General features: G+C 42.5%; 3 protein-coding genes across 7 annotated transcripts in view; 1 reads left to right on the plus strand and 2 right to left on the minus strand.

Moving 5' to 3' along the window:
- Window positions 1-35,256: 35,256 nt before the first annotated feature.
- MIPOL1 (mirror-image polydactyly 1) lies at window positions 35,257-288,595 on the minus strand. 3 transcript variants are annotated; one of them, XM_069951319.1, is made up of 12 exons: window positions 288,549-288,595; window positions 287,665-287,738; window positions 210,351-210,505; window positions 208,296-208,416; window positions 192,882-192,987; window positions 177,942-178,071; window positions 172,382-172,415; window positions 171,003-171,173; window positions 126,970-127,068; window positions 79,452-79,546; window positions 54,538-54,768; window positions 35,257-36,113 (listed from the first exon to the last, which is right to left on the minus strand). In XM_069951319.1, exons 3-12 carry the CDS (start codon window positions 210,479-210,481, stop codon window positions 36,047-36,049), a joined length of 1,185 nt encoding a protein of 394 aa, XP_069807420.1. In that variant the 5' UTR covers window positions 210,482-210,505; window positions 287,665-287,738; window positions 288,549-288,595; the 3' UTR covers window positions 35,257-36,046. The 3 variants fall into 3 exon arrangements, with proteins under 3 accessions (XP_069807420.1, XP_069807421.1, XP_069807422.1); XM_069951320.1 differs by having other exon boundaries at window positions 287,665-287,735; window positions 288,549-288,573; XM_069951321.1 differs by lacking the exon at window positions 126,970-127,068.
- Window positions 277,853-486,143, plus strand: SLC25A21 (solute carrier family 25 member 21). Of its 3 annotated transcripts, none has more exons than XM_069951324.1 (11): window positions 277,853-277,880; window positions 293,145-293,264; window positions 403,736-403,784; window positions 425,339-425,422; window positions 443,271-443,337; window positions 450,090-450,149; window positions 451,753-451,860; window positions 454,497-454,661; window positions 479,212-479,393; window positions 481,130-481,182; window positions 485,092-486,143. In XM_069951324.1, exons 2-11 carry the CDS (start codon window positions 293,195-293,197, stop codon window positions 485,151-485,153), a joined length of 900 nt encoding a protein of 299 aa, XP_069807425.1. In that variant the 5' UTR covers window positions 277,853-277,880; window positions 293,145-293,194; the 3' UTR covers window positions 485,154-486,143. The 3 variants fall into 3 exon arrangements, with proteins under 3 accessions (XP_069807425.1, XP_069807424.1, XP_069807423.1); XM_069951323.1 differs by lacking the exon at window positions 277,853-277,880 and adding an exon at window positions 291,191-291,354; XM_069951322.1 differs by lacking the exon at window positions 277,853-277,880 and adding an exon at window positions 291,503-291,593.
- A 7,525-nt stretch (window positions 486,144-493,668) lies between these two features.
- PAX9 (paired box 9) overlaps window positions 493,669-528,721 on the minus strand; it is a 123,179-nt gene continuing 88,126 nt past the window's right edge. The window contains exons 2-5 of the mRNA XM_069950453.1: window positions 528,620-528,721; window positions 523,152-523,288; window positions 496,124-496,349; window positions 493,669-493,766 (exon numbers count right to left, since the gene is read on the minus strand). The exon at window positions 528,620-528,721 is cut by the window's right edge and continues 525 nt beyond it. Coding sequence (XP_069806554.1) covers window positions 493,669-493,766; window positions 496,124-496,349; window positions 523,152-523,288; window positions 528,620-528,721 — 563 coding nt within the window. The remainder of the gene's footprint in view (window positions 493,767-496,123; window positions 496,350-523,151; window positions 523,289-528,619) is intronic.

Here is a 528,721-nt window from a genome sequence, read left to right on the forward strand (position 1 = left end):
GTGCTCTCCATAATATATAGCCCCCCTGTGCTCTCCCCCATAGTATATAGACCCCTGTGCTCCTCAATAGTATATAGCTCCCTGTGCTCCCCAATAGTATATAGCCCCCTGTGCTCCCCAATAGTATATAGCTCCCCAGTGCTCCCCCATAGTATATAGCCCCCTGTGCTCCCCCATAGTATATAGCCCCCTGTGCTCCCCCATAGTATATAGCCCCCTGTGCTCCCCCATAGTATATAGCCCCCTGTGCTCCCCAGTAGTATATAGCCCCCTGTGCTCCCCAGTAGTATATAGCTCCCCTGTGCTCCCCAGTAGTATATAGCTCCCCTGTGCTCCCCAGTAGTATATAGCTTCCCTGTGCTCCCCATAGTATATAGACCCCTGTGCTCCCCAGTAGTATATAGTCCCCTGTGCTCCCCCATAGTATATAGCTCCCCTGTGCTCCCCCATAGTATATAGCTCCCCTGTGCTCCCCCATAGTATATAGCTCCCCTGTGCTCCCCCATAGTATATAGCTCCCTGTGCTCCCCAGTAGTATATAGCCCCCTGTGCTCCCCAGTAGTATATAGCTCCCTGTGCTCCCCAGTAGTATATAGCTCCCGGTGCTCCCCCATAGTATATAGCTCCCTGTGCTCCCCAGTAGAATATAGCCCCCTGTGCTCCCCAGTAGTATATAGCCCCCTGTGCTCCCCCGTAGTATATAGCTCCCCTGTGCTCCCCAGTAGTATATAGCCCCCTGTGCTCCCCAGTAGTATATAGCCCTGTGCTCCCCAGTAGTATATAGCTCCCCTGTGCTCCCCCATAGTATATAGCTCCCCTGTGCTCCCCCATAGTATATAGCTCCCCTGAGCTCCCCCATAGTATATAGCCCCCTGTGCTCCCCAGTAGTATATAGCCCCCTGTGCTCCCCCATAGTATATAGCTCCCCTGTGCTCCCCCATAGTATATAGCTCCCCTGTGCTCCCCCATAGTATATAGCTCCCCTGAGCTCCCCCATAGTATATAGCCCCCTGTGCTCCCCAGTAGTATATAGCCCCCTGTGCTCCCCCATAGTATATAGCTCCCCTGTGCTCCCCAGTAGTATATAGCCCCCTGTCCTCCCCCATAGTATATAGCCCCCTGTGCCCCCCCATAGTATATAGCCCCCCCCCCCATAGTATATAGCTCCCCCTCCCATATAACATTGAAAAAAACAAACACTGTTACTCACCTAGGTCCACGCGTTCCTCTTCTCTTCCCTCTTGTGGCCGCACTTCCTGCGGTCACAAGAGGCTGCACTCCCCTTACCCTCGCGCCGACGCTCCAGTGACGTCGGGCGCTAGAGGGAGAGTGCGGCCTCTTGTGACCGCAGGAAGTGCGGCCACAAGAGTGACTGACAGGGAGGGAGCCAATGGCTCTCTCTCTGTCAGTAACGCTGAAGCGCCGCAGCGGGGGCAGCGGCGGACGTGGGGGGCCCTGCAGGGGGCGCCATGGAGGGGTAAGTAGATTACCCATCCATGGCGCTCCCCCCTGACAGGCTTGTGGCCGGAGCCCTGTGCGACCGCACTGGTCGCACATAGCAACGGCCGGCCTGCTCGGGGGGCCCCTTTAACCAGTGGGCCCGGTGCACGTGCACCATGTGCCCTCTGGTTAAAGCGGCCCTGCTGCAGAGCTGTGTGCTGCCTGTCCTGTGCCCCCCTCCCCTCTGTGTGTGCTGCCTGTCCTGTGCCCCCCTCCCCTGTGTGTGTGCGCTGCCTGTCCCCCCTCCTCTGAGTGCCCTGTCCCCCCTCCTCTGCACCATTAGCTCTGTCTTCTGAGGTCCTGACTCTCCACAGCCTCCCAGGACCTGTGTAGCCAGGAGACAGATCAGAAACAGAAGGATGGGGTGAATTGCATAAGTATGTGTGTGTGTGTGTGTGTGTGTGTGTGTGTGTGTGTGTGTGTATTATACAGTAGATATATGCTGGGGTGGGTATCCAGTGTTTCTAGGTGCTGCGTGTTTGGGGGGGTAGGGGTGACTGACTGGTAAAGTGGGTCTTTGCTGAGGGAGGGGTATGGGTATCTTCTATTAGGAGGTCAGTATCACCAACAAAGATGCTGTTTGGGGGTATTAGGTGATGTCCACCATTCCAGGGGGCACCATGCTTTATAGGTCACCTCCCCTGATCATATGCTGTAATCCTCTACTGGGCACTCTGGAGGATTACTGCATTTGATCAAGGGAGGTGACTTATACAGCATGGTGAGGGTACAGCGATTATGCGGATCCCATGCTTTATAGTTCATCATCATCTCTCTATCTCATTCATTGAATATCGGCCGCAGAGAACCTGTTAGTTCACACAATGGAGTGTGTGGCTCCGGCCATACGCTCCATTGTGTGCGGCTCCGGCCATACGCTCCATTGTGTGCAGCGGTAAATTCGGATGTGGGCGCACATGGGTGGACCCGCACCCAAATTCAGAAGGAATGAACCTCATCCAGCCCATACTGCAGTGACTTGATGATCTTCAGTAAAACCAGCCGCTCTGTGATCCGGCTGGGTCACAGAACGGCCGGTGTTATACATAGTGTGCACATGGCCTAAGGCACAGAGACAGGGGGAATAATGGTAACTGATCACACAGCTGGTACATGTGTTTGCATGCAGTATACGCACCGCTGGTACCTACTATGCAGTACATACACTGCCGGCATATATGTTTCTGTGTCATACAGTGACTGCTAGTATATTTTTATGTGTGTGTTATATTTATAGCTAATATATACCTATATGTGTGGTATAATTTCTGCTAGTATATTTATGTATGTGTGCAGTTGATCACTAATTATTGGGGGGGGGGGGGGGCGCCATTTTAATTTTCGCCTCAGGCAGCAGAAAGGCTAGAATCGGCCCTGAGTAGGATGGTCCAAACCTGCTGAGGTTCGGGTTCGTACGAACCCGAACTCTCAGCAATGATTCCCGCTGTCTGCCCGCTCCGTGGAGAGGGTGGATAAAGCAAGAGGACCGCCTAGAAAACTGGGATACAGCCAGGCATACATCTGATGCTGAGCGTTCGTGTTCATATGAACCCGAACCTCGGCAGGTTTGGACCATCCTTAATTGGGAGCCTTAAAGGGACACCGAAGGCAAGAGACTTTTTTTTTTTTTACACATGTCGGGGACTATTTTAAAATAACATCATACTTACCTCCCTGGCTCAGTGCTGCCTCCACTATCATGCCACTCTGTCCAGCTGTTAGGCCACTTCCGGGTTGTGGGGCCATGGTGTTGCAGGCCCGCCCAGCCAATCAATTAAATGAACCACATACCATTGAGCGTTCCCCTTTAAAACACACCATACCAATGTAATTCAGAAAGATCGCTTACTGAAAGATTTTCATATGAGGCACAGAATCTTAAAGTGTAGTTGTTATAAAAAAAAATCTTTTGACATGTCACAGAGCCATGTAAAAGTTTTGATCATTCGGGGGTCTAAGTTTTTAGACCCGTACCGATCGGGAGATAGAGTGGGGAGAGGACTGAAGCTGCAGCGGATCTTCTCCCCGCTCTATCTCCCGATCGGTACAGGTCTGAGCACTCAGATCCCCGACTGATCAAAAATTTGTGACTTGTCAAAAGTTTTTCATAACGACAGGTACACTTTAAAGGAGTTATCCCAAGATGCCAAGTTATCCCCCTATCCACAGGATAGGAGATAGATCTTCACCAATGAGCTAACAGCCCCCCACCTCCTGATCCCAAAACGGAGGACAATTGCCCTCCAAACAAATGGAGCTACAGTGGGCTTGTACAGCCAGTGCTTTATTTATTCTCAATGGGTCCTCCAAACATTGCTCAGTGGTTGACATCCCAGAAGACAATTATGGTGGAAACACTGAGGTTATCACATTTTGTAATTCATTAGTCCTCCACTAAAACAAAGTTAACATCCCTGTAAACACCACATACATCTATATGTACATACTGTATATATCAAGTCAAAAATGTATCAAAGAACAGTATGGTTAGTATCCAAATACAGTGACTGGCTAATATTGAAAAAGCCTACAAATCCTGAAAGGCAGAATATATAGCCCTTACAAGCTGACAACTATGTAAAGTGCATTTCTACCTTTACTCTAATTCTCCATGTCCCTGTCTTAGTGAAGTAGAAGGATAAGACGCATAGCTCAATAATCATCCCCTTCACATCAAAAGCAGTTATCAAGGAGATGTTGCCGCTCTCCCTTTCATTTGCAGAAAAAGAAAAGGCCAGTCTTGCTACACATTCCCCTATATAACACTCCAAGGGATTGAATTCATTATCTCCAGCAACTCCATTGTGCCAGCCTGTGAAAAGAGCAAACTTATCACTTCAGTCTGGGGAATACAAGGGGAGAGGTAGAAAGTAAAATCAAGAACTGGGAAGAAGAGAAGCGGGGGCCAAAATGTATACTGTCTGGATGAGGTCCACCTCTATAGACATCTATGGATGTCTACATCCATGGACATAGAGGAAAAGCATGAAAATAGGAAGTAACTCTAGGCATGGAGTGTATGTATTTAGAAGTATGGTCCATGATTAGTCAGTATTATTATGAAGGTGAAACCATGTTGGGGGACACCTATACTGGATGGTCCGTAGCTCCAGCACCATGGCCCATTTTAGCTTATGGGGCAACTGATGGGATGTCATAAACCAAAGATCTAGCTTATTGCATCCAGTGTTCCCATACTAAACTGAATATTGTGCCCTCTATTGTCCCATGTGCAACCAGATCAAACACAAAAGTAATTCAGAACCTTAATCAGACACCCCCCAAAATATACTGCTTCCCATGTCCCCTCTCATAAATAGACTTTGCTCGTGGCCTCTTTCTCTCCTATAGACTCTGCTCATAGCCTCTCTCTCTTGGCCCCTCTCTCTCACTTAGACTCTGTTCATGGCACCCTTCTCTTGCATAGAGAATGGCCCCACCTCTTACATAGACTCTGCTTATGGCCTCCCTACTCACATAGACTATGCTCATGGTCTCCCCGCTCACAGAGACTATGCTAATGGCCTCCCCACTCGCATAGATTACGCTCATGGCCTCCCCCTTACATAGACTATGCTCACTGCCTCCCCGCTCAAACAGATTGTGCACTTGGTCTCCCACTCACATAGATTACACTCATGGCCCCTCAATCATATAGTCTATGCTCATGGCCTCCCCACTCACATAGACTACGTACATGGCCTCCCCACTCACATAGACTACGTACATGGCCTCCCCACTCACATAGACTACGTACATGGCCTCCCCATTCACATAAACTATGTACATGGCCTCCCCATTTACAAAGACTACGCTCATGCGCCCCCCCCCCCCCCGCACTCACAAAGACTAGACTCATAGCCCCCCCACTCACATAGACTTCGCTCATGGCCTCCCCACTCTTAAATAGACTCCCCGAATTGACCCCTCTCTCAAATAAACTTAACTAATGGCCCCCTCTCTCTTACGTAGACTCCGCTTATGGCCCCCTCTCTTACTTGAACTCCACTAATGGACCCCTCTCTCTTGCATAGACTCCCACTCCTAGCCCCACCTTTCACAACCTGTCAGATGTTAACTTAAAAGATTAACCAGATCAAACCAGAGATTCACACATGATTTTATGAGGAATACTTAGAAGAAACCAATGACATCAATATAAATGTGACCATCAGTGAAGATAATCACGTCCAAAACGCGGTTTTCTTATAGAGAAATATCAGGTCTTGTGCAGAATTTGACAGTTCCTTATAATCGTTGTCGAGGGGCTCCGCCACTGCTATTCAACATGATGATTTCAAGGTTACTTCATTCAGAGGTTCTCCTCTTTTAGCCTCTGAATTGCTCCAGTTTGTCTGATCCTTGTTTTATTGCCTTGTCTGAGAGGAGGATATTCGGCATAGTGCCTTCGACTTACTCCCCACCTCCTGCAAAATGACTGAGCAGCTTTGGTTTAATATCTCTTGGATTTCAAGATAGGCTCCAGCACCCAGGGGAGACAGCGGGAAGATCGGTGGAGATCACTGTATATATATTAGTGTTTGGGTACCAATAGCGACATCTCCTTATACTGCAGAATATACTGGCATTAAATTGTCTAATGATGTAACCTGGTTATAAAACATCTGAAAATTCAAAACCTAGTACTAATATATATATATATATATATATATATATATATATATATATATATATATATATATATATATATATATTATAATATAATTATTTTTTTTTATTTAAAAAAGAAATAATAAATAAATGTATGTGTATATATAATATATACACACACACAAACGCGGCAGTATAGTAACGATGATGCACATGGTATTTATGGCACTGGGGTAATACAAAGAACATATAATATTAATAGTACGTCAATGTATATGTAAAGTCACTGCCATATGATTGCACATATTGTCTGATAATATACCTGCCTGACTAAATCCCAGCTCTGTCCCTATATCATATGCAATATAAAAAGCATCATGACAAGACACTATTTATTTTTATTATCGGAGCTAATATTAGCTTTAATGAATAATCATTCGCAATGGCTGCCAGACAAACAGTATCTTACTAGGTTGCTAAGCAACATTCCCCCGGTGACCCAGCATAAGCCCAGTGTAAAATCGCTGCAGTTAAGCTTTGACATAGTTTTAATGGTGTCATGGCGCCGATACTGTATGTACTGTATGCCGCTTCATGTCGTGGTATAAGAGCTGCATACAGGGGCTCACTGATGCTGGAAATTTTCTTGTGATTATAAGATCCCTCCATTTTCTCATAAGGAGATAATAGAGTGATGTCTCACTAACCATCAGCACAGGAGATATATATCTTCTTTAAATAGTAGTTAGACATACACATAAAATAGCTGTCGAACAAACACACCGCCACTACTTCTCTTAATTTCCACAGACACATGAATGCTCAGATTGGTTAAAATTTTATGTGTACAGAATGACGGCTCATCTCCCTGAGAACAAAACGATCGAGCTATGAAACTCAACATGCCTGATCCTTCCTTTCACTGACATCATCTTTTAGGGGAGGGTATAGAAGAAACCATACACATTGTATGATCAGCTGGTCCTACCAAAATCAGCGGTACCACCAAAACACACCCAAGCTGCAATGCAACCTGAACGTGTGGTTTCACTTTAGCACAAAACTGCCTACTACTGAATCACGGTTATGTATAAAGGTCCCCATTTATAGATATATGTGAAATAGAAATAACTAGGGAATTGCTGACCCTGGGGCTAAACTACCCAACCCAATGATCCAACCAGCTCCCCCAAAGAAACACACCACACAGTATTTCGGATGAATTGGCCACAGCAGCCGTTTATTAATACAACATAACAAAATATACATTTATACCATATAAACAAATTTACCTTAACCCAAGTGGGCGATCCTCGAAGCCTGAATATTCCAACTGGTGGTCCCAATTCCATCATTGCTCAAAACTGGTCATGCAAACAAGTAATACTAAATGGCTGTGTGCTTCTCCCCTTACCTCGCCTCTTAACTAACTCCCATAAACTCAAACTCTGTGAGGATTAATTATATCCACCGCCAGTTTCTCTAAAACTCTGCCACCAGTAAGCCACCATAAACAGTTAGGGAGTACAGAACAGTTAGCTCCCTTCCGAATCTCCTCAATCTGAAAATGCTACCCATCTTCAAGGAACTTCTACCAAACAGCTGCCGCGACAAAATCGCATCCCCTCCCCGAATTCTGACCAACAACAGTAACTAAGGGCGAATGGGCAGCAGATTCCACCAGCTTGACTAAATCCTAAACGGTCCCCCCCCCCCCCGGGCATCCCCTAAATACCTTATCCACCCCCTCCTATCATACTCCCCACCAATCAGTCTCCCCTTGACCTCTAAGACTAGCTCCCCCCCCCCGAATCAATTACCCCTTCAACACCACACTCCCTTTACAGCCCTCTGCAGCAAGACCAAGTCAGGCAGTCCTCCACTTAGAGGTTCCCCCCGCCAGTCCGGCCTAACTGTTTAGTTTAAAGGAAAACTATCAGCATGTTAGACAAATCTAACCTGCTGATATCTGCCTATTGTGCACAGGACACTGAGGCTGAAAGTATGTCCCTTACCTTCATCCTCGGAACCATTTCCGTGCGTCTTGTAGTTAAATCCCTAGGCTAATAAGGCCTATCGTAGAAGTTGCTCTCACACTTGCGTAGTGGTTCTACCATCCAGAACTTATCTATTAGGCGTGGGTCCTGTAAGTTGTGAAGTGGGATCCCCATGGTTCTTGATCACATTGAGATCCAAGTAGTTTGGAGGCCAAGTCAACACATTGAACTTTTTGTTAATTTTTACAGTCTGGCTGGGGCATTTTCCTTTTGAACAAGAAGACGCCACATCACCTTCATAGAGCTCTGATGTGGACCACTTGGTCACTGTACGGCAATAACAATAGTCTTTGTGCTGTGGTTTTGGTTCTGCTTTGCTTTAAAATAATTAAACACACCTGAATATATTTTACTGATAATTACTCGAAAACGCAGAGTATATGTGTGACCGTGTGCATTTTCTCATGCATTACAGAAATGTTATCTGTAATAGCACTTCAAAGGGGTACTCCAGCAAAAATATTTCTTTTTCAAAGACATTGCTGTCAGATTACATAGATATAGTTATATAGTTTTGTAAATGATGGTGAATGGTGTATTCTTTCCAGTTTGACACAGTGCTCTCTGCTGCCACCTCTATTTGTGACAGGAACTGTCCAGAGTAGGAAAGATTTTCCATGTGGACAGAGGTGGCAGTAGAGAGCACTGTGTCAGGCTGGAGAGTATACGCCACTTTCTGCAGGACATACAGCAGCTAAAAAGTACTGAAAGAGTTGAGATTTTTAAATAGAAGTAATTTACAAGTACAAGCTGATAAAATTTTTATTTTCTCCAAGTATCCCTTCAGATCTATTTCAGGACATACATAGAAGATTGTCATACTGTACATACTAGATTGTCATACATAAAAACATAGAAGATTGTCATACTGTACATACATAAAAACATAGAAGATTGTCAGCAGAAAAAAAACAGCCCGTTATATTATATTGTTTCCTTTATGTTTATATTGGGCTACATATATGTTTTTTTTCAAAGGAGGTTTACATTCACTTACTTTGGCTTTTCCAACCACACCTGCTGGAAGTATACTCCAAGCATCTACTACTCTTTTAGTAAAATAATCAATTCTTCTGTGTTTACTAGTGATGAGCGAACATGCTCGTCTGAGCTTGGTACTCGTTCGAGTATTAGGGTACTCGTTACTCAGACGGGCATGTCGCGATACTCGAAAAAATTGCATCATCCGTTTTCTGTAAGTTTGGGCGCTATTTCTCAGCCAATAAACCTGCAGGAGACTCTGGTACATCCTGCGATCACGTGGGACCCATGTCGATAGCAGCGATTGGTTAGCCAGATCAGATGACCCTGCCATACAAAACTCGGCGCTGACAGTGCTCGCTTCAGACGCATGCTGTGAGAGATTAGGGACAGAGCTGCTGCTGGTCAGGGAGAGTGTTAGGGAGGGAATTAGGGTTCCAGTAGGCAGGGAATACTAGCAAAACAACCAAACAGCCCTTGTAAGGGCTTCAAATCGTTTTTAAATTGTATTACTACAGACTGCTGGCTGGGACTTGCAGTGCAGCTACCACGATTTTAGCAGCACACTGTGGTGATCAGCTGCTAGCAGAAAGGGGACATTAGGTGTTGCACACAGACCCCTAAGAAGTGCTCAGTACTATTTTATTGGGCCCTCTACTATATTTTCTGATTTCTGTATTTCTTACACAAGGCGTATCTAAGTTCACTACTGCCTCTACAGTGTAAAGGGGGTGTTACAGAGTGTATACAGGTGCAGCCACCAACAGATTGTATCTCACAACCCCCCAAAAGCTATTGGGACCACTAGTATATTTTCAGATTTCTGTCTTTCTTACTCAAGCCATATTTAAGTTCACTACTGCTTGCAGAGTGTAAAGGGGGTTTCACAGAGTGTATTGGTGCAGCCAATGGGTGGTTCATATGCTACCTCTGTTTTTAATGGTTCTCTGTGTATTCACAGCCATGCTGTGTCAGGTTAAATTTTGGGGTGGTTCATATGCAAACTCTGTTTTAATGGTTCCCTGTGCTCTCATTGCCATGCTGTGTCAGGCTGAGTTTTTGGGTGGTCCATATGCCTCCCTCTGTTTTAACCAGGCTGTTGCACAGAATTTGGCATAATGGTGCGATTAAACAGCCTCAGAGGCATGCATACATGCTGCCCCTGCTGTTTCCAGTCCATTTCCGTTGTGTTTCCATCATTTTCTGAGGTTGACAGGTTTTCACACGACCTTCCCTCTACCGAACTTGGGTCCCATGCAAAAATGCTAGAGTTTTCCATTGACTTCAATAGGGTTCGTTACTCGAAAAGAGCACTCGAGCATCGGGAGATATTTGCATTTGCCTCGAGTAACGAGCACCCGAGCATTTAGTTTACCATCCCACTGACATGCTGCCTATGGTATAGCATTAAAATACATTTTTATGATGTCAGAAAATTCAGTCCTGTACACTTATAGACATGTACGGCCCCAGTATTACTGATGACCATCTCGTCTTGATAGGTTTCCATTATAACCATAGCTCCAGGCATTGAGCACTTAATACCTATGATACACAACAGGATCTAACTTAACCCTGAGCATTTCAGAGGAGCCTTCTTGTGAGACATTGCATGTCTTCAATGATTCCATGGTCTTCTGGGTAAATTCAGAAAATTGTAAAAAAAAATATCCCTGCCTTAATCTTAATCCTAACCTAAACATGTAAGCATTAAGGTAGTTACAGTTGTAAATTCTCACTAATCCTGTTAATACCATATATCAGGAGAGACAATAGGCAGCCGAAGTAGAATATTTTTATTGCTGAGAACTATTATTATTTTAAGAAAATGTGAGATTAGAAACTCAGCCCCAGAATAACCGCTAATCCCAAATTATCCCTCATCCTTTACTTCTATCCCTCCAATCATAGTACTGTTATACCTGGCATCAAGACTCTTCTCCCAGAATAGTACCATTATATTGGGCACTAGTGTTTTTATAATATGTCATCCGAACTTTTGTATATGCCATTGAATATGACTCTGTCATGCATGGAACCATCACATTTATATTTTACATGAAAAGGTCCCTGTAATTTGAAAAAAAAAAAATCAGTCTGAGCAGGGCTGGCATCAGCACAGGGCTTACCCGGGCAAGTGCTTGGTCCCACAGCGCCTCTAGAGGCCAAGAGAGGGAGAGAGGCCCAGTGTTCTAATGGACAGCCTGTAGTGCAGGGTGAGAACTAAACATCAGAAGACACAGGAGACAGAGTAGGACCTGCACAAAGAGGAAAAAGGGTAAAGGACCTGATCACATGACCCGTAGGTCCTCAGCCTTAATGTGTGGAAAGCAGCCTGACAGAGAGGAAGAGGGAGAAGACTGTAAGTGCTGTGTGTGTCAGTCAGTGTCACTTACTGACACTGACTTACTAACACTGGCAGAATCAGACAGTAAGTGTCAGTCAGTATCAGTTAGTGTCTTGTGTCAATAATGTGTGTTTGTGTATGTTAGTGGTGTCTCAAGTGATTGTATATAGTTTGGGAATGTCCAGTGTGCATCCCTTCATCATCTCAAGCCTTGGGTCCATTGGTGCTGTTGGAACCCCTCCTTCTTCCAATCCCTCAGCACCTTGTATCCACCACATGCTATTGGTTTTGTACCCCTGGCTACTAATAAAAAACAAGGGTGCGGATTCTGTTACCAATATCCAAATAAATATTATTATTATTTTAATTATTAATGGTAGTTTATCTAATTGATGGGCAATGCTCAGACTATCTCATACTAATCTCATCATGAATTTTCTAGTTTCGGATTGGGCTATACGATAACCTGTGGCCATGTAACATAAGATCGCAGTGTGGCAGCTAATGTAATGATTGTTGTCATACAGACATCCAGCTGGTTTGACTGTCAATTTGTGATAACCCATGATTCCCAAAGAGTTCACCATCATTATTTTCGATGTAGCAGTGCCACATTATGGCCGTGTGTCATGCAGATACCAGTTGCCACGTAGCCCTAACCTAAAGGGCATCTATACACAACGTGATCCGCCAGCACATGATTATATCTCTATCAGATGGTAATATATTCACATAATAAATAACATCATATGATTACATATTGAAGAGGATATTGCAGAGGAAGCTACACAACACATCCTGTATACAATGTAAATGTTTTGTCAGCCAGAAGAAAGTAAACAAAATAATGAGAAATAAATAATACAGTATATTCATTAGATTGAAAACATTAAATATAGTTTAGGGGTCTCAAACTCGCGGCCCTCCAGCTGTTGCAAAACTACAATTCCCATCATGCATGGCTTTGGCTGTCCCAGGCATGATGGGAATTGTAGTTTTGCAACAGCTGGAGGGCCGCGAGTTTGAGACCCATCTGTAACCTTTTAATTGGCATGTTCTTATTATATCTGGTATATAGAAAGATGGCTGTTAGATAGATATATGACAGACGTGAAATACAGAGATAAACAGATACTTAAATATATATTGTTTGATATGAAAGAGTTATGGGATGATAAATAGAAAGAGACACCGAAAGATAGATAGAAAGCAGCACTCTCCGCGACTCTCGGGTGCCAGCAGACGAATCCCAGTCCACAGATCAGGAGAGCTAATCAGAAAAATACACTGCAGCACTCCACTGGAAGATCAAGCGTGAAAATGTGAATTTATTTAATGTAACAGTATACATCAAATATCACAAGTAATACACAATGTTTCGTCGTATCATACACCGTTTTCAAGCATGATAATGGCGTATGATATGCCGAAACGTCTTGTATCACTTGTGATATTTGCTGTATAACGTCACATGGAATAAATTCACATTTTCACGTTTGATCTTTCAGTGGAGTGCTGCAGAGTATTTTCTAGATAGATAGATAGACAGACATGTAATAACACCACCAAGCAAAGACCAAATAACACTGCTACATCTATACTACTCTTATCTACTGCATCTATCTACTTATATACTACTTATATATATATACTATATACTTATATACTACTTATATATACTTATATATACTACTTATATACTAGATATATCTACTATATCTACTGCTATCAGCCACAGGCTGCTTATCTATCTACAAGTCCCACCTGTACTGAAACTCCACAAGTGGTTGGAAAGGCAATATGGCAGCAATGTAAAGTGTAGGACCCACCAGACCTCACTTTCAGGGCCAGCGTCAGCACCCAGCTTACTTGGGAAAATAGGGGAGATCCCATGCATTTTTTATTATTATTTATTTGTTTATTAGAGGGTTCTCTCTATTTTCTATGACCAGCTAGATACAAAACCAAGCAGCAGTATCCTGACATTATCAGGGTGGTAAGGGCCATTTATTTTGGTCATTGCCAGCCTAACAATACCAGCCGGCTGCCACCCAGTCCTGGATCGTCATCAGATGGTATCTGGCTCTTCCTGATACCCCTGGCGGTGGTGAGTACCAGGTGTGTGTAGATGGTAACAATCTGGCACTCCTGGCTCCTCTTATATACTATCCAATCACAAGCTTATATTAATTTATAAGAAATCATGAAGTTTCCAGTTTATGTTTAGGCACAACGGTGCCCGGTGCCCATATGGCATAAGATTGTAATGGTGTGCTGCTGGACTGGCGACTGATGAAAGCGATTGTGTTCATGCAGGTTGTGGACTGTCTCATCTTGGTAACCTGTGGGTCCAGATGCGTTTACATTCACTATCATCAGTTGTGATGTAGCAGTGTGACATATGACAGTCTCATGTTGTGTGACTACAAGTCTATGTGTAGCTAGCTTAATGGACGCCTATGTACAATGGGGTAAACCAGCACAGGATTATATTTCTATGTATATCAGATGGTAATATATCCTGATTTAACATCATATGATTACATATTGACATGAAATGGAAACGGCACAACACATCCTGTATCCTGTATAAAGGTTTTAGAAGTATATGCCTGTAATAAGAGCGATAATCAGAGATATATGGGATGATGGATGGGTACATCTGATAGATAGATAGATAGATAGATAGACAGATGATAGGAGATAGATTAGATAGATAGATAGATAGATAGATAGGAGATAGATAGATAGCCCTAGAATGAGCCCATCAAGTTCAAATCTATAACCCTACTGTGTTAATCCAGAAGAAGGCACAAACTAAGAGATAAGATTCCTTTCCGACTCCAAATGGAAATCAAAATAAATCCCTGGATCAATTTCTTTTTTCCGTAAATCTAGTATCTATAACTTGTCATATAGTTTGCAATAAGGGAGTTTGCACTACTTAATGTTTACCAAAAATATAGGGAAATTTGTTGTTAGTAAAGACAATAATGGGGGTCAGTATCTTTACACCATCACACACAAAAAGGAGTAAACATAGGGAGATTAGAAAACCCCCTATCTGCTGATACATATATGAAAAAATAATATATATATTATTATTTTGAATATATATATATATATATATATATATATATATATTATTTTGAAAAACTAAGTTTCTCTCTCTCTCTCTCTCTCTCTCTCTCTCTCTCTCTCTCTCTCTCTCTCTCTCTATATATATATATATATATATATATATATATATATATATATATATTAGAGAGAGAGAGAGTAACTTGGTTTTTCAAAATTGTGACCTGGTTTAAAAGAATTGCTTTGGTTTAAGAGCTCATGTGAAATCATCATCATGTGAAAATCAAAACTCGCATGTAAAAATCGCACCAAACACACAGCAATAAAAACGCAGCGATGCGGTGCGTGTGAAGCTACCCTAAAGTCGAACTGACTTCTTTATCAAGTGTCTGTTGGTTCAACTTCAAAACACATTGTGTCGTTTTAATAAAGATTTTATACATTTTATTTTCTGCCTACTTGGACCTGTGCCTGACATACCCAGTGTTTTTGGAGTGAAGGTACTTTTATTACAAGAATCTGGTTGTGGTACCTGGGAGTGGCTGCGGTTCTGATATATGCAGTTTCTGAGTGTTGTGCCTTGCATTTGCACAACCATATCAGGTGACAGTGCCCAATTTACTCTCGTTGATAACTTCTCTTCTTCTCAGATATCACACCATGGAGTGCTGTTCTCATTTGTATCTTATGCTACTTAAAGGGGTAATCCAGCTAAAAGCTTTTTCCCAGTAATTGAAACACATTACAAAGTTATATAACTTTGTAATATGCTTGAATCACCTATCTGCCCCCCTTCCCTATCTTTTACCCCCTCATTCCCCCACCAGGAAGTAAAGTAAACTCATTCTTACCTAATGACTGTTGACCCCAGACTTTTCTGTGGCAGCCATTTTGTGACAATGACATCATCAAGAGGGAGGCGGGTCTAAGCCCTGTTAAGCCAGCCTCCCTTTGTCAGATGACACAGGTTGCTCAGCTCTGATTGGCTGAGCAAGCTGTAAGCCATCTAACAGTTCTACAGAGTCAATAAGACATCACAGGAAACAAAGTGCATCATGGGAAAGCCCAAACCAGGAAGTAAAGAAAAAATGAAGACACAAACTAGAGGTTCAGGGACCTGCAAACAGTGGGAAATTCAAACGGAGACAGACTCAGGAGGGATGGTAAATGTAACAACTATGATTGATTGTTTGCTTTTTTTTTTTTTATATCAGCGGCGGAGTACCCCTTTAACTGTGTATATGGAATGATTTTTCAAATTTTTAGGTGATTTTTTTTTTTTTTTTACATATGTCCCTTTTATGATTCAACAAAAAACCCTCCCAGAGATCCATTTCACTATAATCTGGGTAATATGTGAATGTAAGATATGAGTGTATAGTCACTGAATCTTTCTATTATCTATTTCACTGTATGGCTGGGGTCACACTGTGTTTTTGCTGTCTGTTTTACTTATCTATCTATCTATCTATCTATCTATCTATCTATCTATCTATCTCTATCCAGATATCTATAGAAAGAGAGATATAGAAAGTTTATATATAGTACAAGTATAAAATACACAAAGATACAAACAGACGTCTTGTGCAGTAGTTCCAGCCCTGGCTCTGGTGGGTAACCGTCTATACCGGCCCATGGTGCAGGGGTTGCCTATTCGGTCTCTCTGGCCCCTTTCATTCTGGAGGAGAGCAGCACAATAGAAGGATGAGAACCCTGGAAGATAAACAAAGACATAACTATAGAGCAGACTATAATCATACAGCAAGTGCAAGATAATGGGAATCAGCCAGGGAGAGAGAGAGCATTGTGCCGAGTATCAGTGACAAGGCAGACGGGAGGAGTGGATTAACAAGAAAAGGCCTGAAAGATTTGGTGTTGTTATAGCAACTCCCTCCAATAGCCCTTTTCTGCCCGGCTGCAGAAACACGACTTTAATTAAAGTACAGAACAGGGGGTTTTGTATTCAGCTCCCCAGCCATTTGGTTTAAAAAGGGGTTAATACGTTTCCTACTCCCTTTGATGCATAGAAAAGTATTTGGACACAATACAGGGATTTCCACGCCAAGAACGGCCTATGTTACCTCTCTATCAAATGTAGCATGAAATCACTGGCAGGCATTGCCTGTGCAGGCAGCAGGAGCACACATCCTATTACCTAATAATTACTAATGACTCATTAATGACACCATGGCAGAGGCTGACAGCGAGGGGCGCCACTGGTCCGACTCTAGGTGAACTCCAATCACCCCGAGCAAGGGGCTTCCTTATAGAAAACCCCAGTCTAATGTCTGAGGGCAGCAAGCAGTCCCACATGAGTCCATGTTAAACTTCTTTACTATGTTAATTTGCTTTATTATTACACATAGGACATAAGGACGAGGCGAGTGTACTGTGACGACTCTCTAGTTGGAGTTAGTCCCTACCAACCTACAAGTGAACATTTTATGGTCAATCTCTAAATAATATAAAATAAAAGCATTCAGGACATACCTTTGTTGCCTGTGTCTGTTATGGTCAGGCTGGGAATAGTGTCAAGGAGGCGGGGCTAAGGGTTTCCTAAGCACTGCTACTCCTCACTATGTTGTATGCTTGCCCTTTTGCGTAACTAGTGACCCACAGGGCATATAACATAGTGAAATATAACACAGTGCTAGGTCCCAGGGAACCCTTAGCCCCGCCTCCTTGACACTAGTTAAGGGCTAAAAAAGGATAAAACAGCAGACCGAGGCAACAATGGTATGTTCTTAGGTTTTATTGCTCTCTATCCAGTGGTGCCACCAGCTTGGTAGGTGGTCAGGAGGGTGACTTCTTATCTTTAACAATACAAATTTCAATAGATGCATAAAAGTATTTATCTACTTAGATAAACAAGTGAAAGAGATGAAGTGCCCAGGTGTGAAGCTATAAGATTGGTCTGCTGCACAATATAGGTGTTAGCTTAAAGTACGCTATGTATAATACAAATAACAAGTAAAAAAAACACCTGAAGCAGATGCCAGCTGGGAAAAAAGTTATTAAATCCTACAGTGCTCAACCTCTTATAACCTGTTTATATAAAAACTTACCAAGCATGTAAAAGCACACAAACAAAAACACCCTAAGAGCCATAGCGCTGTATTTTGTGACTTTTATAACAGTTTTATTTTTTCACCTAATTTTTTGGGCCTCATGATCTCTAGTTTTTATTGGTATCAAGTTTTTTGTAGAACGGACGTTTTGATCACTATATATATATATATATATATATATATATATATATATATTAACAAAAAATCAGCAATCCTGGCCTTTTTTCTACTCTTTGTTTATGCTGTGAAAACTATTGTTATATATCTGACAATTGTGCACACTACAATATGAAATGTTTATTTATTTTTACATGATTTATTTGTAAAATGGAAGGGGGGGGGGGGGGTGATTTAAACTTTTACTAGGGGAGGGACACTTTTTTTAATTTTCACCCAGCAAAATCTTTTTATTTAAATTAACTGATTCTTCTTGTCAGTTTGACACAGTGCTCTCTGCGGACATCTCCATGTTCAGAGCCATAGCAAATTCCCATAGAAAACCTTTCCTGCTCCGAACAGTTCCTGACATGGACTGAGATGTCAGCAGAGAGCACTGTGTCAGACTGGAAAGAATACATCACTTCCTGCAGGGCATACAGCAGCTGATAGGTATGGGAAGACTGGAGATTTTTTTAATCAGCAGTAAATTACAAATCTATATAACTTTCTGAAACCAGTTGATTCGAAAGAATAAGATTTTCGCTGGATAACCTACAAGCAATCATTAGATTGCATATACTGTTCAATACTATGCCATTGCATATCATTAATCAGTACTCTCAGCGCTCTTCTCATAGAGTCTGCCTGAGGCAGACTGTATGAGAAGATAGCTGATCAGACCACACAAGGTATTCCTCCGGCAGTCAGAGAAAATTATTGGGACCTCGCAGTGTGACTGCTTCTGTCACTCATTTATTTAATAATATATTTATTTGTATAGCGCCAACATATATAGTACTTTTACATTGTTTATGATGACATGGAGGTTTACACTTACAGCATTTAAGGGGTTAATGACAGGCTCCATCGTGATTGCTGCTCTCCCTCATTGACGATAAGGGCCTGACTGCTGATAACAGCCAATCCTCACCCGCTATGAAGCGAGCTCCATAACATCTAACGGTGTACAGGTACAGCATGGGTTGTTCAGGCACAGGTTCAGGCATGCTGCACCCATATTTCATGGATTTTCTAGGGTGTTATCTTCTTAAAGGTGTACTCCAGCCTTTGAAATTTTTGTTGTTATAGTGCTGGGGCTAAACAAAAAACAATTAACATCCTATTGTCACCTAACCCCGCTAAACTCAGGGTCCTGGGTCGCCCAATGAACACTTCGGTCGCTAGACTATCTTGTTTTAGTGGTGACAGCCTGCTTGGCCAATCACTGATCTATGAGCTTCAATTATCATGAGAATTTTTTTTTTTTTTTACTGTATAAACAATTACAGGTAAAAAAACATTAATAAGGACAGATGTGCCAAAGCTGGCGCAAAGTCTAATGCAGGCGATTTCCTTTCCATAGAATTTACAAAGACAATAAAAATGATATAAACCTCCATGTCATCATAAACAATGTAATAGTACTATATAATTTCACTACAATAAGGCGGCTATGTTCTCCATTAAGAAGACAGAAATTTATAGCATTTTCTCGTGTTGTAATCATTTGGTGATTTATACCGTTCTTTATATAATGAATCTTAATGGCATCTCTCCAGAACCAGCAGTTTACTCATTGACTTGTTAAAACTACCTCAGTGACTTCCATGTTTCAGCCCCATTGAAGACGCTTTTATGGGGAAATTAATGAGCGGGAAAGCGTAATTGAGCTTGAGACTGATAGCGGTTGATATACATGAGGTCTGGAGATCACAGAGGTCCCTCCTTTAGAAGTGCTAATTTATTTAACACTATATCCGAGCCTAGGCCGAACCGCAGGAATCCATTTGTAAACCGTGTTTATTTGTCAGCCTCTTGGGACCTTGCTCTCCCTTGTGTCCTCTCTTGGGCTCGGACGTTCCTCTCTCACATATATTAGCAGCCGGCCCTTTTTATCCTGGGGGAACAGATGGAACAATATGTTGGGGAGGCAGAAGTGGGATTAGCCGGCTACGATTTAGTACTGAGATTCAGCAGTGGATTTTCCAGAGCTGGACACCCAGGTTGTTTTGTGTTGGGGACATTGACTGGGGGGGTTGGATCTGACAAGCAGGCGACTTTAGTAATCTCTACCCTAACCAGAGCTCCTGCCTTGCCCTACAGCCTATTGAATGGGACAAGTCTGTATTACAGCAAAAGCTGCAGGAGGTACAAGATGAAACCGAGCCTACTCATTACAAACCACTGTGATCCCTAATTTCCAGCAGTAGTCTGTACAATAGGGAATTGTGGATTACAGAATAGGCTAAACCCACTGGTTGCATTACACACATGAAATACTTCCAAGCTCGCACATAAGCCTGGCTTCCTTATTTTCATTAACTCTTGTGGTTTCCCGAATGATCATGTCATGTAACCATACGGCATCTACTGTACCATTGGTGAGTAGCAAGTATAATACAATCCACATTTTGAATTGTAGCTGTAATGGTATATCTAGGAGCATCTTCAAACGTGTGTTTTCTCCATTCATCGCAGAACTACAACTCCCAGAATGGGGGCATGCTGGGAGTTGTAGTTTTGCAACAGCTGGGAAACCATAGGCTGGGGCGCTCTGGCCTATAGTATAGTAATGGTGATTCTAGGGCAGACCTGGGTACATCTGGCCCACTAACTAGCTCTGACAGATCTTCGTCAGAGCACCTGTGTCTCACTGTCTCGCCTCTCTCACCTCCTGACAGGCTGGGGGTCCGGTGCATGTTTGGGCCTCCTGCTCCCCCAGCCTGTCTGGAGGTCCGGTGCATGCCGCTCTCTGGTTACTCTATTGGGCCTCCAGCTCCCCCAGCCTGTCTGTTGGGAGGTCCGGGTCTCCTGCTCCTGCCAGCCTGAAGGGAGGTCTAGTGCATGCCGCTCTGCTCCCCGTCCGCCTCCGCTGTCATGCCTGCCAGGAGGTCTGGTGCCATCTTGGGCCTCCTCCTCGCCATCCAACCGCTGCTGCTGTGTCTGCTGAAAGGTGACAGGACGCTGGCGCGCTATCATGGGCCTCCTGCTCAGGGGCTGGCTGGCACATTTTAGCCTGGGGGGCAGGTACACAGCAGTGGCCCATGAGTAGCCGGCTAGCGGCCCATCCTTCAAGGACCACTCTGGTCCTTACCTTTTATTACGCTCCCCACATCAGTGCGAGGAAGGTAGATGCCACCCACTCCAATACTTCCTCCAGCGGCAATGTTCTCACAGTTCGGATAACACATTGAGCCCTTCCAGTCATTTGTAAACAAGGAATTCCTACTGTTCCCTGTGAAGGGGTCGGAAGACACTTTCCTGTATAAGTCCATGGGACGGCTCAGCGCTGACACCGAACCATAGTCCCATAGACTTACATTGACAAAGAGACTTCTGGCCCTTTCACACAGAGCAGTAGGAATTCCCTGGTCACAAATGACCAGAGGGGCTGGAGACATTATCCAAACTGTGCTGCTGGCAGAAGTACAGGTCCGGGTTATCATCCACCATCCCTGCACTGATGTTGGGAGGGTAATATTTGGTAAGAGCACAATTGTGCTGATATGGTTTTCAGCTGCACAGTATAGATTCACTGTGCATCTCCCCGAGGCTACCAACCACTGAGTATAAGATGCTGGGAAAGCTGGGTGACCTCCATTACACTGAGTACAATACAAGATGCTGGGAAACTGGGGTTTCTGTATTTTTACCATAGTCACTTTTCCCTTCACATGATCACTTTTGCTGTTGAAATTCCCCCGCCCCCCTCATGTGCGCACCCCCTATTAGTAAAAATAATAATAAACATGGGATGCTGTGTGTGTGTGGAGGGGGGGGGGGGCTGCAGGGGATGCTGTGTGTGTGGGGATGGGGGGCTGCGGGGGATGCTGTGTGTGTGGGGATGGAGGGCTGCAGGGGATGCTGTGTGTGTGTTGGGATGGGGGTCTGCAGGAGATGCTATGTTCGGGTATAGGGGGGTCTGCAGGGGATGCTGTGTTTGGAGATGGGGGGTCTGCAGGGGATGCTGTGTGTGTTTGGGGATAGGGGGGGCTGCAGGGGATGCTGTGTGGGGGGGAAGGAGGGGCTGCAGGGGATGCTGTGTGTGTGGAGGGGGGCTGCATGAGATGCTGTGTGTAAGGATGGGGGGGTGCAGGGGATGCTGTGTGTGTGGGGATGGGGGGTCTGCAGGGGATGCTGTGTTTGGGGATAGGGGGCTGCAGGAAATGCTGTGTGGGGGGGATGGAGGGGGCTGCAGGGGATGCTGTGTGTGGGGATAGGGGGGCTGCAGGGGATGCTGTGTGGGGGGGATGGAGGGGGCTGCAGGGGATGCTGTGTGTGTGTGGGGATAGGGGGGCTGCAGGGGATGCTGTGTGGGGGGGATGGAGGGGGCTGCAGGGGATGCTGTGTGTGTGTGGGGATGGGGGGATGCTGTGTGTGGGGATAGGGGGGGCTGCAGGGGATGCTGTGTGGGGGGGATGGAGGGGCTGCAGGCGATGCTGTGTGTGTGTGTAGGGATGGGGGGGCTGCAGGGGATGCTGCGTGTGTGGGGATGGGGGTCTGCAGGGGATGCTGTGTTTGGGGATAGGGGGGTCTGCAGGGGATGCTGTGTTTGGGGATGGGGGGGTCTGCAGGGGATGCTGTGTTTGGGGATAGGGGGGCTGCAGGGGATGCTGTGTTTGGGGACAAGGGGGGGCCGCAGGGGATGCTGTGATTGGGGATAGGGGGGCTGCAGGGGATGCTGTGTGTGTGGGAGGATGGGGGGCTGCAGGGGATGCTGTGTGGGGGGATGGAGGGGGCTGCAGGGGATGCTGTGTGTGTAGGGATGGGGGTCTGCAGGGGATGCTGTGTGTGTGGGGATAGGGGGCTGCAGGGGATGCTGTGTTTGGAGGGGGGGTCTGCAGGGGATGCTGTGTGTGTGGGGATAGGGGGGCTGCAGGGGATGCTGTGTTTGGAGATAGGGGGGTCTGCAGGGGATGCTGTGTTTGGGGATAGGGGGGCTGCAGGGGATGCTGTGTGTGTGTGGGAGGATGGGGGGCTGCAGGGGATGCTGTGTGTGTGGGGATGGGGGGCTGCAGGGGATGCTGTGTGTGGGGAGGGATAGGGGGGCTGCAGGGGATGCTGTGTTTGGAGATAGGGCGGTCTGCCGGGGATGCTGTGTTTGGGGACAGGGGGGGGGGGGCTGCAGGGGATGCTGTGATTGGGGATAGGGGGGCTGCAGGGGATGCTGTGTGTGTGGGAGGATGGGGGTCTGCAGGGGATGCTGTGTGTGTAGGGATGGGGGTCTGCAGGGGATGCTGTGTGTGTAGGGATGGGGGTCTGCAGGGGATGCTGTGTGTGGGGATAGGGGGGGCTGCAGGGGATGCTGTGTGTGTGGGGATGATGGTCTGCAGGGGATGCTGTGTGTAAGGATGGGGGGGTGCAGGGGATGCTGTGTGTGGGGGGATGGGGGGGCTACAGGGGATGCTGTGTGGGGGGGGGATGGGGGGCTGCAGGGGATGCTGTGTTTGGGGATAGGGGGCTGCAGGGGATGCTGTGTGTGTGTGGGAGGATGGGGGGCTGCAGGGGATGCTGTGTGTGTGGGGATGGGGGGCTGCAGGGGATGCTGTGTGTGGGGAGGGATAGGGGGGCTGCAGGGGATGCTGTGTTTGGAGATAGGGCGGTCTGCCGGGGATGCTGTGTTTGGGGACAGGGGGGGGGGGCTGCAGGGGATGCTGTGATTGGGGATAGGGGGGCTGCAGGGGATGCTGTGTGTGTGGGAGGATGGGGGTCTGCAGGGGATGCTGTGTGTGTAGGGATGGGGGTCTGCAGGGGATGCTGTGTGTGTAGGGATGGGGGTCTGCAGGGGATGCTGTGTGTGGGGATAGGGGGGGCTGCAGGGGATGCTGTGTGTAAGGATGGGGGGGTGCAGGGGATGCTGTGTGTGGGGGGATGGGGGGGCTACAGGGGATGCTGTGTGGGGGGGGGATGGGGGGCTGCAGGGGATGCTGTGTTTGGGGATAGGGGGCTGCAGGGGATGCTGTGTGGGGGGGATGGAGGGGGCTGCAGGGGATGCTGTGTGTGGGGAAGGGGGGGCTGCAGGGGATGCTGTGTTTGGAGATAGGGGGGTCTGCAGGGGATGCTGTGTTTGGAGATAGGGGGGGCTGCAGGGGATGCTGTGTGGGGGGATGAAGGGGGCTGCAGGGGATGCTGTGTGTGGGGATAGGGGGGCTGCAGGGGATGCTGTGTTTGGAGATAGGGCGGTCTGCAGGGGATGCTGTGTTTGGGGATAGGGGGGGCTGCAGGGGATGCTGTGTGGGGGGATGGAGGGGGCTGCAGGGGATGCTGTGTGTGTAGGGATGGGGGTCTGCAGGGGATGTTGTGTGTGTGGGGATAGGGGGGCTGCAGGGGATGCTGTGTTTGGAGATAGGGGGGTCTGCAGGGGATGCTGTGTGTGTGGGGATAGGGGGGCTGCAGGGGATGCTGTGTTTGGAGATAGGGGGGTCTGCAGGGGATGCTGTGTTTGGGGATAGGGGGGCTGCAGGGGATGCTGTGTGTGTGTGGGAGGATGGGGGGCTGCAGGGGATGCTGTGTGTGTGTGGGAGGATGGGGGGCTGCAGGGGATGCTGTGTGTGGGGAGGGATAGGGGGGCTGCAGGGGATGCTGTGTTTGGAGATAGGGCGGTCTGCCGGGGATGCTGTGTTTGGGGATAGGGGGGGGCTGCAGGGGATGCTGTGTTTGGAGATAGGGCGGTCTGCCGGGGATGCTGTGTTTGGGGATAGGGGGGGCTGCAGGGGATGCTGTGTGGGGGGATGGAGGGGGCTGCAGGGGATGCTGTGTGTGTAGGGATGGGGGTCTGCAGGGGATGCTGTGTGTGTGGGGATAGGGGGGCTGCAGGGGATGCTGTGTTTGGAGATAGGGGGGTCTGCAGGGGATGCTGTGTTTGGGGATGGGGGGCTGCAGGGGATGCTGTGTGTGTGTGTGGGAGGATGGGGGGCTGCAGGGGATGCTGTGTGTGGGGAGGGATAGGGGGGCTGCAGGGGATGCTGTGTTTGGAGATAGGGGGGGCTGCAGGGGATGCTATGTGTGTGGGAGGATGGGGGGCTGCAGGGGATGCTGTGTGTGGGGAGGGATAGGGGGGCTGCAGGGGATGCTGTGTTTGGAGATAGGGGGGGCTGCAGGGGATGCTATGTGTGTGGGAGGATGGGGGGCTGCAGGGCATGCTGTGTGGGAGGATGGGGGGCTGCAGGGGATGCTGTGTGTGTGTGGGGATGGGGGGCTGCAGGGGATGCTGTGTGTGGGGAGGGATAGGGGGGCTGCAGGGATTGCTCTGTAGGCTCCAGTAATTACCTGGCTCCCTGCAGACCACCATCTTCTCTGTCTTCCGGCTCCTCTATCCAGGCTGTATTAGTGGCAGCTGGGGGGAGAGAGCAGCCCCTAGTGGCCGGAGGGAGAAGGTGCAGCAGTTTACTTTTAACTATAAGCCTCATAGGCTTTAGTTAAAAGTATAGGGGTCTGCTAAGGGGGCGGGGCTTGACGGCGTGGAGGGGGCGGAGCTTCAGCGGTGGCCCGCAATACAGCCTGGCCTCTCAGCGCTCTTAGGTGACAGAGAAAAGAGCGCTGGGGAGGCAAGAAGCTGCAGGGCGGCCCTTCAATGAAGTGGGGAAGAACGGCCCGGGGGGCAGATGCCACCCTGCCCCCCGGCCCAGCCCGCCCCTGCTCCTGCTCCACGTCTGCTGCTGTGCCTGGCCTGGGTAAATAACCAGACTTGAATAGGTTACTCATTCCATCATTTCCCTGAAAGGGGATTTGATCAAATCACTGACTTTCCTCAGGGAAATGATGGAACAGCATGGTCATTTCATCATTTCCCGGGATTTGATCAAACATCATCTATCATTTCACTGCAACATATATATCTTATATACTCCCCATGTGTATATACTGCTATATATATATCTCGGCATGATGTATACATGTGACATGGTGGTGTTGTGCTGAAGATATATTAGTCAGGCCCTCAAAAACCATTCCAATTTCTCATGTGGCCCCCATGGTAAAATTAGTTGCCTGCCCCTGTTCTAGGGGATATTTTTGCAATCTTGCACCACATGGAGAAATAAATCAAGGATGTCGCAGGTTTTTATGTAAACTTCCACTAAGTGAATGCACATATTATTGCGATTATTGGTAGCAGGGCAGATAGTTGGCTATGTTATGGCCATAGTAGATGCAACTTAAAGGGGTTATCCAAAAACATGGCCACTTTCTATCAGAGACAACACAACTCTTGTCTCCATTTCAGGTGGGTTTGCAATTAAGCTCCATTCACTTCAATGGAACTGAGCAGCAAAACCCCATCCAAACTGGAGACAAGACTGGTGCTGTCTCTGGAAGAAAGTGGCCATGTTTTTGTAGCGCTAGATAACCCCTTTAGGGTGCGTTCACATGTACAGGATCTGCATCAGATTTGATGGCGCATATTTGAAGCTGCAGATTCAAAGCAAATCAATTCTGGGCCATCAAATCTGCTGCAGATCCTGTACGTGTGAACGCACCCTTAAGGAACCGTGACCAATATGGCTTTGTATACAAATCAGGGCCATGTGCTCCGTTTCTCGTCATGACAAAATGACAGGAAGCCCTGCAAGTAAATCTGAATCAATATTTTCCTAATGGATACGATGTAATGGCTGCTCTGAGCTGGCTGGAATGGTCAGTCCCCCATTAGCTGTTTGCTTTGTGATTCATCGAGCGGCCTTGGTGTTACTGGGGCCAGTGACATGTCTGCACTAACCTTGCCCTGTGGAACATTGTACAGAGACAACGTGTTCAGCGAGGCTGTGGGTCAGCACGGGGACTCACTCTGCTTTTAGGTTTAATGCTGCTGAATTTTGTTTTTGGGTGTTTATATTGCACTTTGGTCCCTGTTAGCAACGTATACTGGAGCTTACTGTAAATAGGACTGATCTATATTGCTACAATGCTACAGGTTTTTCTAGAACCATTCACCTTGCCTTACCGTTTTGTATGTCCTCAGTGTCTATATAGTAGAAACAAAGTCCTTACTTTGCTACGGGACCCTATAAATTCTAGTTTATTATAGTGGAGATATTATTGTTTAGTTTATTTCGTCTGAAATAGAAAGTTTGTTGAAAGCCTGTTGTATCAAACATGGTGTAAAGTGAAACTGGCTTAGTTGCCCCTAGCAACCAATCAGATTCCACCTTTTTTTTTTTCTAAAGAGTCTGTGAGGAATGAAAGGTGGAATCTGATTGGTTGCTAGGGGCAACTGTTGTCATAACAGTAAGGCTGGGTTCACGCTACGTTTTTTTCATCCGTTTTTTTCCAATAAACGCATGCAAAACGAATACGTGTGTGCATGCGTTTTGATCATTTTTTCCATTGAATTCCATTCTAAAAAAAAAAAAAAAAGGAACAAAACATCCTTTTTTTTTTAGATACAAAAATGATGTCAACTACGCTTTTGTGTACGTAAAAAAAAAAAACGCTTTTTTTTAATAATGGAATTCAATGAAAAAACGAATCAAAACAGATGCACACACATGCATGTTTTTTTTTTTTTTTTTCATCCGTTTTTTGCAAAAACCGAGCCTAAGGGGTGTTGAATGTTTCCTAACACTAGCCATAGACATTGCAGAGCTATTGGCTAAATGGTCCTTTGGGCAACAGTGTCCCAGGGGCGTAACTAGAAATGGCTAGGCCCCATAGCAAACTTTTGATTCCCCCCCCCCACACACTAAACGGTCAAGTGAAGTCATAACTACTTAACTGCTAGCTCTGGTCAGGAGTGCTTGCAGTTAAAGGGACATTTGCAAAACCCAGGAGACCAGCAGGGCCACCCGGTGCTGCAAATGATGACGGCTCAGGGGGCCCAGTGTATTGCAGGAGCAGGCCATGGGGCCCCCTGATGCGGCGGGCCCCATAGCAGCCGCTATGGCTGCTATAGTGGTAGTTACGCCCCTGGTCTCTCCCAATCCCTCTTTAGTTACACATGCATGCCCTGCTTAGCCTTCATGCATGGGAGCCACTGCCAGACACTACTAGTGTTAGGGGATAGTCTGGAGGTCCCATACACATTAGATGGTTGCCCATTCCTACAAAAAAGTGTTCAGCCAACAATGTCTGATGTGTAGGACCAGTATTACATTCCTTATACTTGTGTCTTCCAGAGGATTGTCTGTAAATGTGGACTCTCAGTACAGCTAACTAGCAATGCATATAGGATACAGGGGTATTCCTCGCTAGTGGCCAAATTCCTGGGCACTTAATAATATAGGAGCCCCTGATATATAGAGCACTGCACCAGCCTGTGACTGTACTGTACTGCATACAGGCATAAAGGACAGTGAAGGATGTTGCACTAGCGACTTAAGGTCCTATTACACAAAACGATTATTGGCTGTATTTGGCCGATTATCGGCCATTATGGTCAATAGTTGCTTCATTTAATGAAAGGCAACAATCAACCGTCATGCACAATGTCGGCTGATCGTTGTCTTTCAACATGTTTAAAGACAAACTATCTGCTGCCGTCGGTCTGTGTAGTATCTTCTATGTATTATCTTCATATCTTCTATGGGCTGCCCGGACAATTTAACAATCGCCCAGATAGCCCCCCCCCCCCCCCTATGCTCTTACCCATGCTGCACTACCGATGTAAAGATGTGTGATGCAGGCTCCATTATTGACATCAAGATCAGTCATGTATTCTGCACTTTTGACCTCAAGATCAGTGATGCATGCTGCACTATTCTTGGACTATATTTGGATGGAACCCAAACATTCAATATTTGCCAGTGCAACTGAATGCTGCTGTAGATGGAAGAAGACTTGTTACAATGTCAATCAGTTTACATAGTCCATTGAAAGGGTAATTCATGCAAATACTGTACATAGGTCCTTTTATATAGTAAAAACGGGGTTTTATTCGAAATCACATTTTAAGGTTTTAGCAAATTCTTGTTGGTCTGAACGGGCCGCTGTCTTGTAGGTAACATCAGATTCTAATGTCATGTCTGATACACGTGTCTTGTGCAGGTTCAGAAAAAATACCTGAGATGTTTGAAGGGTATTCAGTGCCAGAGAGGAACATAATACATCGCCTTTAGAAAAGACTTGGTTTGTTTTGGCACTGTCTAAAAAGCTGAAATATTTTAAACATTTGTTAAGTTGGAGCTTGCACATTTGAACTAATTGTACTATTTCCAAATCCCTTCTTAGGTTCCCGTGCACACTCAGTGATATACACACACACACATGCACAGACAGCACACAACGCTTGTGTACACAACGATTTATCTACACAATTTTCAGTGTGCAAACTAATAGTCAAAACAGCAAACTGATAGAGTCTGTGACCTTTGTGCATCAATGAGAGGATTCTCAGAACGTTGTAAAGAATAACACTTAGAAAGCTGGTCCGTGATTACAAACTTTTGAGATGGAAATATGGGACAACCCATCGGAAATAATCATTAAAGGTAATCTGTCAGCTGCTAACAGTTGCAGACACCACAGTATAGATGTTAGAGTGTAAAAGCAGACATACCTTAGCTGAAGTGGATGGTTTTTGCAAAATATCCTTATTTTTCCATCAAGTGTCAAGGAGGTGGAGCTGAGCTGCTCAAGTGCCACAGTCTGGAAAGTGTCCTCACTCATCGTTACCTCCCAGTCAATTAAGTCCTATGTCAATCAAGGAGTGGCTAGGAGTAGAAGGTGAGTGAGGAGGTCTGCAAGGCTGGGCTCCGCCTCCTTGACAAGTGGCTAGAAATAAGAACTGTGATTTTAAAATTTTGGCAACCACCATCAGCTCTAAGAAAGGTACAGTGTGCTCATTTTTATTGATACCACATACAACCTGAGGACAATGGAGGTAGTATTTTTAGAAGATAGTAGCTGTTCTTCTGTAATCCTGGATAATTCCTTTAATGACTAAGGGGGAAATGATTATTGATTTACACCAGTATGAAAGGTTTATTTTGGTGCACGTTTTTCATAAATTTGTAACTTTTTAGTTAGTTTACACCAATAGAGGACTACTGAAATAAAAGAGGTATGAAAGCCATAAAGTGCCATATTGTATCAGTAAACCAACCTAGAAGATAATGGCCCTACTATTAATATATTCATCTTTCCCTGTTGTCAGTGAAAAGATTGCCACATATGTAACCACTTAAATGCCCTATTAGAGGATAGATGATGACAAGCTGAACATGGACGTTCAACCACTAGGACCCCCACCGATTGTGAGTAGTGATGAGCGAACAATCCCGATGTTCGGTTTGGATCACAAACATGGAAAAAAAAGATTGTGATCGGTTCGTGTTCGCCGAACATTCATGAACAAATAACAAACGTACAGTAGAGGTGTATGTTTTGGTCTACGCATATGTGTACAGATTATCAGGTGCAGTTGGGTACATCGTGAGATAAACGTTTGCATGTTAGAAAATGATCGTTATAACCATTCCGATCATCAAACTGTTTGTCATCAGTAAACACAAACATTTACGAACATGTTCGCTCATCACTAATCCTGAGAACAAAGACATATTTGGCTACAGAATAAATGGAGCACACTGCAAGTGCACAGCCAAAGCTCCATTCATTCTCTATGAGGGCCACCAAACATATCCAAGTTCAGAGCTTGGAAATGTTCAATGCTCTATTTATTCCAAGAACGTTTATGTCCCCCCTTCCTGAGATCAGTGGGGTCCCAATGATTTTATTCCCACTGTTGAGCATGTTATCTGCTATCCATTGGATAGGGGATAGTGTAATGAGATGAGGATACCCCTTTAACCTTAGGCCCTGTGCCTCTGGTAAATGCTAAATGATTGTATAACTCCAATAGATAAGTGAATAGAGCCTAAAAGAATCAGAAACACAACACACACATTTATGTTCATAAACTTTATTTAGGTAAATTATCAAAATATCTTGTGTAAAAGTAGTTTATTGAATTGTATCATCCATAGGACAGGAGCCAATGTACCACCGAACAAACAGCAATATGGGGTCAGGCAGTGATTATTAATGGTTAAACGCAAAACTCTAATAAAGTGCTAGTAGATAAAATAAAATGCACATGAGATTTGTTACTCCTCTCCCATTGTGCAGCCAGTAAATCATTACTAGATGTAAAACTCAATGAACGAGGTCAAGTGTCATAATGCTTTCCCAACAAAAGGATGATAACAGGCAGGTTTCCAAAATAATGGATGCACCTGAATGGTTTAGTGTCCTGTAAGGAATGTTTATGGTGGTTTATGACTACCTAAGTAGTAAGTTATATTGCCAGACTCATCCTTATGGATCATTTATATAAATTTAATGGTGCATGCCAAAAAAAGCCACTTTGGTGACCTGTTACATTGAGTATAAAGGTCAGCTGAAGACCACAACAAGGCAAGGTACATATTTAGGACATACAGACTGGTATCATACCCACAATCTGCCCCACCCAAACCGCTTGTACCGTCAGATACCTGTTTTAAGATCTGTCCTGGGGTCCATTCAGCAGGTGATGCAGTTATTATCTTAACTAACATTTAAACTGGCGTGGCCTAGAGTGTCACTGTCCTTCCTCCCCGCCCTCTTCACCATTAGGAATGCCCCTGGGTAGGATTTCTCCTATTCGTCACTTGTCTAAACAGTGCACATGTAATGGATTGTTAAGGCCCATGTGCACCACTTAGACAAGTGAAGAATAGAGAAAATCCTTCTAGGGGCATTCCTAATGATGAGGAGGCAGGGGAGGCGGTGTAGGCCTAGGGCACAGAAACTCTAGGCCACGCCAGTTTGACACAGGGTTGCGAGTTTGTTGTTTGTTTTTTTAAGGACAATAACTGCATCACCTGCCAAACAGACCCCAGGACAGATCTTGGATTAAAAGCAGCTATCCAAAGGTACAAGCTTTTTTTTTTTTTTTTTTTTTTTGGGGGGGGGGGGGGGGGGGTGGAGATTGGGGTACAGAGTTGCCTTAAAGTGTTTTTGTCATTTACAGAAAAATTATTGATGTGTCAAATGTTTCATTCCCTAGCTCAGTGGTCGATCGTTCTGTGCGTCTTGTGTTTATTTGAGTAACTGGTGTGAACTATAGCAGAAATCTACACTAGATGACTGGCAGATTAACCTTAAAGTAACACATCTTAATAAGTTTGCCAAATCCAATGGAAGGTGGACTTCAATGAAGACTGGAGTATGAAATGCCAGTCGTAGTAAATTCTCCCCAGTAGGTTCTTCCCTGGTTTGGTGAACATATCGCAATGTTATGGGAACCAAATAGAGCCAGGATCATATTGTCAAGATAACCCAGCTTTATCAAAGCTTTCCATTTGTGGGAAAATATGGACAAAAGTTTGTAAAGTACATTTGTCTAAAAGATATAATTACTACTACTGTTACTTTTATTACTACTACTGCAATGAAGGAAGATGTAATGTCTGTAGCCAGACTTATAGGCCATATTGATTTCTCTCGGTTCTCCACCTATGAAGTGTTAACATTTAGTAACACTCTATGCCTTATATCCTCTAACATCTGCCTTTACTGCCAATACCTATTTACCCTTCTAAAGAAAGCTAGAATGTGAAGCCAAAATTAAATTTTGGCTGGCCCACCGATTTCGGCAACACCAATTGACCACCTAATATGTATAGTGTCCCCCTGACTCCCTGAAACGAGGATGTTGGGGAAAAAGAAGGATCGGGCGATTGAGTCACAACCACAGCAAGTTGGATCCCATTGTTCTCTAAGATGTCCACTAACTATTCTCAAAATGACAAAAACAGAAGATACATTTACCTGAAGAAGAAAAAAAGTCAATACATTAGGCTCTGTTTGTTATAGCGGGACTCTACATAAATGTTAGCCTGAAATATAATAAGCCAAACATGTTTGTTATGACGGGTCACTTATCAGCAGGATGGCTACAAAGTAACCTCTTAAAGGCGGTCTAATGATCAGATGTTCCCTTTGGATTGGTTTCTGGACTAGGCTTATCCAGGTAACAAAAGGTTAGAGGGTTAAGGTCAGAATATAAGGAGCCATAAATCTCCTAAGAACATGAAGGGTTTAAAAGAAAAGATAATATAAAAGGTTAACACTTTACACACCTGACCGAAAAACAAGGACAATGAGCAACCTAAAAGAGTTGTTTGCGCACTTAAAAAGGTCTTTAGGTTTTTTTATTGGTGGAGGTATTTCTAAACCTACAATATAGTGCACTGAAGGCTCATTGAGTTCACTATTGTCCTCTCACACGTCGTAACACTGGAGGCTACATGTACGCTGAGAAATATAATAAAACACAAAGAACAAATTATACAACCTAGTAATATGTGGAGCAGGAAGATGCTGGACGAATCCTGGCAGGAGTGCACTGGCAGAACATCCGTAAATACAACACTTAAGGCAGTATTGGGACAGTGTAACAGTAAATACATGAAATGTGTCATCAACATTGGCAGCGAATATATATCAGTTTCTGTCTGCAGTAATATAGTACACAATAAATATATCATAAGACATTTGGGCTATGTTCACACAATGTATAACAACGGCCGCTGTTATACTGGACGAACACCGGGCGGTGTTCGCATGTTCCTGCAGCTTTCCGAGCTCTGACATTGATTTCCATGCACACCTCGGATGCACAGACTGCCAAATAAAAGCAGTCAGTGTGTGCATAGACATTTAATGGGGTTAACCAGCAAAAATCTCTGTCTTTCAAATCAACTGGTTTCAGAAAGTTATATAGATTTGTAATTTACTTCTATTTAAAAATCTTTAGTCTTCCCATACTTATCAGCTGCTGTATGTCCTGCAGGAAATGGTGTTTTCTTTTCAGTCTGACTTAGTGCTCTCTGCTGACATCTCTGGCTGAGACAGAAACTGTCCAGAGCAGCAGCAAATTCCATAGAAACCCAGTATTGCTCTGGACAGTTTCTGTCTCAGAAGCAGATTAATTACTCAATTAATTAATGTTTAATTTTATTAATTACGGCCACAGCGGCCGTTATTAAATGACATGTCCCTAATTTCACATGAGATATTCGGTGCTGTGTGTGAACAGAGCTGGCGGCATTGCATTGAATTCACTGACATGCCACCTAGGCTGAAAAGAACGGCCGCTGTTTATATTGAAAACAGTGGCTGTCCTATACAGTGTGTGATCATAGCCTTGAAATGAACAATGGAGTGTTGGACAATCGTCTGCCTGTGCAGGTATCTTCTCTTATCTAATCAGTAGTTGCAAGAAAAAGTAAGCAAATCTTTTGGGATCCCCTGAATTTCTGCATTAATAACTAAGAAAATGTCTGATTGTTACAGCCCATATCAAGTTTACCCCAAACCACCTGAGGCGTAAGTGGAGCTTACTGTCTTTTGAACTCCATACATTTTCAATTTCCTACAACCACACTCAACTACTGTATATCTAAACCTGATAAAACATACAAAGGATGAAGTATAAATGCACAACACAATGTTTGGAGGTAAGACAACAACAACATCACCAAATCTCAACTGTGAAGCATGGCAGAGGGAGTATAACAATTAGAGATGAGCGAACCTGGAGCATGCTTGAGTTCATCCGAACCCGAACTTTTGGCATTTGATTAGCGGTGGCTGCTGAAGTTGGATAAAGCCCTAAGGCTATGTGGAAATCATGGATATAGTCATTGGCTGTATCCATGTTTTCCAGACAACCTTAGAGCTTTATTCAACTTCAGCAGCCCCAGCTAATCAAATACCGAACGTTCGGGTTCAGATGAACTCAAGCATGCTCCAGGTTCGCTCATCTCTAATAACAATATAAGGCTGCTTTGGAGTAACCGGAAAACCTTGGTAGAAGTTATTTCTGCTAAAGGGCTGTTGACAGGTTATTCATTTGGTTTAGTTCCTTTTTTTCTCCCTGCACTGTGGATGTTTGTCTGGATAATCAGAGCTTGTTTAATTAGTAATAAATACAGGTCATTCCAGTGGGTTCCTTTATTTATGTCTTGCAGCTGTAGCTTAGCTGTTTTGCATATACAATAGTCAAGTGTGGTTGTAGGAAATGAACAATGCATACACTTCTATATAGCAATGTAATAAAAGGCCACTCCACTGTAATGCACTGATTTGGAACTATACTAGGAGCCATATCCTGCTCATCAATCAGTGACCTATATAGACGTTATATTTACTCATATTTACTCTTGAACTAAATAAATATATTTTGGGAGTGTTTCCTTTAATATACAATCCATGAATGTAAACTATTAGGGAGTGATCACATTGGGTAATCCGTGCGGATAACATTTGTGGATTCCGCCGCTTGTCCCCGGGTGCTCCCACTTGACTCCCCGCTGTGCCACAGACTCCATTCTAGGCTCAGGCAGATTCCGCTGTTTGCCTAAAGAATAGACATTTTAATTCTTTAGGCGGATGGTGGAATCTGCCTGGGCCTAGAATGGCGTCTGTGGGACTAGTAGAGTGCCAAGCAGGGGTGAGCGGCGGAATAAAATGTTCTGCTTGAAATTCTTTGCCTATACAGCTGTGGCGGAATTCAAGCGGAATTAAAGCTCCATTGACTTCTATAGGATTTCACTAGCGGAATCTGCCCAAAGAATTGACATGTCAATTCTTTGGGCGGAAAGTGGATCCACGGCAGAAAATTCTGCTGTGTGAACAACAGAGCGGAAATGCCATTGCACACAATGGGACATTGCTCGGTTTATATTTTACGGGCGGAATTTCAAGCAGAATCCGAAGGAAATTAAGTGAGGATTCTGCTTCAAACTCCTTGCCTCAACATGCACATACCCTTAGCTGATAAACCTTCCCACAAGACACAATCAGAAGGTTCAACGGCACTTACTAAGAGGCATCACAAAGTTTCAATCAGAATTAAAGAAGGTAGCTCCTCTCTTTTGAGAGCCGAAACCCATTTGACAGAGCTAAGAACAGCTTATTGTACACTTCCAAGTCCTTGACCTAATAGTTAATAGAATATAGAGCACATAAAGCCGTCAACCGCTTAAGTATTTTTACTGATGAGGGCATTTTACTAAGGAAGGACTGTGGTCTGGCAGTGGTGCCCAGGCTCATCTTAGATATTCATCATTTTCCTGGAATGTCCAAAATTTCTTCATAGCAGTTTGGCCCACACTGAGAAGAAATACAGCTTTGGTCTTGGTTGTAGGCCAGTGGACTGAATATAAGAATGAATGAAGTTATGGTGCTGAGATACAGTATGATAAGTCTCTCCTCTATATATTAATGTAGTCAGACTGCTCCCCCGAGGGCATCCTGCTTAGTTAAATCATTGTTCGAACAGATCCAGCTCCAACCTTTTTCCGTAGGACATCAACCAGACGCTCCAATCTGTTAAAAGGAAGAGAATAAATAGATATATATCAATTAAAATGACAAATATATTACAGGAGAAAGAGACACATGTGTTGGGCTACTGCTGGTAGAAAATATTACATCTACAAGAGAAAAGAATCTCGACAGAAGGAAGGGCAACATTTTCTAACATTTCCTTATGGAATATTTCCACTTTGTGCTAAGACTCCAAGATGTATATGAGAGCAGATTTCCTGTAAGATGTATAAGGGACCGGAGCTGGTGCTTGGCTTCTATGGACAGCGCTCATTAGAATGAGCCCTCTCAGTGCAGCTTGTCTTCTTTGGTTTACTTGTTCCTTAGGCATTACAAGAAGTTTATATTACCGCTGCCATGGTAGCAAGGAAAAGCAAGACCTAATTTTCCATCATTCCTGTAATTAAAATCACCAAGTGTCAAGAGGGTTATTGCTTGCACATCGACCAAAACCGCAGCAGATATGAGAGAACCAGAGAGCTGACAAAAAGTTAGAAAAAACTAAAAAATAAACAGAACGGCATTGTCACAACCAACTAGAAAGAAAAATTTAAGTGACTCTGTACCCACAATCTGACCCCCCCAAACTGCTTGTACCTTCAGATAGCTGCTCTTAATCCAAGATCTGTCCTGTGGTCCGTTCGGCAGGTGATGCAGTTATTGTCCTAATATACTTTAAATTTGAAGCCTGTGCCAAACTTTGCACCACCCCTCCGTCCCTCCTCCTCACCCTCTTTAGCATTAGGAATAGTACTGGAACATTTTCTCCATGTTGAACATTGCACAGGTCCTTAATAAAGATGAGCGAACCTGGAGCATGCTCGAGTCCATCCGAACCCGAACTTTCGGCATTTGATTAGCGGTGGTTGCTAAGGTTGGATAAAGCCCTAAAGCTATGTGGAAAACATGGATATAGTCATTGGCTGTATCCATGTTTTCCAGACAATCTTAGAGCTTTGTCCAACTTCAGCAGCCCCGGGTTCGGGTTCAGATGGACTCGAACCCGAACCCGGTTCGCTCATCTCTAAACCTTAACGGTCCAGCCCATGTGCCGGGCTGCGACAGGTGGGGAATAGCTGGCAATCTGCTTGGAGCATTCCTAATGATGAAGAGGGTGGGGAGGAGGGACAGAGAGGTTGTGCACAGTTAGGGCACAGATACTCCTGTTTGGCATGGGCTTCAAATTTAAAAGTATTTTTTTTAGGACAATAACTGCATCACCTGCCGAACGGACCGCAGGACAGATCTTGGTTTAAAAGCAGCTATCCGAAGGTACAAGTAGTTTGGGGGGGGTCAGATTGTGGGTACAGAGTCGCTTTAAAGGGGTTGTCAGGCAGGGGACTTTTTAGCTATAGGCCCAGGGAGGGGGTGAGGCAAAATAATAAACTACACTCATCCTACTGGCTACTGCTTCCAGGCTTTGCAGATATGACGGTGCAGGTCCACCCAATCAGTCAGCAGCTGCAACAGTGCCCCCCTTAGTCACTGATTGGCTGGGCAGGCCTGCTATGTCACAACCCCAGAACCTGGATGATCCAAAGCGGGAATTGAGCTGTGCAATACCAGCAATGTGGGAGCCATGGTGACTGTCCTTTTTTTTTATTTTCAATCTCCCCTCCCTGGGCATATAGCAAAAAAGTCCCCTGTACGGACAACCCTTTTATAAGTGGAACTGCTTCCAAGGCAAATTATTCTGGCTGTACACATTGGCCCAATTTTATACATCTGAACAAAAATCAGACATATTTGTGTCTACAACAGACAGCAATCATTCATGGTTCAGCTTTTGCTGTTTTATTTGTTTAGGTTAGGCAGATGGTCAAACTATTTCTATGGTGGGAGCAGGAATAGTGTAACCAATGTGTTACCTTACTGCTTTAACTTGAAGCTGGCACTTGCCCTTTGAGTTACTGCCAGTGCATGGGCATGGCCCTTACGGGGCAAACCAGAAATTGCAGACATGGAGGAGGAAGCAGTACAAAGCTTGAGGTGGATGCGTGGACCAGCCGTTGCGGTTGCAGAGCAGTAATTGAAGCACAGTGACGATTAGAGATGAGCGAACCACGAGCATGCTCGAGTCGATCCGAACCCGAACTTTCGGCATTTGATTAGCGGTGGCTGCTGAAGTTGGATAAAGCCCTAAGGCAAGTGAAAAACATGGATATAGTCATTGGCTGTATCCATGTTTTCCAGACAACCTTAGAGCTTTATCCAAGTTCAGCAGCCCCAGCTAATCAAATACCGAACGTTCGGGTTGAATGCTGGAACAAGCCACACGCTGGCAGATACCAGCCACCAATGTTACAGATATGTAGCGGTCAGATACTAATGTGCAATCTCTGTCTTCTCTTATAGAACATTAATGAGGGTTCTGGTCAAAAATCTTCTAGTCTATGGCTTTTCTTGTCAGCAATAAATACTGTATACCCTCTAAAAAAATTCAAATAAATTTTATATATATATATATATATATATATATATATATATATATATATATATAATATAGAGATATAGAGAGAGAGAGAGAGAGAGAGAGAGAGAGAGCATTCAACCTATATGATTAAAGCCAATAGGCCCAAAAAGTCCCTCTAAATCTAGTAGCTTAAGTGTTTTACAAAGGAGCAGATTGAACTATTGAACTATTATCCAGACATCCTACCTCAGTACAATCCATTTTTTAAAGAGTCGCCAATCTCATACGGGAGAAAGCCATGAGGCCATTTCATGTACGTTAAATACAAAAAATATACTTATTTTCCATATTTTATTTTTAGGTTGAGAAACAATAGGGTTTACCTGGCAGGTGAAAACATTTTATATGTTGTTGCAAGTATATAGACGATAACAAAGAGACTATGCTTACCTCTCCACGCTCCTCTGGTATCCTCCTGTGGTGTCTGCAGCTGATGCCACTTATGAGACCAACTCCTCTCGGGAGTGACAACCTGCTTAGCCAATCATTGCCCGAGAAACCGCCACGGCTAGTAATTGGTGTACCAGCCTGTCACACTCGAGACAAGTTTGTCTTGGAAGTGGGAGGAAGTGCAGTGGGGGATCCAGAGACACTGCAGAAGGACACCAGGGGATCGTGGAGAAGTAAGCATAGGCTCTTTGTGTTATTTTCTTACGCCGGATAACCACTATAATACTGAAAGTATGTCCTTATGATCTGGTGGCCAAAACCCTACATTTCTACTGATGGACTAACTAAAGGGCCTACAGGGCTTTGAAGATCACGGGGGCCCCTCAAACCAAAAAGATGTAGATATATATGTCCTTTCAATGACAACATTGTACCTGGGAGGAATTAGAAGGGGAATATGTTTCACCAGAATCCCTTCTCATCCTTCCGACCTATAATCATGCAGTTATACCTGTTAGCTACAAAATTTTGGAAAACATGGCCTGTGCTTTATGTCTCAGTTTACAGCAGGGTATTGCTTAGACCAACAAAACAAATTGCACCATCCTTCCATCCTTTTTCTCTGACAAGCAGTGTGCATTATGGCTTATACAAGGCTAATGGAGGATGTGCACTTGGGCATGACATTTCTCCAAAACCGGTTGAGTCACTTTCACTGTGGTTAATGGAACTACATAGCATCGCCTGAGGCCATCGAGAAGTGTCCGGGATACAGGGAGGATATGCACAAAGCCGGCAGCAATATGTAGATATGCTTCTGCACATAATACCATTTGCTCAGTCAATGCCAGGGAAAAAAATTTAAGTAAAACAAAAAAAAAAAAAGGTAAAGTCTAATAGTTCTTCAGATTTACATGAGGTGCATTTGAAATGGACTCTTTATGTGCCTTGCATCATTCACCTTGTGTTTCTTCTTCCTTGGTAACTAGCATGTCAAACCTTAGAAGACTGAGCGTACAAATGCTGAGGGAACCGTAGAGAACTTTTTTTTTTTTTTTTTTTTGGTGTCTGAGGTCCTGAGTCTGACAAGAGCAAATAGAGACACATTCCAAAAATATTTACCCTGTATCGCAGACACATGTGTCAGATAGGAGCCGGGGGGGTCACCAAGTCATACCGAAAGGCATGACAAAGGAATTTTTCCTCCTTGACAATATGTAACGGTCAATGGAGCAGGTTGCATTTTGTTAATAGGGCACACCTGCTATACAACGTAAGAGTAGGCAGCAAATGCTTCTTTTTCTGTAAAGTGGCCCCTATAGAAATTGGCAACTGCTAATATTCTACATCATGTACTAAACCACCATGCAAAGGCTGCCACCATACAGTGACCATATAGTGGTAAGATACCAGATCTATTCAGGTGGTCTACAGAGTATAGATGTGAATATTGTATAGAAGTTATTACAAGCAAAGCACATAACCGTACTTTCCAGTGACTTCTTGGTGACATCTTCCTTCTCTTCTCTATCCAGCCTCAGTTTCCAAGGCCATAGGCCCAAGGAAATTTGGGACCAGGCATTGTCCATATATATTGGTGTGCTCTTACGTTAGCCTTATGTAACTCTGTAAGTACACAGTATGTGTTGTATTGGTTGTATACTAGGCACTTTATCATAGCATACTGCATCTGCATTAACATTTCTTTGACCATTATGATACATTTTTAACAATGCTTTCAATGGTTTTGATGGAGAGGGGTCACAATAAAGATATATTTAATTAGATATGAGTGATACTATCTTCTTTGGTACCATAGGGTATTTGTAGTTTTTTTTTCCATGACCTTTTTCTCCTGATGATTAGAGAGTTTGCTGTCCAGACATCTTTTTGGCTATTTGCTTCTGCAGCCCATCTTAAAGGGGTTATCCAGCGCTACAAAAACATGGCCACTTTTTCCCCTCTCTTGTCTGCAAATTGGGTGGGGTTTCAAACTCAGTTCCATTGAAGTAAATGGAGTTTAATTGCAAACCACTCCTGAACTGGAGACAAGAGGGTGAAGAGTGGCCATGTTTTTGTAGCGCTGGATAGCCCCTTTAAGAACAACAAGGAAAAGATACTCTTATGCTACTCCTGTTACATTACTAAGGCTACAGTTCTGCTTAATGCCACCATATACAATAATGCTAAACAACTTCAGGTCTCAGAAAAGGCAGTAGAAGTACTTGGTGGTGGACCATTATCAGACCATGAGTAAGTGGAACCGCATGAAACACGCAGGTCTTATCATGAAGCACTTTAGTGTTTAATGCTTGAGTTTTAACTGCTGACATTCTCGACCCAACTCCACCACCAAGTAATTCAGCTTTTTCCTGCATCCAAGCATCAGGCCAACACCTAGAAGTTCGTGCACCGCTTGTTTGGTTCAACTGTTGCTGTGGATCTACTATTTTCAGGGTAAGCTGTATCTTCAACTTTTTTTTTATCTCAGAAAACACCCCATAATTTGTTCAGACACCAGGCCCCTACATTTTTTATTTTTAATCAAGACCCCAAAATCATTTCAGACCCCAAATTAAATCCCATAATTAACTCAGATACTAAACTAGCCTCCTGGATTATGTCAGGCTAAATAATTACTTCAAACCTCAGACAAGGCCCCCGTAATTCAGATACTAAACTAGACTCTTAAATTATTCAAGACTCCAGATCAAATTCCGTAGGGCTGGGTTTAGACTATGGAATCCGCCCGAGAGGTGCGCGGCCGCGAGCGGGTATGAGCAATGGAATCCGCTGGAATTTATCCATGCGGATTCTGTAGTGTGAACCCACCCTTATACAGATATTAAATCAGACTTCTAAATTATTTCAGACCCCAGACCAAACCCCCTGTATTATTTCATATCCCAGACCAGGGATAATTTTCTTATCCATTATCTGGTGCATGAGGGAAATGAGAGGACTTTTCTGACATCAATGGTCTGTGAGAACAAATACATGTACAGTGCCCTGAGCACAAATCCTAGATGCCATTAGCATGGGCTACAATAGTCTTTGTTGGCAGTTTGCTCAGCACTTTACAAAAGGACAACCTTATGGATCTCTGTGTTCACATTACAGTATGATATCTGTACAGATGATCCGGACTGGAGTTATATTAATTAACAGGAGCCATAGGGCAAATGAATGACTAATCTTAAGGTCTAGGTTATTTCCATAGAAATTAAAGTGGAGAAGCCTCTAGCAGTAACAGTTTATACAAATATTTTGAGCAGCGCATGCAAATGACGTGACATCACTGGCGCTGGGACAGAAGCAGTCTTCCCTAAGTCTTATAAGAAAGCCTAACCAAAAAAAATATGTATCCACAGTCTCAGGCAAAAATAGCCCATCTGGTATAGTCTTGTTTGTTTTAGATTGTAGTTGTTCTGGTCTTCTGGACTCCCCTTTCGTAAGATGAATGTAAGTAAGCAAATAAAAAAAAGCTATGGACCACAGATAATATGTTGGTGGCCTAGATATCTCCTAGATAGCTTTGAAAGGTCTCAATAGAACTTAGAGAAAGGTTATCTGAACCAGAGACCGATCCAATGTGTATGTGGGCCTTCCGACTCCCCCCGACACATGATGTTAGAGAACAGAAGCATTGGGCATGTTGATGTTTTAAAACCTGATGCTTTACGGAATGGACCTCTGTTAGTGCATCCCACAAATCAGTTTTTGTTTTTTGTTTTTTAGAAACACAACCTTTCAACCTGTGACTTATTTTTTTACGGAAATATGTATGGCAAAAAGTTACAGAAAATAGCGGATCCCATTGATTTTTTCATCTGTGGCAAAACTACGATTCTACTTCCAGGCATGATGGATATTGCAGTTTGAGGTGAGGTTCACACGACGTGAAAGACCGGCCGTCTGTGACCTGGCCAGGTTACAGAATGGCCGGTGTCAGTGAAGATCATCAGCACCGGCCGGATGGACTTCCTATTTGTTGAATTAGGACGCAGGCAATTCACCGTTGTGTGGACTGACAGGTCTGTGCGGACACTATTCAATGAATAGTGCCCGCACAAAACTGACATGTCAGTTTTTCGTGCAGCCGGGTTGGAATCTAGGCTGGAGTGTATACCATGTGTGTATACATTACGGCTGAGATTCCCCTAACTTCTATGGCAATTTATCTTTTGTATTAATCACGGCCGTTGTTGCAAATCGGCAACAACGGCCATGGTTAATACAAAAGATACGTTGTGTAAACATAGCCTGAAACTGGTTAGTTATAGCCTAATGAGAAACAACTATGAATGTTATAATTCACTGACTTCAAGCAGATATCTGGTGAATACTTACTTTTCGACTTTGAGGATGGGTTCACACTGAGGAATTCTCGCGGAATTGATCCGAGGAATTCTGTCGGCTGTACACGCACACGGCCGCGCGCCTTTCCTCCAGCTCCATAGACACCATTCTATGGGCCCGCTTATTACACATTCCGCCGAAAGAATTAACGTGTCAATTCTTTCGGCGGAATCAGACAGCCCATAGAATGGTGTCTTATGGAGCCGGCGAAAAGGCGCGCGGCCACAGCGGATCAGTGTGAACCCACCCTGAAGGTGCATCTTCTACTTGAAATTTCACATTCGCTGGCAGGTCTCTACATACACTGACCTTCTTTATGAGGTTTCCAGCAGCTAAAATCCATTTCTCATCATACAAAGAAGAGGTAACAGAAGTTTTTTTTACTCCCCCCCCCCGAAACTCTGAGAAAATCTATATGACAGCTAAGGCATCTTGACATTTAGCAATAAGGTTAAATTACATTTAACAAATAGAAATGCAGCAAAGATCACAGCCATCTGAGACTCCGGAGAAGTCTGCCAAGTTTTACAAACTTCCCATCTACTTTGAGCAGATTAGTTTTCTTAAAGTCAAACTCCCATTGAAAGTCGACCAAGGGCCCCGCATGCCTCTGCATGTACCTACGTTTCATGTATAGAAATAAAATAAAAAAAAGTACAAACCATTAAACCTCATTACAGCACCCGGCCCAAAAAATGTCAATTTTTTTTTTCTTTTGGCTTTTGCCGTTTCTTAATCTCCGTTACGCTTCACTGCAAATTCCATCAGTGCCTTTTCTGTCCCTGTGCTTTTAATCCATTTTTTCAACACATGAGTTTTCATATAATTTTTTTTTTTTTATTTCTTCAACCTTTAAGCGATTATAATTTTATTTTAAGATACAGTATTCTTCACTGAGTGTTTTTACTGATTTAATAGAACTGTAGCAAAAGAAAAAAAATGAAGTTAAAATATAGTCCTTAGGGTAACGTATGTGAGGTTAAATAATCCCTATGATTTGCATTAGATTAGCATTTCATCTAAATCCCTGGATAATATGGGCCCTTAAGCCTTCCTTTTTTGACAAATTCTATATAGGCATTTTTTAGCTATACCTGGTCCTGGGGATGCTTGTTGACAACCATTATGGCTAATACCAAACCTCTTTTTATAGATGTGGGTTCCCATTTTTCTCCTTGTTGTAAAATTACAAAGGACGCAACTTTGCAAATGGTTTTAGAGTCATTTTGTGAACGCAGTGCCCATGCAGATCTATGTGGCGCTATGGTAACAAATGACTCTATGGGTCACACTACCCTTCCTACATTTTGGAGGTAAACAAGAACTAAGGGACAGATTAAATGAAATTTGGCTGCTGGATAAGACTACATAGGATTTGTTTGTAGTCTGTTACCATGGAGACACATAGGTCTGCATAGGAGCTATAGAAAAAGGTTTAATAAACACTATTTGCAAAGCTGCTTAATTTTTCATCACTGCGAAATGGAACAATTGTCAGGGAATGCAATATATGTGTACAGTTCATTTTCTTTGCAGATGTGGAGTACTCTACTAAGGTGATTGCTAAATAGTATTTTCTACTACAAACTATCTTAAAGGAAATTTATTACCTAGATTTCTTTTAACTATTTAGTGTCAGACTGAAACATGTTTTTTTCTTTACTGTTTTAATTTTATTTTTCGTACATGATTATAAAGGTAGCCATCTTGCCTAAACAGTTTTTAACAGCATTTAGTAACATGCTTTACTGCAAGCCTTATGGACACAGACACAATAACCTAGACACAGGTAACCTCTTTGACCTTGTGGAATGGGGATTCTGAGCTGCTATTGTTTTTGCCATCTACTGGCTGTACAGATTACTTTCCATAAGCCCCCTACTTATTATTACAGCCAGAATCCTGCAGTAACAGGAAGTCTCAGCATGGTTTATCCCTAGTGGCCAGAATAAACACAAAGATTTCAGGATTGTTTTATAATATAGATAGTAAAATGGAAAAAAAAAATCCTGAAAATTCTGTTTACCATAAAAAATTAATTCAAAGGAGAAGTCCGTTGATTTCTTAAAGTCAGAAGCCTGCAGGGGGATATTGATTACAAGTAGGAACTTACCTGCCTCTGTGCCTGCGGTGAGCGGCTGGAGCAGCAGCGGGACCCCTGCCGGAAGTCATTTTTCCCTGAGTTGTCATGACGTCATGACTCTAGGGGAAATGCCTGTCCCGGCTGATGGACTGGCCGCTCGGCCAATCAGTGACTGGAGTGGCGTCCCATCCCAGTCACTGACTGAGCGGCCAGTCCATCAGCAGGGTCGTGACGTGGACACCCCAGAGATCCTGGAGCCTGCCGGGGATCCTGCAGCTGTTCCCGCCACTCCCCACAGGCACGGGGAGAAGTAAATTGTTACTTGTAATCAATTTCCCCCCTCCCCCTGCTGGCTTTTAGAAATTGCCGGACTTCTCCCTTTGGGTAACTCACTATACATGCTGACCCAATAACTTAAGTACCGGCTTCTCCTATATTAACATATATATTATTACTCTGGGATATAACTGTAATACAGATAATTATGAGATGATACATATGCGGATAATAAAATATTCAAAACATAAGCACCGGATGAATGTATGCCAACCTATTTGCATGACACTGTTCCTCCTATGGTAATCTGTATATACAGTAGTGCCCAAGGAAGATTTACAGTCTTGGAATCCCACAAGGACAGATAGATGGGGAGGAGAAAATAGTCAAACGATACAATACTATGCAAACACAAGAGCCCAAGGCATTTGGTAAGTTTGCCAAGAAAAAGAATAGAACGCTTGTATGTCACATTAACACAAAAATACATCTCCCACTCAAAATCCCACATCAGTCAGATATGCCACCCAGGTATAGCAGTGCAGTAACTACTATAGAAATTAGATATTAAAACCATTAAGAAAAATCAGAGCTAGATAAGGTGCTATACACACTGGTGTCAGGGTGCCATGATGGGTCCAGTATGATCCACGTGTACTTATAATGACCTATAAAAAAAAAACTAAAAGAGGAAATCTGCAATTATGTTTTCCATAAGTGTATAATCTTATGATCACTGAAATAGATTTGTGTGTGACCTGGGGTTGTAACTACCTATTATCTATTTTAGCGGTAGCCATTAAACTAGCCTCCAGATAGGCTATCGATATTGGTGAAGGTCCGAATCCTGACACCCCTGCCAATCAGCTGCTTGCCCTTGCATGTACCATACTAAAAATGACGCGCATAAGAATGATACTGAGTTAAAGTGTCACTATCGTTATAACTTTTAACATCTAAATCAACAGATGTAAAATAAAGCACGTTTGCAATATACATTTTTTTTTTCTTTTTTTTTTTTTTTTAATTATGCTGTAAAACTAAGCTGAATTTACCAGAAATCCAGGTCTAGTCTCCTGAAGGCAGATTTGTAGACTTGTGCTGGTTGAAAAAAAAGAGACTAAACATAGGAATTCCGTCCAGAGAGTCACGGCTCAATGTGTTAATCAATCACATGACTGCCTTCTCTCTGTGAGCGCCCAGATGGCCTGGGATACACTGGACTTCCTGTTTTCTGACTGTTTGAGAAAAAAACCCCAGAAAGTCAGAAAACAGGAAGTGCCGTGTTTTTCATGATAACTAAAAAAAACAATGTAAATTAGTAACTTTTGCTGACAGCCCCCACTTTGGGTCGCCTATATTCTGTGACTCACTGCATTCATTATGGGCACAATAAATAAATAATAAGACTATAAGAAATCATGCAGCTCACAATGGAAGACATCTACTATAGAAATGATTACATGCCAGTATATTGGATGAAATGCGATGGAACCTGTGGCATAGATAGAAGACCAAGTAGGGTGTTGGTTTCACCAATGATAGGAGTCAGGCCTACAGTAGGTATACTTCCACCCCCATAGCCAGCCAATTCCTAAACTAATTTCTCTATAATTTCCGTTCCTCTTAAGAGGGAAAGACTGTACAGATTTTAGCCAAATATGAAGGGCACTCACTATAAAAACTGTAACTTTATTGATAAAAATTCATAAAAAACGCTGTGCAGGGTAAAACCGGCGGCAGAGATGCCAGTATTTCAAGGCAGTATATTATGCCTTCAGATATTGGAGTCTCCCCTGTCTGCTTTACCCTGCATGGCATTTTTTAATGATTTTTTTTCAATAAAGTTAGTTTTTATGGTGAGTGTCCTTCACATTTTCTATTTTTCTATACATAAAAATTTAAGATGCTTCTGTCCTAAAGAAAGCACCCCATTTCTATGTGGCAAACTCTGAAACATTAGTATAAATTAGACTATATGAGTTATGCAATGGTGCCAATCGCTATTTATACTTATTGAACTGTATAATGGGATTGTTTGCCTTTGTTATGTCCACCCTTTTGTTATCACTTCTACTGGAATTGAGCCAGTTGGTAGAGATGCCATTATAATGGTACATATGTCCATCCCGCAAACCCAATTAACATCTACATTTGGGTAGGTTTGGGGCATTTGTAAGACCTATATCTGGCAGCTAGATCACCCTTTGTGAGGGATATGTGCCTACAGCCTGTACACTTCACTAAGCTGACACATACAGACTATACTTGAAACAAGCAGAATGTTTTATAAGCCAACAGGATCAGGGGTGACAAGTCGGGCCCGTGGTTAGAGTTTGCTTATAAGTCGTTTACAGCTGGAAGTTTACACATTACAACACAGTACTATTGATTTATCAGTAGCAAAATATACGGAGCATACTTGGGTAAACTCCACAGAGGGAAACGGTCGGGAGGTGATTGTTGTGGAATATTTCAGACACAAAGCGAGTGTCTGGCAGAGGGAAATAGCTGTAAAGTCAAGACTAATATTTAGTAAGACCAAAAGCACAAACAAATTAGGTCTAGCGATCGTAGGCTTCATCCAGAATTAAAAAAGCATATTGACATAGTATTTCAAAGTATACAGCGGCCTCTCTACTGTAAACTGCTCACTTACAGATTAGAAAAGGAATATGTATTCATAAAAAGCAGAAAGACTCTGCCTCGATCCGTGGCTTAAAGAAACAACAGCTCTTTCTCCCACGTGTTTACTAAGCAAATGGAGATGCGGTGACAGATTTGGGTAAAAAGAAGTTACAGAGCATAATAGATTCTGTAATTTACTTACTCTGTATATTGTACAACACAATGGTTCTACATCCAGTTTTTACAGTGATCTATTGCTGCAAAGCAAAATGTTTAAGACATGAACATGACCCATTTCTTTTAGACCTGGACTCTTTAAGGACAGTGACAGTGACCACCGCGGCACCTGCAGAAGCTCAGACATTTATTTTATAATACAATGTACACTTATCCCTCTTCAGAGGCGTAACTAAAAGTGTCTGGGCCCCATCGCAAACTTTTGATTGGGGCCCTACCCCCTTGTTCTTGCTGAACAAGCCTAACTAACTTAGCTGGCACATCTACTGTTCAGGGCGCTTAGTAATCTACGGGACAGAGCACACACTTTCCCACAATTCCCCCCTGTTAGCATGTGCAGTGAAGACCAACTGCCAATAGTAATATGACATCAGGAGATTGCAGTTCAAAGGCAGGTCGTAGCCAAGGTCAAAACAATGCAGGCATGTGGGGGATTAGTAATTTCACATAATGCATCAGTTTAGGGTCCATTTACACAGAAAGATTATCTGACAGATTATCTGCTAAAGATTTGAAGCCAAAGCCAGAAACAGACTATAAACAGAGATCAGGTCATAAAGGAAAGCCTGAAATTTCTCCTATTTTCAAATCCATTCCTGGCTTTGGCTTCAAATCTTTGTCAGATAATCTTTCTTTGTAAACGGACCCTTACGGCCCTATTACACCAACAGATTATCTGACAGATTTTTTTAAAGCCAAAGCCAGGAATGGATTTAAAAAGAGGAGAAATCTCGGTCTTTCCTTTATTACATGTTTTCTGTTTACAGTCCATTCCCGGCTTTGGCTCAAAAAAATCTGTCAGATAATCTGCTGGTGTAATAGGGCCCTTAGCCATATTTATCATAGTGGGGCAACCGCTTTGAGTCCCAGGGACTTGATTTTTAAGTGCCAGGGCATTTTGGGATGGAAATGGCAGAAAAATAAACTATTTAAAAAAAACTCCAAAAATGCTTAAATAAAAAAAAAAAATCTGAAAAAGCTGTTTAGCATGTGTCGTAACAGAAGGAGAGGGGTAGTAAGAGGCTACCATTAGAACTACACAGCTTCTGTCCCAGTGTTTCATAGTATCTGAGAGAAGCCCTGGATATAGTTCTTTACCCCTTAGGAAGTGCTCACACGTAACGGATCCGCAGAGGATTTAACACTGCAAATTTGCAGCGAGATCAGCTGCAGATCCCTGTCCTGTACACTCTATGGCCAGACAAACCCGCAGCGGGATGGACATCCCGCTGTATGTCAGCAGCCCGCCCCATTAACCCCCCCTGCCGCCGCTCAGCCAATCAGTGCGCTGCTGGGGTGCAGCGCACTTATTGGCCGAGCGGGATGGGCCGGGAACCTCTAAAGCAAGCCGGAGCGCGGAAAAGGTGATGGAGCACGTCGGCGGGGGGGTTAACGGGGCGGGCTGCTGTCATACAGCGGGATGTCCATCCCGCTGCAAGTTTGTCTGCCCACAAAGTGTACAGGGCAGTGATTCGCGGCGGATCTCGCTGCGGAACCATTACGTGTGAAGTCATCCCAAAGCTAGGTTGGATGGGATGACACACATTTTTAGTGGTCAGAATACCCTTTTAAAGCTAAAATTTTATATGCTTTTACCAGATATGTGTATCAAGCAATAGAAAGCTCTTGGCAAGGCTGGTGGATATAAAGCAAACAAACATCACGATACCTGGAATTTCTCTTTCCAGTTAGAGATCAATTCACGTTTCCTATTAATGCCAAAGAAACCCAATGCCATCCCAGCCATCGCTATAGCTACACGGGTAACCTTTCACCTTCACATTAGTATCATAAGGACTATGATTTGGTGACTATATAGACCCTTCAAATAATGTCTTGGAACATATGGAGGTCCCACAATTTAGTTATCCTACTTCTCATAAACAGACAAGAGGCACTTTCCTCTAAGTGGGCACATTGTTCCGTTCATGCCATACTCAAGAGAGATTGATGGAGGACGAGGCAGAATGTGACTCTGCTGACTGCCGGGTGAACTGAAAAGAGTTTTGTGTACTCTCTGCTCGGCTCTATGATAATCCTGGTACTTCACAGATCCCTCATCCCTCTCGCACCCCAGTGCTAAATTCTTTGTGCTTTCTATGAGCTTCCTACACTGATTCTTCTCAGCAGCAACATACTTGTCACAGCTGTGTTAGGAAAAGGTAACCAGGTTTTAACCTGCCTCCCCCACTTGATGTGCATTTGCCAAGCTGTATGCACTTCACACTCAGCTGACGTGTCTCGCAGTCACTATTCTTCTGTCCTCTATGGAAGAAGCGCCCTCGAAACAGATGTTTCTGTGTGTTTGTGCATCTCGGGTCTAAAGGCATGAGCTTGGGGTATAAAAGGCAGCGACTCTTGTGTGTGTCTTACTGTCCTGTGAATTTGATGGTGGGTGGGCTTTGTTTTACTGTGTGTGTTTTAAGGTCCCATAGAACGTACAATACCCTATAAGACAAGACAATCGGCTCAATGGCCTGCAGACATCTGCACTGCTGAGTAACGTTAAACCACAGACTCAAGGTGCAAGGATTCTCCCAAATTCTTTCATCCTGGGAAATGTCACCAGTTTTTAAAATTTCGATTTCAAATTTTCATCTAGACTTTTTTTTTTATGTTTTTACATTTTAAGAATGTGTGCTTTTTGTCTACTTGTATTTAAATTTGTTTTTATTTATCTTTTACATTTTAAGAATTTTTCATTTTTACCTTGTCTAGTATTTTTTTTTTTTTTTTTTATTTGGCTCCAATTTTTCTTGAAATGAAATTTGAATTGTTGTTAACCCCACTTCAGAGGGACATTTAGTGTTGTCTCCCCTCCACATGCCTTGCTAAAGGGTTCACATTAGCAGGGAGAAAGGAGTTTCACAATAATGCAAATATGCATTGATTTATGAACTAAAAGGCTCTGGACACCTTTGACAAGGAAAAAAAATATTTTTTTTATATCAGTTACTGGTTACAGTTACTGGTTGAGTAAAAAAAAAATGCACTATGCTTCAGGCTGCATACATCCCATTAATAAATAGACTCTTGATATGCAGTTTTCAACTTATTCATAGTTTAAAGTCGTTCTAAAAATTTTTTTTAACATGTCACAGAGAGATGTCAAAAGTTTTGATCGGTCCAGGTCTGAGAGCTCAGACCCGTACCAATCAGGACATAGAGCGAGGAGAAGACTGCAGCTGCAGTGCGTCCTCTCGAAGTTAAAAAAAAGAAAAGAAAAGAAGGGGGTCGAGCCCATTATAAGTCTGACTCTTATAGCTGAGAGTGGACGCGCTGCAGTGCGTCTTCTCCCCACTCTATCTCCCAATCTGTACAGGTCTGAGCACTGAGACCTGGACCGATCAAAACTTTTGAAATATCTCTATGACTCCAAAAGTTTCTTTTATAAAGACAGGTACACTTTAAGACTATTCTGTGGTTGCACTGGAATAACTAGTGGGTGTGGACCCACCATGCCACCTAAATGTACTGACTTTGGACTACTCCTGAGGGTGTTTTCTAAGCAGTCCCCTGATTTCCCCCTTAAGTGATTGTATGAAGGACTAGCCTTCGCTGCAGGAGAACACCAGATTGCTTCCTCTAGGAGTGGCACTACAGGTGGCGGCTGGCCCCAGGACTAAGAACACAGTGGTGAGAGGCATGGTGGGGTAAGAAAGGAGTACACGCTTGCTGGGTACACTATGGGATCTGGACTAGTGGGATACTTTCATAGTAAAAAAAAAAAAAAACAAAGAAAAAAAAGGGAAACCGGTCAAGGCAACCAGCACTTGATTTAAGTCAGAAACAGACACCGGAAAACAATCTAGTACAAGGTAGCTGAAGGGGATGGAGTTAGACAATGTGTCACCTAAATCAGATTAAAAAAAAGTTATTTTTTTCTAATCTGTTTCTATTTTCTGACTGTAATTTTTTATTTCACTTTTTGTTCATTGTTGTAGGGGCTAGGCTGTTCTTACCAGCAATCGGTGACCTATTTTACAGCAAGACTCATGGACATAGACAACAATATACAGAGTCTGTGCCCTTAAGATGAATGTGAAACATTACTGAGCCCGCTCTGTGACCTTTGAGGTGATTCAACAGGAAGCTGCTATTGTCTTTTCTATCTACTGGTGGCACATGTTACTGTAATGCTGTACAGATCACTTTACAGCAGCCTCCTCTTATCACTACAGAAAGAACAGAAAGTCTCAGCTTATTTTTAGCCCCAGTGGTGAGAATAAAAACGGCAAGATCTCAGGATTATTTTAAACTATAGATAGAAAAATGGAAATTTTTTTAAAAAAGCAACATAAATATGTTTAATAGAAAAACATAATTTATACAATGTCATTTTCTGACGACACAATCTCTTTAAGAATAACAGCTGGGGTCATACACTGTAATGGAAATACATACAGAAAAATAACAATAATGATGTAATCATAATAATGATGTAATCTTTGGGCGGCCAGCCGAACCGATCCGACCGTCCCTCGTGCCGGCCGCCCTCTGCCGCGGCATCAGCTGCGATTGGCTGAGCATAACTGTGCTCAGCCAATCGCGGCTGAGCCGCTGATGACGCGGCAGAGGGCGGCCGGCACGAGGGACTGTCAGAGCCCGAAGATTACATCATTGTCACAAGATGGCAGCCGGGGGTCGACACGGATCAGGTGAGTATAGAGCACTACACTTCCGGGTCTAGCGTGGGTTGGGGGGGAACACGGGGAAGGGGGCCATTCACTAACATAACATACATTACAAAGTTGTATAACTTTGATATGTGTTATTTAGTGAATAATTGTTTACCGTTGCACTACCCCTTTAAAGATCAAGCAGCTAGATGACAGAGGAGGTGTCTGATATAGGTGGTACAAGATGGTATTTGAGAGCAGGATTAGGTCTATACTGCACTTTTAAAAAGCAGGTAGGGAGCACAAGCACGCTAGAGGCAGAGCCAGGAACTGCAAGCACGGACCACAGCATGTGAGAGAAAGGTAGCGCAGCAGCAAGGATGAGCAATAGACGCTAGAGGCAGAGCCAGGAACTGCAAGCACGGACCACAGCGTGTGAGAGAAAGGTAGCGCAGCAGCAAGGATGAGCAATAGACCAGCGGGAGAAGACGCCATCCATCCTAGTAACACAAGATGTGATCATACATATTCCTTATTTTGTGGGATTACCAGGTAAAGGATTAAGAACAGTCTAAAGACTATAGCACACCAGTCCTGGGTAATGTTCCTCATCACTACTAGTAATGACGAGGGTGGAAAAAAGGTAACGAAATGGGTTACTTTGGTTAACACAATATCACATATAGATTGATACTTGGAGGAGTGAGTATTTAAAGGGAACCTGTCACCCCACCTGCTTGGGTGAAAGCCGCCTGACCCCCCGCTAGAGCCCCGGATACTTACCCCATCTCGCCAAGTCCCGCTCCTGGAGCCGGTCCCAGGACGGAGATATCCTTGTCGGAATCCCAGCGTGCCCGCTGAATAGATGATTCCAATGAATGGAGCCGTCATTCTCTATGGGCGTCGGACTCATCTCTGCAGCGTGCGTGCCGGGCTTCTGACAAAGATATTTCTGTCCTGGGACCGGCTCCAGGAGCGGGACTTGGCGAGATGGGGTAAGTATCCGGCTCTAGGGGGGGCAGGCGGGTGTGTGTGTGTGTGTGTGTGTGTGTGTGTGTGACAGGTTCCCTTTAAGTATATAAGATCCTATTGGAAAATCAACACTTAATGGGTCCAGAAGCCCTGAAATACTTGGTGAAAATTGTACCATGCTAGCTGGTTCAGCCTCAATTTTTAAGGTGTCATTCTTATGACATGAGTGGTAAGTGTGTCCAATGTATATGCTACAAAGGCACAAACTCTGATCATTCTTTATGTAGGTATATGGAACAGTTAGCGTCAGTGAGGTTGTGGGATGCACTTATGGAGGACTTGGATGTTTAAGAAGCAATGTTATGAACTGAAGGTAGTTGGACTTACTTGTGTGCCTTGTCTTCCATTTCCCTTTGACAAGCTGTTGCCTTGCACAAGGACTCCTTCAGCTCTGAATTCTGACACTGGGCTTCATGCAGTTGACGTGCCAAGTTTTCGTTCTGCTGCTGGGTTACCCTAAGGAGCTCTCCTCGGTTCTTTAAAGCATCATCATATAGGCTGATCGCCCTGGAGAATTGTTCTTTCAGGTTTACTTCTTGAGACAAGGACTGGTGTAGGCTGAATAAACACAAAGCATGGTGTAAGCACAGGAGGAAAAGCATTTTCGTTATACATTTTCCATTAAAAAAAAACCATGGGGGAGATTTATCAAACATGGTATAAAGTGAAACTGGCCCCTAGCAACCAATCAGATTTCACCTTTCATTTTCCAAAGAGTCTGTGAGGAATGAAAGGTGGAATCTGATTGGTTGCTAGGGGCAACTGAGACAGTTTAACTTTACACCAGGTTTAATAAATAAATATATATATATATATATATATATATGTATATATATATATATATATATATATATATATATATATATATATATTATATTACTCTAGTCTAATATTGATTGCCTATGCTTAGAATAGGCCATGAATATTATATCAGTGACTCCTGGCACTCTTGCTGATCAGCTGTTTGATGGGACCACAGAGCTGCATTCAAGTGATGCTCGCCTTTGCAATCACTGTACTATTAGTAGCAGCAGTGCAAGGAACTGCAGCATTGTCCTATTCACATGACAGGGACAAACGCTGCAGTCTTTCTTTTAGCTTTCTTCCAGAAACAGCATCACTCTTGCCCATAGGTTGTATCTGGTTTTGCAACAGCAATAGTATTAATCAATTCTACCACTTAAAGGGATTGGCCAATTTATAGAAAAATTGTTTAGTGTACAGTATTAGTAGGTGCACTCATTGCCCCTACTGACAGCAGCTCCCTGTATACCTCATAGAGCTAAAATCAGACTCCCCTCCTCCAGGCTGTGCTGCCCTGCTCTGTGGTGTGTCTGTCCATAAGATGGCTGACATGGAGGAGCATGTGACTGCCCCGCCCCCCAGTTTCCACCATATGCATATACAGGCTTAGTGTTGGACACTTGGGGGTGGGGCACGGTCACATGCTCCTCCATGTCAGCCATCTTATGGACAGACCACAAAGCAGGGCAGCCCAGCATGGGCTGATTTTAAGTCTATGAGGTACTCAGGAAGCTGCTCTCAGTATGTGCTGTGAGCACAGTTACTAATACTATACTCTGAGCAATTTTACTATAAAGTGGCCAACCCCTTTAAAGCGACTGTACCACCAGGCCCAGGCAGAAGCACTGGAGGCGGCCGACCCACCCTTAGTGGGAGGAAACCCCTGCCCCTCTATGATAGGGTTCCATTGATTCTAATGGAGTCACATCATTGGGGGGCTAGGGTTTCTTTCCATTAAGGGTGGGTCGGCCCGCCTCCAGTGCTTCAGCCTGGGCCTGGTGGTATAGTCACTTTAAGGGTGCGTGCCTGTTGAGGAAAATCTTTGGAAATCCTAAACCGAATCCGCGCCACAAACTCTGCTTAGAATTCCACCTGCCTCAGTGTCTCAATGTTAAGTGTAGGACACATTTACTCTCTGCGTCTCTCCGCTGAAAGAAGTGACATTATTTCAGCGGAGAGCCACAGAGGGCAAAGGCGTCCTATACTTAACACTGAGACACTGAGGCAGACCGAATTCTGAACTCAGAATTCTGAATTCTGAGTCCACGGCGCCAGTTCCGCTCAATGTTCACGCACCCTCATACAAAAATACTCAGGTATAAAAGAAAAGCTGGGCAACAGAGTCATAAGATATACGTTTCTGTAGGCAGACCAGGTTAAAAAAAAATGTCACCTAACCGTGTAAGGGCACGAGGGAATACCAGGCCAGCAGAAAATATATGTTTCACCGTCTTTCTCAACTATCATTGCAACATAGTCCAGTGTCCAAATCTTCAGGTTTAATCATAAACCGGCTTCACATTTTCATCCCTGGATTCTATGCTGTTTGAGACTCTTTTTACAATGCATTTTTTAAGGGTCCATTGGTGGAAACTACAACAAATACCTCTGGTGGCCGCCACTGTGTAGGCATGGAATGGCATCAGCCACCCATGATTTTTCAAATTTTTACAAATTCACACAGCATGGTATACAATTTTTCACTTGGTGTGCATGAAAACATGAAAAGGTATACACTTCTGCGCTGGCCGATGCGTCATGTAACAGGAGCGGTGGCAGCAGACCGCCACTATCTTATGTGGGTTACCTGGGTGGTCTAATGATCATTTGTGCATCCCCACCCCCTGCTCCCTGTGCCCCCCCCCCTTTCCTCCCTGCTGGATGTCTGTGCGTGTAATAGCATAGACAGTAAGCGGGAAATGAGCAGCAAGCGAGTGCTGACCTGAAAAGTTGGCGCTCACTTGCTGCTTAATATTGGGCCATGTAATAGGGCCCTAAGATTGTAATTTCCTTATCACCAAGACTAAGATACAGTCAGCTTTTTCTTCCACTTTGAGGTTACTTTATTGTAAAAGCTCAATAAAAAAAACGTAGACAAAAAAGAAAAAAAAGATTATAGCACTATGCAGATAATAATTCCCGTATATCACTTGCAACAGGATGTGTTACCAGGCTTTCCGTGTGACTCATGGAACAAGCATGCATCTTTTATGACAAGGAAAGTCTACCATATAAATGCGCTGTTTTACTCATAGGTGTAAAGCACTGTTAAAAATTTATCAAAGTGCACTAAACATCACCAGTCTAGGGTGTACAAAAATACCCAATCCAAATATAGTAAAGATTCTATGTTCTGCACCCAGTACTAAAATTTGTTCATGCACAAATTATTTGTGCTTCTAGAAAAACAGAACATGAATGGAAATTTGGATTTCGATTTTCCATCGATTTCCACTTTAAAAAAAAAAAAAAGCACCACGTTTTTGCATACGTTAAAAAAACACAGTAATCACTGAACTCAAGGAGAACAGTGAAAAAAACTCCAATGAAGTGCTCAAACAAGAGTCTCCACTGATGCCCCCAAAAATTTAAATATGGAAAACAAGAGTCCGTGGAGTCTTGGTTGCGAGTCTGAAAACACGGGATAGCCAGAGATAGACATTGACAAAAAGGGGCCACCCTGGTATTCCCCTGTTTGTGTTCCAATACTCGCAACCGAGTGGGACTTAAGGGGCTATTTATTAGGGTGGTGTGGTGCTCTCCCCATCATGGAGGCACCCCATGGTAACAGGCTAGAGATATCTGGCTATCCCGAGTTTTGAGACTCGCAACCGAGACTCCACGGACTCTTGTTTTGCATATTGAAATTTTTGGGGGCATCAGTGGAGACTCTTGTTTGAGTACTTCATTGGAGTTTTTTTCACTGTTCTCCTTGAGTTCAGTGATTACTGTGTTTTGTTGGTTGATTTGTCTTTGCCCCAATTAGCCAGAATCCTACTCCACACTGACGATGGGCAAATACCCCGAAACGGCTGTCTGTGGATGGAGGCCTACCTTGGCAAGCCCTTGTCATGATCGCAATACTCGTACCTTGAGTTAGACATTGACAAAAAGGGGCCACCCTGGTATTCCCCTGTTTGTGTTCCAATACTCTGCTGACGAGTAGTGCGCGGGGGGATCCGTGCCACAATTCACACTAGGGCATGTCCTATTCTTAGCGTGATGCGGTGGGTAGTCACGGCACAGATCATGCAAATGGCTCCATTCATTTGAATGGTTCCTAAACTTGTCTGTGGTTACGAATCCGCAACCACGGACAATTTTACGGGACGTGTGAATGCAGCCTAAAGCTTCGTATAATTGAGATTTCCCAAGGTAGTAAGAACTCACCGGAGATGCAGCCAGAAACAACAATGGAGGAACCCTCCAAGTGATGTCAGTGGTTTGACAATGATAATAGTTTATTATGGTAAACCACCAAAGGTAATCTTTCCTACTGAGAGCATATCTTCTACCGAGGCAAGGGAATTTTTTCCTCATTACAGACTTGGAAAAGGTAGCAACCACGGATTTGTAAGCTATGTAATGGTTCTGGCAATATATGACACGAAAAGTGAGGTGCAAATACAGAAAATCACAGAGTTGGTGCACACCTGGGTTTACAAGCAGTAGAGAATAATGCTCACTGTGTTCAGTACTTTTACTAGCAGCCTACAGTGTCTTTTTTAGCTGGTGTCGCTGAGACCACCGATTGTTTTATCTTCGTGGTCTACTAGGCATTGCTCCCACCTAACCAGAATCCTACTGTACACTGATGAGGGGAAACACCCCAAAACAGCTGTCTGTGGATGGATTCCTAGCTTTAGTATTTCCCTTGGACTCCCGTGTTTCGAGACTCTTAAATGAGGTTTCACAGACTCTTTTTCCATATTTGTATTTCCCAGGGGGCAATGCACCTAGATTTTCACAGTGTTGAGCAGCCTACAGTGTCGTCTTTTGCTGATCTCCCCAAGATCAGTGATCGTTTTACTGTGGTACACATACATAGGAATCATAGACTTCTGTAGCAGTCTGTAATATCATTGCCTGGGTCTGCGCCTTGTCATCTATAAAAGTTGGAAGATTTTTTGTTTTTAAGTTATTTGAAACTATTCCGAAATAATGCAGTGTGGGCAGAGGGTCCTGTGTCAGTAATCTCTCCTTATCACAGTCACTGATTCTAGGGCATGAGTGGGCGTCCATAAATCTGATTACCTTATCACTGGCCGGAGTAAACAAAACTCCTCTAGTCCAAAGTATCATTTCAAGCTTGAAAACAAGCCTTGATTTTTAGGCCTATGGTCGAATGCTACTGAGGGAAATGATTTGTCCATATCCAATGTGACCTTGTCTTCTACTAAGCTTAGGTCTAAAGTTAGCCATACACATAAGATAGCTGTCTGCAAACTGTGTGGCTGACAGCTATCTCGCCAGAATCCTGTGTTCTAAATCGGAAGTTTGGAAAAAGCCAATGCCAGACACCTCTGTTTCGGCTTTGCATTCTCTCCCAGAAATCTGTGATTTGGGGGAGATCTATATTCTTGTTCAGACCTATAAATTATTGTTTACCGCCCACACATCTTCCTGTATAAACAGGGGATGTGCAACCGATAACAATGTATGTAAATGGCCTCAAAAACAATATAAGAATCGTTTGTACAGCCAGCTGCTTGATTTAGTTGTGCCATATAAAGTCCGATCTCGCTAATCGGCGCTCATTTGCTTCCATAAATGGCTGCAAATCGGGGCATCTAAGAGTCAATGAAAAGGTGTCTGCCAATGTTACTGCTCAGTTGAGTATGCAATATGATAATGAGCTTGCAATATTGGGGATAGAGGGCCCAACAGGTACCGAATATGGTGATTTGTCGACCCATTTACTGTTGAAATAAACAACCTGAAACCCAAACCCTACTGGAGTATTAATCAGATTTTTCCAAAAATAAATAAAGCTTATAGTCTATAAAACCATTTAAACTGGTCTCCAATGTGGACTTTCCAGAAATTCAGATATCACATGGGTCTAGGACACACTCCTTTTACTTAGGTCATCTATAAGATATTGTAAGATAACTTGTCCTTGGTGGGCTGGAGGGGGCATCAGCACATGCTTAGATGCATGATGAGGTCCCACCGAGTAGACTATGATGACATCCTGCACTCCTCATTCTCTGGCTCTTTTCATCTTTGCTTTTCTCCAAAAACTATATAGATCTCAAGCTATAACATACAACTATGCAAATTGAGGCAAATGTTACATCTGTAGCTCAATGATCTGCATTCAGTGACAGCTGCCAGGCTACTTTATGCTTTATTGCAACTTCCATAACAAATTCTATTAGGAACATGCTCCAAGCGTCCTCCAGGCATCGTATAACGTATACGTCACGAACAATGGGTGTTATTGTATATTCTTATAAACTCTTCTATTCTTATATTATTTGATCCTAGTTTGAACTCATTAAAGGTGTCTGTTCATATTTCCAGTTTCTATAAGTAAAGACAGACACAGAGGACACCAAGAACACCAAATCCAATTCCGACAATCGAGAGGTGGAAAGAAGTGAACATTATATCATCCAGAAATTAGGCAACCCCAAACTGTATTCTACATCAGTAATGCACAACCTGCGGTCCTTCAGCTGCTGAAAAACCATTCCCATCATGCCTGGGCAGCCAAAAGATATGCAGGCATGATGGGAATTATAGTTTTTCATAGGACTGCAGGTTGTGCATTACTGTGGTGACGTTGTACACCATCAACCTGGTTCCAACTTTCTCACAGAGCGGAGATAGATCAACTCTAAAAGATGGAGTTTTTAAAAATCTTCATAAATTTTTATTCACTGGACAGGTCATTAAGTTGATACGTCTCCCTGAAGATATGCTTCGACACTCTGCTTTATGGCATTATGATACTGAGAAATTACTTCATCCTCGCAAAATCTATTTGCTATCAATAGAATGTGAAAATTGACCAAGATTTCCACCTGTGCAGTGACTATTGAGGTAATGATCCCTCTGAACCTTCACAACAGTAAACTCTGTCATAAATCATGGGAATACTAACAATAAGACAGGAGGAATTGGTGCCTGCTTACACCACCCTTCTTCTTATGGTCCTTGAAGTAAAGTGTTCATGTGTTCTCTATGTGGAGAAGTTTTCTTATGTTGCAGAGGTGTCTTGGGACCTCCTCAGGCACCAGGGCTCGGTTGCAACTAGTACTTCTGCACCCTTTATAGTTACACTCATTAAACCTATGAACCCTTATGGGGCTCAGCTATACCTTTTGTACGAATATTCTTCTTGGATTCACATTAAGGGTACGTTCACACTTACCGGATCCGCAGCGTATTTTCTGCTGCGGATCCGCAGCAGATTTCATTTAAATAACTGAACATAGCATCAAATCTGCACCATCAAATCTGCAGCGGATCCTGTAGGTGTGAACGCACCCTAAAAAAAAAAAAAGTGATACACTCCATATTACAGAGGTACTCTCCTCTTGAAGCCTGTTCTTAGGGGAGAATAGACCCTGACCATGAAGTAAGCCTGTTGGATCTCTTTACGCAAAAAAAAGTCTATAATAGCCAATGGTAAGGGGTGCAGAAGTAGTAGTAGTTGCAACTGAGCCCTGGTGCCTGAGGAGGTCCCAAGACACCTCTGCAACATAAGAAAACTCCACGTAGAGAACGCATGAACACTTTTACTTCAAGGACCATAAGAAGAATGGTGGTAAAAGCAGTCACCAAGTCCTCCTGTCTTATTGTTAGTATTAACCAACACCTTCCCTTCATGTGTTCTCTGTGTCCAACTAAGGAAGTTGGATGCAGCCCAAAGGCCATACACTGTATCCATGTTTTCCAGGACTCCCTAGGGCTGAATCCGACCTCTTCAGCCAACGGCACGGTCGGGTTCGGATGGACCAGAGCATGCTAGAGTTGCGCCCATCTCTAGTCATGACCCAAACCTAGCAATCCAACCCCACCATACGCAGATCATTCACAAACAAAAGAGAAAAATTTCAGGGTCTGACTATGTCAGAGTAGATACTTTATCAGTATCTACAAATCCCCAAGGCTGATATGCTTTAATAGAACGTTCAACGGAACTGACTGTATCTATGGAAATATTCTGTCAATAACTGGTTCCTAAGCTTTTAGCATTTAAAACAGTATGGATGAGGCCTAAGCCTTCATACCGCCATGAGAGAAAAGCCTGGGTATCACTTGAGCAATGCAAATGTATCATGCGTCTGCAGTTTGCCTCTGGTTGCCTATTCAGAGTATTTACCTCCACTAACAGAAAAAAGTTTGACCTGAGCTATAAAATGAAACATGCCGTTTACCCATCATCATGAAATGTCAGCAGCCGCTGCGTCCGGCGCCGGGGGAGATTAATATGCACGCGAGCGGTACAGCACACAATATTAGAAAGTAATATTCCTGTAGAATGTCACTGAATACATTACTGCCTGTAATTGCTGAGAGCACCGAGAGTAATAACCTGGCTCCTTGTTGCTACACAAACATGTGAAAGGGGTTTTCAGTAATATATTTAAAGGTGCCCTCCAAAGTCAATGACCGGAGCGATAATGGTGCGTCGGAGGAGGCAATAACTGTGTGAGCAGGGGGAGACAACTAGACAAGCAGATGCCTCAATCCAGTATTCTATAGAAAGCCTGATAGCAATGGTCAATGGTAATTTCTGTATTACAGGACAAGACTATGATATGCCAAAAACAACTAAAATTACTAATAATGCAGGAAGACTCCTTTAGAAAAAATAAATAAATAATAAAAAAAAACAACAGTTTTCACCCCATGGCTATGTTCACATGACGTCTTTTTCTGTCCGTTATTGGCGCCTATCATTACAATGACAGCCATTGATACATTATTCTAGTTCAGGCCTTTTAGGTTGTGGTTTCTATTTGAAGGTCCATTGAATTTAGTGGTAAAGACGGTGAAAGGAAGGTGAAAAAAAGATGGGTGTGAACAATTAATAATAAAGTCCGCCAATAATTCTCACGAACATTTATTTGACGTCCGTGCAAATACACTATGGCGGAGATTTATGAAGACCAGTGTATGAGTAAATTAGGCCCTGACCCCAAATGCCCCGGCAGATTCACTAAGAACCGGCCTGAACTGCGTGTGCCATACAGTGGGCGCAGAAATCTACACCTGTGCCAGTGGCACAGCCTTCATACACGTAAATGTCCCCCTATGTGTATTGGGTTTCCATCATTCCATTGACTTCAATAATATTTGTTGGTAAAAATGGCGCATGAAAATTTTGTCCAGGATAAACGTGTGATATGGCAACTATGCTGGATCACCAGACATATGTGAACCCTGGTCTAACCGTTTTCATAGAATATGCCACAAGCCATAGTAAAATAACCATTCCTGAACAGTAGTAAGAGAACCTCTGGTTAATGATGCTCATGATTGTAACTGTGTCCTCAATGTTGACAAGGGAACATTTGTAGACTTGTATAATAAGCCCAAGCAGAAGCTAAGTGCAAACATGTTCATCTTTACTCTAAGCAGCTTCCACAAACAACCAAACAATTCCACAACTGCATTAGTTTGATAAATAGCTTTCATACATATATCCTCTTTGTAAATAACATCTGCTCTAACTTAGTGTATTCTCTATGGATAGTACCGGATTTATAGTTATGGTGGAAAATGTCACGCACCTTAGGCCCCCCACTCACACGACAGCCCTACAAGTATATGTTTGTGAACATCACACCTGCTCAGTAACTAAATAATTGTGCCGTACAGTGTCCACATAATAGAGTTCCTATAGATATATAGTGTCACATACAGCATCCTAAGGCTATGGTCACATGTAGTATGAGACCGTCCGGGTCACGGAACAGCCGGTCTCAGAAAAGATCATCTCTCATCGGATGATCTTTAGCGCAGCTGAGTTCTGATGCAGACGCATCCGTGCACACCCGCATCAGAACTCCCCACAGCACACAATGGAACATGCGGCCGGAGCCGCTCATTCTATTGTGTGAACTGACAGGGTTTTTTAGCGGCCGCTAGGTATGTATCAACTCCACACCCGGAGTGTATACCATGTGTATAACGTTTATTTAAAAACTACAAGTCATCCAGTACTTATCAGCTGCTGTATGTCCTGCAGGAAGTAGAGTTCTTTTTCTAGTCTGACATATTGCTCTCTGCTGCCACCTCTGTACACAGCAGTGACAAATCCTCACAGAAAACCTCTCATGCTTTGGCCAGTCATGAACAGAGGAGGCAGCAGAGAGCACCGTGTCAGATTGGACAAACACACCACTTTCTGCAGGACATACAGCTGCTGATAAGTACTGGAAGACTTAAGATTTTTTAAATAGAAGTAAATTACAAATCTATATAACTTTCTGACTAATTTAAAAGAGAATACATTTTGCAGGGGTACCTTTAAGGACTATTTGCCTTTTATGCTACATTTTAAATGCACTTGGGTGATAGAGTATATACCTGGGCTTTAAATTAATAATAATAATAATAATAATAATAATAATAATAATAAAGAAATGTTATGCAGTGTGCAAATAATACAGCCACATAGTAAATAAATAATAAATGCATATCATACCTTGTCAAAATTAAGTGTCCTGTGGTGCCAACATTCAGGGTTCAGAATAATAAAGCTTATATAATAATATCAAGTAAAATCAAGCTAAAGCCTTTTCATTATGGTTATATTAGCCAGGTTTCCCATATACAGTAACTGCACATACTAGGTCCATATATATCAGCCATTGTGCTGCCCTCCCGTCATTGAATATGATTGCCTGTTCCATTCTCTTTCTGTGCACTTTCCAGAACCTCCACGTATTTGTTATTATTATATTATCAGGTTCTCTTATATTCAAGATAACAAATATTTAGTAACATAATATCAATAGTATATCAATAAAAAGATTCTTTGCAATAAATACATAACATGCATACAGTATAAAAAAGGAAAGAAAAAAAAAACAACAGAAAAAGTAAAACAACAATGTGACGCCTGTGGGGCGCTCGCGATTCTGGTCTCTCTGAATATACTGCACAATGTTTTATAGGTGAAAGTTTATAAAACAGCCTTGTGGATTAGAGAGTTCTATCAGCGTTAATGCCCTTCTCACCCGTCCCTGGACCTTGGATGCATTTAGTCCCGATTCCGCATGGAATTTTTATTTTTTTTTAAGTCTCTGCTTTTATTTCTTTATACAGATATTTAGCAAGAATTCACAGAAACGTTTATAGAGCTTATGTGCCTTCTAGTAGACACTTAAAAACTTAGTCACATTGTGTATTCATTGTGAGGAATTATATTGCTTTATTAATATAGGGTAATGGAATTATACTTATTTTTAATATATTTTGTATTAGTGTCTTTTGTATGAGAATGAGATCTTTTGGGCAGGGGAGTCGCTAGGGTCTTTAAAAGTCTGCACCTTAGGGCCCTAATACACAGTGCGATAATAGGCTGAATCAGGCCATTTGGTCTATTATCGCTCCATGCAATAGAGACAACAATCAGCCAGTTACAATGATCATTGGCTGAATATTATCTTTAGGTCTGGACCTAAAATCATTAGTCGGCTACGTGTAACAGCAATGGGCGGCCGACAGCTAACAATTAAATAAACTGTTATACATTACCTCTCCATGCCCCGGTCTTATCCTGCCCTCTGCTTGCTTGCATTACCTGCGCCCATGGCTGTAGCTTCAAAGTGGTCTTTGAGCTGACAGGCCGCTCCGCCAAGCATGGCCACAGTGGTCCGGGCCAGTGATTGGCTGAGTAGTTTGTGAGCTCAGAGACCATTTTAAAGCTACAGCCGTGGGCGCAGGTAATGCAAGCAAGCAGAGGGCAGGATAAGACCGGGGCATGGAGAGGTAATGTATAACAGTTTATGGCAAGGGCTGCACGGACATTGCTAACGATGACCATGCAGCCCTTATTAAATGATCATTGACGAGCACGAGCACCGCTCTAGATCATTCCATGATCTGTATTGTCTAGGGACAAAACCTCTAAAATACATGAGTAAGGGCCCTATTCCATCGGACGGTTATCGTTCGCATAATCGTTAACGTTTAACGATCTCAAACGACCGCTATTGCGAAAGACCTTAAAACGTTTACTCATTTCCATGGAACGATAATCGTTACTTATGATTGCATTTGCGATTGTTTTTTCTTCGCTATTTCTTTGCTATTGTGTTCGTATCTACTGCAAACGACCGAACGATGTCTTATTCAATGCGAACGATTTGCAAAGATTTTGCGAACGAGCAACAATAAAAATAGGTCCAGGTCTTATAAAACGATAAACGATTTCTCGTTCGGTCGTTAATCATTAACTGCATTTAAACCGAACGATTATCGTTTAGATTCGAACGATTTAATAATTTGAACGATAATCGTCCGGTGGAATAGGGCCCTAAGTCTTCCTTTTGGAGGAGATTTTGGTTTGGCTAGCTAGACTTTAGCAGGCAAAAGAAAAGCATACCGCTAAAAATGTAGTCACCGACTAATGGTCAGGTAGCGGTGCTAAATGTAATAAAGAGCAATTAAATCCAATTACTCACATTATGACTTCTTTGATTGCCGCTGTTTACTTTCCCTATTCTTTTCTATCAGCCATGGAGACTTCTTCCTGCCATGACTCATCTCAGCACTCAAACTTTTCATCTTGCTGCTTCCCCCAACGTCCCTCTGTGTTCCAAGCACAGTAATTCTATACTCCCTTTTTCTATACTCCCTAATGGACCCTTTTCTGTCCATCAAACTAACCATGGTCCCATATAGTAATACTGTAATTCCCCAACCGTCACCAACACAAAATAATAATATCTTTGTTCTCCAACACAGGGACTGCATCAGCACCTGGCTTACTAAGGCAAGTTCTGGGGCCCACCAGGGGGCCATCTACTAAAGAGGGACTATACCAAGGGCTAGCTGCTAAAGGGGGACTACACTGGGGGCCATATACTAAAGGGAGGACTAGGGTGGGACTACACAGGGGGCAATCTACTAAGGGGGACTACACAGGAGACCTTCTACTAAATAGGGACTACAGACTGTCATCTACTAAAGGGGCACTTCATAAGGGACTAAGTACTTAAGATGGACAATACAGGGGGCCACCTACTAAAAAGGGACTACATAAGGGTCCTTCTACTGACTACTTACTGGGGCACTAGCAGGGGGCTTACATATTCAGGGAAGCCTGGTTGCATTGGTGACTCATTTTAAGGCAGTCAGAAATCACTACCCCTAAATCCTTTACTTCTGAAGCCTTTGCCAACACAGAACTGCTGATATGATACCGGATAGAGGATTCTTCCTCCCCAAGTGCAATATTTTACATTTAGAAACATTGAACTGCAGTTTTCATTGTTTGGACCACTTATTTAGTAAAGCTAAATCATTCTCCATATTACTGACACCTTCAGGAATATCAACACTATTGCACACTACAGCAAACAGACAAACCTTGCCAACCAAACCTTCTCCTATGTCACTTACAAACATATTAACTGGTGCATTTCACACCCCACATGCTATTGAAAAAATCATAATGGCGAGCTACCCTTTTTTTAAATTAAAATTTCAAAAACACAAAATTGTTGCACTTTTCTTTAAGGGGTATTTCACTCAAACATAATGTTTGATATGTTGTTGCCATGGTGAGACTAACAACTCATTCCATATTGTTGTTATCTATTCAGTCTCATTCCCCCAAATCTGAGCTGCCACTTAATGCTATAGACACAGAAAAATGTGTGTTTCTCCCTGGCCTGCTGTATTTGCAACTTTGTAATGCTAGGAGGGTAATCGGAAGTCAAGTTGCTGATGAACTCACTGTGATTATCCCTCCCAGCATTACACAGTTGCAGATAGGGTCTTGTTTACATTAGCCGTCTCAGAAGGGAGGGAGAGGAGAGGGAGACGGAAAGAAGCACTCACCCACAGTTTTTTTGTGCCTTCAGCAGAAAGCAGCAGTTTAGAACTGGGGGAAGGAGACTAAAGGAGACTAAATAGATAATAACAAGTATAGAATGAATTGTTACTCTCACCATGGGCAGCAACACATGAAAAGTTATGTTTGAGAGGAATACCCCTTTATCATGTACTTTCACCTTTGAACAGAATTTTACGATTAATAGACTTATATAATCTACATAAAACGCTGAGTAACTTTGTGAATAATTTATATACTGTATGTTATACTGAATTATAGCCTATATTATAGTCCAGAGCTGCATTCACTATTTTGCTTGTTATCAGTAGAAATAACTGACCATATTTTGTCAAATATACCCCAAAAGAATAATGATGATTTTATTGACCACTTTAAAGATTCAATCAGTTGGGTGATTGCCAGCCCTTTTACACAGGCCGATTATTGAGAATTCTTAGGAATTCCAATGTTTAAAATGGCCTTAAGCATCCCAAAGCATGTGCAGACACTGAACCTGCAAGGAATGTTGGGAGATTTCAGCTCTGAAACCTTCAGGATTTTGAATTCAGCTTTAGACTATACTATAAATTCAGAGTATTTGTAAAGTTCCTGTTCTTTCTGACAGTGTGCGGCCCTGGACAAAACACTGTCACATCACTTTGCTCCCAGGCAGATGGAATGAAGATCAGTCTCCGGGTGAGTATTGATGGTCTGTCACACCGTGTTCTGTCTAATTAAATGTAAACACAGTACTGGGTATCAAAGTCCAAGCGTCTGACAGGAGTGAGACACAAAGGCGTACGTGCACCCCACCTCTTTTTTATATCTCGCCTGTCTTGCTCAACCATCTCCTGGTCTTTCTGACTTTTACAATACCACCCCTCCTACTTGGCACACATTGCTACTGTAACTTTCTCATTCTCCATATGGTTAGTTATCCTCATTAAAGGTTAAGTCATTCCGAGTTACTTTAGCTGCTGCGTTCAAAACATTATATGGCCGGATTCACACAAATATGATAACTCTATTGCTATCAGCTCGGGTCATTAGGCCCACAGCTGGATCAGGACTTGCGTCTATTATTGGGGTGCAAAAATGATATGTGAATCTGGCATAAAACACTGAATCCTCAATCCTTTTAGGGGTTATATAAGGTTAGAAAAATAAAGTCTGCTTAGCTTTTTCCTAGAAACAGCAGAACTCTTAGAGCCCTATTCCACGGAGCAATAATCGGCTGAATTGGCCTGATTCGGCCGATTATCGCTCCGTGGAATAGAGAGAACGATCAGCTGATGATCGTTAATTTAGGTTCAAACCTTAAAAACGACGATTTTACAAACATCATACATTACCTGTCCAGGCGCAGGTCCTCTCCTTCTTCCTGTCCTGCGCGGCAGCATCAGCTTCGGAGCGGTCTGTCTAAGCTGACAGAGCGCACAGCCAATCACTGTCAGTTCAGTCAGGCCGCTCCGAACTGATGCTGCCGCGTGGGACCAGGAGAAGGAGAAGACCTGCGCCTGGACAGGTAATGTATGAAACAAGGGCTGCAAGGACATCGCTAACAATTGTCGGGCCATGAAATAGGCCCAGTAAACAAATGCCGATCTAGCAGATCGGCGCACGTTTAGATCATTTATCGGGCCCTGCTCGGCCGGTGGAATAGGACCATTAGACTGTGCCTGAGATTGCAGTTATGCTGCTACTGGGGAAAAGTGGACCTGATAGACTAAACGTATATGAGCCCAAAAAATACATATGTTGCTGCCCATGGTGAGACTAACAATTCATTCAATACTATTATTATCTATTCAGTCTCCTTCTCCCAGTTCTGAGCTGCTGCTTTCTTATAAAGACACAAAAAACTGTGTGTGAGCCTTTCCCTTCTAAGACGGGTGATGTAAACAAGTCCCTAGCTACAACTTTGTAATGCTAGGAGGGATAATCGCAGTGAGTTCACCAGCAATTTGATTTCAAAGTTGCAGATAAATGATGTTTACATCAGCTGTCTCAGAAGGGAGGGGGAGGAAAGGGAGTCAGAGAGAAAAGCTCACACACAGTTTTTTGTGTCTTCAGCAGAAAGTAGCAGTTCAGACCTGGGGGAAGGAGATGGAATAGGTAATGCCAAGTATGGAATGAATTGTTAGTCTCACCATGGGCAGCAACATATTAAGAGTTATGTTTGAGTGTAACACCCCTTTAATTCTGAATAGATATGAATATCAGCTTGGCCAAAATATAGATGTTACACAAAATTTTCACCTGGAATAAGACAGTGAATTATTGTCTGCTGAGGTATGGCATCCTGCTCTTTTTGAAGGATGGCCCTCAGATCATTGAGCTTCTGAGGTACAGAGTTAAGAGACTAATTTGATTTTATAGCTTTTCTAAGGGTTTCAATTTTAGACAAAGTGCAGGCCGCTCCATTTGAGGTACACCAGTCTCCATCAACCGTTCCCTAATGATGTGTCCTCGATCAGCTAGAGCATTGTCATCCATGAAGATGATATTAGGGCCGTGTTGTTCATGCCGAGGTACAATGTCTGGATTATTGATGTTATTCAAGTACTGTAGTTTGGGCTTGTCACTACCATTCAAACAATTTAGGGTACTTCTGTATTGACTAGAGAGATACCTGCCCACATTATAACACCACCACCAACAAAGTCAACAGTGGCTGCTGCACAGCGCTCTTCTTGACGTTTCCAACGTAGTTGGTGGCCATCATTTGTGTTCAGCGTGAAACAACTTTTGTCAATGAACAGAACTGAGGTCCACTGCTCTTTCATCCAGGGTAGATGTTCTCTGGCCCATGCAAGATGAGCCTTTGGCGGTGGTGTTACAGTGTGGGCAGGTGTGCCCTAAACTTTAAAAACACAGAAAAATGCAACAGCTCACCGCAGTGGCAAGATACAGACCCACTACAGACATGAAAAGAGTTAAAAGCAGCCCCCCCCCCCAACTGCTAAAAAAAACTCCCACAAAAATAATGAGGCTCTTGGTTACCATTTGCAAACAGTGTAAACCACCCCACCACAATAAGGTGGCCTCATATTTGGGGCAGACCCTACACTGTACTATTGCCTTTCCATGGCATGTAATACGCCTATGCTCTGAGCATGCTAGATCCGTCTTATACCTTCAAAAGTAATTACACCACCTGGGTGGGATGGGTGGAGTGCGCAACCAAGTAGAGGTAGCCACTCCCCCCGTCTGGAACACAGAAAAAAAGACAAAGAAAAAGTGCCCTACACTTTGTCAATGGTTCAGTGACAAGCCTGTACTACTTGATATCATAATTATTCTAGTCATTGTGCCTCTGCATGAACAGGCCTAGCGGGGACTAGCGTACGATAGCTGTTGGCCAAAATTTAGCTTTATAATGTGTATGGACACACATCCATAATGAGAATTATCTAATGTGCCTAGGTCACTCTTCCTGATTACATCACCAGTGAACGACTTCAGTCCCCTTGCGGCTAGCACTCCTCTCTGGCCGCTCTTGTGAAACGAGAAGAGATATGTATTCCCGACAAACTTATTTCAGGTCATTTTCAGGGGAGAGGAGAGACTTAAAAGGAATGTGCGCCCTGGGTGGTTACACATTAACTCGGGCCTTCTCTGATAGCTTATCAATGGCTCCACACTCAGCGCTGCACAGCACCCGCCCTACAGCCAAGTCTTGGTAAATATTTAATGGCAGTAAAGGTGTTTTACCTGTTATCACACAGATACGCTGGAGAACTTTTTTTAAAAGCGGCTTTATCTTTCCTCTCTCCTTGTGTGCCTGTTACTAAAAGATCCCAACTGCAAATCCACCAACTGTCGCAGCTTTTCACGTCTGGTTCCCATATCTAACCGGTGACATATGATACCGTAGAGTAGCTGGGCTGAACTGCAATCTGTCCACATATACATCTTCCACCAAGCTGGATTTCGCAGTGCTGGGAAAGTGTATAGCAAAGGACACAAATCTCTTAATATATAACTGAAAAAGATTGCAAGTGACCTTTATTTTCCTTATTTCCCGTTGCTTATATCTTAAACTTCCCACAGACATAAATAATGGAAATTTTTATAGGAAACCCATAATTCCCTTTTTATAGATACACCCCTTAAAGGGAACCAATCACACTAAAATTGGGCATAAAGGTAAGGAAAAGTGCTGGTACATCAGCCAGCACGCTTCCTAACCACCCCCCTGTCCCCCCCCCCCCGTCCCATGAACATTCAGCCCGCAAAGTTAGTTTAATCGTGTCCGCGCTCTATGCAAATTACCATACAAGTAGTCACGGTGGGTGGGACGGCTGTTCGAGTAGTCACGGTGGGCGGGGTCTTCGTCAAGTAGTCACTGGGTCCTGGGCCGGCTCCTGCGCTGTAATCACGCCCCTCCGGGCGTGTTGTAAAGCGGCGCCTGGTGACGTCACTCGGGGGGGCGGCATTGCACGTTGGCCACGCCGACGTCTTTACTAAGCTGCGCATGCGCAATGCAGCCTGAGAAGACGCTGCTGTACTGCGCTTGTGCGGCGCAGTACAGCAGCGGCTTCACCCACTGTACTGCGCATGCGCAGCTTAGTAAAGACGTCGGCATGGCCGACGTGCAATGCCGCCCCCCCCCCCCCGAATGACGTCACCAGGCGCCGCTTTACAACACGCCCGGAGGGGCGTGATTACAGCGCAGGAACCGGCCCAGGACCCAGTGACTACTTGACGAAGACCCCGCCCACCGTGACTACTCGAACAGCCGTCCCGCTCCACCGTGACTACTTGTATGGTAATTTGCATAGAGCGCGGACACGATTAAACTAACTTTGCGGGCTGAATGTTCATGGGATGGGGGGGACAGGGGGGATGGTTAAGAAGCGTGCTGGCTGATGTTCCAGCACTTTTCCTTACCTTTATGCCCAATTTTTGTGTGATTGGTTCCCTTTAAAAGTAGGAGATTGCAGGGGGTCTGATCTCTGAACCCCCCTGGTGATCTCTGTATTGGACCCCGCCGGCTCTCTTATAAATAGAGACACGGGTCGGCATGTGACCCGCGGCTCTATTCATTCCTATGGAGCGTTGGAAAGAGCCAATTATGCTGGAAGAGTACTGTATTTAGCTCTTTCCGACGCTCCATAGGAATGAATAGAGCGGCGGGTTGTGGCCGACCCGGGGCTCTAGTCATAACAGAGCTGGTGCGGTGCCCTGTGAACTCCTACTTTTCTGTGGATAGGGGAAAAGTTAGTTTTTCCCAGGGTTAGGGTCTGGTTAGGGTCTAGGCAGGCCAGTCCATTTGGTTTTCAAAGAGTTTTATTAATTTTTTAGAATAAATGTACATACAATTAGCCTAACATAGGCTTAACAACCAGGCCTAACATTAGGCCAACAATGAACCACAGGCAGATATTATAACCAATGAACATAATTAATCTCACTCTATGTCCCGTGCCGGACGTCCTATCCAACGTATTCAGGGGTATTTGGTAAATGGTTAGGGGATTATGCCTTGCTGATCTGTGTGCCATAAGGGACGCCATCACCTTCCCTAACCTGGTTGTACTTTGGTTCAAGCCCCGGACCAAGTCAACAAGTATGGTGAAAATTGAGTGTTTTGTTAGTAGTACCAAGGGATGACTACTAATCCCCAAGTTTGTAGCAATAAGGGAACACAGACATAGAACATAGTATCTCTGTAAACTAGGAATATTTTACTGACCAAGGGGTACAGGAATTCTGAACCTATCACTGACCAACAGGGACCATAAGCGAAATTTAACATCAGGCATTGGATGGTAATTGTACCAGAGCTGTATGATCATTGTATGATAGACTTCATATTATAGAGGTTACCACGTTCTTGTTAGCTTTGCAGCTGTTAGCCCTTCTTTTTAAAACCACCATTAGAATAAAGGAATAATAAGGTTCCTATTACTAAGGTGACTACATAGGGCTGTGGCTGCTGTAAGAAAGTTCATGTCACCGTGTTCCGGTTATGTTATAGCAGGAAGCAGGTGGAACAGTGACGCTTTCTCCACGTAGTGACAATCTGGCTGGAACCCGCTCTCACCAACTGATTACAAGCCTCCTCTTATCTCCAGGCCTGGAAATGAGCGTATTAACTCTTAATTTGCTGTCTAGGCAAATTGCACAATCCAAGGAATGTAGCTTTGCTGGAGAAGGTGTACCTATGAAGTAAGGCCAGGTGAGGACCTGACAAGTAAAACACATTGGCTGAAAAAAGAAATCAGGAAGTACAGATCATGATATGACATAATGAGATATGAAACACTCCTTAACAAAACATCTGGGAATGCAGAAGGAACTTGGGTGGTTTTCTATGACAACCATAGACAAACACTGAAGATATCCTAAATCGATCGTTCTACTCTACTAAAATAGCTGTACATAGAGGATAGACCTCACAGTCAGCTCAATGGTCTCCTCCTAGTCAGGGTTATTGATGGTTAAGAGGTAGTAGTTAAATTTAGGCACCAATTTTGGAGGAGCCATATGACATTTTCCCCATAGAAGGACACCAGTACTATAAATTGAGCATAGTAGTTCAAGGACATTTTTGTAGAGTTTAGGAGCTTCAGGTTACACCTTTGCCCATCATGCCATCTCTCCGACAAGAGGTTCCAAGTGCTGGTTTGTTTCTCTCTTGACATGTCTTGCAATGACCCATTTACACCTCAATTTTACAACATAGTTTACTGGCAAAAAGGTAAACTATCCTCGCCTTGGTGAGTGGAATCGGTTTAGCTTAAATCCAGCATACCGACCCCCTACCCCAGAGCTGATGTAGGGGCGGGATGGAGTGGTCTGTCCGGGCCTCAGAGGACGATGTCCATGCCCCTTCCCCCCCTTCCTCTCCCCTTCTTCCCTCCTCTTGTCCTTCCCCCCCCTCTTCCCCACTCTTTCTTTACTTGCTTACCTTTCTCTCTTCTCTAAGAATTCTGCCTTGCTTTACCTTTCCTCCGTCTTTTTTTTTTTTTTTTTTTTTTTTAAGGCGGAGGTGACTCCCCCACTGGTAAGGAGCCCTCGATAACACAAAAAAACTTTCTACTGAAGTTGCGGAGGGGGTGCGGCCGCCACTCTCGGCTCTTTTATAAATGACTATTTTGGGTGGTGTTTCATTGCATGTTTCCAGTGCGTTGTTGTTTCTCTTTTCCTATTGGTCAAGGACCTACCATTTGTTGATACTGGAAATTGTTCCAGTCACTGTTTATTACCCTACATCATGAGCTTATGGTGTGGAGCGGATGGGTGTTGTCTGTCCCTCCTTTTCTGTGACTTCAAAATAAAGAATTTTTTTAAAAAAAAAAAAAAGGTAAACTATGCCAATGAGTCCTGTGAAAAAATGCATACGTTTGGCTAAGGGTTGTATCGATCTGTTTATGCTCGGCACCACATGACTCTTCTTGAAGCAAATCTACAGACTATGTATAAATCCACTTACCGAGTGGAAATTAATGGGCTCAGTGCTCAGTTACGGGCTTCTGCCTTCTCAAGTTAGGGAGTGTTTGGGGTCTCGGCACCTGGACCCCCACCAATCATAACCTTCTAGCTTTGTATAGTGACAGAAGTTACCAAACCAATAATCCACTCCACAGGTCTAGAGCTTGAACTGGCTGCACCCTGTCACTGTCTACCAGAGAAATTGCGGGTCCTGCCCATGTACTGTATCGGATATATAAAGTATCCGAAAAATAATTACAATAGAGTACCAACAATATTAAAACAAAGACACCACCGCAACACTAACTGTGCAAAGGACGTGTAACTGCAGCTGCAGCTGGTAACAGGTATAAATCCACCAACAGGATAAACCAGAATGTCAGGTTAGAGTTATATAGAAAAAGAGATATATGCTCATTCACAGTGTTATGAGTAATAAAAAAGACTATTGAGCAGTCCTGCCTGATTCTTACCATAGGTGCAGCTAGATGAACTCTATATGACCCGTCTGCCACATGCAGTGGTTTCTAAAATTGGATGAACGCCCGTCCTCAGTTTTTTTTGTTGTTTTTTTGAACACCATTCTTCTAGTTCTTTAAATTTATATTTTGTCTGCGCGACCATCACAGGCAGCATTAAAAGAGATGTCACGGTTCCTATAGCAATATCACTAAACTATATAGCTTTACTCCTTCATATCCTTCCAGCTTTGTACAACTTTCTTAAAGTTAAACTACCTGTAGTGGCAGAGATGCTGATTCCGACACAGGGCTTCCTTTTTCCCTCTGTAGCGTTGTTTTTGAGTAGATAGATCCAAACCCAATATGTAAATTAGCCGGTTTGGTGTACTGGGGGCGTTCCTTTGCCTCTCCGTGCACTGTCCTGCCCTCTTTCTGTCTGATACAGCAGCTCTTGGTCCTTGTTGTCCCAAACCCCCGCCATCTGGGGATCTACAAGCCTGCAGCACTGTAGGGCCAAGGGACACCCCCAGTGCACCAAACGGACTAAGTACATATAAACAGAGGTATGCATGTACGAACCTGCTGATAGTTTTCCTTTACCATTCTAAAAATGTTCCCATTTTTGTAGGGGTTCACTTCCATTTACGCATTAATAATATATAATATATAATAATAGATAATAAAGGTGGAGGTCCAATGATGTGTGGCCATTCTTAGATTAAAAACAATGTAGGTTATTTAAAAAAAAATTTGGTAATGCACTGATTTTCTAAAATTTCCAAGACCATTTGAATATTAGTTGCAGTGACTACAAAATGCACATGCAAGACTAACATATTGCTTATATTCATACGAAGTCTTGATTTTATAACCAAGAGCTGCTATAAAGAGTGTTTTTACTTGGATCAACTGGCACGTGCATTGATTCCTGCTCAATGCCAGAGTCTCTAAAATTGACATGCCTCCTGGCTCCCCAACCCCTCCCTGTACTGCGTGATTGATGCATAGGACTCTGTATTCCGTGCTCATCCCAGTATCTAAATGCCACACATGTGCCAGCCACATGCTTACCAACAGCGGAGCATGCCCGTGACAATCCCTGCTTTGGGTAAAGGCCTCAGGGTTAGAATTGTGCAGCAATAAGCCATGTCCCGTTCTTCAATTAAGCAGCACAGGGAGAGATGGGATGCACGGAGGTGTGCCATGCTGTGACTCTTTAGCAGCTTGGCACCACCTCATGGACTCTTGAGCTGGGAACCCATTATCTACAAAACAGGTGTGTTTGCTTTAAAGGGGTTATCCAGTATTGGAAAAATCAGAGCTGTTTTCTTCCAAAAACATAAAGTGTATGACATCTCAAGTATGACAGTACCTCTACACCTTGCATCCATATAAATCAATGGAAGAATGTTTAAGTTGATGGAAATCGAACTTAAAGGGGGTTTCTGGGAAAAATAGACCAATGAACTATCCACAGACTAGCTCATCAATCACTGATCGCCGGGCAGTCGGGCAGTCAACAGCTGATTGGTGCAGGTGCCGGATGTCAACACCCCCGCTGATCTGTGATTGATGAGCTATTCCATGGCTAGCTCAGTCTATTTTGGCCAAAAAACCCCTTTAAGTTTGCGATCTATCAACATATACAGTCTACTACTGATTTATACGAATGTAAAATTCAGAGGGACTGTCAAAACTGAGATGTAGTTTTAGAAAAGATAAGACGGCTCTGACAGCTCTACATCTGAACGCTCCAGCAAAAATGAGAAGAATGCAGCAATCTACTATTATTATAAGAGCATAGAAATGAGAGAGCGCAATGAACACAACAGTGGGTGGGCAGTTTATTTTGGCTGCCCTTTGTTTGCAGTATTTAGGGATGACACACCACCGAGGAAGGCAGGAACACTCTTTGCTTACTATTGGTGCTTTTAGAACAACATAGTGACATTTCATATACACATTATCATTCATAGGCTACGTTCACACAATGTTTTATTTTTGCGGTATTTTAGCCTCAAATGACGGAAGCCCAAAAATACAGCCGAAAAGACGTTGTGTGAACATAGCCATAACACTGATGATGAGATGGTTAGATTGTATATATTTAACCCTTTCCTGATCCTGTAAATTTCACTTTCCTTTCTTTTTCGACTGCCCTAGTTATATGGGGATTGTATCTTTTATTGGTACCTTTTTTCTTTACCATATGTACAAAAACGGACATATTGGACCTCATTCTTCCTGGTGTGCGCCTGCCGTATCCTCCGCTGGAAGCAGGTATAGAGTTGGTATGCTGGGCAAAGGTTCGGGCGCACGGCCGGCCGGATTCACTAAGAGGCGTGCGCCTCTTAGTGAATTCGTCTGGGGGTAAGGGGCGGGGCCCAATTTAAGACCGGCTTACTCTGGATACCCCTCCCCCTCCCTAAATTTTAATTGTTCAGACAATTCTGCATCCAAACACTGCAAATTTTTTTTCGGATTCAGATTTTATTTAAAAAGCTGGAATTGAATTTTTATAATGGGGAGTCCTCCTAAGGGACTTGTATAAGCAACTATTTGATGCCATCAGAATCTGGTTATGATTGGTATTGATAATGGCATGTACACACGAAAGAATACAGTAAAAAGAATACAATAAAAAGATGTATAACTTATAAGTTTTATTTTGTAATATGTTTCTATTTTCTGATTGTAATATTTTTGCATATTTTGGAAATTATTATATGACCAACCATCTTGTCTGACCTCCAAGGTTGGTCATTTACAGTGAGTTTTTAGCTACAGATTCCAGTCTTCACCTGTTGTACAGTATATAAAGTGTCAGCACAGTATGTCCCCATCCAAACCATGATGTAACTGTATGTTAATAGTTGGGAAGAGGATAAGCTGGCCATACACTGTAGATAGCTGTTAACTTTTACAAGACAACTATACCTACAGGCTGAGTGAGGAAGTCACCACCAGACTCCTCTGACAGATCTATGCTTGTGAAGGAACAAACAATAAGGCATGTTAAAAATCTGCATGCTCCGTCCTTCCACTAACATCTGACATTGGGGGTAAGTCTGGAGTCAGCGGGTAAGTCAGCCTACCTTGATGGGAAAAAAAAACAGATTTGTATTGACCACATGGTCCACTAAGTTATGGTCTGGTCAGATTTCTTTGTCTTTACTCATACTGCAAACCTTACTTTATAAAACGCTATGACTAGAGATGAGCGAACCAGGTTCGAGTCGATCCGAACCCAAACATTCGGTATTTGATTAGCTGGGGCTGCTGAACTTGGATAAAGCTCTAAGGTTGTCTGGAAAACATGGATACAGCCAATGACTATATCCATGATTTCCACATAGCCTTAGGGCTTTATCCAACTTCAGCAGCCACCGCTAATCAAATGCCGAAAGTTCGGGTTCAAATCGACTCGAGCATGCTCAAGGTTCGCTCATGTCTAGTTATGACCTGTATATCTGAATATACATGAATGGCGATCAACACTGTTAAATAAATACCTGTAATATATATGTAGGGTCTGGATCTCTTCTTCCAGCTTTCTATAGTCTTCAATCAACTTGTCTTGATTTTGTTGAAGAAAAGTCACTGGAGCCTGAAGATAAGAAAGAGACAGTGAGGTAAGTAAACAGTCTGAAGGCTGAAGGGCCTACTGTGGCCGACCCAATAGACAGAAGGAGGTTGAAGGTTGAGCAATTGATGAACGAATGATCGTCTGGTGAACAATTGCTTCGTAGACATAGTCATACACAATTTAGCCCATATTGACTGTTATAGTTCTTCAGACTTGGCCATTTGTGATCACTGACAACAGTGAATTATTTTCATGGGAATTTGAAAAAAAAATATGGATATGAGATCATTATAAGGAAATTATAATTGACCAACAAATTGACAAAGAATTTCAAACATGTTGGCCACTCCATTATTCTTTACAGATTTCGGCTCTGCTTAGCGGCTACATAGAGAATGAATGGAGCACCTTCGTGCATGCGCGACCCACAGCTCCATTCAGCAGGGATATTTTGGTCCCCACAATCCAAATTGCAGGGGGTGGCCAGCTGTTACTCCCCCCCCCTCGTATCTCTTAGTTAACTTAGTTATGCCCTATCCTATGGACACTGTCGTTGGCACCGTTGCCTTGCAGCACTGAGGTCTTGGGTTTAAATCCCACCAAGGAGTTTGTATGTTCTCCTTGCATTTGCACGGGTTTCCTCCCATACTCCAAAACATACAGATACTTTTGGTGAATTTAGATTGTGGGCCCTATTGAGGACAGGAACTAATATGAGCAATGACTAGCTATATAAAGTGCTGTGGAATAGGTTGGTGCAATATAAATATTGTTTTGAGATCGGAATACCACTTTAAGCAGTCTGCTGTTCCTCTGTTATTCCTCCTGGAAGTGTATAAATAATTTAATTCCTTTGTCAATAGGACGTGCTCCTTTATACAGTCTGACACCATCAGCTCTTTGAGGATAGTGTCTTCATCTCTATCAATGAGCCACTTTCAATAGTAACGCCTAGATGTATTTTTTTTTATATACATTTCCAGGAGGAATATCACAGGAACAACACAAGCTAGAGGTGTAAGAAAATATGCTTTAGAATTGTTACTTTTATGAGAAACGCAAATATTTATTAAACGGACATGTCAGGATCGCCGACGGGTTCTCTATGAAGAATCCCAGGAATTCTCCAAGTAGTAATGACTACATGACTCCTTTTTCTGATGTCTGAGTATGTTTGAGTGTGTTTGTCGTAGCCTGTATATAATGTCTTTGTACATACATGCCAACACACTACCCTGCCGAAACTTCATTGACTGTGTCACGCATCTCTTGAAGCCTGCTGTGTTGTTTCATGGCATCTTCTGTGAGTTATTGCCCTACACGTACACCGCCACAACCACTAAGACCCCTTACTACTGGCAGTGTGCAGATCATGAAGGAAGTCAGGGGTGGTGAGCAGCTCGGTGGGTATATAAGGTGTAAGATAGGCTATCTGCACACAAATCTCTTATTACTTTCATGAGTAAAAGGGGCGATATATCAGAGTTGCAAAAAAGGGAAGATTAAAGCGACTTTGTACCACCAAACCACTCGTACCATCGGATAGCTGCTTTTAATCCAAGATCCGTCCTGGGGTCCGTTCATCAGGTAATGCAGTTATTGTCCTAAAAAACAACTTTTAAACTTGCAGCCCTGTGTCAAATTACTGTTGCCTACAGTTTCTTTGCCCTAGGCCTGCACCGCTACTCCGTCCCTTCTCCCCACCCTCTTCACCATTAGGAATGCCCCAGGCAGGATTTCTCCTATTCATCACTTGTCTGAACACTGCACAGGTGCCTTAATGATCAAGCACATGTGCAGTGTTCAGACAGGTGATGAATAGGGGTATTCCTAATAATGATTCCCAATGAGGAATAGGGCGGGGAGGAGGGATGGAGGGGTGACGTAATCCTAGGGCACACACACTCTAGGCCACATCAATTTGACACAGGGCTGCAAATTTAAAAGTTGTTTTTTAGCACAATAACTGCATCACCTGCCAAACGGACCCCAGGACAGATCTTGGATTGAAAGCAGCTATCTAAAGGTACAAATGGTTTGGGGGTACAGAGTCGCTTTAATGGCTTTTGGGACAAGCATGGAGATATTTGTGAACTGTTCAGGGGTGGACGAATGGCAACATTACGAATAAGAGATGTGGAAACTGCAGAACACCATCTGCCACTTGAATCAAAGTCAACTACAAAGAATACTGGAATACTACAGTGGAGCAGCTTAGGGGCTACCTAACATGTCTAAAAGGGAACCCTACTGTGTAAGGGCCTCAGAAGTAGACAATCAATGCAACGTCTCCCACAGCCATGTTTTCTTCGAATGGATGAACTTTGTCATGTCAGATGAGAAACATCAGAGAACAAACACCCTACTTCCCTTATGTAAAGAACACAAACTGGTGGTGGCAGTGTTCTAGTCTGGGGAATGTTTTTGTGGAATCCATGTGAAAGCCATTATCAACCAATTTTGGTAAGAAGCCATCTCTGCAGTTTACATGCACCCATACATTTAAATGGTTGGAACCTTCCAGCAGGACAATGAGATATGTCACAAGTTACAACGCCTGACAGTGGCTGGAAGACCAAAACTGAACCCATATGGGCATCTGTGGGCCACCTTGATCGTCGTGTTTGCTTCATGTCTCCTCCCTCACACACACCCTAGCAGCTGTGGTATACAGTCAGCATGGCTCCAGATACCAGTGACAACCTACCAGGACTTTACTAAGTCAGGGCCCTATTACAGGGACGATTACCGTGCGGAAAATCATTTATATACAGTAGTTCAAATTTAAACGACAATCGTTCTGTGTAATTGCAGGCAGCAATTGAAAAATTGTTTATATAGATATAGATCTGACCCTAAAATCATTGTTAATAGTTCGCTAATCATTCGCTGTAATTCCAAATCGTTCCTACTTTTGCTGGGATCAGATGGAGTAAACAATCGTAGTAACAATCGTTGTAACAATCGTAACCAATGACTATTGTTCTGTGTAATATGGTGAACGATTTCTGGATAACGATAAACAATCTCATTTGCAATTGTTTATCGTTAAAAATCGCTTTGTCTATATAGGACCCTCAGTCCCAGCCCATCTAGCTACTGTCCATGCTGCACACGACTAGAGATGAGCGAACCTCTAGCATGCTCTAGTCGATTCGAACCCGATCTTTCGGCATCTGATTAGCGGTGGCTGCTGAACTTGGATAAAGCCCTAAGGCTATGTGGAAATCATGGATATAGTCATTGGCTGTATCCATGTTTTCCAGACAACCTTAGAGCTTTATACAACTTCAGAAGCCCCAGCTAATCAAATGCCGAACGATCGGGTTCGGATGGACTCAAACCCGAACCGGTTCGCTCATCTCTACACACAACGAATACTCTAGGTATTAGCTGCCGGTCACAATAATGTTTATAAAACAGAGGACACCAAATTTAGGTAGATTTTCATAAAATTTTTGGATTATTTTTTTTACATGTTTTTATATAGTAGGATATTGTAAATGGTCAGTAAAACACAGCACAATATAATATTTCTAGGAACAAAATAAGAATCAAACGCTATATGGGGAATTATGTATAACAGACTCATCGGTGGTGCACGTCCTTCAGCCAGAGACAAGGAAGCCGTAGGTTTGAAAAGTTATTGCTGGATTAATAATAGCGGCGCCTCATTTTCTTATGTTCTTCAGAACTAGTTGAGCAGGTATGGAATAGAGGTTAAAGCGTCAGCCGCTTTAGTTTGGTGCCTTTCCTACAGACAGCAATGTTCCAGTAATTATTTCTCCTCACAGTTTGTACCTCATAACTATTTCCCTAAGTAAACACTTCTAGGCACAAACGACAAAATGTCTTTAATCCCCAAAGTCTTTTGTTTTTGTATTCTTCTGCCAATGTTAAAAAGGCTCAACGAATAGTGCATTAAACCATTGTACCAAGTATACTGTTCCATGTATAGAGGTAAAATATTTAAAGGGAACCTGTCAGGTGATGAGTGTCACTCAATCTGGGAGTAGGATATGATAGAGGGACAAAACCTGAGCTCTGTAATATATAGGTTTATATGATTTGGTGCAGAATAAATCTTAACAGGACAGTGAGAGTCCTGCAAGCCCCACCCACACAGGCTTTCCCACTAATAATGTGTATACACACACAAAGATGTCAATCAACTGTGTATGGTAAACAGGACTCCCATCGCCTCTCCTAGGAGTCCTGTCAATAATTCTGCCCCAAACCATATAAACCTATACATTGCAGAGCTTAGGTTCTCTTTTGCTGTAAGTTCATGAAAAGAAACAAAGAAAACAAGAATGGGATCTGAATGCCGCCTGCCCCAACCATGTAACCCGGCCGCGCGCATGCCACCTCCGCACTGGCGTCTCACCCGGCCACTGCACTCACAGGCCAACGGGTGAGCTGCGGGGGGTGGGGGGATACAGGGTGCGGGGCGGGTGAGCTCTGGGTGCTCTTAGTGAGGCAGACAGTGAACAGCAGCAGCTGTGACTGTCTCACTATCCTCCCTCTCTTCAGTGGACTGGGGTACAAGCGCTAACCCAGCCCATTGAAGAGACTGAGGACACGTGATGCCGTCTCGGAGGGTGCGGGCCAGGAGCAGGGAGCGTGTCAGGGTTGGACTGAGAGCTGATGATTCTCTGCATTTGGTGGGGGGGTGAATGCATCTAGATAGCAGCAAAACTGTGCAGAATCCATAATAAGTTTATATTGGAAAGATGGAAAGCTACGGGTGGGCAACATATTAATGCAAAAATAATTTTGGGGGAATACCCCTTTAACCTAGCATGAAGAATCTATATAGAATGTTTGCCTATGGATGGATAGGAAACATGAAAGGCAAAATAAGGTGTCAAGCATAAAACTTATCAGGGAAGACTGAGGTCTCCTTCACCCATACATTATTAAGTGTTCTCTATCATTTGAAAAAAATTAAAAATACATAAAATTTGTAAGTTTTGTTTTTTTTTGTGGTCCATGATGCTGTTTTTTTTTGCCAATTTTTCCCTCATTTAACATAAAAAGTCTTGTTCTCAATGTGATTCTTTGATCATATGATTTTTATTTAAAATGTAGAGAAAAAAAATCCTGTATTTACAGAATTAAAAACAACAAAAAAAATCTATTTTGCTAATTGGAGCATACTTGCATATCTTGGGGAACTGCACATCTAACAGTTTCTAATATAAGTATTGAAAGAAGAAATTTATAAGGGAACTTTCCAATAGTAACATGAAGTAAGTGTCTCTGGATTATATCTTGCAGATTAGCAATATTCAGATGTCTATAACAGTAAATTGCACCTTGTGTATTTATTTAGGTTTTATTTGCTTCTTATTATAAGGAGAGATTCCTTATCCCTTAGGAGGGAACCTCTTACAATAAAAATGCAGTGGAATCTGCAGGCATCATGTTATATGGAGAAAATGAGCAGATTGATACATAGTTTTATGGGGAAAATTGTGGGATAACTTTGTAATTATTCATGTAAATCTCTGCTCATTCTGGGCCAAGTAGTCACGTGGGCGGTCCTCCTCAGTAAGGCCGCCTGCCAAAATTTCCAAACCCATAGGGTTCTGTTTGTTCCAGGAACTAGGTCAGGAGATCATAGAACCTGTCCATATTTGCCAGATATTCCGGCACAGATGACCCATAGAAACCTAAAGGAACGTTTGGAATTCCGCACAGTCTTGGATGCACATCTGGAAACTTGGATAATTTCCGGATGCGTTGCGGTTAGTCACCCTGGGCTGGTGTTAATACCTAGGCAAATGCCACTGGGTACTGCGCCTGGTCCTTTAAAGAGACTCTGTACCCCCCCCCCCCCTCAAACCACTTGTACCTTCAGATAGCTGCTTTCAATCCAAGATCTGTCCTGGGGTCTGTTCGGCAGGTGATGCAGTAAAAAACTACTTTTAAACTTGCAGCCCTGTGCCAAACTGGCTTGTCCTAGAATATCTATGCCCTAACTTTGCACCACCCCTCAGTCCCTCCTCCCCACCCTCTTCATCATTAGGAATGCCCCTAGAACATTGCACAGGTGCCTTAACCCCTTAAGGACAGAGCCTGAAATGGCCTTAATGACAGAGACAAATTTTATGAATATGACCAGTGTCACTTTAGTCATTAATAACTTCGGGATGCTTTTACCTATCCGGCTGATTCTGAGATTGTTTTCTCGTGACATATTGTACTTTACATTTCTGGTAAATTGGAGTCGATACTCATAACAAATCTTTATGAAAAAAACCCAAATAATGTGAAAAAATGTGAAAAAATGCATTTTTCCAACTTTGAAACTTCTTTGCGTATACAGAAAGTGGTTATACCACATAAATTATATATTAAATAGCATTAGCAACATGTCTACTTTATGTTGGCGGCATTTATTAAACTATCTTTCATTTTTTTTAGACGATAGGAAGCTTAAAACATTAGCAGCAAATTTCCAAATTTTCTGTAAAATTTCAAAATCAGATATTTTTAGGGACCTGTTCAGATTTAAAGTGTATTTGAGGGGCCTGTATGTTAGAAAGCCCCACAAAGCACCCCATTTCAGAAACTGCACCCCCCACACTCTGCAAAAGCACATCCAGAAAGTGTTTTAACCCTTTAGGGGAGTCACAGAAATAAAAGCTAAGTGTGTAAGGAATTTGAAAATTTTAATTTTCTGTGCAGAGATTTTATTGTAATCCAATATTTTTCATAATTATAAACCTATTACCAGAGAAATGCACCCCAATAATTATTGCCCCGTTTCTGCAGTTTATAGAAATACCCCATATGTGGCCCTATTGCGCTATTTGACGCAACCACAAGCCTCAGATATAAGGGAGCGCCTAGTGAATTTCAACGCCTCCGTTATATTTGGTCATTTTTGACTGTACCACTTCAGGTTGGCAGAGGCTCTGGGGTGCCAAAACCTAAAAAACACCCCTAAAGGGACACCATTTAGAAAACTACACCCCTCAAGGAATGTAACAAGGGGTGCGGTGAGCATCTGGACCCCACAGGTGCTTCACAGATTTTCCGAACAATATGGCGTGAAAAAAGAAAAATTTATTTTTTACACTAAAACGTTGTTCTAGCCTTCATTTTTTCATTTTCTTAAAGGGATAAGAGGCAAAAAAAGACAAAAAATGTGTAGCGCAGTTTCTCCCGAGTACAGAAATACCCCACATGTGGCGATAGAGTGCCAAGGGGGCGCAGGACGAGCCTCCAAAGGGAAGGAGCGCCAATTGGCTTTTGGAAGCTGAATTTCACTGAAAAGGATTTCAAGGGCCATGTCGCATTTACAGAGCCCTCGTGCTGCCAAGACACTGGAAACCCCCCACAAGTGATTCCATTCTGGAAACTACACCCCTCAAGGAATCTAACAAGGGGTGCAGTGAGCATATGGACCCCACTGGTGACGGGCACAAATGTGGAACAATGTGACGTGAAAGGGAAAAATTTCATTTTTTCACTTTCATGGCACAAATGTGCCCGTCATCAAGGGGTCCATATCCTCACTGCACCCCTTGTTAGATTCCTTGAGGGGTGCAGTTTCCAGAATGGGGTCACTTGTGGGGGGTTTCCAGTGTTTTGGCAGCACGAGGGCTCTGTAAATGCGACATGGCGTTCATCATCCATTCTAGCCAAATCCAACCTCCAAAATCCAAATGGCGCTCCTTCCCTTGGGAGGCTTGCCCTGCGCCCACATGGCGCTTTATGTCCACATGTGGGGTATTTACGGACTCGGGGGAAATTGCTCTACACATATTGTGTGTTTTTTTCTCTTTTAACCCCTTGTGAAAATGATAAATTCAAGGCTAAACCAACATTATAGTGTAAAAAATGTAATATTTCATTTTCACACCACATTGTTCCACATTTGTGCCCGTCACCAGTTGGGTCCATATGCTCACTACACCCCTTGTTACATTCCCTGAGGGGTGTAGTTTCCATAATGGGGTCACTTGTGGGGGGGTTCAACTGTCTTGGCAACACAGGGGCCTTTTGAATGCAACATGGCCCCTCAAAATCCATTCCATCCAAATCCAGCCTTCAAAAACGAAATGGTGCTCCTTCCCTTCGGAGGCTTACCCTGCACCCGCATGGTGCTTTATGTCCACATGTGGGGTATTTACGGACTCGGGGGAAATTGCGCTACACATTTTGTTTTTTTTCTCCTCTTTTAACCCCTTGTGAAAATGATATATTCAAGGCTAAACCAACATTAAAGTGTAAAAAATTTAATATTTCATTTTCACGCCACATTGTTCCACATTTGTGCCCGTCACCAGTGGGGTCCATATGCTCACTACACCCCTTGTTACATTCCTTGAGGGGTGCAGTTTCCATAATGGGGTCACTTGTGGGGGGTTTCAACTGTCTTGGCAACACAGGGGCCTTTTGAATGCAACATGGCCCCTCGAAATCCATTCCATCCAAATCCAGCCTTTAAAAACCAAATGGCGCTTTTTCCCTTCGGAGGCTTTCCCTGCACCCGCATGGCGCTTTATGTCCACATGTGGGGTATTTCCGTACTCAGGGGAAATTGCTCTACACATTAAATGTTTTTTTTATCTTTTAACCCCTTGTGAAAATGAAAAAACATGACAAGATTAATGATTTAGAGTAAAAATTTTACAAAAATTACACTAAATGTTGGTCTAGCCTTGATTTTTTTCCATTTCCACAAGGGGTTAAAAAAGAAAATGAACACAAAACGTGTAGGGTAGTGTCCCCTGAGTACGAAAATACCCCACATGTGGGCATAATGTGCCATATGGGCACAGGGCAAGTCACCAAAGGGACAGAGCGCCATTTAGAGGCTGGAATGGAGGATGGAGGCCATGTCGCAATTACAAAGCTCCTGTGCTGCCAGGACAGTAGAAACCCCTGACAAGTGACCCCATTCTGGAAACTACACCCCATAAGGAATCTAACAAGGGGTGCAGTGAGCATATGGACCCCACTGGTGACGGGCACTTACGTAGAACATGTGCCGAGAAAATAAAAAATACAATTTTTTTCATTTTCACGTCCCAAATGTGGCCGTCACCAGGGGGCCATATCCCCGCTGCCCCCCTTCTTAGATTCCTTATGGGGTGTAGTTTCCAGAATGGGGTCACTTGTGGGGGGTTTCTACTGTCCTGGCCGCACAGAGGCTTTGTAATTGCATCATGGCATCCTCTAATGGGAATGGCGGCCAGAATGGCGGCCATACCTACTTAGCTGGGGAAAAGGGACAATTCTAATTTATTTGGGGGAATTAGGCCAATTATTAGTTTATAAGGTTGAAAGTGACAGGTGTCCATCAAACTCAACCTGTGTTGATCCAGAGGAAGGCAAAAAAAAACCCTCGTAAGGCAGACGACAGTAGCCTCATCAGGGGAAAAATTCCTTCCCGACTCCATAATGGCGATCAGAATAATCCCCGGATCAAAGTGACCCCTGAAATAGGAATAAGGGACACAATATAGATAATGTAGAACCCCAGTGACGTGTGGTGCGCCTTGGAGCGATCCAGTATGCAGAGGCCGGGGTGATCAGGACAGGTGTCACACTGGAAAATGGTGTCCTTCCTGATCCCCCCATTACGCCACACTCTGCACTTCTTCTGGGGTCTCCTGTTTTCCAGTGTGGGGGACGTCACCTGGAAAATGTTGTCCTGGTGCGATACGGGGTCCCTCATATCCAGAAGCGCTGGGTCCGCTCCATGGCTGCTAAATATTAGGGCGCTATTACTACTTCTGATATGTTCGGATCGTGCCGCAAGCTACAGTAGCTCGGGCAGCGAGGGACCAGAAGAGGGGGGTGCTGGTATAAAAGTTATCCCCGTACAGGTGGTAACCTTTATCCAGCAGTGGGAAGATCAGTTCCCAAACGATCTCCCCACTAACTCCGAGGATGGGGGGGGAGGGGGCATCTGGGGGCTGCATTCGGGTGTCCCTTCCTACATACACTCTAAGGGTACATGCACACTGCGGAATCGCGACAGATAACCCTTCGTGCATTCCACAGTTGGCACCCACCGGCGGAGTGATGCAGGCGCATGTCTCCACACGTGTCATAGACTCCATTCTATGCACGGGCGGATTCCGCTCTCCGTCCAACGTGTTCATTCTTTGGATGGACGATGGATTCCGCCCGTGCATAGAATGGAGTCTATGACACGGGTGGAGACACACGCCTCCATCAGTCCGCCGGTGGGTGCCAGCTGCGGAATGCACAAAGGGTTATCCTTTGCCATTCCGCAGTGTGCACGTACCCTAAATCTGTAAGTGTACCCTGAGGTACTGTCACAGAGTGTGTAGAATTTCACACCATACCGTCATCTCTTATTGGGACGGTACTGGCGGAAAAGACGTGTCTGGGGGGCAGCGTACGCTAAGCTACCCCCAGACACGTGACTGGATGATGAGGAGGATGAATGGAGGAAAGAAGGATCCCCCATTCATCCTCACTGGCTGTTTCGGTGTCGGAGGTAATAATAACGTATCCCTCTGACGCCGAAAACACCCTGGGGGCCATCTTTATACGGGGATTAGTATATGGGGTATGTAGTGGTGTAGTGTCAAACTTTATTCAATGTAGTGTGGTGTAATGTAGTGTTTTTTACGTGTTTTTTTACAGTAAGTATAAAAAAAAAACCTACGCCAACAAAGGAGTTGCTGATAAATGCCGCACTTATGTGCGGCACTTATAAGCAGACCGTGGCAGTAGAATATAGAAAAAAAACACCCTACGCCAAAAAGGAGGAGTTGCTGATTAGCAGCGCACTTTCGTGCGATGCTGATCAACACTCAGCGGCGATAGGGTGCGGAAAATAGAAAAAAAAAACATTTAAAAAAAAAAAAAAAAAAAAAAAAAATTTCTACATTCTGAACATCCCTGTAGCTGCTGATAAGTGTATTACACATATCAGCCGCTAGAGGGCAGCAGAGCGCAAAATACGGTAAGAGCCGACGCTGGAGCCGAAAATAGCCGAGAGAAGCCGAACGTGACGTCACGGAAGAAGCCGAAGACCCGAACGAAGACGAGGATGCCGCGAACCCGGAAGACGCCGATCAGGAGCCCGGGACAGGTGAGTAATGTACAAATACCTGCTCTGGACCCCTCGGCTACCTAGCTGAGGGGTCCAGGGCAGGTATTTACTATTTTGTGGGACTCTGATCGCCGTGCCACCGGCCCGATCGCCGTGAACGGCCGGCCGTTCACGGCCGGCCGTTCACGGCGATCGGGCCGGTGGCACGGCGATCACCATTACTTTTTACAGTAATGGCGGTCGGTGCCGTCCTCGGACAGCACCGACCGCTATTTTTTTCCGGGTCATCGGGTCGCCGATGACCCGGAAAGGTTCCGATCGCCGCTATTGGCTGATCTGAATTGATCAGCCTATAACGGCGATCGTAAGCACGGGGGGTGTTAACCACCCCCGTGCCGTGAAGCTAAGATGGCCTGCTATGATTTATAGCAGGCCATCTTCCCCGACCGCTGTGTGTGAACACGCAGCGATCGGGGAAACGTCGGGCGTAAATTTACGCCCTGATGCGCCAAGTACCAGGGCGCGAGGGCGTAAGTTTACGCCCGATGTCGTTAAGGGGTTAAAGGAGAAGTCCGGCAAAAATGTTTATTAAAGTATTTTTTTGCCCCCCAAAAGTTAAACAAATCCCCAATATACACTTATTACGGGAAATGCTTATAAAGTGTTTTTTCCCTGCACTTACTACTGCATCAAGGCTTCACTTCCTGGATAAAATGGTGATGTCACAACCCGACTCCCAGAGCTGTGCGGGCTGTGGCTGCTGGAGAGGATAATTGCAGGGGGATGCTCAGTCTCCCTCCAGTGCCCTGTGTTCCTCAGTGTCCCCCTGCCATCACCCTCTCCAGCAGCCACAGCCCGCACAGCTCTGGGAGTCGGGTCGTGACATCACCATGTTATCCAGGAAGTGACATAACCATGTTATCCAGGAAGTGACATCACCATGTTATCCAGTAAGTGAAGCCTTGATGCAGTAGTAAGTGCAGGGAAAAAAGCACTTCATAAGCATTTAGCCTAATAAGTGTATATTGGGGATTTGTATAACTTTTGGGGGGGCAATACAATACTTTTAATAAAATAAAATTTTCGCTGGACTTCTCCTTTAACAATCCAGCCCATGTGCCGTGCTGACACAGCTGATGAATAGTAGAAAATCTGTCTGGAGCATTCCTAAAAATGAGGAGGGTGGGGAGCAGGGATAGAGAGGGTGTGCCAGCCTAATGCATACACAATCAAGGCTACGGACGTTTGGCACAGGGCTGCCAGTTTAAAAGTTGTTTTTTAGGACAATAACTGCATCACCTGCCAAACAGACCCCAGGACAGATCTTGGATTAAAAGCAGCTATACAAGGTACAAGTGGTTTTTTTTTTTGGGGGGGGGGGGGCAGATTGTGGGTACAGAATCGCTTTAACTGTATGCGCTCCTTATCTTGATTCTTCCTAGGTCTCAATATACTTTCTGAGATGTAAGAAGGTGAGTCATGTGTGGGTGAATCCATGCTCAAACATGATGACCAATAGATGCCCCATGTCCTCGAGTTAACACTCACACTCTTCCTAAAATAGTACATCTCTCTTTTTGTACACACTTGCATTCCCCATGAAATCAATTGTAGAACATCTTTAAAACTCTGCCCTGTGCTGTTCATCTGTATTTGTCCTGAAAAAGTATGACTAAATTGGCAACTGGGTGTTACCATTTCCATTGTCAACAGAATGTGTTCCAGAAACAGACTCAACAGAGTGACACATCATCAAGCAGTGTACAGTGACAAAGAAATGGTTATTGTCCAGTTGTCAATTGAGTCATACAGTTTCAGGAAGAATAATAGAGAAACTACACAATGCCGAGTCTAACAAAAACATTTCATGGGGAATGCACCATATTCACTATAAAAGGGATGTAACACAAGTCATATGTCAGATTTAATGCATTTTAATTTCCTTTTATCCTATTGTATATAGTAATTACTTATGGTTACTATAAATTGGATGAAATATGATTTATTTTTAAGAAATGCTTAAAATGCAAATTGAAGACTAACAAAACTTAAATGAACCATGGTGACCGAGAGGAGCCCGAGCAACATATGAGGTCCTGCTAGCGGGTTGTAGGGGTTATAGAGCCTAAATATATTCTGCAACCTGCTGCACATAGAAAATGAGCTAAAAGCTACAAGAAAATGTGTCTATTGATATTTTCATACTCTGACAACTAAGCCTCAACATTCTGTATAGGACTCGCACACTTGCCGCTTGCATCGGATTTCTCTGCCAAGTTAGCAGACTGTTTGAAAGAAAGAAAATCACATCCTGTTAAGCCCAAACAGCAAACATTCTCCATATGTCAAAATGAAGATCTCCAACTGGGACAAAAGCCAAAGGAGTCCGTCCTACCCCCCCTTCCTCCCTAACCTTTATGGTTCTTAGTGCAGTAGACTAGTAAGATGCCTTACGTCGTCCATGTCTCAGCCCCAGACACCTGCTGGCTCACAGCTCCCTGCCAATAAAATAATAAAATGCATACACCTAGCAGAACCCTGGAATGATGCAACTGCTGTTAAGAGGGAAGGGTTGGGTTACCTGCGAAACTTACAAAGCGGAGGAAGGTACTGTGTGTTCATGAGTCTCTGCCAACTGAACCGGTATTGAAGCAAACGATAATTATCAGGATTTGGCTTAGAGCAGATTTGTGCCTTAAAAGTCTTGGAAATATTCTTACAATTCTCTAATCCCAGAATCCATAACCTGAACAAGTCCTTTCAATTAGGGTATCTGGCCCTCTCAACAAAATGACTGGTGAACCCCCAATGAAGCAAGCATTACCCAATATGAGGTTTTCCGCCATTTAAAAGTTTGAGAGTTTCACACAATGGTGTTCCCACATTGAAGCAGTCAGGACGTTTCACCTGAGATCTTAGCAAAATGGTAACCATTAATGTAGAACCATCAAAGCATATTATGTATGACCTAAACAACTCTAAGAGGACACAAAAAAGTTTAGGAAACCTAATATTCAGCCGACCATAACGCGTATCTGTCTGGAAGATCTTTATTTTGGACAAAGTATAGGAAAAATGCAAAGGAACCTTCCCTATAAAAAAAAATTGTTGTTCTGATGGATCCAGGGCCATTACAGACGCAATATATACGGTCACCAGAACAAATTCTTACAATGCAGTAAAAAATATATAAAAGGGCTGTAACAGTAGAACTCCTTTACCCTCTGTGTGTACTTAAAAACAAAGGAAGGTGCCTATACAACTTTAATAACTGTCAGTCTAATGATCCCTCAATCATCAGATTGAAGGAACTTACCAACGTTTGCCCCCAGAACACTAGTGTACAAAAATCACACATTTTTCTGCAAATCACAGGAAAAGTGCTCAATTCGTGAGGGAATAAGCAATTGCTCAAAAATCTGTAAAAACTGTACACCAAAGTCTACACAAAAAACACTAATAAATTCCCCCACTCTGTTTTCGGAATCCATGATCTGCTGGATGGCCCACTCTCACCTCTAGAAACTCAACTTACCATGTATAATCTTAGTGGAGAGCAGTGGCCATCTTGTTGTCTCATTGCTGCTGAAGAAAAAAGTCTCTAAAAAGGCATGGAGCTCTAGATATTAATATAGGTACCTGTGATGTTAACAGGTTTGTCCATTTTAATAAAAAAAGAAATAAATAAAAAAAATTATATTTCACTTCAAGAAAGGTGGCACTCACCGGACTTCTTACTTGCAGAATCAACTTTATTCCATAAAAAGTGAGGTAATGGACACTGACACGAGTGAATACAGCAGTTTCGCGCGCATGTGAAGCACGATTCCTTCGGCCAGAAGAAGCGTGTTGTGCATGTGCGTGAAAGTGCTGTAGTCACTCGTATCAGCGTCCATTACCTCACTTTTCATGGAAGAAAGTTGATTCTGCAAGTAAGAAGTCCAGTGGGTGCCATCTTTCTTTAAGTGAACTATAGGTAAATTCTAAGTTAAATTCTGAATTCTCTGTTCAAGACCCTCACCTCTAGACCTCTAGGACAATGAGAAGAATAGAAGGCCTGTCCTGAATTGCATTAAATAGATAGTCCACGTGTATGAATATGGTCTGTGCAATGATTTATTTCTCCTGTGGTGGCACTGTAGGAAAACTGAACACCTATTGCCCAATTTCCCAACAGATTACTGCTGATCTGGAATCTTGGATAAGCTTATTGTAACATATTTGGACCAATGATTGTCTGAGTCTGAAGGAATTTCTCAATGGGAAATTCGACCACTGACCGGCAATCCATTTGGTGGACACATACATATTGCTCTCCTATTATGTTTATTATGACTAGCATAAAGATATAAAAACCTACAAAAAACGAGATCCTGGTGAAAGGTTCACAAACTTTTGATCACAATCGCTTCTGTACGCGCTTTCATTTTTGTTAATGTCAAGTTACACTTAGCTTTTTTTTTTCTTTTTTAAGCTGTTTGCTTTGTACACATGCAGACATGAGTGGGAGCATCAACCTTATCTATTTGCTTTTTATTTGTAACAACGTCTCTTTATTACTTGTATTGTGATGAAAAAAGGAGTTATGGTTATGTTTTCCTAGGCAGATTCCAACTTTTTCACACGTCTTTGGAAGCTTTGTGTATATGCTCTTTCAGGGTTTGTTTTAATGTAGACAAATATTTGCTATCTGGAAATAATCAACAAGCTGCTGCTGACTGATCCGCTCCTCTTATTCTATATCTTTATGTATTATTTCAAGCGTACAGTGGTGTCCTCCTGATAACTCTGATGACTATTTGGATATTTTATGATTTGGGTTGTCTTAGGTGTAGTCATAAGGAACAATTAAAAGTTAAGAAAATAATTTTTCATATACTATCAGTACTATTAAAAAAACACATAACAAACATGGCAGATTTTACATTTGTGTCCTAATAACCATCAGGATGGGGAATGTTACTTGGAAACACAAACATATATTAAGAGAAGCGGATTCAGGTTTTTTCAGATGTCAGTCTTTGCCCAGGACAATGCAATAGAAGCAACACATAGGGAAAACAATCACTGCAATTCTGCAATGCAAATAGAATCATTTGATTAGGTCAACAACTCACATCTGATCTATGATCACTATAAAGTGGTCTGTATAAAGTGCAGAATAAATAAGAACTCTCTCTACATTTATACTGTAGGTGATAATATATATATATATATAGTACCGTGTTCCTCCAAAAATAAGACATGGGCTTACTTTTTTTTTCTTTCCATTTTTGGGGTAGGTTTTTTTTATATGCAGCACATTATGCTTAATTCCTTTCCTGTACTCCATGGAATAAGTTTTTGTTGTCTGGAGGCAAAAATGTACTGCTACCTATACAGTACACCAATTAAAGATAAGCAAATCTATTCACAGATGTGTAAATTTGGAGGCAGGACTTGGTATGGTTGAGCGGCTTTTTGTGACGTCAGTAACGTCATGTGGCATAACACTGGCTGACCCCTGCCCCATCAGTGTGTATATAACACTGGAATACCCTTTGAAAGCTGATGGTTAGTGCTATGGTTGTGATTTGATTGGTATTTACATTGACCACCAAGGCATGTGCTCCAGAAGTCCTGATCACCACATTCCCTTGTAGCTGCATCCTTTCCCTTCCATCTTGATGTGGATCATAATTTGCCTTAGGTTTTGTGCACACTACGGAATCCCGACGGAACACCCACCACGGATTCCGCAGCTCACACCTGCTCGCGGACTGTGGTGGCTGCGCACATCTTCGGTGCTACCATAGAATCCATTCTTTTGTTTGCCAGATTCCACTGTCCACCCGAAGAATGAACCCGCTCATTCTTCGGTCGGATAGCGGAATCTGACAAACCATGGAATGAAGCCTATGGTGGCAGTGGAGATGTGCACGGCCCCCACAGTCCGGTTGTGAGCTGTGGAATCTGCGACTGTTGTTCCGTCGGGACTTTGATGTGCGCATATTCCCTCATATAGTATTATTATCTGTATTTATTTTGTTATATCAGTCATTATTTTTAATTTAGTGACTTTTCTTGCGCATACTTTAATGCTCAACATTCATAGTATCATACTGGATCAGTAGTGGGAAGTAGGCAGCCTATCTGCACATTTTGTAATCTTCAGTCTTCTGCGGTTGCATTTAATTAATTATGTAATTTTCTGTGACTATTTTTGCAATTTTGTTGCATACCTTATGGTTTTTGTGTTATTGCTGGGTATGCAGCATTTGCTGCACGCTGTACCAAGTTATATATTAGTGGTGCCACACATATGTAATATTTAAAGGGGTATTCCACTCAAATATAAATTTTCATATGTTGCTGCCCATGATGATCTATTCAGTCTCCTTCCCCCAGTTCTGAGCTACTGATTTCTGCTAAAGACACGAAAAACTGTGTGTGAGCTTTTGTCTCCAACTCTCCCGCCTCCCCCATCCCTTCCAATACGGCTCATGAAAACACTTGGGGGGAGATTTATAAAACTTGTGTAAAGTAGAATTGTCTTAGTTGGCCCCAGCAACCAATTAGATTCAACCTTTCATTTTTTTTTCATAAATCTATGAGGAATGAAAAGTGGAAGACAATTCTAGTTGACACCAGTTTGATAAATCTTCCCCACAGTTTTTTGTATCTTCAACAGAAAGAAGCTCAGAACTTGGGGAAGGAGACTGAATAAACAATAACAAGGAAGGAAAGAATTTTAAGTCTCACTATGGGCAGCAACTTATGAAAATGTAGGTTTAAGTCGAATACCCCTTTAGGGTGCCTTCACAAACACCGGATCTGCAGCAGATTTGACGGTGCAGATTTGATGCTGTGTTCAGTTATTTAGATCAAATCACCTGCAGATCCGCAGCAGAAAATCCGCTGCAATACGTGTGTGTAAAGCTATCCTTAAAATGAGAACTGGGGAGGAGATCATCTGATTGCAGGGGGTCCGGATCCTATGATCACTGGCAATTCACTGATTCGTAAGGGAGGATTTGGCAACGTAATACATACAGTCAACAGCCACTGTAGGTAATATAATGGTATCATATATTATTCTGCTGAAACACAGCTCTCCACTCTAACATATAATGGGACATCTGGGCTGGGGTACCCCTTATAGTTAAAGGGGTTGTCCGGCGATAAAAAATTATTCACAGAATAACACACATTACAAAGTTATACAACTTTGTAATGTATGTTATGTCTGTGAATGGCCCCCTTCCCCGTGTCCCACCCCCCCCACCCGTGTACCCGGAAGTGTGGTGCGCTATACATTACCTGTCACGTGCCGACCACGGTCTCCGATCCTCAGCAGTGACGTCTTCTTCGGGAGGCCGGCGGATCTTCCCGAGTGCCGGCCGCCCTCTGCAGCGTCATCCGAAGCTCAGCCGCGATTGGCTGAGCATAACTGTGCTCAGCCAATCGCGGCTGAGCAGCTGATGACTCGGCCACGTCATCAGCTGCTCAGCCGTGATTGGCTAAGCACAGTTATGCTCAGCCAATCGCGGCTGAGCTTCGGATGACGCTGCAGAGGGCGGCCGGCACTCGGGAAGATCCGCCGGCCTCCCGAAGAAGACGTCACTGCTGAGGATCGGAGACCGTGGACGCCACGAGATGCGGTGAGTATAATGCACCACACTTCCGGGTCTAGCGTGGGTGGGGGGAAACACGGGGAAGGGGGCCATTCACAGACATAACATACATTACAAAGTTGTATAACTTTGTAATGTGTGTTATTCTGTGAATAATTTTTTATCGCCGGACAACCCCTTTAACCTTTATTTAATTAGGGAAATCAAAGATATATATATATATATATATATATATATATATATATATATATATTGCGCACCGGCAGCCTTTTCATTGGCTGGAGCGCATCACATGGCTTCCAGCAACCTCAGCCAATCAGGGCTGAGCAAGCTGGAAGCCATGTGATGCGCTCCAGCCAATGAAAAGGCTGCTGGTGCGCATGTGCACCAGCAGCCTTTTCCATCCCATTCACTCTCTATGAAGACGCCGAGGAGGAAGAAGACCCAGACCGCCCCCCCCCGGCTCTGACGTCGTCGTCACCAGATGCCGCCCGGGAGAAGAGGACCATGACGATCGTAATAGGTAATGTATACATTCTTTAACTTCCGGGCGGGGGGTCGGGGGTCCAAAAGTGGGGGAAGGGGGCCAGACCGGGTATTTAACCACATTACAAAGTTATATAACTTTGTAATGTGTGTTAAATAAGCTTAAAAAAATTTTCGTCGGAGTTGTCCTTTAAAATAGTATGTATTGCTGTAGATACATGTGCATGTGTATATACAGTATTATATTTTCCAAATACCTGCGCTTGCTGACATATATGTGGGCAGTATATATATAGTGTGAAATATGTTCTAATAATTATCTTTTTGTGTGAGGATCACGATCCATTGCCGAGCAGGAACTGCGCTCTGAATTTTCCCCTAGCCCCTCTGAACAAGAAGCCAGTGTTGTGACGGTGAGTAACTCCTAGGCATGAGTCACCCAGTGTCAACTACTGCTTTGCTTTTACTCCGAGCCCTAGAACTGTGATACGTTTGGGAATGTGAAATGTCTTTGACTTCCTCATTGGAAATTGACGTAAATGTGTTCGGCGGAATGAAATAGAAGCTGTTTTCTTCTGGTGTGGAGTGAGGCATGGCTGCTTTCAGCGCTGGGAATAAATGACATCAGCCTGATTACATTATAACATTTCATAGCACAAGGAATTTGCAGAGGATCATTTATTAGGCTAAAATGTTATGTCCCTGGTTTATTATGTTATATGCAATGTACATAAACCTTTATCACAGATAACCCGACAACTGTTATTTATTTACTTTTAATTTTTTTAAAATATTAATACCCACCAGATTTAGGAGAAATTTATCATACAAAGATGCAATGGAGTAAGAAGACGCATGCCTACTTTTTCAAATGGCAAATAATTACTGTTATTTTAAAACAACGGCCGTTATTTGCTGTTAAATGGCGGCCATCCTCTTAATTTCAACAGTGTGTGAACATAGCCTTTCTGTGTTTTTAATCCACTCCTGGTTTTGGTTGCAAAATACGTAGAAAAATATTGCGTGGGAACACAGCCTTATAGTGTGATAACCTCAGTTTTTATAATACAGAACTCCAAACCCCTTGTTCTGCCATACCGTGTTTCCCCTAAAATAAGACGGCACTATGTCTTATTTTCGGGCGATGTGCTATGTGCGATTGGGGGGTTTGGGGGGGCGAGGGAAGAGAAATAAGACTTCCTCCCTGGAATACTCACCAAGAGCGGCAGGTCAGGCATGCAGCGTGATGTGTGGCGTTGGGATGTGCAGAGGACGTGAGGGCCATGGACCATGGCGCCAGTTTTGGAGACCTTACTTTCGGGGGGGTGCCTTACTTTAGGTTAGAGGGTGGAGTAGGTGGGGTGTCTTATTTTAGGAGGGTGTAATATACCTTTATCGGTATAATAAACCGATAAAGGTTTGGCTGCCTGCAGCCACCATTAGAGAGAGCTCTGCTGCATACTGTTATAAATTAAACATAAAAGATACCTCTCTCACTTGGCGACCACGGCAGGATCCTAGTAAAAAATCCTGCAGGCGGGCACTTCTGACATGAGCCGTGGAAGGACCGCCCACCTACAGGACTTTTTAGAGGATCCTGCTGCGATCACCAAGTGATAGGTACCCATTAAAAGTGACACAATCTAAAGCTCCTCCTAGGGGTAATTGCAGACAGAATTCTATTATTCAACTCTATGTCCATGGATGTTGGAGTGTCAACCACAGTGACCACTATAAAAATATATATTATAGTGTTAATGGTGGGAATTCACTATAAATAACTGTATTGCTTAGGGCAGAGGACCCAATCGTTGTGCCCCTTAGGATCCACATTTGATATCTTAGCAGAAATGATCATAACTCAGGACTGCTATGGCAATCCACACAGCAGGAGGCTGTCCGCCTTGTGTGGCTCTAGGGAATTATCTCGCTATTATGTAATATATTATTATCTGTAAGAATGCTGATTTGCTAAACTACAAAACCAAGCTTTACCTTAAGCAGTTGCCTTTTCTATGTCTTAAGAATGGTTCTCGATGCTCAAATGCCCCCAGGACTTATAGTATAAAAGAAAAGTTAGACCGCCTGTAGTTGTACAAGAAAAGTAACAAACATACAGCAGTACAATACAAACCTTAAACAGGACCTGTAGGTTTTTTTTAACTGATTCTAGGTATGCCCTCCCATTCCTAAAATTATTTAATTTATACTCTGAATATAAGGTCCCGTCTTTTTTTTTTTTTTTTTAAATGGCAGCTGGCAGGGGGGAATAAGGAGTCCTAACTTACCTGTCCCCGTGCCCGTGGTGAGCAGCGGGATCGCCCTGGGGACCCCCACCAGAGGGCATTTTCCCGAGTTCTGATGATGTCACGACACGGGGGAAAATGCCTGTGTCGGCAGATGGACAGCCCGCTCAGCCAATCAGTGATTGGAGCGGCGTCTTGCCAGAGGCCAGTCCATCAGCTGGGTCTTGACATGTGCAGCACCACAGGCTCAAGAGGAATAGGGAGAGTTAAATGCAATTTTTTACTTTCCTACGCGCCACTGCCTTTCTCTACCCCCCACCCCGGAGGGCAGAATTAATTCTATTGTGTGTGTGTGTGGGGGAGGGAAGGGGGGTATTAAAAAAAAGGCAGGGGCACTTGACTTTTAACTGAATTGTCAAACAAACTATAAAACCACATATCTCAAGAACAGGAGGGCATATTAAAAAGAAGTGTAAACAGGTGTGTGATCAGGGACCATGTTAGTTAATGATAGTAACAGATCATTTTTGGAGCTAAACTACATGTCCTCCTTAGCTAGATTCAGGTCATACCTCAAAAACCTGCAAAAATATATGACTCATTACATTGGAAAAACTATAAAAAAAACCCAGCTGGATAATAATTCCAGGGAGGGCCCAGGGTGCTGTAACAATTGCCATTTGATTGGCACGTGTGTCAGATAAATTAATGACACGAAGGAGAAGAATGCACAATACTAGACACAAAGTCAACATCAAGTGCAATAACTGTGTTTTTACAGGTGCATAATAATGCCCTTTTAATGTCAACATATAAATATTGCCAGTGCTATCTAAGAGAGGTGACAGTGCCAAAAAGAACTAGATACAGCTACTGGAGGCTCTATTGACATATATATGAAAAAAGAGGACTTATCATCAGATCTATATACATATTAAAAGCGAGCCGTGCAAAGTCAATAGAGTGAGCCGTGTCTGTCTGAGAAGAGCGGCATGGGCACTGCCAAGCTGCTAGGAATGAGGCAGGACGCTAGAGTTTGTGTACTGGCGGTATATACAGAAATAAACTGATCATGTTGTCTTTGCACATAACGCTGCTGGCCTGTTACTCTTATAACCTTCTTACAGAATCTTTGGCAAACATGTTATTTGCCTAACTGCAGGAACTACCTGAGTCACGGATGTCTTACGGGGAAGCCTTGAGCAATGAACTGAAAGTTATCCATGTTTCCTGCTCGCAAAGATCCTATATATTATTAGCTAATATTTCTATATTTAAGACATACTGTACGTTCACCGTACGCAACGTCATACATTAAAGTGGCCAAATCTTATTCTCAAACATAGAACATTTACATTTTCGAGTTATCCTACTGCTGCCAATGTAATATGTTTTAGTGTTAGCACATCCCACCGGCTCGGTCTCAAGTCTTCCCATACTTATTAGCTGCTATATGTCATGCAGAAAATGTTGTTTTATTTTCAGTCTGACACAGTGCTCTCTGCTGACATCTCTGGCCGAGACAGGAACTGTCCAGAGCAGGTGGGGTTTTCTATGGGGATTTATATAAAACCAAGACAAAGTTCTTGTCTCGGCCAGAGAGGTCAGCAGAGAGCACTGTGTCTGACTGAACATAAACCAACATTTCCTACATGACATATAGCAGCTAAGTATGGGAAGACTTGAGATTTTTTAATAGAAGTAAATTGGAAATCTATATAACTTTCTGATATCAGTTGATTTGAAAGAAAAAGATTTTCGCTGGACAACCCCTTTAACTGTATTACACATGGCACTGGCCTTCACTGTTTTCTCTCCTCTACAAGGTGAAGATTTCTATGCAGACCTAAGCATTGACCATTGACGTAATGATTACCATCAGCCGCATAACAAGGAACTCCAGGGCCCCATGTCAAAGTTTAACATTGAGCCTTTGCATGAACTTGTATTTGTAAATAAAAGTTTAAATACTTCTTATAATTCTTATAATTATTCTTCAGTTTATCATAGAAACATCTGACTAAAAGATCAAAAAAATTGAGGCGGCAAAACTTTGTGAAAGTCAAAATTTGGGTCAGTATCAAAACTTTTGCCCACGACTGTAAAACCCCTGGAAGGAATTATGTAATCACCACATGCAATGGAGGATCACCCAGCATTTTTACTTTGTGTCTAATAGACAAATCACAGGTATCAAATTTTGATGAAAATACTTTAATTTGTGGCATGTTTTTCAAATCAAGTAGAGGATCAAATTTTGGAATCACTTAGGGGCACATTTATCATCTGGGCAATTTTTTTGCGATTTCACATTTGCTCAGTGCTTCGTAGAACCCCTTCGTAGACCTTGAGCAAAATTTATCAGTAGGTGCACTGGCCTTGATAACTCTTGCACAATTTTTGTGTGTAATTTGTTGGCTAAAACAGCTTGGCAAAAAAAACAACCTACCCCTGGGTAGGAGTGGAGTGCTGCTGCGCAATATTTTCCGCAAGAACTAAAAAAAGAAAACTTTCACATGATAAATCTGACTAATAAAGTAGCTAAAATAACCACACCCCCTCTGAGCATAAAAAAATGGAAAAAAAACAAAACAGCCGGCATTAGCTCCTCAAAAACAACACAAAATCTTTTATAAATCAAACTTTTATGCTGTGCAAAAACTCCAAATTAACTCAAATAATTCCGCCAACACAATGATACACATGCCCCTTAATGTTAAGATAAAAATTATGAAATTATCAACATTAAAAAATCCCACTTGGTAGCTGAATTCTCGAGGCATGGACATCAGTAATGGTAAACAAGTGAGCAGAAATAGAAGGGCCTTATAATATAGAGTTTTGTAAAAAAATTTTTATTTTTTCCTATTTTCAATTTGCTTCTAGACTGTTGCGGGCCAACCCATTGGCTTGATTGTGTTTAGTAAACAAGAGCTTTATCATTTTTTGCTTTGTGGCTACATACATTATTATCCTGAGCAGTTACTTAATCGTTGATTAACCTATTTTCTATCAATGAAATAAGAAAAGTGCTCAAGATTTCTATGCAGACCAGTGCATTGACGGCTGGCATAATGACTGCAATCAGTGGCGTAACTAGAAAGCTGTGAGCCAAACTTTAAAATGGGTTCCCCCCAGCCCCGTTTCTGCTCTGAGATATTGACAACACAACCTGAGCTATATAATATAAAAATATCTGGTGTCAGCTCAGTCTTAAAGTCTCGGCATGTGGGTAATATAAAAATGAACAGCGCTCCATAGTGTAGAAATCAGGCAAATGGGCATCTGGAAAAAGAGAAAATGGAGATTCTCACCTGATGGTTTTGTACAAATACAATGCACAACACTCGACCACAGCAGGTATATGAACCGCAGCCACTCCCAGGCACCAACAATGGGATAGTAACCGCACCAAAATCCTCCACTCCACACCTGGGTCCAGGTAAAAAAAGCAAGGCAAAATAAAGTACTAAAAATTTATTAAAAAACGACACAACGTGTTTCGAGATTGCACCAATCCTTTTCTCAAGTGTCAGACACTTGAGAAAGGGATGGGTGCGATCTCGAAACGCATGTGGGTGGCTTTGCGGACTGTAGTCCTCCCAGTCCCCTGCTAAGTTGGGGTATTCAAAGTTTGGTATTAAAGTCCTTGTGATTGGGTGCAGGTTACTGGCAGACTTCTACATCCCCGGCTGGAGAGAGGGAGACCCAGACAGTAGCGCTAGAGGGAGGAATGGGGGCAGCTACTTGGTAAAGTGTGTCAAGCTGGTTAAGAAAAAACATTACACCTTCCACTCAAAATCTTGGGATAAGCAAAACTTTAATAAAACACATGAAAATACATAAAACAGACCGAGCAGGGAAATACCCCTATTATTCCACTCACTCAGGGTGGCCAGCAACAAAGACTCATGCAACAGGGTCCTGTTGACCCCTTTGACTATGGATCCTGATTGCAACTGTAACTTCTCTAGTTCTGTCACTGACTGCCATCTTCCCTGACCATTTACAATTACCAGACTTGCAAATGTATATAATACATACAAAATCACTTTCATCCAATCCTTCACCCTCCATGATCATTTCTCTTCTGTCAAAACTGACTTATATTTCCATATTTTTATCATGACAGTAAAATTTTTCTTGGTCTGCCTATATATTTTCCGTTTTCTTTATGTTTGCACCACATTTTACGCAAAGCTGTCTGGAAACAACCAATATCTTTTGACCCACTCTGTGTGGAATTCCCTCTTCAAGAAGTTTCATATTTCTTTTCATTGAGTCAATTGACAGCTCTCTTGTAGAAGGTGTGTGTGTGTTTTTTTTTTTTTTTTTGGGGGGGGGGGAGTACATTTTCTTATTCTTAGAAATCCCATTTACTTACAATTAATTCTACAACTTACATTGAGGCTATGTTCCCACTACAGGATGTTAGTGGGAAAAGGTGGCTGCTTATTCATAATGGAAGCAGCAAATAATGATCATGATCATTATTTGCGACGGTCATTGTCAATAGACAGATGCCTTTTGCCGTTACATCCTGTCCCGTTCCCATAGTGGCAACATAGTCTAAAAATATATTTTGACTGGCTTCATATTCTTCAGTAAAAAACAGAACTCCAGAAAGCAGACATTTATGTGTCTATAGGTGAACATTATAGATGAGTCTAGCCGAACCCGAACGATCGGCATTTGATTAGCTGGGGCTGCTGAACTTGGATCAAGCCCTAAGGTTGTCTGGAAAACATGGATACAGCCAATGACTATATCCATGTTTTCCACATAGCCTTAGGGCTTTATCCAAGTTCAGCACCCACCACTAATCAAATGGCGATCGTTCAGGTTCGGCTGGACTCGAACCCGAACCCGGTTCGCTCATCTCTAGTGAACATGGCTAAAGTGAAAATAGGATCTACATTGGCTTATGCATAGATTTCTTCCAGCTTACAAATTCTATAATTTAGTCACATAATTGAAGTCAAGTGAATTTCTCTTACTTAAATAAATGGAATAAATCAATTTCCAACACTGATCTGCTCTATCTTGTCTCTTACAAAGTCCCCATTTAAAGCTGCGCTGTCCTAACTTTCCTTTACTCCTTTAACTTGGCAAGAGGCTGAAGCAGACAGACTCAGACCTGTGAGTAAGATCAAGTGGCAGACGGACAAGTGCGTAGTAAACTAGACAAGATATATATCTCAGCTGTGTCCATGCAACTGACAGTAAGTATATAATCTTAGTGGTTCTCATGGACTACTGCAACTCATATATATATATATATATATATATATATGGTTTACTTATAAAATTGCACAGAAGGAGGGGGGCTAGGGTATTTTGAGGTTCGCCTTAATCTATTCTTTGTATTAACAAATAAAAAGTCAATAAAACTCAAAAATATCCGATTAAAAAGATAATTGTTAAAGAAGACTAGATGAGAGAGAAGAAGCTTTATCTCAACTTCTTAATGTAACACAAAGGAGGTTTTCTGAAATGTTTTTATATTCACCTGCGCTCAGGTTGTAGTTAAATAGAAAAACAAAACAAAACTATACTAACCTCTCTCACACAAACACTATTTTTGTATCTGTGTCACATAAAGACCTTCCCACTCAGCCAATCATTAGCTGAGACAACACACAAATGTGGCCACTGATTGGCTGAGTGGGAAGGTCCTTGTGCAATACAGACATAAGGAAGTTGAGCACGGCAGGGGTACAATAACAGCAGAAAGGAGCGGGGGGGGGGGGGGGGGTAAGTATTTTTTTTAATTCATTTAACAGTGCACAGTTAAAGGGAAACTAACAGCAGGTTAGAAGCATCTAATCTGCTGATATCTTCCTATATGTTTCCTACCTCCATTCTTGACAAAGTCCCAGTGATATTAAGAGGATAATCCCTATGCTTATAAGCAATTTTTGTGCACTGGGAGGAGGACTACTGTCACCAGTGCACTGGCCAGGGCAGATTGGTGCACTGGGAAGGTAGCCCCACCCCAGTGCACCAAAATAACTTATTAGCCTAGGGAATAAACTTTTCAGATATCACGGAAGTTGCACAGAGGATGAAGGTAAGCTCCCATGTACTACAGGGACAGCGGGTTAGATACTTCTAACCTGCTGCTGGTTTCCCTTTAAATTGAGAAATATTCTCTAGAACACCCCGTTAGTACTATATTCCCTAGAAGGTATAAAAAAATTTTTAAAAGAAAATATTCATCTGAAAAAACTCTTAGTCCCTCAGAATTATCCTCTTTGGCTTACTTGTTTCAAATTTAGCTTTTACATATTAAGGTCTGCATCTAGGAAAGCTTCAATATGGCAGCCATTACAGTTCCCAAGGGGGTTAACACCTTTCAAAGACTTTTGAATGGTAAATGTAATATGGGAACAGTGGGGGAGATTTAGTAAGCAAAACAAGCAAGAATTGTGCCTCAAATTGTGCCAAAAAAATTGCCGCACATGCCATGCGACAAATTTATTATGTGTTTTAGACACTTTTTTTACATCTCACTAGTAAGTTTGGAAAAGTGTCTAGAAAATGGGAAGGGGCTTAAAGGAGTTGTAAAGTGCACCAGATATATTACAGAAAGCACAATAAGTTGGCATGAAATACTGGTGAGAAGAACTGTAAGCCACCAAGTGGAATAGGAAGTTGGTAGAATAAGAAAGAAAAATATCTAATATAGTGTTAAGTATATGTGTCCAGGACCTGGGCCAGCTGTTCCAAAACCCATGCTGTCTTCTCCGGCTCTTATGCTCTGTCCTGCAGGTTTGCGGTTACAGCCAACAATGGTAAGTGATTTCAGGGTCAGCTGTCCTTTATTATCAATACGTATTACTGTGAGTGACAATGTTAGTGACTTGGCCTGGATCCCCTTTGCTAGCCAATCCACCTACTGGGGTACCAGCTATGGGGGGCACCTATGTACTTATGAATAGGTGGCACGTGGCTAGCTATAGAGATACAACCCCTGGGGGTGCCAGCTATCAAAAGGGTGGAATTTTTCTACCAATAAGGGATGACACCTGGGTACCTACAGGAGACACTGGGAGATATACCAACTGGAGTGCAGTTCTCTATCTATGAGGTGTGAGAATCTGGTTACCTACAGGGGAAAACTACCTGCTGGAGAAGGCATCTGGCTACCTACTATGCGGCCAATACTTACTAGTGAGCACTATGTACTGGCAAGCTATTACCTAGTGAGGGCTTATATATGCCTAAAGGGTAGCACCTATCTAAATGTGTGGCACCTGGCTACGTAAAGAAGGCCAACTAACTACCTTCTGGGGGGAAAACCTATTTACCTACAGGGAAGAGAATAACTACTGGAGGCCACACTACCAAAGGGAGGCACTTCACTAGCTACAGGGGGGCAACTACCTACTACTTAAAAAAATGTATTTGCCTTATCTGCCTAGGACACCAAAATAATCTTTCATGCCTTGTACTTTCAGGTTCTTTGAGAAAAACACCAGTTTTTTTTTTTTTTTGAAATAGCTGATCATGGGGGGCAGACCAAAAAAATCTAACAGTCTATGTATCGAAGTCATGATCTGGATTATAAAATGCAGCCATATTGAAACTCGCCTAGCGCTAAAAAAATTAAGTAACAACTTGGTACAAATTACCAAAACAAAGATCTGTATAATTAAAAGAATTGCACTACAAATTTCTATGAATAATATTTTCTTATTCAAATTCTAGCAAAAAATAAATAAAAAATAGGGTCAGTATTATTCTAGCTTCAAAACAGCAAGTGTCACACTTCATTATGGGATAGTTGCATGCAGCTGTACGGTGATGGTGGTGGACCTGGTGAGTTGAGCCAAGATTCCAGCACATGGGGGGTGGTCTAGAAGGGGTTAACACCAGCAGCGACTGGGCTTTGTTTAATTAGCAGCTAAAGGAACAGATGTGTTGACTGTCCTTCCTACACAGCATCTGGCAAAGGAGAACAATTGATGCGTCTTAAAGCCTCTGTCCAGCTGCTGCGCTGTAATTACCTGCTGTACAGGGATCACAGGTGATGTGGGTGTACAGCGCGGCGAGGCACAACCACAATGCTGCAAACACAAATAGGATTACATTTAACTCATTCATGAAAGGAGACTTAGGCATTCTTTCACATGCATTGTTAACTTTTGAAAAAAAAAAATTGTACGGTGCCCAATGTTGGGGAAGAGAAGATACACAATGGGTAGAGTGGGCAATAAAAGGAAGGATACTCTGAGGATACAGACATATCTCAGTTATAGATTATGCGTTATTGGAATGCATCTGTCTGGTCCTGCTGCTGTGCAGGATCTAGAGATGAGTGAACCTGGAGCATGCTCGAGTCCATCCAAACCTGAACTTTCGGCATTTGATTAGCGGTGGCTGCTGAAGTTGGATAAAGCCCTAAGGCTATGTGGAAAACATGGATACAGACAATGACTATATCCATGTTTTCCAGACAACCTTAGAGCTTTATCCAACTTCAGCAGCCCCAGCTAATCAAATAACGAACGTTCAGGTTCGGATGGACTCGAACCCGAACCCGGTTCGCTCATCTCTAGCAGGATCATAAGAAGATCATAGATAAAAGCTAATGGGTGATGGATAAATGGATTCCTAGGTCTTTCTCTTCTGTCCCTCCAAATACAGTCATGTGAAACATTACACCCTTTTTTATTGGTTTTATGCATTGGGAACCCAAAAAAAATCTGGTCCATAGATGGTCTTAAAGTGCCCCTGTTGTTAAAAAAAAAAAAAAAAAACCTTTGGACACCTCACCGAAACATGTCAAAAGTTTTCATCTGGTGTTTACAGAACTAGCTTAAAGGGGTTATCCTGGTCAACTGGTTTCAGAAAGTTATATAAATTTGTAATTTACTTCTATTTAAAAATCTTAAGTCTTCCAGTACGTATCAGCTGCTGTATGTCTTGCAGGAAGTGGTGTTTTCTTTTCAGTCTGACACATTGCGTTCTGCTGACACCTCTGTCCATGTCAGGAACTGTCCAGAGCAGGGGAGGTTTTCTATGGGGATTTGCTGCTGCTTTGCACAGTTCCTTACATGGACAGAGATGGCATCAGAGAGCACTGTGTCAGACTGAAAAGAAAGCAATATTTCCCGCAGGACATACAGCAGCTGATGTATGGGAAGACTCAAGATTTTTAAATTGAAGTAAATTACAAATCTATATAATTTTTTAAAAACTAATTGATGGGATAACCCCTTTAACTTACTGTAGGACAGGATAGGGGAAAAGTAAGAGATTGCAGGGGGTCCAACCTGAACCCCCACCTGGTGATCTCCGTATCGGACACCGCCAGCTCGGTTACAAATAGAGCCCCATTGGCACGTGACCCGCGGCTCTATTCATTCCTATGGAGCTCCGGAAAGAGACGAGTACAGTGCTCTTCCAGCGAACTCGGCTCTTTCCATCACTCCACAGGAATGAATAGAGCCGCAGGTCGCGTGCCGACTACAGGTGAACTGTTCGGACTTTTGGTCCGAAAGCAGTTCACTCTCTCGTCAAGCCTGTGATCCCGCCCGCATAGTTGCCCTCCCGGGAATATGTGGCCAGGATATTCCAGGGAATCGATGTTGAAATCGCTGGAATATCCTGGCCGCATATTCCCGGGAGCGCAACTATGCGGCCGGGATCACAGGCATGACGAGAGAGTGCCGATGCCGCTGGACCAAAAGTCCGACTGTCCGCTCATCTCTAGTGCCGACCAGGGCTCTATTCATAATAGAGCTGGTGGGGTCCGATACAGAGATCGCCGGGGGGGTGAAGAGGTCGGACCCTCTGCAATCTCCTACTTTTCCCCTATCCTGTGGATAGGGGAAAAGTTAGTTTTTCACGGGATACCACTTTAAGGATAGACTTTCCATAGAATCTGCCTCCTGTAGTCAGAAAGTGAGCGAAGTGCTCTGTGCCACTCCCGGCTTATTTTAACAATCGAAGGGAATCTGAACACTCAAATCTCAGATCAAATTTTTTTTTTTCAAACTACAGAAATAAATTAAACTTTTTTCTCATGACTGTTCTTTTTTTAATTTTCTAAATTACTTGACAGAAGTCAAAAGTCTCCCATTGTTAGACTACAGATGCATTAGGGATTGTGCCCGCCATATTCACTGACAACTTTATAACAATAAGTATTGATACTATATTGATAAACATACCAATAAAACAACAGACCAATGGCAATACCAACCAATCAAATTTCAGATTTAATTTTCCTAAACGTCTCTGGCAGAAAAAACAAAGCTTGATTCGGATTATGTTGCTACAATTGTTCTGGTTTATTTTTTCTGCACTAAACTCTGTCAACATGTATTCTTACCAACTCTACCTGTTGTGCAACACAAGTCAGTGCGGGTCATGCAAATGTCTCTAATGTTCTCTACCGATTTTTTTAATAGATATGTAATAAGAGTTGTGATGAGCGAATAGTGTGATATTCTAATATTCGATATTCGTGCGAATATCTTGCGAATATTCGATCGAATATTCGATCCCATAAAAGTCTATGGGAACAAGTATTCGATTAGTGAAAAACATCTATTGGACCATTTGGAGGGTAAAACCGGAAGCCGGGGGATATGAACGCTTATAGAATATTTGTCGAATATTTGCGGGATATTCGTACGAATATCGAATATTCGAATATCTCTCTATTCGATCAAACAGAATTCACTCATTACTAAATAAGAGCTAAGACCTGACATAGGTTGTTTAGTACTTTGTGTAGCCCTATAGCATTAGGCCTGTGCACATGGGACAATCTCTATGTGACTCTATAGAAGTCAATATTACAGATGTATAGGTTCTTAAAGTGCCAACATATGTTGTGCTTACAAGCCAATTTATTTTATTTAAGGGGTTTATGCACAAAAGACACTCTTACCCCATCACCTGAATAGAAGATTTTAAAAAGTAGGAGACCCACAGCTTCATATGATAAAAAGGTTTAGAATCTTTATTTCATATCCTTAAAATGGTCATACAATTTTTTTTTTTAACCAATACGCTGACGCGTTTCAAGACAACAGTCACTTAGTCATGGAAATGCTCTTTCTCTCTGGTAAAGTGCTTAGATTCACATGTTGTTAGGTTTGGGACAGAAGGACACAAGACAGGTGAAGCCCTTACACTGGCACCCGCCCCGTTGTCCCTGCCTGCTTACCGCAATCTGCCCTAGGTGGCAGTGGGTAACTGGGCAACGGTCCCTAACCTATTTGAGCGTAACACAGACAAGACAAACACACACAATAGTCTCGGGGTTAACAATTGGTCCGTGCAGTACAAAATCAGAAGTCAGGAGAATCATCAGAAGTCAAGCCAGAAATCAGGAAAACCAGGGAATTCAATCAGGATACAAATGCTGGCTTAGTTACTGTCACAAGGAGGCTCTATTGCAGGCAAGGAGGTTGATAAGGGGAGTAATTTTATGGAGGCTGGAGTCCCAGTCCCAGGCATGATTGGGGCAGAAACTCCAACCCCCAACACTGAGTGGTGTGTGCCGCCAGTCAGCATAACATCACAATGAACACCTGTGCCGATTGGCTGGGGGCGGTAAAGCCCCGGCAAGAACAAGGACGCCTTGGTTGGCGCGCCCTTAACAATCGGCCGTACGCTCTGGTGTTGACACTTGTGGGAGGCTGGCCATATGCTTCGGCGGTGCTGGGAGCCGAGCTTGACGGCTGGCTTCAAAAAAGCAAAAAAGTAGATGATGCCACAGAGCACATGCGCTTGAAACACACAGATATCAAGCTGTTAGTTTGCCGATGGTGTGTTGCTTTTTTTTAATCGTTTTGAAATAGAGAAATTACAATTTTAAAAAGTGCTGGATCATCCGATTTGTTTTTGCATTTCATGCACATCGGTACAGCTACAAAGTAAATGCAAAGACAATTGGAGAGCAAAAATATCCAAATTAAAAGGTAAGAACAAAACACTGTTGCAAACCACAATGGGATTCATAAACTCTGTTTTGACAAACCGACACAATTGGTTGCTGCGGTTAACGTATATTTAGATAAGGAGGCTTACTTCAGGTTATGTTTGTTTTTGCAGCAATTTTCATAATACGGGTGATGCATGTCTCATATAAATACACCCTAACCAAACTGCAAAAATACACCACAAAAATAGTCGGATGGAAAGGGTGAATATATAGAACATAGAGAATACTAATTTAAAGTTACAAACTGGTAAAGGCAGAATATGACTACAACACCAGACACGTTACAGAAGTCCATGGGACAGATGGTAAACCTAATCTTTAACTGATTAAGGTTTATAACAAGAGAACTAGTGTTTGCGATATCTATGTATCGAATGTGTTGTAGCACACAGATCCGCAGGGAAGAGAGATAAGAGAACTAGAGATCATTCATAAATACTCCGTTCTGAGTAACAGGATACGGATTCATCTGATTCTTTTAATCTATGAGGCATGGGTGAAACAGCTTTAAAGTCCAGTTCCATGTGAACAAAACCTACCGCCAATCTCAGGTTGAATGGTATAACAGGTAAGGCTTGATTTCTATCACCAATTAAGGAGGTGGAGAAGTTAGCTACTTCCTCTCTGTAAAGATACAGCTGGAACTATACAGTGGATGGCACCTATAGAGGTTGCTTTTCAAAAATAAGTTATTAATTGCTACAACTTTATTAGTGAAATTAAAGAAGTCCGGTGAAATTTTTTTATGAAAGTATTGTACTGCCCCCCAAAAGTTATACAAATCACCAATATACACTTATTATGGGAAATGCTTATAAAGAGCTTTTTTTCCCTGCGCTTACTACTGCATCAAAGCTTCACTGCCTGGATAACATGGTGATGTCACGACCCGACTCCCAGAGCTGTGTGGGCTGTGGCTGCTGGAGAGGATGATGGCAGGGGGAAGCTCAGTGTCCCTCCAGTGCCCTGTGTCACTCAGTGTCCCCCTGCCATCATCCTCTCCAGCAGCCACAGCCCACACAGCTCTGGGAGTCGGGTTGTGACATCACCATGTTATCCAGGAAGTGACATCACCATGTTATCCAGGAAGTGAAGCCTTGATGCAGTAGTAAGTGCAGGGAAAATAGCACTTTATAAGCATTTCCCGTAATAAGTGTATATTGGTAATTTGTATACAAATTACAATACAATACTGTAATAAAAATTTTCACCGGACTTCTCCCTTAAACGCACAATATCTTAGGACTTGTTGGTATCATGTACCTTGAGATGCAAGGGTCCAGCAAAAATCTGATAAAATATCCAAAAGTTTATTGAACTGAATCCATAAAAAAAGTTACATTTAAAAAAAACGCAGTTTCCCCCTGTACACGCAATGCATTTCAGCCTGCGTTAGGCATTGATCACAGCATATTACAATATTTATAGCACAACATAGCATAGCACGACATTCAGTTGTGCACTGTTTCTACTGTAGAATAGAACAGAAAAACTTAGAGCACTCCAAGGTTTTGTCTTTAATAACCTAAGAATGACAGTGATGATTAAATAAATTGAAGACACTCTATTAGCAAATTGTTGCTACAATGAAACACCATATTAAATGAATGACTATCTATGAACGAATGAAAACTATTGATAGAGTGTCCACAGGATAACTGATCGGCGATGTAGGGAGAAAAGGTTCTTCCTAACTCCATATCTGGCAGACAGAATAAATATTCAATAATAAATATTATTACACTCCAAAAATTCATCCAGGCCCAGTTTGTACTCTTCTAGTGAGTTAACAATGACTACTTCCTGTGGAAGAAAGTTTCATAGCCTCGCTGCTCTTACAGTAAAGAACCCTTTCTATGTTTTGGTGCAGATTTTTTTTTCTTACGATTTTCTTGATTGTTCATGGTAACCAACAAACTACAAATGATAACTAGTCAAACATATGTAAAAGAGAAGTCCCATAAAACAAAACAAGGCAAGGGGATCCTGTAACATAATAAACAAAACATACTTACCCATCCCTGTGCCTACAATGCGCCACTCCAGGGTCTCACCGATTGGCTGCCAGCTGTCATTTTTGTCTGGCAGCCGGGTACCAGGCTTTCCCAGCTGCAATGTCACTGTCAGAGATTGGAGCGGTGTCCTGCTTCAGTCACTGATTGGCTGAGCGGGCAATTGATAATCAGGTATGTGATGTTTCAGCTGGAGGATCTGCGGAAGGCCAGCGACTGTCACCGAGACGCAGGAGCAGTGCCACAGGGCACAAGGATATGTAAGTTATTTATTACGTTCCCGCACCCCTCTCCCTCCCTACTTTTTTCATTTCATGGGACTCCTTTAATGCCACACCATTGGGACTTGTCTGTATGAATTATTCACATACAAATGGTTTCTAAAGGGTTTTCCGTTTCTATGCTAAGCTCTGCCTAATATGTTCTTTTCCTTTAAAGTCATTTAATGGAAAATTAGAGTGGAAAGAAGCAAAAAAAAAGCTTCTGAATTATAGTGATGGGGAGTGAAACGACAAATATTTAAAGCTCTTATGACAAGCATGAAAGCAAACCTGGTGATTTATGAGCTGTCTTTGACCAGGGCCCAATGACAGGTGAGATGAACCTGAAACTGTGTGAAAATGGCAAGCAATGTTTCTGATTCTCACTGAGCAGGTCCTTGTGTGAAACGCACATTCACTGCAGCCTTCAGGCTGTAAACAAGGCTGACAGCCATTGCTTCATGGAACTGATGTGGTTCCAAACACTTAAACCAGCAATTCGCATCTACAACAAAACCCAGGTCCGTAAAAGAGGCAACGCAGAAAGCAAATAGTGATGAGTAAACACAGGGGATGCTGGGTAACAGGAGCTGGCCACACAGTTATAGCAGGCCAGGTGGATGAGTATAAGATGGCCTTACACTCCTATGTTAGAGAATAATGCATGTGTGTGTGTGTGTGTATATATATATATATATATATATATATATATATATATATATATATATATATAAATATATAATATATTATTGCTTTTTGGAGTGTCTTCAGACCCTTTCACTTTTTCCACATTTTGTTATATTGCAGTCTTTGCTTCTCTACTGAAAAACTAAGACATTGCAATTACAAGTAATCATCTGCTCAAGCTCTGTCAGGGACCATTGGTGCGGCCATTTTCAGGTCTCTCCAGAGGTGTTCGATGGGGATCACATAGGGGCTCTGGCTGGCCACTCAAGGAAGTTCATAGACATATCCCTAAGGGCCGTATTAAATGGGACGATTATCATTCGAAAAATTGTTAGATCATTCGGATTAAACGATAATCATTTAGTGTAATAGGCAACAATCAAACGACCAACGAGAAATCGTTGACCGTTTGATAGAATCTGGACCTATTTTCATTGTTGATTGTTCACAAATCGTTCGAACATTGGTGTAATAACACGTTGTTTGGTCGTTTCATGGTAAGCCAGGAAAGGACAAGCGCAAAAACGTCTGTAAGTAACGATCATCGTCCTGTGTAATAGGGTGAACAATTTAAGATTGTTTGTCATAGCAGTCGTTATGCCAAAAAATCTTCAGCCCTCAATGCTCTGGGTTAAGTTTTCATATGGAATATCCCTGTACTTTACTTAATTCATAGATTATAAGGGGTTTGGGCAGCTGCCTGGGGCCTATAGTTGCCCCAAACTTTAGCTGTGGGGAGAAGAGGGAGGACCTGAGGCACACACCTGAGCGGCTTATTTCTCTAAGGTGTCACTATTGAGGGGTTTATTACTCTCAAGAGACACTATTGAGAGAATAAATAATGTGCAGTCATGTTCAGTAAGCTTTCATGTTGTCTTCTACTCAGAAGAGGATTCTTTCTCGACACTCTGCCATAACGCCCAAATTGTGCTACAGTGATGGCTGACCTTCTGGAAGTTTCCCATCTGCATTTAGGATCTTTTGTGTTTAGCAATAAATACCATTAGGTTTTTGGGCATCGCTGTTACCAAGGCCCTTCTTACCTATTACTTAGTTTGGTGGAGTGGTCTGCTCAAGGATGTCCTAGTTGTTTTAAACTACTTCTATTTAAGAATTATGGAGGCCACCGGGCTCATGGGAACTTTTAGTGTAACAGAATTTTTATACCATTTTTTCAGATCTGGACCTCCACACAATCCTATCTGAGCTCTACAGGCAGTTCTTTCCTCTTCATGGTTTGGTGTTTGCTGTGATATACCTTGTCAGCTGTGAGACCTTACATAGACAGGGCTGGGTCTTCCCAGATCATGCCAAATCAATAGAATTTACCACAGGTCACTGCAACCATGGCAGGGCTTAATATCAAGTATCACAGCAAAGGGTCTCTGCCCATGCAAATACTTTACCTTTTCTATTTTTAAAATAGTAAAAAAAAGAAAATTTAATTCTATTTTTGCATTTCAGTGATTTTTGTTTTTTAATCTTTGCATAGAACAGCAAAATATGAAAATGTGAAATAGGAGAAATAGGCCAAAGACAGTCCAAATGGATGGTATATAGTGATGGTCCGAACCCGAATGCTTGGCATCAGATTCCCGCTGTCTGCCCGCTCTGTGGAGCGGGTGGATACAGCGGGAGGACCGCCTGGAAAACTGGGATACAGCCTATGGCTTTGGCTGTATCCCAGTTTTCCAGGCGGTCCTCCTGCTGGACGGAGCGGGCAGACAGTGGGAATCATTACCGAGGGTTCGGGTTCGTACGAACTCGAACCGAACTCGGTTCGAACCATCCCTAATGGTATACCATGCATAATACTTCATACTCAAAGTCAGTACACTTTTGAAGTCCCTTTGGGGGACTTTTACATACATTACTTTGATTTATACACTGATGAATGCTATGCCATAGGCATAGCATTGATCAGTGTTATCGGCGATCTGCTCATTGAGCCTGCCTGTGCAGGCTCAGTGTAGCAGATCGCCGATCGGACCGCATGGAGGCAGGTAAGAGACCTCCAGCAGTCCGTTTCAACGATCGGGACCCCCGCAGTCACACTGCGGGGGTCCCAAACGGTAAGTGACAGGGGACTCCCCCTGTCACTTACACTTAAACGCCGCGGTCGCGGCGTTTAAGGGGTTAATGACACGCGGCAGCGCGATCGCTGCAGCGTGTCATTACCGGTGAGGTCCCGGCTGCTCACTGCAGCCGGCCCCCACCTCCTATGAGGCGCGCTCCGCTCCGGAGCGCGCTTCATAGCGGGAATTAACACCCATGACGTAAGGTTACGTCATGGGTCGTCTGGGGACAGACTTCCATGACGTAACCCTACGTCCAGGGTCGTCTAGGGGTTAAATAAAGCCCTTTTCCCGGCCAAATTTACTAAGAGGTGCATGTTTCCTAGTAGAGCTGGCTGACCCTGTGCCCGACAGAGGCACTGCACAGAAATCCACACCTGCTCAGAGCAGGTGTAGATTTTTCCTGGTTTACACCTGTTTCCAGGCATTAACCAGGCGAGCAGGGGATACGGCAGGCGTACAGCACGCTAGGGAGAAGAGGCGAATCCGTGCCAGGGGCTCAACAGTAGAAATTGTCCCCCTGTGTGTGTTGCTGCTCAGTAAAGGCCAGAGGCTACATGTGCTATATTGGGTACAAAGCCCCATTCACACCCTAATTTTGCTTTACGTGAATGGTATACCTTTGGATACCAGAAAAAGGGTCAACCATAGTATACTCTTGGCAGGCCTATTGTTTTTAATGGACCAAACATAGTCTAGTAGTAGTAATGATGTCTGGTCCACCTTTTTTTATTTTAGAACTCCAAAATGTTGTTTACCAAACTGTGGTAGCCATGGGTATGCTTCTGTCAGAATATTGTTTTGCCAGTATACTGATTTATAATAGAGACGTACAGCCAAATAGGGCCACTTGTAGACCTAAGAATGCTAAGAGTTATGTACTAATACTCCATAAAAACGGGTGGTATACTGTGCTTTATTTGCAACTATGACATCATATGCAATAAGATACCGTATCTATTGATAACAGGGGTTACAGGGGAAAAGTAATAATAGATTTATTATCTTCAATCTAGTTTTGCCCCATTAGGCACTGTTTGTATCCAGTAAATGCAGTTAGTATAGTACAATCTCTAGAGATATTCATTAAGCACATATGTAACCACTGTACTTCTTAGGTAAATATTCCCATACCATGTTATATGAATATGATGTGCTGGGAGTTTTAGTAAATGATGGAAACACCCTTGAGGATGTTCAAATAGATTACGCTGCCAAGTATGCAAAAACAAAAAGATCACCTATGCAAATAGTCATTTGGCAGCATAGTCCTGACCACCCACTTCAGTAAGTTTAATTTTCAGGCTACACATGATTAACCAAATATATTTTTACGAGAAATGTCAGGTTGCAGAAAAGTTCAGATGGGGCTAACTTATTTTTTTTCAGTAATTATACATAGATATAACCATTTTTTGCTTTTATTACGCAACTTTTTGGCATTTCTTTTTTGAGCTCTTGGCTCAGAACAAATCACTGTAGGAACTATAGGGAGATCTCTGTTTAACTGGTTGGGATCTGGGAATCCCGCAATGAGAATAATGAGAGGGCCGTGAATTGCGGCCGCAGAAAGACCTGTCAGTTCACACAATGAAGCGACTGGCTCCAGCCGTCTGCTTCATTGTGTGCTGTGGGAGGTTCTGATGCGGGCGCGCACTGATGCGCTCACGCATCAGAACACTGCGGCTGGAAAGATCATCCGGCCGGGATGATCCGGGGTCGCGGAACAGCCGGTCTCTTACGTTGTGTGAACATAGCCTAAATGTATGTGGCTTTACAACCCTGATGATCAATGGCAAGACTACTTGAACTATCACTATCAAAGTGATTTGGTCTTTATGGTAACATGGCATCATATGAATAATTATGGAAAATTGGTAGTAAGGTCTATTGAATTTTATTACACACAGAATGGAAGCTAGTGTGTGCCTTAAAAATTAGCCTAACAGCAGGTAATACATTTATAAAAATTATAAAAAACAATGATGCATGTCCTCCCATCAGTGCTTCAGAACATTATTGTGGGGCGCCGTTGACTTATCATGGCAGTCAGTAGTCTAACAATCCCCAGTGTAGTTATGAATTTTAAATTATTAGGAGGACTAAGATAAGTAAAATTAAGTTTAACATATATAAAAAGTCTCACCATCAACAATAAAAACTAATTTCTTTTTTATTTTTAAAAAGTTCACCATGAAAAAATACATACTTGGTACCTTGGCAATCACAACAACCACTATTATTACCTCCTCAAAAATATATAATAATTATATTAATCAATAAATTATATGTACCTCAAAATATAACTTCCTCATTTTATTTATTTCAGGGGATGGGACCAGAGTTGAGCTGTTGACCAACAGTACACACACAGGGCTTCTTTTCCCTTACTTCCCTGGCCAATATGATATATACAGTACACTGCTATAAATGACATGTGGGGGAAGACAGGGTTAATGCTGCACTGGCTTTGCAAAGTGCTATGAGCAGAAGGGAAAACCAGCAGCAAACAAATAAGGGGTTGAACTAAGCACTGCAGCTGCTGAGATGAGAGGAAAGCCTTAATTTACCTTGCATGAATAATGTAGATCCTTTTCACAATCACCTATGCAGATACAATCTTTCCTTCTCTCTCCATTACGCATGCTGGAACTGCACTTCCTGTAATGTATCTTGCTTTGTCTGTTACTAGAGACAGATTTCAACTGACAACAGTAAGTGGACAACAGACTTGAGACACCTGGCAGCCAAGATTTTAGAGCTGTTTTTCTGGAATGAATGAAGTGATTTACAAAAAAACATGAAAAACATGGGTCAAAGAGTGGGGAAAAAATCTAACATAAATGATATCATGTTTGATGTGACAGTATAGATATAAATGGCCACAAAGAAGTGCAGAATGTAGAAGATTTCAATGTTTACAAATAAAAGATGAATTTTATGATAAATGTTTTCTTTTTAAAAATTCAGGGACAACTTGGAGAGAGACATTTGCTATGGCCTACCAGTTGGCATCCATAGATGAGTGGTCTGTAGCATGGTATGGAAATCTCAGACAATCCACAGAAAAGGGTTGATTATTTCTTATTATTTTATACTGTAATATTTGTTGTCAAGTACCCCCAAAATTGGAGGGCACTCTTGAATTTTTGTGGAATTTTTTTTTTGTCTGACCTGTATGAGCAATTTACCCACCTTGACTCTTCTTAATTCCTACAAATTGGCTGTCTCATCCTATATGTAGACCCTTCCACCCCGGTGATTGTACAGTACTAACACTTCTAACCTCCTACCACGCTTAAACTCACAAACATGCTTTCTTTTGCTTTACGCTTCCTCGTCTCAATTTCCATGCAGGAAGTGGCACACTAACACTAAGTTTCCTGTAAATTCCTCCTGTCTCAACACTGCTCTTTCTCATGCCAAACACTAGTACCTCTCACTAATAAATTCCCTAACCCGCACTGTCTCTGCCAGCTCTTCTCGGTGTTTGGCTCACACTGTAGCTTTCCCTCCTGTCACCCCATATTTTAAGAGAAATATTAATGTATAATAAAACGTTGTATTTGTATGTGTGGTGCACATTTTTTGGTACTTGCTTTAGACACTTAGGCCGCATGTGCAAATATGCTGAATTATGAACATTAAAAGTGGTGTCTGGTGGTTTTCCTTTAATTGATTGGTAATGTTTCTACTAATAAGATGGTACCAATAGGAGGGTATAAAGCCACAACACTTCTCGCTACGATATTCTTTTTTCCAGGACATAAAAATATCTAATTATAAAATTCTAAACCATTAAGTAAATAAATCCAACTAATAAAATATGTGGTGGGATCAGCCGACCATTGGCATCCTGTATATGTTGGCACCCTGTTAAGGATGTGATTCCGACTCACGGTATATGAGTACGGATAGACACAGGCCCCAACGACTTTATTGGCCCCAATGTACTCAGACAGTGATTATGTTTGGGTCATTTTATAAAAGTATACATGTTTTTAACTTGGATCCTAAAGCAAGGTCTGCTGTGCTTAAGGGTCACAAAAGTATACATCTGGAAAATAATCCAAACGTAGTAATTAGCTAGCTACATTTGGGCTCTTAAAGTCAATGGTCCAGCACCTATCCATGATTGTTCATGGTTTTCATTACTGCATCAGGTGAAGTTAATGAATGCCAACTACATCTGTTTCATTGCAGAACTTGGCTCTTACCATTAGCTAAAGCATGGGTCTCCAAACTGCGGCCCTCCAGCTGTTGCAAAACCACAATTCCCATCATGCCCGGACAGCTAAAGCTTTGGATCTGGCTGTCAAGGCATAATGGGAAATGTGGTATTGCAACAGCTGGAGATCCGCAATTTGGAGACCCATGAGCTAAAGGATAGGTGGCCCACAGCGAAGACCTTTAGGAAAGTCTACTTCATATCATAATGTACCCTTTGTAACATTGGAAATCCCCCAAATGCTAAAATGACGCAACAGAAGCGCTCAGCACAGCTTAGTCCCCTTTAGGATGACTTTTAATGGGTATAGGAAGCATTTGGGTCTTCAATAAAAGCCAATAACAAAAAAATTGAAAATTGGCATATTCCGTGAAGCTGTATGATCCAAGAAAATTAGCTTACCATGATTTGCACATCTTATGTGTTTTAGACACCATTGCACCTCAACTGATAAGCGGGCATGTCATGTTGGAATGTGAGTGTGGCTTAAATGTGATGTCACGTGCCAAAAATGCTCCAAATTATTAAGCACATTTTAGGCGTGCAGGTGGGACAACTTTTATAATGCTGTACACTATACAGTGCTAAAAAACACCAGGTCATACAGACTAAGCCACTGTGATAAATCTGGTGCATTCTTAGGCTAGTGTCACACACCATCTTTTTATGGTTTTCTTTTTGGATGTCCGTCATTTTGAGGCCAATTAACGGCTGTCATTTTAAAATCACATACGTCATTGCGTTATTTGGCCTCAAAATGACGGCCATCCAAAAAGACGGCTGTCAAACAGACAAAAAAGGCGGTGTGTGAACCTAGCCTTAGCTGTTTAACTACCAATCACAGACGTCATTGCAAAATAACACGTTATTTGGCCTTAAAATGACGGCCATCCAAAAAGACGGCCGTCAAACAGACAAAAAAAGGCGGTGTGTGAACCTAGCCTTAGCTGTTTAACTACCTAAGAATTAAAGGTTCCTCGCTGTGTCCATATTCCTCTTGGACGCCCTTCATTTTAGGGTTTCCATTCATTTTAGTGAAGGCAGAAACCAGTTAAAAAGATCGTAAAGAAGTAACCGCAAAGATGCTTTAATAAACTAAATATAAAAGTTACCCTGTCATACTCTAAAATATAAAAATAATTCACGTTAAGTCAGTAAAATACAAATGAAAGGAAGAAATTATTAAAAAGTAAAAAAAAAAATTATGATTTTACAACTGAACTAAGTTTATTAACGTGGCACATGGCAACTATTGTTAAATGTCCAAAACCACACACGGATACAAGGTGTTGAAGCTGGAACCGACCTGGAAGCTGTGAGGTCTCGGGCAAAAATAGATGACCTATTTGTTTCTCTCACTCAGTTTTCCCTAAGTTTAATACAGTTTCCCAGTCGGAGATTTCTGTGATTGTGAAAATTTGCAAAGGCAAACACAGGTGTCTGCCTAGCCTGGCTGTTGGTTTGAAAGGTTCAGAATCTCCTATGAAGACGTAAGCATTTAAAGTAGCACTCTTGCAAAATGTAAAAATCCAGGGCTGGTGGGGGGCCAGTAGTAACATAATAAGGAAGTTATACTTACCTGCCCTGGTGCCTCCTGCCCCACAGCACAGCACCAATGCTCGGGCCTCCTGTAGCTCCTGGTCCTGTGACGTCACAACCCCGCTAAGAAACTCTGAGTGGCTAGTTACCGTCGGGTTGTGACGAAACAGAAACTTAGATAAAACTGGAGACCAGAGGCTGTCAGTGAGCTGGGGACGCTGTGGGGTGGGGGGGGGTATAACTTCTTTATTATGTTACTGCCCAAACCCCCCCCCCCCCCCCCCCCCCGCCTGCCCTGGATTTTTAGGTTTCGGGGGTTTATCTTTAAAAAAAAAAAAATTTTAAATAAAAAAAAAATGGCCTAATACATTTCCATGTTTGTTTGCCATATGAGTAATGCGTGCTACAAAGTAACATGTACAGCACTCTTTCATTTCTTAGATGTGACAGAGATGTTGACGTGTTGAGGCGTGCACCTCTTAGTAAATCCGGCTAAGTAAATGAGGACGGGGAATTATTTAAGACTTGCGTACCAGTACGCCAGACTTGATAAATGTCCTCCATTTTCTTACCTTTAACCTCAGCGCTGTTTTGGATTACTTTGTAGTTTAAACCATATGCTAATGAGGTAGTTGGTTCACTGGGAGAGGGACAACCACCCTCGACGCACCGATCCGTCCAAGGACAACCACCGTCCGTCCAAATGATATTTGCAAAAAGTTTCAAATTTGGTGAGACAATCGCATGAGGTGCTCCTGGTTATGGATCTTACACATCTGAATTATGGCTTTTCAAGTGTTGACAATTATGGTTACTAAAGTCCTGTGATTACAGCAGCCTCAGCACCTAACTGGGGACAGGGAGGAGTGGCAGGTATAACTTTGAGCTAATAGACTGGTGGAGATAGTGACTTTCCTCCTACTTTATTTACATTTTTATTATCTCTAGCATTTTGGAGGAACTGCATGAACAGGAGTGCCTAATATAAAACCTATTATGTGAATTACAAAGAAATCTGCAAAAGGGGGTAGCATCCCAGGGTCAACCTGCTGAACTGTTATCAGGCTACTACCAGTCATAAAAGAAGCTTTTTACAGAATTGCAGCATATATACACCATATTAGCCTAGGCTTACCCTATGCTAACAATGTGCAGATTTCATTCGCTAGCTGTTATACATCCATATAACAGTAAATACTGGTGTATTTTCAATGAAGACCTTGTGCAAACAGCTATATTGCGGATCAGTGCAGGAGCTGTGTATAGATTGAATTCCATCTTGTGTGATCAGGAAAGTCAAAGCTTGTTCTACAGGTCTCATATACAAACTCTTCAACGTGCAAGAGGGCAACAGCATAACACAGTACAACTTGTTAGATGATGCTTATTCATCCATCTGGTAAAGACCACTACAGTGGAAGATGAGAGATGGCCCATACCTGCACCTAAGTGCACAAACTATAACCTTAACGTATCACTAACAAAGTGGAAAAGTTTATAGACAAGGCACAGAGAAGAAAAATTAATTTTTCCAAGAAGAAAGTGACTACTCTATGTCTCATTGTCTTATCGTATGCTCAACCCCTTGTGGTCCCATTCCTGACAAAGCTATCCCTGTTAGTGGAAGAATGTTTATCAAAGAATTTGACTTTTAATATTTCCTTTACTTCCATAGTGGTCTGAAATAAAGCAATAAAGCATAGATCATAATAATTGAGTAGGACAGTGACTAGAAAAACTCATTTTCGGAATGTTTGTAGAATTACATTAGAAAGTTGGTGAATGTGGGTAGCTATGTCTCCTATTTACATGAGTAATGTAAGAACTGAAAACTCCCAAAATGTTACTTCACCGAGATGATCCTGGGAGGTCTCCTTGTCTGCTTGCTCTTGAGCATGATGTATTCGCTACATTTTGGAGTGGTGTCATGATCCACTGTGTACATAAATACTTCTTCCTAAGGATACGGCAATATCTTAGAGGGTGCATTTAGACATAAGACTGAGAAATGACCTGTCATGATCTGAAGCAGACCAGGAGAACTTCCAAGGTAGAAGAAACCCAGGTAGGTAAGATTTTGGGTGGCATGAAATTGACCATAAGCTTAGGAAAAATTAATTTAAAAATTGTTGAGATAATGGATTTTAACTTAAAATAAAGGGGTTGTCTGGGAAATTCTTTTTACAGTAAATTGTCTCAGTCTGGTGTTAAAAATACAATAGAAAATTCTACTCACATGCTTCACCATTCAGACCAGGTCTCAATTTTCAGCACTTCCTGGGCTTGGTCTTGACCGAAAAAATTCTCAGCCAAACAGTGGAAGAGTGGTGACACACCTCTAGCACCGATTGGATAAGCAGTGTCGAGACCATGGTCTTTTGTTGGGACAAAGGCCAGGAAATGCTGCACCGTTGGACTAGGCAGTGATGGAACAGTGGCGGTGCGTTGAGTATATGTTTCTTTCTTTTCACATCAGACAAAGGGTAAACCCCCTTTAAACCCTGAATAACTAAAATACTGTATCTTACCTAACATTTACCAATTCGTTTAATATATATATACTGTAAATACTGTACATACCAGTATGATGGCCTGTGATCACTGGAGCCACTCTCACAATACATTCAACTTAAAGGGTTTTTCTTTCTTGCATCAGACCCCCAGCAATTATATCCTGTAGCTAGGTGATAAATGTTCATGGCTCAAGAGTTTTTTCTGTGATTGACAACCCAAGGTAGAAGAACATTCCAAAAATTCAGTAATTTACATAAAACCCTCTAAATGAATTCTGTCTTGACTTACTTAATGGTCAGTCCACCATTGACCATAGCAATAAGGTGTTTTTCAAAGGCTTGGTTCACATAACGATTTTGCTATCCGTCTCAATGTATCCATTTTGGAATGTTTCGTTTGAACGTACAGAGAACATTTTTTGTGCATGCTACAAAATGTAAAAAAAAAAAAAAAAAAAAAAAAAGATCTTTTGTCTCTTTTCTTATAATGTAAGTCAATGGAAAATGGATCAAAACCAATGATATACAATTGCATCCATTCTTACCATCCGTTTTTTTCCCTATAATATGGATAGATTAAACGGATAGCAAAATCGAGATGTGAACCAAGCCAAAGATAAAAGAAATTTAAAACAAGGGGTTGTAGGCTGACGGCAGTCACCCACACAACGGCACCTCTTTCTCAGGTGCCGAAACGTAGAAAAAAATTGAATATACAAGGAAAAAAAAAAAAAAAACTGACTGTTAAACTGGGCAATGATAGAAGAGTATTTCACCTTGGAAGCCGGATCAAAGGTCTTGTGCGCAGTTACAATATCCGTACAGATCTGTTTGCTCTCGCTCAGCAGATGAAGCTCCTTTTCCAGATGTTTGCACTAAGGAGGGGGGGATAATAGAATATCATGAAACGAAACATTTTAGACACTTCTAAATTCATGCTGCAAGAAAAAATACTTTCTTCTGACTTATTGGCAGTGAGTGAAAAGGTGCTTTTAGGCATGCTGGCGAAAGGCATTTACAATATTATGTGTTATGAAGGGAGATAGGAAAAAGAGACAGGAGCTTGGGATGGACAGAAAGCTTCTATGGAAACTATTTATACCGGCACTGGCTGATTTCCCTCCATCAAGCTATGGCTGTCATTCATTTTAGATGAATTAGATATTTCTACTGCCCGCAGATGTGAGGACGTGTTTATTTGTCAATTGTGGTCTTTAGATGCTTATTGCTGTAGGTTTGGGCTAAAAGTGCATTAGTATACAGTCATTCAGAGAAACCATACGACTGCCCAATTCCCTAACCAGATAGGCATTACAATTAAGATTAAGATACTATAACCCTGTGATATAGTACTTCCTAATATTAGACAGCATTAACAGCTCTGTATATCTTTTACTGTAACACAGAGAAAAAAAAAGACAAATTTGGTCAGCTCTCCTAGAACACAATTCATACTAGGCAGGAGCACGTTGTTGTGGCTGAAGTTGCAAACACACAAAAACACAGAAAAATGCAACAGCTCACCGCAATGGCAAGATACAGACATGAAAATAGTTAAAAGCAGCCCCCCCAACTGCCAAAAAAAACTTCCATAAAAATAATGAGGCTCTTGGTTACCACTTGAAAATGGTATAAACTGCCCCACCACGTTATGGTGGCCTCATAACGGGGCAGTCCTACACTGTACTATGGCCTCTCCATGGCATGAAATACGCCTATGCTCTGGGCATGCAAGACTCGTCTAATACCAGCAAGAGTAATTACACCACCTAGGTGGGATGGGTGGAGTGCACAACCAAGTAGAGGCAGCCATCTGGAACACAGGAAAAAAAAAAATTTTGGTCAGCTCTCCTAGAACACCATTCACACTAGGCAGGAGCACGTTGCTATGGCTGAAGTTGTAAACACACAAAAACACAAAAAAATGCAACAGCTCACCGCAATGGCAAGATACAAACCCACTACAGACATGAAAATATCTTTTACTGTCCCCGGTCTGAACCAGTCTATACAATTTAGATAGCTGGTGGTCTCCAGCTATCTCTTTCAAATCCCATCCACATGCACACCCAGCTCAGCTGAGAGTACATTGGTTCTGAATGGGGAGATGGTAGACAGCTTATCACTCTGGGAACAAAGGGATGAAATATGTTGGAATTCAAGAGTCTGTTATTATCTGCTGTTGGTCAGAGGGTCAGGAGTCTGCAATAAATATAAGATGGTCAGACAACGGCACCAAAATTGGGGGGGTTCAGCTGACTTGGAGGTTAGGGCTACATAGTGACTTTGGTCATGCGACAAGAAGATCACAATGTTGCATTGCAACATCTAATGACTGTCAATGACTTGTGACATAACCCTAGCATAGCACAACAAATCTAAACTTTATAGACTTTTGGTCACATGTGACTTAGCAGCATTAAAGTGACTCTGTATTCACCAACCTATCCTACCAAACCCCTAGTTTCATCCATTTGATGGGAGTAAATCCTTGCAGGTCATGTCTTTTAAAATGTTGCCTTGCTTAGAGGAAAAAAATTATCTTTCAATCTGCATTGTTGTGTCAAACTAGCGTGGCCTAGAGTGTCTGTGCCCCAGGTCTGTGATGCCTCTCCTTTCTTCGCCCACCCTCCTCATCATTAGAAACACCCCAAGACAGGATTTCTATTCATCCCTTGTCTAAACAGTGTGTCGCTATGGCACATGTGCACTATTTAGATGTGCGATGACGATGGTGGGGAGGAAAAAAGACGAGTTGTCAAAGACCTTGGGCACAGAAACTCTAGGCCACACCAGTATGACACATCGATGCAGATTAAAAAAGATAATGTTTTGCTCTATCCAAAGCACATTTTAAAAGACACAACCAGTAAGAATTTACTCTCATCAAATGGATGTTATTAGCGGTTTGGTGGGGTTGGCTGGTGGATACGGAGTTGCTTTAACCTTGATTCAAGTTGCTTTTGACTATGACATGTGTACAGTTTCTTTGCAAATTGGTCATTTTTAAGTCAAATCGCAACTGTGTTACAGAGAAGTCACAAAAATATTTTGGCCATGTGACAGACACCGTGACTTAGAGTAACCATTTATAACTAGTGTGTATGGGTAGTTTCTAATGTGCCATATATATTACATAATTACGTGTATGGTGGCGGCTGCTGACCAATCTCAACATTAATGACACAAAGTTGTCGCAAAAGAGATGCAACCACAGAAGGTAGCAGAGGTGCATGTTAGGAAGATCCGAGCCCAACATGCATGAATAATCGAGGTCTGGCCTATGCCATTGTCATCCCAGCAGGATTCTCCTATCCAGAGGGGAATTCATGTTTTTTATGCAGTTTTTAAAGCTAAAACCAGGAGTTGATAGAAAAGATATAAAAGAGAAAAAATTAAATGTACAGATCTGGGCTCTAATATAAAAATTGGGAAATAAATATCACTAGCAAGTAGGAATGTGGCATATAAAATTATTTTCACACCCAATAGTCGGTAAATCCTATATGCAATAAAGCATTATTTAAACTTTTATTTTTATTGTGATAAATGAGCAGGAAAACTAAAACTAATATTAGATTTCTGATCCAATTCAGACCCTGTCAGCCCATTAACCCTAAAGAAATATATTGGAAGGGATGGAAATCATAAAATTCAGATAGTGATCCAAAGTTTTATACATTTCCATCTTAATTAAAAAATGTTAAAAATCAACACGATTGACACAATGGGCCTCACTTACTAACAATGTCATTTTTAAGTCATTATGCTGTCAGTTGTGTCTGTTTTTTTTTTTTTTTTTTTTAACGTCAAAGTAAATCTGGAAGGTTTTTCACAGGACAAAACTAAAACCCGACCAATCCCGCCTAGAAGTGGCTGGTTTTTAGAACAGAAAACCCGTATAAAAAATGGCGGTTTGCTTAGTAAGTCTGTCATTTAGACACACCCATGACATGCCAACTTGGTGGGTTTTTGGGTTTTGGGTTGTTGTGTTGCATACCTTTAGTAAACATGTTGTAACTCTAAACAGACAGGAAAAATAGACAAAAACACGACTCTTTGCTGCCGGGAATAAATTAGTAAATGAACCCCAATTTCTTGTTTTATAAAAAAATTCAAACATGATTCAATAAAAAAAATTTTTTTTAAATATTTAAAAAAGAATTTATAAAAACAAAATGACCAAAAAGCACATATATTTGGGTTGATAGGTAAAAATGAGTGATTGTCCCTACAAGCTGGCCATAGTCTCAGTACGGTCAGTGGTCAGTAAGGCAGAAGGGTAAAGGAATCCCAGCATACACCATACAGTAAGGATACACAGCGTGTAATAACAGAAAGAAGCACAGACTGAGGAGACACACTGTGCAACACAAGGAGCATTAAATAAGTTCTCCCATTAACATCCTAGTTAGGCATCAGCGAGCAGAGCATCTGGGCTCCTTCCTATAAGCATTGCCAGACTTTGCTTTTCTTAACTAAAATAACCAAACTTCCTCGGCCACAGACATTCGGCTTCTTTCATCCTTAAGTTAGCCGTACACTAGACACTGAGCTGCTTATGTTCAGCCATGCCAAAGATCCCGCTGTCACTGGTTCCCAGTCAGCTCCAATGCAAACACTCCTTTTTCTTAAGGACATGTGTTTTCATTGGTTGCCTTCCTCCTGTCCCTCTGCCCACAACCACATGTCAGGCGCAGGGCTTCCTTCTTAAAACAGGTTGATAAAAATAGTTATTGAAACCGGTAGAGAAGCTAAGTGTTAGCGTAGAAAGGGAAAGTTTTTCCCTCTGTGGGCCCATAAAGGCAGGTTCATTTCCTTGTTCTATACAGCTAAGGAAAAACAAGCACGGCTCATCGGGGAATTTTTAGTTTGAAACACAATAAGGTTTTCCATTTTTTTCCCTTCCACTTTTCTCTAGGCACCATATACTGGATATGTTCTATATTACCTTGGTAGGACACAACAGAAAAGTGAAACTTGCGCCCGACACAATGGTTTCCCCCAGACGTCTTCACTCCCTCCGGAATACTGCTGCTACGAGGGCTCCCAGTTGTGGTGCCAAGATGGTCAATATTTGAAGAAAAACGGCATCTCGGGTTGTACTAGTTAAACTGAAGGAATTTTTATGAGAAAATAATATTTGTAAAAAGCAGAGTTTACCCTTCAATGTTCAGCTCAATAAACAAATAACAAACCAATGCGAAGCTTCTGTATTGAAGCCCTGGAGAACACCGTTTAATATATTTTGGTAGCTAGAATAAATAGGGAATATTTAAAATGAAAATAAAAATGTGCTAAGAGGGTTATCCCATAAATCATTCTTATTCCAGAAGTCTGCTAATAGCCGTCTTAACATAATTTACAGTGTCTGTAACATAAAAATATATCTTTGGTCCTCCTCCTCTGCTAACCTGAGCTCTGGGCAGAATAAGTCTCCTTCACCTTCTGGCATCTGATAATATAGTTTCTTGTTTCTTTCCCATCTAGCTTTCCACTCCTAACAAACCGAGAAGGTGTCTCCTCAGTCATGTTACTGCGGAGCCTCTGGTTCTTCTCTACCATGTAGAACAAAAAACTACTCCTGTTGATTGTCCTGAAGTGAGCAAGAGATCACAGTTCAAAGAGAAGAGTGACTGAGCATGTGCGACCACCAACACTCAGCTCAGGAGGTGGACATACACATTGCTACATACTCTGAACTCCAAGTGATGCAGTATTATGTCGTAACCAATTATTTTTATTTATTTATTTTTTTAACAATTTGTTGCAAACAGTTGGCTTAAATAACTTGCAGTACATATATAAGATTTCAGAGCTTTTCTGCTTATCCTGAAGAGTAAACTGAAACAACAGGTACACTTCAACTTGACAATGATGGAACCCCTGAACGTCTTGAGAAACTCTTACTAATATAAATCATTCATTCTTATCACTTTGGAAAATAGCACACAGACCCCCATGGCATGGATACACACACTCATAACAGTCTCTCCAATACTGCATATTTGGCTCTAATAGAGTCTAATGGTTTTATGCTCATACAAAAAGAACTAAAGAGCCGCTGGTAGCAGCACATTCCATAACGTTCCAACAAAACTCATAGGCTTCTTATAATTCTCATGTTTGTTAGTCATTGGTTAGTAGTTCATATGTACCCTCCATATATTTATGTGTGGTTTATCCAACCATTCAGTGTGGATTTACAAGATAAATACACTTGCATAGCAGAAGCCAACAATAATGGAACAGGGTGAATAAGCGGCCAATAAGGGTAAACCAGCACATCATTTCCTTGCCTGCAGAGCTTATACTTCACAATAGAAGTGGACAGGGAACATTGCACTTCACACTTCAGATACTGCGAGCTTACATAGAGACCGACATCAATGATACACTTGGTACCTATTACATTTCTTGTTATTCATACTGCGCCGGACATAAAATAAAGTTACTCTGGGGTTGCCACAATCTATCTTTAATATATATAGATGCATGCATCCCAGTGGTGCATTCCAATTTTTTTAAATGCTATCCGGTTCCCGCATTCTGCCCTGGTTCCTTTAATGTGTATTTTTGGCCTGCTGTATGCACTGTAGGTGGGTCTATTGTAAGGATATCCTCTCCCCTCGATGACGAGGCCAGACTTGAGTGTGATGGAGGTGCATCACCCAGGGGAGGGGATATCGGTACACCGGGAGCGCCAAGCCCACCTCCAGTGTACAGAGCAAGCCCAAGAATTTCATTTTAAAAAATGGACCGAGCCACCCTGATGTATGCACCAACACTGACCAGATAGTATATTTTTTTTTTTTTTTTTGCGTAAGCAAAGTGGTACATTTACTTTAAGAGCAGGAGGAGTAGTGAGTGACTATCCCCAAAACACTCTGAATTGAATGTCCTGCCTAGCCATAGGATCTAACAGAGGGTGACATTGGGGGACAAAGTAAAACAACTGGAGACATAGGGTGATAGGGTGTAAGAGAGGGTAACGGGGTGAAATACAGTCATAGGGTATAACAGGGGGTGATAGAGGAGAACAGCTACTGACAGGGAGTGACAGATGTCTTAACCCGTCCTTTGGGTGACTCCACACAGGATGGAACAACTGAACAAACAATGGAAGTTGATTTCCCAACTTCTAGTGTATAATACATTCATGGTAAGGCTAGGCTCACACTGCGTTTTTGTTGTTCAATTAGGCTGGGTTCACACTACGTATATTTCAGTCAGTATTGTGGACCTCATATTGCAACCAAAACCAGGAGTGGATTAAAAACCACAGAAAGGATCTGTTCACACAATGGTGAAATTGAGTGGATGGCCGCCATATAACAGTAAATAACTGCCATTATTTCAATATAACAGCCGTTGTATTAAAATAACAGCAAATATTTGCCATTAAATAGCGGCCATCCACTCAATTTCAACATTGTGTGAACAGAGCCTTTCTGTGTTTTTAATCCACTCCTGGTTTTGGTTGCAATACTGACTGATATATACTGACTGAAATATACATATACTGACTGAAATATACGTAGTGTGAACGGAGCCTTAGGCTGGTTTAAAGGAAAAAAACTGATGCAAAAATGGATGGTGTTGTATGCCAGGCTGCAGGCTTTGTTCTCAATTCCCTTACACTTATTTGTTATAAATCTGTACAACAAAAATTACAACAAATGTGGAATCACCATAACGGGGTGTCTTTAAAGTAAAGGCCCTGCTCATCTGCTGATTGCTAACTTTTGCAAATTCTAAGTTTTAACATTTTTTTTACTACCAAAATAAGAACAAATAGATAAGAATGCTGTTATAAAGAACAGAAAAAAGAACCCCAAGAAAGTTGTAAAGTCTTTATTCTGGAGTGGAAGATTGATCAACAAAATTCGCTCATTCTGAAGATAAACTGGTTTGTGATACTTAGGGTCTGTTCACATATAACGAATTTACAGCAAATGCGCTGAGATACTCGGTAACATTACAGTCTATGACCCTGCATTTCAGCAGGAGATTTTCATGGGCTGTGCGTCAGCTGCTGCAAGGGCTATGGATGGAAGGACAGTGCCCTGGCACACTTCTAACTGCCCCTGGCACAGTTGACGAACCCATCCCCTGGGAAAATACTATCGCCTGGGCAGCCCTGTGCACCCGCCCAGTAGGAACAGCTCTCCCAGCCTGTCCCTGCTCGGTGAAGCTTCTTCCTGCCTGCAGCAGCTACCAAAGGCCTTCTCCTGGCTGCCGTTGCCCTTGCTCCAGTGATAGCGACCAGGCGAAGGTCCCGGGGGGCTGTTGCAGGCAGGATGGGCTTTTCTGAGTGGTGTGGAGAAGAAGCGGCCACCCAGGAGGAGTGTCAACAGGCAGGTACTTAATGAGCGGCGCCAAGGGCCGTCTGCACTGTAGTGAGGGCACCGGCGGCCAGGAGAAGGTCCCAAGGAGCTGCTGCAGGCAGGAGGAGGCTTCCCCGAGCAGAGGCAGGCTGGGGGAGCTGTTCCAACATTGGGACACCACAACTGTGCCAGGGGCAGTTAGAAGTGTGCCAGGAGCCCTGGGGGAATAAGTAGAAGCTGCTGGGCACAGTCCTGCCATTCATAGCCCTAGCAGCAGTCCTGCCCACACCTCTGGGACTAACAAGAACTTGAAGCCTTGATGCAGTAGTAAGTGCAGGGAAAAAAACACTATGGGGGAGATTTATCAAACATGGTGTAAAGTGAAACTGGCTCAGTCACCCCCGGCAACCAATCAGATTCCACCTTTTATTCCTTACAGACTCTGTGGAAAATGAAAGGAGGAATCTGATCTACTTTACACCAGTTTGATAAATCTCCCCTTATATGTGCATTCCTGTAATAAGTGTCTATTGGTATTTTGTATAACTTTTGTTGGGCAATACTTTAACCCCTTAAGGACCGCGGGCGTATATTTACGCCCTGCGGTCGGTAAGGGAGTTCAGAGCCCTCTCGGGACCGCGGCTATTAGCGGGCACAGTCCGATCGCCGTGCCCGCTAATCAGATGCAGCTGTCAGAGTTGACAGCTGCATCAGATTACCTTATGCAGCCGTTCCCTGGTGTCTAGTGGGGTGGATCACTCCTCCAGGACGTTGTCCCGGCGGAGCAATCCACACATCCTACTCTGTCCAGGGTCTGCGCCGTAATGGCGCTGATCCCGTCTCGGCATTTGGTTGCTTCCGGTTGCAGCAGCCGGAAGCAATCGAGTGCCTATCTCATTGATCTATGCTGTATTACTATGCAGCATAGATCTCAATAAGAGATCAGTGTGCTTATACTAGAAGTCCCCCAGGGGGAATAACCCCAGAGGGGCTTCTAGTACAAGTGTAAAAAAAAAAAGTGTTTTTTTAAAAAAAAGCCGCCTCCCCTAATAAAAGTCATAATCACCCCCCTTTTCCCATGTTATAAATAAAAATAAATAAATAATGTTTGTTATCGCCGCATGCCTAATCGGCTGAACTATTAATTTATCACATTTCTGATCTCGCACGTTAAACGGCGTAAGCGCAAAAAAATCCCAAAGTGCAAAATTGCGCATTTTTGGTCGCATCAAATCCAGAAAAATTGTAATAAAAAGTCAAAAATCAAAAAGTTGCATATGCGCAATCAAGGTACCGATAGAAAGAACACATCATACCGCAAAAAATTACACCTGACACAGCCCCATAGACCAAAGGATAAAAGCGTTATAAGTGTGGGAATGGAGCAATTATAAGGAACATATTTTTGTTAACAATGGTTTGAATTTTTTACAAGCCATCAGATAATATAAAAGTTATACATGTTAAATATTGTTGTAATCGTAACGACTTGACGGACATATATAACAAGTCAGTTTTACCCCAGGGCGAACAGCGTAAAAACAAGTATCCCCCAAGTAAACAAAATGCTTTGGTTTTTTTTTCAATTTCACCACACATTGAATTTTTTTCTGGTTTCGTCTGTCATTGCAAAGTACAATTAGTGGCGCAAAAAATAAGGGCTCATGTGGGTTTCTAGGTGAAAAATTGCAAGTGCTATGGCCTTTTAAGCACAAGGAGAAAAAAGCAAAACTGCAAAAAACGAAATTGGCCCGGTCCTTAAGGGGTTAAAAAGAGTGAAAAACACGTCAGATTATGTACATGTGAACATACGTACCGGGAATAATGTACCCTGACAAAGTATGAAGAATGTCCCCCCCCAGCTATATCACAGAACTCCTACTTGCCTTTAAATATTCTAGTAGCTAACAATACGGGTTAAATTGACCTTGTATATTAGGAAATATTATATTAGGAAGGTACACAGATATGAATGTTGCCTGTGGTACAAATACGCTTAATAAAGAACGGCTTTCATGATGACGTGCATGTTTTATTATAGTAAAATAAGCCACCGGTATAAATGGTAACCGTGTAATACCTGGATTCCTGTAAGACAGTAAACTGCTTTACCAGATACTGTGCAGCGGTAATTAAATGATGCTGAAGGAACTGAAGCCTCCTCAGACGGTGGACGAGAAAACGTCCCGCCTTGGTCACGAAAAAAAAAAAAGACTGGCACTAGGATTAGAAGCAGGATCCCCTTTCTACAGTGTAGCAACCTTAATACCGTGCTACTCCTGCAGCCCATACATAAAAATAACACAAGCAGTTACTTGAGAAAGAGAAGCCATAAAGTGCAATTACGACATTTCTTGGTATCAGCACCTTCCTCCTGTGCAGCCCAAAATAAGCAACCATGGCCATAATTATTTTTGTTGGCCTAAGAAAGCAAAATGGTCCTGTCAAGGGTTAACAAGAGAGGTGCTCCTTGGAACTTTAGCAGAGAAGGGATGAATGGAGCAACACTGTGAGCAAATCTGGCTTGGCGACTCATTCTCCAATGCCGTGGTCGCTTGCTTGGCCCTTGGAAAAATGTGTTTCTTGCTTTTCCTTTAGGAACAGACGTCTCGTTGTGCGGAGACCGGCAGTGCTGCTGAGAGAAAAATGTCTCCCCTCGGATGCTGCAGACAAAGAATAACATTGCTCCCTCCAGACCAAACACCGTGCCTTTGGTGTCAGACAGAGGTATGTGTTGTTCAGGGGTGATGTTTAGACACTCGTGGATGATGAGAGGAAACCGTCTCCTCGTTTCAAGGTATAAACATGACAGAATTAGCATTCTTGATTGCGCAGTTGCTTCCCAGTAGCCGGTAAAGTTATAATACTGCACAGGAATATTACAGTATAGAAATTATATATATATATATATATATATATATATATATATATATATATATAGCACCTTTTGGGCCTGGTATTAAGTAAGATGCACGATTGCTATTAAGCAGTGCCTATTAACAAGAGGATTGACAAGCGTCAGATCCCCACCAATCCCATAAGGTGACTGAGTAACCCCAAGGGATTTAGAGTCATGGCCTTTACATGCATCAAGGTGGTTTACCTTTAAAAATCTTTCTATAAAAATTTCCTAAAATTGCTTCTTTAAAAAAAAAAAAAAAGTCTTTAACGTTGTTGTCACCCCATAAATAAATAGAAGCTCATGTATGTGTTCAACTTTCTACATAAAGGTCTATGGGAGTTATAGGAATCCTTGTTCTTCCCTGGATATGTTATGAATGTAAAGGTAAAATGTTTAGGGGGAAAAAAAGAAAAAAATAATAATTCTGTCAATGTTGTGAACAGAAAAGTGGAAAAACACACACACACACACACACACACACACACACACACAAAACAACCATCTAATTACATTATAATCTCCCGTTCCCCTACTTCTTATCTATAACTATTTGCCGTACAGTGCTGTAGGAAAGCCGGGTGACTTCTTAGTGAGCACTTATATCCTAGTAACAACAACAATAATAATAATAATAATAATATTTATTTGTATAGCGTCAACAAATTTCACAGTGTTTTTTTTTTTTACACAATACAAAGGTTATATTTATATGACATTATACAATGAATTAATGAAAATAAATATATTCAAAAGGAGATAGAGACCTGCTCGCGAGAGCGGAACATAGATACAACATAGTCAATAGTATTTGATGTTTGGTCCATTGAAAGCAACTTGGCTTGGGTACATCAGAGTATATGTCCACATACTGTTGTGTCAGTATGATGATGTCTACCATGAATGTAGGCTAGTGTTGAGTCCTGGAAAACATGGATACAGCCTTAGGCTGGGTTCACACTATGTATATTTGAGGCTGTATTTGTGAGGCTGTATAGCAACCAAAACCAGGAGTGGATTGAAAACACAGAAAGGCTCTGTTCACATAATGTTGTAATTGAGTGGATGGCCATCATTTAATGGCAAATATTTGCTGTTATTTTAAAACAACGGCTGTGGTATTGAAATAATGGCCGTTATTTACTGTTATATGGCGGCCATCCACTCAATTTCAACATTGTGTGAACAGATCCTTTCTGTGTTTTCAATCCACTCCTGGTTTTGGTTGCTATGAGGACCTGACATGAGGACCAAATACTGCCTGAAATATACATAGTGTGAACCCAGCCTTAGGCTGTAAGTTTCGTAGTGATCACAGCCGTTGTTGCAAATTTGCAACAACCGCCGTGACTACTACATATGGCTGTATACATAGTATACACTCCCGCCGGGATCCCTAGTGGCGACGCAAAAAACTGACGTCAGTGCAAACAATGGAGTGTGCGGCTCCAGCCGCATGCTCTATTGTGTGCAGCGGTGAATTGGGATGCGGGCACACACGGATGTGCCCGCATCCCAATTCAGCAGAAGTAAAGATCATCTGCCGGTATTGCAGTACCAGCCATTCCGTGGACCGGCCAGGTCAGGGAACGGCCCGAGTCTTACGCCATGTGAACATGGCTATAGACTGTATACATGTTTTCCAGGCAGATGTAGGGCGGCATCTAACTTCTCTAGATGTCGGGAATCAAATGCCACACACTCGGGTTGAAAGAATTTACCGAACCTGGAAAGTTTCCTCAAATCCACTCAACATTATGGGTTACTTATCAGATGTTAATATAATAATATTTCATATTAATATGAAATAAACCACTTTTTACGTGATCCACCGGTCTTCAGCCCGACACATGGGGACATAGAGACAAGAGAACACAATGATTAAAGACATCTTAAAGGGAACCTGTCACCCCCCGTGCCGGGGTGACAGGCTCCCAACCCCCCGCTACAGCCCCCTATACTCACCTGATCCCGCCGGGTCCTGCTTCTGGATCCGGTCGGGTCACGGAGATCTCAGCTGCTGCAGCCCGGCGCGCGCGCTGAGAGATGAGTCCAACGCTCATAGAGAATGACGGAGCGCTGGACTCTCCTGTCATTCTCTATGAGCGTTGGACTCATCTCTCAGCGCGCGCGCCTGGCTGCGGCGGCTAAGATCTCAGTGACCCGACCGGATCCAGAAGCGGGACCCGGCGGGATCAGGTGAGTATAGGGGGCTGTAGCGGGGGGTCGGGAGCCTGTCGCCCCGGCACGGGGGGTGACAGGTTCCCTTTAAGACATATCCAAGGGATGCCACATTATTCCTCCATGAAATGTAAGTTATAATTGATAACTGAATGTTACCAGTGCTCTCAGCTATAGGACATGTATATCCAATTAGAGGAACTGTAGCACCCAGTTGCTGATTTAACTTTTCAGTTCTTGACACAGACAGAGGTGGCAGCAGAGAGCACCTTGTCAGACTGGGAAAAAAAATTCCAAGGTACCCTTTAAGCCACAGGATGGCGAAAGGTCATAATGGAGAAATGGAATAGCTCATAGTCCTATTCACTCTTGATCTTACCCTAATGCTCCACATTGATATTAATTTCAAGCACATTAATGAGTCACTCCTCGTATAGAGAAAGATTCAACTGAAGTAGTCGGTGGAGAAGACAAGCCAAAGAAATGCCTAGTAAACAAGCCCATAGTAACTAACACAAGGCAGCTCGGGCAGAAAAACCATCTAGAATATAGACAAACAACCACGTAAAGAGAGGTAAGCAAACACACCAAAGGATGTAGGTCATCCAGGTATTACAGATCAAAAGGAGCAAACATGAGGGAGCAAACATATTCCATATCCTAATATCAGTGGGAAAATAAATATTCATCCGATGCAAAGGTCTACCTGACTGCTCCTATAGTAAAGCACCCTGCTGGAAATATTGGTCTTAAAGCACGGTACAATAGTAGTAGGAGGAGTTATAGGTTTTAAAAATCATGGCTGCTGTATTCCAAAAAAGCACCATAACTATCCGCAGACTGTGTGTGGTATTGCAGATCAGCCCTATTCACTTCAATTCTTCAGAATTACCAGATACAACCCAAGACAAGATACATATAACAAAGATTAGAGGTCACCCTCTCTTCACAGAGAACCCATGGACAAGTGTTTTTTGTAAGGGTTGTATTTAGACTAGACGGTAGATCGGCACTCGCTTACAAAGCCTATTATACGGCTCTGTTATCGTGATTCAACAATGTTCATGCAGCCCTTGCTTTATACAGTAAATAATGTTTTTATACTTACCTCACCAGGCTACCCTAATGTCCTACTAGCATTGCCGCCGCCAGGGTCCCCTGATGTCCTTCTAGCTTTGTCGCCGCTAAAGCTTCTACACCAGTCTCTAAAGTGACTGACTAAGACGGGACAGCACAGTGGCCAAAGATTGGCTAAGCCTGTCATTTCAGAGACAGGTGTAGAAGCTTCAGCGACAGCTTCAGTCAGCGGGTAACAGGCAGGAGGACACTGGGGAGCCTGGAGGGGTAAGTATACATGTTTATATAAAAGTACAAAAAAATAATAATCAGCTGCCGACCGTGCTCCTCCTATTACAAGGAGTGAGGAACGGTCAGTAGCCGGTGGTTTTATAACATGCTGAAAGACAACGGTCAGCTGATCAGTGTAATTTGCGATCTTCTGATAGAGCCTGCCTGTGGCAGACTCTATCAGAAGATCGGACTGCACAGAGGTAAGCGGTATACCTCCGGCAGTCAAGCAGTGCAATCGGGACCACCGCAGACACGCTGCGGGGGTCCCGATCGGTGAGTGACAGGAGATGCTCCTGTCACTTACACTTAAACGCCATAGTCATGGCGTTTAAGGGGTTAATGGCGGGCTGCCGCATGATCGCGGCGGCCTGCCAATAAAGTTGAAGGACCGGCTACTGTTAGCAGCCGGTCCTAACCCGCTCTGAAGCGAGCTTGGCTCCTTAGCTCGCTTCAGAGCGTGACCCCAGGCAGGGCGTACATGTACGCCCTGATGCGTCAAGTCCCAGGCGGTGGGGGCGTACACGTATGCTCGCCATCCTTAAAGGTGTTATCCAGCACTACAAAAACATGGCCATTTTTTCACCTCTCTTGTCTCCAGATTGGGTGGGGTTTGGAACTCAGTTCCATTGAAGTGAATAGAGCTTAATTGCAAACCGCACCTGAACTGGAAAGAAGAGAGGGGGAAAAGTAGCCATGTTTTTGTAGCGCTGGATAACCCCTTTAAGGGGTTAAAGGGGTTGTCCAGCAAAAATCTTTTTCCTTCAAATCAACTGGTGTCAGAAAATTGTATAGATTTGTAATTTACTTCTATTAAAAAATGTCAAGTCTTCCCATACTTATTAGCTGCTGTATGTCCTGCAGGAAATTTTGTTTTATTTTCAGTCTGACACAGTGCTCTCTACTGCCTTCTCTGGCCGAGACAGGAACTGTCCAGAGCAGGAGAGGTTTTCTATGGGGATTCATCGGGAGTGTCGGCCAGAGGTGTCAGCAGAGAGCCCTGTGTCAGACTGAAAATAAAACATTTCCTGCATGACATTTAGTAGCTAAAAAGTATGGGAAGACTTGAGATTTTTAAATAACAAATTACAAATCTATATAACTTTCTGACACCAGTTGATTTGCAGGAAAAAGTTTTTCGCTGGATAACCATTTTCTGCAGTATGGTATTCAATGACGCTTACAATCTAATTTTCTTATCTCACAGAAACAATTGAAATGGCAAAAATTTCATAGTAACCAGATTATCTAAACCTCAGTTCCAGGGTAGAGAAAAAAGGGGAAAAACATACAAACTCTAAAGAGTGAAGACGCTCAAGATGAACTGATGGCAAAAACAGTGAAACTAATGAAATGAAATAATAAAATGGATTAGTTGCACATTTTATAAAAATGTCCAGTAGTAAAAAGAGGATGTGCCTGGAAAGCATGACAAAGTTGCAGGAGGCAAAAGTAGTATTTTCTGGAGATGGCAAAATGCCCTTTACAAATTTGAAAAACCTTGGGTTTCTTAGAAGGGTTTAGCCTCCTGAGAACTGATCAGATACCGTTTAGGTCTCATATAATATCTCTTCCCTCTGATCTTTGTATACCATTACCTGGTATCTCTCTTTTCTACTTATTTGAGCCTTATTTTTATTTGCTATTTCCTAGGTTCTTGGGGATGGAAAGAAAAGAGGGGCGCTGCCCTCACTGTTTTATTTATATTGGTGTTAGTTTAAAACCTCAATAAAGCTTATCTAATTTTAAAAAAGTCTGAGTTTTTTCTGTAAAAACAGCACTTCTCCTGTCAGCTACACTGCTCATCCCTATGCTAGAAAATCTGAGTTACAAAAAGTAGATATAACCTATGGAAAAGAACTGTGCTATTAAACAACAACAACAACAACAGGTGACCCCTTTAACCCCTTCAGGAACGGTCCAGAAAGTGCCTTAAGGACTAGAGCCCATTTTTTAAATCTGACCTGTCTCACTTTATGTGGTTATAGCTCTGTAATGCTATAACTTTTCCTAGTGATTCTAGGACTGCAGATGGAAGTTCAGTTGCCTCTATAGCTATCCCAGGGCACACACTTTAAAACGACTATGTACCCACAATCTGTCCCCCCCAAACCACTTGTACCGTCAGATAGCTGCTTTTAATCCAAGATCTGTCCTGGGGTCTGTTCGGCAGGGGATGTAGTTATTGTCATAAAAACAACTTTTAATCCGGCAGAGATGTGTCTAACGGCCGGGCTTACATTTGTATATGCATTAGGCTTGCACCACCTCTCCGTCCTTCCTCCCCACCCTCCTCATCATTAGGAATGATCCAGGAACATTTACTACTGTTTGAGCTTTACACAGGTGTATTAACGATCCAGCCCATGTTCAATATACACAGGCGGGGAATAGGAAGCAATCTATCTGAAGCATTCCTAATGATGAGGAGGGTGGGGAGAAAGGACAGAGAGGGTGTGCCAGCCTAATGCATATACAAATGTAAGCCCCGGCCGTTAGACACAATGCTGCAAGATTAAAAGTTGTTTTTATGACAATAACTGCATCACCTGCCGAACTGACCCCAGGACTGATCTTGGATTAAAAGCAGTTGACGGTACAAGTGGTTTGGGGGGTCAGATTGTGGGTACAGAGTCGCTTTAATGGGCCCAAGTCCTAGAACTCAAGACTGGACTAAAATAAACAAAACGTTTGGCATTCAACAGCGCGTTTGTGCAAAAATACTAGGCTATTTTTACACAATATTTGTTTTAGGCCATGTTCTTGGACATCCTTCATTTTGATGCAAAAATATGGCAGAATTTTGATAATTTTGTATGTATTTTTACTTACAAATTATTTCTGCAATGTTTCAACCGACGTTGGGGTCATAATCAAGACCATTATGTGGTATCCCACAGTTAAGTGCCCTAGGCACCTGAGGCAAAGTTGCCTCTTCAGTGGTGATGACAGTAGCATTTTATGGTTTCACCACTAGGTGTCTGTGTTACTTTTATGTCTTCTTGTTTCATGCACAGCTGTAGTTAACAAAGGGTTACTGTTTTCTATGTACCACATGGTCTGTGCTGACCAATAGGAGATACTCTTTTTTTCTCTACCTATCCCTGTTCTCCACACATACACACAGCCCCTGGGGAAGTAGTTAGTTAGCCCAGATCATCCCAGCCCACGCCGAGAACCTCTCTATACAGTGCAGGGCAGTATCCTAGCTACAGAAGAACTGATCCGGATAGAGCAAAGCAACCGTAACAAAGGTCTACATACTCTATCTCGCAACGCAGATGACACCGGATAATTTCTGACACTTAGCTACACCCAGGTAACTACGACTGGGGCTTGTGTCACCATTGTAGGACAGGTCCCCAAAAACTGTAGGGCAGAAGGTGGTAAGCGATACTATTGTCGAAACACGGGCACAAGTATCTTTCAAGTCTAAAGTATTCTTATCTCTTCGGCAGAGCACACTACTACCTTGAGTTGGGACCCCCGCAACAAACTCCTCTCCTCTTCACTGCTCAACTCTAAGCTACACAAGCACCGCAATATCTACCTCTATTATATCAGCACTTGTCAGTATCTCCCAGCACAGATCCAGTGAAACTCAGTCTGTCCCAAAAGTCTGTTCTTCACTGCCAAAGTATTCTGTATTACAAGAGACTGTTCAGTAAAGCCATTATATTTATTTTACTGGAACTCATTCATCATTGCACCAGCACCTATTCAAATCTGCTATATACCTTGGGTCACTCTCCCCTTTGTGTGGGTGGCGGTACCGACAGTCCGAGTGGGTCTTCTCCCCACTTTGGACCACCCTGACAGGAGCCCAAAGGACCCATCACAGCCTGGCAGGTCACCAACCATTTCAAGGGAATACAGTCAGCCACCTCTAAAAGCAGGTATACCATGCATGACACCTGTGTACTGAACTAGCACTGGCGTCACTACAGTACCATCACTGCCTGAGCTGTATCATAACCACCAGAACAACATCATCCGGTGGCACACCACACATTACATGAGATGAAACACTACATATGGAGAAGTAAACTTTTACACTTGCAACCAGAAAACAGTAATTCTGTCACTGGGTATTCAGATAACGCTCATCATACTGCATAAATATAGTATTTTTTTAGTTGAGACTTTTTTTTTGGGGGGGGGGGGGCGCGTTCTCAGTGCAGTGGCGTATTGCTTCCAGTCTGACAGTGTTCCATGCTGCCACCTCTGTCCGTGAAAGGAACTGTCCAAAGCAGGACAAGTTTTCTATGGGGATTTGCTACTATTTTATAGAATCCATGTCATGGACCGAGGTGGCAGCAGAGAGCATTGTGTCAGACTGGAAAGAATACATCACTTCCTGCAGGACATACAGCAGCTGATAAGTATTTTTTTTAAATCAAAGTAAATTACATCTATAAGTTAAACTTTTAGAACCCCTAATGGTCCTTTTACACGGAGCGATAATTCGCCCAATCGATCGTTTAACAATTTTAAAGTAACAATGTGTTTTTTTATAACGATCAGCGTTTAGACAGAACGATAGGTCGTTTGAAAAAATCGTTATTGCAATCGTTTTAAGATCGCTTAAGCCCATCTCACACATAGGGTAAATCGTTGAAAGACTGTACACAAAGCGATCTGCGATTTTTTTGCGAACGACCAACGATGATTAGAGAACTTGTTGAAAGATCAAAATGAACGATTTCTCGCTCGTCGTTTGATCAGTTGCTGTGTTTACATGAGCCGATTATCGCTCAAATGCGTTCGTTATCGCAAAAATTCAAACGATAATCGTTCCGTGTAAAAGCACCATAAGAGAATTGTAAAACTGATTGGTTGGTATTTAACGCGGCATCTAGAGTTAAATGGGTGAGATTGGAGTCATCCCTAAACCCAGCCACTTCCAGCAGGTGTCAGCTATAACATACAACCATCAGCCACTATGTATGCAGTGGGCTTAGCCAACTCCACACAACCTTCCCAATATCATGAAACTGCCAGGAAGGCGCTACGCTGTGTTTTCTTCTACCGTGCAGCAACACTTCAGAGTTAAAGGGGTATTCTCATTCCAAGTAATATAGTTAAATTTGTAGGGATCATCCGACTATATATTTTTGTTTTGCAAATTTGTCTTCTTCTAATATACCACTCTTTTCCTCCAATTGCTGACGGCTCCTTGTCTAGGTTACCAACCACAGCTCTGCTCTAAAAGCAATCTATAAATCTGCACTATATTTATATATGGGAATAAGATTAAACTTAGTTGCTGATGATTTTTGGATCTACAGTTACTCGTGATTTTGGCAACAGGATCCGTTTAGTAAAATAAAGGAAGAACAGATCATTTCAGTCAGATATTATTAGTCTATGTTTATGGGATCAGGATGGATTTTTTAGAATCCGCCACAATTGCCTGGATGGGTGTACTCTGACTTCCTGTGCACCAAATAGGAAGTGGTGAGATAATTATAAATGTTTTTAGATCCTAAAACATCCTGCCAAGTAAAATTTTCTACAATAAGCTCAAAAATTAAAGAACTAAAAGGGACAATAAATCTTACAAAAACATTTGTATAAAAATTACATAAAGAAGATCTGATTTAGACTTTGGCAAGCTGCAAAAACAAGTATATATATTTTTTTGCTTATTTTAACATAAACCCTACCAATACAGTTTTGTGAAATACTACAGGAACACTATTTGGCTAAGCTCATTGTGAGGGGTGGAAGATCAGCCCAAGACTCATTTTGTAGTCATTTACTTTACCAGCATTGAGGCTAGGCTCACACACAGTAAAATAAAGGCAAAATACAGCTGTGAAATAAGTTTAAAAAGTAGCAGTTTTTTTATTTACAGTAAAAAAAAAAAATAAAAAAAAAAAAGCCATCCATGCACACATTGTAAAAAAAAAAAAAAAAAAAAGGTTAAAGGGGTAATCTAGACTTAACGCTCCTGCTCCCCCTACCACCATGGTCAAGGAGCTCTAGTTCCCATCTGCAGCACTTTCTCTGTTTAGGGTCAGAATCCTCAATGGTGGCAACTAGGGATGGTCCGAACCGAGTTCAGTTCAGGTTCGTACGAACCCGTACCCTCGGTAATGATTCCCGATGTCTGCCCACTCCGTGGAGCGGGCGGATCCAGCGGGAGGACCGCCTGGTAAACTGGGATACAGCCATAGCCATAGGCTGTATCCCAGTTTTCAGGCCGTTACTCCCGCTGGATCCGCCCACTCCACGGAGCAGGTAGACAGCGAGAATCTGCTGCCGAGCGTTCGGGTTCATACGAAACCGAACCTCGGCAGGTTCGGACCATCCCTAGTGGCAATGGTACAGTGAGCAACAGTACATGATGACATAGGAAGTATGGTGCATCAGGGTGCACCACGTGCAGCGAGGGAGCAGGAACGGTAAGTAAGAGTTTTTTTTTGTTTGCCATTTCCCAGAACCAATTAAAAAAGAAACCCCTGAAATATAATGTTAATAAGGTTGGGAATCACTGGGATAAAGAAAAGAACTGTTTGGGGCGGGGGTATTTATTGTTACAGATGACAAAATGGGACATGATGGAGGAGATTTATCAAACATGGTGTAAAGTGAAACTGGCTCAGTTGCTCCTAGCAACCAATCAGAGACCACCTTTCATTTCACACAGATTCTTTGGAAAATGAAAGGTGGAATCTTATTGGTATCTAGGGGCAACTGAGCCAGTTTCACTTTACACCATGTTTGATAAATTTCCCCCAATGTCACTAGATTTAGGCACAGTTGCTGTGCGGTTTAGTACTCTCAAAATAGCCAAACCATCTCTTAGCAGTATTTTGAGGGGTAGGAAGTGCAGAAATGCAAATTCTCCTTTTTCACTGTAAAAATAAATATATAGAAAGCACAACTATCATAACCTATATTGAACCATACAGATACAGCAAACACATTTCATGCACTTGTTATCTTCTCCTGTTCTGTTGTGGAGGATCTGTTAGGTGACCATGGAGCTACGAGGCGTGGATGGGGGAATATATCTTTTTTACAAGACAGCTGTCTAAAGCCTTCAGCCGGGACCGTCATAGATCTAAGCTTTACCTGTACAACTTATAAAAGAGACCAGAGAAAGCCATTTGCTTTCATGTAAACAGATTCTAGCTGAGTGCTTGCACTGTAAGTTGATAAGGGACACCTTTTATTCATACGATACACTAGATGCTGCCGGCGCCCTCCTTTAAGTCGGCCTTTAAAAAGACTTCCAAATGGATTTTCTCTAAATCCATCTACACACAAATCTTAAGTCTAAATATTCAGTGTTGACAGTTAACGAACAAAGGGCCTGAACAAAAGGGACGCGGTCCTGCCCTACCCTCTACTGAAATCCAATGACATTAGACGACAAGACACATTACAAGACGGTGTATGGTGTTACTGGCACCCGCAAGAGGAACCCAAGTCAACTGGATGAGTAAGAGGCAGTCTATGTATAGAAATGGGCCAAAGGCCAGAAGCTACTGATTTTCAGTTCAAAATGTTACACAAGGTCCCACCCCAAAAAATAAAAACAAGGCCACCATATCTGACCACAATACAGCTGATCAAATGTTTGTAGGATCGCTCAAGTAACGGAGGAATGGGTGTGGACGGGCTGTGCTACCCAACCAGTTTGGCTTTGGTCCATATTCAAGAGCACAGTCTAAGTGCCCTCTAGGCTTTCAACCTTTGCCCCAATCCAGGATATGGAAAAATGTGGACTTAGTTGATAGATGATACCAGGTCCATTCCCAAGCATGATCCTAGAGTCAATAGCAGCTGGTACAGCAGATCAGGTGGCAAAAATGGTTAGGCAGGAAGCATAGCCAGCAGTTTGGATCAAGCATTGGAAAACTGGATTGTACAATGGGGTCAAACAAAGTAGGAGTTAATATCAGGCAATTATCTGCATTAAAAAAACTTTCCCCAGGTCCCCCCCTCCCTTCTCTCCCTCATCCACTGCTCATTACCAGGAAATCTCGAGTCTTTTACATCAGTCGTGCCCTGTGTAACCTATGGAGAGGGGAGGGGGAGGAGGGAGATTAGTCGGCAGTAGAGTGCAGAGAACAAAGGATTACACAGTGGGACCTGTGTGAAAGGGGTCAGAGAGGTCAGTGCTGACTTCAGAGCAGATAGCCTGGTGATGTAGCTGTAAATTAACTCTTTGTTGTCCTGTTTTGGTGCCCCATCTCCCTCAACTCCTCCCCTCTCCATAAGAGAATCATGAAGACAGGGGGGAGAGCCAATTACAAAAAGTTTCTTAAAATCACCTGTAGTTCGTTTGAATTTTAAACGCCAGTGACACTTTTGCCTCATAGATTTCCCAGACCTAGATATGCAGTGATACATCTCTCGATTCTGTAGCAATGTAGACTTGTCATTGAGAAATCTAGTAAATCTTGGTAACCGGGGAACTAATGGGCACAATGGTGGAGCCTTTTCCTCACTGGCAAATGTTGTAAAATTTATACAGGATATTGGGGCAAGCAGCCAAGGGTCCCCCGCTTTTCACATGCGGCACAAACTTTCTCCTGACCCCCAGCCCTGTCTATGGGCAATGTCATATTCATAGTTGCCCAATTTTTCTAGGAACAGATAGAATTACTCAGCAAACTCGGCATGCCCATCGTAAGGTAAAAAATGGGTCAATTTATAAAATCTTCTAAGTCTAATGAGGTGGTATCCTGTAAATAGAGCTAAATATTTTCATGACTTTTATAGAAGAACGTCGCGATTTGTAGAGAGAAAATGCAATAACTACATCTTTATTAAGAAGTAAAAATATTAATAACTGGCGACTATCCACTCCAGCATGGGGAAAATGTCTCATTGGAAACTCACTGTGTGTTCACTCCACGATGTAAGATTCATTTTTACTTGACAGATGAGAGCGGTGCGTTACATTTAAAGGGACAGACCCAGAAATGGAACGCAAAAACAGGTTAAAAAATTTTTTTTTCAAACTGTTGGTGTCTCCAGAGGAACGGATGATTTGTAGTGTTCCTATCCATCTGAAGATAAGCTTGTTTGTAAACCGTACTTAAAGTGAAGGCCATTTATCCAACCTTTTCCTTGATGTCAATTCTTTTGTCTGCCTTGAAACAGCGTGGGTGATTCGTTACGAGCCGTCCAGGTAGACCAAAAGTATCTGCACAGCAGACATGCCCAGGTATGACGGGTGTGTCTCCACCTGCCCCGTCATAGTGACTGATATACTGGTACAAAGCTGTACCTGGTGACCTATTATATCTTACCCCGTAGGCGAGTCACAGAGCTCAACTCTACTATGATACATAGCTGGAAATATCTGCAAGTGTCGCCTGAACATTAGAGCCGCCAGTGCAGAGGAGAACTGACGCCTCTTTTTGGGATTGCAACATTACATGAAAATTTGCCAATTTCTGACCACGCAGCATCCGAACCTAATGTTTCTTGATTAAATGTAATCCTTGGACTAGTTGCATTCTCAGGTTTTTTTTTCTGCCCACAGTTAGCAGTTCTGGAAATCCAGGAATAGTTTTATTGCAGGTGATTACCACATTAATGAAATGCAATCACAGAAGGATCAGTATAAACAATCCTTTATTGATATACATTAGAATAGTCTAAGTAGCATCCTAAACTTACCCAAAAACTAAATTCTGTCCTGACTTAATTCGGCACCTCTAAGTGGGTGGCCCGATCTCATTCCTGACCCTATGTAGCCCCTACCAGAAGATATTGGTCAAACTGAGTAGAAGTCTTGTGAATAAATCACTGAATATTAATCAATCTTCCATATATGTTTCCAACATGTTTCTCTCTTATAGAAGGGTTCATCAGGGGGGAATAAATGAAGTGGGGATACACTAAATAACATAACACAGGCATCACATATAGGGGGGGGGGTGATTGTAAGCCTACACCAATACCACCCCTATTTTTACTGATAGGCGAAGAGAAAGATGCGAAGGTGCACACAATTGCAGTGCATCACTTCTCTTGGTTATCCAATGAAAAAAATAAATAAATAAATTATATATGATGCCATAAGTATGTCACCCAATATTCTAATGAACCCAACCTCCTCAACACTCTCCACAATAGCCTGCTCCCCCTTTATTAACAGTCGGTACAATGAGACACCACAGTCCCCTATTCAGACTAAGGTTATATACATCCACAGTCCCCTATTCAGACTGAGGTTATATACATCTACAGTCCCCTATTCAGACTGAGGTCATATACATCCACAGTCCGCTATTCAGACTGAGGTTACATACAGTACATAGCTTGCAAAGTAAAAGTTAGAGAGACCACCTATGGCCAGGCAGTCGGTTCTGCCAAAATACCATGAACACCAAACATGTGTGGACAAACGCAGACTGATGCCAATACACAGTAGTGTTGGTTCCGGGAAGGGTTGCCACAGATGGTGTCTGGATTGACAAGCATTGGAGAAGCGGTGATGGGGAGAGGAGGTAAGGGGCTACCGGGAGCTATCAGCAGGTTTGTCTGCACATAGGCAAGGAAGTAAACCTTCTGAGACGATAGGGGGCAAGTGCAGAAGCATTGCATGCAGGTAAAACAGTGGCTGCCGGTGCTTTGGTTACATTGGGCAGCTATTAAACATTGCTGGTATGGTTGTGCCTACAATCAATGCTCCTAACATGCAACAGCCATTTGTGCGGGCTTTAATTTATCGCTATTGGCCGCACATCTTCCTGTGTAAACAGGGGATGTGCAGCCGATGGCAAAGGGAAACTGACAGCACAGATATGCATTATGCATATGCTGTCAGTTTCCAGATCACACAAGCAGTAGATAAATACTTTTGCGCTGCTGTGTGATCCGGCATCCCACTCTCTGGCTTTCCCGTCCTGTTCCCTGGCTGCTGTCTATATTTCAGGCTGCGGCCTCCTTCAGAATAATTGACAACTGGAGGTGGTGGGGAGGGGGTTGCTGGATCACACAGCAGCACAGAAGATGCACTGCTTGTGTGATGTGGAAACTCACAGCACGGATATATGCATATGTGTGCTGTCAGTTTCCATGGCTGCACAGCAGACACAAGGAGGGTTGATGCGGTCTGGCCACTCAAGTATAAAAGGGCACTGCAAACGAGCACCGATCTCGCTGATTGGAACTTGTTTGTGGCCATGGACGGCCAAGAAATCTATCCATGTAAAAGCACCTTTAATCTCTTTCAGACTGACTTTTTTCTTCCACTAATTAAACATGGGCACATCAGTTCTTTATAATTCATGACAAACACAAGCCTTACCTTTCCTATGAAATGAAGAAGGAAAGGCTTTATCAACCAGTGATTTCCCAATAAATACAATGTAGAACCACCTGTTATCCGACCATGCCCTATCCCAGTCTGATTGCTGGGCTGGGTCACACTTGGGTTGATGTTTGTCTAGCCTTAAACTGGCCATACACTTGAAATAGTCATCGGTCAAGTGTTTACTTTGCCCAAGTGCTGTCAACTCCTTCATAAACAAAGCTAAAGCTTTGGCTGTCCAGGCATGATGGGAATTATAGTTTTGCAACAGTTGGAGGGCCGAAGGTTCCTCATCCCTGGCCTAGACTCTCGTAGACCAAATCTAATCTACTAGTGACTATGTTTGGTCTGTTCCACCAATGTATACATTTTGTTTGCAGGACACTATGGTAGACTACACATTGGTGTCTAGAGACAGACTGAATATACCCACTAGCTCAACAATCCCCCTACTAAATTATCAATGCAGTAGGGATCTCCACATTGGGGCTGATTTACTAATGTGTTCCCGTCAGACATATTATGGGTTTTAGTCCATTTTCCCTGTCGGTTTGGTGTCATGACATATTTACCAAAGGTGTACGACACAATTTTTCCAAAAAACTGCCAGGTGCGTCTTTTAAAACTGCCCCAACCGACAGATATACTAAACCGTTTTTCCTTTTTTTTTTTACAGGTTTTCTACTTCTAGTGTGTCTAGATGGTTGGGTTTTTGTTTTGTCCAGTGGAAACCTTCCAGAATTACTAAGGGCATTCATCACATTAATGAATTTGACATGAAAAACCAGACACACCAAAATAGCTTAGACTTGACAGATTGTTAGTAAACCAGACCCGTTCTGTTCAATTATTGTAATTCTATCTAAACCTATATTCGTTCATAAGAATAAGCATATGAAGTATGTTCCCAACCTCCGCCAGCCTTACATGTGGAGGATACACAGGGAGAAGGTACATCCAGTTCTATGGAGCAGGATGCAGAATGGTAATTGGAAAGAAGCCATCTATTGCCTGGAGCTGTCAGAAAGGTAGTTCCTGTAAAGCAGGATGTAGAGGGACCACAATAATACCTTATATCAGTTTATTACCCACAATGACACTGTTGTTAAAATGTATCTAAATGTATAGCTCTCTATAGACTATCAATAGTAATCAATATGTAGATATTGGCGAACAGCACAGATATCCAATGGCAATGGCCAGGATAAAACATTAGCCCAATCCAGTTTCTTTTCTGCAACATATTCAAGTAAAGAAAGTTTGGCCATAGACACAATGTATCAACCCACACAATGGTCTTTACTACTAACAAAAAAAAACCCACTTTGGTCATTACATGGCCTCTAGGTTTTGGCTGTAATAAAGATACAATATCAGATGCTAACAAAACGTTATTTGCTGATTATCTGTTAGATAAACACCCATTAAAAAAAACAAAGATCGATATCTTCGGATCCCCCCCCCCATTTACATTCAGCTCGGCCACGTCTGTATGTGTTTTAATAAGTAAAAGCAGGTAAATCACTGACAGACACCTCTCATAGAGGCATCTCTCTTCGGGGAAGCAAAGGGATCTGGTATGTTGATATCCAACTAAACGTTGGGAGTGAGTCAAAAGGCCACCATATGCATTATATGGTCTTTCCTTCCTGCCAAAAGTGTCGGGCTTGGCCAATAGTGTAATATTTCTATGACGTATCAAGAGCTTTTATTGGCGGGGCAAGGGTGCGGAGAACCTCAACGATCGTAGAACCAAAGAATAGGAGTGTGTGGCTCAGTGCTGTTTCTCTATGCAGAGCGGCTTCAGTCTATGGATCGCATCTTCACTGGGATAGGGCCCGGTCACACAACGGAATCCGCACACATAAGCCCTGGCAGATTACGTGCACTCTTTCGTTTGAACATCTGACCGTCCCATAGGCTCTATTCTACGGTCCGTCGGATTCTGACATTCGTCCAAAGAGTTGACATGTCAATTCTTTTTTGGACAGATGGCGGAATGTGGATGAATAGAATGGAGCAGGTAGATCTTTAAGCAGAAACACAGAGGATGGGGGGGGGGGAGGGCGAGTGCACAGAATCTGCCGGAGCTTATCCACGCGGATTCCGTAGTGTGAACGCACCCTAAGACAGAAGGGAGATACATTGCTGTTTTTTGTAATGCTAACTATAGAGAATGGCAGCTGAAAATCGTATGTATTTAAGAAAAAATGTTTCCCTATCAAAAAATAATTAAGATGCCACCAATTTGTCAGTCCTTGTGGATCGAGTGGATGAGCCGGTGACACCCGGGGGCACTCCAGCAGCCACGGCAGCCAGTCCTTCCGCATGTGAGCACATGAGATGGAATGTTGATTCTGTAATGTGTACTGATGTTACAACAGTAATCGGCTGGCACCGACTCTTCTGTGGTGTTTAAGAGAAAACACGAAGCTTTCGCTTGGGGTTTCTGGGCAGCCCCGAAATCAAGTTCTGTGTTTATTTTATTTAATGTTTAAATCTGGTGTGGTTTCTGAGCCATTAACAAGAAATGGGAGAAAGTGAAGCTCATTGCCTTTAAGTGTGCTCCTGACGGTCTCCCACCACATTATATACCTGGAGCAGGAGCAACGTTTATATCACTGATGCAAACTTTCTACATGTTGCCCTAACTGCTAATGCTTGTACCAAGACATCACTGTAGCATCTATATATACTAACATACTATGCTATACTACCATGGTGGTGTGCATTACATTGTTTATTGCTATTTCCATATTTGTCAGAGAGCCATTTATATCTATTTGGAAAATCTCTTACAGTCTCACCATCTACCATGTGAATACTCGCCAACATTTATAAACTAAAATTCAAGACATTTAAGCCCCGCCCATTGTAACACCCCCGAGGTGCAAGGTTTCAATAAATCACATCCACTTGGGATCTCATTACTTGATTCCCAGGATTGGACCTTCGAAATCAGGACTGATTAGGAGAAAAAAAGAATATTAGCCTTGAGCCTAGGTTGTTAAAGGGGTTACCCACCTAAGAGCGTGTACCAAGTCCCTCTGAGTACTGAGCCATCTCCAGTCTTTCTAGCTGCTGCCATTCTTGAGTTACAAGTTTTTCTAAAAGCTGATCTATAATCAAGATAGGAAACTACATTTCCCATCATGCATTTCCCTAATTGGTCCATTTGCGTACTCACCCCCTTAGCTTTCTTTCCTGCCCACTGCTGTCATTACTATTGCACAGTACTTTTTCACTGATTTTGCAACACATCACCCCAGTATGTATTCCATATTAGCTGATGATGTGGCAGAGCTGACGCGCGCATGGTGTAGCTATGTGCTGCATAATAGGCATCGACTTACAACATCCATAACACTTACAAAGACAGGTACATATGCCTGAATTCACTGACAGCAAGCAGAGATATAACTATAACTTTTCATATTACAGAAACCTAGGCTCAGGGACACATGTAAGTCTATGGAAGCAGGACATTTACTATTAGTGTACACATGAAGATGATGTCTCCTGGGGGCCGGGTTACCAAGTCAATAGACAGTGAACCCAGCCCGCAGAGAGGAGATCACATGTCCTGTGACTACAAAGGGAGGGGGAAGAGGGAGCTGAGCGTGGTCAGAGTGGACCCAGAGTAGAGTATTTTAGACATCTATAGTGGATAAGATTGAGAAAAAAAAACAGGAAAAGGGTGCAAGATAGGTTATACATGTATATTAGACATTGGAAAGGGGGGATTGTTTAGAATATTGTTTTTGTTACCCAGATAACCCCTTTAAATGGTTGTTATGTGGTGTATGAGCAAGGATAAGGGTGCTATTCTGTACTACCCAAAGCAAAAAATGAGGATAGATATATGATCACGGTACTCTAGTTACTTGCTATTCTTTGTCTTGTTTGTCTGAATTTTATGTTGTTTAATACTTTCCGAACACATCAAGTCCCAGACACGTGTGTAACTATTAAAGAGCTTGAAAGCCATCAATCACATATACTGATAGCCAAGGCTGCTGCAGTGAATTACCTGCCACAATGTGAAGTGGCAATGATCATTAATCAATAGTGCGCACGGCTTATGAAGTACATACATGCTGGCAGAGGCCAGATCTGGATATTTAAGGGAATTACCAAGTGCTGGCATTGTCAAGGCATATATAGGAAATGACAGAAAGACAAATAAGGGAACTGCATTTCTAAAGCAATTCCTCATTACAATGTTATTAATCCATTTCATTTCCAGATCTTCAGACAATACAAAACAGAGATATGGAAAATTCACGATTATTATCTTAAAGGGGCTATAAATAGGACAGGATGAAGGGCGGCTAATGGGATTTTACCCCTGGGAGAGATGCTATAGCCCTGTAAATTGTCAATCCAGTCATAGCGCCATCTCTACCTGGTTGGCAATGTCTGGTACTGCACCTCAGTTCACTTAAGTGAATAAGGCTGTGCTGCAGTACCTGGCATGGCTATACCTGTATGTATGGCACTGTGCCTAGATAAACATCAATCAAGGGACTGTGGCACTCCAGAGTGTGGCACACACTGACTTAAATTTTAAGCTTAATAATAAACAATAAAGTGAACAATAAACTGCAGCACCTGATTAGTCAATGGACTAAGGCTGTTATAAACCAGCAGCTGTATGTCCTGTCTGTGTTGAATTCTCTTGGCAACAGCAAGAGGACTACCACTGCAGCTCTAAGGCTATGTGCCCACAATGTATTTTTCATACATACTTAGGAACTGATGTGTTTTCTTTGTGAAAAGTACATTGGGGAGCCAAGGCTTGGCTTTTCCCAATCTACAGATTTTACGAAAATTAATAAAATACACAGCAGAAACATGAAGGACGTGCCTCGGACTAAACTGCTAAATAGAGAGTTTGAGACACCTGCTGAAAACATATTTCCATATACTGAAGCTGCTTATTTCCAATGACTCTATTCTGCCCCTAGTGGACTACATACACTCATTCCTTGAGCCTATATTATATATATAAAAAATAATGCAGACAAAAAGTAGAGTAGCTGTTCATAGTAACCGGTCAGATCCTATTTAGAGGGCACACAGTGATATCACAGTAAAAAGTTAATCCGCTAAGCCAAATGACAGAACAGGAATCATGTTCTTCCTGACTTTTTTGAATTTGGTGGGACTATAAGTCACCACCAACTTAAGGAGATATGTTGCCTCTTTAGTCCCCACAAGGATAGGCCTCTCTGCAGTTGGCTCAGCACCCCGCTCTGTTGCAGGGAGATGCAACAATCCCAAAATTGATTGGTAACTTCTCCTGCTAGAAGGTTTGTAGCTTGGCATATAAAATTCCAAGTTATGTTCTAAGGCTTCTTAGAGGAGTCAAACATTGACAAGAAAGCAAAGCTACCCCAAAAGAGTCACATCAAGGAGTTGCTTTGGATACCAGTCTTCTCATTGCAAAGATAATGCATGGTACAGTGGTCCCTCAAGTTGCAATATTAACTGGTTCCAGGGTGACCTCTGTATGGCGAATATTTGGTCATTGGTAATTGGTTCTGAAGCCCCCAAAATGTAATTCCAGAATGAGGAAAAAAAATGAAGATTTATACAAAAACCAGAAGAAGATAACGAATATAGATAAATCCTTACATACAATAGCCAGAAAGAGCTTCCTTTGTAGAGGACTGGAAAATTTTTAGGGTCCTGTACACATCACACAGGGTTCCAGAAAAATTAAATGAAACCACCCTCATCTGGTGCCCAAAGTAGCAACTCGTTCTGGCACCGGAAAAAAGCAGTACAGGACATGTAGTATGACACACGCCACAGATTCTGACTATCTCTAGCATTGTATGTGGAGGCTGGTCTCAAGTTACAATGGTCCAGTAAGGAACATTGTATGCGAAAATATTGTACCCTGAGGCCATTGTACGTTGAGGGATCACTGTATAGACATAATACAAAAAAAAGTGTCACAGCCAAGGAATAAGGGGCATTATGATGTCACAAGCCAATAATAATGCAATTATAGCAAATGTACCATCAGGTACATTTGATTTAGGTTTGGCACATGAACATAACAGTGCTGGCGTGGGGAAGCTGGTGCTGTGGTCCTTTTTTTAACCGTGGCCCGGTTAACGCACACAGCACCTGTCTATTACCGAGCACCGGCCCGGGCTGAAGCACTGGAGGCGGGGCCAAGTGAGAGGAAACCCCCGCCCCTTTATGATGCGGCTCCATTGATTCTGGGTTTTGTCCCACTGGGGGGCGAGCCAGCCCGCTTCCAGTGCTTCAGCCCCAGCCGGCTCTTGGTAATAGACCGGTGTGCTGGGAAACGGGATCCCTGCACCGTTCTATTTAAAGGGGTTGTCCAGCGATAAAAAATTATTGACAGAATAACACACATTACAAAGTTATACAACTTTGTAATGTATGTTATGTCTATGAATGGCCCCCTTCCCCGTGTTTCCCCCCACCCACGCTAGACCCGGAAGTGTGGTGCATTATACTCACCGCATCTCGTGTCGTCCGCGGTCTCCGATCCTCAGCAGTGACGTCTTCTTCGGGAGACCGGCGGATCTTCCCGAGTGCCGGCCGCCCTCTGCAGCGTCATCCGAAGCTCAGCCGCGATTGGCTGAGCAGAACTGTGCTCAGCCAATCGCGGCTGAGCAGCTGATGACGTGGCCGCGTCATCAGCCGCTCTGCCGCGATTGGCTGAGCACAGTTATGCTCAGCCAATCGCGGCTGAGCTTCGGATGACGCTGCAGAGGGCGGCCAGCACTCGGGAAGATCCGCTGGCCGCCCGAAGAAGACGTCACTGCTGAGGATCGGAGACCGTGGTCGGCACGTGACAGGTATGTATAGCGCACCACACTTCCGGGTACACGAGTGGGGGGTGGTGGGACACGGGGAAGGGGGCCATTCACAGACATAACATACATTACAAAGTTGTATAACTTTGTAATGTGTGTTATTCTGTGAATAATTTTTTATCGCCGGACAACCCCTTTAAGTTCAAAGTGTCACTGTCATTATAACTTTCAAAACCTAAATCAACAGTAGATGTGATATAAAGCAAGTTTGCAATTTACATTCATTATTTATTTTTTAGTTTTGATGGAGAACACGGCACTTCCTGCTTTCTGACAGTTTTTTTTCTCAAAAAACAGGAAACAGTCATATAACAGGAAGTCCTCTGTATCCCAGGCCATCGGAGCACTCACAGAGAGAAGGCAGTCATGTGATTGATGGACACCTTGAGCCGTGACTCTCTGTACTGGCCAGAATTCCTGTGTTTAGTCTGCTTTTTTCCACCAGCATCTGAAAATCTGCCATCAGGAGACTGGACCCTGATTTCTGGTAAATACAGCTTTGTGTTACAGCATGATAACAACAAAAAATTATGAATGTATATTGCAAACTTGCTTTACATCACATCTACTGTTGATTTAGATTTTGAAAGTTATGACGACAGTGAGCGAATGTACCTGATGCTACATTCACTTTAATTACCTTAAATCTCAGAAACAATGCACACAATGTCACAGCCCAGTAACAATGCAGATTATGATGTCACAGCCCAGAACAATGCACATATTGATGTGATAGTCTAATAATAATGCTACAATGATGTCATAGCCCAGGAAATATTAACACAGTGATCTCACACTGCAGGGATCATACACAAACGATTACAGAACAAGGAAAAAATGTACATGAACAAGAATAATGCACATGGTACCATGGGACCAGGACAATGCACATAGTGACATCCCAACTCAGTACAGTGATATTATAACACAAGAATAATGACCTTTACTTATTACCCCAGTGATCTGGACTTACTTCTCAAAGTACCCCCTTTATTATCCATACTGCACCTGATATACCTCTATATCCCATAGTATCCTTAGCTTTACTTACTTTGGAGGGGCAGAATAAAGTGTACGTCACATCCTTGTGCAGCAGATCAGTTTCTCTTTTCCTCCTGAGGCCGAACATAGCTGTGTCACATCAGCCTTTACACCTGAGCAGCCCTGCAGGAAATGACTGCATAATTGCACTATAAGATGGAAATCCTTCAGACGGTGTGCCAACGCCGTCCTAGGATGTGTGATCTCCACGGGATTCCGCTATATCATGGCAGTGAACACAAACATACACACACTTTGGCAAAAGGAAACCTGGATGGAGTTTTTTTCCCCTTTCGAAGGACGAGTGTCAATATTTATCCGTCCTGTAGTAATTTGTTTTTTTATTCATCTGAAAATATGTGCTTAGAAGGAGCATCAAATATTTGAGTTTATACCTCTGTATTTGTTGATACACTGACATGCTTTCGTTTGCATATTTGTATAGTCTTGTGCTGTGACAGATCTCGGCTGAGTACTACAAGCTCGCAGCCTATCACAGGAGAGATAAAAGTGCTGCTGACACGGGATTACAGAGCAGAATTAACACACAGAACAGCGAGCTGCAGCTGGCGTCACATGTCCGGGAAGTGATGCAGCAGAGGGACGCATTACTTGTGCATTTTTGCATTGCAGCCTTTCCAAGTCTACTATTCCTCACTAATGTTCTTAACATACAATCATACAATGAAGCATAGTGCACCAGTCACTATCCCTTTAGCACTGAATGGATGGTAATATTATACATACAATGGATCAAACTCTATTCTCAGTAGGGGTACGCGCACACTACAGAATCCGCACAGATAACTTCCAGCAAATTCTGTTGCTTACTGTAACTATAGTGGCCCTAGTACAACAACAGATTATCTAACAGATAAGCCCAAACCAGGAATAGAGAACAGGTCATAAAGGTAAGACTGAGATTTCTCTTCTTTTCAAATCCATTCCTGGCTTTGGCTTCAACAATCTGTTAGATAATCTGTCAAGCATCTGTTGGTGTAATAGAGAAATAGTATTATTGGCATAGAATAGGGGACAGGACCCAAATGGCCATATATTGTGATGGTACAGAACTCATATATTGGGATAAAAGGACCATGGTCTACACCCCAACTAATGAGTGCATCTACCATGTCTGGATGACTGGGTGACAGTGGTGTCATCCAGGCATGGCAGATGCACTCATTAGGCTGCATTCACATGTCCCTTAAAATTGGATCTGCGGATCGGCGACCATGGACAATTTTAGGAACCATATAAGTGAATGCAGCCATTCACACAATTCGTGAACTAGGACATGTCCACAATCCAAACAGGACATGTCCTAGTGTGGATAGCGGCATGGATCCCCCAATGTACAGCCCCCCCCCCGGGCATCAGAGATGACAGGAGGGCAGAAGACAACTACTCACCTACACCCCCCATGCCAGTGGGGGGGGGGGGGAAGTAGGTGAGTAGTTGACTTCTGCGCTCCTGTCATCTCTCTGCTGAATGTGGCGGGGAGCTGCACTTCTATTAGGAGACTCGTGCCACGACCTTCCTCCGATTATCGCGGCATCGGTCATGTGAATAAAGGCCCTATTCCACCAACAGATCTGACGACAGATTATCTGCCAAAGATTTGAAGCCAAACCCAGGAACAGACTATAAACAGAGATCAGGTCATAAAGGAAAGACTGGATTTCTCCTCTTTTCAAATCCACTTCTGGGTTTGGCTTCAAATCTTTGGCAGATAATCTGTCGTCAGATCTGTTGGTGGAATAGGGCCTTAAGGCCTTAGGTTATTTAGCATCAGCACAGATGCACCAACTAATTCCAGATATACAGATTTATTATGACATATAATAGTTAACACATAATATTACCTCACAGCCTGACAATGTGTAGATGTCTAGACTAGATAGATGATGGTTACCACTAAAGACAGCGAAACACACGATTCTCTACTGTTTGTAAAGCTCTCAACTGAGCCGCCATCTGTCTGGTGACCAGTCCCATCTTGTGTCTGTGGCCAGCTTAAAGCCTTGACCTGGCCACCCATAGCCCTCCTCACTGGCTCTGAGACAGGACACTATCAGAGCAAAGGATCAGAAACAAAATACCAGAGCTGCAAATTTACAGCAGGATTTCCCAACTTTATTTACCTCCAGAGTTCACAAGTGCTTCCATACTGTGTGCTGATCTGTAGAAGACCTCTTGGAGCAAAAGTGCCCCCCCCCCCACCACCACCAATGATCCCACTTTAGCTTTGTTATCACTATCTACAGCAAATATACCTTGTACAACTTTAGGATCAGTCACTTACTGCTGGAAACAGGAGCCACCCTGGATGGTAATACCCGGGGTCCTCTTCACCGCTCCCCAGGATCAAATGGGGACCTGTTAAGTGGCAGAAGTGAAAAAAAGTTCTAGTCTAGGTTTTTGCGATTTGGAGAAATCACAACTAAGGGAAACAATATCACTTCTACCCCAACAGATGTAATCCAATCCTAAGTGATTTAATTCATATGAGCAAATAATAAAACAGTTGCTACTCATCTACAGAATGCTTACGACTGAAGTCTGGATATGGTTATAAGCTAGCTGGGATATTCTATGATGGTGTCCTAAATGATGGAAATAAACTGCATACTCTCATAACGTCTCTCATAACATAAAGTTCACACTACGTTTTTGCAATCCGTTTTTTTTCGGATGGAAAAACAGACTCTTTTAAAAATGAAAGGTGGAATCTGATTGGTTTCTAGGGGTAAATAAGACAATAATTCTACTTTACACCAGTTCGATTAATCTCCCCCATAGTGTGAACCCACCCTCAGTCAAAAGTCGGCTAAACCGACCGACTGTCTGAAGCATGGATGGGGAATCTTCACCACCCAGCTGTTGCAAATTCCCAACATAGAAGAACTCAGATTCCAATCATGCGTGGACATCTAAAGCTATCTGGTCTAAAGTGTATGGGGGCCTCCAGACACTGGTGTTTTCACCCCAATCTTTTCCCCTTTTGGTTCCCTGGCAGCGACTTACCCTTTCCTCTCTCTGAGTACACACATAGGCGTTCATGTCCAAGCGCAGATCGGTAAAAATAGTTGGCCAGACTACCACTGAGCTGACAGCTGCTGAAGGTATATGAGCACCTCGAAATTCTTTTTCCACCACAAAGGTTCTGTCTTTGCACAAAGGGGGAAACATGGAACCCCTACCAATTACTACTAAAGTGAAGGAAAATCAGCAGACCCCCCCCCCCCAAAAAAAAAAAACAAAACAGCATCAAAGCAATGCAGGTGGCTACTCACAAGGGATCATTAGCTGCAGCACTTCATGCCAGCTAGCCAGTGAGAGGCATTAGAGGGGTATTGTCCATTGCCTCCTTTCTGTCAGTGCCATGTTCTTAAAGGGGTACTCCAGCAAAAATTCTTTCAAATCAAATGGTGTCAGAAAGTGCCAGAGATCTGTAATTTATTCTACTTAAAAATCTCTAGTCTCACAGTACATATCAGCTGCTGTATGTCCTGCAGGGAGTGTTGGGAGGACAGTAGTGCTCCGGACTGAAATTATCTTTGGGCATAGTATTGAGAGTGGTGAGGGATCATCACTCACCAAGTGTGTTACCTTCTAGGTACCATTCCCACAAGAGATTTTTTTTTTGTTTATTTGCTTTAAGAGTATGTGCACACTACGGAATCCCAACGGAAAACCTGTTGCGGATTCTGCAGCTCGCCCCACTCGTGGACTCTGACGACCGTGCGCATTTCCACCTGTGCCATAGACACCATTCTATGGTCATTTGCATCAGGGGATTTGAACTGCTGGCAGGTCTCTAGACAGACCACAGCTCCAAAATATTTGTGCTCAGAGATTCAACTATATCTGAGTGTTTCTTTCAGACATTAACTACCTACAGAGGACTGATCTGCAATCAGAGACAGTGGCTGACAGCTAGGCGAGCAGGAGGCCGGGCAGCATTGATTATTCATGAAGAGGAGGGAGAAGGGAGGAGAGGTGAGGTGTGCCAAACAAAACTTTTACACTTTATTACAGTAGGATTGTGCATAATCCACTGCATGGACAAACTACCAAAAGGTACCATTAGGGGACTGCCACTGTCAGTACCATAGGTAGGGCCCGGTTGCTGACAGATTCCCTTTCATTCACATGTATGCAGGGCAGGACTAATGGGCAGCAATACCTCACATAATTGTGAAAATGCTTTAAAAGGTATAAGAGGTTACCCAGAATCAAAAATAACAAAAACAAAAAATCATCCATACGACAGTCTGTGCAGAGGTTTGTCTTTTTCATATAGCTGCTGCGTCTGAACCATAACCAGAATTGGTGCACAATACTTACCTAAATGCTTCGACTGTCGATGTATATACTCCCCAATATTGGTTGTGTTTACACACAACCCGACCAGGTGAGCTCACTAACAGAGCCCATACCATCGATTATACATAATGTTGACTACATATCAGGTACTCTGCCCCCTTTTGGTCCTGTTTCTATTAAGTAGGTTATGTCCAGATTGGAAGCCCCCTTTAAATTCTCTGTCATACCAGGGAGGGCTGTAGCAGCACTGCACCTTCCTCTGGAGCTGTCCAACTCCTAGTAAAATGTAAGAAGCCTTCTCATATTACTTATCAAACGCATTCTACCTCAAGGTCCAGTGAATTAGTGCTGATGAGATTCGGAAAGCTGGGTCTAGTGAGACCATTATTTTGTCCTTATTATTTCCCTTTTGTCATTGCCCCCATATAACTACACCATATTTATCTAGGCCTACACAAAAGAGCTATCGCTCATTGCAATCCATGGTTATCACTAGTTTCCAGTGCTGCTGACATAAAACTTTGAAAAAAAAAAAAAATTATAAAAAATAAATAAAATTAATACATATACATATATATGGCAAAGTGTTGTTGAAAGCCGCCATATACTTCTGCAGTTATACACAGGTATGCAGGGAATTCTGCTGGTAACAAGGAAAACATTATACCGATGCCGACATTCGCTTTTCTCTAACCATAATCACCCTACATGGTTAATGCAGGCCCGGCAGTATAATAGTGGCCAACATACAGGTGACTGCTAGCAAACACTGAAAAGGTTAATTCACAGGCCATTTAGGCATACAAAGTAGGGTTTATTTTTAGACTGTTATTTATGGCGCTATGAAAATACGCAATGCTGGCTTTTCCTGCATGAGACTGATATCTAAGAAGCCGCTCCCCTGAACACGGCCCGAAGCACAGAGCGGCTCTGTAGTGCTTACGCACACAGCACTGACTACTGATGGCCTGGACTGCAGGATTAACAGGATTTCAATGTAGCACTTTATAGGTTCAAGGTTTAGCACCCTGAAACGACAAATTAATTCAAACTCAACCAGCTTAGGGCAGTATACCTGGGAATGCTTTTCTATAGCACATTATAATTCTGCACAGGGTAAGTCTTTATACACACATGCACTGTACAGGCAAGCGTGCCACTGGACTGGCAAGAGGGCCAATAAAGACGACTGGTAAGACCTACATGTCTGCTCTATAAACTCACGGAGAACGCCAATCATTCTGAACAGAAGGCATAACTATGGTGCGTACAGGCACCCAATGCGCTTGTCTGTATAAAGCCTAAAGCTACAGTCCCAGTAATGATCACATGGACTTTAGTTTAGGCAATAGTACCGAATGTGAGCTTCCAACTATTGCAAAACTACAGTTCCTGGCAGAGCATGCTGAAAGTTTTTCAGCAGCTAGAGGAACTCTGACTTATAAAAAGCTCAGATTACAAGCAAATGTACCTTATACAACTGCTTAAAGGGAACCAGTCATCATGAAAATGCCACCTAAGCTACCACCATCATGTTATAGAGCAGGAGGAGCTAATTGGATTGATATATTGAGAGATATATATATATATATATATATATATATACATCTATTAGAGGGAAAAGAGTCTGTAAAACTGAAATCTCTGGTGTTTCTACGCTAAAGAGTCCAGTTCATTGAGTAACACCACCCGCTGGACACAAAATAAGCAGGGATTTCAATCAACATGGTACAAGTTATACGGAATCTTATACGGAAGATATATATCAATCTGCTTAGTTCTTCCTGCTCTATAACATGATGGCGATAGATTAGATAGCATTATCTTGGTGACAAGTTCCCTTTAAAGGGAATCTGCCATGATTTTCATGCTGCCCGAACCGCGAGTTATCAGGTCGATCCCCAATGTCTTGTCCCCGCCCCACCAGTCTTGATTGAGCTCTCTCTTACTTCGCCCAAACAAGAAGAGGTCTACCAACCAAAGCTAGTGGGAGAAGCCATCGGGGGTCGCTTTGATGACTCATGGTTCAGGTACCATGAAAGCGACACTTCCCTGAGTACAAAATCACCCAAAACATTAGTATACTTGAGGTATGTTCCTATAACAACATGGAGTAATGTCTTTACACATTTTCTGTAGCTCCAACACCAGATAATAACACTTTGTGACCAATTTTTGGATATGAATGGAAATCTTCAGGGGGGGGGGGGGGGGTCCAAATACCGGCATACTCCAGTAGTTAAAAGAAACTTTTTCGATAATAACATAATATTAAGGATTTGGTTTGTAAAGCAGTACTGGACCTAAAATTAAGCATTGTCCGCTTATGGCTGTATTTCTGAAAATACTTTGGGACTTAAAGGAGTTTTCTGCCTTCAAAATACTTGTTCCCTATAGACAGTATGAGATCCCACTCTGGGGATCTCTGTATCGGAGGCCTGGCTCCTTTATTATGAATTAAATTCTCTATGGAGCCGCAGGAAAGAGCAGAGTGCTGTATTAAATTCATAACAAAGCAGCCAGATGGCCGATAGAGGAATCCCCAGGAGCACAGGGGTCAGACCCCCTGCGATCTCATTCCCCTTCCTGTGGATGGGGTACAAGTATTTTTTAATCAGAAAACCCCTTTAAATGTCCCCCAAAAACTGAAATTATTATTGTGCTCTAGGTTTTGCTGTAGCTTGAAAACATATTAAAATACGGGCATAAAAATGGGCAAAACACATTGACTTTTTTTTTTTATAGAACTACTTAAAAGCAAAAGAAGGTTTAAAAGCTTTCATATGTGTTTAAGCATGGAAAAACAGCCATGTGTGCATGTAGCCTTTCTCCCAGTTCACTCATGACTGATCACTAGAGGTCCCACTCTGTGTCATCAGACTTCTTTAAAGGGAAAATCCCTTTAAGCAACTTCCCGGCATAATCAGAAAAGATGGCTCCATCGTGGCGCTTCAATCGAGATTAAAAAAAAAAAAAAAGCTGCGTACACAGCTGGATATAGAAACCGAGGTCACAGCGTTTTACCTGGGACTACAGGTTGCGTCTCTTGTCAGAATTGAGAAACGATTTGATCCGACACTTAACGTCGAGAGCGGAATCTATCCTGACACGGAGGTAAAAGTGCAGTTTATTTCAAAGCGGTGAGATGTGTCTCATTGCAGCGGGGGATTTATTTAGGGAAGCCAATTAGATTATTTACAGAGGCTTATTTTCTGCTCTGCTGGGTGGAATCGCTCCTTTACGACTTGCTACAGACGGCTTCAGTAATTCTGCCTCCTTTTGACGACATTCAGCCTCATTTAAGCTGCCTTGCTACTGGAATTATGGAATTTGGCAAGGCCTACAGGAAGACAAGTGAATGTTTATATTGCCTTAGAAAGGGAAATCAGTTAGCTGCTAGCTGGCAACCTTTGACTACAAATTCTAAGGTTGCTTTGTACCTGCGAGAGCATCTGTGACCCTATTCTGCAGCCCGGGAGAGTAACGGGGCCCTGTGAGCCCTGGAACTGGGATGTCAATCTGAAAGCAGGAATCCAAGACATTTCTGGATCAGTGTCGGTAGGGGCGATGTTTTAACCCTGTGGCTGACAAAGAGGTTGCAAACAATCACAAAACGGAGAGGAGAGAGAAGCTCCACTTATTTCTATGTGAAACAACAACTACGAAGACAGAAGGACAGATTGAGTATGAACACGTCAAAGTATGTCCATCACTACAAATCCCAGTAGTGCCTTCATGGATTGGTAGCTTAGTGACCCAGTCTTTAGTGGTCACCAGTTTGCCCTGCCCCCCTGTTATGTTCCTCCCCATGGCTGCCGCCAAAAATAGACTGTATCTTAGTAAATGTAAAAAGGAGTATATTTTCCACACTGGGCAGACTGCGCTGGTAATGTGGGACTTATGTTAGTTAGGCACCCCATACCCAGCACCCTGGCCAAATGGATTCCTAGCCTCTTCCAAGCTATGTATCCGATTCTCATTTGTAACTAGTAGCAGAAGCTAATGGGAGGCATTTATTAAGTCCGGCGTTTTTTACGCCGGACTTAAAAATGCCCCCGCAGCTCCGGCGGTACGGGGATTTATGTAGAGGCGGACTGCCTGTACATAAATCCTGTGCGCGCCGGTGCGCACCGCCGAAAACCTACGCCAGCTGAGGACTGGAGTAGGTTTTCGGCGTAGAATTGGGCGGAACGGATGATAAATCGCGCGGACTCTGAGTCCGCGCCCTCCGTTCCGCCCACTTCCCGCCTACTTTCCGCCCCCTTTCCGCCCCCTGGCGTACTCGGCGGAAAGTGCCGATTTGCGATTATTTTATTCGCAAATCGGCCATTTGCGTATAAAATAATACGCAAATCGGCACTTTCCGCCAAAAATCATCCGTCCGCCGGATGATACATGTGGCCCAATGTGTTTAATAATAGCTGCTCCTTGCCATGCTTGAGCATGCAATGAGCGATAGCAGTGATCATGACATGGGTAAATCTCTAGCATAGCAGTGTAAGAACTTTCAACATGTGAACATTTTTCATTCTACAACATAACATAATTTAAAGAATGGGATAATATTCTGTCAGTGATTGGACACATTGGAAACCTGTCCAGCCTCTGATTTGTAAATTTGTCCAGATTTGTAAATGACTTCTATTAAAAAAAACTTAGGTCTTCCAGTACATATCAGCTGCTGTATGTCCTGCAGAAAGTGGTATATTCTTCCCATTCTGACACAGTATTCTCTGCTGCCACCTCTGTCTGTAACAGGAACTGTCCAGAGCAGGAGAGGTTTTCTACGAGGATTTGCTACTGCTCTGAACAGTTCCTGTCACGGACAGAGGTGGCAGCAAAGAGCACTGAATTCACCACTTCCTGCAGGGCATACAGCAGCTGGTAAATAATGGACTTGAGACTTTTTTTTTCCTAAATAGAAGTAATTTATAAATCTGTTAAAATTTCTGATACCAGTTGATTAAAAAAAAATCACTGAGTTCCCCTTTAAGTCCTGTTCATCACTCAGATTTATTATGCTTCTGAATTATATTTCATCCCGCTTGGCTGGTTAGTATCATGTGATATTATTTACAACATATATACACCGCTCATGAAGGAAGTCTTGTGTGGTGCGCAGCTTGGTGGGTATATAAGGAGTGAAAGTGTATTGTGAGTGGACAAATGGCACTACTGTGAGTAAGCAATGTGGAAACTGCAGGGTGCCATGTGCCATTGAAGTGAGAGGTGAATGCGTATGATAAAGTGAAGTAGCTGAAGTAGTGAAGTAGAACCAGGGGGCTACCAGCCGTATCTAATATAACAGAGCAGTGAATACTACTACATATGGGGCACCCCTGCTAACATCAGCAGAAAAGGCTTCGATTTTATGTCCGTATCAGAACTGCGTCTCCACAGATTGTCAAGGGCTTCATCAAACAGATACAGGTGAGAAACATCACAGAACAAACGCCCCGCAACCACTGCTGAAAGAACACAAGCTGGTGGTGGCAGCATGATGGTCTAGGGCAGGGGTAGGGAACCTTGACTCTCCAGCTGTTGGAAAACTACAACTCCCATCATGCCTGGACAGCCAAAACTTTAGAGCCAGCACTACTACACGTGTTGGCAGCAAGTGAGTAAGGGCCCTATTCCACCAGACGATTATCGTTCAGATTATCGTTAAATCGTTTGAATCTAAACGATAATCGTTCGGTTGAAAGGCAGTTATCGATTAACGACCGAACGAGAAATCGTTGATCGCTTTATAAGACCTGGACCTATTTTTATCGTTGCTCGTTCGCAAATCGTTTGCATTGAATAAGACATTGGTCGGTCGTTCGCAGTAGATACGAACGCAATAGCGAAGAAATAGCAAAGAGAAAACGATTGCAAATACGATCATAAGTAACGATTATCCTTCCATGGAAATGAGTGAACGTTTTCAGGTCTGTCGCAATAGAGGTTGTTTGAGATGATAACGATTATGCGAACAATAATCGTCCGGTGGAATAGGGCCCTAAGAGCCGGGTGGGCTGTCCAGGTGATCGCTAGATTGTCTGGCCAGCCCATAGAACATAGCGCCGGTCTGCGGCCGCCACTCCCATTGCACGGGGCGACGGCAGCGTATGGCTACTATCCTCATTGTTGCCGTTTCAACGTAGACTGATCTTTGACTTCTATTACACCAAGCGATTAACGCAGATATTGGCCGATGATCGATTTGCGTAATAGGGCCTTAAGTTTGAACCAAATTAAGCATCTGTGGGATCACCTCAATCGTTGTGTTCGCTCTATGGATCCTAACCCATGCTCCCTCCAGCTGCTGTGGGATACAGTCAGCATGGCTCCAGATACCTGTAACACCTACCAGGACATTACTGAGTCACTCCCAGCTTATCTTGCTGCTGTCCATGCTGCACACATTGGTTACTCTGGATATTAGCTGGTGATTGTAACAACGTGACTCAACTTTCTAAGGGGAAGGTCTCATTTACATAGTTATATGCATGAAATATCCAGGAGGAAGTGAGAAGCAGCTGACTTTAGCGTGACCTCTTACCTGAGCCCGGGCCGTGTCCCGCTCTATTATGACGGCCCCCATTTCCTCAGCAGTGATTTGCTCTCTTCTATCCTGGCTCCTCTTAATATGCTCTAATATAAGATCGCCATTCTGCACAATGTCCGGGCCATCTTCCGCTTCATCCAGTTTATCCAGCAGTTCTTGTAGAGTCTGTAGAAAATATAGACTCTCTCAGCTGTAATAAGCATACACCATAACCAAGCATACGGACAGATCATGTGACCAGCTCAGTATTTCTAGATATGGTTGCGATAAATTGCGCCGGTGTTTCCTGTTCTGTGTTAATAAAGCAGGAATCAACGACTTAAAGGGGTTATCTGGCAAAAATCTTTTTCTATCAAATCAACTGGTTTCAGAAAGTTATATAGATTTGTAATATACTTTTAAGATTTTAAAATTTTAAGATTTGTAATTTACTATTTAAAAATCTCAAGTCTTCCCATACTGATCAGCTGCTGTATGTCCTGCAGGAAATATTGTTTTCTTTTCAGTCTGACACAGTGCTCTCTGCTGCCACCTCTGTCCGAGACAGGAATTGTTCCAGAGCAGGAGAGGTTTTCTATGTTTACTGCTGTTCTGGACAGTTCCTGACATAAACAGAGGTGACAGCAGACTGGAGAGAATGCACCACTTCTTGCAGGACATCCAGCAGCTGATAAGTACCGGAAGACTGGAGATTTTTTAATAGGAGTAAATTACAAATCTCTGGCACTTTCTGACACCAGTTGACTTGAAAGAATTTTTTTAAAGTGATTTTTTCTTTGGGGGGGGGGGGGGGATTATTTATCATGATGGGAAAACAATAAAACCCCCAAAACGTTCAATTAGAAACTCACCTCTGCTCTATGTGTAATTTGGATATATTATGCTGCATTTGCACGGAACGATTATTGTGCGAATTTGCACAATAACGATCGAATTCAAACGATAATTGTACGTGTAATCGCAGCGAACGATCAAGTGACAAGCGTGAAATCGTTCATTTTGATCTTTGAACATGTTCTCAAATCGTCGTTGGTCGCTCGCAAATAATTCGCAGATCGTTCCGTTTAAACAGTCGTTCACCGATTTAACCTGTGTGTGAGATAGGCTTAAGCGATTGCAAAATGATCGCAAAACGATTTTTCCGTACGATATATCGTTCCATCTAAACGCTGATCGTTATAAAAAAAAAAATTGCTACTTCGAAATCGTTAATCGTACAATCGGGGAATTATCGCTCCGTGTAAACGCAGCATTACTTATATGGATTAGTATAATCCTCCAGGGTAGAACAGGCCCTGGGACCCCTACCCATCAAATAATAGGGGTCTAAGCCAGAAAAAAGCAGTGCTAAATCACTCTGGGAAATCGCTTACCATGTCACTTTCTTTAGGGTTAATATCTTCCATCCTAGACAAGAGACAAGAAAGAGAGAAAATGAGAAGTTGTAAAGCAGAAAAACACGAGAGCAGAGAGAAAAAGAGAGAGAGAGAAGCGCTAAGTGGCCAAAGACTTGCTCCTCAATTCCGAAGCAAAATGAATTCTCTTTCCAAATCTTAGGGAGTTGAAGTAATTTCGCTGTGCGCGTCTTCAGGGGACGCCCTGCACTCCCGACGCATTACGGCGCCAGCTGTTCTGCTGTATCTTTCAATAATGCCGAGCTCATCTCTCCTCGGCTGCAGCCTGTTAACTTATTAATGTTTACCGCAATATATGGCTACAGGGATCAGTTCTTCATATGTGCTGAGGCGGTTTAGTAAAGCAGGCTCTTCACATGTTTTTATTGATCGTTTCTCTTTTAATTAGGGTTTTCACGTCCTTACGATTTTTTTTTATTTTTTTTTTATTCCTGCCATACAGAAAAATCGGGGAATGATCTATATAAACCACCGCACTGATCCCCAGAAATATTAGGCACTTCATTTTGTCCTAAGTCACATGACTGAGGAAACTTTCGGGATTTTAAAGAGACAAAGTTTGTTTGCAGATTTTGTGCCTGGTCGACAAATTTCTGCTTTAGAAAAGAGTCGAATTCGAGGGATTTTAAAGGAGGCGGTTTTTCATACAAGATAACCGCTAGGGGGCACTATTTTAAAGGGGTTATAACAAGGTTAAAAATTAGGCAGTATCCATGGGATAAGGGGAAAAGTAGATAGTAGAGAATGGAGGCCCTATACACAGTGAAGGTAGTTGGGCATTTGTGCTGCTGTTTCATTCACTAGGGGGACAGGAGATCTCTGTTCTAGTCATGGAAGGGGTCCTAGGAGATGGTTTCCAACAATGAGCTAGTTAATCATTTTTAATTTTGGGGTAACCATTGGCAATGATGGTCCAGGCGTCCTAAAGTATTTTTTTAGTTCATTAAAAGAGAAGTGTTATTTGGGTACCTTGTTTATTTGTGCTTCCCCTGAGGAAGCAACACAGCTTAAAACACGTTGGGGTGTCTTGGCCAATGCTGCATGAAACCTTAGGTATAACACTGTTTGCCCTCTCTTATTCTCATTTTATCCCTTTCCTCTTATGCACATAACACTTGTATTTATTTCCATATACTGTGTTTCTCTGAAAATAAGATTGGGTCCTATATTATATGTTTCTCAAAAAAAAAGGGGGGGGCTGGGGCTTATTTTCAGGGTAGGTCTTATTTTCAGAGAAACACAGTACAACCTTACACTGCAGCCCCACTATCTATGGTAGTCAGCTGCCATGCTTAAAGAGTCACTGTCGTATTTTTATTTTTTTTGCAGAAATCAATAGTCCAGGCGATTTTAAGAAACTTTGTAATTGGGTTTATTAGCCAAATCTGCCATTATCTGCATGTAAAAAGCCTTTTCCCAGGTCCCCCCTCCCTCCTCTTTTTCATCCACTCTGAAAAATCTGAAAATTGTGACTTGTTGCAGGAGACGTACCCTGTCTGCTCTAGGGAGAGGGGAGAGGGGAGGAGGAAGGAGGGAGTTAGCCGGCAGCAGAAAGCAGATAACAGAGGATTACAGGCACGGAGCTGGGTGACAGCTGTAATCCGAGCTCAGACAGGTCACTGGTGACTGTCACAGGAGATATCCCGTGAGGGATTTGTAGATTAACTCTTTGTTGTCCTGTTTTGGTCTTTTCTTTAGCTCTCTCCATAGGAGAACAATGAAGACAGGGGGGAGAGCTTCAAACTGCTTTTTCATGATAAAAATGCATTTTTCGGATAATAAACCCAATTACAAAGTTTCTTAAAATCGCCTGGACTATTGATTTCTGCAAAAAAAAATCACGACAGTGACACTTTAATGTCCCACTGCTGTTAGGGTCCTATTACATGGGCCAATGAAGGCCCGATCAATATTGTTAATGATTGCTGATCTGCTAGATTGGCACTCGTTTACTGGGCCTATTAACCAGCTTGATGATAGTTTAGCAAGAGCTGCACGGACGTCGTTAGCCATGTCCATGCAGCCATTGACCAAACAGTTAATACTATACATTACCTGTCCATGTTCCCGGGTTTTTCGCCTGTGCTCTGCATGAGTCCCGGCACCGCACGCTGCAGCCTCAGAGCAGCCTGTCTGAGCTGACAGCCCACTGTCAACTCAGACAGGCCGCTGTGAGGGTGCAGCGTGGAGTGCCGGGACGCATGCAGAGCACAGGAGAAGACCCCAGAAACATGGACAGGTAATATACTAACTGTTCAATCCTCCGGTATTTTAAAAAATGTAGCAATTCGCTGTCGACAGCCGATGATAGGTCTGGACCCAAAGGAACATCCCCTCTCTGCAATGAGGCCCCCCCCCATACTGTATACCTGGGTAGATGGATGGGGTGGGGCACTACATCTGTGAAGATTGAACATATGAAAGGTGTGTGTCTGCAATACTGATCAACAATGTAGATGGACATTCTGTGGTCCCTACCAATGAACACCACAATACTGACCACTGTGCACTATTATTTTCTGGACTAACATAGGGTGAGATAGAGGACATACTAGACCTTTCACAAGCTTCTTTATGTGTCTGCACCTCCCTCCTCCTCCCCATAGAACTCTATGGGTTATGTTACTGGATACTTAATTATCCTCTATTACAATATATTGAACATTTTTAAATTATAGATTTGTCCCTGTGTTGAAAGTTTAGTGACCATTTAAGAAAAAGACGAGATTCAGGATTATATTAACGGAAAAGTCTGGCGAAAATTTTTATTAAAGTATTGTATTGTCCCCCCAAAGTTATACAAATCCCCAATATACACTTATTACGGCAAATGCTTCTAAAGTGCTTTTTTCCCTGCACTTACTACTGCATCAAGGCTTCACTTCCTGGATAACATAGTGATGTCACTTCCTGGATAAAATGGTGATGTCACGACCCGACTCCCAGAGTCGTGGCTGCTGGAGAGGATGATGGCAGAAAGACTCTGAGGGACACAGGGCACTCGAGGGACACTAAGCATCCCCCTGCCATCATCCTCTCCAGCAGCCACAGCCCGCACAGCTCTGGGAGTCGGGTCGTGACATCATGTTATCCAGGAAGTGACATCACCATGTTATCCAGGAAGTGACATCACCATGTTATCCAGGAAGTGACATCACCATGTTATCCAGGAAGTGACATCACCATGTTATCCAGGAAGTAAAGCCTTGATGCAATAGTATGTGCAGGGAAAAAAGCACTTTATAAGCATTTCCTGTAATAAGTGTATATTGGTGATTTGTATAACTTTTGGGGAGCAGTACAATACTTTAATAAATAATTTTGCCAGACTTCTCCTTTAAATATGACTATAAGCCAAATATTTTACCTATGAATCAGTTTTATAGACCCCGACTCCTCTACAGAACTGACTGTCAGTCACCTACAGAGAAACAGCATGATATTGGCTTGCTAAGACCAGCGTATTGATTGATACACACAGCTATACCGCCGCTGTTGTGTTATTTGTGTGTGATCTTCTTGTTCTCCTGCGCTGTCAATCTTTCATGGCCAGTATATGAATGTTTATCTGACAATGTCAGTGCTGGTAAATTTGTGTATTTTTTAGTCTGTCTGGGACATGTCAGTAAGTCCGTGTCAATATTTCCATAGGCTTATATAGACCTACATGTATGAACAAAGCGCTGGGTATCTTCATGCCAAAACAAGAAAAGTGATTTAAAGAGAATTAAGTATCCTTCTCACATAAGATGCTTGTAGAAATGATTGAACCACTTGGACTGTAACAAAATTCTATGATTTCCTGATGAAGAGTTGGGCGCACCTAGAGGGGTAATCCAGCGAAAATCTTTTTCTTTCAAATCAACTGGTTTCAGAAAGTTATATAGAGTTGTAATTTAATTCTATTTAAAAATCTCAGGTCTTCCCATACTTATCAGCTGCTATATGCCCTGCAGGAAGTGGTGGATTCTTTCCAGTCCGACACAGTGCTCTCTGCTGCCACTCCTGTCCATGTCTGGAACTGTCCAGAGCAGGAGATGTTTTCTATTGGGATTTGCTACTGCTCTGGACAGTTCCTGTTTTGGACAGAGATGGCAGCAGAGAGCACTGTGTCAGACTAAAAACAAAACACCACTTCCTGCAGGACATACAGCAGCTGATAAGCACTGAAAGAGATTTAAAAAAAAAAAAGTTAAACAGAAGTAAATTTAAGCACGCCCGACTCAAACTATGTCTACATAGTTTCTATTGTGGCTTCAAGCCCCTATAAGAAGATAGGGCAACAACGTGAATTTAGTATCATTCATTTTAGAGAAGACCTGTTAGGTGCCCTGTGCTGCATCTAAGGACATGGCAGAATAGAGGGGCTACATAAGAGACTGGCAATATATCGTTTCAGATAGTTTATTGTTTCTAATTGAGAAACTCTAAAATTATTTTCCTTACCTAAACACCCTGCTGTACAGATGCTCATACAGCAGGGTCTATAGACCTGGCAATGTACCATTTACATCACATTTTGGCCTTCCATCAGAGCTGTATGCTACAAGGACTCCTGACGTGTATATCTCTAGCAGAAGACTATAGATATATTCCACTGTAAAGGGAAATAATTGGATAGCCCCTCCTACTCTCTGAAGGGGAGCTCCATTGATTTAAATTGGTATTCTGCTTAATATAACTTTTTATATGTTTCAGCCCTCTGGTGGGACTAACAGTTCATTCCATACTTGTTACAATTTATTCAGTCTTCTTCCCCCAGTTTTAGCTGCTGCTTTCTGCTGTGGACACAAAAATCAGTGTGAGTGTTTCACTCCATCTCCCCCTCCTCCTGTCCCTTCCAAGACGGCTGATGTACACAAGTCCCTGGCAGGCTTTATCTGCAACTTTGTAGCTTCTTTGTAATGCTGGAAAGGTTAATCTGAGGTCAACTTACTGATGAAATCACTGTGATTATCCCTCCCAGCATTAAAAAAAAAATTCTACAAATTTTCAGATAGGGACATGTTTAAATCAGCCGTCTCGGAAGGGAAGGGAAGGGGAGACAGAAAGAAAGGCTCATACACAATTTTTTGTTTCTTCAGCAGAAAGCAGCAGCTCAAAACTGGGGAAAGGAGACTAAATGGATAATAACAAGTATGGAAGGAATTGTAAGTCTCACCATGGGAAGCAACATATGAAAAGTTATGTTTAAGTGAAATACCCCTTTAAACTTAGGATCAAAAAATCATGGGAAGGGGACGTGTGTCTATTTCTTTTTTATGTAATGTGTCTATTTCTTTATGCAGGCCTGTAAAGCAAGAAGAGGCTGTGTTTATTACAGAAGAGTTTCCTATGACATCTTCTCTACACATCTATGGAGATGGTGGTCAGTAAAGGAGGACAACTAGACTACCTGAAGTATCCCAGATTGCAGAATGAACTAAGAAAGAGGAATAATGAGACATTTTGGCAATAGGCTTTGTCCTCTATACAGGCAGAAGAAAGAAAAGAATCTCCACATCACCACTGATCTTACTCTTGGATGTACTGCTGGAGTTGCTGGACACGAAGAAGAGCCTCATCCCTCTCTTCATTGGCCAGTCTAAGCCGCGCCATTATTGCTTCATCTCTTTCACGCTGGGCGCTGTACACTTCTCTCACTAGTGCTGTAAGGAAGGACAACTATATCATTATATATGTTATTTAAAACACTACATGTCAAATACAGAAATGTTAAAACTCCAAATAGCTACACTGACCTACTGTATAGGCAGAAGAAAGCTGTAATATACCACAATCCTGCACTGAAATCCGCAATCTGTTGATTTGAAAGAAAACACATTTCGCTGGATAACCCCTTTAAGTCCTTATCAGCTAAGCACTGCAGCCAGGAGGCAGATTCTATAGGGAGTCAAAGAAGCCTGTGTTCTGCCGGGGGAGAAAGCACTCAGCTGAGCGCTCATCCCTGTTTCTTCTATGGACTGGTGGCAGGCTTGCCACTCAGACCCTGCCCAATGAAGCTTTAGTAAAAAGAGAAGAAAAAAGAGGGCCCGGCGCCTCGTGTAATACTATCAAACAAGGGACGATTATTGAAGAATAATAGGCTGCTCACCTTTTTGCCCCTTGGGCTTTATGCGTATAACCCCTCACTGTCCGTGGGGATACAAGTACTACGGTGGTCCATGGAGTGGCAGGAGGTTTCCAGTGGCTAGGATGCAGGAGGGCTGCTAAAGCTGATTGTTTCACAAACGGGATGCTCCCAGATACGGGGCCCGTGGAAGACAAATAGTGAAAAAAATAAAATAAAAAACAGGGTACTTCTTACTCAGCGCTGCCCAAGGAAGACATCCAAGAGTTGCCAGATAGAATAAAGATGCAATTTATTCATAAAAAGCACAGAAATTGACGCGTTTCGGGAACAAGCAGGTCCCCTTTCTCAAAATAACCTGCTTGTTCCCGAAACGTGTCAATTTCTGTGCTTTTTATGAATAAATTGCATCTTTATTCTATCTGGCAACTCTTGGATGTCTTCCTTGGGCAGCACTGAGTAAGAAGTACCCTGTTTTTTATTTTAATTTTTTTCACAATGAAGCTTTTGTCTTCCCTACCAAAGTCAACTTTAATGTGTATAACAGCTTATATATGCTATATGCCAGAAGGCTATAAGATGAATTTGTTGGTTTTACTGCATGTGATAGTTTTTACACTGGAGCCAATCAGGGCTCACTTCACAAATTGGTTTTCCCACCATTTTACCTATTTAAACCCCACTGTGTGCACATTTTTTATGGATCTGATGAAGAGAAGGTTCTTGAAACGCGTAATCCATCTACTAATAAATACTTTTATCCTGAACTACGTCTCCTATCATCCATTGGGGAGTAGCAAACGGACAGCCGGTCAGCGCCTGATATTCCTGGTCACTCTGCTTGTTGGGACCTCCCGCAGCGATCTCCAATCTTCATTTCAATACAGTATTACGCTATGTGCGCCCGCCGATGCTCTCTGTCTTTCTAGCCTACCAAGGTCAATGGGGGAAATATGCAATAAATCCAAAGCATTTTCAACGCCAACAAATACTGTACATGCTGCAGATTATGAGAATTTTTGTTACCTAATCTATAGCAATTCCGTTACATGTAACCCAACCCTAAGAGTACAATAATGACTCTGGTATGCTGGCCTCACAATCAGTAATGAGCCATATAATCATATGAGTAAGGCCAGGTCCATGCTACTGCTAATCCTTCCATTGTTCTATTCTATCATAAAATCAAAACTATGGAAAATAATAACAGTGCTGGATGAAAATCTGTCCCCAACCCACCCCAAACCCTTGCTGGTGCCATTATTTTCTAGGGGGTCAGATAGGTAATGACCAGAGCTGCTGTGCTCTAGGCCTAGCGCGATAAGCTTGGCTATGCTAAAAAGATGTGTGCACAGGATTGGATCAGTGAAAGAGCCATAATCCAGCCCAGGGGCATTACTGAAAGGAACTCAGGTGTGGGAGAGATATTGTCACCCAATGCAGTTTTGACCCCGTTGTTATCGGAATTTGTTTTTGTTTTTTTGCAAATAATGGCACCAGCAAGGATTTGGACCACAGCAATGGACTTCTTTTATTATTATTATCAGCTACAACAAGGTACCAGCGTTTTTAGTTTTTTTATTTTTATTTATTTTTTTGGGGGGGGGGGGGCAGGTGGAGATTGTGGATACAGAGTTGCTTTAAAACGAATGTACCATCATGTATCGATTTGGGTTTTTTACATGAATGGATAGGAACCGCTGCCCATTTCCCACCCACATTGCTGGTCTATTCTTGAGCACTGGCCCAGCACAAAAGTACTGTTGGCGGGCCCGCCGGCTCCCAGTGTGACAATCTCCCCTCTGTGACACGGTTCCATTAATTCTAATGGAGTCGCGTCACAGAGGGGAGGGGATTTCGTCACAGTGTGCCCATCGCCTGTGCTTCATGCCAGGCTGGTGCTCAGGAATAAACCGGTGCTTTGCATGGGAATCGAGCGGCTGTTCAAACCAAGGACCACACCACCGGCATCCACGGGTCGGCGCTGATCCATTCCTATAAAAAAAAAAAAAGGGATGTACCTAGTGGTACATTCGCTTTAATGCTGTGCAATTTTTTTCAACACTTCCAACATAACCTGCAGCACTCCCTATGCAGATGTGCATCTAACCTACAAAGGAAGAATGGTCCTGCACAATCCCAGGCACTGACTCCATTATTTACAGCCGTAAGCACAGGCGGGGCTCCATTACACAAAAGTAACAGTTTTACTGCAAAATAAGAGTTAACTAAACACCCTGCACCCAAAGCAACACAACTAAACATAATCAAGCTCATTAGGACAATGCAAATACGACTGCATCATCCCAGATTTCTTTCCCTGTCTTTGACTTGCCATAGATTTCAATATTTGCACAGTGAAGGTTCAGAGCAGTTACATTACATTCACAAATATTATCACCCGCTGTGTAAGCCAGCCAGGAAAATCCTCCCTCAGTCCATGTGGAAGAGGAGATGTTTACCATTATATTTGGATACTTCCATTTTTAAACAAGCTTATCAAATATCCGGTAATTCTTAGTCAAATGAGACGACGCTCTCCGACATTTATTTATTTTTTTGGCAAATACTACGACTTTGTTTAGGGACCTAATTGTTATATAATGTAAGTAGAAAGTAAATGTTGTAAGTGGAGTAGGGAGGGAGTGGGAAGGGAACGTGTAATCTAATTGTGTGTGTGTGTACTTATCCATCTGGGCTCCCTGTATGTACAATCACAGTTTTTACAATCTAACAGTATGTTTAACTAACTGACATGTATATATATTGTACCAGACAGGAAAAAGTCATGAGCTTAAAGGGATATTCCCATCTCAGCTTGTTATTCGCTATCCATAGAATAGGTGATAACAGGCTGATCAGTGGGGATCTAACGGCACGATCTTGAGAGTAAGGACAAAATGATCCCCCGGTGGATAACACTTCATCCATTTTCTGTGGGGTATAAGCACTTAAAGGGGATATACAGCATTAGAAAAAGATGGCCACTTTCTTTCAGAGACAGCACAACTCTTGTCTCCAGTTCAGGTGTGGTTTGCAATTAAGCTCCATTCACTTCAATGGAACTGATTTGCAAAACCTGCATCCAAACTAGAGACAAGAGTGGTGCTGTCTCTGGAAGAAAGTGGCCATGTTTTTCTAACACTGCATAGCCTCATTATCTTGGAAATGTTGCACTGTCCTATAGACCGTGATCTCAGCAGGTGGAATCCTATTGATCAGCTATCAATAGGATAAGGGATAACTAGCTGACATGGGAATAACCCCCCCTTTAGGCTATGTTCACGCACTGTAATACAACGGCCGTTGTTTAACAAGGGCCGTTGTATTACGGCGCTGTACAAGACACATTTTTACATGTTCCTGCCCCTGATACTGCCATATCAGACGCACGAAAATAACCCAACGATTATTTGAATTGCGGGCACCTTTAGGTCTGTTTGCAATTCAATTAACCATTGACCGTAATACAATTTACGGCCTTGAAAATGACCTTACATAGTGTGAACAGACTGTAAACAATAATTGACAATTCTTTCCACGGCCGTAGGGCAATACATTATGTGCACAACGGCTGCTGTTCCCCATGGGATTCCACACAGTGTATTCTTTTTTGACAAGAATTGCCATTGTTATAATTGGCAACAACAACGGTTCTTGTAAAAAAAAAAAGAATACACTTTGTGAACATAGCCTTAAATGGAATTCTCACCTAAATCTGGAAAAATGTTGCAAAAATAACTTCAAATAGTGCCTAATGGAGCTGACATATATCCGCAGTGTTGTGTAATACCTCCCCTCTCCTGTAGGGGAGTACTTGCTGGTGCGTATTTGGTTATTAATATTAGATCATCAAATTAAACACTTTACTTGAACTATGTTCACGCGTTATACTATATGATGGAAGTATATGTCACCTCTGACGTAGGCACCACACAGTGCCATACATAACATGACATATGTATACAACCAACCAGGGTGGTCCCACTGCTTCTCCCAGCCCTACTGGGCTTGATTGACAGGCGTCTCCCTATTTGTGTATACAGAGAGATCTAGCAATCAAGTACGGTGGGGCAGGGAGAAGCGGACTTGGAGTCCCTGGTGACATGGACCCCATTCACAGCCAATTTTTAAGGTACGATTTCTTTAAAAATTAAAAAGTTACAAAGTAAAGCATTGTAGATGGCTGCAATAAGAGAGCTTTTACCTGTGTCATTCAGCATGGAACTGATGACAGGTTCCCTTACACCATATAGACTAAATACATTGTAGCAATGCCTAAACTGTGACCAGTATTGCATCTGTGCTGGTGTTCAGCTTCTAGATGAATAAATAGGAATATTTCAATGTACGGACAGAAGGCAGAGAAAGAGTGAGAAATCAGAATGCAAAGTCTACCAAGAAGCTGCACGATTATCATCATTATTATTATTATAGCATTACTGTCTCTTTAAAAAATTTTACATTCAGACATGTTGTTTGACTAGGGTTTGAGTGATAAAGGGGTACTCTGATAATTTTTTTCCCTTTCAAATTAACTGGTGTCAAACGTTATATAAATCTGTATTTTACTTTAATTCAAAAATCTCAAGTTTTCCAATACTCAGCTGCAGGAAGTGGTGTTTTTTTTCCAGGCTAACACAATGCTCTCTACTGCCACCTCTGTCCGTGACAGGAATTGTCCAATGTAGTAGCAAAAACATTTCCTGCTCTGGACAGTTCCTGTCACGGACGGAGGTGGCAGCAGAGAGCATTGTGTCAGACTCAAAAAAAGACTACGCCACTTCCTGTAGGACGTACAGCAGCTGATAAGTATTGGAAGACTGGAGATTTTTAAATGGAAGTAATTTACAAATCTGTATAACTTTTTAACACCAGTTGATTTGAAAAAAAAAAAAAAAAAAAAAAGCTGGAATACCCCTTCAGGCTAGATTCACACATAACGTATCAGCAGCGACAAGTTAGCAGCAAAATCCACTGTGGATACCGCTCCTGTAATTTCCAATGTGATTACCTTGTCATTCTGCTGCAAGTATGTAAGTGTCGGCCCCATTAACCCCCTGCCGCCGGTAAGATACTCTACCTAATCCACTCTCTGGCTGCATCTGAGGCTCCCGGTCTCCGTAGGTCCCGTGCAGCCAATCAATCAGTGCACAGCCCTGCCGTAGTCACTGACTGGCTGCGCAGGATCTCCGGGAGCCTCAGATGCAGCTTGAGCGTGGAGCAGGTAAAGTATCTTCCCGGCCGGAACAGGCACTTATATACTCGCAACAAAATGACAATGTAATCACATTGGGAATGACAGGAGAGGTATTCGCAGTGGATTTCACTGCAAACTTGCAGCGTGAAATCCACTGCGGATACGTTGTGTGAATCTAGCCTTAAGGTAACTCCTTCACTCCCTGGCTCTCTGGTTTTCTATAGAACATCTTGTATTCAAAGCCTATAGAACAAGATGGGTAGAGCAGCAAATCAAGGGGATGAAGAACTCAGCCACATGCTTCTAGCAAATTCTCCAGTCTGGACAAAGGAAAATGCCTATTTTAAAACAAAATGTTTATTTTTTAAAATACATTTTTAACCCAAAAAGTAAGATAGATCATGAATATGACCCAAAGCCTTACATATTGAAGGGGTTATCCAGCATTAAAAAAACATGGTGACTTTCTTCCAGAGACAGTCACCAACATTAGGAAAACATGGCCACTTTCTTCCAGGGATAACACGACTCTTGTCTCTAGATCAGGTGAGGTTTGCAGTTAAAGGAGTTATCCAGCGCTACAAAAACATGGCCACTTCCCCCCTACTGTTGTCTCCAGTTTGGGTGCAGGTTTTTTAACTGTGTTTCATTGAAGTAAATTGAGCTAAAAGGGATTATCCAGCGCTACAAAAAATGGCCACTTTCCCCCCTACTGTTGTCTCCAGTTCAGGTACGGTTTGCTATTAAGCTCCATTTACTTCAATGGAACCGAGTTTCAAAACCCCACTCAAACTGGAGACAACAGTAGGGGGAAAGTGGCCATGTTTTTGTAGCGCTGGATAAACCCTTTAATTGCAAACCACACCTGAACTAGAGACAAGATGTTATCCCTGGAAGAAAGTGGCCATATTTTCCTAATGCTGGATACCCCCTTTTAAGGGAAACTATGAGCAGGTTAGACGAATCTAACCTGCTGATAGCTCCCTATTGCACCCGGGAGACCATCTCTTACCTTCATCCTCAGCACTGTTCCTGTGTATTTAGTTGTTTACATCTTGGTCTGGTAAGACCGTTAGGGGCAATGCCAACCCCCATAGCGCCGATAGGCGCTATGAGGTCAGGGCACTGCTCCTAACAGTGTTATTAGACCGAGGAGTAAAAGACTAACTGCACGGCAATGGTGCCGAGGATGAAGGTAAGAGACATACCTTTATCCTTGGCACCTCCTGCGCTATAGGACGCTATCAGCTGGTTAGATTTATCTAACCTTCTCATAGTTCCTCCTTAATATTTCTATAAATGTAAGATTCAGTATCACTGTTTTGTACAGTATAGCTGTACCTTTATATTATACAATGTGTTATCTATATACATTGTCTATGATTGAGCATTTCTTTCCATTCTACTTTCTATTCTGATAACACTGGCCGATGACTGCCAACGTGATGTGTCAGCTACGCCATTTAAAACGCGAGGCGGTTCACACTTATAAGCATGATATATTGTTTCCCAATAATAGCCGCTCTCCTAATTTCATTAGCTATGTGAGAAACGATTCGGGAACCTTAGTCTGTATTTTCTTTTTTAATTACAAGAGAAACAGGTTTTATCTTTCCTTTCGGATCGGTGTAAGATTGGCTTTGTAGAGAAGGTTAATAAGAAATGTGTCTGCAAAAGTCAAACAGAATTAAACGCTCTAAACTGATTAATATTCCAAAGAGCTTCTCCTGTGCCTCATAATCTTCATTCCTCATCCTTATGGGGTTAATCCTGCACTGAATCCCGAGAAATGAGGGAAGTAAGCGAGAAGGGAGACAATGGGAAGCCAAGAACAAAAGAGCGAGCAAAACCATGCAATGTATTAAAAACAAGATACTAATAGTATAATAACTATAAAGCTAACATAGCGTAATATAGAAATCATTGTGATGCGTCATCTGGCGGCTAATCTATATTTATGTGCTGTTGTAACAGTAACTTCCCCATATCAAGGCTCAATGTTTTATTGTTCTTCAGCTGAAGTTTTGACAGGAAGTCCAGAAAAGTATCTGCCCTACTATATATTTCGATAATGCCCATTTAGGGCCTGTTCACATGGAAAATTAAAGGGGTAACCCACTCAAACTTAACTTTTAATATGTTGCAGCTCATGGTGAGAGTATTTCTCCCTGTCTCCCCCTCCGCCCCCCTCCCCTCTGAGACAGCTGATGTAAACAAGTCCCTGGCAGGCTGTATCTGCAACATTGTAGCTTCTTTGTAATGTTTGGGGGGGGGGGGGTGTTATTCTGAGGTCAAGTTGCTGATGAACTCACTGTGATTAACTCTCCCAGCATTTCAAAGAAGCTACTACGTTGCAGATAAAGCCTGCCAGGGTCTTGTTTACATCATCTGTCTCAGAAGGGGGGGGGGGAGGGGGTGACAGAGAGAAAAGCTCACACACAGATTTTTGTGTCTTCAGCAGAAAGCAGCAGCTGAAAACTGGGGGAAGACAACTGAATAGATAATAACAAGTATGGAAGGAATTGTTAGTCTCACCATAGGCAGCAACAAATCAAAAGTTAGGTTTGAGTGAAATACTCAAAGTGAGCCAATCTGCAGTTATTCCATGTGGAAACATCCAGAAAGGTGACGTTACTTTTTTGTGCCAATGCTAAAACTTTGGCTATGGGTTTAAAAAAAAAAAAAAAACCTGCAATTTTTTGAATATTGTAAAGACATTTTCATTGAAATCAAGGCATCTCATGTGGAACACAGAAGTTAGCCTGGATTCCGTGTCAAAATCAGATTTTAGCTGTGTGGGTTTAGCACAAGGTAAGAGGATACCACTGGACAATCATACTTAAAGGGGTACTCACGACAAAAAACAACCGATTTCAGAAAGTTAAATAGATAATGCTTCAGTTATATGGGAAGAGGAGACCTTAAGAACCTCAAGCTTCTCGTCTTGGGTGTACCTGCACCCTCTGCACTCACTATAATTACACCCCTGCAGCGGTGCAGCATCTGAGAGCAAGAAGAGAAGGAGTCCAGGATCTGGACACCATGGGGAGCACTACAGAAGCCGCCACGAAAGCCATGGGGTGAGAGAGCAAGACATGAGCAGGGGGCCCAGCAGTTGTCAGAGCTGCCGCCCTTAGGGTGTTCCACATTACAGCCAAACTGAATTTACAACATCAAGATCCACACTCATCTTGAAGTGATGTATTCAGCATGCGTTTTCACTGTGTGAACTAGGGTTAAATAGGTAACCCTGTCCAGGTGGGTACCACGCCTGCTCTGGCACCCTCACAGGGCCTACAAGGAAATTGGCAGTAAAGAATGACAAACCTGCAAGCTGATTTCACAAGACTTTTCCTGTAGTCACACTTCTTTGCTGGTAATTTGCTACGTTAATCATTAATGTGACATACTTGTGGGTTTTGCAGCAAATTAATAGTAAATTAATGATATAAAGAAAGCAGCAGACAGCGGATAAGCTGCAAGGTCTCGGCAATCCCAGGCGTTACAACTACACAAGAAAGGTACAGTAACCAAACTAAAGCACAGCCTTACTATATATAGTGATACTACCATAAAATAATCTTTAGCTATACTGTATGGTTTATGGTCTAACAACCCTGCAAACATACCTTCCCAGAAAAAAATAAAGGTAATCAGCAAAAATATTGCTCAGTAAAAAGGATCCAAAATAAGCTAGTCCTGAAATGGTGACTTGTTTCCAACAACTTCCCAGAAATGACTCCTTACACCATAAGGCTGGGTTCACACTACGTAAGTTTATTCACGGAGTGCGCTACGGCCGGAGATTTACGTAGTTTGCGTACAATGGAAAGTATAGGATCTACGGCTGCACAGTTCACACTACGTAAGAACTTACGCCCGGATCGTATGCGGCGCCGTAAAAAATGAACCAGACCGTTGTTTCGGGACGGAAATGCTGTAACTTACGCCCGTAGCATAACATGCGGTCCCGTACGGAGTGGTGATTTCTTCATTTTTACACTTTGATTTGCCGATCCAAAAGTTTCTGTGGGGTGTCCGGGGCTAGCCGAAGATATCCAAGTAAAATACCGCCGTCAGATCGCTACGTACGCCGCTCGGGAAGCGTACGTAGATTACGGGCGTAAGCTCGCGGATCGTACGTAGCCGGCCGCAACTTGCCTAAATCCCGGCCGGAGTTTTACACGTATATGTCCGGCCGCGAAAAATATGCGGCCGGACATATACGTAGTGTGAATATAGCCTAAAACAGCTCTAAAGTCTTGACCAATAGGTGTCTCGTACTCCTGCAATCTGCTATTCATTGCCAGTTGTTAGGGGAAACCTGTCTCTAGTAGCAGACACAGCAGGATAAAACACAGCAAGGCTTAGCATGTGCTTTGTGCTGTCATAGGATCCTATTCCACTGAGCAACCGACGATTTCACAAGCACCATGCTTTACCTAAGCATGTTGCAGGTCTTCTCCTGTGCTCCTTCTTCCTCCTGGTCCCGTGTGCAGCAGCAGCTTTGGTGCTGCCTGTCTTAGCTGACAGACCACTCAGCCAATTACTGGCCAGCACAGCACGGGACCGGGAGGAAGGAGGAGCGCAGGAGAAGACCTGCAACATGTTCAGGTAAAGTATGGTGTTTAAACAAGGGCTGCAAGGACATAGTTAACGATGTCCCTGCAGCCCTTGCTAAACGATTATCGGGTCGTGTGATAGGCCCAGTAAACGAGCGCCGATCTAGAAGATCAGCGCTAGTTTACATTATTGATCAGGCCCCCTATCGGCCCGTGGAATAGGGCCCTTAATGTAAAGAAGATCCGCACTGTTCCTGAAAGGTAAATCAATGTTTCCATCTTATTTGTTGCCACATAAGTTTTATGGAAGCTGTTCCTTGTGTAAATTTCAGTGTTCCTATTGTTCAATGTAAACAATGCTGCAGTGTAATCTCCACCTTCCTTTAGCTTCTCAGCAGCAACAGTTCAGGGTTGTTGTTGTTTCTTGCATTTGCACACCCATTGAAGCAGTTATCCATTTTCAGTCCACATGCCATTTATAGTGCTGATGTAGATTTGTTGCACAGGTATTCACACTACCTTTATCACACATTTTTTTATTATTAGACTACAATCACAAGCCAAATGACACACCTGGCCATACTGTATCAGTAACAAAGAAGTCTATGGTTATACCGGGGTGAACATGAAATGTACACTCTATATGTGCAGTGTTATCATAGCCAGGTGCCAGCTCTGAAGGAACAGTACAGGACAGGCATCTATTCATTATTTGCATAGCTTTGTTCATTGTGAACAGACTTGAAAGTCCTTAAAATGTGACCCCATAAACCTTAGTTAAAGGAGAAGTCCGGCAAAAAATTTTTATTAAAGTATTGTATTGCCCCCCAAAAGTTATACAAATCACCAATATACACTTATTACGGGAAATACTTATAAAGTGTTTTTTCCCTGCACTTACTACTGCATCAAGGCCTCACTTCCTGGATAACATGGTGATGTCACTTCCTGGATAAAATGGTGATGTCACGACCCGACTCCCAGAGCTGTGCGGGCTGTGGCTGTTGGAGAGGATGATGGCAGAGGGATGCTCAGTGTCCCTCCAGTGCCCTGTGTCCCTCAGTGGTGATACAGGGGCTGGTAATCTATTTTTGTATAAGTAAATGTACCATTCAGGAGTATGGCGAAGCTGAATGACACTACCTATGAAAGCTGTAGCTGTAATGCAATAACAAAGAGATACAACATACAACACAAAAACAACTCAGGGACATACTGACTAACTCGTATTCTTTAATTTCAGATGGAAATCACCTAAAGAAATTCTTTGTGCTCTATGAAATCTTAAGGGTTGGCTAATAGTAATTCACGTCTAACAACCTCTTCAATAACCTAAATGATTCTCAGGATCTATTGTAGCCGGGCATAAGCTAACATGAGCACAGGCCTCCACTTGTCTCCACGTCATCCTGTCTGATGGGATGTATGTAAAATGATCTAACTTCTACAGCTCTATAGCTGCAGCAAACCGCTCATCAGTCCAGGTCTAATCTAAGGATTAAAAAGCCATCATCATCATCATCATCCTCATCAGGAATCGACAGGCAGGACATTATGGAGTCTAGCCTAACTATGGAGTTTTTGGATTGAGGCAGCAGAAAGCTGTTCTCACATAAGTAGCATCATCATGGCAAAGTGTGGATCCCCAACTACATGTGGAGGATAAGTGTTATAACAATGTGCTAAGAGTATGGATTTGTTCACACAGATTTATTTGCTCATTCTTTGGTCTAAAAATTCCCAATTGCATTCTATCCATTCTACTGAATCTAATAGTAAATCGGCTGATTGTTCAAACACATGTAAATTCTATGACCATAGTTGTAATGGTCTCAAAGGGGTACTTATTCCGCCGATTTTTTTTCTTTTAAATTAACTGGTGTCAAAAAGTTATATAGAATTGTAATTTACTTGTATTTAAAAATCAAGCCTTCTAGTACTTATCAGCTGCTGTATGCCCTACAGGAAGTGGTATTTTCTTTCCTGTCTGACACAGTGCTCTCTGCTGTGGCAGCAGAGTCTGTGACAGGAGCTGTCCAAAGCAGGAAAAGGTTTTCTATAGAGTACTTGTCAGGGACAGAGGTGGCAGCAGAGAGCACTGTGTCAGACTAGAAAGTATACACCACTTCCTGTAGGACATACAGCAGCTGATAAGTACTGGACGACATGAGATTTTTTTTTTTTAATAAAATGAAACCTGTTTGCTGTCTCATACATATTTCTAATAAATGAACATATATTGGCTGGTAAAGTTATTATGTCTTTGTGGTGTTTCAAGTTTTTAATGCAAACAATCTCTTTAATTCTAAGGTCATACCAATTACAACCATAAAATTAATATTGTCTGTTTGATTATTGGATTCAATAGAGTACAATTGGAATGGTATTGCTGTTTTTTTTTTTGCCCAACTTACAGTCTAGTTTACATCGAGTAATAGACTTCCTGTTCCTGCTGTACACTCTTGATGGAAATTCAGTCAGCACGATCTTCTCTCCCAATACACCTTCTTTACTAAAATCCCTCTCACATAGTGGAAGGCTAGAGTTTACTCAAGAATGGGAAATCCTTTGCAAAATGTAAACTAGATGGGTCATTGGGCTAATGAAGAAATCTATAGACAGTCTGCATAAAAAGCAGAAGGGAAGCACAAAACACCACAGAAAGGTAGAATGAAGTTTTAGGAAAATAACGAAATTATAAAGCGTTTTGCACAGTTGGGGTCCGAGTGGTCAGATACCAACTGATCAGGAGAACGAGTTACAAAGAGTCCGCACTTAGTGTATTCTTGCTTGGCTCCGTATCATGTGACATTGATGGGCTCATTATGTAAGTCTATGGGGCCATCCAGACATTGTCTTTTTTTTTTTTTTAGCGACAGGTACGCTGTATTCAGGCACATAGAAACTGAAAATACATCCTTTTCTTAATAAAAAAAAAAAAAGTGCAATTTTTGAGAAGTAAAACTATAGCATGGGAACAGAGCCTAATGGTTCTGTACTGCATTACTGAGCGCTATTGTAGTTTGTTATCAGCTCCTCACTATGTCATTATTCAAAAAGAATTATTGTTTGTCAAAGCCTTACAGTAAGGTGTTATAAGGAGTAGAGCTTTGTACAGAGCCTGAACTGAGGTACATGGTCACTCTGTATATCAGTCCCATATAAAATCAGTGTGTCGCCCTATAGTTCCTTATTATAGAGGTTATATTCCCTAAAAGCAATAGCTCCGAGTATACCACAACGTTGTCCAATAACAATACTTACATATGCCTTTATATAGCATGTATACAGAGCTACATAAGTCGCCATACAATATGAAGGTTGTATGCAAATAAGCTTTTAAAATACTTTGTTTCAATGATGGATATTTTTGTTATATACTACAGATTGGACAAGATTTATCTAACATGGTGTAAAGTAGAACTGGCTCAGTTGCCCCTAGCAACCAATCAGAATCCACCTTTCATTTTCCAAAGAGCCTGTAAGGAATGAAAAGTGAAATCTGATTGGTTGCTAGGGGCAACTGAGCCAGTTTCACTTTACACCATGTTAGATAAATCTCCCCCTAGGCGTTCCATCTAGTGGAATTCATGCTAGCCAACAATCTCTGTGGAAACATCACAATGGTAAAATCCGCCTGGAAATTATATATTTTACAGCAATTTAATTAAAGGGGTACTGCAGGAGGTGGCCGAGGGATAAGACGTCCACTCACCTCCCCGGTTCCAGTGGCGGGTCCCGCATCGCAGTGCTTCGGTGCCCGGTTCCCGGCCGCTTCCGGGTGTCTGACGCGGGCCCGAGACATGACGTCTCAGGTCTGCTTAGGTACTCAGTGAAGGAGGCGGGATCAGTTTCAAGTCCGCTCAGATCCCGCCTCCTTCACTGAGTGGCTGAGCGGACCTGAAACGTCACGTCTCGGGCCCGCGTCAGACACCCGGAAGCGGCCGGGAGCCGGGCACCGGAGCACTGCGATGCGGGACCCACCACTGGAACCGGGGAGGTGAGTGGACGTCTTTTCCCTCGGCCACCTCCTCCCCGGTCCCAGCAAAAAAGTCCCCCCCCCCCCCCCCGCTGGAGTACCCCTTTAATTGCTAAATTTTTACCAATTTACTTAATAGTAAATGTAGTTTGTAGTTATTATAAAGCTTTAGCTTTGGCTGTCCAGGCATGATGGGTATTGTAGTTTTGCAACAGCTGGAGGGCCGCAGTTTGACACCCATGAGTTCTATATGCAATGAGCATCTAAAGCCACATTCAGGTACTACTGCATGGTGACAATATGACACGTACTGTATTAACCACAGTGCACAATTCCTTCTCCTTCTCCTCCCTTTTCCGCCTTTGTTTGTTTAAGACCTTCCAGCTAAACAAACAAGCTCTTTCTGATGGAACTGACATGGTGCTAACAAGACGCTTAATGCCTAAATCAGGTAGAGTTCTCACTAATACCAATACCAGGATCTTGCACACAGCCATACAAGCGCTTCCAAACCGCCAACAGAAAGTCCAGGAAAAAAATAAGTAATTCCTTTCCCCTCCTTGAGCAAATATTACCTTGCATTAAGTGAGCCACGTCATATGTGCAAGTGCGTGTTCCATCCACGTAAGGCTCCAGCCTGGTCTTACCTGCAGACTTCTCAGCTATCTTGGCCTCCGTCTCTTGTTCCAGCAGCTGCACATCCAACTTTAGCGATTCCAGGTCTCTCTCTTTGCTCATCAGAGCTTCTCGGAGCTGAGGATACACGGGGAAACATAGCAATCAATGGCTGATAATAAGAACAGGCTCTGCAACCTTTTTTTTTTTTTTCTTGTTTGCACATCTATCTCCACACAGCTCCGCAGCAGAAAACAATATGACAGCGGCAGCGTATTTATTTTTATTGTCAATGTTTCCAATCTAGACGCTACCATGTAATAATGGGATGGGAGGCGCAGGGCCTGCCCCTAAAATATTATCTGTAAATCTGTTTATAATAATTGGATTCTGAGTTAAAGGGGTACTCCGGCGAAAATCTTTTTCTTTCAAATTAACTGGTGTCAGAAAGTTATATAGATTTGTAATTGACTTCTATTTAAAAATCTTAAGTCTTCCATACTTATCAGCTGCTGTATGTCCTGCAGAAAGTGGTGTATTCTTTTCAGTCTGACACAGTGCTCTCTGCTGCCACCTTTGTCCATGTCAGGAACAGTCCAGAGTAGTAGCAAATCCCCATAGAAAACCTCTCCTGCTCTGGACAGTTCCTTTCTTGGACGGAGGTGGCAGCAGGGAGCACTGTGTCACACTGAAAAGAAAACAACATTTCCTGCAGGGCATACAGCAGCTGATAAGTATGTGAAGACTTGAAATTTTAACATAGAAGCAAATTACAAATCTATATAAAACTTTCTGAAAGTAGTTGGTTTGAAAGAAAAAAGATTTTTGCTGGATAACCCCTTTAAAAGGCTGTAGACAGAGCAGAGATTAGCGGCAAAGTGCGTCTCACTCTGGAGGACCAAACATGTCCATCATTTCAATGAAAACCATGTAATGCTTTATTTCCCCTGTAGTGGTGCTGCAGGGAAATTTAAAGCGAATGTATCACTTCCTGTAATATATATATATTTTTTTTTATATGGCCTGGTCGGTGCCAGCACGTAGATCCCGGTGGCGCCACCATCAATTTTTCAAACTGCCACCAGTTCCCGAAATCTGTACAGGTTTCTCTTTATGCAAATAGGGCCGCTCGGTGCACTGGAGGTGGGCCCAGCGCTCCCAGTGCACCAATATCCCTTTCCCTGGGCGACATACCTCATTCAGTCTAGCCGCATTACCGAGGGGAGGGGATAGATATCATGCACAGGGGGCACTGGGCCCTTCTTAGGTGCACCGAGCGCTCCTATTTGCATATCAAGAAACCAGCACAGATGTTGTGAACCGGCTGATGGTTTGAAAAATGGATTGCACCACTGGGATCCAGTAGTGGATTATAATAGGTCCTTTTCAGGCGGTAGCCAGGGGCCCATGGCCATCCAAAAAGACTTATACTTTCAGTGGTGTATTGTCTCCTGGCTATAGTTCTGTCATAATTTGCAAAAAATCACAGTTTTTTTAACAGCAATTTTGTACAAATCCAGGCATCGTGACATTACCTATCCTAGACTATGAACACTACGCTAGTGTGCCATAGTTATAGTGGGATTGGGGAGAGCCCAGGCTTGTTGAACAGCCCGGGGCCTATGGTAAAGTTACTCCGCCCCTGCTGGGATCTACACAGGTTATACAAAAAAAAAATTATACAGAAAGTAGTACAATCGCTTCAACAGTTGCTGCTCGATTTCTCCACTCGATTTTACTGCCGACTAATCTATCGTCAGCTTACTGCCACAGGGTTTACCAACAAGGAATTGTCCAAAACAAACCACTCCTTAAAGTGACACTGTCACCCCCAATAATCATTTTTCAATCTTTATAGGTGTGTGTAACCCGCCTATATCTCTCTGCATACCTGTAATTGTTTTTCTGTTTCATGAGGTGGCTTTGCCTGAAATTGTAACTTTGCCGAGTATCTTCTAGCGCCACTGGGCGGGGCTTGGTCCCTGAAGCGCCACATAGCCCCCCCATTACAGCGCCATTGACCCCGCCCCCTTGGGCACGTCATATGTCCCGGCCGCCGCTCCCTGTTTTGAGGCCTCCTTGACGTCAGTGACATGCGCGTCCACATCCCCCGCCGTCTTTCGCGTGCGGGAGCGTCATGTGGCGCGCAGGCGCAGAAGGTGACCGCTGCGCACACCCCGCCGATTACACCGCCGCACCGTCCCTTGTTGTTTGGGACTCTCAGCCGTTTCACAGCCGCAGCGAGGCCTCCGGAGAGTCCCAAACAACAAGGGACAGTGCGGCCGGTGTAATCGGCGGGCTGTGCAACCCCACGCACAGCCCGGCTGTGGGTGACCCGGCGGTCACCTTCTGCGCCTGCACGCCACATGACACTACCGCACGCGGAAGACGGCGGGGGATGTGGACGCGCACGTCACCGACATCAAGGAGGCCTCAAAACAGGGAGCGGCGGCCGGGACATATGACGTGTCCAAAGGGGCGGGGTCAACGGCTCTGTAATGGGTGGGGCTATGTGGCGCTTCAGGGACCAAGCCCCGCCCAGTGGCACTAGAAGATACTCGGCAAAGTTACAATTTCAGGCAAAGCCACCTCATGAAACAGAAAAACAATTACAGGTATGCAGAGAGATATAGGCGGGTTACACACACCTATAAAGATTGAAAAATGATTATTGGGGGTGATTCTATTCTACCATTTGTAACAGTACTTATATTTGTTTCTGGATGACAACACTAAGGCAGTGAAGCCCCCACAAGGGTACTCACCAAGCATCTCCTCCTTAGTAACTAGATAGACTGCAATATGGGTTGTTATCCCCAAAACAGCTATAATTGAGATGAAAGTGGTTACTGTAGCCGTTATAACAAGTTTTATTTTTAAAGGGAAATGCCTTTGGAACAGTTATATCCGTCCTCATTTTAACGGCCCAAATCCTTAACTAACACCTAGATTGGGTAAATGCATTAAATGCATGTAAGGATTAGCACTAGAAATCCTACCCGCTGCTCCTGAATGTCTTGACGTCACACCATAAGATGCATTGGTACGACTGCCAACCTAAACCTAACTGCTGAATCCAGTCCAAGCTAGCATGCTATTAATATGTCACTGTCCTGGATTTTCAATGAATTCACAAAAAAGTATGAACAAAAATAACATATACAATATAAAAAGGGCACAGGTAAGTTTAGTTAAGAGTATTTCTATTTTTAAAAAATATCTTTTAACTATCTACAATAAATAGAAGTCACAACTAGAGAAAGTTCCAGTACTTCTTAGATTTGTCTGCTATGATGAAACACTAGGCTTGAAATGCGTTACCTATCTGGAAGCATAGTATCTGAAGATTTGCGTTTAAAGTGCTGGGTTTGCTCTGATTTTGTCTGGCTTTTATACACAGCCTAATTTAGTTTTTGCCTGTTTATTTTTTCCTCCTCGCCTTCTAGTCTAGACATATTTGGGGGGAAAAAATATTTGAGGGGTTTCTTTACCTAGTGCACTTTACAGTAAAAATGACATGTTATTCGTATTCTGTGAATCAGTAGGATTACAATGATGCCCAATTTATATACTCTTTATATTATTTTATTACTTCTGATTTCTATAACTTTTATTTAGATGTCCTTGCAGTCATACAGAACAGATAAAAAAGACCAAGTTCAGCCAATTGTGTCCTTTATATGTTGATCCAGAATTAGACTTCAAGGGGTCGTCCCAAGAGCTAAAGCCACCTTTTCGCCACCGGAGTGGAAACTTTTTTCCTCTGTTTTGCCAGCATGTGGGGTAATAGAGACTTAGTTCCCCCCCTGCATCTCGGAAGGGAAGGCGTAGGCTAAGTCGTGATCATCACGTGCGGGCAACACACGCCCAGATGCAATGCCCAATAGCTGCTGTCTCCAAAATTTCTGACACAGTGCAGGGTGTGTGAGGGTGTAGTTTCACCTGCACGGGATGATCACGACATCGGAGATGTGTAATTTTAAGGGAGGCTTCAGTTGTCTTCTTCTCCCCGGACAATCCCTTTAAACAGAATCACCATTGAGCTCCTGATAGTTTGTCTTCTATTTATAAACAGGGTAATGGCTATAGCAAATGTATAGAAAATCTCCAGGATTGGTTATAGGCACATTCAGCAGGGAGAACAATAGAGCGTTGACATACTGTAACGGACATAAGGCAAGAGGAGGATGTTTACGACCTCCTCATCCAATCCTACGTATCTCTGACACAATGCAGCCAAGGTCCACCGGCTCCAGTGAGTGACATCTTATAAATGAATGACAAGAAAATTTCCCTCCAGCTCACTACATGGCTCACAGCAATTTGCTAATAAATTACTAAAGTAACAAAAATAACAATGAACTATTACATGTTGATGGCTAGAAATTACTCCGGAGAGAAATATATATATATATATATGTTGCTTTATTAAAGTTATATTACCTTGTACCTTGTAATAAAATTTCTTTAAAATGAATGTATATTTTTTTGTATATTTAACCACTTCTGTTGAGTGGCAGCACCAGGGGGTGACACAGGCCCCTCTGTTGTCACCAATGTTCACGTCGGGCGGTGCAGGGTTGTCTAAGCCAGAAAGTACTTTTATAGGGGTACTCCAGGCAAATGTAGAAAAACTGTGGGCGGTGGAAATATAATAAAGAAGCTATATTTACCAATTCCTGTGCCCCCACTGCGCAGAGCCACCACTCACTTCCACTTGCCGGTCTGCTGAAGCTGCCGGTCCTGTGACGTCATGCCCTGGCCCAGAACAGCCTGCTCACCCAGTCTGTGACAGAGGTGGGACACCTCTGCAGTCACTGACTGGCTGAACGGTTAGTTACTGCAAGGTCATGAGGACACTGGAGAATGGAGGCTGACCGGAGCACAGTGGTGGTGCTGTGGCTGCGGTTGCACAGGGATGTGTAAGTATTGCTTCTTTATTATGTATTCACATAGAAATAGCTACCTCACCAAACACACAGGAAATTGACACCAAGCCAATCGCAGCTGAGCTTTAATCCTGAGACATAGTGCTCAACACTGAAAATAGTCCATACGGGATATCCTTATAGAGAGGACAGAAGAAGTGCAGCACTCACCAACAGGATTTAAAATGTAGCTTTATTAGCTTTATTCCGTTACTTAGGCACAGGTGCAGAGAAGTGAATGGAGTTCTTTAATATGTACCCACCGCCCCCTGCTCCTTTTTTTTTTTTAACATTTGGCCCGAGTTCCCCTTTAGTACAGAGCAGGGCAATGCAAAGGCTTTCTCCCCTCTGCCACTGAGAAATCTTAGCTAAGCTAAAGGTGCATGCTGATTGGGGGGATTGGGAGAGATACAGTGGGGAAAATAAGTGTTTAATACACTGCCAGTTTTCCCACCGACAAAGAATGGAGAGGTCTGTAATTATTACTGTAAGTACACTTTAATTGTGAGAGACAGAATCTATAAAAATAATTCCAGAAATTGACATTGTATGATTTTTAAATAATTAATTAATTAGCATTTTATTGTATGAAGTATTTGATTACCTACCAACTTGCAGGAATTCTGGCTCTCGCAGACCTGTTAGTTTTTCTTTAAGCTCCTCCTTCTCTGCACTCATTACTTGTTGCACCTGTTTGATCTTGTTACCTTTATAAAACGCACCTGTCCACACTCTCAATCAATCAGATTGCAACCTTGACACCATTGCTAAGACCAAAACGCTGTCTAAGGACACCTAGAAAAAAATTGCAGACCTGCGCAAGGCTGGGATGGCCTACAGGACAGTAGGCAAGCGGCTTAGTGAGAAGGCTTCATGCAAGATCTCGTCTCGTGGGGGAAGGATGATTCTATAAAGGGTCAGGAATCACTCCAGAACTACACAGGAGGACCTGGTCAATGACCTGATGAGAGCTGGCAAAACAGTCTAAAAGATTACTGTTAGCAAAACACTACGCTGTCATGGATTAAAATCCTGCAGGGCACTCAAGGTCCCCCTACCCACCCCAGCACAGGCCTGCTTGAAGTTTGCCAATAACCATCTGGACAAACCAGAGGAGGCATGAGAGAAGGCCATGTAGTCAGATGACACCAAAATAGAACTGTATGGTGTCAAATCTATTTGCTGTGTTTGGAGGAAGAAGTAGGATAAGTACAGCCTCAAGAACACAGTACCAACTGTGACACACAGAGGGTGGAAACATCATATATTTGGGATACTTTTTTGCAAAGGGGACAGGATGACTGCACCATATTGAAGGGAGAATAGATGGAGCCATGTATTACGAGATTTTGGCCAACAACCTCCTTCCCTCAGTAAGAGCATTGAAGAGGGTGGGCCATGGCTGGGTCTTCCAGCATGACAATGACCAAAACACACAGCCAGGGCAACCTGAAAGGTCTGTATGAAGGAGTGGGACACAATCCTGCTGCAGTGTCTGCAAACTTGGTCAAGATCTACAGAAAAAATCTGACCTCTGTAACTGCAAACAAAGGTTTCTATACCAAATATTAAGTTCTGTTTCTCTATTGTACCAAATACTTATCTCATGCAATAAACTGCATAATAATTATTTAAAAATCAAACAATAAAATTTTCTGGATTTTATTAATAGATCCCGTTGAAGTCTACTTACGATAATAATTCCCCCCCCCCCCCCAATTTTCTGTAGATGGGGAACAATTGCAAAATCGGCAGTGTATCAAATACTTATTTGCCTGAACTATCTTATGTGTGGTAAACTATAGAGTTGCAAGGAACAATATTTTGTTTATTATCAGGGGCCAGTGGGGTGGCAGCCCATATTATAGTATCTAACGGGTAAAAGCAACAGTGCTAAAATGACGACTTTTATGCTGCGTTTACACTGAACAAATTTCGTGCGAATTTGCACGATAACGATCGAATTCGAACGATAATCGTACGTGTAAACGCAGCGAGCGATCAAGCGACGAGCGAGAAATCGTTCATTTTGATCTTTGAACTTTCAACATTCTCAAATCGTCTTTGGTCCTTTGCAAAAAATTCGGAGATCGTTCTGTGTAAACAGTTCACCGATTTAACCTATGTGCGAGATAGGCTTAAGCGATCGCAAAACGTTTTTTCCCTACGATATATCGTTCCGTCTAAACGCTGATCGTTATAAAAAAAATTTGTTACTTCGAAATCGTTAATCGTACGATCGGGCGAATTATCGCTCCGTGTAAACCCAGCATTGCTGTCAGCCATTCAGAGGGACTAAGAAAATCCTGTCCAGAGACCTGAAGAGGTCTATAGCCCCCCGATTCCATAAAATTATTTGCACTCCAACATTGTGTAGTTGGATTTGTTACTAAATCATGTAACTCCGGAAGTCAGGTTTGCTATCAGCTACTTGGCCTCCAAGAGGTTCGAGCATGTCAGATGGCACATGCAGAACTGATAAGGGCATACCTAATCTGAGGGTGGGGCAATTTATAACTACTGCCGATGTTACACCCTGAGTGATAGCCTACAAACCTATACAAGGAAGATTCAAAAGTTGAAAACTATCATAGACGGTGCATGAGTAAGGGCAAAAAACAATAGCTGCCTGTTATTCCTTTATGTCACGTTATTAGTGTTGGAACAAGTTACACGCAGTGATGGCTTCTGGTCACGTCAGGGCTGCTATAAGAAAAGAATTGCTCCCTGTACAATGAAAACATACAAAAAGTCTATGAGCCAAGTAAAGCAAAAAGAGTGATCGGGAGAAGACAACATTCTGGATACAAGGGATATGTGGTAAGATTTGCAGTAGACGACACCTCTACCCCGTGCCTGTGGTCATGTTACTGTCAAGTAATAACAGTGGAATGCCTTGTCTAAAGAACATAGGTTATTCTATTGTTTCAATAGGAGACATGATATATTACACAATGAAACTTGTGAACAATGATTTTGTAAATTAAAGTAAAAGAAGGAAGTAGGGTTTAACTAAATATTTGTTTACACTGATATAACATTACCACCTGGGGCATTGCCTGGGCCTAGGAGCCTGGGGTGGGGGTAAAGTCTATATAAGCCTATATTAGAAGGCCAGTACTATAAAACATTATAGCATTATAGTCAATGCGCCCGCATCCCAATTCAACAGAACTGAAGTTCAGCAGGACATCCGGTGTCTTACAGTGTGTGAACCCTGCCAAATACTGTCAATATGTCATAAATAGTTTAAATGGTAAGACCTTCTTACATTTTATTGCAGTCCTTGATATAATCTGACAGTTCGGCTCTTGGGGAAAAAGTTTGTGTTCCCTTGTTAGAGACTCTACATTTTACTAACTCACAAGTATATAGGGATTGGTATACCAGGTGTGGAGCCACTAATGAATCTATACGCTATCACACACCCATGTGCAGATATGATTAAGGTCTGAACGGTGAATACAAGGAAGAACACAGCGAAGCAACCGCTGCCTGAAATTTCGCTAGAGCAAACTACTCATTTAATTTGGCTCTATGGCACTGGCTTTCATTAGTTAATTTTAATGTCTGAATTGTGAGTAGCAATCCCTACTTTTAGAATGGTCCCTTGGCAATAAGCTGATCGTAAAGTGTTACTCTGCTGGGATCCCTACTCATCAGCTGTTTACACAGACAGAATTATCTGACAGATTCTTGAAGCCAAAGCCAGGAACAGACTACAAATAGGTCATAAAGGAACTACTAAGATTTTTCCTTCTTTCAAATCCATTCCTGGCTTTGGCTTCAATAATCGGTTAGATAAATCTCTCTGTGTAAACACCATAACTGTTTGATTTCCATGCAACACCACTACAGGGAAAAAAAGTACTTGCTGTATTTGCCACTAAGTGTCTAATTTCCCTTAAAATGGACAGTGGGCAGAAGACTGCAGAGATTTCTAGTCTGTAGGTTTCTAGTAACAGGCACTGCAGGACAAAATGCAGGAAGTGGGGGAAAGGCTTATCATGTGCTATGTCCAGGAGAAAGGGAAAGAAAGAAAGACTATGTATGTGCAAGGATCTGCACTGTTCATACAAGGTAAATCAAGGCTTTCCTCTCTTCGATTGCAGCAGCAGTAATTGCTTATGTATGTACACAGTGATGCCTCTGGTAACCCCCCTTCCTTTAGTCTGCAGGCTTGGTTACCATTAGTGGTTATCACTTCAGAAAATCCAGCTCTACTAGACTTAGGCCCGATATAAGGAGAAAGTGAGCACGCTTGCTCCTCGTTTCCGGTCGGCGTTATTACAGGCAACAATAGCGAGCGGGTAAGAGCGGGAAGGGGGGGCAGGGGAGCCGTGGGAGGGGTAGTCCATAGGAGATAGCGGCGCTCTGCTGCCACTGCTACTATTATATGAGGCAACGGCCGGCAGACAATTGCTATCGTTATCAGGATTCTAGGTCATGCTTTAGATCAAAAATCAGCCAAGACTGTGCCTATGGGCTGATCTTTGCTTCAACACATAACCTATTAAACGTAACAATTATCGGCCGGCAATCGGCCAAGAACGGACAATAATCGATATGTGTAATAGTACCCTTAAACAACCCAGTGCTTGCAGGGTTAAATATTGAAAACTTTACAAAAGAAAGTAGTATAGGGGTTTATATATCCAGGTAACATTAGATCTTAGGGAAATATTTTCCTAGATTTCTAACTTCTGTTTCTTTTATTAAGGCTAGGTTCACACTGCGTTTTCAGCATCCGTTTAACGGATCCGTTTTTTTTAACGTCCAGAAAAATAGGGTCAGCAACGTTTTTTGGTCCGTTTTGGTCCGCCAAAAAAACGGATCCGTTTTTTTTTTATAATGGAAGTCAATGGAAAAACGGATGCACACAAATGAATCCGTTTTTTGCAATCCGTTTTTCATGCGTTTTTTGCAAAAAAAACGGATGCGTTAAACGGATGCTGAAAACGCAGTGTGAACCTAGCCTAAGGATAAGGAAATAAAAGGGATAAAACAGAGAACTGCTGTTGCACTATGTTTAGATTAATTATTGATATTGAAATAGATTGTCGAAATCTGAAATGCGACCCCGGACTGATAGACATTCCTGGTTATTATATATTGTTTCATGTTGGCATGGAAACCAACCTTTGCTGGTTAGAAGGTTATATCGATGGTAAAATCTGCCGTTCCTTATTAAGGTATATGTTGACCTAGCTGTCATCTTCCTGATATCGACTTGCCACTCTCTTAGATGAAGTTTTTATTGCTTCCCCGAGAATGGATTGTGAATACTTGCAATATAGAGGTAATCTGGCTTTGCCCCTATATTTTCTTACCGTTCAAAAGAGATATTAACATTTTTAAACCAGGGAAAGTCCTCATACACAAATCCACTTGCCGATCTAAGTATTTTTTGATGATGTCCCTGGCTGACATAAGCTGAAAGCTCATTGGGTAGATATTCATACAAAACATCACATTACATCCCTTTGCACAACATACAGGGGGAGATTTATCAAACATGGTGTAAAGTGAAACTGGCTCAGTTGCCCCTAGCAACCAATCAGATTCCACCTTTCATTCCTCACAGACTCTTTGGAAAATGAAAGGTGGAATCTGATTGGTTGCTAGGGGCAACTGAGCCAGTTTCACTTTACACCATGTTTGATAAATCTCCCCCATAGTATCTATCCATCCCTGAGTCACAGCTTAAGGGACACTAAACCAGAATCCAAGGTCTCTCATATTGTATCTCTAAAGGAGTGGGTTTTTAAAAGAGTTGTCCAAAATAAAATACGTATATGTTTTTTTTGTCCCAGTCAGGCTTAAAATATAAAAAAGAACTTATACTCGTTTACCCTGATCCTCTACACTGCGTTCCGCACAGTCACTTCCTGTCACCTCCATTAACACACAGGAAATGCCCATTCAGACAGTCATTAGCAAAAGCAGCAACTCGCCTTAGTTAGTTATTGACTGAGAGGACATTTCCTGTGTGTCGCAGAGGAAAACGGGGAGCAAGGAATATCTGGATGGTAGTAGTGGAGGGCTTGGTCAGGTGAGTATAAGGGTTTGTTTTGTTTTTTGTTTTTTTTCAGCCAGCCTAGGACAAAAAAAATGGCGCCATACAGAGCCTTTAAGTAGATAATCTTGCTTGGGGTCAATCATAGTTAAAACACTAGGGGAAACATTCTTATGGCCTCAAAGCAAGACACATTTAGGTAACTAAGCATATTAGATACATTCAGTCTAGGCATGATGGGAATTGTAGTTTCACAACAGCTGCGAATTTGACACCCCTGCTCTATATGCTGTAAAGAGCATCTCAGGTAGGATGGCTGCCCCATAGTCATATACAGAGAAAAGTCTACACTCAATATTCATTTTAATATCTGATTTTGAAAAAAAAAAAGCAACTCAATGCAGAAAAGGGGAAGGATGACTACCAAAAAGTGTCAATATTTTGTTTTCTATTATTTTAATTTATTCCTCCTTTCTCCTCTAATAAATATTGCTATTGTTTCAATATGCAGAAGATGGACGAACGTTTTAGACATTTCATTGAAATTTTTGTAGAATGAACTCAAATCCACACACATAACAAAGCAACGTATAAAGTATAACACGTAGCAATATAAAATTGTTTTGTGCATTTTGTCTACTTCAAGGGTGAGATTAAAGGGGTATGCCACCCAAAAAAAATCTCTTTCTTTCAAATCAACTGGTGTCAGAAAGTCATATAGAATTGTAATTTACTTCTATTTAAAAATCTCATATCTTCACATACTTATCAGCTGCCGTAAGTCCTGCAGGAAGTGGTGTTTCCTTTTCAGTCTGACACAGTGCTCTCTGCTAAAACCTCTGTCCAAGACAGGAACTGTCAAGAGTAATAGCACATTCCCATAGAAAACCTGTACTACTCTGGACAGAGGTGGCAGCAGAGAGCACTGTGTTAGACTGAAAAGAAAACATCAGGACATCCAGCAGCTGATAAGTATGGGAAGACAAGATTTTTAAATAGAAATAAATTACAAATCTATATAACTTTATGAAACCAGTTGATTTAAAAGAAAAAGATTTTCACTGGATAACCCCTTTAAAGGCACTCCTATGCTGGGATCCGTGTGGGGCTACAATCTGCCTATGGATTACCAAGTAAATGCCCCACCTACATAGAAACAAAATACCCAGCATGGATCTCACATTAATCATGGCTTTGGATTATTATTGTCAGAGATGTTGACATGTTCGGGTATTAGTCTGTCATTATATCCTGAGGTCACATACATGTATTCCCAGTGAGCAGGAAGCAACCAATAGTAACGCTCCTTCTGGCATAGGTAATTATGTGAAGCCTTTGACAGATCTAGGAAAGCATTATGTTTGCTTTTACCACGGTCAAACTAGCAAGACAGCCCGTTATGACATCAGTGGATTCTGGAAGTATTGTTTCCTGGCCTGTGAAACAGTCTATATTTCCACAAATGTATTGCTAAGCTGCACTTTACACTTGATCTGTAATATCTCTGCCGTACAAAGGTAATGGACAATGGCAGAGACGGCCACAACCCCCAAGGTCATTTGCTTAATGATACAAACTAGAAAGAAAAATAGCAGTGCAATGCGCAGGTGCTCTAATAAATATGTAACATAAAGAGGATTTATACCCAAATAAAAAGAATGGTTATGTATTTTTTTAACCCTTTAACAACCTGGGCTCATTGATGCCTCAATGCCCAGGTCATGTTTGGACATCAGCTTATGGGATCATAATGATCCCATAAGCTGATTTCCATATCTCTGCCCCCTCTCCTCTGTCCCCTGCCGCTGTTACTATCTTGTAACAGCGACTGGAGAGAGAGGGGAAAGGGCAGAGTTCACGGGTGCCCACCCTGCTTTCCCTCCCGACCTCCGCCGCCTTCCGTAGCCAGGAAACCGGAATCCTGAGGCTTCCGGTTTCCATGACTACCATCTGGGCTCTGCGATCACTTCGCAGAGCCCTGATGGACACCAGAGAGAGAATTCTTCCTCTGTAGAGGGAGAATTCTCTGTCTGGAGCCCTATAGATGCTGCGGTTGTGCTGTCCCTGTGTTTTTATGATTTTTTTATGAATAATAAAGAAGAAAATTGACACGATGGGTGAGTGCCTGATCTTTTTCTCATTTTACGTATATTAGACAGAGTCTGCTTATTATAGAGCACCACACGGACGTGTATTTAGTGTGTCTATATAGTGACTACTGATATAGGAGCTGTAGTGCTGAGTTGCACCTACTAGTTGGACGCAGTATCTATAGGGTTAACTCTCAGCACTGTAGCGCGGCTCCGGTGCTGAGAGTTGCAGCGGGTCTCCGGCTATCATTGATAGCCGGGACCCGCCGCGGATGACACAGGCGCAGTTTCTGCGCCTGTGTCATCCTGGATCACTAATTAACGTTGCTACAGCATTAACAGTGCAGCAGCGGGAAAAGGTTAATGTGAATTAGTCAAAAAAATTTTTATTTCTTTTTTGTGTCCAGTTTTTGCAAAAGTGAAGAGAAATGTAATGCAATGGCATAAGTTGTCACCTTTAAATGTTTTTGCATCCTGACAAATGACATCTGGTTATCATTTTCTCAGAAGCTAATTTAAAGGAAATTGTCATCAGAAAATAATCTATTGTTTTAATCATTTTTTTTATGATGAACATATTTTTATTAAAGGATTTTAGCAGATTTATTTTTCTAATTTCTTATTTTAAAATCTATATTATAAAATAATTCCAACATTTTTCATTTTGACCACCAGGCCAAAGTCTAAGCTGATACTTTATTTCTTCTCTGTGGTGAAAAGGAGGAGGCTACTGTAAAGTGATCTGTAGAGCAATACAGTGATATCAGTAGATAGGCAAAGATAATAGCAACTCATCCTTCCCCTCTCTGTGGAATAAGCTCACAGAACATGCTTACAAATAGGTCCCATACAAAGATTAAAGTCTGGACACGTTCATTGTGTCTATGTCCATGGGGCTAGTTGTAAAGCAAGTCCCCATAATAATGTACTAAAAATACAATTTCAAAAAATTACAGAAAATTAGAAAGCAGAAACAGATTACACGAAAGAACATTTCACTATCCGGTGCTAAGAAGTGGATTGAAAAGGAATGAGAAATATAAAGGAAGGACTTCTATTTCTTCCTCTGGGAGGATCAGCGTAAGGCTTTGGCCCTCAGAATTTCTGGTACCTCTACACAGAGGACAAGAAGAGCACTAAAAAACTTAACTCCAATAAAGGTCATGTAGGCTGCACAACTTAAAAAAAAAAGAAGCTTGTTTCAGAGCCCTAGTCGCCAATTGTCTAGAAGGCAGATCCTTCATGTCTAGGGGGTTTTACAGGCAATGGTAAAAAATACAGGGGGTGCACGGGGTGTTGGCAACATAATAAAAATGTCCTATTTACCCATCCTTATGTCCCCCAACCAGTTCCTGAATCTCCCTATCCTGCAATGTCACGGCCACACTCAGAAATGCCTGCTCAGCCAATCAGTGACTGAGGTGGGAAAGTCTGGAGACCATTAGAACAGTCACTTCAAAACTAACAATGGGCTAACGAAGTGCTTAGGGCCAGTTCACATAGAGTAAAAGAGACGGAACTCTCCGCTGGCGAATCCCACCAGCCTCTGTGTCATACAGGTTGTCTATGGGAGGGCTCACGCGCCTCCGCACCTCTCCGCTCAAAGTATTGATGTTCTGCCTCTTTTACTCTGTGTGAACTGGCCCCCCCTCTTGGACATCTGTTATAATTTTTATTGTTGCTCGTTCGCATTGAATAAGACATCGTTTGGTCGTTCGCAGTAGATACGAACGCAATAGCGAAGAAATAGCGAAGAAAAAACAATCGCAAATACGATCATAAGTAACTATTATCATTCCATGGAAATGAGTGAATGTTTTCAGGTCTTTCGAAATGGCGGTCGTTTGAGATCGCTAATCGTTAACGATTATGCGAATGATAATCGTCCGGTGGAATAGGGCCCTTAGTCAGAGGATTCTATGTTAACAGACCCGACTCCAATGACATCATCCTCGGCCGCAGTTCTTCCATGTTTTTTCTTGAATATCACACTAATGAATTCTGCCAGCTCTTTATTAATAATTCATTATACAGAAATGTAAATGATGGTAGGCTTTGGTACTCTCAGGACTGACGGCAGAAATTCAATGTAATACGTAATAAACCACCAAACATGCATTGTATACCAATAGGAACGCCGTATGGTTGGTTCACATTTTCTCTATATAAATTCTGCTGTTGGCGACAGAAACCACTGGAAGATTTTTATGTTAAGCAATCCCATGGCATACATTATCTCCGGGGAGGTAGTAGGAATGTCTCATAGAGAGGAGATAAAAATACAAAAGCAGTGTAAAAAAAAATGTAAACAAAAAACTACAATTGTGTTTTTTCACTTTGAACAGAAAACTAAACCGGCATCCACACAGTGGTCATACTGTTTGAGCAAAGTAGAGACACTCTGACCTGTACCTTTTTATTGCTTTGCCTTAGATAATCCACCTCCTGTAACAATGCAGTCAGGTTGTGCTGCCCCCCTTCAAGGGCGCCAGAGGTTGGATGATCGGGGTTGTGATGAGAATCCGGCCTGTCGCTGTGTGAAGAGCAGGAAAATATTTATTCAGTATGAGCCAATCACATGACAGCTGTCTCCCTCTTATCCCGGGAAGCCATGTGCCGTCATGTTCTGTACACCTGCTTTACATATTAAGTAGGCAACTTGGGGGTAAGCCAATTGTTCCATTAGCAAAGCATAGTATTAAAGTTCACCAGAAAAAGAAAGTTTCCTTGCCAATCGCATTTCATTTGTCTATCTTACGGCACATGTATTGTGAATTAGTTAGTGTTAATGCAAACTGCCAGCCATCTAGCAAAACCAGCAAATTGTTAACACTTGTATTCTCTCTATGGTTCACTATGCTAATGCTGCTTCTCTCACATAGAAGACACAGTTTGCCTGCAATGCACGGATTGCTGCTAAACTAAATGACTGCATATCTCTGGATGAGGTGCACTATGCAGGGACTATGTAAGGGTCCTTTTAGATTAAAAGATTTCTTGGCCACAGGGGTCAAAAATGAGCGCTGATCAGCGAGGTCAGCACACGTTTGCTGTGACTTTACATGGCATGTGAAAGATCACTGTATCATTTGTGCAGTCCTGGAAACTGTGATCTGTGCTGTCAGTTTCCAAATCACAAGCAGCAGACTATACCTACCAGCCATGCTGCTTGTGATCCGGCATCTTCTCCAGTCCTCTTGTCGCCAGCTGTATCTTCAGGCCGCTGTCTTCTTCGGAATGATTGACAGCCAGAGGAGGCGGGGTCTGAAGATACAGCTAATAAGTGACTGGAGAGGACTGGAGAACATACCGGATCACAAGCAGCGTGGCTGGTAAGTATAGACTGCTGCTTGTGAACTGGAAACTGACAGCACGCACATGTACATATCCTTGCTGTCAGTTTTCATTTATCGTTACCCTGTTTACACACGAAGATGTGCGCCCCAGAACAATACATTTTAAGCTAGGTTCTAAACAGTAAGAACTAAGATGGCTATCATCAGCAAACTGGCAGAGATGTGGTTCATCCTTGAAGTTTGGTTCAGTTCACATCATGCTTGTGCCCACTGTGGCATAGATATGTTAGCAAAATCTTAAAATAGCATGCCGATGTATCTATGCATAGACAGACATTGCTTCCATTGATTTCAATGGCTGAAATTTAGTCAGCTAGTGAGTTTAGGTCATTTTCCGTACATGTATGAGTTTTGTCTTTGTGACCCTCGACATGCTTGGTTCGTCTGAATCAGAGTGTGCGCCATTTGATTACCGGTGGCTGAAGAAGTTGGATGCAGCCCTAAGACTACCTGGAAAACATGAAAACAGCCATAGGGCTAGGGCTGCAACCAACTTCTTCAGCCACTGCTAATGAAATGCTGCATGCTCGGGTTCGGATAAACAGGAGTGAAAATAGCCTAATAACTGAGATTAAAGGGGTAGTTCACAAAAAAAAAAAACATTTCTTTCAAATCCACTGGTGCCAGAAAGTTCCAAAGATTTGTAATTTACTTCTATTAAGAAAAATCTTCCATTACTTATCAGCTGCTGTATGTTCTGCAGGAAGGGGTGTATTCTCTCCAGTCTGACACAGTGCTCTCTGCTGCCTCCTCTGTCCATGTCAGGAACTGTTCAGAACATAAGCAAATCCCCTTAGAAAACCTCTCCAGCTTACCAGACTGGAAAGAATGCCACTTCCTGCAGGACATACAGCAGCTGAGAAGTACTAGAAGACTTGAGATTTTTTAATAGAAGTAATTTACAAATCTCTGGCACTTTCTGGCACCAGTTGATTTGAATCAAAAAATTTGGTGAACAACCCTTTTAAGGGCAATTATTAGCCAAATAGGCATTTGTATTGATGGCAGATGGGCCATAAAAACGATTTATTCTGATGGACCTAAGAAAGACCCAATCCAACACAGCACACAAATGCAGACACTGCTCTGGCATTACACATAGACACATTACCTGGGCTCCTGGGGGTCTTTTAGCACTGGACTTGCCATCTTCATAGCCGATAAATTCCTTGGGCTGGGCACAGGGGTAAACTCTGACTCGGCTCCTCTAGGTTTCCTTGTTTCTGGAATTACAGATTCCATTTTTGGACCATGTAGTGCACCAACCTAACAAACAACAATAATAATATATTATTACTAGGTCAATGACACAACTTTATGTGCAATGTGAATTTTGCTTATTTTTATGGGAAGCTAATTCAGGTAGTAGTGTATAATAATATTTTTTTATATTAAATACTTAATATTCTGGATTTATAGTCTCAAAGAAAAATTATAAAATCAGATTTGTAAAATGCAAAAAGAACAACAAAACACAGCAGGGGCGCTCACTTGTGGTCAAATCCCTATTTGGACAAACTACAAAGTAATTCGGGAGAACAAAGGGCCGCTCGCTTGGAATGGTCATGTAATACAGTAATTTTCAACCAGTGTGCCGTGGCACACTAGTGTGCCGCGACACATGGCCGGGTGTGCCGCGGGGAAAGTTCCCCAAACTATGGTGCCCCTGTGAAACAGGAGAAAACAATGGGGGAGAGAAACCTGGGGATGGGGGAGAAACAGGGGAGAGAAGCAGGGGGGAGAGAAGTTTGGTGGAGAGAAGCACGGGGGAGAGAAGCACAGGAGAGAAGCAGAGGGAGAAGTATGGTGGAGAGAAGCACAGGAGAGAAGTAGGGGGGAGAAGCACAGGGGAGAGAAGCATGGGGGAGAGAAGCACAGGAGAGAAGCAGGGGGGAGAAGAAAACAGGCCCAGGTTTTTAGTATAAATACATTTTGAATCTATATTATTAACTATATGTATAATATGTACTGTTTTAGTGTCATTTTGTGCCATTTTGGTTGGTGGTGTGCCCCGGGATTTTTTAAGTATAAAAAGTGTGCCGCGGCTCAAAAAAGGTTGAAAATCACTGATGTAATAGACACGACTCTGTATACAGCATTGGATGTAATGGTAGATGGGGACCTTTCGAGATTTCTATGGGATTCAGTGAAATTAATGATCAGAGTGGAAGATGGAAACATGGTGACTTTGGATAGCGCTCTTGACCATCAGGATGTATAGAAAGTTGAGTTCGACCGTGGATTAAACAGCAACTCACTTTATATGGATGGATTACACAGGAATAGGCACTTCGAAGTCTCAGGGTCCTATTACACTGAGCGATTTTTAACGATTAACGACTAACAATAAACGATTGCAAACAAAATTGTTTATCGTTAATCATCGTTTATCATCAACATAAGAATGATTTTTCGATCATTGCCTGCAATTACACAGAACGATTATCGTTTCAATTTGAACGATATAACGATTTTTCGCAGGATAATCGTCCCGTGTAATAGGGCCCTTACTGTTCCTCAGGTACAACACATTTCTGTCTTCCACTCTGATCAGGAAATCTATGGGGTGCCGTTTGTTCACAGTGCATTTTGTCCCACAAAAAACAGTTTGTGTCCTTCTGTCTCACAAAATCTTATTCTGTGCCACAAAATGTCATTCTGTGCGACAAAATAATAATTCTGTCAGACAAAATGTCATTTTGTGCGACAAAATATTCTGTCCGACAAAATGTCATTCTGTGCCACAAAATAATAATTCTGTCCGACAAAATGTCATTCTGTGTGACAAAATAATAATTCTGTGCGACAAAATGTCATTTTGTGCGACAAAATATTCTGTCCGACAAAATGTCATTCTGTGCCACAAAATAATTATTCTGTCCGACAAAATGTCATTCTGTGCGACAAAATAATAATTCTGTGCGACAAAATGAATTTTGTGAATTCTGTGTGACAAAATTTATTCTGTGTGACAGAATGAATTGTGTGCGACAGAATGAATTTAGTGAATTCTGCGTGACAAAATGAATTCCGTATGACAGAATAAATTCTGTGCGACAAAATGAATTTTGTGAATTCTGTGTGACAATATTTATTCTGTGTGACACAATAAATTGTGTGAAACAAAATGAATTTTGTGAATTCTGTGTGACAGAATAAATCCTGAGACAAAATTAATTCTGTGCGGCAAAATGAATTCTGTGTGACAAAAGTATGTTGTGTGCCCATAAAATGAATTAATTGATCAGTAAATTCATTTTTTCACACAGAATACATTTTGTGGTAGAAAATACACTGTGAACAAACAGCCCACCATAGAAATCAGATGTGAAACTTGTAGCTTTTGGGCTCAAATGCAAAATCTGTAAGAAGCCACTAACTTCCAGGGCCCAGGTACGAGGTTACCTCCACATCACCTATACGAACCAGTAAAGTAGGACCAAAGAAAGAAGATGGGAAGGAATCCTGGCCCATATCCCTATTCTCCAGTAGACCCCAGAGCAGTATAGTTGGCGCAATATCTACCTGGCTGATTCACTAAGTGGATTGTGCCCTTTGAGGATATTTCTGATGTGCAGGTGATGAAAACACATAGAAAGTACAGTATGAGAGATCATATACCACACACATAGGAGTCAATACCCTCTAAGATAACAACTGCAGCTGAACAAGAAACATTTACAACATTTGCTTTTTTAAGCATTTAATCAAATGTATAGAGAGTTTGATGACTTCATGGCTCTATACACAACCTGTTAGGATGAGTGACACATGCCATCACATGTAGTTACCTGCACAGAAACATGTTCCATCCTGCAGAAAATATCTACTGGACATGGAATACTTCCCATACATATCTATTGTACAGAATCTACTGCCAGTAACAGGATTACACCTGGGGGTGAGAAGGACTGGGACCAAAATGTACTGTGTAGTAGGAGGAGGAAAGAAGGAAAGTAAGGAGGGTAGAAGGCACAGAAGAGAAGGGGGTAAAGACAGAAGATCAGAAGAAGGGTGAGGGAAGAAAGGATGGAGGGAAGGATGGAGGAACAGATGGAGGAAGGGATTGAGGAAGGGAGGGAGGTAGAGGAGGTAAAAAAAATGAAAGAAAGGAAAATATCAGGAATGAAAGATGTAAAAGCAGGTAAAGGGGTAAGAAGGAACAGGAGGAGGGTAGAAATAAAGAATTTTATGATAGAACAGTAAGAAAGAGAAGTGAAGAAGGGAGGGAAGGAATGAGAAAGGGAGGGAAGGAAGCAAGGAAGGAAGCAAGGAAGGGATGGAAGGAAGGAAGGAAGGAAGGAAGGAAGGAAGGGATGGATGGAAGGAGAAAGGGAGGGAAGGAAGCAAGGAAGGAAGGGATGGAAGGAAGGAAGGGATGGAAGGAAGGAAGGAAGGAAGGAAGGAAGGAAGGGAAGGAAGGAAGGAAGGAAGGAAGGAAGGGATGGAAGGAAGGAAGGGATGGATGGAAGGAGAAAGGGAGGGAAGGAAGGAAGGAAGGAAGGGATGGAAGGAAGGAAGGGATGGAAGGAAGGAAGAAAGGGATGGAAGAAGGGAAGAAAGAGAGGGAAGGAAGAGATGGAAGGAAGGAATTAAGGAATGGAAGGAAGGAAGAAAGGGAAGAAAGGAAGGAAGGGATGGAAGGAAGAAAGGAAGGAAGAAAGGGGTGGAAGGAGGGAAGGAAGGGAGGAAGGGAGGGAAGGAAGGGTTGGAAAGAAGGAAGGAAGGAAGAAAGGGATGGATGGAAGGAAGGAAGGAAGAAAGGGAGCGAGGGAGGGAAGGAAGGAAGGAAGAAAGGAAGGTAAGGGATGGAAGAAAGGAAGGGAAGGGATGGAAGGAAGAAAGGAACGAAGGGAAGGAAGGAAGGGATGGATGGAAGAAAGGAATGAAGGAAGGGAGGGAGGGAGGGAGGGAAGGAAGGATGGGAGGGAGGGAGGGAAGGAAAGATGGGAGGGAAGGAAGCATGGGAGGGAGGGAGGTAGGGAAGGAAGGTAGGGCAGGAAGGTAGGGAAGGAAGGGAGGGAGGCAGGCAGAGGAGGTAAAAAAAATTGAAAGAAAGGAAAATATCAGGAATGAAAGATGTTAAAGGAGGGAAAGGGATAAGAAGGAAAAGGAGGAGGGTAGAAATAAAGAATTTTATGATAGAACAGTAAGAAAAAAGTGAAGAAGGATGGAATAAGGGAAGGAAGGGATGGAAGGAAGAAAGCAAGCAAGGGAGGGAGGGATGGAAAGAAGGAAGGAAGGAAGGGAGGGAAGGAAGGAAGGAAGGAATGGAAGGAAGGAAGGAGGGAAGGAAGGGATGGATGGAAGGAAGGAAGGAAGGGAGGGAAGGAAGGAAGGAAGGAAGGAAGGGAAGGGATGGAAGGAAGGAAGGAGGGAGGGAAGGAAGGGATGAATGGAAGGAAGGAAGGGAAGGGATGGAAGGAAGGAAGGAAGGAGGGAGGGAAGGAAGGGATGGATGGAAGGAAGGAAGGGATGGATGGAAGGAAGAAAGGGAGGGAAGGAAGGAAGGAAGAGAGGGAAGGAATGGAAGGAAGGAGGGAAGGAAGGAAGGGATGGATGGAAGGAAGAAAGGGATGGATGGAAGGAAGAAAGGGAAGGAAGAAAGGGAGGGAAGGAAGGAAGGAAGGAAGGGAAGGGATGGAAGGAAGAAAGGAACGAAGGGAGGGAGGGAAGGGAGGGAGGGAGGGAAGGGAGGGAGGGAGGGAAGAAATGAACAAAGGGAAGGAGGGAAGGAAGGAAAATGAAAGAAAGGAAAATATCAGGAATGAAAGATGTAAAAGGAGGGAAAGGGATAAAAAGGAAAAGGAGGAGGGTAGAAATAAAGAATTTAACCCCTTCACGTCAGCCATCTGTATATATCCGTTCCTATTGCACATGCCCCGTGCAGTAGGAATGTACATATACGTTCCTGCTTTGACGGGGGTTTGTGATGAGAACGGGATCGCTGCAGGGACCGTAGATAATGAGAATCAGCTGCGATCCCGCAGCTGACCCTCATTAACCCCTTAGTGACCGCCGAAACGGCGGTCACTAATGGGCCGGTGCCGCCGCTATATTTCATCTCCCCCCACCGTGAATCCACGGTGGGGGGAGATGAAATAGTTAAAATCAGACCCCAGACCAGCCCCCCTAGTGCCCCGGTATCTAACCCCCCCTCCCCGCGGCGGCCATCAGATCCAAGATGGCCGCCGCGATCACTGTGAACAGACTAATGTCTGTTCACAGTGATCTCTTTGTAAAAATGAATGAAAACCCCATGCTCTCCGCCACCGGAGGTAGCGGAGAGCATGGGGCAGTCATCGGGGACCCCCCCTATGGGGTCCCGGTACAAGCGATCAGCGGTATATACTATATACCGCTGATCGCTTGTGCCATGTGCCGCCGGAACATTTTATCCCCTGTCACCATGAATGATTGGTGACAGGGGATAAAAAGTGATGTCCCCCCCACCCCCCTAGTCGCCCCCCACCCCCCCAGTCACCCCCGTCCCCGAGTCACCCTCCCCTACCCCATATACTCACCTGATCCTGGAGCTCCTTCCTCCTCGGTGTCCTGGCTGGTTATGAAGTGCGCATGCGCTCCACAACCAGCCAGCTCTGAAAATTTTAAGTGACAGACACCAATTTGGTCTCTGTCACTAAACTATGATTACTGTGATAGAAAATATCACAGTAATCATAGTAATACAGTGAAAAAGAATGTGAAAAGTACAAAAAGTGACAAACATACAAAAAAATAAAACACACACTTTCTATTATAGTAATAATTGCAGTTTACTCCCAAATTACCCCTAACCCCCCCAGATTACCCGTAACTACCGCAGCTAGCCCGTAACCACCCCAGGTTGTCCGTAATAACGTCAGATTGCACGTAACCCCCCAGATTACCCGTAACCACCGCACGTTGCCCGTAACCACCGCACGTTGCCCGTAACCACCGCACACTGCCCGTAACCACCGCACGTTGCCAGTGACTATATTATTGGATAAATTCGAGTTTTTCATTTTTACTGTCTACTTTTGAATACTTTCCTCTAATACCTGTGGGGTCAAAATGCTCACCACACCCCAAAATGAATTATTTGAGGGGTGTACTTTCCAAAATGGGGTGACTATGGGCGAGATTTTACTCCGCTGGCAATTCAGGGGCACTGCAAACGCACCTGGCGCTCAGAAACTTCTTCAGCAAAATCTGCATTGAAAAATCTAATTGGCGCTCCCTTCCTTCTAAGGCCTGCTGTGTGCCCATACAGTGTTTTACGCCCACATATGGGGTACCTTTTTACTCAGGAGAACCTGCGTTACAGATTTTGGGGTGAATATTCTCTCCTGTTCCTTGTGAAATGGAGAAAATTCAAACTAAAGGAACATATTATTGGAAAAATTCGAGTTTTTCATTTTTACTGTCTAATTTTGAATACTTTCCTCTAACACCTGTGGGGTCAAAATGCTCATCCTACCCCAAGATGAATTCTTTGAGGGGTGTACTTTCCAAAATGGGGTGACTTTTGGGGGGTTTTCTCTCTGCTGACACTACAGGGGCGCTGCAAATGCACCTGGCGCTCGGAAACTTCTTCAGCAAAATCTGCAATGGAAAAGCTAATTGGCGCTCCTTCCCTTCTGAGCCCTGCTGTGTGCCCATACAGTGGTTTACGCCCACATATGGGGTACCGTAGTACTCAAGAGAACCTGCGTTACAAATTTTGGGGTGCGTTTTCTCTCATGTTCCTTTTGAAAATGAGAAACTTTAATCTAAACGTATATATTATTGGAAATTTTTAATTTTTCATTTTTTTACGGCCTAATGGTGAATACTTTCCTCCAGCCCCTGTAGGGTTAAAATGCTCATTATACCCCTAGATTAATTCTTTAAGGTGTCTAGTTTCCAAAATGGGGTCACTTATGGGGGTTTCCAGTATACAAGCCTCCTAAATCAACTTAAAAAAAGAACTGGTCCCTAAAAAAATCAGTTTTGGAAACTTTTACGAAAATGTGGTAATTTGCTGATAAATTTCTAAGCCTAAAAAAGTAAAATATGTTTAGGAAATGAAGCCAGAATAAAGAGGACATATCGGTAATGTGACTTAGTAACTAATTTATGTGATACGACTTTCTTTTTTAGAAGCAGAGAATTTCAAAGTTCATAAAATGCTAATTTTTTAAATTTTTCATGATATTTTGATGTTTTTCACAAAAAACACACAAAGTAGTGACCAAATTTTGCTACTAATATAAAGTGCCATATGTGACGAAAAAACAATCTCAGAATCGCTAGCATACGTTAAAGCATCACTGAGCTATAAGAGCATAAAGTGAGACAGGTCAGATTTTGAAAAATGAGCCTGGTCTTTTAGGTGCAAATAGGCTTGGTCTTGAAGGGGTTAATGAATGAACAATAAGAAAGAGAAGTGAAGAAGGATGGAATAAGGGAAGGAAGGAAGGAGGGAAGGAAGGGGAAGAGAAGGAAGGGAGGGAGGGAAGGAAGGGATGGAAGGAAGATAGGAAGGAATGGAGAGAGGAATGGAAAGGAGGTAAAAATGGGAAGAAAGGAAAGAAGATTAGAAAGGAAAGAAGATTAGAAAGGAAAGAAGATTAGGAAGGAACTATGAAAGGAAAAGAAGGATCGAGAAAGGAAAGAATTTTATGATAGAAAAGGAAGGAGTTAAGACAGGATAACAAAGATGTCTAATATTGCTTTTTCTGGAAATGCTGTGAACCCCTTTAAGTAATCGCCACCAGAGCCCACCTTTTCAGTATATGTTAAAGCACTATTTCCACAATTGCACAATTGACTGAATATCAAGTCATATTAAGATGCCATTTTCTTTGACCAGATCTTACACAGGTAGCCATCATCACTGTACATATGCTTATGACACAGGCTTTTGTGATGTCAGTGGGTCCTCATGTTAAACCCATACACAAAGCATATATTCACAGTTGACGTCTATTCAGTAGGTGCTTGATACTAAGCATTCGCCATGGTGGATGTCTGTCTGAGAATGTGTCCTTGGATGAGTGCCATGGCATTACTGCAAGCACTTGTAAGAAAAGGCTGATAGCATATCATTAGGTGAACTACAGAAAAGAGGTTACAGATTTTCAGTGACAACACTGTGAAATGTTAAGCTGATCTGATTTCAGCAGGTTATAAAGAATTGGGTCCATTCAGGCAATGTGTCAAGCATTAAGTAAACAACCACTTTACTACAAGTCTTAAAAGTACAGAATACCATGTATTAAATAATGGCAACCATGAGCCGCAAACCTACACTCCAATCCCAGGTATTCCCTCGCCTGTTCAAAATGAAGGGGCTTTAACGAGTCGAAAAACATGGCTGCTTTCTTTTCAAGAACTGTGCCCCACCTGTCAGCAGGTTGCGTCAGGTATTGCAACTCAACTCCATTGAATTTAATAGGGTTGACCTGTAATACAAAGCAATCTGACAGGTGTGGCGCCGTTTTTGGAATGAAAGTAGACATCTTTTTTTTTTCTTCTAACCCCAAATGAGAAGATAAAGAAAAGTGTAGGAGTGTTTCTCTAAAAATAAGTTCTTATACTATTTCCCCCCTCAAAAAAAATATTAATGGGTATTATTTAAAGTAGGGTTTATGTTTTGTTACTACTCCAAAAACACAGCAAAATCAAGCTAGGGTCTAATTTTAAGGGTGAAGCTTATTTTTGGAGAAACAGGGCACAGCTTCGAATGAATGAAGTGGCAGAGGGTGGACAAGGCTTCCTATTCGAAAGACAATTGTTCTCCATTCTTAAAATCAGTGGGGGTCCAATCGGTTTGACCCTCATTGTTATGCTAGTTATCCCTAATCCTGTGGATAGGAAATAATTTTTTGATAACGAGAATACCCTAGGTTGCAGAACTACAATCCTCATCATATCCTGCTGACAGTTTATAATGGGAGTTGTGGTTATGCAACAGATTAGAGGATGACACATTTTATGAGGTGGGAGGCATCTACACTTCCCAGTATTGTGTGCGATAATAAGGGGGGATTAAAAAGGGGACAAGGGCATCTATAAGAAGGATAAAAGGGGTTATCCAGCGCTACAGAAACATGGCCACTTTCTTCCAGAGACAGCCAAACTCTTGTCTCCAGCTTGGGCGGGGTTTTGCTACTCAGTTCCATTGAAGTGAATGGAGCTTAATTGCAAACTACAGCTGAACTGGAGACAAGAGTCGTGTTGTTTCTGAAAGAAAGTGGCCATGATTTTCTAATGCTGGACAACAGCTTTAAACAGAAGGAGGCATTCTACATAAGAGGGACTAAACAGAGAGTGGGGGAATATATAAGAAGGACCAAAGGGAGGAGGGATCTATAAGGGGGCTACACGGGAGAGGAGTATCTAAAAGGGACCTGCTGTTGATTTGCTCTACAAAGGGGCCCAGTAACGCTCTGTCACCCAAGGACCCATAAAAACCTGGAGCCAGCCCTGATTGTGAGCCCCGGATTTACTATAGTATCTATCAGAATTGTGCTGTAAATTATAACATAGGTGGAAGAGGTTTAAACTTGTGGCATACAAAATGCCATGAAAAAAAAAAACAAATGTATAAAGAGGTGTAAGCCTCTTAATAAATTTCTCACATTATACTCCATCATAATACCCCCAATTAGAGATTAGAGCGAATCTACAGTAGGAACAAAGTATTGGGATTCTGCTTATCAGGATGCGGGCTTTGAAGTCTGCTTTTCTCCATGCCGCTCCTCTATGGGTGCTGGGAAAAGATGGATCAATTCCTGGAAGACTAGGAGAAGTTTCCCAGGACTGGATCCATCTTTCCCAGCACCCGGAGAGGAGCAGCATGGAGCGGCGCAGACTTCAAAGCCCGCAGCTCGATGAGCAGAATGCAGATAGGAACAAAGCCATTTGCTTCGTTCCTATTGTAGATTCTCTTCCCCCAATGTTTGTATGAAGGGAATGCCTCTAATATGGCGAAAAAAGGGCACAGTATACTGCATATTACAGCTAGAAGGAATCACAATATGGCCTGGGGTTGCCTTGATGCAAAGATTTGCCATTGGAGGGGTCAGACTACCTTCCTTATTGATAATATAAACTAAATGTTACCTCCTCCTGTCCATTGTGGGGCTGGATTGTATTTCCTTTAAGCTTTTGTACTTATGGGTCAGACTGATGACAAAAAGCCTTTAATTATCTTAAAAACAATTATTTAATGTAGAAGGCAAATGAGAAGCAATTTTTTATGCCTTGTAACATCCTAATAAACATATATCCATAACAGTGCTATATAAGATACACTTACTATTCACAGTTTGCAGATCAGTTTCTTGATCTCTATATAACTGCTTAGACTTGACAATTTCCTTTTAAATGTCAAAAATATAAATGAATGAAACTAGTAGAAAAAATATTTGGTGCTTTCTTAAAGCATGCGTTTAAAGGCTTTCATTTCTGGCAAGTGATTTTCTTTCTTTCTTTTTTTTTTCCATCATGAGAATCTTACTATAAAAATAAACAAAAATACCAGAGCACTGGAAAATGTAAGAGACTCTGCCCTCTAGTGGTTGAAATATATAACACAGCTCTAAAGTTTATTTGCATTTAATTTGTATAAAACAATAAGTAAATGAATAATAAATAGTTGAAGGCCTTTAACTGTTTTGTGGCTTTCTGTGGTTAAATCACACAAGTATTAAACTGGAACTGGATGATTATAAGAGATTATGAAGGTGTTAAATGAAAAATAAAATCTCAGTGCAGGGTAGAGGGGTTTGCCCATATACACTGTTGGGGGTTACTTTTTTATTATAATACAACTATTACCGTAATATATGATAATAATAATAATAATAATAATAATAATAATAATAATAATAATAATAATAATAATAATAATATAGAACGATAAACATGGTCACTGTAAGATTTCATGAGATCCAAATTTGTAAAAAAAAAAATGGTTTAACAAGGCGAGAGTAGATGAAACAAGGTAAGGCCCCATTCCTATCACGGTTTAGGACAATGTTACACGTCCTTAGGGGCCCACTGTCAGACAGAGGCCAAAAGAGTGTCCTTTTGTATAAATCAGAATAGTAGATAGTGTAGTCTATTACACTCTTCAAACCTTCAGGTTAGCGATGGGCAAATTGGTTAGTAGTCAAAAAAAAAAATTCAGTCCAAATTTTCCCCAAATTTTGGACTCATCCGAATTGATATCTTTAGGCAAATTGCTGACGGGAGCTTACAATGAGGAATACGCTGTATGTTTCTTTCAGAGCATGCGAAAACTTAGGCCGTATTACATGGACCGATCACTTTATTAATCTGCTAGATCGGCAATTGTTTACTGAGCCAATTATTGTGCAGCAAGGACTGTATATATATATATATATATATATATATATATATATATATATATATATATCTCATTAGCGATGTCTATGCAGTCCTTGCTGTATATGGTAAATAATAAACTGGATATGTTAACTCTCCACACTCCCTAGTGTCTTCCTGGCTTCTCCCCGCGGCCTCCGGTAAAAGTTCAGAGCCAGTCTCGTAAGTGACAGGCTGGTCAGCCAATCACTGGCTGCTGCGGTCCCATCATGGCTAGTGATTGGCTGAGCGGCTTCAGAGAGCAGCTCTGAACTTGTAAATAATAAACTGGATATGTTAACTCTCCACACTCCCTAGTGTCTTCCTGGCTTCTCCCCGCGGCCTCCGGTAAAAGTTCAGAGCCAGTCTCGTAAGTGACAGGCTGGTCAGCCAATCACTGGCTGCTGCGGTCCCATCATGGCTAGTGATTGGCTGAGCGGCTTCAGAGAGCAGCTCTGAACTTGTAACGGCGGTTGGTTGGAGCAAGCAGAACCGAGGAAGACACCGGGGAGAGTGGAGAGGTAATGTATACCGTTTATTATCTTCTTTTCTTATTTATTAACCGTCGTCGGCACATTGATTTTACATGTAGCGATGCACACCTGGTGACTGATGATTTTAGGCCGGAACCTAAATAAATGGTCAGCCAATGATTGTTGCCATCGGCTGATCGTTCTCTTTATCACACGGAGTGATGAATCAGCCTGAATCGGGGCAGATTATCACTCTTTCTAATAGGGTCCTTACACTCACAACATTTTTTGGAGCCAGGTATCTGGTGCCATGGAAAAAATGTACAGGAGCAGGGACACCTGTCAAATGGCACTGTACACTGTGTACATGTAGCCAGGCATAGGCAAAATGTGTCACCACTCACTTGCTATTTGTTCTGTGACATGGCCTAGCTAATGGGTCAGGGAGCCTGGAGATAAGCATTGATTCTGTATGCATCACCTCTTGGTGTACTGGAGCAGGGAGTCTTGTATCTTGACAGGTGTCCCTGCTGTTGTGCAAATCCAAATCAGCTATAGAATCCAGATCGGATATAGCTGCTGATGCAATCTAACACTGCTGGTATGAATTCCTGGTACTGTGCTTATCTCTACTCTACTACTATTAAACGGATAAAGCACTAACCTATAGGTGACAGATACCAAACTGTGGCATCTTCCTGGCATAGACCTCTTTCACTCCTCCACCTGAGCTCTGTCCAGAGTACTAGTACTGCAGACAGCCAACTAACATATACTGTGCATTAATACAGTACCATCGTCCTGAACGAGATCGGGAAGAGGAGCATAAAACTGACTGGAATTCCTTACATATTCATTTACATCACCGTAGCTTTCCCAGGGGGTTCTTTTAGAAGGTTTTGTCTGAGGTGGGGGGGGGGGGGGCATAATGAGGGTCAAGACTCAGTGCCAGGTATTCCACTGCCAAGTGAAAGGCATAAGGGTCCTATTACATGGTGTGGTCATCGGCCATACAAGCCACATAGGCCTAATAACCAGCTGACAATAAAGTAAACACTAATTCACAAACTATTTGCGTCTTTCAAAGTAGACAATCCAACGATAGCTCAAGTGAGCACCAATCTATTTATTCATCGTTCACATTGGGAACCAGTCTGTCCGTCTAATACAGGTCTAAATGTCCCCGTATACCTTAAACTTTGGTTGGCCGAACCCACCAGTTGCAGTGTATTCGGGCTATCCTGAACATCCACGGACAGATGATGTTGCTGGTGATTGTGGTCGGCTGTGATGGAAAAATCACAGCTGACCCCTTTGTTCCGAAAGTAAATCCTTATATTTATTATACATAAATATATATTTTAGGGCTATATTTCAGAAGTGGTTACACAGCTAAACTACTGTATATCACAGGTGTTTTCCGCATTTTGGCTTCAGTTACCCTTGTCAGACATCAGACCTGAGATGCTCTCAGGAAAAGTTATCAGAATCGGTGTATGCCCTAACAATGCGACAGATAGGACACAACAAAGCCACAATAACTGTTATCATTACAGCATGGGAAGCAATAAAGATACTATAAGGTCACCTAGTGGCAGGGACGTGTCTTGTATTGGCACATCCAGAGAGCCGACAGTACACTGCTACTACTCTATTGGGTGAATGGAGATTTTACAAAAAAAGAAGAAGAAAGAGCTTTAAAATACTTGTATTAAGTCACTGTATGACACTGTACAAACAGTTTATCCGGGATTATATATAACATAAAGGTCTGATTCCCACGTAAAAACTGCACCATTCTTGTCTATAGGCTGTGCCTGGTATTACAGTTCAGTATCGCGCAGTAAATATTACACTTCTGTATTGCAGCAGCTATTTTCTGCTGTTTGACTAAAGGCCTGAAGCTGTTTGAGTAGCGGCTGAGAGTGTATTTGTGTAGAGAATCAATGCATTTACATATTATAACTGGGAATCTGGATGAAAATTCCATGTGTGTAAAGGTAAGTTCATGAAGTCGATGAAGTAAAGAACTGATGGTGTATTAAAAGGGTACCATCTGGGCACCAAAAAAGTTTATACTAGGCCAGAAGCGGCAAAAAAATTAATAAAAGATGTAAAAAAAGACATACTTACTTACCTCAGTCCCTCATGATGTGATGTGATCCAGACCCTTGCTCTTCAGACTTGGCAGAGATAGCTTCTCAGCCAATCACTGACTGAGGGGAGCACTGCAGCAGTTGTTGATTGGCTGAGCAGGTCCATCTCAGAAGTAGGCAGTAGAGGGACAGTCTTTTCTTTTTTTTTTTCTTCAATTTTTATACACTAAACACCTAGGCTCCAGGCTGATACACTGCAGCAAACCACCAAGAAAGGAGGGATTATACTACAAATGCAATTAGTTCCCCCAAAACAATTGTAACATACTTCCTGATTTAAAAAGTTTTGGATCTAAACAGGTTTTCAGCCTCTAAGATAGTGTGACCCGTAGCGTTTTAAAGGGCTAGTGCGGCGGTAAGCAATTATTCACTAAATAACACACATTACAAAGTTATACAACTTTGTAATGTATGTTATGTTAGTGAATGGCCCCCTTCCCCGTGTTTCCCCCACCCACGCTAGACCCGGAAGTGTAGTGCTCTATACTCACCTGATTCGTGTCCACCCCCGTCCGCCAACTTGTGACAATGATGTAATCTTCGGGCGGCCGGCCGAACCGCTCTGACCGTCCCTAGTGCTGGCAGCCCTCTGCCGCGTCATCAACTGCTCAGCCTCGATTGGCTGAGCACAGTTATGCAGAGGGGGGGCCAGCATGAGGGGGGGTCGGAGTGGTTCGGCCGGCCGGCCGCCCGAAGATTACATCATTGTCACAAGATGGTGGATGGGGGTCGACACAAATCAGGTGAGTATAGAGCACTACACTTCCGGGTCTAGCGTGGGAGGGGGACACGGGGAAGGGGGCCATTCACTAACATAACATACATTACAAAGTTGTATAACTTTGTAATGTGTGTTATTTAGTGAATAATTGTTTAGCGCTGCACTACCCCTTTAAGGCAATTGGCAGTTTTTCACATTTACAGAAGTCCATAAACCATCTGATCAAAGAAGCACATGACTCCACGGGGCAACAAAAAGAAAAAAACTTTTTGGAAAAATGCCACAAAAATTTTTTTAAAGCAAAAAAGAAAAAAACACAAAAAAAGAATGCGTGCCAAAGAGGGCTTAAAAGGGGTATATTGCATCTGTTCTTAAGTCTTTAAGAACTTAACAGCTACTGTACATCCTGCAGAAAGTGGTGTATCCCCTCCAGTCTTTCCGTGACAGGCATTGTCCAGAAAAGTAGTAAATCCTCTCCTGGAGATGTCACAAAAAGAGATGGCAGCAGAGAGCACTGTGTCATACTGAAAAGAATACACCACTTCCTGCAGGACATACAGCAGCTGATAAGTACTGGAAGACTTGAGATTTTGTAATTTACAAATTTGTAATACTTTTTGACACCAATTGATTTAAAAACAAATCTTTTTTTGCTAGAGTGCCCCTTTAAATGAGTTTTTATTACACACCGACCTGTCAGCCAGAGGTCAGACCTCCACAATCTCATACTATTCTATGGATAGGAGAAAAGTAATAATAAATTGAACTTTTCATTAGCTGAAGGCATGAAACCTGTATAAAGCCACAATGGCATAAAGTCCGTACAGTGGCACATGGATTTTTACAACTTTATAGAAGAGGACAAAAAAGTTACTGGAATTTTTTAAAAATACTTTTAAAAGGTAGATAACCCATAAAGCTCCCTTCTTGTTTACTGGCACCTTGGCATCACATGCCTCTCCCCTTGAATCAACAGCTTTTATACCTCTTAACCACTTGAAAAATCTCTGATTCCCTCCTCCTCAATTGGCCAGTCCAGTTGTGCTCGGGGCCTACTGTTCATAAGTATTTGTGACATTTCCTTGGATTTATCTACAAAGACCTGATGTGTAAGAAGGCGCTCTGCACTTGCAGTGTCCTTTCATGACCTAGGAGGTCAGTTTTTACAGGGGTGTACCGTACAAGGGTGTTTATTGAAAACATCTGAGTGTCTCAGCTATGTGAGTGCCCCTGGGTGGTCACGCATCTAATCACATAGAGGACATCAAGAGAGAAGAGCAAACACTTGGCTGGATTGCTCAGCGTTCAGTGCTGGGGGTTCATAGAACACTTTGAGGCCAAATTTACATAAAAACATAACATCATTGTACATATATAAATGATATACATATAAAATACACAGGCATAAATGTGTATGGAAGTAGCCCGATTTATTAGATACATTTTTTTTTTTAAATGATGGTATTTTATTTCCGATACATTGTAATGGAAGCAGCCATCATCATGATCTACTTTTAATAGCATTTAGAGATTTCCTTTTCAGCAAGCTTCTTTGAGCAGAAAATTGGAGGGGACCCTATTGACATCTATGAGAAAGTTTACTAGGCAAGCTCTGTGACCTGTGTAGAAGTCATTGTGCAGGGAGAAGAGAAGCCTGAGCACTGATCCCCACCATTGTGAATAACCTTATCCTCATCAGCTCATTTTTAGAAAGATAAAAAAAAAAATTCTACTATAAATCCCAAATTGGAACATTGTTATAAACAAACAATACCAATTCTGAATAATTCAAATATGTTTAAAATAAAAACTAGGTTTAAACAACAGGTAACTGAATGAAAAGAAACAGCAATATCACACCCAGCCCACCGACAAGCGTGGCACTGTTGCTCATCAATTCTATTTTAGGGCCTACGGATTCGGCACAGAGATTTCACCGGGAACCTCCGCGCCGAATCCTTCCTACTATGTCTTTGCATGGGAGGGCTTGCGTGCCCCTGTTCTCCGCTCAAAGAATTGACATGTCAATTCTTTGAGCGGAGAGTGGAGGCGCGCGAGCCCTCCCATTCAAAGACATAGCAGGAGGGTTTCGTAGAGGGAACGGGAATTTAAAAAATTAAATAAATAAAAACTTGTCAGTCGACTTCCTTAATATTTATTTTTTGACAGCCTGAGAATATACCGGAGAAGTCGCCCAGACACTTGACAGGTTTGACCCAGCTGTCATCCATCTAGTAACCAATGGAAGCAGTCGCCTCCCTATGCAAACCGTCTTCCCCGACTTCCACACCGTAGGCTGCAGATGTTTGACCTGGCACCTTTTTTTTTTAACAATTGAAAAACTTCACAGGTAATATAAAGGCTGCGCTGGGTTAAATAAACGTGAAATGACACAATGGAACACGCCTAGGCTTTGCATGTATTCAGCCGAGGGAATTTACAAGACAAATGGTTTTGAAAATATTTAGCCTAGGACAACAAACCGCAATGTGATTTAACAGTTCATGTTAATTTATGGGACAGTGAAAGGAGGGGCCTTGTGCCTTTTCACACTTGGAGTGTTGATCGTGCATGCCAAAAGCCGGACATGTAATAGGTCTAAATTCCTGGATTTATCTCAACGCTGATCTCGAAACATACTCAAATATTACCACCCCTTTCATGGGAGCAAAAGTCTTTCCTTTGTGTGGCGGTTGCACTCTCATGCTTTGGTTGAGACACAGCTGACCCGCCCGTGTAAACAGGTGTTTTTTATCAGCTCGGCCTATTCATTACATTGGATAAGGGAAACTGTTTCTTTCTAGCGTAGTAGGTTCCATGACCCTATTAGTCATGTGAATGCCCCTATATAGCAACAGATGACTGTATTTTCCCACATAGGCACAATATATAATCTACCATTTCATTTATTTTCCCATTAGTCGTAACAGATGACTATGTATGGAAAAAGTGTTCAGGTCCGTAAGGCATACACGTATCTCACATCTTCACTGATAGCAGGAACGTGTATAATGATTGACAACTGTAAATTCTTCATTATTTATCTTGATTCTAAGGCAAATGTCGTATCTTTTTGTCTTTTTTTGCATGGACTAGGGTCGATCTCAAGCAGGATTTTCTTGGTACCAAAATTTGTGCTATGGTACAGTGCCTTTAAAAACGTAGAATAAAAGTGACAAATTGCAATGGATCGGACTCCATCTGTGACGGCATCGCCACATAGGCCCCGCCCCTTTAGCGGCTATTGGTGTGGGACAATCTAGGGGGTGGGGCTTAGAGGGCCTTAGGCTGGCCCTTTCAATGGCTGCTGAGGGGGCAGGGCCTATGTGGCGGTGAGGTCACGGATGAGGGCGGGGATAAGTGGTGCTAGGGGCGGAGCGATGTGACACATAGGCCACGAGGTCCTGTCCACATATACCAATCCACAGGTGATAAAAACAACTTTTTACCAGAGCAAACACCATGAGGTATAATATAAGATAAGTAATGAAAGCTGTAACATTTACCCTTTACACCTGTGGAGAGCAGTCATAATGCAAATAGGGGGTGACAGTGTCACCTTAAGATTATGAGGGTTTCCAGTGGTTGAACCACCTGCAACTCATGTATCCCATAGCCACTGGCGGAACTACCGCCGTAGCAGCCGTAGCGGCTGCTACGGGGCCCCGCCGCATCAGGGGCCCGTGACGCGGGCCCCTGGAGCTGACATATCCTGCAGCACCCGGCGGCTGAGCATGCCTCCCGGGTGCTGTAGCCGGGGGCCGGTCCCGTGCTCCTCCCGACCCGGAGACTCCTTTCCCCAACCATAGGGAAAAGGAGTCACTGGGCCAGGAGGAGCACGGGACCGGTCCACAGCGCTCCTGTCACCCCCTGTCTGATACGCGGCTGCCGTCTGATGCCGCGTCCTAGCCCCGGCAGCGCGCGTATCATAGAGTTCTGTGTGGGCTTGTGCTGCGGCCCCGACTTCCGGCACAGAGACGTGTGCCGGAAGTCGCGGCTACAGGCCCACACAGAACTCTATGATACGCGCGCTGCCGGGGCTAGGACGCGTCATCAGACGGCAGCCGCGTATCAGACAGGGGGTGACAGGAAGAAGGCTCGACGGGGGAGCGTGTTGTTAGGTGAGTTTTTTTCTTTTTTTTAAACTTGCTTTTCTCGGGGGGGGGGGGGGGGGAGAAGGGGGCATCTATAAGGGGGGGGGGAGAAGGGGGCATCTATAAGGGGGGGGGGGAGGAGGGGGCATCTATAAGGAAGGGGGGGAGAAGAGGAGGGGGCATCTATAAGGAAGGGGGGAGAAGAGAAGGGGGCATCTATAAGGAAGGGGGGGAGAAGAGGAGGGGGCATCTATAAGGAAGGGGGGGAGAAGAGGAGGGGGAATCTATAAGGAAGGGGGGAGAAGAGAAGGGGGCATGGGCATCTATAAGGAAGGGGGGAGGAGAGAAGGGGGCATCTATAAGGAAGGGGGGGGGGAGAAGAGGAGGGGGCATCTATAAGGAAGGGGGGGAGAAGAGGAGGGGGCATCTATAAGGAAGGGGGGAGAAGAGGAGGGGGCATCTATAAGGAAGGGGGGAGAAGAGAAGGGGGCATCTATAAGGAAGGGGGGGAGAAGAGGAGGGGGCATCTATAAGGAAGGGGGGAGAAGAGAAGGGGGAATCTATAAGGAAGGGGGGGGAGAAGAGGAGGGGGCATCTATAAGGAAGGGGGGAGAAGAGAAGGGGGCATCTATAAGGAAGGGGGGGAGAGGAGAAGGGGGCATCTATAAGGAAGGGGGGAGAGGGGGGCATCTATAAGGAAGGGGGGGGAGAGGGGGGCATCTATAAGGAAGGGGGGGAGAGGGGGGCATCTATAAGGGAGGGGGGAGAGAGAGACCATCTATAAGGAAGGGGGGGGGGAGGGGGACATCTGTAAGGAAGGGGGGGGGGAGGGGGGCATCTATAAGGAAGGGGGGGGAGAGGGCCATCTATAAGGGGGGGACACCATAGGGGGAGAGCAGGCCATCTAAAAGGGGAGAACATAGGGGGAGAGGGGGACAACATAGGGGGAAAGGGGGATATAAACGTACAACATTGGGGGAGAGGGGAACATCTATAAGAGGACAATAAAGGGGGAAAGGGGGCCATCTATAAGGGGACAATATAGGGGAAGAGGGGGCCATCTATAGGGGGGGCAACATAGGGGACCATCTATAAGGAGACAACATGGGGGGGCATCTATAAGGGGGACAGCGGGGGGGGGGGGCAACATAAGGAAGCTATCTATAAGGAGCGGCGACAGAGAGGAGGGCCATATACTAAAATGGGATCACATAGAGTCAGCCTACCCACTAAATGTGGGTGTAAAGGGGCCAATACAGATGTGCAGTTGTTAGAGATGAGGATGGTGACAGAGTGTGGAGCCTAATATGTCTGTCTGGCAGATTCTGTGGATTCGTGGCCCGGAGAAATTCTCATAACGGCCCAGGACAGATGGAAAAGAAAATGAAAAGGGAAGAACTCCGATCAGAGAAGACGTCTCCTGTAAGTCACCTGATGTAACTGTACTGTAATTTATATGGTGTACAGGACCTGTGTAGAGCTGAGTGTGTTGATGGCATAGTGGTCGATCGAGAGTGGCGGGGGGGGGGGGCCCCAATCAAAAGTTTGCTATGGGGCCCAGCCATTTCTAGTTACGCCCCTGCCCATAGCCTATGGATAAGGCATAAACATAAGTAAATATATATAAGTTTGAATACCAATTTACAAAAGAATACGTGCACACAGTATCATTTTCCTATCCAGCTAAATACATGAGGGTAGCCTCAGATTTCTGTACAGTACCTGCTCGGCGCTGCGGTTGTGTGGCGCTCATGGCAGTTAATCACTGCTGCCTGATTGGCTGATGGGGAGCGAGGGGAGCTGGGAGCGTCACACACATCCACGGCGCCGAGGAAGTTATGTATGCTCGGGGCTGCGGGTGGGATTAAAGGGGCCAGGACCCATTCAGCTTCACAGTACAGTATCCGCAGCGGATCCGGTACGTGTAAAAAGGGGCAAATTTATTACAAGTACTAACTTACCTCTCCCCATGCCTGTGGTGAGCGCTGGGCTCCAGGATCTCTGGAGCTGACACGTCAGGATACCTCTCTCTGCACGGGGCTGGCAACCTGAGGGAGATGAGTGCAGATTTGTTTTGCTACGAACAAAGCACAACAAATCTGATCCACTCATCCCTACATACTAATATTACTTGTGCATTATATCAGATTATTCCTTGCTAGAATAAGTTTACCATTGGATCCTAATCCGGAACCATGTCAGATCAACACTACCTATTTCTTCAATAGGAAATTAGCAGAAGACAGACTGCAATGATATGTCACATACAAAACACTTCTGGAACGCAGACATTGAGCAGTCCCAAGTCTGCAGTCCTAAATGTCAGCAGTGACCTGGACCAGATCCACTATAAAAGCTGGCAGATTTGCTCCCATACAGCGAGAAAGAACTTATTAGAATATTCACACTTTGACCACAGCAGTGATATGTAGGTGACTTGGCAAAACATCAGCAACACCTCCCATCAAAAGCAGCTCAGTCTTCATCTCCAGTGGCTAATAATATTAATGAAACACTTTGACCTCCTTGAGTCACTGCCAATCATAAATATAAGAAATGACTCAAATAATTTGCAACCAAGTTGGGAAACATGGGGACTTTTGTGAGGCAATAGAAGTCAAATGTTATTGGTACTCTGTGCCATCAAAACCATATACATGATCCCCTATAGGGTAAAAGAAGAAAAAAAAAAAATTAAAATCTTATACACTTAGGCCTGTCCACACAATCAGTGATTTTTCAGGAATATTTTGTCTGCAATAGTTGTTCGCAATCCATAAAAATTTAGTCTAAATTAAAGGGGTTGTTCCCCACATTCTGCTTGGTCCCACCACGTCCTGCTTCCAAATCCAGGTTTAGCTTTGGATTTGAGGGGGGGTGGTTATGGGCGCTGGAGCTGTGGTGAGCAGAATGTGCTTGGCTCTGCTGTCCCTCAAGGCCCTATTCCACAAAGCGATTATCGGCAGTATTCGGCCGACACCAACCGTTACGGCCAATAATTGTTTTGCGTAAGAGAAGACAACGATTAGCCAACATGCACGATGTCGGCTGATTGTTGTCCTCCAACATGTTGAAAATACATGATCAGGATAGCAGCGATATGCTGCTGTAGCGCCGATCAACAGGAGCGGTGGCAGCAGACCGCCGCTATCCTCTATGGGCTGCCCGTATGATCTAGCGATCACCCAGGCAGCCCCCCTGCAGCTCCCCATGGCCCCCTGGCTCTTACCCCCTCGCTGTCGATGTGTGTAAAAGCGTTGGCAGTGAGTAGGGAAAAAGGAGCAAGCGACCGCTGACCTGACAGGTCGTCGCTCGCTTGCTCCCTCTCGTCGTCCCGTGTAATAGGGGTCTTACTCTGGCATTACACGTCTCCCAGGATAATCAAAGCCCTGGAGAAATGTGGGAAGTCAAATGGAAACTTAAAATAAATAAAAAGATACTTACCAGCTCCCAACACCAGTCCCATCACTGCCCAGCCACTATCATATCTGATAGTGGTGGTCGGGATCCAAGGTAACCATTGTCAACATGACAGCAAGAAAAGAGGGACAAACGTGAAAAGAAAGCAATTTGGCTAACAGTGCATTTGCAAACTTGCTTTCTTTTGCATTTCCCATAGCCTAGCAAAAGTGATCCGTATTTTTTTTGCGGATGTCATTGATGTAACATTTAGAACATTCACAAAAAATGCAGATCCCATAAACTTCTATTGGCTAATCGGGATCTGGGTCTGTAAAAACACAGATAGTGCAAATAACCCAATAGAAATCAACTGGCCCTAAATCTGCAAATCCGCAATTGCAGACAAATTTACAAAACGTGTGAATAAGGGCTTGGGTTTTGTTCACACTGGGACTGTATTCTGTTCCATCTTGGTTATCATTTCGATGGCAACAACAGCATAGTCTGCAGGACTTTGTTACTATAATACCACCTGACACTTGTCAAACACCATTATGAGGACCCATTCACATTGCACTTTTGGGGTTCTGTATGTCACCAGTATATGTTAGTATAGGAGCAAAAAGATATGCCAAAATATACTGTCACCTTCCCACTGTGGGCCCACTGACTTGACTGTAATGGACCGAGCAAAGTCTACCTGTGACTACAATGGGTCAAGGTCAAGTTTTTACACACTAAAAAAAAAGTATACATTAGGTAATAAACTGAACATTTTCACTAGCAGACTCTATGGGCAAGCTATGAGTATACTGTAGTTTTTATTTTAATACCTTTGGCCAATACCCCAATGTATATCAGAAATTTACCCCCAAAAAAGAAGTGAATAGGGCCCACAGTAATTCAGTAGAATGAGAGGGAGGGAAGGTGCTCTTGGGGAGCTGGCACGATGCTCCACTTCGCCACAGGTCCCATAGCAGCTGCATGGTCTGCCTCCATGGCAGCTACGGTATTGGTTCTACCAGGGCAGTACTATCACCAACATCACTAACATAAAACATATATTAGTAGATTGTTCTAAACAAGAACTACTGACAAAACTAAACTTTTAGGCCACTAAGAACTCAGAAAGGTCCTATTGCATCCATGAATCAGAACAGCATTTCCGACCCAAAATGTCATCACTGTGTTATTTTGTTGTGACAGTAGACTGGGAGCTAAAGGGTTAACGCGCAGATTTCCTCCAGCCTTTATGACACTGTAGTATTAGATTAAGACACTTGTCTTTAATCCTGTAAAGTACAATTTGTGTCTACAGTGTTGTTAATGTACACAGTGAATACCCTGCAATCTGAGAAGGAACGCTCGGCTGCTAGGGTTTCGTAACTGAAGCTCAGTTATTGTCACTAACAAGTGATTGCAAAATAGCAGAAGTCTCGTATAGACCGAGACTTGCCAATAAAATATATCTAATGTCTAATAACCAATGCCAGCTCTGCAAGTCACCGCACCATATAACTGTCTATGTGCAAGGAACCAAAAAAATTATTGACCTTAAAACGGTAACTTGAGGATGTATCTCATGTCACATAAGTGGCACCAATGTACTTCACGCCTGTCACTGAGTTATATGGGATTTACCAAAAAGAGGTGAATTAATCTTTTACATACAATACCGGATATGCTCACAATTTCACCTGAAATGTTAAATTACATCCCTTGGTCCACTATTGTCCATTAGCCTAGTTTCTCCCAAATGTAATACAGCCATAATGATGGGACTAGTGATGAGCGGACTAGCCAAACTGTTTGGGTTTGGCAACATTCTCGGAACCTGAGTGCCTGGCATTTGACTCCCGGCTGGATGCCTAGAGAGTCCAAAAAATATGCATACAGCCATAGGCTGGAGAAGTTGGAGAAGTCAAATGCTGAGTGTTTGGGTTGGAGAATGTTGCCGAACCCCAACAGTTTGGCAAGTCTACTCAATACTAGTCAGGACACATATAAAAGTTCAATGTCTGGGTTCAACTGTGGGTCTTATGACCTATACTAACACTATTGCAGACATCTATGTTGCTATTTCTTTGACATCCAAACCTAATTTGGGAACAGGAATACATCTGCAATCTACTAATCTAATACTAGACAAAGGGTATTTTCACACAGGGGCTTTTTCCATTAGCAAAACCTTTCATGGAAACTGCAATTGCGAAGAATATCCTGTGATTTCCACAGTGGATTTTTTGAAGGATTTGAATGTGGGTTACTCCAGGTCCAAGCTACCCCATACAAAATGTGCACAGATTTATCAAAGGTTTACATCTGTGTTAGCTTAGAGGGGATATGGACTCAAAGTCCACCAGATTTACTAAAGCATACACAACCGGGCTGGCATAAGTTGTAGTCAAAATGCACGCTAGCTCCTAACCAGTGTAGATATCACTCAGAGATGCGCAGACAGTGACACTATTTATGAAGAGGTGTGCGCCTCTTAATAAATTAGGGGCAGAGTACTTTAGTAAATCTGGGCCATAGCATGCATAATTTCTCTAAGCCACCCCCAATGACACCAACATACTGTACTCATTAACTGCCGATACTCCTCTTTGAAGTGGCTTGGCAGTCATTGCATATAGAGTGGGCCCAGAAGCGGAACCCACACTATACGTATGCTGCCTGCAACTAATGGGAGTATATTTCAGCCCAGTCTTGGCAAGTTAACCATCTATATGCCTTGAACAATAGTGGTTGAACCATGCATAGAGTAAACTGATCGGCACTCTACAACAAAGCTGCATACCGCCGATTGGTTACTATGCCAGCAGATCACTTATCTAATGGATCAATATATATAAGTGCATAGCATTGTTCAGTATATACAAAATTATATTGCTTATTATAGTCCCTTCAGGATACTTAAAAAGTGTAAAGAAAATATATATATGGGTTTAATTTGTTTAATAAAAAAAAAGTAAAAATATAAAAATCAATAAACATATTTGGTCACTTATATACATTTGGTCATATATATACACACACACACTACATGTTGAATTATTAAACTATTAAAAGAAAATGTTATTAATCCGCACTGTGATCGCCTTAAACTAAAAAGAATACCAAATGCCAGAATTGCTGATTTCTGGTCACATCATACATATCATCTGGTAACATATCATTTAATAAAATAGAATAAGAAGCAAACTGAAAAGTCCTATGTACCCAAAGCTGGTATTAATATAATCTTCAGATTATGATGCTAGAAATTATCATACTGCTCCACAAAGAAATAAATGAAAAACTTAAGTCACTGTAGTATTTTTTTTTTTTTGGGCAGAAATCAATAGTCCAGGCGATTTTAAAAAACCTTGTAATTGGATTTATTAGCCAAATATGCCATTATCTGCATTCAAAAAGCCTTTTCCCAGGTCCCCCCCCCCCATTCCTCCTCTTGTCCATCCACTGCAAAAAATCAGGAAATTGTGACTTGTTGCATCAGATATACCCAGTCTGTTCTAGGGAGAGGGGAGGAGGGAGTTAGATGGCAACAGAAAGCTGAGAACAAAGAGATTACAGGCACAGAGCTGGGTGACAGCTGTAATCAGAGGTCAGAGAGGTCAGTGGTGACTGTCAGAGGAGATAAAGGGTAAGGTATTTGTAGATTAACTCTTTTATTTAGCTCTCTCCATAGGAGAACAATGAAGACAGGGGGGAAAGCTTCAAACTGCTTTTTCATGATAAAAATGCATTTTTCGGCTAATAAACCCAATTACAAAGTTTCTTAAAATCGCCTGGACTATTGCTTTCTGCAAAAAAAAAATTTCACAACGATAATCGTCTCGTGTAATGGAGGACAACGATCAGCCGACATGAGCGATGGCTGCTGACTGTTGTCTGTCGTCGTCTTTCAACATGCTGAAAGACAAACGACTAAGATAGCAACAATCTGCTGCTGTCGTTCTGCGGAATATGAGTAGAGATGAGCGGACCGTCGGGCTTTTGGTCCGACAGCATTGGCGCTTGATCGTGATGCCTGTGATGTGCATAGTTGCCATCCCGCGAATATGCGGCCAGGATATTCCAGGGAATTCAACATCGATTCCCTATCCTGAGCGCATATTCCCGGGAGCGAAACTATGCAGCCGGGATCACAAGCATGACCTGAGAGCGAACTGCTTTCGGACCAAAAGTCCAAACAGTTTGCTCATCTCTAAATATGGGCGGCGGCAGCAGACCGCTGCTATCCGCTAAGGGCTGTCGGCTGGATTGGTTATATTGATAAGTCAGGGGGCATCCATCACAGATCGGCATTATTTAGGAAATCTGGGGTGGACTCCATCTGGAACCATCACTTTATTCAACTTTAAATGGGCACATTATCCAAGAAGACTTTATCACCTGAACATAAAGCAACATAATGGGGGAGATTTATCAAACATGATGTAAAGTGAAACTGGCTCAGTTGCCCCTAGCAACCAATCAGATTCCACCTTTCATTCCTCACAGACTCTTTGGAAAATGAAAGGTGGAATCTGATTGGTTACTAGGGGTGACTGAGCCAGTTTCACTTTACACCATGTTTAATAAATCTCAATGAATGAAAATCCTAAGGGGTTCATTAACAAAACCAGAATTTTCCAAAAGCAATCCAGTGCCATTATAGAGGTGCGACTACAAATTTTACCAAAAACTCCTGCTGAGAAGTGGCTTGCAGAACAGGGCGCGCTGTGTGAGCCAGCATTTCCATATCGTCTTTTTTTTTTTTTTTTTTTTTCCCTTGCTAGAGATTAGTGCCTAAACATGCCAGCATCAGCAATCCGCCCTTCAGCAGAGCGCTATCTCCCTCGCCATTTACCCAGCTAATGAATGGCAGCAATTAGTAAAATGTAATCCTATCGCACAATCATTTTAATGCTTTTAGCACTCAGAAAAGTAAACACCAAATTAATACTGCTCAAGCCATCGCAGATCCTTGTTAGCAGCAAGCAATTATAGTTCAGCTCCTCAGGTGTAATTAAATGATTGCAATGATTTAGTTCCATAAATGCAAGTTAATTCATAAGCAAGCAACAAATATTCTGGGAGTAATTACCGGAAAAGACGCAGCAGGAGCGTCTGTGTACCTGGGAGAAGCGAGGCGATGCCCCCTCCTGCCCGAAGCAGCAACACAGAACACTGACCTTCTCTATCCACAAATTAACCCTGTTGAAGCTCATTGTTTTGATAGTGATTAGTGAATTAGCATTTCTGCCGTCTAATCCTTCGTAGTAAATGCCACCAGGACTTTCGCGGCAGCTACAAGTCTTCTAAGTACTTGAGGCCACAATGCGAAACATCCTGTCTGGTAGTAAAATGAGCAAATACCATCAAACGTACTATTTGTAAATATAGAAAATAAGTCAATAAATATATTAATTAACAAATATAAAAATTGAAATCGTTAAAAACGGGTTAAAAATTACTGGGAATTTGTGGGCAGCCGTCTTCAAGAGATGTGGCATCTGTAAAATTCATCTTATTAGTTCTCGATGATCCTTCCAGTAATCTTTATTCTAAGAGAATGCTCTGTAACATATTAAAGTGTCACTGTCATTGAATTTTTTTTTGCAGAAATCAATAGTACAGGCGATTTTAAGAAACTTTGTAATTGGGGTTTATTAGTCGAAAAATGCATTTTTATCATGAGAAAGCAGTTTGAAGCTCTCCCCCCTGTCTTTATTGTTCTCTATGGAGAGGGGAGGGGTGGAGGGAGATGAGGCACCAAAACAGGACAACAAAGAGTTAATTTACAGCTACATCACTGAGCTATCTCCTTTAAAGTCAGCACTGACCTCTCTGACCTCTGAATACCGCTTTCACACAGCTTGCACTGTGTAATCCTTTGTTCTCTGCTCTCTGCTGCCAACTAATCTCCCTCCTCCCCCCTCCCCTCTCCATAGAACAGACAGGGGCATGTCTGATGCAACAAGATACAATTTCCTGATAATTTGCAGTGAATGGAAAAGATGAGAGAAGGGGGGGGGGCCTGGGGAAAGTCTTTTTGAATGCAGATAATGGCATATTTGCCTAATAAACCCAATTACAAAGTTTCTTAAAATCGCCTGTACTATTGATTTTTGCAAGGAAAAAAAGAAGGACAGTGACACTTTAAGGATATTAGATATACAGCATGAATCAAGGCGGCCAATAAACAAATAAAGGGATTCCTCAATTCTGTTACCAGTCATGTTAAGAGGATTACAAAAACATGGCTGCTTTCTTGAAGTAACAGTGCCACACCTGTCCGCAGTTTGTTTGCGTTACTGCAGCTTAGATTCATTGGAACTGTAAAACTACGCACTTGAGATTTAGGGCTGTTGTTGGAAGAAAGCAGCTATGTTTTTCTAGCCCTCGATAACCCCTCTAAGGCTGCACTCATACGGTCCGTGTTCTGCACGGAACACGGACGTCGAATGAATGTAACAGACTCTCCCCCGCCCGGGCAGCATCTGTGATAAGATGCTGGGAGCAGGGGAACTGTACAGATATGTTCCAGTGCCGTGTGGCTGCTTCATTACAGCGCGGTGCATATCTGTACAGTTCCCCCGCTCCCAGTATCTTATCACAGATGCTATCCTGGCAGGGGAGAGTCTGTTCCAGGCATCCTACGTCCGTGTTCCGTGAGGAACATAGAACGTGGGAATGTAGCCTAAGAGAAGAACCAGGCATGTTGAATTTCAACCCCCCCCCCCCCCCAGAGATAAGCTGCCCACAAAAGTGTTTAAAAGGTGTTTTCTCTCATCTTCCCATTGAAATCATAGGTGTGCATGTACAGTATATGGAAGTACATACTGGGATAAATTAAAGGTGCATGACCAACCTCTAATCTTCAAGTCAAAACAACAGCCACCCAGCTAGACCCATTTATAAGCCAATAGGGTTTCTTTAGGTACAGTTGGTATCCATTATTTGACGGGTCTGGCAGTGCTATTATGGTTTCTCTAACAGAAACCATGATGCACGTGTGAACAGAGCCTCGGTTTAGGCTGAATGTGCTGACCTAGCATGTCACAGACTAGAGCAGTGATACTCCACTGGGGGTTCTCATGTGCCCAATGTGAAGACCCTCGAAATAGGAAATTTTATATGGTACAGCTACCTTTCCCATGACTATGACGAGACATGAGCGCTAATGTGAGCTGAGAGCACTACCAAATCATGAAGAATAACCGAGCTTCTAAGGCATCCATATAAGAGCTGAGTTTAATGCCCCACAATATCCCCCCAGGTTAACCACCATAGCTCTAGCTGGCAAAAAATGGCCAATGCTATGGTTCAGCTCAGATTATATTAAAAAGTCGAAAAAATTAGATCCCCCATGGAGGGAACACTCTACCGGCCATGGGTCATAGCACTTGGACAAGCTCAAAGAATTCAAAAGGCCCCACAGCAAACCCATGGATTGGCCCTTACAACTTTTATATACTTCCCTATACTTTGTTCTGGGACTGTGCTTGTAATCCAAATCTCTCCAAATCCACTCTTAAAACAAAGCAGATCACTGGTATACAGACAATATAATGATTTTTTATTCTGAGCAACACATAGAACAGATAAAACAAACAATGAGAAACAGCTGGATATGTCATATTATAAGTTACTGTACAGTATAGCAATCAGCATGTGGAGTAAAATGTATAAACCTGAAAATACAACAGCAGTTTGTAAATAAAGAAGGGCTGCTGTCAGAGGTCTGTGTGGTCACATGACAGCAATGGAGGAGGGGGTTGTGTTCAGCATGGACCAATCAGGAAGTGAGAATCACAGAGCTGTGCAGGAGGACAGTCACAGGAATTTTATATACAGCAGTATAGCTGAGTGAATGTGCAGGCACATTATAGCAGCAGTGTGAATGGCTGAATGTGCAGGCACATTATATCAGCAGTGTATATAGCTGAGTGTGAGTGCAAGCACATCATAGCAGGAATAGAGAGGCTGGGAAACACAAGGGCTGACAGAGACTGCAGGGAGCATGAAGGGATGAGCAGCACAGATGTGGGCACATACATGCAGCACTCTCTGTCCAGGGAGAAAGGGGTTACAGCTATGAAGAGATTACCCCCACAGTCCTGTCCCCTGATGTAAGCCCTAGCCTGAAGGGGATCTGCTATGATTTGGAAGGTGAGGGAGACTTCCTGGGTCAGAGTACAGCGCTGAAGACCCCGCTATGCAGACCATGCCACCCCCCCCCCCCCCCGCTAACCCTCCCATTTGTTACAGGGAGCTCTTAAACCAAAGCAATGCTCTTAAACCAAGTCACAATTATGAAAAACTGTGATATATTATATAATATATATCAGCAGTGACAGGACAGCAGGATAGGTAAATGTACATGTTTGTTTGTTTTTTATGCAGCATCAGCAGCAAATTAGAATAACAATAATGTCCGACCAATCCCTTTAAATGTAAAGGTACATTGTCTGCTTATTCATAGTCACTTAAACTTAACATGCATAGATATTAGGACCTAAAACTAAAAAGTATGTATAATAATTATATCTGACTATTTAACCTGAAACTAATCTTAGACTACCTGCTCTGCCAGTGGTGATAAGTAGGAGCTGCTGTACAGACATAAAGTGAAAGGCGACACCAGTAAATATAGAGGACACTAGACGAAGCTTGCAGCATACTGTAGCTTCTCACCCTCTCACAGAAATTAAGGTCTGGAGATGTTCATTGTGTCTATGTCCATGAGGATTGCCATAAAGCATGTCACTAAATGATGTTACAAAAAACTCAGGCAAGATGGCTGCCTGCAAATAATGTATAATAATAAATAATAATAATAATAATAATAATAATAATAATAATAATAATAATAATAATAATTAAAAAAAATACAATAACAAATCAGAAAACAGAAACAGATTAGAAAAAAGCAACATGTTCCAGTATCTAGCTGTAATCAACAAAAAGAAATGTAGGCGATACATTAACTTTAGGTGCAGGGGTATTTTTTGAGCTGTTTGTGTGTCTAGAAAATGTTTTAAAAAAAGGCTAAAACAAATGGTCCAAGCTGACAGACATTTATGGCAGACTAGAATAATACTCAACAAGGACAGAGGGAAACAGAGAGAGAAAATGGAGAGTAAAGCGAGAGAAGGAGGTTGGGAGGATGACAAAAGTAGAAAAAGGGAGAGCGTAGAAGAAAGGAAAGATGCAAACATTCAATGATTAACAAAGGAAAGATTTCATAAAGGCCCGTTCTTTCACACGTTGCATTGAATAAACCACCTTATGGTAAAGAAGTGCATGTACGTGTTATTTTATTTAGTACACTAGCTCGCCAACAATTTGATTAACCTGAGCACCAGAGCCGGTCAGAAAGGTCTTCTAGTCGGTCCTGGACCATCACTTCTCGTTCTACACACCAATTCATTGGTGCTCCTATCCTGACTGCGGTGACACCATTCTCATACCCTTCATAGAGTTGTGCCTATCCCGTAGCACAACTCGATTAGGTGAGTGAGCTTCATTGCATAGAACTCGCTTACATGTTACCTGGTTCAGGGCCGCTTTAACCAGAGGCCACATGGTGCACGTGCACCGTGCCCACTGCTTAAAGGGGCCCACCCTGATCAGGGCCGGCCTTTGCTCTGTGCGACCAGAGCGGTCGCACAGGGCTCCAGCCACTATCCATGGCGCCCCCTGCAGGCCCCCCCCCCCCACACCTGCTGCTGCGCTCTGCACTGTAGCTATAAGCACTCGTAACGAGTGCTCATAGTTACAGGCCACAGCAGCAGCGGCACTGACAGGTCGGGAGCTCCCTCCCTGTCAGCCATCCTTGTGGCCGCAGGCAGTGCTTTGCCTGCGGTCACAAGAGGCCGCTCTCCCGTAGTGGTATTGGCGCTCCAGTAACGTCACTCAGCGCCGACACTGCGAGGGGGGAGAATGGCCTCTTGTGACCGCAGGCAAAGCACTGCCTGCGGCCACAAGAGTGTAGTGAAGTGAAGATGAGACGCGCGGACCCAGATGAGTATATGTGTTTGTTTTTTTGGTTATTTGCTATATGGGAGAGGGAGAACAAAGGGGGACTATATAACGGGGGGCAGCACACAGCGGGGGTCCACAGGGGGCCTATATACTACTGGGGGGAAACACAAAGGGGGGCTATATAACGGGGGTAGCACACAGCGGGGGTCTATACTACTAGGGGTGCCACAGGGGGGGGCTATATACTACTGGGGGGGATGGGGTGCACAGGGGGTATATATATATATATATATATATATATATATATATATATATATACAGTGGTGCCTTGGATTACGAGCATAATTCGTTCCGGGACTGTGCTTGTAATCCAAATCCACTCTTAAACCAAAGCAAGTTTTCCCATAAATCACTGAAATGCAGACAATTGGTTCCACACCCCAAAAATTTATATTCAATTTATATTGAATTTATATTCTGAATAACATGTAAAACAAAACAAAACAAACATTTAAAAACAGCTGAATATGTCCCATTATAAGTTACTGTACAGTATGGAAATCAGCATGTGGTGTATAATATATTATAGAGTAAGTGCAGAAACCTGAAAAACAGCCGCAATTTGTAGATACAGAATGGAAATGCAGATGCCCATAATGCAGGAGCGTAGTACAACAGGCTAGAATAGAGAAGCAGGACTGCTGTCAGAGGTCTGTGTGGTTACATGACAGCAATGGGAAAGGGAGTATTTTCAGCATGGACCAATCAGAGCTGACAGAGACTGCAGGGAGCATGAAGGAATGAGCAGGACAGATGTGGGCACATACATGCAGCACTCTCTGTCCGGGGAGAGAGGGGTTACAGCTATGGAGAGATTACCTCCACAGTCCTGTCCCCTGATGTGAGCCCCAACCTGAAGTGGATCTGCTATGATTTGGAAGGTGAGGGAGACTTCCTGGGTCAGAGTACAGTGCTGTAGACCCCACTGTGCATGCCAAGCCCCTCCCCCACTCGCCCTCCCGCCCAGTACAGGGAGCTTTTAAACCAAAACAATGCTCTTAAACCAAGTCACAATTATGAAAAACTGTGAGCTCTTAAACCAAGTTACTCTTAAACCAAGGTACCACTGTATATATAACTGGGCGAGCGCACAGGGGGGTATATATAACTCGGGGAGCACATGGGGGCTATATACTACTGGGGGGGTGCACAGGGGGGTATATAACTGGGGGGCGCACAGGGGGGCTATATACTACTCGGGGGGTGTATATAACTGGGAAAGTGTACTGGGGGGCGCACAGGGGATATATATACTACTGGGGGTGCACAGGGGGACTATATACTACTGGGGGGAGCACAGGGGATATATACTACTGGGGGTGCACAGGGGTGTATATATACTACTGGGGGGTGCACAGTGGGGGGTATATATAACTGGGGGAGCACAGAGGGGGTTATATACTGTTGGGGGCAGCACCTAGTGGTCTTTAGTACTAGGGGCAGCACACAAGGGGTCTATATACTACTGGGGGCAGCACCTAGTGGTCTATAGTGCTGGGGGCAGCACACAGGTGTCTATATACTACTGGGGGCAACACACAGCTTTCTATACTACTGGGGGCAGCACACAGGGGTCTATATATTACTGGGGGCAGCACACAGGGGTCTATATACTACTGGGGGCAGCACACAGGGGGTCTATACTACTGGGGGCAGCACACAGGTCTATACTAACATTGGGGCTGCACAGAGGTGCCTATACTATATAGGGACCTTACTACTATATTGGGGCACAGAGCATACCTAATTATTAAGTGGGAGCACAGGGGTGTGTAACTACTAAATAGGGGTACAGAGGGGGCTAACTACTATATAAGGGTACAAAGGGGTGTGACTACTATATAGGGGTACAGAGGACCTAACTACTGTATGTGTTGGAGCCTAAAATGTTTCTCTGGCAGATTCTGGAGAGAGGATTCACAGCCAGGGAAAGACTTAAAGTTGGCCCACGCTGGATGGAGTGAAAGAAAAGGTGAAAGACTCTGATCAGAGAAGACGCCCCCTGAGAGTAAATGGATGTAACTGTTATAGGGTCTGTAGTGATGGTGGCCATGGTGTGGCGGTATTATGTAATGGTATCATTGGTGATATCTTTATAAGGTTATAAGGTAACTACTGTATGTATTGGGGCTCTTAATACAGTGTGGGGGCATTTGCAGGGCATTATACTGTGTGTGGAGCTCCGATTCTAATAACGCTGGGTTGGGGGGGGGGCACTCTTGAGGGCTGTGCACTGGCCCCACCAATGTATTAAAAGTGCCCTGACCTGGCTAATGCACTAGGAAGCACCCCACTTCTCTATTTTTTTTTTCTTATTCAGAAGATTTTATTGAAAGGTTAAATGGGGATACAGAAAGGAAGAGGGGAAGGCAACATACGGGGATATATCACAGAGAACATGGCCACGAATACACTTGGTCATAAGCATGTCGCTTCTCTAGTTTTATTATAAAGAGATTTACCTATTGGTAGAAATATGCAAAACTCATTTAACCAACAACTCAAGCAAAAAACTGAAATCCCATAGACATGACAAGGTGCTCCTGATTCATGTCTATTCAGGTATTTGTTGATTCTATCAAAGACACCAAACCTGAGACAGCAAGCATGATGTAACACTAGTAGAAAGCAAGCAACACATGATGCTCCAACCATCCGACTCTTAGGCCCTGCTTACATCATGTATAAAATCTTTGGGGGGAGATTTATTAAACTGGTGAAACTGGCTCAGTTGCCCCTAGCAACCAATCAGATTCCATCTTTCATTCCTCACAGACTCTTTGGGAAATGAAAGGTGGAATCAGATTGGTTGCTAGGGGCAACTGAGCCAGTTTGACAAATCTCCCCGAGTTTTTATTCCAAGCAAATCCTTTAACATTTCCTTAGGTTTTCAATGGGGTTTCCTTCAAAGCTGAGGCTATGTTTACAAAGTGTATTTTTTAAAGACAAGATCGGCCATTGTTTGCAATTAAAACAACAGCCATTTTTGTCCTAAACTAATGCACTGAATTAAAGTCTATGAGGAAAAACAGTCGTTGTTCGCACACTGTATTCAACAACAGCCGAAGAAATAATTGACATGTCAATTATTTCCGGCTGCTAGAGTGTAAACAACGGCCGTTCAAACAATTCATGGCCATTATGACGGCCCTACATTACATTGAACTCTATGGTTAATTGGATTGCGGGAACACCCTGTAAACAATTTGGAAGTATCGGCTTCAGGAACATGTAAAACAGTGGCCATTGTTTGACATGGCAAACAACTCCTGTGTTAAACAAAGTCCATTGTTAATACATAGTGTGAACATAGCCTGAAAGTGTTGTTTTGTCCATCTGACAAGTCTCTATTTTATATAGCATGGACAAATGGAGATGGTCTTATTTTTCTGTTCTGTTAGGGTAGCTTCACACGTACAGGATCGGCAGCAGATTTCACACTGGGAATTTGCAGCAAAATCCACAGCGGAAGTGAATGTGTAAATTTTCATTCCGCTGCCAGTATGTGACCCGGCCCCTTTAACCCCCTGCATCCCGCCGCCCGCAGCATACATTACCTGCTCGGCTGTGTGTGAGGCTCCCCCTGCAATTAGCAGGGAGTAGGGACGGAGAGGCGGTGAAACCCTAACGCACAGACACTCTAGGCCACGCCAATTTGACACAGGGCTGCAAGTTTATAAGTTGTTTTTTAGGGCAATAACTACATCACGTGTCGAACGGAGCCCAGGACAGATCTTGAATTAAAAGCCGCTGTGCGACGGTACAAGCAGTTTGAGCAGATTGTGGGTACAGAGTCCCTTTAAAATCAACATGTAGGCTACAACCTCCTACATTCTAATTGTTGACGTACATACCAGATAGGGAATTTAGAGGGACTAGCTCCTCTGAGATGTTTGGAGTCATATGACATCCAGATGTGGAAGGTGCACTATCTTGGCCAGATGTGCAGTCAAAATTAGAATATTATAACCAAATTAATCTTTAAAAAATTGCTCAAAGATTTGAGAAACTGAATCCTCTCCATCCTGTCCACTTCATGTGGCCCTTGGACGTAAATCACTCCAGCATCATTTTTCTTCCTTTGCGGTCCGTGTAACAAAAGTCTCTGTTTGTGTATAAATTTGCAGTGATTTGAATGAAGTCGCACTCAATATACACTGTCAGAGTATTTCATGTAGGTGTAAATGTAATCAAAAGCTTACCCTATGCAAAAGACATGCAACTTTTCATACATTTAGCGTGGAATACACCAGCTCCTATACCGCTTACATGTAAATAAGCCAAATGTACCTATGCACAAGGTTAATGAATTCCCTGCATGATGTTTCAGCGTGGTATTAAAAAAAATAATGTAGTCTTCCATGGACTGCCATACATTTGAAGGGAATGGTTGGCGTAGCTTTCCCTGACAATACCAGCTGATTACTAAGCTGCCTTCTGATTAGAAAGAGGCTGTTGCACTAAAATAAGAATTCACATTCTCCTTCATATAGTAATGAATGACAGCACTGCAGGATTACCATAAAGTTGGTAGCCAACCCACTAGACCAGCATGCGAGTGTTCATTAAGCATGTGGATTGTCAATCCCTCTATCTATAATAACAATGCAAGACTTACTGCAGCACTCACAGTTGCTGAAAATCTATCAAAATGGTGTAATTTATTCCATGTGATGCCTTACAAAAAGCAATCCCATCACCAAGCATTATCTATCTATCTATCTATCTATCTATCTATCTATCTATCTATCTATTCCATCTATCATTTTTGCTAGATAAACTAGGATGTAAGACAGCACTCAGGTGGTGCACATAGTAGTACTCCCAGAACAGTAGAATAGAAGAATCCTGGCACTCACCAAATGAAAAAAATGCTCATTTATTGGTGCAAATAAAGCAGGTACGCATTTCAGGTAACATAGCTTTCATCAGCTAATAAAGGCTATGTTAGGCGAAACGCGTCCTCCATTTACCTGCATAATTTGCACCAATGAATAAGCATTTCTTCATTTGGTGAGTGCTGGGTTTCTTCTATTTTTGCTAGATAAAAAATGTTTTTAGATTAAAGTAATTTTTTATATTAATCTATACTGATAAACCAAAGAAAGGAACCAAATACCCTAAATAAAGATTAGACTAGTTTCTATAAATAAAGGAGTCAATCAGAAAAACTATTACCGTTTCTAATATATTTTACTGAATAGTAGTTTTAGTCATGCCGCAGTATGTTAGGTAAGATGTTCAGTCAGTAGTGATCAAAAAAATAGCCAAGCCCTGAAAGACCGGGCTTGGTTTGGTCTGACGGGTATGAGCATTTTGGGCTAAAAACTTTATTTTGCATTAGGGCAAATTCACACTCCATAATAGGCATCTAAATTCTGCTCGGAATCCCCGCCAACGGACTCCGAGATGAATCCCCCCCTGCTATCTCTTTTAACGGGAGGCCTCACGCGCCTCCACGCTCAAAGAATTGACATGTCAATTCTTTGAGCGGAGAGGCGCGGAGAGTGGAGGCGTGCAAGGCCTCCCATTGAAAGAGATAGCAGGCGGGATTCAGTGGGGGTTCAAAGCGGAATTTTGGCGCCGATTCCATTGTGTGAACAGGCCTTTATGATTATGACTATAGTTGTGCAGGTTATAGTCCAATGGATGTTATACATAGACAAGGAATATAATTATTTAGAACAGATCATCCAAGTCATTTTAAATATCTTCTACAGAACAGGACATGTAGAAAACCCACAAAAACTGATGATACTATCACATAGTTTAAAGGGGTAGTTCACCCAAAAAAAATTTCTTTCAAATCAACTGCTGTCATGAAGTGCCAGAGATTTGTAATTTACTTCTATTAAAAAATCTCAAGCCTTCCAGTACTTATCAGCTGCTGTATGCCCAACAGGAAGTTGTATTATTTCCAGTCTGGACAGCAGGAGAGGTTTTCTATGGGGATTTGCTCCTGTTTTGGACAGTTCCTGACATGGACAGAGGAGGCAACAGAGAGCACTGTGTCAGACAGGAAAGAAAACACCACTTCCTGCTGGACACACAGCAGCTGATAAGTACTGGAAGACTTGATATTTTTTAATAGAAGTGAATTACAAACCTCTGGCACTTTATGGCACCAGTTGATTTGAAAGAAAAAATTTTTTGGTGGACTACCCCTTTAAGGCTTCCCCGGTCACACAGCTTTTAGTTTCTTGGTATACCCTGCTGTTCCTGAGATATGTGGGTTTATAGTTTGTCTGACAATTCAGTTAATAGTCAAATGGGCGTGACCTTAATTTTAATAACAGATGATGGGTATGATTACACAATGATGGGGTGTGTATTAGGCAGTTGGGTATACCTCAACGAAGAGCATTCACACACTCTAGCTATATCACATGCATGACCTGATCGTTACGCCCATTACTAATATTAAGTTCCTGACCATTTGACAAATAACTGAATTGTCAGACAAACTATAAAGCCACATATCTCCTGAATAGGACGGCGAATTAAGAAGCTGTTCGGGGAAACATTTAATGATAGTAACATCTCAGTTGTTTCGGATTTGGCTTGGCTACAGGTCCCCTTTAATACTCAAGGAACGGAGAATCACCATACCCACCACTCTAGGGTGTATGAAAAAAGAAAAACATGATGCAAAATTCCTTAAAGAATTCCATAATTTCATGAAGAACGCAACATTTTTATGCAATTTTGCAGTATAAAAAGCCACAATTCCTGTTTGGCTTAGGTTGGATTTACACGCAGCTGAAGTCTGCCGCACAGCCATTGCTATGGCTTGCCAATGATATTACTGGCCATGTGATTTCTATAGGTAAAAACGTAAAAAGTGTACCTGTTGTTTAATTTTTTTTTTTTTGCAGAAATAATATAGTCCAGGCGATTTTAAGAAACTTTGTAATTGGGTTTATTAGCAGAAAAATGCATTTTTATCATGAAAAAGCAGTTTGAAGCTCTCCCTTCTGTCTTCATGGTTTTCTATGAAGAGTGGAGGGTTGGAGGGAGATGAGGCATCAAAACAGGACAACAAAGAGTTAATTTACAGCTATATCACCAGGCTATCTCCTCTGACAGTCAGCACTGACCTCTCTGACCTCTGAACACCGGCTTTCACACAGCTCCCACTGTGTAATCCTTTGTTCTCTGCTGGTGTCTAATCTCCCTCCTCCCCTCTCCACAGGTTAGACAGGGCTCGACTGATGTAAACTAGTCGAGATTTCCTGATAATGAGCAGTGAAGGAGAGAGAGAGGGGGGCTGGGGAAAGGCTTTTTGAATGCAGATAATGGCATATTTGCCTAATTAACCCAATTACAAAGTTTCTTAAAATCGCCTGGACTATTGATATCTGCAAAAAAACAAACAAACAAAAAAACAACAACAGTGACACTTTGAAAAAAGAAAAAGAAAAAAACACCATAAAACCATTGTGGTTTGCAGTAAATTGCTTATGGTTTTGCTGAACAGTGATGTTCTCCCCATGTGTGTGCGGGTTTCTTCCAGCATGCCATAAACATACTATTAGGTTACTGTATATATCAGATTTTAAGCCCCAGTAGGACTGTGAGAGATGATAACCTCTGTACAGCACTGTGGAATATGTTGGCGATACATTAATAATTATCATTAAGAAGCAGTATATTCAGCTGTATGAACTGATCTTGACCTGCTTACAGCCGAATGACAGCAGCACTGACAATTTTCTGGGCACGCTGAGGGTTAAGTTTCCCCGTTTGGCATGTCGGTCACATTTGCAGCATCCTTCGGTGTCATTGTCTTGTTTTCTTATTCTTCTCTTGTACACTGTAAGTTTAATTACTTTGGAAGGCTGCTTATTATTCGATTTGAAATTTGATGTGCCGATGCATGTAAATCCTGTTAAATGACCGCCCATATCCTTCGCTGCGAGTGGCCAACCAGCGGCATATCTTGAGGCAACACTACGGCTCGCTATGACACGCGCACCCCCTCCGCCGCTTAACACTCCGCACTTCTTGCTAACTTTCTCGACTCCATTAATTTTTTAAGATGCTTTTAATAAAGCTGCGGGCTGTGAGGGGAGGAGGCGCATGGAGTTGTCTCTCGGTCCAAGAGAGTTCCTGCTGGCTTTATGAATATTAATGACAGTGTAATTCTGATTAAAGGGGCTTGTGGGGAAAGCTCTATGAATCCCATAGCTCAACACGACCAGATCGTAGTCCCTTTATGAATTTGGATTTAGACATTAAACTGTGGGAGGGGGACAGAAAGGATCCAGAAAAAACAGACTTAATGCCGTTTCTCCTTCTTAGGAAGAAAGAAATTAGGTGGGTTAATAAATTGGGCAATTAATAATGCCGGGCCTTGAATCAACACATCTGTCTGTAAAGTTGGATACATTGATGAATGCCAAAGAAGGAGACCGGATTATAAAATCATATTACAGTGATCAGAGGACAGCTGCAGGAAAGTAGTGGAGACATTTGCCAAGATTTAGAGGAGACTAGAGCAATCATAATTAATGTAATTATTATTAACACCTTATAACAACATCGCATTCTGGAGGAGGAAGGGGCCCGCTGCAGCCGTGCAACGTCTCAAGGTTATTCAGACATGCCGCCATATAGCTCCTTGAGAAATACACATAAGACTGTCTTTAATCAACAACCAGGTACTTCTGTATTAGCAGTAATATCTGAGGAACAAACGATGATGCCGTAAACCCATTAGGAATAAGTAAAGTAGGACTTACTATAGAACAATAATGGATAGTGGACTTAAAGGTCATGTCCACAAGTCATGAATTTACTTAGGGATCTATGGCAGAAATCCAAGGGCCATCTTACATGGGACGATTATCGTTCGAAAAATCGTTAGATCGTTCAGAGTTAAGCTATAATCGTTTCGTGTAATAGCAGACAACGATTAAACGGCCAACGAAAAATCGTTGGTCGTTTGAGAGAATTCGGACAAAACGATCGCGAGAACGATTATCGTTCCCTGTAATTGGGCAAACGATTTAGGGTCATTTGCCATATTGGTCGTTATAACCGCTTATAACATAAAAAAACATATGTAACAGAATGGATATTCTGGTGGTTTTCACTGGTCTTTATTTTCCAGGAGGGATGATGTCACCAATTACTGGCCTTAGTGATCACATGCCGGAGCAACCTCGAGTCCAATCGTATGGCGTTTGATTAATGGTGGTTGAAGAAGTTGGCTGCAGCCCTAGGAAGCCCTGGTAAACATGGATACAGCCTACGGCTACATCTAATGTCTTCAGCCACGGGTATTTTAATGCAGAATGATCCAACTCAAGCGTGCTGGAGTTGCGCTCATCTTTAATGATGGTTAAGGCTGGGTTCCCACTATGTTTTTGCAATTCATTTTTGCTATCCGTTTTTTTTCTTAATAATGGAAGTCAAGGGAAAAACTGATGCACACAGTTGCATCCGTTTTTTTCCCAATCGTTTTTCATCCTTTTTTTGCACAAAAAAAAAAAAAAACTGATTGCAAAAACGTAACAGCCTAACAAAGACTGTCAGGGACCACCGAAGCTGAGCTGAGCGTGCATGTTTTCTGGGAAGAGGGGAAATAGCTGCAGCCAAATACCTCTGGCAGCTTATTTCCTGTGAAAGGATCGGCCATGTTCAGTCAGTTGGGGCGGCCAACCTTTGTCTAATGTCATGTTGGGAAATCGTAATTTTGGCAATTCTATACTTCTATACTCAAAAGTAAAAGGGGGATTTCTACCAAAGTGTGATACTTCAGTAGGACCCAACCAGTGTTTCAAGGCCAATCTGCTCTTTAGAGGATATATAAATGCTGGCCCTGAGTGAATGTACCTTACAGTCCGACGATTTAACGTGATCAAAGTAATGTTTATTACTTTCTTCCTCATCTTTTCCCATCTTAAACATAACATAATCTCATCTCACATCTAAACTCCAGAAATAGATCAATTTACCTCTTTTATTGCTTCACCCTTTTCCCTTTATAGAATTAAATTTCACAATTTTTACAACCAAAAGAGTTGACGTATCTGACAGACTGACTTTCCTGGTTCCTGGACCTTGTCTGACCTCCTGAGATGTCACTAGTCTGAAATCCCTCTTCAGGCATAAAGGTCCCTTGTGTCCAATTTTCAGGGGTTGACTATAGACGGAATAGCAGATTTTCTGCATATTATTGCATTAGGGTGAATTGCACATTGCTGGAATTATTAGACTGTCCCAGTAACCTGACAGATATGGCGGAAAACAAAGAGAGGACATGGCAGTAGAGCAAGAGTAATGGGGAACCCTTTAACAGATGTGTCCAAAGGGTACACAACAAGGCGCTCCTCAAAGAACACAACCATCATAATGTATCCTGGCACGTATACCTGTCTCAGTACTGTGTGAGCAAATGTGTACACGACATGTGGTAATAGTATATATACAGTAGATATGAGGAGCCTCCGCAGGTCTACGTGGTTATTTCTGCTTCGTCACTTATTTAAGGTTAATGCAACATCCTTATTTGTCTTGTGAATGTTGTCTTTGTCTAGGGTAGGAAACCTGCCTTGACCTTCACCTTCATAAGCGCTGATCATGTTGGTTTCGATCTGAAGCTATCTCCAGTTGCGTTCCGATTGAGCCCTTTTAAGGCTGTGTTCACACATGGAGTTTTTATTGTTGTGTCAATGCGTTTTTCCTGCTATTTGCAATAGTAAAATCTGCCCCAGTGTGTTTATTAATTTTGAAGTATTGTAGCTATTTTTTTTATTTTTACATGATTAGGATACATCTGACCTATCCAAGTCTACGGGGCTGTCGGTAACATGTCGGGCTGTATGTCTTTTTTTACATTTCCCTAGTGGACAGTCCGATCGAGACCTACAGACATGGTCTGATTGTGGCCTTAGTGATTATCGGCATATGAACCTAACTGCTCCCTGTTGAATGGGAAAAGGCTACAGAAATCAAAGCATTATTATTGTTATTATTTATTTATAAAGCGCCCTTAATTCCAGAGCGCTAGACAATAGATAGGGGTAACAAACAGGAACATTACAAGATCAAAACACATTACATGAAGGCAAATGGCAGACTGGTACATGGGAAAGAGGACCCTGCCCGCGAGGGCTTACAACCCAGCTCAAACATGTGCCCATAGTCATCTACATCTACTTGTAAGGCCTAATTCACACATCCTTTGTTCTGTCCGTGATTACGGGGCCGCAATCTGTGCCACAAAAAAAAAACGAACATGTTATAATACGGACCATTTTTTGCGGCACAGATTGCTAGAGTAAACGTAGTGCTCCGTGAAGCACGGAGCACTACGGATGCACATTCGTAGTGCGGGCCTGCGGCTGTGGTCTGCACTACGGTTGTGTGAATACAGCCTAAGGCTATGTTCACACTACGTAAAAGTACAGCCGTTGTTGCCATCAGCAACAACCGCCGTACTTTTTGCGGAGCGCAAAATAACCTTATCTGATACGGATCCCGGCCGGAGCGTACACACATTGTATACGCTCCGTCCGGGATCCCATACAGGGCCGCAAATGACTGACATGAAAGAACTGTCAGTTCACACAGTGAAGCGAGCGGCTCTGGCCGCTCGCTTCACTGTGCGCTATGGGAAACTGATGGGGGGTCATGGAACGGCCGGTCTGATACGTTGTGTGAATATATTGTAGCCTAAAGGTGCTGTGAAATACAACATGGTCCTAACAACAAATGTATAGCTGACTGCCCAGGGCTGGCTCTGTGGTGATCAGCTGACTGTCGGAGTGGCTACTTTTAAAGGAGATGTTATAGGACAATCCCTTTAACAGCTCCATAAAGCAAGGATTTACTGCACTGAGGGGACTGTTCTCTTCCATTACCCACAAGACAAGGTAAGATCTTAATATGATGTTTGATTTCCTGGCATCATCTAGGCCAAGAACTTAATGCACTCCTCACAATACCTGAGACGATGACGAGGTCACATTTACTTTGACAAGAATATTCGCTTTGAATTGCTATCAGGTTTCAGCACCTTTCTCTCAGTTAGTCCGCTCTGAAGCCTTAGCTGACTTTCACTATTGACTTTGGGTTTTTTTTCTACCATCTGCATTTGTATAACATTTTAGATGTCTAAGCAACTTACAAACAGATACCAGATCTCCACCCTCCAGCAGGTGAATGGAAGGTGCTCAGATGGCACAGTCACCAGCACGCTGTTAACCAGATACCAGGATCTTTCAAAATATCCTGAAATGTATGGCCCCTGGCCAACGCTCACTAATTCCTCTTAATCTAGTCGGGTACAGCCTATGAAAGCTTTGTTAGCTCATAGCAGAGTTTCCCCAGGGAACAAACAGCTTGTTATTTTAGTGCAGTACGAGCCGATGCCAAGTCTGATGCGATGACACACTGCACACTCTGAATCCAGTTGCTGGCCACAACCACACCGGGAAGAGACTAGGATGACATACGTATGTGCGCGGACCTGCCTTGGATCATATTAAGCCAAGCATAGCATGAGAGGTCATGTATCAATGAGGCATTAGTTGTCAGACTTTTAATAAGACCATGTTTAAAAGGGTATCCCATCCCATAAAGTAATGGTTCATCACTATGATCAATCCAGTGTTGCAGCAATGCTCTTTGTATCAAGAATGAATTTGACTAGAATAGTGACAACAATTAAAGGACAACTCTTTCTCTTCCTCCCTTCCCAATGGACCCCCCGCCCCAGGAAGTATTAAAACGCTTAAGTATCTGATCCCTGTCGACCACGGCCGGCGCCATCTTGTGTCGATGACATCTTCACAGCGGGTAGGCCCCACAGTGAGAGGTCAACAGATGACTGACAGCTTGCTCAGCTCCAATTGGTTAAGCAAGCTGTCAGTCATCTGACGCTGACGGACGAAGAAGGAGGAAATGCTGGAGAGAAGATGTCAACAGGAGCTCTAAAGTCCCATGATCGGTAGGAAATTTGAACAGAGACCGATCCAGGAGTAAAGGTGCGTATAGAAATGGCAATTGCCAGTGTTTCGATTTTTTTACCTTTGTGCCGTAGTTGTCTTTTAATGATTGCCATATGCCCCAACCTGTGCCATGTCCATACTGCACGAACTGTTCCTATTGGCAGTAACTCAATTTATGTGGGAACAATCCCAGGTCCCTATTAGACTAAACAAATTTCCATTTTCTACAATTAATAATAAACTGCAAATGAGCGCTTTTGCTAACGACCTGAAATCATTCACCATAATACAAGGAACGATAGTCGTTAGTTATGATCGAAATTACAATCGTTACGATCATTCGTATATTCTAGTATACCAACAATCCTAATAAAGATTTGTACATACACTGTAAGATTTGCTAACGATTAACAATGATTTTATGGTCCGCTCAAAAGATGTGATCAACAACATACAAACAAGTTTTCATTAGTCGTTTGAGCGTTGCCTGCATACACACAAAAACATTATCTTTTAACCCTGAGAGGACCGGGCCAATTAAAATTTTAGTGTTTTCGTTTTTTTTCCTCCTTGTGCTTAAAAGGCCATAGCACTTGCATTTTTTTTTTTTTTTTTTTTAGAAACCCACATGAGCCCTTATTTTTTGCGCCACTAATTGTACTTTGCAATGATGGGCTGAATTTAATTAATTAATTGTTCATAAAGTACACTGAAAAAGCAGGAAAAAATTAAATGTGTGGTGAAATAAAAAATAAAAAAACACTTTTTTATTTGGAGAGTTTTTGTTTTCACGCCGTTTGCCCTGGGGTAAAGCTGACTTGTTATACATGTTCCTCAAGTCGTTACGTTTACAACTATATGTAACATGTATAGCTTTTAGTTTAAGTAATGGCTTGTAAAAAATTCAAACTATTGTCCCCGAAACAGCTGTCTGTGGATGGATACCTTGCTGAGGTGGTTTCCTTGACTGGAGAACGCCTCTGGCTTGGTTGTTCCTTCCCAGAGGAAAGGTCTGGCTAGTTCACTGACGTCGAAACATGTGATGGTGTCTCTGCAGTGTTCTTTTGCATATTTGATTTCCAAGGAGGCAATGTTCTAGAATACACTGACGTTGAGACACGTGATGGTGTCTCTGCGGTGTTTTGGTTGATCTCCCTGAGGTCAACCAGCGTCCTTTTGCATGCACTTACTAGTCATTGCTCCCACTAGCCAGAAACCTACTCCACACTGATGAGGGGCAAAAACCCTGAAACAGCTGTCTGTGGATGGATACCTTGCTGAGGTGGTTTCCTTGACTGGAGAACGCCTTTGGCTTGGTTGTTCCTTCCCGGAGGGAAGGTCTGGCTAGTTCACGGACGTCGAGACATGTGATGGTGTCTCTGCAGTGTTCTTTTGCATAGTCTTATAATGTAACATCAGTACCCAACCTTACGAATACTCTAGTGTCGGCACAGATGCCCTACACTCATGTAAAACAGAAAGCTTCATGGAATATTGGAGGCTGGTGTGTGTTAGGCTAGGTTCACACTGCGTTTCTGCAGTCCATTTAACATAACATAAGTATAACTATTTTCAGATAGTTAAAGGGGTATTCCACCCTAGAGCTAAAAAATGCCCCCAAACCACCAAAGTCCCCCTGAGTATTTCGAGCCATCTCCCGTCTGTCTAGCTGCTGCCATTTCTGAGTTACAAGTTTTTCCAAAAGCTAATCTATATCCAAGATGTCGCCGGCCAGGAAACTACATTTCCCATCATAGAGTGCTTCTCCCTGATTGGTCAGTTTACATACTCGCCCCCTTAACTTTCTGTACTGCCCACTGCTGGTCATTACTACATTGCACAGTAAACACAGGACTGTGAGCTGGTGAATATGGTCCGTGCATGGAAGATGTGCTACGGTTCGGAATGCAGAACGTTGTGTCAGTACAGCAGATTTAAACTGTTCCGGAGCTCCTGGCATCATAATGAAACACGATGCCGGGAGTTCCATATTCCAGTCTGTACCACGGACCGGGTTCACAAAATGTGTTAATGCTCCCTAATATTCTGTAATATGATTTGTGGGTGAACTCCTGCTGTTCTTAGCGCTATCTAGACTGATACACCGTAACAAGCCCAGAAGCAGGACTATAAACTCTAATACCGTCACACACAAGTAAACAATGAGGATGTTCATACGCAGTGGTATGACGGATTCTCTTTACATATCATTCCATAAAGAGTGTATTATGAGCGTCCTTACGTAACCTTCTAACCTTTCTGGATGTCAGGGAAGAACTACTAATCTCACGTTTTCTTGATCGTTGTCATGATTTCATGTAAGAAATATTCTCACTGTTAAGATTTCAACACCACACACAGGATTGTAGAAAAAAGTTTTGAAGCACAAGTTCTAACAACAGTTATTAGTTAGGCTAGGTTCACACTAAGTTTTTTTCATCCATTTTGTCACCTGTTTAAAAAAAAAAAAGGATAAAAAACTGATGCATTTGTGTGCATCCATTTTAATCTGTTTTTCCTTTGACTTCCATTATAAAAAATGGCTTAAAACGCATGTTTGTTTGTTTTTTGTTTGTTTTTTAGCATAAACAAAAATGTGGTCGTTTTTGTGTACGTTAAAAAAAAAAAGAACTACCTTTTTATACATGCCAATGGGCTCCAGATGACAAGCGCTGATCCCTGTGATCGGTTTCATAGTCTTTACATAGGACGATCACTTGTGTAACCATTAGAGATGAGCGAACCTGGAGCACGCTCGAGTCCATCCAAACCCGAACGGTCGGCATTTGATTAGCGGTGGCTGCTGAAGTTGGATAAAGCCCTAAGGCTATGTGGAAATCATGGATATAGTCATTGGCTGTATCCATGTTTTCCAGACAACCTTAGAGCTTTATCCAAGTTCAGCAGCCCCAGCTAATCAAATGCCGAACAATCTGGTTCGGATCGACTGGAACCCGAACCCGGTTCGCTCATCTCTAGTAGCCATCAATCACACAGGATGATCTGTGCAGCTGATAGTGATGAATTTATGGCCAAACAAAAGATGCGATCAGCCGAGAACAACCATTTTCTAATCCTTCGACTGATCACTGGCTTATTTACACCATACATTGTTGCGAACGAACATGCCTATGAACTCTTATTCACCCAATAAGCGGCTCACGTAAAATGGCCTTTAAGGGGTACTTTGGAAAAAATCTTTTCTATTTCCTGTCCTGCAGGAAGTGGTGTATTCTTTCCAGTCTGACACAGTACTCTCTGCTGCCACCTCTGTCCATGTCAGGAACTGTCCAAGATGGAAAGGTATTCTATGAAGATTTGTTACTGTTCCTAAAAAAAAATATATATATATATATATATATATATATATATATATATATATATATTTAATTATTATTTTTTTTTTAAATCCAGAAAAAATGTGACAAATGAGAATTTGTTAAGGATTCTGACTTCCCTAAAATGTGCACCCTTTACACTATGTGTATCTGCAACATGATTAAAAATGCTGACTGGCGCAACGGGTCAATGTATGTATTTTAGGGTATAAACCCACACACCGTATATGCAGCAGATATGCAACAAATACGCAGCAGATTTGTTGGTACAGATTTGATGCTGTGTTCAGTTATTTAAATCTAATCTGCTGCGATTTTGCTGCGATTTTGCTGCGAGTTTGCTGCGTATCGCAGCAGTAAATACGCTGCATATATGGTGTGTGGGTTTATACCCTTAATCTGATTTTTTCCACGTACTGTAACTGCTGCCATTCTATACATGCAAATTCCATGCAGAAAATCTGCAGAAAATACAAGACATGTGAACCTGGCCTTAAGCAGGGAAGATATCCACACCGAGGAGCCTAATCACCATATATAAATTGATGGTGACGACGAGGGTGCACTGTATGTGGTCACTTGGTGCCTTCCAGCCAAACAGACCAAGTGGTGCCACTAGTTGACATACAGCACACATAAATACATGCCCGATCGGGGGTTGGAGGGTCAGTTTACTATGGTGATATGGCACCTGCTGACCTGTTTATTCCGAGCGGTGCAGATTCCCTCTGAGACAGGAGAACTACTGATAAACACCTTCCCTCCTGCACTCTGCATAAGATGATGATGCTGGAGAGGAAAATTCTGGGTAAGTAAATGTTTTCTATTTTATTTTTATAACAGTGTGGTGTGTGGAGTATTTATATAGGGACAGGCAGGAGCGCAGGTTTTCTTACTGCACACTAATAAGGAAAGGTGGCGAGTTACTACAGCGTCAATGAATCTGACAAACAGTGGGCGTCTGGCACCACACAGTGGACGGTGCTGGTACTGCAGCTTCTTTTTTCCTAAAGAATGGACCATGGACAATCAGTGTCAAAAGATGGATTATCAATGTAAAAAGTAGTATAATTATTAATTAATTTATTTATTTTTTAATGATCTATTTATTAAATCTATTCTACAGAGCTGTATATAAAATGCACTTTAGTATGTTTCCATTTCCAGTAGGGGTTTTTAATTGTCACATTTTTACTGGACTCTAATGTCGCTCTAATGTCTTTTCCATGGGGACTATGGAAGAGAGCAAAAAGCACACCTGATCTCTGCCCTCAAGCATGACTTTAACGTTATGGTTATACGGCTAACTATGGCTTAAAAGAAACAGGCTAAAAGCAAAAAAAGAACGGAGCAAATGGCTAAGCAGAAATGAGTGTTTTTCATCAGCTACTGTTGCTTTGATGGTGGTGGTGTTATAGTGTGGGCAGGCATGTACAGTCAATACAGAAGTGCCCTACACTTTGTGAATGGTAGTGACAAGACCAAACTACTAACATATGACTAATTCAGTCATTCTGCCTCTGCATAAACAGCACCGGCCTAATGTCATCTTAATGGAGGATAATGCTTCATCTCATCGAGGTCGCATCATTACGGAACGGCTGCTGGAGACTGGTGTACCTGAAATGGATTGGCCTGCACTTTCTCCAGACTTGAATCCCATAGAAAACCTATAGGATCAGCAGAGTCGCCATCTAGAGGCTGGTAACTCTGTACCTCAGAACCTCACTGACCTGCAGGCCACCCTTCAAGAAGAGCGGGATGCCTAATAGCCTCAGCAGACAATAAGATGACTTGTGAACGGCATGAGATGTTGTCAAGCTGTAACTGATGCTCAAGGTCACATGACAAGTTACAGAGACAGCAACATTTCTTGTTGGTGTATACCCACCACTGATGTCAGCTTTTGTTTCAATACATTTTTTGAGATGAGGAAACCACCATTGCTGCTCCTACCCCTAAATGCCATATTTCCATGATATAATATTACTGTATTGTGAAATTTTTACGTTTTTAAAAAATTTCATTGGCAAGCCAAATATCCCTAGCTTTTTGTGAGTAGTGTCTGTATGCATATATAAGAGTGCCTGACATATAGCAGCACTATGGCACATACCCCAAGCAGGGATATCAGATACGAGGAGCCAAAGGCATGTACATGGATGGGTCCACTGGGTAGAGGGCACAAATGTTAGGAGGCAGGTGGGCGACGAGCGCATGAAGGGTGCCACAGGGCATGTGCCACACACAAGGAACCACACACCAGGCAGAAAGGATAATTTGTTGCACCTGGGAAGTATTTCAGGGTGTAACTGAGAAAAAGTTTCTTTCAGGTCATGTAGCGGTCAGACATTGCAGCGTCTTTTGTTTATAATGTTTATTTTATATAAATAGCTAATCTGCCTCCACATAAAAGCTTCCATGCCTTTTAAGCATGGGAGATATACGGTTTCCAAGGCGGCAGAACAGGCGCTGGCATGTACGACCCAACCATTGCTCACACAGCTGGGATTTCTAGCAAATCTTTTACTCGGTTCTCCCAGAGGTTACAATAAAAACAAAACTATAACGCAAACTACAATGTAGCACATAGCAGCCAGCGGTGGATGTGTCCATGTCTGCCAGTAACAAACAATATGGGGTCAGTGTGAAGGCGGCTACTTCATGGGGGGAGGGCAGTCAGGGTATAAATCAAGGGAAGACTTCAGTCTCATATATTAGAGAGGTAAACATGTATAGCAGAGCAGAATTTGTTAGTGGGGGCATATAAGACTTACAGGGTAAGGGTTCTCCTTGAGGAGGAGTATAGGCCATTTTTGCTCCGCTTGAATTTGGTGAAAAAATACTTATGCAAAGTAGCTCGGAAGGGCTTGTTCTCTGGTGCCACCTAATGGAAGGCAGCTTCCCTTCAAGTGTTTATGATGCTCATCTAAGCCATAGCCATAGAAAATTGACTGGACATGTTGACGTAATTGGGGGGAGAGCAGTAGCGGATTATAATAAGACCGTTTCGGGCGGTAGCCCTGGGCCCATGGTCCCCCACACAGACTTATACTTTCATTGGTGTATTATCTCCAGGCTACAGTTCTGCCATGATTTGCATAACAATCGCTGCTTTTTACCACAATTTTGCACATATCAGGGCAAAACTACAACCAGGAGACAATGCAGAAACATTAGAGAACATACTGAAGGACCTTATCATGTGACAACGATGTCACCACAGGTCCTGTACTATGAAGAAAAAAAGACTAAAGCTAGTGCTGCCATAGTTACAGTGGGTTGAAGAGGCCCAAGCTTGGTTAACAGCCCGGGGCCCATGATAAAGTTAATCCGCCCTGGGGGAGAGAAAGGAGTTCAAGTAACCCTTAAAGCGACTCTGTACCCACGATCTGACCCCCCAAACTGCTTGTACCATCAGCTGCCTTTGATCCAAGATCTGTCCTGAGGTCCATTTGGCAGGTGATGCAGTTATTGTCCTAAAAAGCAACTTTTAAACTTGCAGCCCTGTGTCAAATTGTCATGGCCTAGAGTGTGCATGCCCTAGGATTGCAATGCCCCTCCTCATCACTATCTGAACACTGCACAGGTGCCTTTACGTTCCAGCTCATGTGTAGTGTTCACACAGGTGATGAATAGGAGAAATTGTTCTAGGGGCATTCCTAATGATGAAGAGGGACAGAGAGGCGGTGCAATCCTAGGGCATAGGTACTCTAGGCCACGCCAATTAACACAGGGCTGCAAGTTTAAAAGCTGTTTATTATGACAATAACTGCATCACCTGCCGAACCGACCCAAAGACAGATCTTGGATTAAAAGCAGCTATCTGCTACAGGTACAAGTCGTTTGGGGGGGTCAGATTGTGGTTACAGAGTCACTTTAAATTTAATGGGTTTCATATAATTCCTCAAATGAAAAACGTAGCTCCCATATTGACGATAGCTGTTTGAGGGGGTTCCAGCAGTGAAACACCAACTATTAATTTAAGAACTCCTACACTGACACTGACTACACTCCTAGCTGGCCATAGACATGGGACATTTATCCGATTATCCACAGACCTCACAGAATTTAGCTGGACCTGCCAATGGTCTGCAGTTACATAGTAGAAGTATCTTGTCTATAAGCAGCTTACAGGTGGCCATACACATTACATGAACAGTGTCAAACCAGAAAGACAATTTCAGCCATTGCAGCTGGCAACCTGATTAGATTAGAATGTCCTGACTGCCCCTTGATGGCAGATGGCAGAGGAAAAACTTGGAACTCAACACGTCTGTTACTCAAGCCTCTGTTACACGGCCCAATGCCTAGCTCGATATCCTGGTGAAGCAAGTGCCGATCTGCTACATAGCCATTACACGTCTCGACTATTGTGCAGCAAGGGCTATATACTGTGTGTATATATATATATATATATATATATATATATATATATATTTAGCGATGTCCGTGCAGCCCTTGCCTTAAAGTGAAAAATATTAATTGTTATACATACCTGACCACGCTCCCTGGTGTTCTCCAAGCTTCTGCTGGGTCCCGCAGCTACCATTGCAACTTCAGTGCCAGGCCCTGGAGTGGCTGCATCAGTCAATCACTGGCTGCATTGTAGTCCCATCTCTGCCAAAGACAGGCTCTGAAGTACTAGCGGTGGCTGTGGGACCAGACAGAAGCTTGGAGAACACCTGGCAGCATGGTCAGGTACGTATGTTTTGTTTTTTTACAGACTTTAGAAGTCATTTACACATTGCTGTTACACGTAGTGATGCACGGTAGTCAACGATTTTTTAACATGTTGAGAGACAACGATTTGGCCAATAATTGTTTCTTGGGCTGACAGTTGCCTATAATCCAAGGAGCAATAATTTGTCGAATCGGCCTTAATGGACAGATTATCGCTTTGTGTAATAGGGCCTTAAATTCTTCTAGGAGATAAGCCACTGGCAAAAGGCTTGGCATCTACCCATTGAGAATACATGAAGTCAGGAAAAAGCCTGGCAGGCATATGTATGGAATATTGGGAGAAATACCTAGCATTTGGTCATCAGCTATATAATGTGTTAGGTCACCTTGTCGAGCTTCGTGGGGAAAGGGGAATGGTAAGTAGTGAAAAAAATCTAAAAAAATTGCTTACTTCACCTTTTAAGTGTCAATGTCATTACAAAAAACATTTGACATGGCTTAGAGACATGTCAAAAGTTTTTTTCGATCTAGGACTGAGTGTTCAGTGCCATCAGGAAAACGAGTCGGGAGAAGACCCACTACAGCGCATCCACTTCACTCTGAGTTAGAAAAAAAAAGTCGGACTTTTAATGGAGCTCTATGGAGCCCGACTCTTTTTTCTAACTCAGAGCGGGGAAAGGACGCGCTGCAGCACGGTTCTCTCCCTGCTCATTCTCCCGATACGTATGGGTCTAAACACACGGACTCAGACTGATCAAAACTTTTGACATGTCTCTATGTCAAAAGTTTTTGTAGCGACAGAGGACATGCTGGTGAGCGCCATAATAATTTCTTTTGCTTGATAATATTGTGGACCACAATATACTCATGTCACCGAGCACAACCGAAGTCCAAGCCCATTAACACTGGTCTGACCAGATTAACACCTGAAGTGGGTGGCCAGGGTAATTCAGCAGTGCCAACTTTTTCTGTGGACTTATTTTTCTTCCCTTACTTTAGTTTAATATTCTCAATAGATTTTATTGTCTGTAACATCTAATTTCTGATGACAGGAAAGCATAAAGGCGTCTCATGTGTAATAACCCACTTGTCAGGTTTTATAGAATAACGTTTTTGTGGGAAGTTCGCAATTGAGAAGATGGAAAATTATAAAGCTGATGACTCAAGGAAGAAGAATAAGGAACAGTTCCCCAGAAAGTAGCACTACAGAATCACGGTTGACGGCAGGATAAAATTACGGTCTGGGTTTGCCGTTTTATTTTGGATTGTGTCATCAGCCCTGCAGGGTTAGGTTTCTTTTGTTGCATAATCCTTTAATTTTTTTAATCCATATGATAAAATATCTTAACACACAGTATACTTGAGATGTCTGTGAAAAGTGTGATGGAAGCAGGGCGGACAAATGATCTTACGCACTAACGTTTTCACTGTGCCAGGTCCATAATCAATGGGTTTCCCCACAAGAAAATTTACTTAAACTTCCAAGCAAAAAAGAATATAGAAGATTACCTAATACAACTACACTGTAAAACATACCAGACACCATTGTTCAAGAGCCTAAGATGCGGGAAACTGCACACAGAAATGGAAATGTAATAAATTATTTGAAAATTTAGTAAATATTACTTGCTGACCATCTACTACCGTACTGTGTTTGCAGACCACCACAAAATCTTGGATCTTTTGCAAACATAAAAAAAAAAATTCCATAATAATAATATTCATATGAATATTCCATTCGTATTTGCAGATCCATTGACTTCTACTGCTGATCCATAAATACAGACTGAAAAATGGAAGGTCCTATTTTGCAGAACGGATTGTTGCCCAGATACAGAAAAACACGGACTTGTGCATGGAGCAATAGAAACCAATGGTCTTATACCGTCTACATCTCCATGTACTCTAATAGGTATTTTTGAGTTGATAAAGGGGAGCCCAGGACCCTCATTACTAGACCAGAGTGGGTCGCAGTTACAAAGAGCTTCTTGTTCTGGAGGACCTGTCCCGCTATGCATCAAACATACAATCCTCATCAACCAGGTTCTCTATTACATTTTTTATAAGCCTTGTTATTGGTTTTCTTTACACTAATGTTTATGCATTTTGTCGGAATGTCATCTGCCTCACTTTCTCAATGTTATGCATAGGGGGCCTCCGTACCCCGCTCAAAGAATTGACATGTCAGCTCATCAGAATTTCCGCCTGTTTTCCGCAGTGTGAAGTGGTCTCTCCTTAACCCCTTAATGACCGTGGGCGTACATTTACGCCCCCGCAGGCTGTGCCTTAACACAGGAGGGCGTAAATGTCTGCCCTGCTGGGGGGCCACGCTGTGGAGCAAGTGCAGTAGCTGAGCTCACTTCATAATGGGTGAGGACCGGCTGCTATCTGCCGCCAGGCCCTCACCCTCAATGGCGGCGTTTAAGTGTAAGTGACAGGAAATGCTCCTGTCACTTAAACGGCATGGGTTGACTGCCAGGGGTCTCTTACCTTTCTCCATGCAGTCAGGTCTTCAATCTTCTGATCACTTTGAGAGTACATGCTCAATTCGCACGTATCTCTAGTAGCAATCCTACCCAGATTGCAGTCTCAGTAATTTTTGCCCCTTTCCTGGTGGTTCCTGGTTTTGCTTCCTATTTCTGTTGTCCTGTTTCCGACTACTTCTGATACTGGTTTTGATCCAAAATCCATTGCTAGCTCAAGACTCTTATTAGTCTATTTTGTACCACCTTAAGGTGCCCATACACCTGTAATACAGCCAACAGTTATCTTTTCCATGCTCCCCATACAGATGAAGGTTCAGCATAGCTGACCAATAACGTGTTCCCTATAGGTAGAAGTTGGGTAAGCTGCAGTCAGCCAGCTCTGGCACCACCTTATCCCTGCAGAAATAGGTTGGGCAGACAGCTTTAGTACAAAGTGTATACCTTTGCAGCGGCCTCTTTGAGTTACATAATCTGGGACCTGTAGCAATGTCCATATCACCCTAAAATATAGGTTAAGACCAGGGGATTCCATGGTATAACTCTGCTTTAAACATCAGTAAAAACACACAAAATGCTATGGCAAAAACTACAACACAAAAACAGCATAAATACAATATTATATAATAATCTGCATTTCCCTTTTGTTTCCAGTTTTACAATTTCAGGTTGGCCTTTTAATCTTGGTTCTCGATTATTCTAAAAATCGTTCTTTCTGAACAACCGGGTTACACATGCCTCGGCTGAGTTCTATTTAAGGCCCTCACAGGAGAAATAAACACAAAAAAATGAAAATACTTGTATTAAAACCCAAAGGTAAAGGCATCTATTCAGCTCTTTAAAAAGCGTAAAATAAGTAATACTTGCCTATTTCTATTGGCAAACCCTGAAAATTTCCTTCAAATCAAGAAGCCAGCTTCAACATTTAGCAGCCAGGAAAAACAGAACCAGTTTGATGCTACTGGGGAAAAGTGCAGGTTTCTTAGCCGGAGATGTTAAATTGGCAGGAGAAGGCACCAGTCACTTAAATTTACAGGATCTGGTGTGGAACAAGGGCATTAGGGCCATTCTACTATTTTGGTCCTTCAGGAGAGGCAGTCGTAAGAATATTATCTAGCCAAAAACTTCAATGTTACGGACGAGGAAGAGAAGTGACCTAAGAATACATGAAACCACACCAGCCTGAATACTCATAAATACTGACCTAAGACTACGTGCGGCAAGTGTACATGATGCAGATGGGACTGGACACCATGTTACCAAAGCCAAACCCTTACATTACTTCTACAGGGTACTTGGATGTATGGTGTGCTAGAACACTGACCAGGACCAAGAACCTCAAAACAGCTGTCTACAGATGGGAAATCTTTCCTTCTAAAGGGATTCCCAGTTTGGTATACAGTCCCAGTCCCATTCTCTGAACTTGAGTGAAACACTAACTTTAAAAGCTACCTTGAAAAGATGGTGTGAGACACACTAATGATGATAGAGGTTGACCTTTTGGATATATAGGGGGAGATTTATTAAACAGAAACCAATCAGATTCCACCTTTCATTCCTCACAGATTCTTTGAAAAGTGGAATCTGATTGGTTGCTAGGAGCAACTGAGCCAATTCTACTTTACACCAGTTTGATAAATCTCGTCCATAGTTTCTAATAGTCAGAAGGTTTTTGCAATGGATACTCCACATAACAGGCCAACCTTCTTCCATATTATAAAGTTATTCCTTGCCAGAATTAAGTTATACTCCCCTTCTGAGTTCCTCCCTGCAAGGTAACAGTCCTGGATACCTGAAGTCATGCCACCATTCCCAATTAGTTGGGTGGTCGGGGGAGCTATCATTAAAGGAAAAAACTGTGAAGTAGACACAGTGCTATACAAATGCAGTGTTCCCTTTATTCTCAGGGTTCCACTTTATGAGAATGCAACAAAAAAAAAAAAAAAAAGAAAAAAAGCCAGTGTTTCTCAGATAACCTCTTTAAGGCCTTCCCTGACACAGATTTTTTCTTTTCATGTGGATTCCATTGTTGACTTGGTGTAAGTATTTAAGCACAAAGAGTGTGGAGTCCATTTTCCATGGATTTTAATGTGAATATATGCTGTAGTTCACACTTTGCAATCCATGAGCCTTGACATAGGTTATCATTCGCAGCCAAAACTAGGCCCAGATCTGCAACAGAGATGCCACAGCAATGTCTCAGGTTTCTGCCACCGATTCCATACCCTAAAGATGCTAACCCATGCTCAATACATTAGTTGAGAATGGGAATAGCGTTATTCCTATGGAAAGATTAGAAACTGCTTTAGATACTGCTTTTCGATCAGTACATTTTGCCGTAATTGGATTACCGATTATAGAGCTACTGAATGTTTGTATAAAAAAACATCATCAACTGGACATCACGTTTTATTTTTCTCTTGAGGTTAAGGCCATGTTCACACAGCTAAGATCTGTGCTTAAACATGGAATCAGCACCAATTTCTGCATCTACTGTAAATCTGCATTTTTCAGCATGGCAATCCATCTGTCATTGATATGAACAGGAAAAGTCTTCTACTATTCACAATTTTGGTGAACTACCCCTTTAACATGTTAGGATATAAGCATATCCTCCGCTCGCTCTTCACAAGATGGTAGAGATGGACTTTCCCCCAGGACAAGCCAGGTCGCTACCTTTTGAGACAAACTAAACACATGGCAGTCGGTCTGGGCAGACCACATGGCAAGGGTGGTAACCACCTGAGTTTAAAAACAGACAGTACACCAGAGGCAGGTGATAGATGCAGGTGACAGAAGCTGGAGACGAAGACACAGGTGCAGGTCACACAACGCAGCTAACTTGGTGCAGGAACAGGTAGCTGGCACAAACACAGGTTGGGTCAAGTTCACACTCAGGATGGGAACATGCAGGAATACAGAAACCAACTGGGAGTGCAAGGCCAGACAGCAGGGACACCAGGACACGGAAACACCACAGCATGAACACAGGACGAAGAGTAGCGGATAATACAGATATGAAAGCTCAGGAATGTTTGATTAGAACAATAGCAGAGGCCTTAGCAGGACCTTAGGACCTCAGGCAGGGCACGTATGCAGGAAGCCTCCTTATTAGGGATGAGCGTATTTACAATAGGAATAAAGCGACGCGCTTCATTAGGATCGGCTGGCAGCTGGCTTTGAAGTCTGTGCCACTCCCGGGATGCCGGAAAAAGCTGGATCCAGTCCTGGGAAACCTCACTCAGTTTCCCAGGACTGGATCCAGCTTTTCCCGGCATCTGGAGCAGAGCGGCATGGACTTCAAAGCCAGCAGCCTGATAAGCTGCTGGACGATCCTAATGAATGCTTTGCTTTGTTCCTATTGTAAATTCTGTCATCCTTACTCGTTATATACCCAAGCCACAGGTGGAGATAATTAATGCACTGAGCCTTTAATTCTGGGCAGGGTGCACACGCTCCCCCTGTAGTGGCTAGATTTATACTGCATGCAGAGAGGACACATGCTGCTCCATGCGGCTAAGCCTGAAAGCCTGAAGAACCAGCAACAGGGAGTTAACGGACAGTAGTCAGGATGCCCGACCGCTGTTACATAAAAGCATTAAGTGATATGCTTTACAGCAAGCCCCATGACAATAGATAGACCCTGTCTCCGTGAGATGCATATAAAACATGGATATAAAATATAAAAAAATTTCTGATGACACATTCCCATCTCATCTAAAATAGTTAGTTCAACATGAAACACTATGTAAAACCCCACCTTATAGCTTCATTAAGTATTAGAAAAGACTGCAGTGAACTCTTTCTACATATATAAGGTCCCCCATGATGGTTACACCTTGAGCAGCATGTGGCAGAGCACGTCATGTCTAAAGGTGACAAGAAAGAAGATGCTATTATTTTCGGATTCTGGCTGGAAAACGCACAAAGAGAAATGGAAGAACAAGCTTCAAGCATGAATGCAAATAATGGCCCTAAAGAGTTAGGTCTGCTGACTGATGGATCCCAGGATACATGCCGACAAACAGGATCTCAGCTAGGATGCAGGAGGCTGAAGCAGCGCTCTATGCCTGCATACTAATGATATGACTCAGAAATCATGAGGACCTGCTCCAACCATCAGTCTATACTAAGTGGAACAAATGTGCTGAGGCGATTATACCTTCTCAATGTCTGATGACTGATGATTATGCATGTCAAACAGAGGGGGAAAAACTACCAGCACAATCTGTCATTCTCATACTCACGCACAACAACCTGCCCCATCAAGTACAATTGCCATAGATCACTCTCCTAATACTTCTTGGTTATACTAACTCATACTCCTCCACCTCTGACATGGGTTACATGATACATGTAATACATTAGGGGGGAGGGGGGGAATCAACAGAACCCACCGATTTTGGCCAGACTGTTCTTACAGACCCCGTCCTGATGACCCTCTCCATACAAATATCTGGGGAGAAAAGTATCAGCATATTGGAGTTCACAGCCCGCACAACTCTAGGAGTTGGGTCGTGACATCACCATTTTATCCAGGAAGTGACATCACCATGTTATCGAGGAAGTGAAGCCTTGATGCAGTAGTAAGTGCTGGGAAAAAATAACTTTATAAGCATTTCCCATAAGTGTATATTGGTGATTTGTATAACTTTTGGGGGGCAATACAATACTTTAATAAAAAAAATTGCGCCAAACTTCTCCTTTAAGTTTCACAGCCTGGCACACCTATACACTTTGAGTTATCAAATGATATATGCAGCTTTTAGCAGCAAATTTTAAACTGCTGACACTGTTACATAGCTGTTAGGGCTTGCATACACATGATACCTTTCATATATCTGTATGTGCTTCCAGAACATCAAAAAATGCTTCTATTCTCTAGTGCAATATGGCAGAAATGTGTTCCCCAGCTCTTGATCTGCTGCAAGATGTAACACCTACTCGCTCCCTCTCCCATCCCTCATCCTTCTTGGAGCTCAGCTTACAGCTGACTGCCAATCAAGCAGGGCCGGAGTTGGAAGGAGCAGTGAGTAGGCTTGGGAAAGTACAGACAGATATATGAAAGGTACCATGTTTCTCTTGAACTACTGTCAGGGCCTTATTTGCCACTAGGCACCCGTGGTCCGGTGCCTAGGGCGGCGCCCTCCGCAGGGAGCAAAATATTTTTTTTATTTAAAAAAATTATATTTTTTACCCCCCGCTGCCCTAGGCACCGGACCGCGGGTGCCTAGTCCGGAGGGTGGGGGTGGGGCTGCTTCCGGCACAAACTGTCTCTATCTCAGGCCAGAAGCTCACAGCTGCAGCCCCACGGTCCCGAAGTCGTCCCGGCGCGATGACGTCACGTGCGCCGAGCAGGAGAGGAGTTCGGGCACTGCGGGGCTGCAGCTGTGAGCTTCCGGCCTGAGATAGAGACAGTTTGTGCCGGAAGCAGCTGCACCCCGGACCCGAAGCTGCATTGGGGAGGGGGGACCTGCCCAGCCTGCCTCTCCCCCCGGACCCGAAGCTGCATTGGGGAGGGACCTGCCTAACCTGTCTCTGCCTCCCGGATGGTCCCTGGCTGCTCCCTCTCCCCCCTCAGCCTGTCCCCCTGCACCCCCCAGCTGCTCTTCCTGCCCCCTCAGCTTCTCCCCCTGCCCCCATCTGCCCCCCCAGCTTCCCCCCTGCCCCTCAGCGTCTCCCTCTGCTCCCCCCAGCTTCTCCCCCTGCCCCATCTGCTCCCCCTGCCCCCTCAGCTTCTCCCCTGCCGCCCCCCAGATGCTCCCCCTCAGCTGCTCTCCCTTCCCCCCCAGCTTCTCCCCCTGCCCCATCTGCTCCCCCCAGCATCTCCCCTGCCCCCCAAGCTGCCCCCCTGCCCCCTCAGCTTCTATCCCTCCCCCCAGCTGCCCCCTCTGCTCCTCCCCCTAGACCCCCATCTTCTTCCCTTGCCCCTCATCTTCTCCCTCTGCCCCCCACCATCTCCCTCTGCCACCCCAGCTGTTCCCCCTGCCCCCATCTTCTCCCCCTGCCCCGGCCCCCCCCCATCTACTCCCCCTGCCACCTCAGTTGCTCCCTCTGCCCCACAGCTGTTACCTCTGCCTCCTTAGATTCTCCCTCTGCCCCCCCAGCTCCTCCCCCTCCCCATCACCCTAGCTGCTTCAGTCACCTGCCCCAGTCAACCCCAGCTGCCCTCCTGCCCCTGCCACCCCCAGCTGCTCCCCCTCACCGTCACCCCAGCTGCCCGCCTGCAGGCGAGTTTTGGTCAGAGAAGTCTTCATGATGCTGCGCCAGACGGAGAAGAAAGCAAAAAGTGAGCGACGACAATGGGAGAAGACATCACCTGTGAGTCATTAGTAACTGCACTGTAATCACTATAGTGTGCAGAGCCTGTGCACCATTGGTGTCTAAATGGGTCAGTGTATGGTTTGGGGTAGTGTACTGACACAGCCCCGCGGTCACTACAGTACACTAGCGCAAACTTTTAAACTAGGACCCAACTACAACAGCTGCAGGCACTACAACTCCCAGCATATCCTGAGGGCTGCAGACTGTCAGTACATGCTGGGAGTTGTAGTGCCTGCAGCTGCTGTAGTTGGGTTCTAGGTGCATCATACACTGGGTGCTTTGTGGCATATAAGAATATGTAAATCTGTGGGGGCTCAGTGCAGGGAAGTGACCCCAGAACATCACTAATAGGGGATAGAATAAAAACATCTCCCCCTATCCCTATGAGTGCTGTTCTGGGGTCACTTCCCTGCACTGAGCCCCCACAGATCTATGTATTCTTATACGCCACAAAGCATCTAGTGTATAGGACCCAACTACAACAGCTGCTGGCACTACAACTTTACTGACAGTCTGCAGCCCTCAGGATATGCTGGGAGTTGTAGTGCAGTGTAGACAGATGTATTGCTGGACCTTCAGGGCTGATGGTTGTCACCCACAGATTGCAGCCACCAGGAGACTCTGCACACATTGATTTATTATAGGGTTGTCCTCTCAGAGACTACAACTCCCAGCATACCCTATGAGCTGTATAAATGGAGGTATTTGTCACAGATACAGAGCAGGTAAGCGTGTCGTGTCTCACTGGTTCTATATTGATGGACCCCAAGTATCATATGGGGGGGGGGTGCCTCAGCATGCAAAGTGCCTAGGGCAGCATGAACTCTAAATACAGGCCTGTCTACTGTAACAGCTATCTGTGAGTATTGGCAGTTTGGAATGAGAATTGTTTATCCTAAGATAATAAGGAAAGAAATATTAAAAGGGCAAGTTATCTTTTTCTGATGACAATCTTCTATGTTTCTATTACAGCTGACAGATTCCCTTAAGGGTATTATCACATAAACGGACTCGCAGCGAGATTCTCGCTGCGAGTCCGGCAGGTCCTGGCAGTTTCCACACACTATATACTCACTGGGGGGTCCGGCGTCCTGCTCTCCCGTCCGGCCAATCAGTGGCTGCAGCTGGGCAACACACTGATTGGCCGGACGGGAGAGCAGGACGCCGGTCCCGTGCAGCGAGGACAGGTAATGTATGCTTACAGCGGGGGAGCCGGCCGGGAGCAGAAGGGGTTAAGGGCGGTAGAATTACATACTCGCTGCGGTCGTTCAGACCGCAGCGAGTATATAGTGTGTGGGAACTGCCAGGACCTGCCGGACTCGCAGTGAGAATCTCGCTGCGAGTCCGTTCGTGTGAGTATACCCTAAAAATAAAAATCTATGTATTTGAAATCCGCTGTTGTAATTTTCCCTTATGGAAAACTTGGTCCCTAATGGACCAAACCATTAAAGTATTTAACTTTCAGGCAGCTAAAAAAAAAAATATCTTATGATGTACAGCTAATGTTTGAAGGAAACTGTAACCCCCACATAAAATATGACAGCATATATTTGAAGGGCAGTCACGTCCTTTAGATCTTGATAAGACGTGAAATAAACAGAATTTTATTTGCGCAGGATATAAAACAAATGATTTATTTTTAATGGGTGAATGAGGGAGATAAGGTGGTGAATTAGCGGTACTGTATGTACGCTCCTTGATAAGCGGTAACCAAGATCTGGCAAAATGTCCATTAATGCTAACTTTTTGGACTGTGCGACTTCCATAAAAATTTTAATAAAGATCCCTGATCTTAAAGCGACTCTGTACCCACAATCTGTCCCCCCCAAACCACTTGTACCTTCAGATAGCTGCTTTTAATCCAAGATCTGTCCTGGGGTCCGTTCGGCAGGGGATGCAGTTATTGTCATAAAAACAACTTTTAATCCGGCAGCGCTGTGTCTAACAGCCAGGGCTTACATTTGTATATGTATTCGGCTGGCACCACCTCTCTGTCCTTCCTCCCCACCTTCCTCATCTTTAGGAATGATCCAGGAACATTTACTGCTGTTTGAGCTTTGCACAGGTGTGTTAACGATCCAGCCCATGTTCAATATACACACAGGTGGGGAATAGGAAGCAATCTGCCTGGAGCATTCCTAATGATGAGGAGGGTGGGGAGGAAGGACAGAGAGGTGGTGCCAGCCTAATGCATATACAAATGTAAGCCCCGGCCGTTAGACACAGCGCTGCAGGATTAAAAGTTGTTTTTATGACGATAACTGCATCACCTGCCGAACGGACCCCAGGACAGATCTTGGATTAAAAGCAGCTATCTGAAGGTACAAGTGGTTTGGGGGGGTCAGATTGTGGGTACAGAGTCGCTTTAAGGAGCTTTTTTTCTGCCTGAAGTAAAGCAAGTGTACAATAGGGCTCCTTAACCTGAATCAGGAGACATAACTCTTATTTCAATTTATCACTCCAGCGCTGAGATTCATGCAAAGTAGGAGATAAAACTCATGGGGTAAGTCCAGCCACATTCAGCCCCTTCTAACACTCCTATGCCTGTATGGCATGTTGACATACACTCTGAATATTGCTTGGCTTTTGCAGCTTGGGGGAATGACCCATGGGCTTTATCTCAAAATTTCCAATAAACCTATTTCTAAAGCTTATAACTCAGAGTTGGACAGGCGGATTAAAATAAGAATTTTAACTCCTGATTCAAGAAGATCACTGTATGTACTTTAGTCTGCAAAAAGCTGCTGGCAGGTTCGCCTTAAAGGCTGTGTGCACACTCAGTAGATTTGTAGAAGAAAATATTGTGAGTATTCCATTTATTTACGTGACGCTTGTATTTAAGAACAGCCTGCAAAAAACATCACCAGTTGGATGTGTGAAATAGATTTTCATTTGCAGAAATGTTTGCAACCAATCTGCATGTGAACTCACTTGGTTAAAAAAAAAAAAAAAAAGAATGTACCATAATGTTGAAGTAACTTTTTCCCATTCAGTAAAACAGGGGGAAATTCTTAGCGGAACCCCCTCCGTGGACTCCACTCAGAATCCCACCTGCCTCAGGTGTCTCAATGCAACGTGTTGTGCACCTCCGCTCAACACATTACATTGAGACACTGAGGCAGGCAAGATTCCGAGTGGAGTCCATGGTGGGGGTTCCACTTAGAATTTTCCACTCGGGTTTTAGTGTGAACAGGCCCTTAATGGTGTCAAATCAATAAATAAGGCCACAAATTCAAGAGGTAAGACAGGTCACAAATGGGCAGCCTGAAGAATAGTAAAAGGCTAGAGAAAGCATCCAGACAAGACCCTGGCCATGGCCATGAACACACCAAGGATGACATGGCAACAGTGTGCCTGAAAACTGGAGCAAAGAGAGGTACATAACCTGATCTCAAAGGAATAAAGGTCCACTAATCTTAAAGAAATGTTTAGAGACCCTTCCCCCCCCAATACGAACATAAATTAAAGTTTTTAAATAAACTTTATTTTTCCTAAAAAGCCTGTTCCCTGGTAATACACACTCCAGTCATCGTTTCTGTCATGGCTTCATTTGTAATCACATATTATTTGGCTTAAGGTTAAAACAAACTATTATTGTGATTTTATCGCGGTTCAGATTGTTTGCCGGTCATCTACATATGAAGGTCAGTGAGGAAAAATTGGCAGAAAATTTACCAACTTCTGCTGAATGCTCCAAATATTTGTTTTGTTCTAAAAGGAATTGTATGGTACAGAGCCTGTAATCTCAAGTGCATTCCTGACCCTATGCAAATACTCTATATGGACAACAGTATAAGGACCCCGACCATCACGCCTGCCGTATATTAGTAAAGTAAACGTCTTGAGGTGATAGTTTTAGAGTAGAGTATAGAATAGAGATAGAGCTAGTATGGAGTGGGATTCTCGATTGCAAGCATGCCAGTAACGGTTTATAATATATTTGTGGAAAAGCTGCCCATTCTGGAATAAGAACATTTTAAGGTTAGGCTCTGCTGTCGGGCACCTGGTTTACAATTGGCATTTCATTTGATGCTGAAGGTGTTTGACTGGCCTTGATGAATGGGCAAATATTGCAGTGGCAAAATGTGGCAAGCTCATAGAGACTCATCCAAAGTGACTAGCAGCTGCAACAGCCTGGTTTGCACAAAACTTTGCAACTTTTTGCTAGGTCTGCTCAAAGCAAAAGTCTTGACAACTTTTCTTGTATTTATTTTCTGAAGTTTTAACATGTCCCTGTTATTAAGGAAAAATTTATATAACCTATTGCAGAGACATGTCAAGAGTTTTAATAGGTCAGGGTCCGAATGTTAGACCCCTGGATCACCGAGGAGTGCTTGTGTTCCTTTCCCAAAGAGCAGAGTCTAAGGAGCTCCCAGTTTTCACCAGTGCCTGATGCAAGGCTGGTTGGACTTTGCTGTAGGAGACTCCCAGGTCACTACCTTCAGTTACCACTGACTGAAGAACTGAAGGAGTCCTGGAGTCCAGGACTAGGTGCTCTTCCTCTGTAATAGAAGTGCAGAAGAACATGCCAGAAGATTCAAGAGCCTGTGGGCTAAGTCTTAAATACAGGTGGACAGGTGCATGTCTGCCACTAGAGGGAGCCCAATCCTCCAGGAGGCCAGTTTAGGCCGGGTTTACATATGTCCGGCGGTGCGGCGGCGTTTCCCTCCGGCGCAGGAGAAAAGCGCCGGAGGGAAACGCATCTTTGAACTGATCCCATTGTTTTCAATGGGATCGTTCAAAATGTGCGGCGGTGAACTAGTGGCCGCCGCATCGCCAGACCGTCGGTGCGTTAGGACGCATCTTGCAGCGTCCTGGCGGACCGCCGCTCCGGTGATGCGGCGCCGCACCAATTCAATCGAATAGAGCGCCGGATGCCTCGCCGGGCAGGACGCATGTCGTTCGGCTCTGGCATCCGGCGTTCAGGCAAATAGTAGCACAAAATAAACATATATCTCCCCCTGTGTGCTCTCCCCCTCCCCTATAGTCCCCTCTTGGTCCCCCAGTAGTATATCACCCCCCCTGTTTCTCCTCCAGTAGTATATAGCCCCCCTGTTGCCCCCCCAGTAATATTTAGCTTCCCTGTGTGCTCTCCCCTAATTAGTATACAGCATTGCTGTGCGCTCTCCCCCAATAGTATATAGCCCCCCATGTGCGCTCTCCCCCTCCCATATAGCCCCCCTGTGCGCTCTCCCCCTCCCATATAGCCCCCTGTGCGCTCTCCCCTTGTAGTATATAGCCCCCCTGTGAGCTCCCCCAATTAGTATATAGCCCCCGTGCGCTCCCCCGCAAATCCCATTGAAAATGACAGGAAAACATACTGGGGAAAAAAATGTCAACTGATGAGCGCAACTTGTGACAACTGATGGGAACTGATGACAACTGATGGAAACTGATGGCAACTGATGGTTTTTAATGAAAAGACGGATAGAAAAACTGATCACAACTGATGCATTTTTGGCATCAGTTGTGACATCAGTTGCGGTCAGTTTTTAGGCAAAAAACGCAACTGATGCCAACTTATATATGTAAACCCAGCCTTAGAGCAAAAGAAACTGCCAGAGGACAAGCACGCTGAGAGAAAGGGAGATGATCACAGCACAGTGCAGCCCAGAGCAGGTAGGGGTAACAAGATTCAGGATAAGTCTGTAGAACCTGGGGAGTGAGCCAGTAAGAGAAATGCATAATTGTGCACTTCTTCTGGCTCGATTTAGAGATCTGTGGGAGTCTGAACACTCAGACTCTGACCGATCAAAAGTTTTGACACATCTATGTGATATACCAAAAGATTTTTTTTAATAATGGGGCACTTTAAAACAGTGGTGTCAAAGCTAGCGCCCTCCAGCTGTTACAATACTACAATTCTCACTGTAGCTTTGGCTGTCCAAGTATGCTGGGAATTTTAGTTCTACAAAAGCTGGAGGCCTGCCGGTGCTTTAAAACCTATAATAAACATGTCCTCTGTTACTTCAGTAGTGTTGTCCATTCTCATAATAGGGGATACATTTTAAACTTGGAGTAACTCCTTTATAACAGTGCAATAATGTTTTACCTATACAAATAAAAACTTGGTTGCCATTTAGTCAGGATGTGCTGATTTTAAAACTGCTTATTTTATCCTCACAATGTCTGTGATACAATATATGTCAAAAAAAGTTACAACTCTAGACATGGGAGAGCTCCAGTTTCTGCAGGTTGAGATGCAATAGTGACACCTAGTGGTAACAAGAGGTCATTGCAGCCTACACTTTTGTGGGGCTCCCGTTATACTGAATACTGTACAGTGTGTATGTCCTATACTATCTCTTGAAGCATCTATGAAAAAAGCTACTAGCTTGTATTAATTGTCTATACATAGGATAATTGGTATTATGGGGGATGCAGAGGGGCCTCATCAGTAAAAATGTAAGCTCAAATTTGTGTGCATCACGGTGCTCTGCCCCACTCTAAAGCTGGCGTAGGTTTTAATGTGTGTGCATGGAGTGGCTATGCTGCACACAGAATGTTTGTAGCTGCGAATGCCGTGCGTGTGAACACAGCTTTAATCAAACTCTACAGCCTGCACAATGCAGTCAGACAGGTAACATTCTCCCAGCATACACCAGAAGCTAGAAAGAGAAGTGTAGTTCATCGCTGAACAGAATACGTTTCCACGTCTCCATAGTCTGGTATTGGCGTTGTGCTTTACACTAGTGGGATTGTGCTTAGTGATGTAAGGCTTGCATGCAGCTGCTTGGCCATGGAAATCCACGCCATAAAGCTCCTGGGGAGGAGGGGGTGGATTTTAATGCCATTCTCTGCGCAGTTTATACCAGAGTGTATTTTACACCCTCTGATAAATATGGTGTTAGGTTGGGAAAGGATGACATAAGGACAGGTGAGCCCGGAAGCTGGTACCTGCCCCGCTGTCCCTGCCTACTTGCCTCAGAAGCCCTAAACGTCAACAGACAACTGAACGGCAAACCCTGTTCTCAACTAAAGTGCAACACAGAAAAACAAGACTAACACACGAGCAGCGCAGTACAATACAGAATCCAGGAGGGCAGTCAAAAAATCAAAGTCATATAACCAGAAAAGCAATGCAGGAAATAATGCTAGTAAACTAGGCACTATCGCAGGCAAGGCATGAATCCAAGTGCAGGATACTTATGGGACCAGACGTCCCAGCTCAGATCAAGCCTAGCAGTTAACTGGCGGTAACAGCACCTAATGCCGATCGGCTGGGGTTGGTGAGTGCCGACTTGCCCCCAGCAACCCAAACTGCTGCTAAGGACGCAGCTGGCGCACCCCTTGACAAAGGCCGGGCAGGTCGCCATCGACACTGTCAGAGAGCGAGCCACGTGCTCTGGCCGTACGGGGAGCCAAGCGCACAGCCCGGCCTCTGACATATGGGCCATAGTCTCTGCAGTAATTGAGTCATGAATCAAGAGAATTGTAAAAAACGGATTGTTGCAGCAGTAGTGTTCTATTACAGGACACGTTATAATGACCCACTCCTTCACAAATGTTTGTAACAGTTGTGTTTTGTAGCGGTTGTCTTTTACACACCTGTGGCAGTGGGACTGAATTATACTAAAATCAATGATTAAAGGGGTTATCCAGCACTACAAAAACATGGTCACTTTCCCCCTACTGTTGTCTCCAGTTTGGGTGTGGTTTCAAACTCAGTTCCACTGAAGTAAATAGAGCTTAAAGGGAACCTGTCACCCCCCCCCCCCCCGTGCCAGGGTGACAGGCTCCCGACCCCCCCCCCCCGCTACAGCCCCCTATACTCACCTGATCCCGCCAGGTCCCGCTTCTGGATCCGGTCGGGTCACGGAGATCTCAGCCGCTGCAGCCCGGCGCGCACGCTGAGAGATGAGTCCAACGCTCATAGAGAATGCCGGAGAGTCCAGCGCTTCGTCATTCTCTATGAGCGTTGGACTCATCTCTCAGCGCGCGCGGGATCATGTGAGTATAAGGGGCTGTAGCGGGGGGTCGGGAGCCTGTCACCCCGGCACGGGGGGTGACAGGTTCCCATTTATTGCAAACTACACCTGAACTGGAGACAACAGTAGGGAGAAAGTGGCCATGTTTTTGTAGCGCTGGATAACCCCTTTAACCCATAGCTGCACCAGGACGTTATTGAACGTCCTCGTGCCGCTATGGGAGTTCAGAGGGGGGTGGCGCGGCGACCCCCCTCTGAACTGCCGCGATCCCGGGTGCCGCATGTAGCCCGGGATCGCGGCTATTAGCGGGCACGGTCCGATCTCCGTGCCCGCTAATTAAGTACTTAGAAGCAGCTGTCAAAGTTGACAGCTGCTTCTAAATACTTGCTCAAATGCATACCTGGTGGTCTAGTGGGGGGATCGCCCCCCTGCGGCGCGATTGCGGGGGGGGGCGATCCCCGCATCCATCCCGGGCCGGGGTCTGCTCCGTAATGGCGCTGATCCCGGCTCGGCATTCTATTGCTTTTGGCTGCAGCAGCCAAAAGTAATAGAACACCGATCTCATGGATTCATGCAGTATAACTATACTGCATGGATCTCTATGAGAGATCAGAGTGCATATACTAGAAGTCCCCCAGGGGGAATAACCCTAACCCCAGGGGGAATAACCCTAACCCCAGGGGGGCTTCTAGTATATGTGTAAAGTAAAAGAAAAAAGTATTTTTAATAACACAAAATCCCCTCCCCTAATAAAAGTCTGAATCACCCCCCTTTCCCCATTTTATAAATAAAAATAAATGAATAAATTAATAAATAAACATGTTTGCTATCGCCGCGTGCGTAATCGCCCGAACTATTAATTAATCACATTCCTGATCTCACACGGTAAACGGCGTCAGCACAAAAAAATCCCAAAGTGCAAAATTGCGCATTTTTGGTCGCATCAAATCCAGAATAATTGTAATAAAAAGCGATCAAAAAGTCATATATTCGCAATCAAGGTACCGATAGAAAGATCACATCATGGCGCAAAAAATGACACCTCACACAGACCCATAGACCAAAGGATAAAAGCGCTATAAGCCTGGGAATGGAGCAATTTAAAGGAACATATATTTTCTTTAAAAGGTTTTAATTTTTTACAAGCCATCAAATCAAATAAAAGTTATACATGTTACATATCGTTGTAATCGTAACAACTTAAGGAACATATATAACGAGTCAGTTTTACCCCAGGGCGAACATAGCAAAAACAACCCCCCCCCCCCAAATAAAAAAAAAACATTTTTTTTTTCAATTTCACCACACATATAATTTTTTTCTGGTTTCCCGGCACATTGTAGGCAAAAATTACATCTGCCATAGCAAAGTACAATTAGTTGCGCAAAAAATAAGGGCTCATTTGGGTCTCTAGGTGGAAAAATGCAGGCGCTATGGCCTTATATACACGAGGAGGGAAAAACGAAATCGCAAAAATGAAAACTGGCTGTGTCCCCTAAGGGTTAAGAGCTAGGGTCCAATACTATATATATATATCCCTAAGAAACTCTATATAGAGACAGATGTAGCTGATGTTTGTCACTATTACACTACAGGATCTGATTCCTGGGAAGTATCACGGACCAATTCTATGCCAAGTTACAACTACCACTGGAATCAATAACTCTTCAGATGGTCATATAACTAAACCCTGGCGGAAGGAGCATTCTGGGGCCCGCACCTGAGTAAACAGACTGAGGGATGTATCAATACACGGGCTTCAATGCACAGACTCCTCAGATGCTTATGTGCTCATGTGCTGCATTCTTGATAGTAGAAATAAATCTTCCATAGACAGCAAGATAATGCATTTTGCACTTTACATAACCCGGCCTAACAGTTTACTGAAATTATCATTTTTTTCTATTTTTTTTTTGTTAATTAAAGGGTTATCAAGCGAAAATCTTTTTCTTTTCAAATCAACTAGTTGTAGCAAGTTATAAATTTGTAATTTACTTCTATTTAAAAATCTTAAGTTTTCCCATACTTATCAGCTGCTGTATGTCCTGCATGAAATGTTGTTTTGTGCTCTGGCCGAGACAGGAACTGTCCAGAGCAGGATAGGTTTTCTATGGGGATTTGCTTACAGCAGCTGCTAAGTATGGGAAGACTTGCATTTTTTTACATAGAAGTAAACTACAAATCTATATAACTTTCTGAAACCAGTTGATTTGAAAGAAAAAGATTTTCACTGGATAACCCCTTTAAGTATGTAAAATGTAGGTAACAGACATTACAGAAATTACGAGGGCACTCACCAATCACGAGAATCAGGGTCCTGTGTGCCCCATCTAAATGCAGCAGCAGCGATATGTGATATCACAGGAGATGGAACCGTACTTGTAATGTCACAATTAGAGATGAGCATGTTCAAATCCGATTTATCTGCATTGGAATACAGGTGGCTGAAGAAGTTGGATGCAGCCCTAGGGAATCCTGGAAAACATTGATACAGCCTATGGCATGTTTTCTCAGATTCCCTAGGGCTGCATCCAACTTCTTCAGCCACCAGTATTCAAATGCTGAACAATCGGACTCGAGCATGCTGGAGCTTATCTCTACTCATAACCATTGACCAGATACAAAGCAACTTACCTTACTGAAAAATTCTAGTGATATCACGTATTACACCAACAGCAGAAGGAGCAGCACATGAACAGTATAAGGATTATATTACCAGTATATGGAATAGTGGTGGTCTACATTATTTATGTAGTGCAGCCTTATAATACTTAATGTGTATGAATTGCACACTATGTGGACTAACTAGTTAAAGGGGTTGACTACATAAAGTAAAAAATGGTTCAGTGTACAGAATTAGTAACTGTATTCACATTACTTACTGACAGCAGCTCCCTGTGTGTCTAATAGAGCTACAATCAGACTCCCCTCCTCCAGGCTGTGGAGAGTCTGTCCATAAGATGGCCGACATGGAGGAGCATGTGACCATGCCCCGCCTCCAAGTGTCCTCCATAAGCATATAAAGGCTCAGTGGTGGACACTGGGGGGCGGGTTATGATCACATGCTCCTCCATGTCGGCCATCTTATGGACAGACTCACCACAGAGCAGGACAGCTCAACCTGGAGGAGGGGAGTCTTATTTTAGCTTTATGAGGTATACAGGGAGCTGCTGTCAGTAAATGGAGCAGGTACATTTATTAACACTGTATACTGAACAATTTTACTATAAAGTGGCCAATCCCTTTAACCTCCGTGACTGGTAGATCAACCCCTTACATGTGGTGGTCAGATTGTGACCTCGCCATGTAAAAATTCTATGGGCACCATTCTGCCCATTAGCTTCCCAGAAAACGTTTGCTGCTGGGTTTCCATGGCAGCCAGGGGCCTTATAAAGATCCCCAGGTCTGCCATGGGGGCCTGAAGACTTGGCCATGGCTGCGCACACATGATGGGGGGGTGCAGGGGGGTGCGGCAAGGCATTGAAGGAACATTGCCTCCTCCTGCACCTGATTTAAGCATAAACAATCAAAAAGACATAAAATTCAAAAATGGCACCAATAGAAACTATAAACTTTTCTCATAAGAAACAAACCCTTAAAGGAGACCTGTGACCCCCCGTGCCGGGGTGACAGGCTCCCGACCCCCAGCTAGATCCCCTTATACTGACCTCATCCCGCCGAGTCCCGCTTCCAGAGCCGATCCCGGGACGGAGATATCCTGGTCAGAAGCCGGCGCACGCTGTGGGGAGAGGTCCGGCGACCATAGAGAATGAATGGAGCCCCGACTTCTGACTGGGTTATCTCCGTCCCAGGACCAGCTCCGGGACTCGGAGGGATGAGGTACATATAAGGGATAAGGTACATATAAGCCTGTCACCCCAGCACGGGGGTGACAGGTCCTCTTTACATAATCCTGTCAGACAAAAAAAAAAAAGTTATAAAAAGAGATGAGCAAAGAACCTCAAATGCGTCCGAACCCGAACTCTCTGCATTTGATTACCGATGGCTGATGAGGTTGAATGTCATAGACTGTATCCATGTTTTTCAGGACTGCCTAAGGCTACATCCAACTTGTAACACAATGCAGACAGTTTGAGTTGGGACGAACCCAGGCGTACTTGATGTTTGCTCATCTCTGGTTATGAGTCTTGTACTGTGAAAGCACCATTTTTTTATTGTTTCTATTGTACTAAGGTAGTAAAACATAAAAATCTACATAAATATGGCATGAATTCAAGATGCAAAAATGAATACATTTTCCTTTTTTTTTTTTCCTATTTTCCGCACACAATAAGATACATCAAACCAAAATCGATGCCGAAAAGTACAACTTGTACAAAAATATGCCCTCAGATGACAATAAAAAAAAAAAAAAAAAAAAAAAAGGTTTACGGGGCTTTGGAGGCAACTACAGAAAAATTATAAAAAATGCTTGGGGATTTAGCCCACAAAGTACATCAAGGAGAGGGGTTAAAGAGGAAGTCTAGCAAAAATTTTTGTTAAAGTATTGTTTTGCCCCCAAAAGTTATACAAATCATCAATATACACTTATTATGGGAAATGCTTATAAAGTGTTTTTTTTCCCTGTACTTACTACTGCATCAAGGCTTCACTTCCTGAAAAAAAGGTGATGTCACTTCCTGGATAACATGGTGATGTCACTTCCTGGATAATATGGTGATGTTACGACCCGACTCCCAGAGCTGTGCGGGCTGTAGCTGCTGGATGATGGCAGAGAGATGCTCAGTTTCCCTCCAGTGCCCTGTGTCCCTCAGTGTCCCCCTGCCATCACCCTCTCCAGCAGCCACAGCCCGCACAGCTCTGGGAGTCGGGTCGTGACATCACCATATTATCCAGGAAGTGACATCACCATATTATCCAGGAAGTGAAGCCTTGATGCAGTAGTAAGTGCAGGGAAAAAAGCACTTTATAAGCATTTCCTGTAATAAGGTTATATTGGTGATTTGTATAACTTTGGGGGGGGCAATATAATTTTCGTGGGACTTTTTCTTTAAAACCCGAGAATCCACTAGATCATTCGTGTCTGTATTTTTTTTTATTTACTAAAAAAATGCTGAAATGTGATGTGAATCCAGCCTTACATCAAATAGACAGTAGGGAACACTCATTCTATTATTATGCAGCACAGATTGCATATATGGTAAGTAAGTAGTAAATGTGTTTGTACAGTTACACACGGCTTCTACATAGGGGATGTGTGAGCTGCTGTCATTTGTCGGCCAGGGCTGATTTTTATTTCAAGTCTTGCCTTTAGCGGAAAACATTACCTAATGGTACCATCAGGTGGCTACCAGAGTGCTGTAAGGACTTTAGGGGACATTTATCAAAATGTGCCCCTGGGTTATACCACGGAAAAAGGACACATTTTCCCCTTTCCTGTGGTGTATGCCAACTATAACCCCCCCCCCTCACCTGATGGGCAGAGGAGGAGTCACAGTAAGCCGGGGAGGAAGCATGGCCTCATCTTGCAACTGATTTTTTATGATTTACGCCCGCTTGCAGGTGTAAATCATGGCACAAATCTACATCTGTGCCTGAGCAGGTGCAGATTTGCTGTGCAATGCCTGCACCAGGTGTGCGCCTCTTAGTAAATCAGTCCGGGAAACTGGGGGGCTAGACTTTATTTAAACCTGGAGCACTCATACGCCAGTCTTAAAGGGATACTCTGGTGGGGGGGCATTTTTTTCCTGGGACCGTGGAGGAGGTGGCTGACGGAAACGACGTCCACTCACCTCCTCGGTTGCAGCGGTGGGTCCCGCATCGCGGAGCTCCGGTCCCTGCTTCCTGGTGTCTGACGCGGGCCCGAGACAATACGTCTCAGGTCCGCTCAGCCAGTCAGTGACAGAGGCGGGATCTGAGCGGACTTGAAACGGATCCCGCCTCCGTCACTGACTGGCTGAGCGGACCTGAGACGTCACGTCTCGGGCCCGCGTCAGACACCAGGAAGAGGCCGGGAACCGGGGACCAGAGCAATACGGGACCCGCCACTGGAACTGGGGAGGTGAGTGGACGTCGTTTCCCTCAGCCACCTACTCCCCGATGTCAGGAAAAAAAATGCCCCCCCCCCCCCCCGTCAGACTACCCCTTTAATAAATGCCATTCTTTGTGTGCTGCCATACAGGCTCCAGGAAGAACGTAAATACTACAGTGTTTGGTATAACCTTAAGCACTAGAGATGAGCAAACCGGGTTCGGGTTACAGTCGATCCGGACCCAAACGTTCGGTATTTGATTAGCGGGGGCTGCTGAAGTTGGATAAAGCTCTAAGGTTGTCTGGAAAACATGGATACAGCCAATGACTATATCCATGATTTCCACATAGCCTTAGGGCTTTATCCAACTTCAGCAGCCACCGCTAATCAAATGCCAAAGTTCGGGTTTGGATCGACTCGAGCATGCTCCAGGTTCGCTCATCTCTATTAAGCACTTAAGCACCCTTAGGCAATGTTTACACTACGTAAAAAACACGCAAATACGGCCGTTGTTATGAAATACGGCCGTGCTTTTTACATTGTGTGAACCCGGCCTTATAATGTATCCATCCTTTCAAGGAATTTTTTAAAAACTTGCATGGTTTAGTTATATTATCCTTTCGGAGTGGTGATTTAAGTGATGTCGCTGCTGTTATTGGTTCTCTGAAAGCGTTCATAACGGTGCACAGCTAGTCCTCAGAGGACAGGATCAGTGCTGGGCTATTACACAGTAGTACATACAAAAGACTTCCTTTCCCTTACCTCTCTAGCCAATCACTGCGCAGCACATACTCTTGGCTATGCACGGACCTACTGCTGGGTGAAGTGCACCTGAATGAACAGACTGGCACCCTGACACCCTCTCTTAAAGGGGTACTCCAGTGTGGGGGCTATTTTTTGATCTAGCCGGGGAGGAGGTGGCTGAGAGAAAAGACGTCCCCTCACCTTCCCGGTTCCAGCGGCGGGTCCCGTATCGCGGCACTCCGGTCACCGGTTCCCACCCGCTTCCTGGTGTCTGAGGCGGGCCCGAGACGTGACATCTCAGGTCCGCTCAGCCAGTCAGTAACAGAGGCGGGATCCGTTTCAAGTCCGCTCAGATCCCGCCTCTGTCAGTGACTGGCTGACGTCACGTCTTGGGTCTGCGTCAGACACCAGAAAGCGGCCGGAAACCGGGGATTGGAGCGCCGCGATACAGGACCCGCCACAGCCACCTCCTCCCCGGCCAGATCAAAAAACAGCCCCCACGCTGGAGTACCCCTTTAAGGAAGAGTTGTGAGGCCCCTATACATGTTATATAGGTTGCCAGTCTCCCTAAAATCAACCAAGCTTTAGTAGACATGCCTAAATATGCACAGAGCCGTCATCCAGGATCCTTTACAGCTGTTTCTTCAGGGTAATGTTACCATGTGGTGTAGAAAAGCAAAGACCAATATATCTTTTACATCAATACAAAGGAAGAAAGTATAGAAAACGTCATCCTTACCTATATTATTGGGGGTTACCATTCAGCCCATTTCTCCACAGTCTCCAGTCTGTATAACATTCTTTTTATTACTGCTGTTAAAGGAGGAAAACAAATTATATGGAGACAGTACAAGAACGGCACTAGAAGTCCCATAAAGAATGAAAGGATCAATTGCCACACGGATACGGAGATCGCCGGGGGTCCAGGGTCAGTACACCCCCCACCCTGGGGCAATCTCTTACTTTTCCCCTATTTCCCTTTAACCTGGCTTAATTTCATTGGCTAAGAGGCGACTGGACAGCAGTTGGGTGATAGAGAGACGGCCTGACTGTCGGTGACACTGTCCGCTGATGAAATGAGGTGATTTTAGCGCATATAGGAGACACAGACAGTGTTATACAGGTATATAAGCTTGTGTATGGTGCGGAGAACCACACATGGGGGAGGGGTGACAGTATCACTTTAATAGTACGCACACTAGTTATGTGAGTTACACTGATGTATATTACACATCATACTTTCCTTTGTAGTCCCCAGGTCATGTGCTGTACACACAGGTGAATGGCTCCTTACAGTGTAGTCAGAGTATAACACAGCCAGGACAGACTGTCATCATCATTATTATTAGAAAAAAACACTTAAACTCATCATCTCTCATCACTGCAGCTTGTATACTAGTCTTCCCTAACCAGTGTGATAAAACTACAATTCCCATCATGCCCCGGGCAGGAGAGGGTTTACAGCAGAGTCACAGTGTGTGTAATAAATCTCTATACTGAGGCCACATCCAGAGGCAGAAACCTCCTGTACTTCATACATCACATGACCCCGGCTAATGCTCCAGCACAAGGGACTGTACAATCCCATACACATCAGCAGCAACACTCATACAAAGTACTCACAGCTACACCCCGGGACCTAGCGCTGAAGGACCTGTGATGATGACGTCATCAACAGATGATGCGTCACGTGTGTGGGAGGAGCCAGAGTCAGGAATGTGTGTGTTTGTGAGATATATGCAGCAGAGGTGTGTGTGTGTGTGTGTGTGTGTGTGTGTGTGTGTGTGTGTGTGTGTGTGTGTGTGTGTGTGTGTGTGTGTGTGTGTGTGTGTGTGTGTGTGTGTGTGTGTGTGTGTGTGTGTGTGTGTGTGTGTGTGTGTGTGTGTGTGTGTGTGTGTGTGTGTGTGTGTGTGTGTGTGTGTGTGTGTGTTACATGCAGCAGAGCTGTGTGTGATGTTCATGCAGCAGAGCTCTGTGTGTGTGTGTGTGTGTGTGTGTGTGTGTATGATATACATGCAGCAGAGCTGTGTGTGATATACATACAGCAGAGCTGTGTCTGTGATGTTCATACAGCAGAGCCGTGTGTGTGTGTGTGTGTGTGTGAGATGTTCATGCAGCAGAGCTGTGTGTGTGTGTGTGTGTGTGTGTGAGTGTGATGTTCATGCAGCAAAGCTGTGTGTGTGTGTGTGATATACATGCAGCAGAGCCGTGTGTGTGTGATATACATGCAGCAGAGCTGTGTGTGATATACATGCAGCAGAGCCGTGTGTGTGTGATATACATGCAGCAGAGCTGTGTGTGATATACATACAGCAGAGCTGTGTCTGTGATGTTCATGCAGCAGAGCCGTGTGTGTGTGTGTGTGTGAGATGTTCATGCAGCAGAGCTGTGTGTGTGTGATATACATGCAGCAGAGCTGTGTGTGATGTTCATGCAGCAAAGCTGTGTCTGTGATGTTCATGCAGCAGAGGTGTGTGTGTGTGTGTGATATACATGCAGCAGAGCTGTGTGTGTGTGTGATATACATGCAGCAGAGCTGTGTGTGTGTGTGATATACATGCAGCAGAGCCGTGTGTGTGTGTGTGATGTTCATGCAGCAAAGCTGTGTGTGTGTGTGATATAAATGCAGTAGAGCTGTGTGTGTGATGTTCATGCAGCAGAGCTGTGTGTGATGTTCATGCAGTAGAGCTGTGTGTGTTTGTGAGATACATGCAGCAGAGCTCAGTGTGTGATACATCATAAGCAGAGCTGTGTACTGTATGTGTGTGAGAGAACAGAACATTACAAGCTCAAAACACATTACATGACTAAGGTAAATGACAGACTTGTACATAGGGATAGAGGACGCTGCCTGCGAGGGCTTACAATGCATGCAGCAGAGCTGTCTGTGTGTCTGGTATGTGTGCAGTTGAGCTGTGTGTGATACATACAGCAGAGCTCTGTCTGTTATATATGCAGGAGAGCTGTGTTTATATGCATATATATTGGGTCAGGGTGTGCTTACAAAAATCGTGGACATATCCATATTATTATTAATGGAGGCCAGATAAAGTAACGTTTCTGAAGGAATTGACTTAGTGATGCAGCCCTGATGTGAGAATTCTGTGGTGTTCATCACGACGGGCTGTCACACAGATCAGCCAGCAAACCAGACCACACGCTAACAGAGTCATCTTTATATGGCAGGATAGCTTTTTGCTGATATCACAATGACCATGAAGTGAATGGAGCTTTTATGAGAATCTGTCACCCTGAGGGTAGGTTCAGACTACAAATTCCGTGGCTTGTACCCGTTCACGGTGGCACGCATATCCGCCCCTGCCATAGACATCATTCTGCTATCTGCCGAAAGAATAGACATGTCAGTTCTTTTGGCAGATCGCGGAATTGGCCCGGCCATAGATTAATGTCTAAGGCACGTGCAGATATGCGCGCCGCCGTGAACGGGTATGAGCCACGGAATCCGCCGGAACTTCGCACGGATTCCGTAGTCTGAACCAACCCTGAGAATGCAGTATAATCTGCACGCATCATGTTATAAAGCAGGAGTTGCTGAGAAGACTGATATTTGAAGAGGCACTGACATGAAAGTTACACTTTTTGGGTCAAAGTGTTCCATTCCTCTCCAAGTGTCATGTCACGTAAGTTACATAGACACAAAGCGGGGAGAGGACTAAGTGATCCCGCCTTCACTTCCAAGACAGACTTGTCAGCCAATCACTGACCAAGATAGGACAGCGCCACAACCAGCGATTGGCTGAGAATGCTGTCACCCCCAGACAAGCCTGTCATGGAAGAGGAGGTGGGATCACGAACGACCAACGACGGTTTGAGAACATGTTCAAAGATCAAAATGAATGATTTCTCGCTCGTCGCTTGATCGTTCGCTGTGTTTACACGTACGATTATCGTTGGAATTCGATCGTTATCGTGCAAATTCGCACAATAATCGTTCAGCGCAAACGCAGCATTACATGAATAAATGACAAGTTGTCCTGAACTATATATGAGTCTGCTCAGATCTTCCATAGAACATGCTGCCTGCGTTTGTCTGTATGGCCGGCTGTAGACGGATATATTTGGTGTTTATGTTTTTGCTTTGTTGTATTTGTTTATGTAAGAAATCAATTCAAGGAAAAGGAAGAAGATAAACAATAAACAGAACAAAAAAAACAAACAAACAGAAATAGACAGTGACTGCAGTTTGTTCTTGTCAATGTCTCGAGAATGCTGTCTCCATGTTTTCCCAGACTCCCTAGGACTGCATCCAACTTCTTCAGCCACTGGTATCCCAATGCGGTGTGCTCAGACTGGAACATGTTCTTAAAGGGAATGTGTTTACTGCACACGTGCTGAGCCTGGCTCCTCCCATAATTGATCACATGGTCATTACATCATCAAAGGTCCTTCAGCCTCTAAACTCTAGCAGGTAAGCTGGTTGTCTACAGCTGGAGGGAAATCTTCACCATCCCATTGGCTGCCAGAACGAGGCTTGAAACACAAGGCAGCCAATGACGTTGTAGATTCCAGATCCGCCTTTTAAAGGGCCCTGCCTGGCTGTCAGCAATGTGAGAGCCAATGAGCAGTGAGTAAAGTGATCTCTGTCTTTAGCAGGGTGGCTGCTGTGAGAGTGCACAGTACAGAGGAAGTTCCCAGCATCACATCTAGGTACAGATGAGTGTCACACGCTGCACAGCCAGTGCATTATAATTCATAGTAGTGATTAGTGCTCATAGCTGTCGCTGCCAATCACCTAACACCAATGGTTCCTTCTAGATACTATGCTTAGTATTATAGTCAGATAACACGGCATGGCGTATACACCTCAGCTGTTCTGTATCTGCTCTGCAGGGGTCTGTGTATTATGTTACAGGGATATATACAATTCTATTTGGGGGGGTATATATACCTACTATTCATAGCCGTATTAAAGCATGTTTCTGTTCGGATGTGCCACATTTTGACTTTCCTATTGATTTTCAAGTTATTTGGAAAAATGCACGGCAAATCTGGTCTGTATCCTCCATACTGTAAAGGTGTATTCACACTGGACTTATTTGTTGCAGTCTTTGACCGCCCCGTTTAGATGAAAGGTGTTATGGAGGCTTAAAAAAACATGGCTGCTTTCCTCCATAGCCCGTGCTACTTCTGTCCTCAGCTTGGGCGAAGTTTGGCAGCTCAGTTCCACTAAAGTGAATGAAGCCGAATTGTAATACCACAAACAACCTGAGGACGGGGGTGGTACTGTTTTTGCAAGAAAGTAGAGTTTTCTTTTTTTCTAAGGGTATGTTAACACTGAGGAATCCGGGTGGATCACCCGCCGCACATTCCGCAGCTCGTCCCCACCGCTCACGGCCGTGTGCATTTCCGCCTGTTCCGTACACTCCAATCTATGGTCAGGTGGATTCATTCTTTGGCCGGACAATGGAGTCTATGGCACGGGCCGAAATGCAAGCGGCGGGTGATCCGCGCGTATTCCTCAGTGTGAACATACCCTAATTCTGGATAACCCCTTTAATTTCGAAAATCCATAGGAAATCTGTAGCATACCCAGTACTTCATCATTGATGGTTTATTCTTAGTGTATGTTCACACATAATATAAATAATGCAGATTTTATCATTGACTTCCCAGCATAAAACTCTGCACCATAATATGCACTGCAGAAAATACACCGCATATATAGCAAGTGTGAACATAGCCCTAGATTGGTGGGGGTCAAGCTGATGGAGGGAGCTGCCCTGTTGCGGCCTCTTCATTACTAGCTGCAGCTGTGTCTGGCACTAGGCTTACTTTAGTCCTATCCACCTAAATAGGACTGAACTGTGGTAAGCTGTAATATCCACTACAGACGTTACAAAATGTATGGAGCTATGTGGTACGCCAAGAATGATCGAGTAAAAACCACATCAGCATACAGCTATAGGCACAGCTATTTGCTGTGTGGTTTTAGCATTGCAGCCGTATAGGGGTGTTATAGAGGGTCATGGCTGCAGCAGGCTGCCTGACATTGTGATGTATGAGTGGATTAGGAGATACCAATCTAACTGCTGTAACATGGACTGGATAGTCTAGGTACCTGGTGAAGAGGAATGTCATTAGATAGTAGTTCGGTGTTACTACACTATAGAATACAGAAAATCTTACATTGCATGAAATTGCTCATATTTTGGCAGATTATATGATCCTGTCACTAACATTGTGTGTTCTCTCTATCAGACGCATCTGGACAACTTTACTACAGTCTGTAGCATTTAGTTCTAGCAGTCATGGCTGCCTCTCCACGTGTCAGCTTTTGGACTGAAGCTTCCCAACAAGTCCTGGCTGGAGGATCTGCAGGTAAGTGTCTTATTGTGACGTATCTAATAGTGGTGCTATGCACTGAAGCCAAACACAGGCCCTGCAGGTCCCTGGGGAGAAGCCATTTATTTGTATAGCGGTGAATTTATTTGTATAGCCATAGGCCCTTCGAGGTGTTGCAGTTGGGCCTGTAGATCCTGCACACCTGTAAATTGCCAAAGCTGGTATTCCAGTGGGTCCCATAAATCCAGGTGGCTCAATCTGGTGACCAGGCGTGGAAGTGTTGGTATCTGGCGGAGACATTCCTGATAAATCCTGCTGAGCAATGCCAGATATAAGCCCAGAGACAACATACACTGTATGTGGCTGCTGGATGTCCTCTACATATCACTGAGCCATTATTGTCCCTTGTATCACTCTTAGGGAGTGACCAGCTATCATATGTGATGGTACCCAACATCATCACACCAGCAGGGGGCAGTGTGTCGTTGTACACCAAAGGCAGGACTAAAGTGCTCACTATGAGGCCTCAATACTGAAACCTGACTGTCATTAAAGCAAATGTACCATCAGGTACATTCACTTTAAGTGTAGCATATTAATAGAACAGCGCCAGTGCCGCAATCCTTTTTTCAAACCGAAGCTCAGTTCCCACGTCTATTACCGGGCACCTGCCAGGGTTAAAGTAATGGAGGTGGGCTGGCTCGCCTCCAATTGCCAGAAACCCCTGCCCCTCTGTGACAGGCTCCACTGACTCTTAATAGAACCAAGTCACAGAGGGGCGGGGGTTTCCTCCCACTGGGGGCAGGCCGGCCTGCCTCCAGTGCTTCAGCCCCAGCTGATGCCCGGTAATAGACTGGCACAATGCGCGGAAAACCAAGCCACAGTTTAAATAAAGGACCACGGCAGTGGCTTCCCTACGCCAGCGCCGTCCTATTGATATGCTACACTTAAAGTGAATGTACCTGATGGTACATTCGCTTTAAGGCAATGCTGTGACACTGAGACAGGGGTGTAATGAAGGGCCACCTTTGTCTGGATGATGGACAAGGAAACTGTGGAAGCTGCTTGTGCTTGCTGGAGGATCAAACAATCCTCTGTATCAGTAGTGTGACTGAGCCTGTTCTCTGTGTGTCTCCTCACATAACCGGTGCTGCTAATACCACCTAACAGCTTGGTCAGAAAAGCCTACATGGTGGACAGTTTATCGAAAGGACCATCCTGCTATCCCTCAGTACAATGATGCACTATCCATAATTAGCCTCTGAGAGTCACGGTATAACCAATGGCAATCAATCACACCACCTATTAAAATGAACCCTGAGCTGTGATTGGTTGTTGTTGGCAGTTTACACCAGTTTCTATCCTAGGGTCTGATCATAGCTGCATGGCGAACTTTGCAGGATTCCAACATTTCTATCATTTGATGTAGTGTTAAATGATTTTCTTTTTCTGTCAATATAGTAAAGCCCTATACATGCTCAAAGGTTGTATGGCGCCATAATGCTGATGGGACTTAGCTGTGCAGGCATTGTCTTGCCAAACAACATCAAGAGAGTGACCATTCTGACCTATAACAAGTCACTCTCTTGTGTGGATCATGATGGCGTTAGGACGCTACAGTGAAGTCATAGATATTGCACAGAAAAAGAGGGATGAGTTTGGTATCTGGTCAGAAGCCCCAATGTTCAGGAAATACAGTTCCCTATATTCCATCTTCTCCCTTCCGTGGAAGACATTGTATCCAGATCTTCTATCAGGGTCAGCCGAAGCTCTGTGACAGGTGTGGCGACCCCATACACCAACCCCAAGGAGCATAAATGGGCCTTGTGTGGTGGTGTAAGCCTCAGGAGTCTGGACCAGTACCGCCTGTATTAGGGCCTGAGGAAGAACCTCCAACATCTTATCTCAACCGGAGGTAGCCGTGATAATATCTCTAGAGTAAAAGCCTTGTTAATGAAGTGGCAGTATGATAGACACGTATCTTTGGTTTTTGAGCGGGCCTAGAGACAATCCTTGAACCAGGAGTAGACCCCTCTCTTAATGTTTTGACAGAGATGATCCAAGACTAGAAAGTCAGGGTGACTATTAATTGCCCTCAAGAATTCACACGGTCCAGATAGATTAACATTTGAGCTCTAGAAGACCTTTAAGGACACTTTTTGGTTCCCCTCTTGACTGTAGTATTTAATGACTGTCTTTCCTCGGGCACTCTTTTGAAGCCAATGAGGAGGTCAGCCTTAATCATCCTCTCGCATTGAGAATTAGTCTCCCTTAATGCTCCTCAATGCAGATAGAAAGATTCTGGCAAAAGTGCTCTTTGATCGGCTGGTAAAGTTTGCATGCCAGCTCCTTTTGGGGGCTCAGCATTGCTCTATTCCAGGGCACAGTATCTTTAGTGCTGTGCTCAGTGTCCAGGAGGAGGCTTTCAGGTTTTGTGTGGGGCTGAAAGGTCTCACTATGGGTTATTGAGTATGATTGCTATATCGTTTTGTATTTATTACTAGTGTGTGTTTATATATACACTCACCGGCCACTTTATTAGGTACACCATGCTAGTAACGGGTTGGACCCCCTTTTGCCTTCAGAACTGCCTGAATTCTTCGTGGCATAGATACAACAAGGTGCTGGAAGCATTCCTCAGAGATTTTGGTCCATATTGACATGATGGCATCACACAGTTGCCGCAGAGTTGTCGGCTGCACATCCATGATGCGAATCTCCCGTTCCACCACATCCCAAAGATGCTCTATTGGATTGAGATCTGGTGACTGTGGAGGCCATTTGAGTACAGTGAACTCATTGTCATGTTCAAGAAACCAGTCTGAGATGATTCTAGCTTTATGACATGGCGCATTATCCTGCTGAAAGTAGCCATCAGATGTTGGGTACATTGTGGTCATAAAGGGATGGACATGGTCAGCAACAATACTCAGGTAGGCTGTGGCGTTGCAACGATGCTCAATTGGTACCAAGGGGCCCAAAGAGTGCCAAGAAAGTATTCCCCACACCATGAAACCACCACCACCAGCCTGAACCGTTGATACAAGGCAGGATGGATCCATGCTTTCATGTTGTTGGCGCCAAATTCTGACCCTACCATCCGAATGTCACAGCAGAAATCGAGACTCATCAGACCAGGCAACGTTTTTCCACTCTTCTAATGTCCAATTTCGATGAGCTTGTGCAAATTGTAGCCTCAGTTTCCTGTTCTTAGCTAAAAGAAGTGGCACCCGGTGTGGTCTTCTGCTGCTGTAGCCCATCTGCCTCAAAGTTGGAGGTACTGTGCGTTCAGAGATGCTCTTCTGCCTACCTTGGTTGTAACGGTTGGCTATTTGAGTCACTGTTGCCTTTCTATCAGCTCGAACCAGTCTGCCCATTCTCCTCTGACCTCTGGCATCAACAAGGCATTTCCGCCCACAGAACTGCCGCTCACTGGATGTTTTTTCTTTTTCGTACCATTCTTTGTAAACCCTAGAGATGGTTGTGCGTGAAAACGCCAGTAGATCAGCAGTTTCTGAAATACTCAGACCAGCCCTTCTGGCACCAACAACCATGCCACGTTCAAAGGCACTCAAATCACCTTTCTTCCCCATACTGATGCTCGGTTTGAACTGCAGGAGATTGTCTTGACCATGTCTACATGTCTAAATGCACTGAGTTGCCGCCATGTGATTGGCTGATTAGAAATTAAGTGGCAACGTGCAGTTGGACAGGTGTACCTAATAAAGTGGCCCGTGAGTGTGTGTATATATATATATATATATATATATATATATATATATATATATATATATATATATATTAGTAATTTTGATTGTTTTGTATATATTATTTGTAAATATTTAGGGATTATATTGGTTTGCATATTATTTCTGTTATTTTTAGCATTGGGGACCCCCATGTATACTAAGCTAATAGCAGGCATTCGTAATTTTAGTTATTATAGTATATGGTGTATATAGTTGTGCATTTTCTTGTGTTCCCTTACTACTACACTACAGCTGTTGTTGCTTATTTATATAAATTAGATTTTGTATTATATTTCTGCTGTATAAAAGTAAAATGTGCTCTCATTACTGTAATAAAATAGAAACACACAGAAACTCTGTCGAACAAGATCATTCATGCACACCTGACACTGACAAACTAGCCATGCCAGAAGGACAATCACCTAGCAAGCAGTCACTCACAGCTTTAAAGCGACTCTGTACCCACAATCTGTCCCCCCCAAACCACTTGTACCTTCGGATAGCTGCTTTTAATCAAAGATCTGTCCTGCGGTCCGTTCGGCAGGTGATGCAGTTATTGTCATAAAAACAACTTTTAATCCTGCTGCGCTGTGTCTAACGGCCGGGTCTTACATTTGTCTATGCATAAGGCTGGCACACCCTCTCCGTCCTTACTCCTCAGCATTAGGAATGATCCAGGAACATTTACTGCTGTTTGAGCTTTGCACAGGTGTATTAGCGATCCAGCCCATGTTCACTATACACACAGGTGGGGAATAGGAAGCAATCTGCCTGGAGCATTCCTAATGATGAGGAGAGTGGGGAGAGAGAGGTGGTGCCAGCCTAATACATATACAAATGTAAGCCCCGGCCGTTAGACACAGAGCTGCAGGATTAAAAGTTGTTTTTTAGGACAATAACTGCATCACCTGCCGAATGGACCCCAGGACAGATCTTGGATTAAAAGCAGCTATCCGAAGGTACAAGTGGTTTGGGGGGGGGGGACAGATTGTGGGTACAAAGTCGCTTTAAGCGATTGTCCTTCTGGCATGGTGACTGCCTGGTTTGACAGTGAAATGCGTACACTAGCAAACACTAGCACAAATGCCACACACGCACACTTATCCCAAGCTGTACGCATTTCACTGTCAAACCAGGCAGTCACCATGCCAGAAGGACAATCGCTTAAATGGTATACAGCTGACACTGGCACACACCACTTATGCTGCGTTTACACGTAACGATTATCGTGCGAATTTGCGTGATAACGATCGAATTTGAACGATAATTGTACGTGTAAACACAGCGAACGATCAAACGACGAGCGAGAAATCGTTCATTTTGATCTTTGAACATGTTCTCAAATCGTCGTTGATCGTTCGCAAAAAATTCGCAGATCGTTCCGTGTGAACAGTCGTTCGCCGATTTAACCAATGTGTGAGATAGGCTTAAGCGATTGCAAAACGAATTTTCTGTACCATATATCGTACCGTCTAAACGCTGATCGTTATGAAAAAAAAATCGTTACTCCGACATCGTTAATCGCACAATCGGGCCAATTATCGTTTCGTGTAAACGCAGCATTACTCATCCCATTTTTGTAAGCGCGCAAAGTCTGTAAACTGCACAGGTCAAGTCCCGTGTTGTGTGTTTGTTTTTTTTTAAAGACCAAATATCTGCTGGAGGTAGCATGGACTGCAGTTTGAGCAAAAGGGAGACACCTAGTGGCCGCATGTTTAATGTTCACAACCCCTATTTATTTATTTATTTTAAAAAAATGTTATGGTGCCTCTAATGCATTGATGAATAATAAACCCCAGTCCCTATATGTGAGGGTGAATGCAGCCTTGTTAACCCTCCACATGCCGCTAGCCTTCTATGGGCTATTGCTTTTCTCTATATTATTACTGTAAGGTCATTTCAGGTGAATGTATTTCATTTGAGTTCTCCTCCTGGTTTTCATCTACTTTTCTATTAACATCTCCTTTGTTATTTTTTTTGCTTCAATCTTTTCCTTAATATATTACAAAGGAAATCTGCAGAAAATAATTCCTCTTCCTATTGAAATGGTGTTTTCTTCTATAAAACGGCATGGTCATTCCTAACAAGCTGCACGTTTACACAGCACTGGGGAGGAATGTGCTGAAGCAATACCTTTCTCAGTGGGTGAAACGGGAAGTTTTCTGGCTCAGTCTAATGAGCCGGACTTTGCAATCCCAGGCTCGGTAATGTCATCGAACGGATTTTCTGCCAATATTCCTGCTGTAAATACCTTTAGTGGAGAAATAAGTGTTGACCACTGCCAAGTAGTCTGATATGATAAAACCTACCTGGGCTAACTGGTAAAGGCTGGTTCCCATGCAGGCTTTTATGGGCCGTTCGGGAGATTTTGCCTAACAGCAGTAAAACCTGATATTAAACTTAAATTTAAAGTGGGATTCTAGATGAGATTATACTATTATATATGCCCTTACCAGATGGGTGGTACTTACCTGTCATTTGTGTTGCCCAGCCTTGGCTTCCTTTTTAGTTCTGCTTTATTATTAGAACACAGACCATCTAAGCTGCAACCATAGCTCATAAAGAAGTCAAGCCTCTGCTTGCTTGTTCCTTTCTCATGCTTTACACTGCAGCTCTGCTTGCTCAGATAGGCTTCTGTGTTTAAGCATAAGCCCAGCACATGAAAACAGAAATCCATTGATGCAGATATAGAATGATGGTAAACTACACACAAACCAGCAAAGAGAGTCTTGCTAGAGAAGGAGAAGCTTTCTATTGGAATCCTCACAGAAAATCTCTCCTGCTCTGGACAGAGATGTCAGCAGAGAGCACTGTGTCAGACTGGTAAAATAAAACATTTCCTGCAGGACAAACAGCAGCTGATAAGTATGGGAAGATGTGAGATTTTTTTAATAGAAGTAAATTACAAATCTATATAACTTTCTGACAATAGTTGATTTGAAAGAAAAAGATTTTCGCTGGATTTCCCTTAAGGAAGAGAGAGGAAGATTACAAGAGGCAGCATGTACTGTATACATACAGGAGTGAGACATTTGTCCAGAATTTTATGGATGGTTTAGGATGAGAGGAAAGCCTTAATTTACCTTTCAGGGACAATGTGGTTATGCCTGTTGAGCCATTCTCTCTGATTCCTGGTACACAGTCTCTCTTTCGCTATCCTAACTATAGCAGTAGCTAAGCCCCACTACCAATTCCTGTGTTTTGTGGTGGTATATCTCCGACTAGAGAGGGACTAAATCTGTATCCCTATAGTTCTGATTCTTGTCCTTGTTCCTAGTCTGTCGGTATCTTCTGATTGTATCACGAGACAAGTTAACAATTAAAAAAAAATGTAACTCTGTAAACAAGCAAGACTTTAACGACTAACGATAAACGATCGCAAAAGAGATTGTCTATTGTTAACCTGAAATCGTTCACCATATTACACAGAACGATGGTCGTTAGATACGATCGTTATTACGATTGTTATTGCGATCGTTTATTCCTTCTGATCTAAGGAAAACAATGGGCAATGTGCTATTACACTGAACGATTAGTGAAAAAATGCGGAATTACAGCGAACGATTAGCGAACGATTAACAATAATTTTAGGTTCAGATCTAAATCAACGATCAACGACATATGAACGATTTTTCGATCGTTGCCTGCAACTAGACAAACTATTATCGTTTAAATTCGAACGATATAACGATTTTTCCCACGATAATCGTCCCATGTAATAGGGCCCTTATACTGTACTGGGTAGAAAGCCCTCTCATTTTAATCCACTGCTACCTTATCTACTCGGTGATCAGATGCCTTCCAGCTCTCCTGTGGTGCTTGTCCGCATTAGGGACCCTGTAGGACTGTGGAGATCCTCCTGTGGAAGCGAGCAGCGTGACCTTATCTCCTGTCCCTGGTGCTGGCGGCTAAAGCTCCCTCCTTCTCCAATGTTCAGACAGCCTAGACCAGTGACCTGACCCAGACAGCCCCTAGAACTTTTAAACTTGGCGTGTCAGCATTCAGCGAAAAAAACGAGTATAACTCGAATGGTATGTCACTTTGAGGAAAAAACACCACAATTTTGCATTATTTGTTGGTTAAATAACAAAAATACGTAATTGTAATATATAACTGTACTTAATAAACCAAAAAATAATTATTGTGTGAAGTAACCTAAAAACCACACACACACACACACACACACACACACACACACACACACACACACACACTACCCCCTGACCCCCATCCCTCTACATACACTACTCCACCTGATCCCCATCCCTCCCCATCCCCACACACTACCCCACCTGACCCCCATCCCTCTACATACACTACCCCACCCGACCCCCATCCCCCACACTACCTTACCTGACCCCCATCCCCACACACACACACTACCCAACCTGACCCCATCCCTCCACACACACACACACACACACACACACAAACACACAACGCTGGAGGCAGGAGCAAGACGTTGCTGGAGCGCGGCACCGCTGTGGCCGGCCTACACAGCTATTGTGCAAGGTGACGTCACGGTAGCTGCGTTCGGGCAGTACGTGGGGTGGGGAATACGTGGGTTCAGGCCTCACTGTAAGGCCGCTTGAATGTCTTGAAGCTTGCATGTAGCCGCATACTTTTCTGTATGCGGCCACGTGTCAGTGACTATTGCTATTATGCTATTACTATTATGTCATAGGTTTGGCATCACGGGCCTAGGCCCTGCATGCACAGACGTAACCCCAACAGTAAGTGATTCAACTCCCCAAGGCCTCATCCAGACATCTCGCACCGCACGTGTTTTGCTGCCATCTTGCCTAGACGTGGCGCTGGATAGTGGATGGCCACTGCTTCTCTCTGACCCTCGAATTAATCTCTTCACTGGCTTTAGATATCCGGCACTAGTACCAGCATTTACCTGCACCAGTAGGTTTGCAGCCGCCTGGGCAGTTGTGTATGTGTTGAAGCAGAGTGAACTGATTAACCCCTTCTTTGCTGAAATTGTTCTTTATTGATACAGAGTATGTAAGCCTTTTCTTGTGACCAAGTGCTTGATGTTCTGTTTGTACTATTAGTCCTGGGGGCATCTAAGTACTGAGAGTCATTTATAGGACCCAGGAAAAGCTACTGCTATATAAGTAGTCCAATTCTATTGTCTAGTTAGTGACCTGCTAGCAGTGTTACACCTATCTTGTGCTTTTATTTATCATTGGGTGACTTTTTACCCAGACTATTAGTTGACTGTAAAATGAAACAATACATGAAATGAACCATTTACTTAATGATTAACATAAAACACTGAAAAAAAACCTTATGTTTCCTTACCTAGCCATTGTTTCCGGCATACAGTACTTACCTAATACATTACTGTGTTTCTGGTTCTGTAGAAGTTACTGGTATACCTGGACACCTGACCAGATAAGCTTGCTCTGTGCGTACACTACGTACACTAGGGTCAGGTTAATTGTAAAGCCTGGTAACTTGTCTGTGTGGACCTTGGAGTAGTAAAATATTTATCAAATTATCCAGCAAAAATCTTTTTCTTTCAAATCAACTGGTGTCCAAAGTTATAAAGATTTGTAATTTACTTCTATTAAAAAAATCTCAAGTCTTTGTTGTTTTATTTTCCGTCTGACACAGCGCTCTCTGCTGCCACCCCTGTCCGAGACAGGAACTCTACAGAGTAGGAAAGGTTTTTTTATGGGAATCCCCATAAAAAAACTTTCCTGCTCTACACAGTTCCTGTCTGGACCGGAGATGTCAGACTAAAAATAAGACATACAGTAGGTAATAAGTATGGGAAGACTTGAGATTTTTAAATAGAAGTAAATTACAAATCTATATAACTTTCTGATATCAGTTAATTTGAAAGAAAAAGATTTTCGCTGGACAACCCCTTTAACCTTTTAGGGACATATGACATACCCGTATGTCATATGTCCCCAAGAGGTGTTCAGAGCGGGGCAGCGCGGCGACCCCGCTCTTAACCGCCACAATCCCTGGTGCCGCGTGTAGCCCGGGGCCGCGGGTACTAATACAGTAATCAGATGCAGCTGTCAAAGATGACAGCTGCATCCGATTGCCGGATCCAGCACTTCCCTGGTGTCTAGTGGGGTGGACATTGTCGATCCACACATCCTTCACCTGCCGGGGTCTCCGCCAAAATGGCGCTGATCCCAGCTCGGCACTTGGATGCTTTCGGCTGCAGCAGCCGAAAGCATCCGAGTGCCGATCTCCTTGATCTTTGCTGTATAACTATACAGCAAAGAGCTCAATGAAAGATCAGTATACTTATACTAGAAGTCCCCCAGGGGGAATAACCCTAACCCCAGGGGGGCTTCTAGTATAAGTGTAAAAAAAAAAAAAAAAAAAAAAGTGTTGTTATTGGTAAAAAAAAAAGCCCCCTCCCCTAATAAAAGTCTGAATCACCCCCCTTTTCCCATGTTTTAAATAAAATTAAATAAATAAACATGTTTGCTATCGCCGTGTGCGTAATCGCCCAAACTATGAATTAATCACATTCCCGATCTGGCAGGTAAACAGCGTAAGCGCAAAAAAATCCCAAAGGGCAAAATTTAGCATTTTTGGTTGCATGAAATCCAGAAAAAATGTAATAAAAAGTGATCAAAAAGCCATATATGCGCAAGGATAAAAGTGCTATACGCCTGGGAATGGAGCGAATTTAAGGAACATATATTTGTTAACAATGGTTTGAATTTTTTACAGGCCATCAGATACAATAAAAGTTATACATGTTATATATCGTTGTAATCGTAACAACTTGAGGAACATGCATAACAAATCAGTTTTACCCCAGGGCGAATGGCGTAAAAACAAAAAACCCCTAAATAAAAAAAAAGTTTTTTTGTTCAATTTCACCACACATTGAATTTTTTTCTGGTTTCGCAGTGTACTTTATGCAAAAATTCAGCCCGTCATTGCAAAGTACAATTAATGACGCAAAAAATAAGGGCTCATGTGGGTCTCTAGGTGGAAAAATGCAAGTGCTATGGCCTTTTAAAAACAAGGAGGAAAAAATGAAAACGCAAAAACGAAAATTCGCTCAGTCCTTAAGGGGTTAAACTGTCCATAGGAGAAGCAAGCGATATGTGATCAGCGCAGGTTTAGCCATCCTACCCCAATCTTATAATGAAGGGGCTACTTTGCTTTAATTTTGCCAGATACCAGTCCACTATGGCTGGTATTATAGCTCAGCCAAGTCCATGTGAGTGGGGTTAGGCAGATATTGATCATTCTGTTGATACACTATGGGGGAGATTTATCAAACATGGTGTAAAGTGAAACACGCTCAGTTGTCCCTAGCAACCAATCAGATTCCACCTTTCATTTTCCAAAGAGTCTGTGAGGAATAAAAGGTGGAATCTGATTGGTTGCTAGGGGCAACTGAGCCAGTTTCACTTTAAACCATGTTTGATAAATCTCCCCAATATCTTTATATGATGGGAATACCCCTATTGAAGTGAACTTTGAGCTGTGAGGAATATTCAGTCTGTACAGTCTCTGCCTTTTGGATATAAGAGTGTGGTATTCATTCATAGACTGTAAGCAGAGATCGCAAACATTGTTCAGGAACAGTTTGAGGAACTTACAAAACTAATAGGATCTGCTGCTGATACCACAGAACATCCTGAGAGGTCTTGTGGCGCCTCATGTTCATTCTTTGAGCGGAGAGGAGAGGCACAAGAGAAATCCCACTGAAGAAATAGGACAGGCAGAATTATTGAGCAAAATGCGCCGCGCTGACTCTGCTTGTAAATTCAGCCTCTTTTACTCAGCGTGCAAGGGCCCTATAGGTGAATATACTAGTGAATTTCCTTCAAAGAAAAAAAAAAACATGCAGCTATATAATATGTCCACTAGATGGCAGACTAGAGCCATGCTATTTAGCAGAAGGGAGTAACCTCAAACATCTCATTTGCAGAGAGGATGGTTAGTGTGTTGTTTTTTTGTTTTTGTTTTTTGTTTTTGTTTTTTCATATTTGCTTATTATCAGAAATGTAATTGGTTTGCATATATCATAATGTTCTGGAATGGAATCAAGAGTTTTGGATAATGATCAACTAGATCAACTAGTTAAACAACAATTGTATAGTAGAACTTTGAATGTGAGGAACTAATCAAATATTTTTTAGGATATTTATCTTTTGGATTTTGATTAGTTAATTATAAGCCTAATGTTCCTATGATAATATACACAATGGAGGAGATTTATCAAACATGGTGTAAAGTAAAACTGGCTCAGTTGCCCCTAGCAACCAATCAGATTCCACCTTTCATTCCTCACAGACTATTTGGAAAATGAAAGGTGGAATCTGACTGGTTGCTAGGGGCAACTGAGCTGGTTTCACTTTACTCCATGTTTGATAAATCCCCCCCTATGTCCTTTGGTGGCAATTCTCTGCTATGGGTATGTCATCCATAAAGACAAACTAGGCAGTGGAAATGATTGCCCTTTATAAGGCACCTCTATTATTTATAGGAATTTTCCAGGCAAAATGTCCCCACTAAGGGCCCTATTCCACGGGACGATTATCGTTCGCATAATCGTTAACGATAAATGATCCAAATGGCAGCTATTGCGAAAGACCTGAAATCGTTCACCCATTTACATGGAACGATAATCGTTACTTATGATCGTTCTTGCGGTTGTCTTGTCGTCGCTATTGTGTTCGTCACTACTGCGAACGACCGAACAACGTCTCATTCAATGCGAACGAGCAACGATAAATATAGGTCCAGGTCTTATTAAACGATCAACGATTTCACGATAGCTGTTGAACAATGGTTGTTTTTTGCTATGGCCGTGGAAATAATTGACCTGTCAGTTATTTGTGGCCATTGTGCATTGATTTCAATGCTGTTTTAAGTGCAATAATGGCTGTGTGTGAACATAGCCTTACTCTGTTTGCCGTGTGGTAAAACTGACATATTATCTACGTTCCTCGAGTCAGTCTGATTACAACAATGGGCAATTTATATAACTTGTGTTTTATTTTACGATCTATCTTTTTTTCTTTAAATTACTGTGCTTAAAATTGCTCTATTCTGATCCTTGTTAGGCTAGATTCACACGTAACGTATCTGCAGTGGATTTCACGCTGCAAGTTCTGCAGCGAAATCCGCTGCGGATACCTCTCCTGTCACTTTCATTGTGATTGCATACTTGCAGCCGGATTGTCATCTTAAGAGCTGGCCCCATTAACCCTGCGCCGCCAAGTAGATTCTGTACCTGCTCCATGCTACGGCTGCATCTGAGGCCTGGAGACCCATGCAGCCAATTAGTGTCTGCGGCAGGGCTGTGCATTAATTTGCTGCTCGGGACCTATGGGGATCTGGAGCCTCAGATGCAGCCGGAGCGAACTCGTAGCGTGAAATCTAACACTTTTTTTTTCTTTTGGACTATTTGAGGGCTCATTTTTGCACCATTATCTGTACTTTTTAATTGGTACCACACCTGCGTATATGTGACTTTTTGATCACCTTTTCTTCAATTTTTATGTGATGTGACCACAATCTGCAATTTTGTACTTTGACATTTTGCATTTTGGAAGCAAAATTTTATCAGGTAAAACTTATCTGTGTTTTATCTTTGGGCCCCTGTCGATCAGCAACTTGAAGAGACATTGACATTCCCTATGTTAAAATTTGCCCTGTAGTAGAGAGTCGGAAAAGTATAATATGGGGATGGCATGCACACCGATGCATTTGGAATCCTTTTTGGATGTCTTCAAATAGTCGCAGTTTTGTTGCATTTCTTAGTCTACATAACTGGAGCCTAAATCATTTCAAGTCCAATTTTGTCTGTATTGACTGTCTGGGCTTTCCCATACCTTACCAGGCTTCATCAGATCATTTATGACAAGAAAAACAGCTGTGATGAAGCCTGGTAATGCTAATCACATATACACAATAAATACAACAAAAAATGCAAATGCATAAAAATCAGGTGATGTTGCTGATTCTCTATATTATTTGCAGACTGAGCCAATGTAAAATGTTCCTTGCTGCTATTGTCACACTTTTCCTATAGGGTCTCAATATTAAATGGTTTCTTTTTCCTCTTTGTCTGTAGCTCTTATAATTGTATGTTTTATGAGTTGCACCTTTGGGATTTCACAGTGGGTAAAATAAGTCCTCTTGTCCTAAGTGACATCACAATAAAGATGGCCGCCTCATTAGCGCTGACACCACCTGTTATTCTGCCTGACTGACCCTGGTTTTACTGTGTCACATTGTTGATCCCCCCTCTTTAAGGCTCGCTAAGACCTGACTGCTGAGCTCCATTTTGCTTAGAAAAATATTGTTTTTTGCTAGGGGCTGAAATATGAATCACAAACCAAGAACAAATTAATTCACCATATCGTCTGATTTTTCTTTTTTTTTTTCTGGAGTTTTCCATTGCTATGGAAATCAATATTAAGCCTGTCATCTAGAAGAACATTCAACACCCGTAGCTCTGCTCCTTGTTTGCGTCAATGTTTCAGTTTTTTTACCTTTTTTTTTTTTTTTCTTGCATATCAATTTAATTTGTAGTTTTTCATAGCTAAAAAAAAAGTGCTGGCAGTAGGAACAGCAGGCAAGACAGTTTGGTAATGGGAAATTTTTCTTCCAAAATCAGCACCCCTTTCCATATGTATATCCAAAAATAGTTTTGTGCTTGGAGCGCCTCTGTTCCAACTTCTACCCCACCTTCTTTTCAAGAGATATCACTTATCCTATTATCACAGACATATGTTCAGTCTTATAAACACTTTGTTAAAAAGAAACAACACATCAAGCAATACTAAAATGCATACAAAATGGGAGAAAGTTAAAAAAAAAAAAAGTCCTCAAAAGTCTATATTAAAGGGCTTGTTCACCAAAAATGTGTTTCTTTCAGATTAACTGTTCTTTCCAGTCTGGAGAGCAGTAGATATTTTATTAAAGTTTTTTTTTGTTATAACTATACAAGCATTAATTCGGTACATTAAGAATGGTGTACATCTAATCAAGAAAAATTGCATGGAGATTGTAACATAAGACAAGTGATGACATAGTAAAACATATAATATAAGGAATATAACATAGGAATATAACACATAATGCAATATTTCATACAGAGAGACCTGTGTTGGCAGAGAGCACTGTGTCAGACTGGAAAAAGTTCACCACTTTCTGCAGGACATAAAGCAGCTATTAAGTACTGGAAGACTTGAGAGTTTTTTAATAGAAGTAAGTTACAAATCTCTGGCACCAGTTGATTTGAAAGATTTTTTTTTTTTTTTTAAACAACCCCTTTAATACCACAGGTCTGGCAAACAAATATGCACCCACCTTCCTTACGTACTAGAGTAGGGGGTATATATATATAACCAATTTGTAGAGAAGAGGACGGCACTCCAATAATCGGAGTGCCGTCCTCTTCTCTACAAATTGGTTATCCAGTGAAGTCGGGGTTCGACTTTTGTTGGGACGTGCACCCACCAGCTTGAAGCTATTCTGACTTGAAGCCAGCACAGTGCCGTCCATCCTTCTATTATTCTCTATCTATCTATCTATCTATCTATCTATCTATCTATCTATCTATCTATCTATCTATATGTATAATTTTAATAGGCCTCTGTATACGTTTATACAGAAAGATTTTCAAAGTTCCTGAATTGATAGTTCTGCTCACATTTTGGAGAGCTTTACTACTGGTCACCGGTTCCAGCCACACCAGGTGTAACCTCATATGTCTCGCCTGTCAGGTACTCTGTTTACTCAATCTTCACCCTGTACCCAATACTCCACCCATTTGCTATGGGAGTCATGACAGATTTTGGGGATGTTTCCATCAGCCGAGTCCATTATAGGGGAAATGTAGAATTACAATTACAAGGAAGATTAAATAACTTTTATGTATGTTGTCAATAATCCAATTGGCCAGCCTGACTAGCTAAGGATCCTCAAATGAGCCCAAACTTTGACATCTAAGATGCTCCAAAGTCTAGCAGAAGCCAACCTTTTGGAGGTGACTTTATAGGCAACCACTTACCGCTAGGGTCTTTTACACCTTATAGCTGCTATGGCCCTGTATGTTATTAAATAAATGTTCTGTATGGATGTAGGACTGGCCCAGTCTGCCTCTGGTAATAGTATAATATTAAAGGTACTAAAAAAAAAAGAGATGCCTATAGAGCCCATAGTAAAATAGTCTCACTGCTCTTACTGTAAAGAATCTGCATCTGTGCTGGTGGTGAAATCTTCTTTCCTCTAGACCTAAAGGATGCCCCCTTGTCTTGTTACACAGACCTAGGTATAAAAAGAAAAACAGATCACTGATCTCAATGATCGAGATTGATACTCTTGAATGAGGCTCTACGGGTTCTTCTTTTGACTATAGGTGTAAAGAGATCACAGGTCTATGCTGTCATAGAGCAATGATTGGTGGTTGCTTATTATTATTGTGCAGCACACAACTGGCATTAACTCCTGTATGACAGTTTAGGTGGAACATTGGCCGTAGCGCTGTGAGGGGGCATTAATTATTCTGTTCTGTGTTCTTTCATGGGGTTATTCATGGCCATCATCATTGCCTTCAAGATCATTTTGGGATATCTGAGAACATATATAGGCTTGTTTTTGAAAGTAAGGATTGCTCCCTAAGGAAGGTTCACGCTGGAGCTATACTACGTGTAGGAAATGGAGTTCTATTTCAGGACATGGTCTCGGTATTTCCTTTAGCACTTATCTTGTATAAAATCATTTAGCTTCATTTTTCTTCTTCTTTTTTATGTGTTGGAAAATTGTCTAATTTCTCTATGTAATGTTGAATGGGTTACATTGCTGGGATATTGAGATGTGCAATCACATCTAGCACACAGCACAGGATGGGTCTGATAGGGTGTGCAGGATACAAAAAGTCACTGAATGGTTTTCAATAGACAACCAGGGAGGGGAAAATCATTTCACTGCTTATTTGTCTCCTTGCAGCTACATTCTAGGCTCTACCTTTTTCTGATGGGAATATTTACTGGGGGTACGGAGGTTTTCCCACCTCGAACATATATGGCCACAGTTGTCTGCATGTTCCACCTCTGGGACCTAAAACTAATTTAAGAACAAGGGACCTACATCCAGCCAACCAGGGTTCCTTTTATGACTGGAGGTGGTTGGATGACAAAAACAGCCGGGCAGAGTTTTTTGTAACTATCTTAGAGGTTAGTAGAAGCTATATGAACAGTGTCGGAGTGCAAAAGCTTGAAGTAATTTTTCATGTAAAAAGTAAACCTATCCATATAAATTATTTGTTATTCACAGACAAGGGCATGTTGACATTGTGTGTTGTTGTTTGCTTAAAGGGGTAATCTGCTTAAGAATACCTTTTGATATGTTGCTGTCCATGAGGATAACTTAAAGTGACTCTGAACCCACAATCTGACCCCCCCCCCCAAACCACTTGTACCTTCGGATAGCTGCTTTTAATCCAAGATCTGTCCTGGGGTCCGCTCGGCAGGTGATGCAGTTATTGTCCTAAAAAACAACTTTTAAACTGGCAGCCCTGTGCCCAACGTCCGTGGCCTAGATTGTGTATGCATTAGGCTGGCACAACCTCTCTGTCCCTCCTCCCCACCCTCCTCATCATTAGGAATGCTCCAGGCAGATTTTCTACTATTCATCACCTATGTCAGCACGGCACATGGGCTGGATCGTTAAGGCACCTGTGCAATGTTCAGACAGGAGAAAATGTTTCAGTGGCACGGAGGGATGGTGCACAGTTAGGGCACAGATACTCCAAACCATGGTAGTTGGGCACAGGGCTTCAAGTTTAAAATTTGTTTTTTAGGACAATAACTGCATCACCTGCCGAACAGACCCCAGGACAGATCTTGGATTAAAAGCAGCTATCTGAAGGTACAAGCGGTTTGTGGGGGACAGATTGTGGGAACAAAGTCGCTTTAACAAACAGTGTATTATTACCTTTCCCAGTGTTCTTCTACAGCATCTTCGGGTCCTGGCTGAGTCAGTGATTGGCTGAGCGGGCTGTCACCCTCAGTCAGGACCTAAAGATGCCGTAGGATACATCAGGGGTCGTGCAGAAAGATCAGAATATGCTGTTTTGATTTGTTATTCCCATGGGCAGCAACATATCAAAAGTTATTGTTGAGCAGAATACTCTTTTAAAGTAATACTGTATCCACCAACCCATTCCCTCAAACCCCGGGTACCGACCGTTTGATGACTGCAAATCCTTCCCGGTACTGTCTTTTTAAAAATGCGCCTGGTGCCTTGTTTAGTGCTAAAAATATCTTTTAATCTGCAGCAGCTGAGTCATTGGGGTGTGGCCTACAGTGTGTGTGCCCTAGGCCACGCCTCATTGACACGGCTGCTACAGATTAGAAGATAATTTTTTACGCTAACCAGGACATCAAACGGACAGTACCAGCATTGGGTGGGGGGAGGGGGAGAGATGCCTACAGTATCACTTTTAAGTGTCAACAGGAAGTGCATTCTTCAATTTCACCTTTACTTTTTTTTTACTTGGCTCTCACAGGATATGTTTAGACAAAATAGAGTTGCTCTTCTCCACACAACCACCGACCTACTACTGTAGAGCTATACTCCTAAAATGACTGCTATTACACTTTTACCCAGTTCCTTAGCTCTGTACGCGCTGATATTAGGAGCAGCATGGAGTGCAATATGCAAATCCCAGTATTTTGGCTGCTTTTGTTGCACTGACCTGTGACCCACCATGAATTTCCCACTGCTATCCATGAAATTCACTACAAATTTCTTTATTTTTTTAGAAGCTTCACCAGTTAGAGGCAGAGTAAGGGAGTGAAACTCAGGCAGCAGATGGGGAATCGGATGCTCTGCGGCTTGAGGCACTTAGTAAATTGGAAAAATATTCCAGGTTTTTGGCAACCACAAAAGAAACAATCCCTCCTCAGCAACATATTGAGAAGAGGGGCCCAAATCTGCACCTTGATCTCTCACGGAAAACTACTCAGTTGAATCGTTTTCTTTTGTTTTTCTGAATCATTGCCTTTTTTCCCCCTGTACTTCAGATTGGAGAATTTAAAACTAAACCCTAAATTACTCTAGATTACAATGTCAAGGGGTTGGCCACCTTAAGGCATCTTCTGTAAATGGCTACTAATCATGCCATAGAGTCACTTGTTACACTGATCCTGCTGATCTTCCATCCCCCTGTGCATCTGGACAGCTTTTCCATCCATAAGATGGCTGCCTATGGATAGAGCTGATCAAACAGAGCTGAGGTTCAGGTTCGTACGAACGCGAACCATCGGCATTTGACTTTCGAGTCAAATGCCGATGGTTCGGGTTCGTACGAACCTGAACCTTGGTCCTGTTCGATTATCTCTACCGATGGATGAGAACATTAGAATACACATGCTAGCAAGGAGCTCAGGCGCAGTGGAGGAGGTACAATAAGGTATATCCTCCTGTGCTCCTCTATAGGCAATCATGGATGGAGGAGGGAGTCTAGTAAATGGGGTTGCAGTGGGACATTGACACGATAAGGTGGCCAACCCGTTTAATGATAACTCGCCTTCTTATTATGTATAGAAGTCTATTCTACAAACATATTATGGGTACCATAGGGACAAGCATGCTGCTAAGGGGCCCTTAGAAGGAATGGGCACAGTGGTCCCAGAGTGGGGGGAAAAACCCACCCCATGTGTCAACTCCTTATCAAAAGGACTGCAGTATTTGGACACAAGCAGATGAGAAATTGTCTCATGAATCTTAGAAGGGACATGGTGGGGCCTGTGAGGGGCCTGTTTTCTAGTGTTTGCTATGAGGCTCTCCTTTTTCCTATCTGTACCAATATTCATTTAAGTTCAAAGTTGTTTATAGTAAAACTGTATACGAGTAGAAAATATACCTTCCTTTATCAAGGTCCGTGTTTGTCCACCGGCTTGCAGTACAGCTCAATCGTATTGAAGTGAATAAACCTAAAGGTAAAGGAGGGTGGGGGCTCTGTCCTTGGGCTATGCCAAACCATTGTTTCAACTTTATACAATCCCTTAAAGGGATTTTCCCATCTGATAAAGTTACCCCCTATCCACAGGCTAGGAATAAACTAACTAATCATGGGTCTAACAACAAAGGGTCCACCACTCCTTTTATTTTTCGTGGAAACTGCTGGAAACAGCTAAATACTGTACTTGGCGGTTTCTGGGGAGTGAATGGAGTGCTGGTACATGAGATTGACACCTCTTGGCATTCTGATGGGAAACTGGGATCGCTGTTCTCTATATTGAAGGGAGTCGGGCAGTGGTTTACCCCCTGCAATAAGTTATTGCCTATTTACAGGATATCATACACCAAGCTGATCACGTGAACAGAAAATTCTCCCCATTGAGTGGAGCGTAGCCAGCATTCTATTTATTCTCTGTAGCGCTTTCAAAAATTGGGAGACAATTTTCCTCTGTTTATGATCAGAGGAGGTGACCTGTCAATCCCCCACAAGTTAGCTTGTTATTCCCTACCCTGTGGGTGGAGGGGATAACTTTTTGAGTTGGAAGTATCCATTCAAATTATCTTCTTGAGTCAAATTCTGATAGGCAATAGGCAGCTCTGGGGGTTGCTCTGGGGCTCTTGCAGGGAGAGTGGGTGGATCTGTTTTGGACTTCCAACTCTGAAAAAAATAGGTTGTTATTTCAAGGTATGGAGATATGTCCCAAGGGTCATTGAAAGGATATATGGGGAGAAGGGAACTTCTGTCCAGCATGCTAAACCTACCACCATAATATAAGCCCACTCTATGTACACCACTGTCTATAAATGCAAGAAAAACACTATTTTTCTTTATATGGAATGATTTACTATAGACAGGTTGCTAGCAGAGTAATCCGATTCCTAAATCACATATTGCTCCACCTTGTAGCTGATCAGGATGCATGGCACACATACGAATGTTGGTAAAAGTGATGTTTTCCCGCATCGTCTTAACGGCAACACGCTCAGGGTTGGGGTCAATGGTTAACGTGACAGTGCCACATAGCCAGAGATTTATGGCATCTTGAAGTATAGCAGAGACATGTTGATTGTTACTAATAACAAATAAACTGCAAGCTGCAGAACACTTGTGCGAACAATTCGACAGCCATCACACTGGTGACATATCTTTAGGCCTGTACACGTCTGTAGTGCATATTGGGGATCTGACAAGAAAGATGAATTACAAATGTACAAACAGCTTTTTCCTTTTGAGGCTATTTCTTAATATTTTTCTATTTCAATTAATTTAACCTCTTTTCCATTAAGCCAAGATAAACTATGCCAAGCTTTTGCATGAAAAATAGTTCCAGGAAATTCTGTACGGTATATAAAGACACATTGGGGTAGTTTGACTGATCATATATACTTATACAGTGTAAACTTAGACTAGACAATCTAAGGATGCTTCAAGTTTTTCATAGTGGCTCATGCTATACGATAAACTTAGCTCATGAATGATTTGCGGATTCCAGTCCGTAGCACATTGTCGGTGCATGGACGATAATTGCAGAACTTGTAAATGCCGCCTTATCTGCGCCATTTTTTTACACCAAAATTTTGGCAAAGTTTTGGTGTCATTTGATCTATTAATCCATACCCACTTCCCGAGGATGCCATATAAAATTTTCTCTATATTGTAATCAATATTCTAAAACAACAAATGTAAAATAGATGGTGCTCTTGCATAGCTGCATCTCATGTGACAGCTGTGTGACCACTAGATCTGTACTAGAGATGAGCGAACCGGCTGAGGTTCGGGTTCGTATGAACCTGAACTCTCGGCTTCTGATTCCCGCTGTCTGCCCGCTCCGTGGAGAGGGTGGATACAGCCTGAGGACCGCCTGGAAAACTGGGATACAGCCTATGGCTATGGCTGTATCCCAGTTTTCCAGGCGGTCCTCAGGCTGTATCCACCCTCTCCACGGAGCAGGCAGACAGCGGGAATCAGAAGCCGAGAGTTCAGGTTCATACGAACCCAAACCTCAGCCGGTTCGCTCATCTCTAGTACAGATCTAGTGGTCACACAGCTGTCACATGAGATGCAGCTATGCAAGAGCACCATCTATTTTACATTTGTTGTTTTAGAATATTGGTTACAATATAGAGAAAATTTTACGAATCATACGAACCCGAACCTCGGCCGGTTTGCTCATCTCTAATCTGTACCTAGGTTTCAGTGTGATGTGGTGTCAGACCAGGACTGGGACAGAAGAATGGAACAAGGGATTGGGAATGACTAGATAATTGGTGGGGGTTCGCAAATGATCATAAGTGTACATACAATAAAAAATAAATAGAGCCATGACTAAGGATGCATGTTCTCGCTGAACTGGGACTGCAGCTGGGAGACAAGAGTTCTGGTGATTCCCCCGATCATAAATATCAACGACAAATATTATATCTGTTGCTCTACCAGGTTTCCCCGAAAATAAGACAGTGCCTTATATATTTTTCCCCTCAAAAACAGGCACTATGTCTTATTTTTGGGGGGTATCTTATTTCTCTCCACCGCTGTCTTACTTTAAGCTTGAGGGTAAAGTAGTTGTGGTATCTTATTTTAGGAGGGGGTTATATTTTGAGGGGAAACACGATATCTGCAGATGTCTTTATTGTACTGTATTCTATTTGTACCATTTTTACGAAGATTATACACTTTCCTGGCCTGCAGGGGGTTAATAAGCTAGACCAAGTCACTTAATTGGGCACACCTGGCGGCATTAGTTAGCAGGTTGACCCCACCCTCTGCTCTTATTCTTGCTCCCCCCTTTTACAGTTAAGGCTATAGCGGAGTGGGTGAGAGGCGGAGGGAAGCTGACAACACTGACGGAAACCTGTCAGAAGTCTGCTGATTACAAATTTGCTCGTTAACCCAGCCTGGAACATGTGTCTTTAATTTCGGAGGCTCGGCTCCACAGATGCCCTAAAGCGGAATATTGCCTGTGAGGCCGGGATAATGCGACTTAGTAGCAGGGTGATGTTTGTTAGGTTAGAGCTGACAGTTTGTTTATATTCTTACAGTGCTATGATGAATGGGGGACCGGTTGATGCTAATTGGCCTAAATTGTTTCCCTGAGAACACCAGGCCGGCCCTAGTCTTACTCTTTTGAGCTCTGAACCATTTGCTGCATTGTGTAGGCTCTTTATTGCAGATTCTGCAATTCTGATGCTGAATGATATCATTTTTTTTTCTTCCTTTCAGATTCATGATTTCCACCTTTTTGAAGGGATCATGAAGGATTAGGTCGCGTAGAAAGAAACGCCAGCCTGCGTTAATTGCTCCGCTCGCCTTTACCAATTAATGGAAGTCGTTTAGAAACAAGAATTTTGCAGGTGCTCAGAGCATTTCAACTCGCATAGATGGGGCTTATAGCTGCCTGATGTGTATCAGAGGGCATAGGCACCTTCTAGAATAAACTAGTCTGACTGACTAGTTTTTGTGAAATTCAGCTTATAAGTAGTATTTGGCCAGTATTTTTAGCCAAATCCAGGATGGGTCCAAAGCTGTAAAAAAAAAAAAAAAAAAGCACAACACTTTCCAGTATACTTTAAACTCATTTCCGTTCCTGGTTTTAGTTAAAATACTGGCCAACGTACTGGCCAAAATACTATGTGTGAACTCTTACACTGCAGCTTGTATGATAACATACATCATTGTAGACGTCCCTATGCTGACCCTTTTAAAAGAAATTTGAATGTTGATTGGAGTCATGTATAGTGTAATTGGTTGATTGAATAGTATTTGTGAAGATATTGTACACCCCTGTCTGTATAAGGTTTAGGCCCCGTTCCCACTGAGCAAAACTAGCGGAATGTTCATTCTTCAGCGCGGACAGGGCAGGAGTGCGCACCTCCCATAGACTCCCATTATGAGCGGGGGACTAACGGCATTCCGCGGCGGAATTCCGCTAGTTTTGCTCAGTGGGAACGGGGCCTTGAAGGGGTTATCCAATGCTACAAAAACATGGCCACTTTCTTTCAGAGACAACACGACTCTTGACTCAAGTTTAGGGGTGGTTTGCAATTAAGCTCCATTCACTTCAATGGAACTGAGCAGCAAAACTTCGCCCAAGCTGGAGACAAGAGTGGTGCTGTCTCTGAAAGAAAGTAGCCATGTTTTTGTAGCGCTGGATAACCCCTTTAACAGCTGACAATACGTATAAAAGCAAAAACCAAGCCAAGACGAGGAAAAAGCTGCTTGTAGAGCTCAGAGATAGGATTGTGGGAAGGCACAGATCTGGAGAAGGGGACCTCAGTGGTCAGACCCCCTGTGATATTTTAGTTGTACTCTATCCTGTGCATACTATTGATGGAGCATAACAAGCTGACAATACCTTTAAAAGAAAGATGTTTGAAACAACCCAGGACCTATTCAGAAAAGGTTAACATAACACAACTCCACATGTACATTATGTTCAAACACTGTCAAAATGATGGCCATTTTTATAAGACGGCGTTTACCAATCAATAAAGGCAATTTTTTTTTTTTTTTTATCCTAAGGTAAATGAGTACCATCCAATAAAAACATCAGTCATTTTGACAGTGTGTGAACGTAACCTTGGTGTGCAAAAAAAGCACCTTAAAGCGAATCTACTATCAGGTATATTCACTTTAAGGTTTCCCATGAATAGAATGGCACCTGCGTGGTGAAGCCGGTGTTCCTGTCCTATTTTTTAACCATGGCCCGATTCCCGTGTACGTCGCTGTTCTGTTCACAGTCAACCGCCGGGGGTGAAGCACTGGATGTGGGTCAGCCCGCCCCTCTATGACGCAGCTCCATTACAATCAATGGAGCTGCGTCATAGAGGGGCGGGGGTTCCTTTTTTACTGGGACATTTATGCTATATCCCACGAACATGGGAATATCCCATGAGATGGATACCCCTTTAAGACATTTACTCCAACCTCCTAATATTTAGAAGGGGTTTAAAAAAAGTGTTTTTTTTTATGTTAACATACACATACGCGTTTATTTGGTAGAGCAGCAGCTTGTGCTTTAGAGCTGCCTTCCTACTACAATTCGGGGGAAAGAGTCAGGCTTCTTGGATTGTATAGTTAAAGGGGTACTCCGGCCTTCGGGTTTTAAGCTATGGCCGGGGAGGGGGTGGTTATGGACGGTGGCAGCTTACATCAGGAAGCGGCTGTAGGACAGGTGTACCGGGTGGCGCGATCCGGTACCTGGCGCTGGAATCGGGGAGGTAAGTGACCTTAGCCTAAAGTGGCCATAGCTTAAAAATACCCCTGGGTCGGAGAGTACCCCTTTAAGACAGGGAAAATAGGCTATGCTTTGCACGACAGTGTTAGATCACAACCGGGATTGGGCTCTGCAGTTCCCAGCATAAACGATGACAGCAGCGGGACTTGTGCCGCCACTTACTGCTGCCACTCAGCGCAAGTGACTATGTAGAAATAAAAAAAGGTTTACAAAGTAACATAACTTTATTAAAGCTATGTATTAGCAAAAAAAAAAAAAAAATTATGTTCCTCATTGACCTCCTGGTAATTTATGGAGATGATTTGACCGCACTTACATTGAGGCTGATTAATATAAACACATGTGGATCGATATTCAATAGAAGTGACCACAGTCGTCTAATGTTACGTAAAGATATCATATACATGGAATTCATGTGCTGCCAAATGAGCACTGAGAATTCTCCCAGGATAGAATCAGCCACAAATCAAGTTGGGTGGGCAGTGCCGTCTCCTGGTACTCGGCATTAATCAGCCTGTAGAGATTTTCGGTGCCGTCAGTATGCATTTTATTATGTGTATCAAGTATATAATGGAGAATTATACTGGTAGGATCTGGGAAATGGCATAGCTCCTACTTGTATTCACGAAAACGTAAAATAACACAACACTTCGTATTGGAGAAATCTCAAAATGCATAGGCAGAATATGATGAGCCTGCATGGTAGGCAGCTTTTGTGTTGTTGTTTTTTACACATTTAAGTTTTTTTTATTTTATTTTTTATTGCGATCTTAAAGTATAATGTTGGTTCTTTATTATTTAACAACTACCACCACTCTGCAGTTTTTGGAGCCTTTACCAAGAGTTGAATGCTGCATCAACAAAACATGTGTTAAAACCACCCTTATTCACATACTAGCTTTTCATGCTAATGTGCTTTATGCCATTTTTATGCAATTTAGTTTGCTCCAAGATGTGTTTTAGTACATATGCTTTTTGGTTGCAATTTACTTTTCCTGTGGTCTTTTCCCCTTTACACTTAATGTACTAACAGGAGTTCTTCAAATGTGAATCCTCCCCCCTTAAAATATCCTAAAAAAAGTAGGAAGCCAACGTCTATGGAAGAAAAATATCCTAAACTTAGGGTATGTGCAGACTGAGGAATGGGCGAAGAATTTGAAGAGGAATCCGCTCTTAATTTCCGCTTAAAACTCCTCCTGTAAAATATGAACAGAGCAATGTCACTTTGTGTTCAATGGGATTTCCTCTCTGTTGTTCACTCCGCAGAATTTTCTGCGGCGGCTCCACTTTCCATCCAAAGAATTGACATGTCAATTTTTTCAGCGGACGACAGAATCTGCCCGACCATAGAATGGAGTTTATGGGAAGGGCGATGGAATCTGCTGGGACTTCTCCGCGCAGATTACTCAGTGTGAACCCACCCTTAGTTCACACCTACAGGATCTGCAGCAGATTTTCATGCCTGCATGGGACCCGGCCCCTTTAATCCCTGTGCCGGCCCAGCCTCCCGCAGCTTACAGCCCCAGCCCCCTTAAACCCCCGCACCACCCGCAAGTCCGTTCGCCGCCCCGGCCCCCCCTCACGCCCGATCACAGCCCCCGCCCCGAGCATACATCACCTGCTCGGCCCGAGCAGGTGATGTATGCTCGGGGCCGGGGCTGCGGTGGGGCCGGAGCGGCGTTCGGGGGGGGGGGAGGCCGGGACGGCGTGCGGGCGGTGCGGGGGTTTAAGGGGCCAGGGCTGCAAGCTGCAGGCGGCCAGAGGCGGCGGCGCAGGGGTAAGAGGGGCCGGGTCCCATGCAGGCAGCGGATCCGCTGCATGTATGAGACCCATTGAGCTCCAAAGTACAGGATCTGCAGCTGATTTTGCTGCAAACTCGCAGCATGAAAATCCGTTGCGGATCCTGTAGGTGTGAACGCACCCTTAAGAAGGAAGTTCGGACTCAATTGCTACAAATACACCTGAGACCGTAATGTGCACAACCCTCATTATGATCCAAAGGGGGGGGGGGGGGTCACATTCATTACAGTCACATGTATCTTCATAGCCATGAAGACCCAAACTTTCGGCCCCGGCTTGGAATTCACTACTGAACCGGCAACAATCCTCATCACAGGTACACTTTTAGGGTCCTTTTACACACATAGATTTATCTGACTGATTATTGAAGCCAAAGCCAGGAATGGATTTGAAAAGAGAAATCTCAATCTTTCCTTTATGATCTGCTCTTTGTATATAGTCCGTTCCTGGCTTTGGCTTCAATAATCTGTTAGATAAATCTGTATGTTTAAAAAGACCCTAAGGCATCACTGCTGAACAACCCAGCCTTAGTGCCCTATTAAAAATGTAATAGAGACAACGATCAGCCGATGACAACAATCATTGACTGATCTTTGGTTTAGGTTTGGACCCAAAAACCGCTAGGCACCGACCACGCATTGCGACGCATAGTGATGTGCGGCTGACGGCTGATTATTGCCCAAACACCTGATACCTTACCTCTCCCTGCTCCTGGTCTTCCCTCCTGTGCTCCGCAGCTCAGACACTGCTACCGCCAGGACCGGGAAGCTGCAGAGCATAGGAGAAAAGACCGGGAGCAGGAAGAGGTAAGGTATCAGGTGTTTGGGCAAGGGCTGCATGGACATTGCTAACGATGTCCATGCAGCCCTTACTGCCCTAATATCAGGCCGTCTAATAGGTCCATTAAACGAGCGCCAATCTAGCAGATCGCTAAAATGATCGGGCCATATTTGGCCCTTGTAATAATACCCTTAGTATTGCCCTGGCTGAAAGCCATACAAACATAATTGTCTCCCTTTGTTAATACTACAAAATATTGCTGCATCAATATCATGGTGCTGCAAAATTTTAGTGCCTCCTAAAAATACAAATTTTTTTTTTTCAATGTAATTTCTTCTTTTCATGTTTACTATTCAATCAAATAAGAAAATAAAAATGTACAATATATTCTTTTATATCGCTATCGACACGCAAGATCTTCCACCCGATGTCTGATATAGGTTAGCATGGCGGCTCTAATGGAGGACGTTTTGACCGTGACTGCTTCCTTTCTGTGCGTGCTGGTTAGGCCATTTCTTGCCTTTTCAAATACAACTTTTCAACCTCCGAAGCGTGTATTGGAAATATGTCTGTTTTGTGTATTTTGTACAGCCTGAGTAATTATACAGCAGCATTCCCATGTAGCCTCCTTGTAAACAGATGAACAGATAGGCCGTAGGTAGAAGGAATAACAGATTCTAATCGCAGATCACTTTCACATGTTTGCAGGAACGCATCTCTTATGATTTAAAGGGTTAATTGTATCTGTCACTCAGTAGGCTCTTGAATCCTGTAACCGCACAGGGAGAGGAAGCTGGAAGATAATTACATTATGTAATATTTGTTACAATGGCCGACTCCCTTCCAGCTATTCCCTTCTTTTGGCTTAATGGGAAGAACCTAAAGTAGAGTAGATGGCTTATCTGTCAGAATAATAATTTTCTTTTTTTTTTAGTCTTGCAGAGGTAGAGGCAAACAATATGCTGTGATGTATTCTATTATTTTTATCCTAATAGTAACGTTATTGAAGAAGATTTCTAGTTTTATATTCCAATACCAGAAGACCTAAAGGAATGTGTGTACATTTCTAACCCCCCCCCCCCCCCCCCATTGCACACTACACTTAGGGGGAGATTTATCAGAATGGCTCAGTTGCCCCTAGCAACCAATTAGATTCCACCTTTTATTTTTCAAAGAATCTGTGAGGAATGAAAGGTGGAATCTGATTGGTTGCTAGGGGCAACTGAGCCAATTCTACTTTACACCATGTTTGATAAATCTCCCCCTTAGTGTCACTGTTGTGAATTTTTTAAAACCAACGTTATACATATGGCCAAACTGTAGTCCATGCTCCCTTTGTGCTGATGTTTGGTCTTTTCTGTGATCAAAAAAAGAGACCAAACACGGAAAGTCCCGCTCCTTTGGGTGCTCACAAGGAAAGACACCTGTTTATCATGAATCTCATATATCAACCAGGGCCGTCTCCAGGTTTTTGCTGGCCCTTGGGCGACAGAGCCTTAGCGGGCCCCTCATCCATCCACTATGCAAAATCAATTGAGACACCACTAACGTATACAAATACACATTACTGACACAGACACTTAATAACACACATTATTGACACATTACTGACACATATTACTGACTGACACACATATTACTGGCTGACACACATTACTGATTGACACACATACACACAGCATTTACAGCTCAGTCTTCTCCTTCTCCCTTTCTTCCCGGCTTGTCTCCACACTGTAGTATTGAGGACCTGCAGGTCATGTGATCAGGTCCTTCATCCATCTCTCTCTCTCTGCAGGATGCTGGCAGGTCCTGCTCCTCTGTCTTCTGATGTTCAGCCCGCTCACTCTACTCTATAGTGAGAGGGCTAAACATCAGAACACCCGACCTCTCTGGGCCCAGGGACTTGCCCAGGTAAGCTCTGTGTTGACACTGGCCCTGATATCAACTGAAATTAACTTGGGCTAATTATATTATTAACTTTTGATAATTATATTATCAACTCTACATGCTTACCAGGGGACAATACCTTGCATTATGCAACAATTCAGTCAGCATGATGTCACTATGTGGTTACAGAGGTTTTGGTGCTGTGTGACAGGAGAGCTGACCATACAATGCAAGCACCCCGAGGATTCTCTGCTGCTGAATGTGGATGTACAGCAGCTGTACACATGCACAGTGAAGACCTGTCCTGCTCCATGCAGTAAACAATATAATGCACAACCAATTGATCCTGGTATACTGTCACCTAAACCCCACACGTTCTGTTATGTCCCCAGAACTTCACTAGGAAATATGGGAACATAACTGAACGTGTGGGGTTTAGGTGACAGTATACCAGGATCAATTGGTTTTGTATTCTACGGTTCAATGCACAGGGCACCTCCATCTCTTTAGATCAAGGTTCCCTTAGGTTATTTTCATATTGCTTTCTTTTTCCTTGTGCACGCTAGTTAAACAAGCAACTATTTTTAGCATACAAAGTGTTTTGGATTTTTTTTTAGATGTTTTGGATATTTAATAAATTGGTGTGAATTATTTTAGAATTTTTCATTATGTGACAGTCGCTTTTCTTCAATCTAGATTGTCTTCTTGTTCTTGTCCTTGTTTGTACCTCAATATTAGTATAATCAGCGGTGCCCACCATTGAATGTTCTTTGTTGCATTTTGGGACAGCATGACAGCATGCATTTTGCGTTTTTGAGTAACAACATGGTCCATTATCATTGAACACATGGGGGGGGGGGGTTTACGAAGCATACGCCAGGGAGAAGGTGCTGATTTGCCCCTTTTTCCAGGCGAATGCCTCCCGTACCGATGGGCGGGCTGGCGGAGCTTGTGGGGGCGTGATAAGGTGGGGAGGAGGTATGGCCCGGCCAGATTTACTAATGTAAACTTACTAGTACACTTACTAGTGTATCCTGCTGGGGGAAAGGGGGTGGGGCCTAATATAAGACCGGCTTGCTTGTACGCCAGTCTTCGTAAATCCCCCCCAAAATGCATTACGAGAATTCTATTAGAGCAGCCCTTGAAGATTTTTTTTTAATGAAAACTCTCAGCATATTGCGAGTAGGGCTGGGCGATAATGGCCTAAATCAATATCGCGGTTTATCGTACATGTCGTTGCGGTAACGATAAATTGAACAATAATTATGACACGCCCCTTTTAAAAGCCACACCCCTTTTGGAAACCCTATTTTCCGATGGTAATACAATCGTGAATTTATTCCATATAACAATGTGCAACAAACTTCACAAGTAATATATGACGTTTTGGCGTCTCCTATGCCATTTTCAAGTGGTATTTGAAAAGTTTTCACGTTTGTATTACCATCAGAGTGCTGTAGAGTATTTTTTTACTAGCTGACTTGGTCCAAGGTCTGGGATTCGTCTGCTGGCACCCACTATCTATCTATCTATCTATCTATCTATCTATCTATCTCCTATCTATCTCCTATCTATCTCCTATCTATCTCCTATCTATCTCCTATCTATCTCCTATCTATCTCCTATCTATCTCCTATCTATCTCCTATCTATCTCCTATCTATCTCCTATCTATCTCCTATCTATCTCCTATCTATCTCCTATCTATCTCCTATCTATCTATCTATCTCCTATCTATCTATCTATCTATCTATCTCCTATCTATCTCCTATCTATCTCCTATCTATCTATCTCCTATCTATCTATCTATCTCCTATCTATCTATCTATCTATCTCCTATCTATCTCCTATCTATCTATCTCCTATCTATCTATCTATCTCCTATCTATCTATCTATCTATCTCCTATCTATCTATCTATCTATCTATCTCCTATCTATCTATCTATCTCCTATCTATCTATCTATCTCCTATCTATCTATCTATCTCCTATCTATCTATCTATCTCCTATCTATCTATCTCCTATCTATCTATCTCCTATCTATCTATCTCCTATCTATCTATCTCCTATCTATCTATCTCCTATCTATCTATCTCCTATCTATCTATTTCCTATCTATCTATCTATCTATCTCCTTTCTGTCTGTATGTATGTATGTATGTATGTATATATATATATATATATATATATATATATATATATAAAATCAGGGGCGGATTAACTTTACCATAGGCCGGTAAACGCCGCCCGAAACGCCCCTATTATAATCCACTACTGATATATTTATACTGGATAGATAGATAGGAGATAGATAGACAGAAGTCCTATCTATCTCCTATCTATCTATCTATCTATCTATCTATGTAGCAGATTGGAGGGCTGTGGAGTATTTGTCTATCTATCTATCTTTCTCCTATCTATCTATCTATCTATCTCTCTCTCTATCTCCTATCTATCTATCTATCTATCTATCTATCTATCTATCTATCTATCTATCTCTCATCTATCCATCTCTCATCTATCCATCTCTCTCTCTACCCCCTGTACCCCTCTACTGCCCTATTTGTGAGGTTATTGAGAGTACAGTACAACCTTGGTGACCCTTGCCATTTACTGGAATGAAGCGATAGTGTTGCAGTGTCCCTTGGGGCCCTATTACAAGAGACGATTATCAAGCGGTAAATCGTTATATTGCTTGAATTTATACAATAATTGTCCTGTGTAATTGCAGGAACCAATCGAAAAATCATTCGTATGTCGTTGATCATTGATTTAGATCTGACCCTAAAATTAATTGTTCGCTAATCGTTTGCTAATCATTTGCTGAAATTCCACATTGGTTTGCTGTAATTCCGCATTCATTCACTAATCATTCAGTGTAACTGCACATCGTTCCTTCTTTTGCTAGGATCAGATGGAGGAAACGATCGCAGTAACAATCCTTATAACGATCGTAACTAACGACTATCTTCTGTGTAATATGGTGAACAATTCCAGGTTAGCGATAAATAATCTCGTTTGAAATCGTTAATTGTTAAAAATCGATTCATGTAATAGGACTTCAATGGTGCATTTAAAGGGAACCTGTCACCCCCCGTGCCGGGGTGACAGGCTCCCGACCCCCCGTTAGAGCCCCCTATACTCACCTGATCCCGCCGGGTCCCGCTTCTGGAGGTGGTCGGGTGATGAAGATCTCAACCGCTGCAGCCCGGCGCGCGCTGAGAGATGAGTCCAACACCCATAGAGAATGACGGAGAGTCCAGCGCTCCGTCATTCTCTATGAGCGTTGGACTCATCTGAGGAGGGCTGCAGCGGCTGAGATCTCCGTCACCCGACCATCTCCAGAAGCGGGACCCGGTGGGATCAGGTGAGTATAGGGGGGTCGGGAGCCTGTCACCCCGCCACGGGGGGGGTGACAGGTTCCCTTTAAACTGGCAAATTTATCTGATAGATTTTGGAAGCCAAACCCCGGAATGGATTTGAAAAAGGGAGAAATCTCTGTCTTTCCTTTATTGCCCGTTCCCCGCTTATGGTCTTTTCCTGGCTTTGGCCTAAACCATTAGGGTGCGTTTACACAGAGAGATTTATTTGACAGATTTTTTTAAGCCAAAGCCAGGAATGTCTTTGAAAAAAAAAAAGATAAATCTCAGTCTTTCCTTTAAGACCTGTTCTTGGTTTATAGTCTGTTCCTGGCTTTGGCTTCCAAGATCTGTCAGATAAATCTCTCTGTATAAACGCACCATAAGGGTCAGCTTTGCTTTTTTTTGAGTGTCCTCAGGATTTGCTATTGACTATAATGACCAACTTTGTAGCATGAAATTTGTAGTATGAGAATACTGACAACATAATTTCTAGATAGCGTACTAACACTCAACTAATTATGAAGACTGAACAGAAGACCACATTTATTAGATATATTCCAGATATGTTTGCCAGGCGAGATTATATTTATAATGTACTTTCAAGTCCAAACCACAGCTATGTTAGGGGGATCAGCACACTGTTTAGCGCAAACTAGCCGACAAAGGACGGTGGGGTCAATCACTGCCATCTTCTGCCATGCTTGGTTTATTTTTTTTTTAAGTGCAGTCTAACAGCTTGGTATGGTATACAGATTTAAAAAAGAATTGCTGATTCCATAATTGTTCCTCTACTTTCCATGTACAAAAACATGCACCGCAAATAATTTAATTTAACCTCATTTTTTATTTTAATTTAACTTTATTTTTTTCCTTGTCCATGTTTTTTCATTTATTTGATAGATGTTGCTTTGTTTCATATCTGTGTTTTGTGTATTTGCAATGTGGTAAAACAACCTTACAATCCAAGTGTATTGATTCCATTTTTTTTCCCCAAATCTGTTTTTTTACTAAATATTTTTAGAAAGAAAAAGCCTTTTACAGTTAAAAATTGTACACTTGAGAAATTTGTCCAATTTTTATAACACTTCACATCAAGATATAGACAGAAAAGTGCACTACAAATGACTGGTCAGCGTATGTGGAAACACAATAATGAAAGTTGTCAGCCAAAGGACCCAACATGGTTGACCACTGTGGAAATCAAGTGTTTGTAGCTGGGGGCATCAGATCAGGAGTATCCAACCATTTTCTACACATTTAAAAAAAAAATAAAAAAAAATAAATAAAAATTAGAAGTCACTTTTTTCTTTCCATACATATGCATCTCTATACTGATCAACCAGTTGACCTTTCCAATAAACTCCACGACTTTCAAGAGCTCCTCTTGGATCCAATGTTTAGCGATTAATTTATGTGCCATAAATAGAATGTGAGCGGCTGCAATTTGCTCACATACTTCAAGGGCTGGATCATCTACATATCCCAAGTATGTAGATGATCCGGTTCGGTTCGGGTTCGTACGACCCGAACTCTCGGTAATGATTCCTGCTTTATGCTTGCTTCGTGCAGCGGGCGGATCCAGCGGGAGGACCGCCTGGAAATATGGGATACAGCCATAGCCATAGGCTGTATCCCAGTTTTCCAGGCGGTCCTCCCGCTGTATCCACTCGCTCCACGGAGCGCGCAGACAGCGGAAATCTGATGGCGAGCGTTCGGGTTCATACAAACCCGAACCTCGGAGGGTTCGGACCATCCCTGATCCCAAGATATAAACCAGTGGAGGTTGCTGTAGATCTACTGAGTAAGCTGTGCTTATGGCTAAAGCCAATCTCCATCCAGTATCTGAACAGCTTGGGACCAGCGCTAAAACATATGAAAGAAAAAACCTTGTGACACCTAGTAGACAGAGGTGTTTTTCCTGCATTGGTTCAGAATTGGAATTAAGGTGTAGAATAGACACAATAGGGGAGATTTATCGAACATGGTGTAAAGTGAAACTGGCTCAGTTGCCCCTAGCAACCAATCAGATTCCACTTTTCATTCCTCACAGACTCGTTGGAAAGTGAAAGCACGTCATCGGCTGCTCAGCCGCGATTAGCTGAGCAAAACTGTGCTCAGCCAATCGCAGCTGAGCAGCTAATGACTCGGACGGGGGACGACGCGCGTCAGGTATTTATGGTACGCTAAACTTCCGGGTTCATGCGCGGGGGTGGGGGAACACGGGGAAGGCGGCGATTCACATACATAACATACATTACAAAGTTGTATAACTTTGTAATGTGTGTTATTTTGTGAATAATTTCTTAGCGCTGCACTACCCCTTTAAACCTATGTATACAAAAACATGCTGGCATCTCTTTCAGGAATTCAGCTAGGTCCAGGAGCAACTTGAATAAAATGTGTAATTAACATACACTGAGGTGAACTGGGTTCAGATCACATGGATTATTTCAGGGTTGATTATTTTTGTAGAACTTTTTTCCCCCCAGTTTTTTTACATTAATTATTGCAAAACTTCTGAAAAATTTACATTTAAAAAAGCTTCAAGCAGTCATCAGGGGAACATGTAGTAATGCTTCTGTCTTTCTTCACAATGCTTATTTTCTTCAGCTTTTTCTAGTTTTCCATACTGGAAAGAAATGGTAATACTATATTTGTAATTCACTCTTCTGACATTTTGAAGACATTACTGTTGCTGGCTCTCTTAATATTGGTGAGCCAGAAATAGCTAATGATTACACTTCTATGTCTGTGTTCTCAGCAAACACCTTTATTCAGGCCCTAAACAGTGTCAGTGAGGTGGGGCCTACGGTTCCCTGAGTCCTAGCAATTCTACCCACTCACTGTACTGTATGCACAGAGCATGTCACTGATTATGCAAAGGATTAACATGCAGTACAGTGAGGCATACCGGTAACACTCCCTTGACACTATCTATGGCTCGAATCAAGATATTTTTTAATTAAAAAAACAGACATGGGAAAACAAACGTGTGCCCTGAAAATTTTTAATGATATCCAATGGTTCCACCAGCTGGCTAAGTGGACAGGTGGGGTGATTCACTTTAACCCACCCAGTCACCTACCAGTTTAGTCTGTGGTCAGGAGGGGGGGGGGTAACATATTCACTTTAGATAAAAGACTGTTAGCTTCTATGCTGAACATCACAAATGATGGGGGTTTGAAGCTTCTACCTTAGGCCTCACCAGTTTGTTGCAATGACCAATGGTGCTCATGAGATGTTTTCCCAAATCTGGCCTATATCCCTGATACTTGTTGACATATATTGAACAGAGATACTATTTACTTCCACCAATATGCTAAAAAATATTTGTCTGGAGAGGAGAAAAGGCCCTACCTCTTCTGCTCTCTGGCGCTACAGTTCCTTTCTCTGACCATACTGTATATAAATTCCTGTGCCCATATCTCACATTAATGGTGTGTAAACAAGTCATCTCATGAACTTAGACCACTGCTAAGATCTAAAGCTGGCAGTACTCATAAGATAGCTGTCAGACAAACCCTCATTAACGCAACAGCTCTCCCCCAATATCCCCAACTATTCTTACACATAAATAGGCCCCTAAACTTCTCTAGTGGTGGTGGCTTATCTACACAAGAACATAAGTTTTGGGCAGTCAAAATGAAATAAGCCCGACACCAGTCATCATGGAAGAGTTGAAAGGCCACCCTACTTTTGAAAAAGTTGGCTGGGCAACATCTATCTAATGTAATATGGTTAGCTTTAATGGAATTACTATACATATTATGAAGTTAGGCTTTGTTCACATTTACGTTGTGCATTTTTTTTTTCTTGGGTTCTGGAATTGTTAGCAAGAGCAGTACAGTTTGTAGTGTTGTTGTTGTTGTTGTTTTCACACGTATTGGAACCCTAAGCCATTATCTGCCAGTATGATCCATTATGGTTTGAAAGTAGATCCATCATAACGGTCATGGCTCCATTATGAAGGCCAGCCATACAGATAATGTAAACAGTGCCTTCTTTTATTAGGGAAGTCACAGAACCATGCCCTCCTAGCAGTAGAGCTGCTGTGGGAACAACCTACAAGTGATGGACTATCCGTCTGTCTGTACTGCTGTCTGTAATAACGCAATCAGGGCCTTGTAACACGATCAGATGAAAGGCTACGTTGTCCTCTGATTACAGTATCCATGTATTGCAGTTTATATAATTAGTTTTTTGTTAAAGCCAGTGACCCAGAAACCGAGAAATGAACTCCAATAAGGGTTTTTATTGTGCTTGATTAAAACAAGTTGGATACGAGAACTTTGTTTACTATACAGAACCATTACATATGTCCTTCGTGTGCCTCTTATGAAGAGCGGGCCATAGATGAGCAGGTTCCATGATGGGCTCTAATAAAGTAGATTGAAAGCACATGGACACTGCATTCATAGATAGAATGTGGATAACGTCAGGCTATGTGTTTAACTGTATACTGTTTACACCTCTTAAATAAATTTGTTACTGTATTTGAGAGCATCTCCCGACCCTACCCTTTTTATGGTGGAACATTACCAAAGCTATGTGCTTTAAAGGGAATCTCAGTTTGTGTATGCGCTGGTGACATTACTGGCCATGCCCTTCTGTCTTCCTGTCTCTGCAGTTTGCGCAGACACTGTACATTGGAGGAGCGGTGTACGCGTGCTGAGGGAGCAGCATGCATGTGCCACTTCTACGGTGTACAGCGCCTACGCAAATGACAAGGAAAGGAAGAGCTCCCTGTGATTTCACTGCTGCATTGACAAACTGTCTGGACACCACATGCAGCCATTGACAGTAGCAGTGCGAAAATGGAAGATGGTGCGAGCGCGACTGGGGGCAGTCACCACTAAATATTTAAGGAAAGGAAGGAGTGAGGAGGCATGCCAGAGTGCTGCACGAGTGCTTTACAATGACTCCTCTTTGACTCCACTAACACCTATGGCAAAAGTAACCTGCCAACTAGTGAGTGCTTCAAGTTGGGTCTGGGTGCTAACAGATCCCCTTTAATGGGAGTGACTCATAATTTCTCTAAATTTGAATCAATTAATCACTGATCCAGGTACTGGCAAACTGTTTGTATCAGACACCGAACATGTAATAATTGGGCATAGCGAAGTTCCCATAGTGCTAGCTCCCCTGGACTTGACTGCTTTCCATTACTTTTAAACATCAGTATCCACACTAACAAAGAGGAGCTGCACAAGTCGGCCTTTGCTACTGACTGGCTGAGCGGACTTGAAACGTCACGTCTCAAGGCCGCGTCAGAGACCAGAACGCGGACAGGAGCGGCACGGTCCGGGGCACTGTGCTGGAATCGGGGAGGTAAAGGGGACGTCATTGCCCTCATCCACCTCCTCCCTGGCCGTAGGCAAAAAAGCCCCCCAGCTTGGATTACCCCTTTAAATAATGCCCATTTTACTTTACTACGTCCCACAGCTCAACATTTCTCAAGTTGCGCTGGTGAATTTGATTGCTGTAGGCAGATGTATGTATGTATAACTGTATGTATAGCTTCTATGTATGTTTCAGGTCACCCAATTAAAAATCTGACCCATTAAACTTAATAGGGCTCAGAAAGTCTGCACCAAAATGGCATCTTGACTATAATGGTGTATTCTTCTTTAGCTCTGTTGGTTATTTCTTTGAACAGAGGAGTACCCAAGGGGGCACCCAAGGAGCAAATGTGTGACAGGTACTAAAATGAAAAAGGGGTGATCTGCTTTTGACAACCGGTTTGAAAATAAGTATCCTATAATACAGTCCCTCATTGTACTAATGGAAGTACACTTATGGAAGTTACTAGTTGCCTAAACTAGTCCGAAAGGAAAGGTTAGATCATACTACTCCTGCAGGAATTGGTACCGAAAACCATGGAAAAACTGGAAAGTGAGAAAAACACAAGGACTAAATTTCCTGAATTAAGGCCATTTTAAGGGTGGTCACGCATTGGCCTGGAAATAATACCGTTTTATACCGTTATTTGTTTTATCCTTCTGCATTCATTTGTGCACAACTGTTTTTTTCATTGGATACATATACTACAGATCGGTAATTTAGCTGCCAAGCAATGTTTACTGCCTACTTCAGTCAGGATATACAAATTTATCTGTGGTTAAACATCCATGTAATGTTTCCTTTATGTATCACAGATCAGGAATGGGCGGCTGTCAGCGATCCCCATGGTAAATGGAATACCGCAGCCGCTAGTGCGCACAGATTTTTCCATCTTTGATTTATATTCCTCTATGCATATGTCTTTACCCTTAAAATACTTCTCATCCTTAAACTAGTATGTACAGTATATGTGGATTTACAGGATAAATTCAGAAATAGGTATTTAACACAATTTAATTATCTATATATATTGTCTACACCAGGGCTTCTCAAGCTTTTTTCCCTCAGGCCTCACCAGGCAATCCATGTTGATGCTCGGGCCTCATCAACAAACATACATTACTGCGCAGTGCCAAATACTACCGCGATATGCACATAATAGGAAGCAATAAACCAGCACAACAGTGCAGGAATAAATAGTGCTCTACCTGTAGTAAACTAACATGGAAGTGCAGCAATAAGTACTTTTCCACCAGTGACAAACTCAAACCACATTGAGGAAATAAATATTGTTCTACCTTTAGTAAACAAACACCACGGTGCAAAAACAAATATTGATCCACCTTTAGTAAACTAACACCACAGTGCAGCAAATAGGGCTCGTTCCCACTGAGCAAAAGCAGCTGAATTTCTGCGCTGAATCAGCGCTGAAATTTCAGCCGTTAAAATAGGTGCAGAGCTAATTTCCATTGTGTTGAATGGAAATTCTGCTCTGCAGTTCACACAGTGGAATTTCCGCACTGAACTAATCCGCTTTCCGCCAGAAGAATGAACATGTTCATTCTTCCGCTAGCGGAAGCCTATACAAATCAATGGGGCTCTGATTTTCTGTTTAAGCGCGGAATACAAGCGTATTCAGCGCGGAATACAAGCGTAATACAAGCGGAAATTACTCGCTGAATCAGCGCGGAAATGGGGAAAAGGGGGGGGGAGGAGGAATCTAGTATATGTTCTGGTATAGTCTAGTTTACTCACCAAATACTCGCTGAATTTCAGCGCTGAATGCATGCGGATTCAGCGCGGATTCCTCGAGTATTCCGCGCTGAATTTGTCAAGAGCTGATTACGAGCTGAACACTTTCCTAGCAGAATACGCAGGGATTCTGCTTGCATTCTGCTTATATTCTGCTCGGAATTCAGCGTCAGTTGATTTCAGGCGGAAATATTTCCTTGCGTAATCCGCTCCTTTTGCTCTGTGTGAACGTAGCCATACATACTGCTCCACCTGTTGTAAACCAACACCACAGTGTAGCAATAAATACTGCTCCACCTGTAGTAACACACCACTTTGTAGAAATTCATACTGTTTCACCTGCACTACAGAAATACTGTTCCACCTGTAGTAACGTAACATCACACTGCAGAAATACACACTGCTATACTTGTACTAAACCCACAAAGTGTAGCAGTAAATACTGCTCAACCTATAAATTAGCTCCATAGTGTAGTAATCCTGTACCCCAACCCATCAGCTTCCCTACCACCACCACCACTTTCCACATTGTCAGCTCTATTTTAGAATAGGGTGAGCAGGGAGAATCCTCAGATGTGAGGGGGTGGGGGGTGGTCTGGAGCTTTCACCGCTGCCAGGAAATGCTGCTCATCTCTACTGTTTCAGCTCTCTTGCACTCTCCCTGTTTAGTTACACTGCCCCCTAGGTAGATGACCTGGATATAATGGTTGTATGACCTTGACAACATCTGCTGAGCCTGATAATGGCAGTGCTGCCATTATCAGTGTGGGCTTTGGAGTCCCTGCTGTATGCCGGTTTGGATATGGCATGGACCCTGTGCCTCATTGTTTGAGAATTTAAATTTTTTTTGGAACATATATGGAGAGGGTGTCATACAATTAAAACCTTAGAGAACGTTGACTCTTCTCTCCTTTATTCTCCATCTCCTCTGGTTTTTGAGTGCAGTAACTATGAAGGTCCTATACACTCTTTCTGTGTGTGTTTTTCAAGATGGATGAAACACGACCCTGATTGAGTTAGTGAGGATGCCGGGGGGCTCGGATGTGAGAACTGTGTGTACATTATGCGGATATCACGGCTTTTAAACTGGTTACGTTAGACTTTGCTACAATTTGGGAAGGAATTTTTGAGAGACACCATGTAATTCCTGCTCTTGCCCCGGACTAAAAGCACTCTGTGATCTGCATCCTCTTGAATCCCATTCTCCTACTTTAGTAGCAATGTTAATATATTTTTATGTTGTTTTTTTGTTTTTGAGCAGGCATTGATGTGAATGCTTAGGCGGTGATACATATGTAAATCATCAGGAAGGTGAAAGCTTATCCTACATTGGTCAGTATCGGCATCAACTTATCCATTGCTCCTGTAACTTCTGGTTCCTTATGGGACCATCAATTACAGATATTATATGAAACAACCTACTATGTCTATATCTAACATTGGCCTCATAGGAAAGCAGTTGAACCAGAAATAGGTAGCTAGCTAGTGTTCCCTAAGGTCATGTACTATACATTCGATAACAATGATGCCGACAACTAATTCAGGTGTTTTTACTGTATTCTGCACCACTGGTGGGTGTTAATGTTATACAGATGAGAACTTATATTGGAAAGTCTCAGTGCCAGAAATAGGTTGGTCTATTCCTGGAGCTATAACGAATCGCATGATTACATTAACTTCATATGGTCGGATTTGCTGTAGATAATTCTGTAGAGAATCCGACCAAACATCTGCAGGTTTAGCCGCAATACAAATTTTTACCAGATTAAAAACATAATATAAAAGTGCCTGCTGTTCCTTTGCCAATGCTTCCCTGATGCCCTGCCGATGTCTCTTAACCGGGCTTCATGGATGACATGCCGTCGACCTTAGGTTATTGTATCCAAAGTGGTAGGCAGCACATCGCTATTGTGGTTGTTATTGTCTTCTGTCGGAGAGTAGCACTGTAAAAGCCTGGCTCTGTAGAGGAGAGCTTTATGTCCAAGAGGGTAATAGAGTCAATTCTATCAGCTCTGTCCTTGGTTTAAGGCGACCAGTAATCTGCATCCATAATTTTTCAATTACACATTACAAAAACTGAATACTGAAATTGATTGAAATTGAGGCAAACCACAAAATAATATGCACTTTAGGTAGAGATGAGCGAACCTGGTTCGGGTTCGAGTCCAACCGAACCCGAACGTTCGGCATTTGATTAGCTGGGGCTGCTGAACTTGGATAAAGCTCTAAGGTTGTCTGGAAAACATAGATACAGCCAATGACTATATCCATGATTTCCACATAGCCTTAGGGCTTTATCCAACTTCAGCAGCCACCGCTAATCAAATGCTGAAAGTTTGGGTTCGGATGGACTCTAGCATGCTCCAGGTTCGCTCATCTCTAATTTTAGGCTCTACAAGCTTAAAGAGTTAGGTCACTAAAAAAATTTCTTTCAAATCAACTGGTGCCAGAGATTTGTAATTTACTTCTATTAAAAAAAAATCATAAGTCTTCCAGTACTTATTAACCCCTTAAAGACAGAGCCAATTTAAATTTTTGCACTTCCGTTTTGTTCCTCCTTGTGCTTAAAAGGCCATAGCACTTGCATTTTTTTCACCTAAAACCCCACATGAGCCCTTATTTTTTGCACCACTAATTGTACTTTGCAATGACAGGCTGAATTTTTTCATAAAGTACACGGCAAAACCAGAAAAAAATAAATGTGTGGTGAAATTGAAAGAAAGAAAACGCATTCTGTTTATTTGGGGGGTATTTGTTTTTACGCCGTTCACCCTGAGGTAAAACTAACTTGTTGTTATATATGTTCCTTAGGTCATTACGATTACAATGATATGTAACATGTATAATAACATGTATAACTTTTATATTATGTGATGGCCTGTAAAAAATTCAAACCATTGTTAACAAATATATGTTCCTTAAAATCGCTCCATTCCCATGCCTATAGCGCTTTTATCCTTTGGTCTATGGGGCTGTGTGGGGTGTAATTTTTTGAGCTATGATGTGTCCTTACTATCGTTACCTTGTTTGCGCATATGCGACTTTTTGATAGTTTTTTATTACAGTTTTTCTGGATTTGATGTGACCAAAAATTCGCATTTTTCCATTTTTTTCCGATTTTTTTACGCTTATACTGTTTACCGTGCGAGATCAGGAATGTGATAAATTAATAGGTCGGGTAATTACGCACGCGGAGATACCAAACGTTTATTTATTGTTATTTATAACATGGGAAAAGGGGGGGGATTAAAACTTTTATTAGGGGAGGGGGCTTTTAATTATTAACAACACTTTATTTATTTTTACACATATACTAGAAGCCCCCCCCTGGGGGACTTCTAGTATAAGTACACTGATCTCTCATTGAGATCTATGCTGTATAGTTATACAGCATAGATCAATGAGATCGGCACTCGATTGCTTCCGGCTGCTGCAGCCAGAAGCAATCGAGTGCCGAGCCGGGATCAGCACCATTACGGCACAGACCCTGGCCCGAGCAGAATGTGTGGATCGCTCCTCCGGGACAACTACGAAAGACCTTACAGACTTTACAGACTTTCAATATAAGGATGGTTTGTTATAGCTTTGCCCCTAAATTATGGTTAATATCAGATGTAGGAACATATGTTCTCCCTCTGTCGAATGTGTCCATCACATTGGAGCCAGGAAGCTAACCCTTGGCTTAGGCCGGCCAGTCCTGGACAGGTCACTCAGTAATTGACTAGTTTGATAAATGAGACTCTTGCAGATGCACTGAATGCAAATTACATCTCCTGCTGAAGAATACGTCATATAATGTGTGTATATATATATATTTTATTAAATTCAGTATCTCTGGTCTTATGGAGATGTAACATACTGATATATAACAGGATACAGTTCTGCATCCTCCATTTATGGGAGGCAATATCTCATCGACTTATAATAACATTGATTATAGGGTCATCATTATTCCTTAAGTGCTTCTATCCAAAACTACTTAAGGAAATTTCTTTGCTCACTAGATCTCAGTTGTGCCCAGGAAGTCGGAGCAGAGGAAACACCAGCACGTGCAGCTTGGGATCTTTAAACGAGAGGAGGGACAGATGTCGCTGCTAATTATTTCCTCATTGAATTAGTTTCCTTTGCAAAGTTAAATGCTCCCCTTCATCGGAAATGTGTAATGTGCTCTAATTGTACTTTCCCCTCTCTTAACCCTTCCATATTTATAAAGGCACCTGGCTGTGAGGGTGGGGCGAGGTATTCCTTAGGACTGGCTAAATTTATATTTATATATATATATATATATATATATATATATATATATATATATATATATAAAAAAAAATTTTTTTTTTTTTTTTTTTTTTTTTTTTTTAAAGGAAGTAATAAACATATACTACAGAACTATAGACCAGTGTTCCCTAACCAATGGCTTTCCAGCCTGACAGCTGAAGGGGGAACATAGGCATAGGCAGTCAACTACCAAAGTGAACAACCATGTAGTGTCAAATGTCTGTACTTACATAGCCGCACTGCAGGCCAAATAAATTATTACAGTATACAGCGACACACAGGAAAAATCTTCTCAAAATAAGTATTGGATACACTGACGATTTAGCAAGTTTTCCCACCTCCAAAGAATGGAGAGGTCTGTCATTTTTATTGTAGGTACACTTCAACTGTGAGAGACAGAATCTGTTTTAAAAAAATTCCAGAAAATTACACTGCATTAATTAAAAAAAATAAAAAATACAGTATTTTATGGCGTATAAGGCAACGACCCCTGATTTTCAAGAAGATTGTCAGGGGTTTGCCTTATACGCCGGAAAAAGGTTGACCCTGGCAGTGGTTAACTGCGGCTAAATAAAAAAACAAACAAACAGTTAACTCACCTGGGGCCCGATCCCGGCCTCCGCGCACCTCCTCTTTCTTTCCCAGCCCAGGCAGTATGATGTACACTGACTGCGCCGGGGATCCCCGAAGCTCTCCTGAGCACCCGATCATCTTGTCGGAGAAACTTGAAGACACTCGGCTGACGGGAGAGCTGCGGAAGAATGACAGAGGCAATTATTAGAATGTGGAAAAGGCACAAGATGACTGTCAGTCTTCCTCAGTCTGGGGCTCCATGCAAGATCTCGCCTCATGGGGTAAAGATGATTATGAAAAAGGTCAGGAATCAGATCTACAGGATTACCATTAGTAACACGCTCATGGATTAAAAACCTACACACACGCACAAGGTCCCTCTGCTTTCCCCAGCACGTGTCCAGGCCCATTTGAAGTCCGCTAATGACCAAGGCATGGGAGAAGGTCAAATAGAACTTTTTGGTACCAACTCCACTCGCCATGTTTGGAGAACAAAGAAGGATGTGTACAACCCCAAGAACACAGTACTAAATGTGAAGCATGGTGGTGGAAACATCATACTTTGGCGATGCTTTTCTGCAAAGGGGACAGCACGACTGCACTGTATTAAAGGGAGGGTGGATGGGGTTATGTATCATGAAATTTTGTCCAACAACCTCCTTCCATCAGTTAGAGTATTGAAGACGGGTTTTAGAGCATGACAATAACCCAAAACCCTCAGCCAGGACATGGTGTGCACACTCGAATCCAATAGAAAATCTTTACAGGGAGCTGAAACTCAATGTTGCACAGGGACAGCCCCAAAACCTGAAAGATGTGGAGAAGCTCTGTATAGAGGAGTAGGACAAAATCCCTGCTGCAGTGTCTGCAAACTTGGTCCAGATCCACAGGAAACATTTGACCTCGGTAATTGCAAACAAAGGTTTCTCTACTAAATATTAAGTTCTCTTTTTCTTTTTCTTTGTGCCCCCATATAGTACTAAGGCTATGCAAATAAATATTATTATTATTATTATTATTATTATTATTATTATTATTCTATTGTATCAAATACTTATTTCATGCGATAAATTGCCAAATAATTATTTAAAAGTCAAAACAATGTGATTTTGAATTTGAATTCTTGACTTTCATATAGATTCTGCCTCTCACAGGGGAAGTGTATCTAAGATAAAAGTTACAGACATCCCCTACACAATAATACACAGTCTATTTTCTGTAGTGCCTCACTCATTAATAGTTTCATAATAGTGATCTTTTTTGCCCCTAAGCAGAATTAGCATTTTCCCTTCTTTGTGCCCCCATAAAGTACTTAGGTATTGTGTACAACATTTCCATTTAAATGAATAATAGTACCTCCTTGGTGCCCTACACAGTAATACACAGGGCCTTTTATGTCCCACATAGTAATGGTGCCTTCTGAAGTAACAGTGTACCTCTTTTTATTTCCCAAGCAATTTTCCTCTTTTGTGCCCCCATATAGTACTAAGGTATTGTCTATACCCTCCTGAGGCTTTTGAGGAGCCACTGCTCATACTCTTTAAACTTTTGCTACAAGCCACAAAGAGCACACAGTCTGTCTGCTTCTGCGGAATGGTGTAACTTTTCTCAACTGCACCCCTTATTTCTGCTTGTTATGTGGTCTTACTTGGCCATTGTAAATATATATTGCTAGTCACTATATTTAATACACTGTCATTTGTCCCATGCGTGAGTAGGGGTAGCATACATACATCTGTCCTTGGGGTCCTTGAGGGTAAGACAGGTTTCCCTATTTTAAGCCAGAGGTCAGTAATATGGCCACTCCAGCTTCACCACTTGAAGTCTACCATTACATGCGGATTCATCGGATATGTAAGATGGTACTTGTTTTCTTACTCATCTACGCATAACTTTGATGTTGGTCAATTGTTTTTTTTTTGTGGAATTAGGGAAGAAAGGATATGCAAAATAGCTCTCACACCTCGTGAGCAAAGAGTTGACCCTTTAAATCAAGTCTCGCTCATTCAAGGAGCCTGAGAACATTGACTGGGGATTTTATGCCAAGCCAAACAATCTCTTCAACAGGGAAAGATTTCCCATCTGCAGACAGCTGTTTCGGGGTTTTTGCCCCTCATCAGTGCAGAGCAGGTCCAGTGAGAGGTCTATCGACGTGGGTCAAAGGGGTAGTGACTCTCCTTAAGGAGAGCTCGTCATAAAGACATGTGGAGACTTACAGACCATTGTTGCTCCATTGAGAATTCTGGGAAGAAAGGAAATGCAACATAGCTCTCACACCTCTTGAGCAATTAGGAAATGTAATATGGTAGGCTCCTTTAAGATCCTAGGGGTCACGTTTGTGGTGTTGTGAGGTTCCTTTTATTGGACAGAAGGTTATGTTTTAATAGAAAGTGCAACGTTTTCATAAAATTTTTCTAAGTCATATGTAGTACAATAGTTGCCACTTGTATATGAGGAGGCAAAGGTGAATAGCTACAACCTTTCCCTCCACATTATTAGCCTCTCCCAGTAAAGTAAAGAAAAAGGGGAAAAAAATCACATAGCCTCATTCCTATGAGGATTGCCTGGGATCTTTTTGTGCCTGTGGTGCAGGCAGCATAATGCAGTACATCATCGTGCAGGCCACTATAGTCTACAGCATGTTGTCAAACTCTAATAGGCTTCAAGCCCTAAAGTAGCCAGTGGCTTAAAGGTCCCCATACGCTCTATACTTTTATTGGCCGTGCTCGCTCACAGTATAAGGTGTATGGGGCTCTCCCGACTGACCACCGCCAGATGATGTCAGTGGAGATCGATCATGGCTCCCCACCCCTTTGTTCTGGGAGGGAAAGGCTTAATCTGGTCCTGACCGTTTCTGTGTATGGGGAGGACAGAGACCGAACAGGAGAGGTAACTGACGGCTAAACGTTCATTTGGACATCAGTTATTGAAGTTGTATGGCCACCTTAAGAGAAAAAGTGGTGGGCCAGGAAGCCATTGTTATATTATGTGGTGCTCATCACTGGTGACTTCATGAAAAAAAATTGTGCATTGTCTACGGGAGGGGGCAGTTTTTCTGATATGTCCTGGACATTTGATTATAAATGCATTGCCTGTTTTAACACTGAAACATCAAACATAGGTAAAATTATGAATAATTCCATCAAAGAGCAACAAGCTTTAGTTAAGCTTGAATGGGCACTATTGCAAGAACAAGCCTGGAGAAATGCACGCCGAGACCATTCTCTCCTTTCACATGACTGAGATGGCCACCTAATGTAAGTCTATGGGGCCATCTTGCTCACAGTGAGGAGAGGAACACTGCTACTTTCTTCCAGAAACAGCACCACTGTTTATGTGTGGTATTGCAGCTCAGTTCTATTGACCTGGGATGTAACACCACACACAACCTGGGGACAGCTGTGGGTCTGGGTTTGGAAAAAAGTAGCCACATTTTTCTAATCCTAAAAAAAACCTTTAAGTCATAGAATTCTGCTATTATTTAGACGGTAATGCAATACTTTCTTATCACCTGAAGATGTCAGTATCACATTTCCATACAGCTTACTTGACATTTGTATTGCCTATAAAGCAAAAGAAGGTTGATCCCTCGAACTTTCATTTGCAAAATAGCATAAGTAACAATTTAAAGCTAAAACAGGGAAACTATGATGAAACTCCATGTCTTCCATCGGTCTATGGTGTGCTGAAGAGCTGCAGGGCTGGGAGAAAGTTGGTCTTCCCTGAGCATACATTAGAGAATTAGGCTGGGTTCACACTACATTTCTGCAATCCGTTTTTCCGGATTCGTGTGTATCCGTTTTGATCCTCTTTTCTACTGACTTCCATTATTAAAAAAAAGCATCAAAACGCATCTGGGCTTTTTTTTTTAACATACACAAAAACGTGGTTGACCGAATTGTATTTGTTAAATAAATGGATGTGTTTTGATCCTTTTTTTTTCTTATAATGGATGGCAAAAATAGGTTGCAAAAACGTAGTGTAAAGCCAGCGTGACATAAACATAAAAAAGTGAAAGGAAAGGTAGAATAGAGGTGCTGTCAGTAGTCCATCATAAGTGGTAACAAATAAAATTCCCCTCTAAGGCCATTATGTACTTTTCAGTACATGTCCAATCATAAACCTTCAGACATATAGATTGTTAACACATAGATAGTTACATATCATTTATTGCTTTGCACTGACCCTGAGTACTAGCCTGGATAATATCTCAGAGCTGCATTTACAATTCTGCTGATTGCTATTGGAAACAGTCAACAAACTTGAGACACATACTTACCAACAGTCCTGGCTGGGTGGCATGGAAAGGCATACAAGCGATTATTCAGTGCTGCCCCCTTGGTGGTGAATCTCTGCAACTGTGCTATAATGTCATAAAACACAACTCATAAGAAGACATTTACTAAGGAGTCTAATGTTTACAACTATTCTAATGGGCATTGGTGTGTATTCTTTTCCAATAGCTTGTGACTAATTCATTAAAATGTAGCACTGCCATAGTGAATGTATCGAAGTAAAAAGTGGCAAAAATTGTGCAATTATATTCACCTGGTACTGACCAGACTTAAGCCTGCACATGTTTGTGCGGCTGTTTAAAAAGTCGCAAATTATAAATTGGGCGCAAATTCCAGATTATGGGAATTTGGGGGGGGGGGGGGGGAGTAAAAAAAATAAAATTAAAAAATATTCTCCTGTCGTTCATAAATACAACTTAGACCAAAAAGGGTCAAAAATCCAGTTATTCACCGAAAATTAGGCACAAAACCCTTGATAAATTTCCCTCATGATGTATCCGTTTAATTGATGCCTGGGATGGATGCCATATATATCAGGATACAATACTGTAGGTGAATGTACAAAGTCATGTAAGCAGCTTTCAGGTGAAGCCCCATTTTGCACATAAAGTTTCTAACTTTTTATTGGTTTGCCATTCAAGCCCCTTTTGTAACACATGGATGGGGCTTAGCAAGAGAGGCACGGCCATAGCCGTAGCCAGAAAGATTGTGCCTCTTAACCCTTTAACTCCGCTGCCAGTTTATATTTTTCCATCTTTCCTTAATAAAGCCATACCGGTTTATATTTCCTGGAGCCATGTCAGGGCTCCTTTTTTTTTTTTTTGCGTGACCAATTGTACTTTCTAATGACTCCTTTTGCACTACAATAAAATGTACCAAATAATCTGGGGAAAAAAATTGGGGTGGAATTATAAAAATTGCATTCATCTTTCTTCTTTTAAAAATGTTAAACTTTTCTTAAAAAAGTAAAATGTCGGAATTTGCTCTATTCTGACCCCGGTAACTTTTTTATTTTTCCATCTATAGGGCTGTATTCTTTTGGCATTTACTTTCATTTACTCTTTTATTTTACCGTGTGGGATTATTAACATTATATTTTAAATATTTGGACATTTCAGAACAAAACTTTTTTTGTTTTAATCATTTTACACTTTTTAAAGGAGCTTTCTCATATCTGCTAGCTCAGGAGTTTTCCTTATGTGCACCCTAAATCAAGGATATGGAACATTCGCAGCCCCAGCTATTCAAAAACTACAACTCCCATCGTGCCTAGACAACCAAAGCTTTGGCTGTTCCAGCATGATGGCAATTGTATTTTTGTAACAGCTGGAAGGCCACACATTTCCCATCCCTGCCCTGGATGGAAATCTCAAATATAACGTTAACTTATTCAAATGGGTAAAAGTAAAAACATGACATCCTGAAACGGCTGTGATGTCGAGTCATCAGATACAGAGTCGCTGACATAGTTAAATATGCAATGGTAAATACAGATTAGATTCAGATAATTACTGTAATAAGAGTTGAAAGGGTCTTATAGCTACAATTTCAGGTCCCTGGAGGAGCTCTCTGTGAGAAAAAATATGATCAAACAGCAGAGCACTTTAGACATATACCCTCTTATATGTTTGTCCACCCATAATACTACTATTCAAACTTGGTTGTCTCCTTTTGGCTTTTGAGCATGGGCCCTGTCTTCTAATCAGTAAGGCTCCAATACTCCTTACCAAGGGTATATAGATACATAGCCAAGGCAGAAAACAGAATCTTTGCACCAGGTTGAGAGTGTATGACTTTACATCATAAGATTTATTCACATGTAGGCTATGTTCACATGGCTAATTAGACCGGTCATTCTGTGAACCAGAGGAGTCACAGAACGGCCAGTGTTATTTAAGATCATCCTGGCCGGATGGGATCCTGGTCAGAGCGTATACTATGTGGTTACGCTCCTGCCGTGATTCCATTCATTCCAATACATTGTATGTTTTGCTTAAATCACAAGTGTTGTTGCAAATTGCAATAATGGCCGTAATTTATGCAAAACATGTCCATGTTTTGCATAAATTTTACAAAATTATCCATGAACCTTGATTTTTAAGGTTCATGGATAAAGTCCTCTATCTACCTCCATGATCCATGAAAAACCGTCCGTGATTGTATCCATGTCCAGGTTTTTTCATGGATCTGTTAAAATTGCACAGTGAGAGTTATAATAAAGTTAACAGCACATCGCTGACCTCACATCCATGTTTTTCACGGATGCCACATTTGGACTCTATTGATTTCTATGGGGGATCCGTGCCGTGATCAGGCTCCAAATTCTGGCATGTCCTATTTTTTCACAGAAAGGATTGCAGATCTGTGGAAAAACAGAATGTTTGAATACCCCAATAGAAAGCAACTGGCTATAAAATTGTCCATGATCACTGGACAGTTCAAAGGATGTGTAAATAAGGCCAATGGAGTGAGATGGGCCTACTTTGTTAAAATGAAAGGGAACCTGTCAGGCCCTTCATGCTGTCCCAACACTGCAGCGTTTCAGATAAGTCAAACTCTAAAGATAAGCCAGGAACATGTGAAAAGGCAACGCATGATTGACCACTGGGGTGGGATAAAGCCGTCAGACTTTATATCCCAGTGCTGGCTGCTCTAACTAACTGCACTTTCTTAAAAGAGCTTTTAAAATCTGCACACTCCATGCTACATTTTCCGTTCCACATGGTGACCAGGTGATGTTAGGGCTCTCAACGCTGTTAAAGAGGTTGTCTGGAGTTAGGTAACTTTTAATATATGCTGTTTCTATATAGAAAACAATAAAAAGCCTTTACTTACCTCCCCGCACCCCCCTGGTGCCCTGTTGCGTTTTTTTCCAGTGTCCCCGCTGACTGAAGAGTTTCCACTTCTGAGACGAACCGGACGAACTGGAGTGACAGTCCGTACATCCAATCACTGACTGAGATGGGACAGCACAGAGGCCAGTGATTGGCTGAGTAAGCTGTCACTGCCGAGACTGTGTCGGAAGTGGAGGCTCTACAGTCAACATGGGACACCAGCAACACCGCAACAGGACACCAGGGAAAGTGGGCAGGTAAAGATAAGCTCTTTGTTTTCTATATACCAGCAGCAGTATATTAAAAGTTACCTAACTCTGAACATTCCCATTAATGATCCTCTGAGACCAATGCCATTGTGCACAGCTACTTTCCATTCCACTTCAGGGGACAGGACTGGAGTGGGGCTGTCCTGTTTTCCAGCAGTACTTACCTTTGTTTCCCTTACATGTGTGGCTCATTACAGGACAGCACTCATCTGTGCTATTGCTTTGCCATACTGTGGTACCTTGGTTTAAGAGCGTTTTGCAATAAGAGCTCACAGTTTTTCAAAATTGTAACTTGGTTAAGAACTCAAATCAAAGCAGATCCACTTCAGGCTGGGGCTTACATCAGAGGACAGGACTGTGGAGGTAATCTCTTCATAGCTGTAACCCCTCTCTCCCCGGACAGAGAGTGCTGCAGGTATGTGCCCATATCTGCCTTGCTCATTCCTTCATACTCCCTGCAGTCTCTGTCAGCCCTTGTGTTTCCCATCCTCTCCATTCCTGCTATAATCTGCCTGCACTTACACTCAGCTATATACACTGCTGCTATAATGTGCGTGCACTCACACTCCATGGTCCATGCGGAACACACCCCTTCCCCATTAAAGGGGTAGTGCGGCGCTCAGCAATTATTCACAGAATAACACACATTACAAAGTTATACAACTTTGTAATGTATGTTATGTCTGTAAATCGCCCCCTTCCCGTGTCCCCCCACCCGTGTACCTGGAAGTGTGGTGTGCTATACATACCTGATCCGTGTCGACCGACCCCGTCCACCATCTTCTTCAAAGACGTCATTTTCGGGAGGCCGGCCGACCCGCTCCTGCCGGCCCCCCTCTGCTGCGTCATAACTGTGCTCAGCCGCGATTGGCTGAGCACAGTTATACTCAGCCAATCGCGGCTGAGCAGCTGATGACGCTGCAGAGGGGGGCTGGCAGGAGCGGGTCGGCCGGCCTCCCGAAAATGACGTCTTTGAAGAAGATGGTGGACGGGGTCGGTCGACACGGATCAGGTATGTATAGCACACCACACTTCCAGGTACACGTGCGGGAGTTGGGGGACACGGGAAGGGGGCGATTCACAGACATAACATACATTACAAAGTTGTATAACTTTGTAATGTGTGTTATTCTGTGAATAATTGCTGAGCGCCGCACTACCCCTTTAATGTCATGTGACCACACAGACCTCTGACTGCAGCCCTGCTTCTCTATTCTAGCCTGTTGTACTACACTCCTGCATTATGGGGATCTGCAGTTCCATCCTGTATCTACAAACTGCTGCTGTTTTTCAGGTTTATGCACATAGTATACATTATACTCCACATGCTGATTGTTATACTGTACAGTAACCTATAATATGACATATTCAAATGCTTCTGAATGTTTGTTTCATTTATTCTACATGTTGTTCAGAACAGGAGCGGCAGCAGCAGACTGCCGCTATCTTCTATGGGCTGCCCAGACGGTCTAGCGATCTTCACATTAGCTGTCCTTTTTTATTTAATGCATGTAATATAATATTCTTAGTAGTAATATTAGGCAGTTTGGAAATATTCCTCATAGTCTTTATGTGGATTTTTTCTACGTCTTAGGTTACATACTGTACAATATACTTCTGTCCTTTAAAGTGTTAAGGCTCTATTACACCAAGTGATTATTGGACGATAATCACTTGGTGTAATAGCTCCTGTTAAAAAGCAACGAAAAAAAGGCCAGACCACCGCTCCTTTCCTATGGGCAATTTAAAGATTGGGCAGCCCCGCAGCTTTTCAACCCCCCCATCCTCCCCGCTCACTGACAGTGCGTGTAAAGGAGAAAGCGGGCGCTGACCTGACAGGTTGGTGCTTCCTTTCTCCTTAGTATCGGCTCGTGTAATAGGACCTTTACTCTTGTCAGCTGAACCCACTGCTCACCAAGGGATCAGCCATTGCTATAGATAAATATACAGATGATGTCAGTGGAGTCTATTCCAAGTGGAAACAGCGGAACCTCCGTGTAGACGCACAGTCCTCCACCGGGTTGGCCTGTACCCAGTACTTCATCCCAAAAAAATTGCAATTGAAGACAGCGTCCTAAAGTATCAAAAAATATTATCCTTTATTTTGCCATATGCGTATAAAAATACAACGTTTCGGCCCTTTAAAACATACTGAGCCTTTCTCAAGTATATCCGATATACTTGAGAAAGGCTCAGTATGTTTTAAAGGGCCGAAATGTTGTATTTTTATACGCATATGGCAAAATAAAGGATAATATTTTTTGATACTTTAGGACGCTGTCTTCAATTGCAATTTTTTTGGGATGATGTCAGTGGAGATAGTGGTCGTCTGTGATGGAAAAACACTGCCTGAACCCCTTGGTTGTCAAAGAGATAAGCTGCAGCCAGAGCATTCTGGCTGTGGCTTAACCCTTTCTCCCCATAGAGAACACTGGAATGCTCTGTTTTGCCAAATATTCCTATGTATGGGAAGGACAGAGGAAGAAAGGGGAAAATCATTCGGCCAACAGTTATTGAGGGTGTATGCCCACCTTTAGTGCTGAGACCCTCTCTGATCCCATACAACTGGGAGAAGCGAGCAACTGTGTGCTCCACCTACCTATCTCACTCGTTTCTAGAGACTAGAGGCTTTGTTATCTCTATGGAGCCCATCTCCTGCAATAAAACCGAGTGAGCGATGGCCCTGACTGTTTATTTTTATTTTTTTACGAAACCAAGACGCTTTAACTTTTTGCTCATGTGTAAAAGGTTAGGAAGAAGTAGATAAGACGTTGAAGGATGTATGACTGCATGATCAAACTAAGTGGACAGGTCCTTCAGGTGTGTTTTAGCTTTTCTACATATACCCTCCTTCAAGTCTAATAGCTTGCCTAACTATTTCAGTATATATGTCATGCCTTTTGGTTAGCCTACTCATGTTCCAAGACTTTTTGTTGGAGTGAACCACTGACTCGAAGGGGAAAGCGACCATGAAACGGTGGTGTGAGAAAGCTGCTTTGCATATCCTTCCTCTAGTGGCCGCTATGAGCTGTATAAAGGGGCAGTGCTTCTGCTGTTATCGGCATACATCACTTCCTAGACATACTATACATCATATGGTGTAATAGTAGCCGGTCCTATGGGAATAGTTACTGTTCCAACTAGCTAGTAGTGCAGCTGTCAGTGAGACCCTATCTCTCAGTGCTCTCCGAGTTTACACGCAAGCCTCTCGGACAGTATATTTATCTTTGCGGGTTTACATGACAAAAAAAAAGTATCGCTATTTATTGAAACAACCCAAATAAAAGGCCGATTTACTCTCGCTGGGACCGTCAGGCCAAGCTGTGCTCTGTGTAAGGAGAAGCAGATGTTGCAGAGTTTAGAAAATCAGGACCTTATTTTCCTGTTTGTGTTGGATTGTTCTAAACACATTATAAGCGTACTTTGAAGTTTCCCAGCCATTGCACCCCTCATTCCCATCATATCCCCGTCTATTTCCCTGATGATATCTTCTATGGGACATTATTATCTGGCCATGCTTAGCTTCCAGACATGCAGATGTATCTGTTTTTGCTATAAATATGTTGCTTTTATGTGTGAAGTGACTCTCTCTCCATACAGTACATCAGTGTTACTGACTAGTAAGTAGTGTATGGTTAGAATGCTACTCCGCTGCCATCTCGTTTGCTTTTTGTTGTATCTGCTACCTTTTGTGCTTGCTTTGCCTATTCCTGTCTTTATATGTAGTTCTGTACTTGCTTAAAGGGACTGCCTTAAATGTATTATTACAAAATTCTGAATTGACAGTGGTGGTCCCTTTAAAGGGGTTCTCAGCTTTGGACATTGATGCTTTTTAGAAGGGTCCATTGATACAGATAACCAGATCACAAAGTGCCCCAGCATTTAGCCGTCATCTGTGTACAAACCCGATAGTCAGTGTTTTAATTTCTCTTCAGCGCCAACAATGGTAACCACTTTCTAAATTAGCCCAGGGATGTGGATCCAGAACAGAAGACCCTTATTCAAAATTCCTTATTATGGTTCATGATTGGACATCCTCTTTAATAAGGACTTCCAGGAAATCAACTGGAGTAGGAGTGTCTCTCCTTCAAAGTGCATGTTCCATTGGTTACATCTGTGTTTTTTTTTTGTTTTTTTTTTACCTGGCATGAAGCATTGGGAGCAGGCACACTTCTCCTTAGTGTGGTGATATCCCCTACTCTCTGTGACACGGCTACATTGACTCTAATGGAGTCGTGTCACAGAGGGGAGGTGGTCTTGCCACACTGTGCTTCTAACCCCAGTGCTTAATGCCAGGTCCGTGCTCGGGAAAAGTCCAGTGCCAAGCGTAGGAACAGACTGCAATTAAAAAAAAGGACCACGCCACCGTCATGCCCACACCGATCAATTAGGTTAAAAAAAAAAAAGCGCAGCGCAACCCCATATGTGCTTGGAAAAGGTCCTGAAAGCCTCTGAAGTTGCCAATCTGATTTGCACAGGGTTTTCACCTGGAGACAGCCAGACAGCAAAACATACGAAGGAGAATAATCCAGCAACTGTACGATTTAAAATCCAAAATTTTATTCAATAGAAATCTATAAAAATAGTACAACAAGAATGCAATCACTCGGCTTGTTTCGGCCAACGTTTGGCCTTGATCACAACATATGATGAAGGCCAAACACTGGCTGAGACATGTCAAGCGAATGCAAGAGATCACATTCTGTTTGTACTATTTTATGGATTTCTACTGAATAAAGTTTTGGATTTAAAGTTCGGACAATTTCTAAATTATTCTCCTTCATTTGTGTCTCATTTTGATTGTTATGCATCATTTCACCTGCGTTGGTGCTGCAGACGAATTTAGCACCAGCTATTCAATTCCTTTCAGATTGTAATTGCTGATTGTTCAAGCAACAGCTCATCCTTTGATTGGTTTATCATATGCTTACAGTATTTTTTTTTTTACATTGTGGAAACATAATATATGAAGCAACCAATCAGCTAATCGGCTACTGTTCTCTCAGCTTGTAATCATTCTATCTAGTAGTTTGATAGAACATCCTTTCTTATTTGACCTCTTTGGAAATCCTTACTAGTTTAAAACATCTCTTGGCAATAAGCACATTACAAAGTGGCCCACCCCCCACCTCACCCCGGGATTGGCCAGCAATCAAGTGTAATCTATGGAAACCTTGACAATAAGTGTTCAGTTTCCATACAGTGCCACCACAGGGGAAATTAAAGGAGAAGTCTGGCCATTTTTAAAATCCGGCAGCAGGGAATTTGAAAAACAGTATGAACTTACCAGGGGCGTAGCTAGGAGTTCAGCCTAAGGGGGGCAAGTGAGTCTCATTGGGCCCCAAACCAATTGTTACCTATAGGGAACCACAGAAGACGACAATGCTTTTCGAGTAATAAAGGGTATATTCTGCTATATTACTTACAATGAATAGGGATTGAGAACGGTGTAAACGACTTTCTACAGTTTACATAAATAACTGTAAAAATTAAAGGGGTTATCCAAAAATGGAAAAACATACAGTAGCTGTCTATAAAACAAAAAAAGCTGCAACTCTCCAACTCTCCAAAACTGTTTTAAAATAGATCTATCGATCTATCTATCTATCTATCTATCTATCTATCTATCTATCTATCTATCTATCTATCCTATCTATCCCATCTCTTTATCATATATCTGTCTGCATGAGGACTACACCATATCTGATGGGCCTAGCATGGGACACACACACTAACTAAAGCAAATTTTAGGATGTATAATAATAATACTCATATATATATATATATATATATATATATATATATATATATATCATAAGACTATTATAGAACAAAACTTTAGCACCATGACCACTACCATCATAGCAACATAGTGACTAATACCACTATACCAGGGGTGTCAAACTCCCAGCTTCAGCTGTTTTAAACTACATTTTCCATTGATCCTGGACTGACAAAGCTTTGGCTGTCCAGGCATGATGGTAACTGTAGTTTTGCAACAGCTGGGATGGAGGGCTGCAGTTTAACACCTGTGCGCTATACAGCCATTAAATAAGATCCACTATATAAACAAAATATTACTAATAATACGACATATATAAGACAAATAATACTGCCATACTATGACCACTACCCTCACCATACAGTGACTGGATAATAACACTATACTGTGACTGAATAAAATCCACTATATAAATACCAATATTCTTCCTAATCAGTGACCATATAGAGGTAGAGCCAGCTGTATAAAGATTCTGCAAATCCTATAAGTGATTATAGTGCAGTTACATCCAGTGACTCAAAGGGGACGTCTTATCTGCATGACGTTGAAATTTTTGCCAAGTTGTTTACTTATCTTTTTTCCCCTCTGTCTGGCTCTGCCATTGTGAAGGTTTTTCCTGAAGATGCCTCGACAAATATTTTAGGCTCCTCGCTAAAGCACCATCTCTGTGTATTGCTCCTCACTGTTGTCCACTTTATGCTCCCATGTAGTATTTAGACCTAGTCTTAGCGCTCATATATTACACAGGCTCCCCTATGCCCTCATATAGTAAAAAGACCACCATCTTTACCCTCATATAGTAGATTAGCAACCCCACACTTCCATATAGAAGATAGACCCCCTGTGCCCCCCATATAGTAGTCAGGCCCCTCTTTGCCGTCATAGTAGTTCAGCCTTTTCTGGGCATCCATATAGTAGTTACGTCTTCTGTACCCCAATATAGTAATTATGTCCCCCTTTTTCCATGTAGTAGTAGTTAAGGTTCTCTTCTCCCATACAGATGTTAGTTACCCCACCCCCAGAAAGTAGTATCCTCCATTTAGGCATCCCACTCCAGCACCATCTCCCATGTAGATAATCCCCCAGTATGTATTCCCCATGCAGACACCCCCCCTGGTAGATACCCCCTCCCCCATTAAAGCCAATAGACATTTGCTAAGGCTGTCTGCAAAAACAATAGCTTTAGCATACAGCATTAACTGGTAAAATTTTCAGTGGGCCCCGGAGCAGTCACCCTCTGCCTCCACCAACTTATGCTACTGAAACTTACCCCTCCTTGTGCCCGCAATAAGCTGACCCCCTACCGGGCTGCGGTATCTCCATCGCTGCATACATCACAACCCGACTGTTGGCCAGGCCGCTCGGCCAGTCAGTGACTGGGACATGACACCGCTCCAGTCGCTGATTGGCTGAGCGGCTAGTCCATCAGCTGGGACAGGTCTTTTCCGAGTCGCAACGTTATCACAACTTGGGGGAAAAAAATGCTTTCGGAGGTCCAGGGAGGGAAAAGCAGGGAAAATGGGAGTCTTCTCTAATAACTAAAAAAAACAACGAATGAAATAGTATAGAAATGTACATTGTGCACTGCAAGATATCTATACAGTAATATATAAGTATATATATTATGATGGGATTAGTGTGGGTGGGATGGTCCATTAATTGCTCCTGCCTGAATTCTTCTGTACTGTTAGTAATCCCTGTGATTACCGATAGTTACTTACAAACGTGAGTATGTTTTCAGAGAGTTCTGAGAGTGATTAGTTATGAGTCCTCCATATCTAAGATCACAGTGTGAGCAAATGTGATCAACCCTAAGGACTACAGAAATAGCATCTTGTTTGGGGCAGATTTAGCTGAAATCCCACAGAGGTTAATTTCCATGTCTGGAACTGTGCATCATTGTAATCCAATATGACACCAACATAACATGGGAGAGGGCAACAATAAGAATAGGCCAAATTTTAAATTAAATTTCAAACTGGGCCTCGGGCACCATCATTTGCTTCATACTCATTTGGGGCTTCTGTTTGTTTAACTAACGCAGGAAACACCCGCAGCGAGCATAAAACAAGGGGCGGCTTATTCTCATTTGCATTCAGCACACGTTTTTAATTTGTCCTCCTTTAAGTAGAAGGACATAAAACTTTTAAGCTGTATTCTGTCTTGTGTATCAAAGGAAGTAAAATTTTTCAAATTTAGTTTGTGAATGCCCTTTAATTTATCACTAGTAGGGGTCCTGCTAGACAGATGGGTAAAGAGTAAGTCCGCATTCAAAAGACTCATCCTGTACAGATCTGTTACAGACCGTGCCTGGAATCTGCAACACAACCCACATGTGTAATATGCAGATTATGCTGCAGATTCCATCCTTACTACCTTACAAATGGTGAAATCCATAATAATGCATCTCCTGTTCACCTCCATCCAGTCCCTGTGTCTTCTGTCTTCTGTGGGACTTGCCACCTTAGCCAATCACTATCAAAGGCAAGACTTTGCCACTGCTCTGGAGTACTTGATCCAAAAGCAGGAAGAAGAGAGATGATCATTGGATGGAAATAACCCCTTAGTGACCGGCCTATAGCAATTTTTTTTACTTATTTTATTGTTGTTCCTCAAAGATTCATTATTATTATTATTATTATTATTATTATTATTATTAATAATTTATTTTTGATGCTGTAGCCATATGAGGGCTTGTTTTTTATGTTTTATTTCGCACTTTTACACTAGTGTACATTAACTGTAGTGCTGTGTATTGTAGCCAGGGCTGGACTTGCCCTAGGGCATTTCTGGCAAGTGCCAGATGGGCTGGTCCCCAGTGTGGGCTGGACTTGTCTGCTCCCTGGTAATGTGCATCCCTATGGATTCTTCAGGCTGCCGCTGTACCTATGCCTTTAACTGTAAGCGCTCCTAATTAACCTTTCTCTTTTTCATTTTATTTATGGGGGGTTATTATATGTGTGCTGAAGGGTGGTTTATGTATCAGGGCTGCTTTTTAGTGCCAATCTGGCCCTGATTATTATGCTGGAAGGCAATCTACACTGTGTACAGTCATATGCATGGTAGGCCTGTGAGCCTTCAGAAGGCCCCCAGCCGCCATGGACACCAGTCAAAAGCTTGAGATGTCTCCTCTGGACTTCCTATGGGTGAGTATAACTAGATCTGATTTGACAGCAGCATTTAACAGCTTAAAGGGAACCTGTCACCCCCCGTGCCGGGGTGACAGGCTCCCGACCCCCTGCTACAGCCCCCTATACTCACCTGATCCGGTCGGTCGCGCTGAGAGATGAGTCCAACGCTCATAGAGAATGACGGAGAGTCCAGCGCTCTGTCATTCTCTGAGCGTTGGACTCATCTCTCAGCTTGCGCGCCGGGCTGCAGCGGCTGAGATCTCCGTGACCCGACTGGATCCAGAAGCGGGACCCGCCGGGATCAGGTGAGTATAGGCGGCTGTAGCCGTGGTCGGGAGCGGCACGGGGGGGGTGACAGGTTCCCTTTAAACTACCTGGCGTGCAGAATCTCCACTCATACTGACATCCAATCCTCCAGCATGACGGCATGAAAATGCGTAATATACTTATTCAGATACATACAAATTTTTGCAGTGTGACCAGATTAAGGGCCCATAAGTGACCACCATAAAAAGGCGTGTTAGCAGTCAATAAGGGGTTAAAGTGAATGGGAGTAAAGGGATCAGAATACCCCTTTAAGATTTGAACTGCATGTCAATATCCACCTTGAAAACCGACCTTAGAAATCCTCAATGATCAGTTGTAATGATCAAGGGAAATTTTAACCAGTCACTAATGTTGAGCAAATGGGCTTTTTTCCTGGCAGTCCTGGAGTGCCATCCAAATTATGCAGCCGCAGGGAATTAAAGGGGTACTCCAGCCCGGGGGTATTTTCATGCTATGGCCAGGAAGGGGGTGGTTATAGACGGTGGCAGCGGTCACTTACCTCCCCGGTTCCAGCCCCGTACACCCGTACCCCCGGAGTCCCGCCTCGGCTGTATAGCTTAAAAATACCCCAGGGCCGGAGTACCCCTTTAAACGCAGTTTGGCTAACATTGTCGAACCAGAACATTTTGACAGGTTCACTCAACACTCCCAGCCGCACCTTTCCCCTGTATTGGCCACTACAGGGGAAATAAAGAATAACATGCTAACCAAACAAATCAAGAGCTGACCACGATTTGACTAGAACGAGAACTTATCTTGTGAGAAGCATTGCCTAGTAGACTCTAGGGACTGGGAGAAAGTTCTTGAGCTGGCACTCCCTTTTTGACTTAGGAGTTCTTTCTATTAGGCATCCCCTTTAACTATTCTAAGTGAAATAGTTAAATGTGAAAAAATGTGATCAATGTGCAGAAATAAAAATACATCTCACATGGTCAATAATGAACGTTGAAGTCCAGAAACAATAGACTGGGGTTATTTTCCTTGCTGGTGGTAACTCTGATTTTCATACAGAAGCTTTTCCCTTGTGGCGTGTTTGAGCTAATAAATGTGAACATATCGTCAAGACTGTAACACTAGATGTATTAGAGAACATAAGAAAAATATGCAAACCGATCTGCATAACCTTGGCTTGACATGTTGTATTAAGAAGTTATGAATTTTTAATATTTGCCTTCATTAAAAACAGGTCACCTCACTTGGCTGCTAAGAGCAACTGCGGTGATGTCAGTAATCTATTCCCACCGCTTCAACCATTAGAATTGCTGAAAAGAAAAAGTAATTCATCTTGAGAATAGCAAAAAATTCCATTGTAGCTTATAGTGGTATTTGTTGCTTATAAGGGCCATGTAAAAAAAAAAAATGTATGCAGTATATATTTTTTAACTTAATGCTACTATAGGGAATAGGCCAGCAACAGAAAGTTATACTGATATATACCAGCCTGAAAGAGACCAACACACTGAGGGATATTTATTAACCCTGATTCATTGATGCATCAATGTAACAGCGGCGGGAGAAAGAGGGGAGGAAGCAGAGCTGACAGGCACGTGCTCAAGCCGGCCTTACCTCCCTCCCTTCCCTGCCGGCCTCCGTAGCCAGGACGCAGGAATCCTGAGGCTTCCGATGTCCATGGCCACCATCGGGACCCCAGTGACTAATGCCCAGCCAATGCTCTAACACAACACAGCAATCACTGAGCTCAGACGGACCAGCAACAAAAAATCCAATGGAGTACTCACTCAAGAGTCTCCACTGATACATTGCCCCCTATAAATTTAAATATGCAAAAAAGGGGTCCTTGTAGCATCAGTTTTAATTCTCTCCCTGAGCTCAGTGATTGCTGTGTTGTTTTGGTCTATTTTTCATTGCCCCCGTTAACCAGAATCCTACTTCACACTGACGAGGGGCAAATACCCCGAAACAGATGTCTGTAGATGCCTGCCTTGGTTAGATGTCTGTAGATGCCTGCCTTGGTTAGATGTCTGTGGATAGATGCCTGCCTTGGTTAGATGTCTGTGGATAGATGCCTGCCTTGGTTAGATGTCTGTGGATAGATGCCTGCCTTGGTTAGATGTCTGTAGATGCCTGCCTTGGTTAGATGTCTGTGGATAGATGCCTGCCTTGGTTAGATGTCTGTGTATAGATGCCTGCCTTGGTTAGATGTCTGTGGATAGATGCCTGCCTTGGTTAGATGTCTGTGGATAGATGCCTGCTTTGGTTAGATGTCTGTGGATAGATGCCTGCCTTGGTTAATCCTTGTCATGTCACAATACTCGCCACAGAGTTGGACTTTGACGTAAAAGGGGCCATCCTGGTATTTCCCTATTTATATTCCAATACTTGCAACCAAGTGGGACTTATGGGGCCATGTATCAGGGTGGTTTGGTGATGTATCAGGGTGGTTTGGTGATCTCCCCATTGGAGGCACCCCTTGGCAACAGGCTTTCCACCCCTGGAGGGATATCTGCTTATTCTGGGGCTGGTCTGTTCAAGTTAAAAACAATAAAGTGATGTTCTAGTGGTACATTCACTTTAAGTATAATAATAATTATCCAGACAACCCGTTTTAAAATTGATCTATTGGTTATTTTCATAGCTTTCTAGCATTCATTAGTAGGTGGTTTAACTCTCCCATCTCAAAGAATATTTTATTTGGTTCTAATAATTTGTATAAATAATTCTAGGCTTAGAATTGTAGACTCTTTATGTATGAAAAGGGGAGTCCATTCTAATATTCTAATTTAATTTTAGAGACTTATAAAAACAAATAATTAAAAAAAAGACTATGTATTTTTAACTTCTGGTACATATATTAAAAGGGGAAAAAATTCTATGTGTTGTGAAAAGACACTGGATATATTATTTTTGCAGCGAAAAAAAATAAATAAAAATTAGGTGTCATTAAACCGCCATATGAGCTCACAAAATATTGTCATTTATATCTTATCATTATGTCTCTCGGTAGTACTGCAACTATCCTTTAAATGCCCAAAATAGTAAAAACATGTACATATTTTTTGTCCCCAAACCATAATATGTAAATATTAAAGGTGTATTGCAGTTTAGGCCTCGTTTTCATCTGGCGGTGTTTCCCTCCAGCGCAGTAAAAAAGCGCTGGAGGGAAACGTATCTCTGTAATGATTTTGAGGAAAAAACTTATGGAATAAACTTAAGGCAATTGATACGTGTAAACTTAGCCTTCTCAAGTTAATGTTCTATGTATGTTTATTTTTTTTAATGTTCGGAATAATTGCTCATAGTTTCCAATATCTCTGCTTGCCATTATTTTTTTTCATACTTCAGAAGGATAGTACAATGAAAAACCAGTTGCTGAAACCATAATACCCCTTTAAATGCTAAGTGTGTACTCCCTAACTGTGTAATAAAAGGATGAAGTTGGCATCAACAGTTAAGGGGTTCTCTAGAATAATATTTTTATATCTGAATTTGCTCAGGTTGGGGGAAGATAAATACGCATTTACTCACCTGCCATTCACTTGGTGCCTTTCCTAGTTGCTCAGAGCTTTTTGTTCTCCTTTTGGAAATACCTGGGCAGGCACACACTTTATATAAATCATTAGCACAAGTTAAACCCATTGAAGAATAATGCCTCTTTATCCAAATATCAGGCTCCATTTTATCATCCTTTGCCCTGTCTAAAATTACCATTCACTCTTGAAATTTTAAAACCTGAAGGATCACGTTATGTGCTGTCTATAGATGTCTATTGGGACAAGAGGTGGTGGGAGAGGAAGTCAGAGATTTTAGCTGTGTGTGTCTTTAAAGTGTAAAATTTTTTTTAGATATCAATAAGTATGAATAATACAAGTGATTTTAAAATACGGTGTAATAGGTTTTATTAAGAAAAAGAGTTTTCTTCTGTAGTCAAAAAGCAGTTTTTCTGTCTCCATTATGCTCTGTAGAGGGGGGAGGGGCTGCGGGGGATGAGCGAGCACGAGGAGAAAAGGCAGCCCTGCAAAACACATCATCCTGCAATTTTATTTCACCAAGTTCCCAGATAAGCATTGACCTTTTTGACCTGTGTATCCAGCGTTTTATGTGCCCAGACAGTCTATAAACTGTGCAGCTGCTTCTCTGCTGTCCCAGCTCACTCATCCCCCTCAACCCCTCCACACTCCATAGGTTATAATGGAATCAGCAAACCTGTCTTCACTTTGCTCCCCTGTAATGAAGCCAGCTTTGCCTGATAATGCACAGATGTGTGTTTAGGAGAGGGGGGCTGGAAAACAGCTTTTTGATTACAGAAAGAGGCTTTCTTTTCCTAAAATCATGTATGCTATGGGTTTCTGCAAACAATTTTTAAATGACAGTTACACTTTAAGGCGTCAGAGCTTCCCATAGCCAACAGTGAAGCAAGCGGCCGGGTTTTTTTGTGGCCGGAATTTACTGAATTCCGGCCGCAGAAAACTGACATGTCAGTTTTTTTCCGGCGCTGCATGGGATCCCAGCCGGAGCGCATACGATGTGTGTACAATCCGGCTGGGATCCCATGGAAAATAAGGCTATGTTCCACCCCTCAAGACTACGGCGTAGTTCTGGAGCGAGAACTACGTCCGTAGTTTTACGTAGTGTGAACATAGCCTAAGTGTTTATCTCTGTCCAGTTCTGGATCTGCAGCTTACACTTCTCAGTACTGCCCTGTGATGTTTTTCATGCTGCTACTGCTTCTGAGTGTGTGCCATAGAGGTATAGGGTACAATGGTTTTATATTCTGTGTCTGTACAGTGCATAGGAGACATTATAGCAACTAGTCTTTCCCCACTAGCTCAGAGACATCTGAGAATTAGAGAAGGAGCATTTTGAGGGGAATATTGTTGAATTTCCTTATTTAAGTCATGGAATAGCCAGAAATAGTGCTATGCACACTGGACATTTATCCCTTGAAGTTACCTAACAGTGCAGGTATGCTGGGAGGTGATAGGATAGGATCACCACTAAAAGGAATTAGTGAGTTACCATCCGGTGTACTTCTGGTGGTAGTTCTCCTCTTGTATTTGTTTGTCTGATCCCTTTCCTCGGTGCTTGGCAAGTATGCGGTGGGCTAAATATGCATTTCCGCATTGTGTTGATTTTGAATGATTGGAGGGTAACGCAATTAGTTTCTCCCGGAGTAAGCAAGGAAAGTGCGCCAGATTGAAGCGATGCTCTGTAGGTGCATTGCTGAGATATTACGTTTCCTGCTCCCCCCTCCCCCTTCCTATCTGTGAGCAGTGGAATGTTTGATGTTACAGTAAATTAAAAAGTTGGATGATATTTGTCTGCTCTCTGGTTTCAGTAAATGCAGAGCAATAATTAGCAAACGGAATCAGGCGTTGCTGCCAGGACGTCTGTTTCTACTTTTCTATCCAAGATCCGTTTGATTTCTCCTTCCCTCAGCCTTGTGTTGGGGCTGGTGAAAATAAATGCATTGGTGTCGTGTTCAGAAGTGCACTTACTTTAACCCTTGTCTGTCCTTTGGGTAATTAGTTAAATGATTATTTAAAATTTCCGCATTATTTTACTCATCAAAAATAACATTTTTAAATTTATTTTGTAGACATAATTAATCTTAAATAAAAAAAAAAAAAAAAAAAAGTACTATTAAAGGGGTACTGCCCTTTTTCAAATGAACTGGTATATAAAGTTATGCAGATTTGTAATTTATTTCTATTTAAAAATATCAAGTCTTCCAGTACTTATCAGCTACTGTATGTCCTGCACGAAGAGGTGTATTCTCTTCATTTTGACACAAAGCTCTTTGCTGCTACCTCTATCTGGAGACAGGAACTGTCCAAAGTATTAGAAAATCAACATATAAAAACCTCTCCTGTCCTGGACAGTGGACAGAGGTGGCAGCAGAGAGCACTGTGTAAGACTAGAAAAAATACAGCACTTCATGCAGGACATACAGCAGCTGATAAGTACTGGAAGACTGGAGATTTTTAAATAGAAGTAAATTACAAAATAGCTGGAGTTCCGCTTTAATATTTATTTTTGAACTCTTAGCATATGTCTGATAACATTTTGAGGCATTTAGCATAATTATTGAGGATTTTTGGTGCAGTAAAAATTCTACAACAAATTAGAGAGCAATGCTTTGGAATGGGGTCACCCAAAACCCAATGCACATGTAACAAAAAAGTCTTAAAGCGACTCTGTACCCACAATCTGTCCCCCCCCCCCCCCCCCAAACCACTTGTACCTTCGGATAGCTGCTTTTAATCCAAGATCTGTCCTGGAGTTCGGTCGGCAGGGGATGCAGTTATTGTGCTAAAAATAACTTTTAATCCAGCAGCCCTGTGTCTAACTGCCGGGGCTTACATTTGTATATGCATTAGGCTGGCACCACCTCTCTGTCCTTTCTCCCCACCCTCCTCATCATTAGGAATGCCCCAGGCAGATTGCCTCCTATTCCCCACCTGTGTGTATAATGAACATGGGCTGGATCGTTAATACACCTGTGCAAAGCTCAAACAATGGTTAATGTTCCTGGGTCATTCCTAATGCTGAGGAGGGTGGGGAGGAAGGACGGAGAGGTGGTGCCAGCTTAATGCATATACAAATGTAAGCCCCGGACGTTAGACACAGCGCTGCCAGATTAAGGCTACAAACCCACTTGGGGGTCTGCAGCGAGTCCCTTTGCTGCGTATTTTCAGCGAGACTCGCTGCAGATCCCGGCCCTATACTTTTAATGGCAGACAAACACGCAGCAGGGATGTACATCCCTGCTGCGAGTTTGTCTGCAGCCCACCCCATTAACCCCCCGGCCGCTGGAGCTGATACTTCACCTGATCCCGGCTCCGGCGGTTCCCGATGTCTTCAGCAAGCCGGAGCGGGGACCAGGTGAAGTATATGCTCCAGCCAGCCCCGGCCGCCCGATCGCCCCCCCCCCCCCCCCCCCCCCCCCCGCAGCACCGCTCGCACGCCCCCCCCCCCCCGCAGCACCACTCGCACGCCCCCCCCCCCGCAGCACCACTCGCACGCCCCCCCCGCAGCACCGATGCTTGCACGCCCCCCTGCAACCCCGGCCACTTGATCGCCCCCTGCAGGGGGGTTGATCGGTGCTGCCGGGGGGCGATCGAGCGGCCGGGGCTGCAGGGGGGCGTGCAAGCATCGGTGCTGCGGGGGGGGGTGTGATCGGTGCTGCGGGGGGGGGGGGCGTGCGATCGGTGCTGCGGGGGGGGCGTGCGATCGGTGCTGCGGGGGGGGGGGGTGCGATCGGTGCTGCGGGGGGGGGGGGGCGTGCGATCGGGCGGCCGGGGCTGCGGGCGGCTGGCTGGAGCATATACTTCACCTGGTCCCCGCTCCGGCTTGCTGAAGACATCGGGGACCGCCGGAGCCGGGATCAGGCGAAGTATCAGCTCCGGCGGCCGGGGGGTTAATGGGGTGGGCTGCAGACAAACTCGCAGCAGGGATGTACATCCCTGCTGCGTGTTTGTCTGCCATTAAAAGTATAGGGCCGGGATCTGCAGCGAGTCTCGCTGCAAATACGCAGCATAGGGACTCGCTGCAGACCCGCCAAGTGGGTTTGTAGCCTTAAAGTTGTTTTTTAGGACAATAACTGCATCACCTGCCGAACGGACCCCAGGACAGATCTTGGATTAAAAGCAGCTATCAGAAGGTACAAGCGGTTTTGGGGGGGGACAGATTGTGGGTACAGAGTCGCTTTAAGCCCTTAAATTGTCAATTTGCTACAAACGGTTGCCATACCTCTAGGTCTTTGCAACACAATGGAAGAAATTCATATGTACATTTTACCACCAATTTAGAATTTGGAAATATTCCACTGTGCAACAAATTTTGTATACACCTATGTCATATGGAATTACAGGGACTCCTGTAATAATTCTTTTATTCTTTCATTTAATCATGTGTATCATTGCTTAGATGCTCCAGTCAAGCCGAAATATATAATTAAAAGGAATCTGTCAGCTGCATTTCACATTCGGAACTGCTGACACTGTTGGATAGCCGTTAGGTCAAGGAGACACATGGTACTGTTCATATATCTGTCTGTGTTTCCAGAACGTAGAAAAATGTTTTTATTCTCTGGTGCAAAGCGTGAAAGGGGCTTTTCCAAGCTGATGAATAGCTGCAAGATGGAATGTCTCTTTTCTTTCCTGCTTGATTGACCCCTGGAGTCCCAAGTAGGGTCAGGTGTGGGAGGGGGGACTTAGGTGTTAAAGGGGTACTCCGGCGAAATGTTTTTTCTTTCAAATTAACTGGTTTCACAAAGTTATAAGCTTCCCATACGTATCAGCTGCTGTATGTCCTGCAGGAAGTGGTGTGTGTTTTTTTCAGTCTGACACAGGGCTCTCTGCTGCCACCTCTGTCCCAGACAGGAACTGTCCAGAGCAGCAGCAAATCCCTTTAGAAAACCTCTATTGCTCTGGACAGTTTCTGTCTCAGACAAAGGTGGCAGCAGAGAGCACCGTGTCAGACTGATCACTTCCTGCAGGACATACAGCAGCTGATAAGTATGGGAAGACTGGAGATTTTTAAAAAGAATTAAATTACAAATCTGTATAACTTTCTGACACCAGTTGATTTTAAAGAAGAAATATCAGCAAGTTAGATGAATCTAACCTGCTAATAGCCCCCTATAGCATCGGGACACTAAGGCGGAAGGTATGTGTCTTCCTAAGTGCCGGTCCCACACTGTTAGTCAGGGTACACTCCACTCGGGAGCACCCTTAGGAGCACTGCTGCGTCAACCGGCCCGCCCCTTCTAATGATAGTCAATGGAGCATCCCTGGCACTATAGGGGGCTATAAGCAGATTAGGTTCCCCTTTAAAGGGGAGTACCTTTTAAGCTTTCCCAAGCTCCTGAAGTGCAGCAAGGTGTAACACCTAACTCCCCCTCCTATACCTGACCTTGCTTAGCACTCGGCTTTCAGGTATCAATAAAGCAGGATGGGGGATAAAGGAGACATTCCAGCTTGCAGCTATTCAGGAGCTTTGGAAAGCTTATCTGACTCTCTTTACTATAGCATAAAAGTATTTTTCTGTTATAGAAGCACAGCCTAATATAGGAAATTTACCATGAGTGTTCATGACTAAAGATGAGTGAACCTGGAGCATGCTCGAGTCCATCCGAACCCGAACTTTCGGCATTTGATTAGCGGTGGCTGCTGAAGTTGGAGAAAGCCCTAAGGCTATGTGGAAATCATGGATATAGTCATTGGCTGTATCCATGTTTTCCAGACAACCTTAGAGCTTTATCCAAGTTCAGCAGCCCTAGCTAATCAAATACCGAACAATCGGGTTCGGATGGACTCGAGCATGCTTGAGGTTCGCTCATCTCTATTCATGACCTAACAACTATCTAACAGTGTCAGCAGTTTGAAACAAGAAGTGCAGCTGACAGATTCCCTTTAAGTCCCAGTTGATAATACTTTAATGGCAGATTAAAGGACAACTTCGGCGGGACCCCCCCCCCCAAAAAAAACACAGACACCATACTCACCATCCCTCCGGTGACGATCGCCACTCCATTTGCCCGCCGTCCGCCTCACCGTCACCTGCGTCCGCCGTCCAGCGATGTCTCTTGCTTCCGGGTCCATGAGAGAGAAAAGGCTGCCAGTGCGCTTGCGCACCGGCAGCCTTTTCATTGGCTGGAGCGCATCACATGGCTTCCAGCAAGCTCAGCCATTCAGGGCTGAGCAAGCTGGAAGCCATGTGATGCGCTCCAGCCAATGAAAAGGCTGCTGGTGCGCATGTGCACCAGCAGCCTTTTCTCTCCCATTCACTCTCAATGAAGACGCCGAAGAGGAAGAAGACCCGGACCGCCCCCCCCAGCTCTGACGTCACCCGTCACCAGATGCCGCCCGGGAGAAGAGGACCGTGACGACCGTAATAGGTAATGTATACATTCTTTAACTTCCGGGGTGGGGGGTCGGGAGTCGGAAAGTGGGGGAAGGGGGCCAGACCGGGTATTTAACCACATTACAAAGTTATATAACTTTGTAATGTGTTTTAAATAAGCCAAAAAATTTTTTTGCCAGAATTGTCCTTTAAGGACTCTATTACATGGCCTGATCCCCAAAGTAGACAGGCGCCGATCTGCTAGATTGGCGATTGGCGCTAGATTACTGAGCCTGTTGCGCGTCTCAACTATTGTGCAGAAAAGGCTTTGTGTGTGTGTGTGTGTGTGTATATATATATATATATATATATATTGTTATCGTTGTCCATGCAGCTCTGGCCTTTTGTGTAAAATAAAGTTTGGGGGGTCCCGCCGGAGTTGTCCTTTAACTGAGCGGCCTGTCACTTCAGAGACCGGCTTTGAAGTTATAGTGGCAGCTGTGGGCAGTGGGCAGAAGCCAGGAAGGTACTGGGGAGCATGCAGAAGCACCTAGGAGCATGGACAGATATGTATAAACGTTATTATTTTCTCAATACAGTCATCAGCCACCATCTGCGCCTTAATTATTACATGTAGTGATGCGCGGTCAGCGGCTGAGGATTTTAGATCAGGAGACTAAAAGACACGATCAGCTGATGATCATTGTCAACTTAAATGGGTTTAAAAACTTAAATGGGTTGTTAAGGCATTCTTTCTGACACTGGGCAGGAATAAATACAACCACTCAATAATGGGCCCCTCATTGGCCAAACAGCCAGTGGTCGCCCATTAATTAGAGTAGAACACGGCATGAAACTTTTTGGACGTTGTATGGCTTGGGCCACCCAACCATTGGGCGAGTAGGACACGGGCATGAAACTTTTTGGATGTTGTATGGCTTGGCCCACCCAACCACTGGACATATTCTGTTGGAACAGGAAATTATCCTATCCTTACTTATCATGAGAAAGTGAAGGAAACTGTAGTGCAGCCCCATTCTGGCAATGACACACTTAGCAAGGTGGGAAACCACAAGGCTTTGTTGCATACAGATGTTCCCAAATCAAAAATTTTTTATATTATAATCTCCATCCTTGATATCTTCCCATACACAGGCCAAATCAATGTCCAGCCATAAACACACATTACGTTTGGCCATTTGACCACCTTTTAGGTTTTTCATACCTGGCCATTGTAATGCTCTACCTAATTATTCTCTAGTAAATAGGTGGAGGGCTGCGACACTTGTTCTCTAATAGCTGTGACAAATATAATCCAGTAGCGGTAACTGAAAAAAAAATGTTAGCTTATAAAACTCACAAACATCCATTGGCTATGCATTCCGAGCATTAGTTACTCTCAAAACATGTAAGGTCAGGTCTACATAATGTTTTCCCTGTATGTTCAGAGTATATATGGGCAAACTATAAAAAAAGAATGCCACCATATACTGTGGCCTAATGACATTGAGCCAATTGAGTTTAACTTATTGACTGTGGTTCCTTTTCCAAACATATTTCCGTCCTGTGGATTGGAGGAGACTCCGGCAGCCGGACCCTTTTCAGATCTAGGTTTTGACTAGTTATTCTCTTTTTCTTTTCTTTTTTTTTTTTTTAAATAATAATAACCTCTGCCTTTCAATAACCATGTTATTCCTTTTCTTATGGATTTCCCCAAGTGCTAAATGTCAGTATATTTATTGTTGTAGCGACCTTATGATTATTTATTCACCATTCACGTCGACTTGTTTTTCCTCAATAGATTTCACCGGCTTGCTCTTGAAACCTGTATAAATAGCAACCCAAGTGCCGTCTCTGAGTCATTCTACATAGAGAAAAAAACAAAGGCCGCACCATTTTCCAGGTTTTCCGAAAGTAGAAATTATACGTTCGGGAAGCCAAGGCTTGTTTGGTGGCTTGGAAATAAATTTAGCTATGCTTGTTTAAAGCTGGTGAGCTGCCAGCGGAGTTTTAAATTTATTATAACCCGTTCCATGTTTTCGAGGCAAAGCATGCTGGACAGATGTGGGATGATACTGTATAGGGAATATCGAAACCAGCACTGGCAGAGCCTGTTCATACAATTTTCTTGGTGGCCACATTACCAGATGAGTCTTCTAAATCATCTTTGCTCCTAGGCATGGCCTGGCCTTTGGCAGACTTAAGGGGGGGGGGTTAAAGTGATTACATTGCAGCTAATTGTGGTTGTGTATTTCTTGGTGCAATTACATCTCACAACCTGTACTATTATTTCACCAATCAAAGAAAAGTTTTGCAGGATACTCTAATCCCCCTCATCCTTACTAAGACTTCTCTTATACGCTGGAATGTGATCACTGCCCAACTTGGATTGGGCCATAATAAAGCAGTAAGGGGGGCTACAGAAAGACAGATGTTTCTCAATGAACATCTGCAACAAACTAGAAAGTTCCCCCTTTTACGTTCTTAAGTCTATTCTAAAGCTAGTTGTAATGCCTGACCCCCTCCTTCCTCGACCTGTTGAGAAGCAATCAGCGTAGTAAGATAATCTCAGATGATGTAAACCCCCTCTTCGCTGTGGCCTGCGGACCACCTCTGTAGCTGAGCGTGTCTCATCCCCGTGGTTATGAGATCAGGGACTAATGAGAAATCCAGATTTGCCCACACACAAACACACATGTGTATTGCAGGGCACCAACATAACCAACCTATGAAGCCTTTAACCCATGCACCGTGTGTCTTATCTGCAGGTTTGGGCACAATATACAATAAGCAGTTACCTCACCCTCATGGCCAGCATAGTTGGAAGAAGATGCAAAGAAGATTACAACGTTCATTACACGGTCACTTTTTCATATAGAGTTTTTTTGTGTTGGCATATTGATCAAATATCATTGATTTATGGGAGATACAAGCTTTTTTTTAAGCCAGCTCTTATTCAGGATAGCTTAAACCTTTCCTTAGGCTCCAAAGCCTCCGTTGGTCCTTTCTGATTTGACGTAAAGAGTAAAAAAAAAAAAAACAAAAAAAAAAAAACACAACATGCTGTGACATTCTTCACCTCAACACGATGGGCACCAAATCTGATAGACACCATTATGTCAATGGGGGTTAGTCAGGCCCGGTTGTTGTCTGTTGATTGTAAGGAAACAGTGATGGTAATGTGAACAAAGCCTTAGGTACCCATAGCACCCAAAAAGTTACTTTTTTTATTATTATTATTTAAGAGAAAAAAAAGCTGAAAAGAAAATCTGTTATTTTTGGAACCTGATATGCTAAGGATTTCCTGTACTGTTTACTGGGCAGTCTCTACTGATCGGTACATAGTGTCATGTTCTGTTAAGAACTAAGCCGTGGTGGCACTCTATGGATATTAGTGCAGTGTATGGTTTTTCTTTCTTATTTCTAATTTGTTTTTTTTGGGGTTTTTTTTATTATTTTTTCTGGAGGCTGCTATTTTGCCAGAGCTGTTTTAACAATTTTTAAAGATACGCTTTACTGTAAGCTCCCCTAGGACTACAGGCAAAATAGACATGACATGACCTGTCCTCTTCAGATGAATAAAAGTGTCATGTTATCTATATACTGGTGTATATAGTCTAGTATCTATATACTGGTGTCACCTTTCCCTGCGCTCCAGTCTGTGGTGATAAGCAGGGCACTACGAGGAAATGGTCTGTACAGAACAGGAAATCTTAGCATAGTTTTAAGGTCCCCATACAATTTATGTTTTTGCTGGCCAAACCCGCTGCTCATGGTAGTCCATGGTCCACTGAACAAGCTTTCTGATGAGAGTTACTAAAGAGGATCTCCCTGAGCTCAGTGATTGTTGTGTTTTGTTGGTCTACTTTTCACTACCCCTGTTAGCCAGACTCCTGCTCCACATTGATGAGGGGCAAATACCCTGAAACAGTTGTCTTCGGATGGATGCCTGGCTTTGGTGTTTCCCTTGTCATGTCACAATACTTGAAACTGAGTTTGGCTTTGATGCAAAAGCTAACACCTTGGTATTTCCCTCTTTGTGTCCCAAAACTCTCAACCGAGTGGGACTTAAGGGGCTACGTATCAGGGTGGTTTGGTGATATACTCACTGCAAGGCAACAGGCTTTCTTCCCTGGAGGGATATTTGGCCATTCCAGTATTTTGAGACTTGCAACCGAGGTTCTAAGGACCCCTTTTAAATTTTATAGGGGGCAATGTATCAATGGAGACTCTTGAATGAGTACTTCATTGGATTTTTTTTTTAATAAGTTATTTTCTTATTAAACATTTTCTTTAAGATAAATTTGGTGATACTTTACCCACAAGGCCTCTGTGCGGCTACACATACAGCCTGTTTTCACGTGGCCAGATGTATGATTTCTAACCCTAAACCTTTTTGACAGGAACCTATATCACACACACACACTTTGAGGGACACTTGATGATTAATTCAGCACGGCCACGTACAGCACGTGACAAATCATAGTCTGAAATTTCAGGCAGTTTTCTGCAGGGTTGTAAACTTTTTATTAAAGAGCCCTAAAGAATAAAATGCACCAAGGCCTTTCAGTCGCGTTTTCCCATAAGAAGACCAATGCTAATATTTTTCTTCAGCGGATTTCAGAGCAAGCTTGACAGTAAATAAATAAAACCTGTGCTCTCATTTTAAGAGGCGTGCGGGGATGTGTTTTAACAGCACAAAAGTACAAGTCTAATGGATTCAGGATATTTACCAGGAATTCTGGGTTTTTTTCTTCCTATTGATGGACGACTTGTTCCTCGCTCATGATCACTGTCTTTTCAAGTGCCTTAGTTTGGATAAGTTTTTACAGTTGCATAAATACCTAAATGAAACCTGAATGAAAGATCTTTTTAATGAATCATTGAAAATGTTTTTCTACATATTAGCCTAAAAAGAAAGCACAATGCCAACCACTCACTGCCAGAAGCAAAACTAAATCATCAAGTGCACCTGAACACATTATGTCCCCCGAAGCTTCCCCAATGGCCGATCTCACGAAACATTTATGAACTGGAATGGATATAGTAAATAATACTGGATCTTAGCCTTTAGTCAACATGCCAAACCAGATCTGCTCCATGGCATACCTAGATAATATATGGGGGCCATATAGTCAAGATCATCGTAATGCTGGTTTTCTCCACTGTGTATGTTGGGTCAATTTCCCACCCGTTTGTCTGCTAACAAGCTAGTTCCTCTGAAGAATTATGTATAACGTCTCATCGCTAGTATTAGGTGGACCTGTCAAAGGCTTGGTGACGTTCTCCAAACCCAAACACTCAACATTTCATTCCCTGTTATTTCCAAAGTTTGATACAGCCCTATGGCTTCCAGGTACTTCCAGGATTTCCTAGGGCGTCTTCTAACTTCTGCAGCCCCAGGGAATCAAATGCTGAGTGTTCAGGTTTGAAGAATGTTGCCAAACCCTAACAGGTCCACTTAAATCTACTTCTCACTAAAGTTGGGTAAATCTGCTGAGGTTTGGGTTCATACGAACCTGAACGATTGGCTTTTGATTTCTGGGGACTTCTTGAAAAATATGGATACAGCCTATGGCCTATGGCTGTATCCATGTATTCCAGGCGGTCCTGAGGGTGAATCTATCTTCTCCACATACCAGGCGCACAGCAGGAATCAAAAAACAATTGTTTGGGTTTGTAATAACCCGAATCTTGGCAGGTCTGCTCATCTCTACTCATAACCCAAAAGAAACAGAGTGGACACCTATTATTCTTCAAGGGGATCTCAGCAGCCATTTAATCTGCCCATCCTTGAATGGTATATCCCTGAATCCACAATGTCTAAATGACCCAGGCTGTGTTATTGGCTTTTGCTTGAAGTATACGCAGGGAAGAACTCCCCCATATATACTACTGATGGCTGTGTTTTTTAGGCTCAATGTAAATTGAATAGTATACATTTTTAACTGCATGTTTTTGTGTGGTATATTGCAGTCTATCAAACTATTCCATACCTTTAGTATCTTTAGTATACCAGAATCTAATGGCAAATAGATGAGATTTCGCTATAAAATGCTTAGCAAAAGACCTGATAAATAGATACAGTCAGTCATACAAACAATACGGTGTGATGTCATGTGAGCCAAGCCTAAAGGCTGTATTACCCCTAACGATTATCGTTCAAAGTTTCGCTATAACGATAGTTTGCTAGCAATAACTAGCGATTTTGTAGCGAACGATTCTGAGGTTATTACATTCACTGATTACTTTTATGAACAATCGTTTTATATGGTCGTTAATCGTTCCTCAGGACAAGGGAGACAGAGATGACTGCCACGGATGGAATTGCATCCTGCATCCTACCCAATCCCATATCTTCTCCTCCCCCCCCCCATACTGACATCTTATTAGGGACATTGGTGTATAGTTTTGTCTGTTTGCAATGCACAGTCACTGTTCACCGTGTGTGTTTTGTGTTGTCCAGAGCATACCAGTAAAAGCTGTGTTTTATTTATAAGCCAAAATGGTGGGTACTTCTCCTTGGACTTCCCATTGTCCTGTGTCTGGTCCCGCTATCTTCTCTCTTCTGGGAAGCAGGATCTGCTGGCTCAGCCAATCACTGGCTGCAGTGGTTTCCTGTCTCGGCCATTGGTCTTCCGACCATCAGGTCTTCCAAAGCAGGGGTAGGTTAATTGGGAACTGTGGAAAGCTGGGGTTAAGTAAGGTATGGTTTATTTTTTTTATTTCCTTCCACCCACTACCTCGGCAGTATATTCATTTTTACACTAGGAGGAGAATATCCCTTTACAGGGGTTATCCAAGCTAAAAGAGGTGATATGTATCTCATCAGTGGGGGTTCAACTTCTGCTCTCTCTACTGATCTCATGAGTGAAGGTGCCTGGTCCCCCTAGTGAATGGAGCAGCAGCACACATGCTCATCCATTCACTGCTCCAATTAATAGTTCGGGCGATTACGCACGCGGCGATAGCAAACGTGTTCATTTATTTATTTTTATTTATAACATGGGAAAAGGGGGTGATTCAAACTTTTATTAGGGGAGGGGGCTTTTTATTAATAACAACACTTTTCTTTTTACACTTATACTAGAAGCCCCCCTGGGGGACTTCTATTATTACTACACTGATCTCTCATTGAGATCTATGCTGTATAGATATACAGCATAGATCAATGAGACAGGCACTCGATTGCTTCCGGCTGCTGCAGCCGGAAGGAACCAAGTGCCGAGCTGGGATCAGCGCCATCATTGCGCAGACCCTGGCCCGAGCAAGATGTGTGGATCGCTCCGCTAGGACAACGTCCTGGGGGGGGGGGGGGGAAGGCAGTCCACCCCACTAGACCACCAGGTATGGGCTGCAGAAGGTAATCAGACTTTGACAGCTGCATATGATTACCTGATTCGCGGTCTCGGGCTACATGCGGCTGCCGGGATCGCAGCGGTTCAGAGCGGGTTCGCCGCGCGGCCCTGCTATGAACTCTCCTAACGACCGCAGGGCGTAAATATACGCCCGCTGTGCTTAAGGGGTTAAATTAAGTTTTACGATAAACCTATATATTTTCTGAATTATTGGTTATTTTTTTTCCTCTCTTTTCCGTTTTACTATCTACATTTTAAAATAATCCTAAAATCGTACAGATTCCATTCCTACAACTAAGGGCCCTATTCCACGGGACGATTATAGTTCGCATAATCGTTGACGATAAACGATCCAAACAACCGCTGTTGCGCAAAGACCTGAAATCGTTCGCTCATTTACATGGAACAATAATCGTTACTTATGATAGTTCTTGCGGTCGTCTTGTCGTCGCTTTTGCGTTCGTCACTACTGCGAACGACGTCTTATTCAATGAGAACGATTTGCGAACGAGCAACGATAAAAATAGGTCCAGGTCTTATTAAACGATCAATGATTTCTTGTTCGGTCGTTAATCGTTAACTGCTATTCAACCGAATGATTATCGCTTAGATTCTAACGACTGAACGATAATCTGAAAGATGATCTACCCGTGGAATAGGGCCCTAAGGGAGACATACCAACCTTATCATTACTTTGTTGATGAGGTTGAAAAAAAGACAACGGTTCCATCAAGTCCAACCTATAATCCTAATGTGTGGATCCAGCAGCAAAGAAAATTAAAAAAAAATATGTATGTATTTAAGCTTATGTTGTCGAAGCTAGCGAAAAAACTCTTTCCTGACTCTTTTGCACATTACAGCCCAATTTAACCCAAAGTTTTCTAACTCTTACAGAGTGCTATAGGACCAGCTACTCTAGTGATCAATGGGCGTGCTAGCTCCGCTCACAGGCCTACCGATGCTCCCTGCTATCATATCTCTATTACATTGTCAAGAAGTAGCTAAATGTGGCACTGTAAATTACTCTTTTAGTAGCTGCCATATATCTTTACGGTACAAATGTGGAGACAAATATGAATTGCCTGACATTCCTTGCACACAATAAATACATTAACAGCGATATGTAGCACTTTGAGAATTAAAGTCATAACTGTGTAAAGCCATAAAACCCTTTTACCCCATAAATTAAAAACACTGCTCCATATGATAACAATATTATAACACATGGTCTTAAATAGTTTTTTTTTTTTTTTTTTTTTTTGCCATAGTACAAACATATGTGCCTGTCATCTTATGTTTTACTGTTTCAACTGCCCTTAAGTTGGATGATTGTGGTTGATCATATGTAAAGTATACGTACTGGATGTAATAGAAACGAGAACTGTATCCTAGAGACTCGTAATGAATAAATAAAGGATACTACATAACCTGTAGGAACTTCACTTCCATCCCTTCCGTTATAGAATTGGTACAGAAATATGAGGTGAGGAGGCTTCATGGTGCGTACACACTTGCATCATACATTAACCCCTTCACGTCAGCAATATATATATATATATATATATAACGTTCCTGCTGCCCGTGCCCCATAGATGTATGCGGGTCCACTGCAGTGAGAGCGGTCCCACACACATCAGTGTGCGAGGGGCTGGAGATAACGACTGGCGGCTGTGATCTTACAGCTGCCTGTCATTAACCCTCTATAGCGATCGCGGCAGTCAGTGACAGGACAAGCACCTGTCACTGACCGACGGGTGTGGGTAAGCCACTTTCCTCCGTCCTGTCGGATTGGCTATCTATGTATAGAGTCTGAACGCCGATAACATAGCATAGCTTATCATATCATATCATATCAGTATATGCAATCTCTTGTAAATAAGTGTAATAAAAAAGTATAAAAAAAACCCTTATAACCCCCCCAATAAAAGTTTAAAATACTTCCGTGCCATTATAAAAATATGTAAAATAAATAAATATATATTTTATATATCGTAGCATGCGCAATTATCCAATCTATTAAAATATAACAATATTTTTTCCACGCGGTGATCAGAGAAAAAAAACACCAGGATTGCTGTTTTTTTTTTATTATTATTATATATCAGAAAAAAATTAATAAAACCCAATCAAAATTTTTCTTTTACACCAACGTGACATAAATAAAAACAAGAGATCATGGCGCAAAAAATGACACTTTAACCAGCCCTGTAGATGGAAAAATAAAAGCGCTATGGCTCTTCGAAGGCGGTTAGAAACAATGCATTAAAGGAGAAAATTTTATTAGATTATTGTATTGCCCCCCAAATTTTATACAAATCGCCAATTTACACTTATTACAGGAAATGCTTATAAATTGCTTTTTTTTCCCTGCACTTACTACTGCATCAAGGCTTCACTTCCTGGATAACATGGTGATGTCACTTCCTGGATAACATGGTGATGTCACTTCCTGGATAGCATGGTGATGTCACGACCCGACTCCCAGAGCTGTGCGGGCTGTGGCTGCTGGAGAGGATGATGGCAGGGGGATGCTCAGTGTCCCTCCAGCGCCCTGTGTCCCTCAGTGTCCCCCTACCATCATCCTCTCCAGCAGCCACAGCCCGCACAGCTCTGGGAGTCGGGTTGTGACATCACCACTTTATCCAGGAAGTGACATCACCATGTTATCCAGGAAGTAAAGCCTTGATGCAGTAGTAAGTGCAGGAAAAGAAGCACTTTATAAACATACAGTATCCTGTAATAAGTGTATATTGGTGATTTAAATAACCTTTGGAGACTATACAATACTTTAATAAAAATTTGCACCAGACTTCTTTAATTTGATCCGAACATCCGGGCACCAATGACCTCGGTCATGAAGGGGTTAAAAAGTTTCTCTGATTTAATTAAGAAACAAACCACTATCTGCAAGGGCTATGAAGTAATAAAACCGAGCATACTCCCCCCACCCAGTGCAGTTCCAGTGCTCCAGTCCATCCCAGACCTTCTGTTTACCTTCTTCAATGGTGCACGCTGTCTCTGCTCCGCTGAAGAAGTTCCAAACACAATGCAGCCAATATTTAACTCCCTAAGAAAGCAAGGGTAGCTTGGCCGTTGTCTGCTACAGGCGTAGAAATAATTGACATGTCATAATTCAATGCAACAATGGCCATTGTTTGACACTCAGTATAATGGTGTCCGTACCTTGTGTGAACATAGTCATAGAGTATATGGGAAGAAAAGTGCCGAATTTACACATGAAACGTGTCCATAGAGATCCATTAACAGAAAAACATTAACAGCTGGTATCCTTTACTATCTTTAGGTTTAAAGGGAACATGTCACCCCCCGTGCCAGGGTGAAAGCCGCCCAAACCCCCCGCTAGAGCCCCGGATACTTACCCCACCTGCAAGTCCTTTTCCTGGAGCCGGTCCTGGGACAGAGAGATCCTCGTCTGAAGGCCGGCACGCGCTGCTGAGATGAGTCCGACGCCCCTAAAGAATGAATGGAGCCATCATTCTCTATGGGCGTCGGACTCATCACTCATCACATCGGGCTTCGGACGGGGATATCTCTGTCCTGGGACCGGCTCCAGGAACGACACTTGGCGAGATGGGGTAAGTATCTGGGGCTCTAGCGGGGGGTCGGGCGGCCTTCACCCCGGCACGGTGGGCTGACAGGTTCCCTTTAAAGGGGTGCTCCAGCATGGGGGCACTTTTTTGGGGGGACCGGGGAGGAGGTGGCTGAAATAAAAGACGTCCACTTACCTCCCCGGTTCCAGTGGCGGGTCCAGCATCACGGTGCCCGGTTCCCGGCCGCTTCCTGGTGTCTGACGCCACCCGAGATGCTACGTCTCAGGGCCGCTCAGCCACTCAGTGAAGAAGGCAGGATTCATTTGAAGTCCGCTCGGATCCCGTCTCCTTCACTGAGTGGCTGAGCGGCCCTGAGACGTAGCGCCGTGATGCGGGACCCGCCACTGGAACCGGGGAGGTAAGTGAACGCCATTTATTTGAGCCACCTCCTCCCCGGTCCCCCCCAAAAAGTGCCCCCACACTAGATAACACCTTTAAGTTCAGTACTGCATATCTGCTGTAGTCTCTCTCGCTGGAACTGGAACTAGACTACTCTGACTGCTAACTGGTCTAGAGCCAGACTACAGCTAACTTTAAACAGGAAGTTTAAAGTGCACATGGGGAGTGAGACACCTAGTGGCTAGGGTCAGGAACAGCAACTAACTGCACTAGTTGTGGCACCTGAGTGAACTAGTTATACCTGGGTGTACTAGAACAAAAGAACCACTTGTAGTGGGATGCTACATTAAAAGTTTTACACTAGGGCTTGAATACCCCTTTATGTTGGTAACTATAGCAGCAGTATATTCTTTTTTGTTTTGTTTTTGATAGGGATCACCTTTAACAAAATAGATTACATTTCTGATGAGTGTAAGTGATGTTAATACATGAAACCAAAGCCCGTCTACAGGCTGTTCTAATGTATTATTAATTTTATATCTGATGACCAAAAAAAAGCAAAAAAACCATAAAGGATATCGAAACCCGTCCTGCTGATTGGTTTCTAGTAAAAACAACTTCACCCTGTGCATGGAAAAGTATAATATGTTGTAGTCTGTCTGTTAACAACTGCTGGATAATGATATACTGTGCGTTATGTAATATGTGTATACAGTACATTAGCCCCTGCTCCTCGAAAAGTACAAGACGGCTATTTCTGTTGTTCCTTAAGTTCATGGGTGACCCTTTGGAGAAGGCCATTTCTAGCAATGAGCAGTGAAATCAGCGAGGTGGTGCCTACACATGTTTTGTCGATGAGGCATCTAAAGGCAATACAGCTGCGGGGAAAGAGAAAAATAGAAGATTTGTAAAACCAAACTTACATGTGCAATTACCATTGATGAGCCGCCTTTTAGACTGATTGGTCTCCAAGATCAAAAATGATGAGGTCACCGCTGTTGACTGACATCTTACGTGTTGGCCACAATTCATTCCCAGTCAGTACTATGTTCTTTTATGTTACGTGCGCCTGGGACCAAATTAGAGCATTGAAATGTTCTAAAAACATTGGGGTTGATGATCCTTTATAGCAGCTAGATGATTCTCAGTGAAATTACACTCAAACCTGTTTCAAACATGGATTGCCAAAAGTTGGTGGCGATAAAAACTTAGGGTAAAATATTGCAAGACCCAGTACATCAGTCTAACAGATATCCCTGGCCCATGGGCTGCACTAGATTTACTAAGGCTGGGTTCACACTACGTTTTTGTAATCCATTTTTTTTCCTCTTCGTTTTTGAAAAACGGATATATTTGTGTGCATCCATTGACTTACATTATAAAAAAGAAAAGGATCAAAACGCATACTTTTTTTTCTTACGTACACAAAAATAAGGTCAGCTACATTTTTGTGTACATTAAAAAAACTGATGCATTTGTTCCCTTTTTTTTTTTTTTTTTAATAAAATAGGTCTATGGAAAAATTGACCAAAATGGATGCAGACAAATGCATTCATTTTTTGCAAAAACATATTGTGAACCCAGCCTAAGGCTCTTAGTAAATCCAGGAAATCTGAGGCAGGCACAGAAATCCAATATTCTCCGTAACAGGCATAGATATGCACTATGAGCATGATAAATCAGGAGGAGGCCATGACTTTTCCCCATGCCCCCGGCCCGCTCCAACAGGCCCCATTAATGCAGCAAAAGTCAGCTGCCCTTGCTTGTAGCAGTTTTTGTGACATAGAGTTCCAAATTCTCTACATCCATAGAAGTGAATAAGTTTGACTGCCAGTCCCCATTATCATAGAAATCTCAGAAGCCATATATACCGTACAACTATAAAGCAGTGTGCAGTAAGCTCATAACCCCTTGTGGTGGCTAAAAGCCAACAAGAATTTTATTATTGGATGGCTTCACACTACAGAATCCGTGCAATAACTTCCGGCGGATTCCGTCACTCGCACTTGCTCGTGACGGCGTGCATCTCCACCCGTGCCATAGCCATTTTATGGCCGGGCCGAAACCACCATCCACTGAAAGAATTGACATTTCAATTCTTTTTGTGGAATTGGCCCAGCCATAGAATGGTGTCTATGGCATGGGCGGAGATGCATGCCGCCACGAGCAGGTATGAGAGATGGAATCCGCTGGAACTTCTCAGTGTGGATTCCTTAGTGTGAACCCACCCTAAGGGAAAACAGGAGCTAGAGATATAGTTAGATATCCACACTTAATTTTTTACCTATTTTACAAAATAGTGTTTTCAAGTGGACCTTTACACTACCTAAGATTAGCCATGTTTTATGTGGTCAAGCATCTAGTCTCCTTAGTTGATCAAGATGTTTCTTCTTTACTGAAAAGATAGATTGATTCTTAGAGATGTACCTTTTATGCCTGCCGGCTTTGAATCCGCAATATGTCCCAAAAGAATCTCTGATTTCTACTTCCTTTGGTTGCAGATTTCAGAGTCTAATTGCACTTAAAGTATTCCAGTTAATGCCAGAGCCTCGGTGGGTTGAAGACCAACAGCGACCAACTTTTTTTTCTTTTCTTCTCTAACCATATCCCCTTGCCATCAATCATGTTTGACAGCATCCTTCTGCCATTTGTTTGTCATCAAAGGGTTAACAACCCCCCTCCCCCTGAGTTTGACCATAGATGTGCACGCAGAAGGGATGGAGCTGCATGCTCATGATTTTCTGGGCACACTAGGGCAGAGCGGCGCACACGGTTAGAACCAGTAATGGGATAATTGGGGACTTGATTAAGCAGAAAAGGAAACTCTACAATTACCCTCAAAGTTAACAGGGGAAAGTTGGATTTCACAAAGAGAAGGGGGCCCCCCTCCTCCAACATCATCGCAATTACTTTGGAACCGTAAGGGAGGAAAACCACAAATATTTTATTTTATTTTGATATTATGAAGTGTTGAGTAACCACTTAGCTGGAGAGTACTAGTGATGTAGGTCTTTGTGAGGGATTTGTACATATGTGCACATTTTACACAGTCCAAGGAAGAGCCATTTTTTTATATAGTCATTAAAATAAATAAATATATATATATATATATATATATATATATATATATATATATATATATATATATATATATATATATATATATGACTGAGCATTTCATCAGGCACAGTGGAAGATATTATAGATGTTGATATTGCAATTGCAATCCTTGTTCCCAATTGATGAAGAAACCTTATCACCCCCTTGTATTATGGCCCTTTGTGCAGCTCACTGTGTTATCAGATCGCCCGGGTGGCCCATAGAAGAGAACGCGGTCTGCTGCCACTTTCTATTGCACGGAGCGATGGCCAGCAGCATGTCAGCTGATCGTTGCCTTTCAACATGAGCTATTACCCTAAACAATTTATCGTCCAAGTACGGCCGATAACCGCTTCGTGTAAAGTACCCTTTGGGGGGAGATTTATCAAACTGGTGTAAAGTAGAAATGTCTTAGTTGCCCCTAGCAACCTATCAGATTCCACTTTTCATCAATTTTCATTCTTCACAGATTCTTTGAAAAATTAAAGGTGGCATCTGATTGGTTGCTAGGGGTAACTGAGACAATGCTTTCTTCTATGGGCTGTTTGGACGATCTAGCGATCACCCAGGCAGCCCCTCCGCAGCTCCTGCATAGAATACGCTTTTTTTTTATGTGCGTGTTTCACACTTTACCTCCATTAAAAACAGGTCATAAAAAATATAATAAAATATTAACCAGAGTTCTACAGTAGTTTATGTATTCATTTGTATTATATAGTATATAAGACTAGGGTGGCTAAGCTAATTTAACGTTTCCCTAAGTTCTGCCATTGTAGCATTACTGTGCCTGTTGCATGACGGCTGTGATATCCTGCAGTTTGTGGCGTGAGTGTCAATACCTGGTATTCTTCATTCGAGTTATAATAGAGTTTGCACTGTAGGCCGTCGTTGTTATCTCCATATATCACAATCACTTTTCCTCTCCACTTCCTCACCTGATTTATTTCACCTCACTCTCTCTTCTTCCTGGTTGTGACTTTTCCTCTGCCCTCTTGGCCTGTTTGTTTAGCCTGCTTATTATTCAGCCTAGGGGGCAAGAGAGAAGGGTCTCCCTCAGGAGTTCTTAGATCCGCTCTTATAATTTAGTAATTGCTGTTTGGATACGGCATATGACAAATTGACTAATGTGGTTTGTACTGTGAACTGGTGGACCTCCGCCCCGGCATCTACCCCGGTATATCTCAAGGGTAGCACTGGTTTAGAACTGGCATTTGTATAAAAACGGTAATGAGTCCTGAATTTGTAGACTTTCTAGTGAACATAGGTGCCCCGCAGTGGAGGTGCCCAATGCCTGCCTTCACTTTATACAAAACTTTCCTTTGTATAGGCTTACTATATATATATATATATGTGTGTGTGTGTGTATATATATATATATATATATATATATATATATATATATATATATATAAATAATATAATGACTTCCAGTAGGTTCTTTTTCCAAGCAATGATGAAGCCCATAAAAATGCTATGCCAGTTATCTAAAATTATTAGTATATTTTTTAGATGTTTTTTAGCGTTTTATTATGTTATATACAGTATGTAACAACTGAAACGGAAATACTGCAATTATTATTAGTCCAATGTTAGTCCATACAGGGGTTTTTCATGTTTTCCCTCTAAGTAATACCATATGTATGTATTCACCATTTGGCTGTTTAAAGCGCAGGGTCATTTTATGGTTTTTTTCACCCTTGATCCAACTGATTTTAATTTTTTCAAGGATAGATTCACGTAAATTTCTTTTTATTTAATTTCCAATTTTTTATTTTTTTTCAAAGCATGTAAAAAGACAAGTCAGTACTGAGATATCATAGAAAGATATTCAGCTGAAGCGTCACAAGTAGTAACATATTAGTACTGTACTAAAAGAGAACACAAACCGGGTGAAAAGTCTGACAGAACATGGGACAGGTATACATTATAGTAGGGTGCTGCGGGTGATCCGTTAATTGGGAACCGAAAGAATAACGGGTCAGCAGGGAGGAGACGATCATGGACAGAAGAAGGAACTGTCTTTCCAGCACGACCACTGTGATGTATATTTAGGAAGGGAGTGTTGAAGAGTCGCATGCATTTTCTCATAGGCGTAAGAGGAGTTGACTATGAACATGACCTCGTTGACATGGGGAGTGGACAGTTGCTTCCAATGTCTCGTGATATCAACTTAGTGGCCATTAAAATGTGTAGAATGACTGTCCTGACACTGGGGTGGTAAGCACGTACTCCAAGTTTGAAGGCCAGTTTTCAGCTTGTCACTTTCTCAATCATGTGGTATTCATGTAGATTTTTTTGTTCAATGGCAATAACCAGTAAAGTGCAGAGAACATTCAATGGGTTGTTTGGGATTGAAATAAAATCGTTTTTTACAGAATCATCATCTGTAGAAAGTTTGTTGTTTTTTTTTTTACATTTGGCTTTAAGCTCATTAAGCATAAAAAAAAAAATCTATACTCACCTGCCTTGATTCTCTGCAACTTCTATAATGACATCTCCTGGTTCTCACTATTCCATGCTGCCTCCTGTTGATGCACTTTGTTTGGAGGAAGTGTCCGCTCAGCCAATTACTGGCCACAGTGGTGTCCTGCCTCAGTCAGTGATTGGACAAGCAGGCAATTTTTGCAGAATGGATACATCACAAGAAGAAAAAAGCAGCAGGACCAACTGACATGAGAATGAACGTGGAGTTTTTTTTTTTTTTTTTCAAATCTGAACACACATTAATAGGAATACCTGAAATAATGTTATGAATAAAATCACTCCTGTATTCTTATACACTGAGTACATTCTAGAGGAAAAACAGTGCTGGTGGCTTAGCTCGAGAAGTGAAATAAGTATATATAAGGAGGTTCTCAGAACTCCTACACTGTGGCACTACTGCAGACATGCCAGGTGGCTCCTTACCACGTCAGTCAGGCAGCCAGTAAGGCTGCATGTCACACATCACTAGGAGCTGTTCTGTGGTCAATGCAGTTGACTTACTGACTCACATACTCTTAGTTGCACTGGGCATCGCTGACAATTCCTCAAATTCCTATGGATTACATTAGTAGCACAGACATAAAAGTTTTCATTTGTCATATTAAGCCATCATTTTTTTGCCCTGCATTACATGTTCTGCCATCCTTAAAGGAGAAGTCTGGCATTTTTTAAAGTCTGGCATCCAGCGGCGGGGGGATTTGATCAAGAGTAGGAACTTACCTCTTCCTAGCCCTCTATGAGTGGCAGAACCGGCCTCGGGGGCCCTTGTTAATTTTGCTCTAACAAAACACAATATTAAGAAATCATTTTAGTAAACGAGCGGCGATCTGCTAGATCGCAGATCGTTTACTGGACCTATTAAACGACCCGATGATCAGGCAGTAATGGCGCATTTACACGGAGAGATATATCTGACAGATTTTTTTAAGCCAAAGCCAGGAACAGACTATAAACAGAGAACAGGTCATAAAGGAAAGACCTGAGATTTCTTCTCTTTTCAAATCCATTCCTGGCTTTGGCTTCCAAAATCTGCCAGATAAATCGGTCTGTGTAAACGCACCATCAGGGCTGCATGGACATCGTTAGAGACTGCATGAGACCAATAAAATAGTATCATCGTACCTATCCACTCTGAAGCCGTAAAGCGCTGTATATTCTGGTTCCTGTGCTCCCCGGGTAATTTCATGGATCTTTCACTCCCCGATCCTTTGGCTTGGGAGCGCAGTACATGCATCTGGTACCTGGCTGCTACGGCTACCTTTTCTTCATTGAGAGCGTTAATGCTGCTTTTACACGGAACGATTATCGTGTTCGAACGATAATCGTACGTGTAAACGCTGCGTACGTGTAAACGCTGCGAACGATCAAACGACAAACAAGAAATCGTTTATTTTGATCTTACAACATGTTCTAAAATTGTCGTTCGCAAAAAATTTGCAGATCTTTCCGAGTAAACAGTCGTTTGCCGATTTAACCAATGTGTGAGAGAGGCTTATGCGATCGCGAAACGAATTTCTGTACGATATATCGTACCGTCTAAACGCTGACCGTTATGAAAAAAAATCGTTACTCCGACATCATTAATCATATGATCGGGCCAATTATCGTTGCGTGTAAACGCAGCATAAGAGGTGTTGTCTTCTTAGCAGTTCCACACTTACCTGTTTTTATCCTCCTCACTTTGTCTACGTTATCACCCTCTGGCACCTTGTTTATTCTTTTAGCCTTTATCCATTTTTAAACTTATGGGGTTCTTTTATGTTTTTAATTTTAACTTACAATGCGATTCCTTATTTTTTCATCTCCACACTGACATATGTTTGAGGGATGTTTTTATAAGGCCAGAATGTTCGGCTAGTATACATTGTGTTGTCTCATATCTGTTATTTGCGTATTTACAATAGGTAAATGGGGATTCTGTAATATTTGCCGGGTTATAGTTTGTTTGACATATTTATTTACTTCTCGGGGTGCCTATGATGTACAGTGTCTGGTGTTTCCTGCTTCTGCTGAGATGCACATGGGCAGTTGTGTTAATCCGGTGCTCCGCTGCCAAGTGTGTGAGGTCTACCGTGCATGTGGGATTCCTCACGCTGCCTGCAGATTATGAAAACACAAGAGGTTGTACTTTATGAAACAGACCTTCTAATATTAGTCCTTTCCTGCCCTCTGCATACTGTATGTGCATCATCTCCCCAGGGTGCACATATGTTATGAGTGCCTAGGAACCAGACACTCATCATGACTTGTCAAACACAGATGTAGCTTACATCACTATCCCCATTATACGGAGGACAGTGACAAGGTCTCCAGACATAAATCACAACGGTGGAAATACAGCAGGTTTTGTGTATCTGTCTATAACTTCTTAATGTTATGGTTTTTTAAATGCTTTCCCAATTTTACCCAATTGTGTACAACCATAGACATTTACATTTGCAGTTTTTTTTCCCACCCAAAAACCTATAACATGTACTCTCCTGTAAAGTAACACTAATATATAAAATTTTCTTCTTTTGGGTATTTTCAGCATCTTTAGAAGATCTTCAGCCTGTTGGCTGGCTGGTTGGAAGGTCTTTAATGTGGGTCTGAGGACGTGTTGTTTCTTCTTGAGTGACTACCAAGCTGGCGTACCCTGCTTTTGGCTGGTAATCCCTAGTCATATTTTGAGGCTCATTGACTTCCACTAGGTGGCACTAGAGAGTCAGCTCTTCTCCTTTTGGATGAGAGCTACTTTGCATATTTTTTTCCCATCAAGCATTGCATGGCCTATACAGCTCTCTAAGTTTTCTTAGAAACAGATTTCCTCTTCAAATCCACCATATGGTAAGATACAAAGTCTGACAATACTAAAAATAGGGATAATCATTAACCCCTTCACGTTCACAATATGTATATATTCCTATTGCACATGCCCCCTGCAGTAGGAACTTCTATATTAGTTCCTGCAGGGCTTTAAACGGGCCAGCTCCAATGCATCACTGGCGCCAGAGATAATGACAGACAGCCATGGTCCCTTAAACAACGCAATTCGTTTAATCCCATAAAACGCCGCAATGCATATAGTTTGCGGTGTTTAAGGAAGTCATTGACAGGATAAGCACCTGTCACTGACTGATTGGAACCCATACAGAAGGGGTCCCAATCGCTTGCACTGACAGGCAGAGGTAAACCGCTATGCTATGCTATGATATCCTATAGCATAGGTCAGTATATGCAATCTTACTGTGTAAATCTAAAAAGTGTAACATTTTTTTAAAAAACTTTATAAAATAAACCCCCAATAAAAGGTTAAATTACCTCCTTGCCCATTATAAAAATAAAAATATGTAAATAAATAAACATATCATATATCGTAGTGTGCTGACTTATCAGATCTATTAAAATATTACAATATTTTTCCTGCACAGTGAAGGGTGTCAACGGAAAAGGGGGGGGGGGGAGGAATTACCAGAATTGCAGATTTTTTTAATGTTATATATCAGAAAAAAATATAAAAAGAAGTCAAAATTTTTCTTTTACACCAATATCATACAAATAAAAACTAGAGACAAAAAATGAGTTACTGACCAGCCCTATAGGTGGAAAAATAAAAGCGTTATGGCTTTTAGAAGACGAGGAGGCAACACCGCTTCAATATGACCTGGACATTCGTGCATCAATGTCCTTGACATTAAGGGATTAATATTAGTGCCATGAAATCCATGACCCTCATTAATAAGATCAAATTGACCCCCAGGACAAGTGTTGGCTCCGAAGTCCACTCTAGATGGGGCAGTTTTTTTGCAGGACCATTCCAGCCTGAGTTAGGCCAGAACCTATGCCCCCACCATAACCTCTGGCAGTCTACCTTTTATATGGCTATGTTCCCACTACAGAAACGCACTGTTATTTAGCAGGAAAAGGTGGCCGGCTATTGATAATGACAGCTGCAAATGATGATAATCGATCATAATTGTTGCCCACCTTTCTCCACTAAGTGATATCATGTTCCCATAGTGGGAACATAGCCATACTGGTAACACAATTTCATGGTCAATGTATTATTACATGGTGGCCTTCCATCTGTAAGGCATGGAAGGCCCAGGTACACAAGGGTAAGAGTTGCTGCTTGTTTGCAGGTCTGCCCCTGGCTCGTAGAAAGGGGTCCTAGTGGGAAACCCCCCTGTATGATGTCCATATGTCCTCACAGTGCTGATGGGACATCCCTTATAAATGCCTTAGCTTCCATTCTATAGTTTAATGACTCTCTAGTGGTGGTTTATATTTATGTAAAGTCATGGAGCAGCCCGGACCTCCCGCACTCGCCTCGTCTTACTGTGAAACCACAGATGTGGCCTCTATGTTGCCTTTCTTGTTAGGCGTCATTATAGATGTTCTCTTTCCTTCCTCTCATCCTTCACTGAGACCCATCAAAAATACACATGGCCTTTTCTCTGGGCTTCCATCACTTTATCACCAGAGAGTTCCATCCAAACAACCTGTGTGACATGACACGGCCCGGACCTCACACGTGCACCTTCTCCCATCTGTCTGCTCTTGCACCCTGCATGTGTGTTGTTGGAGCGATCAGTTTTTGACTCTGGGACAGCACAGAAGCCGCTCCACGTGTGTTTGCTGAACCTAAAAGAAAAACACTGGAAGTTGAGAAATTGACTGAGCTTGACCTCTCACCTTCCTAACCCTTGCACTTCCCATTCCAAGGAAAAGTGTTTCTGTATCTCTGCTCCTGTCCCAGATGCTGGGTTGCAATGTGGGGTGAAATGTCATGAGGCTGATGGTCCTTTTATAGCACAGATGGGGATATATCTATTGCATTGACCACATAGAGTCGTCACATTGTTCCATACACGGCAGATACATATGCATGGCATTGATTCAAGTTACAGCTACATGGTTTGAAATAGTAAATTCTTGCATGGGATTTACCCCTATCAGCGTATTACAGTACCAGCAAAGTAAATGGGATTTGTAGAAATCCTGTCCACATCCTACATAAAAAAAAGAAAGTTTGCGCAATTTTATTTTATTTTTTTGCACATTGACATCAACAGAGAAGTAATCTGCATTAAAAAAGAAAAGAACTAAAAAATTATCAAGGGCAGGGTGGGTGGGGGGAAATACAATACACTATGCTTACCGTGCCTGGAGCCTGCGCTGTGCCGCATCACAAAGCTCCCAGACTCCACCGGCTGTCATTTTCTCCCGATTCCAGGTACGTCACAACACCGGTTCTACATTGCCAAAGGGTGGGATTTAGCCTGCTCGGCCAATCAGTGACTGCTGCGGTGTCCCACCCCTGTCACTGACTGACTGGCTGAGCAGGGCATCCACCACCTGGATCGTGACGTAGATGACTGGGTGCTAAGAAGACAGCTGGCGGGGTCCAGAACTGGGCGCTGGGACAGGTGACTATAACTTGTTCTTTATTTACCTTAATGATTTTTAGGTCCCTGCCAGACTTCTCCTTTAAGGCTGGGGCTACACTACAACTATGGTCGCATGACAGCAAATCTTATCCTAGTCTCAAAATATCTTGTGCGACTTGACTGCAACTTGCTGTCACCTACGTCTATCTTCAAGTACCTATGTCCATAAATAAATCTTGGGTCGAGAAAGCAGAATTAACAGGTTTTATGCTCACTTCCATGTGGTTTTTAGGTAGCAGTTGCACCCAGGTCCTGGTTTGTTCACGGACCTGATTACAGATTTTGCTTGTGGACCTTAACTTAATAAAAGTAAAATTGAATGAGATTTTTTTTAATAATGATATGATAACATATGTAATGATAATGATGTATAAGGGTCTGTTCCTCTACTCCTCTTAGGCTGGGTTCACACTGCGTTTTTAGCATACGTTTAACGGATCTGTTTTTTTTAACGGACAAAAAAAATAGTGTCAGCAACGTTTTTGTATCCGTAAAAAAAAACCTGATCCGTTTCGATCCGTTTTTTTTTTATAATTTATCAAAGCGGGTGCACACAAATGCATCCGTTTTTGCAATCCGTTTTTTTCTTTAAAAAAAAGGATGAAAGAAAAACGGATTTAAAAAACGCAGTGTGAACCCAGCCTTACCATCATCCACAGATAATGCAGTATTTCTGCCGTCCAGCTGTCAGAAGGAAAACCGCAGATAAAGAGGCAGACCCTTCCAGAGTCCCTCAGTACGGGTGCGGAGCTTGTAGGGACATGGCCATCTGCCATTTTATTGTGTCCTCTGGCGCTCTCTTTAAACATTTTAACAGCATCTTATTTTACCAGACTAGGGAACAAGACTAAACTTATAAAGGAAAAGGGAGAATTCACATAAAAACCCTGTGATACCCTGTTAAACTGCTTGTGGATCCCTATAAGAGCAAATATAGTCTGTTTAATACGAGTATCAACTGATCCTTGCGAAACCGGTCCAATTAACTCCTCGTTAACAGGTTTGTTCATTAAACTCCAGTCTATGTTCCGCACTGTAACGTGCGCCTCTAATCATTTTATGGGACACAGATGACATCAGCAGCTATGATGTCATCCCCGAGTCTGTGCATTACTGTTCCTATACACATTGTGTCAGCTCCGGAGTCCGGTGGTACGGACTTATTTAAATAGCGGTGTGCCTAAAAAGACATCCTCTCGGAGAGCAGAAGCCGGACTTGGATGACGTCTCGTAGTCATCTGTCTGATTCGTCTATTATCTATATCAGTGATTTTCAACCAGTGTGCCGCAACACATGGTCGGGTGTGCCGCGGGGAAAGTTCCCCAAACTATAGTGCCCCTGTGTTTTGTTCCCCGGCAATGCGCAGCGATCAGTGGCGGATTATAATGTGGGCGGTTGCGTGGTGCGCTGCGGCGGGCCGTGATGCACGCATCCAATCACAGCCCGCCGCAGCGCACCACGCTCTCGGTCTCCGCTGATTGGAGGAGCACGTCCGGGCCCTACGGGCAACCAGTAGGTGAGGCGGACAGCAGCGGCGACCATCTCGGAGGAGGTGAGGAGGAAGGGGGGGAGAGAAACCTGGGAATGGGGGAGAGAAGCAGGGGGGAGAGAAGTTTGGTGGAGAGAAGCAGGGGGGAGAGAAGTATGGTGGAGAGAAGCATGGGGGAGAGAAGCACAGGAGAGAAGCATAGGGGGAAGAAGTGGTGGAGAAGCACAGGGGAGAGAAGCACAGGGGAGAGAAGCACAGGGGAGAGAAGCAGGGGGGAGAGAAGCAGGGGGGAGAAGTATGGTGGAGAGAAGCACAGGAGAGAAGCACAGGGGAGAAGTATGGTGGAGAGAAGCACAGGAGAGAAGCAGAGGGGGGGAAGTATGGAGGAGAGAAGCACAGGAGAGAAGCAGACGGGAGAAGTATGGAGGAGAGAAGTACAGGAGAGAAGTAGGGAGGGGGGAAGTATGGTGGAGAGAAGTAGGGGGGAGAAGTATGGTGGAGAGAAGCACAGGGGGGAGAAGAAAACAGGCCCAGGTTTCACACTGAGTGAGTATAAATACATTTAGAATCTATATTATTAACTATATGTATAATATGTACTGTTTTAGTGTCATTTTGTGCCATTTTGGTTGGTGGTGTGCCCCGGGATTTTTTAAGTATAAAAAGTGTGCCGCGGCTCAAAAAAGGTTGAAAATCACTGATCTATATTGCTTTCTCAGACCCGAGATTAATATGCAAATAAGGCAGAGTCCCAAGATTACAATGGGTCCTGTAAATAATAGCTGATCCTTGGGATAACTAGATGATCATTGGAAGTCCCAATAATCAGAAACCACAGAGGTCAATTGTCCCTCGAGTAAATAGAATTGCAGTGCACATAGGCGACTGATGCTCTATTCTTTCTTTATGAGAATTCTTAAATCCAAGCACTGAACTCTACTATATTGTGGAGTCCCTTAAAGGGAAACCATCACTATGAAAATGCTGCCTGCTATTTGCATTATGTTATAGATCAGAAGGAGCTGAGCGGATTGATATATATCTTTATGGGAAAATATTCAATATAACTTGTAATTTATTGATTAAAATCTCTGATGTTTCCATGCTAAAGAGTCCAGTCCATTGAGTGATACCGCCCACTGGACTCCTTACCACAGAAAGATCAGGGATTTCAATCAACATGTTTCAAGTTATACTGAATTTTTTCCCACAATGATATATATCCATCTGCTCAGTTATTCCTGCTCTTTAACATGATAGCGATAGGTAACATAGCATTGACTTGGTGACAGGTTCCCTTTAAACAGTCATTTAAATTACTTGGGACAATTGACCCCCATTCCTATGATCCAGTTGTTGCACCCTTTGGGTAGGGAAGAACTTTTTGAACTTTTAACGTTAGGATAATCCCTTTAATCTAGGGCTCCATTTAGCTCCACCATTACTAGTACATCATTAATTTCCTTACAAAGGGAAAAAGTTGTGACTTTCCTTTATAAAGGGAAAAAAATTGCAAATATCTAACCTGGTCTGTGACACTGTGGTAAAAGCAATGCAAGGATTTTACCCCAACTTGCAGACAGGGAAATGTTTCTGTGGATCACTTGTGACTTGTATAGTAGCGCTGTAGTTTCTACCTTCTAACACGTAGTATTTTGGTCAATGTTTGGTCATGATAATGTGGGTCCAAAGTCTGCCTGGTGTTAATGGAGTGATGATGGAGCATGTGCACCGCTACATTCATTCTGTATCTAAATGACAGGGATACAGTAGAGTATATGGAGCAGCACAGTCAGGACCACCATTTTTGTGATTGTTGGGTATCTTAGTGGTCAGACTCCTACAGATTAGATACTTATCTACTATCCCGTGGATAATCGCCCTGTGTAGTATGCCCAGCGATCGACAGATGAACGAGCAAAACTTGTCAGCTGATTGCATGGTTTTAATTTGTGAAAAAATCTTGTTCATTGGTTGCACATCCCTCTGTGTAATGGTGCGTTTACACGTACTGATTATCGCTTGAGTTTTTGCAATAATGATCGCATTTGAGCGATAATCGGCTCATGTAAACACAGCGAAAGATCAAGCGACGAGCGAAAAATCGTTCATTTTGATCTTTCAACATGTTCTCAAATTGTCGTTCGATAAAAATTTACAGATTGCTTCGTGTAAACGGTCTTTCAAAGATTCACCCTATGTGTGAGATGGGCTTAAGAGATCTTAAAAACTATCGCAATAATGATTTTTCTAAAAATGTATTCGTCTAAACGCTGATTGTTATAAAAACCAAATCGTTTCTTTAAAATCGTTAAACGATTGGGCGAATTATCGCTTCGAGTAACCAAACCATAATAAGTCAGGATAGTTGTAAGGGGCAGCATGAACAATGGCGCTAAATGAGCCAAGGAATATGCTCATTAAAAGAGTGCTGATATAGGAGATCAGTGCTCCTAGCGGGCATGGGTCAGGAGATGAGTTGTGTCTTTGGACAATCCCTTTAAGCAGTGCTGTATCACTAGTTGAAATCTGTAATACTTTCCAAGAATAGCTCTATAAAGGGCCTGTATGGGGAGCCTTCTCCCTAAAGGAGCTAACTTCTACTCTTTTTACTGCCATGAGTGGCGATCATCACGTGCGGGCAAAACCACACTTGCATGTAATGACCGATAGCTGTGCAATGTTGCATTGACATCATGCAACCATTAGACATCTTGTATCGGCGGGGTTTCGCCCACATGTGGTGTTCAGGAGATATACATCTTAGACATAAAAATAGTAGGCGTCTGGAACAGAAAGGGTCGGCTATTTTCTGCTCCCCGTAAACCCCTTTAAGGTCTACAGAGGCCAGATTTGGAAAATAATGTAAACCTTGAGTTCTAGATTTTCTGTTTTTATCCAGGCTCCCTAATCTATATTCTATGGGGGAGATTTATCAGACATGGTGTAAAGTGAAACAGGCTCAGTTGCCCCTAGCAACCAATCAGATTCCACCTTTCATTTTCCAAAGAGTCTGTAAGCAATGAAACCTGTAATCTGATTGGTTGCTAGGGGCAACTGAGCCAGTTTCACTTTACACCATGTTTGATAAATCTCCCCCTATGTAGTCAATCTATATACTTTGTGTCGCTCCTTTATTAATATCTTTTTAGGTTACCTGTTATAACCATAGTTCTGTATCTGCACAGCAGGCCATGTATAAGTGACACTTGCTGTCTTTTTTTCATCCCATCATCATCAGTAATGTTAAACACTATTGTCACACTCTTCCTCATGTATCCACCAGGGGGTGCTGCTGCTCTTCTTCCTTATGTTTTGTCCACATGTCTAGGTTGCAGAGCCGACAGTCAAGATGTCATGCAGAACATCTTTATCCATCTGAATCATTCCAGCCATATGCTACTTGTATACCGATTTTATACTGTAATAACTTTACAACCACACTGGTGGAATTTTTTTTTTTTGTAATATATTTTATCAGAGGTCTAGATCTTAGATGTACAAACCAAGTATATGTTTGAATGTAAAATCTAGAACAGATGAGCTGATCCAGACTCTGTAGACCACTGATCATAAACCTGGGGCCCTCTATCTACTCATCTTTCACATAGATCCTCATATCATCAGGTTTTTTTTTTTTTACTTTTATTTTAATTGCAACATTTAAAGGGGTCATTCAGCAATGGTTCCAGAAAATTCCAGAGATTTGTAATTTTCTTCTAATATAAAAAAAAAAGCTCAAGTACAGGTCAAGTCCCGTACCTATCAGCTGCTGTATGGACTTAAGCTAATGCTCTGGACAGTTCCTGACCTGGACAGAGAGTAATGTGTCAGACTGGAAAGAATACACCGCTTCCAGCAGGACATACAGCAGCTGATAAGTACTGCAAGACTGGAGATTTTTTAATAGAAATAAATAACAAATCTCTGCCACTTTCTGATACCAGTTGATTTTAAAGAAATGTTTTTTCACTTGAGTACCCCATTAACTATTACTGGAATTATATGGTAAAGCAGATGAGTTTTCAAAGTATGGAAACGATCTTAGGTGGAACACAAAATCTATATCCTTCTCCCAGTTTCTATTGGCTCTTGCTTTACATTAGACATGAGTGATCTTACTGTAACGATTGGCATTGGAGTCCTCAGACTGGAGAAGATGGATGCAGCCCTAGAGCTGCCTGGAAAACCTGGCTACAGTTTGTGTGTACTTGAACTTACTGCTTAGGGTGCATTCACACTCCGCTGCGGAATTCTGCCGACTTTGCTCAGTGTGAACAAACCCTTAAGGCCCTATTACGCAAAATGATTGCCGTTACAGCCGATAGTCATCTTATGTAGTAGAAGTCAACAATCAGCCGACATGAACGATAGCAGCTGATCGTTGTCCGTCATTGTCTTTCAACATGAAAACAAAATGCTTCTTTCAAATCAACTGGTTTTAGAAAGTGCCAGAGATTTGTAATTTACTTCTATTAAAAAAGAAATTCCGCTACTTATCAGTTGCTGTATGTCCTACAGGAAGTGGTGCATTCTTTCCAGTCTGACACGGGGCTCTCTGCTGCCACCTCTGTTCCATGTCAAGAATTGCCAAAAGCAGTAGCAAATCCCCATAGAAAATAGAAAATCTTTCCTGCTCTCCAGCCTAAGAAAAATACACTACTTCCTGCAGGGCATACGGCAACTGATAAGTACTGGAAGACAAAAAAAATTTAATAGAAGTAAATTACAAATCCGATTACGATTTAAAATCCAATTACAAATCCAATTACGATTTAAAAGAAAAAGGCAATGGACATGAACTTTCTCTCTTCTTCCTAAATGAACACTAGCTATTTGCAATCAATCATCCAAAACTACATGGTTCTGCATACATACAAAGTGGGGGACAAACAGACTGGTCCCTGACCTATTGTTCAGCCTATTATTTCCGGTTTATTCCCGCCAAGGCGGTTTAAGTTGTGTATTAACGTTTACAACACTAACAACTTGTAGCTGTTATCACAGCCCTATCATTATTTCAGCAATATATGATGATCCATAACTGGAAGAAAGTTAAAACAATAACCGGAAAGGGGGTCTGCTAACTGCAGGTAACTATTCTGCTGTAAACTTCATGTTCAGTTCTATACCTAGAATCTAGATATATATATAAATATTTTCAGCAATGTACAGCAGAATTTACCAGTTTTATTCTTCCACGTTGCTTTAGAACAGGCTCTGCTCCTGTGACATGTGAAAGTTTGATTCGGCAATGGAAAGCCTTGGGAGACACGCATTGCTTGTTCCGTCCTCTGACTTATTTAGCTATACGATTAGGAGACCTTTCCCAAGAAATGAAAGAAGTGCTGACAGCTGAAGGAGCGCCGGCTTGTGTGTATATTAAAGGGAGGGGTGGAGAAAAATGAATTTATTTTCCTTTTTTTACAATGAATACTATCCTGCAGGCTTTGTTAAAGGTTTACCGCTGGATGCGAATATCAAGTATACTGTGAAATGTCAAGTGCTTCAAGGAAAACTCCATTCACACACAACTGGCTTCACCTAACTACTGACCCTTGATATCTTCTGGGGCTTCAACTTTTACAGAATTTACATTTTCATAGGCTGGATGGGAAGAGGGGTCTGCCACAACCATCTCAGTCATTTTTAACCTTTCCAGTGGAGTTTTATTACAATATCTTACCCCCCCCCCCCCCAACCCACTTTGTCATCAACAATTCAACCCCAACCATTAAAGGTCCCACTGGGGATATGACTGATGAGACTGCTGTGTTCAGTGCTGGGGAATATGCTGCCACCATGTAAGTAAAGGATAATAAATATTTAAAGTGAAAGTACCAACAGTACATTTGCTTTAAGACTTTCACATGGATAGAAAGGAACTGGCGCGGGGAAGCTGGTGCCACAGTCCTTTTTTCGACTTGCAGCCCGATTCCTGTGTACGGTGCCGTTCTGTTCCTGTGCACCGGATGGGGGTGACGGCTCCATTGGACTGTGGCACCAGCTTCCCCACGCTGGTGCTGTTATATCCATGTGAAACTCTTAGAGCGAATGTATTGATGGTACATTTGCTTTAAAGGAGAATTCCCACCAAATTCAAAAATGGAGGAAGGAGGGGGAGTGTGGTAAAATAATAACGTAAATTCACCCGTCCTCGTGCATTTGTATTGCCGATCCTGTGTCCCACTGACTGCTGCCGGATGTCATTTTCTGCTGAAAACCGGATGTGTCATGTACCCGTCTCTTCCAGCTGTAACATCACGGCCCGGCTGAGCGATTGCCCACTCAGCCAGTCAGTCCCACCCCAGTCACTGGCTAAGTGGGCAGTCACTCAACCATGTACGTAACGTTACTGCTGGAAGAGCTGCAGGGCAAAAGCGTCTGTCAGCTAGACATGGGAGTGGTGTACGGGGCACGAGGATAGGTAAGTATACTTTATTATTGTCCCGCAAACTCCCCCTCCCCTTCATGGGATTTTTGGATTTTTTGGGCCATTGTGGTACATACTAACCATACAGTGCCTGGCTGAAGGATTATATGGGTCAAACAAACATAGCCCCATTTTGATAACCTTTGGTCCAGCTCCTTGAGACACCCAACAATCAGCTGCAGGGGACATGGCATCCATACAAATGAATGAATAACATATACCATGTGGCCAGGCACTCCCTTACTTGGCTGATCTCAGTTCTAAAATCTCAAGTGCCAGCATTGCATCTGAGGAGTTACGGAGGGGGTCACTCGGCCTCCCCACCTCCCATGGTGTGATTTATAGGTTGTCATTACAGACATGTTAGTACTCCTATTATAACTCATGCTAATATTGCAACTGTTGCATGCAAATAAACCCACACCCTCATGAGGTTGCGGATGGCAATGCGCTGTTGCCATAATTATCTCCAAAATCTTAGGGCCCTATTACACAGGATAATTATCGTGCGGGAAAATCGTTATATCGTTCAAATTTAAACGAAAATCGTTAGTGTGTCATTGATCATTGCTGTAATTCCACATTCGTTCAGTTAACGTTTAGTGTAATTGCACATTGTTCCTTCTTTTGCTGGGATCAGATGGAGGAAATGATCGTAGTAACTATCGTTGTTACAGTCGTAACTAATGACTATCGTTCTGTGTAATATCGTGAGCGATTTCGCGTTCGCTATAAATCTCATTTGCAATCATTTATCGTTATTCGTTAATAGTTAAAAATTAGAGATGAGCGAACCTGGAGCATGCTCGAGTCCATCCGAACCTGATCGTTCGGCATTTTATTAGCGGTGGCTGCTGAAGTTGGATAAAGCTCTAAGGTTGTCTGGAAAACATGGATACAGCCAATGACTATATCCATGTTTTCTACATAGCCTTAGGGCTTTATTCAACTTGAGCAGCCACCGCTAATCAAATGCAGAACGATCGGGTTCGGATGGACTCCAGCATGCTCCAGGTTCACTCATCTCTATTAAAAATTACTTAGTCTAATAGGACCCTTAAGGCCATCGGACACCACATGCGGGTGTGGTTTTGATTGGCGCATGCTCACTAAGCCTATTAAATGGCTCTATGATTGGGTAGCAAGGCATGCATGAGCATAATTAGAAAATATACTTACCTTTCCTTGCCTCCCAGTTTCCTCCTGACTTTTCACCACTTACCACAGTCGTTGTTTCGAAGCTTTTGAACCCATCACTGAAGTGACAGGCAGCTCAGCCAATCACTGCCAAGTCGGGATATCACTGCACGCAGTGATTGGCTGAGCAGCCTGTCACTTCACAGACAGCTTCAGGAGCTCCCTCGGCAGCTGCGGGAAAAAGAGAGAAGGATTGTGGAGAGGTAAGTACAATCTTTATTATTTTACTTTACACTGTTATCAGCCGTTGGCCATGCATCACTATTACACCTAGCAATGCACAGCCGATTATTTCTAAACATGTTGAAAGACAACGATCAGCCAATGATAAGCTCTTCTGCTGATCGTTTTCTTTATTACACAGAGCGATATTGTCCTGATTCTACAAATCATCATTCCTTGTAATAGGGTCCTTAGTAATACAATGTGATCAATCAACATGCTGCAATATAAAGCATTGTGTAAATGTGTTGTATAAGTAATAAAACTATTGAATATTCAAATCCCTAGAGGGATCAGACATAACACTTTTGAAAACATTTTTTTTTTTTTTTTAAGTATAAAAATTTTTCTTCCCACTTACCATATACAGAAAATCTCAACAATAAAAACCTAAAATTATTCACTCCATTCACTGTGTAGTATGGGCGCTGAACAGCTGATCTGCGTGGGTGCCGATCCCCCGCTATCGTGTGGATAGCTCCTCAGTCCACTTTGCCCATAAAATCCTTTTAAAGTGTACCTGTAGTTATAACTTTCACAATGTAAATCAACAGAAGATGTGAAATAACGCAAGTTTGCAGTATACATTCATTATTATTTTTTTATCATGCTGTAAAACAAAGCTGAACTTACCAGAAATCCAGGTCCAGTCTCCTGAAGGCAGATTTCCTGACGCTGGTGGAAAAAAACAGACTAAACACAGGAATTCCGGCCAGTACAGATAGTCACAACTTAATCTGTCCATCAATCACGACTGCCTTCTCTGTGAGCACTCATATGGCCTGGGATACACTGGACTTCCTTTTTTCTGACGGTTTCCTGTTTTCTAAGAAAAAAAAGTAAAAAAACAGGAAGTGCCATGTTTTCCATGATGACTAAAAAAAAAAAAAAAATGTAAATTGCATATTTGCTTTATAGCACATGTACTGTTAATTTAGATTTTGAAAGTTATAACAACAGTGACACTTTAAGTAATAAAACACAACACAAACTCTCTAAATGTGGTACCACTGTCATCACACTGACCTACCAATAAAAAAAAAGGTTTTTCTCCCTTCATTTTCATACCACAAATAATGTACCATTAAAATTCAACAATTGAACAGAAAAAAACAAGCCCCCATATAGTCAACAGAATTGATGTTATGACTTTTGATAGCAAAGAATAAAAAAAAAAAATAAGAATCATAATAATGCTTTGTAATGCTTTTATTTTCAAGATACCTTTTTAACATGTAGGGACTGTACTCTACAGCAGTAGGTGTTCAGTTTCCCTTCAGCGGCACCACAGGGGAAATGAAGCATTACAAATTTCCCGTTCAAATTAACAAGCTGGTTGTGTCTTGTAGGACAGGACAGTTCTTATAGACAGACAGAGCTATATTCTGCACTCTAGCCAAGAGATGAGGCTCCTGTTCTTAGGGTAAATTCACACGGGCGTCTCGCATAAAAAAAACGCAGCTAATCTGTAATACATTTATTATTATTATTATTATTAATACGTGTATTGCGGATTAGGTGCGGATTAGCTGCGTTTTTTTTTATGCGAGACGCCCGTGTGAATCTACCCTTACTCAGAATTCCGTAACAGTCTGTATGAAAATATGTTGTCTCAACTGGACAATTCCTTTAAGGGTTTGAAAGAAAATGTGATGTTAATAGATGAATAGCTGCGGCTCTCTGACAGCATCTAACTTCTCCAGACTATGGCAGGCAAATGCCGAGTGTTCGGGTTCAGAAATTGTTGCCGAATTAGAACAGTTTGGCAAGTTCGCTGAACACTATTGCTGATCTGTGTATTTATGTCAACAGACATCGCTGGAAGTCTGGAGTTAACTTAACTGAAGCGGCTAGAGGATGTCTTCTGCTAATGACAGCCAAAGGCGATTTATCGATTTTAGATTTCGTAATTAATAACTATTGCAGCATTTAAAAGGTGAAATGATAGCTTCCCCAGAAGTTGGCTGACTGATCGGCACACCCACAATGCCTACCAGTTAAAGGGGTACTCCAGCGGGGGTAGGGGGGGGCACTTTCTTGCTGGGACCGGGGAGGAGGTGGCTGAGGGAAAAGACGTCCACTCACCTCCCCGGTTTCAGCAGCGGGCCCACATCGCGGCGCTCTGGTCCCCGGTTCCCGACCGCTTCCTGGTGTCTGACGCCGACCAGAGATGTGACGGAGGCGGGATCATAGCGGACTTGAAACGGATCCCGCCTCCTTCACTGAGTGGCTGAGCGGACCTGGGACGTCACGTCTCAGGCCGGCGTCAGGCACCAGGAAGTGGCCGGGCACTGGAGCGCCGCGATGCGGGACCCGCCGCTGGAACCAGGGAGGTGAGTGGATGTCTTTTCCCCTCAGCCACCTCCATCCGATTCCAGCAAAAAAGTGTGCCCCCCCCACTGGAGTACCCCTTTAATATGGCAGATAGCGGGCTTTCTTTGAATGGCCATATTGGCTCTGCTCATAGAGCCTGCCTCAGGCAATCTAACTGAGCAGTGCAATGTAATCGTATTCCTGACATGGACAGAGGTGGCAGCAGAGAGCACTGTGTGAGACTGGAAAGAAGACACCACTTCCTGGAGGACATACAGCAGCTAATAAATATTGGAAGACTTGAGATTTTTTTTTTTTATTAGAAGTAAATTACAAATCTGGCACCAGTTGATTTTAAAGAATTTTTTTGTTAGTAAACAATCCCTTTAAAGGGGCTATCCGGTATCATAAAATATTTGACATTTAGATACAGTAAAAATAAGAAAATATCACTTATAGGTGGGAAAAAAAAAATATTTTTTTTTTCACACCACAAAATGTTTTCTACCAGATAAACCCATTTAAGAGTGAGATTCTTGCTCAAATACCATTTTCCTTCCTATGGTTTATCATTGAGCTCTGCCTATGATGCTGCTTTGGGGTTTTGAGGAATTTTGTGTTGTATTTGCTTGTCCTGTCTGACCCATCATTGGCATACAGGCTGTTGCTTATGTCTGCCTGCATTGTCTCCTAGCACTGCCGGATGACATACGCCTGTCACTAGATTATGACAGCCTGTCACTAAAGATCGAGATCATGTATTTTATTCTGGGTGGTGATGATGGATTTTGCATACAAATATGGGTAGCTAAAAATTCCCCCCCATATCCTCGCAGGCCATTGGTGATTAAAGGGACTGTGTATCTGGCAATTTATATTAGTATAGTTTTCTAATATATTGTGTACAGTGATTTCTGCCATTGTTAGGGATCTCCCATGGTCAGGCAGAGAGGAAGTGGCGGACAGGTTGGCATGGGATCCTGCCCTGATTGTGGCCCGAGCAGCACTCGAAGAGGTTAGCCCTGTGTCAGCGCTGCGAGCTCGGGATGATTTATTGGCTGGCATTCTTCTTCTGTTATTTCAACCTCACCTTTTGTATCCCAGCCAGAAAGTCTATTAATAAATGATTAAAGCAGATTGTTAAGGAAACTGATCTGAAATATTTGGTTTGGCGGAAATCCAGCTAATTACAAGCTGCCTGTTTGCATCTGTCACTGCAGGCTCACCTGGCCGTGGGGGATGCTGTCAGATTGGCTGACCCCTAGCTACTGGTAACGCTGGAACAGCCAGAAAAAGACCCTGATAAAGTATATGTAGACACAAAGCTAAAAATGCTATAGAAAAAGCGTTTCATATGTAGTAACTTGGAACTACAGGTGTTATCTGTATTAGACCTTGCATCTTATGTTATAAGCTTTCATATAAGTAAATGCTATTTAGGGCTTACTAATCCCGTCCCCAAATTATTCAAATACATTAATAAATTCTCCCATTAATGGGGTATTTTGGTTAAAAAAAAAAAAAAATATATATATATATATATATATATGATTAAATTATAATATATAATAATTATATTTTATAAATATATAATTATATTATATATAATTTATTTATTTTTTCAGTTCAACTACTGCCAGAAAGTTATTCAGATTTGTAAATTACTTCTGTAAAAAACAAAAAAAAAGTCTTCCTGTACATATCAGCTGCTGGATGTCCTGCAGGAAGTGGTGTATTCTTTCCAGTCTGACACAGTGCTCTCTGCTGCCACCTCTATCCAGAATAGGAGAGGTTTTCTATGGGGATTTGCTACTGCTCTGGACAGTTCCTGACAGTTCCTGCACGCATCCTAATAGACCTTCATAGGCCTATAGTATCTGCTCCTGAAAATGAAATCTGTGTCATCTACAAATTGGTGTACAGTGAATTATATGGTAGCATACAGAGATAACTGTCAATCACTGAGAAGGACCACCCACTGGACTTTTTTAAACCAGAATAAGCAAAGATTTTGGAGAAAAAAGTTATATTAAATGTTCCCACAAAAATAGGTATTGTTCTGCTCGGCCTTCCTTGCTCCATATGATGCTGCCTACAGATCAGATTACATATTCAATGTGACTGATTCCCTTTAAAGCAGCTTCTAAAATCTCTAAATGCTCTTATGCAAATTACTTGCTTTAGAGCATTTAGGGCGTTCCTCGGGGTCGGAGAGCATTGCCGCATGGCCTTCAGGTCCAGAGCCCATTTTTTAAAATCAAACCTGTCTCACTTTATGCGGTTGTAGCTACATGATGCTATAAAATTATTGTTATTGCTATAAATCTATATAGATTGTTTTTTGTGACATATTGTACTTTAGGTTAGTGGTGGCCGATATGCAAAAATTTTTTGTGAAAAATGCAATTTTTTTCATGGAAAAAAAAATGAGCATTTTTCTCATTTAAAATTTTCTGCGGTCACCGTGCAGGTTTAATCATGTAATTAATTCTACTGCCAGTGTCATTACGCACGCGGCAATACTAAATATGTGTACTTTTTTATTTTTATTATTTTTCCAACATTTATTATTGTTTTGGGGGATATGGGGATTATTTCTGATTTTTCATTTATTCATTTTTGTGTGTGTGTGTTTTTTTTTTTTACACATTAATTTTTTTGTCCCACTACGGGGACTTCGGGGAAGCCTCCTGACGTCACAGCAACCATTGGGGCTGTGCGATCTCACCGCACAGCCCCTATGAGGGACAAAGGGAGGATTCTCCCTTCTTGCAGCACTATAGGTGCTGCAATCGCACTGATCGCAGCGCCTATTGGGTTAACTGCCGAAATCCGGCGGGTGCTATCACTGACAGCCGGGCTCCCCTGCGGATGACACGGGCGCAGCTCATGCGCCCGTGTCATCCCTGTCACGTACCAGCACGTCCATCTGCCAGAACGGCGAGCAGAAATGGATGTGCCAGTATGTGATTATGCGGCAAGGGGTTAAAGGGGTTGTCCAGCGAAAATCTTTTTCTTTCAAATGATTCAAGTTATATAGATTTGTAATTTACTTCTATTAAAAAATCTCAAGTCTTCCCATACTTATTAGCTGCTGTATGTCCTGCGGGAAATGTTGTTTTACTTTCAGTCTGACACAGTGCTCTCTGCTGCCATCTCTGGCCAGAGATGTCAGCAGAGAGCACTGTGTCAGACTAAAAATAAAACAACATTTCCCGCAGGACATACAGCAGCTAATAAGTATGGGAAGACTTAAAAATTTTTAATAGAAGTAAATAACAAATCTGTATAACTTTCTGATATCAGTTGATCTGAAAGAGAAAGATTTTTGCTGGACAACCCCTTTAAACTATTCTTACACAGGAGCCCTCTATCTTTCTCCGGAGGTCTCAGCTAGAGATGAGCGCAACTCGAGCTAAAAAAAAAAAATAGGCTGTATCCATGTTTTCCAGGACTCCCTAGGGTTGCATCCAACTTCTCGAGTATTGAAGTGAACGACCGGACTTGAACATGCTCGTGTTGTTCTCATCTCTAGTCTCAGCATATCCATGCATTATACATACAACCCATTGGATCCTATAGAAACTGTGTAATACGTCACTTTACCTGTGGGGGTGCTGCAGGGAAAGTGAACACTTGCTGGTGGATTCTCCTACAGATTGCAGCTGATCATTGTAAATGAGACTCCACATGATAGACTTTCAATCATAAGACCTTTACAACAGAACAGGGTTCCAAGAAGAACACAATTACTTTTAACCTTGTGGATCCTTAAAGGGACTTTCCATTTGTGACATGTGATGATCCTTCACTATTTCTTGATGCATTGTCTTGTCTAGAGTGAAGTGAAAGGAATAACAGCTGCTATCAGTTATCAGTAAGCTAATGGGATACTGCCGGGGAAGGAATGTCGTCTGCACTGATTTACCTCGAAATGACAGCATTTTACTTGTCTAAGGGATCGTTTTTCACCCAAACAAGACCTGGATCTTTAAGTCTTCAATGCTGAGCGCACTACCAGAAGCCGCTTCTATGTAAAAACAATGGTTTATGTGTGTGTCATCCCCAATGGGAACAGGGACAGCTGCACGTAAATACTTCCCATAGACAATGCTGTCAAATAGGATGGTGCTTTACAGCTATCTAGATATCAATAATACATGTGGATTTATTTCTTCTCACAGGGGTGTCATAGTCCTAGTTCCCGATATGCCAGACTAGACTAAGGTTGGTCTACTTTGGACTACCCCTGTTGAGTGGTGCATTATAGGCCAAGCCTATTGATATTAAAGGGATTATCTTGGCTTTAGTTTAAATATGATATTGCAGCTCAGTTCCATTGAAGGGAATAGAACGGAGTTGCAATACATCATGTAGCCTGAGGATGAGAGTGGTGCTGTTTTTGGAAGAAAGTTGTTATGTTAGTTTAATCCAGTCCTGGAGCTGTTTTACGCTTAGGGCCCTATTCCACCGGACGATTATCGTTCAGATTATCGTTAAATCATTCGAATCTAAACGATAATCGTTCGGTTGAAATGCAGTTAACGATTAACGACCGAACGAGAAATCGTTGATCGCTTTATAAGACCTGGACCTATTTTTATCGTTGCTCGTTCGCAAATCGTTCGGTCGTGCGCAATAGATACGAATGCAATAGCGAATAAATAGCGCAGAAAAATCGATCGCAATTACGATCATAAGTAACGATTATCGTTCCATGGAAATGAGTGAACGTTTTCAGGTCTTTCATAATAGCGGTCGTTAATCGTTAACGATTATGCAAACGATAATCGTCCGGTGGAATAGGGCCCTTAGGCTGGGTTCACACTGCGTTTTTGCAATCTGTTTTTTTATCCGTTTTTTGCAAAAAATGGATGAAAAAAAACAAATGCATTTGAGTGCATTCGTTTTGATCCGCTTTTCCATTGACTTCCATTGTAAAAAAAAACTGATCAAAACAGATCTGTTTTTTTTTTTTTTTTTTTTTACAGACACAAAAACGTAGCTGACACTATTTTTGTGTCCGTTAAAAAAAACAGATCCGTTTTGATCCATTTTTTTTTACAATGGAAGTCAATGGAAAAATGGATCAAAACGGATGCACACAAATGCATCCGTTTTTTTTTATCTGTTTTAAATCTGTTTTTTGCAAAAAAAACTGATGAAAAAAACGGATTGCAAAAACGCAGTGTGAACCTAGCCTTAACAAGTTATTATGGAGGGTTCTGGAGTGAGATACCCCAAACACCCCACAATTGTCTGAAATATAGCAATACTAATTGTATATTGTATGTTTTATAATATGTACATGTATGTGGGTTTCTGCTTAGTTCTGATGACTTTATTTCTATCTTTAACAGGTCTGGTAGAAATTTGCCTGATGCACCCCCTGGATGTAGTAAAAACACGGTAAGTTTGGGTATAGACATTGAACGAAAAACTTTTTCCAGACTTCCGAACAGTTAGCATTTCATCATTGTTACTGAGGATGAAACAAATTTTACTTTTTTTGTCTTTATGAAAAAAAAAAAACACACAAAACTTAGTTTATATTAAAGGGGTATTCCATTAAAACATAACTTTTGATATGTTGCTGTTCATGGTGAGACTAACAATTCCTTTCATACTTGTTATTATCTATTCAGTCTCCTTCCCCGAGTTAGGAGCTGCTGCTTTCTGCTGAAAACACAAAAATCTGTGTGTGAGCTTTTCTCTCTGTCTCCCCCTCCTCTCCCCTCTCTTTTGAGACAGCCGATGTAAACAAGTCTCTGACTGGCTTTGTCTGCAACATTGTAGCTTCTTTGTAATGCTGCAAGGGTTAATCACAGTAAGTTTATCTGCAATTTGACCCAATGTTACAGATGGAGTCAGTCAGGGACTTGCTTACATCAGCTGTCTCAGAAGGGAGGGGAGGAGGAGGAGACAGAGAGAAAAGCTCACACGCAGATTTTTGTGTCTTCAGCAGAAAGCAGCAGCTGAGAACTGGGGGAAGAAAACTAAATAGATAATAACAAGTATGAAATGACTTAGTCTCACCATGGGCAGCAACATATCAAAAGTTATGTTTTTTAACTGTAGAACAGGAAGGCTGATAACAGAAGGAGTAAAATAACAACTACATTTTTTAGGCCTATGTAGAAAGTTTTTTTTTTTAATAATAAAATATACAATGCAAGAATAAAAAGGTAAAAAAGCAACTGAGCCAGTTTCACTTTACACAATGTATGATAAATCTCCTCCTATATTCATGGGGCATTTACACATTCCGTAATTAGAGTCCGTGCATGGACCAGGATATCACCTATCCATTGGTTAGTGGATAAGTAACTGATCGATGGATGTCCAACCACTGGGCCCCACACCTGTGTCCACAATTGGGGTTCATTGTCATTAGGATGTCCCAAAAAAGAATGAATGGAATGGAAGCCAAGCATGCACGCCGCTGCTTCATTCACTTGGGGTGACAACTGACCACCGTTCTCATGATTGATTGTATGAAGAAGTGGACAAGCATGGGATAACCCGTTTAAAGAGTTGAAGAACATGATCAGAACTTGACCAACAAGCCATCCGCATTCTCCATCTAAGCATTGATAAGTGACATGTAGCCTTATAGGTAGAAGCCTACATCCTGTGCGGTTTATGGAGAGGTCACCTGCCGCACTGTTATTTGGCCTGGCAGGTATTCCTATTTCCACAGGATACAAGGTTCTCGTATATGTACCGATAAGGTTGTAGCAAAACAGATTCCGGTTGTGGAGTGGTAAGATTAGCCGCCGGGATTAATACCGAATTACTATATAAAAGAACGATCAGCTGTGACTGACACAGCCTTAGGGGTTAGTCAGGTCCAAACTCCACCCGATTATTCTTCATCATATGAGGACAGCTCGGCTGAAGTTTCTGACGTGAGGATGATTGATTCCTTCTCCGAAGATGAAGTGAAGCAGAGGTCAGTGCTGTACAGCTAGTACAATGGAGGGGGAAGCAGTTCAGCAGATTCATACTCTGCAGTCTACTTCATCCACTGTCACTTTTAATAGACGGCTCATAATGAGGAGAGGTTGACGCTACGTTTGTCAATAGGGTGGAACAGTCCGAGTACACACAGGTGATTCATAGACTCGCACTGTAGTCATTCAGCATGCGTTTTCTTATTGTATTTGTAATGTTGTAAATATGTCGCACAGAGCGATGGTCAACATATACATCACACAGTCTATTGTTATAATTTCGATTACCAACGTTTTACCGTGTTATTGGGGCACAATTATGGAGGTGATATATTTACTGCATACAGTACCTTACATGTCGTAGTAGCTTCCATAAGCCTTAAAGGAATACTCCAGCAAAAAAAAAAAAAAAAAAAATCTTTCAAATCAACAGGTGCCGGAAAGTGGAAGAGATTTGTAATTTACTTTGATTAAAAAAATCTCAAGTTTTTCAGCTGCAGGAAGTGGTGTATTCTTTCGAGTCTGGAGAGCAGGAGAAGTTTCCTATGGCGATTTGGACTGCTCTGGACAGTTCCAGACATGGACAGAGGTGGCAGCAGAGAGCACTATGTCAGACTGGAAAGAATACACCACTTCCTGCAGGACATACAGCAGCTCATATGTACTGTAAAACTGGAGATTTTTTTTTTTTTTAATAGTGGTAAATTACAAATCTCTTGTACTTTCTGACACTAGTTAATTTGAAAGAAAAAAAAAAATTCCTGAGGAGTACCCCTTTAAATGCATCTCCCAAACTGTTCAATTGCTGCGCCATCCTTTGGATAGATGATCCATATATGAGCAGTATGGTTCCACAATACAATATGACACCCACATGTGGGGCTCTGCCTGGTACTGCAGCAAAGATGGAGGCTGCTCTTTCATTCTGTTGACTTTAGACAGCCCTACTGTCCCTGACACAAAGGTTGGTGGCCGCAGAGGGGCCTGTGGTGCTCACAGTCAACGTAAGTGAATATGTAAGTCAATAAAACTATCAATTTATTTTAATTAATTACAGCAATGTCTTAGTATCGACAATAGTTTTCTTTGGGCCACCCCTTTAGGTTTAGGTATAGATGTAACTTAGGGTCCATTTACACAGAAAGATTATCTGCCAAAGATTTGAAGCCAAAGCCAGGAATGGATTTGAAAAGAGGAGAAATTTCAGTCTTTCCTTTCTGACCTGATCTCTGTTTATAGTCTGTTTCTGGCTTTGGCTTCCCCCTGCCCCTGCTGTATTTAAAGTTATATGTTAATAACATTGTAGTAAGTGCGCAGAAAAAAATCTATTTATACCTTATCACAGCATTGGTTTACTGGATCAGGATTCAGGTAGAAGTTGCAGGCAGGTTGTGGTTGGGTTAATGTTACCTGATAAAGGAAGTTAAAATCCAAGGATAAGTACAATGGTTAAGGACAGGAATAAGGATCTTCAGAAGCATCCTTGGTACTCTTCAAGGGGTTGTCCAAAATCTGAAAAACATTGCTGCTATCTTCAAAAAAGAGTGGTGCACCTATCCTTAGGTTGTGTGTAGTATGGTTGTGGCTCCATTCATTTTAATGGAACTGAGCTGCAATACCTAACCCAAACTGAGGAGAAGATATAGGATAGTACTGTTTCTGGGAGAAAACGATTCTGGGAGAGATGTACAAACATGGTGTAAAGTGAAACTGGCTCAGTTGCAACCAATCAGATTCCACTTTTCATTTCTCACAGACTCTTTGGAAAATGAAAGGTGGAATCTGATTGGTTGCTAGGGGCAACTGAGCCAGTTTCACTTTACACCGTGTTTGATAAATCTCCCCCAATGCTTTTTTAACCCAGTATAAATAAAGCTGTCGCCTTTTTTAACAACCAAAAAGTGTTCTGTGCATTGATTTTACAGTCAATAAAAGAGGTTATCCAGCGAAAAATCTTTTTCTTTCAAATCAACTGGTTTCAGAAAGTTATAGAGATTTGTATTTTACTTCTATTAAAAAAAAAAAAAAGTTGTCTCCCCATACTTAGCTGCTGTATGTCCTGCAGGAAGTGGTGTTTTTGTTTGTCTGACACAGTGCTCTCTGCTGCCACCTCTGTCCGAGACAGGAACTTTCCAGAGTATGAGAGGTTTTCTATGGGAATTTGCTACTGCTCTGGACAGTTCCTGTCTCGGCCAGAGATGTCAGCAGAGAGCAGTGTGTCAGACATAAACGAAAACACCATTTCCCGCAGGACCATGCAGCAGCTAATAAGTATGGAACGATTTAAGATTTTTAAATTTAAGTAAATTACAAATCTACATAGCTTTCTGAAACCAGTTGATATGAAAGAAAAAGTTTTTCACTGGATAACCCCTTTAACAGCAGTTAGAGTTGTTCTAACGGAAAGGCTGGGTCCACCTATCTGGAATACCCCTTTTAACGCAAGGAAAGGATACATATATATACAGTTTGTGTATATGTATGTATGTGTATATATATATATATATATATATATATATATATATATATATATATATATATACATCTAGTGTTTCAGTGTATCCCAGGATGTAGAAGCTGAGCTATGCAACTGAACCAGAACCTTGGTGAAATCTGTAAGATAATGCAGCCGTCTGCACATCTCATCATACACACACGTATCACTTACTATCCCAGGTGACTGACATGCCGCATGATATGTAATGCTTTTCCCTTCCAAGCCCTGTCACTCATTTCTATTGGGATGACTTTTTCTTTGCCCATTAAGTGCTATATGGAACCATGTGAAGAAACTTGTAAAGGAGCAGCTCAGCGAGTGTCACTGGTGAGTTATTCCAGCACTTGCTGATGTCTCACTGTCTGACATACACAGACAAAAGGTGCTGTCAGTCTACCTAAGGGATTCCTGGATAAGGAAAACCCACAGGAATGTGTCCCGATCGGAGGAAATTCACGGCCTCATATGTCTGCTCAAGACCGAGAGGTTTTATATATATATATATATATATATATATATATATATATATATATATATATATAACTAAAATAAAAGTAGATTTTACTATAAGGACTTGTATGATTAAAAGAATTGCTTGCTCATATAGCGCCATCACTTTCCAGGGGCAAGGTCTGATGCTGCAGTCTAGGCTGGGTCCAGCAATGTGGTGTAAAGGGGTACTCTGCCAAAAATCTTTCTCTTTCAAATCAACTGGTTTCAGAAAGTTATATACATTTATAAATTCATTTTTATTTAAAAATGTTAAGGCTTTTCATACTTATCAGCTGCTGTATGTCCTGCAGGAAGTGGTGTTTAATTTCCAGTCTGACACAGTGCTCTTTGCTGACATCTCTGTCCGAGACAGGAACTGTCCAGAGCAGCAGCAAATCCCCATAGTAAACCTTTCCTGCTCTGGACCGTTCCTGTTTTGGACGGAGGTGGCAGCAGAGAGCACTGTGTCATAGTGGAAAGAAAACCACACTTCCTGCAGGACATACAGTAGCTGATATGAAAGGGAAGTAAATTACAAATATATATAACTTTCTGAAACCAGTTGATGTGAAAGAAAAAGATTTTTGCCGATTACCCCTTTAAAGTGACTCTGTACCCACAATCTGACCTCCCCCTAACCACTTGTACCATTGGATAGCTGCTTTTAATCCAAGATCTGTCCTGGGGTCTGTTTGACAGGTGATGCAGTTATTGTCCTAAAAAACAACTTTTACACTTGCAGCCCCGTACCCAACGGCCGTGGCCTACAGTGTGTATGCATTAAGCTGGCACAACCCCTCTGTCCCTCCTCCCCACCCTTCTCATCATTAGGAATGCCCGGGCAGATTGCCTCCTATTCCCCACCTGTGGCAGCCCGGCACATGGGCTGGATCGTTTAGCACCTGTGCAATGTTCAGCATGGAGAAAATGTTTCAGTGGCATTCCTAATGATGAAGAGGATGGGGAGGTAGGACAGAGGGGTGGTGCAGAGTTAGGGCACAGATATTCTAAGCCACGCCCGTTGGGCACGGGCCTGAAAGTTTAAAAGTTGTTTTTTAGGTCAATAACTTCATCAACTGCCGAACGGACCCCAGGACAGATCTTGGATTAAAAACAGCTATCTGAAGGTACAAGTGGTTTTGGGGAGTCAGATTGGGGGTACAGAGTCGCTTTAAGTTTGTTCACTTAAAGGGGTACTACAGTGAAAAATTATGTTTTCGCATCAACTGGTACCAGAAGGTTATATTGCATTGTAAATTACTACTATATAAAAATCTCAATTCTTCCTGTACTATTTATGTCCTGCAGGAAGTGATGTATTCTTTACAGGCTGATACAGTGCTCTCTACTGCCACCTCTGTCCGGGACAGGAACTGTCCAGAGTATGAGAGGTTTTCTTGAGCAGAGAGCACTGAAAAGAATACACCACTTCCTGCAGGACATTTTTTTTTTCTTTAGAGTTTCCCTTAAAATCTATTTCCGCAGACGACTTTGTAGGTGGCCTATCCTCAGTATCAGACTGGTGGGCCGCATCCATGCTGGTCAGCTGTTCTCTGTGTGTTGTGGGCATTACAGCTGTGAGCTGGAAACAGATCCATATGTGCTTTTCCTCCTCCATCTTAGTTGACTTATTATAGTGATAGGTAGAACTAGTCCGTCATGTCTGATCAGGATTCTGCTCTAACAAACAAATAGGCATGATTTGCCGTGAATATAGATTTGTGCCGGCTAGTCTACTATAAAGCATTGTGATCACACAGGCCGGGACACCTTATATACAGGGCGTCCCTTATATCATCAGCATGGAAAATAAACAGCACAGCTGCTGACTGAAGATCCCCAGGCACAGTCGTCCTGCACTTTGTATAGAAGTTTTTCTTTTTTCCTGTTTGGTTTGTTTGAGTAAACAGCCTCCGCCAGGCCTGGAGAAAATTGGTTCCGTTGCGTGACAGGACTATAGGCCCTGAGATGTGGGAGAGAGGAAGGACATAAAGTTGTATAGCAGAAGCATAGATCTATTGGGACCAGGCATAAGAAAGGCAGCGATAAAACGTCTTATCTCCTATGGCCCCCCCCCCATTTGAATAATGTGGCGGTCAAGGATTTTGCTGTTGCTCCATTCAAAACCTGGTGGATTCAAAATCTCATAGTGGCAGTGCACATGCTTAAAGGGAATCTTTGAGCCCTTAGGGCCCTATTCCACGGGACGATTATCGTTTGCATAATCGTTAACGATAAACGATCGCTATTACGAAAGTCCTGAAATCGTTCACCCATTTACATGGAAAGATAATCGTTACTTATGATCGTTCTTGCGGTCGTCTTGTCGTCGCTATTTGCGTTCGTCACTACTGCGAACGACCGAACGACGTCTTATTCAATGCGGACGATTTGCGAACGAGCAACGTTGAAAATAGGTCCAGGTCTTATTGAACGATCAACGTTTTCTCTTTCAGTCGTTAGTCGTTAACTGCTATTCAAACGAACGATTATCGTTTTGATTCGAACGATTTAACGATAATCTGAACGATAATCGTCCTGTGGAATAGGGCCCTTACACCTGACCTTATGCTGTAGGTGACAGTGGGGAGTAGGCATGGAGAAAGTACCATGATGAACATCTGAGGGAAAGCAATGCATCCTGGGAATTGTAGTACTGAACAACTGCTGAATCAAAAAGTACAACTACAAATTATAGATCTAAGACCCCCAAACTATTTTTTCTTATTATTCTTGCAGATTAATGCAAACAGTTAGCAAACATATAATTTAGCAAGCATTTACGTCTTTTTTTTTTTTTATCTGAAAGTTCTATGAATCCTTACCTTCAATTGGGTCACGTGATCTCGAGTTGACCCCCAGGAAATTATAAGTGTTTTTGTGCTTTTCACATTTTCAAATTCCATTGACTGTTCCACACATGCTCTTCATAAGGGGGATGTACAGCTTGACATCACAATTTTATATAAATTACGCTCCAGGTCCAGGTATTTAGAGTGGACTTAAAGGGGTTGTTCACCAAACCATTTTTTCTTTCAAGTCAACTGGTGCCAGAGATTTGTAATTTACTTCTATTAAAAAAAAACTCAAGTCATCCAGTACTAATCAGCTGCTGTGTGTCCTGCAGGAAGTGGTTTACTTTTTCCAGTTTGGAGAGCAGGAGAGTTTTTCTATGGAGATTTGCTACTGCTCTGGACAGAGGTGGCAGCAGAGAACACTGTGTCAGACTGTAGAGAATACACCACTTCCTGCAGGATATACAGCAGCTGATAAGGACTGGAAGTCTTGAGATTTTTTAATGTAAGTAAATTACAAATCTTTGACCCTTTCTGGCACCAGTTGATTTGAAACAAAAAAAATTTTGGTGAACAATCCCTTTAAGAGTTGAGCCCACTTTTTTTTTTATAAATGTCAAAATCAGACTAGATGATATCAGTAATGACAGTTTTTTCTATAATTGTACTTTAGAATTTACATAGTGAATCGCTATGGACTTAGTAATGAATCTAAAAATGAAGTTACAGAGGGAAATCTAGGCCGTTGCTATTAATGCTGTGCTGACAGTGTAAGCAGAGCTGCATTTAGATGCGGCGCTGACAGTATATGCAAAGCTGTATTTACGATTCGTGCCGTCAGTCTTCCCAGAGATAGTCGTAACTGTGTCCCGCATATCTCTGCTTTGAGCCCGGCTTTGTATGTAATGCTGACAGCCTGTGTATATATTGCTGACAGCGTGCAAAAAGTTCTGTTTATATGTATAGAGCTGTGGAAGTGCAATCATTATGTGGATATATAGTCCTGACGGTGCGGGCAGTCCGGTATTTTTCTGTATGCCGTTTGGCAGTAAGAATAATAAACACTGTAACAGCCCATTGTAATTTAGTTAAACAAATATATTATTATTAATGAACATTCTGAAAAGAAGATGAAAAGCGAGATCTGTTTGGAAGGAAACCTCAGATCTTTCTTTTTATGTGTTCCCTTGAAATCCTATGATATATTTAAGTTGTGCAGTGGGAGAATGTATTCCAGAGATTGCTTCCAAATTGCAGAGAGTCCATTTAGTCCTGGGTGATTGAGGCCCTTTGTGCGTCACGTCTAATCGATGGCGTTTTCTTAAGGCATGATGTATTTTGTGGAATCAGGGTCACTGCGGCTAATTCCTGACAGCCAAAATGGACGGTCCCAATTAGGCTATATGAAAGGAAACAGTCGCATAAACAAGGTATGGGTTATGTCGTTTCTTATCTGGAACAAGAGCCGAGACGTACTGTGACTGCATATGGCTTTTCCATAGGAAGCTTAGTATTGAAGGGCGCTTGGTATCCATGGACTAGTGACATCACAGAGTGTCTGTGATGTCACAGATTTTCAAAAGACAAAATCCTCGTGAGTATCGTTGTATGCAGTTTTAGGCCATGGCAAAACAATGGACGTTCTCTGACACGGCTGTCCCACAGAACGGCCGCTGTCTGAGATGATCGACCTGATGATTACCTGATGATGATCAACCTGATGATTACCAATGTTTACCCATTTAACTTTTACTTTGATATCACTTTGATAAATGCAGTATTAGAGTATGTTCGCACTAAGTCTGGACCAAAAGACACGATCAGCCAATGATCATTTTCATCAGCTGATCGTTGTCTTTATCACACGGAGCGCGATAATCTGCCGAATAGGCCTGAATTGCTGTGTGTAGTAGGGCCCTTGGTGTTCATGAAGGCAGATGGCATTGGTGGATGTTATAAATCTGTAGCAGTGGGATTGAGTCATGCGGTATGTCCAGTGGCGTAGCTCCAGGGTCGCAGCGGCCCTTGCCACTGCACTGTTCCCCCATAAATCACTCTTGTGACCGCAAGCATTGTTTTGCTTGCGGTCACAAGAGCAGGCGCGCACTGGCCCCGGCTGATGTGAACTGTGTGCCTGTGGCCCGGGACTTCCGTTACAGAGAGCGCACGTAAGAGATGCTCTCTTTACTGGAAGTCCCAGCCCTGGCGCATAGGGAGCTCTCTGATGCGCGCGCTGCCGGGGATAGGACGGGACACCCCCGGCAGCCGCACATCAGCCGGGTGGCCAGACCATGAAGAGAGAGGATCGACAGGGGAGCGGGTGGCAGTTGAGTTGTGTGTTTTTTTTCTTTTTTAATCTGCTTTTCACGGAGGGAAGAAGGGGGGCCATCTATAAGGGCAGAGGGTATCTATAAGGGGGGGAGAGAAGAGGACATCCATAAGGGAGAGAGTGAGAGGGGGCATTTATAAGGGAGGGGGCCATCTATAAGGAAGGGAGGGAGGGGGAGAGGGGGTCATCTATAAGGGAGGGGGGAGAGGGGGCATCTATAAGGGAGGGGGGAGAGGGGGCCATCTATAAGAGGGGGGAGAGGGGGCCATCTATAAGAGGGGGGAGAGGGGGCCATCTATAAGGGGGGGAGAAGGCGCCATCTTTAAGGGGAGTGGCATCTATAAGGGGGGGGAGAGGGGGCCATCTATAAGGGAGGGGGGGGGGAGAGGGGGCCATCTATAAGGGGGACAACACAGTCAGCCTACCCACTAAATGAGGGTGCAAAGCAGCCATTACAGATGTGCAGTGTGTAAAGTGATGAGGATGGTGTCAGTGTGAGGAGCCTTATATGTCTGTCTGGCAGATTCTGTGGATTTGTGGCTCTGGGAACTCCGATCAGAGAAGACGTCCCCTGTGAGTCACCTGATATAACAGCACTGTAATGTATATGGTGTACAGAACCTGTGTAGAGCTGCGTCTACCTCTATATGACTGGATGAGGTGATGGTGATCTGTGTACAGTGGATGTTATTCAGTAGCAGCGGTGGTGTTAGTCAGTATGCGGTGGTGTTAGTCAGTATGCGGTGGTGTTAGTCAGTATGCGGTGGTGTTAGTCAGTATGCGGTGGTGTTAGTCAGTATGCGGTGGTGTTAGTCAGTATGCGGTGGTGTTAGTCAGTATGCGGTGGTGTTAGTCAGTATGCGGTGGTGTTAGTCAGTATGCGGTGGTGTTAGTCAGTATGCGGTGGTGTTAGTCAGTATGCGGTGGTGTTAATCAGTATGCAGTGGTATTTGTCAGTAGCAGCGGTGGTGTTAGTCAGCGTATGGTGATATTATTTGTTACTTGTTATCTGGTACTGTGTTTTATTGGTCTCAGTATACAGGATTTGGTCAGTAACAATATGGTGGTGATGGTAGTGGTGTGGCGGTAATATTTCCTTCTTATATACTGGTAATATTGGCAACATTGGTCTCAGTATACAGGATTTTGTTAGTAACAGTATGGCGGTAATATGTATGGGGATAAGTAGCATCACTTGGTCGTGAAAGGGGGGCGGCCCAAGTTGACCTCTCGCATCAGAGCCCAGGAGACATTAGCTAGGCCCCTGGGTATGTCCTACTATTTTTTACACTATTGTGCAGATTACGGTAGCTATAGATAGGTGGATAGGGTATAGACACAATAGGATAGTTGTATTGTACAGCTTTTAGGCATTCTTTCCCTGAATCTCCATCAAGCAGTTGGCAGTGGTTCTTGCATAGCCCATCACATGTAGGTCTACACTGTCCTTTCAGTCCTTTGTATTATTTTCTGGTTGTAAAGCAGTTTATGGTACAGTATACTATGTAGCAAACCTGAAGCTCATCCCGGCTTGAATCCACAAATAATCCCTAATGTTGTCTCTGGCCTGAGGTTCCAGTATTGCACACTTCTGTCCTGACCTCTGACCTGTTACATCACGGCCTGACTTTGTTAAAATAATACAGTGCAATGAAATTCACTCAACCAATAGAATCAAACAAACGTCAATGGACTGGCGGACTTCTCTGTAACCCCTGGGTGGTTTCCTGTTCTTACATTTGTAATCTTGTGTAGTATCGTACATAGTGGAGAATAGACAGATCAATATGTTACTTTATAGCATACAGTTACTATTATACAGACTTCTAAGTCCCCTATTACACGGGACAATTATAGTGCGAAAAATCGTTATCTTCGAATTTAAACGATAATTCTGTGTAATTGCAGGCAACGATCGGAAAATTGTTTGTATGTTGTTCATCGTTGGTTTAGATCTGAACCTAAAATTATTGTTAATCGTTCTCTGTAATTCCACATTCGTTCGCTCAAGTTCCGTATTTTTTTTACTAATCGTTCAGTGTAATTGCACATTGTCCATTGTATCGCTGGGATCAGAAGGAGTAAACGATCATAGTAACGATCACAATAATGATCGTAGTAATGATCGTAACTAACGACCATCGTTCTGTGTAATATGGTGAGCGATTTCAGGTTAACGATAAACAATCTAGTTTGCGATCGTATATCATTAGTCGTTAATCGTTAAAAATCGCTCCATAGAATTGATGGGGACCCTCTCTGGCATCCATATATATTACTTCTTCTAAATGACCTGTTTATTGATTGTGGGATTTAACCCCTTCCCAATATTTAATGTACATGTGCAACAAAGGTCAGCTCGGGGTATACACCGGCTCAGGGGTGCCAACTATCATGGCAGCTGGGCTTCTTCTGAAAGCTCTGCGGCTGCCATGTTCGTGCTTCTCTTATACCCTGCCCTGCGTGTAGAAGTCTCCTAGGGAGACAAAAAAAAGTGTGGGGAAAAAGTAAAATAAATAAATTTAAAAAATTCTACCTAAAAAAATTGAAAATACCTCTCATTTCCCAATTTTTACATCAAATGTGCCATCATGAATTTGAAAATTTGTTTTCTTTTAGTTCATTATTGGTGCCGATGCGGGAATCCCGGTGGTACAGTCTTTTTTGAAAACGCTGCCCAGTTCCCATGATCTGTGCTGTTTTCTTGTTCTGAGGGAACCCAGCCCACCTCCAGTGCAATGATATCCCAAATATCATGATGGTACATTCACTTTAAATAACAACAAAAAAAGTTAGCGATGCCAGAATTACTATTTTTTCTTATGTCCCAGAAATTTGATGAAAACCACTGAAAGTCCACCCCAAAATAAATAAAAGGTTACCACACAAAATTACAAATTCTGAATATGGTAATACTATTTATTTACTTATTTAATTATTTATTGTTATTAAAAGTTGTAAGGGTTCATTTACACAGAAAAATTATCTGCCAAAGATTTGATGCCAAAGCCAGAAATGGATTTGAAAAGAGGAGAAATCTTAGTCTTTCCTTTATGACCTGATCTCTGTTTATAGTCTGTTCCTGGCTTTGGCTTCAAATCTTTGGCAAATAATCTGTCAGATAATCTTTCTGTGTAAATGGACCCTTAAACATATATATTTGTTATCACTGTAACTGTATACTTGTATCACTTGCTACACATATGCCTTTTCTCAATCATATACCAACTATGTAACCATACTGAAATGCAGAATAAAGTTAAAGGTATGCCAGCGAAAATCGTTTTCTTTCAAATCAACTGGTTTTAGAAAGTTATATAGATTTGTAATTTACTTCTATTTAAAGTTTTCCGGTACTTATCAGCTGCTGTATGTCCTGCAGGTGTATTCTTTTCAGTCTGACTCAGTGCTCTCTTCTGCCATCTCTGGCCGAGACAGGAACTGTGCAGAGCAGTACAGATTTTTTTTTGAGGATTTGCTGCTGCTCTGGACAGTTCCTGTCTCGGCCAGAGATGGCAGAAGAGAGCACTGAGTCAGACTGGAAAGAAAACAATATTTCCTGCAGGACACACAGCAGGAAGTATAGGAAGACTTGAGATTTTTAAAGGGAACCAATCACGCTGAAATTGCCCCCATTGATAAGGAAACGTGCTGGTACATCACCCAGCACGCTTCCCAAACATCCCCCTGTCTCCTCCGTCCCCTCCTTTATTACCCCGCAATCTTACATTTGTGAAGTCCCGCGCTGTATGCTAATCAGCCCCTAGTAGTCACGGTGGACTGAACTAGTCATGGTCCTGGGCGTAGTTATCCGGGTCCTGGGCGGCTTCCAGCGCCGTAGGGGCGTGATTCCAGAGGGGCGTGATTTAAAGACCTGCGCTCCACCAACGGCATCTCTGGCTTGCTTTCCACGACGGCGGCGCTTTCGTTCCACGATGGCAGCGCGCTGACGTCTTCCGCATGCCACGCACGCGCAGTATGTCAGCGTCTTCTCCCGCCGTACTGCCCATGTGTGGCGTGCGAAAGACGCAACGCGCTGACGTCGTGGAACGCAAGCCAGAGATGACGTTGGCGGAGCGCAGGTCTTTGAATCATGCTCCTCAGGGCGTGATTACGGCACTGGAAGCCTCCCAGGACCTGGATAACTACGCCCAGGACCATGACTAGTTCAGCCCACCATGACTACTTGGGGCTGATTAGCATACGGCGCAGGACTTTATGTAAGATTGCGGGGTAATAAAGGAGGGGACGGAGGGTACAGGGGGGATGTTTGGGAAGCGTGCTGGGTGATGTACCAGCACGTTTCCTTATCAATGGGGGCAATTTCGGCGTGATTGGTTCCCTTTAAGTAGAAGTAAATTACAAATCTTTCTGAAACTAGTTGATTTGAAAGAAAAAGATTTTCGCTGAATGACCCCCGTAACGTGTCACTTTTTCCCCACGTGTTCTGCCCCAAAAATTTGCCGTTTTGTCCATTACTTTTTTACCCCATAAATACAAAGATTTTTTTATTCCACAATGCGTTCTATGGTAAAATGCAAGGTGCTATTAAAAAGTACAACAAATAACCTCTCTCATATGTTAGCAATATGGAAATGATAAAAAATAAAGCCTTTGCTGCTTTGGGAAAGGGTTAAACTGATATGGAGGTGGTGCTGAGATTCCTTCCTTCTATCTAGAAGCTATTAGGAGTCTCTCAGTGATTCCTGCAGTGTGTAGATTGGGCTGGGCGGCCAGGTGACTGCGTGTGCTGGATGTCAGGACGTGGAGATGTGTCTGCATTACATCTGGAGGCCTTATGGAACTGAGGAAAGGAGAAACTGTTTGTGGGCTTCTGGGGGTCGATTCGGCTCATTAACCCTGCGAACTCTGATTTACATGGGTCAGAGGTCGCTGTATGCACGCTTGGAGGCTAAGGAAAGTATTAGACCTAGAACTGATAATCAGCCATTGGTTAACCCTATCTAAAACATGAGGCAGGACCTTGATGAATGTCTCTAGGATAATAACTTTGTCACTACAGTGAACGCCAGAAACAGGACAGTCATTTGGTTGCACTAGGTCCAAAAAAACTTTTTTTTTTTTTTTTAAATAAAAACTCAGCCAATATAGGTCCCTGGTTACTTATTCTGCCAAGATGATAAAAATTCTGGTTATGGTAAAGCTGGATACTGATCATTATAGCTCATATATTGGTTTTGGGAACCCCCCTCCCCTCTATAGGGGGGGGGGGGATATGGTCACACTGCACAAATACATGAATAGACAGTATAGGTATCTTTCTAGTCATCTTTTTATACCTAGGCCTGCAACCATGACAAGTTTCACCACCTTCACAGAAAGGATTCTTTACTGTAAGTGCAGTAATACTGTGGAACTCTCTTCCACATGAGGTTGTGATGGTTGATTCAATGAATACGTTTAATAGGGGCCTGAATTCTTCAACAAAATAACATGGTTATAATTTCTGCAGATAGGATGCAGATCCAGGATTTTTTTTCTGCCGTAACTGGAGTAGGGATAAAATCTTCACCCAACATGGGTCAATTACCATCCAACTTATAGGGACTGTTGCCTTCTTCTGGACCAACACCATACGGTTATATTTGATGAACCTGTTTTTTTTTTTTTGTTTGTTTGTTTTTTTTCAACCTTAGATAAAATGTTACTATATGACTGTTCCCATACTGTTACTATATGACAGTTCCCAGTAGGGGCGGCCATATAACTTGTGCAGCTTACTCAGCTGCATAGGGGCCCACTCTGGTCACAGGTGGTTATAAAATAAGTATGTTCCTCTTCTTGCCTCTATTTACAATGTCCATGGGTCTCCCATAGATCACACAGACACTGCGTCATAATGATAACTAACCCATTCCTTTCCCTAGACCACCAAGGATAAATCCTTAAACCCCTTCACTGCCCTGGATCCAAAGGAAAGTCTGAAGTTACCTGGACCCTATACACAGCTGGGTATAGATAGAATAGAAACACTTATTCCAGTCATCTTCGGTGCAGAAGATCCTTGGACGACTGGTCACAAGATGCTTCATCCTAGCTTTTTTATCACATCTAGTGACTCTGCTGTTAACTATCTGGTGGCCACAAAACACCAGGAATCTCCCTTCATGGCTCATCTACAGGCACCCTGGGAGTAACAAGAGCTGATGTGTTAAAGATGTTCCCATGTAACCAAAGCAGGTTTTATATGGGGCAGGGGAGACACTGGGCAGCCGGGATCTGTTTAACTGAAGTGGATCAGGTTACAGACCCTACCAAGTCAATGCAATGTATATAAGAGCAGGCTGCGGGGTTATGCAATCTCTCCTCTCTGGTATTTACTGCTATGTGTTATGTACTCTACATAGTGTATGTGCTGGGGTAATGGCTGCTACGGCTTTTATACCGACTGTGCTTTCCATTTCTCATATAGTGATATCTTTTTGATTTTTATCCCCGTGTATTTGTATGTGTTGCAGTTTTGTAAGGTTTCATCCTGGTGTACATGCAGTTTATTACATACTGATAGGGATATTGTAGGGCCTATAAATGCAGCAATTTACATACATCCAATGTGGGAATTGGCTTCTGCTTCAGATATATATGAAAGACCTGATGCTGGAACAGGTCAGAGGGTTATCCCAGCATTACATAGTCTATGGGCCCTATTACACGGGATGATTATCCTGCAAAAAATCGTTATATTGTTCGAATTTAAACGATAATCGTTCTGTGTAAGGATCGAAAAATCGTTCGTATGTGTATCGTTGATTTAGATCTGAACCTAAAATTATCGTTAATCGTTCGCTGTAATTCCGCATTCATTCACTGAAGTTCCACATAGTTTCACTAATCGTTCAGTGTAATAGCACATTGTTCATTGTTTTCCTGGGATCAGAAGGAAGAAACAATCATAGTAACGATCGCAGTAACATACATAATTACTATCGTTACTAACGATTATCGTTCAGTGTAATATGGTGAACGATTTCAGGTTAACGATAAACAATCTCGTTAGCAATTGTTTATCGTTAGTCGTTAATCGTTAAAAATCGCATATTAGGACCCTAAGAAGGATCAGCTTTTGATCCCATTGTAAAACATTTAAAAAAATTTTCCCTTTGAAAATTCTTTTTCAATTTTGTTCACTGGAAAATTGAATAAGGGCAACTGCTGAATGGTCCATAGGTCCGGGACTGAGTCCTATTACAGCCTAAGGGCAATGGATGAAAAGTCAAATCCTGCTATAATGTGCCTGCACTTACACCCAGCTATACACACTGCTGCTATAATGTGCCTGCACTTACACCCAGCTATACACACTGCTGCTATAATGTGCCTGCACTTACACCCAGCTATACACACTGCTGCTATAATGTGCCTGCACTTACACCCAGCTATACACACTGCTGCTATAATGTGCCTGCACTTACACCCAGCTATACACACTGCTGCTATAATGTGCCTGCACTTACACCCAGCTATACACACTGCTGCTATAATGTGCCTGCACTTACACCCAGCTATACACACTGCTGCTATAATGTGCCTGCACTTACACCCAGCTATACACACTGCTGCTATAATGTGCCTGCACTTACACCCAGCCATTCACACTGCTGTATAGAAAAGTATCTGTCACTGTCCTCACGCACCCCTTCCCCAGTGCTGTCATGTGACCACACAGACCTGCTTCTCTATTCTAGCCTGTTGTACTACGCTCCTGCATTATGGGGATCTGCAGCTCCATCCTGTATCTACAAACTGCTGCTGTTCTTCAGGTTTATGCACTTACTATACATTGTACACCACATGCTGATACTTTACTGTACAGTAACTTATAATAGCTTTCTAAATGATTGTTTCATTTGTTGTACATGTTATTCAGAAGAAAAAAAAAATCCTTATTTTTGGGGTGCGGAAACAATTGTCTGAATTTCACTGATTTCTTATGGAAAAATTTGCTTTGGTTTAAGAGTGATATGAATTACAAGCGCAGTGCTGGAACGAATTATGCTCGTAATCCAAGGCACCACTCTGTGTGTGTGTGTGTGTGTGTGTGTGTGTGTGTGTATATATATATTATTATTATTTTTTTTTTGTGTTTGTGTGTGTGTGTATATATATATATATTTATATAATATATATTTATTTATTTATTTATTTTTGTGTATATATATATATATATATATATATATATATATATATATATAAAATATTTATTTTTTATTTTTTTTTGTGCAAAGTCCAAGAATATCCATGTCACACTGGCTATGTACGCAGCGATGCTAAAAGCTATCATTATGTAGCATAAACAATAAATGACAAGATGTTTTAGGAAAATAAAATGGAAACAGAAAAAGTTTTATGCTGCACAGAGATCATAAAAATGGGTTGTTCAAAGGCTAAAACAACAACAAAAAAAATGTGGACTGCACCTTTCTACTCGTGTAAATCCCTCTACGACCATTACACACAAAAAAACCCGAGAATGTCCCTGCTGCTAAATTGGAGTCCAGAGGAGTTGGAGGCAACAGGATCTGAAGATCAAAATTCCAGACATAGCAACGTGAAACCTGCCACTAACTGAGTGCATCCTGTCCCCATCCACACTCTGCAGGGAAACCACGGGACAGGGTGGGACTGGAGGGGCAGGAGACGCAGGGAACAATCCCGCATTGTTATTACAGTCTTATTGCTGTAGGTGTGACATGTTAATGATCATACTGCGCGGTGTACCTGTTCTGGGTAGAGCACAGATGGAGCCCCAGTACCACTGCAATATGCTGCTCTGTTCATTTATAGGTTTTACCCTGACTACATATTATGTGATCATATTATACATCATCATGTAAGTTATTTATTTTATGCATTTATAAAGCTCTGACATACAGTATACTACATTGCAGCACAGAGATTATCACATTGGACCCGTCCCCATTAGGGCTCACAATCTAACCTGAAGTATGTTTGTTTGGAGTGTGGGAGGAAATCGGAGTACCCAGAGGAAACCCACACAAACACAGGGAAACATGCAAACTCCACACAGATGTTGGATTTGAATCCAGAATTGTAGAACAACAGTGCTAACCAATATAGTTTTTTATTTTAAAAAGAAAATTTCCTTGTAAAAAAAAAAAAATCTCAGTCCTTTTAGTACTTATCAGCTGCTGTATGTCCTGCAGGAAGTGGTTTATTCTTTCCAGTCTGACACAGTGCTCTCTGCTGCCACCTCTGTCTGTGACAGGAATGATCTAGAGCAGTAGTAAATCGCCATAGAAAAACTTTACTGCTCTGGACAATTCCTTACACAGACAAAAGTGGCAGCAGAAAGCATCATGTTAGACTGGAATGAATACACCACTTCTTGCAGTACATACAGCAGCTGATAAGTACAGGAATACTTGAGATTTTAAAGTAGGAGTAATTTACAAATCTGTATAATTTTTGGACACAATTTGATAAGTACCTTTTATATTGTTGTTTATGGCAGTTGTATTAGGCGTTACTTGCCACTCTTATTCAGGACCATATTATTATAAATTTGACAAGGCTCCGATTGTATATTTTACAGCAGTGTTATCTAACATTTTGTAGAGTACAGTGGTACCTTGGTTTAAAGGAGAAGTCCGGTGGAAATTTTTATAAAACTTTTGTATTGCCCCGTAAAAGTTATACAAATCCCCAATATACACTCATTACGGGAAATGCACATAAAGTGGTTTCCCCTGCACTTACTACTGCATCAAGGCTTCACTTCTTGGATAAAATGGTGATGTCACTTCCTGGATAACATGATGTCACGACCCGACTCCCAGAGCTGTGCGGGCTGTGGCTGCTGGAGAGGATGATGGCAGAGGGATGCTCATTGTCCCTCCAGTGCCATGTGTCCCTCATTGTCCCTCTGCCATCATCCTCTCCAACAGCCACAGCCCGCACAGCTCTGGGAGTCGGGTCGTGACATCACCATTTTATCCAGGAAGTGAAGACTTGATGCAGTAGTAAGTGCGGGGAAAAAAGCACTTTATAAGCATTTCCCATAATAAGTGTATATTGGTAATTTGTATAACTTTTGAGGGACAATACGATACTTTAATAAAAATTTTCACAAGACTTCTCCTTTAAGAGTAACTTTGATTATGAGCTCATTCCTCCTTGCAGTTTTTATAAGCCCTTGTGTTTCCCATCCTCTCCATTCCTGCTATAATGTGCCTGCACTCACACTCAGCTATACACCCTGCTGCTATAATGTGCCTGCACTTACACTTAGCTATACACACTGATGCTATAATGTGCCTGCACTTACTGTACACTTAGCTATACACACTGCTGTTATAATGTTCCTTGCAATTATGAGCGTTTTGCAAGAAGAGCTCACAGTTTTTTTTTTAAATTGTAACTTGGTTTAAGAGCATTGCTTTGGTTTATGAGCTCCCTGTACTGGGTGGGAGAGGGAGTGGGGGAGGGGCATGTTCTGCATAGCGGGGTCTACAGCACTGTACTCTGACCCAGGCTGTGGAGGTAATCTCTGCATAGCTGGAACCCCTCTCTCCCCGGACAGAGAGCTGCATGTATGTGCCCACATATGTCCTGCTCATTCCTTTATGTTCCCTGCAGTCTCTGTCAGTCCTTGTATTTCCCATCCTTTCCATTCCTGCTATAATGTTCCTGCACTCACACTCTGCTATACACACTGCTGCTATAATGTGCCTGCACTCACACTCAGCTATTGTTTTTCTTGTTATTCAGAACAAAAAATAATTATTTTTTGGGCTGTGGAACCATTTGTCTGCATCTCAATGATTTTTTATGAGAAAATTTGCTTTGGTTTATGAGTGGTTTGGATTACAAGCACAGTCCCGGAACAAATTATGCTCGTAATCCAAGGCACCACTGTACAAGCTACTTCTAGATCTGACAGGTGTTGGTCGGTCACTGTAAGTAATGGAAATTAAGAAATCTCATGACATGGGTTTTCCTAGAGCCATAGCAGCTGATAGGGTGTTCAGGTACTGAGGTAGACCCCTTTAGGTTACATTTGCACACGTGTAGTGCCCGCACTACGAATGTGCCTCTGTAGTGCTCTGTGCTTTATGGAGCACTACATTGCAGTTTCCTAGTACAGCAATCCATGTCGCAAAATGCGGTTCACATTCCTATTTTTTTTGTGGCACGAATCCCAGCCCCGTACACACATACTGACGCGTGAACGGGGCCATTGAATAGCATTGGTCCCATGTTCTGTCCACAATTGCGGTAACAACGGAAGTGTGAATGTAGCCTTAGATGCAAAAGCTGTGGCTTTCTACCATCTGTCATTACTATGATACTGTTACTTATGATTGTTGTTTCAGTGATCTGTCATTAGGTGCCCTGTATAGTCTAGTCACACCCCTGCCCGATGATAGGGCTTTTATCTTGGCATTCACTGCCAGTTGTATGGTTATGACCCCAGTAAGGCTAGGTTCACATCTGCATTGTGTCATCCTTTTAGAGTGGATCTGTACATCTACATCAACAGATCTTAAAAAAACAAGAACATAACACATACGCATAGTTGTTCCGTTTACGTAGAAACACTGTCCCATTTACGTCCATCACTGTATAAAAATTAGAATTTTTTTTTTATATCTATATTAGTTTTCTGTTTTTTAGAGAAAGATCATGATGAATAAACTACAGGGATCTGCTTCAGCCTGGTAGCATGTAATTTTTCCATTTCTGGTGATAATGAATGGAGCTGGCAGGATCAGTGCTATGGGGGCAAACAGTGCTGCTAACGGGTGCCCCCGTACTCCTAGCGGTCCCCTTTAAGTTCCTCTTTAAGTTTTATCACTATTTTCTATGCTGTGTTTGGACTAAGCAATGGAATATTAATTGTGTTTTCATCTGTTCAGATTTCAGATCCAAAGAAACACGTCTGATCCATCAAATTATAAGAGTTTGGGTGACTGTTTCAAGAAGATCTATCGCAGCGAAGGGTGAGTGGGACATAAATGTGTATTATTGACCAAGGACAAAGAAATTGTAATTTCTTATAAATTAAATTCTAATAATATAAACAAAAGAGGCAACGTGAGAGCTCCCACAATGCACACGGCATTACAAAAATGCTAAACTGTGTTGGATATTGCAACAGACGCAAATTGTTGTCGGCCTAGGTGAGAAGCAGACATTGACCTTTTTTTCAACAAATGTAGCAGTGTTACTGTACAAACTGTGATACGGAGCCTGATTAGTTCTTGTATATGATTTAACCCCTTAGGGACCAAGCCTATTTGAGCCTTAATGACCAGGCTCATTTTTCAAAATCTGACCTGTCTCACTTTATGCGCTTATAGCTCAGTGATGCTTTAACCTATGCTAGCCATTCCGAGATTGTTTTTTTTGTAACATATGGTTCTTTATATTAGTGGTAAAATTTGGTCACTATCTTTTGTGTTTTTTTGTGAAAAACATAAAAATATCATGAAAAATTTGAAATTTGAAATTCTCTGCTTCTAAGAAAAGAAAGTTGTATCACATAAATTAGTTACTAGGTCACATTACCAATATGTCCTCTTTATTCTGGCATAATTTTGTAAACATATTTTACTTTTCTTGGGTGTGACGGGGCTTAGAAATGTATCAGCAAATTACCAATTTTTCATGAAATTTCCAAAACTTTTTTTTTTTTAGGGACAAGTTCTTTTTTTAAGTGTGTTTAGGAGGCTTGTATACTTAAAACCCCCATAAATGACCCCATTTTGGAAACTAGACACCTTAAAGAATTAATCTAGGGGTATAATGAGCATTTTAACCCTACAGGGGCTGGAGGAAAGTATTCACAATTAGGCCGGAAAAAAATGGAAAATAGAAATTTTCAAATAATATGTTCGTTCAGATCTCATTTTCACAAGCAACAGGAGAGAAAAAGTAAACCACTGTATGGGCACACAGCAGGGCTCAGAAGGGAAGGAGCGCCAATTAGCATTTTCAGTGCAGATTTTGCTATACAAGTTTTCAGGCGCCAGGTGCGTTTGCAGTGCCCCTGTAGTGCCAGGGAAGTGAAACCCCCCTCTAAGTTAGCCCATTTTGGAAAGAGCACCCCTCAAAGAATACGTCTTGGGGTGCAGTGAGCATTTTGACCCCACAGGTATTAGAGGAAAGTATTTAAAATTAGACAGTAAAAATGAAAAACTAGAATTTTTCCAATAATATGTTTGTTTAGTTAGAAATTTCTCAATTTCACAAGTAACAGGAGAGAAAAGGCACCCCAAAATCTGTAACTCAGGTTCTTCCGAGTAGAAAGGTACCCCATATGTGGGCATAAACCACTCTATGGGCACACAGCAGGGCTCAGAAGGGAAGGAGCGCCAATTAGCATTTTCAGTGCAGATTTTGCTGAAGAAGTTTCTGAGCGCCAGGTGCGGTTGCAGAGCCCCTGTAGTGTCAGAAGAGTGAAACCCCCCCATAAGTCACCCCATTTTGGAAAGTGCACCCCTCAAAGAATACATCTTGGTGTGCGGTGAGCATTTTGACCCCACAGGTATTACAGGAAAGTATTCAAAATTAGACAGTAAAAATGAAAAACTAGAATTTTTCCAATAAAATGTTCCTTTAGTTTGAAATTTCTCAACTTCACAAGGAAAGGGAGAGAAAAAGCACCCCAAAATCTGTAATGCAGGTTCTCCTTAGTACAACGGTACCCCATATGTGAGCATAAACCACTGTATGGGCACACAGCGGGCCTCAGAAGGGAGGGAGTGCCAATTAGCATTTTCAGTTCAGATTTTGCTGCACAAGTTTCCGAGCGCCAGGTGCGTTTGCAGTGGCCCTGTAGTGTCAGCAGAAGAGAAACCCCCCCTAAGTCACCCCATTTTGGAAAGGGCACCCCTCAAAGAAGTCATCTTGGGGTGCAGTGAGCATTTTGAACCCACAGGTATTAGAGGAAAGGATTCAAAATTAGACAGTAAAAATGAAAAACTAGAATTTTTCCAATAATATGTTTGTTTAGTTTGAAATTTCTCAACTTCACAAGGAAAGGGAGAGAAAGCGCACCCCAAAATCTGTAACGCAGGTTCTCCTGAGTACAACAGTACCTTATATGTGGGTATAAACCACTGTATGGGCACACAGCGGGGCTCAGAACAGAAGGAGCTCCAATTAGCATTTGCAGTGCAATTTTTCTGAAGAAGTTTCCGAGCACTGGGTGCGTTTGCAGAGCCCCTGTAGTGTCCGCAGAAGAGAAACCCCCCCATAAGTCACCCCATTTTGGAAAGGGCACCCCTCAAAGAAGTCATCTTGGGGTGCAGTGAGCATTTTGACCCCACAGGTATTAGAGGAAAGGATTCAAAATTAGAAAGTAAAAATTAAAAAAATTATTTTTTTTAATAATATGTTTGTTTAGTTTGACATTTCTCAATTTCACGAGAAACAGGAGAGAAAATGCACCGCAAAATTTGTAAAGCATGTTCTCCTGAGTACAACGGTACCCCATATGTGGGCATAAACCACTGTATGGGCACACAGCAGGGCTCAGAAGGAAAGGAGTGTCATTTTGCTGGTGCTGCATCATTTTACAGGTAATCTGGGGTGGTGACGGGCAACCTGGGAGTGTTTACTTGCTATCTGGGGTGTTTATGGGCAATCTGGGGTGGTACGAGCAGTCTGTGGCAATCTGGGGTGTTTATGGGCAATGTGGGGGTGTTTACTGGCTATCTAGGGGTGTTTACTGGCTATCTGGGGGTGTTAACCAGCTATCTGGGGGTGTTTACTGGCTATCTGGGGTGGTAACGGACAATCTGGGGGTGTTTACCGACTATCTAGGAGTGTTTACTGGCTATATGGGATGGTAACGGACAATCTGGGGGTGTTTACTGGCTATATGGGGTGGTAAAGGACAATCTGGGGGTGTTTACCGGCTATCTGGGGTGGTGACGGGCAATCTGGGGGGGGGGTCACAGGCAAACTGGGGTGGTGATGAACAATCTGGAGGAGGAGTGACAGGCATTCTGGGGTGGGTCTGGTCAATCTGGGGTGGTTACGGGCAATCTGGGGTGGTTACGGGCAATCTGTGGCAATCTGTACTGGTTATGGGTAGCCTGTGGCAATCTGGGGGTGTTTACTGGCTATCTGGGGTGGTTACGGGTAATCTGAGCAGTTACAGGTAAACTGGAGTGGTTAGGAATAATCTGGGGTGGTTACAGGTAATGCGGAGTGGTTACAGGTAATGCGGAGTGGTTACAGGTAATGCGGAGTGGTTACAGCTAATGCGGAGTGGTTACAGCTAATGCGGAGTGGTTACAGCTAATGCGGAGTGGTTACAGCTAATGCGGAGTGGTTACAGCTAATGCGGAGTGGTTACAGGTAATGCGGAGTGGTTACAGGTAATGCGGAGTGGTTACAGCTAATGCGGAGTGGTTACAGCTAATGCGGAGTGGTTACAGCTAATGCGGAGTGGTTACAGCTAATGCGGAGTGGTTACAGCTAATGCGGAGTGGTTACAGCTAATGCGGAGTGGTTACAGCTAATGCGGAGTGGTTACAGCTAATGCGGAGTGGTTACAGCTAATGCGGAGTGGTTACAGCTAATGCGGAGTGGTTACAGCTAATGCGGAGTGGTTACAGCTAATGCGGAGTGGTTACAGCTAATGCGGAGTGGTTACAGCTAATGCGGAGTGGTTACAGCTAATGCGGAGTGGTTACAGCTAATGCGGAGTGGTTACAGCTAATGCGGAGTGGTTACAGCTAATGCGGGGTGGTTACAGCTAATGCGGGGTGGTTACAGCTAATGCGGGGTGGTTACAGCTAATGCGGGGTGGTTACAGCTAATGCGGGGTGGTTACAGCTAATGCGGGGTGGTTACAGCTAATGCGGGGTGGTTACAGCTAATGCGGGGTGGTTACAGCTAATGCGGGGTGGTTACAGGTCATTCGGGGTGGTTACAGGTAATCTGGGGTGGTTACAAGTAATCTGGGGTGGTTACAGATAATGCGGGGTGGTTTCAGGTAATGCGGGGTGGTTACAGGTAATGCGAATCCTTCCTTCCTCCTCCCTCTTCTTCATGAATAATCACCTCTATTCCACTATAGATTCCACTATATGTAAGTGTTTCTTTCAGACATAACCTGCCTACAGAGGACTGATCTGCAATCAGAGACACTGGCTGACAGCTGAGAGAGCAGGAGACTGGTCAGCATTGATTATTCATTAAGAGGAGGGAGGAGGAATAAGTGGTGAGGTGTGCCAGAGTGTGGCACAAACAACTCCTCTTTGACACTGCAGTACAGTAGGAGACCTAAGATTGTACATAATCTGCTGCCTGGAAAACTACCAAAAAGCACCATGCTCACTAGGGGACTGACAGCTACAGCATACTGTCAGCAACTCAGGTAGGTTCCACGATCTGACAGATTACCTTTAAAGGGGTATTCCAGAAAAGAACAACTTTTCCCCTATCCATAGGCGATTGCGGGGGTTCAACTTTTGTACTCCCCTGCGATCTCTGTATCGGGCCAAAGCTTCAGTGTAATGATTAGAGCCTTGCGTACTGCGCGTGACCCGCACCTCTTTTCATTCCTATGGAGCGACTGAAAGAGCTGAGTATGTCAGCTCTATAGGAATGAATAGAGCTGTGTTGTCATGTGCCGTACCCAAGGCTCTATTCATAATACGGGCGGGGTACAGAGATATGACCCCCTGCAATCTCCCACATTTCCCCTATCCTGTGGATAGGGGAAAAGTTATTCTTTTATGGAATACCACTTTAAGGCAGTGACACAGACCATACTGTGATGGATATTACTGTCATACAAGAAATGTAGCCCACGTTGCAATGTCACACATAAGTATGGGGATCCATGTGTACATTTGGTGACCAGCTGTGACATATGTGAAGCTGCCTCCATCAGGATTGCACACCTCCGCACTGGTTATATAACAGAGCACCCGCATATACAGGACAATTACTCATATATGGCAGTGACAGCAGAACGCGAAGCTGCTAGAAATGACTAGAGACAGGATCACTGAACAAGAGGGAGGACAGAGAGCGGTGACTGCACTCAAGGCTCATGCTTCACCCCAAGCATATAGCAAGGCAGGATCCTGGCAGGTGACGGGTTGTCCTTCCTACCCCGGATCAATTTCCAATATTTCTCAGCTGATCTGAAATAACTGATCTATGTTTTTGTGTAACTAATATTTTAGAAACTGCTTGATGGGATACAGTAGATCAGTCTACTATCATTTATAAGAGAGGGGGCTACTTTGATTCTTATTGTGGAAAACCAAAATTCTTATATAGTTTGCACCAAATAACCTGCATGATTTCTCCACATTTTTAAAATGAGTTTTAGACCCTTTTATGCACTTTTTTGCACTTTTATAACACCACCTACTCACCTCTATACAACCTGCCCATCCATAGTGCCCCAAATAGTCCACCCTTCTGTAGCCCAATGCAGTATTGGTTCCCTACAATACCCCTTAATACTGCCCCATACAGAAGTTACCACATAATTGTGCCCTCACACAGTAGTTATCCCTAATAGTGCCCCCACACAGTAATTACCCCATTGTTTTTCCCAAGCAGTAGGTCATCCTATATTAGTGTCTCAAATAGTTAATCCCCCAATAGTGCCCCATATAGTAGATAATCTTTGCTATTTCTTTCCTAGAAGCAGATATTTACTCTATATAAGCATTCACTGAACAGGTGCATAACATTAGTCTATGAGAAGAGGCGTCTACGTGAACTCCTCTGGAAGGGAGAGGCCTCTCCAGGATTTTTTTTTTTTTCTGGCTGCAGGAGTTTTAGGGTCCGGTTTGCATTGACAGCCACAGGAAAGTTAAGCTACTCTCGGCAGTCTGTTTATGAAGGGCTGACAGCTTTATGGCTAGCATTAACAGATTGAATGTTTATTGGGGCAAATGTTTGTACGGAGGATTAGCCTAGAAACCTAGGCTCCGGCCTTTAGACATTTGCAAATACTCTCAGGGATCAGATGGTGTTAAAATTTCCCTTTCCTAGTTTCCATCAGCCTGTCCCCTACACGCCACTAGTGTTCTCCACTCCCCATCCCTTCAGTGTTAGAGTAAAGAATTATTAACTTTTTAAAGAACTATGTTTCATTAACATTGTATTCTGTACTGTATGTAGATATACAAGGCAGTTCTGTGGCCCCTTGCTGGCTTGGAAACCCCATCGCCCTGGTTTATGGCATTGTATTCAATAGGATCAGCCTAAAGCTATAAATGGCACATAGTGCTTTTTTCCAATACATTTCTTTTCCAGTCATTTCGGTCTTCGTGGCTTTTTCTTATTTATGGTGAATATTCCTGGCTTTACTTGCTGTTGTTTTCTGACTCACAAAGATAAAAAAAAATTCTCATACGGTTAAAAATGTACCATTTCATTTTTCTCCATGATTCTGATATAGTGAACGATTTAACGTAATGGGGTTTTCCATAATTTTGCCATATTTGCACAAGAAATTGGAGGGTAAGTAAGAAAAGCAAAGAGACATAGTCATCTCTCTCCTGATCCAGTACCGCACCACTCCACAGCCCCCAGTGTAAGGGGCCTACTTCACGGAGCGATAATTGGCCCGATTCGGCCGATTATGGCTCGGTGGGATAGAGAAAACGATCAGCCAATGATCGTGATCGTGTTTATTTAGGCCCAAACCTAAAATCATTGGTCACCCACTGCGCAACGCTTCGTGGAATAGCGGTGCGCAGCGGGCGACCGACTATTTGAGAAGCTGCATACATTACCTAGCAGGGCTTCTCCTCTGCTCCATCTTCCTCCCCAGGTCCCGCGGCGCAGCATCAGTGATTGGCTGCGCCGCGAGACCCGGGGAGGAAGACGGAGCGGAGGAGAAGCCCTGCTAGGTGATGTATGCTGCAAGGGCTGCAAGGACATTAGTAACTATGTCCCTGCAGCCCTCGCTAACGATTGTTGGGCTGTGAAATAGGCCCAGTAAACTAAATCGGCGCTCGTTTACATCGTTGGTCGGGCCCTGCTCGGCCCGTGAAATAGGACCCTAAGTGTGCCATACAAACTGCTGAGGTGAGTCACTGCTGCCAGTCACTGGCCCTAGCAGCCACATTCCCTAGGATGAGACGGCTGAGGCCAAAGACTTCCCTGCAGCGCCACCACAGTAGAAATTAAGCATTACACAGTGCTGAGGCAGAGGAAAAAAGTGCTCTCAGGATAACCTCTTTAATGCATTGTCCTCCAGAACGAAAGAGGTTCTCTTTGTAATCACTTGCCAATCTTATCAGGAGATGGCCATCCAAAAAACAGCCGAAAAACAAGATTTGCACACACACGGGATTGGGGCAGATGAGTATGCACTGTTTTTATTTTAAAAACATACCCCTTTAATAGGACCTGTGCATGATATCCACTGGGCATCGTACGGCTGTCTTCGATAATCATTTTTCTCATTTAAGTGTCCATTTTTGACTAAATGGTAAAATTATTGGTAGGAATTGCCTTGCTATTGGCCTTTGCTGTCTTGTTGTGACATACATAACTTGCCTTCATCATCATACCCATCTCATTGCTCTTGCACATGGCATAGCCGCCAGTATGGAGTTGTACATCCTTTTATGCATTGCAGTACGAGTTCTGGTGAACTTGAAGGTGTGTATTTGAATATTCTGACCTAGTGCCATTGCTTTTAAAGGAAATTACCTCTGTGTCAATATGTTGTCTGAAAGCTGCACCTTTTTTCTGTTGGGTTTGTATGGATTCCATGTGAAATCAGACATATACAGGGGTACAGTAGACTCCATGACATTCATTCTGATATTCAAGATAATGATGGTTGACCTCAGGGAGATCAACCAAAACACCGCATAGACACCATCATGTGTTTCTCAACATCAGTGAATCTTGGAACATTGCCCCCAAGGCGATGTTTTGGTGTTTTGGTTGATCTCCCTGAGGTCAACCATCATTCTCTTGAATGCACTTACTAGACTTTGTTTACACTAGCCAGAATCCTACTCCACACTGATGAGTGGTACCCCAAAACAGCTATCTATGGATAGATACCTTTCTGAGGTATTTCACAAGTCCTATAATTTTTTGAGTGTGGTTGGAAGGTGGTCTCCTCGACTGGAGAACCTCTTAGCTTGGTTGTTTCTTCCCGGAGGATGGTCTGGCTATCTCACTGATGTTGAGAAACACGTGATGGTTTATCTGCAGTATATTTGCATATTTGATTTCCAAGGGGGCAAAGTTCGTAGATTCACTGATGTTGGGAAACACGTGATGGTGTCTCTGCGGTGTTGTGGCTTGTTGGAAGGTGGTCTCTTTGACTGGAGATCCCCGTTAGCTTGGTTGTTCCTTCCCAGAGGAAGATCTGGCTAGCTCACTGATGTTAAGAAACCATGTGATGGTTTTTCCCAGTATTTTGCATAATCAATTTCCCAGGGGTCAATGTTCCTTCATTCTCTGACGTTGAGAAACATGTGATGGTGTTTCTGCAATGTTTTGGTTGATCTCCCTGAGGTCAACCATCATTCTCTTAAATGCACTTACTAGGCTTTGTTTCCACTAGCCAGAATCCTACCCCACACTGGTGAGGGGCAAATACCGAAACAGCTGTCTGTGGATGGATACCTTGCTGAGATATTTAGAAAGTCCTGTCATTTTTTTATTGTGGCTTGTTGGAAGATGGTCTCCTTGACTGGAGATCCCCCTTAGCTTTGTTCTTTCTTCCTGGAGGAAAGTCTGGCTAGCTCAATGACGTTAAAAAATGTGATTGTGTCTCTGCAGTATTTTTGTATATTCATTCTGATATGGCTCTGTATTTAAGTCAGCATTCCATCTTGTGTATGACGCTTTACAGTCACTGAATATTGGGCCATCTGTTCAGCACACCGATGCACATGTTACAAGGAATAGCTGTTTTAGACCACATGGTTTAACAAGTGCTTTCAACTTCTTTGAGCTGCGGATTCCTTCTGGCCAGAAACCACATTGCAAAAACCGCAAGGACAGCGCCATTCGACATGCCAGAAAGCACCCTAAAACTGGCACGCGGTTTGTACCACCTAGGAACACTTTCTTTCTTAGCCAACTCCTTTGGATAGAAGTGGCTATAATGTTAGAATTTGATAATATGATGAGAAGGATAGAGAAAGGAAACCTATCACTAATTTCCATCGAGGAGTTAATAAATCGGCACATTTACCTAGGTAGAAGGCAGGATGCCAGGATCTGTATCCAGCTCTGCCCTCACAGCTCTCCTATCTGGCAGCAGAAATACATTAGCAGGAAACTGCCATCTCCATTGCCAGATTTTTAACAGAAGCATTTGTTCTTTTTTTGTGAGAGCAAGCAAATACTTCTAATGCAGATAAAGCCGAGGAGCACGAGATTTATTGTATGTCAACAGTGGAGATGGGGGGGGGGTGAACGTAATGAATTCTGGGCATTGGCTGTGGACAGATAGATGTGACACGAGGATGAAATTGTCTAGGAGGTGATGTGCGTTGTTGTACCAGGAATGTGCCCTGCTCGTGTCGCCACAAGAGGTCGGCTTCCATAATACACTGAATAGTGGTGTGTCAAGAACTAGTGCTAATGCCGCACACGTTTTTTTTAGCCACGTTGGTTTTAACATGGGTGAGTCCCGCTGTGTAGGAAGGGTGTGTTCCCTTCGTTTTTTAAATCCATTCCCAAACTTCCATACTCAAACTCTGCTCTGGCATAGTTGCCAACATTTGAAATTTTTTTCCAGGGACCCTTTAGCGTTGACAACAAGGGGTGTGGCTTATGGTGGATGTGGTCTCTGTGGCGTGCGGCCTATCGTGGGTGTGGTTTGCGGGGTGTGGCTTGTCAACAGTGTTTTCATTTTGTTTTTGAATTTTCTAGTTAGAATTTTACAGTCAGAACAACACAAAAGAAGCATTACACAGCCCAGAATCGGGTCCCCAGTATATTACACACCCCAGTGTCAGGTCCTCAATATATTACACACCCCATTCAGAGCAACATACATACTGCGGCCCAGAGATAGCACTCTACTGACTGACTGTATATACTGGTAGTTTGTGTCCATATGATGCAGCTGCACCCCATATCATCATACTAATACCCCCTTCATGCTCCTGCTTTTCCATCATCATACTACTACCCCTTCATGCTCCTGCTTTTCCATCATCATAATACTACCCCCTTCCTCCTCCTCCTGTCCCTCCATTGTCATACTACTACCCCCTTCATGCTCATCCTCCTCCATCATACTACTACCCCCTTCATCCTCGGCCCCTCCATCATCATACTACTACCCCCTTCAACTGTAATTAAAACAAAAAAAGCAATACTCACCTGTATGGTTCCTCTAGTCCCCAGCGACTGCTTTCCCTGCTCTGCCTGAGTGAGGTCACTTGCTCCGAATGGGGTGGGTCTTTCCGTGGCGGGGCAGAGCTTCCTGGGACATGGTTTTGCCTGGGGCTGTCTCCTCAAAATCAAGACAGTCCCGGCAAAACCAGGACTGTTGGCAGCTATGCTCTGGTGGGACATGGCTTGTTGGGGGATGGCTTGACATTGGGTGGAGTTTGCAGAAAACACATTTTTCCCTGAATATTCCCTTTGTATGTCCTTGGTGTGAGGCTCTTCCAGCAAGAACAGTGTTGATGTTGAGGATTGTTCTCAGACACTATTTGCAGTGTAAAGTGTCAAGTAAATGATGCATAGAGATGACCACGTTGATGGATAAATGTTAGGCTAATAAAACATCTCTCGAAAACTTATCAAATTGACTTTTTTCCTGTTCATTTCGTCTCGTTGCACCCCCTCCCCTCCCTGTCTTTTAATGTTTGATGTACATACAGTCGAACCCTGTCTGCAAATACAGTGTCTAGCCTATGGATGTCAATCACAAGCTATGGAAATATATTTTAGATGTTTTGTCTTCTACTTTTTCACACCATTTAGTGCAGTCTAGTCCTACTGTATTATAATATGCCCAAGCCTAAAGGACAAAAATGGCTGCACATCACACCCATGGTTGATACGAAAGCCTGTCAACTACAATAAAAACCAACATCAGAAATTAGTAAATAATTTGATCAAACTATATTGCCTCATGTACCATGTGCAGGCCTCTGATACACATGAGTCCCTTCGCTAATTGACACTGTGCCGGTCAGCGACTGCCAACCTCACAAAGTGTGCGCAACAGTCAAGGAAGACTACAGAATGGCCCTGCAACCCCACTGTCACAGGACCAAACCCCAGGGGCCCCCCCAAACACCGTTGGCGCCGTCGGCAGAGAAAGCAGACACCAAGCAACACAAGTGTGAATAAGGTGCTACTACTCACCATCTGCCGGCAGGTAGAATGCGAAAAAGAGGAGGTACTTACCATATGTACACAGGTGCTTCCTGCTAATTAGGGACTCATGTGGGCCAGGGGACCTGCATGCGGTACATGAGGCAATACGGTTTGATCAAATTATATATCAACATCCTGGCGTTGGGTTTTAAATGTAGACGAGAGGCATTAGTGTCAGCCATAGGTGTGAGGTGCAGCAGCTCCTTTCTCTCCATGACTGTATTCTACTGTATTATAATGGCTGCCGGGCACAGACAGGCCACTTGTCATAGACCAAAATCTCACTTGTCTGGCATTACAGGTGGGGCAAGCACCACCGTTCTCACCATTCCAGAGAGGGGAGTGGGATTGTGGAGGCATGCCAAGCTACAGCACTTAAAGGGCTTGGCAACACCTCTCCGACACTTGAGAGGTGATTTTATAAAGTTTTTATTTACCACCAGGTTCAACAAAAGCACAATTCATTTTCTTACTCTAACAGCTATCCAGCAGAGTGGTCAGGTACAGTATATGTCTCTCTTTTATAACTTATTCTCTTTAAGTCTGAATAGCCCTTTAGACCAGTGCCTGGATTTTAAATTCCAAAATCTTATGGCCTAAAACCACAAGGCAGTGTCATCAGAGCGGGCCACCACTACTGCAGCTTTTACAATCTGGGCATAGGTCCCACTGGGAGGTGTCTCAATGGCTTTGATGAATGGAAGACCACGCAGCAGTATGGTGAAGAAGAACTTTACTAAAAATGTCAGTGAGTATCGGCAATCTTCCTTAGCAGATGAAGCACAAAATTTCTCAACAATTTAATCTGACAGACTGTACATTCATTCTCTCTTCTTCTCCTTTTACTGTCTCTCTGATCTCCCACTGGTCTTCTTAATGCATCCCCCTTTTTAATAAAATCCCTCACTCACCTACACAACCTGGGCTAGCATTTGGCTTCCATGACCCAGTAGCACATTTGGTCCTGTCTAGAGTTAAGCGAACTTCGAGCTTGCTCAAGTTCATCGAAACACGATCATGCGGCATTTGATTAGCGTTGGCTGCTGAAGTTGGATGCAGCCCTAAAGCTGCCTGGAAAACAAGGAAACAGCCATAGGCTTAACCAACTTCAGCAGCCCTCGCTAATCAAATGGCATACACTCCGGTTCCAGCAATCTCGAAAATGCTAGAAGTTTGCTCTATTCTAGCCCTGTCCTCAATGGATATCCATCTACAGCTGCTCCTAGTCACTTTGTGGCCTCTGTAGAAAAGACTCCAAACCCACCCATGGTTCTCCCATTATAGTAACCTATTATACCACTTGCAACAGGGCCTATAAAGCCAAAACTCACTTTGCCCAGGATACATGGGAGTCTCTCCTTGGCCTTCGAATTCTTATGGTTGTATCATTTTGCCTTGGTAAGAAACAACTCTGTAATAAAATAGTCATTGTAAATTAGAGATGAGCGAACCTGGAGCATGCTCGAGTCGATCCGAACCCGAACTTTCGGCATTTGATTAGCAGTGGCTGCTGAAGTTGGATAAAGCCCTAAGGCTATGTGGAAAACATGGATATAGTCATTGGCTGTATCCATGTTTTCCAGACAACCTTAGAGCTTTATCCAAGTTCTGCAGCCCCAGCTAATCAAATACCGAACGTTCGGGTTCGGATCGACTTGAACCCGAACCCGGTTCGCTCATCTCTATTGTGAATGCAAAGTGTTAGCCTATACTTAAGACAGCAATTGTTCAACCATAATGGCACCTTGGCCCAGCTGTCCCTAAACCAACCGGTTAGTACCAGACCCTGGAAACAACCAACTGTGCACACAATAAAATAGACACAAAACAGGACAATACAAATTTTATTAAAACTTTTACATGTGTTGAAAGCCATTACTTTCCAAGTGGATGTCTACCTAACTCCTTACATCATAATGGGCACCAATGTCACCCAAAAGACTTGTCTGATTTATAATAGGGCAGGTTGGTTTGTGTGATGGCGTCCAATGGCCATTGGCAAAAGAGAGAAAATTCTTCTATAAAAAAATGACAAAAATTTGCGACAAAGGTCCCAAACTATGCCTCCCATGCAGATGTGAGCATTGACTAGTTCTTCATTTTCTATAGATATCTTTGGGTAGAAAATCTGGAGAGTACAAATGAAAGGCAGGGAAGCATGGTAAGGGCGGTTTCACATTAGCAAAAATATTTTTTGCATCCATATTACAGCCACAAGTCCCACCTCCTGAAAACCTGACCGCTGTAAGCTCCGGTCATCGGACTCATGGCAGATCTAATACGGATACAAAAATGTGTATTATGCTAATGTGAAACCGGCCTTACTATGTTTTTTATTTGTAAGTTGATGTCTGGTAAGAGAAATCTAGTAATAATTCCGAGCCGGTGTGCGATCTTAGTGCACAGCTGTGTGGGTAAGAGTTCATTTATTTCTGTGCTGTCCGACCCTGATGACAGATAAATGAGGGCGGCTGGGGCATCTGAAAGGGAGAAAGGCCCTCTTCTCAGGTGTGCTGTTTGTTCAGTAATGCTCTGATGCCCATCTTTTCTCAGATCCCATCTCTAATGGGCCTCTGCCATTTTACGGCCACTGTTTGTGTTAGTTCAGGTTACTGGATCCATTATTCTTGGAGGCCTGTATCCTGCGCATTCGCCTACATTATAGACTGAGAAAGGGAAGCTTTTAAGAAAATAAAGAAAATCATATATTTAGTTGTTCTGCTGGAATATGTGGCCAGGAAGGTGTGTTATTCCACAGGTAGCCCACAGGATGCTTCCCCTGTCATGCTGTGATAAATGGCACTGACATAAGAGCTGTTTCTTCCAGTCTGTAACTTTCTGTAGCTCCGTTGTCTCATGTAGCGTTATAAAGGTTATTTGTATGTTTTATTATAGGTATTGTAGATTAGGTCAGTGTTGCACACCTCTCGCTGGTTGGTGCTCAATGGGTTGTGGTTCTTCAACCATGCATACCAAAGCGTAGTAAAATCCACGGCACTCAATATTATGCAGAAGTGATAGTTTATTTTACAGTGATAGACAAATAGTGTATACTCCGACCAATATGAAATACTATGCAGTGGAGACCATAAATATAAAGCAAGCTTTCGGCCCTTCCCGGACCTTCCTCAGGCTAATGGATCTCACAGTAGTCAGTCTGTCTGGAGTCTGGTGGACCATTAAGTTATAATGAATCTTTTATTACAACACTATATATCGGTCTGCTTAGACTCTCTATGCTCTATACCACAATGCCTGCGGTTTTCTAAGGACCTTTCTAGATGAAGGGCACATCACAATGACATAGCTATCCATATTTATTCACTTTTGCACTCCCTTAGGTTACGTTCTGCTCTGTAGTGTCACCAGATATGTTAGGGGTTAATACTCCTGTGTTACAATGCAGGGGCTATGGCTTGGAATCCAACCAAGGCAACACCTGAGTGCATCTATAGTATATTGTAACAGGGGATATTATCTCCATAGAGATCAATGTATGTATTGTTTACTTGTAACAGACTATAAGAATACCTTTATGTATACACGCAGTGCCCCCCTTGACACAATTTCTTGGAGAACAACCCCATTCACATGTATAGAATGGATTTTCAGTTGCAAAAATGTATGTGACACGTCTACAATGTATATACACACACCTAAATACAGTATATTAGCAGCACAGATTTCTCTTCTGCTCTTCAGCTGATCTTCCCAGTTGAAGAGGTTGTTTTTTTTATCATAAAACTTATTTAAAGGGTTTTCCTGGAGAAAGAAACACTTTGACACCATGACCCTTTAAAACAGAAGTAGGGAACCTTGGCTCTCTAACAGTTGATAAATCAAACAGCCTGTCCATGCATGATGGGAGTTGTAGTTTTGCAACAGCTGGAGAGCCAAGGTTCCCTACCCCTGCCTTAATCCACTGGCCTATACTCGACTGGCCTATCTCAGGTGGCTGTTCCGATGGTGCCCAGTTCCTCACGGCTCACTGTTTCCTGGTGACGTCTTCCTGGTGATACACAGGAAATGCCCTCTCAGCCAATCACTGGCCTGGGGTGGGGCATTGCTGTGGCCAGTGATTGGCTGAGCAGGCATTTCCTGCATGTTGAGATGTCACCAGGAAGTTGTTGGTGGTAGGGACTGGGGAGAAGGGAAGTGGCAAAAAACTAGGTAAGTCTCCTTTTTTTTTTTTTTTTTTTTTTTTTTTTGGGCACAAATGTTCTTTTCCCAGACAAACCTTTTAAAGTTTACCTGTCATTATAAAATCTTTTGACAAGTCGTAAAGACGTAACAAAAAAGAAGAGTTCAACATCAAAATCTTCCATAGAGCTTTATTGCAAATCCAAATACAGGTAGCATTTTCAACCACACTTTTTCCCAGTAATTGAAACATATCACAAAGTTATATGACTTTGTAAAATGCTTCAAACACCTATCTGCCTCCCTTCCTTATGTTCCCTCAACCCCCCACCAGGAAGTGAAGTAAACTCATTCTTACCTAATGACTGTTGACCCTAGACTTTTCTGTGGCAGCCATTTTGTGACAATGACATCATTAAGAGGGAGGCGGGTCTAAGCCCTGTTAAGCCAGCCTCCCTTTGTCAGATGACTCAGGTTTCTCAGCTCTGATTGGCTGAGCAAGCTGTTAACCATCTAACAGTTCTACAGAGTCAGTTAAACCTCACAGGGGAGCAATTGCGTCATGGGAAATCCCAAACCAGGAAGTGAAGTAAAAATGAAGACAACAACTGGACCGTCAGTTCAGTTTTTTTTTTTTTGTTTTTTTTACCAGCGCCGGAGTTGTCCTTTAAGCCCACAGTGTTGCATATATTGGATGCCGTTGTATCTACATCTCAGTTCAGAGCAGGAGTGTAGGATTGGAATCTGATACATATATGTGTAGGTTTATATTTACAGCTATTGGTTTTATACAATCCTAATGACAATGGATACGTTCTATTCTGTCAATATACGGTATTACTGCTGCAGCTCCATCGTCTTATCTTTCCCTCCAAAACCAGTGACTTTAAAAGCCATGTGCCAAGCAATAAACAGCAACAAGTAAAAATAGAAATGTCTTTCATCCCAGGACTCGCTTTTTATTATTTTAGTCATAACAACATCCAGTTCATAAACAGATAGCAAGAACCAAGCAACAAAGAGAATGGCAGCTGACAGCTCTCTAGCCCCCCCCCCCCCCCCCCCCCCCCCGCATAAAGGCTGATGTGGCTCCACATATATCTGATTGTTTCCCTAGAAATTTCTAGGTATTGGTGAATTAGTTAGTAAAATTAGCAATTTTGTACTTCTTGGAAGATAAATCAGTTCTCCCTGCTGTGACATACTGGAGGCCATGTGGCTTTTCTTTACACAATGGCCAACCTGAGTGAGCAGAGCTGCACTGTAAAGCATGGTGAAGGTGTTAGAACCGTGATGGAGCTCTCATGGGAAGTGAAGATACAGCTGCACCTTCAGGGGTGCCAGGAGTCAGACTGCCACCCATCTGATATTGATGGTTTATCCTAAGGGTCCATTTACATAGAAAGATTATCTGACAGATTATCTGCCAAAGATTTGAAGCCAAAGCCAGAAATAGACTATAGACAGAGATCAGGTCATAAAGAAAAACATGAGATTTCCTTGCTTTTCAAATCCATTCCTGGCTTTGGCTTCAAATCTTTGGCAGATAATCTGTCCGATAATCTTTCTGTGTAAATGGACCCTAAGGAGAGGCTATCATTAAAAAGACCAAGCAACCAACACTTAAAGGGAAACTATCAGCAGGTTAAAAGAATCTGACCTGCTTATAGCCCCCTAGTGCACACAGGGGTGCTGTGAATGAAGGGACGTCTCTTACCTTCTTCCTTTGCGCTGTTTCTGTGCAGTTTTGTAGTTTAATCCTGCATCTATTAAGGACATTTGGAGCACTGGCGGCGGGGCTTTGCCCCCGGAGCACCGGTCCGGCTCACACCAGGCCAGCCCCTTCCACTGATAATCATTGGAAGGGACGGGCCGGCCACCTGTGCTCCAAACGGTCTTACTAGACGCAGGATTAACCTATAAAGTGCGTGTAAATGGCTCGGAGGATGGAAGAAAGTTACTTTCATAGTCAGCGCACCGTGCGCAATAGGGAGCTATCAGCAGGTGATGATGGTTTCCCTTTAAAAATTTACTACAAGTTAAAGAAGTTTTACCACTAACCCTGTTCTCTCTATGCCTTCAGTTTTATATATATATATATATATATATATATATATATAAAATTACCTCCAAGCCATGTGTATGGAGGTATACTAGAAAAGTGGTGTCCATTATGTGGCACTCCGGTAATATCTAAAACTACAACTCCCAGCATACCCTTAAAGTAAAATACAGTGTATTGAGAATTGTTGGAGAGCTGCCCATTGAATGCTACCACCTTAGAGAATGAATAAGTGACTGAATATATTGTATGGATGAATGCCTAATATGATAGCTGTTTTCATTTTATAGATTGTTTGGCTTCTATAAAGGAATACTTCCCCCTATCTTGGCCGAGACCCCAAAACGAGCGGTTAAGGTAAGTCCCTCTAGCACATTGCCCTGCGTGGACCAGCAGCTTCTAGTAACGTACCATGTGACATGTCTCCGATGTCTGTGCGGTCAGTATCATTAACCTTTTATTTGCCTTATGAAAATATTAGCCACATGAATTCTACAAACCCAGTAGAGCGCTGGCTGCAAGACGTCAACCCTCTCAGTATGGAAGAAAGGGTTAAACGTCTAGCTCCAGCTCCTGTCAGCTAACTGGGGACTTGACCTCTGACCAAAACCATCAGAGACGTTTGTTAAATGAAAAGGAAACTAGAAAATCGTCCCCTGTTCTGTAAAACAAATTCTCTATTTACATGTCATGCAAAGCTTTGCTTTACCTGCGTTATTTACATAACGTTGAAATTACCATGGGAAGCAAATCAGAACTTTTGGCAGCTCTGCCCTCCGTACAGAAAGAGCCGGGGGATAGTCCGACTCTTTGTCTCCCGCAAAAAGAATAACCCTATGCATCCCGAGATTGCAGGTGTGATAGAACAATCTACTTTCTGGTTAAATTATCTTCTTTATTGGTGTAGAAGATAAAAAAGTAGTCCCTCCATCATAGGGACGGGGTTTGCTGTCCTGGACAGATGGACCTAGGTTTTTGTTTTCTCCTCCACATCTTAAAGGGGACATCTCTCGAAAAAAAAAATTTTTAAATCAACTGGTGTCAGGAAGTTCTAAAGATTTGTCATTTACTTTACTATATAAAAAAAAATCTCAAGTCTATAGGGCTGCTGTATGTCCTGCAGGAAGTTCTGTATTCTTTCCAGTCTGACACAGTGCTCTCTGCTGCCACCCCTGTCCATTTCAGGAAGGGTTCAGATCAGTAACATATCCCCATAGAAAACCCTCTCACCTCTCTGGACAGTTCCTGTTATGGACAGAGGTGGCAGCAGAGAGCACTGTGTCAGACTTGAAAGAAAACACCACTTCCTGCAGGACATATAGCAGCTGATACGTACTGAAGGTCTTGAGATTTTTTTAAATAGAAGTAAATTATAAATCTATAGAACTTTTTTCCATACAACAATGTTTCGCTGGAGTACCCATTTAATCATGAAAGTAGTCATCCCAAGATTAAAAGTTACCTAAGTAGTAGTACCTAATCGGTCTAACTGCTGGGACCTCCACTGATCATGAGAACGGGAGTCCCCCTCCCCATGTGCATGGAGTGGCAGCCGGACATGTACGCTACCACTACTCTCACTCTCTATCAGGATACCAAAGATAGCTGAACACACTGTACTCTACTTTCTACTTCAGCTCCACAGAGTGCAAATTAAGTAACGGCCATCATGCTCAGCCAACACGTCATTCACGCAATGAGAGAAGGGATCCCCTGTTCTCTTGACCGCTGAGAGTCCTAATGGCCAGACCCCCACTGATCTTGGCTTTTTACACTTCTCTATACCCTAATAATCCCTCCCCTGCAGAGAGCAGAGTCCTGCATAGGGTTTCACCGCCCAGAGACGGTATGGACTTAAAGGAGAAGTCCAGCGAAAATTTTTATTAAAGTATTGTATTGAACCCCAAAACGGGAAATGCTTATAGAGTGCTTTTTCCCTGCACTTACTACTGCATCAAGGCTTCACTTCCTGGATAAAACGGTGATGTCACGACCAAACTCCCAGAGCTGTGCGGATACTCAGTGTCCCTCCAGTGCCCTGTGTCCCTCAGTGTCCCCCTGCCATCATCCTCTCCAGCAGCCACAGCCCACACAGCTCTGGGAGTCGGGTCGTCATGGCACATATACAGTACCCTGGTGAAGATAAGGGATGCCCTATCAGACGTAATATTATGTGTTTGGGCTATCCTGCTCTGCCTAATATATGAGGACCCTGAACAAGACCCCTCCCTGCCATTAGCTGAACCACACAATCCCTTTGAGTGATAAAGTGGCTTTATCTTGTCGGTTTACTGTTCTGATTTCATATTGTATTTAAGTCAACACTTTATGCTGTAAAGCATATTTGATCTTTACAACAGCTGTATTTACAAAGCCTGAAATGTGATTTATTTATTTATTTTTGCCACACATACCAACAGTGGCCTCTCTATGGGCTGAAGCACACCGGCGTTTTACAGCTCTGTCTTGTAATAGAGTTCCCACCACTGAGCATCTACTGTAAGGACCCTATTACACGGGACGATTATCGTGCGAAAAAATCGTTATATTCGAATTTAAACGATAATCGTTCTGTGTAATTGCAGGCAGCGATCTGAAAATCGTTTGTATGTCGTTGATCGTTCATTTAGATCTGAACCTAAAATTATCGTTAATCTTTCGCTAATCGTTCGCTGTAATTCCGCGTTCGTTCGCTCAAGTTCCGCATTTTTTCACTAATCGTTCAGTGTAATGGCACATTGTCCATTGTTTTGCTGGGATCAGAAGGAGTAAACGATCACAGTAACTATCGCAGTAACAATCGTATCTAATGACCATCGTTCTGTGTAATATGGTGAACGATTTCAGGTTAACAATAAACAATCTCGTTTGCGATCGTTTATCATTAAAAATCGCTCCATGTAATAGGACCATAACACTGGATGGCTTTGTCTTCATAATCATGGCCTGTTGTACATTATATATGTAAGTGAGAATAGCCCAGTACATGTGGAGCCCGTATACTTAGGGCCCTATTCCACCGGACGATTATCGTCTGCATAATCATTAACGATCTCAAACGACCGCTATTGCGAAAGACCTGAAAACGTTCACTCATTTCCATGGAACGATAATCGTTACTTATGATCGTAATTGCGCTAGTTTTTCTTCGCTATTTATTCGCTATTGCGTTCGTATCTATTGCGAACAACCGAACAATGTCTTATTCAATGCGAACGATTTGCGAACGTTTTGCGAACGAGCAACGATAAAAATAGGTCCAGGTCTTATAAAGCGATCAACGATTTCTCGTTCGGTCGTTAATCGTTAACTGCATTTCCACCGAACGATTATCGTTTAGATTCAAATGATTTAACGATAATCTGAACGATAATCGTCCGGTGGAATAGGGCCCTTAGGAGCTATACAGGCCTTCTAATAAACCGTTATAAGGATTGGCTTGTTCTAGAGGCTACCACACTAATAGGCAAGGGAAATAACTCTAGATTAGGCTAGGGCCACACTGGTTTTTCAATCCGTTTTTTTTTCATCTGTTTAAAAAAAAAAAAAAAACACGGATGGAAAAAACAGATGTATTTGTGTGCATACGTTCTGATCCGTTTTTCCATTGACTTCCATTACAAAGAAACACATAAAAATGCATCAATTTTTTAACGTACACAAAAACACGGTCAATCACGTTTTTGTGTATGTTTAAAAAAAAACGAATGCGTTTTGATCCATTTCTCTGTAATGGAAGTCAATGGAAAAACTGATCAGAACAGATGCACAAAAAATGCATCTGTTTTTCCATCCGTTTTTTTGTAAAAACGGATTGCAATAATGCAGTGTGAATCCAGCCTTAGTTTTCTTTTAGTCCCCATTTAAAGTACTGTCCCAAACAGAATAAAAGAAAAATCTGATTAAAAAAAAAATTTTCTTATGTCTATTTGCCTTTCTAATGTCTGGTATAAGAAGCATTGGGTGACCAGTGTATTTTTAAAGTTTTACTAGATTTGTTTTATATCATCTTACATCTTTGGAAATCTCAGAATATTACTCAGTGGCCCGTATCTTTGGTCACCTATGGAAATCCATATATATATATATATATATATATATTTGTGTTGTTTTTTTGCTGCAAACAGCCTAATAAGTATATCCTTGACAAATAGCAAAACCATGATGTGAACAAGCCCCTAAGTTGAATGCAGTTTTTTATCTTTGAGTCCGGTAACAATGAGGCGACTCTTAAGTTGAAGGCCCACTTCTAGTTTCCAACGCTTGTTCAGGCCGGGGTTGACCTCTACATTGCTTCTTTTAAAAGAAATCTCAGTACTGTATGAGTTTTAAGTGCACAATGTTTACATACTGACATCTAGAATATTCTCTTGTATGAATATCTCAGCACTAGCCGGCCCACGTGACCGCACATCACTCATCACATATAATTATACCAAAGCAAAACAACCTTTAACAGCAAACTCAAACATTGAGCCAGCTCTACATTTCCTGAGTGCTCGCTCTTATTCTCTCTCTCTTTCTCTTCTACCCCTTTTGTATTTGGTTAGAAGTAAATGTATTAGTGATTAATAAACAGGAGTTATTTGCAGATTGTAATTTATCACTTCCTTTATTTCTTTCTTTATAAGGGTTAAATATATGCCGTATCGTATATACTGTAGACCCCCTTAGAATTCAGACTGGCTCATGTCGTAAATGAGTTGTCCATTTTGGACAGTCTTTATTGCTAAAACAAACTGAACACAGCAGGGGCGTAGCTAGGATTCTAGGATTCATCACTCTGTGATGTGGCCAAAAAATAAAATCTCTTGTGGCCAGAGGTAAAATTCCGCCTGCAGCCACAAGAGTGATTGGCAGAGCAGAGAGCCAATGGCTGCTTGCTCTGTCAGTCCACTGTTTTTACCTATAAGGGCCCTTATGGTTGAATACATAGGTGCAGGAGCAGACTACCTTCTGCTTAACCCCTTATGTACTGCGGAGTGTAACTGACCCAATGCTTGCTCTGTCAGTCCACTGTTTTTACCTATAAGGGCCCTTATGGTTGAATACATAGGTGCAGGAGCAGACTACCTTCTGCTTAACCCCTTATGTACTGCGGAGTGTAACTGACCCAATTGTCATGTTAGACAAGGATATATCTGCTTTACTGCCTGTGCACTGATAACCCCTGACCTCTGCATGGAGCTCTGCACATTTTCCTACTTGGTGGCACAGCTGGAGAATAGAGGTCAGAGGTTATCAGAGGAGATCTCGTTGTCTTCTGTTTGTTAACCCTTTTTTGTGTTGCAGCATGTAAGTAAACATTGGGTCACTTACACACTGCAGTACATAAGGGGTTATGCAGAAGGACACATGCTCTTACCTTCTCCCCCGGGCCCCCCTCCGGCACGGCCCCATAGCAACTGCCTACCCTGCCTCTATGGTAGCTAAGCCACTGGCACACAGAAGATCAGCTATAATCTCTAAAGCAGGGATGGGGAATTTTTGGCCCTCCAGCTATTGCAAAACTACAATTCCCATCATGCTTGGACAGCCAAAGCCCTACAGAGAAAATAAAGCATGACATGTTGTGTACGGAAGTCATTGGGATGTTCATGTTATGCGTGAACTTCAGAAGTCCTTCACAGTGATTGACACCCTTTGACTAATAGATGAGATTCACCTCTGCTTGGAATGACCTAAAGTTTATTGTACGTTGTGGCTCTTAAGGGGTAGTGCGGCGCTAAGAAATTATTCACAGAATTACACACATTACAAAGTTATACAACTTTGTAATGTATGTTATATCTGTGAATCGCCCCCTTCCCTGTGTCCCCCCACCCCCGCACATGTACCCGGAAGTGTTGGTGCATTATACATTACCTGATCCGTGTCGCGCCCATCTGCCATCTTGTGCCGCAACGTCATGTTCGGCCGGCTCTCCGATCTTCCCGAGTGCCAGCCGCCCTCTGCCGCGTTATCAGATGCTCAGCCGCAATTGGCTGAGCATAACTGTGCTCGGTCAATCGCGGCTCAGCGGCTGATGACACGGCATAGTGCGGCTGGCACTCAGGAAGATCGGAGAGCTTCGGCTGGCCGGCCGAAGATGACGTTGCGTCCAAGATGGCGGACGGGCGCGACACGGATCAGGTAATGTATAATGCACCAACACTTCCGGGTACAAGTGCGGGGGTGGGGGACACAGGGAAGGGGGCGATTCACAGATATAACATAAATTACAAAGTTGTATAACTTTGTAATGTGTGTTGTTCTGTGAATAATTTCTTAGCGCCGCACTACCCCTTTAAGTGCAAAAAAAAAAGTATATATTATAAAAATTCCCATTACAGGATTAGGACCTATTTAGAATACATAGGACCGACGTTGGTTCAGTAGTTGTCACAGTTGTTTTGCAGTATCGGGGTCCTGGGTTCAAAGTCAACCAAGGCAACAACTGAATGTAGTTTGTATGTTGTTCCCATGTTTGCATGGGTTTTCTCTGGGCACTGTGCCCCCCTCCCTCCATCCGAAAAAACAAAAACAAAAAGGAAGCAAAAAGGAGATAGTTTCCTTGTTTGTTTTTTTTCCCCAGACATCTTTACTAAAGGTTTTCTTTATACTTTTTGGTGCATTTACTTTGCATTTATCTAACTTTACCGTGGTCGGTTTTCACTGTAGCAATGTAAATCGCTCCGTTTTTTGCAAAGCGATTCAGGTACAGTAGATTGCAGAGTCACACGTGAAAAACTAGGAGTCAGATACATAATAAATCTAGGGTGATGAGAAGCTGAAACCTGAAAGTTTTTGGGAAGTGGGTATGAAGTTTGATGGACATGGGAGATATGCTGCTCGCTTAGTAATGATGTTATCCAGTTTTGTATTTATTTTTTTTTATAAGTGAAGGGAAAAGAAATAAAAATATTGAAAATTAAAAAAAAATAAAAATTAAAAAAAAAACTAAAGACCTAACAATATTAGTAACTGAGGTTGGATTGTGAGCCACAACAGGGACTGTACAGCGCTGCTGAATATGCAATATAAAAAAAAAAGAAGAAAAAAAATCAATACTATCATTTATCTATATGCTGTTGAACAAGTTGAGTGACCACTCATTTACTTTCTTTCAGTTTTTCACCTTTGAGCAATACAAAAAGCTGCTCACTCCATTGTCTTTGTCTCCTGCGTGGGTGAGTTTTTAAATTTTTCTCATAACCAAATGCTTCTATGTCTAATGATGGCATAACTGATGATATTCCTTCACTTTATGAGATGTGAAAAAATCCTTAGAAGGTAACCTGAGCATAGACCACCAGTACTTAAAGGGAACCATTCACCCCGTGGCCCCCGGCAGAAACTGACATACAGTGACATAAAGGTCAATATACTTACCACATCGCTCCCGGTCCCGTCCCGGATCCCGTTGTTGACACGGAGAAATCGCCGATTCTTCTTCTCTCGCCCATTATGGTAATGAGCTGAGATGAGTCCAACGTCCATAGGAAACGACGGACGAGTCCAACTTATTCATGAGGTCCTCTTCTCGTCGCCGCCCATCCACGCCTCCTGGAACTTGATTGACGTCTTCAGTCTTCTGCCGAATTCCCGCGCAGGCGCCGCTGTGATGGTTTCGTCACCTCTTCTGCGCCTGCGCGGTAAACAGGATACAGTGTTCGAGCAAATCGGCGCACGCGCAGTAAACAGTGAAGCTGCGGAGCGGCTTCAATTGTGAACTGCGCATGCGCCGAAAACGACTGTCACGGCGCCTGCGCGGGATCCGGCGAGAAGAAAGAAGACGAGGAGGAAGAGGACCTGGCGTCAATCAAGTGTCGGAGGCGGGGAGAAGGCTGGACTTCGGACCCGGCGGCGCTCATTACCATAATGGGCGCGAGAAGAAGAATCGTCGATTTCTCCGTGTCAACAACGGGCTTCGGGACGGGACCGGGAGCGATGTGGTAAGTATATTGACCTTTATGTCACTGTATGTCAGTTTCTGCCGGGGGCCACGGGGTGAATGGTTCCCTTTAAAGTGACTGTACCACCAGGCCCAGGCTGAAGCACTGGAGGCAGGCCGACCCACCCTTAGTGGGAGGAAACCCCAGCCCCTCTATAATAGGGTTCCATTGATTCTAATGGAGTCACGTCATGGAGGAGCTGGGGTTTCTTCCCACTAAGGGTGGTTCGGCCTCCTCAAGTGCTTCAGCCTGGGCCTGGTGGTACAGTCACTTTAAAGGGAGACTCCCACTAAAGATTTTTCTTTTAAATCAACTTGTGCCACAAAGTTATATAGATTTTCAGTTTACTTTTATTGAAAAATCTCCAGTCTTCCAGTACTTATCAGCTGCGGTATGTACTGCAGGAAGTGGTGTATTTTTTCCAGTCTGACACAGTGCTCTCTGCTGCCACCTCTGTCCATGTCAGGAACTGTCCAGAGCAGGAGAGGTTTTCTTTGGGCATTTGCTGCTGCTCTGGACAGTTCCTGTCTCGGACAGAGGTGGCGGCAGAGAATACTGTGTCAGACTGGAAAGAATACACCACTTCCTTCAAGACATACGGCAGCTGATAAATGCTGGAAGAGATTAGATTTTTTAAATAGAAGTAAATAACAAATCTTTATAACTTTCTGACATCAGATGGTTTGAAAGAAAAAAAAAATCACGCATAGGAATTGCCAACTTACCTTACACTGGCCACAGCAGTGACTGGAAAGACTATATTCAAACATGGACATAGCCTTAGTGGCATCATCTCAGTACAGTGCTATCATACATTTCTACCTGCCTCCTCCTCTAGATTTTTGCAATTGCTGGGCTTGGATCTGGATTAACAGAGGCCGTGGTGGTAAATCCTTTTGAAGTTGTAAAAGTTAGTCTACAAGCCAATCGCAATGCCTATGCCCAGGTAAGAGCGCTGAGATCTTCTTTCTGAAATGCTATTTTTAATTTTTATAATGAAGTCTGAATGGAGGGCTTGAAGGAAGGGTCTGGATGGGTCAGAACATAACATGTTAATAAAATTCAGTATAAAAAAAAATGTGGAATATATATTTTTCCCTACAGTTCTCCTAGACATAGCTGCTGTATATCCATTCATATCATCAACCATTAATTTCTGTACTGTGGGGAAAAAATGTTTTCAAGTCAACCAATGCCAGAAAGTTAAACAGGTTTGTAACTTCTATTTAAAAATCTCAAGTTTTCCAGTATTTATCAGCTGCTGTATGTCCTGCCAGAGGTGGTGTATTCTTTCTTGCCACCAAGAACTGCCCAGAGCAGGAAAGGTTCTTTATGAGGATTTGCTCCTGCTTTGCACAGTTCCTGACATAGACAGAGGGGGCAGCAGAGAGCACTGTGTCAGACTGGAAAGAATACACTACTCCCTGCAGGACATACAGCAGCTGATAAGTACTGAAAGACTAGATATTTTTTTTTAATAGAAGCAATATACAAATCTATATAACTAATTTTAAAACAACCTTTAAAGTTTGCCATAGATGTATGGCAGACCCCACCCTGATGCAGTGACTTGCCTATGGCTATACAGCTCTTATACAAATATTGTAATAGACATGTTATTCTCAGGCTGTATGGTATTCCACATTTACTCACTAAAAATGTTAAATCATTCAATCGCAGGCCAAATAAGACTATTTTTTTTACCCAGTCTGAAAAGAATTAAGGGTGAACCCCTGGGGGCTCTTCTAGATTCAGTGCCTAAGAATTCCTAGTGTGTTTGTATGAGATAAAGTAATGCTAGCTACTAATAGAGTCTTCTGGATTTATTGCTGGACAGTATTAGGGGTCACGTCTATAGAATTCCGTCCGCACATGGATTGTGTTCTGCGGACTGGACATCATGATTATTTATGATGTTGGGAGCTCCTATACAGTTTAAGAGTCTGTGCTAGTGTACTGACACAGTGGCGCGGCCAGGTCCAGTCCGCAGAGCACAGTCTGTGTACAGAATTCTACGTACGCGCAAATGGTCCCATTGCACAGGCAGATAGGGGCCTGATGAATACTGTAAATGAATGCTGATCTAGCTTGTTTACTGGGCCTATTGCAGGGCCCAATAATCGTTTAGCAAGGGCGCCAGGGACATCGTTACCAATGTCCTTGCCCAAACAGTATACATAACCCATCCATGCTCCAGGGCTCCTCCTGCGCTCTGCTTCCTCTCGGGACCACCGTGGCCAATGATTGGCTGAGCAGCCTGTCAGCTCAGGCGAGCCACTATGAAGCTGCAGCGCACAGGATCGGGGAGGAGGAGCCCTGAAGCGTGGATGGGTTATGTATACTGTTTGTAGAATCGTCAGCCGCCAGCCACGTATCGCTATTACACACAGTGATGCATGGTCGACACACAGTGGTTTTAGGTCTCAGCCTAAAGAAACAATCAGCTGATGATTTCATCGGCTGATCTTTGTCTCTCTATTACACTGAGCAATATCATCTTGTGTAATAGGGTCCTTAGGGCCACCATTGTATAGGGATTTTTATTGTGGAGGGTGGGACTTGTTGGCTTATTCAGGTGGATAGGTGCATTATTGCACATTATAGTGCTGATTCATATTATACCTAATATTGTCCAGTTTCCCATTAGATTATTACCATTCCCATTAGATGCCCACCTTACTAGATCCATCCCTATCTACAACACATGGGCTGGTTAGTAAAGTGACCAGACAGCTGAAAATTGGAGATGTGACCTTAGAAATGAGAACATCTCATCCTCTGTTTTCTATTGTCTTTACTTTTCAACTCTAAATTTATCTTCATCTTTACTTCTTGAGTGACGATGGCGATTTTAACGTTCTACATTCCTTCATTAGTCAGTCTTTTAGATCTTCTTTCTTCTCCTGTCCTTCAAGTGTCAAGGAGGAAAGGGTCTATGTTCTAAGTAACAAAGTCAACAAAGCACGTGCTGCTCGGTGTGTGTTCCAAAGGAAAAGCCGTCTCCTCTGTAGGACTGACCATAGACATTGTGTGAAATCCATCTGATATTTTTCATAAGCAATCTTTTTGACATGTTATAAAGTATTGATCAGTGGGGGTCCATGTGCTCAGATGCTCACTGATCACTAACATATTTAGCACTATGCCTCATTACTTCTGATATGTAGCCATATAGAATTTTTAGAATTCCCCCCTCCCCCGGCTACATCACGACCCGGCTGATGGATGCCAGTCAGTGACTGGGGCGGGACACCACTGCAGTCACTGATTGGCTAAGCTGGCTAAATCCCACCAGCCTGTGACATGGAACCCGGGTCGTGATGTGTCCGGAACCGAGGAGAAAGTAGATGACAGCCGGCGGGGTCCGGCAGCTCGATGATATGGTACTGTGTGGCGGGCACAGGGAGCAGTAAGCATAGTCTTTTTTTATTTCCCCCCCCCTGCCCGTAATGATTTTTTACCCTTCCCCCCGCCAGACTTCTCTTATATACTTTAATACAATGAAAATAATGGTTACCGTTTCTATTTCTCAGGTTCCCTTAGGCATTTTCTTGGGTAATAACCCTCTATGTTATATTTTAGCAACCATCCACCTTTGCCCAGGCTCGTCATGTTATCCAGACAGATGGCATTGGACTGAGAGGTCTCAACAAGGGACTGACTGCCACTTTGGGTCGCCATGGAGTCTTCAACATGGTTTATTTTGGATTTTATTTCAATGTGAAGAACGCCTTTCCAGTTAATAAGGTACCATTGCTACATCATATCAGAACATAGTTTTATTTAGTACTGTTTATTACCATTAATATTTTATCATGTGTGAATATACTGTCTACCCTCTGGCTCTCTATTACCAGTATTGTTCAAAGCAGCAATGAACTTTTCCCTTTTCAAGGGCATGAGCTCCATAGGGTCCACTGTACATAGCAAAGAAAGGGAGAAGTGGCCATTGGGCCATTTTCTTCTATAATGGACACCCATATCTCTGGATGGCGTATAGTTAAGTGCCCGAGTGTGGAAAAAAGCTGTTATGTGCTAGTCCCCTGTGTAAGTCTCTGTACTCATTCACAGGCTACCACATTGTTTCTTGTACTGTTATGTACTCAGAACCCAACTTTTTAAACATTTTTGCAGCTGAGTATTTCACTGGGTTTTTTTTGCCTTTGGGGGATCAGTTTTGCCTTGACTTGAGAATTGTTTCTTCCTATCTCTCATAAAAACATAACTATCATGTGTTGTATGTATCCCATCAATGACAAGTTACTCTTAACATGACCTCCTCATTGTATTAGTCACTGCCGGTAGCATTCCAGTCATAGGTCGGAAGAAATGCATGGTGAAAAATGGTTCACAAGGTATTCGAATGAGATGTGAAACTTAAATCCCTGTTACATGGAGTGTTATTTTACTGAAGCAGTTTGGTCGGCATTTGCTTTCCTCCTATTACACACTACAGGGAGTAGGGAGCAGCAGGAGAGGCCACTCAAACGATCCTTAGATTGTTCTGGTGGCTCATTGAAGTCAGTGGCGGTCTGTTGCCGGGGCATTTTGCAGGGCATTGTGCATGATCGTTTCCTTTCAACATGTGCTATTAAACTGAACGATTATCGGCCTGGGTGGTCAGTAATCGGCCTACGAAGGCTGATAATCGTTCAGCATAATAGGGCCTTTAGTGTAAGTTACCCCCATCTTTATAGAGAAATACAGTATTTTCTTGCCTACTTTTAAAACCCAGGAAAATCTTCTCAAAAGTCAGGGGTCGTCTTATATGCCAGGTGTCGTCTTATAGGGCAGGTGCTGAAAAACTCTGGAACCGGACTAAGAATCTGCGGTCACCGCATACGGTGGGGGAGCTCTAAAACGGCCGTATCCCTGCTGTATGCGGCGACCGTGTAAAGGGCAGAGTAAGCTACAGGCGTTTGGGGTATAGAAAAAGAGATATGATAGAGTGGCACTGCGCCCAAAAAAACACATCTTTTTTTTACCCATCTGGCCCGCCCTTGTATCCTTCTGGTATTACTGTACCCCCTTCTCCGCCCCCCCTTGGTGTGCATTGGAAAAGGGGTAGTCTTATACTGCGAGTATATCCCAAATTCTATATTTTAACTGGTAAAGTTGGGGGTCGTCTTATACGCCCAGTGGTCTTATACCCCGGAAAATAGGGTAATATCAAGTCCCATGTAGCTATGAACTGATAGTGACATAATGGATAATGGCAGTCAGTGCATCTCCACCGGGTGGCTTTACTGTAAAGAGAAATAAGTTTGTGAACGCTGTAGGAATGGATGGGAGCGTGTTCTTTGTAAAGTGCTGCAGAATATATCAGTCAATGATGAGTGATCTGCTCACATATTATACATAATAGGGCCGTGTCATATAAGACAGAGCAGTGCGCTTGCATTTTTCCCTTATGAAGTAGAAGAGTCAGATACGGAAGTGAATTGAGTGTTTGCCGCTGAATCACAGAAAGAACATTTAATCCCAGGGACAATATTTTCCTTGTCGATCTCACTAGAACTGGTCACCCTGCATTGTTGATGTGTCTCTTTGCTGTTGGTTCCTTGAGTCTGCTGGGTTCCCCTGTGGCATGCACAATGATAGAACATGGCAGGGTCAAGCATGCTTTCACATTACCGCACTACTACTGTGTATCACCGAATCTTTGTTGAAGCCCTTATAAGACAGATCTGACCTTAGTCTGGAAATATTTGAAAAATGTGGTGTTTGGCATATCCCGGGTCTTTATGTGGGTTGTTTGTGTTGGGGTTAGCTGGCTCCTACATGTTACATTTCAGGATATGTGGAGTGAAAAAAGAGTTAACAGGTAGGATGTTGTATTATGGGCAAACTTGTCATTTTTTACAAACCAAAGAGGAACTATCATGGGGTCTGACGAACCCAACCTGCGGATAGCCCCTATAGCGCCGGGGATGCTTGTATAACTGAGCAGTGAGAAAAAAGACCACTCCCCCATCTGGACCCTGGAGCAGAGTCTGATGCTGCTGCCTTAGCATAAACCTTCAGGGTTTAATTTAGTAATTTAAATGCAATTTAAAAGGGCATGCAGGTTGGGAGTGTTTCTTTTAGCTATGGCCGGGGAGGAGGTGGGTGAAGGCAATGACATCCACTTACCTCCTCCGTTCCAGCGCCGGGTCCCACATCATGCTACTCTTTTCTGCGGTACACGGCCGCTGCCTGGTCTGTGTTGATGTGACATTTCCAGCCCACTCAGCCGTTCAGCGGTAGAGGTGGGATCCAGCTGAATGGCTCCACAATGCGGGACCCAGCGCTTTTATCAGGGGAGGTAAGTGGACTTCGTTGCCTTTATCCACCCCCTCCTTGGCTATAGCTAAAAAAAAAAGCCCTCCTGTCCAGAGTACCCCTTTTAATAGTGAGCAACCAGAAGAGATCTGATTGGTGATTATGTCATCCTGTGGTTTACAGGAAGTCAGCTGACTCTCCCTCTGACACATTAAACACTGTCATTTTCTGTGGGTCAGGCTGGTAATCACATAACCCATTTGCAGTAATAAAACACATGGATGAAACTGTGCATATGATGGTAAAGGTGCATGATATGGGCAAAAAAAAATAAAACCTGGGCTGTTTTAATATAATTAGCATGTGTTGGACTGGTGTCCTTCGGCCTGCTAAAGGACTTATTCCAAGCTTTCATCCGCGATCTATACGGAACATACCCCATCAACTTTGTTTTTTTTTTTTAAATATAACATTTGTTGTTAACACACAACAAAAAAACAGCACACTAAAGCTGGCCAAACACATTAGATACACCAAATGGTTAAAGGAGAAGCTGACCATCTAATGTGTATGGTGACCTACTGACTCTCCCGATGGTAATATTGGGAAAAAATATGGATAGACCATGTTGGTTTTCATGTGCCTGATCTTTTTGTCTCATGGAAGTAAGCCACTACCAGAGAGGAGTCAGGCAGTAGATTTCTCTTCAATGGCGATCAGGGAGTCCCCCAGCTGACAGCTAACATACAGTATGTATATGACCAACTTTAAAAAATACACTTTAGATTAGAAGGTTAATTTTTTATTTAATAACTATACAAATTTTTTATTTAAAGAAAAATAAATTAAATCCCTTTGTTATCTTTTGTGTTAAAAAAAAAAAGTAAATATTTTACTGTACTGATCTTGATTTTACAACTTAAAAGGTCTAGAGCTATTTGGAAACATTATTAGCAAATATTCTCAATGTACCTGTTGTTCCTCCTTGTGATAAGAGACGTAATATGATGCAATACATCCTATGAGAGGTCTTCGGCCGCTTACCTTGATGGATATCACTGTTCGAAATCCGCTTAACAGATCTGCCACCCATAGGCTATATTGTTGTGTGAGGCAACAACAGATTCATCTTACTATACTTAGCACCTCCACAGCATCTAAAAGTTAATTTACTACTACAGATTGGATTACGAGCATAATCCATTCCGGGACGGCGCTTGTAATCCAAATTCACTTTTAAACCAAAACAATTTTTCCCATAAGAAATGACTGATTTGCAGTCAATTGGTTCCACACCCCAAAATAATTATTTTTTTCTGAGCGTCATGTAGAACAGATGAAACAAACAATGAGAAACAGCAGAATATGTGATATTATAAATTACTGTACAGTATAGCAATCAGCATGTGGAGTATAATGTACAGCAGCAGTTTGTAGATACAAGATGGAGCTGCAGATCCCCATAAAGAAGTAGTGTAATACAACAGGCTAGAATAGAGAAGCAGGGCTGCTGTCAGAGATCTGTGTGGGCACATGACAGCAGTGGGGAAGGGGTGTGTTCAGCAGGGACCAATCAGGAAGTGAGAATCACAGAGCTGTGCAGGAGGACAATGACAGAAACCTTTCTATACAGCAGTGTAAGTGCAGGCACATTATAGTAGGAATGGAGAGATGGGAAACACAAACCCTGACAGAGACAGCAGAGAGCAGGAAGGAATGAGCAGGGCAGATGTGGGCACATAAATGCAGCACTCTGGGGAGAGAGGGGTTACAGCTATGGAGAGATTATGGTGAGGGAGACTTTCTGGGTCAGAGTACAGGGCTGTAGACCACCCTGTGCAGGCCATGTGCCCCACTCCCGCTTCCACCCAGTACAGGGAGCTCTTAAACCAAAGCAATGCTCTTAAACGAAGTTACAATTTTGAGAAACTGTGAGCTCTTCTTGCAAAACTCTCTCAATTAAAGTTACTCTTAAACCAAGGTACCTCTGTATTCAAAAATTCTCAATCCACTGATTTCTAAATTGTTTAGCCCAGGACACACATTATATATATATATATATATATATATATATATATATATATATATATATATATATTCCTACAGATAACCATCAGCTGATAGATCTCATCTCATCTACAATATGGACAGAATGAATTCAAATATTCATTCAAAAATCAGCTAGGAGTGTGAGTGAGGGAAATTGATCATAACCCAGTATTAAACAGAATTTTTAGATTTTGTCCAAATTTGACATTCTCTAATAGTTAAAAAAAAAATGGATGTCATAGCGTTTGCTGTGTTAATCAGTTAGTAATCCGAAGCTAACACAGTTGCATAAAGGTGAAGAGTTATCCGGGGTCAAGTAGAGTTTGCAGTCAGTAGTTCACAAAGTCTCCACCCTTCTGAGAAAGTGGCATGTACAGTGAGCTGCGCTTACAGCAACTGTGCGCCTCCTGCCAACAAAACATGCCAAACTAAATGTTGAATAATTAAGCACAGCTAGTGGAGGTTGGATGTAAACCTGTTTTATTAACTATTACGAGGATCCCATTAATACCATGCGCCAACCACTGAAAGAAACTTTATTTAGCAGCTACGCAACCATGCACATAAAATATTGATGGTGATTCCATCGATGTCTGCGCAAGCACCTTGGATGGAAACTTAAAGCAAGTGGGTGATCTTATATCTGGTGATCCTTCTTACGGGACAGAAATGTTTAAATGTTAAGATTTTACTTGGTGTGAATGTTTGGCAGATTAAAGAAATTGCCTACTGAAGATGGTGAGCTATCTTTGAATCCCACAGAGAATGACTGGATTGGATGCGGAGCATGCCCGCTGCCTCTCCATTTACCTGGGGGACAAGGGACCACCGTACTCGTGATCGGAAGGGATTCCAACAAGCAGTTAGACCCCCCTAGCCCAGCACACTGCTCCGTCTTTATTACACTGCGATAAAGAATATATCTTATCTATTTAGTTGTGTGTACTCAAAAATAAGTATAACAGGTACACATAACTTAGGATACTATTACATGGCCAGATATTAACTGTAAACGAGCGCTGATCTGCTAGATCAGTGCTCGTTTACTGGGCCTATTACATGGTCCGATAATCATTTAACAAGGGCTGCATGGACATCACTACCAGCCCTTGTTTAAACTGCATACATTACCTATCGATGGTCCAGGGCTCCTCCTGCGCTCTGCTTCTCCCCAGGTCCCGTGCGCTGCAGCTTCAGAGAGGCTTTTCTTAGCCAACAGGCCACTCAGCCAATCACTGGCCGCGTCGGTCCCGGACAGTGATTGGCTGAGCGGCCTGTCAGCTAAGACAGGCCGCCCTGAAGCTGCAGCGCGTGGGACCTGGGGAGAAGCACAGCGCAGCAGGAGCCCTGGACCATGGATAAGTAATGTATGCACTTTGCAAATCGTCAGCCGCAGAGCACGCACCGCTATTACACGCAGTGGTCGATGCCCGACAATTATAGGTCCAAACCTCTATTAACGATCAGCCAATGATCGTTGTCATCGGCTGATCTTTTGTGTTTGTTACATGGAGCGATAATTGGCTAGATAGGGCCGATTATCGTTCCTTGTAAAAGACAATTAGAGATGAGTGAATTTACAGTATTAACAAAGTGAAGCACTTTGTTAGCTTGGCATCCGGCTTATTAGCTGGCTGCCTATGAGCTCCTTGCCACTTAGCTCCGACAGCCAGGAAAAGCGGAATTCAGTCCTGGGAAACTGTGACCCAGCAAGGAGTGTCATGGAGCGGCGTATCAGCCGACTGCCGAGCCAACGAAGCGCTCCGCTTTGTTAGTACTGTAAATCTCTACGGACAACAAGGATTTTTATTCCTGTCCCAAAGATCCAAGCAACAGACAAGCTAAAGCTTCATTGATTGTAATGGAGCCGCCCTAATAGAGTGGTGGGGGTTTCCTCCCTCTAGGGGCGGGCCGGCCTGCCTCCAATGCTTCACCCCCGACCCAGTAACAATGAATAGAACGGCGCTGTATGCGGGAACCGGTTCAAAGAAAAGGACCGCGGCACCGACTTCCCCATGTCGGTGCCGTTCGATTCATGTGTAATTTTAAAGAGAGTGTACCTGATGGTACATTCTCTTTAAAACTAGATCATGTTGGCCAAATCAAATGTTTCTCATGTTTTAGGTTTTTCTGCCTCTTGCTAGACCTTTTTAGACACTTTTTCTTATGTCACCAGTTAATTGGTTTAGATCAAAAGTTTTTGCCAAATTTTCAGTGGCATTTTGGTACTTAAAGAGTAAAAGAGTATCTGTCATAGAAAAAAAAAAACCTTTTATTATGTCATAGAAACATATCAAAAGTTTTGATTAGTCAAGATCTGTGACCGATCAGGAGAAGTACACGTCTGGTGCATTCACTCCGGGCTCTGTGTCACATGACCTGGACAAACTCACGATGCAAGTCTATGGGGCTATCCAGGTCTCATAGACACAGAGCAGGGAGAAGAGCACGCAGAAGTGTGGTTGGTTCCCCACTCGTTCTACTGATCAGTCACAGTCTGAACACTGAGACCCTCAATGACAAAAACATTTGAAATGTCCCTAGGATATTTAAAAAGTTATTAGTGACAGGTACACTTTAGGCCAACCCCTTTCCTCTAAGGCACCTACATTTCAAGTCACTCTTCAAAGTTAGTAAGGCATTTAATATATCTGAACGCATATCTAAAATCTAAACATATTTATGCTAATTTTTTTGTGCAAATTCAACTAGAATTCTGGCACATTGAGCTTAGTAAATTGCCTCCAATAGGTTTCTTCTGCAATGGAAATATTGTACAAGTCATTAGCTATTGTGCTATATTTGCAGGATTCTTTCCCTTGCAACCCAGGGAATTTATCATATAGCACAGTAATGTTCGTGTGACATCAGTACATCCATTTCTGCAATATGACAGAGACTTATTACATACTCACTGGAGTACACATTGCAGTTTATAGCGTTTACCCTGGGAAAGGAAGTTCAAAACCAGTGGGGACCTATAGAAGGACAGCTGTTTCTCCCTCTTGGTTCCCCCGATTGCCTGGTCTTTGGCCTTATGTAGTGTCAATGTGCAAGATGGGAATGAGACCTCACCTGACAAAATAAAACATATTTTCTAATATCCCAAGACCTGTTTAGGAATGTAAGAACATTGTCTGTTCTGTTACACTCGCCAATTCCATCTACTGTAATGTTGATTCAACCTTTAATTTCACAATTGCAATGTAAATCCTTTAGCGTTTTGTATCTGTTTTAGATGATTTCACGTTGGGTGTTTAATTCATTTACATAACTAGTATTTCAAGATAAATCTGGAGAATGATCTCCAAGTGAACGAGTCTAAGCTGCAATACCAGGCATCCCCATTGGCAAGAGTGGCAGTGTTATTTATGTGTATAGTTTCCTTTCATTTACATTTTGTGCATTAGGGCCTGTTCACACTGAGCAAAAGTGGTGGAGTTTCAAGGGGAGCCCGTGCCGTGGACGCCGCTTGAAATTTGGCCTGTCCCATTGATTCAGTATGATTTCTCTGCTTGAAATTCCACCACTTTAGCTTAGTGTGAATGAGTCCTTAAAGCGAATGTACCATCAAGTGTTGCACATGAGTAGAAAGACACCGGCGCAGGGAAGCAGGAGCTGAGGTCCTTTTTTTTTTTTTTTTTTAACTATAGCCCATTCCCTGGCGCTGGTCTGTTACCGAGCACTAGCCCAGGCTGAAGCACTGGAGGCGGCCAGCCCACCCCCAGCGGGAGGAAACCCCCACCCCTCTACGATGTGGCTCCATTGATTCTAATGGAGCCGGTGCTCAATAATAGACTGGCGCCGTTCTATTCACGTGCAACACTTAAAGCCAATGTAACTGATGGTTCAGTCGCTTTAAATATGTTGCATACGACTTTTTATGATAATGATATCCATGTTATATGTAAATTAGTTATCATCCAAGCAAATGCTAAAAAATCCATTGTTTGCCTGAAATGGAAGTATAGTACCTACTAAACCCAAATAAAATACTTACCTGGTCCTCACTAAAATCCACGAGAATCTTGTGCAGACGGCACACTCATGCCATGGGCACCTCAGTTGTTTCCTGCACAGATTCCTAGTGAGTCATGGCAACCCCTGTCCCCCCAGATTACTGGGGCCCAGTCCACTGTCTACTTGTGTATGGCATTAGCACCATCTACATCAGAATTTTCCACCACCTTTCTATGAGCTTCACTGTGTAGGTGTCGGAACACTCAAGCATGACATCTCTCTGTTTAATACTATGGTAGACATACCACCATGTAAGTAGGACTTCAGAACCTGCTTATCTGGAAAGCAACTTGTAAACTGAACATGATATAGCGCAGGAAATGGAATCCCCTTGACCTGTAGGTAAGAGGAATATTTCTACATGCTGGAGCATGAGAAGACTTTTAGTGGCACTTTCTACGCTACAGAACACTTAAGGATCAGATTTACATGTCTCACTAAGGGTCTAGAGGATTCTGAGAAGTGACAAATGACTGAAAAGCACAGTCGGTTAATCCCATTTTCTTTCCCATAGACTTCTAGTGTGTGTAAGCCATCATATTGCGGTCAGGAGTGTTTACTAATAATTGATCCATAACCTTTTATATGTTGGTTCTTTAAAGACAATTTATTCTTTTGTGTATGTAGGATGCAAATCTTCAGACTTTTTCACTTTTTAAAATTTTATCTTGTGCTAAAACTAGAAGAAGAAAAATCACGTTTTTCCCCCATTATCCTGTTCTCAGTGTTACATGATTTGTAATGAGAGGCAAAGCAACTCTTACTCCACCTTTTCAAGGTAGGGAATGTGTCATCAAAAAATGACCAAATGTCAAGTTTAGTGATGAGCGGACACGGACGGTAAAGATCCAGTCCACGCCCGAATCCACGTGTTTTTAAACAGGAGGCGAGGTGGATGTGATGGTGAAGGAGGAAGAGTAGGAGGTTGCCAATGCTGTACACCTGTATGTTGCGTCAGTCAGGCAATGGGACAGACAAGTCCTGTGGGTACCACGCCGAATTCGTTTTTTCTGAATGTGAGTTTGTCTATGTTGGCTGTGGATAGGTGGATCCACTAGTCTGTGATGACACCCTCTACAATGTTAAATACCTGTTCAGACAGCATCCTTGCCATTGGGTAGGCCAGTACCTCCAAGGCATAAAGGGCAAGATCTGGCTAGGTGTCCAATTTAGTAACTCATAAGTTGATCAGGGAAGACCCATCGCTGGGTAACATCACTATGTCAGATGTGGAGTGCGTCTACCAGCGTGCGCTTGTATTAACTCCTCTTCTGATCACGCTTATCATAGAGCACAAGTAAGAAATCGCAGGGGGTCCGACCTCCGTGCCCCCTGGCAATCTCCAGATCACATTAGTCACTTTCCAGCAGCTCCATAGAAAATGAATAGAGGCGCGAGTCACATGCCGACTCACATCTGTATTCAAAATAGAGGACTCGAGAGACGATCTGGAGATCACCAGGGGTCATGGATGTCGGACCCACCGACAATCTCTTAGGGTGCATTTACACAGAGAGATTTATCTGACAGATTTTTAAAGCCAAAGCCCGCAATGGATTTGAAAAGAGGAGGAATCTCAGTCTTTCCTTTATGACCTGTTCTCGGTTTATAGTCTGTTCCTGGCTTTGGCTTCAAAAATCTGTCAGATCAATTTCTCTGTGCAAACCATTACTTGTCCCTGTCCTGTGTGTTTCTATTGGGGAACTCCTTTAAGATAACCCCCTGAAAGGAAGTTTTTTTTAGTTTTTTTTTAAATCTCTTCCTGGAGACCTCTTTCTCTGTAGCACTCGCTATTCTCCCCTCATACCAGCTGGTTTTAAGACGGCAATTACAATTTAGGCAGGCCATCCCTGGTTACCAATCTTGGGCCGTACTGTTTCTTGGGTGTTTTCTAAATATCCTTTATAAAGTCATTTTATCCATAGAGGTCCATTAGTAGAAGTTCCCTGCAGTTTCTAGAAGACAGTGTCCGTATTTTGTATTTCCTTTCAGCCGGCGTCACTATGATACTAGTAGTGAATGCACGTTTCACAATTCTCTCGGTTTTGATGTCTGACCCATCTGCTTGTCATCAGTGAATTCTTTTGACACACAACTACTTTCCAGCTCATTGGTTGAGTAATATTTTACACTGCATTCAGTATAGTTTCCTGCTTTCTGTATAGGCTTGGACCTGTTCTTGAGCCAGAAAATGACATTATGCATCTCGGATGCTTCCTTGTAAACCGTCTATGTACTGCATGCTGTACACACACCATCTACACTGCAAAAAAAAACTCGGTTGCATTTTCTCACCCTTTTATGTCCATAAAACATCACAGACAGGACTGAGTCATGTTCTCCAGCTTTGCATTCTCACAGTACATAGACATTTTAGTCTGGTTATTGTGAAAAGCCCTAGAGTCCACTTAACATTTAACTGCTTTACATTATATACTGGATTCTCTACATTTACATTACTGTATCTGCAGCGACAACATACAGAGAAGCAGCTACCAGGTCTAACATGATGCTTAGTGTTTCCATAATATTTTTTAAAAATCAATTTTTAATGCAAATGTGCTACTCGGTACATCGCTTTTGTGGTTTTTTTTTCCAAGAATAGACCGGCATTGGTGCAGGGATTGTGGTGCTGCAGTCCATTTTTTGAACTGCGGGCCCAGTTCTCGCGCACAGCATCGGTTTATTGCCGAGCACTGACCCTGCACTGGGGGCAGCCCGCCGGCTCCCAGTGTGACGATCTCCCCTCCCGTCTGGGACGTGGCTCCATTGGAATCAATGGAGCCGCATCACAGAAGGGAGGGAAGATAGTCACACTGGGGGCCGGTGTGCCAGCCCCCAGTTCTTCATGCTGGGCCAGTGCTAGGGAATAAACCAGCGCTGTGTGTGGGAACCGGCCCGCGGTTCAAAAAAAAGACCCCGGCACTGGTCTATTCATGTAAGAAACCTCAAAGTGATGTACCTAGTGGTACATTAGCTTTAATGAAAATATAAGAGATTATAATTAAAGTGACTGTACCACCAGGCCCAGGCTGAAGCACTGGAGGCGGCCGACCCACCCTTAGTGGGAAGAAACCCCAGCCCCTCCGGGACGTGACTCCATTTGAATCAATGAAACCCTATTATAGAGGGGCTAGGGTTTCCTCCCACTAAGGGTGGGTCGGCCCGCCTCCAGTGCTTCTGCCTGGGCCTGGTGGTACAGTCACTTTAAACACCCCTCCCCTCTTGCGAAAACAGTGTCTTGCCCATGGGCAGTGTCTGGTATTGCACCTCTGCCCCATATTATTGGGCTTAGGAACACTTGTGAAGATCTATTGGCAGCCATGCAAATATGATAGCTACTCACGGCCGAACACAACCTATGCTTATATGCATTAATACTTACAAGTCTTTTTGTGTTCTGAATGCAGGGATGAGGGGTAAGCTGCAACCAGACACCTGGCAGCACAAAGGGTCAAGCAGTTCAAATTCATATTGTCTGATCATCATGGGGAGAATCTGTAGGACCACTGTAGATGGTTGTCTGGTCCTACTAACTTTTCTGTAATGGTTATGGAGGCCTTGCACATCATGATTCATGTGAAGCTGTTGCCCAATAGCTTTTTGGCCTAGATAGCCATGTTGGCGGTCTCGCTGGGGGAGAACATTGATGCCTTCTGGTCATCTAGGCCCTCGCTAGTATATTGTACGGCAGAAATACTAGCACCGATAGCTAGGGGACGGAAGGGAGTATTAAAGAGATTGTATAAATCTGTGGAGCAGTGGCTGCATGTGGATCATAATACATTCCATTTAAGCCTAGGTTTACCAGGGTTTTCAGTCCACTTAATGTATCTGTTTTATTTAAAAAAAAAAAAAAAAAAAACAGATGCAATTTTTCCATTGACTTCCATTATAAAACAAAAAATGGATCACGTTTTTGTGTACGTTAGATGTAAACATTTAAAAAACTGATCTGTTAAACTGACTGCAGTGTGAACCTACTGTAAGTGAATATGCTCTACGCTAAGGGTGATGTACTGTAGACAGGGCAGTGAATGTGCCCACACACACACACCTGGTGGTGGCTCTGCAGAGGAGCTTATATAGAAAACTGATTCACGTATGTTGACTACACTGACAGTCACTTGGAAAACCATCACTCTGATGATTTAAATACCAGTCCAACACATTCCATGAGAGAACAACGTCGACATAGTCAAGTTACAGCATACAAAAGACTGGGGTGTAACATGGTACATACCATCTGTAATTACTAAATGTCAAAGCAAAACATACAATGGAATGGACTGAACAGGCATGAAAGGCTTCTCATTATAAGAGTGCCCTTCATAGGGATCCACAAGCTATTCATGAAAATTTCATAGAGGAAAATTTTTGTGTGCAACCAATTACAATAGCCCATAGTAAATACTGGGAAAAATAGGTGGACCTAGTAGTGAATGACAATCACATCTGCATCTTCAGAAAGGGTTGCTTCCGTAAGTGTTACACCCATAAGTACCTATAAGGTGTCTGCCTTTTATATATTACCTATTTGATGTATAGTTTTTTGTTTGTTTGTTCCCCCCCCCCCCCCCCAACAGCCACATATTAAATTATGCCCAACCTCCAGAATACTACTTAAAGGAGTCTGTTTTACCCAGAATTTTACCTTAAAGAGGAACTATGAGCAGGTTCGACATATCTAACCTGCTGATAGCCCCCTATAGTTAAAGTATTTTATCCCCCCCCCCAAAAGTTATATAAATTACCAATATAACCTTATTACGAGAAATGCACATAAAGTGCTTTTTTCCCCTGCACTTTCTACTGCATCAAGGCTTCACTTCCTGGATAACATGGTGATGTCACTTCCTGGATAATATAGTGATGTCACGACCTGACTCCCAGAGCTGTGCAGGCTGTGGCTGCTGGAGAGGATGAAAGCAGAGGGATGCTCAGTGTCCCTCCAGTGCCCTGTCTCCCTCAGTGTCACCCTGCCATCATCCTCTCCAGCAGTCACAGCCTGCACAGCTCTGGGAGTCGGGTCGTGACATCACCATTTTATACAGGAAGTGAAGCCTTGATGCAGTAGTAAATGCAGAGAAAAAAGCACGTTATAAGCATTTTTCGTAATAAATGTATATTGGTGATTTGTATAACTTTTGGGGGGCAATACAATACTTTCATAAAAAGTTTTTACTGTACTTCTCCTTTAATGTAGTCCTCTGTCCGGTAAGGCCATCATCTTAAATGCAACACATTTTAGTTTTCAAAAGTAAGTCATGTAGGATATTAGTGCCCATCATGATTTTCACCATGGTTCACCTAGATACTCCTATGTCATTAGAAATTGAATTCAAGAACATAAAATGTTGAGCAAGACAATAAACAGCTGTTTAGGTCATAGGTCACTGCACCAAAAAGTCACTTCTGGGAGCAGTTCACATCTGTAGCAGAATCTGTCCTGACTTTGGGCCCATTATCACAGTAGTTGCTGCGCTTTGAAGTATATGGTAGTTTGTGATGTACCATTAGGAGGAGTGTGAGGCATGTAATGTATCCCACCATGTCCTTCTCCAGTCTACACGTGGTATAAATGGAGTCCTCTGCCTGGCACCCCATCAGCCGGTGACTCCCAGGAGAAAAAATGCAGAGGATATCATTTCCAAGAAGTACTTGCAGAAACTTGCATCCTGGAACTATTGCACTACACACTTTGTGGCTGTCGTATCACAGGCCGTCTAAGCTTCCAGATGTGAGAGAACCGTCTAAGCATCGAGCTGTCAGCAGCCTTAAACTGGGCATTAAATTTGCATCCCAATTAAAGCTGTTTGCAGGTCATTTTTGCCAAAAACAATAAAAGTCTTTGAGCCGGGGGGGGGGGGGGGGGGTCACTGATGGGATCGGCATGTGTGACTTGGAAGTCAGCAAATACTGAATCGTTTTTCATATGCTCGGTCGGCCTCAGCAGACCATAGAGAAGCTAAACCCTAGGCTCTGTTTACCATAAACCCTCCAGCCTCTGCAATGCCATAAAATCGGCACCGACCGCCCATCTGTCTCTGCAATCAGAGGTCTCACTAACTGGGATTAGCTTTGTTAACCCTGACAGTACAATTGAAATAGTCTCCAATTTTCTGTTGCTGCACTTAAATGGCTGTCCACATCAAAAGATCCCCTTTTCATGTGCTATATTACATAATTTAGAGTACCAATAAATAGATGGGAGGATGTTCTCTTTAGAAGACTCATCAACTGTACAGAGTAAAAGCCAACTGCAAAAAACATGTTTTGTTCTGTCCTGCATTACAAAGACAAGCCAAAGATTGGAATGACACAGTGTAATACTCTGGTTCTCCAGTGGAGGCACTGCAGGGAAATTAAAAACTTACTGCAAGGTTTCCCCAGAGATTACAGACGATCACTTTGGGTCCCAGTAGTGGGGAACTTTTTGATCAGCCAATGTAAAGAGATCTTCCTAAAGACCCTATTTTATAGACTGATGAGTAGCCAAGTAGGCCAAAATTGACCATTGTAATAGTTCCAAATATAAATTCATTGGCTGATCCGGTCGGGCTGATCCTGATGCACATCTCAGTGTGTAATATCGCTAGAGGGTTTATGTGTTTGCTAAAGGCGTGAACTTTATCACAGATCTTTGTGAATGTAATCCCCTTAAAAAAAAAAGTTGCAGAGCAAAATGGAGTAATAGACAAATTTATCCCTAGTGTACACCAATTTCTGGCATAAAAAGTTGTAAATGTTTGCTCGTTGATCAGTTGTGCACAAATTTGCAATTTTTTCAATCTAGTTTGCAAGGCGCTTCGGGCAGAGAACTGTGTCAAAGAGGCTGTGGCACAGTGGCCCACTAGATTTACTATGATTTACACCAGTAACCTGCTATAAATCATCGCATCTACTCCAGCTTGGACCCGACCAAGATTTCCCTGTGTGTCGCATGGCTCACAAGCAGATTTATTAAAGGGGTTAGTCAGTGTTAGAAAAACATGACCATGTTCTTCCAGAGACAGCATGATTCTTGTCTCCACTTTGGGTGTAAGTTTTGCAATTCGGTTCTATTGAATGGAACTTAGTTGCAAACCACACCTGAGCTGGAGAGTTGCATTGTTTCTGGAAGAAAGTGTCCAAGTTTTTTTAATGCTGGATAACCCCTTTAAGGGGAGAGTGGTGAGAATTTACTGGTAGAATGTTCTAAGACCAAAGTCTTCATCTTTATTTCTTCCATTGGTAAGAGACTAATACACTCTTTCAAGAACTTATCTTTCAATAGCCTTTAAGTCAATTTTATCAATATGTGTGAGAAAAAAAATTCTGATTTTTTTCCCACAGCAACCATTCACAATCTTTAAAAATGTGAAGCTGCAGAGTGAGAACTAAAATGCTTGAGTGCTTGACTCAAGTAATGAACCCCATTGAAATCAATGGGAGACTCGAGCATTTAACCAGGTACCTCCTGCTCGGAAGGGACAAAATATACAATAATTGGAATGAAAAAATGCAATACCTTAGTGCAAGTACTTAATTCAATTGACAGCACACCACCAGAGTTCTAATGTTTCTTGCAGGAACCCGAGCACCACGAGGTGCCCGATTGAGCACTATGCTCGATAAAGTATGCTTGCTCAACACTACTACAGAGTTAAAAGGGTTATCCCTATGATGTTATTACTTATCCAGATGTTAGGGATCCCCTCTGCTCATAGAAACAGTGGTTACTTGTCCCTAAAATGACTAGGCAGCATCACCATGCTTATGGAGATAGCTGAGAGTCAGCTATCATCAATACTGTGGACAGGTGATGTCTTTTAATCTTGGTATAGCCTTACCCTAATGGTCCCTTTACATGTGTCAATTTATCGCTCAATTGTTCGTTCTGAAATTTTTGAGCGATATTTTAAATCACTGATAGAGATGAGCGAACGGGGTTCGGGTTCGAGTCGATCTGAACCCGATTGTTCGGCATTTGATTAGCTGGGGCTGCTGAACTTGGATAAAGCTCTAAGGTTGTCTGGAAAACATGGATACAGCCAATGACTATACCCATGATTTCCACATAGCCTTATGGCTTTATCCAACTTCAGCAGCCACCGCTAATCAAATGCTGAAAGTTCGGGTTGGGATCGACTCAAGCATGCTCCAGGTTCGCTCATCTCAAATCACTGAACAATCCTCCTTTAGATGTAATGATTTGTCGTTAAAAACACTCGCATTTTTAGTTTATCGTTCACGAGATCGTAGTAACCCACACAACAGGTGAAATCAGCAAAAGACTCGATCAACCGAAAAATAGTAAACTACCAACGACGATTTAACAACAGGATGAAACGATTTATCCGGCGTCGCTTGATCGTTAACAGCATTTACACGGGAAGATAATTGCTCAAATACGATCGCTATGGCGCATAATTGAACAATAATTGAACAATAATTGCTACATGTAAAGTGACCATTACTCAATAATGCTATAAAGGCTGACTATTATAATCTTCAGAAGGAATATAGAAATACAGTGCAAAACACTAGTCCTTAATAGAAATAATAATTTACAGTAGTGTGCACCCTGAAGTTTTTGTTTCAGGCACTGTTGAAGGGTGTTTAGGAACGTCCATATTTAAATGACCTTGTTTTGTAGGTGGCATTATATGTTTTACGCAATAGATAAATCTTTTGGCATAAAATGTATAACACCTGCTGATATGTTATACCATGTAGAAAAGAACTAAGAGTTAATTGAGGTGTGTTCTAAATATAGTCCACGTGTACATGAACAACAAGTGGACTGTCCGTCCCAGGTGCACCTCTCTATTGTTGTGTCTGCGCATTCAGTGTATTGTCTGAGCAATGATAAATGAATATCAGAAGCACCTGGTATTACCAGGAGGTCTCTCCTACCACAATGTTATTCCGACCTAACCCTATTTATCTTCTGTGATCAGATGGGATCGGCATTCTCAGGTTATCATAATCCATCATTTTCAAGGAGATTCCTAAAAGCGTCTTTCTCTTTTGTGCTCTTCTCCTTCTTCCATTTATTTGGATTGTGGTTTTTTGAATTTGTTTTCCGTCATAAAAGCTTTGAATTGTTAGAAGGGGCTCCTACTAGCTAGCCTCCCCGGTTAGAAAGAAAGGCTGGTTTACCAGTAAATTGTATATTTTTTAGAATAATAAGGAAAACGTTACAAGATCGCCCTTCTCTATAATTGTTATGTTGTTTATGTGTCTAATACATTCAATTATATTCTGTTACTAAAGGGGTATAAGATAGATGTCTGGTCAGGATGGATAACTACAAAAAAATCTGTCTTTTATAATTAAAAGCGTAAACCTGGACTAAAGCCTTTAAAGAGGATGTACCACCTGCTACATCCTCTTTAACCTGAACCCACCTATCGAACGGCGCCGGCACGGGGAAGCAAGAGTGTTACTTTAAAGAGTGCTCTAAATTTATTACACTCTGGATCGGGCTTACTCTGATTTTGGCTTATCTTCCACTTATTGGTGTATACCGCTTATTACTTTATACCAATATATTTCAGAGAAATTTTAATACACAATTTTGTTCTGGGACGACCTACTCAACTAGTGACCATGGATGCAATTCCCCTTACCATATCAGCCTGCAGCTTCTTGCAGTGGGTGTCTTCTTCACCCATAATAAGTTGGTTCCACAATAGATATTTGGTAAAATGAAATTCAAAAGTAAAACTGGTCCTACAAAAAGTGAGCCCCCATATGGCTCTGTCCACAGATATGTAAAAGAATAATGGCTCTTAGAAGGCAGAAAAGGGCTAGAATTGGCTTCAATATTAAGAGAGGGCCTTTGGGCTCTATTACATGCTTTGATGCGCAATGTAAACAAGTACCTATCTTGTAGTTTACTGATTCTATTCTAAGACAAGTCTAGGACTGCACAGACATATTGTCCTAATTAGTGTTTAGTGAATCTCAAGTACTCTCTGCTTCAGGAGTGGTACAGTCACACTTAAGGCCCTATTCCACGGGTCGTTTAGAGGAGCAATATCGTTCGTATTCGGCCGATATCGGCCGCTACGAACGATATTCGTCCCGTGGAATAGAGTGCAACGACATCGTTCATGTCGGCTGATCGTTGCAGTCGCTTGTTTTTCAACATGTTGAAAAACAAGCGACTGATATAGCAGCGATCTGCTGCCGTCGCTCCGTTGAATAGGAGCATCGGCAGCAGACGCTGCTATATCCTATGGGCTGCCCGGACGATCAGCGATCCCCCGGGCAGCCCCCCCGCAGCTCCCCGCCTCCCCCTCCCGCACTCACCCGCTCGCTGCAGCCGCGTTGAATAGCGGCAGCAGCGAGCGGGGAACGAGGAGCAAACGAGCGCTAATAGCGCTCGTTTGCTCCTCCAAACGACTCGTGGAATAGGGGCATTAGGGCCCTATTCCACCGGACGATTATCGTTCAGATTATCGTTAAATCGTTCGAATCTAAACGATAATCGTTCGGTTGAAATGCAGTTAACGATTAACGACCGAACGAGAAATCTTTGATCGCTTTATAAGACCTTGACCTTTTTTTATCATTGCTCGTTCGCAAAACGTTCGCAAATCGTTCGCATTGAATAAGACATCGTTCGGTCGTTCGCAGTACATACGAACGCAATAGCGAATAAATAGCGAAGAAAAAACGATCGCAATTACGATCATAAGTAACGATTATCGTTCCATGGAAATGAGTGAACGTTTTCAGGTCTTTCGCAATAGCGGTCGTTTGAGATCGTTAATCGTTAACGATTATGCAAATGATAATCGTCCGGTGGAATAGGGCCCTTAGATTGTTTTCCCTGACTGCTGGAGGTCTTATAATTACCTCTGTGCGGTCCAATCAGAAGTCAGGTCTAGAGACTGACTCAGACAGGGTCTGTGAGCAGAGCACCAATTATACTTGGCAGTGCTCTGCAATAGCATAGCATTGAACAGTATAAGCATTCTAATGATTGCATGTAATAGTCCCCTAGAGGGCTTTAAAAAGAAGTGTTAAAAACGGTTTCTCAATATATATTTCCAAGTCAGCCCCTATTTTCCTATTTTACATATACAAAATTAATAAAAAGTAAACTTTTTAGATATTGATGTGTGCATAATTGTCCAATCTATTAAAATGTAGTATTAGTTATCTGTGAACTGTGTAAGTGAAACATTTTTAAAAACACCCAAATTGATGATATTAGAAAAAACAAAGTGGTACCGTTCAAATCTACAAGTCATGGCGCAAATAAAGAGCTCTCAAACAGCCTCATTGATGAAAAAATAATTAAAAAAGTTCTTGCAACAAAAATAAATAAAAAACTGTTGTAGGCTATATTCCCACTTCGGAAACATATCTGGCAAAGGCACCCCTCTCATTATACAGACGGCCGCTAATAAAGACCATGATCATTATTAGTGGCTGTCTATATTACCAGACGGCACCTCTCTCTGCTATGTTCCAGAAGTGGGAACATAGCCTTAAAGTATCAAAACAATACATATATGTACACATGGGTATCGTTGAAACCGAACCAACCTTCAGAATCAAGCAAACATGTCTATTTTACCATAATGTGCATTGTGCTGAAATGAAAAACTCCAAATAATGCATTATTGAAATTTTTTTTTTTTCAATTTCACCCAACAAATAATATTTTTTTGTTACACATTATATTTATGGTTAAATAAACAATGTCATGAAACGTACAATTGATTCCGCAAAAAAATAAGCCATCATACAGCTCAGGGAAATGAAAAGAGCTATGGCACTTATAAGACAAGGAAGTACAAAAATTTTAAAAATAGCTTCTTTTTAAGGCCAAAATAGGCAGTGTCATGAAGGGTTAACAGTATCAGTCCTGCAACAAGCTAGGCTTCTTGGTACATAAAACACTATTGACATTCTAGACTGACTCTGTTACCCCAGTTTTTACAATTGTAGCTATATCCCAGCAGTTTTCTCTTTTGTCGTCACCCTGTTTTGGGGGGATCCCCCCCCCCCTCTAGCTGCATTCATATCCTCAGCAATACCGCAGTGTAAATAAACAATATGGCCATATGCCTCTGTGCGGCTTTCTGTTTGTCAATGGCGAAATAAGAGAATGTAAGTATCTATTTCCCAACCACCACAAACACATCCTGTGAGTCTAAAGTTCTCTTAATGTGCGTGTTCCTTTTCGGAATCATTAGCGGATCTTTATAAACAGAGAATTTACTAGTTAATGAGTTTACAAAGGAAAATCACAAAAACAATAACTTTTCTGTTTACCGACTTTTACTTACGAAATGGCTTGTGCGTGGATCTGGTATAAAGGGGTTTAGGGATGTGTTTATTTTTATAGGATTTTGTGCTGTATTCTGCAATGCGCAAATATGTTGCAAACTGTACCTGGCCGTGACAATTATACTTTCCTGAGTTCTAAGTTCATGGTTTGTGCAGTTTAACATTTTTTAGGTATTTTTAGGTATTTATGGTTAATTGGTGATTCATCTCCGGGACCCACACCCATTATAGGACTAAAACTTTTCCTAATGTCTACCTCCTTGACAACACCAGATTTGCCTTATGGTATGTGCACACTGAGGAAACCCGCCATCAGCTGCACATCTCTACCTGTAATAAGAGATGGTGCAAACATCAATAGCAAAACTATGATTGGAGTTAGGTCATATCTATGGCCGAACCAAGGTTCATTCACTGAGTTAAGTTATGAATACAGTTGATTAAATTTATTAGGTAACCAAGTAATGATAAAATAAATTGTATAAAGCAATATAATGGGGTATTTCATAGATCCTATGGAGTGCTCAAAGCTATAGTAACATATAGTTTGTGACGAATTTAGAGCGTTTGTGGAGTTCTCCACCTTTTTAAAAAGTTTATATTCTTTTCAACAACTGTCTGGCCAGTAATTTCATACCTACTAGGTCCATTGTTTAAGGGGGCTGTCATGGGTAGCAAAAAAAGCTGTTACTGGTTTTGCTTCCTGTCCTTCATTTTTGTCCTTTGGACATACCAGAAGAAAACTGTGCCTTAGGGCCCTATTGCACAAAACGATTATTGGCTGTACTTGGCCAATTACCAGCCATTCTGGCCGATAATCATTTGGTTTAATAGGTCATGTTAAAAGGCAATAATCAACCGACATCCACGACTGTTGTCTTAAAACATGCTCTAACAAAACGATAATGATAGCGATGGACTGCTGGCTATTGCTCCATGCAACAGGAGCGGCAGCAGTCATAAGATCCGAGAAGTCCTTTGTTGATTTTTGCCCTTTTTTAGTTCCCACGCCACTTTTCCAAAAACTTGAGAGGAGTTAGCAGAAGAAAGCATGGCCAAGGACTGCCAACCAGACTTAACATATGTTAACAGATAACGAGGTACGTAATACCAGAAATTATGGCTGGGGTAGATTTCAAAGTCTGGCGCATACAAAGATTTGTGCCTCTTAAGAATCCTGAGGCATATTACTGCTGCTGACTTTGAGACGTGTAGTCAGCCTTCCCTCCTCCCAAAATTTTACTATCATTAAATAGATTAGGTTTTGGTTGAGTTTACACCTGTATATTAGGCCAATATTTTGGCACAATTTTGGTTTACGTTGTCACATTTTAAGTCTCACCCATTCACTTCTAACTCCTCCATTTTAACTATTTAAAGGTGTAAGAAAAGTGTCTAAGGCACATTTAAAAGAAATGTGATGCTTCAAGTTTTTGTGCTGAGCATAAACACATTAGTAAATCAACCCTAATGGCTTAATTTCCTTTTTTCTTTCCTTTTTTTTCACATAATATAAAATTATTTAATAGAATTTAAATCTATGTAATATAAAAAAAAAATTATGTAATATAAAATGCCCCTTTTCGAATGAGGTGTGAAAAGCTTTAGGCTGGGTTCACACACAGTATATTTCAGGCAGTATTTGGTCCTCATGTCAGGTCCTCATTGCAACCAAAACCAGGAGTGGATTGAAAACACAGAAAGGCTCTGTTCACACAATGTTGAAATTGAGTGGATGGCCGCCATATAACATTAAATGACTGCCATTATTTCAATATAACGGCCGTTGTTCTAAAATAACAGCAAATATTTGCCATTAACGGCCATCCACTCAATTACAACATTATGTGAACAGAGCCTTTCTGTGTTTTCAATCCACTCCTGGTTTTGGTTGCAATGAGGACCACAATACTGACTGAAATATACTGTACTGTGTGTGAACCCAGCCTTAAATCGCATAAAAATGGTGCCAAATTTGGGCTTATTTTTCAACATCTAGGTGGAGACGCGTTCATAAATCTTTTTAAATGTAAAATGATCATAACATAAATCAACAAATTGTAAAGTAACATAATCTAACATATAAATGAGTTCTATAAATAAGCATAAAGTAAACCTATAGCAACATAACCTAATATAGCATAATACATTTATTACAACATATTATTCTATATTTGCAATTATTGACTATGGGATTTTATAGCAGTAAACTATTTTTTTTCTTGACTTTTCAGTTGATTACTTTCAACGTTTTGCACGTTTTAGCGTTATTATATCTCCCAGGAAGCGAGGGCCAATATTTTTTCACGTAAAATCCTTTTGATTAAAATGTTGTTTTTTTTAAAAAAAATGATTGATGTCCACCTTTAAATAATTATCTGATTGTTTAAAATATTAAGCTCCGGTAACATGGCTGGGCGCTTTCATGTTCCTAGGAGTGTGACTGCTCCTTTAAACCGTATCCTAATGCCTTCAGTTGGTAAAAGCTATTTAATTCAAGGGCACGGCCCCGCAGTGCATTACCACAGCGAGCTTGTTAGTTTAGTAGTGAGAGAACATTTCCTGCTGACAGATCTGCGACATCTGAGGCGAAATGTGGAAAAAACCTGCAGGCCAGCGACAGCCTTATATGAGCGAGTGTGTACGTGTTTTTTTTTTTTTTCCGCCTTTATTTAATTTACCATTTGGGGGTCTTGCGGACACATACATACGCCTTAGTGAGCTTCCTGGTGCAGGGGCTTGCTGTCATTTGTAAAATATTCTGGCCAATTAGCTAATAGAGTACTCAGGTTTCTTGTGTTTTGATACAGTAATACTAAGTACATTGTAAAGGCCAATTACACAAATCATCCCCATATGCCGAAACCAGAGTCTCGCTATGGACTGTATTTATGAATCCTGTGTGAGGAAATGTGCCCACAGGCGATTTGGACCATGTGCGAAAACAGAGCCAATGGGATTGTCAGGGAAGAATCTTTGCAACCCGCGGAAATCCTCCCGCATCTCTCTGCAAGGAGCCCATTGTGCTGGGTGCCAGGTTGCTGATTAAAGGCACATTACCCAGAATCCTCTTAAACCCACGTACGAAGCTCCGAGCAAATAACATCTCCCCCACCGACACAGGCAGGAAAACACAGCATTAGCAGAACACCTAAACCAGACGAAAAACTTCTTAACGGCCATATTGCTCCCAGTGGAAGGCGCTTGTTGGGGCGATGAGGAGATGTATTTTTTCTTCTCAATAAGGAGGTCAGAATTAATGTTCGGGCAAATGCGCGCTAAGCTTGAAGCTGTTTTTCTTATAAAAGGTGTACCTCATTGTATGGTACAGGTGCAGGCAAAAATACAGTTCCCAGATGAAGATTATTTTTATCGAGAGGTGTCACGCTCGCTCTGGGCAAATCCATTTTATCTCCCGATAGTTTACCCACCTGTTCCTAGGATTTTACTAGGCATGTTTCCTTTTTGGAGCCAGCGCCATGTAAATGAGACCACTACTTAGGTGCTGGCAGAACTCCACCCAGCTGTGGTTTCTTCCTGAGCCTTTCAATCTCTCTATCACTGTAATTACGGGATGCTGTGCTTGGAGGATTAAACCCGTGCCAGGATTTGGAACGCTCAATGTAGATTTCTTCCTTTTACTTATAGTATTTTGTATGTGTCATTGCTTATCTAGGATGCAAGGCTGGAGTTCTTAAGGAAATTTACAATTGGCCTGGCCTCTGGGACGCTAGCTTCCATCATTAACATCCCTTTCGATGTGGCCAAGAGTCGGATTCAGGGGCCACAGCCAGAACCTGGAGTCATAAAATATCGCAGCTGCTGGAAGACAATTATTACCGTTTATAAGGAAGAAGGGTATGAGGATTATTTTTTGGCATTTCTTCTTTATTACATGTAATACTTCTTGGCATGCAAGTTACTTTTTATTACCTATTTGCAAAAAAAATTCCAAAAAATTTGGTAGGCAAACAAATCCTGATTGCTGGAAGACGTCCTAGTACAAGCTCTACTTGAGAGGATTGGTTAAGGCAGATTGGTTGCTTACCCAATCATCTTGCCAGCCTAGTGGGTTGGGTTATCACATCTTATTTAAAGGGAACCTCTCATCGAAGCAATGCTATCTAATCTATCAGCACCATGGCTGATTCATACAGTAGCTTTTCCTCATTATAATATTTATAGAATATAATCACCATCTATAACCCATTTTCCAGTTTATAGTTGTAGCTTGTAATATACTCTAGAGCTGCATTCACCACCATGCTTAAGGGCAACTATAATGTTTAGTGGACGACAGGATATGCTATGAAAAAACCTGCCACTGCACTCCTGCTGTTATCCCGCCATGCTCCCGATGCAGGCATGCGCCAGATACAGATTCTTTATCTGACTCATTCCTGCATCGGGAATGCAACTGTAGCTCAGCAGTAGGTTTTTCCATAGCGCAGTCTGCCGTCCGCCAAACATTATAGTTGCCTTTTAGTTACTATTATTGGAGACAGTTTGTAGACCATCTAAGAGCTTTGCCAAGATACTATAATGCACTGTATATAATGGAGTCTTTCATGATGTAAAACGTGGATCATCCCAGAAGACAAACTATTACGACAGAAAAGTATGCCTGATTTTAGCCTAGGGTGTTAAAAAAAACTGCGGCTGTCCAGATCCACAAGTATCCACCACTCCACTTATTCTTTCTTTTCTTTTTTCCCTCTTATGTAGACCCCCAACCCTACTTTGTTCCCCAGAAACTGGTGCTGTTCGTTTTGGTGCTCTGTATTCTAATCAAGTCATAGACTACATAGATAGTCAGCTGGGTGGTCACCACTGCTCGGTTTTACATGGGACGAGTCCTCGGACGAGGGTCAAAGCCTAATGGCAGATGGACAGTCATGACCACCATTTTGACAATACCTAGGCTCTCAAGGGGCTATCACCTTTGCTCACAAGGTCTGTGGGGCAGGAACCTGATGTCTCTCCCCACTGGTAACAGAGATGTTGTGACCACCAAATTAGAATATTGAGCCCCAAAACTAACAACACCAATTTCTGGGGAACAGAGTAGGGAAGGGGAGGGGGGGCACATGAGAGGGAATAAAAAGAATGATTCAGTGTGGACTGGTGAATACATATGCTAAGGCACTAAACTGGGAATGCTATGACCACACAATATGTTGATATAAATACCATCATGGTGCTACCAGTAACACCGAATGTTGGATGGAGATATATGAGTAATGTGATAGCTATTTTTTTTTCTTTTTAGCCTTTCAAGTAGCTGTAATGCGGCTATAATCTAGCATCCATATTAAGGCCATAACAGCTGTATCCTCCGCGGTTCAACTGAACTGAACCTAGATCTCCATAAAACCCTAATAACATCTAAAAGGTATAATTACATGACGTAAATATAATCCTATAGGAAACCATGTAAGAAGCCACAATCGTATATTCCTTGGCTAGAAATCGAGAACCTAACAACAGTCCAAACACAACATTGATACTTATCTATTGCTTCCTCTCTATATTGATTACATTAATAAGTATGTGGACTGTTATAATGTATACCACCTGTTTTCTATGTCTTTCAGGTTCCTGGCTCTCTACAAAGGTCTTCTTCCAAAGATCATGCGGCTTGGGCCTGGTAATTCCCGTCCTAATGATCCTTGTTAGCAGTTGTATATGAAGTCATTCTAGAGTCGGTAATCCGATCTTTATTAGGTGTTATCATTATTTGCGGCACTATAATTACAATTTTGTACAAAAAAGCTACAGGACGTTATTCTCAATTAGCCGACGGTTTATGTATCAAGCTGATTAATAGCTTCATTTAGCGTTAGTAATTTACTGTTCCATCTGTTCAGGTCTAGACCCAGAGCCGGGGCCACGTTTTATGAAGGCCGAAAACTTAAAAGAGCGCCTTCATCCCCCGTCTCTGAGGAGTTTTTTTTTAGCTGTAGGTGTTAGCAGAGGAGCCTCCACCTGTGCACACCTACTTTTTAGCTTTTGCATTTTTCCTTTTTTCTGCCTTGTCATAGTCGAGAATGTCAGGTTGTTGGTTTTTTTTTTTGGCACAAATAATACCATATTGCGCAAACTTGTTCAGTTTGGTAACTGTCAAGAAGCTTTTGGATTTTGCTCTCCATTGTCCATTGAATGCACACCTCGGGATATTTGAGAATGGATTTACTTTTTTTTTTTCTTTTTCTCTTCTGTGTTTGCAAGTATGTTACATAATGAATTGGGATTTAAAACTGCAGAGATCCTGTAAAATACAGTATATAGTAAAAAAAAAAATTTTTAAAGTTATGTCGGGGATGATATGGTTTTGTAATCCAGACCTGAAGGGCAGGATTTGATATGTACTTTATTTCCATAGATTTTATTTGGTATGGTCTATAAGGGTATTTCCACACTACGCAATTCTCACGTATAACTTGTCGCGGATTCTGTCACTTAACAAAAAGACTGTGGCATCGGCTTCCCCGCGCCGTTCTATTCATAAGCAAAATTTAAAGTGAATGTACTGATGATACATTCACTTTAAGAACTATGCCCAGTTAGTTGGAAATTTAGAAAAATAACTTATACTTACCCTCCTAGCTTCCTCACCACTCCCTATTCTGCTGTGAAGCACTTCTGAGAAGTGGCTGAATGGGTCAGCTGTCCATGTGCTGACCCCAATCCCAAAGGTACTCCAGTGGGGCAGCAAGTTGGGTATGCATATGGTATTTTTTCTGTTTTCCACCGTAAATGCTTTAAATGTATCTCCTAGAATACCCCTTTAAAAATTATGCTTACTAGTTTTGTAGAGAGGTGAGCAAAGATCAGGAATATTTTCCAAATGCAACGTCTCTCGGCACTCATCAACTATGATGCAGCAGGAAAAGCTTTATTGTAACATTATAACATAATGTAAACAGTTTTTGGCTGAAACGCATGATTTGGGTTATTGAAATGCAGTTGAAGAAAACTTTTCGTAGTAAATATTATGTATAAAAAAGAGGTTGTTTTTTGTGAAACAAACCTTTTCTCTCCTTTAAGGAAAAGGCTTAGTTTGGAAAAAATTTTTATTTATTCTTTTTTTTTATGTCCTCATATCAAGACTTAACTTCTTAATTTATTTTCCATAGTTATTTAAAGACATAATTTTTGAACTTGAAGTTAAATTTTATTTTTATATATATATATATATATATATATAGATAGATAGATAGATATAGATATAGATATAGATATAGATATAGATATAGATATAGATATAGATAGATATAGATATAGATATAGATATAGATATATATAGATATATATATAGATAGTGCTTTCATTATTTTTTGGGGGGGGCGATTGGAAATAGCTTTTTGTATTTTTTTATAATTTTTGGTTTTTTATTTATTTTGCTTTTACTTGCTTAAACATTTTTGAACATAAATTGTGACCATTGACTGCTTTTACTTATGAAACATTGCAGTCTTTCTATATTGCAGTGAGTTTCTGTATGTCTTTTAGAGTAAGGATATGTAACTACAACCCTCAGAGGTCTGCTATAGAGATGAGCGAACCTCGAGTATTGTTGGGGTCGTCCAAACCCAAGCGCGTAACATTTGACTACTGGTGGCTAAAGAAGTTGGTTTCAGTCCCAGAGAGTCTTGGAAAATATGGATACAACTTATGGTCTATGGCTGTATCCATGTTTTCTAGGCAGCCTTAAGGCTGCATCCAACAAATTCAGTCACCAGTAATTCAATGCAAAGAGCTCAGGTTTGGACAAACCCAACAATGCTTGGGGTTAGCTCATCTCTAGTCTGTTGGGAACTTGCTACTTGATATGCCATGGAATAGAGCACAGATATATCCCATTTAAAGAGAAACACAATTCTTTCAAATCAGAAATTGACAGAGATTTGCTTCTATAAAAAAAAAAAACTCCAGTCCTCCAGTACTTATAAGCTGCTGGAAATGCTGTATTCTTTCCAGACTGACAAAGCGCTCTCTGCTGCCACCTCTGTCTGTGACAGAAACTGTCCACTGGAGATTTTTTTAATAGAAGTAAATAACAAATCTCTGCCACTTTCTGACACCAGTTGCTTTAAAAGTTTTTTTTTTTTTTTTGCTGGAACACCCCTTTAATGTTAAGAAGTGATATGTGATGTTTTTTTTGTTCCACAGTACAATTTTCAAGCCCACAACTGTAGACCTCAGTGTTATATGAGCTATAGCATGGATTGCCACTCACTGACAAGGCTTAATAGGTATATGTTAATGGCAGACTAGAGGTCTGTCACATAGTGGGGCACCAGTAGAGTGACCTCACAGCTGGTATAGTGAAGTAATAAGTTGAAAGGGTTATTAAAGGGAATCTCACTAGGTTTATCCAGGGCAGCATAAATTAGTGACAGAAATGCTGAACAGATTGGTGAATTACTTACATCATTCTGTTCAGCCGTTCTACTAATATGCAGGAGAATAGGATTCTTGCCACACCCCTCACCCCGCCCTCCAGCTGCTGATTGACAGTTGACTGCCTTTACACAGCATGGATAGATAACTGCCAATCAGCAGCTGGTGGGCGGAGTTTTCTGCTTCTCATGAATATTGAGGACTACTGGGCTTATGCACATAATGGAGAGGACTACTTATTGTCCATGTTATTCAGGAAGATCTCTCTGGATCAGCTGCACAGAACAATGTAAGTGATACATCTTCTCTGTCACTAGTTTATGCTACCCTGAGATAGGACAGCATCAACAGGCTGACAGAGTAGTACCTCAGACTGTGAATCCTCAGGCCTGCATGACCCAGTCATGCTGTAAGTACATGCAGTGAGAGCCGTCAGCTTTCTCTACTTACATATACTTTGAGTTTTAGGCTGGGTTCACACTACATTTTTGCAATCCATTTTTTTTGCGAAAAACGGATGAAAAAAAAACGGATGCATTTGTGTGCATCCGTTTTGATCCGTTTTTCCTTTGACTTCCATTTTAAAAAAGACGTATCGAAACAGATCCGTTTTTTTTTAACAGACACAAAAGTAGGGTCAGCTACATTTTTGTGTCCGTTAAAAAAACTGATCCGTTTTTCCATAATGGAAGTCAATGGAAAAACGGATCAAAATGGATGCACACAAATGCATCCGTTTTTTTTTGTTGCAAAAAACGGATGAAAAAAAAATTGCAAAAACGTAGTGTGAACCCAGCCTTACACTTAAGCAAGCAGTGGCAATGTCTTTGGTTTTCTTATGATGCTAGGGGTATGTTACAGCCATCGCAACGTATCAGGTCACACAATGTCTGTGTTCAATGTAAATTATCATTTAGGAACCTTTAGACATTCATGTTTCTTAGGCAGCCCTGAAGATGTACACAGCAATTGTGTTTTTTTTTCCTCCTTAACCTGTACATAACGTCTTGACAGATATTGACCTGCCCCCATGGCCTCTTGTCTGGTATGCATTACCTGTATTTTCTTCCTCACCCGCATTCCCATCCTAATGTAAGCAAAAAGCAACTGCATGCAAATCAATGACTTAACCCGAATCCATGTCCCTTTGCAGGAGGCGCAGTGATGCTCTTAGTGTATGAATATTCCTATGCCTGGCTGCAGAAGCACTGGTGACCTAGACGGAGCTGCAACCTGCCATCCTGCAAGACATCACTTTGCATAGCGTCCTCACAATGCGGAGGCTACAGAAACCGATCATCATGGAAGTAGACATACTGGATACCGCACTGCCAAAATACAATTATTTAGTAGAATATATCATACAATTATGGAAAATATTAAAGGGGTTCTTACACTTTAACGTGTATGTTTGAGGGTGGTGACTGCTTCAGTTATGGTCAGGCACTTTTCCCCATGTTCAAGGCTGTTTTTAGGGAAAAAAAATTTTTTTAGATCTAGGCCAATAAGATTGTTTGGCATGGGGACCCATCCAATGAGGTCGCTGCTTATAGCAAGTGGGCAATTTTATTAATAAGAACCCCGCCTTTAGAAAAAGTGTAACCAGATCAGTAATGCAAGGCAGGGGGCTTGTGTATATCCTAGTGCTGCTCTTCTGTAGAATTTTCCCAGGGTAGATTTTACAATGTGAGACGCCCCATACATCATGTTTTAGATGATTTCCCCTTTAAGACAGAACTAATTCAAATACATCTCAGGATGTGGATATAAACCTAATATATGGGCAAAAATATGGAAACATTTTTTGTGATTGTCAACTTGAAATTTTATATAATTGATGGCAACTATTGTGATAAAGGGACTGTATGAGCTTAAAAGAACATAGATGCTTTCTTCCTTAAAGGGGTGCTCCTGCAAAAAAAAAAATTCTTTCAAATCAACTTGTTTCGAAAAAGTTATATAGATTTGTGATTTACTATTATTTAAAAATCTTGTCTTCCAGTACTTATCAGCTGCTGGATGTCCTGCAGGAAATGGTGTTTTCTTTTCAGTCTGACACTGTGCTCTCTGCTGTGCTCTCTGCTGACATCTCTGTCCAAGATAGGAACTGTCCAAAGTAATAGCAAATCCCCGTTGTAAACCTATACAACTCAAGGCAGTACCTGTCTCGGACAGGGGTGGCAGCAGAGAGACTGAAAAGTAAACACCTTTTCCTTCAGGACATACAGCAGCTGATAAGTACAGGAAGACCTGAAATATTTAAATTAAAGTAAATTAGAAATCTGCATAACTTTATGAAACCAGTTGATTTGAAAGATAAAGTTTTTCGCCATATATCCCCTTTAACAGTGCCTCACTTGTTCACAGGTTATGTCTGGTATTGCATTTCAATCCTACTCACTTGGGAAGCTTGGAGCGACAGGCATGGGACTGTGTCTGGGAGAAAGCTGCCATGTTTTTCTAATCTTGTACATCCCCTTTAAGAGATTTTCCATCACTATGATGACCTGTATTGTGACTCCTCTTTTTTTTGTAAGGGGTGTACATTGTTGATGTGCCTCAGGAGGTCAATAAAAGGTTGGTGAGATTGTTTTTATAATTCTTGTGTGGGCTTGTATGTCAGATCCATTTACCAGCATGTTTATGTGTCAGACACCCTCATCTTCCTCCCCTCACTCTCACTGTGCATTTACTATGCTGAGAAACTGCTTGATGTGCACGTTCTTCCAGATTTACCTTTCAACAATCTGTGTGTATATTGTTTGTCGGACGTGTTCACACAATGCAATTTAATGTGGAGTTGTGAATCTACATGCAAAAAAAAAAAAGTCACACGTAATTTATTGATGTATTTGGAGACATTCACACATTCTGTGATTAGGGTCCATGCATGGAAGATATGCTATGGACTGGAATGCGGAACTCCCGGCATCATGATTCATATTGGACTATAATCACAGAACGTGTGGCTGCCCCTGTTTGTGTGGAAGCCACAATGCCAAATAGTCTAATTTTCTGGAGCTATTCTGCATCTGAATTGGCAACAGACTCTGGTATTATGACCTATAGTGCTATCAGCTATACAACTTGTTGGTGTAATTACTATCCCTACCACCAGGGGCTTGCTAGGATTCATGGTGCCCTGTACAAAAAATTGTATGGCGCTCCATGAATTCTGTACAGGCCCCCCCAACCCCCCATACTTACCTAGCCCAGCGTAGTTTACTGAAGCTCATTCTTTCTCCCAGCTCTGAAGCAGGGAGCTGAGGCAGACAGCAGCCTCTTATGGCGGGAGGTGCACTGCCGCCTCTGGCCATAAGAGAGACTGGCAGGGCAGAAAGCAAATGGCTACTTGCTGTATCAGTCAGAGCGCCTCAGCCTTTAACTGTGAGCGTTCAACACAAATGCAAACAGTTAAAGGGCCAGATGCTGCTCTAGACCTGCAGGTCCCCGAAGTGCACAGGCCCTGTAGCAGTGGCATGGTCTGCCTTTATGGTAACTATGCTGCTGCCTACCCACTATAGCTTTGCCCCTGTTTCGGACTTTCATACTAGGATATACATCTGTACCCAAGTTCACGGTTTTGTCTATTCTCCTGGGTTATAAGCTTTGAAAATCGCTGTCCTAGCAGATATTTATTATGTATCTACGATAGGAATTTGATTAGTATTTTTTTTTTTACCCAAAGCTGTACCTCGGTGTTCTTATGTCTTTTACAGATTCATAGTCTATTATACATTCACAATTTTAGAATCGATCTGTTGACTTCTGCTAAATCCATGATAATAACTTTTGTCCTTTGTTGCAACAGATAGACACTGAGCGCTATTGCAGAGTCTTTTGTCAACAAGCACTCCCATATCCATCTACAGTAATATATTCACTAATCTAATGTCATTCAATGAGTAAGTAGAATGTTTGTTTTTTTTTATCCCCAAATGACCTTACTATTGTTTGCATTGTACATCATCTGCCTTTTACAATCCCATTTTCACTGCTGATTCTTATGAAGATGAAACACGGCTAAATGGCTGTACATTATGTATAGTGATAGACACTACTGTCTAAACATATAGTATATGCTCCTCAGATTTTATAAATCACCAACATATTTTTTTTTTTTATAAACCATTTAAAGTGTGGGGGGATCTGCTGTGCACCAGCACTTCTTGATAGAGGGGTCTGTGGACAAAAAGCTAATCAGAAAAGGTCCCCCCTGCTGTGACCACAACAATCACCTGTAATCTGTGGGGAAACCATAAAGGCCCTATTACACAAAACGATTATCGACCGATTGCTGACAATCGCCTCGTGTAACGATGCACGATGTCGGCTCACCGTTGTCAAACCATCAGCCTAGCAATGATCTGCTGCCTTCGATCCGTGTAATAGGAGCACCCTTTCCCCCCCCCCAAACCCCCACCCACGCACTTACCCGCTTGCTGTGCATCTAATAGTGCCGGCAACAAGGAGAAAGCGAGAGCTGACCTGACAGGTCAGCACTAGCTTGCTCCTCTAAATAAGTCTGTGTAATAGGGCCTTTAGTTTTGCGTTTTGCTACAGCGCCTTTACAGGTTAAATTAGGAATTACCAGAGCCCATTCAATTTAAAAGGTTGTCTATATGTAATGCAGGATTGGGCATGACCAAGAGAATGACTCAACAGAGGACCCCTTCTTTAACTCTGAATTCCTCAATATGCTATATAAAAACAAGTTTTCTAAAGTAGACAGCCCCTTCAAACAAAGAACAGAAAATAGAAACAAAGGGGGAGATTTATCAAACTGGTGTAAAGTGAAACTGGCTCAGTTGCCCCTAGCAACCAACTAGATTCCACTTTTAATTCCTCACAGACTCTTTGGTAAATGAAAGGTGGAATCTGATTGGTTGCTAGGGGCAACTGAGCCAGTTTCACTTTACACCATGTTTGATAAATCTCCCCCAAAATGCGGGGAAATATTTAAAAGAATTTAATACATTCTCTCCTCATTTTAACTTTAGGACTCCAAAGGGCAGCTAATATGCAAATATAGCTGTCAGTCACTGATTAGCACCACCCACTGGACTCCTAAACCCAGAGTGCATATCAATGTATTATAAATTCTTCTGAATATTTTCCCACAAAACTATACTAAAAACTGCAGATTAGACTGCTTTTTATTGTCATGGCTTTTAAGATGGGAATACCACTTTAAGCGTTTGCAGTCTATTTGGCTCTAAAGGACTTTGTGGAGGTTGGTTGTTTTTAGGGAGGTGGAGAGGCCACACTTGTTATCCATGTCGAGTGTTGTTAATGGACATCACCTCATTTAATGCATTGGCAGTGACACACAGTGAATCAAGATGTATCTGTATTCTTAGACTTTTTAGAACAATATTCTATATTTTCACTAATCTGGAGGAGACAACGTCAGCTATATATAGATGGGAATATTCAGCTACTGCACATCACTTACATGTGGTAGATGTACAGTATATTTGTACTATCCACATGTGGTAAATGTGAGTAAAAACTTGCACCCTCCACCGCACACGTCGCCTTAACATCCCAGAGCGAGCTGAATGCGCAGATGTTAGGAAAGATTTCAGGAGACAACAGATCTGATCTTTCTGCCAGGGGTAAAGCACATGCTAACATTTGTACTGTAGGCTTATCACATAATACCATATGAAAACATATGTGCTCCTCATTAATCCCCTTAATCCTTAGAATGACAATGCCAAAAATACTTGTCCCTTTCACTGGCAATTGCTGGAGAAAATGGACTAAGAGCAAAGCTTGCTTGACTAATGGCTTGATCCCTGATCATTTGCCGTGGGTTATAATGCCGACCACAGACATAGGGATCCAACATTTATGACAATTGGGATTGTGGTTTTTAATCATTTGCTAGTTTTCTGGAACACTTGGATTGCTGTCATTATGCATTGGGTTCTGCCAATTATTTTTTTTTAAAAATCACATTATGGCATCTATATCGACAATCACCGATTTCTTTCTAGAAGCATACATTCTAAAGACCCATAATAAGCTTAAAAAAAGACAAATCTATCTAGATCTGTGATCTAGAACCACTTGTTGAAGGACCGCATGTGGAGATCAATAGTATTAGCCCAGATGAAGGCAAAACCGAGTTGGGGTAAGGTTAACACTTCATACTTTAAAGAGAAGTTTGTCGGATTATAAAATCCTGCAGTCAGCGGGGGGAAGAAATTGCTTACAAGTACTAACTTACCTCTCCCTGTGAGTGGCCTCAGGACCCCCGCTGGGCTCCAGGATCTCCAGAGCTGACATGTCATGACCTGGCTGATTGACTGGCTGCTTAACCAGTCAGTGACTGGGGGCAGGATGCCGCTCCAGTCACTCATTGGCTGAGCAGCCAGTCCATCAGTCTTTATTACACAGAGCAGTATCTGTCCGAATCAACCTGATTTGGCAGAAAATCGCTCCATGTAATAGGGCTCTAAGGTTGTTTTACATGAGCCAAATAACAGGAGGTAGAAATCCTTGCTGCTGATAACATGCCCCTGTAAAAGGGCCAACAATCAGCCAATGACCAAGAAATTCCTAGTTTGTCGGCTGATTCCATCCTTTGTGCACACATCAAAATCATTGTTAGTTGTCTGCACATCTTCCCTTGTAAATGGGAATCTGTGGGCAACTATCATGAAGTTATAAGGTCACACAAATGACGCAATGATTGGCCTGGCCAGATGATTGGTTGAGTCTTGTAAAGGATTTGCAAACAAGTGCAGATCTGGCTGATCAGTGCTCATTTATGGTGCTACATTGGTCCAAGTATAATACTCCATCTATTTCTCTGAGCCGATCATCAGAGCTATTCCCCCTCCCGATTGCACAGTTTTAGTATATACTAATATACTACACTCCATCATTCTCTGCATCATTAACCAACTCTAGTTCACAAACTCATAGAGAAGCGATTTACATGGGGGTTTTCAGTTTATTGCTCTCCATGGTAAGGCACATTCAGAAACATGAAAATGGAAATGGCATTCATTGCTATATAGAGTCTTCATTCAATGCAGCACGTTACATTTATGGATGTTCTATGAACTATATTAAGTCAGAAATTAACAAATACAATCCAATATTACTTCCCCCTGACTGGACATTTATGAAGACTGGCGTTTGAGTACATCAGTCTTAAATCAGGCCTTGCCCCCAACTACCCCGACGATTCACTATGAGGCACACGCCTCTTAGCGAAACCGGCCTGACCTGCACCTCCCCCTGAGCAGGTATAGATTTGTGCCATGCTTCCTCCCAGCCTTGCAGCACCCCTCAGGCAAGCGGGGGATACCCTGATATACACCAAGAAGAAGAGGCGAATCTGCATCTTCTCCCTGGCATACACCAGGGGAGCAATGATTGTAAATGCCCCCTGAGATCTTTAAACAGCTGTGCAAGTGCTGTGCTTCCAGTTCTTGTCTCTAAGTGCTTTATATGAACCTTTTTGCTTTCATGCCATTGTTACAACCAACATTTCACATTCAAATGTTGGAGTATATGATTTAGACAAGCCTGTAAGTCCAGCAGGTTGCACATCCATGTACTGCCGAGAGGTTGTTGCTAGTTTTGATTGGACCTGTCAAACTGTTTGGGTTCGGCTACACTTGACGTTTGACTCCCAGAGGCTTCTGAAGTTGAATGCCATGCAAGGGAGTCCTGGAAAACATGGATATAGCCAGAGGCTGTATCCATGTTTTCCCGTCAACCCAAGAGCTGCATCCAACTTCCGCACCTAAGGAGAATCAAATGCTGAGCGTTGGGGTTCAGAGACTGTTGCCAAAACCAAACTGTTTGACAGGTCCTCAACACTAGCTGTGGTACATTGAATGCGTATCAATAACTGATGGGCTTAGATTGGAAAATAAATTATTAACACAACCAGAGTAGGTTTGGGCTGCCTTGTTGTAAATGGAATTGATTTGTAGCACCTTCACCTAGAACATTCTGAGAATAAAATGTTCCTTTACATTGTGGACAATAAGATATAAGAAAACGTTAATACCAGGAGTGGCCAAACTTTTTCATTACTGAATCTACTTTTGTGGAACCTGAGATAGGTGACCTGCCAGGGAACCAAGGTCAAGTATAGATGGTACATGGAGGACTCCTCAGTAGAGATGATCGAACAGCAGAAAATCTTAGGTTCTATAGAACTCGAACCTTCCGCATTTGATTCCCGATGCCTTCCCCGTCCATGGGGAAGGAGGAGACAGCCCAGGTACCTCCTGGAATTCTGGGATATAGCCTAAGTAATAGCCTGTATCCCGCAATTCCAGGCAGTACCCGGGGCTGTCTCCTCCTTCCCCATGGGCCGGTAAGGCATCAGGAATCAAATGCGGAAGGTTCGAGTTCTATAGAACCTAAGATTTTCTGCTGTTCGATCATCTCTATTCATCAGTGCAGAAGATTTACATCTACTGGTACCTGCTCTGTGGTCTACTGGTGGATTACAGTCTACAGGGTCTATACCCTCTCTATTGTTTTTTATGGGGGCGTAGTGTCATTGCAGACCCAACCTGTTTGATACGAAACATTATTTTTGATCATGTAAAGAAAAATAAGCGAAAACATTTGTAGCCCAAATGATTCTAGGTCATGCTATAGATTGTTATGGCAAACTTTATTTTATCCAATTTGGAGGTTACATGTCCTCCAAGAAGGAATAAAATACACAAACATAATAAGTGTGTGGTTGGTTGGTCTCTGGCTGACCATGTTCATTGAGCCATATACTGTATGTGTTTGGCTATCAAGATATGATGTATCAGCCAGTGAAATGGCAGAAGACCACATCCAATGTTAGTCAAATTATTCATTGGAAACCCTTTAGATTCAGTGGGAACCATTGTGTGATTTTTTTCCTTTTAAATTATCTACAAAACAAATCTTAACTGTAAAGTAAAAGACCATGACAAAATATTACCCCACCCTCCCACCCACTTTGTTATAGTTAAATTGGATCATAATAATTAAAACCTATACAAAGGACGTAACACACTTTTCACATTTCCTCTTGAGGTTTGTGCCATCTACCACATATGTACATATCCTGATAGATGGCATATCTTAATGCTTTAGAGGCTGAATCTTGAATTCAATGAATAAGTCCTCCAGATCTCATCTGGCTCGATCACTTTGAGTGACCGTTATCCTTTTTGTGTAGATTGGGTTCATAACCCCATTCCCCATTTTTGGCTGTCAAAGATTTACAAAGCTCTACACAGCACGAGGTGTGAGTCCAAAGTCCCTTCATTTCCTCTTCACATTCAGTTCAGGTTTCATGACTTTTTTTTTTTTTTTTAGTTTTCTTTGTGTGAGAGCTTCTAAAATTTTTCAAAGCTACAAACCACAAGTCCGATAGAGGTTGGATGTATGGTCACGAAATGTTATTGTTTTAGTTCAGCTGGGAAGTGGCATGTTTTAAATTCCATAAGAAGGTGCAGAGATATGGTTCACTGAATCCAGAGAAGATTCTTTCACAGTATGTCCACCAGGTGTATGTCTTTCATGCTGACCGCATATCCAGGTGAAATCGAGACAGCTGGTTGCTTTGCTCAAGTGGTCAGGTGTTCGAGATCCATGTGATTGTCGAATTGCTGGCAATGCTCCAGTTCTGTATGTACTATCAGTTTGATAGACCGTGGAATGTTTTCCATTATACTGGATGTCAGAGTGTAGAGCAGTGTGTCCTTGATCTCTATGCACTTGACATATGAGCAACTGTCCCGTGGCGTTGGGATGTGTGGTAGGACTGCGGAGATTTGCGTGAATGGATGCTTACTTTGGTTTCTTCCGCTATTAAACCAAATAACAAAACAATTTGTAAGATATAATAAATGCCATTTTACCCCACATGCAACTAGTTTACTTAAAGCATCTACTATAATTAAAAAAAAATCTTAAACGTTTAAGAGTAATCCAAAGAAATATTTATTGGGATTGAGATTAAAGGGGTTATTCAGTGCCAGAAAAATATGGCCACTTTCTTCCAGAGACAGCATGACTCTTGTCTCCAGTTCAGGTGTGGTTTGTAATTAAAGGGGTTATCCAGCGCTACAAAAACATGGCCACTTTCCCCCTACTGTTGTCTCCAGTTTGGGTGGGGTTTTGAAACTCAGTTCCATTGAAGTAAATGGAGCTTAATTGCAAACTGCACCTGAACTGGAGACAACAGTAGGGGGAAGTGGACATGTTTTTGTAGTGCTGGATAACCCCTTTAAGATCCATTCACTTCAATGGAATAGAGTTACAAAGCCCCACCCAAACTGGAGACAAGAGAGGGGCTGTCTCTGGAAGAAAGTGACCATTAACCTCATTAACAGACATGTAGTAAATGGACAGGTCAGAGAAGGCTTCTAGTGTGCCGGCTTTAGCTTACAATCATTTAAAGGGATACTTCGGCAAAAACATTTTTCTTTCAGATCAACTGGTGTCAGAAAATTATACAGATTTGTAATTTACTTCTATTTGAAAATCTCAAGTCTTCCAGTACTTATCAGCTGCTGTGTGTCCTGAAAGAAGTTGTGTATTCTTTCCAGTGTGACACAGTGCTCTCTGCTGCCGACTCTGTCCATGTCTGGAACTGTCCAGAGCAGTAGCAAATCCCCATAGAAACCTTTCCGGCTTTGGATAGTCCCTTTCACAGAAAGAGGTGGCAGTAGAGAGCACTGTGTCAGATTAGAAAGAATAAACCACTTCATGCAGGACATACAGCATCTGATAACTACTGGAAGACTTGAGATTTTTAAATTCAAGTAAATGACAAATCTGTATAACTTTCTGACATCGGTGAAAAAAAAAATCTTTTAAATCAACTAGAGTACCTCTTTAGGGTGCATTTACACGTACAGGATCTGTAGCACATTTGATGACACAGATTTGAATCTGCAGCAGATTTGATTTGAATCTGCGCCATCAAATCTGCTGCAGATCTTGTGCGTGTGAACGCACCCTTAAAGCGACTCTGTACCCACAATCTGACCCCCCCCCCAAACCACTTGTACTTTCAGATAGCTGCTTTTAATACAAGATCTGTCCTGGGGTCCGTTCAGCAGGTGATGCAGTTATTGTCCTAAAAAACAACTTTTAAACTGGCAGCCCCGTGCACAACGGCCGTGGCCTAGATTGTGTATGCATTAGGCTGGCACACCCTCTCTGTCCCTCCTCCCCACCCTCCTCATCATTAAGAATGCCCCAGGCAGATTGTCTCCTATTCATCAGCTGTGTGAATACTGAACATGGGCTGGACCGTTAAGGCACCTGTGCAATGTTCAGACAGGAGAAAATGTTCCAGTGGCATTTCTAATGATGAAGAGGATGGGACGGAGGGGTGGTGCAAAGTTAGGCACAGATACTCCCGTTGGGCACGGGGCTGCAAGTTCAAAAGTAGTTTTTTAGGACAATAACCATCACCTGCAGAATGGACCCCAGGACAGATCTTGGATTTAAAGCAGCTATCTGAAGGTACAAGCGGTTTGGGGGGGTTGCTTAAAACTTGTTTTCATTCACTATAAGAGAATCAGCAATGTACCCAATAAGTACCCAAGTAGTTTCTTATGCTTACATACTGTATAGTACAAAATATAACCAGGGGCCTAAGGACGTGATTTAGTGTAGAAATGAGAAAATAAGATGTTAGACGTAAAAATCGTCATTTACTATATTGTCCTAGAAAGTTAAACATGACCTGTCAACCTGAAACATGTAATCTGATCCGTCAGGAGCATGTTAGAGCAGGAAGAACTGAATAGATTGATATGCAGTTTTGTGGGAAAAGATTCCATATAATTTATGTGTGTATTTATTTTAGTCCCTGTTCATTCTGAGCTTAGGAGTCCAGTGGGTGGTCCTAAACTGTGATTGACAGTTATCTCTGTATACATATTCATACAGGAAAGGCTGTCAGTCATTAAGTTTAACTGCCCTCTAGACTCCAGCACATAGAAGGGGCAAAGATTACATTCAAAAAGTTAGTAGGTATACAGAATCTTTCCCTTACATCTATACATCAATCTGCCCAGCTCTGAAGAATGTATAATCTGCATAAAATTTCGATGAAAAGCTGAAGGGAAGATTAATAGAATTATTTGCTGATATTAGATATACCACGTCCAGTTTATGGCCACAGAATGGGTTCTATGTCCGATTCTCACCTTCTCGTGCCGTGTGCATGCCTTTGAATGCCAGTGATGCAGTAATGTCGCAGTTATGGGGGGACAATGGAGTACCCCCGGTGTGCTGCCATCCATGACCTGTCACATACCCGGTGGGGGCGGCTGTGCCATATGCCATGTAAGGGGATACTGGTGCTGTAGTGGGATATGGAGTCATTCCTGAAGCGGCAACAAAACTACCAACTGTTGGTAAACCACTGGCTGCCTGCAAGGAGAAAAACATGAAGGATTATGGTTACTTTATGTGTAGATCAGATATAGATACAATTAAATACTTTTTACGGGGGGGAGAGGGGGAATCACTTTTTTTTCTATCCACAGGAAAAGTAGGAGGTGGCGGGGGGTTCGACCTCTTTATCCCCTGCCAATCTCTGCTTTAGGCCTCGCTGGCTCTGTTATGAATTGAGCCACAGGTACGGCACTAGACCCGCAACTCTATTCAATTCTATAGAGTCAACAAAAAGAGCAGAGTACATTGCTCTTCCAGCATACGTGACACTTTCAGTTGCTGCATAGGAATGAATAGGGATGTGGGTCATGTGCCATACCTGTGACTCTATTCATACCACAGCCAGTGGGGCCCGATATAAAGATCGGCAGGGGATACAGACCCCCGGCGACCGACTACCGCCCCTTTAAGTCTTAAATGCTTGTTATTAAAGTTAAAGAGGATGTACCACCAGGAACATTCTCTTTAACCTGACCCAGGGATAGAACGGCGCCGTCACGGGGAAGCCGTTTCCACGGTCCATTTTCAAACCGCGGCCTGGTTCCTGTGTACAGCGCTGTTCTATCCACGGTTACCGGCCGGTGCTCAAGCACTGGAGGTACACCGGCCCGCCCCCAGTGGGAGAGAATTCCCTTCCCTCTATGACGTGGCTCCATTGATTGTAACGGAGACGCGTCATAGAGGGGAGGGAATTCCCTCCCACTGGGGGGGGGGGGGGCGGCCCGCCGGCCTCCAGTGCTTGAGCACCGGCCGGTAACCGTTGATAGAACGGCGCTGTACACGGGAACCGGGCCGTGGTTCGAAAAATGGACCGCAGGAGCGGCTTCCTTGTGACGGCGCCGTTCTATCCCTGTGTCAGGTTAAAGAGGATGTACCTGGTGGTACATCCTCTTTAAGGGCAACCAGTTCTTAAAAGAAAAATCATTGATTTTTTTTTTTTTTAGCACCCCACTAATCCAATAGGTAGCCTCAATGGTCATGCACTGTACTACTGTTTATTCAACACTTCCACATGGACAATAGTAACATCCCTGAATTATTACCATAATATCATCATTTGTGTCCATATGTTATATGAACCAAAATACCTCTTGAATAGTACCTTTTATATGCATGCAACAAGGCTAGTTCTCATTAAAGAAACGATCTGTATTAACTTTAAAAATATACATAAGGCTAGGTTCACACTGCGTTTTCAGCATCCGTTTAACGGATCCGTTTCTTTTAACGTCCAGAAAAATAGGGTCAGCAACGTTTTTTGGTCCGTTTTGGTCCGTCAAAAAAAACGGATCTGTTTTTTATTATAATGGAAGTCAATGGAAAAACGGATGCACACAAATGAATCCGTTTTTTGCAATCCGTTTTTCATGCGTTTTTTGCAAAAAACTGATGCGTTAAACGGATGCTGAAAACGCAGTGTGAACCTAGCCTAACCAGCAAATTGCACAAGGAGAAAACCAAAACAGACTGGACAAACATACAACAATATCACAATAAATATACATACAAATCACTATGGATGACTCTTTTAGTCAGCTTTAAAAGTGCAGCGCTTATTCAGACTTAGGCCTTATTCACACGTTCAGTATTGTTTTCAAGTCCATAGAGACCTCCCGCTATCCACCCGTACAATCCTCAAAAAATTTTAGATTGGGCATCTGTATTTCCGTAAATCAGTTTTTGTTTTTGTTTTTTCTGACTGCACAATACTAGTTAATAAAGTTGAGTGGGTAAAATTAAAAACAAAAACAGGTCTGGTAATTAATTCTCTTAATTAGTTAATTCTCTTTCTGCAGTTCCTTCTTCCTGGTTGTGGTTGCTTAGAAACATAGTCTTATGAGCTATGAGTCCTCCGTATTTTTTTACGGAAATATGGATGCCAAAAAAAGTTACAATCCTTTAAAAGTAGCGGAACCCATTGATTTCTATGAGAGGATCCGTAAAAAAAAAAAAAAAATCTGCGCCCGCACTAAGACATGCCCTTTTTTTAGCATTGGTTTGCATCCTGGTAATCTACTAATTCTACCTTGTAATCTACTAATACTAACTCGAATACGGAAATATACGGATATGTAAATTACGGGACGTGTGAAAAAGGCCTTAGGCTATGTTCACGCATAGTATTTTCATTAGTGTTTTTTTTAAACCAAAACCAGGAGTGGAACTGGCAGGGCAAAAATATGATGGAAAGAATTGCACAGTTTCTGTGTTTTTAACCCACTCCTGGTTTTGGTTGAAAAAAAAACAGTGACCAAAAGCCTGACGGAAATACTATGTGACCTTATTGTCATTCAGGCTGGTCTAACATACAGCATATAGCCTTACAAAAGTAATATCACATAGTTATTTATACCAAACAAACAGAGATGGGTCAGCGGAAACACACTATAGGATGCACAATCCTTTAGAGCAGGGGTCCTCAACTGGCGGACCGCGGTCCGAACCCAGACCACGGAGGCCAGCTGTCCGGACCCCTGGTCAGACCTCCTAACTGCCCCGGATCCGGTCCGTCCCGCTCCCTACCGCACTGCCTCCCGCCCCATAGGCGTACTGTCCTTAGATGTCAGTACGCCTGTGGGGCTGGGGGCAGTGCCGGTCCGGCCCCCGGCTGATACGCGCTCTGTAGGGATGTCCCGGGGATTCCCCAGCAGAGCGCGCACCACAGACCTCAGTGTACGCTGACGGCCTGTCCTTCCCGGAAGTGCAGGCCGGCGGCGTACGCTGAGGTCACTGATGCGCGCTCTGCTGGGGAATCCCCGGGACATCCCTACAGAGCGCGTATCAGCCGGGGGCCGGACCGACGGGAAGAGAAGAAGACAGCCGCAGCGGGGAACGAGGTGCTAGGTGAGTTGTTTTTGTTATTTTTTTTTCTGTCTGGGGGGCATCTACAAGGGGGGACCTCACATGGGGCTATATACTACTGAGGGGGCTATATACTACTGGGGGGAGCGCACAGGGGGTTATATACTACAGGGGGGACCTCACAGGGGGCTATATACTACAGGGGGAAAGCACAAGGGGGGCTATATACTACTGGGGGGGACCTCACAGGGGGCTATATACTACTGGGGGGAGAGCACAGGGGCGCTATATACTACTGGGGGGAGCTCACAGGGGGCTATATACTACAGGGGGACAGCGCACGGGGGGCTATATACTACAGGGGGAGCTCACAGGGCGCTATATACTATGGGGGGAGCTCACAGGGGGGCTATATACTACTTGGGGGGAGCTCACGGGGGCTATATACTACTGGGGGGAGCTCACAGGGGTCTATATACTACAGGGGGAGAGCACAGGGGGGCTATATACTACTGGGGGGAGCTCACAGGGGGCTATATACTACTGGGGGACAGCGCACAGGGGGCTATATACTACAGGGGGAGAGCGCACAGGGGGGCTATATACTACTGGGGGGAGCTCACAGGGGGCTATATTCTACAGGGGGAGCTCACAGGGGGCTATATTCTACAGGGGGAGAGCGCACGGGGAGGCTATATACTACTGGGGGGAGCTCACAGGGGGCTATATACTACAGGGGGAGAGCGCACAGGGGGGCTATATACTACTGGGGGAGCAACAGGGGGCTATATACTACTGAGGGAGAGCGCACAGGGGGGCTATACACTACTGGGGGAGCAACAGGGGGGCTATATACTACCAGGGCTGTCACCCCCTTTGTACCTAATATCAAAGGCCTGGTGACAGAGAAAAAAATGCCAGTTTTAAGCAGCAATTCTGTATATAAATAGTTGAACGTTTGTGACAAAGTAACAAAACACGTTTCCTACTGATGTTCAGCTCGGACCTTCACCTGACAATAGACCCCGGTAAGTGGACCTTCACTAAAAGTTGTTGAGTACCCCTGCTTTAGAGGCTCTTCACCCCTAATTCCTACAAAATACTCATAGATAGATAGATAGATAGATATAGACACTCCTATATCAATAATTAGCACATTCCTGGACTCATTCATACTTGCTGCCCAGTTAGTACCAGAGCCGATCACCCTCAAGGCAGGTTTCGCGTTGCTAACGCTTCATCAGGACGACATGTGGCATGCATTACTGCTCAATAATACCAACATGTACGTGATTATTGACCCATTCAACCTGGAACCTTAGAATTTCAGAACCCCATTATAAAAATAAAAAAAAAATAAAAACATTTATTTCTCTCATCATTATACCCTTGTGTGTTTTCACTCTGTCAGAGATATAGTCATCCTCGATTGACGTCATATAAGAAAGATAAATGCTTTCCAAAGACTGACATCTTTCAACCAAGCAACTTAAATTAGGTTCTTCTGTTTGTGCACTCTCCTGGTATGAGAAGGTGTCTAATGGATCAAGATCTAAAGGGTCACATCATCTTACATATGAGTGTAAATCACTTAGAAGGATAAACCAATTCACAGCTTATTGACTAGAGGCCTACATGTCCACTCTCCAAAACCCATAGACAAAAGGCATTGTTTGCTGAATAGTTTTGACCTTAAGATTTTGCACAAAGGATCCTTTAAACCTGAGCTACCAAGATTAACGTCTTCTGTTTGTTTACACATCACCCTGAATGATCTGAAGTAAACAGGAGGATATTTAGAGAGCCCCCAAATCTCCTGTGAAGTGGGAGGTGACTTAATCTTTCAAAACAATCAGGTGAGTAGAGGGTCTCCGATTTCAGGAAGAGCAGCATACCGTTTGTGGGACGCATTATATGGGAAGGAATTTTATTTGGTCAACTAGGAAAAACCCAAGATAAGTTTTTTTATGGTTTTCTCATTGCAACTAAAAGGTAGGGTGGGATAATATGACAAAGTTATCAGCTCTTAAATAGAGTTGATCAAACCTCGGGAAATCCTAGGTGCGATCAAACTCGAACGTTCCCGAACCTTCCGCATTTGATTGCTGATGCCTTCCCGGTCTGTGGGGAAGGAGGAGGCAGCCCAGATACCACCTGGAATTCTGGGATTTAGCCTAGGTAATAGGCAGAATTCCAGGCGGTTCCCGGGCACTCTCCTCCTTCCCTACAGACCGGGAAGGCATTAGCAATTAAATGCGGAAGGTTCAGGATTTCCCGAAGTTCGATCAACTCTACTCTTGAACATAGAATGGGATGTGTGTGACCTTTTCTTATAAAAGCTATCAATAACTAATAACTATGTGATATGTTTTTGTTTAAAGGAGAAGTCCAGGCAAAGCAATTTAGCAAGTGCTGGGGAGGATAAAAGAAACAACATGCTCTTACCTCCCCCGCTCCAGTGCTGGTGGCTGCATCCTTCCGCTCCACTTTCTGGTCTGAGCCGGACCCGGGTCGTGACGTGCATGGTCTGCTCAGCCTGTCAAGCTGAGCGGACCTCACACGTCACAACCCGGGTCGGGCTCAGACCAGGAAGCAGTCAGGAACCGGAGTGGTGGTACGTGGCCAACAGTGCTGGAGCTGGGGAGGTAAGAGCATGTTGTTTCTTTTATCCTCCCCAGCACTTGTTAAAAAAAATAGCTTTGCCCGGACTTCTCCTTTAGCCAAACCCCCAAAACATTATTAAATTACAGGGCGCCGGTTACACACCTTTTTACAATTTCTTGATGCGCCTTTCCATTCTCGAGATGTGTGGAAGTATAGTTTCTCTGACAATTCAGTTAAAGATTTTCTGTCATTAAAAATAACTTTTCACATGTCATCAGGTATGTCAAAAGTTACTGATCGCAGTTGGTCTCACTGATGAGACCCGTTGCAATCAAGAGCTATAGCTGGGAAGAGAGCACAGCAGCCGTGCCATCCACTCGCCAGCTGCTTGCTACTTACAACCATGTAGCCTCAAAGACTTAGGGCCCTATAACACGGGATAATCGTTTTGTGTGCATGTAGGCAATGATCAAAAAAATTGTTCGTGTCTCATTGATCGCATCTTTTGAGCTGAACCCAAAATCATTGTTACACGTTCACTGTAATTCCACATTCGTTCGCTGATTGTTTACTAATCATTCAGTGTTATTTTACATTTGTTGATTCGCTGGAATCAGATGGAGTTAACAATCGTAGTAACTGGCGACTATCATTCTGTGTAATATAGAGAATGATTTCTGGTAGCTCTCATTTGCGAATGATAAAAATTGATTTATCTAATAGGACCCTTACATTGTTGGAGTTAGCCGATCAGAAGATATAGATCGCACAGCTGCAGCTTTCTCTTTCCCAGGCTATACTGTATCTACTGATCAATAACTTTTGACATGCCGACATAACCACAAAACCAACAGCACTGTAAGGAATTGTCCACTGGTAGTATAGAATGGTGAATGCATGCTACATGGCTGATAATGCCAAGTGTCGACGTTACAACATACAAGAGCAAAAGAGTCCAACAGCATCCAAAGTTCAGCAAACACAAAACAAAAGGTTTATTGAATGTCCAGGTACAGAAAACAAAGTTTCGACCTGTAAAGGCCCATTCACACTACAGAATCCCGCCTGCTATGCTTTCAATAAAAGGTCTTGCGTGCCTCCGCACCTCTCCACTCAAAGAACTGACATGTCAATTCTTTGAGCAGAGAGGCGCACGAGGCTTCCCATTGAAAGACATGGCAGGCTGGAGTCGGGGGACGGGGGTTCTGAAAGGAATCTCTGCGCTGATTCTTTAGTGTGAAAGGGCCTTAAAGTGTCACGGTTTAAATTTTTCCAGAAATCAATAGTACAGACGATTTTAAGAAACTTTGTTAATGGGTTTATCAGCCGAAAAATGCATTTTTATCATGAAAACGCAGTTTGAAACTCCCCCCCCCCCCCGTCTTCATTGTTCTCTATGGAGAGGGGAGGGATGGAGGGAGATGAGGCACCAAAACAGGACAACAAAGAGTTAATTTACAGCTACATCACCAGGCTCTCTCCTCTGAGGTCAGCAATGACCTCTGAATAGCAGCTTTCACACAGTTCCTGCTGTGTAATCTTTGTTCTCTGCTCTCTACTGCAGACTAATCTCCCTCCTCCCCTCTCCATAGAACAGACAGGGCCCGACTGATGTAAAAGAGTCGAGATTTCCTGATAATGAGCAGTGGATGAGAGAGGAGAGAGGGGGGCCTGGGGAAAGTCTTTTTGAATGCAGATAATGGCATATTTGCCTAATAAACCCAATTACAAAGTTTCTTAAAATCGCCTGGACTATTGATTTCTGCAAAAAAAAAAAGTTTAACCCCTACCTGTACGTCCAGGGCCGCCTACAGGTGTTCAGAGCGGGGCTGAGGTCACGGGTGCTGCATGTAGCCCGGGACCATAGCTATTAGCGGGCACGGTCCAAACGCTGTGTCCGCTAATTAAGTAATTGGATGCACCTGTGATTACCTTATGCAGCCGTTCCCTGGTGTCTAGTGGGGCAGATCACTCCTCCGCGACGTTGTCCTGGAGGAGCGATCCGCACGTCCGGCTCGGGCCGCGGTCTGCGCCGTTCTCATTGATCTATGATCATTGATCAAAATCGCACAACTTTGGTCGCATCAAATCCAGAAAAATTGTAATAAAAAGCGATCAAAAAAAATTGCATATGCGTAATCGAGGTACCGATAGAAAGTAAAAATCATGGCGCAAAAAATACACCTCACACAGCCCCATAGACCAAAAGGATAAAAGCTCTATTAGCCTGGGAATAGAGCGATTTTAAGGAACATATATTTGTAAACAATGGTTTTAATTTTTTACAAGCCATCAGATACAATAACAGTTATACATGTTACATATCGTTGTAATCATAACAACCTGAGGAACATATGTAACAGGTCAGTTTTATCCCAGGGCGAATGGCGTAAAAAAAAAATAAATGTGTTTTTTTTCAATTTCACTACACATTGAATTTTTTCCTGCTTTTGCAGTGAACTTTATGAAAAAATTCAGCCTGTCACTGCAAAGTACAATTAGTGGCGCAAAAAATAATGGCTCATGTAGGTCTCTAGGTGGAAAATTGTAAGTGCTATGGCCTTTTAAGCACAAGGAGGAAAAAACGATAACGCAAAAATTTAAATTGGCCCGGTCCTCTAAGGGTTAAGGTCTTTACGAAGCCTGTTTGTGATATATTGTCTCTGAAGAGGAGGGCTGCACAGCTTGGACCAAGAGACGTCACGGCACAGAATGGCAGCATGACTCAGGAAGTAAGCCAGCCCGGAGTACCCCTTTAACCACTCCTTGTGTTGAATCTGGTAACTTCTGAGTATAATGCTTTATTTTTATTGACTGAGAGCGGCTATATTGATTTTATCCAGTGAACCATCTAATTCTTAAAATTGTGTGGGACCAAGCGTTGAGTACATTGTAAACATTGTCATCAATACACACAACCATCATGCAGGAGGCATCCCCTGCCAAGCGTCAGGCTCATAAGAGTAGAATTAGACTAATGAGATAAACAAACATGAGATGTCAAACAATGGGATTTAGCTGATTGATGGGATCCAGGGGAAATCTTTAGTCTAATGCCGGTAAATCAATTGGATCTCCTCTCTATTATTATCGCTTTCCTTTCTCATCACATTGATGTCACCTTTTCAGTTATTTCATAAAGGTTCCTATAGGAGTATTGAATACTTTTACCCAATGGTGTCCAAAGAAAATAAGGGGTGCAATTATTTCTTTAAAAAAAAATTTTTTATAGATCCCACTGGCAAAAATCCTACAGTAATGTCATTGGTCTGGTGCTTTGCAATCCACCAGTAATTGGGAGCAATTAGCTCAGTCTCTTATAATAGTTTGCTATGGGTACTAGGATCTGCACCAGTGGTGTTCAGATGATTATATCAGTTGTTTTTCTGAAGAGGGTGGTTCCTGACTGGACAACTCTTTCAATGGTATGATCATCCAGTTCTTAAAGGGCCATTCCCATCTAGGGATGAGTAAATTTACAGTAGACGCAAAGAACTTCAGTAGGCTCAGCAGTTGGCTTGTCAGCAGGCTGCCTTTGAACGCCGCTCTGGTTGCCTGGAATAGCTGGTTCCAGTCCTGGGAAACTCCTACCAGTTTCCCAGAGCTAGATCCCACTATTCCAGGCAAGTGAAGCGGCTTGTAGTTCAAAGGTAGAGATGAGCGAACCTGGAGCATGCTCGAGTCGATCCGAACCCGAACTTTCGGCATTTGATTAGCGGTGGCTGCTGAAGTTGGATAAAGCCCTAAGGCTATGTGGAAATCATGGATATAGTCATTGGCTGTATCCATGTTTTCCAGACAACCTTAGAGCTTTATCCATGTTCAGCAGCCCCAGCTAATCAAATGCCGAAAGTTCGGGTTCGGATGGACTCGAACCCGAACCTGGTTTGCTCATCTCTATTCAAAGGCGGACGGCTGCCAAGCTGACTACTGAGCCTAGCAAAACTCTTCGCTACCATAAAGTTGCTCATCCCTATTCCTATCTAAGTTGTAGTTACATTAATGGTGCGTTCACACCTACAGGATCTGCAGCAGATTTGATGCTGTGTTCAGTTATTTAACTGAAATCTGCTGCAGAAAATCAGCTGCAGATCCTGTAGGTGTGAACGCACCCTAAAAGGGTATTCCAAGCTTAAATAACTTGTCTCCTTTCCACAGGATAGAGAACAAGATTGTGTGTGTGTGTGTGTGGGGGGGGGGGGGGTCCAATCTCCGTACCCCCGGCAATCTCGATATCAGCTTTTATTTTGAATATATAAAACAATACATTTTACTTAACTCTTTGCAATTTTTTTTCTGAATTATCTGAAGTCTTCCAGTACTTATCAGCTGCTGTATGTCCTATAGGAAGTGGTATATTCTTTCCAGTCTGGAGAGCAGGAGAGGTTTTCTATGGATATTTGCTACTGCTCTGGACAGTTCCTGACATGGACAGAGGAGGCAGCAGAAAGCACTGTTTCAGACTGGAGAGAATACACCACTTCCTGCAGGACATACAGCAGCTAATAAGTACTGGAAGACAAGATTTTTTTTTTTTTTTATATTAGTAAATTACAACTCAGAAACTTTCTGGCACCAGTTGATTTGAAAGGAAAAAAAAAAAGTTGAACAACCAATTTAAAATTAGTAAGAATAACATGGAGTCTGCACATTCTCCTACAGAAAGAGTGTTGGAATTAATAATAAATTGCTGTTTAACAAGCCGCCCTATGGACGCGCTATTACTGTGTAAATGGTAATAGAAGATGTGGTGGAGCGTGTGCAGTAATCCGGGACGTTGCCCCATGTAGCAGAGAACAAGGAGGAGTCCGTTTCTCAGCTCTTCTGGTAACAGTAGAATGTGTAAGGGAAGCAAAGGCAAGAAAGAGAATTAGAGAACACAAAAGAAAAGGCAAGGTCAAGATATTGATCTTGATTTCTGAGCGGAGATAAGATCTCCCTAAGCCCCATATTATTAGAGGCTTATTTGTCACATGCTGGCACTGATCCAGCTCTTTAACATGTCAGTGCTGGATTCATCTGTTTCACCGCACAGGATTCTCTAAGAAAAGAATCTGGATTTTATTGATGGTATCGCTGGTTGGATAGTTCATGCAATGGCAACTTGAGCCAGAATAAACTGATTATATCTGACCATAAACTTCACTCCAATGATGTTTCTGAAAACAGCGCCACTCTTGTGCATAGCCTATGTCTGTAGTGACCAGCACCAGTTTGTTTTCTTTGGTTCAATTCCCAAGATTTTTAAAAGTGTAAAGAATCAGGTCCAAATTAGTTTCATTTTTTAATACAATAATGAGAAAAAGAAACCATTTTTTTTCTCATCATTCTATTAACAAAAATGAATTTGGACCTGATTGGACTTTTAAAAATGATACAATGATGAGAAAAAATCAATAACTATTTCATTTTCATTAGGGGATTTGAACCAAAGAAAACAAAGTTACTGGTCTCTAGACAGGTGATTTACCTCTAGACCACAGCTCCTACACAGGCTAGGAGATTGCTCTATATCTGATTGCAGATAATGACTGACAGCCGGCTGGGCAGCAGACATTATTTATGAAGAAGAGGGAGGAGTAATCAGGCGTGCCAGAGTGTGGCACAAATGCTGAGCTAAACTCCTCTTTGACTCTTTACAGTATGAGACCCAAGAGTGTGCAAAATCCACTGCATGAACAAATTATCAAATAATTTGCTTACTAGGGAACTGCCAGCTACAGCACACTGTCACCACCTAGGTGGGACCCGAGTTCTGACAGATTCACTTTAAAGATTTAGGCTACGTGCACACGGAGCAAAAGTGGCGGAAGTCTCTGCTGCGGATACCTGCCAGCCTCCCTGTCATAATGACAGTCTATGGGAGGCTCACGTGTCTCCTCTCTCCGCGCTGAAGAATGAACCTGTGTCTATATATAAGTAGATGGCTATCACACCATTTTATTAAAGGGGTTGTCCAGTGAAAATCTTTTTTTTTTTCTTCAAAATAACTGGTGTCAAACTTATATAGATTTGTAATTTACTTGTATAAACTCTCAAGTCTTCCCATACTTATCAGCTGCTGTATGTCCTGCAGGAAAGGTCTTCTATGGGGATTTGCTACTGGTCTGGACAGTTCCTGTCTCGGACAGAGGTTGCAGCAGAGAGCACTGTGTCAGACTGAAAATAAAACCCCATTTAATGCAGGACTTACAGCAGCTGATGAGTATGGGGAGACTTGAGATTTTTTAATAGAAGTAAATTACAAATCTATATAACTTTCTGACACCAGATCATTTGAAAGAAAAAGATTTTCGCTGGACAACCCATTTAATAAAAAGGTGTTATAGATAGCCATATACCTATATAGATAGAATACATATCCCTCTGAGAGGTTGATTTGAACGAAAAATATTTTCGCTGGACAATCCCTTTAAGCATAATCCCACAATTCAGTTCAAATAAGGAGAAAGTACTATAGTTATAAGTCCACCCTATATAGAAGGGAAATCTGTACAAAGCAAATCTGCACCAGCATGTGCGGATACACCGTGTGAGGGGTGTGGATCTTTTATTGAAGGTCCATTGAATTTAATAAAGACAGTGAAGATAAAATATGTGTGAACAACTAAATATAACGTCCATTGGTTGCAAAAGAAAACGTCTGTATTTGTCACGAATGTTAATTTGACGTCCATGCAAATAACGTCCGTCATTAACTAGACTATGTAAAATTGGGCGGCCATCATTCCATTGACTTCAATGCATTCTATTGATGTCAATTAAAATGCGGTAATAACGGACGTTATTTAAAAAAGAAAAAGCCGAAACCTTTTATTTTTTTAGTTAGTGTGAACATAGCCTAAGCGTGTCCTAATGACAAGCTTACAAATTAATGTGGTGCTCCACTGACAGAGCAAAGAATCATTGGCTCCTCATTCTGTCAGTCAGTCTTTTGGTCCCAGGCAGCATTATGCATTTGGCACAAGGGGAGGAAGAAGAGACGACAATGAACTGAGCGGGAAGCAGAGCCAAGAGACAAAAGAGGAGTACGTGTGTTTTGTTGTTTTCTCTTAAAGAAGAGTACACCACTTATTGGGGGGCTAAGTAAAGGGGGACAGCTACCTGCATTGGGGGGGGGGGACCTACCTACAGTAGAGGACACAAACATACAAAAGAACCTACCTGCAGGAGCAAACTACAGTAAAAAAAAAAAAAAAAAAACTCATGGAAACTACGTACTAGAGAAAAATAGTACACCTACTGGCAAAGAAATACATACTGGGGGCATCTACTTACTGGAGGCCCCCAACAACAGAGACTACATACTGAGCATTGAGCGCTTTCATTAGCAGCCGGCAGTGTTGTCATTTGGCTGTTCTCCCTGAGTTCAGCAATCTGTTTCTCTTATGGCTCTACTAGGCATTGCTCCCACCTAGCCAGAATCCTGCTCCACACTGATGAGGGGCAACACCCCGAAACAGCTGTCTGTGGATGGTTACCTAGCCTTGGTTTATCCCTTGTCATTACACTGACTTATAGGGCCACTTAATATGGTGGATTTGGTGGTTTCCTAACAGGAGCTGCCACTTGGCTGGGTCCTTCCCGGAGGGAGATCTGGCTAGTCCTGTGTTTTGAGACTCTTCAATGAGGCTCCACGGACTCCTCTTTTGCATACTCATGTTTCCCAGGGGACAATGCACCTAGGACTTCACTGCATTGAGCGCTTTCATTAGCAGCCGGCAGTGTTGTCATTTGGCTGTTCTCCCTGAGTTCAGCAATCTGTTTCTCTACATACTGAGGGCACCTGTTTAATGGGAGAAACTACATACTGGAGGTATGCCCTTATTGGAGAAGCTACATACTGAGGAGTTCTACCCAATGAAAGAATTCAACCAAGCACCATCAGTTGGAGCTGCCGTATGTGGGTATTGGTTTCTTTTAAGTTATACAGCCCAGACGTTCAGCAGACAACCTCTATTACTCTTGCCATCAGGCCTACCTTAAGGACTATTACAGAACACATTCCATTAGACCAGTGTCCCGCTAAATGAAAAAACTCCTACCAGACAGAACAAGGAAACGTGGCTGGTATATGTGAACCCACTCTAAGACTTTCTGGTTAAGTCATACAAAGTTTTCGAGCGGTCTCAACATTTCCTAAGATCTGATGATGACAGTCATTGTGACTTAGTGTTAGACAGTAGTAAATATGTCTTTTATAAGTTGCGGACAGCCGCTTCCTGAGCACTGACTGGTGCAGACACAAGATGACTGTGGTTTGAGGCTTACAAAATATTTCACAAAAAGTATCGGTGATGCTGTATTAATGGCACTAAAGACATCCTGCTCTATAAATCAACGTACAAACTGAGGAAGAACATAGAAAGATAAGACGTTCACAAGCGGGACTGAATTGGGAACATATGCCGAGCTCCTATTCTAGCAGCCAAATGCAGAGAATCATTGACTCATTATGGCTGTGATATAACGTTTCCTGCAGACCATTATCCTACTCCACAATAGTGTGGGAAGACTCTGACTGCCGCAACGGCCCGAGTACTAATTTGGTTGGTATAGTTATGTCTACCCGTAATTTTCAAATTTTTTTTTTTTTACATATAGAACAATCTTGAGTGACAATTGAAATAATTATAGGGAAGTTTTCATTAGCTTGTTTGGGTGTAGTTTCTCCCCTTGGATATACTTTAGGAGTTATGGTGGACAACTGTCCAAAAACTATGGTGGTCCCACTGTTGGTTCCAGGACGACCATTGTATGTTAAAAATATTTCATCCCAAGACCAAATCTCTATGGAAAATCAGTAATTGTTTCTGAAGCCCACAAATTGTAATTCAAAATTCCAAAAAGAAAAGAAAAAGAAAAAATAAAGAAAAATGGGGTAACTAATATAGATAAAGCAAGTCCTTACATACAACAGTGAGAAAGAGCTTCCGGACACTTTAGATCACTTTTTACGTGGAAGCTTTCTCAGGATCCTTTTAGTACAGTTCACACAGAGTTCCAGAACAATAGCAGGGAGCTTCTCTGACCTGGTGCCCATAGGAGCAGCTCAATCTGGCTCAGGTATAGAACAGTACAGGACATGTAGTACTTACTATTCTGTGAAGAGGGGCCATAAGACGACCAAGTAATACAGGGGAAGGTTACCAGTAAAATACCCACTTTTATTGGCCAGATCATCCAGCCTTTCACACATTGCAGATTCGGACTGTCTATAGCATTGTATGTTGAGTCTGGTCTCAAGTTACAATTATTATGATGAGACCTTTTGTATACTTATGCCTTAAAGGGAACCTGTCACCCTCGTACCGGGGTGAAGACCGCCCACTCCCTGCTAGAGCCCCGGATACTTATCTTATCTTGCCAAGTCCGTTCCTGGAGCCGGTCCCGGGACAGAGATATCCTCGTCTGAAGCCCAGCACACACTGCTGAGATGAGTCCGACACCCGTAGAGAATGAATGGAGCCTTCATTCTCTATGGGTGTCGGACTCATCTCAGCAGCGTGCGCGGCGGGCGTCCGACAAGGATATCTCTGTCCCGGGACCAGCTCCAGGAATGGGACTTGGCGAGATGGGGTAAGTATCCGGGGCTCTAGAGGGGGGGTTGGGCTGCCTTCACCCCGGCACAGGGGGGGTGACAGGTTCCCTTTAAGCACCCATGACATACTGGGTCCCCTTAAGGACCCGCCAGTGGGTCGACTGGTACTATAAAGTAAGCTCAGGAGCCCACTTCATAGCACTTGGGGACTGGCTGCTATCAGCAGCAAGGTCCTCACGGTTAATGATGGGCCGCCACGATCGTGGCTCGCTCACCATTAACCCCTACAGTGCCACAAATCACAGCACAATCAGGGTTTTGATCGTACTGACTGCTGGAGGTCTCTTACATTCCTCCCGGCAGTCAGCTCAGCGATCAATGCATAGAGTCTGCCACATGGCATAGCAATGATCAGTGTAAGTAATCAAATGTAAAAAATTTAAAGCCCCTCGCCCAATAGAAGTTAAAATCGACCCCCTTTCTCAATTTATAACTAAAACATTTAAAAATAAAAAAAAACATATTATATACCATAACATGCTTAATTTTGTTCACGCATGGTGATCGGCATAAACAAAAAGCAGAAATTTTGTTTTCAAAAGTGATCAATACGTCCCGATCTACACAAATATGGTACCTAAAAAATAAAGATATGATGCCAGTTTTACCGTAAAGTGCGGACCCCCTCCCCCAAAAAAACACAAAAATAAATTGTGGTATTGTAATTTTCTCCCAATTTCATAATTATTATTTTGGGGTTTCGTCGGGGGTTAATTTTAAAGTAGATTGAAAGGCACCATTGAAAGTACACTTATTTCAGAAAAAAACAAGCCCCCCGCATGGTCCTGTAGATGGAAAAATAAAAGTTATAGCTCTTAGAAGGTGAGGAGGAAAAAATGAAAACGCAAAATTGAAAATTTCACAATCCTTAAAGGGGTTGGCCATTTTATAGTAAAATTGTTCAGTGTACAGTAATAGTAAGTGTCTGCACTGTATATACTGATATCTCCCTGTGTTAGGCCAGTTAGGAAAATACATTCTCCTATCCAGCGTCTGGACTGATCTAGCATCCCCACTGAGAGGCCTGGAGTGATCCCATTGATGACAATAGTATCTGGCATCAGTTTCTATTAGATAATAGGAAGCTGTTTTAAAGGGAAAGTTTATAATAATAATATTTCTAAGCGCCAACAGATTCTGCAGAACTTTTTTTTTCTCTTTTTGCATTAGTCGCAGGTAAGTCCTCCCTGTATGTCACCGCTGTGGGTGACACTGTGAATTCAGGTTATACAATGAATACCTTATTAGTACTGGAGCAAGTATGTGGATTGTGTCCAATATACCTAAATGGACACAACCTGTAAAGATGGACAAGCTGTTGTCTAAACTCTTTTTTTTTCCTGACTCTCCTATAAACATTCATCTCAGCTGGGCATATCTAATGGGAAGGAAATAATCTAGATCATTAGAGGTGTCTGACAAGTGGAGGCTACAGTAATAGTTGTAACAGAACTCTGCCCAAAAATCCACACCAAAAATACAAAACATTCAGTAATGGAATGTCAAATATATTACAGAGTCACTGGCACACTACGGAAATTAAGGGTACAAACCCACACACCGTATACACAGCAGATACGCAACAAATACGCAGCAAATACGCAGCAGATTTGTTGGTGCAGATTTGATGCTGTGTTCAGTTATTTAGATCTAATCTGCTGCGTATTTGCTGCGTGTTTGCTGCGTATTTGCTGCGTATCGCAGCAGTAAATACGCTGCTTATACGGTGTGTGGGTTTATACCCTAAGGGTACAAACCCACTTGACGTATATGCTGCATGAATCAGTCTTAAAAATAAGCAGGCAAAACGCAGGTTGGCTTTATACGATTGTTCTGAGTTAAAATACGCAATTGCGTAATTTTGATGCGTGAAGCTTGTTGTTAGCAAAGCATAAGTTGTTAACAACCTGTGCGAAAAACGCATGTGGCTTCATGCTTCATAAAATTACGCAATTGCGTATTTTAATACAGAACAATTGTATAAAGCCAGCCTGCGTTTTGTCTGCTTATTTGACTGATTCACGCAGCAAATACGTCAAGTGGGTTTGTACCCTAAAGGCGTTTTTTGGAATGGAAAAAAAAAATGCTACTTTTATGCAAAAAAAAAAAAAAAAAAAAAAAAAAAAAAAAAAAAAATAATATATATATATATATATATATATATATATATATATATATATATATATAATCTATCTTATCTGTCCTAAAAAAATAAAAAAAATATGCAAAGAGAAAAAAAAAAAACACAAACGGCGCTGCATGTGCAGGTCAAAACATACTTTGGAGGAACATCCGTGTGCACGCTCACCTGAGTGGGTCGTGCACAATTAGGCACGGCTCTAATTCAAAGCGCTCTGGATGAACGTGGGATGCTGCCTACCACCTTCCGATTCTCCAAGATGGATCCTCTGTGTCAATCACAATAGCAGTACAAGGAAGAGGTTGGTGGGACTTGTCTGGCGCAAACACTCCTTCTGGAAGACCGGCCACGCTCCCCTGTTCCTTCTCTGAATGAAGGGAACTCCTGGAACTTGTGTGAAGTCAAATTTAGGCTTTATTTGATGCAACGCGTTTCGAGGGTGCAATCCCCTTTTCACCATGCCTGATGAAGAAGGGATTGCACCCTCGAAACGCGTTGCATCAAATAAAAGCCTGAATTTGACTTCACACCAATGCCAGGAGTTCTCTTCATTCAGAGAAGGAACAGGGGAGCATGGCCGACCCTTCTAGAAGGGGTGTTTGTGCCAGATAAATCCCACCGACATCTTCTTTGTACTGCTATTGTAATAAATAAAAAGAGCAAGAGAGAGTTTCTGTTTGTTAAAGAGGATATGCATTTATAAGCCTGGATAACTCCTAATGTTACAGCTGTCTGCAGTAGTTGTCCTGTAATGCTTTATTTCACCTGTGGGGGCACTGCAGAGGAACTGAACACTTACTACTGGATTTGTACTGATTACAGGTGATCACTGGTGGTCCTATCAGCAGGACACATCTAAAGTGAAGGAGAGGGGCTTGACTCCATTCAGATTAGATGGCCACTTGTCTCCTTTATTGGCTATGGTAGATATGCTTAATAGTATAGAAACAATGAGGGAATTTTATCAAACATGGTGTAAAGTGAAACTGGCTCAGTTGCCCCTAGCAACCAATCAGATTCCACCTTTCATTTTCCAAAGAGTCTGTGAAGGATGAAAAGTGGAATCTGATTGGTTGCTAGGGGCAACTGAGACAGTTTCACTTTACACCATGTCTAATAAATCACCCCCAATGTGTATAGTATAGTATAGAATAGAAAAAAGCAAGGTAAATTTATACTGTGAAATACCTATTGGTTTCTATGTGACAGTTTATGATAAAGAAGTGTCCTTAAAGGACAACTCCAGCTAAACAAATTTTCTTTTAAATCAACTGGTGTCAGAAAGTGTCAGAGATGTATAATTTACTTCTATTAAAAAACTCAAGTCTCAGTATTTATCAGCTGCTGGATGTCCTGCATACCTATGTCTATATCTATGACAAACAGCAGCTTATAAGTACTGGAAGACTTGATGTTTTAATAGAAGTAAATTATAAATCTCTGGTACTTTCTGACGAGAGATTATTGAACAGCGCTGATGTTCAGGTTCAGTACGAACTCAAACAATCGGTATTTGACTCCCTCAGTCTTCCCGTTCCATGGGGAAGGTGGAGACAGGCCGAGTCCCGCCTGGAAAACAGGAATACAGCCTGGGACATAGGTTGTATTCCTGTTTTGCAGGCGGTACTCGGGCTGTCTCCACCTTCCCCACCGATGGTTCGAACATCAGCGCTGTTTGATCATCTCTATTTCTGACACCAGTTGATTTGACAGAAAAATATTTTTTGTGGAGTTGCCCCTTAAGTATACATATGACAAGGCTTCAACAGTATAAAGTAATTTACTCTGACAATTAGCACCATAATTATCAGTATAGGGTATTAAGGGGTATTACAATTGTAGGCTTTGTTTTCTGAGTTAAAAGGTAACAAGGCCGTGTCCTAAAGGGGTATTCCGGCATAAAAAAAAAGTTTTAAATTTCTTTTAAAAAGTTATATAACTTTACCTAATAAACTACTTTTTTTTTTACATTGTGGCAGCAGTAAAGGACGACACGGCCCCTCTGATGCCCCCAGTGCCTGTATGGAGAACTGCAGAGGTACCCAAACCCTGGTCCTGGCACAGTTACATATCGCTAGCACTTCTGCATGCTGTATTAGTGATTCTCAGTTATATAACTTTATTAAACAAATGTAAAAAAAAGGAATTACCAGAACACCCTTTTAGGCCATGTTCACACAACGTAAAAATAAGGGCAAAATACGGGCATATATGGATAAATACAGCCTGAAATAATGATCACCTTCTTTATTTCAGGCCATATTTATCCAAAATGGCCACGTTTTGCCCTTATTGTGTGAACATGGCCTTAAATGTGATATCCTTCCTAATCAGCTGAGAGCTTCTATCAGGCCATGCTGGGAGTTATAACTTTGTAACAGCCATAGCTTTATTTTTACACAGCACCAATATGTTCTGGAATCAGAATACAAATAATAAAGAAGTACGCTGACATGGGATGAGGGGAAATAAGTCAGGGGCTCACAGCTCATGCTCATGTATGAAAGACCACTGTATGAGAAAATCTATGTAATGCAGAAACCTTCAGCCACATATAAAGGTCTAAAGGTAAGGAGAGGTACAACAAACTATGGGAGCCATCCATAATGCAAAAAAAAAACACAACAAAGAGAAACATACAGTGTGTGAATCCGGCCCTCTATGCTAAAGAGTGAAAAGATAACATTGGGGGATGTTTATATAGAAGAATGGACTTTTATTAGCAGAATAAGTAATATTAAATATTTAAGAAAACAGAACTGAATGAAAGAAATATACATAAACGCTAGATTATTTAAAAAAAATAAATTTATTTTAAAAAATTAATAAATAAATAAATATATATTTTATACATATATATATATATATATACACACATACATACACACACAGGAGTGACACCACTGTATGTGTACAATATGGAAAACTGTGTGTGTGTGTGTATATATATATATATATATATATATATATATATATATATATATACACAGTATATATATATATATATATATATATATATGGTTTGCCATGCACTTGCAGTATATATGCACAGATACAGATCCACTTTGTTACATCAACTTCTCTCAAGAAAACGTGCCTTACTCTGTTTATTTTCGACATGCGTAAATGACCAAATTGAATAGGTGTGCGGGGCCTGAACTCAGCCGAGATCTCTATTTGGTTAAGACGTCAGAAGTGTCTCGGAGGAAATACGCCTCAGTCAATTCAGTTTACAAAATAAAGAGAGAAGCCGAGGTTTGTTGCAGACAACCAATGGATGTTCAGCTTATTAGACATCAGTTACACATGTATCTATGACTGCCGAGCATTCTAGGTGACTGTACTTTCTAGTGACTTTCAGTTTTTGAGTTTTACTTGAGGCACCAGGGGCACCTATAGCCAATTGCTTATTGGGGCTTGTGCCCTACTGACAGTATGTGGGTGACATTCACTACAATGCAAAAAGTAGAACGGAAAAATAAACATCTAAGTTGACCAGCAAGTGAATATGGCTGCCGGACTGTCAGTAAGAAGCCAACCTTCCAAGTTATACTGCATTTCCATTTTTTTATTTTGATATTTGTATTGTGTTGAGGACAGACACGTGAGGCTTATTTTGGGCTGTATTGTACATTTAGTACTTAAAAATTTTGCACTTAAAAATTTCGTCCGCTGTTCCGAGCGTGTTTAAAGATTTTTTATTTAGGCTAGAGCAAAAGCTACTGCCTACAAAACAGCTTTCCAGTGTAGATGTATTATGAGACATTTTAGTAGAACTTAAAAGATTAACAAACAAAAAAGTACACTTAGCCTCATGGTATCGGCAAAGGTCATGTATCAATGGCTTAAAGGGGTATTCCTGGATTAACATTTTTCTGTACATACATTACTAGGCCTGGGTACAAAAATAAAAAATATGAATACTTACCTACCCTAGTCCCCCCCTTTGTTCCCATTGCGGCTTCTTCTACTTCCCCACTGCTCATCACTTTTCCTTTATTCCAAGGCTAGAGCTTGGAGCAGGACCTGCCCGAAAACCCAATCGCTGGCAGAAACAGTCTACCACAGTGGACAGTGATTGGCTTAGCTGGCAGGTCCTGCTCCAAACTCTATAATTGAGCAGCGGGAAACTGGAACTATCTGCAGTGGAAACTGTTGGGGACTGGGGTAGGTAAGCTTATTTTTTCTTTTCTACCCAGTCCAACAATATACAATTCTTTTGTTTTTAAAATTGAAATACCCCATTAAGCTCTTTCTGCAGTTACTGCAGTTATAAGTTATGCATTTTATTATCTACTTTGTTTATTAACACCTTCCAGTTATCAAGATCTCTAGTCATTGAATAAGAGCTTTCATTGTCTACTTAAAAAGGGATACTCTATGGCACCAGTTGTTTTGAAAAAAAATAATCTTTTGCTAAAGTTATGCAAATTTATAAATTTCTTCTATTTAAAAACCTGAAGTCTTCTAGTACTTATCAGCTGCTGTATGACCTGCAGGAAGTGGTGTACTCTTTCTAGTCAAACACAGTGCTCTCTGCTGCGACCTCTGTCCGTGACAGGAACTGTCCAGAGCAGGAGAGGTTTACTATGGGGATTTGCTACTACTCTGGACAGTTCCTGACACAGACAGAGGTGGCAGCAGAGAGCACTGTGTCAGACTGGAAAGAATACACCACTTCCTGTATGGTATACAGATGTTGATGAGTACTAAAAGACTTTGAGTAATTTACAAATATGTATTAATTTCCGACACCAGTTGATTTAAAAAAAAAGAAAAAAAATCTCTGGAGTACCCTTTAAAGTTGACATACATATTATAATATGTTAAAGTTACACATATTATTGGCCAAACTTGTCATATCAGTGGGACCAGCGAATCATGTAAAGTGTAAGAAGGCCTCCTGAGGTCAGGGGAGAGTGATCGGGCACTTGGATTTCAACATGCCTGATTCTTTTGTGCCGAATGGAGATAAGCTGCCACAAGAGAAGGCACTTACTGCCAATTATTCGACAGGCCAGCCCTGTCCACCTAAATGGCGGGGAGGAGGCATGGCCTCTTGATTTAACATGATTTACGTCTTTTAGCAGCCTTAGATCATCCTAAAAAAAAAACCTCACATCTGGCCGGATTTACTAAGGCCCAGTGCACTGGGACAGTGAATTTTATTAGACCGGTTTGATATATATGCCCCACTGTCTTGGTCCCTGGTCTCAGAGCATCACTGGTGATCACCAGTGCTGGCCAATGCAAGGTCATGTAGCTGGTGGTCATCTTAGATCACAAATCAGATTAGAAATCAAAAAACTTGCAACGAATTACCAATTCTTAGAGGATCAGGTATTTTAAAGTGTCCCTGTCATTCTAAAAAAAAAAAAAAAAAATTATGCGAAACATGTCAAAAGTTTTTCATCAGTCTGAGTGTTCAGACCCCCACAGTTCTCTAGAACAAGCTGCTTCACTCCTTGACTCACTGCACAAGACAAGCTTCATTATAAGTCTATGGAGTTTGTCTTGTGAAGCAAGATGGAAAAAACCCAAGAGCAAAGCCCATAACCACTATGGGCCCCCCGGAGAGAGTTTTCAGTATAAGGCTTCATTCACACGTTAGGGCCCATTCATTTCTATCGGGCTGTTCACATTGTCCATAGTTTAACGGATCCGCAAAAAATGACTGACAAGCTCTAGTATGGGCCATAATTGCAGCGCAGATTGTTCCATAGACGTCTATGATGATTTTATACAATTTCATCAGTGAATTTATACAAAAACATCACTGCATATCCGGAAAAAAAAGGAATATGGATGCATTACGGATTAATTTTTGTTGCAGAATGAGGACAAATATTGTGGATGATTGCAGACGACCTGTGCAGCCCTAAAAATCTACTGAACGCAAGAATGCATTCCGAGTCCTAGTTTGCTACTGGATATTCCCAATTCTCAATAGACAATGCAACGTTGGCAAACAAGCCCCAGACCTAACCGTCCTGAGTGCCACCCAACACCAACAGGGGGCAGCACAAGCAATGGCTCTCTCTTCCCGCTTATATACTCTGGTCATATATCAGTTAAAGGCTATGTTCACACAACGTCAAAAATAGAGAGAAGGCGGCTGATTTTGATTTTTAAAAAACGTCAGTTATTGCCGCAATTTAACTGACTGCAACGGCAATGCATTGAAGTCAAGGGAAAGACGAACGTCCAATGCGCACAATGTATTGAACGACGGACGCTTTTACCATGGATGTCAAAATAATCAACATGATTGTTATTTTTGGACGTCTTTTGCAAACAGGGGTTCACACATTTTATTGGTAAAATGTGTAGAAATTTTTCTGATATTAAGAAATGAGTAAAAATTATTTTGATAAACAATAGATCACCGGATTATTGACACCAACTGTTCCGTGCATTCGAATTCCATTACATTGTATATATATAGATGTAGTAGAGTTAGGTATGGCCAGTAATATAACTATGCCGACTGGTTCAGTACTGGACATCATGAAATAACAGCACATTTTACTGGAATAAAGTTGGGATTGCTGCATATTCCAGGAGACGTACATCAAGCTGTAAAAGAGTGCTCAGAGTCTGGTCAGGCGTACAGGGGTAATGTGTTATTATTAGGAGATGACGTGTTACCTGTGTGCACTGACCAGATGTACACTGTTTTTGGAGCAAATTCTCTATACTTCAACCTGGGTTCAGTTTTTCCATTTTCTAATAATTTATACACAGCATTTCCCATGTGTTATAACTGTAAAAACCAATTTGCTGTAACATTACATTCTGATTGGTCGCCTTAGGCAAAAAAAAAAAAAAGGTCTGCTGATTTACTGTTTTGAACCCATTTTCCCCCATTCACGCCTATAGCCATTCTCCAATGTTCTACTGGTTTGCCTTAGAAACAGACAAAGTTATGTCTGCTTCACCATATAAGTAAAACCACAGTACTCAGTCCAAGACCATATTGGATGGAATGGCCGTCCATTCGTTTAGTCTGTAAAAAAAAAAAAAAAATGGTTCTGCTTTCAATGCTTCATGCACATACCTGACTATTTGGAGAAATCATCAACGCATGTTAAAAGCAGAATTACTTTTTCCACTAACCAAATGAATGGACAGCCAAGCCATATGACTTGGTCTTGTACTTGTGACCATAGGTCTAGTGCCATGCCCATTAAAGCCTATAGAGTGCTAGCTGCAACACATCCAATTCATTGCATCCTATGTGCTCATGCAGGTTGGCTTCAGATTACTGGACTTATGTGGACAAACAAGTATTTAAGCAAAATATTAATATTTTATATAGATTTTAATTGTGGAATGCTGAATTTCCTTGCTTATATGTGGAATAAAAGCAGTGAACTAAATGGCTTCAATGTGATCAATCTACAGCCACATCTAGAAGATTATATTATTATACTGAGCTTTATATACACATATACCTGGCGACCCAAATGTTTCACATTTTCTTAGAACCCTTTAACTTCGTAATGTCCAATTGAGATTATATATATATACACATATACACACACATATATATATATATATATTATATATATATACACACACACACACACACACACACACACACACACACACACAAACTAGTCTGTTAAACAGAGATATACATGAAACATCAAGTCATACACAAGGGCCCTGTACATTTGTGAATCTCTTTTTAGAGATAGATATTTAAATATTTCTCAGCCTATATATATATATATATATATATATATATATATATATATATATATATTATTTTTTTTTTATAATATATATATATATATATATATATATATATATATATATATATATATATATATATATATATATAGCTCTCGCTCCACATGTTTGACATGCTTGAATATGTCTGTATAGCTGCATCCAGACTTGTATATAGATGCAGAATCTGTTGGTGCTATAGAAATATTATAGATAATGCTATATGTGTGTGTGTGTATATATATATATATATATATATATATATATATATATATATAACAACTCTATGGAGAGCAGCACAAAGATAAAGAAAAAATTAAGAGCTTCACTAATCACAACTCAAACTCACAAGCAAAACACTATACTAAAAAGATGTACAATTGCAAACCCTCCATATTTCTGTCCTGTGAAGTGCCAAAGCGTGGCACATAGCAGGTACATGGCATTTATGGTTCCTGTGCACTGTTTAGGTAACATTATTTAAATTTAGAGATTTTTCCTTATTTAGAGTATTTCCTTATTTAACTAATAAAAAGTGCTTATTTTTTAAGCCATTTTTGGAAAAAGTGACACACATACACACACACATGAATGAGGAGTGAATGATTGTCCATTTGGCATCTGGTCAGGGATTTACTAACCTTGCCCAATGCAGTCAGTCTGTTGGACTATTAGCAGGTGATAGTAAATCTGGGTCATTGTACATTTAGAATAGATTATACAACAGACAGACATGAGACAGATAGGAGACAGGTTTGAGGGACAGTCAAATAAAAAAGAGAGATTGAAAATATAGGAGAGTGAGAGATATTGGTAATGAATAATCTATGATAATGAGTTCTATTACTACTATTCACATATAGTACAACTTTATAGAGAATCTCATAACAGAAAGTCCAGCCCTCCAACACCACCAACTCACAAGTACAAGACTAGACTATAAGATATATACAGTATATGGTTCTGTAATCACCCCTGTATGTGCATAGCTCAGCCTCAAGCTGTAAGGAGCCCAGGAACCACAAGCTATTGTTTTCGGTTTATTTGTCTTACACAGGTCATATATTCTTCATATTACATTATACTCTGCATGTCATGAACAGCAGAAGGGATTATATATATATATATATATATATATATATATATATATATACACACACACATATATATATATATATATATACACACACATACATTATATATATATATATATATATATATATATATATATATATATATATATACACACACATACATACATATACATTTTTTCCCCACAGATATATATATATATATATATATATATCTGTGGGAAAAAATGTATATGTATGTGTGTGTGTATATATATATATATATATATATATATATATATATATATATATATATATATATATATATATATATATATATATCAGTTCTTATTTTCTCTCCATTACAATATAGAAAAGTGGTTTTAATTAACAAAAAAAATGCCAACCATCCCTAGAATTCAACGATGTGTTATTTTATCTCCAGCAGAACATATACACAGAGGATGATATTCAGCAGCCAGGATACAAGGCTGAGGGTAACTATAGGGAGAGAGAGCCCCATGCCTCCTTATAGGAGATTATTAGACTATTAGAACAATAGTATATTTATTATTATTTAAATAAGTTGAACATCTACTATTAGCCATAATTGCAGCATGTACAACATCGAGGCTGATACAGAATCAGTGATCGATACAACATGGAGCAACAGCAATAAAGATGGAATAAAAATCCGACCTGACTTGTGTAACTGAGTGCCTGTGCCCCTGTGCTGCTGGATATCCCTGTATTATATAGATAGAGCAATGGTAGAACACATGTAATGATGCATATACACAATGACTATAGTGATGTAGGACACTTACTTGGCTGTATTTGACCTCCTGCTCTAGGGAGCCTTTCTCCAGTCCATTGATCATGTGCTGGGTAGACTGGAAACCATTCCTGCTCAGGCTGCTCCATTCCTCAATTTTGGGACTATGGTAAGGTGAAGTGTCACTGACTGTGGACATAGGGGTGCAACAGTCAATAACAATAATTCTATATTAATAGTATTACAAGCCCTAAATCCTATATCTGTAAATTGACACATCATATATATATATATGTCAAATTTTTATTTTATAATATACTGAAGGTCAACTTATTTTCCTGCCCTCCTGTGGAAAACCATACATTACTTGTCTTTATAGTAAATCACATTGCACCAGAAGACAAAGCTCAGCATTACACATCTGTGCACAGCATAGTCCTAGTACTGGTGATAACCTGGCTCAGATCTTCTATAGGACATGCACTGTATTGTCTATGAAAGCAAACACATGATGGAAGATGAAACACAGGAGGTTTCTATCGAATGAATCCCTTACAGATAAATCTAAAATAGACCATATACATGTCCTAAACACAACAAGGACAGTCACTATACATTCCATATCTATCCAATATGTTTTATCTGGTTTATTGTATATTATTACAATGTTTATAGACAAACAAATATTTCCTTGTATATTCAATGTCGTCTATCACTTTTCCTTTGTATAATCTGTCTATGGATCTCATCTGAGCTACTATATATTATGCATCAGATCTATCACCTGTCTTTCTATCTGTGGATTTAATATCCACTATTTATATTTACCTATGTGTATCTAATATTTCTCTGACTATAGCTGCCATCAGGTTTTTTTCCCTCTATCTTTATCGATCTAATATCATCAGTCTAATATATATTATCTATCTCTATCCACCTATCTATCTCCTATCTATATCTATCTATCTATCATATATTATTACTATCTATCATCTATCTACTGTACCTACCTATCTATCATCTACCATCTCTCTACCTACCATCTATCAATCTTCTATCTATCTATCTATCTATCTATCTATCATCCGTGTAATATCTATTTTTCTATCTATATACCTATAACAACTCTCTGGCAGTGGTATAATAAGTAGATGTCAGGTTGGTGGATGTCTGGCCCACTTGTCCCTCATTCTCTCCCCACATATAATTACAGGCCCCGGAATCAGGTTATTAAAATAATGTGGTGAGTGCTGCACTTCTACTGAGTGTATATCTTGGCTTTCCCTATCCGCAGGCAGCTTTGCCCAATGTGTGAAATTCATAGATGCAAATAAAGTGGAAGTTTACTATGTTTTCAGTGTAAATAAAAATGTAGCTATTTTGTGGAGTATTTCCCAACCTGTCATTCTACTACAACTCCCAGCATGGTGTGGGTTATAGTTCAGCCACAGGGTTGAGGAGCAGTGGCAGTAGAGAATCTCCTATCATGGAGGGAGAATACAGCCATGTATCCCCTGCCCCATCCATCACAGCCCCCACTATACACCACTATTAGGCCATTCCCAGCTTGGGAGAAAATTGGATTTTTCTACAAGTAAAAATCGTTTGTAACATACAGAATTTGGTGAAATAAAGTGCGGCCTGATGTTTGAAGAAAGGATTAAATATGGAGAATACTTAGCATTCCAGAATTTGTCAGAAATGTTTATTTTACAGTGAGGGGGGGGGGGGGGGGGGGGGGGGGGGGGGGCTTTCCAGAATCCTTCTCACAATGCAGCCAAAGCTGAGAGATCTGTCATTCTGGATAGTACAGGAGGGGAAAGTAGTGTGACAGTACAGATGGGTCTATCAGGGGAGGAGAAGAGCCAGAGTGGTCCTTATGTCTACTGTACAGCTTCTATGGAGCTAGGGAAATATCTGTTTGTTGTTACTATTACATAGAGATGACTGGTTACAGGAACAATTTTATGTTGTATATGACCACACAGCTTATCCAGCTTTATTATTTTAGGAAGCAATAATTTTACCTGCAATCGAAATTATTATGTCTACCATAATCCATTATAGTAATAATATCTTTAGTTTATATTATTATTATTATTCTATATTTTATAGTAGTTTTATATTCCACTTTATGCAAAACATAACACAGAATAACAAATAAATGGTTACAGATACTAAATTAATTTATTATAATATAATACACAAGTTAATAACATGTTATTATTTTTTTTTTGCCCTTTATGTTATTTATTTGTATTAGTTTTAGCAAAAAAAAATATAAGTAGAATAAAAAAATATTTTGTTATTTATGAGCTTCAATTTATTATATATTTAACTGTAGCATATCCTAAGCTATACATTTTACTTTTTTTTTTACTTTGTTATTTATTAGCTTCAATTTATTATATATTGAACTATAGCATATCCTAATCTATACTTTTTGTTACTTATTCGCTTCAATTTATTATATTGCACTGTAGTATACTGTAATCTTTACTTTTTTCTTTACTTTTACTGTTTTTATTAGCTTTAATTTATTAGTATTAGTATATCTTTTAAATGTTTTTATTAGCTTCAATTATTAGTATATCGTAATCATTACTTTTTTTTTTTTTTTTTTTACACTTTTTGTGCACACATTTATAACAATATGCATTGACTCTCCTGTTAGGTTTGCATGCATCACTATCCAGACGTCTGTGCAGTATAGGTATAAAGTGTAGATGAAAAGTCCTCTCTCCAGGACCCTTCTCCCCTGCAGTCCCTCTGCCCTAATAATAACAACCAGTTCACACTTTCCCCACTAGAAAGAGCTGTCCCCATGTCAGACACAAGGCTTTGTCCAATAAATTAGCAATTTGCTCACAAAGAGCCAGCTAATGGCCTGAGCAGTGCAGGGCAGAGACCCCTTGTACTCAGCTCAGGAATCTTTTTCCCAAAAAAATCTGAGACATAGAGGAACAACTCCAGACAGTTCCCTTGGAGGCCTGACTGCCAATGTGGTGTTAATAAGAGAGGAAACCATTAGAGGGATCTACAAACATTCCCAATTTGTAATCTAATTCTCCAATGTTAGGCCAATTCAGGAAATGGTAATCTGTGTATATTTCTGGGGCAGTCTCTGGGAAGTGCATGGAGCACTTTGTCTCATTAAGCCAATGATAGGACCTGGCTCCTTGAAGCTGGGAGAGCTGGTCTGTGCTGGGTTACTGGGGTATCTAGAGGAGTCCCTGTATGAGAGATAGAGTCCATCATATGCAGGGAAATAAGCAGAAAATGAGTCTCTAGGTGAGGGGCAGAGTTCTCCCCTGCACACTATGCCCAGGGGTTGTTCTCTGGGCCTCAGAATGAAACCAATTATCTGACATCTGAACTTCCTGTCTGGGTAAATTTAGTCTGATTGCACAAACGAGAGAAGTGAAACTTTTCCCTAATTTCCAGCAGCAGAAGAAGAAGAAGAAGAAAAGGAGAGCTGGGGGCACAGGGCTGATAGCAGGGAGGCTGGGGGCACAGGGCTGATAGCAGGGAGGCTGGGGGCACAGGGCTGATAGCAGGGAGGCTGGGGGCACAGGGCTGATAGCAGGGAGGCTGGGGGCACAGGGCTGATAGCAGGGAGGCTGGGGACATAGGGCTGATAGCAGGGAGGCTGGGGGCACAGACCTGATAGCAGGGAGGCTGGGGGCACAGGGCTGATAGCAGGGAGGCTGGGGGCACAGGGCTGATAGCAGGGAGGCTGGGGGCACAGGGCTGATAGCAGGGAGGCTGGGGGCACAGGGCTGATAGCAGGGAGGCTGGGGGCACAGGGCTGATAGCAGGGAGGCTGGGGGCACAGGGCTGATAGCAGGGAGGCTGGGGGCACAGGGCTGATAGCAGGGAGGCTGGGGGCACAGGGCTGATAGCAGGGAGGCTGGGGGCACAGGGCTGATAGCAGGGAGGCTGGGGGCACAGGGCTGATAGCAGGGAGGCTGGGGGCACAGGGCTGATAGCAGGGAGGCTGGGGGCACATGGCTGATAGCAGGGAGGCTGGGGACATAAGGCTGATAGCAGGGAGGCTGGGGGCACAGGGCTGATAGCAGGGAGGCTGGGGGCACAGGGCTGATAGCAGGGAGGCTGGGGGCACAGGGCTGATAGCAGGGAGGCTGGGGGCACAGGGCTGATAGCAGGGAGGCTGGGGGCACAGGGCTGATAGAAGGGAGGCTGGGGGCACAGGGCTGATAGCAGGGAGGCTGGGGGCACAGGCCTGATAGCAGGGAGGCTGGGGGCACAGGGCTGATAGCAGGGAGGCTGGGGGCACAGGGCTGATAGCAGGGAGGCTGGGGGCACAGGGCTGATAGCAGGGAGGCTGGGGGCACAGGCCTGATAGCAGGGAGGCTGGGGGCACAGGGCTGATAGCAGGGAGGCTGGGGGCACAGGGCTGATAGCAGGGAGGCTGGGGGCACAGGGCTGATAGCAGGGAGGCTGGGGGCACAGGGCTGATAGCAGGGAGGCTGGGGGCACAGGGCTGATAGCAGGGAGGCTGGGGGCACAGGGCTGATAGAAGGGAGGCTGGGGGCACAGGGCTGATAGCAGGGAGGCTGGGCTGCTTCACCCCTCAGCTCTATCTATTAGACCTGATCCCCTATATACAGTTTTCTCAGCGTGTCTACAAGGATTAGGGGGAGAAGCTGCACTGACCAGGAGCCGAGGCTACCACCAGCCAGGAGAGTCCTTATACATATGTGCAAGCTGCTAGCGACATTACCAGGCGACTTTTTATTGTATGCTTTTTTATTAGCGCTGACATCGGTCATTGGTGAAGATATAACATAGCTGTGGTGCACACTGTGATATATACTGTAAAGATCGATAGATAGATGATTGATATATAGGAGATACTGATAGGATATATATATATATATATATATATATATATATATATATATATATATATATATATATATATATATATATATATATATATATATAAGAACGATATGTAACAGATGAATGGAAAGTGTCATAAGATAGATAGCTATTTATAAATTATTATAGATGAATACATTAAAGATGCATGCACTAATAGATGAAACTTCTAGATGGATATTCTAGAGATATAGGTGATTAAAAAAATAATAATTAGATTTTAAATCTTATTTATTTTTCTTAGGTATGCGTTGACTCCTATATTAAGGCAGTATATAGAACAAGTGAAGAGTATTATAAACAGTATTTTATTGCTATCATTATTAATACAATAAAGTTTTTGTTTTATCTATCTCCTATTTATCTCCTATCTATCTACTATTTATTATCTATCTATCTATCTATTATCTATCTGTCTGTCTGTCTCTTATCTATCGATCTATATCATTTTCTGCTTATATTTTGCTACTATTCCACTACAGTTCTATGATACATATTGGATTATATAGACTGATATCTTGTTCCCTTTATTATATGTTGCCAGACTATCATATATATGCTCAGAATTCTTTGCTATTCTAGTTATAATATAATGGGTATATAGGAGTTACTCACCTTGATCTGTGATAGACCTAATCCCCAGTATGTCAGTGACAGAATGTGAGGAGGGCCAGGTCCTGGGCATGGCCATGGTGCTGGCTAGGGAGGGCATGCCAG

The sequence above is a fragment of the Dendropsophus ebraccatus genome, chromosome 13, assembly GCF_027789765.1.
Source record: "Dendropsophus ebraccatus isolate aDenEbr1 chromosome 13, aDenEbr1.pat, whole genome shotgun sequence".
NCBI classification, from domain to species: Eukaryota; Metazoa; Chordata; class Amphibia; order Anura; family Hylidae; genus Dendropsophus; species Dendropsophus ebraccatus.

Coding starts and splice junctions, on each gene's coding strand:
- MIPOL1 (XM_069951319.1), bottom strand. CDS start 210,481: ATGGAATCTGTAATTCCAGAAACAAGGAAACCTAGAGGAGCCGAGTCA. Junction 208,417..210,350: donor AAAGACCCCCAGGAGCCCAG/GTAATGTGTCTA, acceptor CTCTTCACACAG/CGACAGGCCGGATTCTCATC. Junction 171,174..172,381: donor ACCCTAAAGAAAGTGACATG/GTAAGCGATTTC, acceptor TATTTTCTACAG/ACTCTACAAGAACTGCTGGA.
- SLC25A21 (XM_069951324.1), top strand. CDS start 293,195: ATGGCTGCCTCTCCACGTGTCAGCTTTTGGACTGAAGCTTCCCAACAA. Junction 293,265..403,735: donor CCTGGCTGGAGGATCTGCAG/GTAAGTGTCTTA, acceptor TATCTTTAACAG/GTCTGGTAGAAATTTGCCTG. Junction 451,861..454,496: donor ATCGCAATGCCTATGCCCAG/GTAAGAGCGCTG, acceptor GTTATATTTTAG/CAACCATCCACCTTTGCCCA.